The sequence below is a fragment of the Netta rufina genome, assembly GCF_964035555.1.
Source record: "Netta rufina genome assembly, chromosome: 9".
In the NCBI taxonomy this organism is placed as follows: Eukaryota; Metazoa; Chordata; class Aves; order Anseriformes; family Anatidae; genus Netta; species Netta rufina.
The window spans coordinates 11902023-12458981 of record NC_140132.1 but is presented as its reverse complement, the minus strand read 5'-3'; the positions used below and the strand labels follow the sequence as shown (position 1 = coordinate 12458981).

The 556959-nt window shown below is 49.2% G+C and overlaps 31 protein-coding genes across 48 annotated transcripts; 17 read left to right on the top strand and 14 right to left on the bottom strand.

The window, feature by feature from the left end:
• The first annotated feature begins 12397 nt into the window (after positions 1-12397).
• STK25 (serine/threonine kinase 25) lies at positions 12398-29520 on the top strand. The gene is made up of 11 exons (XM_084292428.1): positions 12398-12575; positions 17410-17640; positions 19195-19251; positions 20292-20400; positions 21452-21609; positions 21878-22063; positions 22233-22378; positions 23033-23147; positions 23448-23519; positions 25636-25772; positions 27340-29520. The coding sequence occupies exons 1-11, from the start codon at positions 12546-12548 to the stop codon at positions 27377-27379; spliced, it is 1281 nt and encodes a 426-aa protein (XP_084148554.1). The 5' UTR covers positions 12398-12545; the 3' UTR covers positions 27380-29520.
• Positions 29521-31311: 1791 nt separating this feature from the next.
• On the bottom strand, positions 31312-106949 carry FARP2 (FERM, ARH/RhoGEF and pleckstrin domain protein 2). Of its 2 annotated transcripts, none has more exons than XM_084292346.1 (27): positions 106873-106949; positions 102686-102906; positions 81902-82006; positions 80440-80482; positions 76074-76152; positions 74187-74284; positions 71779-71893; positions 63956-64103; positions 63380-63469; positions 61826-61989; positions 61611-61679; positions 59701-59758; positions 58724-58973; positions 46424-46602; positions 45729-45818; positions 44308-44441; positions 43454-43535; positions 42501-42738; positions 41580-41710; positions 40702-40770; positions 40277-40366; positions 39483-39565; positions 37717-37835; positions 36831-36994; positions 34557-34664; positions 33610-33761; positions 31312-32449 (listed from the first exon to the last, which is right to left on the bottom strand). In XM_084292346.1, exons 2-27 carry the CDS (start codon positions 102884-102886, stop codon positions 32359-32361), a joined length of 3150 nt encoding a protein of 1049 aa, XP_084148472.1. In that variant the 5' UTR covers positions 102887-102906; positions 106873-106949; the 3' UTR covers positions 31312-32358. The 2 variants fall into 2 exon arrangements, 1 of the variants encoding a protein (XP_084148472.1); XR_014618718.1 differs by lacking the exon at positions 31312-32449 and adding an exon at positions 35586-35725 and having other exon boundaries at positions 33742-33761.
• A 10715-nt stretch (positions 106950-117664) lies between these two features.
• Positions 117665-140288, bottom strand: SEPTIN2 (septin 2). 3 transcript variants are annotated; one of them, XM_084291697.1, is made up of 13 exons: positions 140209-140288; positions 138808-138840; positions 137393-137513; positions 134053-134139; positions 133039-133162; positions 131445-131579; positions 129755-129872; positions 126136-126237; positions 125681-125826; positions 124979-125062; positions 122850-122907; positions 120925-121028; positions 117665-120521 (listed from the first exon to the last, which is right to left on the bottom strand). In XM_084291697.1, the coding sequence occupies exons 2-12, from the start codon at positions 138814-138816 to the stop codon at positions 120933-120935; spliced, it is 1080 nt and encodes a 359-aa protein (XP_084147823.1). In that variant the 5' UTR covers positions 138817-138840; positions 140209-140288; the 3' UTR covers positions 117665-120521; positions 120925-120932. The 3 variants fall into 3 exon arrangements, with proteins under 3 accessions (XP_084147823.1, XP_084147824.1, XP_084147825.1); XM_084291698.1 differs by lacking the exon at positions 140209-140288 and adding an exon at positions 139944-140081; XM_084291699.1 differs by lacking the exon at positions 134053-134139.
• A 139-nt stretch (positions 140289-140427) lies between these two features.
• On the top strand, positions 140428-177780 carry HDLBP (high density lipoprotein binding protein). Of its 3 annotated transcripts, none has more exons than XM_084292192.1 (28): positions 140428-140566; positions 155138-155205; positions 155739-155851; positions 156770-156924; positions 157483-157698; positions 159328-159534; positions 160022-160237; positions 161079-161285; positions 161504-161611; positions 162123-162227; positions 162671-162749; positions 163438-163577; positions 163886-163990; positions 164246-164359; positions 165702-165788; positions 165954-166085; positions 166887-167105; positions 167940-168161; positions 168379-168597; positions 169292-169430; positions 170196-170350; positions 170980-171084; positions 171694-171828; positions 172406-172549; positions 172715-172900; positions 173888-174004; positions 174467-174595; positions 175308-177780. In XM_084292192.1, the coding sequence occupies exons 3-28, from the start codon at positions 155776-155778 to the stop codon at positions 175392-175394; spliced, it is 3804 nt and encodes a 1267-aa protein (XP_084148318.1). In that variant the 5' UTR covers positions 140428-140566; positions 155138-155205; positions 155739-155775; the 3' UTR covers positions 175395-177780. The 3 variants fall into 3 exon arrangements, with proteins under 3 accessions (XP_084148318.1, XP_084148320.1, XP_084148319.1); XM_084292194.1 differs by lacking the exon at positions 140428-140566 and adding an exon at positions 141881-141993; XM_084292193.1 differs by lacking the exon at positions 140428-140566 and adding an exon at positions 151853-151923.
• A 900-nt stretch (positions 177781-178680) lies between these two features.
• ANO7 (anoctamin 7) lies at positions 178681-186301 on the bottom strand (the record flags this gene model as incomplete). The annotated part of the gene is given in 23 exon segments (XM_084291867.1): positions 178681-178776; positions 178895-179014; positions 179095-179185; positions 179643-179785; positions 180011-180216; positions 180350-180504; positions 180604-180701; positions 180931-180985; positions 181493-181604; positions 182193-182295; positions 182401-182499; positions 182718-182855; positions 182945-183088; positions 183383-183479; positions 183560-183650; positions 184077-184295; positions 184298-184436; positions 184741-184798; positions 184920-185056; positions 185201-185308; positions 185571-185728; positions 185961-186027; positions 186188-186301. Coding segments are annotated over 23 exon segments (2748 nt in total).
• A 5451-nt stretch (positions 186302-191752) lies between these two features.
• Positions 191753-206878, bottom strand: PPP1R7 (protein phosphatase 1 regulatory subunit 7). 2 transcript variants are annotated; one of them, XM_084291769.1, is made up of 11 exons: positions 206821-206878; positions 206303-206380; positions 206013-206135; positions 202103-202158; positions 201063-201128; positions 200311-200441; positions 199313-199475; positions 195768-195884; positions 194738-194842; positions 193757-193843; positions 191753-192136 (listed from the first exon to the last, which is right to left on the bottom strand). In XM_084291769.1, exons 2-11 carry the CDS (start codon positions 206343-206345, stop codon positions 191960-191962), a joined length of 1068 nt encoding a protein of 355 aa, XP_084147895.1. In that variant the 5' UTR covers positions 206346-206380; positions 206821-206878; the 3' UTR covers positions 191753-191959. The 2 variants fall into 2 exon arrangements, with proteins under 2 accessions (XP_084147895.1, XP_084147896.1); XM_084291770.1 differs by lacking the exon at positions 206303-206380 and having other exon boundaries at positions 206821-206873.
• Positions 206879-207376: 498 nt separating this feature from the next.
• PASK (PAS domain containing serine/threonine kinase) lies at positions 207377-226040 on the top strand (the record flags this gene model as incomplete). The annotated part of the gene is made up of 17 exons (XM_084292129.1): positions 207377-207539; positions 209034-209269; positions 210273-210443; positions 211748-211888; positions 212369-212503; positions 213157-213450; positions 213799-213961; positions 215421-215568; positions 216690-217987; positions 218677-218858; positions 219933-220100; positions 220781-220906; positions 221472-221606; positions 222752-222951; positions 224331-224464; positions 225478-225624; positions 225829-226040. 17 exons carry the CDS (start codon positions 207377-207379, stop codon positions 226038-226040), a joined length of 4053 nt encoding a protein of 1350 aa, XP_084148255.1.
• Positions 226041-227698: 1658 nt separating this feature from the next.
• MTERF4 (mitochondrial transcription termination factor 4) lies at positions 227699-228999 on the top strand. The gene is made up of 3 exons (XM_084291828.1): positions 227699-228063; positions 228141-228325; positions 228415-228999. The coding sequence occupies exons 1-3, from the start codon at positions 227703-227705 to the stop codon at positions 228784-228786; spliced, it is 918 nt and encodes a 305-aa protein (XP_084147954.1). The 5' UTR covers positions 227699-227702; the 3' UTR covers positions 228787-228999.
• Positions 229000-229481: 482 nt separating this feature from the next.
• SNED1 (sushi, nidogen and EGF like domains 1) lies at positions 229482-249755 on the bottom strand (the record flags this gene model as incomplete). 2 transcript variants are annotated; one of them, XM_084291826.1, is made up of 33 exons in its annotated part: positions 229482-230743; positions 230898-230935; positions 231153-231236; positions 231663-231750; positions 232066-232182; positions 232265-232351; positions 232758-232840; positions 233021-233165; positions 233436-233714; positions 233849-233961; positions 234054-234237; positions 235454-235750; positions 236522-236635; positions 236733-236846; positions 237317-237430; positions 238289-238402; positions 238540-238713; positions 238787-238900; positions 239073-239189; positions 239264-239380; positions 239469-239585; positions 239714-239827; positions 240283-240387; positions 240651-240776; positions 240877-240993; positions 241114-241227; positions 241310-241423; positions 242847-242960; positions 243048-243173; positions 244161-244323; positions 245224-245364; positions 246087-246374; positions 249543-249755. In XM_084291826.1, 32 exons carry the CDS (start codon positions 249753-249755, stop codon positions 230899-230901), a joined length of 4344 nt encoding a protein of 1447 aa, XP_084147952.1. In that variant the 3' UTR covers positions 229482-230743; position 230898. The 2 variants fall into 2 exon arrangements, with proteins under 2 accessions (XP_084147952.1, XP_084147953.1); XM_084291827.1 differs by lacking the exon at positions 231663-231750.
• Positions 249756-257638: 7883 nt separating this feature from the next.
• On the top strand, positions 257639-261006 carry MAB21L4 (mab-21 like 4; the record flags this gene model as incomplete). Its single annotated transcript, XM_084291671.1, has 5 exons — positions 257639-258098; positions 258810-259032; positions 259811-259964; positions 260440-260796; positions 260914-261006. The coding sequence occupies 5 exons, from the start codon at positions 257639-257641 to the stop codon at positions 261004-261006; spliced, it is 1287 nt and encodes a 428-aa protein (XP_084147797.1).
• Positions 261007-261543: 537 nt separating this feature from the next.
• Positions 261544-264509, bottom strand: AGXT (alanine--glyoxylate aminotransferase; the record flags this gene model as incomplete). Its single annotated transcript, XM_084291759.1, has 11 exons — positions 261544-261651; positions 261901-262029; positions 262205-262300; positions 262408-262477; positions 262696-262791; positions 262985-263069; positions 263328-263398; positions 263518-263618; positions 263695-263759; positions 263999-264191; positions 264267-264509. The coding sequence occupies 11 exons, from the start codon at positions 264507-264509 to the stop codon at positions 261544-261546; spliced, it is 1257 nt and encodes a 418-aa protein (XP_084147885.1).
• Positions 264510-269991: 5482 nt separating this feature from the next.
• On the top strand, positions 269992-300678 carry KIF1A (kinesin family member 1A; the record flags this gene model as incomplete). Of its 2 annotated transcripts, none has more annotated exons than XM_084291711.1 (47): positions 269992-270097; positions 273300-273376; positions 273472-273651; positions 274047-274112; positions 274257-274435; positions 274727-274838; positions 275190-275267; positions 275554-275619; positions 275804-275821; positions 276025-276100; positions 276191-276269; positions 276350-276492; positions 278188-278321; positions 279350-279429; positions 279778-279853; positions 281762-281841; positions 282098-282204; positions 282406-282489; positions 282572-282752; positions 282835-282907; positions 283146-283239; positions 283771-283919; positions 284628-284806; positions 284907-285044; positions 285812-286069; positions 289085-289203; positions 289287-289372; positions 289620-289758; positions 289883-290051; positions 290484-290574; positions 290737-290855; positions 291032-291087; positions 292246-292354; positions 292584-292650; positions 292755-292839; positions 293103-293208; positions 297533-297647; positions 297775-297908; positions 298066-298127; positions 298235-298380; positions 298591-298803; positions 298917-298994; positions 299221-299345; positions 299477-299623; positions 299748-299940; positions 300019-300137; positions 300636-300678. In XM_084291711.1, the coding sequence occupies 47 exons, from the start codon at positions 269992-269994 to the stop codon at positions 300676-300678; spliced, it is 5334 nt and encodes a 1777-aa protein (XP_084147837.1). The 2 variants fall into 2 exon arrangements, with proteins under 2 accessions (XP_084147837.1, XP_084147836.1); XM_084291710.1 differs by having other exon boundaries at positions 278113-278321.
• Positions 300679-304607: 3929 nt separating this feature from the next.
• ILKAP (ILK associated serine/threonine phosphatase) lies at positions 304608-313217 on the top strand. Its single transcript, XM_084292088.1, has 12 exons — positions 304608-304682; positions 304814-304879; positions 304971-305027; positions 305760-305879; positions 306712-306838; positions 307338-307444; positions 307926-308019; positions 309740-309827; positions 310114-310235; positions 311256-311375; positions 312585-312666; positions 312932-313217. The coding sequence occupies exons 1-12, from the start codon at positions 304637-304639 to the stop codon at positions 313070-313072; spliced, it is 1170 nt and encodes a 389-aa protein (XP_084148214.1). The 5' UTR covers positions 304608-304636; the 3' UTR covers positions 313073-313217.
• Positions 313218-314538: 1321 nt separating this feature from the next.
• KLHL30 (kelch like family member 30) lies at positions 314539-318630 on the bottom strand. The gene is made up of 7 exons (XM_084292087.1): positions 318577-318630; positions 317041-318150; positions 316617-316703; positions 316273-316428; positions 316007-316195; positions 315658-315803; positions 314539-315361 (listed from the first exon to the last, which is right to left on the bottom strand). Exons 2-7 carry the CDS (start codon positions 317984-317986, stop codon positions 315110-315112), a joined length of 1776 nt encoding a protein of 591 aa, XP_084148213.1. The 5' UTR covers positions 317987-318150; positions 318577-318630; the 3' UTR covers positions 314539-315109.
• A 5980-nt stretch (positions 318631-324610) lies between these two features.
• On the bottom strand, positions 324611-343301 carry THAP4 (THAP domain containing 4). Of its 3 annotated transcripts, none has more exons than XM_084292299.1 (6): positions 343179-343301; positions 341725-342875; positions 331843-332002; positions 329387-329496; positions 328000-328103; positions 324611-324949 (listed from the first exon to the last, which is right to left on the bottom strand). In XM_084292299.1, the coding sequence occupies exons 1-6, from the start codon at positions 343253-343255 to the stop codon at positions 324830-324832; spliced, it is 1722 nt and encodes a 573-aa protein (XP_084148425.1). In that variant the 5' UTR covers positions 343256-343301; the 3' UTR covers positions 324611-324829. The 3 variants fall into 3 exon arrangements, with proteins under 3 accessions (XP_084148425.1, XP_084148426.1, XP_084148424.1); XM_084292300.1 differs by lacking the exon at positions 324611-324949 and adding an exon at positions 325000-326610; XM_084292298.1 differs by lacking the exon at positions 324611-324949 and adding an exon at positions 326642-327379.
• Positions 343302-343993: 692 nt separating this feature from the next.
• On the top strand, positions 343994-362791 carry ATG4B (autophagy related 4B cysteine peptidase). Its single transcript, XM_084292220.1, has 13 exons — positions 343994-344056; positions 346733-346831; positions 347353-347424; positions 350100-350198; positions 351041-351142; positions 351930-352002; positions 353018-353097; positions 356270-356466; positions 357475-357553; positions 358279-358424; positions 358736-358792; positions 359095-359188; positions 360963-362791. Exons 1-13 carry the CDS (start codon positions 344047-344049, stop codon positions 361034-361036), a joined length of 1182 nt encoding a protein of 393 aa, XP_084148346.1. The 5' UTR covers positions 343994-344046; the 3' UTR covers positions 361037-362791.
• Positions 362792-364172: 1381 nt separating this feature from the next.
• Positions 364173-370907, bottom strand: DTYMK (deoxythymidylate kinase). 2 transcript variants are annotated; one of them, XM_084291743.1, is made up of 5 exons: positions 370772-370907; positions 370575-370683; positions 369558-369648; positions 367047-367244; positions 364173-365267 (listed from the first exon to the last, which is right to left on the bottom strand). In XM_084291743.1, the coding sequence occupies exons 1-5, from the start codon at positions 370899-370901 to the stop codon at positions 365157-365159; spliced, it is 639 nt and encodes a 212-aa protein (XP_084147869.1). In that variant the 5' UTR covers positions 370902-370907; the 3' UTR covers positions 364173-365156. The 2 variants fall into 2 exon arrangements, with proteins under 2 accessions (XP_084147869.1, XP_084147870.1); XM_084291744.1 differs by having other exon boundaries at positions 370581-370683.
• Positions 370908-372270: 1363 nt separating this feature from the next.
• ING5 (inhibitor of growth family member 5) lies at positions 372271-381559 on the top strand. The gene is made up of 8 exons (XM_084291733.1): positions 372271-372320; positions 372407-372478; positions 373515-373681; positions 375121-375232; positions 376187-376280; positions 377259-377394; positions 377569-377630; positions 378833-381559. The coding sequence occupies exons 1-8, from the start codon at positions 372284-372286 to the stop codon at positions 378873-378875; spliced, it is 723 nt and encodes a 240-aa protein (XP_084147859.1). The 5' UTR covers positions 372271-372283; the 3' UTR covers positions 378876-381559.
• Positions 381560-382291: 732 nt separating this feature from the next.
• On the top strand, positions 382292-390875 carry D2HGDH (D-2-hydroxyglutarate dehydrogenase). Its single transcript, XM_084292399.1, has 9 exons — positions 382292-382799; positions 383039-383096; positions 383944-384083; positions 384757-384950; positions 385856-386024; positions 386587-386730; positions 387190-387332; positions 387872-388037; positions 389344-390875. Exons 1-9 carry the CDS (start codon positions 382472-382474, stop codon positions 389601-389603), a joined length of 1602 nt encoding a protein of 533 aa, XP_084148525.1. The 5' UTR covers positions 382292-382471; the 3' UTR covers positions 389604-390875.
• Positions 390876-396718: 5843 nt separating this feature from the next.
• GAL3ST2 (galactose-3-O-sulfotransferase 2) lies at positions 396719-400005 on the top strand (the record flags this gene model as incomplete). Its single annotated transcript, XM_084292128.1, is given in 4 exon segments — positions 396719-396753; positions 398778-399057; positions 399145-399441; positions 399445-400005. Coding segments are annotated over 4 exon segments (1173 nt in total).
• A 2443-nt stretch (positions 400006-402448) lies between these two features.
• On the top strand, positions 402449-404111 carry NEU4 (neuraminidase 4; the record flags this gene model as incomplete). Its single annotated transcript, XM_084292127.1, has 3 exons — positions 402449-402649; positions 402741-402996; positions 403204-404111. The coding sequence occupies 3 exons, from the start codon at positions 402449-402451 to the stop codon at positions 404109-404111; spliced, it is 1365 nt and encodes a 454-aa protein (XP_084148253.1).
• Positions 404112-405265: 1154 nt separating this feature from the next.
• On the bottom strand, positions 405266-406333 carry TM4SF19 (transmembrane 4 L six family member 19; the record flags this gene model as incomplete). Its single annotated transcript, XM_084292126.1, has 4 exons — positions 405266-405488; positions 405592-405758; positions 405998-406075; positions 406157-406333. 4 exons carry the CDS (start codon positions 406331-406333, stop codon positions 405266-405268), a joined length of 645 nt encoding a protein of 214 aa, XP_084148252.1.
• Positions 406334-412173: 5840 nt separating this feature from the next.
• UBXN7 (UBX domain protein 7) lies at positions 412174-442769 on the bottom strand. 2 transcript variants are annotated; one of them, XM_084292256.1, is made up of 11 exons: positions 442674-442769; positions 439615-439762; positions 437589-437656; positions 434836-434901; positions 432939-433051; positions 426608-426754; positions 426141-426231; positions 424937-425064; positions 424126-424519; positions 423282-423361; positions 412174-418634 (listed from the first exon to the last, which is right to left on the bottom strand). In XM_084292256.1, the coding sequence occupies exons 1-11, from the start codon at positions 442744-442746 to the stop codon at positions 418473-418475; spliced, it is 1470 nt and encodes a 489-aa protein (XP_084148382.1). In that variant the 5' UTR covers positions 442747-442769; the 3' UTR covers positions 412174-418472. The 2 variants fall into 2 exon arrangements, with proteins under 2 accessions (XP_084148382.1, XP_084148383.1); XM_084292257.1 differs by lacking the exons at positions 439615-439762; positions 442674-442769 and adding an exon at positions 438540-438614.
• A 2994-nt stretch (positions 442770-445763) lies between these two features.
• Positions 445764-462374, bottom strand: RNF168 (ring finger protein 168). 3 transcript variants are annotated; one of them, XM_084292168.1, is made up of 9 exons: positions 462220-462374; positions 457196-457333; positions 455418-456163; positions 454499-454842; positions 453235-453311; positions 450687-450863; positions 449881-450005; positions 449503-449590; positions 445764-448656 (listed from the first exon to the last, which is right to left on the bottom strand). In XM_084292168.1, the coding sequence occupies exons 4-9, from the start codon at positions 454797-454799 to the stop codon at positions 447574-447576; spliced, it is 1851 nt and encodes a 616-aa protein (XP_084148294.1). In that variant the 5' UTR covers positions 454800-454842; positions 455418-456163; positions 457196-457333; positions 462220-462374; the 3' UTR covers positions 445764-447573. The 3 variants fall into 3 exon arrangements, with proteins under 3 accessions (XP_084148294.1, XP_084148296.1, XP_084148295.1); XM_084292170.1 differs by having other exon boundaries at positions 445764-448635; XM_084292169.1 differs by lacking the exons at positions 457196-457333; positions 462220-462374 and adding an exon at positions 456415-456553.
• A 447-nt stretch (positions 462375-462821) lies between these two features.
• Positions 462822-467543, bottom strand: WDR53 (WD repeat domain 53). The gene is made up of 2 exons (XM_084291868.1): positions 466991-467543; positions 462822-464645 (listed from the first exon to the last, which is right to left on the bottom strand). Exons 1-2 carry the CDS (start codon positions 467468-467470, stop codon positions 464067-464069), a joined length of 1059 nt encoding a protein of 352 aa, XP_084147994.1. The 5' UTR covers positions 467471-467543; the 3' UTR covers positions 462822-464066.
• Positions 467544-467827: 284 nt separating this feature from the next.
• FBXO45 (F-box protein 45) lies at positions 467828-470900 on the top strand (the record flags this gene model as incomplete). The annotated part of the gene is made up of 3 exons (XM_084292125.1): positions 467828-468127; positions 468236-468592; positions 470534-470900. The coding sequence occupies 3 exons, from the start codon at positions 467828-467830 to the stop codon at positions 470717-470719; spliced, it is 843 nt and encodes a 280-aa protein (XP_084148251.1). The 3' UTR covers positions 470720-470900.
• A 14027-nt stretch (positions 470901-484927) lies between these two features.
• NRROS (negative regulator of reactive oxygen species) lies at positions 484928-487249 on the top strand (the record flags this gene model as incomplete). The annotated part of the gene is made up of 2 exons (XM_084292366.1): positions 484928-485047; positions 485288-487249. The coding sequence occupies exons 1-2, from the start codon at positions 484940-484942 to the stop codon at positions 487247-487249; spliced, it is 2070 nt and encodes a 689-aa protein (XP_084148492.1). The 5' UTR covers positions 484928-484939.
• A 3794-nt stretch (positions 487250-491043) lies between these two features.
• Positions 491044-494680, bottom strand: CEP19 (centrosomal protein 19). Of its 2 annotated transcripts, none has more exons than XM_084292364.1 (3): positions 493935-494680; positions 492642-492840; positions 491044-492345 (listed from the first exon to the last, which is right to left on the bottom strand). In XM_084292364.1, exons 2-3 carry the CDS (start codon positions 492769-492771, stop codon positions 491984-491986), a joined length of 492 nt encoding a protein of 163 aa, XP_084148490.1. In that variant the 5' UTR covers positions 492772-492840; positions 493935-494680; the 3' UTR covers positions 491044-491983. The 2 variants fall into 2 exon arrangements, with proteins under 2 accessions (XP_084148490.1, XP_084148489.1); XM_084292363.1 differs by having other exon boundaries at positions 494000-494680.
• Positions 494681-494762: 82 nt separating this feature from the next.
• On the top strand, positions 494763-500540 carry PIGX (phosphatidylinositol glycan anchor biosynthesis class X). Of its 2 annotated transcripts, XM_084291804.1 has the most exons (6): positions 494763-494852; positions 494945-495008; positions 495357-495498; positions 496837-497050; positions 498134-498234; positions 499313-500540. In XM_084291804.1, exons 1-6 carry the CDS (start codon positions 494807-494809, stop codon positions 499472-499474), a joined length of 729 nt encoding a protein of 242 aa, XP_084147930.1. In that variant the 5' UTR covers positions 494763-494806; the 3' UTR covers positions 499475-500540. The 2 variants fall into 2 exon arrangements, with proteins under 2 accessions (XP_084147930.1, XP_084147931.1); XM_084291805.1 differs by lacking the exon at positions 495357-495498 and having other exon boundaries at positions 494796-495008.
• Positions 500541-503311: 2771 nt separating this feature from the next.
• Positions 503312-548030, top strand: PAK2 (p21 (RAC1) activated kinase 2). 2 transcript variants are annotated; one of them, XM_084292264.1, is made up of 15 exons: positions 503312-503427; positions 524331-524541; positions 530115-530215; positions 530804-530954; positions 531764-531795; positions 532135-532242; positions 533552-533684; positions 534489-534552; positions 535323-535371; positions 537703-537815; positions 538366-538483; positions 539983-540082; positions 542792-542988; positions 543575-543712; positions 544230-548030. In XM_084292264.1, exons 2-15 carry the CDS (start codon positions 524355-524357, stop codon positions 544314-544316), a joined length of 1578 nt encoding a protein of 525 aa, XP_084148390.1. In that variant the 5' UTR covers positions 503312-503427; positions 524331-524354; the 3' UTR covers positions 544317-548030. The 2 variants fall into 2 exon arrangements, with proteins under 2 accessions (XP_084148390.1, XP_084148391.1); XM_084292265.1 differs by lacking the exon at positions 503312-503427 and adding an exon at positions 518234-518310.
• A 4970-nt stretch (positions 548031-553000) lies between these two features.
• LOC311212411 (aquaporin-12-like) lies at positions 553001-554672 on the top strand (the record flags this gene model as incomplete). Its single annotated transcript, XM_084291761.1, has 3 exons — positions 553001-553607; positions 553997-554113; positions 554494-554672. 3 exons carry the CDS (start codon positions 553001-553003, stop codon positions 554670-554672), a joined length of 903 nt encoding a protein of 300 aa, XP_084147887.1.
• Between the last annotated feature and the right edge of the window lie 2287 nt (positions 554673-556959).

The following is a 556959-nucleotide window of genomic DNA, read 5'->3' as shown; positions in this document are numbered from 1 at the left end:
AACCATGTACAAATGTTGACTTTTTTTGTTTCTGCCAGTTTGGAACAAAGGAGGTTTCAGAAACAGAAGTTTCCTGCAGAAAAATAGGTTCTACCAGCCCAAACACAAACGTTCCCCAAGAAATACGAAGCTGTAGGCTGATAACTGAGAACATGGCGTGTTCACAACGCTTCCTTCCCAGAAGGAGGTCAGAAGCAAGAGGTAACCGCTGCCATCTCTCGCCTGTCGCCTTTGAGAAAAGACAGAGGCACCTCTGGAGGAGCTGATTGCCAAAAACAAGCACAACCTGCACCACTGCCAGTCTTGAAGGAACAACCTACCTGTATGTAACACCTTGCTGTATGATGTATCGAGCGCCTCGCCTAGCAGGGTCAATTCAACGTACGTGTATACAGCAGCAGTTAGCTCAGAACCCCTGCCTTGCCTCGACACGAAGTACCAGAAGTAGTTGCCCAAAGATTCTCTCTGAAGATTGTGTCTTTATCCTCTTGCCTTCCTCAAATTTAAATCTAATCACTGCAGACTGAGATTTGTCCCATGACAATTGAGAGCTGGTGCTGCTGCCTGTCCCTAATACACACCTTTGCAGCAAGCAGCCCATGGTCTCCTGGAAAATCATACCTTTGCCTTTGCAATTCTGCTGGTTGAGGCATCATTACAATTACGTCTAAGCCTCCTGCGGCAGCTGACAGCTTGAAACTGAAGTCTTATTTAAACTGCTCCTGTTCAGCAGAGCTCTGAAACAAAGATGAGTGCTTAAATATCAGGATTGCTTCACTAATGATAATGCTTGCCAGAGCTCTGGCAGGCGCGTGAGTGCCACGGAGCCTCCCAGCTCTCCGCAATGCCAAACCCGTCCCACATGTTCCCTGCCCGAATGCCACAGCATCCTGCACCCTCTCAACTTCCACCGTGGGATGTGAGCTTAAGATAAAAAACTAGAAACATGAAGGCTGTGTATAATAAACCATACTTTGTATCAAAAAATACAAAGAAACAAAGAAACAAACAAAAACACATCTGTTGCATGCTATTCTTCTTTTATTATTTACACACTAAAATACAGCTTCACCCCTCTGTAACTAATAACACATGAAGCTGCGGCACACGGTGCTTAGTTGACCACAAAGGAGCCGCACTACAAGCCAAGGAGCTGCCAGCATAATGTGAGCTCCTTTTTCCATAGTATGCGTAGGCCACAACGTTTAGAGGCTAGATCTGTGCTGGAAAATCCTTTGCGGCAAAGGACTATTGGGAAATGGTTCAGAAACACTCATATCACCCCAAAACACTCTTCCCAGTGGAGGTATTACTGGTATGACAGTGGTTTGGCTCCAACAGGCTCCAAAGCGTAGCTCCTGCCTATCTGGGATTACATGATCAAAAGGACTTGGAGCACTCATTTCGTAAAACAAGAGCACAAAAGTGATATGACTAAGGCTTTTAAAAACAGCAAGTGGAACTGAACCCTGGAGAAACCACATCAGTAAGAAGGCAGCAACAGTCTAAATATATTTACGGACAGCTTACGCTCAGTATTAAATAGTTCAGCCATGAGAGAAGCAAGTCTCTAGAAGGGGCTTACAAAACGAATGTGGAGGAAAAATAGCCAGACAAACTCTGGGTGGCCTAGGAGGCCATTTCCAGTCTTGCGTTCATAAAGCCTCAGACGGATTACTTTGTTTTACCTCTCGGTGCTGATCCCAGCCATTTTCCCAGATGCCTACAATTCCAGCAGAAATGTAGGGCTGATGTTTTACCTTGCAGAACGTGGGCTCAGGAGAAGCAGAGGGATGCCAAAGAGCTGCCCAGAAAGCCAGTTACAAAAGGTTTCCCTTTGGTGATCTGGCAAAACACTGGCACCGTAACAGACCAAAGTCTTCTACCAAATCATCCCTGAACCTTCTGCATTATCTCAGCCCATTGTAACATACCATCCATCCCCCATCTGCTTCCTCAGGCCTGATTTTGGCAGCAATACTTAAATCAGTGTTTGTGAAGGGATCATTTATCACTGTGAAAGCACCTACGGTGTCAGGCTTCAGGCTGCAGTGCCACACAGGGAACCAACAGGAGGAGCAGGGAGATTGGAAGCAGCAGTTCTTTTTCCACAAAAATATTTTGCCGGCTGCCAAACAATACATGGAAGTAGCAGCATAATGGAGCCCAAGCCAAATGCTGAGGGCTTTTGACCCTTCCTCTCAATTCTGAAGGGCTTGATTCAAAGCCTCCTGAAAGCCAGGCAGCTATTTATCGCTCATGGGATGGGAGCACCCTGGAGCACCACCCAGTGCAGCATTTTGCAGTGCCAGGTGTTGTGTGCCGAAACAAAGGGACTGTGCCCCAGTGAATGCTATCTTCCCCAGCCTTTACACAGTTCATCTTCTCAAGCATACAGGACTAGAGGCTTAAACCCATCAGTTTAGTAATCAGTCTGTTATGTAGTATTGTGACATTGATTATCACTAACACCCAACATTTCCTTCTCTTAATTGACTGTCATGCTCACTCCCAGTGTCTGTAGACCCAACTCCCATGTTATATGTGTGTTTTGACAAAGGCAGAGCAAAGTTGTGCTGTACCCCAGAACTGAGGTACTGAACAGGGAACTAGCATGAATTTAACATTAACGTGCAATGCTCTGAGTTGAATCATAGAACAAGGAATCATAGAATCATAGAATGGCTTGGGTTGGAAGGAACCTTTAAAGGTTTAACCTTTTAAGACGATCTTTAGATCATCTAACTCCAACCTTCTCTTCTCCAGGCCGAACAACCCCAACTCTCTCAGCTTGTCCTCATAGCAGAGGTGGCCCAGACCTCTGATCATCCTTGTGGCTTGCTTTGGGCCCTCTCCAACAGCTCCGTCGTTCTTGTGCTGGGGTCCCACAGCTGAACGCAGGGCTCCAGGTGGGGTCTCATGAGAGCAGAGCAGAGGGGGACAATCCCCTCCCTCACCCTGCTGCCCACACTGCTTTTGGTGCAGCCCAGGGTACGAGTGGTTTTCTGGGCTGCAGACGCACCTTGCCAGACTGTAATGCCCCCATCTCCACCTGTATCCTTGAATCTTATTCTGGAAATGATTCCCAAGAAATGTGCAACCAACCATTGCTACTCAGGTATCAAGCCTGCAGCCATCTGTCCACTGTAAAAGAGCAGCTTCTAGCTGTTGTTCAACAGATATAGCTTCATTCTTTATTTTTATTATTTTTAAGCAAATAAAATATTTACATACAGTACCACTAAAATAGAAAAAGCGGGAAACACCTAATGAGCTGCTGTGGTTTAACCCGGCCAGCAGTTCAGCACTATACAGCCGCTCGCTCGCCCTCCTCCCTCCCTCTCTGGGATAGGGGAAAGAATCAGGAAAATAAAGCCTGTGGGTTGAGATAGAGACGGTTTATTAGGACAGAAAAGAAAGGAAAATAATAATAATAACAATAATAATAATAATAATGTGTACAAAACAAGTGATGCACAACTGATGTTCAACATCCGCTGACCGATGCCCAGCCCCAAGCAGCTGGTCCCCCCACCCTGGCCAGCCCCCCATGTAATCATCCAGCATGACCCCATATGGTGTGGAATACCCCTTTGGCCAGTTGGGGTCAGCTGTCCTGGCTCTGTCCCCTCCCAGCTCCTGCTGCACCCCCAGCCTGCCCACTGGCAGGACGGAGCAAGAAGCTGAAACGTCCTTGGCTTGGTGTAAGCACTGCTCTGCAGCAATTAAACACCATTGTGGTATCTACATTATTGTCATCCTAAAACCCAAACACAGCACCATACCAGCTACTAGGAGGAAAATTAACTCTAACCTAACTGAAATGATGATGAGCTCACTATCCCCAAGAGATCATTGAGGATGTTTTCTTTTCAAACTCTACCCCCCAAAGCAGCGGATGAGCCTTTGTGTCATTCTAGCAGTCGATCACCCGTGAGGTTTGGGAATCACTTCACGCTTCCATGCAAGGACAGGCACGCATACACAGACAGGTGAAGACAGGCAGGTGCCTCTGTCTGCAATGACCCTGAAATCTCAAGAACTTGAGGTGGGTGCAGGCACTGCTGCACTGGCTCAGCAACATTTATGAGCTCTGACACATTTATCTGCTGCTTAAAGGCATGTGCTGGGGCACGGACATGTCCTACACAGGCAGATGGGTTGCTGGAGCTGATAAGCACAAATTAGGAGTCTTTGCCCTGAACACATCTGCATGACCTAAGCATGCCCCAAAGTATTTTTGCATATCCAGGATGTAGCCCTGCTCTGAATTAAACCACTACTGACTTCCAGAAAGGCTTAGGCTCTTCAGTCTTAGCCTCTAGTGCTGGACAGGGCATCAAGTTGGCTTTCAAAACTCTGCCTTTCCAACTACTCGCACAAGGAGGGTAGGCTGATGTCACTGGTCTGCACAGATCAAGTTTGGAGCAGGACTGCTTCAGTTGGTTACACTGTGCCTCATTTCAGCCATCTGGACACACAGCTCCATGCTGTGTGGTGGAGCCCCCACCAGCCCAGCCCCATCCAGCCTGGCCTTGGGCACTGCCAGGGATGGGGCAGCCACAGCTCTTCTGGACAGCCTGGGCCAGGGCCTCACTGCCCTCTGAATGAAGAATTTCTTCCAAATACCTAATCTAAACCTACCTTCTTTCAGTTTAAAGCCATTCCCCTTTGTCCTGTCACTGCATTCCCACTGCACTCTACCCCCTGACACAGTCCCTCCCCAGCTCCCCTGCAGCCCCCTTCAGGCCCTGGCAGGCTGCTGTGAGGTCTCCCCAGAGCCTTCTCCTCTCCAGGCTGAACTTGTGGCTTCCTCTGGACCAGCTCCAACAGCTTTTGAAGACACCCCTCCACTACCTTTAGTGGACCCCTCCTGGGCTCCTCAGCACACTGTGGTCACTGCCAGGCTCAGGGGCAGGCGCTGCCACATGTCCTGGGCCGGCGGTTCAGCAGGAGCCGGGAAGATCTCAGAGCCCTGCTTCTCACCCAGCCCTTCAGAGATGTTCAGGGTGGACCCACTTCAGTAAAAGTGATTCAAATCGATTTTAATCGTATTTGAGAATCAGCAAGCAGGAAGTCTTGCTTGAGGTCCTTGATTTTAATCTGGTTTTATATTGGTTTCTCTGAGGGTGAGTCTCAGAGACTCGCAGGAGTGAAGACCTGTCTGCAACTGTACACAGCTCAATGTTTTCCTTCTCAGCAATAAAGGAGTAAAATTATGTGTACTTAAGCAATTCTACAGATGATACAAATGAGAAATCTAAACGCATCCAGGATGTTAAACATTTCCTTTCTACTTAGTAGGTTATTTGTTGTCCATGTACATCCCCTTGAAGGGTGATCCAAATGCAATTAGAGATAGATAGAACAAAGAATGATGTCCTTATGTGCTAAATTAAATGAACAAACATGGCTTGAACAGGCTTTTAGGATGCATAAAGGCACATGAGACAAAACAAGACAAAACAAACAAACAAACAAAAACCCTTTTTATTCTACTGAACTGAATCAACTGTTGAATTCAATATGCAGTTTGGGGACAAATAGCATTTTCTGGGTATAAACAGCATTTTCTGGGTATAAAGTCAAAGCTTCAGAGACGCTTTTCTTATCGACCTAGTTCAGTTTGTAACTTGATTATGAGGGACCAGTCAGGCAGGGAAAAAAAATCTCCTTCTTCTTGTCTATGAGAATGACTTTTCACACAAAGCCTGTAGAACAGCCTCAGCATAGCAATGCTGGGTGCCTGCATTTTGCCAAGCGCGTGCTTTACATCACTTTCGAATTTCAACAGATGTTCACAGATTTAATACTTTTGTTTTACAGCAGACAAAGGGCTTAGAGATTCTCTTACCTACTCTACCTTAAAAATTGTACTAAAAGTTCCCTATAAAATTCCAGAAATTTCACCTTTGAGTGCAGTATCCCACAGCTTGTGTGGGTTAAAAACACCAGCAGTACGCCAGCCAACTCAAATCTGAAGTCACCCAGCAGCAAACAGGAGGTTGATCAGTGAAACTAGAATTAGGGGAAGAGTCTTCACAGAATGAAGTCGAAGTACATAAACCCAAGTTCTGGGGAAGAGAGGCATCTCATTTGAGTGACTGGTTTCGGCTGAAGTGTGCGGTAGAAGTTTCAGACCCAACAAGACGGTTCAATAATGGCAAGTGAATGGTTAGTTGTTCTAAGGGAGGGAGTCAGCGCTGCTTAACGTTGTCCCACGTGCTAAGGATGATTTGAAAAAACCACATACACAGTCAGAGCGCACGTTTAATAGCACTGGAGAGCAGCAAGCAGCGTGTACCCTCCCAGGCAGTGAGTACTGCCAGCTGCTGCAGCTTTCCAGTACAGCCAAGACACCTGGAGGAGTGATGCTGACCTTGAACCGTCAGAGAAAAATCAGCTCCACACAGACCTTCACACAGACCTGCCCCATATCTTGTGCGTTCTCCCAAAGAATATTTACACAAAAAGTCTGATTTCTCATTTCCTGGTAACCGTAGACCAGTCTCCCTGAACAGAAGCCAACACAGCACAACATTTCTTGCTGGCACTGACACACGTACAGCATTTTGTTAGGAGAAAAACATCTTTGTGATTTAATGAGAATTTCAGTTCTAGAAGAAGCCATGAGATCAGGCCACTGCCGTGTGTGAGACTGATTAAGTAATTTACATAAATTATCACTTAGCCTTGCAGAAACTCATGTCATAGAGCTGTTAATGGTGGTTTTGGTCCAGAGAGCAGAGGCCAAGGAAGTTATTGTTATTAAACAGAATTTTGATGCTGGCATTAAGCCCCCCATCAGAAAGATGCATAAAGGAGTAGGTAGCATGCTGAGCTCAGACGCAGGGAGCAGCATGACAGTGGAGAAGCTGTGGATCTCAGCACAAACCAGGTCTGAGTTTCCTTTCCAAGGAGTCTCCCAGAGGCTCCCCTGCTTCAGAGCTGTCCTCACAAGCAGGTCAGCTGATGTAAAAGCATCAGAAAGATGTAGTAGAAGTTTCACAGTAGAAAGCTTGAGCTCAGAAGGGGTCACAAGCATCTCAGAAGAGAGATTTTGGCTGTCATTTTGATTGCAGAGATCTTTCTAAACACAAGCATGACTACACTGAGGTTTTAACAGAATTAAATCTAAGCTCTGTTCCTGGTTTGGACATGGGTGAGAAAGCAGCTGCTTGTTCCATCTGCACAGGCAGTAGGCAGGCAATTAAAACCAGGCTCTTTCCTCCACTGATTCTGGCTAGTGCCATCTCTTTCTCCTCATTTTCCTCAGTGAGCGACTCCACACAGACTCAACCACATCTAGTGGCTCCACGTCTAAACATGTAGGTAACAGAAAGTCGTATGACTTTTATCAGTTCCAGCAGAGCACTTTGTTCTCTGTTTCAAAGAGCATTTACACTAATATCCGTAGCTGTGTCATGGTTCCAGGCGAGACTGTCTCTTCAAACACCCAGCAAGTGCTGGCTGCATCCCCAGACAGGTGCTGGCTGCCATACACCTCGTCCTTTAGCACTCGCTCCCATTGTTTGCTCAGAAGCCCAGTTAAACAGGGGCCCACCCTGGGATCACCCTCAGGATATGACCTCCAGGGTAGTCAGAAGACACTAACTGGAGAGAGAAAGCCTGCCTGAAAATACATTAGCCATATCCTTTCCTGCCTCAGCAGAGAACAGACGTCTGCGAGAGCCTAGGATTCAAGAGCCTCGGATTCAGCTTCATCAGCTGTTTGCCGCTGCTGCACAGGAACATGGTTTGGAAGAACAAGTACTCCTTGCTCTTGGCTTGGAAGAAGCCTGGTTTAATTCTAGGATTAGTCACTGGGAAGAAAGGGATGCTGAGCCAGCCGTAGTGTCAGCTGCACTCCGAGCTTTGCAGCTGCAAGCGTCACTCTTGCTTATCCCACTTTGCCAGAAGAATTGGGAGATAAAGGCGCTTTTCTTTGATGAACACTCAAAACAGCCTTAAGAGCCACAATATCAGTACGGAAAGACAGCCCCACGCAGTCAGTATTGCAAGATTTGTAGTGACACAGTCTGCAAGCAGGAACAAGAGTGCTTCAATTTTAACAGGCAGCTACAGTCTCCACGCAACCGGTGATCTCAGGGAGGGCTATTGTCACAGCGAGTGGACTCCTACAGCACCAGCTCAGTCTGATTTATCTTGGAAGGGGACGGATTCCTCCTGAAATTCCTCCTTTCATCTCCCACAAGGTTTAAGGCCTGGAAAAGTCCATTACTATGCCCATCGGTGGCTGTGATGCACCCAGGTAGAGCAGAACTAATCGGCCCCATGGCTCACACCAAAGGGAGGAGCAGTTTAGGTGTAGATGACTCTCTGCTACCAATTTCCTTTGCTATATTCAGGCTAGACACTCAATGTTACAGTTCAAAACCTTCACCAAAAAGAAGGTTGAGAGGTGAGAGAGAACGTCTCCTGTTAACACTGTCAACATAGCTTACAAATTTAGTCAGAGACTGTTTTGGAATACAGAAGCTTAGTGGTCAAGTCCAGATACCAACCAGAAACCACAGTGAGGAGGAAAACTGCTGGCAACATCCAGCTCTTGCTCCCTTCTGTCCAAGTGCATTCTTTCCTAGGCTTAGAGAGTTCCTCTTGGGGCTGGACAGAAGCGTAGACATTGGGAGGGTGACAAAAACAGTAACTTTTTCCTTTCTTTCCCTAGTTTTACTGCTTGAGCGCATCATGCAATAACAGCGCTTTGCCGTATTGCTGATCTCCAGAAGCACAATGCAGAAAACCACTTCAGCCCCTCGGCATGCTAGTGAAGCTAGAAATAGCTCCTCTCTGAGCAAGCGCTGCAGCATTCGGAGACTTAGCCTGTGACGCTTTTTACAATACAGCTTTAAGCCACTTACCCTGCTGAGTAACCCTACTGAAGAAGGAGAGCCCTTGACCCCTTGCACTCGCCCTAAAGCCAGCTGCCGTGCTTGGCAGCTTGTGAGGGGGCAGCACCACCGCTTCACGGGGTGCCCAAGGTGCCCGAGCTGCTGCTGCAGATGATGTCCGGCGTGCTCAGTGCTCATCTGCACTCCCTTGCAACGCTGCCTTTTTGAAGAAGGGTACAGAGAGCTGCAGCGGCACAAAACCTGGTAACTCACACATTTCAGATGCAGCAGCTGTTGCATCGTGGACCTGCCTGCATCTCTGAGATAGGTATGGACACCATGTGCTGAAGGAGCTGCAGACAGACCTCGGCGCCATCCTGGGGTGGAAGAAGGTGCCAGTTCAAGATAATTCAACAAGTCGCCAGTGGGGAGAGCAGCAGCTTTTACAGATCAGGGGTAAGAAATGGCCAAGCTTTACATACAGAGAGGACTGCACGCAGTAACACAGAAGTAGCTGGGGCAGGAGACCTCATGTCACCCAGCCACCATGTAATGACTTAGCAGCTGTTTCTACCTGTGTGCATCAGCACCGCCACCCTCCATGACGTTCATTTTACTCTTTGCTGTTTTGCCCTCATGGTGCCTGAATTGCTGTTACAGGGCCCAGGGTAGACATGAGATGCTGGCCATGCAGCAGGAAACCCCCAAGGCCCAGCCTGGTCACCAAACTCCTGCCAACACCTCCCTGTCCTCCACCAGGCTCTTCTTTGCAATCCAGGCATGCACAGTACTCAGCTACTGGCTGCAAGCACCACCTCCCACTAGAGGCAGGCAGTGACCCACGCAGAAAAATTAAGCATTTCAGCCAGCAGCAATGGAGCAACCGGAATTTGGCAGGGCCGGCTGCCATTTGCTGCTTTCCTGAAAGAAGCATGGGCTGCAGTCCGTTGTTGCCACCTGGTGGCAACAGCAAAAAGCAAACCGGGTTTGCTTCAGAAATGCACTCGCCAGTCCCGAGAGCTGCCAGGCAGCTTGCTTCGCCTAGCGAGGGCATCGGAGTGACTCTCTTGCCTCTGCTGCGCTCTGCGAGGAGGGGGAACAGGGTGGAAAGCCCTGCGGAGCTGCAGGATGAGCCAGCCCCAGCACCTGGACAACAGCAGCAGGCTTGCGTGCTTATCTCAACCCCAAAGGGGCTGCCGCACGCTGCAGGGACTGGAGGACATCCATATCAAGCCGTGCTGTACCACTCTGCTCAGTTATCCCAACATCACGGGATGGCTGAGGTGGAGGCACCTCTGGGTCCACCCGTCCCAACTCCAACAGAAGAAAATCCATTGGTGCTTGAACTAAGCACAAACAGACAGCTTCTTGAAAGAGCTTCATAGGCCAGAGCAGTTAAAATCTTGAGTTAGGCATGAAGAATTGTTCTCCAAATCACCTGGTGAAGGGCACTGAACACTGGGAGAGGAGGCTGTAGGACCCCTTGTGATGCAGTCAACGCTTCTAACAAAACGTAAAAGCTGTGCTACTTTAGTGGAACAGAAACACATCAGTCAAGAAGTTCCTTGCAGCAACTATTCACACCCTTCTCTGGACTCCACAGAAACACAACCAGGTGTATCAGCTACTGGACAAGAGTTTGAAATGCCTGAGTAGAGATTTCTTTGCTGTGAGAAACATGGATTATCTGAAGCAGTGTCAGCAGAGTACAAGTTTTCTGAAATAAGTACTTTGTATAGAGAGCATCAAGCAATTTTATTAGCGCTTCACAAGGGCAGGTTATTTACCGCAACCTACCCTTAAGTACCAGTCATCTCAAATGGAGAAAAACTTAAGTACATACTAGAAGTGACTGTACTGAAGTAGATACATACAGCCCAGAAGCAGGTGTGCAAGTGTCAACATCATAGCTATAACCCAGGAAAATTATTGTGTTTTGAAAACTTTCTCCTGGGTGATCTAGAGATGAAAGCTTTAGATGTCATTCTAAAATAAGGAAAGGTATCTAGAAGAGAGGATACTCCCTGCAGTGACCCCCTCGTCCCCCACAAACGCTTGTGTTCTGCAGACAAGAACAGAGCAGGCTTCAGGGTCAGGAAGAGCTTGACTCAGGGATCGGGGCTGCAGCGTGGCTTGTTTCTAAGTGGCTTTCAGAACTAGGGTGGATGTTTTGCTTCCATTTTGCTTAGCAGAAGACTTATTTAAATACTTCTGTCACCAGCTTTTAACCTAGTTTCTCTTAATTCTGGATTTTTAACAGGAAGAACTAGAAATGGGAGAAGAAGAAAACCCAAACTGACCCAGTGCATCCCTTTTAAAATAATACTTTCTAGAAAGCTATTTCTTCTCTACCATGAGAAGAGCCCCCAACAACATACAGATGTGTAGCTTTTAGCCATATTCTCCCACAGCATACGGCCACACAACACGCACAGATAGCAAATACACACTCTTACACCCATACGCATTTGACATTTTTCTGCTCATAGTTTTAAGCACTTGTAATCAGCTTGGGAAAAGGAATAAGAGACCCCAAAGTTGGTGTTTTTTGTTTGTTTGTTTTTTCTTAAGGACTTACTCTACATTAAGCCAACAAAACAAGTTAATTGCTGTTCCATGTCACTGTTAGCTTATCACTGTGCCACATGCTAGGCCAGGCTAAGGTCTGTGGGCAATGTTAGCATGACAGATTTTGGTGTGTCTCCAGGCTTCACATGTGATTTAACTTAAACATATTTTTGTGAGCATCCTGCCAGATGCCGGGCACCAGGCTGGTACCTGTCCAAACCCCACATCACCCAGGAGAGCGCTGGGCTGGAACAGGGACGTTTGTGAGACAACACTGTCACATTTTGTGGGGCTGGTCCTGATGGGATAAACTCAACAAATACAGGACTCTGACAGGCGAGACCTTTGTTAAAAACCTTTCAGTTAAGACAGGGTGCATTTAAATTCCATGAAACTCTCTCATTACTGGGAGAAAACCCCTCGTACTGGGAGAAATTCCATCATACTGGGAGAAGTTCCCTCATACTGGGAGAAATCTCCTTATACTGGGAGAAGTTCCCTCATACTGGGAGAAATGCCCTCATACTGGGAGAAATCTCCGTGTACTGGGAGAGGTTCCCTCATACTGGGATAAGTTCCCTCATACTGGGATAAGTTCCCTCATACTGGGAGAAATCCCCTCGTACTGGGAGCCCCGCGCGGGGGCTGCTGGGCCGTGTAGTCCCCACCTCCCCCCACACCCACCCCTCCCACCCCCTGCGGACTCCCCGCCCCAGCATCCCTCGCGCCTCCCCTCCCTTCCCCCCTCCCCTCCCGCTGCCCGCCGGGCTCTGTAGTCCCCAGCACTTCCCCTCCGAGCGCGCCGCGCGGCGCGGCGAACTACAACCCCCATCACCCCCCGCGGCTCCACCTCCCCCTCCCCGCGTCGCCTCAGCGCCGTGTTGTTGCGCTCCCGCCCCCGCCGCGGCCGAGCTCGGTGTCCCGGGGCGGCCCGGAGCTGTGGGGGGGGGGGGCGGCGGCGGCGGCGGCGGCAGGGCCCGGGATGGCTCCGCGCCGGCACCTCCAGCACCGGCAGCAGCACCACCGGCAGCCCTAGGGGCGGCGGGGGGCCCGGGCGGGGGAGGGTCGGTGCCCGCGGGGCCTGTGAGGGGAGCGGCGCCGTGAGGGGAGCGGCGCCCCGCCGCCATGGCGCACCTCAGGGAGTTCGCCAGCCAGGTGAGGGGGCCCCGCGGGCTCTCAGGCCTCCGGGGGGTGCCCGGGCTCGGCCCAGGGGGGCTGGGGGAGCTGGGGGAGGCCTCTTCTGGTTTAAAGCTGCAATGCCTTCGGGCTCGAGTGCTGTCTTTCGCATAAACTGCGTCCCCGAAGCGCTTATGGGATTAAATGCAAATGTAGCGCCTGGGTGAGGCACGGTGTGGGGGGGGTGAAGGGACACGGGGAGGTACCCTCTGGCTGGGGGCTGAGCTCTGTAGCTGCTCAGTGGGTTGCTCCAAAGGTTTTTGTGCCCGGTGCTCAGTAACAAGGCTTATCAGAGTTGCGGGGGTCTGATCTCTGAGTTGTGCACGTCAGGCACTCCCAGGTTTTGTCATATCGTGGCTCTCTGTCTGGTCCTGGGGTAGGACAGCAGTCTGTTGCCCATCCCTTGGGTCTCTTCAGGAATCCTTGGTGGGATCTCACCAAGGATTTAACCGAGGCTCGCTGGCAGAGCGGTAGGAATTGGCCTGAAGGTTCCTTAACCACCTTGTAAGGGGCAGTGGGGAGGTCCTGTGAAAATCGCGAGGCTGTAGGGCTTGGATCGGGATGGCAGGGGCTCGAGGCGTGTTGGATTCCCTGTTCTGTTGCCCACGTGCTGAGTTACCTTAGGCACGTTCTGAAGCTGCTTTACCTCTGTGCCTCTGCTCTCCTGCCTGGGCTTATCAGGTGCTCTTTCTTTTCGCGGTTGCCCTTTGCTGTGTACACACAGCGCAGCGGGCCTCTGGGCTTTGTTGGGAGCTCTTGTCTGCTGGGTGGTGTATTTGTATTACGGTGTTTAAAGCTTTGAGGCCAGCTGTGCTTCCAGTTTTGTTGTTCCTTTATGTGACCTTGAAAAAGCCTCTCAAGTTCTCTGGCCAGTGCTTTCCAACCCTGAGGCAAAAGAATGCTATCTGTGAAGCAAGCTGGCAGTCCCAGACAAAAGAGTATATTTGTGTTTCAAAGTGTTGGACAGGAATTCCCCTCTTGTGTATACTCCAGAAGCTCAGAACTGTCTCAGGTTCAGCAGTGTGCACCCATTTCGTACAGGGAAGCTTAAAATGTTTCCAGATCTAAACTTGACTTCCCCAAAGAGGTGGCAGTGCCTGCTGCAGATGTCTCTGGTACGTGGCATGCAACGAGTAGAAATGTTGGGTGGGAAGCCTGGAAGGAGAGGAGGCAACGAAGGAAAGGAGGTCAGAAGCTGAGATTTGTTAAAACCACCTTCACCCTTCGTCTGTGTGTGGCAAAGGACGACGGTGTTTGCTTGTTTGGCTGATTGGAAGGTATTTCTGTCAGAAGTAACATTAAATGCTGCCGTAGCTCCATGTAAAGCTCTGGAGGCTGCGAAACTCCCAGTGGGCTCCCGTTCTTAAAGTAAAGCAGCTCAGAGAGGGACTTGACAGCAGCTTCCCTCTTACAGACTTCTCCCTTGTAGAACAGGGATTCTGGGCCTGAGCTGCCCCAGGCTGAGGAGCTCTGGCTTCCAGCAGGGTGCAGGGCTGGCTGGCTCGTGATGCTGAACGCAGCTCTTCCAGGAGTCTCAGCTGGACGCAGCCTGGAGAGGAGACCCCGTGGGGGTTCCAACAGCATTTGTTTCTATTCCCAATGCATCTTTCCAGGTTGTAGCTGTGAAATGAGGGCAGATGTCTGTCCTTCTCCAGTCTCCTCTCGGAGCTCAGGGATATCCTGCCCGTCTCTGCAGCTGGAGGTGGCAGAGCTGCCAAACCCTGCGTTACCTGCAGGTTGTCCTCATCCCTCTCTTTGTTCTTTCCTCTTCCTGCGTGTACGACCAAGATACTGCTCTGGGTGTTCTCAAAACTCCTCCATGCCTGTCTCCAAGCCATCTGTAGTGTCTGACTGCTCTCAATGGGGAGAAACAGCGTGAGACCTTTTGCTCTGGATCTGCTGTGTTACTGGCATTCAGGCAGGCAAAAGGGTGCGATGAGGCACCGGTTCCTCAAGCGCTGCGTGCGTCGCAGCAGGACGAGGAGCCGCAGTCAGTCAGCAAAGCTGACAGATGCTGAGGAGCTTCTTCGGGTCACCTGTGACTGCTTATTGCAGATGTGAAGTGTTTCATCTGCCTCCTGTTACTTTCTACTAATGATCATTTTTTTCAGGTGTCTTTGCAGCTGTTCAGCTCCAAAATTCAGATTTGCAGACAGGACAAAAACGTGGCAGCTCAAACAGGAGCTGCAATGGACGAGAGCTTCTGAGCAGGTGTCCTGCAGACTGGTGTCATTTCATCTGGCTCAGTTTGTGGTGGGAAGGCAGGATTGCCTCTGCCTCCTGCTACCTGGCCGTGCCTTCCATGGCATCTGTGATGGTAGTTCAAAAGGTATTCTGCTGGGCAGACAGCAGTCTGCTGGAGTTGAGGCCTATTTTTCTATGTCTCACCCCACCGCCTCCTTATTTTCTTTCTCCCTGTTTAGAGAAAGTGAAAAAATTCATTAATGGACTCTGGTCTGCAGCAGGAGTCCAGGATACTGTAGCAGTGGCTGGAGTGGCTCTTTCCATCAGGTCACGCTCTTGCCGTGTCACCTAAGGTCTTTGAAGTGTTTCCAGGTCAGTTTTGAAGCACCAGGCACTGACAGGGTAAACGCAGTACCTACAATTGACCCCGTTCCCCCCTCGTGTGATGGGCTGTGTCCCTTCTGCCCATCAGTCCCTTGGGCAGAGCTTTCTTGTGCTCGTCAGGTAGGGCTGTCTCCTTCACCGCCTCTGCCTGAACCTCCTTGTTCCTCGGAGGACGTGAGAAACCTGTATCTGGTTAGGGAAGCTTGCTCAGGAGGTTGCCCATGATTACAGAGCCTGCAGCACAAGGTGCTGGTTGCCCCAGGAGCCGGCTGCAGCAGCCAGTGCTCTTCTGTTTGATTTCCTGTTCCTGAAGAGTTTCAGTCCTCATGCTTTGATGTGCTGTGCCAGGCTGAGAAGGGGAGCAGTGGCTTACACCTCATCGTTTCATTTTTTTCATAGAAAAATGATCTAGGGAGGAGGGGAGGAAGGTTTCCTTGCAGGATTCCTGGGGCTCCTGTGGAGCCGGGTGCTGCTAGGAGACAATCCTCGTTCTCTCCCTGATGTGTGGAGGGGCTGATGCGGTGAGTGGCATTTCTGCGGCGCTGTGGGAGGCTGCGAGGTAACGTCTGGGCCGCCCTGCTGCCCCTTCCCGTGAAGTCAGTGGAGAGCTGGAAACTGCTGCTGGCTCTTTGGGAGCCTGGGTTAGCCAGACTGTTCTCTCCTGCGCTGCAGCCATCGTTCTTGTGTGGTCTTCTGGCATTTCTCAAGCTCAGACCCTTTCCCCATCCCCTTTGCAGTCCCTGTTACTCATCCCCAGCTCCTTCCATCCCTGCACATCCCCCCTGGTCTGTTTGCAGCACGTTTGTTCAGCATGCAGAGGGATCTTTGGTTATCCTGTTAGCCTCCTGGGTCTTGGACTGGAGCGCCTGTGATCAGTGGCGATCCCGCTGAGCGAGCTGCCTGTGGAGCTGACCCCGCAGAGCTGGGTTAGGGAGGGAAACCACCTGCCAGGACCGCCTGGCTTAATCATTAAGCAGCACCTAGGGCTGCTCGGCGGTGCCCTGCTGCTGGAGGCTGCTGGTGGGTGCAGGAATGCAGCTGTATGCAGATAAAATCTCAGAGATAAAATCTCTGCTCGGCCCAAGGTCCTCGCAAGGGAGCGGTCCCTCTGGGGGTGACATGCGCGAGGTGAGATGGAGAAGTGCCGGGTGTGGAGAACTTGCTCCAGCAGCTTGCCTGCTTCCTGCAAGTCAGGCCAGATTTTCCATGGCTTTTGCTTTAAAAAAGACTTTTTTTTTTTTTAAACCTACTCACAAAGCAGAGCAGGACCTCTTGGTCTGCAGCTGGACAGAACGAAATCGAATCAGAAAATCATTCTTCCCCCTCTTGTCCATGTTCCTCCTGTGAAGGAGTTAAACTTTGAAGCCCAGCTGCTTTTTCAGAGGCAGCACTTGTCTGAGGAGGCCGTTGGTAGCCTCCCAGTGGACGTGCTTATCTCGCGAGGGAAATGCTCCTTGCTCTCGCATCCGGGGGTGCCAGTGAGAGCAGAGGCAGTTCAGAAAAGCAGGGCTGCAGGTGGGGTGTCTGTGCAGCTCCCCCATCTCCTCTGGGGTGGCCACATGCCTGGGCTCCGTGCTGCTGGCCTTCCCAAGACGTCAGGCTCCGTCTGAGGAGAGGCTGGGTGCTGCCTGACAGCAGAGCAGGCAGCTGATGGGATTTGATGTTTGTGTTCCCAGCACGCGTTACCCTCCACGTGAGTAGGGTAGAAGTCTTCCAAATCGTTCAAATGTGTGAATGCAGGAAGGCAAACTGGAGAAACGTCCTCCTGAGCCCCCGCTGGCCTCTTCTTGGTGTCCATTTTCCCACCTCAGCCTTTCCACGGAGGCTGGCTCCGGCACACCTTGCCTGCCTTTTAGTCAAACACGGATGAGTGCTTGCTCGTGGAGCTGCTTTGGCACCAGTTTGGTGCCTGTGACTGAGCTGCAGACCAAACCAGTCCTGCCCCAGAAGGGCTGGTGCTGTCTGTAGGGGTGCTTGCTGACCTTCTCCTTCCTGGCCTCTCTCCTCTTCCTCCCCTGACAGTCTGCAGGGGCAGAAAGCTCAGGTAAAAGCCTGCTTTGGTTCTCATCTCGGATATGGCCAGCGATAAATTCCAGCACATGGAGACCATTTAGGGCACGGGGGTGAATTAAGGCAGGTGAATTGCATGGTGTGGGCAGGGAGATGCGATGACAAGGGGCCTGGGGGGTATTCACGGTGCTCTCCCCTTCTCTCTGACTTCTCCCTTCCCTCCCTCCTGCTCTAGCACTCCAGGGTGGATCCCGAGGAGCTGTTCACCAAGCTGGAGCGCATCGGCAAAGGGTCGTTTGGTGAAGTGTACAAAGGGATCGACAACCGCACCAAGGAGGTGGTTGCCATCAAGATCATCGATCTGGAGGAGGCGGAGGATGAAATTGAGGACATTCAGCAGGAGATCACGGTGCTCAGCCAGTGTGACAGTCCCTACATCACCCGGTACTACGGCTCCTACCTGAAGGTAGGACAAAGCCGTGGTGATTCTTTTGCCAGCAGTTTGGGAGCGGGTGCTGCAGCTGGTGGTGGGCAGGTGCCCGGCCCGTGAGCGTCAGCGTGGCTCTGCCCGCTGCTTTTGTGTGGTTTTTATTAAAACCTAACCTTTATTAAAACCTGATGCCAGGCTTTAAGGCACTTTCAGGGCACGTGGAAACGAGGTTCCTCACATGGTCCCAAGAGCACTGCAGGGAAGAGCAGACTTTGTGCTGCACAGCTGGGTCCATCCCTGGTCTGACCGTTCTGGAAAGGAAATTTGTGGAGTGCTTTTTGGAAATACCATGGTTTTAAGGTTGTACTGCTGAGGGCTTTATATTTCTAGAAGGATCCAGGCTGTCTCTGGAAAGAAGAAGAGCTTGAAACTGTGCATCACGATCTTGTGATTGTGTGATACTTCTTCCCAACCCCCTGCCCTCCCAGACAACACAGCGCCAGTTACTTTTGGGTACATAGCGCGTGGAAATCCTTGCCAGGAAGTGGAGTGTGCTCTTCTCAGGGGAATGCCTGTTTCTCTGCTCTAAGTGGGAGCTTAGAGCACTCCCTCCAGCAGCACACAGCTTCCTCACTATGAAATGCTGCTGCCCAAAACCCAAACTGCCCTCTGGGCAGCGCTGCCCATGTTTCCACTGCCCCAAAAAGGCTGCCAGAGCACTGGATATTGTGGATGGCTCAAAACCACTAAGCCAGCTGGACTTACACTGCAGACTAGCCTGCTGGCAGGTACAGGGCAGCACTTACAAATTAACCCATCGAGGACTGCAGCTCTCTTGCAGCAGTCCTGGCCTTGCAGGGAGTGGTGTATTGAGGGGCTGCAGAAGTGATGAAATGGGCAGGATCTGAGTCCTTGAAGGAGCGGTGAAGCAATAAGATATTGCTCCCATTGAAAACAGGGTCGGGAGTCCCTAATGGAAGCTTGTAGTGATCATCAAAGTGGCCTCCGCGTGCCAGCTGCTGGAGGTGTGTGTGACACTGAGTCTGTAGCAAAGCAGCTCTTCACCTCTTTGTCCCTTGATAATTCCTGACGTATTTCTCAAGGGTGATAATGCGTTTTCTCAGCCTTCTGCCAAAAACACCAAGAAAGCTGAGATTCCATGGGCCTGCTGCTTATCTCCTACCAGGATCTGGTGAACCTCAATCTGGAAATTTCTCCTCTGGGGAGGAAAAGAGCATCTTGCTGACTGTACCCTTGCAATCCCTTTAATGAGATCAAAGGCTGCAAGGCTCTTGTCATTGGCACGATGTGCTTGATCTTTAGGGTGCTGTTGAATGGCTCCAGCCTGACAATATGCATATTGCTATGGGCTGTGTAGTCTGGTGTCTGTGGTGGCACAAAACTTCTTCAGATAGAGCTAAGGACCAAGAGAAGGAAATGTCAAGGGCGGGAGCAGCTCCACTGCTGTCTCTGAGAGCTGTGGTGTGCAGCGTCTCTTGGACTATGTATGGGGGCTGTTCGTGTGTCTCGCTGCCTCGGGTGTTGTGCTTGCCTGCTTGCTCTTATTCCTGTCTTTGCTCTTGCTTGCAGGGCACTAAGCTGTGGATAATCATGGAGTACCTGGGAGGAGGTTCAGCCCTGGATTTGGTAAGTATCTGGTAAGCTGTGGATCCCCAAAAATGTTTGCTGGAGCCTTGGTTTGTGAAATGTCCTCAAGCCACGCGCTCACTCGCCACGGGACATCTTGTTGACGGCCCTGTGCCTGCAGGGTGGGCAGGGCAGGGCAGGGGAAATGCTTGTACTTGGACAGCTGAGCTCCATGCAGTTCTCCAGGGTGCTCTGCTGCTTTACAGTGGAAAAAGCCACTGAAATGAAATTTGACAGCAGCAAGCTGGTTTTGAGCAACACACACATAGAGCTCACCCAACCAAAGTTATGTGCCTGGAAGGAGCTTCGGGGATTGTTTAGTGCTTGCATGGCATCAAGGTCAGAAGGGATCTGGTCTGCGATCAGGATTTCCAGGTGTTAAACAATACAAATGTCTAACAAGCTGCCTTGGATTTTATGGCAATACAAATGCAGAGTAAACACATGAAAAAAGTTCTTCTGTGCTGTATTCTTTCACAGGATTTTGCTTTTCTCCTTGGGACTAGAAAGCCTGTTTTTCCAGAGCAGTAACTATGGTCATATAGTGAAAACTGCTGAGTCTGCACTGATTTGGAGGAAGGGTGCAGTTAGGGGGACCTGTAATCAACAGGAGGAGAACTCATTAAAAGGAGGAAAGCTTTGGTACAGTACCCTATTCCCCCACAGCCAGAGGGGAAAAGTTCTCCCTGGTCTGTTGCAATGGCTGAAATTCAGCCCTTGCATGCTAGCGAAGAGGTGTGATCTGGAGAAACTGAAGCTGTTCTGTTCATCAGTGTATTTCCAAGTCAGAGCAAGACACAAGTGTCCTGCTGTTGTCTGGGAAGCCTTTAACAGACTGGCAGAAAGTCCTCCAAGGATTTTCCATTTAGTGTGGCAGCGCGATGTCCAATGTTCTGCTTGCAGTGTGTGCACCAGGCTGTGCAGTAGGTGCTTCCCGCTGAATATGACCTGCTTGGCAAAAGGTTTCCAGGTAACAAATGGAGAGGCTTGTGATTCCAAGGCATCGCTCACCCCGAAATCATCTTCCTGCCCTTTTTCAGCTAAAACCAGGGCCCTTGGAGGAGACTTACATAGCTACTATCCTGAGGGAAATTCTAAAGGGCTTGGATTATCTACACTCTGAGAGGAAGATCCACAGGGACATCAAAGGTAAGAGGAATTTCCTTTACAAGAAGGAGAGCTGTGATCTCCACTAAGACAGATCCCAAAGTGTTACACAGAACTAATCAGAGAGGTTTCAAAGACTGTCTCCTAGTACTGCTTTCCCTGTTGGGTTGCTTGTTTCTGAACCTGGTGTTTGTCACTTCATTGCAACTCATGTTTTTTGTCTTTAAGGTGTAGAGTAGCAGTAAGGGTCTGTAGCTCTTTGGCATTTGCAGTTTGGGCAGGCAGGGGGGCTTTAGCAAAGGTACCAGTGAATGGTGTGCTCAAATATCAGCTGGCTGCCAGTTACGTCTTTATTGCTGGACCCCATCACATGTGTTAGCTGGTCATCATGTAATGAACTGCCAGGGTCCAAAGCCCTAGAAAATCAGGGTAGCCTGCATTGTCTTACCCTGCTACTGATTTTCCTAGGCACTGGCTCTGTGCAGCGCACCCGAGGAGCAGTCTTGCGCTGAGCACAGGGCACCAAAGGAAAGCAGGAGGGCAGGACAGTGCTGTGTAGGTGGTGGCCAGAGCTGGATGCTAAGTGCTCCGACCCTCTGCAGGAGGGCTTGTGAACAAACAGCAGAGAAACCTCGTGCCATCTCAGCCAGGAGATGTGTAGGGAACCTGAGCAGTGTGGCTCTCTTCTACCGAGTGGGAAGCAGTACAAAGCCAGGACAAGTGAGCTGCTTTGAAGGATCTGCAGCTTAACTTGTGCTGAATGTTGCTCTGAAAAAAAACATCAAGACCGTTTGAGATATCTCAGGCCAAATTGCCTCCTGTTGGCAGGAATCGCATCTAGTTATTGTGTGGCCCTTTGTATCTACTCCTTGCTACTGCCCCAGAAATATTCCCCAACCATATCTACAAATTTGTTCCGTGTTACCCAGCAAAAGGTCAGAACATGGGAATGAATCTGATACTGGAAATCCAAACTGAGGGTTTCCATGGGGCAAATGGGGATGTTATGGGAGGGCCCTTCTCAGTGCTCAGTTCTGTGTGGGTTGCGGATCATTCAGAAACCATTGGGCTTACTGCTTGTTTGTGTGAACAGCTGCCAACGTGCTGCTTTCGGAACAAGGAGATGTGAAACTGGCTGACTTCGGGGTGGCCGGACAGCTGACAGATACACAGATCAAGAGGAACACCTTTGTTGGGACTCCGTTCTGGATGGCACCAGAGGTCATCAAACAGTCTGCTTATGACTTCAAGGTGAGCTGGGAGCAAGAGAACAGTTGCTGCTTGGTACTGCTCTGTGTAGTGCTAGGGTTAATGCAGGGACTGGAAGTGCTGCTTGTAGCAAGAACAGTGCTTTCCTGCTATGGTTCGGGATCTGTTGCAGAAATTTGTCTGTTAAACGTGAAGCATCCTGTCTGATTTCATGTTATGAGCCCTTCAGCTGTGTCAAAGCTGCATGCTTCCATGTTGTAGAATTGCTCCTTGCCCTCTTTTGCAGTCACTGTTCTTGCTCCTCTCTCAGGCAGACATCTGGTCCCTTGGAATTACAGCCATTGAACTAGCAAAGGGAGAGCCTCCGAATTCTGACCTGCATCCTATGAGGGTTCTCTTCCTGATCCCCAAAAATAACCCTCCAACACTCGAGGGTCACCACAGCAAGCCCTTCAAGGAGTTTGTGGAAGCCTGCCTCAATAAGGATCCTAGATTTGTGAGTATTGCTGTCCACCTCAGAACCCGGGTAGAGTATTTTAGAGGCAACGCATCCTCTCTGCTGGAGAAAAAGAAGTGCTGAGCTTGCAGAGTGGACAGGGAAGCCTGGCGAGTAGTGTAGTGTACAGACACTGTTAGATGCAGATTGTTTTTCTTATTTGCTCCAGAGGCCAACAGCTAAAGAGTTGCTAAAGCACAAATTCATCACACGCTACACGAAGAAAACCTCATTCCTAATGGAGCTGATCGATCGGTTCAAGCGCTGGAAGTCAGAGGGCCACGGAGAAGATTCGAGTTCTGGTGATTCTGACATGTACGTGTGAATTCCCTGCAGGGGGTTGTCCCTGCTAGACCGTGCGTGCTGGGGCAGCCTGCTGCAAGCAGCTTGGGTCCTTTTCCCAAGCTGGGGTGGGGATCATCTGTAGCTCGGGGAGGCCTGAGAGCTGCTGCTTATGGGAGGAGGTGGCTGCTGCCTGCAGGAACAGGCTTTTTTCTCTTCTTCAGTGGGACCCGGTTGTCTGTACTCCTCTTAGTCTTACACTCCCTTTGAGTATAAGAAACCAAAAGTATTAAGAAGAAACAGCTGTGTGTAACTAGTAAAACAAGGCTCTTGTTGCCTGTATGTTATGCACCTTCAGTTAAAAAAAAAAAAAGCCTTTCAAAGAGTAACAGGCTTTATAACTGTGGCAACAGGTGGGGTATGTGGTTTTGTGTATTCATGTAGGTGAATTCATGAGGTGGTTGTAGTGATTTGGAAACACATTGGCACAGGTCTGTGATGCTGTATGTGGGCTGTAGAGACTGACGTGGTTTCTCTTTAGGATTTTCTCTGGGGTAGGGAAATGCTTGAAGCCCTGTGGTGATACAATGATCAGGTGAGGGAGAGCTTGTGCCTGTGGGAATGCATGGGTAAAACAGCGCGTATGGAGCTGAGGCTTTGTCTTGACCTTCCCCTTTGTGTTTGCAGTGATGGAGACACGGAGGATGGAGACCAGGGTCCAATCTGGACATTCCCACCAACTATTCGTCCCAACTCCTTGAGCAAGCTGCACAAAGGAATGGCTCTGCATGGTTCCCAGAAGGTCTGTTTGCCGTCTGTTCCTTCAGAAGTTCTGAAGTTCCTTCAGAACTAAAACAAGCTCTGAGGGTCTTGGGGAAACTGCCAGTGACTCACGTTCTAAAACTTACTGTTGTCTGCTATCAAGGGCTAGTGCTCCAGAGCTGCATCATCCACATCCTTGGGGTAATGCAGGCTGTAGTTTTCCTGAGACCTGATAAAGGGGCTGCTGTTGAGGTGCTAAGAAATTATCAAAGGCTTAGTGGTTTGCATGCCCTGGAAACTGTTGCCTTTGCTTGAAAATTCTTTTCATGTTGCTTTCTAGCCTACCGAGCCCATCAAGAGGCAGCCACGGTCACAGTGTCTCTCCACGCTTGTTCACCCAGTCTTTGGGGAGGTGAGTACGAGACTTTGCTGTCTGTGGTGGCTGGAGATGAAGAGATACCTGCCGTGGATATGTGAACATTAAGGGTTTGGAGAAGGGAAGTGGGGTGAGGTAGCCCATTCCTTAACCCCAGTATCATACAGTCACAACTATTGCTAGCATGCCAAGACCAAGGTGGTACCTGCTGTATGGTGTCTGGAAGGTGGACAAAGAAAAGGGGTTTGGAAAGTCCACCCTGTTCCCATTCCTTGCTTTGTGGATGCGGAGTTGAACTAAAAGCTACAATTATTGACGGGATAGTTTCAGTAATTGTCTTTCCAAGTGTTTTAAGGGAGCAAAAGCAGAAAATGATTATCGGGGTGGCTACAGTCTGCAGCTGCTGCTCCCAGCAGGACAGTAGGACATGAGGGTCTGCTTAGAAAGAAAGAACTTATACAGACACCGTGTGTCAGGGCCCTCTGTGTCTTTTTTTGAGGTGCTGGTGACAGAAACCCTTTCTGTCATCATAATGACTTGCTCTTTTCTGTATACTGATGCTGCTCTGGGGTGGCCCAGCACATGGCTGAGCTTTATTTCAAGGATGGTCTCTGGACTTGAACTTTCTTCTCAGGTCTAGTGCTGTGTGGAAAGAGGGTTTTGCAGGGCAAAAAAGCAGAGTCTGATCTGAAAAGCAGGCATTTGGTGCTCTTGAGACAGCACTGCTTAGGAAACTGAGAATGTTGCTCACTGGCCTCTTCTGTAGTCTGCTGGGCTTGACTTTCAGAGGCAGAAAGCCTAGGTGTCATAGGCCTAGACCTGTGTGGTAAAAAGGGGTACTTCTGGTTTCTGATGCAGGCAGTTTGATCATACAGCATAGTCACTGACTGCTTCTCAGTCCTTTCTGTTTAGGAGCCTTTTGGGGTGGGGAGCACTTGGAGCTCTGAGCTCTTCCAACCAGTGAGAGCGTCTTTGTGCTTCTCCTCACCAACCTTGCTGTGCCAGTTCCCTGTGGGAGGTGACTTCTGGGCCTTTCCTTCCTGCTGCTTTGACTCCCTTGCCCCGGGTTCTGGGGCTCAGCTGAGGCTGTGTCCCTGAGCAGCGCCCCGCTGGCGAGGCAGCAGCTCCTGGCTGCAGCCCTTTGTTTCTGCTGGGGGACTTGGGGCATGGGGCTGGCTCCAGCTGGGGGTTAGCATTCATCTCTTCTCCTGGGGCCAGAAAGCAGGACAAGGTGAGCTCTAACAACGAGAGGCTGATCCTCAAAGTGCAGGCAAAGAATTGTGACGCTTATGGAAAGCTCCTTATCGGCACTGCCTAATTGAACCAGGCAGTGGTTAGCTGGCAGACACTTCTCATTCAGCAGAAGGTTTTGATTGTTGTTCAGGCCACTGCATAATGGTGCACGCTGGGAAGGGGCATTAGTTGCTAAAGTGGAGAAGGTGGGGACGTGTAGAAAATAGGACTGTGGGTTTTCCAGTGACACACTCCTTCAGGCTCAACATCAGTATTTCTGTAATGATGGAGGTTTAGCTATTTCAAACTGTAATGATGAAGATTTAGCGACTTCAGCTTAACAACAGGAATCATGTGCATGCAGACTTGCTGCTGCTGAGGCCCCCTGAGAGCATGCTAAAAATGATAAATGCAAACAGGCTTTTCACTTAGGTCATACACTGCACACAGAGGTCTTGGTGTGTGGGCTTTGTTCCCTTGGGACAGCTCTCTCGGTGAGGAGTAATTCTGGCCGTAGGGTATTTTCTGCCTTTCCTTTCTGGAAGCCTTTACATGAGTCTGGGTGCTAAGCTGTCCTTAGCAGCAAAGGTGACTGTACTGGTTCAGATATGGCTGGAGTTCTTTGCTGTGTTGCTACTCATGTGGTTTTGGGGCTGTTGATCCATTGCTAATATTGCTTAGGTTGTTTGGCAGTACATCAGAGCCTGCTTTATACGGACTTCAATTGCTATTAGTACCTGGAGGAAAGCCTGAACTCCAGATATCAGCCTTCTATCTTCTAGATTGCAAAAAGACTTATTTTTTTTTCTCTGAGCAATGTGGGTGTACTCCTGCACCCTTGTGGAATCATCCTAAAGGGGAAAGGGACTTAATGTCTGCACTGCCTGACAAGCTAACACGCTGTTCCTGGCTTTTGCAGCTTAAAGATAAGCACAAGCAGACTGGAGGCAATGTGGGAGCTATGGAGGAGCTGGAGAATGCCTTTAGCTTGGCTGAGGAGTCCTGCCCAGGCATCTCTGACAAACTGATAGCACACATGGTGGAGCGGGTACAAAGGTGAGTGCCCTTGAGAGTGCAGGCTGAGTGGAGCTGGAGTGAACTGCACCACGGTCATACCCTGTAGCTAATACCCTGTAACTATGTTCAAGTTTGCTACTGAGCAGTCAGGGCACCTAAGATGTGAATACTGGTGACAGTTGACCCAATAGCCAGAGTCACTTTTTCTAAGTGTTTTCCATTTAATGGAAGCAGTTCTTCCTGCCTTGAGTCTTGTCTCACATTGAACAAGTTCCTGTGGTGTAGGTGAAAGTAGCAGAGCACAGCAAGATGCTGCTGCTCGCCTTCATCCTTCATGTGACATCATGGTGGTCCTGTTACCCATGTGGTGAGGACAGTGCAAAATGTCATCAGGATCACTTGTGGAATAGAGAAATCTGATTCACTGTAGGGCATGTGCTTTATTGCACTACTTGCAGTTGGTTGTTTTGCTTGCTCACTTTCACGTATCAGGAATCTTTATTCTTATTGAAGGGAATTAGTTATTAAGCCAGTGAAGGAGTATAGTCCAGTAGAATTAATTAAGCTCTGTGCTGCTCGATAGGTGCTGTGCCAAACTTGCCCCCACTACTGGCACCATGTTCAGTCACATCTCTAGTGCAGTGTCAGGTCCTGTTCCCAGCTTTATTAGGCTTTATTTAGCATTAATGTGGCTTTTCTCCCTCTCACAGTAGGCCATCAGAAAATTTCCCTCTTTCCTGACTAACCAAGGAACTTTACTTCTAGCTTACTAACCAGTGAGGGGCCAAACGTTAAGTATCTTGCTGTTTGTATGACCAAAGGAGCCACTCTGTGCTCTGGATGGTAATGGAAATCCAATCCAATCAGTGTATCCTTGAATTTGGGCTTTCTAAGCTTTTATTTCTGGTGGCTTTAAGCTGGCTTAGTTGCTGTCTTGTAGCTGAGGTGGCAATTAGGCTGTCAAGTGCAAAAAAAACACACACCATTAGATACTAAGGACTGGAAATGCTGACCATCCCTGAGGCTTTCTGTTACTAAGTCATTAAAGCTTTCAAGCAAATCTGCTGGGGGTTTGCTCATCCCTCAGAGCAGGAAAGAGAGCTCTCCTCTCTGTTGAGAGCAGAGGTCACAGAATGGACGTGTCCTGCTGATGCTTGCAAAGGTTTTGGCCCCTAGCTGAGCAGGAGATGCTGAGATGTGCCTTGGGTGACTGCAGATCAGCTGCTCCGTGTCTCTGACTCGTAGCAGCCTAGCAATGGCAGCGCAGGATGGGGCGGAGGCATTAGATTGGTGCTTGTTTGGAGGTTTGTAAAATCTCAGAGCCACTTGTTTGCTTCTTGCTGTAAAACAGCAATGCTCCAAATTTCTTGTTAGCCTCAACTTGAATCTTAAAGGCATGGGGGGGGGGGAAAGCACCTTCTTGGCTGTTTTGTTAAATTGTTGTGTTTTCCTTTCAAGACTTACAGCTTTATCTAGATAGAAAAAATTAGATTTGTCTCTCAGTCCCCAGAGAGGGCGGTCAGGGCAGTGTGCATGAGCAGCCTTCAGGTGAGGGCTTTCCCTGGGCAGCAGTGACCTGCTCCCCCTCTTCTGTTCTTCCTCGCAGGTTTTCACACAGTCGGAACCACCTGACCTCTGCCCGCTGACACAGACATTCCCTGCTGCTGTTTTAAGGGGGGGAAGGATTTTTTCCAGCTTCATAAGAACTACATCTCTAATCCAGACCACCATCTGCTGTTGGATGTAACATTGTGTTACGGACTCCAGGACATTTCAGAGCCTTCATATTACACGTGTTTCCATGATAACCCAGGGTGGGGTTCGCAATGCAAGTACAATTTAGACCTTTTGCAGAGCCCATGATGGGTGGTCTAATTGTTTTTACGATGTAATCAATGCAGTTTTTAATTGTTTCCCTATGGATGTATCCATGTTGGCTTGGTTTGATTCACAGCTTGTTACTGATAAATGGCGCCTGCTGGAAGAAGGGGAGATTGTCTTCCCTTCAGTTATGTTTCAAAGTGCGATGGGTTTAGCCTCCAGCCCTTCCTAAAGAAGTGTTTGTGAGCAGTTATGTGTGAATGCAGGTATGTTTGCAAGCTCTAGATGCACTACAGCCTCTGGGAAAGTTAGAACAGCTCTCCAGTTGTTCTGGAGGATTGTTTCGACTCCTTCGTACACTAGTAAAGAGAAGCTTTTAAACTACAGCAGCAGACAGGAAAAAAGGTGTAGGTTGCTGCTGCTCTTTCCTAGCTTGTTTCACAAGAGGATGGGTTTGACTGCTGCTGTTTTGTCTTTGGGACATCGTTTTGTATTAAGCCTTGGTTTGTCTAATTCAGGCAACAGCAGAACTCACCTTGGGTCTCTAGTGGCTGGGCAAAGCGGTTACATTTGGTTTGGGAGCTGCTGGAGTTCCCTTCCTTGGTGCTTTCTGCAGCTGAAGGGATCAGATACTTGGCTTTTGGCAGTCCTCACCTTTAAGCTCAGTGAACACCTACTGCATGTGCTCAAATGTTGCAGAAGGATTAAAAAGGGAGTGGAGGGGAACACGACAGCCAGAGATCAGTACTGCCAGGGCTTCAGCTCTTCGAGAGGCAGTACTACACCATGTAGCAGTGCTTGAGGCAAGACTCCAATTGGAGGGCTAGCAGCAATGGTGTCTGTATGCTGTGGTTGGGAGTTTGCAAAAAAACAAAACAAAAAAAAAACCTCTAGGCCTCTCTCCTCCTCTTGTCACTTTACTGCTCCTCCTTCAGCCGGGGAATTAATCCTGCTGAAGCCAGGGCTCTGCTCCAGTGTGGTGGTGTTTGCTAGCAGAGGGATGAAAGCATCTGTGGCCCTAGTGCCTGCTTAGAGGTATTCCGGTGGAGCCATCCCAAGTAGCTTTGCTTTCTGTATAGTACTAGTTTATAAAACAAGTTTTTAATTCAAATTGATACCATCTATACTTTCAAGGTCTAGAAGGAGACTTAGGAGAATAACTTCTGATAGCTGGTTGCTTAGCAATCTGCTCTCTAATTGTAAAGGTTTTCCCATAAAGTCAGCAGGACCTGAGACATGCAGATCTTTCTGTCTGAGTGTTTGTGTGTGAATGATGTGGCTCACCCCAAAGCCACTGAGAACAACAGCTGCAGCTGTTCAGCATTTTTTTTTTTTACAGACAGATAGGCCACATGGTTAGCAGTAAGGCTTGGTTTTTGGTACTTTGATTCAGACCTGCGGATTGTAAGTGCTGGGCTAAAAGTAGCTCAAAAGGAGCATACATTCCCTCATCCCTGAGTGCTGCATTCACTTTAGCTTATGCCTGTCCTTTGCTGTTCCTCTCTGATGGGTAAATACAGGCTTGGCAAACACTATGCTCTCGTCTGGCAGAGAGAAGGTGCTGCTGGTTCATCTTGCTGGACAGCTGCTGCAGAGTGGTGTTTCACTGTGAGGTGAGCAGGCTTGGAACCTGTATTTATGAAGAACAGAACAAACCCATTTCCTTCCCTCTGGAGGAGGAGGAGAAGTTGTTAATGTACAGAAACAAAATTTACTGAGGTGGAAGGCAGAGGCTGCAGCCTAGCAGAAAGGGCTCCTGCTGCTTTTAAAGTTGCTGTTCATGACAGTAGCAAATTGTGTCAGTAAGGTACCTTGTATTATTACTCACATGCACTGCAGTGTAATGAGTAATTTTTTTAAAGGAAACAATCCCCACAAACTTTGTCCAGTATTCAAAGCAACAATGGTTTTAGTTTTTAAAAACGTTGAAAGGGATCTGCCACTTTCAATAAAGTAATGAAACGAAGGAAGTTGGTGTAACTTTTTTTCTTACTAGGTTAAAAAGTATTCAAGCTGTGCTTTCTTTGTATTATCTGGTCTTCCCCTACAGCGTCCAGCCATGTGTACTACCAGCAGGGACTGGAGGATCAGTTGATGGTAGGTGTTCAGTCTCTGGATTAGCCATGCAAGTACCTATGAGTTATGTACTAACACCTTCAGGGTGTATCCTTCTGCTGTGTTCTTTGGTTCTTCTTTTATGATACAGAAACAGCTTTTGACATTTATGAGATAGAAAAACAAGTTGGGGTGAAGAGATTACTGGAGCATGCAAAAAATGCCTCCAAGCTGCTTGCTTAGGGCGAGGCTGGCTTGTTACCATTCATGCAGTGTCTGGTAACATAGGGTGCACCTCACAGCTTAATTTTTAAAGGGTTGTGCTAGAGAAATGGACTGCTGGTTTATGGACATAATTTAAAAAAAAGTCTATCCAATTTTCAGCAGGCAAGCTGTCAGTGCAGGTACAAATACGAGGCTATTTCACCCCAGGCAGAAAAGACTGCACTCCCCTTTTCTCACCCTGCTCTCAGAAACGTGCATTTTTCCACCTTTCCTCTCTTCTGGCAGTTAGCCATGTATAATGTCATGCTGTACATGCCAGAGCATGTGAACCCAACAATGCTGCCTTCTGGCAACCACAGCTTGCTTTTGGGGACCCCAGGGCCTCTCTGAGCATGCTGCTACACAGCTGCTTCGGTTCCAACCACAGCCTTGAGCTGCTCCCCCTCAGCTGGTGCCACTGAACCATGACAGAGGTGAGCACTTCTGAGCCTGGGGGTCAGTGCTGTCCTGCTGCTGCTGCTGGCTCACAGCTGCTGCTGGGGGAGCTCAGAACCACAGTCCTGGCAGCCTAGTGAGGAACTCAACCCTGGTACCAATATTTTGAAGCCTGGTGCTAGAAAAGGCTACAGTAAGTGACTGCCCCTAGCGGCTGCTGGCAGGGAACCTACCTGTTCCTGCAGAGGTTCCCTGCAGTAGCCCAGCAAATGGTGCTAATTGCACAGGGATGCTCTCATTAAAGAGGAAAATGCTCCTGCTGAAAGACTTCAGGTGTTACCTTGACAGAGGCACAGTCAGCACCATCCAGGAAAACCACTGAAAGTAAAAACTCATTAATCAAGAGTGAAACCTCTTCTGTCAGGGCTGAGAAAAGCAACACTTCTGTGGCCACGCTGTCCCCTCTCCCCGGAGCGTGGCCCTTGGCAGGAATAAGAGGCTGAGATAGGTTTATATCAAGATGCTATTTACTTTCAACAGTCATTCAGCTGGATTATAACATATCTAGTCAATCCACATGTGTACACCTATGACAGTTATTTTTTTTAAAAAAGACACTAATAAATTAAGTACATATAACTTACAGGGACAATGGTCATTGTGACAGTGGTAGTGAAGAGTGGATCTGCAGTCACCTGTCTTCCCTACAAGGCAAATGCCAAGTGAGCAGTCTGGAAAATTCCTCTTAAGCCTCCTACCTGACCACAACCCCTAAATAGCCTTGGAGAATGCACAGGTCGGCCTCCGTATGCCCCATTTCCACAGGGATCTCAGCAATCCTCCATCCTCACAACAAGCAACACTTTCTTTTGCCTTTCACTACACTACTTTCTTGTTCCTTTTTCTACTATGCAAATACTAAAATAAAAGCTCATCAAAACCATGTCCAACAGCAGTGTATGGCATTTACCTTACTTCAGTCCATCGGTAGAAGCAAACAAATATGACAGCTTTACAAAAACAAACTGCAACCATTTCAGCTTTAATACAGAGATTTAATAGAGTCCTCACACACTAATTCTCCATCTAGAATCCAGTGACTTTTACACCTTTATTAGAAATGGAAGATGGATCCCACCCCATATTTAAAGGTATGAACAGGGATTTTCAAAAGTCTTTATGTAACAGAAGCACAAGCAACAGTGACTTTCAGAGAACCTTGTTCTCCTGTATTGCTTAAATGCCTTGAAAATATCACCCACATAAGGGTGAAGAGTGTTTGCCATCCCATGCCTTAAGTAATGCCTACTACAGGATAAAAGAACTCTGGAGCTGTGATATGAGAATAGCAAGTGACCCTCTCAGCATGCACCATAGCAGAGTTTGGAGGAAAAACCATGCACCCTACCTGTACCAACCCGCAATATACTGACATCTCAACAGCTGAGTTCATTCCTCCCCCTTCCCCTGGAAAATCATTGTCTTGGCAGCTTCCAAGTAGCATAACTGTTCTATAAGAGCTGCTGTTTCTGCTCCCAATGAACTCTTCAAGCTGTATGTATCTGTGGGTCCCCCGTTAGTCTAAGGCGAGTATGCCGGCAGGTTGATGTTAACAGCAGCAAGACTGGCTGTGCAGCCAGCCACGAGCATCCAGGGAAGGGAACTGCTGGGAGCCACAGCAAGCCTGACACCAGCACTGTGAGCTGGTCACACCACTGACAGCCGCTGGTTTCCTCCCACACGTGCCGATCATCCAGTCAAAACGTAAAAACAAGGTGGTGTTTGCCTTCAGGGCAGGCAAGGGTGTTACTGTACAGGTACAACTGGACCAATATACCTTCCACAATGTGTGCACACCAAAGCTCTGCGGTTGTTAGGTTCTCTCTAAGTGGGTTCAACTGGAGCAGACCTGACCCTCTCCCATACCCTTCAGAGTGGATGTGATCCCTGTCTGCAACTCCCTAGCTCCCCCGTTCCATACCAGGTGGAAATGAGCTTCCTGGTTCTTTGCTTTCTCAACTCCAGAGACTCCTGTTTCCACCCGCATCCTTTCCTGATGTTTATGGCAGAGATCCAGCTCTGCCCCGCTTCAGTCTGAGTGACTATCCTTCTTGTCCTGGGGAAGCAAGAGACTTGACCTTGCAGGAGAGCTGGTTGCCCTCTTGATCACCTCCATCCACCTGGCAAGAAAGGAGTAACAGGGCATTAGAAGTGCTTAGCCCCTCCCTCACTGACACAATCTCATGCTTTTGTTGTGAGTAGGATTACTTTTACCAAACCTCATGAAATATCTGTTTCTGACCACAGAGTTGTGGCAAATACACTGCAGAACATGGCTGCCTGTTCAAAGAACAGCTCTACAATGCTTTGAGCTCCCAAGAGCTTTTATTAGAGCAAATTGTGTTCTCTTATAACTGTACAGGAAGTGTTTATCTGAGGAGGACGAGCTACCAACATTTTTCTTAGTGGTATGGATTGTTTTTCTTACAATCAGCTAGGTTACAGACTTGCTCATATGGCATAAAACAAAGCAACAATGAAGGAAACAATACAAACAGCAACTGTGAATTACATTTTTTCCTCTTGAAATTACTCTATGAAACCAGTTAAAGAACACAACTCTGCTGTCTCAGGTAACTGATATGTATGCTGCTCACAAGCGTGTGATGCTCTTCCCAAGGAAGGGGAAAGTACATGGTGTTTTCTCTTTCTGACTAAAAACACATTCAAACAAGCATAAACCTCAAGAAATACCCTGCAAGGCAAAAAGCAACACAAGGGTTTTAAACAGCTAATGTAATAGCAAAGTTTTGTATGTGATGGATTTTAAACACAGTTCACTTTGGACTGTATGTTTAAGCCCCTGAAAAGCTTTATTACAGAGAAAGCAGTAAACTGAAAAGCACCACAGCACTCACTGTTCTCAGCCTTGTGTTATAACTTCTCTTTCTTTAGAGATTAAGAGGAGGAAAAAAAAAAATGTATTCTTACCATAATTTTTAATGAACTATAAATCTGACTCCCTAGACCCAGTGGGGCTGAGCATCTCACAGCCCTTCCATCTATGTTGCTTCCCAGCCCCAAGAAAGCTTCAGACTGGAGAGAAAGCAGAGCCTACAGCTCTAGGTGTAACCACCAGCCTTCCCCTGCAAGGACAGGGGTTCTGGTTATGGGTACGAAGAGGAAGGAAACTTCATTACTGAGGATGTGCTGGGTGTTCGGTAAGGTCACTCAGACCAGGAAGTAGTTGGGAGTAGAGAGAGGGCTCTGCATTATCAACAAGTGAGTTAATAGCACGTTATATACTAAGAAATATATAGAGAAAAAAACATAAAATTACCTCTCAAAGGTGTATTTGCTCTCAGCCCTGAAGAAATAAACGTGGGATTTGAACTGCAGCTTGAAGACATAATCCTTCTGAATGCCATCTGCCTCTACAGGGGAGCTGACTGCATAGCCCAGCAGCGGGAGACTGGCCAAGGGATAATCGTCCTGGAAGAGCCAAACAGCACGGCCGTACTGCGAGACATCCCCTGCCACACAGCTCCCAACACTCTGCTGCACTGTAGAGTTCAGGGGCTTTGCATTTTTGCTTAGGAGCGAACGGGAGGAGGAGCTGCCTCTATCTCTCATGAAGCCTGTGCTAGGTGGTAAGACTTCCCCCAGCTCCTTGCACTGGATTACAAGAGTTACTTGCATTCTTCCCCTGCCCTCCGCTGCCTGCTGGGCTCTCCCTTTTCCCCTCCTCAGCAACTCTCTGGAATCCCAAGCACAGATCTAACTTGAAAGCTAAAATATCCTTCCCAAAAGAAGTACGCCCCCAAGAAGCCAGAGAAGAATAAACAGGTTTGGGGATGAGTAAAATGAAAAGGCAGGCATTGCACTGCAGCACAGCTCGTTACAAACACAGGTGCTGAATACACCCTGACAGAGAAATTCCTGATGCCTGCGTAACTGTTAACTGTGCTGCAGCCCCCAGCTGAGAGCAGGTGAGAGACAGAGACTGCCAGAAGGCTGCTAATTCCCTGACCTCCCTTAGTGGAAGCATCGTGAGACCTCTCTCCCCTCAAATATAAAAGGTGAGCACCATTAACACAAACTGAAATCTTGATTACAAGCTGCAAGGAGGGCCTGCAGCCTTACAGAGCCTTGCTTCATTAATTACTACCTAGTCTTTCACTGGTTACTCTCCAAATCACAACAAGAAGGGCCTGTAGCTGAAAGCAAAGGATCTCCAGGGTCCCCGCACCACCCCAAACACCACCCCTCTCAGCTACGTTGGCTCACCTGGTGCGTTTTGTAGAAGAACAGGCAGAAGTTGGTGAAGACGACCCACAGTTTCTGCCACCCGTTGCTGTTTTTGAACTTCCTCAGCAAGTACCCAGAGAGCTGGTTCTAGCACAGAACGAAAAAGAAAACTGCCATGAAACCACAGATCCCTGTCTTTGGGAAAAATAAGTCAGCTGATGCAGTTAAAGAGCTCTCGGATATAACTGTTTCTGCATAAAACAGCACTTGCTGCCATGTTTTGAAAGGCCTCCAGGATATTTCATATGGTAACTGAATGTATCTTCAGATCACCAATTCTAGGAAACAGCCCTGCTCTGTTGACATGCCAGTGATGAGCAAACTAGCAATTTCTCTCCCCTGATATGAAGTTACTTGATGTTGAACTGCTCACTGGATCTCAGTGTCACATCAGGCAGCACATGGCAGAGTGCCACGCAGACTCAGCTGTCCAGCCCCCACTGTCCTCTGCACTCTATGGCCAGGGAAACAGCGATAGCCACAAGGGCGTTCATCCCTTTAGTCCCTTTTTTTTTTCATGCAAAAAAAATAAATAAGTACAAGACACTGCGTGAGAAAGAAAATAAAGCAGCAGAGGAAACAAAGGCTGGTGATGGAAGCCAGAGCTGTAGACAGGAACGCAGCAGCTAGCTAAGCCAAGCCCCACGTGAAAAGCAGGCTGCAGGGAAGTGCTGTGCTAGTTAAATGTTGCCATCCTGGAGGCAGTCACCCAACATTTGGCCAGGGGGGTAAGGAAACCTACAGCATGGAATGAAAGCAAATGGATTTTAAAATTAGAGAAAGACAGCACACAGCAGAATTACACAGAGAACCACTCTGGGAAGCAGAAATAGAAGGAAATCCTGTACCAATGAGGCAACATTGCAACTCCTCTGCTGGATAACTGGGGCATCCTCGTGCTAGCACAACACACGGGTTCACTAAGCAATTATGGAGAGAGACGTTGCACATTTTACTTGGCATCCCATGGCTCCTCCCACCAGCGCAGAACTTGAGAGGCATTTTTACCTGGATCATGCACAGGTAATCAGACAGGGATAGGCTCTGGTTCCGGTACCAACAAACATGGGTGATTGTGTTGGGCCGTTGGGCCTGGCCCAGCAAATAGCGAGGAGGAAGCTCTGGAGAAACAGCAAGAGAGCAGAAAACTGAGCAGAGAAAAGGGGGAGAGAAAGAGAAAAACAGACCATTAGGATAAGAAAAGTGACGCCTGTTAAAGGAAAATGGATCGTGGAAAAAAATGATGGTGTTAGAACACAAAACAGAACGATGTGAGAGGATGCTGCAGGAATTCACAGGTTTAATCCCAGAGCCTGTGGGGGCAGGTATTGTTACAGGGATACAGAACAGTGAGAAGGTGCTTCTCCCAAGGGTATCATCAAGGAAAGGAAGGCTTCTTCCCTCCAATAGAAACCACCGCCTTTGCTGGCTGTAATGCCCAACTTCTGGACCCTAAGCCTGTCATCCATAAGAGCTCCCTTACTGAGCTCCCAGTACATACACACACCATGGAAACGCAAAAGCCTCACTGCCCAACTTAAATACTTCCACTAAACAAAAAAATACCTTAACTGCAGGGCAAGGAAAGTACAAAATACACAATACATTGTCTTATTGCTGTTTGGCTAGTGAGTAACCTCCTTTTTCTCTTCTTGGTACTTAGGGTATCTCCCACTTCTGGAAATCTTCCAAGTATGGCAGCCTCCAGGAAGGTTTCCTAGCCAATTAAACCCGCTGATCTGCCTCCTAATGTTAAACTGAGATGCCAGTGCAAGCAGCACGCAGAACAGACATCTGTCTCAAAACGTGCAGGACTCAGAAACAAAACGTGCCATCAGTGCTGCCCCAAGCCACGCCAAGGGTCAGACCCAGCAGAACAGCAGCGCAGCAAATGCATAATAAAGCTCTGTTCAGCCTAACCCAATACCAGTCTAAACTCCCCCTGCAAGGCTCATTAAACCCAAATGAATCATTCAGGCCTCGGATATTGTGGTTTCCTATGAAATTTCCCTCCTTCAGCACATTTTCTGAAACAAAGGCCTGCTGCAGGGACAGCGCGGTGCACGTGCTTGGCGGACACGCAGACATGCACGAAGGTGAGCAGACATGCAGCGGCCTTCCCATCACCCATGCTCTCCCGCAGACAGCAGAAGTGCTTCAATGGCAAAATGGAGCATGTAGTGGAGGATGAGCAGAGGCTGAGCGAGCCAAGACGGACAGAGGAAGACGTGAGAGCTGTGCCCTGTGGGGTACCTCAACAGCCACACTGTGGTCAGTCATGGAGACGCTGGTGTTGCGGTACCAGCACACGTGCATGGTTGTGTTGGCACGGTGGTGGCTCTGCCTGTCCAAGGAGCTACGAGAAGAGTGTATGTCATCTTCGGACTCCTGTTCTAGAGAGACCTCATCAGAGGATCCTGGGGGAGGAGAATTCAGCAGCGGTTTAAGAAAACTGTGCAATACAAAGAGCAAGAGGAACAGGGATTCCTGTAAAAAAAACAACTGTCTTTCCTCTTGCAATGGCCCATTTTTAAAACGCATCAACCTGAATGTTACACAACTCCTAAAAGTCACTCTGAGCAGCTAATTTTGGCTTTCATTGCTCAGCTCTGCTTGGGGCAGCTGATTCAATGTTCTAGGGCAAGGGAGGAAAGATAAAAAAGCAACGAACAAAAACCCCACACTTCACCTTCAGCTGATCCTTAGTGAGAAACAGAAAGTGCTCTAGGAAGGGATACTACAAATTTCACCACATCCATGACACCAGAGATATGCACAAATAATGCTGGGCTATAAAACAAGCTGTTGAACTCCAAAGACACCACTGAATTTAAGGACAAGAAAACACAACCTGGTTAAATGGAGAAAGTATCTATAGAAGAGATGAATAAGGACCTTATAAAATTAACAATTCTGCAGCTGGAGCATCTCTGCTGCAATTAGAGCTACCAGCAACATCAGTCAAGGAAGACAAGCGTATTTACTTGTCATATTTACTAAGACATAACAAGAGTACAAGAGCTCTCCAATACCATATGAACAATAAAATATTCCATTTATGTCATCAAATTTACAATAGGAAAAATGAGAAGGACTTAAATGTCTGACACGTTTCAAGAGGGCAAGAAACATCACTTACTGTTGGAGCGATTGCATACGGAGTTGTCCAGAAGCATATCAGATTTCTCAGTAGATTTCTTGGCCATTTCAATTGCCATGTTCAGGTCTTCCATCCACTTTCCCATCTCCAAGCGGGTGCTGCAAGACAAACAGTGTGAATGGTGACCACCCCAGCCTGGAGCCATGGCAAAGTGCAAGATTTCTAAACAAAGGCAAAAGTCACTGTCCAATGAGCACTCCCTTTCCATTAAAATAAAATCAGAAAATTCCTCCAAAACACCAACTTTTCAGACAGGAAGCTGACTTCACATAGTGTTCACCACTACCTTCAAGCCTTGAAACAAGATTAAAATAACCATTTTAAAACTTGGGCTTCACAAGAAAGAGAATGAATAGGCAGCCAAAGGGCCATATAATATCCCCATGCAGACCTGCCAGAATAATTTCAATAATAGCTATTGTTCAAGACAAGGTTATTACCCAGCAGAGAAGCCTATGAATTTGACTTTTAGTGCTCCAATTCTGTACTTTAGCGTACCCAACTCCAGCTGCTTTTTAGGAGACAAAGCCTTCTAAAGCTGATCCTGAGAGAACAGGTGTAGTAGAGATCTTAAAGTACATTTCAGATAAAAAGGCAAAAAAAGTGCAATATTGAAGAATATCGCTGAAATACAAGTATGTATGCTGTTTGGATGCCAAACACAAAGTGCTAAACTAAAAAGGCAGCACAGTCTTCGTCAAATATTTTGCATACCTTGTCCTTTACAGCATGAATTGGTCAGGTTAGCAAAAAGATCAATAAAACTCATACATCAGCATACCAAGATGAATTACACTATCTTCAGATGGATTTACTTGTGGTCAAGCAGAGCAACTTGCCTGATTGACAGCTGAATTTAAGTCTAGGATTTGTGTGTTATCTTATGTATTCCATTGTGAGCATTTACAAAACCATTGCACATAAGCAAAGCCTAATTCTACACATTGCACCTCTAAATATGCTACCGGTCCTCCTTGCCCATCTTTTTTTTTTTACCATTCAAAACACAGCAGTGTGAGTTACTGCAGAGACAGTTTTGGTGCAAAGGCAGTTTGGCATATTCTCTCCCTTACGTGATGAGCATCCTGAGTGCTGCCAACCAAATCTTGTCATTTCTGAGCATTCCCACACTTGGGAACTAGCACCAGCTGATGCAGAAACTGCTTCCCACAGAGACTGCTGGGTCCCAGTGGTGCTGCTCTCATCCTCCCCACGTCAGGCTTTTCTTGAGCTGTTGTAGCTGCACCTGCCTGATGCAGTAATTCCTCACACCAAGCTCGCTGCATAAGTGACACTGACAAGAGATCAGTTCTCTCTCTCCAAGCAAGCCTTTACTTTTCTTCTCATCTCCCAGCTCCCTCTCCTCCTTGCATCAGTTTGCATGTTCTGGATTTTAATTCTTTTTGGTATTCTAAAATATTTGTATGCTCACATTTCAGTTTGTCTTCTGCTTTACAGCAGTTGTTTAGAGAATGCCATTGGCAACTCAGCTAACTAGAAAACAACGCAATAGCAACATTATTGCTGCTGCTGTGTTTAATAATACACCGTTCTTTTAGATAAACTACTCCTTCCTAAAGCACAGTATTGATAAAGGAATTGTGAGGTGTCATGCATTTGTTCTGAAGTTATGTTTTCCAAAGGACACAAGAAACATTCCCATCTCTACACCGAATCATCAAACAATAACTCTTTGGAGAAGGTATCTCTCAAACCTACATGCAGTTGAGGAAAATAAATGTTACCTTGCTGCCACTACTATGGTTTTTTGTGCTGAATAGATTGTGAAGCAGTGTGGGACAGCCCATTCATTCTCACTCTCCTCCACCTGCAGAAAAAGAAAAGGCTTTTCTCATCACTGTTCAGTGATTGGTAAAGACTAAAAATTCTTCCCTTTGGCTGGCTAGGAATTTGAGTCACAGTATGACTAAAACTCAGTTGCAGGAAATGCAAAAACAGCTGCTCTTTTATGACTATCACCTACTTTAAGTCTGTTTTTGCTCTCTATAAAAATCTTTATGGTGTGTTTCTACTGCCATATCTCTAGCTGCACAGCACGACATTCAACAGGGTGAAGAAAGGAGGATTCTGAGCAGGATTCAGCTTACTACTTACCGGTGGGTCAAGCACTATCAGCTGCATATCAAACACAAAAAGAACAATCCCATTAGAATATGGGGGGCAGGGACACAAGAGGATCGATTTTCTGCCTAAGTATGTACACAGCAAAAAAAGAAAAAAAAAATCCATATTCCCAGATAAGCTTCTTGGTGTGGCGTGAAAATTAATGGTCAAATGTGCTCCAGCTGCTTTGCTAATGAGATAGAAGGAATAAACTTATCCATGTATATGAATCTTTGTTTAGACCATAGGCTGAGGCACATGAAGGTCCAGCTCACGACCAGCAGTACCACAGCTGCTCCCACTAGCCTGAAAGGTGTTTTCTGGTTCAGCCCTCACATCCCTGAAGCAATGCCTCAACCTGACTTAAAGCATCCCAGTGCATAAGGAAATGACTTTGCAATTTCACACTACTTACCAGCATCCCATGCAGAGGAAGATGCCCATGAATTTTGAATTGATTTGTCCCTGTAACCCCTTTGCTTGTGTACAGTAACATATCTGAGAACTGAAAAACAGAGGAAGAATACAATCAATATTCTGCAAACAGCAGGTTGTAACAAGTATTTTTGACATTTTAGAAATCTGTTGTTTAAACATTATAGACACAGGGAAAACCACCATTTCATCACCACTTTGGCCTGCTTTCCTTAAAACAATACTGTTGTTTATTTAGAGAGCACAGAGAGCACAATCACAGTCACCCTCTATAAAAAAACCTTCAGAATAAAATTTTAGCTATGATTACTTATTTTCATCATAAACACACAAGAACACACTTTCCACAACAGCTTTATCTTGAAGACCTTGAGCAGTCTGCAGTAAAGCAAAAGTAGTACCCACCAGAAAGAACATCCGCTGCTGTAAACCCTTCTTTGTGAGCTTGTACAGGCAACCTTCGCGGATAAATTCCTGCAGAAGAAAAGTAAAAGTAAGGCAAAGCTTTATCTTTCCCAAACACAGAATTTTTATGGTTCTTTGTTTTCATCCCGGAGTGTACAGATGTTGATTGGTAGCCAGCAATGATCCCGAACAGATTTGTTAAACGCCAAACATCATTCCTTCCGTTTGGTAACATGAATCAGCTCCTTGCTGCAGCCAGCACTTAAATCAGTGAAGCAAGAGAAGGAAATCGAGCAGAGTTCCTGTTGGATTTCAGCAGTTCACCTATTACACTTACATCCCATTGCAGTGATTGCCATCACATCCCAGAAGCATAAGCGATGCTCCTGTGCTTATGCTCAGTATATCTAGCAAAAACAAACAAACATAAAAACCAAGCAGGAACTAACCAAGCTCCCACAAAAACAGTCACCAATGCGGCTTTGTCCAGTGACGCTCCTCTCACCACTGCTGTTGCCATGTGGTCTCAGTCCGCAAAGAGAGACTGCATCAGACACACATAAGCAGAGTTGGCAGTGGACTTGTATCGAGTACATGACACACTGCTTCCGAGCCAAACACAGAGTGCCACGTCCCAGCACACCCACTTTCTGCCATATCGGAAACATGAAACTGTAGGCAGAGTAAGCAGAAGCATTTTTTATCTATTTCCCTACAGTAACACCAAGGGAAAAATGTGACCTGCTATGAAGACAATTATTATACGAAGCCTTCACAGGCATTCTGGTATAGAGGTGGTTACAGTAAATACATTGTGGAAATGGATTCCTTGGCAGTAAAAACAACACAGGCTGTAGAAACTAAGTGAAGTTACTTACCCTCCCAGGTGCCGTGAGATTATCTATACCAATCAAGTCGTGCTGTAGCTCTGTCAGTTTCTGGAAATTCTCCAAGCGGATAAGACTGTGCTGTAGCTGAGAGGTCATCTCTGTGACTTCCTTCAGTGCATCTGTAGGGAAAATGGCACCAAACGGATCAGAATAGAGGAGACAAACTCAGGCCACAAGTTTTAACCCTGGAAAAATGAATCTGAAATCAATAGCCAGATTTATTCTTGAGAAACATTTCATAGCTACATAGGGACAAAACAGAGATTAATTAGCAACTGCAAAGTGCTTCCTATGCTTCTGGAGATTATTTGGTATATGAGACTTAGCACAACTAAAAAGTAATTACCATATAGCCAAAAGTCAATTCCAAAATTAAGAACAACTATTTCTGCCAAAGATTACTTTATAAAAAATAAAATGAAATCTGCAAATGAAACAGTTTCTTTGAAAGTTCTCTCTTGCATTTTCCAAACTAACAGTTAAGGTAATTTTCTATCTGTTGCAGAAAACTTCAGAGCCCTGCACCAGAGCACAGCAGGAGACTAGCAAAGCCTCCTACTCAAAAATTTTAAAGAAGAACAAAATTAATTTTTAAACATAGCCTGAACATGTTTTGAACTAAGCTGCCTTCTGACAGTTTTCTGCTTGATGTATTCTACTTTTTTCTCAGATATTTAAATTAGAGAATTCACTTAGGAGTTGCGTTTTCAACAACCTAAATCAAAACTTCTGTATATTTCTCATAGTCGCATATGAGAATAAGAGATCCTGAATGGAGAAAAGGATAGTTTACATTGAGTGTGCAGATAGAAGTAATGCTTACTGTCTCCTGCAGGGTACCTGCAAAATTTGGTATGTACAGGGGAATGGGATTGTGCCTAGCACATATACAGCTGAGTGCTCACTCACTCCGGCAGTCTGCAAAGTCCCGGTGCTCCGCTGTGTAGTGCTTGCAAAGTCTCCCCAAGATCAGCTTGTAGTGCATTAGTCTCTGGATTGGTTTGAGCAGAAAAGTGTTGAGTGGCAGATAGCAAACTTTCTGCAGCTCAAACTCCTTATAAACCATTTCCAGCTTCTTCAGGCGTTTAGTTGCTTTCTCCAGTTCTGTCAGGACCTCATCATGCTTCTGCAAGTAACTTGTAAACTCCTGTTGAATCATAAAAAATTACTCAGATTAAAGGAAAACACAGTCTCCTCCAGACTTCACAGTAAATAAGAAACAACTTTTCGCCTCTTTACTTTTGTCTCAGACCATGACTTCGTAATCCAAGACTGCATACACTGTCATAAATACTGACAAAAACCAGCATTGACTACATTATATGTTTTAACCACTTTGTTAAAAAAGCAGTATTAAAATTAATATTTGCTTGATTGCCAACTGTTTGCTATGTATGTCAGCTAGGCTGATGTTTGCCTTTTATGAAAACTGCCAGTACTATCACTAGTTAATGCTTTTCCATTCCAAGACAATTATTGTTGATTACTGACTTCTTTCAAGTTAGGACAGGCAGAAGTGAGCTGAGGAATAATCGTTCCTCTACTGCAACACAAATGTGACTGTCCCACAAAGGTCCTCTAGGTCCTCCTAGTGAAGCTAATTTAACAATCTTTCCTTGTCTTACACTGAGTAGCCAAAAAAACATATAGCCTTTCCTCAAGGTAAAATTAGGTGGTCAAATAAGCAGCAGTTGTATAAATCCTTGTTGTAAATATTATGTTTTATTTTTATTTAGCAACGTTAATTGTTTGCAAGTCATTTCAAGTTAAGTTAAAATCCTAAACCTTGAAGCATCATTCTTGACAACAGGATAAAAATGAATCAACAACGCTGAAATTCCATTATTTAAATCCTTAGCTACCTTTAGAGTACGCATATTCCTGAGCATGACATCTCCAATGCGTTGATAATCTCCTTTCATGTGAGCATTGGTTTTTCCTTCCCTGAAATGTACGTAAAAAGATGAATTAAGAAAATTCAGTCCATGAGAGAGGAAGACATTTCCATTTCCTCCCTCCAATCCACCCTTTACTTCAAGACAGAATCTTTAAGAAAGGCTTCCCAGGTATCTGCATATTTAAGAACTACTTTTGTAAAATTAAGGGAAGCAGTACTAATATTAATCCTTCCTCTACCCATTTGTAGCTGCATTTCCTTTCCCTACATTTCTTAGCATTTCCATTTCACTGCTTGGTTTGAAAATTTGGTACAGTAAATGTGGAAGCAACATGTAGTAACAAAAACAAATTTTGAATGGAAATTAGATTCTTTATATATTACGTCTCAGGCCAGGAGAAGGTAATACATAGATTAAAGGATGGTCTTTAAAGTAAATTGTGCGGCAAGATTGAACTCTAATTATAAAAAGTATTTTCCAGATTTTCACCAGAGATTCATTAACTGGAAGACATTGAAAAAGCTCACATATTATCTTTTTGACTTTGTGTTCCTTCTCTTTTCTAAGGCTAGAGAAATAACAAGAAGTTGTATTACAAAAACCTTGGTCTGGCACACAACTCATATGAATACAGGATAGCACCGACAAGACAGTGCTTGGAAATTTTACTTATTATTTTTTAATTATAATGGATTAAAATATTTTCACTGAGTCTAAGTAGAAATACCAATCAAAATACAGACAAAGTACATTTTTGATGTGAGGACATAAAAGGTTCTCTCTGACTGTTGACCATGCACTGCACTATTAATGCTTACCAGAGTGATAACCTTTGCTCAATTTCTTTCAGAAACCCTCGATGAAACTCATAAATTGGGTCTATGTTAGAGAAGAGTAATGTCATCAGGCCTTCTGGCATAGCATTCTCCTTGATGACTGCACTGCGAAACCACTGCAGGAAGAATCATAAATTACGTTTTTTTTCTCTGTTTAAGAAACGTACTCTGTTTAAGGTGTTTATCACCAGCATAAACATTTCTGCTTCTGCAGGGATGGGGGAAGGAGAAAGTGTATGAACAAGGAAACAGCAGAAAGGAAGAAGAAACATTCAGGGAAGATCTGAGAAAGATGAAAAGATGTTATTCCTTTCCTTGCCAAACATTACAAATATGAGGCTTGTTGTTGTTTCCAGGCATAAGCATGTTTCTTAATGCAATGATGAAATGGTTGGTAATGACTCTGAGGCACAGCGAATTACAGAGTAACTGCCACAGATGATGTTTTATGTCTGCTTTTACTTCAAGGCAGAACCACAGCTCTTTCATAAAACTTGTAGCCATGTACAAGTTATTTAGCAGCTCAAGTTGTGTGTCACATATGGCCCTTTATTTTAAATCACTTTTAGTTCCCAGCTTTCTGTCAGGGATGGGAACATGACAGAAATCCTCTGAGGTACCATATGTTCCCAAGCCTTTTAGGAAAGTTCTGGGAAGTCTGTAGGAGGAACCTCAGTGAGATGATGCTCACTGAATTCTCACAAAACACAACTGACGATGTATGGTACAAAGGGCACAAACTTCTCTTTGATGAAATTAAAGCAATCATTTGTAGAAACACAGCAGCCACATCATGTTCAAGTCTGGAATAAGTAGAGAAATAGCTCTTAAAGAGTTGGAAACAAAGCTGTCATCCAAGTCATCCAAAGCTGTCATCCAACTCCGTCAGCTACTCTGGTCTTTCTCGCCTCCTTAAAATAAGGTGGGGTAAAAAAAAATAAATAATAATAATTAAGGACTAAACCTCTCAAAACTCCATGGATCCTTAATACTCTTTGAAATTGTCATCTACTCTCATAATATGAAGTTTCACAAGGAATCCCAAGGTGATGACAGCTAGATTATAAGCACAGCTGACAGCAACAGCAATCAGTGAAGCTGAATACACAACATTTTTAGGCTATCCTGATGTACCCTGTGTTCAGAATTTTCTAAGAGAGATTTTGCCTAAACCACAGAAATTATAAGATGTAGCTATTGGAGCTAGTGACAAAGAAGTCTAAAGACGATATCTGCTCTCCCACACAAGGGCCTATATAACAAGGAAGGTAAGAGCTACATGGCTCAAGGATCACGTTTTATTGGAAGACCTTCTTCTGCTATCTGGAAGAAATTCCAAATTCTTCCAAATCAATTATTACAAATCTTAAGAAAAAGCATTAAAGAAAGCTAAAACCACTTACCACTGTAATAACTTCCAGGTCCTTTAAATATGTCCGTTCTGTAGCAAGAATCTCTTTTGCTATGAAGTATGCTTTGTCAGTTGGATAGCGCTGAAAGAATACAAAATGATCAACAGATATTGTGATATGTGTGAATAGATATTGTGATACTGTGCGATTCTGTACTGTGTTGAGAATCATCTTGAACATTTCACTTCTTCTCAAGTGTCCTTTCAAATAGTTTCAGCACAAGGATGAACCCTTTTTACATTCTACCATAACACAGTTACAGCCCAAAATGTACCAAGTACAGTTTTATACTAAATATGCATCAACTGTTTCCCAAAAATAGCTCATCTTGGGAAGCAGCATCTCATTTCCATTCCAAGGTAGAAAAGACAGGTTGTGAGAAGAGCTTCCTGCTGCTCTGGAGCCCTCTGCAGTGAGCTCCTGCTAAAACACCAGAATGTCATGCCAGCAACCAAAACAGAATCCACCAATACCAACAAGGCAGGGGGAGATTCCTGCCCTAACAATGAGGCTTGATTAAATCTTCAGCACTGAAGTTTTTAACATGAATAACCAAACACATTCATTTTCAAAAAAAAAAAAAAAAAAGCAATCAACATTCAGTGACCCGAAAGCATAACTCCTCACCTGAAATGATCATTTCACTCATTAAAGTAAATAAATTCTCTGGAGCGTCATTATCTCACCTTACGTTTCATTTCGTCATCCTCTTCTATCCTGGCACCGCCAGCGTCACTGAGGACCGGACTCAGAAGAGGAGATGAACCCTGGCCAGCTGCATTCAAATTCACCTGAAACACTGTGTTCAAGCCCAGGGGACTCTTCAGCACAAGTGAGGAGAGCTGAGAATGGTCCACTGGGAGGCCTAGAGGGGAAGAGAATGAGAAGATGGAGCGGAAAAAGAGAAAAATATTTTTGAAGATACTATGTCTAAGACAACTACCCACTGCTAGCGTAAACCATAATTGCTATTTCAGAACATATATATGTGTGTGTATGTATATGTATATACAAAAGGAACACACATCCAAATACTTAAGCATGTTTTTCAACGTAAACAGAGTTTTCTGCACAAACCAGCTGTTATGTGGCTGTGCAGTACGGACAGATACCTTCAGAACTACATTTATTGATACAGATAAATTGCTTACAGTCTAGGAAGAAGTGCTCAAATCCCACTGGATTTTGTTGCATAACAGGGTTCACAACATAGGATTATACTGCAAGTAGCAAGAACACACCTTTTAATTCTTCCTTTTCTAAAATAAGAATTACTTTTGACCCCAGCGAAATCTAGGCTAAATCCTTGTGCTATGTCCCACTCCAGAAAAAATCCAGAAGACAAAGCTAGTAAGAAATACATTCTGAATTCAGGGAATCTCCAACACTGTATTCATGGGAGAGGAAAACAATTGTAGACCAAAAGGGACCACATGACAGATTTCATGCATGGCTCTTCTGCCATGTGTACAAATGGAATAATCCACTGATCTCAGGAAACCAAATTTGCAGCACTACGAAAGATGAGCATTTTAACTGGATGGATACAACCCTGTACACAGCAAAGCATGTCTGAAAGCGGAGCAGCGTGTGCTGCTTTGCTCTGGATTGGTAATTTTGGTATTTTTTATTTTGTATTTGTGGACCCATTAAAGATTTCCAATACTTAAATAAACCACCACTACTGTGAATTTAAAGCCCATTACTAGCAGGTAGCTGCTGTCCTCCATTTTGCAGACTCCCTAGACACAACATGCAGACCCCCGTGGGGCCCTGCAGTGAGCACGACTGTTCAAAACCTGCTTTTTAGGACCAAATGAAGGCAACGGATACTCCAATTATTCACACTAGAACCATGACATTCCTACCTAAATTACCTTCCCCCCCCCCCCCCCCATGATAAACAGCCAAGCTTCATTAGATCAGACAACTAAGCAGGCACTCAGCACTTCGGTATCTCTCACTTCTACTGCACTGTTCAAACATTCAGTCATTCTTGCAACACTCCCTGGCGTTATTTTTTGCATTCCATGCAGAAAGGAAGGGCTAAATCACCTGACCAAAGGCCAACAGAAAACAGACAGCAAAGCCAAAAATGTGAGCTGCACTATCAGCCCTGAGCCTCGAGCTGCACCTCCCCAGGCATCAGCCTGAGCAGTTCCCACAGGCATTTCTGAAATTTCCTTCAGTTTGGATTTTCTTGTCCTGACAACTGCTAACTCCTGTCCCCTAGGGAATTCACGCAGAGAGCAGGTTGACATCTACACCTTCCTTCCGTATTATCACTCCCACTGCAGATTCAACTTCGCACGACTTCTGCATGAGACCTGTGTATTAACCCTCCCATTGGTTTCACTAGTCGTCCTCTTCCCGTTGCCAAACCACTTAAAAATCGCCTCAAAAAAATCTTTTCAGACACGCACACCCCACGGCACACGTGCTGGGGGAGAAGTATGAGCTTTCTCGCTCCCAGCGGGCAGGAGCCAGCTGCTGCTCTTTGGCTCAGGAAGCAAAACCACTTAAATGCGCAGTTGCAGCATGACAGTGACGAGGAAGCTGAAGTGCGTAATTTTCACATTGACAAATGCAGGAAGCTAAACAGTGCTGCGCTCGGTCACCTGGAAGAGATTCAGCTGATTAAGGCTGCGGAGTTAACTATTAATACACTAGCCAAGCAAAGGCATTCTGGAGCGCACGTTGCTCCTGCCCGTGCATTTCCTTCATTCCAGCTACTTTTAATGTTAACACCGGGAAGCGACAACGTCTGATATTTGTTTCACCCACGCGGGGCCAAGAGGCTGTTGGAAGGCTGCTTTTCCATGTCACGGACAGTGAAACAGCTTCAGAACGAAAAGGTAACCAGTGCTAGAGGCTCTTTAAATTCCTGGAGTTTAACACCATGTGGCCACACGTTCCAGAAGCTTTCATATTAGTTACTTCTGGGTAGACAGCCCCACTGTCCAGGCACGCAGGGAGCAGAGGGATGATTTACCACAGACACTCCACCGCCCATCTCCGTCAAACCATCTGGTTTTCACTTTATTACTCCGTCAGGAGAAGACGGCCATTAAATCTATTTAAAACACTCATTAGCTCATTTGTATCCGACACGGAGATCCCTGTCCCTTGCAGACAGAGTAAAAGGAGAAGCCCAAAGCAAGGGCCACATTGCTGGATGTGAAGGCAGCGCTCCCTCACCCAGCACTGGCACCGGGGCCTTCTCTGTGGCAGCTGCCCGGAACATGGCCGCCGGCCCCTGCCCACACACGGCCTCGGCTCGCTCCCCGAGGATGACAAAGCACCAAAGGCAAATTCTGCAAAAGGGACATTCCTTGGTTAACGTGCCATCCAAAGTTGGGCTTTTCTAGGAAAGGCTGCAGAACATCATGCAAAGCCGGGATGTTTTTTTAATTATTGCTGTCTTTGGGGATTTTGTTTGCTTGCTTGCTTTTTTCACTGCTTTCAGCAGGCATTGAACACAGTAAACTCCTTGTGAGGTGGGACAACACAGGTGGGAAGGTGACGGTGTGGGAACGCATCCCCAGACAGCACGACCCGCAGCAGCAAGGTGGGCAGGGGTCTGCTCGCAGCGGGGCCGCCCAGGTGTGTTCTGCACCAAGCAGACACCACTTCTCTACAGTCAGCACCCAGGGCGAAGGTCTGAAATCAGGGAGCCCTGCCGTGAGCAGGAACATGTTTCTGAGCAATGACGTGGGTATTTCCCTACGTAAAGCAGACCCTCAAACACATGACTGCATTCTGTGCTTGACAAAGTTTTGCTTTCACATCACATACAAACATCAAGACATGGGAGTTCAATGTGATATTCCACATTCTCTAAATAAAACATTTAAGAACATGAATACTTTCTTAGTTAATTATGCTATATAGTTAAAACTAAATATCCTTAGGCAAACAAAACCAGGGTTTCATAACAAAGACCAGCATGAATGTAATTAAAAAAAAAAATAAATCACATCTAACAGTAAAACATTCCATAAGCACTGGTTTTGATGAGCACAGCCCCGCACTTCAGTGAGAATGCCAGCCTTATCTTTCGCTGCTACTGCATAATATTGTCATTTTTTTTAATTATTGTTTACATTGCCTTCTTTTGTCCAGCTAAAAAATGTGAAAGCCTCCATCTAATATACAAGACTATGACTCAATATAAACATTTTTCTACTCTACTTTTTTTTTTTTTTACTGATCTTCAGTATATATGGATGTGAAGATTCAAATTAAAATTTGAAATAGAAAAACTTTTAGAGTATTATATGAAACCAGTCAGAGAAAGTACATTATTGGATTATTTTAGGTCTATTTTTAAAAAAACAAACAAATCAAACTTTAGGCCAGCTGCTATAACCATTACCTTACCTTGTATTTTCATCAAGAGTACTTGAATCACATCTCTCTCACAGCATTATTAAAGTTAGCACGCATTTGTTTTTTATGTTTGTTTCTTTTTTTTCCTGTAGTTGCATCTATTTAAATTCGTGCCCTATATCCAAAATCCATTTGTAATAACCTAGAATTGTCCTTGCAGAAGTAGCAGCCACACATTTCTTAGCGGCCTTGCTCACAGAAATACTGCAGAGATCTTCTCTAACCTGTCAGGCATTTCACAGGGAATTCACATCTTTGCCCAACACAAACTTCAGATGTGGGTAGTGGAGGAAAATTTAGGAAAAGCACTACCTGACACCAGGGACTAAGCATTTGTGCAATCAGCAACAACAGAGAAAGCAAGGAAGAAAACAGAGGGCAGCCAGGTCTTAGGCCTGACTTATCAGTGAGCAAGTTTTGGTACCACATTAGGGACAGCAGCAGGGAGATGTGCTGGGGAGATCCAACCACCTTACAGATCAAACTTCGAGAATGAAGAGGAACCAATATACAGAAAGTTACAGCTAGTTTCTATGAAAAGAAAAAAAAAAAGCTGAATATGTGGAGAATCACTGGCTAGGTTATACTTAGCCATAACACTGACCTTTATCATTTGGACCATCTAATTTCTATTGTCTAAAAACAGTCATGTGATGTTCACCCTGATAAACTGCTAGTTGTCCACATATGTATACACTAAGATTATTTTTTTTTGTTCCAGTTATAAAACAAGCTATACTCATACATTTTTGAAGCATACTTATACAAAAGTTAAGAGAGAATACTTCATGCCTTTGTTCTCCCACACAAGGAAATGTCAAATAAATAAAGATTTAAAATTGTGTGCCTGAGTTTTAATTGTGGTTTTAATTTTAAAAGTGGCTCTGGAAAGCCAGCATGCTAAACCCAACAACTCTCTTTCCTGTATACCTTCAGAAGCATGTCAGATGGCATTAAGAAAAGAAAGTTTTTGCCTCCCACCCATCCTCTCATCAGCACTGTAAATCTTTAGAAATGCAACACAAATGTGTTTCTTTTTTCAGTGAAAAAATCAGCTCTATAAGAAATGTTCAGCTCCACCGGGAAAAGGGAGATGGTTGAGGTGGAATTTGGACTAAAAAAAATAACTGTGAACATAGTTATGCTGGCTGAGAAGACTGGAGTTTGATTTTCAGATCTCAGAAATCAAATATAAGATAGGTCTGTCCTGTCTCACATTGCAAAGACGTTTCAGAAAATAGAAGAGAAGCACACAGCTCACAGCTCCATGGGCTTTCCTCTGAGATTAACATCATTTAAAGTCTTAAAGGTTCCCACTAGAGGACTAGACCAGTATGTTGGAGCACTGTTTTTGCTAATTATATCGACTAGCTTTTACTAAAAGTTTAAAGAGAAGCAGACTACACAGGGTGAAGGTTTTGGCATCACTTCTCAGTTATTTTTCAGATGATATTTCCATTCTTCAGTCCAAATTAAAGCGCTGCACATAAAGCTACACTTGAACATGAAGCTTGATAAAAAATAAGCCAATATTGACCTGTACATGTTCAGATTACTACTTCACACAAACCTCTGCAGCACAGCTGATGTGAATGGTCAAGGTTTCGACCTAAACAGTTTATTTGTTGCACGTACATTATTTTCTTGATTCTACATGAATATTGGTTTAACTTTGCAGGGAAAACAGTCCACCAAATTCAGCCCCTGTAACAAAGTAATATGACATGGTAAGTTCTACAATCTCCTGATATTCCAAAGGAAGTCAGTGGCAATTTGGTTAAATAATTCCACCTTGATTAAAAACGAAGTGTTTTAGAGTGGATGTTTTTATTTCTAACTCGGTAAATACCATATTGAGAATAACTCCAAAAAAATACACGAATTCAAGTTAGCCCAGAAACCTGCTCAGTTTACTTATATGCGTACTACTGGCTTTTTTCCATCGAATGTTTACGTGATCAAGGAAAAGATTTACCCACATCTTTATCACAAATTCCTGAAGGTGAACTCTGAACCTGGAAAATATGAAGCAATCTAACTGTCTGCATACCCCGTGTTTAGAACAAAGGATAGGTCTTCTATAAAAACAAATATACAGAAGACAGTCCAAGGGTCATATCCAGTTTAAAAGAAAATGAATCCACAGTAAGATTCCACTCTAGCAATTATATTTAATTTTTACTCCCATTTCTATTCCAAACAAAGGTTTGCAGAAAACAGTAATCTGAAAAACACACACCAATATTTGGCTGTGCTGTACTTTCAACAAAAGGATGCAAGAGAAAAACTGCCTTGAGAAATCTGGCAATAAAACTCTAAGATGCTTTGGCTAGCAGAACATTCATTCTGTTTCAAACACAAGGGTAACGAAAAATAAAGCTAAAAGGCCCATGATGTCATTTATATCCAAGTTTTCCTTATTTTATTGCATAAACAATTAAAATTATGAATTAGTACAAATCTGCAGGTTCATAACTGGCAATCTCAACAGACACAAAGATAGTAAAAGTCCCAACATGTAATTCAATAAAAACATTTACTGTATAAAAGATAAAAATTCAAGAGATCAAATAAGAAATTCCAGCCCTCTGTTTTCTTAATGTAATCCTTTCCTGAAAAGAGTAGCACCTAGTAAACTGGGGATTCACTCTAACCAAAGCATGTGTGTATCTGTACATATTGACAAATAGGCATTTCTGGTTTCTTACCAAGCTGCAAAACTGTCACAAACCACACTCTTGGCTGCCATCTGAGACTTGCATATTCAAACAACAGTAAAATATTGTGACTTTGAAAAATTTGTAGCAACACCTTCCCACAAACCAGGTTCAATAAACCATGTTCCAAAGCTACAGCTTGCTCTGTGGACTAATCCTGCAATAGCCCACAAGACGATAATAAATTAAATGGATTTTATGACACACGTTTGGAACTATAAAGTCTCCCCATCTTCATACATATAGTATATATGTAGGCTCACACATATACACAGCATTTGTGACAAGTTCAATGTAGGATCTACTAAGTATAGGTAATGACAGCTAAAAGTCTACAATGAAGATTGTGTTGTATATTCATTCACTCAGTCGATACCTGATAATTATGGCTTAGAACTTTTTGCAAAATGACAATAATGGGAATGACTTACCGACAGGTTTGCACCAAATTGCATAGAATAATGGCTTTTATTTTCTTCTCCACAAAATCTTGCCCTTACCAAGATTTGCAACTGAACAAACTACCACCAACACCACAGAAAGAAACCACCGACCAAAAAAGAAAAAAAAATACAAAAATCAACCCTTAAAATCACCTATGATCACAATAAAAATATACACAGGAAAAAGGAGATCAATACTTGGTATTATCCAGCAACTCTGAAATTCACTGGAAATTAAAGTGAAAGTTGAGAGCAAATCAACATGCTGCCCTATTGCATTCTAGGATAAAATATGGTAATTCCTGGGAAATATACAGCAAGTATTACTCTAATAATGAATGAGTATTTTAAAATTACAAAGTATACACACAAGCAATAATACAGGCTAGTAAGGTTTACCAATGTTTAAACGGGTGGCTGATAGGTCAGAGAACATTCTATGACCAGTGTTATGTGCAAATTAAAAGAGATCCACTAACTACATACACGAAGATCAAAATGTTCTCGTGTAGTGCTTTATATTTAATAAATGCACTCAAGAATAGAATGGTTGTAAATAGGCACATACAACAATATAGGCACAGATTAACTTATCCTTTTAAGACATTCATTTCTTCATGTCTTTTAGTCATGCTGCAAGGCGCACACTGAGTACCGCAAGAGCGCTGAATCTCTCAGCCTAACTCACTTGGAAAAGCCAAGAATATTGAAATACACTTTATGGCTGCATATATTTGCTGCAATGGGACCTACCCAATAGAGGGGAACAGAGAAGCAAAAGGATAGAGAACAGGGGCAAGGGGTCCGTGGCTTGCTCCCCCCTTGCTCAAGCACAGCTGTCTGGAGAACTGTGGAGAGCAAAGAACAAACCTGAAAACCCCAGTGGTTCTTTCTACTGGAAAAATGCAGCACTAGAACTGCATGTCAACAACAAACCTAAGTACCTTGAAGAGCATGACGTCCCTCCAAGCCTCCCAGAGGCGGGGGCAGAAAGTAAACATGACAGAACATACCTCCATGAACAACCACACCGGGGAGAGGAAAAGACACCCATTCACTTGCCATGAACAAGTGAAGTTTTGCAGCCAGGGTTTCACCTGCTCCTACCACAATTCCTCATATTCCTCCTTCTCAAGGTGAGCGTGCACAGGATACCCCATAAAGATCTCCTGATTCTTCTTATATACTCTCCCCCCTTTTTAATATCACGATCCCTGCAGCAGCTTTCACTGCTTGGGATCCATGGGGGTCCCAGCTCCTGATGCTGGCACCGTTTCAGCACCTGCCGGCACCCCGCTCATCTTCTTGATGAGAAAACTTGGGTTCTCAGGAAAAAAATGAAACCAGTACCAGGAACTAAGCATAAGCAGTTTCAACACTGTAAAAAGACAACGAAACAAACCCCCAGGAGTAACTCTGACAGCACAGATGGTATTCAGGGCATAACTGCACTGCACCAAAGTTCACACACCACCTTACACTATTCAAAGGCAATGTACAAACAGAGAAGGGAAAGCCCTTCCTTCTCTCATCTTCTCCTGCCCTATCAGGAGGTTGCTGGGGGAGAAGAGGATGCCTGGCATAACTCTATTGCACCAGAACAACTGGTAAATGATGCATAAGTCACTGTGCAGCGCCCAAAGGCAGGCTGGTTTTTACTCACACCTCCATCAGAAAATAAATCTGAACTCACCCCTCCACAGGAAATCAAGAAGCCTTCCTCACAGCTTTCCGGCTATAGGGAAACTGTGACATACAAACTAAATTTTCTCCTCTTCTGTGCCTATGTGGAAAACCATAAATAAAAGAAAATAGCCAATCATGCAACAGTAGGCTTCAAAAGACATATAGCTCTAAAAATCAGAAAAGGCCGGGGAAAAAAAAAAAAAACAAATAAACACCGTGACAGCCATAAGCTATCAATTACCAACAGCAAAGATATAACTAGCAGGTGCCAGGGGCATAGGAAGTAGTACTGAACCCCTACAGAAACAGCATTCCAGCAGGGTATCGACTAGTACTCAACTCTAGCTCCTTTAACCAATCCAGGTGTGCCTGAGAAGCACATGGCCTGTCTCTGTTTCTCCACATCCCACACCTGGGAAAGGAGAAAGCGGCACACTGCTTGCAAGTCCACCACAGGGTGCAATCCTAGCAAAGGACACTGTTTTTTAGGTGCTGACCAGCATCGTCTTTACGCAAGCATCCCCACTTCAGACATAGAGCAGAGTCAGAAGATGTGAAAGATCAGTGCTCCTGGTGACACACTCAACTAAAACCTTAGCCTGAACAGCTCTGTACCTGGATCTATGCCCCCTTTCCCCACACGCTTGCCCCAGCCCGTCCTCTCCTGAGGTTAGACACATCTTGCTCTAAAAGATGACGGACCGGGACCCTAGTCACTCCAGCTCCTTTAAAAAACAAAATGGGTATCAGATTGAGACTTACTACTAGTTTGTTTAAAAATCCCTGAGACTTAAAATTGCCAACAGAAATTCTGCATAGCTGCAAAGTACATGGAGAAGAAACATATTAAAGGCACTTCTTGGGACTGACTGCTCTGAAAGACAATATATCAGCAAGCCTCCTCTCAGGCTTACCAAGCACATTTATTAAAATTACAGAAACAAGCTTTTTTTCCTCTTAAGATCTTTGGAAATTCTGGAGAATTTAGTTGGATTTATTCCTATATTAAGCAACTGTAACTTATTTAGAGAGAATGCTTGTGATTGAGGCACGAAACAGAACAGAGGCAGCCGTACTTGTATGAAAATAGTTCAATCTTGATTTTCGTTTTTTGAAGGTCAAAGACATTAAAGGCAGCCTTCTAAATCTTTATCCACATTTTAGTCCCTCACCCTACTACTTGTAAGAGAGTTAGTAAACAGAAGTATTTTTTTCTGATTTTCTTTTTCAAGTTACATAATGTAGTTATGGAAGGAAACCAGACAAAAAACTAAAAACATAAAGGAACCAGCTTTTGACACAACTGAAGACCTCCTCCAAATGCCTATTTACAAAAGTCACATCTATGACAATTTCCACAGGTATGAATAAAGTCAAATCAAGAGCTACAGAACACACATTCAACAGGAGAAGAAGAAAAACAAACACACACATAGCACTTACAAACAAAAAAGACCAATTAAACAGCTGTACATTCCTGTAAGTTCAAACTAGTTCTAAATGTGCTTCGATTTTCTGTGCCACTGGCAAATGCGACAAGTTTCTAATGGAACAACAGTGATCCCATTCAAACACAACAACCACAATGCTAGTAAGTACCGTGAGTACTAGTCACGTCTTGGTAGGTACTGAACTAGAAGAAATGGGTGACTAAAGGATGTTTTACCTTGTCATATTCTACTACACATTGAGAGGAATTCCCTTGAATTTTTAGTTATCAGAATTTTGTGAAATACTGGTATTTTGTAAATGTTTGACTAAGAAGGAAAGCCTTTTGGCAATACAACAAGTAAGAAAACTGATATGAAATATTGAATATAATATCATACTTATCACAGTAAGCTGCTTATTCTGGAGGCATTGATTGTACTAGTACTGCACTATCTCCTCCTTTCAATAAAAAAAAGCCTATATTTTAAAGAAAAAGTTAAAGCTGTCACCAGATTTCCCCGCACCTGTCTTTCCCCAGATCAAGTACACTTTTATGAGCTAATTTGTAAGCACTTTTTTGCAGCATAATTAAATCAAGAAAAAGGATTAGATAAAAATGCAAAGGGGATTAAGTGCTTTCGCGGTCTATGCATGCATCTCCAAAGTACTGAAAAGCAGAAGTGTGCTTTTTTGTTGCTCAACTGTTGAAGGCACTTTGTAGTCATAAAATACGATTGTCTTCACAAGAAGTTTTGTTGGCTCCCATTTTCATTTGATCATGTCGCATAGTTCTGTATCTTAAAACTATCCTTCATAGTTGACAAGAAGATTATCCTTTTTTTGTTTGTGGAAAAAAAAAAATCACACAAGGACTCTCACTGCAGTGCAGAACAGCAGCTAATTTACAGGTTGTGGCTTCTCATTAACAAACATTTGCAAAAATAGCTGTTGTGTTCAGCATATTATAGCACTCTTACAGATGTGTTCCTAGCCAAAAAAATCCTTCAACACTGTAGTTTGTGACAAGTCTGCATGAGTGAGCTGATGGCTCTTAAATTCTCCAAAATCAGTGGTTTTTCCTACCTATAGTATTTTGAGGACGTTGTAGCTTGTTATGAAACATTCTGGATGTAGTTTGATGCATATAATGCAGTACCAGAGCTAGGATGCTTTAAGAGAACTGAAGAGACACAGGAAAAAAAATCACTTATGGTACGTGATTTAAAATCCAGCTAATGGATTGGAGTTTTCTTGTTTAAAGTGACTGACATCACACCTTTCTGGCTTCTAAGCCTAAACAGCTTAGAGAAATCCCTCCTAAAAATCAAGAATCAATGATTGACATGCGCTTTCTCTGTCCAATCTTCCTGAGTGAGATTTTTTAAATTATTCTGAAAGTCAAAAGTGAAGTTCTCACCAGCTGCTTGAGCAAAAGGATTACTAAAGACAAGGTTTACATCCAGTGGTGCAGCAGTTTCAGAGTCCCAGGAGTCTGTATCTGTACTGCTAGAGTCTTCCGTGGTGGTAGGTGGATAGCTGAGCTGTTCTAGCTGATCAATGATGTCACTGAACTGGAAGGCTGAACTGGACTCCGAGCGGATTGAGTAGGCTGGGAAGTTCACCATCGAGCTCGCCTCCGAATGGTTAGCGGAGCTGTACGTGTGCAAGGAGGACGTACCGTTTAGGGGCAAATTATTGAGGGAGCTGCTCTCAGAACGGTTGTTGATGAGTGAGCTCGTTTCAGAAGGGCTCAGGAGGCTTTGCATTCTGCTTGCTTGTGCCTTAACCTCAAACAACTCCGACGTATCTGATGGCCTCTCATTGCCATTGAAATCACTCTCTTCTTCAAATTCATATTCGTCTTCCATATTCATATCTACCGCTTCTGTTGAGTACCTGTCAGGGCTCGACTGAGAAGAGACTGTATTTTGTTGAAGGGCATCTTTAGTTAAGCCAGTCAACTCTGACGCATGCTTCGAAAAATCAGAGCCCTTTAACTCCAAACCGCTGTACACGTATGAAAATGCCTCAGAGCCCCCAGCAAAAAAGGAAATTTCTGCTGGGTCGTCATCAATAAATTCCTCTGACACCTGTAACTGTGAATTTGTCAATGTGAAAAGAGGGGCGCCCCTACTGCAGTGCTGATGCTCTTTTTCAGCGACAAAACCACCTGTGGTAAAGTCATCCTCATCATTGTCATTTTTACAAAGAGCCCTACTCTCCTTACTGCTCTTCTCTATGTCTAGATCTAAACCACAACCACTCTCAGCAACAGGACACGCAGGGTTACAGTTTCCTGCAACACTACCAAACCCAACACCTTGGAATGACTGGAACGTGGGAGATCCAGGCTGCTGCATCGATTTCCTCCCTGTTTCTTCTACAGGCGCTGCAGTATTTTTCTCTGGAATCCTTGTGTATGGCACTCGGGGGTCCAAAGAGGAAGGGCTGGTTTCTGCAAAGATGGGCAGGACAGTAGTAGGAGTGGCCGATGAATGAAATGAGTGGAAGGGGACAGTCGCTGAGGCAGGAGACCCTGGGGTTCTCAAGCCCTCAGTGAATGCAACACTCTGAGGAAAAGAAAGTAAGAAAAAGAACAGGTAACAAGATTTTTATAATACAAACAAAAACAAAACCAATGTCTGTCTCCTGACACAAAGGGAATGCGTACTTCAACAATGCTCACTTTATAGCAAATAAAACTTTGCATGTAGAAATAGATCTAGCATCCTCAGTAAGAGGCAAGATCTTTTTTCCCCAAATTCTGGTAACCAGCTGGAAAATTGAAACCATGTATTTTATAGCCTCTGCTGAATAGCATAAACAACAGAAAATAACACAAAACAAGAACTGCCAAATCTTGAGTGCTTCCTTAGCCTCTCACATGTAATGCAAGCACATTCAGTGAAACAATAAACTGTTGCATTTATACATGTAGTTCTTGCCTGTGGCTGTAGAAGGCATCTATACAATGAACTTAAGACTTCCACAAAAAGAAGGCAGATAGTAAGTGAACACAACCTAATCCTCTGAAAGAGTAACATACTAGGAACTATGACATCTTCTGAGTTGAACTGAACTCTGAAAAGGAAAATATTCACCTTAGACCCCATCAGCTACAACTATCAAAACTGCTACTACTGGCAAAAGAAGAAAAACCATGCATCAGGGACAAAGATTAAACAGTGCAACTGATTCCAGACAAGAATTGCACTTAATCACCTTCCTATGCAGTCACCTTGGAAAGGTGCTTGTCAACTCTACTGATTGCACTGCCTACAGTGCTGCAGAACTAACCTGTTTTGGCACGTCTGTGTTTGAAGCGTGAGTGGACACTCTGACTTTGCTGTGCCTCCTGCAGAAAAGAGAGCATCCTGTGAGCATCCAAGACATCAATCAGCCTTCTCCCTTCCCTCTTCAGCTATTTACATTCTAATAGCCAATAAAAAAGTCTCAAGATGTATTTTATTAGATTCTGTTAATAACTAGTTCAAGATTTAAAAATTGACAATTGTTCTAAATTGAACAACACAGGAGTAAGAAACATACAGATAAGCAAGATCCAGATCATTCATACCACTGAGCTCAAAAGCAACATGGGGCAAAAGGATAGATTAAATATCAGATTTAGTTTCTTCCTTTGTCATCAATATAAACTTCTAATACATTCTGGTTTTGAAACTATTCATTTGTAATCTGTAACAATGATTATAAATAACATTTCAGTCAACCATCTAGTTAATGGCATATAACATTCTATATGTTAAACTCAAAAAAGTGGTATCCTGCATCACAGTCATGGTTAAAGTTATTCTATGGAAATCATTTACTAGAAAATCAACCTATCATAGAATCATTTAGGTTGGTCAAGACCCTTAAGATCAAGTCCAACCATCAATCTAGTACTAAACAAGTGACACTTGTCATCTGGCAAAGGAGCTCAACTGTAGTCCAAGACATCAAGTACATGAAATGCAAACTTTCTGAAATTCCTATTAAGCTCTTATAAACTTTCAGATAAACAACTGTGAAGAGTTTCCCACATGTGGATAGAATGGGTTTCATAGTCAAGTTTAAGTGACATAATTTCTTAATAAAAATGCACACTCCTTATGTATGTGTTTAGAAACAAATGACTATTTAAGGTCACTGTTTCATACTTGCAGAACCCAAGACCAACTGTATGCGCTACCACAGGCTACTTGTGCGATTTTAGACACAGTCTCAACTATGCTTCAGTTTTGTACGGATTACTCTGCTGTACATTATATCCTACATCAGGTAATGTCTATAAATATCAGTGATTGTCAACATCAGTATTTAGATTGACCTCAGGGTGCAACCTCTGCACAAGAGAAATGACCCACTACTGCCCAGGGATGCTAGCTGCATTATGTTCTGAAAATAACAATACGATGAAAATCATGTTCAAAAATTGAAAACTACGACAATGCTATTTTGGATTTAAGCTTGAGTTTGATGTTATTGTGTCAGCTGTTCTTCGGCGTCCTTCTATCAAGCCACTCTAATTCCTAATACTGCAAAGCAATGACTACGAAGTGATGAGGACTCAATATTTGCAGCTTAATACTGCCAAGAAAAGAGACCACTCTCCCTGTGGCACTGTTCCCAAACTTATTTTGGACTTTCTAGAGTCAAATCAACTCTAGCAGTTATTGTATTGCAAAACAACATATACAAACCTCTTTCACTGCCTAGTTAGCAAGTTGAACTGTCTTACCTTGTGACAATATAAATACTAGGACACGGGAGACAGGTACACAATAGGTTCATCACTATTAATATGTGGAAGTACAACATTGCAAAGCATCAGGCTACGTCAGCTTCAGGAACAATGGATGAAAACAGGGCTCTTAATTAGCACTACCCCTTGCTCAAATACATGAACAGGGTGACATACACGTGTCTTCAAAATACACTGAACTTCTAGATTTCTAAGTCACATGCTGCCCACCTAAATTAAAATGCAATACTGAAACTTTTATGCGCTTCTTTACATCGTAATGAGATTACAAGTTGGCAAAATATTTAGTTCAGCTACCTTAAATTTGAAGCAGGCATTAGTAATGAAGAAGTCAGCTAATGAAAATGCCTCCAAGAATCATTTAAAACCATTGTAATTTAAGAAATAAGGGTACTGTGAAAGTCTCAACTACATTTCACCTTACAAAATAATTTGCATTTACCTTTCATACGGAGTTTTTCTCATCCCACTGTCCTTAATATAATCCACTAGCTGCTTTTGTGTTCGTCCACTGTGAACCCACAAAAGAACAAACATTATGAAATGCAGTGTATAAAAATTATAAATGAGATTATTTTAGAATACTTTTTCCTTTTCATCTCATTTTCTAAGATACAAGCAATTCAGCTTCAATAAATTCATTACGTTTCTTCATACCTGTATCTAAATGATGACCCTCTGGTGAAGAAGACTGCTTTAGCCTTTGGCTTTGGCTGATCAAAGAGCCTAAAAAATGTATGATATTCAACACAGATTTTCCAGAAGTTTTTACACTCATCCCTACTTCCCAAAAGAAACTCCAGCGTATCTTGATATGGACCCTGGGAACAGAACACAAAAAGCAAGTAGCACATAAAATGGCAACAGAATAGAAAAGGAAAGTACAAATACATCCCAACAAAAAGGCTCAACTACAGTGAGATACAGTACTCTGCTAAATCACTTCTCATATGCTTTAAAGCAATGGATATGATTTTGAAAGCAGTATAAATCTTTAATAGCTTTCAAAAATATTTGTTAACATGGAAAATGGAAAAATACTTAAAATGCACTCAACTAAGACTTTAGTAGCATGCTGGATATATTCCATGTTAAGAAACACTGATTGTAAAATTTGCAATTTGAAAGAAATTAAAATATTGATGTGAATAATTAGTGATTTTAAAATACTTTTTCCTTAGAAGTTCTGATGTTTGTCCTTCACTTCATGAGATTTGGAAGAGGCAGGAAAATGTTGCATATATCAGAATACAGTTATCACATAACATTTCTGAGGGTCTCTTTGGGACACGTACACAGCCAACCTGTCCCATTTCAAATTTCTGAGCTACACGTACCTATTTGATACCCATATATATATTTTTTCCATTCTAATACAACCCTAAGTTGAATGTAAACCTGTATTACAGTATGGAAGTAACAAAGGACGCACCAGTAACTTTGATGACATCCGCAATAAAAAACATCTATTGTAAATCAGCCAAGCATGAAAAATAACACTTCTGCTATACAGACATATAAAAAAGATAAGGCTGTAGTAAGAGTAATCACTTAGATCTTAAAAGTAAGCTCCAACAACATAATCTCAGCCAACTACTGTTTCCTGAGGCATATCACGTTACTTCATTCATATTTGAATCAAGAGATTCTGTACCAGATTTTTTTTTTTTTATTCAAGCAGCTTATATTCAACAAGTTCCTGAATAAAACAGTCATAGAAAGTAAATGCCTTTTGTATCAGCTGTGTACTAGATAGTTCTCCTAAGGAGCTACAGTCAAAAGCACTCCCTAACACGTTTTTATCTGAAATAGAAAGATTTACTATGTCAGTGCTTAAGTTAGCTCAGCTCAGTTTGACTATAATGGAACAGAGAGCTCATATAAGCCATTTATATCCAAGAAAATTATTAAATACTACTTTTTCAGAGTAAAAGTACACAGACAGGACACACCAAATACTTGATTTTAATTGTTTTTCTGTCATATTTACACATGTGTATGCCTATGGCAAAGATACAACGAGGCTGATACACAAAGCTAGAATCGTTGATAAGACACGGAGTGAAAAAGTAAAGATTTTTATTTGAATAGTGAAGCCAAGCCTAGTTCTCTGAAAATGATTTAAAAATTAAAAACTAAATTTTTTCATAATTAAAAAAATATTGTTTTCAACACTGACAAGTCTGTTATTATGACAGAACTTACACAGACCTCTGGGTGGAGTTTAATAAGGAATCGTTTCCTCTTGAAGCTTAGTTTTCGGACCTTTGACCAGTTAAAGGTATTGATTTTTGTATTGCCCTGAAATGAAACAATAATAGTTAAAAGTTTGCAAAAGTTTCAGAAGAGCAACAAACCAATTTCTGATGCAGGCATAAAGATGCACGTATGCGCACACACACCCCATCCCATTCTGTTCAATTCTTATTTCTTGTAATAATATCCTGTTAAGCAATGTTATCTTTTAGTACAAGACTAACTACAAAGCCTACGATGTTTGTGTCTCTCTGAGCAGACACTAGAAAACTGAATGGAAACCCAGGAAGCTGGAATGGAAAAGAATTTTGTAACCCCATAGATATTCAGGATATCTTATGGTACAAGCAAGATTAGGGTTTTTACTGTATTTTACTTAGTACAATAATTTGTGGGCCTAAATGATACTTTGTTGACCATAAAAAATGTGCTAGATTTTGCAACCAGACACACCTGAAATTAAAATGAGATTTACTCCCAAGACACGCTAATGAAGAGACAGATGCACCTGGTAGGCTCTGCCCACCTTACCTGGAATACCAGCACACCCATGTGTGAAACAGCTAGGTTAATTTTTGTGCCCTCACGGTCAGATGCAAGGTGAAATCTGATGCCATACATCTCCAGTTTCCGAGCAATTTCAAGCACCTGGAAGTCTGATTCAGCAGGAGTTTGACCTCTGTCATGAGGAAGAAAAAGAAAGTTTTAAGATCAATTTGGTTGTACAACACTGACAACATAGCTAAAATACTTAAGTCATGACTCTGGCACTAAAGCAGAATTTTCTGTCTAATCCAGTTTGGCAGTTTCACTTCACATTAAGAACTATAATGAGACTTTTTTAATAGGAGGAACATGCAACTGCAGATGACCAACCTAAAACGTCCCACAGACCGAGGCACTGAAACAAATGCTAACTAGTTCAGCTTCAGCATTTTCAATTTCGGAACAATGAAGTTCAGCAAATGAGAATTCAATCCACAATACCCATTATTCTTCTTGCTTGTATACACACTAATATTAACCAGACTAAAAGTGAGAAATGGAAGTCTTACGTAACCAGCATGACAAAAACAAAGCAAACACTGCAAGAGTTTCAGGTAGGGTTTCAGGATTGCATTAGAACTATTACACTAGCACGTCTGGGTGTAAACCTTTCCCCCAGTCTTAGGTGTTTTATTTCCTCCTTGCCAGGGAATCAAGAGCAGGATTTTTAGAATTGTTTCTGAAGTATCACCTGTTGTTGAAATAACGTTGAAACCATGGAGAAGATCTATACAAACACAGCATCCCCTTTCTGAGCATGCACAAAGTCCAAGCAAGTAGGGAGAATATTACAGATCCTGTCAAGCACCAGTCACAGATTTTGCATCCATCTATTTCCCTGTAAGTTTGCTAAGTCCAACAAGTGAAAATTTATTTTCCTGTACTACAGCACGTCCAGTATTTTCTTTTCCCACACATTTTTCTCCACGAGGGGGAGTTTGCTGGGTTTCTGCACATTTTCCTGCTAGTGCCTCATGAGCAGCAGGCTTGCTGCAAGCAGGGGTGGCTGCGGTCAGGCTCCTCTGCACAGTGAACACAGGAGCAGGGGAACCCTTCGAGCTGGAGACACGGAGCAGCTAAAACACCTCTTGGCCCTGACACATGGGTGGGGCAGGGCTCTCAAACCACAGAGACAGTAATTGTGAGGGCCAGGACACCAAAATATGGACCACCCCAAAATGTAGCTCTTAAAAGCACCCACTGAAATACCAGTCCTTATATTGGTGAGGCGTTTTCCTTATGATTCAAAACTGCTTGAATCATTCTGGGTGGGTCCAGACTGGAGTTTTGGGATACTCCGAGAGGAAACAGAGGCTGCTGTGGAGATTAAGGAGCTCTTGCTGTACAAAGTACTCCCATTAGGCTGCAAATTAAGAAAGTCCTTAATGCAAACAGAAGCTTGTTGACACACTGACTGCCTATGGCAGTCCCTAAACTAAAAGCATGGCAAGACAATGCTGCAGGCCAATTTGGGGCATAAACATGGTCCAGGAGAGCAGGCTGTGACAGTGAGGCTGAAGGCCTTCTCCAGCACCAACACCACAGCACCACAAGCAGCACAGCTGCTGCTGGGGCACTGGTTGGCAGGACTGCATCAGCTGCAGCCATATGCAGGACATCACCGTCTCCCTGCTGAAAATGATGAGAAATAACAAATTACATTACTTCCAAGCAAGAGCGAGAGCTACAGCAGCCATCCACGCTCGTGCACTGGTGGAACTGTTCCTGCAGCACACAAGTTTACTAGGATAAATGTAATGCCACAAGGGAGACATGGGAGTAAAAACCGATGATTATTCTATTTAGGACCAATTAGGGCAGAAACCAGGTTAGATTCCTGCACACACGGTCAAAGACAATTTTTTAAAATCCCGTTTCCAAGGACTTGCCTTCCTTGCATAAATGTCTTCCATCTCATTAAAACAGATGACAAACCATTTATCCCATGATCTATTTTTGTGTACCACGTAATGCCAACCAACACATCAGTTCCAAATAATTTTGCTGCTACCCTGGCTTGCCTTCCTACACATTTTCCTTCTACCTATCTATAGCCATCTTTTAGATTAAACCGCTTTCTTTTAAATACAAATGGAGAATGTTGAAGTAAATGGTTATTAACATTTAAACGTAGTAAAACAGGAATGATTACAATATTTATATTAACTGCATGTGAGAAATTCATGTCTCAAACTCAGAGACAGTCAAGAAACTTACTTGTTATAACATTTTCTAAACGGGGGTTAGAAGAAATAATGCTTCCTTGGTTCTTAGTATAAAATACTCCTTAGTCTAAAGCACACGCATACATAAAAGGGCACTGAGAAAAGTAAGCCTAAAAGCACATACACTTGACGATATGATTTCAACAGTTTTCCATTGCCTTATTCATTCTGGAGAAAAAAAAAAAATCAAAAACACTACAACAGGAAATCCATTTTGTTTTCTTTTCATTTTTTCCCCACTCTGACTGGAGAAAGCAAGGATTCAGTGAAATTCCTGACTTTGCAAATTCCAACCTTATCCCAATGTCAAAATTATATGACCATGTATGTATAAAGCAATTGTAGAGAACTGTAAAGCACAAAGGAACAAAATTCCAGTTTCAAATGGAAAAATAGATGCCAACCAAACTCCATAAAGAGCAGTGGAGTAGTATTTCAAGCAGTATTAACACCACATATGCTAGTTATGTCTAGGAGCTTAAACTGGTAAAGCAGATTTCTCTTTCCCTTACTGAAATGGGTAATGCTGTAATAAAGCATTTTTATACCGGCTTTAAGCATTACTAGCATTTCTTCCAGATTCCTTAATGGTGTCAAAATAGCTGCAGTAACATGCTTTCTGTTTATTAAACATACAAGACAAGACAAAAAAGTTAGATCATAAATATTAATTTTGGCCACAGCTTCTTGAATTCCACTCTAGGCACACTGTGCTACCACCCACACTAATTCCTGGTATAATTCTTCTGAATAGAGCTGCATTAAGAATGAATGCAATGCTTTGTCTTTAGAGAGGATGCTAAGGTTGCTGAGGCTGGAAGGGAAGGGAAGCAAAAAACAGTATAAATAGCAACCAGAAAACGTGAAAGTATGTTATTAAAAATGTTGAAGAACTGCCCAGTATAACTGATGCAGAATGCCTGCGTTTTATGTTCTAATCCATCAGATACAAGCAAGAGCACGGTGCATCTCAGGAACAATAAAGAATTTTTAAAGGGTGTCCTCATACACAAAACCTGCCCGTACCTACCAAACAAGGAAGAGTCTGGAGTGGGGAAAGCTAGGAGCGATGCCAAGCAGCTCTCACTGCACAACAAACGTTTACAAATGAGGAGCAGTTTCAGAGTAATTACCCTTAGATGTTTGCTGGAGACTAAGCTGTACAGACCAGCCTGAAAACAATCTGGTCTAATTTTGTTCATCCATTAAGCAGATAAATCTGCTTAGTCTTCCCCAGGTCAATGGACAACAGACTACCTTTTACAAGTATTTTCCAGCAAAAACTGCTGTCAGTGCAATAGGTTTTAATACAAAGGTTCCTTACACACACTCATCCAGACAAATATTTGTGAAGTGTTACAATATTCATGTGGCAATCAGGACAATTGCTTCAAATCATGCTGTTAAATGTTCTGTGATGTAGAGAGCTTTTAAAAATCAGTGATTAATACAGAATTTTAAAGATTACGTAATCAAAATGCTGTATTTTCACAGATCGTTTAGGCTATGAAGCAATCTAAAATTACAGTTTTTCTAATTTACAATTTATGATCATCCTGGTTTCTAAATAATTTAAATCACAGACAACCAGGCTAACATGTTGTAAAAGTACATGAGGGTTAACAGCAAATGGAAGTAGATATAAATCTAACAAATCTTCTGTTTCTTTCCTGACACATACACACAAAAATCAGAGCCATTTGAAGGCAAGCATGTTATGTTAAAAGAGAAATCCATCAAGCAAAACAGAATCTACACTTCTCTTCAGGTATCCACTCTCTGATGTTTAATTCTGGACTAAATCACCTCCCAGCAAGCACTCTACTTGCATTACTTGCAGGAAGGCAGAAAGCATTAGATTTTGAGTGTTTGGGACACCTGGATTTAACTGTACAACCACTAACACAGCATCTTCAGAGCATAAACATACCATACAAGTAAAGTAGGTCGAGTTAATTCAGACTCTTGCCAAAGCAAATAAGTAACACGCTGTACCAAAAATACAACTCATCTTGTTTACTGCAAAGTTAAATTTAAAACCCATGTTTTCGTACTTCTGAAAGTAAAAAAAAAGTATTTGAAAAAGAAATTAAAAAAGCATAGTTAATAGAAGATAAGCTTAGAATCCCATCTTTCTGAATACAACCTCCTCAATAGATTTGCCCTTCTTTTGATACAGAACAGAAGGCTCTGTTGTATTCCTTCTCTATCGGTCCTAATCGTTACAGTGAAGCTGTGTGACATCAAAACACAACTTTCTAATGTGAGGAGACACGCCACAGTGCTATCTGTGAGATGAAGCACCCCCTGCAAAGCCATATGTATTCTCCCATGTTCACAACTCACGTAGGGTACCAGAAGGAATCCTGCTGTGACTCCAGCCTGAGAAAGCCAGATCGACGCTTGCAGATGGGTTTTGCACAGAAAACTACAGCACACTGGTGTATGAGTAAGCGTGGTTAAAATTAAGTAAGGGCTGCAGAGCAGAGACACAGAAAGAGATGAGATGATGCAGCAGTGATCTGGAGATAAGCCATCTCATCAGAAATGGGTTCCCTTTTCTGGAGGCTAAACTTAGGAGATGTCTCTTTCAAAAGTAATCATTAGCAGAAGAAAACAGCAGTCTGACAAAGATAACCAGGGGGGAAATAAGGTGAAATGAAGGAGACAAAGAGTGAAAAGAAAACCCCAAAACAAAACAAAAAATCAAAAGGTGTGATAAAAAAGAGAAGAGAGATTTTGCTCATTTAGCAGAACTTCACATTGGCAGGAAGGAGACAAATGGATAAGGTCCATGCTTCCACTTGCTCCTTGTAATGTGGAAATGTGGAAAAATATGTGCAAACTTTGAGGAAATGTGGGACCTTCACAACTCTTACTAAAAATGGAAAAGGGTGGCCAATACTCACTGGGTAAGGAAAGAGAGAGGAGACGCGTAAGGAAGTCCTGGCTATTTTTAGGATTGCAATGCTTCCAAAATTAAATCTGTGTTAAGAAAAATTTTCCAAAGAAGCAAGGAGATTTAAAGCATGCCTTGACGCTATTCAGGTATCACTGACATTTAACTAGCATTTTCTAACCTAAATGCTTATAATCTGAAATGCTTTGAATGTATGCTTCTAAAAACATGGTTTTAAAGGAAGGTTTGCCATCATTTCAACAATATGGTTACGTTAGACACACATCATTAAAGTAATGAAAAGTACACTTATGAAGCAAGAAATCTTTTTGCTTTAACTTTCCTCTTACACGAAAATATAAAATTTCCTTTCTTGTATAGAATGATAAAAAATAGCTGGTTTGGGGAAGGGAAAATAAAAGAAAAAAGAAGAAAAGCCCAAGGTTAATTAAAAAAAATACCCGTCCCTGACTTAGGACAGACACTGCCTTTCTGTCAAGGAAAGCAAAACAAAATTGCAATCAAGCAGAAGCAATTCAATCAGATCCAGCCACACAACCAAAGACTGTTTGTGGTCTATTTATCCCAAAACTAAAATCTCACTTATTTCATCTCTAATTTGAAAGCCTTCAGCCTATAACACACAACATTATCAAAGCCCTCCTTGAACCTATTTGTAGCTTCACAACATCTTGCAGCAGTAAGTTCTACAAGGTCATTATGAGTTGTAAGAAAAGGATGTTCCTCTTTTTCTTTTAGTTTGCTTTGAATCTATTTGCTGACTTGTTTCAGCACTTCTCTCTTGACATGAGAAATAACGAAATATTTCTGTGCAGTAAATGATTTTCCTCCCCCAACTACCTTTTCCCATGATGAGTCCTAGCACACATTTTAATTTCCTTCAAAAAGTACTTCAAATTACTTTAGAATTACACTTAGTTTGTTCCTTAATAATTCCCACCCACACCTCAAAGGTTCAAAAGCAGAAAACAACTAGCAAATATCTTATTTCATCAAGATTCAACAAAGCTGAAATTCCATATGTATTGATAATCAAAAATCTACAACTGCAATTAATTATTAAAATTGTCAAGAACTGCTTTTTTAATATTATGCAATGTATCTTAACCTTAAATACAGGCTCTGCCCTGAAAAACTGCCTTGTTCTGTCTTAAAAGAAAGCCTGTCAGCAACAATCCCCAAGTGTACCTAAGCAGAGTGAAAGGAAAATTCAGGTTTCTAATAATGTATTTGGATTATGATGCATAACCATGAGCATTAAATCGCATGTGTTGTTATTTATACCTTATAAAAGCACTTCAAATTGCTAAATCCTAATACACAAGATCTCAAAAATTACAGAAAAGACAGACCTATCAGGTGAAATGAAGCTTCTATCACCATTTTATTAAACATCTCAGTATTTACCCTGTCAACTCTGAGAACTGCATGAGTGAGGTTAGAAGACCAGTCACGACAGGTAATAGCCTGAAATTTCTTATGAATGTTAGCATTGCATGCTTAAAAAGATTAAAAAGAACATAGTTGTAGCAAATCTAGGTCATGAAGTGCAAACACTGATTTTGGTTGCAACGGAACCTCTTCACTGGTGGACTTTTCTTTCATCAGCACCATGTCTCCCTTATACTCCAAATCATTTTACTTCTCAAAATATTTGACTAAGTATATCTTCACATTTTAAGACCAACTAAACAAGACTGAAGACATATCACCTACCTGTATTGTACACATGCGATGTGGGAGAAGTGGACATTTCTAATAATGAAGCATTCATTTTTGCAGTTCCTGGCTGTCTTCAAATTAATTTTATGTTTGTGGTGAATAACTCCTTTGTCCCTAATACACTTTAATTATTTCAAAAATACTTTGACTGCTATATCAGGTATTGCATAAATTCTGATGAAAGTTATTTCTCCCCTACCTCCTCTATCCTTCTCCGTTTTCTTCATGCTTTAAAGAGTACAATGTAATCTATTTCTAATTATTTAGACAAAAGCAAGACACACATACTTGACAAGTTAAACTTAACCTTTGCAAACCTGAAGTTCTGAAGAATTACAAACCATTATTACAAGCTCGTGATAGGTTTCTTTGCTGTTTTATTAAAAGTACACTGTAATATTACTTGAGAAAAGCTTTTGCCAAACAACTATGGCCTCTTCTCCTATCTTTCCCGCTCTCATAGCCATACTACAATTAATACACATTTAATTTGTGTAACAAAAAACATTCACTTTCGCTATCACCTGTCCTCTTATAAATGCCCACTATTCTACCAAATGTCCAGTGGATTTGGAAAAGTGTAGAAGTTTAAACAACACTCTCATTGTGGCTTTCCTCTTGCCATAAGCCTTTAATTTAAGCCACATGTGTATGGGAAAGTCAGCACACACAAGCCTGTAGATTGCCCTCAGACAAACTGTCTTGTTCTCCCAGTTTAAATAGCTTCATCGCTATATTCAAACATAAAACAGACTAAAACACGTTAAAGCTGCTAATTTAAAAAGAACCAATAGTAACTATTGCGACATCCATCCTTTCTAATTAGATAACTGGTGTTCAACACATGCATTTTAATGCCATCCTATCACACAGAGTACTCTTCCTCCAGCAAGCCAGTGTGCCAGCTCCCAAGCTCCATGTCCCTGGTGCCCCTCACTTACACATGCTTCCTGTGGAACTCCAAGATCTTCCCTTGGATTCTTTCCTGGTTTGGCAAATACTGGTTTGTTTTTAGGTGTTCCCGATCCTCTGATTCATCGAAATCCCCTATTTCAGCTATTACAGAAAATAAAACAATGTTAAAATACAAAGAAGCAATGGAAAAGGAACAAGGACAGAAAATACTTCATAAGGACCTGGGAGAGACCCCCAAGAGCTGGACTGTATTTTCCTTTCAGCATTTCCAGTTTGTGTATTACACTTTGTATCCAGCTTCACTTTACAAAATGGACACATCTACCCCAACCAGACTTTCTGGAGGTTACAGCAGCACTTGAACATTGCTTGCAAAACAGACTTGTTTAAAGTCAAGGACTCTCAGAAAAACTCAGTTGTCTAAACATGCCTTCTTTGCAAATGCCTCACACCACACCTGCGTATTTTTTTTTTTTTTTAATATACATAACAATAGTTATGGATAATCCTACTTGGTAGTATTTATTAAATTAAATTAAATTTTAGGAACGGTCCAAAATTAAATACACAGCAAGAAGGAAAGCAGTCTTGTGTCTCTCTATAAACTGATGTAACTGATGTATAAAAGATGCAAGACAGTGCCTACATCTGGATTTTTGGCCTCCTCTTCACATATCCACACTTTTCAGAAATGACCTGGTAGATTTAGGAAGAGATTTGCAGAAAAGAAAAAAAGATTTAAAAGTATGGAACAGCTTCCATCTAATAAAACATGAAAGAGACCAGAAGTCATTTGCTTGGAAAAGAATAGCATTAGGCACACAGGACTTACAGCAGATGTATATAAAACTACAATTTGAATGAAAAAAAAATATATATATATACATATATATATGAATAAATTTCATAAAATTTTGCATTTTAATTTCATTTGGTAAATTCATAATTGCTGGAAAAGTTAAAAAATAAAAATAAAAAAAAAGAAAAAAGAAAAAAGTTTTCCTGTGCAACCTGAAAAATTAAGCTGTGAAGCTCGTTTTCATGGGAGGGCGCCAAAAATATAAGCAAATTCAAAAACTAATTTGAGAAATACAACAAAGCAAAGTTCGGTAAGGGAAACAGAGATAGGGAGTCAATCTGACTTTGAAAGGTCACATGCAAAGAATGCTGGATGGATGCAGTAATGGAAGTATCACCAGATGCTTGTTCTGTTTCTCATGTCTTCCCCAGAGCATCTGCTATTAACTACTGTCAGAGAAAGGAGAGTGGACTACATGAACTAAAAATCTCATCCAACACAGCTGTTCTTTAACAGAACATGGCAATATCCTGTTTAAAATCAACCCAGCATACAAAACAACAACAAAAACGAAAGGTACTTCTATAAAATAATTTTATGTTAAAAATAATCATTTTCCTTCTTGTTTCTACTTTTCTAGTAGAGTAAGACCAAGATAAGCAAGGCTGGACAGTGAGATCTGCTCCACAGCAACATGCTGCCCTGGAATTGTTCCTAAAACTTTTGCAAAGTTTTGACAAATCATTAGCAAATTTTAATTGTGCCACTCACTAACCACATACATAATACAGTTTTGGTCTTCCAAAAGATAACTAACTAATATTATTATAGTTATGCTTTAATAAACTAATTAGGAGTAGAGAACTAGTAACTACTTCATAGTGCACGTATGAAAAGGTATAATTTAAAAGCTTTTGTGTCAAGTAAGCAAGGAGGCACAAAACCCCATTTCTGCAGCTCATATTGCAGGTTTGGCTGCTGCTTGAGAGTGCAGGCTAAGCTGAACTCATTTGGTCTCGAAACCAATCAGTCTTTCAACCTGCTTGAATTAAAGGACACATTTTTAGCTCTTTAGCTGCTTACAGACTGAGTAAGCAGAAACATGGAGAGCTCCCAAATCAATAGCTTCCAATTTCCACTTCCACTCCCTCCAAAGAAAAAAGCTGCTGACAACTCTAGTGTTGAACTTGTTCTCTCACATTTCTAGTTTTATTTCTGAAACATCAGCCCAATCTCTGTATGTTCATCACCTTCCAGCCACTGGAAAATTTAGAAACTAACTTCAGGAAGCACTGAGGGAGACAAGAACAGCTGTCTGACAGTGACCCCATTTGCAGAGCCAGAGCAAGACAACATGCAGAGGTTTTGGTTTTGTACAATCTCCTCGAAGCCAAAGTTATCTTGTACATAAATAGCAGCTGCTCCCCACACCAGGAACTAGCTAGCCCTGACTGTAATCCCACTGTTCAAAACAAGAAGGTTTACTGCATGTATGGAACAGAAACACTGCAAGACAAAAACCCTTCTAGTTATCAGAGTGCAGGCAAAAACTTCTGTATGCTATTAAATTCAACTTAGCAATAGCTCATCATGATGATGCTCATCAGCTGATGCCACCACAGTGGCAATACTAACATTGCAAAAGATGAGAGATGAGAAGAGCTGCTGTATTGTCACTGCAGGTTAGTCGTTCTTCTGCCAAGTCCCTCTTGATTTGCAATGCGAACAGATACCTGAAAAGAGAGAGTAAGAAGTACAACCTTGACACGTGAAAGAATTTTAAAACAATTGAACAGTATTTAAAAAGAAAGAAAAAAAGAGTATCTCCTAATTCTCCTGCTCTCCAAAAAACAACATAAAACGGAAGCCTTGCTATGAAGGACATCCAAATAAAACTAAACCCATGACTAATCCAGCTGCGCGATGCAATTTATCAGTGTAAGTGGAACAAGGAAGCAGAAGGAAAACCACACTCTTTAACCAGCTTGAGTTTTTACGTAACAGCAGCTGTAAATTTTAGCTGGAAAGAAACTAAAGGAAGACTTAAAGTGATTTTACCTATTAGAAGGGAGCTGAGACAACATTACTGATCCTAGTGCCTTGTTAGGAAAAATATTTTTTGCTCACAATTCATTTACTCAGTGATTGCATTTTCCAGGACAATAATGTCAGCAGCCTATAAAGACAGTAAGAAATTACACTGACTTTTCTTATGCACTATGATAATTCACTAAAGTATTTTCCAAAACACTGGTTAAAGAGGTTTATTTCAAAAACTGCAGGGAAAGAAGAAGAACATGGCAGGATCAAAAGTGCAGTGATAAGGACTAACTTAGAATCTAAACGTTTTTTAAATGAATATAATGTTGGCCAGTCTTTTGTGCTTTTCTTTTTTACTTGGAAGAAAGTGCATAAATAGACAGCAGTAAATAGGCAATATCTTATTATTATAAACCTAAGCTAATAGACTGATCAATATTCTTTAACGAACTATTCAACTATTAAAAATAATTTTAAAGACTTTACAAATATTTAAAATCTCTTAAACAGAGAAAAAGATTTTTTTTTTTAATCAAAACTGATTTTAAAATAATTATGCATTAGATTCTCAAGGCAAAAATATAATAAAATGTATACATTTTGAAAGCTTCTTTTTTTTTTTTTTTAAAGTAGTGTAAGAAGGTACTACAGACTATCCTATACCATACACTCTGCATTCTGCGTATCTGACTGTGCAATATTGGCTTCTTCAATACAGCTACCATAAAGTGTCTGTATCCTTAATGGCTTTATGAAATACCTTGTTGCTCTATGCTCAGACCAGAATTCCACAATAAATGCTACATAAGTAGAGAAAAACACAGTTCCTGCTCCAAAAAGGTATATTCTTAAGGGAATTCCTACAAGTAACAGTAATTAAGATAAGAAAACTGGGAGTAAATGAAACACTTAGGTAACATCAATCATTACAAGAGGCATGTGCATCACAGGAGTTATCATCCTTGTTTGGTCTTAAGTATATCTGAAGGATGACAATAAGGAACCTTTATGAATCTATAAAAAGAATTTCAAACAAACATAGTAAATCTGGAAAACGCATTAAAGACGCTCTCTAAACATTAAAAAAACAAAGTCCGTTTAACAAGCACAGATTTCAAACCACATTCACTGGTGCTAGTGAGTAGTTGGGTCTGCTTAATTTACCAAAGGTTCACCCAAAGTTAGCAACTGGCAAAAGTAACCCATTATAAGCACCAGTGATAAGTCTGAACAGTAAAGCATCTTTGCTAGTTGCAGAATACTTAAAACGTGGACTTCTGCAGTTTAAATGATAAATCATTTAATAAAACATGTACTGACTATTTTATATAGGTCCTGTTTATACATATGTTTTTCCCCTGTACCTTGTCTCTTTTGACACCTGATCTCTTTTGCTTGGAAACAGATGCAATGACCTCCTATTCTTACCTTACTTTTATTCCAGTAGATAATGCAAACCTAATTCTTCAGAAAATACTTTACCTCGTATATTCCTCTTGCAACTGACCCGGGTCTGGGGGGAAAAACTTTACAGCTAGACGAAGCATTGTAGTCTTTGGTCCTATAAGAAAAGTTAAACATTTCACAAAAAAAATATATTTAACTTTGAAATACATTTAACTTTGTAAGCGCATGTATATTATGCTTTCCAACATCCACAGAAATACAACACAAAGTCTAGCCAGCTTTCAGTTTGCCTTTTCAGCTGGCTATGGTGGTCCTATGGGGTGTAGATAATCCATATCAATACAGGTACAGCAAAAAGGCTCCTTTTAAAACTATGTTCAATGCCCTGGAAGTATTATAGATGCAAAGTAAAATTATTTTGTACAACATGAGGACTACAGAACAGCTACTTGACCACTTTCAAAAGCATCACTGATGATCCTGCAGGACATTCCCAGAATGGGAGGATGGAGCAGCTGCGTTGCACAGCTCCCCGCTGCCCAGGAGGGGAACCCAAGAGGGCAGCTGGACCCAGCAGGCTCCCCGCAGGGACCAACAGGCATTTGCAGCCCACTGCCAGCATGCCCCTTAAAGCCCACTTCAGCCCTTTTTTGCCTTTGAACTCATCAAGCTAGGCAACACGGAAAAAATAATTTAGGTTTAAATCTAAACAGAATCTGAGATAAGTGGAATTGCCTTTCTCAGCTGCAGCAGCTATTCTTGGTGTCTTCAGAATAAGACACCATAACCTGGACCCTGGGCTGACCCAGGAGGAAACATCAGGATGGTATCAGCAAGCCCAAGGCAAGGCAAGCTGCCCCCCTGGAGAGCAGCTCCACAAAGTGCTTTGCAGCAAGAAAACCCCACTGTGACCAGCCCCCGTGAACAGCCTCAGCCTCATGCCAGTATTTTTGGAGGATTGTTAGACAGTACCCCAGCCGTTCACTGGGCCCTTTGCAGACGCTGCTGTTCTGCTCGTTTGTCTGCTTTTAAAGCAGAAAGGGTTTAGTGTTTTGCAGTCAGTCCCAACAGTAGGACGTCTGTGAACAGACTGCCTGCACCAACCCACCAGGGACTGTGGGATGTGGCCCAGGCCCTGCTGCTGGGCTTCAGCCCTGGGCCAGCTGCTCCAGGGAACGGCGAGCCCATTTCTCATTCACACACAGATCTGTGCCACAAAGCAGTACCAGTGGGACTGCAAGGAAACAAATCCCAAGAAATTCGAAGACCAGGAAATTCTCAGGGAACTCTACAGGCCTCCTGCCTTCTTCCCCCGATGACTTGAGAGAAATCTGTTTTCTTCTGCTCTCGCGTTCTCAGTTGCCACCAAGAAGGGAGGTGTACGATTCTCCATAGGATTTTAACATGTCCATCCTCTCATTTGTTAGCAGAGGGACAATGAATTTTGCTTCCTTCTTTGGAGAACTAACTTTCAGACTACCACAGCCAGCTCGGCCTGAGTTACCAGAGGTTTGGTGAATGAAAAAACTAAACCACTGAGCCCTAATTAGAGCATGGTATCTAGAAACAGAGGCTGGAAATGAAACTAGGAAAAGACTTTTAGTGTAGTGCAAGGAAACACCGGACCAGTCTTTACCAAGATTCAGAATGTACTGTAAGAAGCCAAATCTAAAAGCAAACAAACAAACAAAAAAATAGGGAAAAATTACCCTGGAGGTACGGTGACCACACTCTATAAACCGGCAGCTCCTCAGAGATGGTGCCCAAATGCCATCTCCATACTGTGTGCCCATTAGGAAAGCAGGCGTTTGCATCCACACTCATCACAAAGGAAAACTCAGAAAGACATTTCCATCTAGGCTGCACTTGAGGCATTTCTGATGTGTACTTGTGAGCACCAGCCGTGCCAGAAAGCCCCTGGGGAGGAGGGATGGGGAGGCACCAGCACACGGGGCTGCCAAGAAAAGATTCCAACTCACAGCCTTTACCCCCCCCCGCTGCTCAGAGGAATGATTCATTGCTTCAAGAACCCCCTTAATATTCCCAAACATCTGGAGGAAACCTTTCAAAAATATTACATTTAGACACTAGAGTTGTGGAAAACTGCCAAGTTATTTCCCCTGGAGCAACACTGAGCTGATGCTGAGCACACCTGGAAGCCACACACCGCCGCACTGAAAAGCCGCATGCAAAACCATTCTTTCCCTCTTGGCATGGACATGTGAACTGAATTCTTGCTGCAACCCAGTGTCACAAATTCGAAACCCCCTTCCCTGTAAATTGTCCATCCCGGGCAAATTATGCATACATAGTGATTTAAATTTGGATCAAAACATGGAAATCCTTTTCTATTATCAAATCGGTCATTGTCTGACCTGCAGCAGAGTACCTGCAGCATTACAAACGGGCGCTGTGGAGATGTCTCTGTGATATACAAACCCCCAGAGGCACACCTAACTGCCCCCATGAGACCATAAACCAGAGCACTTCACGCAATGTACCGCAACGGTTCTGTAATAGAACTGAGTACGTTCCTGCTGAAAGTAATCACGAGATTCAGAACTACGTGCATACAATTACACAGCGATCTCCATCAGCTCTGTAACCTAACATGTTTGAACTGTATTAACTTAAAAGCCCCGGATAACATCTAGCGTTCTTATACTGCTGTGCTAAAAAAGAAAGTTATAAAGCTAATCCCAAAATTATTAAACTTAAAACCAAACCAAACAAACATAAAACAACCAAACAAGAACCTTAACAAAACTGTGAAGGCTTTTTATTCAACAGTACTGCCTAAACTTTTCTTTACGAAGATACTCCTAATGCCATCATATGTCTGCTAATGGATTCAATGAAGGAATAGCCTAAATCACTATTTTTGGAATTAAGCTTTTAATTGTAAACATTTTCAAGGTGCTCTACAGTCGTATTTCAATTTTTAAAACAGCAGAAAGCCAGGAGGGGATTCAACTAGCAGTGAAGAAGGGCTCTCTCCTGAGCTAACAGAACTATACAAATTTAAAATTGGGTTCAAAATGTGAGCATGTGACAGACTCCACTGCTTAAGATGACAGGTTTTTTAAAGACAACTTTCAATATCACTGGCAACATAACCTGGGTGGCAGGTCACCAAACAGCCAAGCAGCCATAATTTCTAGCATATCCCCATGGTCTCAGTCCATTTTAGGACCATATATGTATTATGAGTGAACTTGTGGCCACTGGCCTATTGTCTCAGGCTGAGTTTCCCCTATTTATAAATAGAAAGCAGAATCCAGGAGTAACCAAGCAGTATCATAGACCTGTGTTCCACCAGATCTCTTGACTAAGACATAACTCCTTCCAGTAGGAAGCTATGGAAAAACAAACCCCCCAAAAAAAGCCTAACTGCATGGAGTATATAAAAAGATGACACAGCAACATTATTTTTTTTAAATGGGAAATGGAGATTTGAAGTGGTCAGGGATGTCAACGGCAGCAAGAAGGACTTCTACATTAGTGACAAAGTGAAGATCTGAGAAAATGTTGGCCCTTTGCTGAATGAAACAGGAGACCTGGCTAAACAGGACAATGAGAAGGCCAAGGTGCTGAATGCCTGCTTTGCCTCAGTCTTTAGCAGCAAGACTGGCTGGCGTTCAAGAGTCCCAGTCCCAGAGACGGGGGGAAAGGCTGGAGCAAGGCAGGCGTACCCTGGTGGAAGGGAATCAGGTCGTGGAATACTTGAGCAAATTGGAAATTCATATGTCCATAGACCCTGAGGGGATGAACATTGAGCAGGGGTTGAACAAGATAGACCCAGAAGTGCCTCCAGCCTCAGCCACACTGTGGCATTCTCCATGCACGTGGTTAGAGATCACTACCTCTGCTCTCTCAACGAAGCTGTTCCTGAGGAGACTTCAGAGAATTTCTGACAATAAGAAGGGGAATACCCACCGTGTTGAAATTCACTGAGTATTAACAAGCTCTGAGTTTTGCCTGGCAAGGCAGAACAATGGAGAAGGCAATTGCAGCTTTTGCAGTTCTTGTCAAAGTCACTCATCTCTCAGACAGGATCACAACTGTAGATGTTACCTCCTCGATCACAATGGATTTGAAAATCCAGAATATTCCTTTTTGCTTTTCTCCATTGTAAGACAAGACAACTCAGAAAAGCTCACAAACACCAAATGTTATGTTTCACTAACTTAACACCAGCTGATCCAATCCATTTAGATTTTATCACAGAGAAAGAATCATATGCTCAGTAATTTTCCATTCCACCCACCACATGCTACATATTAAAAACATCAGGTTTGCATGCCCAAACAGGAACCATTATCACCCCTACCAAATACAATTTTCAGGGAAGAATAACCAGTAAATCAAGTAGTAATTATGAAAGCAGCCCACATAAAGTAGATGCAAATTAAGAAAAACTTCCTTTTTTAAAACTACTTACTCCGTACTTGTTTAATAACAGGTTTCATAGGCTCCAGCCAAATCTGAAATTAAAGAAAAAAAATTACAAACTGACATTCATTTGAATACAATAGAAAACATCAAAAGTAAATTCAATTTAAGCAGTACTTAATATATATGCATTTTTTCCTCACTGTAGCAATGCAGCAATTCCTTTGCCTTAAAAAACAAAACAAAACAAAACAAAAAAAACTTTCCATTTGAATTTACATTTATCATGTATCAGTACAAAAATCACTGATCCATGCTTAAAGCTCATTTGGACAGAGAACGAAGAGTCACTTCAGCAAAAGCACATCACCAACGCTGAGGTGGTGCACAGAAACCATGCCAAAACACGACAGTAGAGAGAAGCCCAAGTACAGAATTACAGAAGATCTGGGTGATGCGACAAGGCTGGAGTTTTTTCCTTTCCATGTTCTGTCCATCCCTGTCCTATAGAATGATACTTAAGTATTTTTACTCTTTATTCATTTCCCACAATTTTGTTCTCTCTTAAACAAACAGATTTTTAAAGAAAAACTGTTTTCACTTGAGTAACCATAAATCTATTATGATGTATTCTGGGTACTGAAGTATTTTATTTATTTTATTTTTTTTAACCCCCCTCCAAACAAAAAGACATTAAAAAAGCCGTAACAGAGCAATGGCCTAGGTTAGGTCCTTATCAGTCACTTCTCTTGCAAGAGCTGAGGATTTTAAGAACCTTATTACCAGAAACGCTTTGGAAGCTTTGCAAAAGAAAAATAAACTAAACAAGCTTTGCTGTAGTCCCTTGGCTCAAAAGCAGCATGCATTAGTGCTGTTAGCATTCCCTATGATTTCAGTCATACTTTCTGCATGTAAGACCTAAATCTAGAAAACATAATAAAGAAAGAGAACAAAGGTCCAATTTTAAGAACACTTTTCAGTTTAGAAGCTAAGTTGCCCTCTTTGCAAGGATAAGCAATTAGGACGCTTACAGAATCTTATTATTTATCTAGACCATGATTAAAAGTGAATGCAGGCCTATACAGCTGCTGGGGCTTATATCTATTGCAGAGAGGTGCATAATGACTCTTCAGGGAAATTAACTGAAGTCTGAATTAACTGAATATGAATGTCACCACCGCCAAAACTACACTTTTAATATGGTTTTGTAAGGGCTATGCAGACTACACTTTGAGTTACTAATTTTTAGAGGAAAGGAGGATTATATTTATGTTTCTGAAAGTAGAAACATCAGCAGCTACATAATTGCATTATATGTGTTTGAAATTTAACAAGATACAGAATCTGATTCTCCCCCTCTACTTTATTAGTTGACATTGTTCTGATGAGTGAAGTAGATTTACACTAAATCAAAGAGTATCCTACAGGAGACTCCAGCACTTTTGACACTTAAGCAACTGCATCCACTCAAACTTTTTATTGTAATGAATTTGTCAGGAAACATTACATACCCAATATGACTGGATGTTCTGGAACTCAATTCCAAAGTAGTCCGATTCATTCAAATTCAGATGCTTGTAAACTTCTGTCAGTAAAGCCTGGCCATAATATTTGGACTGAAAAAAAAATACAATGGGATTAAGACAAAGCAATTTATAGCAAATTAGAAATAGGATATGGCATCTTTAAAAACTATAGAAAAGATTTTTCACATTAGCATTGACCACCTTTGCTACTGTAATGAGCAAACACCCCCTAGACAGAGTGTACATACAGACAAGTTCCACAGAATGGCAGCCAGCGATGCTGGAGGCCTCTGGAGGCCATCTCTACCCGACCTTATCTATGTGAGCGGACAAGATCAGCCACAAGCTATGTATGTCCTTCAAGGAACCAGCAACAATCCGTCTGTGTAGCCAGCAACTGGGGCTCTCCCTCAGCCAAAACTGGCTGACGCAGGGGCTTTGACCTTTTATCCCCACAGAAGAGTCTGGAGCGGGACTGCCTCCCTCAGCCGTAGCACTGCCCCACGCCACATTACAGAATTTCTAGGTTGGAAGAGACCTCAAGATCATCGAGTCCAACCTCTGACCTAACGCTAACAGTCCCCACTAAACCATATCCCTAAGCTCTACATCTAAACGTCTTTTAAAGACTCCCAGGGATGGTGACTCCACCACTTCCCTGGGCAGCCTGTTCCAATGCCTCACAACCCTTTCGGTAAAGAAGTTCTTCCTAACATCCAACCTAAAACTCCCCTGGCTCAACTTAAGCCCATTCCCCCTCGTCCTGTCACCAGGCACGTGGGAGAATAGACCAACCCCCACCTCGCTACAGCCTCCTTTAAGGTATTGTCTCTGTCGAGCTGGTTGCGATGGAGCCCTCCCCACTAACCCTTCGCCCATTCTCTAGGCAAGCTGCATGCAATGCCATGAAACCAATGCTGACAGAAAGCAGCTGTGGTACAAAGGTGGAAAGAGGGAGTTTTCACAGTACACCCAGAGTGAGGGCACACAGCTCTGCTTGAGATGGCACCCGACCACGGTGCCGGGCTATGCTCTGCGCCACAGGCCGTCACAAACCACCGAGGGAAACCTGCCACCCCCTCACAAAATCATTTCCTCCCCTACTCTGGCTTGTTTTCATTGACACTGATGTTCCAGCTAAACACACCTGAAGCATTCATGCCACTCAGATCTCGTTTATTTGGAAAAGTCAGAGCTCCAGTAGACACTACAGTTTTCCCAGTAAAACAGGTACAAACAGTTCCGTAACTGACTCTCTAAGTTCGGAACAGTAGATTTTTTTTTAAAAGAGGGTAGGTATTAAAATAATTAGTAATATAGTAAGTTATCTAAATGTGCAAATGAAAAGAACAAGTCCTTTTGGTTAAAAGAAGAGGGTTTAAAAAATAAAGCAAAAGTTGGGAAAATCACTCTGCATTGCTAAAATTCACAAAAATTGAAGAGAAATTGCTGCTTAGAAGACAGATTGACTGGCAGTGGTTTTTAGAACCATGTAATCTGGCTCTATCACTTCAAAATACCTCTGTATCACTTAAAAAAAAAAAAAAAATCCAGTGAGAAAGTATGATAACTGCAGTACTGGAAGTCTGAAGCAGCACTGGTAGTCTACCTGACGCGAACAGCTGACTGCATCTAGTGCCTTAACAAAGGAGAAGAGTACAGAAATAAAAGGTCAGAAAACGATATGAAATTAGCTCATCTCTCTCATCCGTGCTTTCATGAGTTATGTTTACCCATGAAGGCAACCAAGAGTATGAAACACAAGTCAGGTGAATTCACATGGCACAAGTACCATTCATTCCAGAAGTTGCTTGGTATCCCATTGGATCTAGCCTCTGATGCTGAAACCCCCAAATAAACCTGCAGGTAAGCAGACATGATCCAACACGGTGAGAAGTGCTGTCCTCTTTTTCTGGTTACAGAAACATTTTTACCCAGTTTCTGTAAGCAATCTGCCTTGAGTTTACCCAAAGAGCTTTCTTCCCTGAGAAGACCAAATAGTGCCTTTCCTGTGCTGCATTTGAGTTTTTAGACAGGAGTATGCTGCTGCTTCCAGCTCCTGGCCTCATGGTGCCCAGCAGGCTCAGACAGACAGCCTCAACACCAGCCTCCAGGCCTTGGGAGCCATGTAAACCACGCACAGAACGAAGGAAATCCACGCTTGCCCTGCCTCACCACCTCTAAATGAGACCTTCCCCTGAAATTTAGAAACAAAACAATGTAATGTTAGCATAAACATACTGCCATTTCAGAAAACAAAACAAAACCTCATGGCTGATAACCTTCTGCTGCTCCTGCGCAATGCCTGCTATAGCCAGGTGACAAAAAACACTACTTTATCTTTTTATTCTGAAAATTGGGCTATTCGGAATCATCCACCACAGAAGGAGGAGAAATTTTGGGGAATGGAAAATTAATGAGATTTGGTAACAGAATAACAGGGTAAGAGGACACTGTTGCAACTGATTAAATTACAAAGGTACCATTCAGATGTTAAAGTGTAAAATTATTTTAGTCAGGCTTTCAACTATAAATTTGTGTGTCATTTACAGCAACAGCTTAAAAAACTCACTCTAAACTGAATTTAATTTCATAGTGCTTTCTTCAAAATATAGACCAATGTTAACAACACCACGTTTATATATATATAAATATATATTTATATATATATATTATATATATAAAATAAAATCAGCTTGAGACTGAACACAACATTTTATTCTGTCTCAAATCCAGTGGGAAAATTCTCCTAACAGATATTTAGTTCCTCTTTTTTTGTTGTTATATTTATTTCAATACGCCATATTATAACCATTCTTTCTGAAAAGTTTCTTAACATTTTGAAGTTTACAGAAATGTATGTTCAGTTCTGCAGTGGATAGCTCCATGTCATTGTTTTATCTGCATGAAAGCAGCAGAAAGCAAATCTTCTAATTATATAATTACTGTAACTTTGACGTCAGGTCAAGAAGCTGCATGAATGCAGAAAGGTCCCATTTTCAATATAACTTCACAACACAGCATACTTTCCATTCCAAAGTTCTCAATTACTCTTTACATGCTGCCAAGATGATGACTAATGGTATTACTGAATTACTATATTATTACACACACACAAAGTGTAAAAAATTAAATAGGCAGCTAACAAAAGCTTCCCCCAGTGACCCAGCTCTGATTTTTTTTTTTTATTTATTTATTTATTTTTGCTTCAAATCAACTTGTGTAGTCATCTCAAGGCTGAAAACTTCTTAAAACCATGGAAGTATGGTATCAGGACGGGCACGTTACAGTGTCATTGCACTAAGAGAACACCTGCATGGCAATCCCATGCCTGTATTTAGGGTGAATAATGCATTCAGACTACATGTACAACAATTAAAGCTTTGCAGTTTTCATGAGGTTTTGTGATGTGATTACCACTCCCCCACCCCTTAAAGTGCTGTCATATTCTGAAATTGAAATTATTACTGTATCTAATGTATGACTAATGAATAGTTCTTCTTTCTCATGGAAATATAAAGATTTAGCAGGTGAACTGAGCAGAGAAAAAAAGGGATATAAGGAATTACTCCACCAACAGCTGACCAGACGTTAGCTGGTTATGAAATAACAGCCACCACAGCCAGTCTTGCACTTTTGTGCATTTTCTGATATTTAGAAACAGAGGGACAACTCAATTCAAATTCAGGAGAGCTACGGAAAGAACAGGAAAATTCAACATTAGTGCCTGGCAAACATGACGTTTGGAAGTTTTTATGCAAATAAAAATTCATCACCATCTATGCTCCTACATCTCCTACAAGCATATGGGGAGATTCCATAAAAATTGACACGAACCAGAGTGATCTCATTTCTGTTTCAGCACTGCATACTATGATGTAATGAAAGACCTTCAATATGGGCAAACCAAACTTCCCGTGGTGTAACACAGATCACGTTGCTGAGAGTCCACATTATGTCAACTAAGCTTTGCTGACATATGTAGTGTGGATGAATTTTTTACACTGAGAAACGAGGCAGCCTTTTGTTCAGCAATCTGACATCTGCCTCTGCCACAATCAGCTTTGGCTGCTTCTACCTTTGGGAGCATCACAGGACACTTCTTTAAAAAAAAAAAAAAAAAAAAAGTTTTTGTAACAGTATAAAAGTAATGTAACTTTTACATAAAGGCAGTATCAGAAACAAATAGAAACAAACATTATAAACTGTAGTTTCTTTACAGAACAAGGTCTCTACTTTTATGCAGAGTCAGTCAATACATTCAATGTTAGCAATTTTTAGGACAGAAGAGTGTAAGTAAATAAAAATGAGGAGTTGGAGCAACAGTTACTGTCATTTTGTAATCCCAAGTGTTACTTTCTATTTTCTTAAATACAATACCTTACTGCCCACCTAGCAGATCCTCCCTTTGTTGGGCCATTTTAGCTTCACAAGACAGAAAAACAAACTAGGAACACAAAGCATATGATTTTCGGTGGACCATATTTCAATATTATCGAAACCAATTCTTCCTCAGCAAACTCCTAAATATGTCTTTGAGAATATCTTAACTTTCTACTTCTATGTATTTTAACTTAAACAACAACAACATAACAAACCAGAACACAGTATTTTTATAAAGAGCACTCCTCTCATTTTCCAAAATGGACAAACCGCCCTTGCTCAAGCTTTCCAAAAATGAAAATCCACTTTTGGCAGCAGTTAGGCTGGAAAAAAAATTCAGTCCAAAAGCCAAGAGTTTGGAAAAAACTGAGAGTTATAAAACGGAGGTATAGAATGGAAACTTTTGTGCGAGCCAGAACAGCAGGAACCACTGGTTTCCAGCTTCAGCAAATACCAGCTGACCTTGGATTCTGTGTTAGAGAAATCTGCAACTGTTTGGAGACCAAATCCTCCAGTAAACAGTATATGCATGAAAGGAAGAAGTTTATATTTTAGATCACCGCTGACAAATGGCCAGGACAGAGTGCATCACTAGCAGCCAGAGAGCCTTGAGCATGAAAAGTAAACTCAATTATATTAAGATCCCTTCACATAGATGGAGGTGGTTTATTTTTTGTTGTTGTTGTTGTTTTGTTTTGTTTTTTTCTGGTGCACTTTTAGTGATCTTCATAATGAAAAAAAATATTTCTCATGTTTTAGCAAATTGAAAAACGACAATCAGCAATTATACGTAGCAGTTACACTAAACTTGTTATTTCCTTTCTTAACCAGAAATACACAAACAATTCAGTGATTTTATAGCTCTGTTTATCTACATTCCTTTTGAAGTCTGTTAGATCTCTGTCCAAATGTAGTTTGATATATCAAAAACATTTCAAAACTCCTTATTAATTACGATATCATTAATGCCATGTATAAACAAAAACTGCATTTATGAATACAGGCTGTGCATTTAAACCGCATTTATTAGAAAGAAGGAAATAATACAAGATGGCAAGAAATATCATTCACTGACATCAAGATTTTCATGGCTAAAAGAAGAGGAACTTAAGGCTCTGTAATTCGTTTTTAATCCACAAGCTGGAAAAGTGAAGATAAAAAGTACTGAAGGAGGGGACAGTTAAGTTTCTTCAACTTTGATTGGAACAAATAGCTGATATGGAAATGGTCCCTGTCTTTACTGGGACCCTGTATCACTTCACAAAATTCACGTGCTCAACCAAATACTATTTCAATTTAGTTTTCTGAACAGTTAACAATTTAACAGTAACTGTAAGCTTTAATAGAAGATTATTTCATTTTTAACAGTTGGTGAAGAAAATTGTATTTTAAATACATGTATTTGTTTCGCTGGCTTTCATATACCGGCAGGTCCCAACTACAGCTTATTTTACTAAGACAACAGCAAAAAAACAGTTTAGAGTGCATTTAACAACTTGCAGAGCACCAGACATACAAATGTCAGTGGATTGGACCATCCTGTACAGGATCCTCCTGCCACTCCGTACCATCGCAGTTTCTACCTGTTATTTATCAAGGCCATCCTGATTTGTCCCAGAATTAAGTCAAGAGCTGCAGGAACCAACGCAGCACACAAGCAAGATTTATAAGCTGCTTCCAGTTTTCTAGCCACTATCAACTCATCCAAGGTAACTAAAAGAATTATTATTAGATTCCTGCCAATAAGACTACTCTGAGCCCACTTCCAAAGTTCAAGTGCCCACAGATACATAGCAAAAGGCATTTGAAAGGTTCCAGCTTGTCCTCTCACCCATTGTCTAGGCAATCTGTCCTAAGACAGGGCTGAACATCAAGGAGCTTGCATGGCCACAGCTGTTACACATCTCCTCCATGGCTAAAATAGTTGCTTCTTCCGACATCCATATGTTTAACTACCCCTGGCACAAGTTAAACACACAATTTTCTCTCCATCTTTCTTCCCACAGGTTGTTTTAAGCACTGCTTAGGATCGACTTGCAACTATGGGAAACTTGAATTAGTAGGGAGCATGAAATTACACACAGGTGGAAACAGAATGGTTTTCTGTGTGACTCTGGGAGAAGACGACTCCCACAGAAAGGACTCAAACCTCCTGAGTTAAAAAACAAAAGTGTGTATCACGGTATTTCCATATAGCACTGAAATCAAATTTACTCAAATATGGGTACTGCAAAATCAAACAAATTTCTGAGTTAGTTTAAGGTCCATTATTATGCTGCATACTGGGCATAACTATAGCCCCATGAGCATGTTTTTGTTAAAAAAAATAATAATAATAATAATAAGACTCCCCCCACACTTTTTTTCTTAAGATTTCTGATTTTTTAAACTGAACCTGCAGCCAATTTAATCCAGAAATGTGAGCCTCTGGCTCATTTAATTAAGGCTGGCTTTAAAACCTGTGCTCATTTAAAGGTTCACGCAATGTTAGAGCACTTCACTGCCAAATGAACCAGCTCTACCTAACAAACATGCTTTTCCAGAGTGGCTAGACTTGCCAGATGCCTGAAAGTAGGAAAACAATCTTTTGTTGATGTGGGAAAAGATCCCCAAGAGGGAGGGAATTGTGTGAACAAGATTGGGAAATGTGTATGTCGGTATATAGCATGGTAAATATGGTCCCAAGCTCAAAAAGAACTCTAGTGCTGAAGTACAAGGAGCACTAGAAATAAGACACATCGTGCTTTCAAAGCCAGCATAACAACTGAGGATTGCAGAAACTGTTGGCAAGTGCTATGTACAGACAGTACATAAAAGATCCACCTGAAAATTACTGGGAGTCGAGCAGAAATTCGCTGTCACTTTTATCACTTGGAGAGCAGAAAAGCCCACGCACACGTCCCCAGTGCCTTGGGTGCCAACGCTGCTCTAGACTTCCTAGGGAAAAACATTCTGAGGTTAAGTCACTGAAGTTCAAAGTGAAGTTAAACACCATTGGAATGAGCTGATCAGGACACTGCTGCTCAAGGTCCTGGTCCTTGACTGAGCGTGCTGATCTCCCGACCACAACCGCTCGCAGGCACTGGAAGCCAAACTTCTACAAAATAATTCTCTGGATCCGTGAGGACAGCAGCCTGCAGCTGTAAGGAAGGATGAGATAATCATGACTTCTCCCTCCTGCTTCCTCCCAGGCTTTAAAATTTAGGTGGTTGTATGACACATTAGCATGTCCCAGCTACATCCCAGCTATTCTTCTCCCCTCACAGCCTTCGGAGGACAAAGGACAACGTGGCACCAAAGTTCACACTTGCCAAACGCCAGCGACTGCAGCAGCGTAGGCAGCAGCTGCCCTGGGGTGGCAGGATCCCTACAGCAGAGGGATCACAGCTGTGGAAATGACAGAGAATTGTGCTGCTACCAGTAACGCTGGGACAGTATTTACAAGGCATACTACTTCATAACATTTTTAAAAGGCTGAGTAACACCACGCTGACAGCCTTTCTTAAACACAGATCGTACACCAAGGATTCCGCCTGGTCAGCTCGCTGGTGATGTGCTCCACAGGTGACTACAAAACCAAGACCAGATAAAAATGCACAGTTATAAACAAGGGCTGCTGCCACAATGGACAGCATGCCATCGTTAGCCATCCTCAAAATAAACTTTTCCACTTCAAGGAGTGAGGGCACATAACGCGACATCTCAGTTCCCGCTTTGTTCACGCAGGCCGCAAAACAGCACAACCCAAGCTAAGAAATCCGAAGAGGTTGGGGATCTCTGTATTTCCCCCAGCTCTGCCACTGACAAGGCTCTACTCAGCTGTGCAAACACCACGTATCCCACAGCTCTTCCCTTTAAGATGCCACTCCACTCAATGCATGTACACTGTGCGCCCTAGGAACCTGCACAGCATCATTTTGTATTTATCTACAGATAGCTATATAAAAAATAATACTATTTTAAGACACTTCAAATAGAGGCAATGCTTTGCTTCCCTTTGTTCACACCAGATTACTAAAATTGCAGGTCTTTTTCCAGCAATTATGTCAAAACTATCATCCAAGCCAGCACCAACAAGACTGGACCCAGGGTTTCCTTGTGGGGCATGATGATATTCCAGACATCTTTTGGCATTTTTGTCCACTTACCTAAAGTCAAAACATGAATGCACACCAAGCATCAGCAGCTGAAATCCAGATCTGACCAGGCTAACACCCATGCTCGGCAGGGGTCAGACAAATAATCCGACAGAGCCAACAATCCAGAGCTTTTCATAAATGTAGCAGCTTGCTAAAAAAGACACAGACTGCATAGGCAAAGCTACTTCCCCATAATATCTCCCTAATGTGCCCTGAACAATCGAAGAGGATCAACCTCAGAGAAGATGCTATACTTGTTTTACCTCTACCTTCCCACATAAAGTACCAAAAAAGGCTGGCACGCAGCTGTGAGGAAGCCTACTGCAGGGGAATATTTTAAAATACTGAGGAAATAGAAAGATCATAAAGGATTATCTACACAAAGCAGGTATTTCACAGGAAGGGCTCAAACTATCTTTTCATTACAAACACCTGTACCTAATTTAACCTTTCTGTACCTAACATAACCTGAATTGTACTCACTGTCCTTACCTCACTCCTCAATGTACTTTGAGCAGAGTATCGACACGATGGCAATGGGTTAATAAATACCTATCGGCCAGATTAGATAAGGCTGAAGCTCTGTTAACTTTCCCACCTCCTGCAGGAGACTTTCCTGCTTCTTTGGCTTTGGGCTGCCTCCCCCGGTCTGCCAGAGCAGCAGACTGAGGAGCACAATGTGAACACAGGATGGTTTGGGTTCAACTACTCACAGGAGAGCTCTAACAAGGAGCTTCTACAAAGAAGGCTTTGGGGTTTTTCATTTTTGGAAGACACATTTTACCTTTTCCACTTTGAGTCAGGGCTCCATCAAGCACCGTGCCTAAGCACCCTGCCAGAGGAGACAGCAGGAGCAGAAAAGCAGCTTAAGGAGCAGAGAAGCCTATTCCTTTATTGAGGAATAAAATAGATGAGCTAGAAGTCCTGGCCCAGTCCCGCAACTACGACATCATCGGCATAAGCGAAACCTGGTGGGACGAGTCCTGTGACTGGGGTGTTGCGATAGATGGTTACAGGCTCTTCAGGAGGGACAGGCAGGGAAGGCGAGGTGGTGGGGTGGCGATGTATGTGAAGCAGGGGCTGGACTGTGTGGAACTTCAGGTCGGCGATGGCAAAGTTGAGAGCCTCTGGGTAAGGATCAAGGGACGAACGAATAAAGGGGATGTCGTTGTGGGAGTCTATTACAGACCGCCTGGCCAGGACGATAGCGCCGATAAATTATTCTTTACAGAACTAAGAGAGGCCTCGAGATTAACTCCCCTTGTCCTTATGGGGGACTTCAACTTGCCGGACGTTAACTGGGAGTGCCACACAGCTGACACGAGCAAGTCCAGGAGGTTCATGAAGCACCTAGATGATAACTTCTTGGTGCAGGTGCTAACGGAGCCAACTAGGAAAGGTGCCCTCCTAGACCTGTTGCTAGTAAACAGAGAGGGTCTGGTGGGAGATGTGGTGATTGGTGGCCGCCTCGGCCATAGCGACCATGAAGTGGTTGAGTTCAATATTTATGGTGACAGAAGGAAAAGTGCCACCAAAACCTCATCCCTAGATATGGGGAAAGCGGACTTCAGGCTGCTCAGGGAACTAGTCAGCAAGGTCCCCTGGGAAACTGCTCTTGAAGGCCTCGATGTCCACCAGTGCTGGTCACTCTTTAAGCGATGCCTCCTAGAAGCACAAGATCAGGCAATTCCAAAATATCGCAAGTCAGGCAGGCGGGGAAGGAGGCCGGCGTGGCTGACCAGGAATGTTCTAATGGAGATTAGGCGGAAACAGAGAGTGTTTTGCTACTGGAAGGAGGGCCAGGCGTCATGGAAAGAATACAGGGATGCTGTTCGTGTTTGTAGGGAGAAAGTTCGAGTGGCCAAAGCACAGCTAGAGTTGAAGCTGGCTGTGTCTGTGAGAGAAAATAAAAAGGGTTTTTTTAGATATGTAAATGGAAAAAGGAGAACTAAAGAATACTTAGGGCCGCTCCTTGATAGGGATGGTCTCCTCACAGACGATGACATAGGCAAAGCAGAGACGCTTAACGCCTTCTTTGCCTCTGTCTTCAATGCCGATGATGGGCTTCGGGACCGAGGGTGCCCTGAGCTGGAGGACCGGGACGGTGTGGATGACAAACTCCCAACTGACCCTGAACGTGTGCGGGATTTGCTACTCCACCTGGATCCCTACAAGTCCATGGGTCCGGATGGGATTCATCCCCGGGTGCTGAAAGAGCTGGCGGATGTCATCGCGGAACCTCTTTCAATTATTTTTCAACGATCCTGGGAATTTGGAGAGGTCCCGGTAGACTGGAAGCTGGCAAATGTTGTGCCAATTTTCAAGAAGGGTCAGAAAGAAGACCCTAGCAATTACAGGCCTGTCAGTCTCACGTCAGTGCCTGGTAAAATCATGGAGAAGTTGGTTCTCGGACTTATTGAGGCGCACCTGGGGGACAGAGCAGTCATTGGTCCCAGCCAGCATGGGTTTGTGAAGGGTAGGTCCTGCCTAACTAACCTGATTTCCTTTTATGATAAGATCACCCGTATGGTGGACCAAGGGAAACCAGCTGATGTGATTTTTTTGGACTTCAGCAAGGCTTTTGACACGGTTTCCCATAGGATCCTACTGGACAAAATGTCCACCATACAGCTAAATAAAAACATCATACGATGGGTGAGCAATTGGCTAACGGGCAGGGCCCAAAGGGTTATGGTAAATGGGGCTGCGTCAGGCTGGCGGGCGGTCACCAGTGGGGTCCCTCAAGGCTCCATTTTAGGGCCGGTACTTTTCAATATTTTTATAAACGATCTGGATGTAGGAATAGAGGGTATTTTGAGCAAGTTTGCTGATGACACCAAACTTGGAGGAGTTGTGGACTCAAATGAGGGCGTAAAGGCCTTACAGAGGGATCTGGACAGGTTGGAGAGCTGGGCGATCACCAACCGCATGAAGTTCAATAAGAGCAAGTGCCGGGTCCTGCACCTGGGACGGGGAAACCCTGGCTGCACGTACAGACTGGGCGATGAGACGCTGGAGAGCAGCCTGGAAGAGAGGGATCTGGGGGTCGTGGTAGACAGCAAGTTGAATATGAGCCAGCAATGTGCCCTGGCAGCCAGGAGGGCCAACCGTGTCCTGGGGTGCATCAAGCACGGCATCGCTAGTAGGTCAAGGGAGGTGATTGTCCCGCTCTACTCTGCGCTGGTGCGGCCTCACCTCGAGTACTGTGTGCAGTTCTGGGCACCACAGTATAAAAAGGACATGAAACTGTTGGAAAGTGTCCAGAGGAGGGCTACGAAGATGGTGAAAGGCCTGGAGGGGAAGACGTACGAGGAACGGCTGAGGTCACTGGGCCTGTTCAGCCTGGAGAAGAGGAGACTGAGGGGAGACCTCATCACAGTCTACAACTTCCTTGTAAGGGGGTGTCGAGAGGCAGGAGACCTTTTCTCCATTAACACTAGTGACAGGACCCGCGGGAACGGGGTTAAGCTGAGGCAGGGGAAATTTAGGCTGGACGTCAGGAGGGGGTTCTTCACAGAGAGGGTGGTTGCACACTGGAACAGGCTCCCCAGGGAAGTGGTCACTGCACCGAGCCTGGCTGAATTTAAGAAGAGATTGGACTGTGCACTTAGTCACATGGTCTGAACTTTTGGGTAGACCTGTGCGGTGTCAAGAGTTGGACTTGATGATCCTTAAGGGTCCCTTCCAACTCAGGATATTCTATGATTCTATGATTCTAAGCCAAACATGTCAGCTCAGATCCCTGAGCTGGGAAGGTGCACCTGCAACCAGCATCTCCCAGCTCACCAAGGACCTTCCCGAATCACTTGTGAAAACATCAGTGTGAGCAGGTGTTAATAGTTAACTCGCTTCATCCCACATTCCTCCATCGCAAGGCTGGGAAGAAACAACTTCTAATGATAATGACTCTGGTGATGTTTTCAAACCTGCTTTCACAATAGTGATAGCACTCCAAAAATAATAATAATAAAATAAAATGGCGAACCAAAGAACCAGAAGTGTTCTGCTATAGGTGGAAAGAGATCCCTTTGGAGTAACGGAGTAAGGCACCTCCCATACAGAGAGCCTGACCTGCATCTCCCCTCCGCCTGTTTCAAATCTGTAGATTTCAGCCCCGCAAGTCAGCCCCTCAATACCCAATGTCACAGTTTTAAAATGTCATTTGCACTCGGTATCACCATCACAGCACAGTTTTTCACACGATCAGTTTATATTCTCACCTTTTTACACATGCAGGCAACGTTCAAGCCCTTGCCAGCAGTGTTTTGTTGCAAGGAAGCAGATGGCACGAAGGCACGCTTTTGCAACCCTGTTTGTTTAAATGAAATGTTCCCAAGGTTGTGTTTCTCCGAATGCAGCAGGATATCAGCAAGCTCCATCCTTGCTCAACATCAAGTCCCTTTTTTCAGTAGACACGGACCAAAAATTGCTCTGAACCATGTCTTAGCACACCGTATTTCTGTAGCTGCCTTCAGCTGACCAGGGTTGGCTTTGTTTTTTGTTTGGTCTCCTTTATTCTCGCTCTTTCAGGCGCTATGTATTCTACAGGATTATCCATCTCGGGGGCACCGCTGACCACCCAGCTCTGCACGCCGCCACTCAGAGAAGGCTCCCTGACAACCACAGGCCTTTTTGCTATACAGAATTTCTTACTGTTATTTCGATAGAATAGCCTAACACTAATTTCAGCTGACTTTGCCCATCTTTCATCACTAGATTGTGAAAAAGAAATGAACATCTGCATTCTGCAGCAGTGTTTAAGAGTCTAACATAGCATTGCCTTTGTTACTGAGCAAGACACGTTATTGGAATTAGTAAGGAAGGTAACAGCATTTTATTTTATTTTTTTACACAGTTTCCATTTTTAAATAAAACATGCTGAATTAGATTGTGTATTAGTCACTTTGGAAGCCATTTGGAAGGAATTGAACAGAAGAATTGTATCAGTGCACATACGTCATTATGAAGTTACGCATTGGTTTACCTATCAGATCTCTTTCAGACCGAGTAATTCCAAGCAGGAAGTTCTCAGTGTGCTTACAGCAAATGAAAGGAAGCCCAAGAAGAGTTTAGCTCTATACCAACTCTGTGTTAAGATGAGTAAATGCAGCTCTTGTACCATCCCTCCAGTCACCCTTTTGAATTCATGTGAGAAGAGGTTCTCATCTATGCACATCCTATATAACGTATCACAGCCATACATCTATACATCTACATCTATAGGGCAAGGACTGTGATAACACTTGACGACTATTTTACTAAATGTTTTCTGGGTTCTAAATCACTTTACATGCATGTAAGTTTTAATGGACTTTTCTTACAGGAATATTCAGATTGTTTCTCCTTTGCTGAATTGTAATTCAATTTTCTTTCCATATAATGGGACACTTATCGTTAAAAGAACTGCAGAAGTTGTTTCTATAATATAAATTAAATTCCTATCCTCCCTTTAAAAACAGGCTGTCAATGAAATGGCTACGGTTTTACCTTTCCCCACCCAATACCACATTCCTACATAGCATCAAAAGAGTCAAGCACCCGAACACAAAATAACAGGTTTTGGAAGTACAGAGTAGAATCAAACGGTACACGAACTGCAAAGCTTCAATTACTTTCTTTTTAAACCCTGTAATAACTTCGAATTTTAAACAGTGAATTACTAACTTTCACTACTGAGGTCAGACAAAAATAAGTTCTAAGGCACCTTATTTGCCATATTTAGGGCAGTCAAAGCAGAGCAATGACAAACATCTGGCCATGATTCTTTCTGGAATTTTGACTATTTCTTTCTACCATTTTTTTTTTCAGAGAAGAAAAACACTGAGCTTACTAATACAGCATTTTGATTCTTTCAGCATAGCGCTTAATAGGATTCAGAAGCAGTCTGTCCTCCCACTTCCCACATATTTAAGCTGTTAATGCTTCTACAGCACAGAGGGGAAACAAGCCTTGACGAAGCGAAGGGCTAAGTACACGAGCAGGGAGCAGGGGAGAAGGCACAGAAGCAGACTCATGTCAGAGCTTCGCCCGCCAGGGAACCCGAGCCTGGCTGCCTCATCCTATGGGGAAGCCCCCCGAGCACAGACGCTGCAGAGCCACAGGAAGGATTGCCCTTCGGAAAATGACTTCAGAATAAATGTTTTCCAGCTCCCGCTACATGCTTTCTGTTCCTAACGGGTGCGTATTTCTTAATTATAACTCCTCAGTAGCAGCGTTTTGCAGTCACCGAGTTTGCATAACGTATCCTTAAGCCCTGATGAAATTTCTTAAGGTCAGTCACGGCGCTGGAGGGAGTTCCTGATAAGCAACACTTCACATCGAGAGCATGCTGAAAACGCTCCCTTCAAACCACAGGAAATGACAGGGTATGTACAAGGCTCAGATTGCTTCCTCCACAGCCCCATAAACGCTCCTCAAGCCCTAACCCAGTTCCTGATTTCAGGGCCTCCGACTCCCAGGGCTCCAGCAGCTGCTCCGGAACAACCAGGAGCAGGAAAAGCACAGCTTCCGCAACACTTTAAATTATAGATTAAATTACAGATATGTTTTTAGATTACAGATAAATTTTTAAATTACAGATAAATTAATTTACAGATAAATTACGGCCTGCAAACGGCAGACAAACCAGAATAATTAAATGTAGGCCTGGCATAGAAACGTGAAACAATTCTGCAGCCTAACAGTGAAAACTGTAGATTTAAATAAACAAAGTGAGAGTCATACAGCTGATCTGAAGACAATATCACTGCTAGACAGAGTAAGTGGCAGGCCACCGTTTTCCACCTCGTGCAGAAAAACACACATTAATTCCTTAGTTGTACAACAGGAGGACTTGCACTGAACAGCAGTAAGCTCAAAAGCAGACACAAGCAGGGAGGGGGCAATACTTAATGAGAAAATACAGGGAATACAGGGAAGTGTAACCTTACTCGACTACAGCATCTTCATAACCTGCAGGGAAGCCCCGTCCTTCCCTGCTGCTCACCCCACGCATGCCAAAAGAAGGGAGCCAAATGGCACAGCACGGCAGGTACACACAACACGCCATGAGCTTCAGTTTGTAAGAAAATGAGATGCAGCCATCTGCAAGAAACTAAGCCACATTCAAGGAAGCAACAGGCCTGGTAGAAATGCATGAAAAGGAAAAAAAAAACAAAGACAGCAACAGAGCATTTTCCTGAGGCTTCAAGTTCTGTGGCACGAGAACACCTGCCCTGGCCTTACTCACCATGAAAACCCCAAGCAATGCTTGACTCCAGATCACAGGGAGACCATGGGACATAACTGAAAGCCCAGCCCAGAAAACACAAGCTAGCTGAAATGGAAAGGTGAATTCAGACGAGCATAAAGCTAACACCGTAAATTATCATGGCGCATAACATGAGGATATCTTTAAGTTTTACTTAGGCAAGTTACTTCCTTATATTAAAAAAGAAAAAAAAAAAAAAGAACAGACTTAACTGTTCAAAGCAACCTGACAAAGAACAGCAGGAAACAGAAATTCTACTTTAAGTTTTCCCATTGAACAAAGCAGGCAGAACCACCTGGTTTTGCTGTGCTATGATTCCATTATGGCTACTACATTTTTATGGAATTCATTTGCAAGTTGGGAAAAATGTAGAAAAATATATTGTAACATAGCACAAGTATTTCTCACTAACTTATTTTATTTTATTCTCAAGTAGAAGGAGAAGCATATACTCAGCAGAAAAAGTGCTAAGTTCTACCCAAAAATAGCTTGGTAAACTTTAAGTATAAAAACCGAAGCCCCTTTTTCCAGGACACTTATTCGCAGCATTAAGCCTAATTCATGTAAGAAAGGAAGCATATATATTTCCTACATCAGGAACAGGATATAGGCCAAATATTTAACACCACATTACAGCAGCAATTCCGTTCAACATCTTATAAGCTAGTGCAAAGAAAAAACAGGGCCAGAGAGAGGCAAAAACCCAAAATAAATATATGACATCAGAGAAAACAGTGAGAAGATCTGGAAAGTTTGATCCGTTCCTTGTGAACTAAACCTGATGTTTCACTTACATAGATTTTAAACCAGTATATGCCTCCTGTCTACCATCAGCGTGGCACGGAAATAAAGGGCATTGTTTGTCCAACAGATACACATGCTGCACTGTCTTTGACAGCCCTTATGTGTATCACCATAATACACCCCACTTGCAGCTCTACTGTAGATCTATGCAAAAACTTTCAGCAACTCTAAAGCACAGCTTCCTATAGCAGTAAATTCCTGCAGCCTGAGTTGCCCTTTGTTGCAGCACATTTTGCTGTCGTTCAGAACCTGCACCAGACAAGTACAATTTCACCAAGCGGTCATTTCGGCAAATTAAACCCAGCCCAGACCATTCCGTTTATTTTTATGCTGATCAAAGGCTTCCAAGTTTAATCTGTTAAGAAATTTGGAAAAGCTGGCAGAACTTCTATTGTACAACCCTGCTTACTTTGAAGTGTGCCCACGATCTGAATTAAATTGAATTCTCCAACCATTCATCTAGGAGTCTGCAAAAGCACCCATTTGGACAGACTTAGCTCTGAGGGAAGAGGACAGGTGCCCCTTGACATGGAAGTTCTGAACTACATAAGCTGAATGTAAAAAGGAAAAAAAATATGAAAACAATATTTCAGTCTAGTTTTGAATGTGTTATGTTTCAGTCTCTTTACTGTTTGGGAGGGAAAGGAGAAAGGATAAATACACAGTTTTCAGTTTTCTGAACTCTTATAAAACATTTAAGCTCCATGCTTGAGCACTGAGGACAGATTCCCCAGAAAGGAGTTCTGCCTCTATGTGCTTTAAAGAACGGCTCTCTCTTACTGATTAAATAAATTCATAATTAAAAAGAAAACCTTACAATACAGATGGTTAGTAAGAACAGAGGCAGTGGATCTCAGACAAAAGACAGCGGATTTTAGCTGCGCTGAACCTTTAACACACTGTTCTAGATAGAAACAACAACACAAAGGAAAGATTTCCTTTTTATTTTATCCTTGTCCCATTAGTCATGCCATTTTGTCAGTCCCTTTTTGCTCTTTGGTGAGTTAAAAAACACAAACAGTTGGAAGAGCTGCCAAACCAGGGCATCTCCCAGCACCTGCCACGACATAAGTAAATATTTCAAACACGGGTTGGAGAAAGGAGGAAATGACACGGAAAAGCCTGTGAAGATTAGATCATTATGGCAGCTACTCTGTTTATCCTACACAGTTAAAATTGCTGGCGTGGACCATTTTCGGCAGCTTCCTAAGAGCTGTAGGAGATGAAGTTCCTATGCCATCTTCCTTGCAGCTCTGCAGAGAAAAGCCCCTCTCCAGGAGATGGCTACCGTGCCAATTCTGCTTCCAAAGACAAATTTTCTCAGTAAAAAGCTACTTCCCACAGATCTTAAAAACAGGAAGGAAAGTCCCTTTTTGCCCTAAGATACATCTGCCTTAGATGGCAGTACCAACACAACATATGAGAAAGGCCTTTACAGCTTAGTCTTCAGTCCTGCTTCCCTTTAAAGACTTCTCTACCTGCAGAGCTTTTAAGAAATTAGCTGAGAAAAACCGTGAAGGGTTCTCTCTCATAAACTTCTATATGCAGTCAAGGTCCACCTTTAACCAGTAAGCGGTCATGCCTTGCTTGGGAACACCATGTTACCTTCAGGTTACCTGCCCACGCTGAGCTCCGGCGCTGGGAACTCGTTGCCTGCTTCTGGGAGGCCCAGACAAGCTACGCAGCACATTCCTGCTTTACACATTCACATCTTTTCATATTCAGCCCTCCACAACAGAGCTCTTGTCCTGCTACACTAAGTTATTGCTGACCTAGGCCAACAAACACAAGCCACACGAAGTAGGTAGTGAAGACAACGTGACCTCTCATTCCCAGATCCAGCTGAAATAAGCTTGAAAGCAAAGCGGAGTGGGCAAGTGTCACGCAAGTCAGAGCTTCAATCCCTCTAGGACAGCTGCTTCATCATGAATTTACTCACTGCTTTTTCAAAAAGCTATCCATAAATAGGTGCCTACAGCATGACCGACTTCTTAATTCCTCCCCCTTAAACCCCAAGAGAAAAAAAAAAATCAGTTTTCCATCAAAACCAGCAGTGATTTGCAAACCCTGCTATCCCACCAGGCCACGGAGACAATTAGGAGGTAGGGGGGTTGCAATGTAATACCTCGTCCCCATTTGACATCACATTTTTAGACAAAAGCGAAAGATGTAGGCATTATGTCACTAAGATTCATTAATGGTACAGCTGATGACTATGGAGCTTTCTGTGCTCAGTGACCTACAGACAAAATCATTCCTTCTCCTTACTGCTTACAAGAGGCAGAAGTTCCTAAGCTGTTCAGTTCTGACGGACTTCTTAAAGAAGAGCAGTATGGTATTAACTTCTGCCTCAGCAAGCTAGTTGCACAAATTTGGGTGTTTCTGTGGATTTCATAACCAGAGAGAGCTTTCCAGGTAAAAGGAGAAAACGAAGATTGCTCACGATTAAGGGAAACCTCTTGTCATGATGGAGAAAAAATAAAAAATAAAAATAAAACAAAACAAAACAAAAAAAGGCAAAAAATGAGACCAAAAAGGTACTGTGACCCACTCAGAGAATGGAGCTGAGTCCCCACCAGCAAAACCCCCAAGGACTTTGATAGCAGAGATAAGCAATTAGCCATTGCAATAATGGAGTGAGCTAAAACGGCGTAAGTTTTAGCTGTGGAGAAGACCCAGTAACATCCTAGAGACCATACAGTGCCTCTGCAGGAGGCAGCCAGCTGAAGGAAAGGAAGGAATTGGAACAGAAACTAGATTAGTGGTCAGACAGGCGAGACTGAAGTATGACCCACAGCAGTCCAAGACCAAAAATGTAAGAGCAAGGAATTAATGGTTTTGGCATGTGGAACGTGATGTTGACACAAATATCACATGAGAAGAGTAGACAAAAAGTTGGTACAAATACGACAGGGAAGAGAAGGAAAGCATCTATGCTAAAGCACAGATACTTTCTGTTCATTCACATAAATAAAATGGGGAACTAGCAGTTATAAGCTCTTCATGGATATTTTTACAGCTCATGGTAAGCTTGCAGTGATTTGCAAAGGTACAAGGTTGTTGCTTTCATTTTTTAAATCAAAAACACAAAAGCTCCAATACCTTAATCAACTTGAAAAAAAGAAAATAGATCACACTTTAAGAGAACCACAGATTTTTTTTTTTTTTAAAGCTATTCTCACAAAAAAAAAAAAAAAAGAATTGTTGGTGTTCTGTGTTGTAAGTAAAGGACAGATGGTTTTGCTGTAACCTCTGTGTCCTCAGGTGGAAGGATACAGACAAAGCCTTACACAACCAAAAAAAAACAAACAGATTTCATGTTTGAGAGTTGAACAGTCAGGCAGCAATCCATACAAGACATGGCAAAAAGCTTCTGTATTTCTTTAGAGTTCCACAGACATCATTCTTGCTCCACTTGGTAAAAACCTGTTTAAGTCTGTGCAACAAATTAAGGCTACAATTGCTAATTATAAAGTAAATTTTATACTAATATAGAATATCCAATAGCTGAGTATCTTCACTAGCCTATAAATGTTTTCTAACAATAATTCTTCAAGCAAGCAAAATTAAAAGTCTGAGGTTAATGCTGAGTATAAAACAAGAATTTGAAGAGCAATTTTTTTTTTTAATAGAACTACCCTGGTTTGGTTTGTATTTCTTAAGGCAGATTTTCCTGATTGTTAAGCAAGCAAATTTTTAAATACTGATTTTCGGAAACACTGCTACCCCTCTGGTTCCTCTCTCTCCAAGTGTGAAAGCAAGCAAAAGCTTTCTGATATGAACTTGAAGAGGATACAAACCATTAAAACAATTAATGAAAAGTAGCAATTAAAAAATCCCTTCTGCCCTCCCAACTGCCAAAGCTACAAAGATGCACATGGCTCAGGAAGCGAGAATAATTTGGCACAAGACATTTGGTGTTCCCCCAACACAAGCAACAGTCAAAACTTCTTGTTAACAGCATGTGCTTGTATTGAAATAAATGTCCGTTAAAAATGCAAATATCTGTTAAACAAGATTTTAAAAAACAAGATGTCCTACTCACTTCACTACGGGTAAGTAGGCAAATGCCCTACAGGAGTCTTTATTCAGATACTGCCCCAAAACGTCCCAGCTCTGTACAGCAGGAGATCCTGTAGGCTTTACATTATCCAAAGCGAAGTGTACTTGAAACCAGGTTTAAAACTCTCTTACCTCGATGTCAAGTACTTCCACCGTGTTGTCCAACATCTTTATTTTGACCTGCAGATCCTTCTCATGCGTTTTGGCAGGTGACGACATTGCAGTCGAGAGATTCTGTCCCGGCTCCAGGGTGCTCACTCCAGAGTTCTTCTGGACACCCAAACGAGAGCCAGGAGTCTGCAGGACCCTGTACGTCCCTTCTATCTCTCCCATTTTTCAACAGTGAGCAGAGCCTAAACAAAAAGTAGAAGAAAACAGAGAATTACAGCCTGAACACCAATATTCCCACGTGAAAATACCATTGATGCAGCATCACAAGCACAGCCCTTATTGAATGCTCTTCACCCCACTATCAAAACCAGTAATAAATCTGATGAAATGCTGGTCAAAAATCCAGCTGCTGGGAAGAAAACTTTGTGGTGAGAAAAACACCAGTTCCAAAACATGGTTATAAAACAGTATATTCCAACCTGTGCCCTCCTGCCTCCTCTCACACTGACATTTTAATTTCTGATCAATTTTCGTGCCGATTCAGCTTGCTGTACCCAAGTCGCCACAAATGGCACAAGCACTGCTGCCAGCGCAGGAGAAGACATCAGGAACAGCCAGCCAGGGGTTTAACACCGGGCTCTTCCTTCAGCGGTACCTAACCACTTACCCGACTGCACTACAACCAGCCCACACCCTGAGATAACAGGAGCAATTACCTTTCTTCATCCCTTAAAACGATGACTCATGTAAAACTGTAACTACTTCAACCAATGCACGCAGCTCAGGGCCGTCGTAACGCAGATTTCTGTGGCAGATAACTGTTCTTAATCTCATGAGCAAACCTGCGCTGTGCCCAGATTAAGTCAGTGGGCAAAAATCTCAATTGCAGAACCCCGCTGCAGCTCAAATAGCCCAGCCCTGCCCTGGCTTTCATGGTTCGGTGGCAGCCACTGCAAGCAGAGCAGATGTTTAATTTAACACGGAACAAAAAAGAAAAACTCAGAGCTGTTGTTTGTGTTCCCAACCCAGCTCAACGGGACCAAACACTTGCGGCCACGTCTTGTGCAAGGAAAGGGACACGGAAAGGAGATTGAGCTGCTCGGCGGCGCCCAGTGCTCAGGCTGCCAGCCTGCTGCCGGGGAGCAGCACACAACTCCTCGCTTGCTTTGCCATAGACCTGTGTCGTCTAGAGAGGGGAAAGGCAGAAAATGAAAGCGCTCCTTTGGCTCTCTGTGCTTTGCGCAGGTAGGAAGTTTTAACTCCTCAGAGCAATGGAGCCAACCTTCAACATCATTTCAAATTAGTATTTTAGGCTTTAATCCTTGCACTTGTAAAGAGAACATGAGATAGCTCAAGTATCAGCATCCCGCTTGTGGACCAGCGAATCTGAACCCGGTAACTGAAATGCACAGAAGGACTTTGCTACTGCTAGTCAGAAGCTTACAAGCAACTGAAGTTGCCCAAAATTAGTTATAAAAAGCCCCACGAGGGTGTTTATTAGACAACTTCTCTTAAAATTAACAATGCATAAAGACACTTGTCCTGTTCTAAATGGACAAGTACCAGAAGGAGCAGACACACTGGCTGTTTAAAACGAGGAAGGTGCAAGCAGGGACAGCCGTGGAGACACGAGCACAGCCCTCCTGCGGGGAGCTGGAGCTCCCTTAGCAGCAACTCCAGCAGCCTCCACATCGGCTGAAGCTAGACGGTACCTGAAGGTGTGTAAAACAGGCGGCCAAACTCCAGAATAAACCAGGAGCTCCAGCGTATTTTTACGAGCTTTGTTGATAAGGCAGGAAAGAGAAAAGTCACGTAAAACAGAAGCTGCAGGTGGCAAAGTCCTTCCCCCTCACAGCTGTTAACAGGAAAAGTGAATTCAACTGGATATGTCCTCACAACTTGCTGGTGACACGATCCTAAACACATTCACCACTGCACCAGTCCCCAGCTAGAATCTATCTGGCTTTTTAGGGTCTAACAAGCACCTAGGCAGGAAACAGGCTGCGTACAAGGAACCCAGGCTTCTCTGGAAGAGGATTTCCCTATCCATTGCATGGCAGTTGTGAGCATTCTTCTATGCCAAATGCCATTGCAATCACTAAAAAAGCCCCAAACAGACCGATCCAAGCACTACTTTCAGTTGCATCACTGCTTACAGCCACACACCCTGTTTGTTCTTTACACTGGCAGCACGCTGGCTGCTATTTCTTAATGAGAAACGCTGCGTTACGATTTATGAAGCATTTCAGTTAAAGGGACTATCGAAATGAAAGGTGGAAGAAAATGAAAGCAGAAAGCTCAAGACAAACTGCAAGCACTGGGGAGAAAGAGAGGGCTGTATTTGCAGAGCAAAGTGTCCGACAGCAAGCGAGAGCACCTCCCATCCCAGGCAAGCCAGAACAAAGTCTCATCAACCTCTTCATCAATATAAAACTAAAATGCAACGTTACCACTGCATTAACAGTTCTAAGAAAACAATCTTCCTTGTATTCACCCACCCTAAACTTCTTTGCCTTGAGTGCTTATCCTGATAATTTCCCATAAATAGGGACCAGACATCAAAACTCAAATCAACTCCCCAAGGCACAGTGACACAGCAACTGTCACGCTCAGCCCCAAGCCAGCCTGAAAGAGCAGCTGGTAACCAAGCTTTGAAAAATTGACATCGTTATGTACTTTTTGTTGCCTTTTTGAAATAGCTTCAAAGCTGCCATGAGTTTAATCTTCTGCTTTGATGGAATACATTTATTTTTCAGAAGCGAGACGGCGCTTTTCAGCCGGCAGTAGATCTGGAAAGGCAGCTTATACTGGAGGCTCCTCAAGATGCCAGGGGTTTTTCAAGGGGATTCCACTGAGTATGGTACCTCCTGGTCAGCGACAAAGTGCCACCACGATGCTCCATCTCTAGTTCCCAGCTCCTCGGTACGAGCAGGGTGACACGTGCCTCCGTTACAAAAGGGATTCCAAGAGACCCACGGCTGGTGAGACCCTGACAGAGCGCTGAGGAAGCTCTCATCAGAAGAGGGGCCCTCTTGGACAGCTCTCAAAACAGGTCCCTTCACCTCACCAAGAGCAAGCTTTCACCTCGTACTCTTTTCACTAGAGAATAACCACCTGCTAACGCTACTACAGGCCATTTAGCACTGCCAAGCTGGCACCACCTGATGCATCAGGAATCCAACGACGACAGTGACTGAAGACAGAGATGATGAACACTGGGCGAAAGGCCCCCCTCTGCAAAGCACATGCCTCTCCCTTCAGCCCAGGCCCCTTGCTCCCATCCCAAAAGCCGTTCCCCCCGTTACCCTGACCCAATGCTCACTGCTCTCTCCCACCACGGCATCCTTGTGCAGGAGCCCACAGCTTCCCCAGGCTCCCTGAAAGGGGACGGACACGCGGGGAAGGCTGAGGACCACGGCTGGTCCCTGGGGCCAAGCGAACTGAACACACGGGAGGTGCTGAGGGACACCACTGTCCCTGCTCAGAGCCACCAAACGTGACAGCAGGCTCCAAAAGCAGGCGGCTTCAGGGACGCTACTTTAGCCGGTTACAGAAAACGGGAAGAAGAGCTGATTTCCACCGCTCCCCCGCCGTCAGCTCCTAAACCCCACCGCCAGATTAGCACCTCTGTGCACGGGCTGCTCCCCTGAACACCATCCGTGCTCCTGGTGAGCCCAGAGCAGTGCTCATGCAGCAGGGGCAGAAGGCAGGAGCTCTCCCCAAAACCCGGCCACGGCGGGCAGCGAGCACGGAGCCCTGTCGGGAGGCAGCGGGAACAGCCCAGCCACGAAGGCACGGCCAGAAGAGCCACCACGGGAGCTTCCCGCGAGCGGCTGCAGCAAAACAGCCCCGCTCCTCCATTTTTGTTGTCCACAAACCCTCCCTCGCTGCCTGCTCCGAGCTCCATTACAAAGAAGCAAGAGCGGAGGAGCGAAGGAGGGGACGGGCCGGGAGTTACCCGGGATTTTTTGGGGGATAAATCTCTGCAGAAAGCGGGCAGGGCACGCAGCGGGAGGCTGCGGGGCACCGCCTGGACATCGCCTCCCGCAGCCCCCGGCCGAGGAGCGCAGCGCCACAGCGGGGGCCGGACCCCCCCCTCCCCAGCCCCGTGCCCCGCTCCGGGGATCCCCTCCGCAGCCCGGGGGGGAAGCGGGGGGGAAGCGGGGGGGACCCCCTCGGCTCCCCCCAAAGCCGCCGGCCCCGCTCACCTCCTGGGGCCGGCCGCCGTCCCGCTGCCGCCTCGGCCTCGGCCTCCTCCGCCGCAGCCCCAGCCCCGGCCCCGGCCCCACGGCGCCCGCCCCCTGCCGCCATTGGGCGGCCGCGCCCGGGGCCGGGCCGGGCCCTGTGCAGCCGGGAGGCGGGGGGCAGCGGCCTGCGGGCGGGCCCGACAAAAAGGGCTTCTGTCTGCCAGCCGAGGGGGAAGCGAGGCCTTTCGGCTCCTCCGGGCTCGGCGCCTGGATTCCCCGTGCCCACTCCAGGCCCCGGAATGCCGCTCCGAGCGGCCGCCGATGCCGTCTCTCCCTCCCCTGAGCAGAGGCGGCCCGGGCCCGGCAGGCGCTTTGCGGGGTTCCAGCAACTCGCGTCGACCCCAAAATCCGCCTTGGGCTTAATGCCAAGGACGGGGATCTTGTTACCGGCTGTCCGGCGGGCTTACGGATCCCCAGAGAAGTCCAGATCCTACAGAAGGACCTACAACCGAGGCCAAGTCCTTCTCTCAGGCAGCTTGTACTCCTACTCCATCATATAAGGCTGCCTTATCCTCTGCCCTGCTGTTTAATTTATTCCAACAATACTTTAGGGTTTTAAGGGTGAAAAAAGTGTTCTTCCAGCATGAAAAGTGCTGGGAGTCAGACCCTTTAAAGAAACGTTTATACCGTATCCTTTCCCACCAGAGCTGAAGGGCTGTTGCCTCACCACAACAGCTGTCCCTCAGCCCTGCTTCTGAAAACAGAGCCATTAAACCACACAGCCAGGCACACACACATGCCCAGGTGCTCTGTTTAGGGATGCAAAACACAGACAAATCCCATTTACACAGATGAGTGCCGCTCTGGTGAGGATACCACTCAGGATATGCACCAGTACCTAAGCGCCAGGTGACAAATCACACCCATTTTACTTTGAATAATGAGCATCCCAGGTTTTTGTTCAGTTAACTTTCTTTCAGATATATTTTCAATAGGGACAGAAAAAGCCACAGCCATGCAGAAGAATGGTGGAGAAGGCAAGGGTGCAGCACTCACACTTTGTGGCTCTAGCACTGACACCAGGCACAGCCATGGCCAAGGAGGCTGAAGACCATCAGAACCTCCTCCTCCTCCCCTCGGTAACACAGACAGAAACCAAATACCGTAGGAAATGCAGGGCACAATGAAGCACACGGTTTCAAGTCCGATGTGCTCTGCCTGAACAGACTTCTGCACCCTCTGGATTGGCAGTTTGCTGAAAAGTAGATGCCAAGGCTGACTGGTATCCGGCAGTGAGGAAAACAGTTCTTCCTAAAAAGGACTGCCTTTGACAAATCTCCTCAGTCCCCCTGAGGGACCATGTCTCATTAGAGTTTGTTTTTCAAGATGTCAAACAAGAAAAATGAGGGAATCACTTGGATTTATCCAGGAAAGGATAGATGGCCAATAACACAAGACATGCAGAGCCACCCTTTATCTGAGAATTTGACCTTTTCACAACAATTTGAAAAACAAAACAGCATATGACTTTTGGATTAACAAAGCACATAAATCATGCAGAACAGTCCTTTCATCCTGGAGCAGCCTCACCACTCTCACCCACAGACGAAGTAACTCACAAAATTAATGAGTAATTCCTGATGAGCAACATTCTCATCTCTTAAAAAGAGAAAAAGATGCAAGATCTTTAAAACATGCATCGTTGTTCATTTTCCTTCAAAAACTGAAATGGAGCTGAAGAATCTCCTGTATGCAAAAAAAAAAAAAAAAAAAAGTTTGAAAAGTTGACAAAGTATACACATTTTAGATAACACCATCCATGAAAAAAAACATTTGTCACTCTGGTAAACTGAAGCGCTTTCGTAACTGAAATGGATGTTTCAATACCCTGTTTTGCCTACCATTTGCATTGCACTTCCACAGGCAATGAAAACAGAGCAGTCAATTCTATTTGCAGCTTAAGAACTAATGCACTTTCATATCCTTTAAAGTGCAGACACTGCAAAGTAATCTTCATTTCAGTCACTTATTTTCTTTAACATCTAAAAAAAGCACAAAGATTTTCTTCTGGCAGCTCTGGCTAAGTTGGAGAACAAATCCGATGTGATCACTTTAAAAGCAACACACCACAACAATTAAAGAGAGGAAGCAATAATTGCATATATAGTGAAGTCTTTAGAAGCGTCAACACCCTGCTGTTTACACTTCACTGTATATTGCTAACTTTTATTGCTCACACAAAACACACGTAATGTACCCAGCTGAAACAATCCAGTGATGAAAAGTTTGTGTGCTTTAAGTGTCCACGTACCCAGCACCCAGTTTGTACATGCAGCTCATTTCTTGCCTTTCTACCCACCACAGGCAAAAATTTATTCTTCATCATAGCCCAAGGAGTTTAGCAGGATACACAGGTATTCCTCCGAGACTAATTTACTTGCCTTCAGCCTGAACCTGAAGAAGTCTCCTCTTCATACCAGCATTCCCAAGTCTTCAGAAGAGATCATACACCCACGCTGATGTAGCAGCAGCTATTACTGCCTAGATGCTAAAACCTTTCTACAGCAGTTCCTGTTAGAGAAGTCACCACGTTTTCGTTCCTGTAGCCACGAGCATATGACCAGGCTATGAAGGGACATGGCACCACCTGCCATTTCAGTTCCTTCACCATAAGCAGAGGAAGATACAAAAGAAACAAGACTCCACTTTTACAAGCTAGAAGGAATGACAGAAAAAATGACAGCTCTGCGCTTTGTGCTTATTGAATCAACAGCCAACGAAATGGATGGTGTGGTTCCTAATCCCAACCAAGTGGGGTACATATAGGAAGTACTTTACCAGGCTGAGCCTCTGACCTAACAGAGTCTTTTACAAAGATGTTTGGCTACTTGAACACACAAAACATGCTGGAGACATGGTGTTGATGAATGGACTTGAATGCTAAAGGAGGGAATGGATGCTATTATCCATCCACTGCACACTGAATCAGCAGGACGCAACTTCACAGCTGTCTGCACAGAAAAATAGAAATGCAAAGACCTATGAGTTTCCTTAAAGTTTGCCTTCATAGGAAAACGTTGAGCATCCAGGCAGTACATTTGAACCATTTACATGAAGAGGAAGTTTAGGGAAGGAATAATGTAATTACAGTGACAGTCAGCTGTTGCTATTGGAAGGATACAATACAAGGACCAAGCACAATTTCATCCTTGTGAGATAAAAATTGATAGTGCATAACTCATTCATTCAACTGATGTTACAGATAATCTACGTAATATACTCCTCTTGGCTTGAGTGAGACAATTAGAATTACCCTTTCACTATAATACCATGTCACCTCTTTAATTATCCTTGGGACGAGGGTAGAGGAAGTCCTTCAAAGCAGACTTCTTATCCAACCGAGAATGACAGTATCTGGAAAAGCTTCTTGTTCAAATCATTCATCATGGCAGAGAGATATTCTGTTGCTAATTCCTTTAGTTCATATTTTCCAGTTACAAATTACCAACTTCTGTTTCTTAGAAGTCTCCTATTATGTAATAAAAAGGCAAGCAATTCCAAGAAGCTTATGTCTCCCTTTCTGCCTATAGTAAAAGATAGATAATGGTGAGAATGGAAACAATTACAATAATTTAAGCCATATGTATGCCATGTATTCCACACTTCCCCATTGTAACTGAGCTGCACATAACTAGTTCACTTCTCTAGCCTATTATTCTGTAACTGTATGAGAACATGCATAAGCACATCAATGCTGAAGATGCAAAGATGAATTGGTACAGATTTCATTGCAGGGAGGCCAGTCGAAGCATCAGGATCCCTGGATGGGGGTGTTCACAGAGCTCTGAATGCCACGGGTTGCTGCTGTTGTCCTACTTTGGTTAAAGCTAGTATAGGCATTTTGCCTTGTACTACAGTGCTCCTGTTACTGCCCGGAGATACTCAACAATTTGCTGCACACATCATTTCTCTGGATTGCCTTCCACATCAGCACTGACATCTCAGTAGACCTGGCTACGTCAATGGGTAGCTTACTGGTGATAAACAGAGTTACATCAGACCACTTCTCCGGTAGGAAAACCAAGCCAGCTCCAGCTGTTAGCCAGGTGTTGTTTTTTATTCACAAACCAGTTGTACCCTAGATGGTAGGAAAACATGAGAGAGAAGAGAGTGAAATTATAGAATTTGATCAATACACCGACTGTCATAAGCAAAGGATGAAAGTATCAAGTCAAGGCAAAGAGGAATTGCTGTCGGTAACGGGAGATTTGATCCATATGATCAACACAAAGAATGAATGGCAAAGACAGAACAAGACCTATCATTTTCTGGAATCCCTCTCACACCGGGTTAATTTACTGTTAACGGTCACCTGGAGGTACTGGAGAAATAAATTCATACTGTAATGAACAAAGATACTTTCAAAAGTGGCAGATATAATGTCAAAGGTACTCATCATTAGCAGCTCCTTGCTAAACCAACTACAGAAACTAATTTCCATGCTATAGAAATTCAGGTGCAGAGGGGGTGTTCCACTTCCAATCTTAAATACCTCTGTCTTTCCACCCTCACCCCCATCATCACGCTATAGCACTTAGCACAAGGGGAATCCTTCAGGCTTTTTAGATTGCTCCCCGTTTGGGCATTTCTCAGGAGCCCACCTACACACGCTACCTACCCATGCCATTACTCTTCATAACGTGTGGAGTCTGCTAGCCTCACCCTACTGACCTTCAACATTACCCAATTAATTCTTTAATACAGCCATGGGCATTTACGTGTAGGAAAAAAATGTGCTAGTTTGCTAACAAAAAACAGTGGATGCAACACTTCTCTGTAATCGCCTACTCTGACTTTCATAATTGTATTTTAAGCTAAGTCTCCTGGTGAAAGTGGCAATTACGAGGGACAAATTAAGCACAACATATGTTCATACCTGCACGCACACACGCAGGCACTTGCTCCGCAGCTCCTCTCGGCCCGCCTGGCTGACTGGTCTGAACACGTTCTTCCTACCCAGGAGGTTCATCTGCAGCCAGCAGCACTTCTGGATCAACAGCACAAACCCCAAAGCAAACACAAGCTACAAGCTGCGAAGAAACATGGCTGCTCGGCCACACGCACTTACACAAAAGTCCAGGCAAAAACCACAAACTGCCACCGATTTGCTCCAGAGGCAGGTAGAGGTAAAAGAATAACCGAAGTCCAGTGGCATATTGCCCCCAGGTGGTAAACTCATCCAACTGCAGAAGAGCATAAATATCCCCCAAATTCCCTTAAATTTGCTTCAAACCAAGTCGTAAGATATTCGATAGACATTAGTCCTTTGACTGTAGCAGCCTAAATGTTACGCTGACAGCAGTGAAACCATCTCTTCTGCAAGGGTGCAATTTACTTCTCTTTTCCACTTAAAACTTACAAGGTGACATTATCCAAGTACGCCTGAAGCAGCAAGGCCTAAAAAAAAACACACGACTTGGAGTTAGCAAGGCCCTCCCCCCCCCTTTTTTTTTTTTTTTAAATCTCATTGAGGTTCATCTCATTTCCCTATCCATCAACTCAGTCGTGTTACCTGAGAGGAGCCACACAAGGCTCGATCCAGTCACAACTTGCATGGGGTTTCTAAGATCAACATCAAAAACTTCCGTGAGTGTTCATGGGGGGTGGGGGTGGGAAACAAAACACTACCAAAGAGCAGCCACCAGAATGTGAAATTCTCCCCAAATATGAAATTCTAACACGATACAAAGCTCACTGCTGATTTTCACATCTCACTTCAATGCCAACAACTTTAGTCAGCAAAACTGCACAAAAGCCCAGTCATAGGGATGTTGGCTTCAAAAACAAAAAGTCTCTTAGGTAGGGAAGACAAAAAGCCCTAGTCCTAGTTGGTAGACAGGATCCTTCAGAACAAAAAGAGAAACCAAAGAACCACAAGCACTAATCCCTTGGTAAGCATGGCGATTATTCTGCTGTCAAAGAAACACGGCTTCAGAGCCTCAGTGATGCCAGCTAACTGAGCTGCCTCACACCTTTCCAAAATAAGGTAACCAGCTGGGCACCTTCTAGCTAAACAGCAAGCTGTCAGATTCCTCTTTCTGGGCCCAAACCTCCACAAATGGTCCCAGCTATTTGGGCCAGGCAACGGAGCATGTTAATTCCTACTGATGCTCGAAAGGCTGAAACTGAACTTGGCCAGTGGCTCCATGTGGCCTGCCGGCCATCCTTGCAATGCCATTTTTCTGTATCTCAAAGTAAATGAAATAGGCAGCCTGAGCCTATTTGCTGAGCATGGAAGGAAGATTACAACCAGTTTTCTCGCTCGGATTATGAACTTTCTGACTTTGCTAGTCAGCAAGCGAACTGCTTCACCAAAACAGCCCTGCCGAGCCAAAATGCGTCTTCTCTCCAGGGGAAAAAATCTCTGACATTTGAGCAAGTAAATACTATGGGAAGAGTGACCTAGGTTTTAGGCTCTGCATTTTGGAAAAGCTGCTTAAAAGCGAATTAAACACAGTAATTTGCAATTCCCCTGTTGTTTTTAATAAATGCAGGAGTGGGCATGTTCTGAATAAAGTATTTTACTGTCAATGCCTTTCCTTTTTCTTTTATTTTAATAAATACGATGCTTAAGCAGTATGGTACCTCTTTTAATAAGTATTTTGCATTAGCTATCAGGGTGTGTTTATTTACTCATTCTATAGGATACGCTGAGTTATCTTCACATAACATTGGACTTCTGCTTCCAACACAGGAATTTTCCCAGGAACTTTTGGCTTCTGCTTAGAAAAATGATGATTCTTTCTCTTTGTCCCATCAGCCTCAATTTGTTTCTCAATAAAAAGCAGGACAGCCAGCTTGAGGCACTTTAAGTAAGACAGCTCAACACAGTAAGCTGCTAATGGCTGGCACGTCTTTTAACTCAAATCTTTCTGACCTTTTGCAATTACTTTTCCTTTATGTGACTTAACGTGGCTGAGCAGAAATTTCTGTCTGGCAACTTGGACCTCTCTCAGAATTCAGCCGTACCTTAAATCTGACGTGCCAGCCAGCAGTTACATCACCACTGAAGATACGTGTAAAACTGAGGATCTCGGGAGGGCTGAGACTAGAGCACAATTACCTGCATCAGTCCTACAAAGCCATTTATGCTGGGGTTCAAACAAAGTAAGCAGGAGTTGGCCCCAGGCTTGGCAGAGAGAGTGCTCTGCTCATTTTTTCCTATCAAGGAGCTCTGTCTTTCCCACAGCAATCAAAGCACTGCACTTCTTGCCTTGTGGGACTTGTTTCTTGCAGCCGAACAGCCTGTCTGCAGGACCGCCTCTGCTCTAGCCAGAGGTAGGTTCTGAAAAGCATGTTGTTCTCAGTCAGAGATCGCTGGACACCTCCTCTGTCTCGCTAGATTTACAGGAACTCATTCCTGTGGGTGGAAATGAGCTTGGTTTTGCATTTCAAGTACCGAAACGAAACCTGCAAACTTACAGATACATCAGAAGATCTTGCCTTGCTAAACACAGGAGAAACTCCCCAGCACACCTGAAACCGACACACCTCTAAGTGGCTGTGAGCCAGACCCAGATCATCCTATCGCCTCTGGACCACGCTGACAACAAAGCTGGCCATCAAACCAGTCCTTGGACAAACTTCTTCCTCCTCCTCCTCCTCATGCTGCCTCTGTTCTGTTTCTGGACTCGACCCAGAGTTACACCAAATCTGATTTCGTGGCACATCCCCTCACACGGTTAGTGCGACAACAGGCTGGTTTCTGCACCCTTCATATCTCCTTATCAAAACAACACACAAGCAGGCAACAACACCTCTGTTTCCAGATGATGAAGAGATCCCTTATAGCACTGGGTTCTGTGCCTGCGTGCTCTGGCAGCAGGGTGACACACTGAGAAGACAGCTAGCCCAGCAGGACAAGGCCACCATGCCACTGGCTTTGGTAAATATGCAGGGAAAATGTTTGCCTTGCTGGTAAGCTGGGCTGCCTTCCCACCACCACCACACCTTCACCACCTTTTTTTTTTTTTTTCCTCGCCTTCTAGGATGCCTGAACGAATAGGAAGGATGCAGTGCAGCCCAGAACCACTACTTCCCATCTCCAGACACAAGAGACAAATGCGGTGGGAATGGGGCTCTAAAACAAGTTAACAGAAAAGCACATTTTAACTCTCCAGAGAAATCCACTCTGGAATTATTGCCTGCAGGAAAAACTCTATGGCAAGCTCAATTATAAAGTGTTTTAATAGCCCAAAAAAAAACTTTCCTTCCACTTCAGGAATCTCTTAAGAGTTACTTTCTAGCTTTGCCCCAGTATGTGTCAGTAGGAGTCCATTGATAAGTTTGCCGCTTCCATGTGGGACACTCTGAAAGGAAGATCCATCCAATGTCTGTCTGGTCAACCACAAGATAAACAGCAGTCACTGGTGCAAGCTACCTAAGGCAGGAAGCTTCGCTGCACTCACACCAACTACTCAAATATAAACAGGAAGACTCAACCAACTTTAAGGTTAAAATTCATAGGTCTGAACTTCATTTGCTTCAGAGTGTTTTGTGATGATATTCTGCTATTTTCCAGCTTTGGTGGAAGATAAATCAATAAAACACTCCAGCCCTTTGCACTTCTGATCCTGCTGCACAGGGTAGCAAACTGCACGAGTGCATTGTTACGAGAGATGTTGAATATAATCCTTCTTGGTAGGATTTGTTAATGAAGTGCCAAACATTCTTATCTCGTAGTCTCACAAGACAGCTTTCTTAGTCACTTACTTACCATTCTCTGAGTTCGTTAGAGTGTTTAAGCAGCAGGAGAGAGAAAACTCATTTATCTACATGTATCAACTAAATGGAAAACCTAGGAGCAAGTGGTGTGAATTTGATCTCCAGCCCAGCCATCCTAATATTCACCTGAAACAGATACACAGGAGGCTCTAAACTATCTCCTTGCTAAAGAGCCAAGGTGGCCAGGACTAATCTCCACCTACATCCTGGTCAAGTGTTCAGAAAAGGGATTGCTACTATAGGCAAGCCACTGCCACTCTAACTAGGACAACTGCAATCTACAAGAACATTACCCCAGAGTGAGGGATGAAGTTAGAGAAAAATGCTGGAAGCTTGCAGGGCACCAATGGAACAAACAGAGAAATGGCAGGAGCCTAAAGACAGGAGAGGAAAATAAAAACCCTGCTGTACAGCAAAGATGATCAAAAGAAGAAAAATCTTAAGTATGTTGCAGAATAGTGGAGTGGACAAAACAACTGTAAAAGAAGTATTCATAAAAGCGCAAGGAGAAATGTCTAAGCGTTCAGACAAAAAGGTGAAAAAAATGGAAAAATATACATACAAAGAAGAGAAAGCAGTTACCCAGAAAAATCTGCAGCCGAATATATTCAGATCCACTATACTCTTGCATATAAAAAAGGCATGAATTTATCTGCATAACTGCATACTAATAATTCACTGCAACTCCTCCAAAATAATCCAATAGCTTTGCTTTATAAAACAAATTTGAAATAAAATAAAACTTGTTCCAGCACATAAGTAAGACAACAATGCTGCCTACAAAAACAGAGTAGTGTAACGTTCCTTCTAGCACCATCAATAGCACACCAATGCACAAAGGACCTTTTTAATGTGCATAGTTAGATCTATTCTGCGGGTCATGTTTTTAATATTTATACCAGAATACTGCCACCAAATATTTTTGGAGATCCCAATCTTTCTTTTAGAAAAAAATGTAAGATTTCAGAATGCAGACAATGTAAGATTTTAAAATCTTACAATGTCTGCCCTGACTTAAGAGGTGTTTTACTTTTGCCATGCTATTTCAGTCCTTGTCCACAATTATCATTCTTTTTCTTTATGTGCATGGAACTAACCAATCTGGAAATTTTCCTTATAATAAGTTAACTAGAAATATCATTGTGCAACTCTTGGTGCAATTCTTTTTCAGGACTCCTTTCCAGAACTGGATTTGAATTCCATAAAAAGAAGTCTTCTACACTTGACAAAAAGGATGCTGTTCCAAAAGATCTAGATACGATCAATAAACAGAAAAAAAAATCTTTTAAAAAGCAGGTCTGATGTAATAATGATGCTTCCTTACTTATTCTCCCACTAAAGATGAATCTTCCTTGAGTGGATCAGTTCAACACTAAACACTGCAGATATACAAAACATACCCATAAATATACTCCAAAACAATCCATGAAGTTGTCACAGCATGCACAAGTCTTACCCCTGCGGAGTGGTCTGACAGCACCATGTGCACCTCCCAGCAGTGCAGAGCAATCCAACAAAGCAACCTCAAGTGACCCGTCCAGGTCAGGGCATATGAAAGGTAACACGTTTCGAATTCAAAGGACTGCCATAAAATGCTCTGGTATTAACAGTTAGCTCTGGAATCTAAGAACAAGGACACAGCCTGGTGCTCTCAACCTGTAACAGCCATACAGGTGGTTGGCATAGTTTTACAGGAAGTTGAGCCCCAAATTATTATGGAATTTCTAGAACAAAGATCAAAAAGCCTTTGACTCTCTCTTGAAATGAAGCACAATTCACTGGAAAACACAATAACCCTTCTGCATAAAGCACCACCCACAACAAGTAGCTTCATTCTGTGTTAACAGAATAATTAGGGGATGTGTAAGTTTGGTGAGAACTGTTGAAAAAGCAAGGTCCTATCAGCAGGGCTTCGGCATCTCTGGGAGCATCCAACGGGAAATGCACTGTATCAATAAACGTGGAGCATGCAATATTTAATGGACATATTGTACGCAGCTTCGGCATGGTGTTCTCTTTCAACCATGTCTAAATTACTCCTTTATATTTAAAACATATCACCACAAACAAACAAACATTACCAGGGTTGATTATAACAAGGAATCAAAACAAAATACAAAAAAAAATGTTTTTGCATTTTTATTATAGTCTTGGCTAGTGACAGTACATAAACCAGAATACAACAGTAAGTTTTTTGTGCCAAGAGCAAGACATCTTTGCAACCAAATATAAACCTCTGCAAATTCAGAAGTATTCTGATTCCTAAATTAGAAGCTGTAACAAAGCTATAAAAGGAAACAAATTATAGCCAGTTCAACACCACACCAAACATCTACCTTTTGTCTCCAAGTCTTTCTTCTACCAGTACTTGAAGGTTGTCTAAAAAAAAAAAGAATCTGTGAAACATAGTTTCACTTTTTATGTCTCACCATGAAACCACTGATGCAAGGCCAACGCAAGAGAATTGAAGGGAAAAGAGACCTTCAGAGACATCAGGCACACTACAGATGATCACCCCCAAAGACTTGGGAAGGGGAAGCAATTAGCTTTCAGTTAAAATGGAAAGTGCCATAAACTTGATTTTTCCCATGAAAAAAATATTTATGAAAGTATTTCTCCTGCTAGAATTTATAAATCAAAAATCACTTGCCTAAGAATCATTCAGAATACTTTACCCTGATGAAATATTTCAACAGATGCTATTTCAAAGGTTAAGATATAGCCTAAAGTAATTCCACAGGTAGTGACCAAACAGCACTTAATGCACAGACAACCTACTTTTACTCCCATGTTAGAAAATACAGGAGAAAAAGCAACATACACAGAGAGTTACGTGTACAACCCAGGACTGGTTTGCACACACAGATTTCACAGTTCAAGTACTGGTTTCCAGTACTATTGCAGCTTACAGTACCTACCAAGCTTAGATGTGAAAACACAAATGTCACTGTGTCGCTGTGCTCGAAATATTTATCAGAGATACCAGACTAATAATAGCTTAAAAGCAGGCAAATGCTGCAGAATCAGAAAAAAAACGGATCGGTGGCAACTACAGAACAGTATGGGAGCTCACAAAATACTTAGTAAAACACGAGTTACTTTTCTGGCATATTTATGACTACTGACTCACAAAAATGTATCAAAGATTTAGTAATACATAAGGTGCTGTGGAGTTGTTGCTTTGCTTTTTTTTTTTTTTCAGGTAATACTGCTATGTTATTTCTATGTGCTATTTAGAAAAGGCAATACAAGAACTTGGAAGTGCATGTTTTTCCATCTAAGTTTTATGTGTATATAATTTGACAAAACGGGACTTAGCCACTTCTGTGCATCTACATACATGTATATAAAAAGGTTTTCATTTACACCTTTGTGACGGTTAGGGAAGATCACACGTGTCATATACAAAACTTTGCGAACAATTGCTTTTGCAAAGAAAAATGGAGCTCCGTTTTTTTCTCTGCCCAGCAAAGGCTAGGGCAGAGAACTTTGCTTCACATTTTTAGAAAGATTCAAATATAAAGCGATTCATAAAACAGCAGTTTCAGGCAGGTAAAAATTTCTTCTGCTTAGCAGGTTCATATTTAATCTAACCATTTGAGTATCACTGAAATTAGCTGTAGAAATATTATTATTTAAAAAAAAAAAAAATTAAAAATTATAAAAATCGTTGCTGCACCTGAGCTCAGAACAGAGAAAAGCTGGAATTCTATCTACTTATTGGCTGTTCAGATGTTTTGTAACACATCACATTAGGAAATATGATTTCTGGCAGAGTAACTGCGTACTCTTCTCAGCTGCCACCTACATAGCTGTATGCTATAGCTGTTATTACATATGGCACATTCAGTGCCTACCACGATATGCAGCAGAAGTCCAGCCAAGCTCAAAACCAGTTTCCTTTGCTATCAGCATTAAGGAAAGTGACCTTGGCCTAAAAAACTGTGTAACACATTGGAGTCACCTCATAAGTATTACTGCTAACTCCAGGACCTTAAAATATAGTTCACTTTGATCCTGTCAGGCACAGATCACTCTAAAAAGAGTGGAAGTGTGCTAGTATATATGTTATACTACAATTAACAGTTTGCAATGCCCTAAAAATAGTATGAAAATATTCTCTAGGAATTAAAGAATTTCTTACGCATTTGGATATGGAAACACCCATGGACATAAAACTACTCTTTGGGGTTTATCTCATTTAACATACCAACATTATTCAAGCTTATTTGGTTACAGTAATGCCAGAAAACAGCAGGACTGATTTGTGCTGACGTACAAGAAACTCTTAAAAATACAGTGTGCCCTTAAAGAGGTATTTCCTCTTATTTCTTTTATTAAGATACAAGGCATGCCTGAATTCTAACTAGATACTTGCAGAGGCCAAAGGAGATCACCTGCACTCAGCAGAGACAGAAGAAGGGCTAGGGTCTCACAGACACACACCTGTAAACACTGCAAAAATATAAAACTAACCTTGCAAGGTTCCCTAATTAGTGACTATTACACACTACTGATATCACTAATAGCTGTTTATTTCTAAACATAATACAAAGTTAAAAGCAGGGAGTTAGTATGCCATATTAAAGCAAATCATCTAATGCCATGTCAGGCTAGAAGTTTCATTGTCTATTTTGTATCCCTAATACAATGGGAAACTGAAAATAAGCTCAATATAAGAATTACAAAACAAAAAGTGTGTATAATATATAAAATACTGACTGACTACATGTTATGAAATACGTATCACAAGAGTTACCACAACGCGTTTCCATGTTAAATTCTAAAATAATCTCCAAGTCACAAATTGGGCAAAAGGCATCCATGTAACACCATCGTAATTCAAATCCATGGAGTGTCTCCATTAAGTCAAGGTATAAAGTAATCTGAAAACAAGACAGAAAAATGCAATTTAAGATCTGCTATCTCCTTACATTGATAAAAAAGAAGCATAGACATTTTCAAAGCCACAATGAAATAACTTTGTGAGTTTGCGAACTACCCATTTATAGAATCTGAAAGATTACTTCTGTGATTCTTTCCAACGTACATTGTATAGACTTTCTGAAAAAAATGAATGCAAATACATGTGTCTGTGTAAGGCCATACTAATGTTTGGTTTAGTTTCAAGCCATTTCACTTCATAAACATCAGCTAAACATTAAAAATTAAAACAAAAGCTGAAACCTACAAAAACACGTCTTGTAAACATTTTTCCAAGACTTAATAGCACCCATAATAATGAGTAATAAAGAAAAACTTTGTAAAGTAGCTATTTGAACACCTTACCAAAGACTTTATACATGATGTCCACTGCTATCTCCTTCTCCACTTTGCATTTGCATCTGCATTTGTGCCTGCATTCTTGCGATCATCTCCTGCATGCGACGAAGCTGAAAATAGAGCATAGGAAAACCTTTAGCCTCATCTCACCTCAGAACACGATCCTTTGCTGTCACCACACTATTTATTATTCATATTAAAGAGGGAACACGCATCTGCATTGGCTTCATCTGACAAGCAGCAATCTCAGGTTATGGCTTGTTTTAATACTGCTCATCTTCAACCACTAAGAGGTTGGAAAATTGCCTGACTGAAATAAGCAGGCTGTATTAGTTTAACTTGGGACAAGGTTTCTAAGTATCCCTAAGAAGAAGCAAAGATTTCCATTTAAGTTAAACAGATAAGAATGATGGTGTTGAAGTGCTGAACAAGCACACTTACCAAACCTTATCATAGGAACACAAGCAGCTTGTTTAAGTTCCTCCAACTACACCTATATATCTGCCATCAAAAATAAAACCCTGTGAGGATTACTTCTCAACTTCTGTACTAGTGATGACTAGGTGAAAGCAAGGATTACAGGTAAACCATCCAAGGAGATGTATGCATTATTAAAAACTGTTTTAGTTCAGTTGTACAACACTGCAACGTTTAAACACAGGGTAATCAAGTAACTCAGCTACTAAGACTAAGTCCTGTACCTTCAACAGGGTTGACTTAAATTCTTTTATGGTACGAAACTTTGAAAGATAAGTCAAACTCAGCACTGAAATATTTCTGTGTGTCTTTGCATATTTACACTTTAAACTCAGACTGAAATGTTAAACTTAACAATGAAAATTAAGCCAGTAAGACGTTACACTACAGTTTTTTTGTATTCCTTGAAACAACGATCTTTTCCCTGGCTATCTTTTAGGACTTGGATAGCTGCTAAGGCCAGTACTGGGAGCCTGAGGGTCTTCTTGAGCTAGGGCATAGCAAAAGATCCATCTAACTCAGCCTTCTTTCCAGACTGGCTATTAGGAAATGAATGGAAAAGTCCAACAGCATGTGCACACACATAAGCTCTCAAATTCTAGAAATATGTCATTTCAGAACTTTCTAAATCAAAACATTCTGCCATTGTGTTCAGCGACCACCTTCAGGTTCTCAATATGCTCAAAATTCCATGCTAATGAGTACCACAATTTACAAATACTTTATATACTAAAAGTATCTTTTCTGTTAAAAAAAAAAAAAAAAGCCACCTATTAATTTCATTAAATTCAGCCTGCTTCTTTTATTGTAGTTTCCCATTCATCCTGACGGCTATGATTGTATAAACCCCTCACTACTTCCTTCCCTTCTGTCATCTACTCCCCAAAAGGAACATTAAGTAGTATGCCATCAGAGGGGACCTGCCTCTGGTCTCTGCTTTAGCCATTCTGCCCACTCTTTGCTATTCATTGTATATTTTCCTAGTCATAGCTATATCCTCTTTGAATTAGGGGGACCACAAAAACAGTGTTAGAGCTCTGAATTATGGATTTATCACAGCGGCAAAACGAGAATTTTCATGTTGTTCTTCATTCCTGGTAATTCCCACCATTGTTTCCTCCCTTGCTGCCGAGCATAACTTTTTCCCAATCTGCAATTGCTGATTTTAGAACCTTTTCTCATATATGAGGATGGCTCTCCCTTCCCGCACAAATGACTTGTACAACGGAATCTGACATTTACTAGATTCTGCTTGTTCCAATAAATTAGAATTCTGAGGCTCTCCTATACTTCTCCACATTCTCTTTTGTTACTGTACCTTGAATAACTTTATATTAGCAAATTCTGTTTCCCTTTACAAATTATCAAGATCGTGCAAATCAATTGTCTTTAAACAGCAATAAAAAAAAATAAAAATTCCCCCATCACAAGAGTACAGAAATTTTTCATCTTACTTCAGCTTCTTTTTCAAGCAGAATCTGGTCTTTATTTACTTCTTCATCTTCTATTTTCCTACAATAAACAAATATTGTTCAACAACATGCATACACTCTGGATCTTGCCTTTTCAGTGAATATTTTGTTGACAAAACACAAGGCTTTCAGAACACATTGTATATGTTTCATAACACACACAAAGTTTACTGAAACACGTTCCCCACGTAGCTGCTATTCACTTTTTTTAATATATATTTATTCCTTACTCCTTTACGAAGTTATGCCCAGAACAAGCATAAGCTTCAAAATGAGTTCTGGCTATGACATGACAGATCTTTTTACACAGGTATCAGTGAAAACTATTTCTGAAAAGTACTCACATGAAGAAGTTTACCTGATTATAACATTATCTTAACCGATTGCAATTGGTGTGCCATGCAGGTATAGCAATTCAGAAATCTGAGTACAGAAGCACTGTACTCAATTCTTTTTCACCGGTGCAGTAAATCAATACAAATTGATACACAAAATCAAAACAATGCCAGACAAGATATTAACAAAAACATGGAAGCAGCATGTAAAACATCTAGAAATTATTAATCTGAAAACTCAGCTACCCTCAGGTGGATCCTTTTTTTTTGATGCAGTTCTATCCCATCTCTAACTTCATGAACCACGTTTACTTGCAAACACCTAAACAGTATACATTAAGTTATATCTTACCCTTAAAGCTTCTAGAAAGTAAAAAGCTAAAACCAACAAGATAGGAAGTCCATTCTCCTTTTTTCATTACTGCATTGTACTTAAAAATCATTCATTAAAAGTCATTCAAAAAAAAGGAGTACATTTATCTTTGAGAAAACTTGCTTCTGTGCATTTGCACACTTTTCTGTAAGATTGCCAGAGAAATCAAATCCCGTGTCCAAAAGCCTCTAGAAACACTGCCAAGGACTGCCAGTGGAATAGGTACAAATCTGAAACAAATTCCCGTGTAAAGCACCCTCACTTAAAATAGCTTAACTCAAGTGCAGGAACACTTTGGAAATGTAAAAACAAAGATCTCTCTGCCACTCAGCTAGACAAGACACAAAAGCATGTTTTAGTTGCATAAAGATATCTAAACTTAACAGCAACTGACTGTCATGGGTCCTTGGCAGAGGCAACTTCAAATCCTCAAAAAAAAAGAGGATTTTTTTGACTTTACTTTAACTCTAGACACCCCAACGTGACACTACTTCTAAGACCTTTGTAAATACCTGTTGGGTAACAGGTACCAGAACTTGACAGTCTTTTAGCTTGAATTTCAGAACTCAGGATTTAAGTCAGGGGGGAAAAGTATGTCACCATGGCAGAAGGGAAAACTGAACTAGTAGGCCAACCCTACAGGCAGAATCAAACTCCTTTTTCTGAAAATAGACCAGGCATATGACAAAGCCTATTTCAAGAGTAGAAGTTACATAATGGAAAAAGCTTTGCAAAATATATCAAATCCACTGAAATGTGCAATTATGAAACCCTCTAGTGGTTGAAATAAGAGAAGCAACCTAAAAATCTAAACCAGGAAACATACCCAGTTTTCAGCAAGAGCTCACGAATTCAACTTTGTAAACCCTGCTATTTTAGGTAAAAATGGGGTATTCTGCCTGCCTGTTTTACCACAGCACAAAATAGGGTAGAAAGACATTATTCTCTGACTGCTTTGCAAAGAAAATTATTTATTTATATCGTGTTAAATAAAGCAGTGCAGGACTTGTTTCTCTTCTTAAAGACACAGTACAGATATTCAAGTGGTTAAGTCAAAAAAGGGATTTCTTTGAATGCATCAGCTAATCTAATTTGCACATTTTTAGATCTCTGTCATACACATCTGCCCTACTTATATACCCAAACACTCTGATCCAACTGCATTCAAGTCTTAAACAAAACAGAGATCTCACTATACCCTTTTTAGTGTCACAACCATCTCTTCAGATTTACATACTACTTTTTCTTACTGTCAGTGTAAGCTGATTGATTGAGTTTTGTGTTGACTGTAACTAGAGAGCTGTCCATGATCTACGAAATCCTAGCAATGAAATGGGGGGATAGGAGAAGAATAAAATAAATTCAGAGGAGGAAGAAACAGCTTATAACAATAAGATGACAACCTGCCGCCTCGTTTGAGCCTCTCAGAGCGGAAGTTCTCATAGTGAAGATCCTGGGTCACCTCTTGAAGATCTTGCATGTGGGTGCTAGAGGAAGGAAGAAAAATCAAACGATAAAACACATCAGCGTCACATCAGCGTGGTTAAGGAACTCTCACATTCAGCACTGCATTCGGTCACTGAGTTCAGCGTGTGCACCCATTTAACATGCTAATTTCAAGGCTAATGTAAGTTAAATCGGTGCAATGAAAGACAGAGACACCACCCCAGACCCCAAGACAGCCTCTATGTAAGCCTGTACTCCTGTGTGAGACATTTGACGAAGTAGCGCTGGGCAGGGGATGCTGAGTAGCACAGCTGAAAAAACTTAAATACCAAAACTGTGAAGTCTATAAAAGCACACAGAAACAAGCACAAGGTGCAAAGCAACCTGGTTTATATTCATGGCTGTCTGTGTTCAACAGAAGAATTAGACATACGATTATTTTCACAGAACTTCTGAGTAATTCAGATTGGAAAGGATTTGTGGCCCTCTCGTCCAATCCTTACCTACACTAGCTAGATCAAGGTTGCTCATGGCCTTCTCCAGATGAATTCCACATCCCTGAGGATTCCACAACCGCTCCACACCCCCGTCCCAATGTTTCAGTATCTTCCTAATTTATTTATTTATTTACTACTATTTAATTGGAGTTTTCTACTTACATTAGCATGGTCCTCAGCTTCAGAAAGTCATTATGTTCAGGATTCTCCACTTCAACGACACCCCATGGGTAAAGTCGGCCTCTAACTTTTTTACCTTTAGCTTCAATGAGTTGATTGGATCCCACTACACAAAATGGAATGCTGGCCTGAAAGTCAAAAATTCAAAAATTACCAACAATGAGCTAGACAAACAACTCAAAAAAAAAAAAAAAAAAAAAAAAAAAACCTCTTATTCCTCTCAGCACTGCATATATTGGTAGTAAATATACAATGTTTTTAATTTGAAGCTGTCAAAAGCTTGTAGGGGAAAAAATGTCATTGTAACCACTATCTTCCAGATAAGGAAGCCTAGGCACAGAGCTACAGTAACTCACTCAAGGTCTCATCAAAGGTCACGTTCTGTATTTTGTTTTAAAGCCATCTGAGCACTCTGAAAAGATACAGCGTATTCATACCTTCAGCAGTCTTGTCTGCTCTTTAAAATCTTCATCCTCGTCTGATTCAGCATCAGGCAGGTGATAAATCTTGATGCCATGCTCTTCGATTTCATCCAGAATCTGAGATTTACATAAAAGAAATGGAGGTAATATACATGTAAAGTGAGCACTTTTAAAACTTAAGATAAAATTAATCAGGCCAGAGATTGTGTATATCTTACTAATTCGTATTCATTGCCAACTATTTGTTTTTAAGGAAGATATTCAACAACTCCTCGCCACAGACCTTCAGACAAACTGTGGCACATTTATTCCATTGCTTTATTTTAACGTTTTGAAAGCTTCCACTATTTAAAAGTTGTATTTACAATGAAATTGTAAATTACATTGAGGAAACTTAGTCCTCCTGAAAAAATGTCTACCAAATAACAATGATTATTGTACATAAACAAGACCTGCAATTGAGCCTTGCAGTGTTTCATCTCCAACAATTTATTACACATAAAATTACACATATGACTAGCTGTGAAATTTTATTTTAAATGAAGCTATAAAAACAATGCAAACAATTCTTCCTTCCTTATTTATCTTGCTCCACATTAGCTGTAACTGTCAAAACTGAAGTACAACCTTCCTCGTCCTTCCTAGGGAATATTACTATATTCTAGTATAGAATATTATTGTATTCTAGTATTACTAGAGAACAAAACTGAGTTTTCTCTTCCAAACAGGATTAGAGATTTTTAAAATGTCACAGAATGGAGAAGTTTTAACCTTTTGATACTAGTATTATTTGCCATGCACTTTGCAATGGAAGAAAATTAATGTATTTCAACCATTTAAGTCCCTGAACATCAAGTAGCAAAGCTTTTTTTGCGTGTGTTGTATTTGCCTATTTAAAATACGCAAATTTATTTTGCTTTCTGTTTGCCTCATTTCATTCACATCTTGATTCTAATTGAAAACCCGTGGTTCACTCCTCATTCAAGCTGCAAATTAGAGAGAAAAATTGCTTAATTCAGGTGATGATCATCCTCTTTCCCGCAACCTAAGGCAGTCCTAATGCTGCTTTACTGTGTCAGTAATTATCTTTAGCTTTTACAAAATGTAACATAGCAGCAAGACAGCGCTATACTGCAACTGTGTTTAAATGTGAACAGTTCAACCAGGGGATCAGGCCCAGTCAGCATGGGTTCATGAAAGGCAAGTCCTGCCCAACCAACCTCATCTCCTTCTGCGACCTGCCTGGTGGATGAGGGAAAGGTTGTCACAGTCTGCCTAGACTTCAGCAAGGCTTTTGTCACAGTCTCCCACAGCATTCTCCTGGAGAAGCTGGCAGCCCATGGCTTGGACAGGCACACTCTGTGCTAGGTTAAAAACATGCTGGGTGACCGGGCCCAGAGTGGTGGTGAACGGAGTGAAATTCAGCTGGTGACCAGTCACCAGTGGTGTTCCCCAGGGGTCAGTGTTGGGGCCCAGCCTCTTTAATATTCTTATTGATGACTGGGTGAGGGAAGTGAGTGCACCCTCAGTAAGTTTGCAGGTGACACCAAGCTGGGGGGGGGAAGTGTCGATCTGCCGGAGGGCAGGAAGGCCCTGCAGAGGGACCTGGGCAGGATGGGTCAATGGGCAGAGGCCAAGGGGATGAGGTTCAGCACAGCTCAGGGCCGGGTCCTGCACTTTGGCCACAACAACCCCATGCAGCACTACAGGCTGGGGACAGAGTGGCTGGAAAGCTGTGCAGAGGGAAGGGATCTGGAAGTGCTGATGGATGCTCGCCTGAACACGAGCCAGCAGTGTGCCCAGGTGGCCAAGAAGGCCAACGGCATCCTGGCTGTGTCAGGAGCAGTGCAGCCAGCGGGGCCGGGGAGGTGATCGTCCCCCTGGGCTCTGCTCTGGTGAGGCCGCACCTCAAGTGCTGGGTTCAGCTCTGGGCCCCTCACTGCCAGAAGGACATCGAGGCCCTGGAGCGTGTCCAGAGCAGGGCTGCGAAGCTGGGGAAGGGCCTGGGACACAAGTGCTGTGAGGAGCGGCTGAGGGAGCTGGGGGGGGTTGGTCTGGAGAAGGGGAGGCTCAGGGGAGACCTCATTGCTCTCTGCAACTGCCTGAAAGGAAGCTGTGGGGAGCTGGGGGTCGGCCTCTTCTCACAGGTAACCAGTGATAGGACCTGGGAATGGCCTCAAGCTGTGCCAGGGGAGGTTCAGGTTGAAATGAGGAGACATTTCTGCTCAGAAAGAGCAGTCAGGCACTGGGACAGGTTGCCCAGGGAGGTGGTGGAGTCACCGTCCCTGGGGGTGTTCAAGGCAAGGCTGGATGTGGTGCTTGGGGACAGGGTTCAGTGGCGACAGTGGTGGTAGGGGGGTGGTTGGGCCAGGTGGTCTTGGAGGGCTCTTCCAAGCCTGGTGATTCTATGACTCCAAGTAATATAGCAGGTAAACAATAAATAGAGTCAAAGAGATTAATATATAGTTTACTATTTTAAGACTGTTAACACATGCCTATCACTCCAAGTGTTGGCTAAAAGGCCTTCCCCACAATCAGTTATGGTCAAATACACCACCTGGAGCCTTGCATTCAGCTCCGGGGCCCCAGCACAAGAAGGACATGGAGCTGTTGGAGCAGGTTTAGAGGAAGCCATGAAGATGATTAATGGGCTGGAGAACTGCTATGGAGCCAGGCTGAGGGAGTTGAGGTTGTTCAGCCTGGAGAAGAGAAGGCTCTGGGGAGACCTTACAGTGTCCTTCCAGTGCCTACAGGGGGCTACAGGAAATCTGGGGAGGGACTCTCCTGAGTGACAAACACCACAAATCCTTTTTTTCTGTATTATAACTGTTAAGAATGGCATCAGGAGCTGGAATCCATTTGACATAAACCCAAATTTTTCTCTTAGAAAACAAACTTATTTCTGCAGAATTTTAGCAGAATAAGTATTTCAAAGTAATGTACTTTTGCAAGTTGGGTAAATTAACTATAAGGGTTTTCAGAATGGGAGAGTAATAGACAAAGTTTTAAATATAACAAATAAGCCTGCATCAAATGAGCACAACTTAATTCTCTATCACTTCAGTCTAAACTTCATAGTTACTAACTCATGATGGTTTGTTGTACTGTTCCTCCCCTCAGTAAATACTACCAAGTCCTACAAGACTGAATGTGTTCAGGTGCCTAGCCTATGGAAGGAGGAATGTATTAGAAGAGAGTGACGTAGTAAAATCTTTAAAAAAAAATCCTGTTTTTCAGTCATCAGTATTCTGACATATGAAGATTATAGATGCTTTGTCTCTGCTTTGGAGATCATGATCTCTGCTTTGGGACTCATCAAACAGGTCAGGAGAAATTACCACTAGCAGATGCACTTAGATATTTTCCAAAGTTTCAAAATTCACTCAGTGTAATTGTAGATGTAGCCAGATCTGCCATTTCACAGGCAACATTTTAAAGACAATTTCTCAGTTAAATACATAACAGAAGAACTCACAAGATATCAAACTACATATTAAATGCTACACAGTGCACATGAAATTATGTTTTTCTTGGTGAGAACAGAGTAAGGGTGAAAGAGAACACTCCTCTTGTCAGTGACTAAGTTGCTATAGCCGAAGTATAACACTTTTCTGTGAGCCAGAAAAATACTTACCCTCTTCTTTAGTCTTTCTCGCTCTTTCAGAGAAAGTGTATCAGCTTTTGCAATCACTGGTACAATATTTACTTTGTTGTGTATGGCCTTCATAAATTCAACATCCAGAGGCTTAAGGCTAAAAATAAAATATGGAAAAATAGTATTTTTAATCTAAATGACCAAAGTATCTTCACACCAACATTGACCAGACCAACAAAAAAAGCTTTTGTTAAGCATGTCAACAGTAAGAGGAGATCTGAGGAAAACACTGAACTGATGCTTGATGAAGATGGCCACCTAACAAATAAGGTTAAGGAAAAGGAGTTTAATGCCTTTTTTTTTGCCTCAGTTTTTAATATTAAAGATAGACCTTGGGTTCCCTGGTTCTCTACATTTCTCATTGTCCTCTGAGGACCACAACTGGACAAGCATTAACCTTTCACTGAAGTGGCCACTGAAATTGTAAGGTACAAGTTTTATCAGCTGAACATTCCTAAACCTAAATCCATAGGGCCTGATGGTGTACTGAAGGAGTTAGTGGATGTTATAGCTGGACCCCTCTCAACAATTTCCCAGGTCTTTGGATTCTGGGGAGGACCCTGCTGACTGGAAGCTGGCCAATGTTATACCTGCACAAGAGGAGACCCAGGCAACTACAGACCTGTCAGTATCACCTCAACATCCAGAAAAGTTATGGAGAAGATTGTCCTGGGGGATACTGAAAGATGTTTAAAGAGCAAAGCTACTGTCAAGGAATAGCCAACGTGGGTTCACGAAGGGAAGGTCCTGCCTTACTAATTTGATCTGCTTCTACAGTAAGGTCACCCACTTAGTGGACAAAGAGAAAGTGGTAGATATGATCTTTCTGGATTTTAGTAAGACTTCTGATACCACCCCTCACAGTATCCTTCTGGATAGATTGTCCAACTGGGAGATAAAAAGGCTCGCACTACGCTGGGTGATGAGCTGGCTGAATGGTAGAGCTCAAAGGGTTGTGCTGGGAGGGGCTACATCTGGCTGGCAGCTGGTCATTAGCAGTATTCCCCAGGGCTCAATTCTACAGCTAGTTATGCTCAATATTTTTAACAGTGATCTCGATATAGGAACTGAATCCAAAAGCTTGCTTCAAAACAGCTGGTAAAAGGGTTGGAAAGCATGTCCTGTGAGCAGACACTGAAGACATTTGGCTTGCCTAGTCCGGAGAAAAGATGGTTAAGAAGTGACCTCATCACTCTCTACAACTTCCTGAGGAGGAATAGAGAGCGAAGTGCTCCTCTCTTCTCCCTGGTAACTTGTGATAGGACATGCAGCAACAGCACAAATCTGTGCAATGAGAGCTTCAGACTGGGTATTAGGAAAAATGTCTATACCATGAACCCTCATGGTCAAACACTGGAACAGACTTCCTAGTGGCATGGTTGATGCCCCAAGCTTGTCCGTGTTCAAGAGGTATTTGGATAATGCCCTCATTAATATGCTTTAACTTTTATTTAGCCCTAAAGTGGTCAGGCAATTGGACTCGATAATCTTTGCAGTTCCCTTCCAACTGAACAATTCTAATTCTAAATGTCCCTCCTCTTAGTTTTAATACTTAAGTAATGACAATCTGATCCTGATAATTTAAAACAAATGGTGCAAAACAAATTCCCTGAAGTGAAAAAATGAAGAATTTTTATTTTTCAAAAATAAAAATGACAGAAATACTTACCCATGACCAAACGGTGAAATGAAATAGAAGCAGCAATGAACGCGGTTATCTATGATATGCCTTCTGTTCAAACCACTCTCATCATGCAGATATCGCTCAAACTGCTCATCAATGTAGGAGATTATGGTCTTAAAACTGTGAAACAAATTGAGATTTAAGAAATCATGCTCATTCCCAAACGGCCAATAATTTTAGTGAATTTTCAAAGGTTACATTAAAATACCCAGACCTCCTGCTGATGAAGCAGCCTGTTGATGGACAAAAGTAATTTACTGACACCGTAAAATTATCTTAAGCACATATCCTAGCATTTTATTTGAATGCCAAAATAATAAACAATAACTACTATGGATAATAAATATATATATTTATATATTAAGATAAAATAAAAATACATATACACATAATGATACACATCTCAACTTCTAAGTAAACTGCTCTTGGGCTAGTATTCATCTTGTGATTAGCATTAATTGCACATACTCAAGACAATCTAAGCTTCTTGTTCTAAATCAATTTAAAACATCAAATTATTGATGCTGATGCAACAGCAAATTCGCCAACAGCTGAAACAGAGATGCAAAACTGCTGAAATCTTGCATCATACTGCTCTGAGTTGCATCTCTCTTAACCACTTCACCTTACACACAAATTTGTTTGGTTTGAGCAGACAGCTATGCTCCTCCTATTGTATACTTGCCAACGATAAATACCCAAGGCTAAAAAGATGGAATTATCAGTTTATTACTGAATGGAAGAATAAAATAAAAAGTGCATCTCCGAACGCTGGCTTGAGACATTGATTCCCAGTTAAGGTGGAGAACCAATCTTAGAAGCAATTCGTAGATCCCAAACAAAACTTTACTAATGGGAGAACAGGGAAGCAAAAAGGGCAGCAAGATGCCACAGTGAAAATGGATGAGATGGACCAGCAAATTCTTGACAGAAAGTTGGCCAAAGTGCAGCAGAGGCTATCACTGAATGCCATTAATCAAGATTTATTGGTACTTACTAGAAAGCAAACTTTTCAAGACACTCGAGAACCTAAGACAATTAAAATACACTTAAAAAAAAAAAAAAAACAAAGCATGGAGTCTGAGAGTGCCCAAACAAATGCAGACAAGATCTAATGGTGAATTTTTATTTGCACCAAAGACTAGATGGATTACTTTCTCAGGGGTTTGTTTAATTCACTGTGTCCCAGTGGTTCCACTGCTTTCTGAATATAAGAGTCAAGTACATGATCCACTTAAAACCCTTCCAAACCTAAAAAAGTTAACCAAGGAGAGAGAAAAATAAAAAATATCAAAGCATCTGTGTCACAGCATTTTTCAAGCTGTGGATGAAGTTAACTGATGCTTCTTATTTATCTCATATAGCAACTGAAAACATTTTTAAACTTCAATCACATCTAAAATTAAACCAAGCTTCCTCAAAATTAGAAAATTTGCCCATCTCTCCGAAAGCAACACCTCAAATTCAGCACTTAACCTAACACGTGAAAAAAGGCAGATATTGACTTATATCATTAGATGTAATGTGAAACGGGTGTTCAGTCATCAAATCTAGATCAATATGTACTCTGTGTACGCACCAATCTCGACAATTGATAGCATCTCCATATCCTGGTGTATCTACAACCGTCAGACGCAGCTTCACACCCCTCTCTTCTATTTCAACTGTTGAGGCTTCAATCTGCACAGTGCGTTCAATCTTCTCTAAAAGACAAGAAACTTGATCTTTCAGAACAGAATTTATAAGGCTGTCATTTTGAGACACTATCAAAGGATTGATTGTCAGGTTATGAAAATCTTTTAGATTTCTTACTTGTTTCAAATTTTATATAGAAACTGAGGCAAAAGGGAGTGACTGAGAAAAAAGTGTAAGTACTCAGCAATTTGTAGAACAATACTAAGTTATATGTAACATGTTATTTTCCTAAGGTTTAAAGTAGTTTTCAGCCAACGTGATAAATTTTTAAAGCAAGTTGTTTAACAAGTAGAAAAGAGGAAGAAATAGTATCTCAATCTATATTCTTACAATATTATCTTTCATTGCATTATTGTATGCCTTGTTTAACAGGATAAAAAATGGACAAGGAGCTGAAGATGAAATGGAGGTGAAGTGCTGTGGTGATTTTTACCTTGCTGGGCAGCTGAACTCCACCACAACCGCTCTCTCACTCCCCCTCCTCAGAGGAGGAGGGGAAGAAGAAACAAGTTCGAGTGCACATGCACATCTACCCAGACCAAAGGAATCAAGTTGCAATCCCAAGCAAACATAAAAAGTGTTCAAGTTTAGAATTGCAATAGATTCTAAAAGTTTCCAATTGCTTTTGTTGATTATTTCTCTTAATGTGACACGATGACATATTTTAAGCAGAGATTAGCACACAGATGCCAGTATGACTCTTCAGCACACCCAAGGACTAAACTACACAGACCAAGAACTGAAGAAATCAGCTCTACAATCAGTGGTAGCTCAAGTATCAGCCAATACATTAGAAATTAGTAGAGCTTGAAACAACTGGCTGATAATAAAATCCAAACAAAAATATTCAACTTCAAATCATCAAGAACAGAAAAAAACAGAACAAAAGTGTGTTTACCAGCAGCTCCTGGGATTATCCTTTCTGGGTAGAGATCTGTCAAGAATAGGCTGTTTATTAATGTAGATTTTCCCAATCCAGATTCACCTGTGATTCAATTTACAGATAAAGTCAATATATTTGCATGATTAATCTCCATTGTATCCAGAAAGTTTCATCTGACTGTATATTTTTTCATGTCAAATCTATATTTTTTTGCCATTTAAACATTTACAGCTCATTAATACAACTTAGAATTTTGTATTAGAAAAAAATTGCACAGCAATGTTGAATTACAATTTATTCATCTCAACGTTACAATACACTTTCTCAGAGTTTTCAGAGATGATTTGTAATTAAAACTTCTAGGCAAGTGGAATTCTGATCATTTTAAAATTAGACTTTAATTTCCCATATTACGTGTCCTGATTTTTTTAAGGTAAACTTTTCTGCTAGCACTCCAGAATATCGTACACACTGAGAAGCTGGGCCTTGTCTAGGCCATATCATCAATTTAAACAATGAAAGAGGTTGTTACTGAGCTTTTGCAAAGATCACCTTCATAAAGTGTGATTTATTCCCACTTTTTATACTAATAGGGAAAAAAATGAGGGGAAAGGAACATGATACGACTGCTGAGGATGCACAAAGTAATTTTTTAACTGATGAAATTGGGGTTTACCAAAGCGTACCAGATATGTTTTTCTTCCGGAGTTACTGACTGAGCCATCAGAAAAGTTCAAAAGCTAAGTAATTAGCTAAATACCAAGAACTAAATCAGAAAAAAATGTCAGCATAAAGAAGACCAGCAACTCAAACTGCTCAGTACATGAATTCACTGAACAAATTATTCTTTGAGAATAAAAAAGTAAAAATGGAGAGGGCTACTTGATCCCTCTAAGCAACAAAGTCTGTTCTGTAACAGCAGCCTGAGAAAAATAACTGAACAGCAACAACAAAAAAGAATTCTTTTTTAAATAAAGATTTGACTAGAAGATGCTGTTTTGTGATGCCTTATAGAACACATCTCTCAAGATAAGATTTTACCAGTGCAGCCTTCACCAGTGAAAGAGACATGCAGCCAGACTAATTCAACACTCGCATGGCATCATTTCAGCAAAACCAAGAAAACTTCAATTTCAACCAGTGACACGCTTCTTACTTTCATCCTGGGTAAATATTACATCTAAATCAAATCAGTTTTCACTGCCTCTGTCAAAAATGAACGAAACAGCATCTATTGTAACTACTGGCCCCAGCAGTTAGAGTTGAGTGACTCTCAAGTGAAAGAACTGTTTAGATGAAGCCATATCTTAATAATCAGAATAAACATGCAATTGTTAATAAATACAAGTGGTTATGATTTCTTCAGATGCAACAGAGACAAGCAAACAAATCGTTATAAACTCCAGCTTATTTTTTCCCCAACCATGACAAAATACTTGAAATAACAACATGAAGAAAAAGCATTGATCAAGACACTGTCAGTCCAGAAAGCCTAAAAACAAAACAGGCAAAACATTTCCCTGATCAGAAAATGAGAAATACAGTTAGTGGAGAACTACAGTTCAATACAGACATTGTGATACAGCCCACAAGAGAATATACTTAAACCCCATACATATTTCAAGAGAAAGAATTCACATTCCAAACTGCTGAAATAATCAACAACTTAAAGCGCAGTTTATTTTGTCTTAACTTCCATCAACTGCCTCCCTCTGCTAGCGTATCTCAAAATATCACTCCACATTTGCAATGAAGTTACTTTTCTGCAAGTTCTCTTGCTGCAGTTTTCATTTATCCCTTAGAACAGCGGCAGGCAGTGACTACAGAGTTCGATTTTACTCTGAGACATGGTGGGGTTAATTGCCTTTCTGTTACTCTGACACCATGTCATTTTCCCACAAGTTTCTATTCTACAAAAGAGCAGAAACAGCTGTATGGTCTATATAATTTTGCACAGCTTTCTGCAAGAATTGTTTTAGATAGCCCTATTTGTGATGCATCTGAAAGAGCTCTGGATATTAAGCACACCCTTGTTTGGCAGACCTAGGATCACAGAACAGTAAATTCCAAAGAGTGACAGCAGATACCAGGATTTCCAACATCTAAAGGCTGGCTTTACCCTTAGATTTTATAAGGTATCCATTATGATACTATCCTAGGCAAATCCAACAGAGCTAAAATGAAATGACTCCCAACAATTAAAAGGCATTTAGCAAGCAGTGTAACTTAATTTCCCTATGTCCTTGTTCCCTCTTCCCTCTCCTCCCTCACCCCAGGTAACAGGAAACAACTGCCATAAAATTCTAGGAAGCCGAAAACAAGGGCCAGTGCTGTCCAACACTGCACTGTTGAAGAGATAAATGGGGCAAAAGCAAGGCTAGGGCTGTCATTTGGCAAAACTAATGACAGGTTTGAGGACAGATTCTTCCTATAACTACTGGAATCCAAAACAATTAAGAACTTAAACACCTACTATCACATACCGACTCACCTCTCCTGCTCATTTCCACAGTGATGTCCCCTTGGACAAATCTAGCACATGCAAATGGGCTTTACTTCTTATGAAGACATAAAAAAGAATCTGACTGCAAACAACTCTATTAGGATACTTCTGTCTTCAAGGTGAAAATTAGAGTTTAAACACCAAGTTCTGGAGTTACAGTGCCCAAGCAATAAGAAATATAGATTCAGGAAAAACACAAAGCCTGATTTGTGAAGCCTACTTAATCTGCAAAAATATCACTGACTTTTGAGAGCATGGATCAGAGTCTTTCTGCAGATGCAGATTTCTCTTCCCATTCCTAAGATCAACATAGACTGTCAATGAAATACCTAATAGAATTACACTTTAAATTTTAACTACTAACAGACAATCAGTATCAATTTGAAAAGTAAAACCTCACATCAAACCAACTAAATTAATTCTCATTCTTCTCTTACAAAAATATTCAGAAGGGGTGGAAAGACCAGAGTTTGGATTCTCTTGAACTACATAGCAAATAGTTTAAATAGTCTCCTTGATACCATTTGCTTAATAAAAACAAGCAAGCAAACAAAGCATCTATTCAAATTCACTTTTAAGCTAAATTTTAAATGGAATGCTTGAACCCTGTAAGACAACAAAATTTCTTCACCACATCCACAAAATTATTAACATATTCAAACACGGTTTGTAACATGGAAAACAACTGATGCATGAATTAATAAACTATAAAAGAAAGTTAAATGCTACAGTCCAGAAGAGCTTTCTGATGCTAGCCAACGCCTTACAATAGTAGAAGCAATATTCACTTTAACTCCACACTCTACATAAGCAAGAATTTGTTGTGAGGAAGACTATGAAACATTTTCTTACCAACCACCATAAGAGTAAATTCAAAGCCTTTCTTCACAGACTTCCGATGAACCTGATTGGGAAGGTTGGCAAACCCAACGTAGCCAGGGGTTTCCGGATTGGTAAACTGAGCAGGCTGTTGCTAAAAATAAAATAAAATAAGACAATAATAAAAAAAACATACAAGATATACTTGTTTGGTAAGTGATCTCCTCAGCTATTTCAAATGCAACAAACCAGAAAAGGAAGCATGGAAAAATCAGTAAAAATCAGTTTTGTAGCTCATTTAGCTCTCAGAAGTTCTGCCTTCGACTGTTCTCACTAGAACTTCTTAAGAAACAGAAAATAATGTCAATCCCATTGATAAGACGATGGGATATGGGATTCCTCACCCATCATTTAACATGTGAAATCATTCAAAACTATGTGACATACGGAGAGTAAACTAGATGCTTTTTCCTGTTATTCAATAGTTTCACAATGAAGTATAGAACAACTGCCTTCAACTAAAGCTTAGAAAAAAATGTTTCATTTACTCTTGTTTACCCTCATTCAGTCAAGATCACCTCAAGTAAAAAAAAAAAAAGGTTTATTTATTGAAGTACTGTTAATCACAGTCTTCTTAAATGATGCCTTCACACCCATTTAAAATAAAAATGCTTGTGCATGAGGCATATGCACTAAAATAAGTATGACTTTTACTAATCTGGTTTTTGGCACTTATGAAGAGATAGTCATCTGCTGGAAGACCTCATTAGAGATCTCTTTCAAAAGGAAAAGAAAATTATACAAGTGCGATTCAAATGCCCTCTACTACAAATACCATAGAGAAATCTTTAGATCTGTTAGTTTCCCTCTTCAAATATATTATTTGAGTACCTTTTATCATTCATTTCACTCCAATAAACTAACGTAAATGTTTTAACCTGTTATACTAAACACGAGACCAAGAATTAGTTGAATCTCAGCTTTTTTTTTTAATATATATGTTACTGCACTTTCAGGGAGCATTTTCCTGATCAGTTGACTACATGAACAAATAAATACGTTACCAATAAGTTAAATACAAGAACATCCTTCTCTGAAATTATTTCTGCTCAAAACACAGCAGAAGGATGGAAGTTTCAGTGAAAATGTTAACAGGGAACTTCTATACAAACCCATGAGCAAAATTAAATCCTTCCAGGAGCATTAGTTAACTACAGAGTTTCATGCTCTATGTAGAAAATTGCTTTAATATGTATATTATCTAACTCAATAACTCGCTATTATCTTCTAAATGTGAATTCTCTCTCACTTGTGAGCTGTAAATTTACCTTACACAGGCCCACCAAAAACAAAGTAATGGTTAAATAGTCTGTGTCTGTAGATAATTTTTTAAAAACAAAATATACATTCTGCATTGTTACATATGAAGGCAAAAATGTTATTCTTACCTTAGACATTTTTATGGAATGTCAGGAACGAATCTGAAAACAAAACAAAAAATGTATTCCAGATTATTAAAAATCGCATGAGGAGAAAAAAAAAACAAATATCCACTTTGAATGCTAAATTAGGAAACGAGCATCCTTGAATAAACATGGACATTTTGAAACAGTGCAAATCACTTCTCACAGAGGAAAAATATTTGAATCTTCAGTATTAACAAGGAGCAGAATTGTCAGCAAACATTAGGCAGTTTATTCCCATCAGTAGACAATACATTCAAGCAACATTAACATGGCAACATTAATGTATGACAAACCATACTGAAGCCTGAAAAAGAAAAGTTCACATCCCTTCCAGAAACTAACCAAAATATGCTAAAAGGCATATTACCACTTACAGGAAATATGTTTTTTTTTTCAAAGCTCAAAAAAACCAACAAAACCCTCACACAGTTTTTTTTTTTCTTTTTAAACTTCCCCCCCTCGCCATTTCCTTTCATGCTTGAGTGTTCTGTAAAGAGTTGATGGCTTCAAAAGGAAACGTTTTCTCCTCCTCTTTGGTCTAGATGCTTGCAAACTCAGTCATCCATTTTAACTTTTGCTGCCAAGTTCAGATTTTTGCACACAGCTCTGTCACACAGAGATACAAAGCACAGGGGAAAAAAAGAAACTTCTCATTTGACACCTCTGTGCAACAATGTCTTGTAACCAAGACCTGCCAACACCAGTGGACTTCTAACAGGCTAACTTGCATCATTTCAAGAGATAATATCATTCACTACGATAATCTAAAAGTGTCAACACGAGCAGGACCCTTGTCAGATGAGTGCTCCAGGTCCCCTTTCTGGTTCCTCCTCTGCCTCACCCTCTTTAACCAAAAAGGGATCTGTTCCCACGCGCAGAGCCCACGTAGCAGAGCTGCCTCTTATCTGGAGGACTCCAGCTCTCATTGTGTGGGCAGGAAGCTATCGCCATCCGACTCCTTCCACTGCCCCACTGCAGCACGCTCGCCCTTCGCACCTCTCAGCACAGAGCGAAAGCCGTGCAGCTCGCTTCCCAGGTGAAATTTCACTCTGAAAATAAAAACTACTGCCTGCAAGGCCAGGAATTCCCCCGGTAAGCCGACGTGCGAGCAGCCAAACCTCCTGCAGCCGAAGATGCTCCTCGTGAGGCTTCTCCCCGCGGACGGGCCTGGGACGCCGCGGGTCCCTGCGGAGCTCCCCACAGCCGCCGGGGGAACCCCACGCTCAGGATCCGATGCTGCAAGCGAGGATTTTCTGAATCTACCCAATTTCAGCGCCGTGGCTCTGCGGGGGGGACGCTGCCACCGGGCCTCGAGCACGGCGCCCCCTCACGGAGCCCCCCTCAGCCCCCTGTGTCCCGCCCCCCCAGTGCCCCTCAGCTCACCTCAGCCGCCGGCCCCGCCAACCGCCCGCCGCGCGCGCAGCCCCCGAGGCAGGGCGGGAAGCTGAGAGCGGCACCACCGCCCCGCCCGCCCTATTTAAGCCCCGCCCCCCTTTAAGCCCCGCCCATCTCTCCTTAAGCCCCGCCCCTAAGGAGCTGTCGGTCAAAGCGCGGAGCCGCGGGCCCCTCCCCTCCCGTGCGCATGCGCCCGCCCCGTTCCCATAGCAACCGGGCGGGCAAGGGCCGCGGGGCGGGGCCGGCTGTGTGCGGGTAGGTCACGCGAGTCCCTCTTCTTCCCCAAGATGGCGGCCGGCCGCTCGGCCTCGTACCCAGCATAGGCTTCGCCGCGGGCCTACTAGAGGTAACGGCGGCTCGTGGCGGCGCCCGATGGCACTGGGAAGGGAGGGAGGTGCGGGAGGGGAGCGCCGCGGGTACGCGGGGCGAGGCAGCGGGCCCGGCTCGGCGGCCGGGCGGGCTCCGCCGCCTCCGACAAGATGGCGGCAGCAGAGAGGCGGGCGCGGGGGGCGGCATGTCTAGCGGGCGCCCGGCTCTGCTCTATGGTCCCGGCCTTCCCCATTGGCTCGGGGCGGGTCACGTGCCGCCGCCTGCCCCCCTCCCCGGCCGCTCTACCCCCTCCGTACCATAGAGATGGGGCTGGGAGTCCGCCCACGCCGCTTGAGGTTGGGGGGGGGGGGGGCGCGAAACGTGAGGGGCCGGGTGCGGGCTGCGGCGCTGAGGGGGCCGGGGCCGCCTCGGGTGGAGCCGGGGGGCAGAGCCCGAGGTCCCTGGGGCTGCTTGGGCGGCTCTAAAATGGCTCTCGGCGGGATAAGGGCTGGCTGCAGCCCACCCGTAACCGATGAGCCGAGCAAGGCCCCCGAATTTACAGCTCTGGTTGAGAGTTTGCGTGCGGATTCGCAGTGCTCTGGCTGGGAATTAAAAATGAGGGGCGTCTGCAGCGCCAAGGGGTTCGAGGGAGTCGTTTCTTTTCCGGTTGTCTTGCGTAACAAGAGAAATCTATGCGTTGATATGCGTTGTGTTGCCTTACTGCGGATCTTCTGTTCATTGAGGCAAGGGAAGCGGTGGCCCAGCGGATTAGAGGCTCCGTTTCCCATGCTGTTGTTACCTGAATGCTGCGACATTCACGTTAGTTAAAATAGTTTCACAGATGGTATAATGGCTTTTTCTTTTTTCCTCCGTTCCAGTCTGAAAACTGGTGGTCCAGGCATAGTTTTGTAGGTGAATTGGGTATTCCTCCCTCTGGTACAGGAATATACACTAGAAGAAGGGCAGGAAAAGAAACAGTAATGGAATCTGTAGTTCTGTGTCTGTCAGAGCCCTGTATCTCCAGCCCTTTGTTTTTACTTGTAGCGCAGCCCGTGCTAAAGGCAAGGCCAACCAGATACTCCCCCCACCAAAAAAAATAAAAAAAAATAATAATAATAAAAACCCTTTTCCTTCCAAAACATCCCACAGAGGTGTAGTTTCTCATGGCTCAGAATGACAGGCACAGGAAAAGCTCTCTCTAGACATGGAGGTAACAATATCTGCAGGCCTGTAATGGCAGGACTGGAAGAGGTGTTGCAACTCTAATTTGAGCTTTGCCTCCCCTTATAGACGCGGTAACCCTGGATCATTCTCCAGAGTCACTTTCCTGAATGTTTTCTAAGAAGCAGTTAAGGAAGGTTGCTCCTTTTGTAAATTGTTCCAGCGTTTTCCTCCTGATAGTGTGGCAGAGAATCTTTCCCTTCCCTTGGAGCACAGCAGCCTGTTCAGCTGGTGCGGGTGCAGGTAGGATCGTGCTGCTGTGTTTGGGATTTCCCCCAGCGTGCCAGTGCTGTGGGCAGAGCAGGCAGTGGTGCTGAGACCAGGCCGCAGAGTTCAGAGTGGATGTGGTGTGTGGCTGAAACGGGCAGTCACTGGGACTGGCAGGGCATCTGGGATTTCTGTATGGTAAAGGTTTGCTATGAAAACTTTATTTCTGTGATTTTTAAGAAGCCATGCAGCAATGGCTGAACTTTCTGGTTGGGTTCAGGAATCTACAGAAGGAAATCTTCAGGCTCCTACTATGTACGCTTGTAAAATGAGCCTTGAAGTGAAAGAGGAAGACTCTAGCAAGTGTCCTCATGCTTAGAAACTGGCAAGCAGTAAAAACGGGGTCTGGAATCTGCCTTTGTGCTTTCCTGGTGGTCAGAAAGAGAAGTTACAGACCCATCGGTCTCATTCTGAGCAGAAGGAGGCACTGAGTGCAGTCTGGCAGGACATCACTGAGAAACGCCAGCCTGTTAGCACCCTGTGGATCCCACGCAGTCCGAGCCTACTCTCTGGACGTGACCCTCGTGGCTGTGCACTCGTGGTGTTGCCGAAGACGTGCACTGCTGAAGGAGTTGCAACAGGGCTTTTTAAAGTGGGCTGAGGAAGGCATGCTCACCGGGGTGTAACGAGTCTAACTTGTCCAAGAGCATGTTCCTGGGAGGCCCAGAGCCCATAAAACTTTTGCAACGTGGGCCTGTGCAAGAATTAAGTAGGTGTTGATTGTATTAAAATACCAGAACAGATAAAGAAGGGATGTGAAGGAAAACCCAGCTGCAGTATTAGGCTGCCCGTGGTCGTCTTCCTGATTGCCTTAACCTTGAAAGAAGAGAGCATTCGGTTGGATCGTGTAGTGCGGCACTGTTAGGTGGTGGCTGCTTGTTTTCTGTCTGTTTTTTTTGGGGGGGATTTGGTTTAGAAGCTATTCCAGTGGGGCCCATGCTCGTGGGAGGCGGTGGCGGTTCTCGTGGGCAGCAAGGCTCCGCGGGGAAGGCAGGGCCCGGGCCGGTGGGGCCTGCGAGGAGGGACTGGGGGGGAGCTGGGGAGAGACCCAGAGCTGTTCTCATAACCTGGTGGGGTCGTGTGAGGCTGCTACTTGGGGCAGGAGCTCAGTGTCCCAAGTCAGGGGTTGTTTCAAGAGCTCTTTTCATTTTCGTTTCAGAAATGACTAGTTTTAGAAGAAAATTTTTGGGTTACGGTGTTACCCTGGATGGACTTAGACCTGAGAGAATTCGTCTTGTAGCTTTATTTAGCCGTCCTTTAGCTTTAAAAGGAGAACTGTTTACATCCTAAAAATCTGCTGGTAGAATCTTGTGAGTTATATTGCCATCGTAAATGGAAAAAGCCTGCGTGCTTCAGAATTGCAGTGACCTTTTTCCCCCATCTTCCTTCTATGCACTAACGCGGCCCTGTAGCTCTCGTGGTGTGACTTCAGTGGAAGAGAATCTCACATTCTGAAGGGAGGCAGGTTGAAAAGAGATGTATCAATAAACAAGGAGGAAAAGTTCTGGCCAAAGCGGGGGGAAAAGCTTCTTTATTTAGAATATTGTATGTGTATAGAAGTCTCTGGCTTGCTGGAAGATTTATCTGCTTAAGGTTTTAATTCTAACAAGGGAAAGTAGTTGGGCTAAGATAAGTGCTCTGGGTTTATTTTGTCTTGTGTGAAACTTATCTATGTTGAAGCTGAAGCAGTGCTTTTTTCCTTCGTTTAGGTGATCTTTGTTGTTTCACCGTGCAGGTATTTTCCCAGTCTCCCAGAAATAGGAGCCTTCTTTCTAGCAGCTATTGTTTTATGCATATTGTTGTCTTTGAACTTGCTGGTAGACATCGCTCATCTCGTGACTGCTTCGACTTTGTTGATTCTCACATCTGGCAGATGTTTCGAGTCTTGAAGATAGCTACTCCTGTTTTGCAAACTATGAGTAGGTATCTTAGCGTGTAAGTAACGAATACGTTCCTGCCTCCTGGTGCTGATCTGCTGACTTGAGTTGACTCGGGAAACATTTGGGGTTGAGCTAGGCACGCTGAAACTTTGTGGCTGTGTGTTTTGGACAGGGTTAAATAGGTTTCTCCTGCAAAGAAGGCAGGGAGCGTGCGGCCATGTGTGCTTGTGAGCATCCAAACACCATTCAGATTTCTGCCCGCTGTCTTAACGCAAAATGGCAGTGGCGTGTAGAGGAGGCAGGAGGAGAGACGAAGAACCTGGTGGCAGACCTGACATCGCAGCAGTTCTCCTTTCTAACTGAGGGAGGATGGAGTCTCTTCTACAGCATTTTTGGCAGCCGCCAGTCTCGGGAAGAAACCTCTGCCCGGCAGGAGCAGCGCACAAGCCCCGTGCCAGGCTGGAGCGACGTCGGGAGGTTGCTGAGCGTGGCAGTGGCTGCGGCCCTGCTGGGGCAGCCACACCGGGAGCACGATGCCCCTGAGTGGCAGCAGCTGGGGCAGGGAGCTGCGGCCAGCTGGAGCCTCGAAAGAGGTGCTTGCAAAGCAGCTGGCAGGAGAAACAGGGAGAAAGCAGAGAAGAAGATGGACCGCAAAAAGGGAATGGTTGGAGGAAACCTTAATGAGTTTAACTGCAATGGAAAAATGGCACTGCGAGAAGGGAAGGGATTGGCTTGGTGGCTGTAAGATACCAAGAAATGATGATTCATAGGAAAAAATCTGCCTCTGAGAGGATTGAATAGCACAGTAATATTCATGCAACCTCCCTTAAACGACACTCTTTAATTTAATTGTAAAGTAAAATGGATTTATTTGTTGACGCAAAATGGAAGTGGTACCAGATCCTGCTACACCCAGCAGCACAGAGTCTGGAACTGTTTTCCAGCATCGTTTTTTTTGTCTTTTCTAAAGATTTTACACTAATGGGAAAGAACCGTTTGGGAAATGCTTGGGGGTGGAACTGATGGATGTGTTTGTTGCTAATAGGGGCTGGGGATGACAGCCACACAGAACTCCTCAAGTGCCCTGCATGTGAACAGAAGTCATAAATGTGGGTGATTCTGGTAAAAACCGTCCATACCTGTAACGTGTACAGCACACCCTCGTCTGAACAACAAATACCTGGGAATGAACCCTTCTGGAAGGGAGTGCTGATACCCTGACAACTGCTACTGGCAGGCTGTGGCTCTGTGCCTGGTGATCCTGTGTCCCAGCACCTAACTCCCCCTGAAGGAGGAGAGGCTGGGAGCTGGGCAGTATTTTGGCTGTTACCGCTCAGCTCGGAGGTGGCCAGACCCAGCCTTTTCCTTGCGTGGAGCTCGTAATTCCTCGGTGATGGTCTCAGTCAAAGTCCACAGAAGAGCTGCCTGCCCCACGCAGAGGACTCAGACTTTAAAGGAAGGTCACTGGTATCGTATCTCGTCGTAAATATAAAGCAGATGCAGCGAGCTTTCGTAAAGCTAACCTCTGGCAGATATTTCATCAGGGACCAGCTGCCTGGAAGAACCATCTTGCATCATTCAGATGTCAGCCTTGGTCTAGCATATTGGCACGTAGCAGGGGCATCACTCTGTCCCTTTACCCCCACGTCAGCTAGTTTTGGTGGACTGTTTCTTCACACTGTTTTTTGTGGTGGTTTGTCTGAAAAATCCCTGAAGGCCTCTTTGAGAGGAGCACTGAGTGCCCAGACACCCAGTGCTTGGTGCAGGTGCAGCCACCTGCAGCAGGGCCTCTCGCTGTTTCTCTTCCTGTTTCTGGTCCCCTGCCCCTGGCTGTCCCCATGTTTCTGGTACTGGGGATTAAACAGGACAAAGCCTGGGGCAGGGACATCGGGCATGGGGTGGACACCCAGTTCGGGTCAGGAAAATGGAAGTGAAGAAGGGTCAGAGCTGCTGCCGGGAAGATGGCCCTGTTGGGAGGGATGGGGCAAAGCCAGAGAAAAGCCCCAGTGGGGTGAGAGGCTGGGAGCTCCCGAAATGGGGCCGTTGCTGTTCGTCCCAGGGTTCAAGTCTCCCCAGAGGTGCTGGAGGCAGAGCAGGCTGCCTGAGCTCCCTGCCCCTCCCTTCTCAGCTGGAGCCCGACCCTGGCAGTTTCCATTGCACAGCAGAAAGTAAGTTTGCTGTTATCTCTGTTCAGGTGATAAAAGGGAACGTAAACCTTGCGTCGGAGCAGCTGGAAGGAAAGCCGAGGAGGACAGCTCGGAGAGCAGGCAGGGTGTGAGAGGGAGGGCGGCAGGTGTTAGGGTTGGCCTGTTGCTGTATGTGCTGGTGTTTCAACATTAACGCCTTAGCGCTTGCTGCAGCCTGCTGGGATGTAGGTGCCTGGTCATGCAGGGACCCTTGGCATCTCTGGAGAAGCTCTGCTTTGTAAATATGTGACTCTGCTTGAAAGTAGAGCTGGTTACGTAGCACTGAGGAAACTGGAGTCCTACACCTGCTCTTACAAACGGTGTCATGAAATTAAAACGTTGACTTGACGGCTCTGGTTGTGATGGAGCTGTGGCTCGAAATGAGATCAAACACAGTACCCAGCGGAAAAAGTATCTGGAGACATCTCGAAGTTCTTGGAAGAAATGTTAAACCTTTGATTTCTCTCTGCAGCCTCGCGCTGCTCATCCAGCAGAGACAGCAGCGGCGTGTGGGTGGAGGACTGCACGGCATCAAGTGTCAAAGCAAAAAAAAAGGTGCCTAAAACAGCACACGTGCCCTGCCAGCTCCAACCCAAAGACGAGCAGGGTGGGACTGGAACTGGTTCAGTTATCAGAAGATGTTTTAAGTGTAAAATAATACTTTTCTCAACAATTGAGGGATATAGCTTCACTCGGTTCCTGCTGTCTGTCTCTCTTCTTTCATAGCAGGCTTAGAGTGGCCTTGCAGCTTTGGAAGGGAAGACCGTGGGTTTTTTCCCTGTCAGTTCAGATCACCGTGATGTAATTCTCTCTAACTCACCAAGAGCCTTTTGCTTGGCCTGGTGGAGATTAGGAATTAGCGCTTGGCTGTGGATATGCTGAGCCCCTGTTGCATGGGCTATGAATAGGACAAAGGGAGGTTATGCTTAAATAGGGTCTTGTCACAGCTTTCCAAAAGTGGCAGTTAAAATCAGGTATTTACTTCATTGTTTTTTCGCAGGGATTGCTGCCAAACAGAAGATATTTTGGGTTCCTTCCCTCTCCAGACAAATCGCTAGCCTCCCTGCAAGTTTGCTTGATTTTTAGTAGTTCTTCTAAGGTTTGCGCCCGTCACAGTAACGCTGGCTTTTGTGGGTCGTGTTTTCAAACTGTTGATTGTAACCTGATGGTAGAAATAAAGAGGAAAATCTTCAAAGTAAGCGTCGTGCAAAGCCACGTGACTTGGGGAGCTGGAACTCCGGAAAAAAAAAAAATACCAGAGCACGTCGAAAGTTTATAGAAATGGAGCTGCAGCATTCCCTGACGTCTCCGTTGTCCAATAGACATCAGTAACTGAGGAATCTTTAAAATCTGTCAAGGGGCCAGGAATAACCCTGCTTAGGTTTTTCTGTATAATATCTGGAATCAAAGGAGCTAAGCAAGGTAGAAAGACTCTCCTCTTGTTTAGTTTGTCGTTTTTCTTATCTTTTTTTCATTTGCTTTATCTCCTTACCTAGCAGAGTCTCTGTGAAAGGAAGTGGTGATCACCGTTAGAAACTGCTGCAGGCAGCTCCTCAGATTCTGGCCTGCAGAACTGCCTGCTGCTCACGAGTACCTCTGGGAGCAGAGCAGGGAAACCGCTGGCACCTCTAAGCGAAGGGACACCGGCAACTTCACGTTGTCTAATTAGGTGATGAGTACTGCAAAAAAATTGAGGGGGGGGAGTTCAGGCCTTGCAAGTGCCTTGCTTTTCCAAGCTACGTGATACGTAGTGCATGAGAGCTTCTGGCAACGTCTCTTAAAAAAAAAAAAAAAAAAAATGCCACGTGTTCATTTTATATTACAATTGTCGGGGAGAGGGAGCGAGGGACTCTGAGAAGGTAAACAAAAGAAGTCCAACCTGGTAGCTGAAGGAGGGTGAAGTGAAAGTTTCCTTTTGAAGAGCAGACAGAAAATAGCGTATGCTTTGTTCTGCAGCATCTCTGCAATCCGCGCTCGTTGGCTCGCTGTGATATTTAACCACAAGTGTTCAAACAGGCCTTGGGAAGTAGCTCTCAGCTAATTACCAGTGGCAGATTTCTCTTCGGTGCAGGTTGAGCAGGGACCAGCAGTGCTGCAGCAGCCCTCTGAAGGCACCTGTGTCAGATGAGCACGCAGTGGTAATTTTTTAAATGAAAAATCATGTTCAGGTAATAACATGCTTTGTGTTCAGCATAAGCAGTTTGCCCAGGACATTTGTGCAGCTTTGGAGCCCTCATCACCCCGATGTGGCCCTGCTGGGAGCAGGAGGCTGGGCTATACACCAGGGCCCCAGACCTCCAGCTGAATTTTGAAGCTCTGAATTTCTGTGATTTCTTCCTGTTCCGCTACCCTGTCCAGGCTGCCTGTCAGGGAACTTGGTTTCCAACTCGCTTCCCAGTCTTTGAGTCAAGTCAGTGTTTTGTTTTGCTTTACTGTAAAGCTGTAAGGCAGCACAGGAAGATGCTTCCTTTCACTTTGTCCCTCGTGTTTAAACTGCTTTCTGGATCTCCAAGGCAGAAGACCTGAAGTTTGCCTCTACTCTGACAAACTTTTCAATGACTAGATTTGCTCTAACTGCCTCTGAAGCACAGGTAGGAAATCCACCTCAATCATTCTTGGTCCGAGTGTATTATTTCTCTGTTAAATTCCCAGATTTCTCTCCCAGTCTCTGTGGAAGAAGTGCCTCTGACCTTTTGCGTGGATTTGGATTGATTTTATTAAACTGTCCATTGACTTTCTTCCTCATCTCTGAAATGGCATTTGTTTTGTCATAGCACCTGGTATCCAAGGATCACAGCGTTCTGAACAGCGTGGAACGAAATACTAACTCCACAGAGTAAATCAAGACCCCTGGGTGTGTACAGCCAGGGCGACTGGGAGAATTTCACCACAGCAGAGCGGTACCAAAACGAACAGTGGAGCTCAAGTCTCCCGATGGTTTGTCAGTGTTAACCACCACATCCAGTTGCCCCACGGTATTCCAGTGTAAGAGATGCATGCCTCCCCCTGAACTCCAAGCTTTTTCTCTCGCTGTGGTCAGAGGGTGTTGAAGGTACTCGTTCATACTGGAACCCTGCCTATAGCACTGAGTTGCTCTTCTTCTCCCAGAATAATCTATTTTGCTTGTCCCCATTTTATAGAGCGCCCTGTGATCGTTTAGGAGAGGCAGCATATATATTGTTTGCTAGCTGATGGTTGCATAATTTTATTGTCAGAGTGCCCAGGAAATAAATAAGTCATTAACAACCATTTTGGCCTGAGTGGCCTGCTGAGGTTAGTCACCTTCCTTCAGTGGCTGCTCAGCCCCTGTGTGCAGGGAGAGGATCGCCCTCTATAAACAAGATGGATTTACCAAGAGAGGCAAATGATGTCGTGCTCCCCTGGGACCCCTTATTTATACCACCTGGGTTACGTGAGACAAACACATGCAGTCGCTCTGTGCCTTCCACCCCTCTCCCTCAGTCACAGTGGAGTTGGGATTAGCGTATGGGCTCAGGTAGACTTTTATTTTCTACTTGGGTATTTACAGTGGGCCTCTGAAGATGGTGAGGTTGCCTTAGGTACAGAATTAGGGCAGAATTTGGCCCACAGAATCCTTGCTGACTGGTAATGGTGTATGACTGAGGAAAAGAGGTGCCCGACTTGAACGCCTCTGGCATTTTCCTTCCTTGTGGCAAATAAATCTGGTCTGAAAGCCACTGAGAGACACATAATGTGGACTCACTTTCAGTCAGTGTTTTATGATGATTTCTCCTCATTCTCATGATGGATCTATATAACTTGACCCTTCTCTTCAGAGTTCTCCTGTAGAAATAAAAAAACATCCCACTGGAAAGGGGGAGGCCATAGGGATAGCTTCAGAGCTGAGCAGCAGACCTTGCTTTCTTTGGCTGAGACCCGAAGTGCTCTCTGGCATACGAGTGCCCTGTGTCCTGAATCCTCTTCCACCATGTTTTGTTATTGTTTTTAATATTCAAATTGCTTCCTTATCCCATTCTCCCCCCAGCCTGTTTTCTGTCATGCCGCTGGTGAGGGATGTGCCAAAGTGGATATTCCCAGGGGAAGTTCTTTTGTGGTGTTCTGTGACTTGTGTGTGTGTGGGATGAGCACCCAGGGTATGAAAAGGGTGCTTATTTGTACAGTTCTAGAAATCTGGAGTTATATTTAACAGGAAATAAAGTCACAGCGCTCACTTTGGAGCATGCTTTGGTTGCTTTCCAAATAAGGCTGGCAGTTTCTGGAAGGAAAAAGGGATAACAACAAAATATAAGAACAGGCTGGGAGAAATCCTTTGCGAAATCCCAGCTCAGCTGAGGGTGCATGTGCCAGCAAAGCCCAACCTTGTTGTAGTCTTCGCTCCAGTGGTTTAAGGAGCTGAAAGTTTCCTCCTCCCTTCCCAAAGAGTCCTGGAGTCACTATGGAAAGCTGCTTAGTTCCTCAGCCTTGGCTTTCACACCGGACGTGTTTGGGGCTTGTTTTTGGAACCCATGTTCGTCAGTGTTAAGTTTATCTCTGTTTGAGTTTCATATTTCCACCAGTCCATTTTTTGTGTCCTCCCTCTGCCTGGTGATATGAGCTGCCAATTTGATAAGCTGTGGAAACTGTGGATTGCCCAAGCCTTCAGCCTTGCTGTCGCACGTTGGTGTTCTTTTCTAGGAGGCTTCCTTCTTGCAGGTGGAGAAACCAGGGTCTGGTGTAGTGCTGCTGAAGCACGCTAGGAGCAGGGGGGCAGGTTGGTGTTTGTCAAGGTGTTGGGTACCTTTTTCTGTCTTCCCTCCCCTCAGCTACCAAACCCAGCACTTGGAGGTGAGTTGCCAGTTGTGGGCACGTAGCCCAAGAGGAGCTGAGCAGCCTCTGTAGACCTCACCCTGCCTGTGCCGAGTCCCTCACTGGGCACGGTGGGATGCTGGTGGAAGGGGCATCGAGTCGAAATGGGCCTTGCAGCATCCTTTGAATGTGGGTTCATCCACACACAGGACACTTGGTGGATGCGGGAGGAAAAGTGGGGTCTCATCCCCGACTCTTTACCCCATGGAATGTCTCAGTCCTGTGTGGAGAGCAGCCCGGGGCAGCTGTCCTGTGGCAGCAAGGAGGCACGTGGCGAGCTGCCCTCGGCCTTGCAGCACCCTCCTGCCACTTGCAGCTGCGAATAAAGGAAGAGGCACGGAGATGTGGAAGGATATTCCCTTTTAAACAGGCTGGGAGAGGGAGCTGCGATAAAAACTCACAGCTCCATAATGGTTGCTGGTTGCAGGACGCCCTGCGTCCCTAGAGGACCTCCAGTACCCATGGCTACGAGCAGCCCGTCCCCACGCAGACAGGGCCAGGTAACGAGGAGGAGCTCGGGGGCTCAGCACCGCGCTGCCTCCTGGGCTTCACCGTGCCCAGCTGCGCGCAGTTAATTGGGCACAGCCGATTTAGGGCCGAGGCTGGGACCCCCAGGGACCCCCCAGCACCTCGGGGCCCTCCGGGAGCTGCACTGAGCCGGGTGCCAGGGCCCCGTGACGTGGCAGCGGCGGCTCTCGGCTCCCGGTACCGAGCTGCGCCTCCTCTCCCCCAACCCCACGGGGGGCACACGGGGGGACACGACGCTTTGGGGCCGAGCCCCGACCCCTTACAGGCTACCGGGGAGCGCGGCAGCCGCCCTGCCCCCGGTGCGTGCTGGCAGCGCCCGGCCAGGCCGCGGTTCGGCCGGGCGGGAAGGGGGCAAGTCCCGCTGACGTGCGGCGCGGGGATTGGCAGCGGCCCGCCCTATATAGGCCCGGCCGAGCCCGCCCGCCGCTCTCCCCCCCGAGCGCTCCCGGTCCTTCAGCAGAGCGGGCGAGCGGGCACCGGCCGGAGTGAGTCGGGGCTGGGGAGCCGGGGGAGAGGGCTCGGGGCCGGGCTGGGCTGAGCACGGGGTGGGTGTGGGGGGAGTTTTAGGGGGGGGGGTGAAAGAGGGGAGCGGGGGGCTCCGGGCTGGGGCACGGGGGGGGAGGCTGGGGCCGGGGTCAGCCCTTGCGAAACGGCGCGGGGTGAACGGCCCCGGGGCTGAGCCAGCGCCTCGCCTCCCCTCCCCTCCCGCTCGGCTCCGGCTCCTCACGTACCCATTTCTCTCCCCGTTTCTCTCCTTCTCCCCTTCCGCCACCCCTCGCGGGGGCTGCGGGGCCGCCCCGCTCCCACCCAGCGCTTCGGGCCGGTGCCGCCCCCCCCCAAATCCCCGTGTCCCCCCCCTCCCGTGACAGCGGCCCCGGCCCTGTCCCTTTAAGGGCTCCGCCCCGCCCCCGGTGCCGGCAGTGCTGAGGTGGCGCTGGCGGCGCCGCCCGCCCGGCCCCGGCCTCCGCCGCTTCCCCCGGCCCTGAGGACGGGGCGCGGGGCGCGGGGCTGGCGGCGGGGGCACGGGGCGAGCCCGGGGGCGGCCGCTCCGTAACGCCCGGCTCCGAGCCCGGCCGTGCCCGGGAAGGCCTGGCCGTGCCCACGGTGGCTGCGGCAGGAAGCCGCGCTCAGGGCTCCATCCTGCCACGCAGCAGCCGGCCCGGCCGGACACACGGGGACCGCAGCCAGCTCCCGGTGACACCAACCAGCTCCCGGTGACACCAACCACAGGCTCAGAACTCACCCCGAGCAGCTCAGCCCCGCTGCTGTTGGCCGGGCGCAGTCACCCCCAGGTTCAGTCTCTACGCTACCGCCCAGCTCGCCATGACTGCCCACGAGGACCCGTCGGATTGGCGGCGTAACCCAAGACTTGGCCTTTTTTTTTTTTTTTTTTTTTTCGCCCCCTACAAATATTTCCCGTGTGGTTAGGTCTGGCCCTTGCTAGAGGCTATTTTCAGGATGATTTTTTTCTCCTCGTTTCAGCGCACTGTAAACTTCTGAAACTTCTTCGGGCGCACAAAGGCAGCGCCACGGACGGTGCACGAAGCAGGCGGCCCAAAACCTGTTGACCCAGTCAGCTGCACGCTGCCGTGACGTAGCCGTAATCTTAGTTTCAAAACCTGCAGTGGGAAGGCAAGGAGGTGTGGGCTCCGAAGGCAGCGCCTGAGCTGCTGCTGCTCGCGTTATGTTTAAAATACCATTCTGATGGCCGCCTCCAATTTTGGCCAGGGATGAATCCCTGAGGCCTACAGTATACCAGATGTTTGGGGTTACTGGAGATGAATAACATTTGTTCTTAGCTCGCTGCATGGGTGACGAAGCAGAAATTCATGTGGGTAAATACTGCCCTTAGTTTTCTCGGTGAATATCTAGCTCTTCTCTGAGGTGTTGACTGCAAGGAAGATCTCTGCAGCTGGCGTGGACACAGTGAAACCAACAGCTGTGCCTGGAGGTTACGGCTCTCGGGCGAGCACTGTATCGGGTGTAGTTTCACTGACTTCTCATCCTTACCCTCCTCTGAGGAGCAGAACCAGGTGGTACTTCCCCAGGAGACAGAGCTTTAAGCGCATCCATGCCACGAATGAGGCTCCAGCCAGACCTCGACAGCTGCTTGTGATGTACGGAGTGCCACTGGCTCCTGCCCTCGGCCCTGCTTGCAGCTTGCTGTGAGGTGGTGGCACTTTGATAGCGACGTGGTGGGCTGGAGGAGCCTACAGCTGCTTGAAGGCCTTGCCCAAATAACCTGCAGCGGGTGCAGTGCCACTTCCCTTGGTTCTGTGGCAGCTCCGTCGACACTCTGGTGTAGTCCCTGGTGTGAGCATGGCCAGCAGGGAGAAGCCGAGCTTTTCTCTGAGAGCAGGTGACCAGGCTGACCAGCCACCCGTCCTCACGTACCAGCCGTGCAGAGCCTCTGCGTGCTGTGGAAGCTGTGCTTCAGGTGCTGTGGCTGGCTGGTAGCTGTCACCTCGCAGGAACAGGTCGTTAGGGAATTAATTGTAACATTAGCTCCATTGCTTTGATAGCAGGAGGCAGTGCAATAGGTGGAAATACCCTGTGTGGCCTTCCTTGAAGTGCAGATCTCGTTTGAATGGCCTGGTTGCATTGCTGCTCTCCTTGCTCTTTCCTCTCCTTCCCTCCTGCCTCTCTTACGTCCCCTGACAGTGTCAGCATGTAGATGATGTGAGATGCCACATCACACGCTCTGTGGTTTTGGGCAGCTTTTCTGACGTGTTGGGAGGCCAGAAATGGGAACCGTCAGCGTACCGAAAAGTGCCAGAGCTCCCTTCAGAAGCAGCAGCAGCGCAGGGTTTGCACCGGGGAGGGACCTGCAGTGCCGTGAGCAGTCAGAGGCACTGGGGTTTAGGAGACTGCAAACCCAGCAAGAGCACACGTAAGCAGTTGGAGGGTGTGGGGGTGAACTTCCGTCCATCCGACAGTGTGCAGTGTCCTGGCTTCTACATCTTTATATTCCTGAGCACTTCTTTAACAGAGCTGCGGATCCAGATGCAGGGGATGTAAAGCTCCCACCAACAGCATCTTTTTTTCCTGGTCCCATCTTGTGGGTGCCTTTAAAGTAATCCGCGTAAATTAGTGTGGGTTTTTTTCCTTCCGACAGACAGAGTTAGGCCTGAAGACAGAGTTCAGTGCCTGGTGTATCATCTTATTACAATAAAAAATGAAGAGGTGGACTGGCCAGTAGCTGTGTGTGGATAGCCCTGAGCGTTTGCCTCAGTTTGCGAGGCCGTGGATGTTGATTCACCAAAGCTCCACTAAACTACATTCCTAACTTCTGAGTGATGGCAGAGCTGTTGGCAGGTTTTCAGGTCGTTAGTCTCCTCTGACTAGATGTCGATGCTTGCTTGCAACCCTGAAATTTCGTGTCTGTCTTGCACATTTGTTACTAATTGACTGTGTTTTTGCCTGCTGCTGGATGGCTGCTCTTGTAGCCGGTCTGATTGAAGAGCAGCTACCCCAGGCTTCCTGTTGAGGGGTTTAAGCAGGCAGCAGCGTTGTCTGTAGCTCCAGTAAAATTTGACAGGTAAAGTATGGTGAGATGTGGCTCGGTATGAGAATATTTTGGATAGGATGTAAGCTTGAAACACAGTACAGTCAGCGCTCTCTTACAGTAATGGGGGTGTTGTGTTTTCCTGTTGTCTTGGAGCAGCCACATAAATATTTTTCTTTTCTTTTTCTATAAAGCAAAAGCTGGCAGGCTGACAAACGGGCAGCTTACAGGACGGACTCTCTGGCTACTGACCATTTAGCTGGTAAGTTCCTATTTTGGGAGTGCCAAAGATCTTGCTGTTGCTAAGCATGCTTATCAGAGTGGCTTTCTGAGTGTATCCCTAAATCAGCAGCAGTTCAGACACTTAAATAAGTCATCTTTAGGAAGAGCTAGAATCCTGAGCCCTTTTCATTTTCTCTGCAGGATTAAACAGTGGTCTTGGACTGACTATCCAGACCTTTGGATACTCTTTTAAAAACTGCACGCCTTTAATAATAGATAGATTTAATTAGAGTATCCTTTAACAACTTCTGTTGTCCCCCTTTCCAAGTGACCTTCTTAGGTTGCACATCCTCTCTCTTCTTAACGAGGAGCTCTGGTTTTGGTGTCCGCTGTGCTGTGAGCTCCCCTCTGGTCCAGTAAGAGAACTGGGCAGCTGTGATGGGCACTGCAGGTGCCTTGTAGCGTCTGGCTGACCAGAAGAGCATTTAGCAACACGTGCTTTGTCTTGGTGGAGTAATTTTTGTGCGTCTCAAATGGTGTTGGTAATAATGCTGCCTCCTCCGTCTCTTCCAGTGGCATACCCGGATTGTGTGTGGGTGGGAAGTCGACAATGAGCTCCGTGGCAGTTTTGACCCAGGAGAGCTTCGCTGAACACCGCAGCGGCCTGGCTCAGCAGCAGGTGAAAGGTGAGAAAAGAGCTGAGTTCCCATCATGTGCCTTTAAACACAAACGAGGTTCCTTGCTGTTAGCCAAGCTCATTCCAGGCATCCAGTTCACCACAAGTGTGCAGAAATTGCATTCTTCATTCCTAGTTTGGTGGCTCACCACATGCTCTGGCCTTCCACCAACGGCAGCACAGAGGTGATGCTGCACGGGGCAGAGCCAGGAGGAGGCAAGCCTCAGGTCTCCACAGAGCTCTGACAGGCAATTCTGTCAGCCGTGGGAACAGCATACGTGCAACAGTGGGGCACTGGGCATCAATGTGCTGGACTCGGTCCTTTTCTTCCTTTGCCCGTCCAGGTTTTGGGGGGGATGTCAGTGTAACTGCTGACTGGCTCACTGGTGCATTTCTGCACCCATCCTCCAGCTGCCAGCTGGCCCACTTGGCACAGCCCAGTGCACAACTGAGCGGAGCATAAGGTCCCCATCCAGGCTTTCCCTGCAGTCTGCTTCTAACTATAGTGCTTCTCTCTGCCCTCCTTCTGGTGTACCTTTGTCTTATCCCCCTCAGACTTGCAGCCTTGCTCCGTTCCTTTCAGTTCTTCCTGCTCAGCTTGTTATCCCTCCATTAGCTCCTCTTTACAAAGGTTGCAGAAGTGTGCTGTTTGCTGCCACCATTCACTTGCAACATTCACTTTCTGCACCCAAAGTGTCTGCTCAGACAAGGCTGATTGGTCATGGCATCTGCTGTGGTCTGTACTGTAGTGAGGTCAGTTGTGCTCCAGAGTTGGCTTTTCCACAAACACAACTGTAATAGCATTAATAGTAGTGCACACGTCCCTTGCTCTCCGTTCATAGTAGTGCCTGAACACACTTGCACCCCCTATGATGAACAGGGGCATTTCTGCCCGGAGAGCATCTCTTCACCGTTTATTTCACCTCAGTTACAGCTTTAAACTCTGAAGAAGAGAATGATCCTCCAACCTACAAGGAAGCCTTCCCTCCGCTCCCTGAGAAAGCACCATGTTTGGAAGCTGCCCAGGAACCCGCTGGGCCCTGGAGCAAAATCCGACCGATAAAGGCTTCTGTCATCACTCAGGTTGGTGGGAGCAGGTGCCCTATTCCCCCTCGGTCCAGCCTTCCTCCAAAAACCAGGTGAAGTGAAGCTGACTTTCCCCAGAGTGTGAACTCCTTCATGTGTCAGATTGGCAGGCTCTTTGCTGTACGTTCTCCCAGGCTGCGAGGAGGACTCCAGCTGAGACCTAAGACCACTCTGAGGGGGGAAGGATGTGTTGGAAAACTGTTCAGAGAAAGCTCTCAGTCCCTGTTGCACAAATAGCTACCAGAGCAGGCCTGAAGGGAGGATTGCAGAATTCAAGCAACGAGCACTAATGTGTTAAAATACTCCCACCACAGCTTAGTGCTCCTGCCTGCCTGAGATACTTTAGGAAAACCCCTGGTGTGGGACAGTCTGCCAGCTGAAGTGCTCTTGCACTTTCCCTGCTTGCAGCTGGTGTCTCCACTGGAAGGGCTGATGGGTTGCACAAACCTGGGAATTTTTTATGTCAGTGAAGTCCAGTACGGCTATGGAGGGAGGCACTGGCAATCAGAAGCGTACTGACTGCTTGCTGTGCCCATCTGTCCTGTGGCTGAGCAGGTGTTTCATGTGCCACTGGAGGAGAGGAAATACAAGGACATGAATCAGTTTGGAGAAGGCGAGCAGGCCAAGATCTGCCTCGACATCATGCAGAAGACAGGAGCTCACCTGGAGCTGTCTCTCGCAAAGGACCAAGGCCTTTCCATCATGGTCTCTGGCAAGTTGGAAGCAGTCATGAAGGCTCGGAAGGAGATTGTCGCTCGGCTGCAGACTCAGGTGAGGGCATCTAACTGTTTCACACTTCATCTTTGCTCTTCCCCAAGACTCACAAATGTTTTGAGACCCCTGGGCGTGTGTGCTTATAAGGCAAAGAGGTGTTATTAGATGAGTAATTTAGCTTTGCTGTATATTTTCAAAGCATACAATTGGCAATTTTGGAATGGAGATGAGGCTTAAAATAGGGTTCAAAGCTAATTACAGGCCATGCTGTTGCATGGAGGGTGGAGTCTGCAATCTCGGAACACTTGAATTGCAGGCACTGACTTTATGCTGAGGTGCTGGAGGGGGAGCAGGCCCTTCACACGAAGCTAGCAGCATGGGAGAATGGGACTGTACCTTCTCTGTAGTCCTTCAGAGGAGAACGTGGCGAGATGGGAGAATGACAGGTAGAGAAGAGGGAAGTCCTGCCAGAAGCTGAAAGCTTCAGATCAGGGTTCTGCGCTGAGTAACTCAAGCCACAGTGGTAAGGAGCCGCAGCCCCGTTGTTTCAATTGCTTCTCCTTTCAGTCCTTTAGGTTTTGATTCATAACCTTCAGCTTCTTGAGTTCATAGCTAGGGTGGTAGTTCTTGTTAAGCTGTATCACAGCCAGGTCTTGTAGTGTGCATCAAAGTGTAATGTCACAGGTGGTTAATGCAGTAGTTAATGCTGCCCTTTGCTTCACTGCTATTCAACTCATGTGTCATACCCTACCGGAGGGAAAAGAAAGAGACAAACCCTAAATAAAGTACATTTCAAAAACTAATTCAGGTTGTGCTGAAATACACAACCAACTGTCCCCACACGTACCTCCTACTGCCCTGGCCCCCAGACAAAGGTGTGTCTGTATTCCCAGCTCTCCTAGGTTTGGCTGGCTTCATTATAGGGACACACAGCTGAAGACCAAATGATCTTTTTTATTTTTTTCCAGTGTAGGTTGAATTTTAAGTGCCTAATTGCTGTTAGTAGTTACATATTTACAGGTATTGAGAGCATGGTAGCAATCATAAGCTAGCATGTTGATAAAAACTCAGTGAGAAGGAAGAAATCAGAAATCACTATTATAAAACAGCCCTTTGAAGGTAAATCGAGGGCATCTCTTGGGACCCCTTTTCTGCAAGAGTTCTTCTACAGGTAGTCCTGGGAGCAGTGTTAGATTGGAGACACCAGTGAGCAGCAGTAAGCATCTCATAGCTGTCTGCCTGCTCAGATAGGTTTCTGGTGTTGAATTTCTGTTTCCTAGGAGTCAGACCGTGTGTCTTGTTCTCTGTAGCTTTAGCAGCAGTCGCAGTTCAGATAAACGTCACCCTTGAGCCATCGTCTCAGTTGTTGTCTGGTACTGCTTCTGCTTCGTATGCTGAAAGACAGGCACCTCCTCATCTGTGCCTGAAGGCCTTTGCAAACTCTGAGTAAGCTTCTGTAGAAACTGAAGGGTTTTGAATGAAAGGTGGGATTTAGACTCCTGGTGTACAGGTATTGTAGATCAACTGTGCAGTATCAGTCCTTAGACAAGAACGTGCTGGGAAGACAGTGTTTGCTCCTCAGTAGTACTGCTGAGCAGCATCTAACTTGCTTTCCTTGGCTCTGCTTCCGTGGATCTACTGCTGTAGGCAAGGATTCTCACAGATGCTTGGTTTCTGTGTTTTCAGGCTTCAGCAACAGTTGCCATCCCCAAGGAGCACCACCGCTTTGTCATTGGAAAGAACGGCGAGAAGCTGCAGGACCTGGAGCTCAAAACTGCAACTAAAATCCAGATCCCCCGCCCGGATGACCCCAGCAACCAGATCAAGATCACCGGCACTAAAGAAGGGATTGAGAAAGCCCGACATGAGATCCTGCTTATCTCTGCTGAGCAGGTACCTCAGTGCTGTAATCTTACTCGTGGTATTAGCTAGAGTGCCATTTTGCTTCTCCACTGAATATTAGATATTTGTAGCCATTCTGGCCACGTTCAGTGGCTAGTATGAGTCTGAACAGAGATGTGTACTGTGCTGCTGGCTGTATGAGCACCTCTGTTGGGTTCTGCAACTTATGGTTCTCTGTTTTGACCATCTCTGAATTCCAGTAAGTTTGGTTCATATTTGAAATGGACCGTAATAAGGTACCAGCTGAGATAAGGCAAGGTGTTAGAGAAGTGAATGTCATAAAAACATCTGTAGCAACAACAAGATTTGTAGATTGAAAGGGATGAATGGAGATCTACAAGCCTGCAGGCTGGAAAGGGTGCCTGGGCCCGAGTGCCAGGTAGGGTGGCACTGGGAACGTAGCTTGTACTGGTGGTGTCTGGCAGAGCCTGTATTATGGAGGGCAGTTCCCACAGAGGTCTGTTCTGGGCTCCTGTAGGATAAGCGCGCTGTGGAGCGGCTGGATGTGGAGAAGGTGTACCACCCCTTCATCGCTGGCCCTTACAACAAGCTGGTGAGCGAACTCATGCAGGACACAGGGACGCGCATCAACATTCCTCCACCCAGTGTCAACAAGACAGAGATAGTCTTCACCGGAGAAAAGGAGCAGTTGGCCCAGGCTGTCGCTCGTGTTAAGAAGATCTATGAGGAGAAGGTATGGATGGTCTGTAGAAGATCCCCAACCTCCCCCCACCTGTTCGTAGTCCCTCTTCCCTTCTTGTTCTTCTTGTGCATCTCTCCATCACATCCTCCTCGTGTCAGCTTTGGCTCCGCAGCCCTTGCAGCCCTGGGTCTTACCATTTCCTTACTCAGCAGAGTGGGACTTGGGCTGATGCTACCAGGGAGGTGACAGACATCCCGCTTTTCTGTGTCATGGGGGGAATCAGCAGACCACAAAGAGCTCCCCTGGCTCTTGTTCACACAGGTGCTACTAAGGAGCGAAGTGTGAAGTCTCCAGTGGTGGCCACCTCACATCATCAAAGTTGTTACATAAGTACAAGTTGCTGAAGAGTGAATTTCACTCCAGTTTATTTTCCACAGCCAGCATCATTGTGAATATCCTTCTTGTGGGTTGTCGAGCTGTTTTTCCTCATGGTTAGGTCTGTATCCATGCCAGTCTGGATTTCAGCAGAGATAATCAGCTTATAGCCAAATACCCTACATGGCGTTGCGTTACAGTACTGCCTGGGGGACAGCTAGGTGTTTAAGCCCTGTTGTGCAAGTCTCTGTGTGTGTGTGTGTGTGTGCCTGTGGTCTCCTCCATGCAGTGTCCCAGGGAGTTTGCCACAGAGCACTAGTCAACTGTGAACCTGTGAGCACAAAGCCTGCTGTGGGCAAGGGCCCAAAGGGTGCTGGAGTACTGCAGAACCAGTGCGCTCGCCTTTGCTTTGCTCTTTCCTGGGTGCAGAGTTTCACTGCATCTGTTGCCTCTTCCTTTCACTCTTGTCCTTCCCCGTCCCCCTGTGATTGATGCCCCAGTGCCTCTGCCCCCACAGAAAAAGAAGACTACTACCATTGCCGTGGAGGTGAAGAAGTCCCAGCACAAGTATGTCATCGGCCCCAAGGGGAATTCCCTGCAGGAGATCTTGGAGAAAACTGGAGTCTCTGTCGAGATCCCACCCACTGACAGCAGCTCGGAGACGGTGATACTGCGAGGCGAGCCCGAAAAGCTTGGGCAGGCGTTGACTGAAGTCTATGCAAAGGTACTGGCGGGATGGACCAGGCCTTCTCAGAAAGTCGCATAAAGACGTATTTGGGAGCGCTGACAGGCAAAGTGGGAATGGTCTTGGTTGGGCTGTTAGAGATGCTGCTTACATTAAGTCAGTACTGAGGGTGCAACATAGAAATTGGACCTGAATTTTTGTGAAGGATCTCTTCCAGTCTGTCCATCAAACAGCTGCTCTGATTTTCTGTCTTTCAGGCCAACAGTTTTACCGTCTCCTCGGTCTCTGCCCCCTCTTGGCTTCATCGTTTCATTATTGGAAAGAAAGGACAAAACCTGGCCAAAATAACTCAGCAGATGCCAAAGGTATGCCTCAGCTGTAGAATGTGGTTTAGTCCAGATCACTATTTGTAGAAGAGAAGAATGTATTCTGGTGTGGGTGAAACAAGGGAGGAAATGACACAGATTTTAATATTAAAGGGAGCCTTTCTTTTACTGCTGTAAGCACTACTCATCATAAGTTACTCTTCTGGCTTGAGCCCTCCAAAGGAAGCTTTATGTGGTATTAGTTGATATAGTAACATACCTGGAAATGCTGAATTAAGCTAGGCTTCTCACTGTGAGTTAGTACCTAGAGAAATGTTAGGCAAGTAACTTCTTCAAAGCCTTTGCAGATAGTAAGGACAGCGCCAAAGCCCTAGGCTCTAGACACTATCACATGGCCAAAATTGTAAGTTCTTCTGAAAGCAGAACAATGGGTGTGCTTTGTGGGAAGGAAAATGTCTCTTAGTGGCAGAGGTGTTGTAGGCCTGACTAACAGCATTGACGTGTCTTGCATCTTGGAAAATCGTTACTGAATTGATTGCTTTGCCTCAAGGTTCACATCGAATTCACAGAAGGAGAGGATAAAATCACTTTGGAAGGACCTACAGAAGATGTGAATGTGGCTCAGGAACAGATTGAAGTCATGGTCAAGGATCTGGTAAGTTGGTGTTACTAGTTCCAGTACCTAAGAAGGGGCAGAGATGATGAGTTAGGTATCACGTCTGTATCACGTCCCTGTCCTGCCATGCTTAACAGAACTTGCAGGAGGCAGGTTGTGTAGCAGATGAACAGAGCACTTGGTTGCAAAACTCAGCTGTGGCATTCTTAGAAAATCAGCAGCAGGTCTTAAATCTTTTGATGCAGAGAAGGAAGAGTTGTTGTTCAGTTGCAACTAGGGAGGTGTGTAAGTTCTTTTAAGTGTTTCACAAACATGCTGCTTGCAGCTCAAAACAGAAGTTTCCATTCCACTTCAGAGCAGGAGGAGTGCTTATAGCTGACTACTGGAGAGTCAGTGCCAATACTGGCATCAGGCAGTTGCTTAGGGTACAAGAGGGGAGAACGGTTGGCCTATCCTACCTAGCCCTGTACAATTCTTTGCAGATCAACCGGATGGATTATGCAGAAATCAACGTTGACCACAAATTCCACCGACACCTCATTGGCAAGAATGGAGCTAACAGTAAGTGGTGTGCCTTTCTAATCTTTGCCATGCTCGGACTCTCCATGTTCAGTAGGTAGTGTCAGGGGCTCTGTAGTTCATCTAGCGTGGTGTCTCCATCACGTTTCATCTGCTCTTCTAGGGTGGTAATGGCATAAGGAGATAAATAGACACAAAGAGATAAATAAGCAGTAAGTGCTTGGGATGGTTTTAATGTATGAAAGCATCTTGACAGATTGAACAGTGGTGGGATGACTTTGCTAGGTTCTGGAGGAAATTTTATCTTGGTTGGAGAATTAAATTTAACTTTTTTCCAAGTTACTCTGTGAATTACACTTTAGCAGCTGATAGGGGGTGGTGGAAATATACCAATGAGTTTCTCCCCATTAAAGAATTCAGGATGAGAAATGAATGATCACCTTCTAATGTAAACGTGGCACTGTCTGCAGAGGAAAGAGATTCCTCACTCTAGCAAGCGAGCATTTTGCTCTCTCGATGCCACAGCATTTGCTTGTGCAGTTCTTGTGTGGCACAGATCTGCTCTTGTAGAACTCCAGAGTGAAGAGGCACTTCCCTCTGTTTCAACCCCACCCCAGTGGCCTCTTTTCAGAAATTTACTTTTGAAACAGCTTCTAAGCATTGATAATCAAGATGCCTTGTTGCAAGTCTTGGCCTAGCAGGCTGTGTCACCACCATCCTTGCCTTGAAGTTAACAGGATTAAGGACCTCTACAAGGTGTCTGTACGCATTCCACCGGACAATGAGAAGAGCAACCTGATCAGAATTGAAGGAGACCCACAGGGGGTCCAACAGGCCAAAAAAGAGCTGCTGGAACTCGCTTCCCGTATGGTGAGCAAGATGTGATGCTTGGGAGGCCACAGGGTTTTGGGCTGTTACATTCATAACATAACTTCTGGTGCAAACATGTGCCCTTTGCCCACTGAGCACTTGGATCTGATGATCTAAGTGCAAGTTGCTGCTCACAGATGTGTTTTTCTATTCCCTTGCATACTCCTTCTCTGTCAATGTAGAGTGAATCCTCTCTAGAGGAGAAAAAAGGAACACTGCTGACAGGTAAACTGTCAGGCAGCAAGCTGGTAAATAAAAGTATATGGCTCTCCTGCTGAACACTCAACTGTAATCTGTATTACCATCAGGAAAATGAACGCACCAAGGACCTAATCATTGAGCAGAAATTCCACCGGACCATCATTGGGCAGAAGGGCGAGCGGATCCGGGAAATCCGGGAGAAATTCCCAGAGGTGAGGCTTACAAGGAGATGAGGAGTCCAGAGGGGATGTTTCCTACTTGTGTACTTGTCTTGTTGCTGAAATCATAAATGTAGCAACTCTCTAATACAAATAAGAAGATACTTGTCTCTGCCAGAGGCTTGCTAACGTGGCTACCCTTTTCTGAATGGAACAAAGAATGTATAGGATTTCCCTGATCTTTGCATGTGTCTGACATAGCAGTTCCTGCGTTTGTTTGAGTTTGCTGTCAATAATTACCCCTTGCAGGTTATCATCAACTTCCCGGATCCAGCACACAAGAGCGACATCGTCCAACTTAGAGGGCCCAAGAACGAGGTGGAGAAATGCACCAAGTACATGCAAAAGATGGTGGCAGACCTGGTAAGAGGGAGTTCTGTCTGTTCTCTCCTACGCACCTGGATAGCCCAGCAAAAAAAGTACAGGTCTACTGTCACTGTACTTGGTTGGGACTAAAAACCCTTTATGATGGAGTTCTGGACAAATTTCTGGCTAGATACAGGCAGGAGGGTAATGCCTGTTGTTTAAAGGCTGTATTTGAAGGCACTTCACAGAATCGTCTAGGTAGGAAGAGACCACCAAGATCTCAAGTCCAACCTCTGACCTAACACTAGCAAGTCCTCCACTAAACCATATCGCTGAGCTCTACTTCTAAACATCTTTTAAAGACTTCCAGGGATGGTGACTCCACCGCTTCCCTGGGCAGCCTGTTCCAGTGCCTCACAAACCTCTCAGTAAAGAAGTTCTTCCTAATATCCAACCTAAACCTCCCCTGGTGCAAGTGTAGCCCATTCCCCCTCGTCCTGTCACCAGGCACGTGGGAGAACAGACCAACCCCCACCTCGCTACAGCCTCCTTTAAGGTATCTGTAGAGAGCAATAAGGTCGCCCCTGAGCCTCCTCTTCTCCAGGCTGAACAAGCCCAGCTCCCTCAGCCGCTCCTCGTAGGACTTGTTCTCCAGGCCCCTCACCAGCTTCGTCACCCTTCTCTGCACCCGCTCAAGCACCTCGATGCCCTTCTTGTAGCGAGGGGCCCAAAACTGAACACAGTACTCGAGGTGCGGCCTCACCAGAGCCAAGTACAGGGGGACAATCACCTCCCTAGCCCTGCTGGTCACACTGTTTCTTATGCAAGCCAGGATGCCGTTGGCCTTCTTGGCCACCTGAGCACACTGCTGGCTCATATTCAGCCGACTATCCACCATCACTCCCAGGTCCTTCTCTGCCTGGCAGCTCTCCAACCATTCCTCTCCCAGCCTGTAGCTCTGCTTGGGGTTGCTGTGCCCCAGGTGCAGGACCCGGCACTTGGCCTTGTTGAACTTCATGCAGTTGGCCTCAGCCCATCGGTGCAGCCTATCCAGATCCTCCTGCAGAGCCTTCCTACCCTCAAGCAGATCGACACACGCACCTAACTCGGTGTCATCTGCAAACTGACTGCGGGTGCACTCGATCTCCTCATCCAGATCATCAATAAAGATATTAATGAGAACTAGCCCCAGTACTGAGCCCTGGGGAACTCCACTAGTGACCAGCCTCCAACCGGATTTAACTCTACTCACCACAACTCTTTGTTTTGCTGATTCTTGCAGTTCTTGTGTAGAGAACTTCCTTGGGTCTAAGCCTATTGACAAAGTTCACATTTTTCAAGTTCCTGGTATGAGGCTTGCTGTGACAGCATAATGTTCAATTCTCCCTTTCTCCCTTAGGTTGAAAACAGCTTTTCAATTTCTGTCCCCATCTTCAAGCAATTCCACAAGAACATCATAGGGAAAGGAGGTGCCAACATCAAGAAGGTGATATAACTTTCCTGTCTCTGGTGCTCAGTATGATAACTGCCTGCTGCTAAATCCCGCTTGCTGTTCTCTCCTGTTTGTTGATGATGTGGAATGTAACCTCCAAGAGCTTTCTTGTGATGTGGGACACCTCTGAAATGATTTTTTTTTTTTTTTTTGTGGCAGATCCGTGAAGAAAGCAACACCAAAATCGATCTCCCAGCAGAGAACAGCAACTCGGAGACAATTGTTATCACAGGAAAGAGAGCAAACTGTGAAGCTGCTCGCCACAGAATTCTTGCCATCCAAAAGGAGCTGGTAAGTGAAATGACTGATCTGTTGCAGACAAGGGACTTGAAAATGTTGCTAGAATGCATAAGTACAGAAGAAATGGTTGTAGAGGGGGAGGGCAGGAGACAGCAGTGCGTGTCAGTCTGTTCCTGAATCTAAAACCTAAGATCTTAGGAAAATTTGCCAGTAGCTCAGAGCCCTGATTTATGCCTGTGGTATCTGTCACTTCTTTCAGGGAAGTCTCTTTTCCTAGCTTATCAGGATGCAAGTAGGGCTGTCCCTCTGAACTGTCCCTCTGAAGTGTCACTTGTGAACTAGGGAAGGCTGTGCTTTAGCTGAGATCAAGCAAACTAAAAATACCACGTGCTCAATGTTAATGAGGACAACTCTCATCATCGTGAACAAAGCAGGGAACTGAGCTAAGATGAAAGTCTGTCACTGTGAGGCTGGTCTCCCAGTGCTGACTCCCCACAACACCTTCCAAGTTACAAGAGAGCAAACTTGCGCTACCTGACAGGAGCTGGTGGCACCTCCAAATGGAGGGCTTGACGTAGGTCTGCTATCTCCTCATCAGAGACTGAATTTGCATTCATGGTATTTGCTCTCAGGACGTAATTCATCTAAAATTGACTGTGCTGTGGGATGATGCTGATGAGCCTGCCTGCGGCTGTTCATGTATCAGGGGCAGCCAGTTTCAAACCTCTGGTCAGGCATTTCTTACACGTAGCTCCATGAAGATCGTAGTAATGTGGGAGTTGGAAGGTAAGCAGGGTAGGCACAAACACGTTTCTGCAGCTTAATTAACAGCTTTCTACTGTCCTTTCTTAGGCCAACATCACAGAGGTGGAGGTCTCTATTCCTTCCAAACTGCACAATTCCCTCATTGGCGCCAAAGGCCGCTTCATCCGCTCCATCATGGAGGAGTGTGGTGGAGTCCACATCCACTTTCCCACCGAGGGCTCTGGCAGTGACACCGTGACCATCAGGGGCCCAGCACAGGATGTGGAGAAAGCCAAGAAACAGCTGTTGCACCTGGCAGAAGAGAAGGTGAGCCCTGTCGTAAGGGAAGGAATGGATTGGTTTGGTCAGATGTTTCTCTTTCAGGGTTCAAATGATCCCCTCAGCCTGCTGAGAAGCTTCTGGCATAAGACAGCTTAATCCTCTTCCAAGGGATTTGAGTACAGTTGGGATGATTGAAAGAAAACTACACTTTTGTCCTTGTGACAATGAGTTCTTCCCCCACGGGCAGAAGAACTGGCAGAAATGCTTCTCTCCCAAGGCTGGGGGCATACTCAGAGGGCTGAGGCTCCCTACTGCTGTGGTTTGAATGCTGTTGGGTAGCCGCACCTCTCTCAAACAGCTGCCTCTGAGTATCTCCTTTCCTTTTTTACCTCGTCTCTGAATTCCAGCTCTAGTTCTTACATTTCTCTGTATATAATTGGGTTTGGGAGCCTTTGGTTACAAGGCATTGCTCTGAGTTGGAATCACTTGACTGTTGGTTTTATCAGCAAGAAAAAGCCCTTTTTAACAGTAGCATGTGAGCACATTCCCCTGGTTGGTTCCCTCTGCTGCCTGGCTTACAGCAGTCAGCCAGCCAACGATTTTGCTGCCCAGTGTGAGTCCCAGACCCTTCCCAGGAAGTCTTTTGTGCTCATATTCTCTCCAGTTGTGCTGAGTGTAGAGATATTTCTTCAGCACTGAGAGCATCTTTCACGTAGTGTTTTTCCTTCAAACCTTTTTGATTTAGACAGCAAGCTACGTCTGTCTTCCTCATGCAACACTGTGCATGTGTGTGCAGTTACACAGCTGCATGTCTGCTGTTGGTGCAGATGTGTATTTGCTGCATATTGACATGTTCCACGTGGATCTGCCTCCTTACAGCAAACAAAGAGTTACACCGTGGACCTCCGTGCAAAGCCAGAGTACCACAAATTCCTTATTGGTAAAGGCGGTGGCAACATCCGCAAGGTGCGTGACAACACCGGGGCCCGCATCATCTTCCCAACCTCCGAGGACAAAGATCAGGAGCTGATTACTATCATGGGAACTGAGGAAGCTGTCAAAGAGGCGCAGAAGGAGTTGGAGGCCCTCATCAAGAACCTGGTAAGAACTGCTGCTTTCCTATCCCTGCAGCAAGATGTGATGAGTTAGTGTGGAGGACCTGTTCCTCCTAGAACCATGAGCGAGGTGGGAGCTCAGGAAGATCCTCTTCACTGTCGCTTGTTGGAGTGAGGTTGTAAACTGTTTTCTGCTGAGTGCAGCAAATGGGTGATGATGGCCAGGAAGGGCAGGGCTGACTGGCTGCTGTCATCTGTTGTAGGATAACGTGGTTGAAGACTCCATGGTGGTTGACCCCAAGCACCACCGCCACTTTGTCATCCGGAGGGGGCAAGTTCTGCGTGAGATCGCTGATGAGTACGGTGGTGTGATGGTCAGCTTCCCCCGCTCTGGCACTCAGAGCGACAAAGTCACCCTCAAGGGAGCCAAGGACTGTGTGGAGGCAGCCAAGAAGCGCATCCAGGAAATCATTGAGGACCTGGTAAGTCCCAGGAAAGCTGGTTTTTTTCCATACTTTATTGCTTCATCTGAACTCTTCTTGAACCTGTTGTACAGCCAAGCTTTATGTGAACAAGTCCCACAACAGATTTGGGATTTAAAGCTTTGCTGTCAACATAGGGGCTGCAGACTTTAGATCCCAGCGTAGGGAAGGGCTGCTGGCTCCAAAATGGCAATGCTGTTTCAAGTAATTGCCTGCTTTGACCTTCCTCTTGTTTTTGGGGAGAGCTTTGTTTGGGGTACTTTTAGACATGAAAAATGTGGAGCCCTCCCCGTGCCTGGTCTTGGGTAGAGGCTGCTCCCTGGGGTTTCTTGTCCTGGTAGTACTGTGTTTTGGAAACAACCATCAGTCAAACCTCTGCCCTTCCTTTCCTTCCTTCATTAGCTTTTTCCTTTCTCTTACTACTTCCTCCCCTTTAGAGTCATAGCAAGCTTGAGCCTTTGGTCTCTGAAGCCTTTAACATCACAGGCCGGAGGCAGCCTTCATTAAAACAGCTCATGCTAACTTCTCTGAGAGAGGGAAAGATTCTGGGAAACTTTTAGTTCTTTCCATGACAGCAGCTGTTACCTTTCCCAACACCTCACTCTGTCCATTATGGATTTCACCACGCGCAAGCATCCTGTTTGCTGCAGTGAAAGAGGCTGCGTCACAATAGAGCAACTCTGCTTTCTCACAGGAAGCTCAAGTGACAATCGAATGCACCATCCCACAAAAGTTCCACCGCTCCATTATGGGCCCCAAAGGATCCCGGATCCAGCAGATCACCCGGGACTATGGTGTCCAGATCAAATTCCCTGACAGGGAGGAGAACCCAGGTATACCCATGGATGCATGTTCACATGGCAGTTGGGGTGATCAGATGTGTAGTCTGCACTTGATCAGTGGAGAAGCTCTCCTTAAAATCTGTGGAGAAGTGACCCCAGGTGTTCCCTACAGCGTCCTTGGATCTGGGCTCGGAATCAACTGTGTTCTCTTGGGAAGAGGGGCCACTTTTAGGGGGTAAAAACGCAAACCTGTGGGTTCTGAATCTGTTCTCACCACAGAGCGCAGGGAGCACAAGGACCTGTCCTAGCCAAAAGCAGAACCTGCCGCTGCTCTCTTGCTCTGCAGGCTTGTCAAGGTTCCTCGGAGTTCTCGTGCTCTCAGCGTTGGGTGTACTGAATTCAGCACAGCTGGGGCCTGCTCTGCCCCGTTCTGTTGAGTAGCCTGGTCTACCACCAGCTGTCCTGTAACATCCAGCGCCGTGCTAGTTAAATTCCCTGTTGCTGAAGGAACTGCCAGCCTTATTGTCTCTGCTGTCATAGGAGCACAGCCTCTGCTTCCAGAGAGCAACCGCAGGTTCTCCCCCCGCGGGCAAAGGCAGTATGAGTGCTGTGCAGAGACGCATGGAGGAGACCATCTCAGTGGGTGTTCAGTTCTGCTCAGTCCAGGCCAAGCCATGGCAAGCTGACTGTGTGATCTCTTCCGTAGCAGGCTGTAGTGTCTGGTCTCTTGTGGCCAGGCTGAGCCTGAAGATCTGGAAGGGAAGATGTTGAGCAAGGAGGGGGCTCTGTTTAACATGAGGCTTTCCATGTTTTCAGCCCCTGTCGCAGAGCCAGCTGTGCAGGAGAATGGCGAGGAGGGTGGGGAAGGCAAGGATGGGAAGGATGGAGACCCCAGCTCTCCAAAGAAGTGTGATATCATCATCATCTCTGGCCGCAGGGAGAAGTGTGAGGCAGCAAAGGAGGCGCTGCAGGTACGTGGCTTCCAAACCCTTTAGCCTTATAATGTAGTCATGTCCTGATGCAAGCAGCTCGCTGCATGCTTTAGTGATGGTAATAAAAACTGTTCAGCCAAGGTTGCTATCCAGGTGGTCACTGACACTAACCGTGGAGAAGGTCTGCATTGCTCAAAGGAAGTTCTCCAGCTGCTCTATAATTTAGCCAGGTGGCTTGAATCACTGCGCCTGACCTAGCAATTGCTACAGCTGCAAGCAGCCCCAAGTCACTTGCCAGAAAAGCACGACATCCTTTTTTATGAAGCAGGGCTGGGATGAGATACAGTGTGATTGAGGCTGAATCATTCCAGCTTCAGCAGACCTTGCCATACTTCTCCTCTAGTGATGTCATCCAAGTTTCTGTAGGTGGAAGCCAAGGATATGAGAACAGCCTCTGACGCCAGAGGGAGTTTTTAGATGGCTTGTTTGGAAAAAAATGTTTAACACCCCACAGGTCATGTTTGCAGCTGCTCTCTCCTGCAGAGTTTGTATCCTGACTAAAAGGGAACAAACCTCGCTCCAGCGACTCATTCTTTTGAGCAAGTATATGGCAAACTGAAAGAAAGGAGAAGTCTTTCAACTGGCAAACTCTGTTCCCATCCCTCTAGGCTCTGGTTCCTGTCACCATTGAAGTGGAAGTTCCCTTTGATCTTCACCGTTATATCATTGGCCAGAAAGGAAGTGGGATCCGTAAAATGATGGACGAGTTTGAAGTAAGTTGTTGCCCTTCCTCCCTAATCCCACATACTGGAGAATCTGTAAACGACCACATTTATGGTGTTGGCCATCAGTTGTGACTTACTCAGGACCATCTTGGTTTGACCATAGAATACGGGCTTTATAATAAGAAAGTGAGACCTGTGTAATGAACTCCTTGGCTCTGGGGCTTGCTAGGTTTCACGATGAAGCTGTATTATGGGAGCTGGTGTCGTGAGTGTTGTAGGACTTGTTGGGGCCCATCTGGATTTCTTACCAGTGCAAGAGCTGTTTTCCCTCCTTGGCCATGCAATACAGCTCGGCCATGCCCGCCTGCTTGGAAGAATTCCCCAGGAGCCCGCAGGGGCTGCGGACCTCTTGCTCTTGGGGCCGGTGCAGGTTGGCTGCAGGCAGCACTGTTGAATGTGTGTTTGTTTCCTAGCCTCTCCAGGCTGGTACAGAGAGTGACAGGTCCTGAAGTCCTGCAGCAAAGCAATCTGATGTTAATAATGGCTGAAGGAACAGGGTTCAGGCGAGGTGCAAGTTCTTGGTAGCAGAGAGGATCAGTGAGAAGCTAACGTGCAGTGAGCAGTGGTACAAAGTGATAATCGTTACTTGTTGCTCAGGTGAACATCCAGGTCCCTGCTCCTGAGCTGCAGTCAGATGTCATCACCATCACGGGGCTGGCCACCAACCTGGACCGTGCCAAGACCGGGCTGCTGGAAAGAGTGAAGGAGCTGCAGGCTGAACAAGAGGATCGGGTAAGGCCTGTGCCAGTCCTTCCTTCCAGCTGAACAAGGCTTCAGCTTCTGGGTGTTACCTTCAGAAGTTGTACAGACCTGTGGAACTCTTCTCCTTTTAGTAGCACCCCTAGCTGCTCTGCAGGTCTGGGGGACTCAGTGGCCAAATATAACCTGTTTAATACGAACTAACAGGAGAGTCTTGGGATTCTACTTTAGGAAACTCTGAACTTCCTAGGGCTCTCTCACCTTCACATCCCTTTGCGATGGCGCAGGGCAGGAGCCTCGCTGTGCTAGAGTCTCTTTGTACCTCTTCTGGTGAATCCTTATCCCAGCTCTGAACAAATAGCATGAGGGATGATCTGGGGAGTTGTTTTCTACCTGTAGTTTCCTGCTGAACTTGGCAAAAAGCGCAAGGCCCCTGCAGATGAATGTTTTGGGTGCTCTTCTATAGCCATGTGCACTCAGGCAGGACCTTGCAGAATCTGTCCCATGAATCTCAGAAGCCAAAAGGAATGCGGGGACTTCGGTGGCCATCAGTGGAGCAGCCGTGGTGTGTTCCCTGCTGTTGTGCCTCACTCTGCTTCTCTCTTTCCAGGCCTTGCGAAGCTTCAAGCTGACAGTCACTGTGGATCCCAAGTATCACCCTAAAATCATTGGGCGTAAGGGAGCAGTGATTACCCAGATCCGCACAGAGCATGAGGTCAACATCCAGTTCCCTGACAAGGATGATGAGAGCCAGGTGAGAGGGCAGAGGGGACACACAGAGGGTTGTTGGTTGTCTCTGAGCATGGGCTCTGACTTCCCTGTGCTGCTATTGAATAAGATGGAGGGTGAAAGGGAGTAGCAGGGAGTTTTGCTTAGCTGCTTATGAGCTTGGTTACTCACGTGCTTCCATGTGCCCCAGGCCCAAGACCAGATCACCATCACTGGCTATGAGAAGAATGCTGAGGCTGCCCGGGATGCCATCATGAAGATTGTTGGCGAGCTGGAGCAGATGGTCTCTGAGGATGTGACTCTGGACCACCGTGTCCACGCACGCATCATCGGTGCACGTGGCAAAGCCATCCGCAAAATCATGGATGAATTCAAGGTGAGTGGTGGGGCAGCACGGGCTGGGGGAGCAGTTGGGTACTAGGGTCCGAATTCAGGAGCATCAGGTTCACATTTTGTGGTCCTTGTTTCTTGTGCCTGTTGAGCTCCTCCAGCTGGAACAGAAGCAAAGAAAAACCAACGCTGTTTTGCTCCCCTCAAGGTGTCATTGCAAATGTAGGAGCAAAGTCGCCTTTCAGCGGATTTCTTCCAGATGGGGTCCCAGATAGTCATTTGGTTGACAGGTGGTTGAGTCACTGACGCTGGGGAGCTGTGGGAGGGAACTGTATCCAGACCCCCTTAGCATGAGCTCAGCTCAGAGGAGATCCTATGGATTTCTTTGTCTAAGCCAGCGGTGATTCCTGTGACTTTAAGATTCCCAAATACACTTTCAGGGCTCCAGATTTGGCTGCTGGAAGCTGAAAGGCTTTGGCAAAGCCAGCTCAGCCTGGGAAGGGCAGGGGCCTGCATCCCTGACTGCACGTGGCAGTAGCAGAGTGATTTACTACAGGGACAGTTAATGAATATGAATCCAGAGTGATGAGCCTTTGGGACGTAACATCTTGGCTGGTCTTGGTTGCTGAAACAAGCTGTTTTGTTCTGAAATGAGCAGCCTTTGGTTTTGGTCCCATCTTGTGTGACTTCCCTGCAGCCATCTGGAAGGCAAGCTGGAAGAGACCTCGCTGGCTGTGTACGGGTAACACTAAGCCAACTACAGAAAATGGTCATCAGCCAGGATTACTCGATCTGTGGAGAGGATAGAAAACTTATTGTGCCTCCTGCTGATGGCTTGATGGCGAGGATGCCTGCAGCAGAATGAGGACACTGTCTGGAAATCCAGCCCTGTGCTGTTTGCACAGCACTGCACAGAGAATGGTTTGGGTTGGAAGGGACCTTGAAGATCATCTTATTCCAATAACAAAAGACTAAAGGAGTCTGTAGCTTTTCAGATGTGCAGGTGTAATCCCTGTGTTTCTTTGTGTTTCAGGTGGATATTCGCTTTCCCCAGAGTGGGGCTCCTGACCCCAACTGTGTGACCGTGACAGGACTCCCCGAGAACGTGGAAGAAGCTATTGATCACATCCTGAACTTGGAGGAAGAATATGTAAGTGTTTAGCAAATCTGTGCGGCGGCTTAGCAAGAATTTCCTCAACCACAGAGCTGGATGTCTGAGGGATCTCCACGTGGTATTTTCTACCACAGTACCAGAGAACTTGGTCTTTGTGCGGGTTGCAATCAGCTCTGGTCTGCAGCTGTCCCTCAGACCACTGGCTGCAGAGCCCCGGGCTGTCCAAGGACTGGCCCCGCTGTCCAGGAGGGGACAGCAAACGAGCATGTTGGGACACCAAGACGTGCGCATGCTTGCCTTGCTGCAGCTTGCATCAGTTGAAGTCTAGGAGTTGGTGGCTCTCAAACTAGTGGAGAAACACCGTGTTTGGTGACTGTAGTACAGGCTAGTGACCTTGGACAGGGTGCTGCATGATGAGGTGGAGTTTGGGGGTGGAGGGGTTACACCAGTTTGAGGAACTGTCAGGATCCACATCCTAACTGGGCCATGTGACTGCAGCTTGCAGATGTGGTGGACAACGAGGCGATGCAGGTGTACATGAAGCCCTCTTCCCATGAAGAGTCCAAGGCCCCATCCAAGGGCTTTGTGGTGAGAGATGCCCCCTGGGCCACAGTCAGCAATGAAAAGGTGAGTGCTGCTTCTGCTGCGGGCACGGGGAGTGTGGCACTGCCGAGGGCTGACTCTGGGGCCTGGCCCTCCCGTTTCAACTGGGACAACAGAGCGTTCTCCCTCCTCTCTCCGTGGTGGCAGAGAAGGCAGCGAGGGGCCGTCCTGGTCTGTGTGGCCTGGGCAAAAGCTGAGGGCAGGCCTAGGCTCTGCCTCCAGCTTCCAAAGCACTGCTGTCTCCTCTTCCAAACACCTTGCCCGTGTTGGATACAGTGGGGCCGCTGGGGATGGGGAGTCCTTACCTGAAAGTGTCCTGCCAGGTCGTGTTGGTTTTAGGGGTTGCCATAGGGCCCTGGCACCTCTGACTTCTGCTGCAGCACAAAACAAGCTCAGTGTCTGAGCTGTGTTCTGCCTGGAAGCAGTGACCTGGGACACGTGGCAGCTCTGTTCTCAGCTGCCCCAGTGGCCTGACCCTGCTCCAGCGACCGAGTTACCACGGCTGGGCTCTGAGCCCCTGATCCACCTGCTGCGTGCTTCTGTCTGCACCATCCTTGATGCCGTCTCTGGAGGCTCAACTGTCCACCTAGGGCAGCCCAAAGGACATAGTGATCCTGCTCAGCCCTCACTCCTTGTCTCTGCCCATGGGACACAGGAAATGCTGCTTAGCGCAGGGGTGCTGTACAGGTTCACAGCAGGGCAGGAGCTTAACTTGTTCCCTTTTTGTTTGCTCTAGGCCCCTGATATGAGCAGTTCTGAAGATTTCCCCAGCTTTGGGGCTCAAGTCGCCCCCAAGACTCTTCCCTGGGGACCCAAACGATAATGACCTGGAAGCAGAAACATCTCCTCCAGCCCGCTGACCTGACACTAACCTGCCACAAATACTTCCTGTCTGAAATCTGACCCAGCGGCTGGAGCACAAGTCAATTGCCCCAAGAGGTCTCCTAATGGTGTCTGGAGTGCTAGACCCCATCCCGCTCCCCTCAGCTATCACCATGGCTAGGATTCACTCTCATCTCTTGATGGATATACTTTTCTTCTTTGGAACAAGACTTCCAGTCAGATTCAAACACTAAATGTGTGTGTTTTTGTTAGAAACTTCATAATTGACTCAAAGTGGCTAAGATTTACAGCTTCCCAAGCGCTAGCAGAAAAATCTGCTCTCTTGAGCATGTCTTACTAGGCATTCTCGCCTTCATTAGGAGACCTCCTTTACTGTGGCTAGGAATCTACTTCCTGTCTCATGACCTCAGGAAATAAATTTCCTTGACTTTCTAAAGCCAAAACGTTTGCCCTCTTTCCTTTGTGTTTATCCCAGGCCTTACCTTACCGTTGTAGAGTGCAATCAACTTTTTTTCCTTTGAACTGCCAAAAATTCATTTAATGCTGATAGCTGACTGTGGGGAGAGCTTAAAAATAATCCAAAAGGTCAGAAACTTAACTCTTTCAAGGAACAAAACCTTCAGTAGGCTGGAGAGGCAGCAGAGACGGAAGGGACCAGAACAAAGCACGGCCACCCTGGTCAGGGGAACACCTCGGTGTGCAGCGCGTTGCGGGCGCTCCCTTGCGCCGCGCCATGCCACGCACAGCCCCAGCCTGCAGGCTTGATGAGTCTTCCAGTGCGTGACCACAGACCCCGTTCCTAGTGCCCCGCGGGCCCTTGCGCACCCTCCCCAGCAGCCGTGCGGGCAGGCAGGTGAGCCAGCACGTGGCAGCGTTACTGCATGGGACAGGCGGGGGTCGGCCAAGGTTGGCGTGGCCCAAGAGAAGCTGGTTGGAAGCGGAGCCTCGAGAAGCGGCTGAGGTGCTGCGAGCCCTGCAGCTTCTGAGCATGAGCGGTAGGGACACCAGTTGCTGTTGCCTTCTTTCTACCTCAAAAGTCAGTATGATGGTGGCCTCCCAGCGCAGGTGGGTGAGCAGCTGCTCCAGCTCTCACCCTGGCACCCAGAGCAGAACCCTGGAGGAGAAGCAAGAGGAGCGTTTTGGGGAGTGGCTGTGGGAGCTCCTCTGAAGGGAAGCTGAGAGCGGTCACGGTCGTGCAGGCGGTGAATGGGAGAGGACCGTGGGGCTTTCTGAGCTAGAACCGGGCTTGGCCCCAAGGCCGTAGCCACAGCCTAGCAGCAGCCCCTGGGTGCAGCGGTGGTGAGACAGGCTTCTGCTCTGATGGAACAGGGGAACTGAAAGCAAGGGGGCTGACAGTGCCATGTGTCGAGCCCTCCCTGAGGCCTCCATTGTATGGGCTGGAGAGGGCGATTGGTGCTCTATGCTCTGGGCTGCTTGTGCCTGGGCCCTGCCATGGCTTGCTCTGAGGGAGCTGTGCCCAAGCTTCTCCAGCTAGTAAGAAGAAAACCGTGTCTTTGTGGAGGGAGGTAGGGAGCAGGGGGTCCCTGTGTTCCCTCCTTTCCCCGCCTCTGTCCTACAGAAGGTTGTAGTCTGAGCCATTCCTCTAGCCCAGCTGCTTCGGCTCTTGGACAAGCAGGAGTCCCTAGTCTCTCTTCTCTAGTGCTGCTTACGGGGCAAAGGCAGGAATCCTGGCAGGCTGGGCCCAGCATTCCTGCCTTTTCCAGCACCCCCAGGCCTGACATGCCAACGCTTCTCCTTCCCCCGCCAGCTCCTCGTGGTAGAGGCTGCTATGCAGAAGTTGAACCAAAATCTGAGTGCTCTCCGTAAATTTGAGATGTGGCTGAAGCTAAGCGCGTCCCGCCACAGGGCACCTAGCTCCCCTGGAGGAGGGGGTGGCTCTGCCTCCCCCGGGAGATAATAACCGGATGGGTCAGACAGAACCAGGGTGACACCCTTCCATCCGTGTCTGTCAGGAAATGGTTATACCCCGTAGCTTAGGTCTGTCCTATGTCGCCAAGCCTACCCCCCTTCCTCTTTATGCCCCCCTGCCCTCACCAGTTGCACAGCTAGGCTTGAGTTACATTTGGGGCACCACTGTCTGGGTTTGCCCCGCAGCCCGACCCTCCACTCTAAAGAAGGTCATGAAGTGATTGTACCTAGTACTGTCCCCCACCACCCTCCTTCCGCAGCAGACTGTGGCATGTGTCCATTTCCTCTCTGACGTCTTCCATATTGTACGTTTCCATAGCAATGATCCCTTGGCCTTAACTTTGGAATTTGGAGACTATATGCAAACATGTAAAAAGGCTCATGAGTATGGATGACACTGGAATTTTATAAATTCTAAAATAAAACCTGAAACAGCTTGGAGTGTCACGGATATTATTTCTACCGGTGGGTTGAGATCCAGGGCAGCCCAAATTGCATGTGTGAGCCTCTGCGGCGGCCGTGCCCTTGCTGAGGAGGGATGTGCACGGAGAATGCTGGGCTGAGGGGAGGTGAGAGCAGCGCCCAGCAGCACCCACATGCTCACAGCCAGCGAGGTGACGCCAGGGCTGCTGCTGGTGTAGGGGAGCAGAGGGAGGCAGCAGCTGCAGTCCCTCTTGCCCACCCTGCTGAGAACCTCTGCCTTCTGCAACTCGCTGCTGCCCAGTGCCTGCCTGCCAGCACCCAGCTGCTGCTCTTGAGAAGCAAAGCTTCTCTCAGGGGCTGTTTCCCCTCATGGTCCCCATGTCAAAGGGTAGCAGCACACGTGGGGTCTCCAAAGCTTTCCCACAGCTCAACTCTTTCCTGCCTCCCTACTTAGGGTGGCAGGAGCAAACCCCCCAGCTGCGGTTACGGTAAGCACCCAGCGCAGGAGACAGCAGAAGCAACAGCCAGGCCAGGCAGCCCTACCACGACTCTCCCCAGGCAGGGACAAGTGAGCCTGTGCTTGTGCTGAGCAGCCCGGCAGCAGCTGCAGGCAGGAGCCTGCGTCTGCTAGCTGAGCAGCAGGGCGGCCTACCAGCCCAGGACCTCGGTGTGGCCGGCCACCTTTAGTTCATTTACGCCGCGGGGCAGTTCCCTCGTTGTACCACAATGAGCCTGGACAGCTGCCCAGAGCTGGCTGCCTCCCTCCCCGCCTGCAGCCGCAGCCAAGCCCTGGTGTCCGTGTGGCAGAGCTGCCCTGAGCCAGCCGAGCAGGGCCGGCCAGCCAGCATGCTGCCCCACGGCTCCGCGCTGCTGTGAGGAGGAGCAGGTTGTGGTCCTGGGGCACGCTGCGGCTCTCAGCTGCCCTCAGCCTGCTCGGTTTCCCAGTCCCTGCTCGCTGCTGGATCCGCGGTGCTGGCCTTGCTTCGTGCCTCCCGTCTCTCAAAAAGGACCTGGATCAGGGGAAAAAGGGAGCTGCTGCACTCGCAGAAGGCGCTGTAACTCCTTACAGGTACCAGGGAACAAGCATGAAAGGCAGGGAAAGGGGCAGGGAAAGGCAGCCGCACGCACCTTGTTCTCAGCCAGGGCCTCCTTGGCCAGGTACCTCTCACGCTTCACCTTGACCTCCACCGACTCAGGAATGTCAGGAACCAGGCAGGCGATCACACGCCCAATGAAGAAAACCACGTGCTGGGAGCGAGAGGGACGGAGGGGTTGGCACAGCTCCACACCCAGCACCCATGTCTCCCCGCGGGGCTCGGCGCTGGTACCTCAAACACGATGACGAAGCCCAAGCGCACGGCCAGCAGGTGCCAGTAGGTCAGCGTCAAGTTGCCGTCCTGGTCCCTGAACGCCCTGTACCTGTAGGAGCCACGTGCAGCCCTCACTGCACCCACCCGCCCCCGGCTGGCCTCACCACCACGCGTCACCACCGCAGGATGTGATGGCGGCAGAGGGACGAGCAGCAGGCAGCCCAGCCCTGGGGCACTTTTGGCCGTCTCCCCAGACGGGTTGTGACATTTTCTTCCTCTGGTGAAGCAAATCTCTCCACAGCTGGAGAGCTTTTGAAGTCATTGCTCCAAAACACTCAGGCACATTAAACCAAGGGTGGGGAGGGAGCAGGGGAGTCACCAGGACAAGTTGCTTGCCCCCACGCCCCCTGTCCTGCCCCAGCCTGTGGGCATGTACTGGGCAAACCCTGGGATGAGCAGCTCAGCAAAGCAGGTGGACAACCTGCACCTGGCTGACAGCCTCTGTGCTGAACGAAATATGTGCTGAGGAGGAGGTGGCAGCAGCAAAAAGCCGAAGGAGCTCCCACCTGCACACGGTGTTGCTTTGCTGCACAAAGTCCCACGGCGCGTAGGCCAAGGTGAAGTTCACGTAGCCACGCAGGCTGCTGTCGTGGATGTACTCGTAGTACACGCGGGGCAGGAAATCGGAGGTGAAGGCGATGAGGAAGGCCTGGGGGGAGGGAGAGGTGCTGCAGAGCTCCCGCAGCCGGGGGAGGCCCCAGCCCCACCACCCTGCCCCACGGCTCTGAGTTTTTTGCCTGCCTGGCCCAGAGGAAGCACGCCTCTGCGAAGGCAGCCCCACCCTCCTCACTGAGCCAGCCCAAAGAGCTTTTTCCCTAAATTTTCCATTTGTAACCCCTCAGCGCTGTCACCGCCACCCCGCTGCCCGGCGTACGTTGCTGCTGACAGCCAGGTGGGTGATGACCTCCAGGATGGAGAACCAGATGCCGATGCCCTGCGCCCGCTCGGCCACGGGCCGCCGGTAGTCACAGACGAACTTGCGGGCATCCAGGCGGATCTCCACCCAGTTGTTGAGCAGGGCAAAGAGGGGTGCCAGGGGACAGGCAGCCACAAAAATGGTGATGAAGCCAAACTGCAGGACTGGAAGGAAAAGGAGGAGGAGAGGGGAAGGACAGGTTGAGAGCAGCAGCGACAACTGCAGCGTCTCCCGGTCCCTTCCCACTGCTCCCACTTGAGCAGAGCCCAGAGCTCCAGGCATGGGGCCGGTTCCTACCCATCTCCAGGTACTCATCAAACAGCCCCTCAAAGGCCAGCAGCTGGTGGTTGACCACCCAGGGTGCCTGCTCCGCCGGGACCGGCCCGCCCTCCTTGACGGCCTTCTTCTTTGTGGAGAGGAGCTTGTGCTTGTGCCACCAACACCTCAGCCTCCTGGGGAGAAAAGAGGGGCTGTGTCCCACACCCAACACCGGCCAAGGGCTTGCCCTGCCCTGAGACGGGGTGCGCGGTGGGTGCTGCTGCTCTACTCACGGGATGGCCACCTCCTGCACGTTGTTGATGATCTGCTTCCCCACCATGATGACCAGCAGCTCCTGGGCCAGCTCGATGAAGCACCCGCCCGGGCTGCACTGCGGGGAGAGCGGGGCCCTCAGCACGCGGCTCCTGGCACACGGGGAGACCCAGCACCCAGACCCCGAGCAGGGGATGGGGTGGGGTCCCCACGCTGAGCACCAGCCTGGGCCAGGGGAATGCATCCTGCTGGGTGAGCACAGCTCGGGGCTGCCCCACAGGCACCGTGCCGTGTCCTGGCACGGCCCTCAAGCCAGCATCACCCCCAGCCCCCCACACCACACTCACCTCCTCATTGCGGATGCCCAAAAAGCTCCAGTAGTTCCCAGGGTAGCCAACGAACCTGTGGGAGCCACGGCAGAGCTGTGAGTGGGCATCCCAGCTCCCTCCAGCCGCCCTGTTCCCTGGGCCACGAGGGGAGCATCGCCGGGGGCTGCGGGGGCTCAGCCCACCCTCTGCCACCCCACCTTCTGCTCTGCTGCTGGCTGTGGCAAAGGGGTCACCGAGCAAAGGGCCTGGTCTGGTAGACCTGGACCCCTCGTGTCCCTCACTAAGGGGCAGGCAGTGGTGTCCCCAAAGAAGGGGGGTCCCCAAGCCCCTGGTTGGGGCCAGCACAGCAGTAAGCCCGCAGGGATCAGGCTGCTCCCCTCTGGAGGGCCCAATCCTCCCAGCAGGGGTGGCAGCAGCACTCCAGGCCCCTCAGCCCTACAAGACCACCCTGCCCAGCGGTCCCAGAGGGAGCAGGAAGGGCCCTCCTCCTCCCACAGGCCTTAGAGTCATTGAATTACAGAATCCTTTAGGTTGGAAAACACCTCCAAGGCTCAAGGCCAACCGTTAGCCTACTACTTACTTGCCCTTGAAGAAGGCTATGTACATGGGAAAGGAGTAGAAGGTGACAAACTGGAAGACGAACACTTTGAAGGTAAAGGCATCCTCATACTTGGTCTGGGTGCGATGCATCTCTGCCAGGGGGAAGCACAGGGATGTGGCCCCACGCTGCTCTCAGGTGCTTGTCTGCCTCGTGGTGGACGTCATCCTGACTCGCTCAGTGCTAACAGGCCCCAGGCCCCAACCCTGCTGCTTTACCCACAAAGTCAGCCCAAGATGTCCGGACACCCACGTGCTTTGCACAAAAAAAATAAACTTCATTCCCTCTTCTCAGCAGAAACAGGCTGTGTACCACATTATACATGGCAAAAATATTCCAGGCACTTTTCTCCCCCAAGCCCCAGCAGTCAGCTCAAAACCCTTCATACAACACTCCCCCCCCCTCCAAAAAAAAATAAAAAATCTTGAGCTGAACGGAACCCCTGTACTCACTTTTTTTTTTTTTTTTTTTTTTCCTGCAGCCAAAACACTTTTCACCTAAGCTCTTATTTCCCCAACTCTCCTCTACTTCACATGACTCAGCTTCTTCCTTGACATCAGCCAGCCCCTGCTGGGGTGCTATGTGTCCTAGCTCATGTCCCAGCACTGAGCTCGCTGGCTCTGGTGCTTTGCCATTACAAAGGGCTCCTTCCGTCCAGCTTGCAGGACCCCAACCAGCTTACCCCACTTGGTAAGGAGATGAGCCAGGGAAATATAGATCTTGGAGAGGATGAGGATGAAGAAGAGGTTCACCACTGAGCTGGAGATGCTGGCGATGTGCGATGCCTACAGGGGAAGCGAGCAGGCAGAGCACACACAGCAGAGTGAGGCGAACCAGCTGGCAAACCAAGCCCATCTGCTTGGCCTGGAGCAGCTCTGACCACCTCTTACCGAAGCCACAAACCAGAAGTACCCTGAGCTGGAGAGGAGGATGGCAACAACTGTCCGGTACAGGATAATGGAGACCACGAACATCACCACCATGGCAATCTGCAAACACAGCGCGCTGTGTATGAGCAGGGATCAGAGCCTGCATCAAAGGAAAACTCCACCATTACCCCAGGGCACCAGGAGCTGCGAGGGAGCTCCAGGGCTGAGCTGGTGGAGAGGCAGGGGACACGCATCCACCCCCGCCTTCATCCACACGCTCTTTCCTCAAACAGATCCCATTCCACCACATCCCACTTCTCCAGCCCTTGTGATCTTACCAACATTATAATGACCACCAAACCAGCCAAAATGCGATGGATGCGGCTGCGCTTGGGGAAATATGGCTCCTCTGCCCCAGTTATAGGGTTTATTATCGTCATGGGAGCCATGGCAGTGAACTGGGGCCGGGGCCGCTCCTGGGAAAGAAGGGGGAAAATGCATCAGAGGCGTCTGGTGGCTTTTGTCCATACGGTTTTGGAATGTATTGCAAAGGGCTGGACCCCACCTCAATGTCCTCAAACTCAGAGCAGTCCCAGCGATGTGCCAGGGATGCGTTTGTCCGCTTCCAGAACTCCAGGAACAGCACTGCCCACAGGGACATGAAGATGCTGAAGAAGATGGTCCCACCGTGGTCAAAGAGCCGGCCCGCCTGTGGGCAGAGCAGGCATGAGGGCCGGGCCAGGGCCGTGGGAGATGCTGGTTAACGTGGCCCAGCCCACCTGAGGGACATGGTCTCATGTCCACCGTGGGAACAAGGTCTCACATCCACCACGTCCATCATGGAGACGTGGCCTAATGCCCACCCCAGGGACACAGTCTTACATTAGTAGGAGTGAAGAGGGCAAATCCCTGCAGGCATCCCACAGCCTGCCCCTACAAGTAACCGCAGGGATGGAGCTCTACCCCTGGGCCCCACGCTTTCCCTGGGGAGCCAGGACCTCACCATGAAAGTGCTGCAGGTGTCAGAGAGCTGCCAGTAGGGACAGGACTTGCAGAGAGGACACATCCGGAACTGCTCTTTGCTCTCACAGATCTCCTGCCTGCAGGCAGGGGAAGGAGCATTCAGCAGGGCTCAGCTCACACTCTCACCATTTCACCCTGGGGAGGGGGGGACACTCACGCAGGTACATCACTGAACACCAGGAAAATGCCTGCGATGAACACCACAGTCCCCGTCACGGCGGCGGGCAGGAGCCATCCCGTGTAGAAGCCTGCGGGCAGCAGGGACAGGCAGCACGAGTCCTGTCAGCCTCCGCCGCAGTCCCCGAGGACAAGTGCTGCCCAAACCCAGCCCAGAACCAGCCTAAAGCCACAGAGGGCTTGGAAGACCTGAACATGGACTTGAGGCTCTAGATATGTGTGTCACGGCTGACTTGTGGTGCCTCCAAACTGGAGAATATCCTGGGACAGAGCTGCAACCACACGTAGGCAGGACCAAAGTGGGCATCACTCTGCTTCCGGCAAAAGCAGGCTGGGCCCAGGAGGAGGGACCCAGGAGGAGCCCCGAGGTGCTGGGGAAGGGCTGAAGGTGACCAGGACCGGCAGGACACCAAGGGTTTCCCACCCAAGGCAGTGCACATTTCATCCAGGGACCCCATCCAGGAGCTGAGGGCTGCTCTGGAGCCGGCAGCACTCACCCAGCCAGGCGAAGTAGAAAGCGACTTTCTCCCCAAAGTACTTGCGGACGTGGTCCAGAGGCTGGTACTTGCTCCACTTCCTCCAGTTGGCCCAGTACTGGAAAAGGACCTGGCGCGGGCTGGGGCTGCCAGAGGCTGGCCCCTCTGGTGGGGCCTCGCAGGAGCCCTGTGGGGATGGAGGACATGGACGAGGGCCCAGCCAGGGCTGTGGGTCCATCAGGGAGCCCCGGGGCTGGGACCATGCCTTGCCTCGTGCAGCGGGAAGGCGGCAGTGAAGACGCCCTCGCTCAGCAGCCGGTCCACCCCCACCTCCCGCTCCTTGGAGCAGCCGTACTGCGTGGTGGCCAGGATCTCGTAGAGCTGAGGAGGAAAGGACGAGGCAGGGAGGGCGCTTCAGCCACACAGACTGGGGTCCTCACTACCCATTGACTCTTCGCCTCCAAGCCTGATCCTCTGAAACGTTGTCATGCCCTTTCCCAAATACTGACCAGGAGGGTCTCTACCCATACCTTCTATCCCATCGGTGGCATTTTGCACACAGCAACCTATCTGGTGACAGCTGACACCCCCCATGTTTGTGCCACCTGCCTGCAGAGCTGCTCCCCCACACCCTCCAGCCCACCCGGGACCAGGGAAGGGAACCACGGCAGCCCCTGGTGCTCACAATTTGGTGCCTCTGAGTTGTGGAGAAGAAGGTGTCCGGTTCGTCGCTGCCCAGGAACCTGCACAGAGGAGCAGCTTGGCCCTAGGATGCTGGTGGGGGTGAGGAGCTGCTGCTCCTGGCTGTGCTGTGCACGGGCAGAGGGAAGGAACGGCCTGCGCAGCCTCTCCTGGGGTGCTTACCATTGCAACTTGTTGACCTTGAAGGGGCAGGTGTAGTAGTCCAGCGGCAGGCTGGGGACCTCCTGGGCCATGGCGTTGGGGATGCCCAGCCGCTGCAGCACTCTCTCTGACCAGTGGGAGGTCTGGTTGGGCAGCGCCTGAGCACACACAGCCAAAACATCTCAGGAGGAAGGAGATGGCAGCAAAGCGTGGGACCATGGGGTGCAGCACAATGCCTGGGCACTCGGCAGTGCTGGTGGCACTGTCCCCTGACCCGGAGCACCAAGGCACCCTGGCCTTACCTGCAACGGCACACGGAGCTGCAGCTCCTCAGCATAGTAGCAGAGCACACTCCAGGGCGCACTCAGCAGCAGGTAGTGCACCACCTTCTTCTCCACGCGGGCCGTGTGCTAGTGGAAGAGGAGGCCCGGGTGGGGATGAGGCTGCTGGTGCCGGTACAGGTCCCTGCAGGGTCTGTCAGGATCAGCCCAGCCACCCCTCACTGCCCCTGGGAGCCAGCCCACTGGGATGGAGCCCTCGCCAGGTCCCACCTTGTGCTCCTGCTTGGCTCCCCACAAGCCCAGGTTGCTCTACTGGGGCCAGGGCACGATGCCATTGTCCCTGAGCAAGGCTACGGTTGATGCAGCAGGGAAAGGTCAGGTCCCTGGGTACCTTTTCCATGTGGAGGCCAGCAGCATGGAGCTTGTCCAGGAACTTCTTCCGCCAGGTCCTGTGGATGCTGGTGGATCTCTCCTGCAAGGCCTTGTTCTCACGGCTGCCCTTCTGCCCACTCAGCTCCCTGGGGACCGTTTCCCACACAAGGACGAAATCTGCAGCAGGAAGAAGAAGCTCGTGGCAGGAAGCTCCTCATAAGCAAAAGGCTGAGGCTCTGAAGACTGCCAGGGATCAGCTGCTATCAGTAGGCTGTGCAGCCACCAGCTCCAGCTGTGAAGATGAAGGACATTCCCCATCCTCCTCAGCCCAACGGGGAGCCCATCCAGGCCCTGCCTTCTTGCCACGATGAAAGGAAACCGACCTCAAAGATCAGGCTCTCTCCCTCACCTATCCTTGTGCAGCCATCGCTGAAGACATTGGCCGTGCTCTTCTCACCCAGGGATGCGTCGCCAGCCTGGGAATAAGGCATCAACAGCAATAAGAGCTGGTAGTCCCCAGACAGCTGGATCGCTAGCTAACTATAAGGGCAGGGGACTGCCCCAAGACCAAGAGGCAAACCTGCCCCGTTCACAGCTACCCTGGTTCCTCTCCTACCCCACGGTATGGCCACCCACCTGTGAGACTTCCACAGCGTCCTCGCTCAGACTCCCATAGCAGGCTGCTCGTCCGCCGCTGTCCTGTCCTACCAGACTGCTGTGGGGATCGTCCGACGTCCTCCTCCGCTGCATGGCGAGCCCTCATGCCAGCAGCCACTCCAGGTGCTGAGAAGCCAACAGAGGCACTGCAGGCCTAGGAGAAGGGCTGAGTGCCCCGGTGCTGTCAGGCTCCTAATGCCGGAGGTGTGCGCAGCCTTGCTGGCTCCTCCACCAGGCCCTCAGCCTGGAGCCCTTGCCTGCCTGTCACGCGAGCTGGGCAAGGCAGGACCCCGCTCAGCTCACCACCAGGAATATATCCAACAGCTCGCTGTCCTCGTAGCCAGGCCCCCAAACTGGACGCAGCGCTCGAGGTGCAGTCTCACCATGAGGGGACAACCACCACCCTGGTCCCGCTGGCCACGCTGTTTCTGACGCAGGCCAGGATGCCGTTGGCCATCTTGGCCACCCGGGCACAGCGCTGGCCCACGCTCGGGTGACTGCTGACCAGCACCCCTGGGTCCTTTTCTGCCAGGCAGTTTTCCAGCCACTCTTCCCCAAGCCTGTGTCGCTGCATGGGGTTGTGGTGACCCAGGTGCAGCACCCAGTGCCCGGCCTTCCTGGATGCAGCCCAGCCAGCCAGCCCGTCCGAGTCCCTCTGCAAAGCTGTCCTCAATCCAGATCACTGGTGAAAGTGCTAAACTAAACTATCCCCAGTACTGAGCCCTGGACAACTCTACTTGTGGTCAGCCATCAGGTGGATTAAACTCCACTTGCTATAACTCTTGGAGACCAGCCAGCCAGCCAGTTCTTCACCCAGCAAACTGTCCACCCATCCAAGCCATGAGCACCCAGTTTCTCCAGGAAAACACTGTGGGAAACTGTCAAACGCTTTACTAAAATCCAACTAAGTAACATCCACAGCCTTTCCCTCATGCACTCCATGGGTCACCTTGTCACAGAAGGAAACCAGGTAAGTCAAGCAGGACCTGCCATTCCTTACCCCATGCTGACTGGCCTGATCGCCTGTTTATTCTGTACGTGCCATGTGATGGCACTCAAGGTAATCTGCTCCATTAACATCCCCAGCACTGAGGCCAGACTGACAGGCCAGTAGTTCCCCAGGTCCTCCTTCCATCCCTCCTTGTAGATGGCCATCACGTTCACTGACCTGCAGCCACCTGGGACCTCCCCAGCTGGTCAAGACTGCTGGAGAATTACTGGAAGTGGCTTGGTTAGCACTTCCACGAGCTCCTTCAGTGCCATTTGGTGGATCCCATATGACCCCATAGGCTTGTGAATATTCAGATCATGTAATAGGTCACTTACAGTTTCCCATTGGATTATAGGAGCTTCATTTTGCTCCCTGTCACTGTCTTTCAGCTCAGGGGCTGGGTACTTGGAGAACAACTACCCTTACTAATAAAAACTGAGGCAAAAAAAGGCATTAGGTGCTTCTGCCTTATCTTCACCTTTTGTCACTGTTTCCCCTCACATCCAATAAGGGCTGCTGATTCTCCTTAATCCTTCTGTTGCTGTTGATGTGTTTATAAAAGTATTTTTAAAATATTTATTTGTATCATCTTTTATTGCACTAGCCAAACTGAGTTCCAGCAGGGCTTTGGCCTTTCCAATTTTCTCCATGCACAACTCAAGGGAGAATTCAACAAAAACTGAGTTGCCTGCCCTACTTCCCAAGGTCATAAACTCTCTTTTTCTCCCTGAGTTCCAGAAGCAGCTCTCTGTTTAGCCACGCTGCTCTTCTCCCCTGCCAGCCCGGCTTTTTCCTGGCATTGAGATAGCCTTCTCCTGTGACTTCAAGGTTTCATTCCTCAGGAAGGTCCAGACTTCCTGGACTCCTTTGCCTTTCAGAACCCCCTCCCAATATACTGTCAACCAGGTCTCTGAACCAGCCAAAGCCTGCTCTCTGGAAATCCAAGGTAACAGTTCCATTAACTGCTTTCCTTACTTAACCAGAGATCAAAAACTCTTCACGATCACTCTGTCCAAGACTGCAGTCAGTTCCCTCACCACCTGTGTCAGAAAGTTATCCTCCACACACTGTAGGGACCTCCTACCCTGTCTCCTCTCTGCTTTATCATATTTCCAGCAGACATCCAGGAAGTTGAAGTCCCCCTTGAGAACAAGAGCTAGCAATGAGGTTTCCCTCCCCTGCCAGCTTTAGTTTAAAGCTCTCTTCAACACCCTGTAACTGTAGATGCTCTTCCCCTCCTCCAACAGATGAACCCCATCAGCTCCCAGCAGACCAGGTTTCCCAAAGAGAGTCCCATGGTCTAAAGAACCAGTTGGTTACTGGTTTGGTTCATCTCAGGCTGTAGCAGAGCCCACGCACCCAGCAGCTGCCCACAGTTGTCACCAGAAGCACCCCAGCAAGCAGCACCGTGGCACAAGCTCTTGGTATCCAAATGCACCTCACTGCCATGGCCAAAAGCAAGGTGGGGAGACAAGGGACAAGCATGAAACCTCCCCAAGGAAGCGCCCCCCATTATTCCGATCTAACATCCTGAAAAGCTCAGGGCCCACCTACCCCCTAAGGCTCTCAGCAGGCATCAATAAAAATGCCATCCGATTACCACAGCAGCTCAAGATCAGGCCCTCGTGTTGGGGAAGTACCCACAGGGCACCAAGAAGCAGGGGCTGTGTCTCCTGCCCTGCCAGCTGGTGCCCCACACCTCAGGGAGATGCCTGAAAACCCCCTTGGCTTCCCTATCTTACCTCCCACAGCGTCACACAGCGAGGGATCCTGCTTCTCCTCAGGGGCCTGGGAAGTGTCACCAACCCCTCCAGGTGCTTCAGACCAGCATTTTTTGGCCGCTTCTCAGCGTGGGCAAGGCCAGGCTGTGCGTGAGGGGTACAGCTGGGGGACAGGCTGGCGAGCGCCTTCCTTCGGCACAGGCCCTGCCTTTGTTTGAGCTGGAGGTGGGGACCTGAATGGCCCTGAACAAACAGGACGTGGCAGAGCTTTGGGGACATGCCAGCAAGGCAGGGGACAAGCGCCATGTCCCCACGAGCTGGCTGAGGAGGCAGCAGCTGTGACGGAGCTGAGGGGCACTGAATGACAGAGGTGCCCACATGCAAGCTGGTTCTCTGTCTGCTTTTACAGCCACTGCGGGGTGCAGAAGACAGTTTGTCCCACCAACCCCACACACCTGCCTCAGGACAAGATGGATCTCCCAAACCTCCCACGAGCACAAGGGAAGCTGAGCAGGCACCCAGGTGGGTGAGGTGACCCCATCCCAAGCCCAGCATAGGCACAGCAGGGAGATGTCCCACCCCGGCTCCATCCGAAGCTTCCACAGCATCACAATCCGCACGGAGCACGAGCAGCCTGCAAATGGAAGCAGCCTCCCTGAGGGGAGAACACCCTGCCCTGGTTCATGCCACTGGTCTCACGCTGAAGAGGGACGGATTGACTCCCAGCTTTCAAAAGTTCAAATCTACTTCAGATTTGAATGAGCTGAAAATTAGATTTGTTCAGTCATTCTTGCTCACCCTAGAGCTAGTTTTCAAACAGTACGTGTCATTTTTCCTCATGTATTTTTTTTGTGGTTTGACAATAACACCGTGAGACTTTCAGGTCTGATGGGCAGTGGTTCAACAAAACCCTTCGGGCAGTCAGGCAGCACACCTCATGCTAGCACCAACACCCCTATCAGATATCAGCTCTTGTTCAATCCCTGATGGAGGAAAGGGATACGTATCTTAGCTGACAGACTGAATTTTGCGTTGTGGCTGGAGACCTCATGTCACAAACAAACCTACATATCCCTTGAGCAGCTTTTGTATTTCATTGCTATGTTCCTTGCAAGTGCTACAGACCACACATGAAATGTTTCCCAGGCACCTCACAGGTTCACTGGACAAAAGTTGCAAAACTGAGTAGGTGCCCAAATCTCCTGAGTTGGCTGCAGAGCGAGTAGCTTCCACTTTCTCAGTTCTCTCAGCCCATGAATCAGCACAGGCAGAACACGTTAAAACATCCAGAGCAATGACATAGCTGATAGACAAGCACAGTGGCAGATGGCAAGTGCTTCCAGGCAGGTTCTCCAGACATTCACGGAATGAAGTTCAGTTGCCCAGATCAAACATAGGTATAGAGGGATGACTGCCACATCACCACATTCAGCAGAAGCAGGACACGGTTCATATTTCTTGAGTGCAAATACTGGCTGTAACGAAGTGCCACCAAACCCTCACCTTGCTGTCCAGTGGCATTAACATACTTACATCAATAGTAATAGGATTTAGTACTGCCAAAAAGCAAATGATAATAAAAAGACAACGCCAAATACACTGGCCACAGAACAGTCCGACCTGAACAATCATCTTGCAATCTCTGATTCCTGAACACTGTTAGAGGTTGTATTTACAAAAGCACTTCAGGACGCCTATCACAAATAAAGCCTGCTGCAGCTGGCCCTGAACAGTTTGACCACGGTTGCAGTCACTGAGCAGAGAGCAAGTAACCATGACAGGCTGCGCGGCAGTGAGACAGCTTTCACTACACCTTGGTAATCTCATCCTCTCCTTCCGCCATCAGCGACAAGCCCTTACAGAGAAGGTTTTACTTCTCTCCCGATTGATGCTGGCAAAACTGCAACCCAGGCAGGTGGGCTTTATAGAGAGAACTTCTACCAAGGGACGTTGAGAGCATCTGTAAGATTAAAAACACACTTTAAGACATACTAAATCAACATCTTCCTCTAGAGTGGGTCCACTCATTCTCATTAAAAACCAGAATGCCCACGGAAGCTTCCAGCTTCACTTCAGGAAGTGAGTTATTACTGAGGAACTAGTTCGAAAGCCTAGCTTGCAGGCCACATCCAGCACTGCCCTATTCTGGAAGAAAACTGAAAGCTGCCTTGACTTCAGCCCAGGAAAGAGCAACATGCCTTGCCATTTACCATACTTTGCTCTGACAAACCCTGGGAAAGCAGGAGGCAAATGAAATCATAACCACCAACTAAAAATCTGAAAACACAGGCTAGATCCCCTCACCTCCCCAAGTGGAGCCCACCGCCCCAGTAACCTTACTCTTTTTTAACTCCTTCTCCAGTCCTCAGCTTGGTCTAAAGCTCTACATTTACACACAGATGCTGTATTGCTAGCGGCTCTCTGAAGGCAGCTCATCCAGCCACGTACATCCTCAAACTTTCCAAAGCCCAGACTCTTCCCTCAGTCATAACTGTGCTTCAGAAAATTAATTGCTAAAAAAATGTGCCCCCCCCACACACACACACACTCCAGTCTTACATACAGATATTTAGCACTCTGATCTGATGACCTGTATGAGCATTTTTATCAGATTCTTCCCCACGTTAACACTGTCACTGTCTTTCCATATTTTTACAAACCTCCTTTGAGTCTGGATCTGGAACAGTGATGTTTTCAAGGACGTCACTGATCTGAAGGTGTCACAGAGTCAACACAAGTCAGCAAATGGCTCCACGGAGAAATGCTCCCATCTGTGGCAAACAGTCACTGCCAAAGCCTCCCATATAAATAACAGACACAAGCACAAGGAAGTCTCTTGTGTTAAGATTTAATAATAATAATAACAACATTTCAAAAACAATGAGTGCATTGTACACAAGATCTGGTATTCAGTGTTTTTTATTGACCATTTGCACTGTGAGTGTCAGCGTACTGAAGACCTGGGGAGTGGTAAGTGGATAAAAAACCCAACTGGGACATTTCTCCAAGGAGGGCAGGGGAGAGAGGGCAGCAGGAGGTTCAGAATCGAACAAACGTGGCATCAATCTGCCGGACAGACGGGAGGGCCAACATGATTTTGCGCCGGTACTGGGGATCGTTCTGCAAAGGGTTTCGCTCCAAATAAACAGTTTCCAAGTTCTTCGCCCCTTTCAGCTCATCCAGGTCACTCCAGCTCTCAACAAGGTTATCGTTCATCTGCAGAGCACAGAAGAGCACACTCACACAAATACTTCAATCGAAGCCTGATTAGCAGGAACCTAACCAAACCATTGCTGCTCAAGAGGAGTACCACCCAGTGGCAATGCAACCTTCAAGTATAGGTAAGAAGTCCCTGCCTACACATCCCTTCTCCCCCTGCACCCTCTGCATTCTCTCTCACTCCAAGCCTTGCTAACCAGCACCAACTTCCTTACACAGTCTTAGGTCGCAGGTCACCTGCTCCACTCACTCTACAGATAACATGTCTAGTCTGACTGGTTTTGATGGAAAAGAGCCAGCAAAACACTGGGACCAACTCTTTATGTATTATTCCTTTATGTATTATTCCAGTCCATATTTGTTCATTTAAGGATTGGAAACCTTCATGTCAAGGTTTTCTTTGATTGTGGTATCTATCTTTACTTCCATGTCTTCTTGGGTGGGAAGAGAAGGCCCCAAACTGATGCAAAGTGACATTTTCCTCTTCCCCTTACCTCCTCGTTTTCTTACAAAAACTACTTCTGTGCTCCAAAAAAAGCACCAAACTCTCTGATTTGGTTTCTCCTCCTGTCAGTACAGGAGCTGCCTCACTGTTTGCACTGGATAGGAATTCCCACACAAGGGGATGAATGCTTCAACTGTCTGTCCAGGAAGCAAAGCATGCACGGTGGCCACATGCTGCCCAGCCCAGAGGCTACAGCCATGCTTTGGTTTTGGATACATAGGCAGTTACTACAAAAACACCACCTTTAAAAAAAAATAAAAATCAATGTCCTCCCTCAATAACTGCTCTTCCTCACGTCAGGCATTCACAGTAAACTGGAAACTTTGTGCTCCCTGTTTGCTGTGTGGTAAGCAGCTCTATTTTCTACAGCTGCCTCTCTCCATTTATTGCAGTGACAGCAAACTGCTTCATCATCGGGACTGCCAGTGATCCTGACAAAGATGGTTTTATAGTCAAGACCTCGGATTAAAGTAGCTCTTCCTTCTGCAGATTTGTACACAGCTACCGAAAGATGTCAGAGTACCAATATTTCAGGTGGGGAGTCTCCACATGTATCCTCACCAGCCTCATGGATGGCAAAGGGCTTCACTACTCAGGATACCACAGATAACAAAAGCAACCCTAACAGTTACCTGCCTCCTAGGAATGGAAGTAAACCAGAGACTGTTTCATTTGCTTTATATTTATAACAACAAGAACATACCAAGTCTGCTCTAAACCGATACTGTGTTCCAGTGCAGTCGTGAGCCAGTATCAGCTTCTCTCATTACACAGTCATGCTGACTTAAAGAAAGATGAGATCTGCAGAAATAGGACACACTAGGGCTGTTTCATAACCACCACAACCATGAAGGCAGGGCCTGTTTCCTAGGTAGAGATAGGCTTGCTACCACTAATCAGAGCCCCGCAAAAATCACATTAGGCTTAACTCTTTCCTCAGGGGGAACCATTATGCTCCATCTACACAGCCTGTCAAAATCTTGAAGATATTCACCAGAAAAAGCGCTCACAACAGCTGCCCAAGACAGACACCACCCTCCTGCTGCTCCCCATCAGAGGGGTCTCTCTCACCGTGTACAGATGTTTCAGGGAACAGTTCCACCTGCACTTACCCAAAACTCCTGCAGCTCCGTTAGGTGACTGATATTCTCAATCTTCTTGATTCTATTAGATGCAATGTCCAGCATTGTGAGTTTGTTCTAGACAAACAAAACAAAAACACATTACACTGGATTTCCTTTCATCTTTTCTGTCTTACTTTGTCAGGCCAGAGTTGAAAATCATGAGAAGCAATGCTGTGTTACTGCCAGCTGTTTAAAGGCAGCACAACAAGTACTCTCACTGCCTACATATAGCAAGAAAGACTGTTTTTAATTAAGCCAAGTTACTGACCTTCCAGAAGCCATGAGGCAAAAATGAAAGCAACTACTGCCTGAATGACAATTGCCAAGGGCACCTAAAAAGTAAGCTTTCCTCATAGCACGTTAAGAGAAATCCATTAAAAATTGGATCAGAAGCGTCCTCTTGAGCAGTAGAGCTGAATAAACGTTTTGCAGCAGGAAACTCAATAGTTTTAGAGAAAGTTTTTTTTTCTGCCTTGCACGCAATCAACCAAGTTCCAGATTTCTCTTCTCTCCTGCAGTGCCACCTGCTGTTGGGTGAGAATGCAAATGCTACACGCACCTGTGAAATCAGTCCTATCCAGAAATCTAGAAACAATGGCAAGCCACATGCCATGGCTTGCCCCTTTCACTTTCAGCTCCACTTGTCCTACCGAAAAGGACTCAGTTATCTACAGATGGCTGTCAAAAGGCTACAGGGACAGCCAGCAGTGGCTAGCAAGTCTTAGACCCACCAAGCTGCTCCACTAACCACATGCCTCAAACTTCCCAGCAGCCACCTCCCCGTCACAAAAAAAAATCTGCTCCAGAACATCTGGAGGAGCTTCATAAATGTAAAATTGTTTAAGATAACTAATACTTGGACCTTCCTAATCTTTTCAAGGCACTAAGGACCTCACGTGTAACTGGGGAAGCTGAGGAACAAAAGCTCCCTAAAGGGCAACAGTTCAGACGTGCTTTAGGTCTGCTCACATTGTTCTCCAGTCCCTCGATGACTTCGATGCCATTGTTGCTGAGGTACAACTCACGCAAATTCACCAAGCTCTGCAGCCCCTCGATCTTGGTCAGACGGTTACTCTGAAAGTGTAACAGCAGTTAAAGTTCACTCAAAAAACCATAAAATATAAGAGAGTCACTGGAGGAAAAGTATTTTTCTAAAGTATGGATGGGAAGGGAATATAGTCCACTTGGCTTCCCATTGATCCTGTGTGCTCAGTTTGTTGGATCTCTCTGCCACTGTGCTCAAGGAAGTTCCAGAAGAGCCAGAGTCTCCAAGTTTAGTAGAGTCAGATCCTGACATTCCTATCAGAAGTTGTAGCCTGAAAATTTTCTACTTGGTCTATTTAGAGACAAGTCTATGCATTGATAGCATTCATTCTGTAGGTCTTTTTAATGGAATGGTCCTAAAGGAAGTTGTATGACTAGTCACGATACACACTGCTATATACAGCTCTGTAAATCCTATAAAATGAGATACCTACAGGTACTGCAACACATAGCAAGTAACACTTATTAGAAATAATTGTAAGAGATACCAGGGTGTACTCACTTTGTCATGTATTTATCCCACCCTCTAGAAAAGGCTGGGACATTCCCCTAGCTCCTTAAGGACACATTTCATTTAGCACAAGCTTATTCACATTTCCCCTCTCTTCAGGCAGAAGGCAGCGACACTGAGCCACTGCCACTACGTGCACTTCCCTGGCATAACTCACTTGATGTTACTCTGCAGTACCTCAGGAAGGGATTGGGGGATACCATTCGTTTCCTGTCCTCTCTCAGGAAAATCAAACATTTGTTTTATCATTTTAGCAGTGTCAATCTCATTTAGCACCAAAGAAAAGACAAGAAAAGCCAGCACAAAATATCTCACTCCATTCCAATAAAGCAGTTTGACCCAGCCACCAGAGACCCACTGATTCCACAGAGCTTACTGTAAGTTACAAGGTTGTTCACGGAACAGGGGTGTTCAACACGTAACGACACGGAGTAGAATCAGTACCTGTATGCTGAGCACAGTTAAGTTCGTCAGTGCATCCAAGTTCTGGAGCTTGCTGATTTTATTCTTTCCAAGGAACAGACTGTCGAGGTTAGTCAAGGCATCAATGTTTTCGATGGCCTGCAAAATGACCAAAGGAGACAGCATTGCTGGAATGACAAACTGCAGCCTGGAGATGCAGCTGGCGTTGTACAGCCTCAACCCGTGCAGCTGCACTCCGCTGCAAGACAAGCCTGCCGGTTCCAAACACAAACTGTGCACAAGGTAGGGCCTCCCTCAAAGAGCAGGATAAGCACAGTGACAGCGAGCCTCAGCCTGTGACAGCTGGCTCGCAGCGTTACTGTTTGCTGACTTTCAGCAGGGGTCACATCCCTGTCACATCACTTTGTCCTGTTGCCAGCACCGTCCCGGCCAGAGAAGAGAACGAACAGGCACAAGGAGCACTGAAAGGGACATTCCCTGGGCATGAGGTGTTTCCAGGGCACAGATACTCATTGGAGAGGCGAGAGTAGCTGTCACTGGTGAATGGAAGGACTCTGGGAACAGAAAGTGTAATTCCCAAATTTAGTCCTGACCATCCAGGATTAAAGCAGTCGGAGCCAAGCTGCTCCACGTATCAGTTTCTCTGTCATAAGCAAGGTTAACTGTCTGATGGGCGTATCCAGATACGGATGACACAAGGTGTTAATACATTTAACTACAGGCTACATATTCATGCTACAGGCAGAACATACAGGTACCAAGTTAAGCGATATATGCCTGCTAAATACACACGCTACTGACAGAACATATACACTGCACAAATTCAAGTCCCGAGCTCAGCTGTCCGTGGGAGAAAAGACCTCTGTGAGGCATCAAAACGAACCATTCTTTGTTTACAAAGGAAGGGGCACCAGAAAGCATGAAGAGAAAAAAACAGACATGGCAAGAAAAGGGGAGAAGGATGGATTTAGAAAAGGCTCCTGTAAAAAGGAAATAAAATGTTTTTTGTTTTTTTTCCCCCAGGGGACAGCCAGAAGAAAAAAAAAAAAGAAAGAAAATAGGTGCTGTTAAAAAGATGGGAATTTTAAAAACAGATTTCAGCTCACAGAAAAGCAGCAACATGAATATAGATATACACACAGCTGTGCATCTGTGGTTAAATATCTTGTGACACCTCAGCTTTTCTCCATCCTCCTTGCCTGGCGATTCCAGAGACTAACAGTGCCGGTGTGACAGGACACCAAGCCCTAGCACCCCGTAGTTTTCTGCGTGCGCACGCTTCTGGGCAAGGGAAGGCAGAGGAAGAGGGACAAGTGCACACAACGCATTACAGGTAAGCTCTGGAAAGGAAAGCTTTTCAACCTCTATCCCAGAATTGCCAACAGATTCAATGTAAGTTGTTTCATCAGCTCATATATGGACTCACCCTCCTTCTAGCCTGTGGACTTACCCCCGCTTTGGCCTTGCAAGAAAATAATAGATTTTTTTCTCATTGGTAGCTCCCCCAGCCCTGAAGAGGAAATACTTGTGATTCTGAGGGTATTGAGAAGAAATAATCAGAAAAAAAAAAAAAAAGCTATTTAAAAGCTATAAAAAAGCCACGCTGAAGTGAGAGTATGAAACAGATGGGCATGAGGAAAAAAAAACTTGGGAACAAATAAAGTGCTTGCCTCGTAGTTGCCTCAGTCCAACTTTGGAAAGAAAAGCATGAAAGTGCATTAGCTCAGGCATAAAATTATGTTTTCTCACCATTCACATAAAAAGGACAGAGCTATGAGTGCTTAATAAGTCATGACAGACTCCAGGGTAAGTGTGCACCAAGAGGTTAGAGTTTTGCAGCAAAACAACTACGCCAGCATTACTGCAGGAGCTTTCATGTGCAGGGTACGAACTTACCAGGCACCCCAGAACCAAGAAGGCTGCCTGAACAGACAGCCCATAGGCTTTTGTACTACGGAGTTAAGGATATGCCCACCATGGAGCCAAGCTATCCTGCTGGCAGGAAACTATCAAAAGAGTTCTAGGCATCCTCAAATAACAAGATTTTTTTTCATGCCTACCCTAGACATTACTGGGTTTCTCACTCCAGTAAAGCAGCCAGAAGCACAGAGCAGCGCTGCCTGAAGAAGCCAGAACAGAATTAACATATAAATGCTAAAAATAATTTAGCTGTGTTACCCATACAGTGGGATAACTTTTTTTAAAAAAAAAAACACGTACAGCCTCAGTGCTGCAAAAATACATGTAAAATAAATGCAATGTTGTTCTTTAAAATATAATTTTAGGCTTGATAACACTGGTGGCGATATACCACCTCAGTGTCCATACAGAAATCTAGCTGGATTTTCTTTTCCACACAAGGTAATGATGTTCAGATACGGAATGTAACAGTTTTAACCCAGCTTTTGAAATGAAAGAATAAGTGTGCTTAGCCTATTACATTTCTGAATACAGAAACTGCATCCCTCTAGGTCACGTTCCCCAGCCTATGCAAGCTGTAAGGTTCCTAGTTGTTTATTTGGCTGATGTTCTCCCACTCGGGATTTATTCCCATAAGTAATTTAGTTTCCAAAGTAATAACTTCTTAGATAGAAAAGTCAGTCCAGTTTAGCTTTAGGGGAAAAACGATTTTTTTTTCCAGTTCATAGAAGCAGCAAACATTTCTGCCTTAAAAGGCTGTTTATAACAGCTTATGTTTCCTTCCTTCCTACAAAGATAAGCGTGCTTCCACAGCGGCTGCCATGTAAAGGACAAACAGGTATTTTCTTCATCTGCTCCTTCAGCATAACAAATAGTTTTTCAGTGACTGTAACTGGGGAGTGTCAGCTTACATAATTTTCAGATTGGAAAAATGCTCATTTGTAACCATTATTTTCTAAAGTATACATAATTAAAGAAGTTTCTAAAGAATTTGTTTACTTTGCACATTGTAAGTCTCGTGTGTTGCCTGTTTCACCAATTCTCTTATGAACTGGGCAAGATGCAGGAAAGCGTGCCTTATGGAGAGCAAAGACTACTCAGAACTGCTTCCCTTTAAGTGGCACAGACTTTAAATCAGCAGAGTTGGAGAGGTCACTAACTGAACCATAAGACAAAGCACTCAGCAGTGGAGTATCAGTTTTTTGAGGCACTTCAGAGTAAAGTCAAGAAAGATCTTTTTCCTGAGGGAGACTGACAGAATTATCAATTATACATACGAATCTGAAACTACAATTACATTTGAACTCCATAGTGCCAGCCTCTAGGAAGGTAAGAGAAAGCAGTAACTGCTGGTTTTGATAGGCTTGGCTCTCTGTCAAGAGGAAACTGTCATCTGCAAGAGGCCACACACAGGGGATGCATTAAAGAGAGATTCATCAATAGTAGTTTAGTAGCCAGGCGCTACATGCATACATGATTAAAGAATTCAGCAGGCGCAGCAAACAAGCAACTACACATTAAATGACCAGAACAATAAAAACAGCAAAACTGCAAGTAAAAGTCAGTGCATTGCACTTTCGAAAAGGGCTAATCCCAAGCCAAAGAGCTCAAAACTCTTCAGCTAACATCCTGTACAGCAAACCTACCCGGATTCGATTGGATCCTAACTCTAACATCTGCAACAGCTGCAAGTGGCTCAAATTCTCAATTTTGGCGATTTTGTTGTTGACAAGGAAGAGTTTTTTAAGTTGGGTAAGCCGATCTAGTCCTTCAATGTGTCGCAGAACATTAAACGAGATGTCCAGGATCCTGAGGTAAAACAAAACAAAGGTCTCTTCAGTCCAGGAGGCACAAACAATTCCAGAAGGGACGTTTGTAAATCGGTGCTGAACCTCGCTACCTACAGAAGCACTTTGCTAGGCCCTGAGTCACAAGCGGTGTTTCTTTATTCAGAAATAAATATAACTTTCAAAATACTTCCATAGCATAACAGGGGAAAAAGTACATATGTAACACGCACAAGATAGACCTTATTTTTTGCCCAGTTGTGGATCTGCCACTCTCAGCCAACCTTCAGTACTGCACAGCCTGTAGGAAATGCATGGCTCTAAAAGATCGGCCTCTCTGCGGACAAGGCCAGGGCCTCCCCTAAGCATGAAGCAGTTGCAACTGCAGGAAGTAGGTCACTCCTCCTCAACCCCAGTGGAAACAGTTTCGTGATCAAGGACCAGTGCCAGAAGCTAGGAGGAGCACTATTCCTTCCCCATGTCCCCCACAAAACATCAAGTCTCTTGTCATTTCCCACAGGAAGGTCAGCCTGCTGCACGGAGCTCTCACCGGCAATACCAAGGGATGCCCGAGTGCTCCTGTACCCGGAGAGAAGCTGCAACCACCTATCGTTCCTACTGTCTTACACAGCATGCATTTCACGTCCAGCTGACTGTCCCTGTTGAGCTCCAGGATGACGAAATTATTTTACCCCACAGGTTAAACACCAAGGGAGAACAGACCTCATCCTTCACAGAGCACCCAAATGAACTACAAGAAGGGCCTGAGTGGTAAAGACTGGAATAAGTACAGCACGTGGAGCTCACTGAGTGGCATAACACCCTCAGGCTAACCCCGGTGATTCCCTGTGACTCACTCAAGTTCTGTTAGAGCCTCCAGGTTCTCAATCTTCCGAATCTGATTGTCGTAGAGATCCAGCTCCCGCAAGGTCTGCAATTGCTCCAGGTTCTCAATGCGCTTAACCAGGTTCTGACGCAGACAGAGAGTCTAACAGTTGAAGAAAAGTTTAAAAACAATCAGATTGATAGATACAAATGACAGTGTGTAATGCCTCTTGGCATACAGAGGGTGAGTTTTTTGGGTTATCCATAAAGTTTTGTGGATTATTTATTTCTGTTTTGTTTTTAATAGAATTTTTCCTGTTTTCTTCCAACACTATGAAAGGAAAGTTTTTTACCATGAAGGTGGTCAGACACCAGCACAGGGCCCCAGAGAGACTGTGTAATTGTAACGTCATCTTGGAAATATTCAAGAGCTCAACTGGACAAGGCCTTGAGCAACATGCTCTAACTGGACCTGCTTTGAGCAGGGAGTTACTAGGGACTTCCAGAGGTCCTTTCCAGTCTAGAATATTCTACATGTATGTTAAGCCTGTGCAAGTACAAAATGCATCTCTTAGAATTAACTCTGATGTGTTCTCTCTCATTCACTTCCAAAACCAACTTGCAAATCCCCAGCATTTTTTATTCCTACTCGACAAATGGGTCAAGCATAAGGTGAACTTGTTAGGATCTCAGTCAAAGAGAGACTCCATGTTTGTTCTCTAATGGATCAGACGTGCAAAACATCCAGCTCCAAGAGACATTCTCTATTCCTTAGGACCATTACCTTCACTTTCTTGAGCACCTCAAATCCTTCAATTTTTCCAATTCGGAAATGATTCAGGTCCACATCCTGAAAGAGAAATGGAGGTCAGAGGGATTCAGCAAGTGTTTCAGAACATTCTTCAAGACTAACCTGGTACTTTGTTGTAAGCAAAATTGTAGATTTACAAAATTCATGGCTCATAAAAACTTCCCTTTAAAGGGCTTGTGAAAATTTGTTTTGGAAGATGGTATTTCCACCAAAGGTGAAGTATGGGGCCTAAGCTTATTAGCTGCAAAGGCAGTATCTGGGAAAGTGCAACAGCCCTTTCCTGAGTCTCTGCTTTGTTTCACCAATAGGGGACTTCTTTTTTCCCTCCAGTAAATTTGGAACTTACCAAGAAAGACAAATTCTGTTGCCTGGCTTGAATAAAGTACTGCACAAAATTCTCCTACCCACTTTGCTAGGGTGTAGCTGGAACACACCTCGCTATTTCCAGTTTCAGGCCTCAGGTGAGTAAGAACCACTGGTAGTTCAAACAATCTGGTGGTTCTGTGAACAGAACTCGGCACTAGCAAACAGCTAAAGCACTTCCCATCTATGCTGCTCAGCCCCAGATGCTCTGGTTTTCCAGGTCAAACAAAGAGACCTCCATCGCCCATGCTCAAATTCTCCAGTGCACAGGCTCAGGAGGCTGCCTATGCCCAGGCACTAGGCCAGTTGAGTCGCTGTCTCTTACAAATCACGGGTCTGACTGCAACAACCACTTCGTTTAAGATTCTCACAAAAGCTCGTACCCCATCAATGACACTCGCAGCATAGCCCCACCTTCAGCATCTCCATGTTTATTGCAAAATTCCAAGTGACCCACAAGAGGTTTTGGATTTTGATCAAGAATAATACACCTCTACTTCTAGTCTAAAGGCCCTGAATCAATTCTGGGGAAGACAGAACAGCCAGCACCTTCAGAAGAACTGGAGCTCGTAACTAGGTGTCGATACGTGCCTTTGCTATCCTTTTCTTCCCTCTGTGTAAAGCCCATAAGGACAAAAATCTGCCTTTACCTCAGCTTCTGGATCCAGGTTAATTGTCTCCATGTCCACTGGTGTCTCTGCTTCTCCTGCAGCAGAAGCAGACACGTTATAAAGTTCTGCTACCTGACGGCAAAAGGCAAGATGACAACAGCTAACATCCAGAGAGACAGAGGGAGCAAACACTCTCTGCAGAGGGAACACGTGCACAGTTCAGACACTCTGCTGCATTAAAAATACATTTCACCTATCTGGCTTCTCATCACGACAGCTAGGCATGAAAACAAAATTTTAATAACAACAGAATTTCAGGCCTAAGTACAAAGGACAGAAAGAACAGTGCCTTACCCAGCCTGCTTACGTGGCTGCTGAATAACACTGGCTTCAGGTTGATCTTGGCAGGATTCTTCTTCTTTACAGTTAGGGCCATCATCTCTCTGAAGATACACCCTCTAAAGTGTCTGTGCTCCTCAGACATCCGTGCCAAGAAGGAATCTAAGCACACCTAAACTCTCTAGTGATGGTGCCAAGAATGACCAAGCATCTCAGCAATCCCACCCTTCAGCTTTCCTTGCATAAATTCTGCCAGGTTATGGCAATGTTGTGCCCTCTTGTGCACGGATCTCCCTTCTTTTGTTTGAATGAACTCACTGATATGCTAGCAAACACTGTTTATCACACTGCATACATTTTCTTGGGAAATGCTTTTGTAGCTCTGGAAGACAGCCCAACATTTGCTGTGCTTCTATCACAGCACAAGAGGGAGCGAAGTTTACTGGATAAATTCACGATGAATAATTCATGCCCGATTCTCATTTGTTGAGGATGGTGTGATGGTTGCATCAATCTCCAGAGAAAGTCTAATTAGACTTTGCAAAGCAAACATACAAAGTGCAACCCCTTCCCATTTCACGTGTGTAGCTTCTGTCTGTGCTACCAAAAAACTAGGATATTTAATTAGCCAAATCCCAAATGCTCTGGATTAACTCCTCATTACAGGATGCGAGCTCATTCCATAACCCAGAAGTAATGAACACTTTCATAGCCCAGCATGGTCACAATGCCCATGCAAACGCCAAATACCCTCAGTACTTAATGAATTTTTCCAAAAGATGCTTGGAATTACCTGTGATGTTGTACGGATTAACAGTACAAACATTGCAGTTTTTAATGCTGCCAGACTCCAAGGTTTTAATAGCTCCACACCCTGCCTTACCTTCCTGCACCTGGCCGTGGCTCTCGCCTAAGCATTCAAACAGAAGAGAGTTCTAACTGAACCCACAGAAATTAAGACTGAAAAACAATCCTCTGTCCCTCTTCTTCTAACGTATGCAGCATAAATTAGCAGGGAGCATAAACTCTATTGCAGGGATGTGAAATGAGCTGGTAGGTTTGGTAACACTGAGTGGTGGTACAAAAAGCCACCAAAACTGACACGCATACACACACCTGTCAGTATTTTGGCAGTGGGCAGCACCTGCATTTTCTTATTTTTCTTCCAGACCAGGAGCAATGCACTTCAGCAGCGGAGTGGGACACGCTTCCCAGCTGCTTCCGAAGCTGCATCTCTTTGACCTATTTCTAGGGTGCAAGATCTGCCAGCACAAAGTGCTCCCAGACAAACAAGCAGCCTAGCTGAACTCACAGCCAGCGGGAACACAGCCCAAGTTTGGAACAACAGTTCCTTGAGATATCACATTTTTTTAAAAAAGCAAACAATTCCCTCTGTATTGAGTTGTACACGCAGTAAGTCACAGTGAAGGAACTTCTTCTGGGACTTTTTGCCATATGACTTTGAGTGACCAGCCCTTGCCTGTCCTGGCGCTACCAGAAGTGCACAAGCCTGATGGCACAAAACCAAATCACACAGGAGAAATGCAACAACTTCACAGCAATGAAAGCAACTTAAAACTAATAGGCATACACATTGCTGTAATAAGGCTGGCTCCCAGGAAGGTTATGTACTGTATAGAAATACTCCCGTATAGCAGTCTGTGTGCTGATCATATGGACAGAGTCGTGATGAGAACACGAACTGCGATTTCACATGCACACAGTACGTATGCAAACAGTCCACGGTTTTTGATGCAGCAGATTTCTCAAGGGGGGGGGGAAACGTGGCACTGAAGTTGCTTAAGTAAGTTTCTGTGAAATTCATGCCTGCAAGCTAGACAGCTCTGCAGCTGTAAGGAAGACGACAACATTCAGGAAGCCCGAGTTCCGCAGCCCAGAACAGCAGCTACTGAGTTACGTAAATCTACAGCGCTGCAACCATTTAAAGCAGCTGAAAGCCTAACTGCACTTTTTAAGTGCATATGCATGAAAAATATTATAAATAGCTAAGTTGGAAGCTGTCTCAACAGAGGCGCTATTCCTCAGAGAATTAGCTAAACAATAAAAGTGAAGTTTCAGCTGTTTGAGCTCTATTTACAATCCTCAGCAAAAGACGTGGAGGACTGTTCATTTTGCTTTTTAGCTGAGCAACTCAAAAGCTGTCTGAAGAAACTGGCTCGAGCGTTCCAATATTATTCCTCTGCTTGGTTTCTGCCCTAAAAGAAGTTTTCTGGATCCTAACAGTTTGGAAGGAGACAGAATGCCGATCCAGTCGTTAGGGTAAAGAGTATCCAGTACAATTCGGACAAATCTGAAGTTGTTTTTCCTGACTCCACTTGGAATAAAAGTACGTCACTTGAAGTCGTTTCTCTACGATTACAATTCCCAAGGGAGCAACATAGAAAACACAACCTCACATGGACAAATAAATGAAGCCAGCTAAATAAATATTCAAAATGTGACACATGTGCAAAGGAAAACCACGCCAGGCTGATCCGAGTGGTTCTTGTGACCATCTAGTGCTTGGGATTCACCACTGGTGAGATGTGCTCTCATCCTTTTCAACGTATCATCACACCATTGTTCAACTTCCAGTTTGTTGGGCAATTTATTTATCTTTTAATGGTTAACAGTGAATTGTTAACAACCAAGAGGGAAATCATTTAGTTAAGAAGTGAGATTTCAAACTCTCATAAGAATTTGCGAGTTTGGAAGATGCTCTCAGCAAATCTACGGAACACGGTTAAATTAGGAGGAATTTGTAGTATATAAACAGTCAAAAATTTGCTGAAAAAAATTTCTGTATTATTTCCCTTCCATTTTTAGACCAGCAAATACACAAGCACGTTTGTCAAAAAGGAAGCTATTACATCTCCAATTGTTAGCTAGCATTACAAAAAGGCCAGAAAATATTGCCACAGGGAGTCTTCAGAAATTCATTTGCTCTGACAAATTCTATGCAAGCTACTCTAAAACAAGCATTCCCACCAAACACACGCAGGCTTAGAAAAGCCTGTCAAAATTTCTACCCAATGCGAGGAGCAGTGAAAGTATGAAGCCAAGAGAATTCAAAAAGGTGCAATTTTGATGCCTTAGCACTTTTAATTTAAAATAAATAAATAAATAAATCAAGAGCTTTCTTCAATCTACCTAGAAATAGTCTTCTTTACCTTCCAAAGAAATCCGGCAATTTTTAAAGTTAGAAACTCCACGTATTGAAGTGGAATTACGAAGAACTGTTTTTGCTTGTTTCGAATGAACACTTCCAGCATCTCTCTCCAGAAAGCAGTAACTTTCACACACAAGAAAATACGAAAAAAGCTGCACTGCATGTTGACAGTAAGGATTTCAAAGAGCAGCATGGTTCCATATGCGGCTAAAGAGGAAAAAATGAAGGTCTAATATCAGGGGATCCATAAAAGAAGGCAGCTTTACTCTAGCAAAGATTATCCTTTTCTAAAAGTCTTCTCTGGCACAGATGCACATTATTAGCTAACGCTGACAGAACCCCCGTGCAGCTATCAGAGACACAGAGGACTGACACACGCGTGTGACCGCACGCCCCGTCGGATGACACTTCCCAAAGTGAGCGCTGAGGTCTGCACGGTACCTGTGGAGCTCTCGCCATTCTGCTCGTCTCTCAGGCTCTGCTGGCTGAGGTCCGTCACCAAGCACACCGCTTGCTTCTTCCCTTCTTCATCTCCCGACTCCTCCGATTCGATCCGCTTATCAACTGCACGAGACAGACAGCAGCAGCATTAGGATACTTCTGGCAGCCGGGCGGGGGGAGGCAGCAGCAAGCAGATAAAACAACCAGGACTCACAAATACCACTAGGCAGTTAGTAGATATCCTAAGTTAACTAATTGAAAGGTTTAGTCTTAAATAAAAGGCCTCTTACCCCTTGTTTCTACTTTGATTTTGGGTGCACTTTTTCCTCCCATCACATCTTCCTAAAACCAACAATCTGGGAAGAAGACTGGAGGAAAAAGGAAATTTCTTAGATCAATGAAGTGCAATTCCAAAGGTGACGGAGATGGAAGTAGAGTCGTTACACTTAAAAGACCATTTTAGATAAAAAATAAACCAATAAACAAGCCGGTACCGTGCGCCGCAGCGCCAGGGGCACGGAGCGAAAGGGAAAAAGGAGAATTTTCCTTTGCCAAAAGGGGAAAAAAGGCGAGCCCAGGGGTGTCCCTGCCGCTACCGGAGCCGTGTCCCGGCCCGTTCCCCCCCCCCGCCTGTATTTATCGATCCCTTCACGCCCCGGCCGCCTCCGCAGCCCCCTCCCGCCGCCTCTCCCCGCCGGGGAGGCCCCGGGCTGCACCCCCGGGGGCTGCCCGAGCCCTGCCGCGGGTTCTCGGTCGTGGAGCGGCTCCCCGCGGCCGTGTCGCGACATGTCGCGCCGGGGGCTCTCACCCTCCATCAGCTCCTGCTGCCCCTGCCCGCTCCCCGCCGCCATCTTGCTTCTCCTCCCCCCGCCCCCCGCCGGAAGCCGCCTCGCCGCCGGCCGCGGCCAATCAGGGGCCGCCCCCCCCGCCGCGCCTCAGCCAATCGCCGCCGCGGGCCGTGCGCCCCAGCGGGGCGGGGGGGCTGGCCCGGGGAGCCCGGCGCTGGTGCGCATGCGCTCACTCCTCCCGCTGCCTGCCGGGAGTTGTAGTTCCCGGCGGGGTGAGGAGCGGCTCCCTCCTCCTCACGCGCCCGGCGCTCCGCCCGCTCATTCCGCCCGCAGCCCGCTCCGAGGGGCGGCCGCCAGCCTGGCCGGGCCAATTCGGGCCCCTCCCATCCACCGCCGGCACGGGCCCGAGCACCCCTAGCAACGTGCGGCAGGCGCCTAGCACCGGCGCGGCGTTCGAACGGCCCGCCACACGCGCCGCGGCGTCCTATTGGCTGCTGGTCGCGTCGCTCCGCCAGCTCCTTCTCCTATTGGACGGCGGCGCCGCCGCGTCCCGCCCCCCCGCGCCCCGGCCCGGTGATGGCCGCTGAGGCGCGGGGCCCCCCCGGGGGGAGCCGCCCGGCCTCCGCGCCCGGCCTCCGCCTCAGCGCCCCGGGGGGCTCCGCCGGGGGCCGCCCCTGGGCCGGTGGCGGCGGCAGGAGCCGGCTGGGCCGCCTGTGCCGGCGCGGGGCGGCGCTGCCCGGTGAGCGCGGGGCGCTGCGGGACGGGGGAGCCGGCGGGGCGGGGGGGGGGGTGCGGGGCTGAGGCGCTCGTGAGGGGCTGGGAACGGCGCAGGGCCCACACGGGGACACGGGAGTCGTGATCGGCTCCGTATGTCACGGTTTGGGTATGATAAGTGCCGTGTAACGTATGTTTCGTGTCATATTTTATATATGCAGCAGGTTCTGTATAGCATACCCGTTATGTCATATCGTATATATACAACAGGCTCTATATAACGTGCTTTATGCCATATTTTATCTACACAATAGGTTCCATGTAACATATACTTCATGTCATATGTTTTCTATACAGTAGGTTCCATACAGCATACACTTTATGTCATATTTTATATATATGATAGGTTCCATATAACATAAGCTTTATGCCATACTTTATATGTGCAATAGGCTCTATAACATACGCTTTATGTCATATTTTATATATGCAGTAGGTTCTATATAACATGCTTTATGTCATATTTTATATACGCAACAGGCTCTACATAACATACCCTTTATGTCATATTGTCTCTACACAACAGGCTCTATATAACGTACGCTATTACACCCTGTCAGTAAGGGCTTTGCCCTTTGCCCTGTGTCTGGGTACGGCCGCCTCTAGTGTATCGCGGTGAGCACCATCACTGGGGACGTGGTGTACGGACACAGAGATGTGACCTGCCCCTAATGCCTCTGTTGCTGCTGACAGCCCAGCAGTGTTGGGTTGCTGGTGCCGCTTCCCAAGGAAGCATTTTTTCCAGTCAGAACTGTTGAGAATTTTCATGTAGGCACTTGACATGTATAACGTAAAATGGTTCTTCGCCGAGAGGGTGGTCTCTCACTGGGACAGGCTCCCCAGGGATGCAGTCACAGCACCGAGCCTGTCAAAGTTTAAGAAGCGTTTGGGCTGTGCTCTCAGTCATATGGTCTGAATTTTTGGGTAGACCTGTGGGAGCCAGGAGTTGGGCTCGGTGATCCTCGTGGGTCCCTTCCAACTAGGGAGATTTTACGATTCTGTGATTCTGTGGTGGTGTGGGCACAGGTATTTCAGTGTCACTTCTTGTGAGTAGTTAATTAACCAGCTTCTGACTAACTCTGAGCTGTAATTATATGTAATAACACTTTCAATTTTATCTTGAGATAATTCAAACCCTTTTAAACTGTTAACTTAAGCAGAAGAAAAACCTGAGTTGTCTGCTTGAATTATTTGCACACTGGCGATTTTTTTCTAAACTCTGGATGGAGTTTAATAGTTCCAGTGGCTGTGACTCAAAAAGATACGTTTATTATCATTGTTTCTGTTGTCTTTAGTCTTGTTGATTTTATTTTCTTATCATTTCTTAGAGAATACAGAAGAGCGTATTTTGGGATGAAATTACTTGACTCCAGCTAACAACTGTTTTTTTTTATTAATTTCTCTAATACTCCTATAGTAGATTGTTACAACTACAGAGCTGATCTTTCTGTTCTCACAGGGGAGAAATGGAGCTCTTATTGTTTGTCTTCACTGGCAGCTCATAACGTTTGTACCAGCAAAATCAGTAACTCTTGGGCTCAGTTGGACTCTTCCGCTCTCTCCAATTCCATCGGAAGTTCTGCTTCTAACTCCTTCTTGCATGCTCTCGCTGTGGAGGAATCCAGCCAGCACCTCCCGGCTGCTGCACGCAATGCAAACAAGGCCATCTTCACCGTGGATACCAGCACAACGGAGGTATTTGCAGTGGGAACTGCTAAGCTACTCAATGCGTGGCTGATGTAGGCTGTGTGGCACCATACAGGCTAAAATGCCTGCTACCTTACTTGGGTCTGCAAGATATTATCATGTCAGGAAGGCATTTTGTAGTCAGCTCAGGCTCGGTAATTTTGTAAAGACTGACAGAGCGTGTGCTTTCATTGCAGGTTGTAGTTAGCAAATTACACAAGTCAGTGCTGGGAGCACTGATGTCTCGAGTCTTTTTTGCAGACAGAAAAAGGGAATAAAGAAAAGTGCAGCCATGATGTGGCATAAAGGAAGAAAAGAAAAGTAAAATATGCTTCAAGCCTTCTGTCTAGGAAGTACTGACCCTAGGATGGGTTCATGGTAGCATGACATCTCTATCTGCCCAGTAAATACACTTTGTTTTTTTGCACTGGGAGAGATGGATTTTCTCTGTTTCTGTCCCAACAGAAAAACTGATGTAAAATTGAGTGCTAAAAGCCTTTAAGAGCTGTGCCATTTTTAGCTTGAGCTGACACTTTGGGCCTTTCTGTCTTAAAGACATTTAATCCTAACTTGGTCTGTGACAGAGGTCTAAGTATGCCAATGACTCGTGTAATTATTGCTTCCCTTTAGGAGTGGATAAAATTTTGTAGCCTGCCCAGGCTTTGGTTGCAGGTAAACTGTCAAGTTACCTCTAGGGATGTAACTACTGAAACAACATGAGAGGTTGGAGGGGGCAGGTAGCTAAAAGCAAGCAAGAAGCCTAAAAGAAAAGCAATGTCTCAACCACTTTTAACCAAGAAGATACTTGGGCAATGGATGTCTTAGAACAAGAAGCCTTGGTGAATTGATTTCATAGATTTCAGAGTTTGAGAGGACCACCCCGCTTCCACCAAGGGGAACTGACATTATAATACATGAAAGCAACAGCCTGTGGAGGTGATGTTCTATAAATGAAACACAAAGCTTTTATTCTTGTGGTGTTTTGTTTTGTTTTGTTTTTTTCCTCTTCTAGATTCTAGTGGCTAATGACAAAGCCTGCAAGCTGCTTGGGTACAGTAGTCAGGAGCTCATTGGCCAAAAGTTATCCCGCTTCATATCCAAATGCAGCCGAGAGATGTGGGAAGCTGTGGACGAGGAGTCCTTAGAAACTGATGAATGTTCGTCGGTGTTTTCAGGAACTGTGGTATGTGAAACGTTCAACCAAATATTTCCCACCATATATAATATTTGTGGGGCTTAAGGTGTTGGCTTTTTTTTTTTTTTCAGTCTGGTTTCCATACGTACTTAACTGATTGGGCATTTGTCAATTAAGTTATTTGTCAGACTGTTTTGTTTAATTGTTTGCAAATGTGGGTGTTCAGAAGGTAAAATGTGGTTTGGGAGGCACTGATGAGAGCTTGCCAGCTGCCAACATGTATAGTCAGGATGACTTGACCAAATTAGAGCTTCAAGGACACTTGATTTAAAAAAAAAAAAAAATCAATATGGATTGCTTAGCATGGAAAACCTTATTATGGAGAAGTTCCCAGTTGCCTGGTATTTTACAATATTTTTAAATGATCTTTAATTGCGCTGTGCGTTCCATATATTACATGTCAATCAAATACTGGGAAATGTTTGTGACAAAACCCCCTGGGTGGTGCAAAGAGTGGAAGTAATGTTTTGCCTATAAGAGGGCTGTTTTTAAGAGAACTGCATGAGAAGTGTCTTGAAACTCTTTTGCTGCTGTTGAAGCTGTCACTAGAAAACAGTTGGAAGATAAGCTAATTCCTACTGATGGGTTATTTTTGTACTGAAATTGTCGATACCTTAGAGTGTGATCTTCCTGAATCCTCAAGTGAGTATAGCAAAAAAAAATCTTAAGCTTGGTTAGGTAAATCCAGAATTAAAATTAAATGTCTTTATCAGAGACTCTGACTCTGAACTACAGCCAAATGCTCTATAGGCTGCCCTAGAGTCACTGCGTAATTTATAAACCCATTCTGTCAAGATCAGATTAAAAAAGATAAAAGTCTTAGTGTGAACACTGCAGGTTATCAGATAAGTAAGCATTTTCTGATTTGAGAAGAATCTCCCTTAAGAAATGAAGCTGCTGCTTCTGCGGCTGAAAGTAAACTGCATTACTGATGTGGAGTGTTCATCAGCTTTGTGGGGCATCTCTTCGGTAAAGCATCTCTGAAAAGCATTTTTCATGGAAGTAAGGTATGAGATCAACACATTTATTATACCAATGAAAACGCCTTGAGTCTTCCTGAGGCTGGGGAAGAGGAAAGCAAAGCAACAACAGTGAATTATGTGCACTCTTTACCAACTCTATATTAAAGCTATGTTTCTTCCAATAAGAACTAATAAGTTTTCAAGAAAAAAGGGTTTTCCTAACAATGAGGGAGAGGTGTCTTGGCTTAATATCTTATTCTTGTTTGAAATTCTTGCTAAGTAACCGTGGTCTTAGTAAATTCTAACTAGGTCTCTGAATTCTCTGGAAAGGTGGATGTGATAGGCCGTCTCAAACAGAAGATTCCTGTCTCGGTCTGGCTGAGGCGAATAAAAAGCAAGGACAACAAGTGTTGTGTGGTTCTGCTGGAGCCAGTGGAAAGACTTTCAGCCTTCGTTTCCTTCAGGGTTGATGTGAGTGTTTTCCTAATCATCAAATGAGACATCGGTTTGTCACAGTTTGTGGAAGTGAAGTGTCTGAAAACTGGTAGGCTCTGGGGCTCCCAGCACAAGCAGGACATGGAACGAGTCCAGGGGAGGACCGCAAAGACAGGCTGAGGGAGCTGGGGGTGTTGGGCCTGGAGAAGAGAAGGCTCCAGGGAGACCTCCCAGCGGCCTGCCAGGGCCTGAAGGGGCTGCAGGAGAGCGGGGGAGGGACTGTGTCAGGGGTGTAGGGATAGGACAAGGGGGAATGGCTTTAAACTGAAAGAGGGGAGAAGGGTTGAGTTGTGCCTTGTCTGCTTTTACTGAGTTAATTGTAGTTGTGAAGAGGCACCAGAATGAAACCTTCTGCTGTTTGCTTAGTTTGCTTAGATGCTTGCAGAGACTGTTGTTAAAAGATTGTGTGGACTGTGGCTAAAATGTTAAAATAGTCCTGTACATCTTCTTCCCAAGGGAGAGATCACATCATGCGACCTTCTTTTTGCCCATCTCCATGGCTACCCAACGCTGGAAGAAGTAGTTGGGCTCCATATAAAGGATCTGGTTCCATCTGTGCAGATCCCTCTTCTAGGCAAAAAAATTCCAAAGGTATAGTATGAGTGCCAGCCACGTTGTTCTGTACCCTTCTCCCTTGGGTCGTAGGTGCACAGTGCTTTCCCTCTTTATGTAAGAGAAGAAAACCTTTTCAGAGAGAAGCACAAGTCCCATTAAAAAGAGTCTGCTGCTTTATGGAGCTGCTGTCTGGGTATTTTCTAACGAGGAATAAGCCCAAGCCCTGACCTCTTGTGGAGCCTGTCATGGTGAAAGATAATTTCCTCCAATCCATCAGAAGCCTGGCTTTGTAAGAAAACGTTATCTGAGTCAGCTCCTTGATGTTACTCTGAATTCTTCAGCTAATTTCAGACATATTTGTCTGACGAGTAAAAGTCTGAAGAGTATCTGGGTCTTGCAAATGCTATGGAATAGGCAGCTAGACAGTTGAAAGAGGCCTTATTAATGTCTCTTGCTGAGTTTCCTGGTCTTTGTCATCAGGATTTTCATGCAGCAGTTCACCTTTGGGCTCTGAAACCTTAGAAAAACAGACTTTGTTCATTTTGATATTCACAAGATTGGTTTGTTTTTCTTTTTGTGCTCCTTTCTCCTGAGAACTTTGCTATGTTGTTTTATGTGAATACTGAAATAAACCCTAAGCATTTTATTAGGGATTTTCCGTGGTTTTGTTTTGTTTTGCTCTAATTTAGAACCTCAGGATCCAGAGAGCTGTAGGTCGATCCAGAGAGGGTAACACGTTTCCTCTCAGCCTAAAGCTGCAAGTTAGCCTTCTGGAGGAGGACCAAACAGCAGTGCAGAACAACGGTGTTGTACAGACAGAAAAAGAAGACTCTTTCATAGACTATCATTACTCTGCTACAGTTGAAGTGTTATCCACCATCAGTGGCCTTATTACTGTCCAGTCAGATGGAACCATTCATTGCATCAAGGACAGTTTTGCTTTAACGCTGTTTGGCTATGAGAAGAAAGAACTGCTGGGAAAGGTAAGGCAGTGATATTAATCCCCCCCATGAGTGCTGTGTCTGGCAACGTATCCACTGGAGTTGTAAAGTCATTTGTGTGTGTTTCTGCCTGTCACAAAACTGTGTTAATGTGTTGAGCGAGTGGCTTGTGAGATGATACACAAATTCTCTTGCTGTAGCTGTTTTGTAGTGCTGAGGAGCTGGCATGGATTTCAAGTAGTCCAAAGCAATCTGCACACGTGTATGTTCTCCACCAGTGACGTGGATTGGTTTTGCCCAGCTGCCCATGAGAGTCAGGGCCGCTATCACTGCTAGGATTTGCCCCCAGTCTGTCGGAGTCAGCTTAGCAGGTTGCATTCTGTGTTTTAGAACATAACGTTCCTGATCCCTGGTTTCTATAACAACATGGAAAGAAGCAATGACTGTTCCTTGCCATTACCTCCTCTTGACGACTCTGTGGGGACAGAGAGTGAGTGCTTCTTTGAAGATGTTACTGCCTGCCATACAACTGGTTCTAGCTGCTATAACAAAGGTAAAGCAAAGAGAAGAGATTTTGCTACAGAAATGGGATGTGCTTTGTAAAAGCCATGGACTGCTACGCAGTTGTTAAATGGGATTTCCACTGTAACCTAAGGTGAACAGAATTGTTCATGTACGGTTGTGCTCCTCTCTGTTGCTAAGATGAAACTTATTATCCAAGTCAGAAATTACACTGTTAATAGAGAACGCTTTGTACTTACTGAACACTTCTTTCCCTTTCTCCCCTGCTAGGATCCTCAAATATCTTGAGATTTATAGAATTTAGCTTTTGTGACATTGCGATAGATGTGCAGATACTTAGGACTAATATTTTAAAGAAAATTCTGACAATCTTATGTATTGGCTCATGTTGCTGGCTAATATTCAGTGTTGCGTTGCTGTGTTGTTTCAATTAGGAGGCATCGCATGCTCTGGTGCAGCTTGTTGTATTTACAAATAAATTATCAAAATTTTATTTCTCTGAACACAATAAACAGAAGCAAGGAAGCTCCATGTGTCCAAATCTGATCTTCCAGCTAACTCTGCCCAAAACAGAGAACACCAGAAAGTGCATACTTTCATCTGTATCACAAGATGTCTGTTAAAAAATCATAGGAGACAGAAAAACATTTTCCTGTTTGCATTTTTATTTTCCTTTGCTTAGAAATGCACAGCTGCATCAGAACCAATGCACAGCTGCTACTGGATAAAAGGAGAGTTAGTAGACTGTGCAATTTCTTAAGTAATTTTTTTTTTTGTGGAGTGGTGCCTCTAATCTAGAAGTAATTCAGCTCTTCGGTGAGGAAACAATTTTTGTACTCAGCCTTTACTAAATGGAGTGATTGTTCTAGTTTCTAATCTAGATTTGTTCACTTGTTACCTTTTGCAGCATCAACACCTGATTCATCTTGCAAGCTCGTGTTCTTCCCTTTTGATCTTTTTTCGCTCACTTGCTCAGGAAGTTCTTATCTTATTCTTTGTCTTAACCATGTTTGGACTATACGCTCTTTCTTTTTCATCCTGCAATTTCAGTGAGTTATAAAACTTTCCATTTTAAGTGTCTGGGGTGGGGAGCATATGTGTATTCGGGGCTCTCTTGCTGCTGTTTGTATGAAAGCCTTATTTCCAGTCTCTGTATAGTCATTTGCCTTCTTAGGTCTCTGAATTTCAACCCAAGTAGCTAATCCAGAAGGTTAATACCTGTCCAAAAGCTTTGATAGGAAAGTAAATTTTAGCTGCCCTGAAATATTTAGATTGCTGCATTGAATTTTTCAAGCCAAAGTAGAGTGGAGTGCTTGTATTTGGACCACTTTGCCTTAATCAAGTCTTTCATACTCATACAAGACAGACCAGTGCAGTTCCTAGGTTATTTTTAATCACTATGGACACTGAAGGATAAACATAAAAGGTTAAATTATTGTGGTCTTATTTTTTGTTTGGTACAGGCAGCAGCTTTGTGGCTGCATCTTTAGCCAGCCCTCTGTCAAGAGATGAAGAGAAGAAATTAGAAAGAGGTCACAAAGAAGACAGATTACTTCATGGGGAGACTAAACAAAAGAATGGGAGCGGTTTCGCATCTACTCCCTCATCTCCTGAAGTGGCATCCATGTCCTCTGATAGGTAGGCCTTCTATGAACCACAACCTCACTTTGAAAAATGAAAACCTGTGGTGGCAATCACAAGGAAAAAATGTTTTTCACCTCTGATATTTGTGGAAGGCGTAACAAGAGCCTCCTGCACCCATCTCTCTTTAGAATCTGAGTGCTATTTGCAGGACTGATTGAGCTTTGCCTACCTTAGATTTTTACTGAGATCCATACAACTTCGAGTTACGGGTGTTTCATCTCTAATGGGTACCAAATGTTTCACCCAGGCTGGGGAAGTTACTTAGGCCCTATCTTAATAGATAAGAAACAGTGAATGTTTATTTCCTTCCTTGGTATCCACTAGCTGGTATTGCACTGAAGCCAGGTTACCTGGAATGGAGGTCAGTGTGACCATCATTAAGACAGCTTATTCTGTTAGTAGAGTCCTGCATCTTTCTTTTTTTTTCTTTTTTTTTTTTTCTGTAACAAAATTAGAAATGCTGCACAAGAACCTATATGATGCACACATTTTAGCTTAAGTAAAACTTTAAACATTCCACACTAACGATTCCAACTCTCAGAAAATGTTTGCTGCCTTTTTTAATGTACAGACTACTACAGCACAGTTCTTGTCATTTTCTAAACAGACTCATAGTCTGTTTTTCCTTTATATATCTGTATTGTACTTGGATTGTAGCTGCTTTACTACATGGACTATTTTTCTATTCTGCATTTTTACTGATAGAAATGTTCATAAAATACTTTGTGTTGTGGGCTTCAATTAACTGTAGTTAAAACAATAGCTGGAAGCATAACAGAGATCTTGTGTTCTCAGGACTGGAAGTGTTCTGCCATGTGTATTGGCTTTTTGTTGTGGTAAATGGTCTATGAAATGTAGTTCGAAATTAAGCTAGAGAAGGAAATAATCCATAAGGAAAGACTGCCATTCAAGTGTACCTGCTCTGGTGAAGATGGAATTTTTTACGATTGTGGGTGCTTGTATCAAGACTTTGCTGCCTTTTTCTTTTAAAATAATAAAATGATTGGGGCATGTTTTAAATAATGAACATAGTAACAGAAGAATGAGTAGGATACAGGTGACTTTTCTCATTCTTTTGTCATCAGGGTATCACTAATAACTTTGAATCCTTGCAGTGAAGACAGCATTGTCGCTGACAGTCCGTCAGCCCGCTGTGAAGAGCCTTCTCCTGAAACCTGGCCTGACAGAATCAGAGCAGTGGAACAATGCAGAGTGGTGGAAAAAGCAGGATTGTATAATTCTCAGAAAATATGCCATTCGAGGGTCTCTCCCACGTCATCTGCTTCAGAACAGTCGGATTCAGGTCAGAACACAAAGACTCCAGTAAGAAGCAGCCACAGTGCAGCATCCGGCGCCTCTGAGACTGGAAATGCTGGTGAGAGTGGTATTTTACCTTGTCCATTACAAGTTGATCATCAGGACCTAAAGGAATTAAATTGTCAGCAGGTCTCTAGGTTACCATACGCAATGCTGGAGGATCAGCACTCCACCGATGCTCAGGGAAAATCTTCCTCAGCAAATGTCAGCTCGTCTACTGTTTCTTACAGCCCAGAAGATGAGCTAGATACTGCATCCCATGGCGTGGACAAGCCTTCCAGTTTTGCTTGTAACTCATCCAGAACACCAAAAATAAATGAGCTTTGGTCTGGGACAACATCAGACTTTCAAAGCCATGAGGCTAGAGGACAGTTGTCAAAAACAAGCTTGATATGTGATGCAAAACTTTCTAATGTTGATCACCCTGTCATTGAAAGCTGCCTGCTAAATGATGCTTTGTCATTTTCCTTTGCAAATGGAAGAAATAGTATCCATGATGTTCACTCAGGAAATGAAATGGGTTGCACTGCTTCTGCATTGGGAGTTGCCACAAAACACGAAGATGTTAAAGAATCAGATGCTGAGCTGAGCTGTATTCGCTCTGGTCTTGAGGAGCTCGATCTGAATATTGGTGTCAAGGGAAACTCAGCCAATTGTTTAGGTGCTACTGCAGATCCTGGGGTGTCTTCCTCTAATGCACTGGGCTCAGCTGTAGGCAATATGCTAACTCAGAACAGCGCTTTTTCAACTGGGCATGAAAAGCAGCTATTGAATGGTGTTGGCGTAGAAGATGGTTCCGGGTGGCTGGCCTACCTACAACATTTGGAAAACTCTGAAGGATCCTCCGAAGTATTTCTTGATAAATCTGAAACTTCTGTGGAGACTGTGGGGGATAACATCAACAGAAACCCACTGAAAAGTGAAGGAGATCCTGAAGAAGACTGTCTATCAGATGGGCAGGAAAATACAGAGATAAAAGTAACATCTACCCCTGTGAAACAAGAAGGAAGACTGAATCCAGCACCTCCTCTGAATGCAGAGATTCTGGAAGGCAGCTACACTGGGAATTGCTGTCACAGAGATGGTTCACAGTTAAGTAAGTTAAACCTATTTCCCCCCTTCCCAGAACTCTTACTGGGGCACTGTTCTTCACCCATGTTTTTGCAGAAGGCAGGTAGTTCTGGGTTAGAGGCTCACAGTGGAGAAGGAAGGAAGGAAGCTCTAGCATCTAGAAAGAAAACCAGGATTTAATTCTATGCAAAGGGCATTGGAACAGCAGGTGGTAAAAATGTAAAGTTACTAAGAAATTAATGCAGATTGAATAGTCAGAAATATTCTTAAAACACAATTAAAAGATTTGAAACTGATAACTGTTCCTGAACAGCAAATCCAACCTCCATTGTAAAACTTGCATTAAAATTGTAAAACTGGATGTTTCGCTCACTCCTTCAAGCTGGACTCTGTAGCTACTTGTATAAAATCCCAGGTTTTATGCCATTTTGAATAATAATGTGAAATTAACAGTCCTAGTTGTACACTGACTAAAATTTCTGCCAAGGGGGGAGATGGGACACTGTGGCAGTAACCTCCAGGTATCTTTAGAAGAGCTGTGCTTCTGTCAGCCACCCTCAGATGAATCTTTCCAGTGTAGGTGTTCCCCCAAGACGTAATGAAGAAACTGCAGGAACTCTCTTCAAGAACTCAGGGTTTCATCCTAAGCTAACTGTGGTTTCATTACACTTATGCTTGATTCCACCATTTTAACTTCCTGACCTGTTTCCACAGGTATACTCTTTGAAGTAAAACGTGTAGAACTGCAGGACCCTGCCATGCTTTTCTGTGTCTGGGTGGTGAAAGACCTTCTACAGAGCCAGAAAGAAGCAGCAGCAAAGACTCAGCTTTTGCTCTCCAGCCTAGCAAGCTCTACCCAGTCCACTGCAGATCTTTCAACGCACAGCCTTGGAGAAGTAAGAAACTCCACTGCTATATAATGCTGAGCTGAATATAAAGCTGAGAAGTTTCTCCACTTACAACATGCCATGAGGCTGGGGCAGGGGGTACTGCTGTTTCCTGGTTTTCCTATTTCTATATCAGAAGAAGTATTTCATTGCTCTAAAACCAACAAATGACTGTTGTAACATTTCTGGTAGTGTGTGTTTGGCTTAGTGTAATTAGCTTTCCCAGGTTTGCTATTCAAGTTAACTTGAGTAGTAAAAGCATCTGATTTTAAATTTGTTCTTAGGCTGGTGTAAGTATATCTACAGTGGAGGTTTATACCAGTGTGGTAAAGCTATTTTTTAAATGACTGTAGTCACACTGGCATCAATGCCATAGCATTATTAAGAAAGGGAATACTAAGCTGAAAGCTTTCATTTACTGACTTGTGTCAACAAGAGGAAACTGCATTTTGTTTAGCTCCCTCTGGAGATGTTGCAGTCTGCATGGTGTACAGAAAGCTAACACCACATAGCTGAACAGTAGGTGTGCACCAGTGCTGTGTATCCTGAAAGCACAACGGCTCATGCCTGCTTTTTAGTAGTAGTGGGATGGAAAGCTGACAGTACTTTGACCAGGGCCATAGCAGAAAACAATATCTTTGATCACTTGACATAGGTAATTATAGATCCCTGGAATAAATATATGCATTCATTAAGTGTTTACATAGCTGGATTTTATGATTATTTTATTTAGATATATGTATAGTGCTGATAGATCCAAACTGTGTGCAGCTCCCAGGAGCTGAATGTTTATTGAAATGTAAAGTGCACAGAGAATTTTGTACAAGTTTCTCAAATGCATATTCTTTTTTTTCTTTACCTTTCACTGCATTAAGCAGTATCAACAGCTGCTGAGAGCAGACTGCTGAATTAACTTGTCGTCTAAGATGATGGTTATATCAACGTACAGTTCTTGCTATTAAAAACAAAGATGCCAAAGATGCTCCTTTTAGCTGATTTTGTAGAAGTGTAGTTTCTTTTCAGTATTTCCTTTACCTTTCATTTTCTTGCTAACTTTTTCTTTTTTTTTCAATCTGTGCCTAGGCCATCAGATCAACTTCGCTGTTTGAGAATTCCCGAAGAGCTGAAGAGCTTGAAAGATTGAGGGCGTGTGAGGGAGAATATGCAAAAAAATACGACACTCTCAGTCTTATAGGCAAAGGATCTTTTGGCTTTGTCTGGACTGCCAGGGACAAGAAGGATCACCAGGAGGTTAAATATTTCTTTCACGTATCATTGCAGTAAATATTCTAGGATCAAAACTGAAAGGCTAGAGCGTCCATATAAAGTCAATACTATACCACTAAAAGATGCTCTTTGATAGGTCAGGGCTTTCCTTCATTTTTGATGGGAATCTGAGATCACTGACCTTATGGAAACAGGACAGCAACATGTTTGCATTGATATAAGGTGTAAACTGTTACCTGAGGCAGCAGGCACAAAATGAGACTGACTATGTAGCAATGTTAACCCGTTGAAAGAAGTATACTTTAGGATTAAGAGAACTACAGACCTTAATCTTAACGTTGCTACAGTGAATGGCACACTCCAAAGTTTATCGTGCCACAACTCAGGAACGTGGTTACTTCACTGTGGAATAGATATGTTGAGGTTATGGGACCCTCTTTACCAGAAGTATTTTGGGTAAATTTGATTTTATCAGTAGTAAAAGGAAAAAGAACAATAAATACCTTCCATTTCTGCGGATCATTTGGTATCTAGGAGTAAATTAGTTTAAAGATGTTTATAGATGTTATAAGCAAAGCAATGTGTATCAGATTACTTCTGTCCTTTGAGCTATATGATTCATGAACATTTTTCTTGTAAATTGACTTGCCAAACACTTAAAGCCCTGCTCTTGTAGGCAATGCTGAAATGCTTTGTCTGCTTAGGTTGTTGTGAAGTTCATCTGGAAGGAGAGAGTGCTTGAAGACTGCTGGGTAGATGATCCTGACGTGGGGAGAGTTACTCAAGAAATCTCAATCCTGTTGAAGCTGCAGCACCCCAGTATCATTAAGGTACAGTAACTCAGAGTAAATGCAGTTTGAACTGGATCACGTGTCTACTTTGAACCCTTGGAGCCTTGTGCCTCTTCTTCAGGAGTGAGGAAGTGCTGTCTGATAAAGATACCTTTCTGGAAAGAACAATCGTGCTTTATTTGGGAGGGTTTGTCGCTTGCTGTTATACGCTTGTGCCACAAACAATTTATGTAAGCACAGATCCAGAGGTGTGCATCTAGCAGAAAGAAAGTCTGTACATTAATTCTGGATGCATATCTTGGCAGTGGATGTACGACATCACAACTGAACGTGTACTAGTTTGATAAATAATTTGGATACATCTTGATTCCTGTTGTTTGTTGTTTTTTGTTTCTTTGTTTTCTGGAGGATAATTGCTCTAGATTTTTAGTTCTGGTCTCTTCTCAAAAAGCATTTGTACTCAGCAAAGACTTCAAAGGTTATAGTGTACTTTGATTAAATCTCCAAGGGGAAAGTAGCATTTGTTTAATTCAAATAAATAATAATAATAATACGAGTTTGAGGATGAAGTACATGATAAAAAAGAATAGTCTGTTATTTATAGGTGCTGGATGTGTTGGAAAATGAACACTTCTTCCAGCTGGTGATGGAGAAGCATGGATCTGGTCTGGATCTCTTTACATTCATTGATAATCAGCCTGATTTGGATGAGCCATTAGCAAGCTATCTATTCAGGCAGGTGAGTGCTGGGAACATACAATTGCTACATGCTGGTAAAATGTGGTTAGTATAAGATCCGGGATGCTATTTCTCTGGGAAGGACTGGCTAATCAGCAGGCATGGCTATATTCCCCCAGTCATACTCACTACTGGCAGAGCTTCTCTACCTTATTCTGCAGGGCTGATGTCTCGCTAACAGAAATGCTACCCACCCACAGAAACCTTTTCAAGGTTTAGGTAGAAATGTGTCACAAGTGTTTACAAGAAATGTGTCACAAAGTAGTGGACCGTACTTCCTATTAGGGCTTCCTACAGAGATTGCTCACCTCTTGGCTGTGGCTGTAGCAGCATTCGAGCCCATTTGTGTGGCAGCTGCTCCTCTGGGGGAGGAGGAAGGTGCCCAGAAGTTGCCCCAAGCCTCACTAAAAGCCGTGCTCTCACTTAGATCAGTGCTTGTTTTAGAATGGCAATGGGTGTAAAGGGCCGATCAGCCTCTTCCCTAAGCCACCCTTGAGTTTATGGGGATGCTTTGTTACTTCAGCCCTGTACAGTATTTCTCTGCAGAGGGAGCTTTGTGTTATAAATAGATGCTTTTCTCCCTTAACTATCTTCTCTTCTCGCTCAGATATATTGTGGTAGGGATCGAGATTGTCTCCAAGGTGATATAATTCTGATGCTGTTCTTAATTATAGCACTGTAGCATGAATCGTGCAGCAAGAAAAATGGAGTGAGTATATTATTTATACCAAACTTCACTCTTAAGTGCTTTGTCATCCTGCAGCATTGGAGGCACGCAGTAACATCCTTTTGGAGGAATCAAAGGGCCATCCAGATGAAGCTGGGATAAAAATAAAGTAACCTGCAGCATTGTAACAATAAGCTCTGATGCTTCTAACCAAAGCACACCACGCCATCTTCCTGCACATCTGTGAGAGGAAAGCATGCAATTGCTTTTCTAATTCTCTCTGTCGAGAGCATTGTAATACCCGCTGCAGCAATGCACACAGGCATTCCTGAATTTGTGTGCAGTTACCAAAATTGGGATCTACATCTTATTAATACAGTGTCAAAGCAACTTAAATTATGGCTGTTGTAACTCCCTGGTGCCGTGTGTGTTATCCAGGACATCTTGAATTAACACCTCGTTCTCCCCTCCTCTTTCAGATTGTGTCAGCTGTTGGGTATCTCCACTGTAGGAACATCCTTCACAGAGATATCAAGGATGAAAACATTGTCATTGCAGAAGATTTCACAGTTAAATTAGTGGACTTTGGTTCGGCTGCCTACCTGGAACCCGGCAAGCTGTTTTACACCTTCTGTGGGACAATTGAATACTGCTCACCAGAAGTGCTGTCCGGCCAAGCGTACGTCACCCTATGCAAAATCACTTTTGTGTCCATCACACCAGAAAATGTGTGTGCAAGCTGCTTTGCCATTGATGCACTGCTACAGTATCTAACCACAGAAAGCTGATGTGAGATTTAGGGCACTGCAGTGAGGGAAATTATTTTCAAAGGCTTCAATACATACAAAGCTGTTTCTGACTAAACCTGTTGACAGGCTTTCTTATTCTGGTCAGATGTTTGCAAGCCCTTATGCTGATGTCTGTCCTGCTGCAGAGAGCTGTTCAAGACCAAGTCTACAGCTGTCATCTCCAGCCTGGTGTACGTGTCTGCATGCGCTGTGTTGTGACTTGAATGTGTCCTTTTTCCTTAGTCTCTCATAATACATATGTCAATTTGCTAACCTCTTCCTACCTGTCTCTCTACTAAAAGTTGCTCTTGTAGACAGGTTTTATAAGCAAGCATTCATGTATAGCATCTGTCCCTTGCCATGTCAGCCTTTTTTGTACTTCCCTCACTTTCATTTTCTGTTCCCCTCTTTCTACTTCTGTGTATTGATTTTTGCAGTTTGATCATGGTTCATCTCCCCCTTCATTTTTGTGCCCCTCTGGACTTGAGGATTCTTCCCTTACAGCTTGTCTTGCTGCTGTCTTGGATGTGCTGCCCAAATCCTAGCTGTCTTTTCCCTGCTCTCTCCTTCTATGAATGCTCTTTACCTGCAGGCTGACAGTTTCACTCTCACTCCCGGAGGGAAGCCATCCCAGGGAGGTAAACGTTAACTGTACCTGCGAGTACCTTACCTTGCTCTTGTTTTTTCACAACTTTTTTAATGCATCCTTCAGGCAGCCCCCCTTAATGAGTGGCAGAAAGCCATGCAAGGAGGGAAGGAAATTCCTGCTGGGAACTAGGCGGGAGATGGAGCCACATTGCCCTGGGAATTCAGCCTGCTGCTCTGAGGAGAAACTGTCCCTTCTTCTCAGTTGGAATCTAGATAACATTTATTTCAGAATAACTTTTGGCTTGGAAATGGATTGGAGGGGGCAAAGGGGATTCCAATTAAGTGTCTGATTTTCTGTTTAAAGATTTAATTGATGGTTTGGGCTTATCATAAAGAAGGAGGAGACTTAAGTTCTGTTGTCACCAGCTTACTTATGTAAGAAGTCTCAGTGCCTATTATACATATTCATCAACAGAAATTGGTTGGCAGTTCTTTAGTTATTTTTCTTTCACGGAGAAGGACAGTACAGATTTCTCAAAAACATGAGAATTCTCACAAACTTCCTCTGTTAAGACAAAAATTGGAAATGAGGGCTATCAACCAGCTTTTTTTTTTCCCCTTACCTTCCTTAGCATACAATTATGTATTTGCAGTTTATGCAAGTTTGGGTATCTCTGCACAGGTATCACGGCCCTGAGTTGGAGATGTGGTCACTTGGTGTCACCCTTTATACCCTAATATTTGGAGAGAATCCCTTCTGTGAGCTGGAGGAGGCCATGGCAGCTGTCCTGAATCCTCCTCGGCTTGTGTCAAAAGGTAATTTTTTCCAATTTACTTTTCTGAATGAGCAGATCTCTCAGGAAAGTATGAGCAGTACTTATTCCCCAGGAAGAAGGGAAAAACTGGAAAAATAGTGCCAAATGTTCTCTATAATGATTTAAGAAGCTGTTCACTGAAGCAGAGGTATCCTTTTCAGATCAGTTCTGCAGTTCTTTATGCCTACATTGCAGCTATCTGCCGTATGATTTATTAGTTTCAAATTCCAGTCTTCCCACTTAATCCCAACTTCCCACTTCCCACTTGATGATTCAAGCTATCGGCTTGTCAAACTTCAGTGAGGTTTATACCTGAGAAAACTGGAACAATACTTGGTGGGAGGGTTGGCTCTAGTAGGTAAGTTTAAGATCGTTAATGGCACTCGTGCAGCTCCAATGCAAGTTTTATCTCACTTGAACTAATCACCAACCAATAACGTGTCGCTTTGGGGATGTTTGATAATCTGTTAATTTATAATTTCTGAATGAATTGTATGGCTTGACCTCACAGGAAAAATACATTGGCTTTGCTTTCATTTGGAGCTGTAGAAAAATAGTTGCATGTCAGTCTGTCAGTCTTCTTCAAGTTCTCTGTGGTCCTAGGAGCACTGTGGTTATAAGGCTTCAGCAGTGATGCAATTGAAGGGTAAATTCTTGAAGCTTTCCCTGAACCCTGAGTGCACCTTTAATCACAGATGAAACATGGGATGGCTGCAGGACAAGACTGGGCTTGGAAACAGGGTTGGCTCTGTAGCATGTCTCTACGTCTGTCCTCCTCAGTGCCATAACTCCTCTCGTGGTTTCTTGTTTTCACAACCCAGAAATCTCAGATCATTCTCAGAGCCGAGCTCATGTAAGTAGTTGTGAATGAAACTGAGACAGCAGGATAATACAAGGGATTAACAGGGAGGATTTGTTACTGAGATCTGCATTCTTTGAATACAAATCATATTGCATTCTCAGCATACCTAAAATATTGACTGCACTGTTTGTCTCGCTGCTGCCTCTCCCCAGATCTCATGAATCTGATCGCTGGGCTTTTGCATCCTGTTCCGGAGCAGCGCATGACTCTAGCTGTGTTAGTAGAGGATCCTTGGCTGAAGCAGCCTGTCAACCTGGGTAATTATACCTGGGAAGAGGTATACTTCTCTGCTGAGGCAGGTAAGATGTTGTTTTGAAGGCTTTTTCCCCCACTGGGGGCCTACTGAGCAGGCAGGGAGGATTTATAGGAAAAGGCTTGGCTGTGGTTAGTCAGATAGTTCTTGCTAGAAGACCGTCTTATATCCAAGTAAGCTTACTTTGAACGTAGGCCTGTTGACCAGTGGAACCTGTGGTTTGTTCTTCACTGTTTATCTTTCTCTCTAGAAAGCAGTCGATTGAGAAATGGTTCTGGCGAGTGCATGCAAGGAGACAGACTTCCAGCTCCTTGCTTGGAGTGTGAGCCGTGCTTGAGTGCATCCAACTGTGTACGTGCAGATCCCCACTGGGAAGGAGCAGCGGCTGCGGAGTGCCACAGCTTGGGCCTGGGGCATCGCTGCAGTCTGTCTCTGCAGAAGCCCCTGCCTGTGGAACGGTAGCTCCCTTGCTGCAGTGCATATGCTGTCACTCAGGAGGCAATGGGAATTAATTTTAAGCACTTCTTTCTTGGAGAAAGATGATCCCTCACATAAAAATTGAACTTCTTGAGAAATCCTGAGAGCAATAGCTGGGATTTGCTATGAGAGAGGCTTGTGCCATGAACCACCTTCTGTAGTCTGATGGAGCAGTCCTTGACATCCAGATGACTTTTCTTGTGCAGACTGTGGAAGGCAGGAGCTGTTGGTCTTACCCCAGTCCCTTTTGTTCTTCACCAGAAGTGGTTAGATGCACGCAAAGCACGCTTGCTGCAAATACTTGCATTTACATTGGCAAATTACTCAGCAGTGAGTTCTGATCACCTGTTACACTGACTTTTGAAGTATACCATAGTCCAAGATCTGGCCTTGGTTTTGCTTTTTGCCTCACTGAGGAGCTGTCAGCACTCTGCTGGAACAGAGACATCCTGAAAGGATCTTGCACAGTCAGTGGGGAATTCGATATCAAGCCCAGGCAGTGCTGAGGCTGCTGGAAAGGAGCATTTCTGCGGTGGTACAGAGCTGCTAACAGGCAGAAGTGCTTGCCCTGGGGCTGTTACTGGTGCTGTGAGGGGAGTGCTGAGGCAAGAAAAGCTTCTAGTTAATAAATGTTTGTACATAGGCTGGGCTTTAAAGCAGTAAGAGAAAGATGTTGCTTGTTTTGTTTATATCTCAGAATATATTTTTATTGGCTACTTTTACTTTTTATATGTAGTTTGACTTTCTGAATAATGAATGAATAAACATCCTAGTTTTGTTGGTTGATTGCCATCTGGGTGTTGTTTGGAGTTTGCTCTGCTTGGACGGTCACAAGTCCATGGGGCCAGATGGGATCCACCCGAGGGTGCTGAGGGAGTTGGCAGATGGCTGGGCTGCTTTCCATTGTCTATCAGTGGTCTTGGTCATCCAGAGAGGTCCTGGATGACTGCAGGCTTGCTAATGTGATGCCCATCTATAAGAAGGGTTGTAAGGAGGACCTGGGGAACTACAGGTCTGTCAGCCTGACCTCGGTGCCAGGAGAGGTGATGGAACAGGTCACCTTGAATGCAATCACACTCAGCTGGGTTCAGCTCTGGGTCCCTCACTGCCAGAAGGATATCGAGGCCCTGCAGCATGTCCAGAGCAGGGCTATGGAGCTGGGGAAGGGCCTGGGACACAAGTGCTGTGAGGAGCAGCTGAGGGAGCTGGGGGGGGTTGGTCTGGAGAAGGGGAGGCTCAGGGGAGACCTCATTGCTCTCTGCAACTGCCTGAAAGGAAGCTGTGGGGAGCTGGGGGTCGGCCTCTTCTCACAGGTAACCAGTGATAGGACCTGGGAATGGCCTCGAGTTGTGCCAGGGGAGGTTCAGGTTGAAATGAGGAGACATTTCTGCTCAGAAAGAGCAGTCAGGCACTGGGACGGGTTGCCCAGGGAGGTGGTGGAGTCCCCGTCCCTGGGGGTGCTCAAGGAGAGGTTGGACGTGGTGCTTGGGGACAGGGTTCGGTGGTGACAGTGGCGGTGGGGTGCTCCTGGAGGGCTCCCAACCCTAACCCTTGTCACAGAAGGCGCCACAACCCCCCCGGGCCCGGCCCCGCGGCTCCTCCTCTCCCGGCCGTGCGGCTGCGCGTGGCCGCGGCTCCTCCCGGGCCATGGCGGGGCGCTTGCTGCGTGCGGCCGGCGGGGCCCGCGCCCTGCTCGCCGCCTCCGTGCCCGGCCCGTGCCCGCGCCGCGGCTGCGCCTCGGAGGAGGCGGCGGCGGGGCCGGAGAGGGAGGCGGAGGCGCTGCTGCTGGCCATGGGCTTCAGCCAGGCGCAGGCCCGGCGGCTCCGCGGGCTGGAGCCCCGGTTGGGCCCGCGGCGGGCGGCGGCGGCGCTGGAGCAGCTGCTGCTGCTGGGGCTGAGCGCTGAGGCGGCGCTGGGGCTGCTGGAGCGGAGCCCGGAGCTGCTGCGGGCGGCCGAGGGGCGGCTGAAGGAGCGCGCCGAGTACCTGAGGCGCCTGGGGCTCGGCGGAGGTAGCGGGGGCAAAAGGGGGTAAAACGGGGCAAAAGGGGGGCTCGGCGCGACGCCCGCTTCAGCCCCGTACCCGCAGGGCACCTGCAGCGGGCGGCCGGGCGCTGCCCCCAGGTCTTCACCTTGCCCCGGCGGAGGATGGAGGCGGCGGTGCGGGTGCTGCGGGAGAAATGCCTCTTCACGGCCGAGCAGCTGACGGAGGTGCTGCAGAGCTGCCCCGGGGTGCTGCTGGAGGAGCCCGGCAGCCTCCAGTACCACTTCCAGGTGAGTGGGTCAGGGTGGGAGCTGTGGGCACAGCACGGCTACCGCACAGCACCAGGGCCGGGTGTTGATGCCCCTCATCCCGCTCGCAGTACGCGTACTTCAGGATGGGGGTCCGCCAGAAGGAGATGGTCAAGGCCCGTCTTTTCCGAACGCCCTTCACTGAGCTGAGGACCCGGCACATCTTCCTGGAGCGCCGCGGCCTCTACCACACCCCTGTCAAGGGCCAGACCCAAACCAACAACCCCAAACTGAAGGAGGTCCTTCACCTCCCCGAAAAAGAGTTTGTGGTCAACCTGGCCCGCGCCACCCTGGAGGAGTACGAGGTCTTCAAGAAGCTGCTGGCTCGAGAGGAGGAAGAGGAGGCGAAGGAAGAGGAAGAGGAGGAAGAAGAAGAAGATGAGGACAGGGATACAGAGTATATAGACGGAGATAAGGGCTGGGATGACGGTAGAAGAGCGTGACCGTGAGTATGGGAGGCTCCCTGGGGTCTCCCAGCCCTACCACCCACAGCACAGGTGTGAGCCACAGCGGCTGTGGGATCCTGCCAGGCTCTGCGTGCAAGGCAGCAGTAAATCCCACATATCACAACGCAACGCTGACCCTTTGTCTTCCTCATTGACCAGGTGCTTTAGAAAATATCCAGTTTCTATCAAGTGTTTTTATTAAAAACAAAACAAAACCAAAATAACTAATTTATTTCAAAGACAAGGTTAAATCCTTTTGGCTGTTACATACTGTACTGGATGGGGGGAGGCTGCGCTTTGCATCACTGCAGGGAGGATCCTTGGGCTGCTCCCCTCGCAGCTGGTGGCAGGGGAGCAAACACTGACCATAGCCCCAGAGTGAAGAGAAGGCTCTGGCCCCACATCCTTGGGGCTGGCACAGGCTGCTCTGGTGTTCTCACTTGCAGGTAAGGGGCAGCTTTTCCTCCCACACCAGGGATGTCCGGGACTCCTGCGCTCGCCCCACCACATCCCAGGAGCACAGATCCAGGGAGCAGGATCAGGCAGCCTCAGCAAAAAAAAATTAGGGTGCTCTCTCTCTCTGTGAATCTGATTCTCTGGGAGCAGAAGAGCCGGCCCCAGTGCTGGTGGAAGCCTCACCCTGCCCCCCTGCTCGTGGCCTCACAGGGCATTGTCCAGCACTGGGCTGCTGCCGCAGGCGGTGGTGGCTGCACTGAGGCAGCGTGCAGGAGGGAAGAGGACGCTGCCGGCAGCACTGAAGCACCTGGGCTGGTTCTGCGATGGGAACACCCTCAAGGCTACGCATGATCCAACAACAGAGGTGCCTGTGATGCTCCCTGGGGGGGCTGCCCCACTGGGACACCCCCTCCGCTGCTCGGGAAATAACACTCTATACCATAGCTACGATATATCTCTGGTATGTATTAATTTATAATATACACTGTGTATGTTAATACACAAATCTATGTTTAACTAGCGTTGTCATACAAACACACAAAAAAAAAACAACTAGGAATGTTTCTAAGCTAAACTTTTCCTTGCCTGCTCTGTGGCAGCCAGCAGGGCGGCCACTGCAGGGCCAACGGCACCGTGGTGGCAGCGGCACCGCAGGGCGATGCGGGGACCGCCGGCAGCGCAGGGGGACAGCCAGGCTGCTGCTGTGCCCTGCGCCGCGTAGCACCAGAACGAGCGTGGTGGCACACCCTGGCTGACAATCTTAGCTCTACAGATCGCTTTTTAGTAACTTCTAGGTGCTCTATGACTTTCTGAGCTGGGAATTTGGTTAAAACCGTGGCTCGTTTACAAAGCAAAACAAAAAAAAAAAAAAAACGAAGGCAGGGGAAGCTGCCTTAACTCTCCCCTCTCCCCCAGCTACAGTACGGGGCTGTGCCTCCACTGCCTGCTCCTGCCTCGCTGCTCAGGGCAGTGGCTCACAATTTCTAACTCATAGGGAACATGTAGGGAAGACCTCCCCACCCGGCTGTGGGCCAGGTTTCAGGTGATAGCTAAGGCCTTCTGGTCTGCATTAAACTGGTTTATTTGGGGGTTATACGTAACGCATCACCCTGGGTTACGAAAGCAGGGTGGTGCGGATGCTGGTGGAAGGGAACTGGGCTCGCAGAGCCCGGAGCTCAGGGCTGGGGGGGCCGAGTGGGGCCAGGCCCCCTGAGGGCAGGCAGCTGGCTGCTGCAGCACCCCGCTCGGCTCCTTGGGGCAGGGGGGCACCTGCAGCAAGGCAAGGCAGGGCGAAGGCACTGCTGGTCCGGCAGGGAGAAGGGGGCGCCGCTCGGGTGCTGATCTGGCTGCGTGACCCTAACGGGCTGGAGGAGAGGGAGGGGCTGACGCCAGGCAGGAAGGGTCCCCTGCTGCGTTCAACCCAGTGAGCGGATCTGATCTTCCTGGTGTTTCAAAAGCCCTTAGGTGTGGAAAGACGAAGCTCCTACTGCTTTGAACCCTGCGGAGGAGCAGGAGGAGAATGAGCTGGTGTGTGGAGCCCCCCCCCAAATGCCCAGCGGCTGCCTCTTCCCGTCCCGGATGCCTGTCTTGGGCTGGGAGAAGGGGACCTGCCCCCTGGGGGGCTTCAGCCTGTGCCTGGAACAGACACTTACTCTATGGCTTCTTCAGTGTGTGACTGTCGCTTTGTTTTCTGAAAGAGAAGGAGCGAAAGCACCATCAGTCCTGCAGCACCTTGGCCCTTGCTCCCACTCGCCCAAACCCTGCAGCCTCGGGAGCAGCCCCGGGAAGCGAGCCTGGGCCTCGCGTGCTGTTCCACACCCCCTCCCTGCCCAGCCTGGGGTAAGCCAGAGGTCCCAGGTTTCTGCCCCCCAGGCAAAGGGAAAGAAGCACGCTTCTGCTGGCTCTACCTGCTGCTTGGCTTCTTGGAACCGGTGCTCTCGCAGCTCTCCTTGTAGCAGACATCCTGGTGTACCTTGTAGACTCTCTTGTACCTGCACACACAGCAGAGAGGAGGGTTGTAGGGATTCACAGGGACAGAGCCGTGTTTGTAGGTGCTGGGGGGCTGCTCCCCCGTTTTCTAGACACAAGCATGGCTGAGCCTGCCCTGCCTGGACAAGCAGCTGGGCTGTTATGCCCATGCTGCAGGCAGGCTGGGGGGGCACAGCAGAGCCCCCCTGTCCCTCAACCCCTCTGGGGACAGAAGTGGCCCTGAGCTGGGCTGGCAGGCAGGGCTGGCAGCGTGTCGCGCCCTGCCCTGATCCAGAGGTTGCCTCGCTGGCACTGGGCACCCGGCAGCAGCTGGCCAGGGCAGGGGGCAGCCTCCTGCTCACTCTCCCTTCCCCGGAGCCGCATTGCGGGGCCGGCCCCAGCTCGCGGTGCGAGGGGAAGGGGGAGCACAACCCGCGGGCAGTACTCACAGGTAGTGGCAGGTGCCTCCTTCCCACACGGGGAATGACTTGGTTTCCGAGTACAGCCGCGTGCACGAGTGTGGCACCTTCTTGCAGGCTGCTTGGGGAACAGGAGAGGGGAGCTACCAGCGAGCCCATCTCCAGCCCTGCCTGCCTGCGCCCTGGGGGCCGAGGCCCCCCCGGTTTCCCTGCTGTGGCCCTGGAGGACCAGGCTCAGCATGGCTTGGAGCCAACCCGCCAGGAGCCGCAGAGCTCCGGCCCCACAGCACAGCACAATCCCGGCTGGTGGAGGCTCAGCCAGAACCGGGGAGCTGGATACAGACGGGGGGTGCTCGGTGACCTGTGCCCTGCGGGACCCCGTTGCTGGGACAGCCGCCAGCCTCATGGTGTGCGGCAGCAGCACGGCACTCACCCAGCTCGCAGTGCCTGCCCTTGAAGCCCGGGCTGCAGTCGCAGTGGTAGGACTCGCTCTCGCTCACACAGGTGCCTCCGTTCTTGCAGGGGTTTGCAGAGCAGTTCTGCCCCATGCCTGCAATACAAGCGCTGCCGTCAGCCCCGCTCTCACGCCTGTAGGGCCGGGTTCCCCTTGGCCATGCCCGCCCCAGACTCACTCTTGCTCCGTGCCTCGTGCAGCTGCAGCGCCAGACTGCCCCGGCCGGGCTCCTCGATGTTCTCCAGCTTCACGGGAGCCTCTGGCTCTGGGCAACGAGAGGGTCAACGTGACTTCCAGCCAGGGCCAGACCCCAAGGCAGCCCCTCTGCAGCAGCAGCAGAAGGCAGAGGGGACCCAGCCTGGCAGCAGGGGGCTGGCCGGGTTTGCAGCAGTTTAGCCCTTCCCTGGTGGCACCCTGGGCCCAGCCCACGCTGCATCCCACATCTCCTCCCACTGCCAACAACCCAGCCCTGGGTTCCCCAATCCGCTGTGGGCTCCCTGGGCTGGGGAGATGTTAGTCCAGGGAGATGCAACGGGGTCCTGCCCTCCCCTCTGGGTCCTTCAGCCCCACAGCAGCCTGCCCCATTGTCACCCTGTCCCGGGGGAGTGGGGGAGGCACAGGAGATAGCACTGGGTGACAGAAGGAGGCCAAAAAGGCAGCAGGGCACTTACGTGTCTTCACGGTGATGGATCTGCTCAGCGCAGTGCCGAACCTGGCGCTGATCCTCCCTCTGCCATCCAGCAGCTCAGTGAACCTGGGGAAGGACAGCCGTGAGGGTGGGGGGCACGGTGGGGTCCCCAAGGGCCGGAGGCAGCGTGGCGCTGGGCACGGCACAAACACTGCGGCAGCTCAGAGGAGCTGCAGCAGCTGCTGGAGCGAGGGGTCACCTGGCTGGGGTGGGCGAGGGGCTGTGCTCAGCCCTGCTGCTGCCTACCTGGGGGCTGGGGAGGGCTCCTCAGCCGTGTCGTGGTCTGCGAGCAAGCGGAGTTCAGGCAGGAAGGCTGGGGGCAGCCTGTTGCGCAGCACCCGGGGGTGTCCAGCCTGGCTCCAGCGCCTCTCCAGAGCCCCATCCCTCTGCACTGCAGGCCACAAAGGGTTAGGCTTAGAGGGAGGCAGTGACCGGAGCGTCAGGCTGGGGGCCACTAGGGCTGTTTGGCGACAGGTGACGCCACCCAGGCAGCAAGTGCTGCTCCCTTCCCCAACAAAGCATTGCTGAGCTTTAACTCCACATCCAAAGGGCTGCAGAGCAAGCCACCGCCGCCTCCCTTCTACAGGGACAGCCGGTACCAGCAGGAGCTCCCACGGACCACTGCAGCTCGGTGTCCCCCCTCTGCCCAGCAGGCACTCACGGGTGGTGACGTAGAGGTGGATGGGCTCGCTGTGCACCTGCCCCTGCTCCGTGTTCTGCACGGCCGTCACGGAGAGGCGGTAGCGCTGCGCGGGCAGCAGGTCCCGCACGGTGTAGGAGGCGAGCTTGCCGTTGGGCACGTAGCGGCTCTTGACGCTCTGCAGGGTGGTGACGTTGATGATGTACCCCTCCACGGCGCCAGCGGGCGGCTGCTCCCACGTCACGGACACGGAGGTGGGGGTGACGCGCGAGGCGGTGAGGTTTCGAGGGGGGAGAGGCCCTGGAGCAGGAGGGAATAAGCGCCGAGTCTCTGAATGGCAGCAGCTTGCTGTCACCTCGAGCCCCTTGGGAGCTCGCCCCCAGCCCAGCAAAGCCCCCGCCAGCCCTTGTCCCGCACCCCGCGGCCCCACTCACTCGTCCAGACGTGGAAGGGGGCCGTGGCCAGGCTCTCCGAGGGGTGATCTTCTGTCCCCAGGCCGCTCAGCGTGGTGACGTGGACGATGTAGCGCTCTCCTGGCTGCAGGTCCCTGCAGGGGAGGAAGGCGGGCAGGGCAGGAGGAGGTGAGCGCGGGGGCTCAGGGGGGCCCAGCCGTCCCCACCGCCCGCCCGCCACGCTCACAGGAAGGTGTACTTGGCCACGCTGCTGTTCAGCTCCACCGTGCGGTCTTCCAGGTCCCCAGGCTGGCGGATGGAGACACGCACCCTACTGACAGTGGAGTGCTTGAGCCGGTGGAGAGCCCATTGCACCGTGATGGTGCTGGCCGTCACGTTCGTGATCTCAAAGCCTTCCACCGGACGCGGTCCTGGCCGGAGCGAGCAGAGAAGCGGGGAGGGCCACGGTCAGCAGCCGGCCGTGGCAGCGGCTCCGTCCCTTCCTGCACCCCTGATTCCCGTGCCCCACGCTGCCCATCCACGTCAGCCTTCCTGGCACCACCACGGGCTTGGCACCAGCACCGTGACAGCCCAAGCAGCTCGGCACCTCTTCCCCTGCCACGCTCCTCGTCTCAGCACCAGGCAGCCAGGAGCAACCCGGCCCCAACCTCGCATCAGTCGCTCCTCCCTGAGCCCAGATCCCCAGCAAGCACAGAGCCCCCTGAGCCTGGCACCGCCTGCCCAGCCACTGCCCCAGCCACGCACACATCGGTGCAGACAAGCCCCCAGGACAGGGCTGCGTGCCCCGGCACACCCCAAACTCTCATGGAAGCTGCTGTTGCTGCTTGACTGCCCTCGGTGCCTGCTCCCACCTCCAGGCCACTCAAGGCCCAGTGCTGCTGGGAAGCACCCGCATGGCTCAGCCCAGCTGGCACGGGAGGACCCCAGCCCCCGGGTGTCCCTTCTCACTAGAGAGCAGCTTTTCCAAGTCTGATCTCTTCCACCCTTGGTTTCCCCATGATTCCTGCTCCAACCATCTGCGGGCCAGGGATTACACGTCACAGGACCTGCCCATTCCAGAAAGTGGGCTGGACAGGGCATGGCACACACGCTGTCTATGCCCGATGGAGCTGTCACCATGCCCAGTACGATGCCCTGTGCCCCTGGGGGCAAGCTGGGCCCCAGGGGACAACCAGGTGGCCATCTGCCCACCTGCAGAGCAGCCGAACCCTGACCCCAACACTGTGCCTGTGGAGCAGCCCGCTGAGCAGGACCCAGGGGCCATCCCTGCTGTTGCTGGCTGCTTCCCTACCAGCCCCAGGGCATTTGATTGCTCCTTCAGACCCTGCTCTCAGTAGCCTCTGCACAAAGAACAGTCATTCTCTGTGCTGAGTGCCTCCGAACCCAGACTTCAGGGTCCGCACTGCCTTTTTCAGGCACACCACTGGTTGTGGAGGCTGGGATCAGACCGGAGCAGACCTCCGGGGCACGGGAAGCTGGAGGTGGCAGAAAACCTCCAGGTGCTCCACCAGCTCCGTGGCTGTGGGCAGAGCGCTGGCGAGGAGAGGCCCCACAGGCTGGAAACGCTGCCCTGGGCATCAGGGGGGCCCATACTCACAACCGAATTCCCCTGAGGACACTACTCACTAGTGCGCGTGGTGAGCATGACAGGCCTGCTGATATCATTCTTGTTGTTCACGTTGCGTTTGACTGAAAAGACAGAAATATTGTAGGCTCTGCCGGAGGCTAGTGCCCGCAATTGGTGGGCAGAACGACTTCGGTCCACAAAATCTGTCCTGCGGTAAGAGCCGTCGAAGGATACGTACGTCACGGCGTAGCCGTCAATGAGTTGCCTGGCGGCTGCGTCCTCAGGCGGGTGCCAAGAAATCAACACACCAGTGTCCTCCACCCTTTCCACCTTTAATGAGGTTGGTGGCAGCAATTCTTCAGGGTGTGGGCAAAAGCAAAGGGGAGAGGTAATGCCATGAATCTTTAGAGAACAGACCCCAGCAACGAAATGCAGAGCGGCACTGATGGAGGACAGGGTCCCCTCTCTCTCTTTCTCTCTCGTTGCAGCTCACAGAAACCCTACAGCTGCTGCTGGCCGGTCGTGCTAGGCACTGTGCACGCGCCGGGGCTGCTCGGCCACCCCGATGGGCTCAGGCAGAGCCAGGGCAAGCAGGCAGTTGGTGCGGCAGAGCTGGGGGCAGAGCATTTGCTGCCATATCCTGGACCACGCGGGGACGCAGTGAACAACCTTCCTCCAAGCTTAAGGCCCCGCAGAGATCGCTTAGGCCAGATTAGGGGCCTCGGGGATGCTTTGATTCAGGGCCGGAGGCTTGAATCAGATTTCTCTGCCTCCCCTCCCAAGGGCATCCAAGGAGGATTCAACTCCTGCTGCACTTGCACCACTGGAGCCCAGAGAAATTTGCCCCCAGCGTCCCCGCGTGCCTCGCCCGTGTGCCAACGCCGTCACCTCCAGCAGCCACCCGGCACCTGGCACGATTGAGCCCTGCTGGCATCTGCCCCCAGCATCCGCGGGGCCAGGGCTCCCCCAGCAGAGGCGAGATCCGAGCCCCGCCAGGGCGAGGAGAGCTGCCGGTCCCTGGTGGCTGAGCCCCTCGGTGGCGGGTGACACGGCCGCCACCGGGCAGGGTGGGCACGCTGCCGTCGAGCCCCTCGCCACATCCTGGTGCCGCTGCTCAGGGCCTTTACCTTTTTCGCAGCTCTTGCCTGTGTAGCTCACTTTGCAGGTGCAGCTGTGGGTGCCATTGCTGGGCAGGCAGTAGCCTCGGCTCCCACACGGGCTGGAGAAGCACGGGTCGCTGGCTGCAGGGTGGGAGCAAGAAGGAGGCGTTAACGGCGTCGGACACCCCAGCGTCAGCAGCCACACAGGGCTGCAGCTGCGTCCTCCTGCCCCCCTCACCTGTCTCGCAATGGTAGCCGAAGAAACCCTCCGGGCACACACACAGGTAGGAGCCTCGGTAGCCTTCGCACTCCCCTCCGTTTTGGCACGGGCCAGACTCACAGGCGTCCACTTCTGGAGGTGAGAGCACGGAGGCAGTGAAACACACGCCATGGGGGCAGCACACCAGGACCCCAACGTGCCCAGGGCCAGCAGAGACACCCACGGCCCCAGGAAAAGCCCCACGTGAACAGCCACAGAAGCCAGGACTGCCTGTTGAATGCCACGGCAGCCCAAGCACCTCGCAGAGCAGACCCATAGCTGAGGGATACCTTGTTCTGCCCGAGCTGTGCACCGGGGCCACCACCTCCCCCCCAGACAAGTTTTGGCTCTGCTGCCACGGGACACAAACCACAGCAAGCACCAGGGCTGGCAGCGTCCTCTGCAGGGCAAGGAGCCTGAGTGTGCACCCTCAGTGGTGGCGGAGACCAAGTGCCAGCCCCGTGACAGCTCCCAGCCCATTTGCTTTGGTGTGGGTCCCAGCTATGTCACCAAGCCCAAGGGACAGCGGTGCCCGGCAGAGCCCTGCTCGGCAGATTCCCTACCTTCCTCACACTGGATCCCCACAAAGCCCTCGGGACAGAAGCAAACAAAGGAGCCAGGGAGGTCCCGGCAGGTCCCGCCGTTCTTGCAGGGCTCTGACTGGCATTCATCAACTTCTGCAGAGAGGAGAGACCGGCTCAGAGCAGAGCCGGGGCTGGAGGCAGGAGAGGAAGTTTGGAAAGACAGCGCTACTCGTCCCCACGTCACTCGCTGCCCTGAGCCCCCCAGCCAGAAACAGCCCCACGTGGGGCTGGAGAGCGGGGCAGAAGGGGGAGTGCAGATGGCTGGCGGCGTGGGGCTGTGCTGAGATGTCCCGTAGGGTGTGCGTGGCGTGTCCCCTCCTTTAATCCCCCCTGCAGCCACAGCAGCTGACCCAGCCACCCCACCATCTACATCAGCTGCCTGCACCCCATTCTTCCACCACGCTGAGCCCACACAGCACCATGAAGGTGTGCGCACGGGAGAGCGAGCACAAGGAACTGCTGCGGGGTACAGCGCAAGTGTGAAATCTCAAGCTGCTTTTATGCCATATTCCCTCTTGGCCAGTAACTTTGGAGCTGCGTGGGATACGTCTCACCCAGATCTGGAGATCCGGGGCTTGATTACACACGCTCAGACTGTGTGAAGAAGAGCATCGCATTAGGAACGTTCTCCAGCAAACTGCTGCGATGAGCAGGGGGACATGGAGGCGCATGATAGCTGTTAGGGGATCCAGACCCAGCCTCCTGGGAATCACAGCCCCACTGGTGACAGACACCCACGCAGCACCTGTCTGCACGGGTGGGCAGGCAGCACACGCGCCCTTCCCAGGTGAGCTGGGGGCTCGTCTGAGCCCCACGCAAGCAGGTGATGAAAGCTGGTGTGCATAAATGCAGGCAGCCCCGCTCCCAACCACACCATTCATGCCCTGCTCTGGCTGGTGAGCCACAGACTCTCTCCCCTCATCCCTGCACGAGCTCTACGTGTTTTCTTACCCAACTCACAGTTGTGGCCCACGTATCCTGGCTCACACACGCACACGAACTCAGCGATGCGGTCCTTGCACTGACCGCCGTTCAGGCAAGGCTGGGAGCGGCACTCGTCGATCTCTGCAAGCATTTGGGCAGGGGGGAGATAGGGAGAGGGCGATGAGCACTGGGGTCCCACAGCAGCGTGCTCAGGGGAATAAGAGGTTCCTGGGGTCCCACAGCCACAACCATGGCTCAAGCTTCTTCCCGTTGCCTACCATCGCATTCGGGGGGGTCGCTCCAGACGCCCTGCGAGCGGCAGACACGGGGGCTGTTGTGCTGGCTGAGGGCATAGCCCAGCTCGCAGCGGTATTCAGCCAGCGAGCCCACCGTGGTGGAGTTGAAGGAGGCCTGGGCGTGCTTCACCGCGCTGGGCACGCCGCAGTCGATCTCTGCGGAGAGATGGGGCATGAGCAAGGGCAGCGTGGCGCCTGGGGCTCGGTGGTGGCAGCACGGGGCCCTCACCCGTCTGGCAGTGCTTCCCGGTGTAGCCCACGGGGCACGTGCACACAAAGTCCCCGCCGAGGTCCTCGCAGGTGGCACCGTTCTCACATGGGCTCAGAAAGCAGGGAGACGGCACTGGAAAGAGCAGAGGGCACCGGCATGGAGCTGGCAGGGCCCCATGCCGCTGCCTCTTCCCCTCAGCGCGTCCCCCAAGTGGTTTGGGGGTGACATCCAGCAGCACAGTGCAGCACGCTTGCTACCAAAGCTGCAACGCTGTTCCCCCCGACCCTGCAGCACCCACACGTACCGATCTCGCAGTGCCGTCCGGCGTAGCCTGGGGCGCAGTCGCACTTGTACTTGCCGATGTAGTGGAAGCAGGTGCCCCCGTTCTGGCAGGGCCCCGAGGCGCAGGGGTCCGGCTTACCTGGGGGCGAGCAGGAGCTGAGCGGGGAGCAGGACACGCACCACCCGCCTCCCTCCCTGGTGTCGGAGCCGTACCTATCTCACAGTGCCGGCCGGTGAAGCGGTAGGGGCAGGTGCAGTGGTACTCGCCGTCGGACTCCTTGCAGGTGCCCCCGTTGCGGCACGGCGCCGTGCTGCAGAGCCGCGGCCGGGCTGCGGGAGAGGAGCAGGAGATGCCTAGCGGCTCTCAAGCCAGGCCCACGCCCCGAAGACCGCGCTGTCCTCCCCTCACGGCACGTACCTCTCTCGCAGTGCTTCCCCAGGAAGCCCGGGGGACACTCGCAGGTGTAGGAGTCGTCCTGAGCCTCGCAGGACCCCCCGTTCAGGCAGGGCTCGGAGTCGCAGGGGGAAGGTACCGCTGCAAAGCCGAACAAAGACCTCAGCTCTGCCCTCCTCCCCACCTGCCTCGCCTTCGGGGCAGGCCCTGCACTCACCACCTCACATCCCTCCCAGCGCCAAGCCCGTGCCCGTGCTGCAGACACTCACTGTGGTTGGTGCCGTAGTCGGTGTGGCACACGCACAGGTAGCTCCCGCCGTACTCCATGCAGTAGCCGCCGTCTGGGCACTGCGTGTTGACGTTGCACGGCGTGGCGGTCACCTCTGCCAACACACAGAGAGACAACCTCCATCAGATGCGCTGCAGCAGGATGGCCAGCCCACGGCCAGCACCTCCCAGCCAAGAACAGGTCCCATGGCTTTATGGAGCACAGTGAGAAGGGAGGGACTGTGGCCACCCGTGCCCCATGGCAAGGGTCATTCTGCCTGCAGAGTGAGCTTTGGAGCTCCAGCGTGCAGAGCCAGGGCTTCCTTCTACAGGCCAGGGCTCGGGAAAGGCACGACTCAAGGCAGAGCAAGAGATGGAGAGAGCATCTCCTCCCCACGAGGAGCATATCCCCAGGCCCTGGCTTGTGTAGGTGGCTCGGATTAAGCGTGTCCCCGTGGTGCAAGGGTTCTGCACAGGCTAGGCCCTTCATCGGCATTTAACTGGCGTTAAGTGTCCAGGAGAGGGAGCAAACACAGCAAGCTGTAACACCACGCGTGAAGCCTTCACCTACCGAATTCACACAGGAGACCGAAATACCCCGGCAGGCACTGGCAGATGGTGACATTCCCCTCCAGGCAGCTCCCTCCATTCCGACACTCGCAGCCCTCAGAGAGCTCTGCAAGAGATGGAGAGGGAGCTTCCCTTGTATTGCGGGGCCAGGGCAGCCACGTGGCCCTGCTGGAGCCAGCTGGGGGAGCTCAGGACCCACAGCTGCAAGCCCCCAGGCATGGCCCCCCCCCTCAGAGATAGGGACCACAGCTCAGTCCAAGAGCCCTGAACGGGCTCTGTTAGGGCTGCTTCCCCCTGGGAATGGGCAATTGCTCCTGTAGGGCCTCCCCAGAGGGTCAGCATGCTGCCGGAGAGACCCCAGGTACTCACTGTCGCGGCAGTCCTGCCCGCCGTAGCCCTCCTGGCAGTCGCAGGCATAGCCCTGCTCCAGCTCCAGGCAGCTGCCCCCGTTCTGGCAGGGGCTGGAGAGGCAGGCGCCGGGTACCCGGGGGCCACCTGTGGGGAGAAGGACGCTGACCGGAGACCTCCCCGGGGGGGGACACGGCCGGTGGTCTTCCTGCACAGCCCGGCGTCGCCGCCACGCGCTGCCGCTCACCGTACTGGCAGTTGTTGCCGTAATAGCCCGGGGAGCACGTGCAGATGTAGCGTCCCGGGCGGATGTAGTTGCACGTCTGACGGTTCCTGCAGCTCCGGTCCTCGCAGGAGGAGGGGTCTGGAGGAGGAGGAGGAGGAGGAGGAGGAGGATGCGGTGAGCCGGGCCTCCAGAGAGGGGCAGCGGGGACAAAGCCTCGGCCCTGTCATGGGCTGCCCCGGGCGCGGGGACACCAAGCACCTGTCTCGCAGCGCTGTCCCACGAAGGGCTCCAGGCACATGCAGGTGTAGTTATCAACCAGGTCGACACAGTGCCCTCCGTTCAGGCAAGGGCTGGACTCGCATTCGTTCACCTCTGCAGGGCAGGACAGGGAGGGGTTGGTTGGAGACGTCCCCGTCCCCGCCACACGGCCGCCTGTCCTGCCGCCAGCGCCCACCTGTCTCGCAGTCTCCTCCCGCGTACCCCGGCAGGCACACACATGCCGCCGTCCCGTTTGCCTCTTGGCACGTCCCGCCGTTCTGGCACACCTTGGTCTCGCACGGCAACTCCTCTGTGGTGGGACAGCAAAGGGAAGAGGGGGGGTTGAAGCCATGCACAGGACCAGCACACTGTGTTCCCTGCTACTGCCGGCAGGCAGGGCCAGGCAGAGCGCAGAGCCAGCACCACAAACTGGGCGAGGACGGCTCGGACAGCCCGGCCCTTCCCTCCAGCTTTGCTTTCTGGGTGCAGGATCCCTCCCCCAAAAGGAGAACTCCCCGCTCTCCCTCCCCAGCAGCACAGGGACTCACGGGGAGCCTGACACTGGCAGCGTCCCCAGCGCGGGGCGAGCCCGCCCGGCCGGCAGAGGCTGTCCCGCTGCTCCGCTCCCTCTGCTCGCGTGGAAACCTGGCAGCAGCGCCGAGCCCCTTGGACATCAGCCCTCGCTGCCGTCCCCACGCCCAGAGGAGAGGTGTTGTGAGCAGATGCCTCCCCCCCCAGCGGATGTTGCTGCCTGCATTAGCAGTGACTCATCCGGAGGCGAGCTGAGCCGCGAGGCTGGGAACGCTCCCAGTGGCTTCCAGCGGCTCAGGACCTGGCCACCACCTGCAAAAGCCCCGCACGGAGCAGGGTCCCCCCCCCGAGACTCCTGCCCAGGCACTAAATGCCAGCGTTTTCCAGCAAGGGCGAGGCGGCGGGCGCGTTCCCTGCAGCCGTGCCGGGATAGGCGCTCCTGGGAGCGGGCTGCCAGCGGAGGAAGCGCTCACCGCCAGAGCAAAGTTTCCTTTGCTTTCAGCAAGTCGTGATCCAAGACTGCAGCTCTCGGCGCCCAGCACAGCTCCTGCTGGAAACCTCCTGTCCCCGGGGCACCCCGCGAGCCTCCGTACAAACCCCGGCACCTCGGAGCCGCTGTGCCCCCCGTGGGGGTCTGCAACGCGAGCAGAGCCTTCCCCAGCACCGCTCGAGGTCTAACAGCTGCTTGCCACTGAAGGTGGCAGGAGAAGAACTGGCTGTCATCAGCTCCTCTGTGCTTTCAGGAAAACGCTGACAGATTTTTCCCAGCCTGCCCAGATAAACCCATGGGCATGGCAGGAGGGACATAAGGTGCCTGAGAGCCCCACGACCCCTCTCTGGCTGCCCCATCTCCTCTCACATGCCCGCTGTCTCAGTCCCTTCCTGGGGACACGAGCGGCTCTCTGAGACCTGGTGCATGGCTCAGGAGCTCTGCCCCAAAACAGGGTGGGAGGATGTGGCACAGCCATTTCATCGCCTCTCTGCTGGCTCTGCCGAGCCTGGCAGCACAGCCTCCGAGGCTTCCCAGTCCCTGCTTACAAGGGGGATGCCTCCAGGCTCACGTGTCCCATCCTCACGCAGGACAGCTAAACAGGGCAGCCTGCGGAGCCAACGCAGCACCCAGGAGCAGACGCAGGATGCCCAGCAGAAACCACGGGTGCTGATGGCTCCACGGTGCCTTCTGGAGGAGGCGCAACACTCACCCGTCTCACAGCTGGCTCCTCTGAAGCCTGGCAGGCACTGGCAGCTGAAGCTGTTGACACCATTGACGCAGGTGGCTCCGTTCTGGCACGGGTGGGAGAGACACTCGTCCACGTCTGAAAGAGCGAGGGGAAGGCAGGGGCTCAGCCGGGAGCGGGGCAGGCAGGGCTGGAGCCCGCGGAGGTGCGGGGGAGGCCGCTCACCGACGTGGCACCTCTTCCCCGTGAAGCCCGCGAGGCAGGAGCAGGTGTAGGAGGGGTTCCCCGTGATGCAGTCCTCAATGCACTTCCCCCCGTTGAGGCAGGGCCGCAGCGTCAGGCACACGGAGGCTGCGGAGACAAGCGCGCCCTCCGCTCACAGCCCGCCCCGGCAGGGCTCACACGCTGCCGTCCGGCGCCACGACCGCCGGGGTCTGTCCTGGCGTCCGTCCAGCCCCGCCAGCACCGCCGGCCGTGCGCGCCCCGAGGCTGGGGACGGTCACCCGGCTCTCTGGGGCGCTCGGGGAGCCCGCGTTTGGGGGCTGCGTGCCCGCGGCCGGGCAGGGCTCGCTCCTCTCGGGCTCCCCGCTGGGTAGGGTGACAATTTTATTCCTGCTGCAGGAGCGGGGAGGCAGGGCCAGCCCCGCCGGGCAGGGGACAAAGGCCAGGCATCACCCAGCCAGCCCTCGCCTATGGCCTGGGGCAGAGGGGCAGGAGGACCTGTGTAAAGCAAAGCCACAGGTGATAGACAACACGCGTGGATTAACGGGTAAGAAAACACAGCCAGGGTGGGGCGGGGACAAGGAACAGGAGGTCGGTGGCTCCACGGAGGGCCAGGGTGGCCAGGCACAGCCCCTGCTCTCTGCTGGCTGCCCCACGGGATGGACGAGCCTCCCCAGCCCCGTGGTGGGTACAGGAGCCATAGAGCCCCCCGTGCGTGCCCTCACCTCCTCCCCGGCACCCTGCACGGCTCCCCGCGCCTCGCAGCCTGCCTCAAGAGCTTTCCTCCCCATCAGCTTTTGCAGCCTGTGGCAGGCAGCCCCAGCACGAGTGGCTGGGCCCTGAACCAGCCCGGCGATCCCCGGGCACAGATCCTCAGGAGCCAGGCTTCCCGAAGCGGTGCCGGCGGCTCCAAAGGATGCCCCAAAGCATCCCCATCGCTGCCCCCACCCTGAGCCCTCCCCGAGCCCTTCGAGCTGTCTGATCCACCCACGGGTTGCTGCTCTCTCCCCTTGGGGAGGGAGGTGAGGGTGGGGGGTCGAGGCAGGGAAAGACAGGGCTGGAGAACAGTTTGGGGTCGGGTTGGGAGTTAAATAAACCTAACTGCTGTCCTCTTACTTGTATTGCTGCAGCCCCCCACTTGCACCTGGGCATCATCGATTCTGAACACCCAGCGCCCGGGGATACCCACATTTGTCGTCATCTCCACGTCAGCGATGTCATCGGTGCGGGATCCAGGGATGTTGAAGTAGCGCTTTCCATCACCAGCGTTAAAACCTGCCTGGGAGGACAAGGGCAGAGAGCAGAGAGACATCAGCACGGCGAAGCGGAGCGGCGGGGGCAGAGGCAAGGGGCACGGCAGCACGAGGGGAGGCTCCGCGGGACCGCACGTCACCGCCACCACCCGGGTTCCCTGGATTCCTCCTGCATCCCCTCCCTCAGGTGTTATTCCCCAGGACAACCACAGCCCTTCCTCGCCCTCGGGAGCCCAAGGGGGGGCCCGGGCTCACAGCACCCTCTGGCAAGCCCAGCCCGGAGGTGTGGGGTGAGAGGGACGTTTCTTCCCTTGAAAATCTACTTCTCCTCAGCGGGAGCCGCTGGAGGGCTGCCCACTGGCCAAGGTGTGCAGTCGCTGCCCTGTTTACGTCCATAAAACCCGCGCTCCTGAATTCGGGGATTCAAAACGCGTCCCCTTCCTCTACACCTGCGATTTCCTGCAGGCAGGCAGGCAGGGAGCCAAGGACAGATCAACTGGTGGTAAATTCACACATCCGAATGGGGACCGGGTTGCGTTTTTTTTTCCCCCCTCTTAAACACAACAACGCACACAAGGATGAAATAAAAATACAAGCGAAAGCTGTGCTGGCCGCGGCAGCTGCCGAGCTGCTCTTAAAGTCTGAGGTTAGGAAGGAAAAGGAACTAAGAGGCAGCAGCCAAGGTAAAGAACCGTGGTTTCGCTGTAACAAAGTCCCCTATATGGTCTCAGCTCCGAGAAGGAGAGCACACACGGATATTTAAGAACTTCAGAAAAGCAGGGGGAGGGATGGAGGGAGGGAGCCACCACCAAAAATCCCTGGACTGCTGTGTGCTGCCAGGAACAGCTCTAGGGAAAGCAAAGGGCAGCCGTGAGCACGGCGGGCTCGGGCGCTACCTGGGGGCGACGGCCGCGTCCGCTGCTTACCTGCGCTGCGATGCCGCCAAGCCCAGCAAAGTCCCCCCCACTGCTGGCGTGCATACCCGTGGTCCAGGTGATGGACTCATAGTTGAAGATGGTGAAGGACAGCTTGCCGTCCGTGATGAGGACAATCTGGAAAGTGTTTACCTGCGGGAGGGAGGGGAGAAGGCTGTGAGAGGGCGGAGGGCAGGCAGGGAGCATGGTCAAGGAGCAAGCGGGCCAGAAAAAGGACAAGAGATTAAGCTGTCAGGCAGGAAGGCTGCGGCAGCACGCAGCAGAGGGATGCTTCCTTCAGCACCAGCCCTCCTCTCTCCTGGGAAGGGCAGCAGTGAGCCCCCAGCAGGGCTCTCTGTGTCGAGCCAGGACTAAGAAACACCAATGCCCAAGCAGGAGAAAACCCTTTGCGAAAAGAACTCCCATTCCCAGTGGCACTACACTGAAAGGCAGCAAGTACCCTCAAATGGGAAATCAAACTTCATAAAGTACATAAATTTGCCTTCAGATCCCTGGAGCTTAGAAGAAAGCCCCGAGATGGCAGCCGGGCCACAACTGCTGACAGCAGGGCAGGATTGCAGCTGCATCCCAGAGAGATACCCGACGGTGAAGAGGAACAAGACTTCAGAGCCAAGTTTCCAACCAGCTTTTGTAAGCTCGGGGCTCTGGGCACAAACCCGGGCTCCTCAGCAAAGCTGTGGAAGATGACAAAGCTCCAGTTCCTTCAGGAACCCGTCTTAAAAAACCCACCCCTAAGCTAATTGCTCCCTCACTCCTCAGGGGTGCTGGCAAAGGCCCACCCCAGCACCGCGGCGCCGTGCACGGTGTTGTGGCACGAGCTCTGCCTACCACCCACCAGGGCCCCCAGCGCTCACCGGTGAAAACGAACTTCCCCCGAAGAAGGTGACCCGGTACCAGGTAGCGATGAACACCCACTGCGCGGAGAAGTTGGGGAACTCGGGGAAATACTGCGCGATGTCCCTGGTGGCCCGCTCCAGGATGGCCTGGTCTCGGCTCTCCCGGTAATACACATCGCCCGCCCGCCGGTTGTCCACGTCTGCCCAGAAAGCTGCCACCACGCGCCGGTCCTTGGAGATCGGGAAGGCGACCGGCGTGAACTGGGAGACCTCCTTCAGGAAGGAGATGATCCCGTTGTTGTTAACCTGCGGAGATGCGGGATAATGGGCAAGGACGGCCCCGGGGAGCACCGAAGCCTCCACGGGCACTTCCCCCGGTGCCCTCCGCAGCCCTGGCCGTCCCGAATCCTTACTTTAGAGGCGCTTTTTCCTTCACCTGTTCCCCCCCTCAACCTCCTTCCACAAATATTTGAGCGCTTCCCCTTCCTGCCCTTTGAAGCACGGACGTGCCCCCGGCCGGGCCCAGAGGCCCGGGGAAAGCAGCCTCACCCCCCGGCCTCCGCCGCGGAGGGCCAGGAGCCCGAACAAACCCAGCCCTGTTCTCTGGCCAGGAGCAGCTGGGAGAGCGCCCGCCCGGGCTGGGGGCACCCCAACCCGCAGTGTGGGCTGGAAAACGAGCGGCAGGGCTGGCGAACATCACGGGACTGAGTGCCACCACCCCACCAAGCCCCCCGTCCCTATGCAGCAGGGAATGCAGGTGTGACACTTTGGGGGGAGGGCCGCCCGCCTTTTGGGTGCTTCCAGCCCTGGGGAGCCTGGGCAGGGGCCCCCGGTGCTGGGGGCTGTTTATGAGGGTCCCAGGAGATGCAGCAGCCCACAAAACAAGCGCCGGGTACGGGACAGCCCACACCGCCCTGGGCAGCTGCCACCGTGACTAAGGGGAACGCGATTCCCCGTTCACAAACCCTGCGTAACCTCGCGGTGTCCGCGGAGGAACATTCTTCCTGTTATTAAAGCAAGATGGGAGAGAGCCGGTGCCAAGAAGGGCCGTGTGTGTGTGTGTGTGCGTGTGTTTTTTTGTTTTGTTTGTTTTATGGAGGAGGAGGGGGCGGGCTCGGAGGGACCCCCCAGGGCTGGGCCATCCGGGCCCTGTGTTTCGGCCGCTGCTCACAGCCTGCGCTCAAGGCAGGGACACACACAAGAGGCGGGGGCACGGCCCCATGGCCTGAGCCCCGCGGTCAACGCATCTCCTGCACCCACTGCAGGGCTGGCGTCTTCGTTTGGGAGAAGTCACCGTGCCAAGGACATGGGGTGTCCTACCAGCACGTGTGCTCTGCCAAGGCAACGGGTCATAACATCCCGGCTTGTTCTGTAACGGGGTGAGCTCACCTCCGGGGCAGTGCCAGGACAGTGCCTGGCACTCTCCGTTAGCCACACGGGTCGGGCAGGACAGGGAGCAGCTCTTGGTCCACCCCAAAAGCCCGCTCTGAATTGCTGGTCAGCTTGGACCCAATCCAAACAAAACCATGGGGACACCAGCTGTGCCAAAAGCTGGGCCAACAGTGACCGCAATGCTTTCTAGACAGCGAAAAACCCACGCCTGCCCCTTCTCCCAGCTTCCCTACCCCAAGAGAAGAAAGCTGGGTCTCACCAGCTCTGCTGCCCACACAACAACTTGCAAGCCAGCTGCCCCAAACTCTGTCCTCCTGTCCCCACAGGGGGCCCAGGCAGGGATCCCTTCAGGATGACGAAGGCCCAGCCACACCTGCAGGCAGACAGGGACCTGCCCCAAGGCTGGGCACCCGAGGAGGAAGAGGGGAACAGGTCACAGCAAGCCCCATGTGCCTGGCATGTCAGGCAACACCCGCCCAAGCCCAGCACCATGCAGGAACCTCCCTCTCGCTGCCACACCTCTGACAGTGTGCCTGGTCCCTTGCTCTCAGGGCAAGGAGTTCCCAAATTCTGGCTCCCCTGGAGACCACCCCTCACCACTTCAAGGGCCCTCCTGAACACTGCTGGTGGCAGCTTTTGGAGTGGGCTCCAGCAGCCAAGAGCACATCCCCACATACGGCCAGCTCTCGGTGGAGCTGCAGGGACTGCTCCTTCCCAGGTCTCGGCTTCAGGGCTCAGCCCCAGCTGGAGCTGCCGGAGCCGAGGTGTGACCATCGCTGGAATATCCCCTCCTTCGTCTCCCTGGGGGACCGCTTTAAATGCCGTGCTGTCGGTGTCAGCAGAAATGAAGGCTTGCTGGAGCCCGGCCAGCACGGCAGGAGGGATGAGGACAAATCTCTGCTGCCGGGCTGTGCATCTGCAGGGCTCCCGTCCCGGGGCACGAGCAGGCTGGGGAACGCCAACGTCCCGTGGCAAGCCTGCAGCCGGCAAAGCACGGAGCTTCATCCTTCAACACCGAGTCCCACCCTTCCTCCTACGCCTCCCCAGTGCTGGCTGGGGCGCGGGACAACATGTTTCTGTCCTGGTAGCACCTGGGCACGTATGTGTGTCCCCACGGGGCAGCCAACGGCCCCAGTCAGCCCCCCGGTGCACGGGGAGCTGCTGCCTTGTGCCCGGCTGCAGGGACACCGGCACGTCAGCATCCCTGGGTGGGAAGAGCATGGAAAGCAGAAGGCTCCGATTTAAAGTCCTGGGAGGAAATGCAATTTTTAGAAAACTCGGGAGATGCCAGTGCGTCCTCCCAGCTCGATTAATGACTCTCACATGGAGATCGGCAGGCACGTCCCGCAGCTGTGCCTCAGCTCGCAGCCCAGGAGCCTCGCAACATCTGCTCCAGCTGCGCAGTGCCTGGGCGTTCAAGCAAGGCTGGGGCTCTCGGTGGCCACAGGACACCCTGGGGTTGCCCACAGAGGATTGAGAGCACCTCAGGGGTGTTGTGAGCATCACCAAGGGGGTCATGACAGCACCCCAACGGTTCTGCCCCGTGGCACAGAGCTGCCTGTCCAAAGCCAACGGCTCCAGTGCAAGACAGGCTCCTGGTCCTTGCCTTTCAGCAGAGCCTGGAGGACGGCTCTGGCTATTCCCAGTCCCACCCTGAGGCTGCCCTGTGCCAGCCAAGGGTCATGGCGATTCCCAGGAGGCCGGTGGGAGCCCCGTGAGGCCGGGATCCCCCTGCACACCCCGGGGCTCGCTCCCAGCACCCCGGCACCACTCTGCTGCTCCGGATGGAAGCGGGGCCATCCCGTCTGACCCCACAACCCCACGCCCCGCCAAGACGTGCCGGGAGCGAGCTGAGCTGAGCGTTAATAAAGAAAAAAAAGGGGGAAAAAAGTGGAAAAAATGGAAAAAAAGAAGAAAAGGGGGGGGAAAGGAGGAAAAAAAGGGGAAAAAGGGGAAAAAAAGGGAAAAAAATGGGAAAAAAAAGGGGAAAAAAAAGGTGGGGAGAGAAGGAGGAAAGGGAAGAGGCTCGTAGGGGAAGAAGGGGGAGCCAGCAGCCCCCGCTGCCCGCGGCCCGGCACTCACGTAGAGCCCGGTGTGCCCCGCTCCGAAGAAGGGGAAGCGCACGGAGAGGGGCCGCAGCTCGGAGCCGCCGTCGTCCTGCTTGAGCGTGGCGGCGTCGCCCTGCGCCGGCCCGAAGGGGTAGAAATCGGCCAGCGGCACCACGCCGCCCGCCCGCAGCAGCAGCCACTCGCCCAGCGCCAGCAGCACCACGCAGCAGCCCCGCAGCGCCCGCATGGCCGCGGCCCTCGCCCCCCGGGGGCCGTCCCGCAGCGCTCACGCCGGCACCGGGCGCCGCGACATGGCGGCGGCGGCGGGAGGGGATTGGGGGGGGGGGGGAGGCGGAGCGGGGAGCGGGGCCCGGGGCTCGCAGCGGCGCTGCCCGCGGCTCCCCGCGCTGCCCGCACAGCGGCCCCGCCCCCGCCGGGGGAATTTGCATAGCCCCGCGAGTCCCCGCCAATGGGAGCTCGGGGTGAAAGCAGGGGGCGGGGTTATGGAAATGAGGATGGGCGTGGCCTTGTGGGGTCCCCACGCGCGGAGGGGGGGGGGGCGCTGGGTGCGGGGCCCGGGGGTGGGGGGGGGAGGAGGAGGGGAGAAATGCTGTTATTTGCTTTTTTTTTTTTTCCCCTCTTTTTTTTAAATTTTTTTATTTTTTTTTTCAGGTGCTAAAAATATTATCAGGAAATTCTTCTCCGGAATGCGATGTTTGAAGTTACTCTTTCGGCTCAAGGGCCTCTTTGTCTCCACCGGGAAAAAAAAATAAAAATAAAACTAAAAGAAATGCTAACAACAATAACACCGTAACGATAAACCCCACGCGTTTATCACCGGCATCACCCATTTTATCACAAAAAAAAAAAAACAAAAAACACTTCTCCTGGCAAAGGGAGCGAGCCGACGACACCCCCGTGTCCCCTGTCCCACCTTGAGGTGCCCCCAGCCCTGCGGACAGGAGGGGCAGCGACCCCCGGGCAGCCCTGGGGGTGAGGGGGTAGCGGGGGGGCCCGCACGTTCCTGCCCAGCCCCGCGATATAAATCCCCCGCGAGGCACAAATTATGGAACAAATGGAACAAATTATGTAAGGGCTGAAGTGAGCGGCGAGCAGCAGCAGGGCTCTGCCGCCGCCGGGGGCCGTTACATGGGTGCCCCCGCGGAAAGTTTGCCTCATGGGGACCCGGCTGGATGCTAGTGCTGGAGGGGGGGTCCCCAAAATGGTCGCCCACACTGGACACTGCCGTAGCTGGAGCGCTATGGAGGGGCTGGGGAGGTGCAGGAGGGGCTGGGGCAGGACACGGGGCCTCGGGGCCGCCTCAGAGCTGTTTCCCCTCCTGGAGTGCTGGGCTGTGAGCGCCCAGGCTCTCACAGGGCTCAGGGTGAGGATGAGCGGGGGCTCAACGCCACTGCCCCCAGCGCCGAGCCTCGCTGAGCCCCACCTGTGGCTCTCATGAGGGATTGGGCCCTGGAGGCCCTTTGGGAAGTATTTTTAGGCCCCCCCCTGCCCTCTGTGTCTGCACATGCACCACACTGCTCACACTGGCGGGGGTCCGACTGGCCACAGGGGGCAACCCCCCAGCTCCAGCAGGCGACCAGGAGGGGCCCCTGGCTCAGAGTCCCACTGTGCAAGCCGTGGAGACCCCACGGCACCTTGGCCCTCACAACAACCCGAGAGCAAACATCCAGCCAGCCCCATGAAGCCCAGCTGCAGGCAGGCGCCGAGCCCGCGGTGCTCAGCCCGGCCCCAGCCACTTTGCACCGAGCCGCAGCGAGATGAACCTCGGAGAAAGGCAAGGCAGCCCTGTCCCTTTAAAAATCTCCTGGAAGAAAATGTTAAAAGGAAAAGAGAAAAAAAAAAAAAAAAAAAGCGAAATCCAAAATAAATAAACGGCCACATCCGGATTTCCCCCCTGAGACACTAATAAAGGGTTTATGAGTTTGATATGAATTACCCTCCCTGGCCATTTACAGCTGATCTTCTGGAAGGCATTAGGCTGCTCTCCCCTTCCCCGGCCCGGGGGACGCCGTGCGGGAGGCGAGGCGGGGGCGCCGTGCACGCAGCCCCCCGGTGCTGGCCCCGCTGCAGGGAGACCCCCGGGCCCCCTCGCTCCCCACTGGAAGTCACCCCCCACCCCCCAAAAAAAGCCCCCATCTGCTGGCCCTGCTCCCACCCAGACCTGGCCCCTGTCCCTTCTCCGGGGCTGTGCCAAGCCCCCATGCTGGGTCCCGCATTGGGGACAGGGCTGTCCCCGGGTCGGAAAGCATCCCGTGCCAAGGTGGTGCAGTGGCCACGTTGTCCCCTTCGCCCAGGCCATGCATCCGCCCCCAGCTGCCCACCAGAGCGCCCCTGCAGCAGCTGTCCCATGGGGACCACGTTTTCCCCACAGGGCCGGGCAGCACGGAGCTCCCCACCGGCATGTGGGGGGGGGTTGGGACACGGCAATGTGCTATCTGAATTCAGCCTCCTCGGGACAGTAAATTGAAAGCAGTAACCAAGTCAGGAAAACAGCTGTTGGCCACGGCCCGGAGCGATTTCCTCTGGGTCAGAAGCTGGACCTGGTGTGAAGCCGGGCTCAGCACTGGGGAGGAGCGCGGGGGAAAGGAGCCGTGTCCCGCACCATCTGGATGTACTCTCGGCACCGCCTCCTGTTCCCTTTCCGTGAGCAAATGCCCCTTTCCTCTGTCCACAGCAGCCATGGAGCTGCGTTCAGGACCCCCTTCTGCTCACCAGCCCCCAAAACGAGGCTGGCATCCTCGGAGCCCAGCCCAGGACCAGGTTTGGTGGGCAGCAGAAAGGTGCCGGGGTTTTTTGGGGTGGGGATGGGAACGCATCCCGCGCACAGTGGGGCAGCCCGGGACGTCCCCTCCACCTGGCATTGAGCAGAGCCACGTTCCCGTGAGCAGAGCAGAGTGGGGCCACCCGAACACCACCCCAGCCCCGTTTCTTTCTGCTCACTGCCACCCTTCGGGCTTGGACACGGCCCATGGCAGGCAGCTGATGAACCTGCCTCCATAGCTCAGCCAAAACCCAGCCCCGGGTGCCCCAGCCAGGCGGCTCGGGGGCCCTGCTGCCACCCCAGCAGCGGGGCACCCCATGCCCTCGTCCCCACGGGCCGTGTCCCCTGGCAAGCTGGAGCCGGGGCCCGGCAGGGAGGCGAGGGGCGGGAGCAGGCGCCTGGGGAGCAGGAGCACGAGATGTGTGTTGCAGTAACCTCTGTATTCCTGGCCAGCCTCCAGGCGCTTCCCACCACACGCATTTATGTGTGCATGATTAGCGTTCTTGCATTCTTTGAATGCGGGCCAGGCAATGAGTTCAAAACTTCATTAAAACCTAATCCGCTCCTCGGCTCCCCCGGCCGCGCGCACACGCGCACGCCTCCCCGGCTACTTGCTCGCCTTTCCTGCCCGGAGACAGCAGCGCGCCCCCGGAGCCAGCTCCCCTCGCAGGGACCCGCTGGCGTCACGTGCGTGCGGGACCAGCGGGGACACCCTCTGGACTTGGCCTCGCTGGCTGTAACGGAGGGGGAGAGCAAAATCCGAACCACGTGCTGAACTGAACACGAGGCGTTTCGTGCTGACCCGCCGGCCCTTCCGCCCCAACGCACCGGTGCTCAGCGGCCTCTGGGTGTTGAACGGCTCCCTGGGTCCTTCTGCACAACTCCAAGTGCACGGAGCCTGGCTGGGGGCGTGGGGAGGGCTTTGTTTCCTCTCCTGGTGGTTTTGTAGGGCCGCCTTTCGTTGCTCTGCTGGGGGCTGTGAGCTCTGCTCCAGTGGCTCACCTGCTGGCTCTGGGTAAGAAGGGGGCATCTCCAAACAGACAGAGGGCAGGGGCTGCCGGCACGGCTCAGCACAGCCCCGGCTCACAGACCTCGCACATCCTTGGGCTCCTGATGCCTCCTGGTGCAGGACACGGGGCCGAAACTGGGCTGAGACTCAGACTGGTGCCAGGGGCAGCCCTGAGGAGAGGGCAACCTGTCCAGGCAGGAGGCAAGGCAGCGAGAGGCTTCAGCTGGCTCAAGTGAAAGCCTCTCTCTGCTGCGGCCCCCAAACCAGCAACCGGCGTGCTAATTAGGACATCAACCACCCTGCAAACCCACACAGCGCTGCTTTTCCTTGCGGTAAGAGACGCAACTGACCCCGGCCACTTGCCCAGTGCCGGCGAGTCCTGCGGCCCCAAGGGCCAGCAGCGGCCGCGAGCACCTCCAGCATCGCAGCGTGGTGTCGGAAAGCAGCAACGGATTTCCCAATCTGGCCGAAAGCTCCTCGGATGTGCTGGTGCTTTGATTATTTGACAGGCCATGTTTTTTGAATTATTCTTGTATAAATATTTATGCGTTTTTACAAGAACCACGTTTGGAGCAACGGGACACGACAGAGGAAGGGCCAAAGGGGAGTGGGCAGGACGAGGAATTGCTCCATCCCTGCCCCGGGGGGCAGCACGGGGGGGATGTGGTGCGGGCTGGGTGCTGACAGCACCAAACCACGGCCCTGTGCCGCTCACCAGGGGGGCAGAGGAGGGAGGGAGCAGCCAAAAATGGAACGGGGGGCTCGGGGCGAGACCCTGCCCCTGCCCCTCGGATCCAGCCGAGGGAGCTCAGGGGCCAAGGAGCCCGTCGGGGATGCGTGCAATAGAGCTGTGCACTCCCGTGGCCGCACCGCCACAGCCCCCCGCATGTCCCACCAGCACCGCCTCTGATGGGGTGCTGGGAACCCCCCCGAGCCCCCAAAAGCACCGGGGGAAAGAGAGAGGGGAGCTGAGGACAGGGTGAGGGGGCTCCAGGAGGCTCCACAGCCCCCACAGAGCAGCAGGGCCAGAGCGTGGCCACGGGGATGTCCAGGGGGGTGCAGAAAAACCCTGACACTGCCCAAAGCCTCCCCGGCCTGCTCCCCGGGACTGCTGCTGTGTTTTTGGGAAGGACGAGGGTGAGCGCCCCCCTCCCCTCCCCTCCCCCTCCCCCAGATGGGATCTGCAAGCGAGCCTCGCGTTTTCCGCCGAGCTCAGCAGAAATTCACCCAGAAGGTCAGTGACCAGAGAAAGGGACGATCCATCATTAAATAAATTGTTTTCATTTCCCAGGATAAAGGGGAGGAAGGAGGGGGGGTGGTGGTGGACTGGGATTGAATAAAAAAGAGCAAAACGTAGGGAAACTGCCCCCCCCCCGCCGCTAGCAGCCTTTCCCGCTAAGGCAGCTCTCGCAGGGCTTTTTACGGCCAATCTCTTAATGTGATTATAATAATTATTTCTCTACTAGCAGCTTTTTTATTTTATTTATTTTATTTATTTATTTATTTATAAAAAAAAAAAAGCCTCTTTTGAAATTTCGCTGGGGGAGCCAAGGCTCCAGCTGAGCCCTGGCCTGGAGGAAGGAGCCGGGGCCGGGGGGAGCGTGTGAACGTGTGCGTGCGGGCGAGCACGTGCGGGAGGGAGCGCGCCTGGGTTCGTGCCCCCACCGCCCGCTGTGTGCGCCCCCAGTCCCAGGGCAGCAGCAAGAGCTGGTCCCCACTCCAACCCCACTGGTCCCTGTTCCATCCCCGCTGGTCCCCTCTCCGTCCCCATCCAGCCCCGGTGCCCGCGGGACCCCAGCCCAGCTGCAGGGTCTGGGAGCCCCATCGGCCGCCCCCAGCCCCTGCTCTCCCACTTGTCTGTGTGGTCCCCCCCCAGCCCCGGGGCTGGGCTTTGAAATCTGTTGAAAGGAGGCCGTTTTTGCCAAAATAAACAGCCTGTCATGTTAAATTACTCTCTCTTCCTCTCGCAGTCCCCTGCCTCCCTCTCCCCCCCACCCCATCCTGTCCTTTCTGCTCGAGGCCGCTCTGCTCTGAGGCTGACTCCTGGCTCCCTGGGGCATGCGGGAGGCTGCTGGGAAGGGGCAGTCCTCATCGCCTCCGCTCGGCCCCATCCCCACGTTAGGGGGTGCGTGTGGCGGATGCGTGGCCCCCCTAAGCCCCCCAGCCCACGCTGGAGCAGGGAGCAAGGCGGAGCAGCCGGGTTCGGTCTGCTGGGGGCAGATCTGCCTCCCACGTCCTGGCCTCCAGCAGCACCTCTGCCTCTCCGTCAGGCCCCACTCTCTTTTTGGGGGGTGGCGATGGCTGGGGGGCTCCCCCAGGAAGCCCGGAGGAGGAGCAGAGCAGGAGCTGAGCCCAGCTCGGAGCAGTGGCTGGATTCGAGGGTCCCATCCCGCTGAGGTGCCTCTGCCGTGATGCGTGCCATCCGAGCCACCCCCGTGCCACCAGTGTTTTTTTTTTTATTATTTTTATTATTTCTTCTTTCTTGCTCGCCCTCGCTCTTTTTTTTTTTCTTCTTTTTTTTTTTTTTTTTTTTTTTCCTTTTTGGTTGTTTTCTCTCTCCCTCGTTTCTAACAGAGTGAAAATTCGCAGAACCATAAAACGCAGGGATGGAAAACGACCTATTACCTCATCCAGCCCAGCCCCTCTGCCAGCGCCGGGCCGTTCCCCGCGAGCGTCCCGGGTGACTTGTCTAGACCAGGCACGAACCACTCCAGCGGTGGCGATTCCAGCACCTCCTCGGGAAGATTGTTCCATGGCCTAACTGACAGTGCTGTTAGGAAATTTTTCCTGACGCCTCACCTCGAATGTTTCTGTGCCGAGTCTGAGCCTATTGCTCGCTTACCCGTCCTCGCTCTGCCCTGCACACCCCTCACTTCGCCGTGTGCGGCCGTGCCTCTCACCTGCAGGCAGGATTTGCGTCCTGCGAGTCTGCTGCAGGGCCAGGCTCATTTCTGAAGCATTTTGTTGTTTTCTCTGCACTGCATCAAGCATCCGTGGCCTTCCTGAGGCATGACCCATGTGAGGGGACGGGACGAGCTGGTGGGTGACCTGAGGCCGGTTTGGAGCTGCGAGCAGGGATGCAACTGGAGATCTTGGGGTGATGCTGGCGCACCCAGCCTCTGGCTGCTCTGCCTTTCCTCCTGCCCAAACCAAAGAGAAAAGCCACGATGCTCCCAGCCAGGGTCCGAGAGCTCCCTGCTTGCCAGAGGTGGGGAGGGTCGCCGCAGGAATTTGGGGGAGGAGGTTTTTCATGCAGTTGCATTTGGTTCCTGCACAAGCTTTGATGTCAATGATTTGCAGACTTGTTCTGGCTGCAGTTCCTCACTCTCCAGGGCCTGTTCGCTTTGCGTCAGGGGGTGTGTGTGTTTTCTTCCTGTGTGTGTACCCCTTTGAACCGCTCTTATGAGCCCTGACCCCCCCCCCATACCCCCTTGATTCCCTGCTGCTCCCAGGCATGCAGTGCAGATTGGAAAACAAGCCAAACCACCCCGCGTTTGCGAGAGCTCCCGAGGGGTTTCCAGGCGGATTAAGCAGATGCTGCAGCGCGAGCACGCCCGCTCCTCCTCTGCGTCTCCATCGTGGCCCCTGCTGGCAGCCCCAGCCCCAGCCATCCTCCGGGGGGGCATGGCATGGGCTGGATTCACTGAGGGCTACTAGCCTTCACCCTGCCGGTCCCCTCCACTGCAAATTTCTGCCCAAAAAGCCTCTCCCAGAGGCTCCTGAGCTGCTTTGCGAAGGCGGAGAAGGATTTGGGCTCACCTTGTCCTGCTCCTGGTGGCTCAGAGCTTCACCCATCAGCTGCTTGCTAGCCTCCAGCAGGGCTCAGGCTGTCGCGGAGCAGCAGGGATGCCCACGTATCGGGTGGCACCACTGAACCTCTGTTTCCTCCAGCCTCTTCCAGAGGAAGGACAGGGGAAAGGACCCCGGTGTGGAGGCAGGCAGGGGCATGCAGGGAATCCGCCTCCCACACCCTCTGCAGGGTGCATGACAGCAGGGCAAAGCGCTGAGGAAGGGCAGGCAGGGGTTGTGTGGTTTTAGGTCCGTGTGGGTGCGCACAGACAGGTGTCCTGGGGACAGAGGGGCCCCACGCCTCGCCCCATCCTGGCCCCATCTCCCCTTCACCCCTCTGCCAGGGCTGCTGGCAGCGTGCAGAGGAGAGCGGGGCTGCGTGGGGCGATGCCGTGGGGCGATGCCGTGGGGCGATGCCGTGGCTCGGTCTCTCCCGCCCCAGCTGTCAGCAGCCGGGGTTTCCCTCCGCCCAGCACCCGCTGCCTCCCCGCCCTCCATCCCACGGCGCCGCGCTCCCACTCGCAGCCGGCGGAGCTGCGCGGCCCCAGCCATGGCAGCCGGCGGGTCCCGCTGGCACAGCTGCCTGGGGGTGATCGTGTCCCGCCAGGGGCAGCGGGTGCAGCAATTCCAGCAGGCGGAGGACATCCTGCTGACCCTCCTGGAGCACGTCCACGGCGCGGAGCCCCGCTTCCTCGTGGACTACTGCAGGAACCTGGAAGCCTTCGAGTTCACGCTCCGCGCCTCTGAGGATGCCGTCAGGGTGGAGGTGCCCCTGCGCCTCGATGGTGATGCGCTGTGGGTACGGCCGTGCCAGCCTGGGAAACTGGGCACTTGCCACCTCGAAGTGCCCTCTGCGGTGACCGGTGTGGAGGACTGGACCAGCGCGGGTGATATGGAGCGGGGAAGTGGCACCGTGCGGCACCTGGCACCGGGCAAAGTCCTCCAGCACCTGAAAGAGCTCCTTGTTTCGGCCATCGTGCACTGTCAGCGCCGCTTCCTTCTCCAGCCAGGTGTGTATGGCACCGGGGCACGGCCCCGGCTGGGAGCTGGCTCCCCGCTGAGGAAGGGGATGCTGACCGTTCCCTGACATGCCAACCTTTCGCTGGGTGCTGGCATGTGCATGCTTCTTCTGTTAGTCCTTGCAATTTCCATGGGGAATTGGCGTGCTTGGCTTGCCCCAGCTGCTTTACTCCTGGCTCTGCTGGCTTCTGACAGCGCCCAGTGCAGGCAGCCCCTGGAGGAGGCTGTAAGAGGGGCAGAGAGGGTCTGAAAGTGTCCTACCCCAGCCACAGCACGCCCACCATTCCCTCCTTCCTCCTCAGCCAAGTCCACGCTTCCTATTGCTCTGCAGCCCGAGACCTTTCCTGATCAATATTTCATAGGTCACGTTCTCTTTCCTGGCACGGCTCTGCTGCCAAACCGTGCAGCCCTGTTCTGCCGCTCGGGGCTTGCGTGGGTGCCTGCTGTGCCCGCTCCGCTGGCCCGGCCCCGAGCCCCCCGGCAGCGATGTATCTCCTTCCCGAAAAAGACCCCAGCGGGGTTTGGAGATGGCATTCGCCGGGGAACCACAGCCAAACCGCAGCATTGGAGAGGGATGACTCGAGTGGGGTGGGACGAGCCCGCAGGTATTGCGGTGCACACCCAGTTCAGCCTGCGGGACCGGCTGCGGTAACCTCCTCACCTCTCTCCTCCCGTGATATGGCCAAACCCTCCGCATCTAGGTGACCTCAGCGCCGAAAACCTGAAGGAAGATGCCATAGAGCTGTCCCTGCTGGTCCGTGGTGGCTGGAAGACCATCCGCTTCGATATCGTCCCCGTGGTGAGGAGGCAGCAGAAGCCGCTCAGGCTGCAGGGGCGGCAGCGCGACAGGGGCTTCCCCGAGGGCAGCCTCCAGAAGGCCACGGCGGAGGCTCACTTCATCCCCGCCTCTCCCTGCTGCTGGAGGTGAGTGGCTTCAGCACACGTGCACCAAAGCAGCGGCCCTACCTGTGCCCGTCCACCCTGGTTGGCAGCACCGAAAGGGTGGGAGAGCAGAGGCTGAGCGCTGCCAGCCAAGCGCGGGATGATTTTCCTGCCTGGGGGGCACAGGAAAGCAGCCCCCATGCCCTTGGTACATGGGGTGTGCCGTGCATCCCGCTGCTGCAGCTCACCTGCCTGGGCCGTGCCGTGCCAGCAGGGTGTTCAGGTGCCAAAGGAGGCCCCTGAGCTGCTGGCAGGAGCTAAACCAGCTCACGGGGTGGTGGCTCTCAGCTTCCTGCTCGGGCTTTGCGTGCACGTTGGCCTCTTGAGAGCAGCGGGGTGAAGCTGCGAGGGGCTGGGGTGACACCTGCATTCCTGCCCGCACAGCCACCCAGCCCCAAGGAGGGGCCGAGCAGGCGGCTTGCTCCGTGAGCGGGGCGGGTTTGGGGCTGTGGCCAAACCCCAGGCTTCTGGCGGGGCTGCAGGGAGCTGCTCCCAGCTCTGGTGTGGGGAAGCTGCCCCCTGGGAGGGACCTGCACAAACCTCTGTGTGCCGTGGGGACCCGGCCATCCCAGCTGTTGAGGTGCAGCCAGGCTTGCGGCTCTAAATGTGGCCTCTGCTCTGGGGAACCTCGGCTCCAGGGTGCCAGCACGTGGCAGTGCCTGTGAGCAGAGCCCTGGGCGCTGCAGATATCCTTCCCCAGCTCCCCGGCTGGGCCCCGCGGGGTCTCCAGCCTCCCTCAGCAGAGCCGCTTTCTCTCCAGATCCTCGGCTCACCTCCCTGTCCTGAAGCTGCTGTGGGCAGTGGACACCCTGCAGGGGCCCCGGCTGGACAGCCTGCGCCTGCTGGAGCAGCTCAGCAGCCAGGACTGGAGGGAGGAGGATGGCAGCACCGGCCTCTCCTTCGACCACCTGAAGGTAGGGCAGGTCCTGGCGCAGGCTGTGCGGTGCCGCGTGCCCCGGCGGGCTCCCAGGCCCTGCTGCGGCTCAGTCACTGCTGGGGATGGCATTGCTGTGCCGGGAGGTGGAGGGCTGGGGTTGGCGTTTGCTCTGACAAAAGCCTCTCTCCCCACCCAACCTGTTTGTGGCACTCTGGGCACCCGGTGTCACAATCTTGGTGCGCTCTGCCCTGTGCTGGCTCGCCGGGGCGGAGGTGGCGAAGGCAGCAAAGTCATCGCTGACGAGGGAACGGCCCCAGCTGAAAGCAAATCCAGTGGGCTTTAGTTCATACCGTGCTCTTTGACATTTTAAAAAACCAAACCAACAAACGAAAAAAAAAAAGCAGCACAGTCTGCGTTTCTCCCGCACAAAGCACCTCCTGCTGGGGATCTGAAGGCACAGCCCTGGTGAGGAGGCTGTGCTCCCCCAGGCACCCCCTCTCGCCACCCCGCAGATGGTGCTGCTGTGGAGCACGGAGCTGTTTCCCTCGCCGGAGGACTGGCAGGACCTGGAGGGCTCGGTCTACAGGCTGCTGGTGGTCCTCCTGCGCTGCCTGGCCACCCGGCGCCTACCCCACTTCCTACGCCCGGAGGAGAACCTCTTCCACGGGGAGCCCCTGGACCTCGCCTCGCTCCAACAGAAGGTGGAGGCCTTCGCCCAGGACCCCTCGCGCTTCCTTCGCTTCCACTTTGGGCACCCCGCGAGCACCAAGGGCTTGCAGGCAGACCCTGAGCTCAGAGCCCTCCTGCGGCTCCCTGCGGAGAACAGGGCGTACTGGGACACAGCCTATTTTGACATCCTGCTCAGCCAGGTAAGCAGGGGGGGGGGGGCGCAATGGGCATCCCTGCCCCTCCACTTAGGGTGCCCGTGGGGCTTGAGCCGAGCAGAGAGCCCCTTCCCCTCCCTCACCACCCACGGGTCTGCTCAGCTGCAGGTCTACGGGATCCAGGACGAAGCGCGCCGCTCGGCTATGTCCCAGCTCCTCGCCAAGGTGCAGAGAGAAATCCCCACGAGGAGCTGAGCGGGACCCGCTGCCGCCCTGTCCAGGCGCCCCCTGCTCACCCCCACTGTCCGCAGGGAGAGGGGAAAGGGGGCTGCGGGGGGCTCTGGGCCTTGTCACCTGGGGAAATGGGGACGCGGGCGCTGAAACTCATCGAGACCAGGCAGGAGGCAGGGGAGCAGCGTGGCGCCGGGGCACTTTATTCAAGAAAGGCGGTGCCAGGGAAGGAGCACGGCGGCTGCGGCAGCTGGGGGCTGGTGGTGGTGATGGAAGGGCCGGGAGGGGAAGGGCCTGCGCTCGGGTCCTGCCTCCACCCCACGGGGCTGCTGAGTGTCGTGGCTGGGGGAGGTGGAGAGGGTGGGGATGTGGGGCCAGGGCACCGGGGCGAGGAGTGACCCCACGTGAGGGATGGGGAGGAAGGCTTTAGCCACCCCTGTGCTGCGTCCTGCCAACACGCTGTGCTCCCACCTGGCACACGAGGATCCAACGCCTGGTGCCATCCGCAGCGCCTCCTGCCAGGTCCCCCGGTGGGCAGAGGAACCCCCCGGCTCACGGCGCTCACAGCCTGCTCCGGCGGCAGCGCTGCAGGGCATCGCGCAGGGCCCCGAGCACACGGTCCACGTTGTCTTTGGTCGAGTTGTAGCCCATGAGGCCGATTCGCAAGACCTGGGAGGAGAAGGACAAGTTTCTCCCTGCAGAATCCACCTGGGGCTGTGCCCAGCAAGCACCGGCTCCCACAGAGCATGGAGCGTGCGAGGAGCTCCCCGTTTCTTCCTATTTATCACCCTCAGTCACGGTAAAGACGTGAGACCCCACTAACTGTGTGTGTAGCCGCTCGATGACACGCAGCAATTCCCCTTTGGATGGATGCGGGCTGGGGGACCAGGGTTGGTGGGAGGGGAGCGCGCTGCCCACCTTGCCCACGGAGGGCCCCAGGCCCCCGGCGATCTCCAGGCTGTGCTCGTTCATCAGAAAGGCCGTGATCTCCTGCCAGGCGTAGCCCTCGGGCACCCTGACGGTGGTGATGGTGGGCAGCCTCGCCGCCTGGTGGAGAGAGCAACGGGGCTCAACCCGCAGCCCTCCTCAGCCCTGGTGAGCCCTGTGAGGGGAGACCCCAGCAGGGAGACTGGGGGCTCCTCTCCAGCATCCAGCCCCCCCTGGGGACGCTCCCAGCTGCCTGGCGCTGTGCAGCCCGGCGAGATGGGCTCCCCGCACCCACCTCCTCCTTCACGAAGAGCTCAAGCCCCAGCTCCTGCAGCCCCTGGCACAGGAGGGTGCAGTTGGCCCGGTGCCTCTCCCACGAGCTCTCCAGGCCCTGGTGGCACAGAGGAGTCGGTAGGGCCCCGCTGCAGGCACCTGTGGCTCCCCCCAGACCCTGCCACGGGGCAGGTATCACCCAGTGCCCCTCGCCACGCCACTCACCATCTCCGCCAGCATGGCCAAGCCCTCCCGCAGGCTCAAGAAGCTGTTGATGGGCGCCGTGTGGTGGTACCTGCAAAACCCAGCAGCACCCGGGTGGGCTCAGCCCCCGCAGGGTGGCTCGTGCAAGCCCCCCGGGGCTGGTGTCTGACTCTGCAAGGAGGGTGGGCGATGGGGAGGGGTGGCAGGGCCTTGCTGCCCCCGCCGAGGGGACCCACACAGGGAGGCAGAGCATTTAGGGGGCTTTGGGGATGAAGGGAAGCAACACGTGGCGGGACAGCCTGCCCTCACATGCGTGGCTTGTCGTCGCAGCCCCAGTAGTTCGCCAGGCAGCCCATGTCCAGGTAGAAGGACTGGGGCTTTGTCTTCCTCCTCAGCATCTTCTCCCTGGCAAAGCAGAGCGCAGGGCTGCAGCCAGAGCAGAGGGGAGGGCAGAGCTGCCCCTTACACACTGCCAGCCCCAGAGCGAGCACTGGGTTGGCACCGCTGCATGGGGATGGCTCTGGCAGAGAGCTGGCAGAGCAGAGGGTACAGCGACCCTCTGTTCCCCCAGCCCATCGCCTCTCAGGGCCACCCTTACCTTGCTCGCTCGCTGAATGAGATGGGGGCACTGCCGGGGGGGGCGCTGAGGACTTTCTGGGACCCCGAGTACAGGACATCAATCTCTGCACGAGAGGGACCGCACTGAGCCCCCAGGCCACTGGCCCATGCTCTGCCTCCAGCGGAGAGCACAGGGGACGTGCACTGCAGGTCCCAGTCATGTTTGCCCTGCTCTGGGGGACACACTGACACCCCAATGATCCCCCAAGAGGGACAGGGCACTGACGGCACCAGCACGAAGCAGCAGGTGGGGGGGGTGTGAGCCCTGACATGTGGGACCCCTCTGGTCCCCCGTGTGCCCATGGTGGCACCGTGGTTCTCACCCTGCTGGTCCATCAGGATGGGCGCTCCCCCGAGCGATGCCACCGCGTCCACGAGCAGCAGGCAGCCGTGCCTGGGGGAGGACAGGGCTCAGCCCCACCCCCTGCCACCCCCTGCTGCCACCACCCCCGTGTCCCCAGCACGTAAATCCCCGTGTCCCAGCCCTGGCAGGCGACATCGGGGCTCACGGACCGGTGGCACAGCTCGCCCAGCCCCTCCAGTGGCTGCAGCACCCCCGTGGAAGACTCGCCGTGGGTGATGAAGAGCACCGAGGGCTTGTGCCGTGCCAGGCCCTGGGGGAAAAAAGCAGGGGGGTGAATGCTACCGAGGGGCTGGCCCCATGCCCGCTGCTCCACAGCTGCCCCGCACCTCCTGGATGTCCCGCAGGGTGAAGTACTCGCCTGGAGGCTTCAGCAGCTCGCGGACCTCAGCACCTGGGAAGGATTTGAGCAGAGGGACAGGGAGGGTTGGGCTCGCCTCCAGCCACAGGGCATGGGTCAGGCGTTAACCAGGGGCCCGCCAGAAGGCGCCGTATGCAGGGGGAACGGCACCATCACCCCACCAAAACCCGGAGCTCTCTGCTGCCGCATGAGGCACCGGGGTGGGGACAGCAGGACCTTGGGAGCAGGCCACGTCCCGGCAGCCCCCCCGCAGCCGGGTGCCTGCAGCGTACCCAGCCTCCCGGCGATGTCGGCGGCACGCTGTCCCCAGATGCCGTTGATGGCCACCAGCACGGTGTCGCCGCGCTCCAGCAGGTTGAGGAGGGCAGCCTCCATGGCACAGTGGCCGGTGCCGCTGACGGCCAGCGTCAGGCGGTTGCGGGTCTGGAAGGCGTACTGGATGCCCGCCTTGATCTCATCCATGACCTGCCGTGGGGACCGGCGCCGCTGTCACCCCTTGTCCTGGCGGGGTGTGGGAGGCAGGGACGGGGGGCTCCTCACCTGCAGCATCTCGGGGTGCATGTGGCCCAGGAGCTGCTGGCCGCCGGCCGCCAGGATGCGGGGGGGCACGTTGCTGGGGCCCGGCCCCAGCAGCAGCCTCTGCGGCACGGCCAGCGGCCGCAGCAGCGCCTGGGGTGGCGGGATGGTGGCCATGGGGTGCCCTGCCGTGCCCCGCAGCTGAGCCCGCAGGAGAGGAGCGGCAGCCGCGGCCCGCTCGGCACCCAGCACTGCAGCGCGGCGCATCCCCTGCCAGCAGCTCTCTGTGTCCCCCCGGACCCTGACCCCAGGCTGCGGCGCTCCCCCCACCAGCACGGACTCTGCCCTGGCCTCCTCGCAGCCCGGTTAATGTGCCACCAGCACCGGCCTGCAGCCCCAGCACCCTCCCGTTGGGGTTGCCCAAACGTCCATGAGCACGGCGACCGCATGGCTACCATGAAACAGCCCCGTGCCCTGAGAGGGGCTGTTGCCATCGTTATATATGGAGTGGTAGTTTGCATCTAGAAAATGGTTGATATTAATAAAGAACGGGGAGATGTGGGAGTGTGGCCATGGGGGTTGGAAAGCCGCATGGTTGATAGTAACATCATACTCTGATGAGGCCATCAGGAATGTAAAAGAGTTTAGAGGGAACAAAGAAGGGTGATTCAGGAGACTCCATGCAATTAAGGCATGGAAGTTTCTGGGTGTTTGCTGTTGCTGTTATATGCAAAGTTGTTTGACCAATGAAAAGTTGTTTTGAAAAGGACTGCTGTGGGGAGAAGGGTGTAAGAGGGGAGCCTGCCCTCAAGATAAAAAAGGGCAACGCGATGTGATGAAGTTACATCATCAATAAAGAAGGAGAAAGAAGGAATGAAAAGGAACAGGGTAGCAGAACAGAGACCAGGCCGGGAACAGGCACACTGATTGCCTCATGAAGATGGGTTCGGCCAGACTCAGCAAACTGCTCAGAGGAGCTCATACAGAAAGTCACTGGAAATGGGCACTGGAGCTGGGAAGAAGCTCGAGCTGAGAGAAGCGGAGCCGCGCACACAACTGCCCCTTGCTGGTCAGCAGCTGCGCGTTGTGGGGAATCACACGTCCTTAGGAACAAAGACTGTCCTGGGAACCTTACAGCTTATTCTCCTTATTAACAATCGGACAGTTTATGAGCCTGAAATATGGGACCAAACTGAGGTCAAGGTGTGGGACTCTGCAACTAAAAACAACAAGGTGGCAGTGGGATTGCTCGGCACCTGGCAAGCAGTCTCTGAGGCCTTACAGAGCCGGGTGGGACCACAGTCAGACACGGGTGGTTTGCCAGACAGCGAGGGAGCTGCGGGCTCCTTTACTGATCCGACTGCTACGCCATGGGCCCCTCTGCTGCTACAGCCATCACAGGCCTTTGCTGTTCCGCCCCCTGCTGCCCGGGACGTGCCTTTGGACCCAGGCCCTATTGGCCTTGAAAAGGAGATGGAGGGCAGTGGTCGCCATAGTAACGGTTGCCATAGTAACGGCTACGGCGGTATCGGTTGCTATGGTAACGGTTGCCGTGGTAACAGTTACTGTGGAAACGGTTGCAGTGGTAGCGGTTGCCACAGTAACGGTCGCTATAGTAACGGTCGCCATGGTGACGGTTGCCATGGCGACACGGGGGCCCCGCCCCTCCCCGCGCCCTTGCGGCGGTTCCGCAGCGCGAACCCTTCTGTAGGGGGGGGGGGGATGCGCTGACGTCACCGCTCCATCCCCGACCCCCCCCCATCTCCCCCACCCCCACCCCCCAGGGCGGCATCAGCCAATCAGCGCGCGGGGGCGGGGCGGGGCCGGGCGGGGCCGCAGGGGCGGGGCTGACACCGCCCGCACCGGCACCGCCACCGCCACCGCCACCGGCACCGGCAGCAGCCGCAGCCCCGGCCCCGCTCCGCTCCGCACCGCTCCTCACGGCGCGGCCCCATGCCGGCCCCCCCCGCCCGCGGCTGAGCGCAGCGCCCCGCCGGCCACGGGCACCGGGCACAGGTAGGGGCGGTGGCGGCGGCGGGAGGAGGGAGCGAGCGCTCCGCTGTTGCCCGGTCGGGGCTGGGGCTGCGGCACCGGCACCGCGCTGCCCCCCCCGGGATGAGGGGTGAGGGGTGAGGGGGGTGGGCAGGGGGCGGCCGCCATGTTGCGGGCACCGGGGGGAGGCAGGCGAGGGAGCCGCCCCGGCTTCCAGAAGGATCCCGGGTGTGTGTGTGGGGGGGCGATGCCCCCGGTGCTCCCCGCCCTGCCGGTGCCGGTAAGGGGCTCGGTAGCCCGGCACCAGCCGCCTGATGCCTTTTTTTTTTTGCCCCCCCCCCAACCCCGTTGCCCTCCGCGGCAGGTGGCTGGGGCTGTGCGGCTGCCATCCCGCCCTCATTCCGCTCCAGAGTGAACGGCGGCGGCGGTGGCGGAGGGCACGGCAAGGACGGGCTGCCGCCACCGCTGACCTTGGGGACGGCACCGGGAGGGCCGCCACGTCGAGGGGGGGACCTGTGGGGTGGGGGCTGCGGCACGGCCCCGCTGCTCAGCCCCCTTTTGTCCCCATCCCCGCACACCCCACCGAGACCCTTGTCTGGGTGTCCGCCTGCCCAAGCATCCATTTGGTCGGGGAGGGGGTGACCGTGGTGACACGCACGCCACCCCCGTCCCCACCGGTGGCCGCAGCTCCCCAGGGGGTGCCAGCACCCGGTGTCCCCCCCATGGTGGTGTCCGCAGCCTCACGGGGCCGGAGAAGCCCCGCTAGCGGTGCCCCCACAGATTTCAGCCATGCGGGGTGCAGGTGGCACGAGGCTGCCCCAACGCCGTGTCCCGCACTGGGGTGGCGAGGAGTTTGGGGGCAGGTGGCCGGCGGTGGGGACAAAGCCATCGGCCCCGTGCTGTCCCCACGGGGCCCGGCTCGCCTCCGGGCGCTGCCCGAGCCCGCGTGGTGCCGCAGGGCGAAAAACTGCACCGTCACGGCCCCTCGCGCGGAGGGAGCAGGGATGGGCAGCGGGGGTATCCTGCTGCCAGCGGGGTCTGGGGGGTGAGGACGCTGCCCCGATACCCCCCAGGAGCAGGGGGAGCCCTGGGGGCTGATTTTAGGGCGGGTGGATGGAGGGGAGATGCTTCCCGCGGCCCTCGGGGTGGAGGCTGCGCAACCCCGCCATAAGGGGGAAAAATAAATAAATAAGCAATTCCTGCAGGCCTGGGTGACAGGGACAGCACGGGGGCTTGGCCGTCGAGCTGGGAGGGGTGGGTGGCCGGCCCCCGCTGTGTCACATCACGGGGGGAGCGGCAGCACCGTGGGGAGGGTCCCCGGAGGGAGGGCAGGGACCCCAGGGGGGCGCAGGGCTAGGGAGGGGCGAGCCTTTTGTGGCTGGAGCGGTGGCACCCTGCGGCACCCAGGGGACGGGGTGCTCCTTGAAGGGGCTGTGGCAAGTCCCCACGGCATTCCTTGGGGAGGTGTTACCCGCGGGTGGCAGCGGGGGACGGGTGGCAGCGGGGGACAGCGCGCCCCATCCCGCTGGTCACCTTGGCGGTGGTGGCAGGGTGGGGTGGGGCAGGGCTGGCGCGGGCATCCTCGGGATTACGGGAGCCCTCTCTGGCTTATCCCTGCCCAATTAATCTTAGCCGATCCCCTTAATTGCTGCTTCCTAGCCCTCGGGTGGCCGGGGGTGGCCGAGAAGGAGGATTACCGGGGGGGGGATGCGCCACACGGCCGCGGTGACCCCACGGGGGGCTCCCTCCGTGCCTCCCACCCCGATGCCGCGGGGAGCGGGCTGCTGGCCCAGCTCCCAGCGCCGCCCGGCTGCGCTATTGAATTTCTCTCGACGGCGGATTAAAGCGGGCGCTGGCTGACCCTCCCTGGGCAGGGACCACGCTCCGGCTGCCAGCCCGGCCCCGTGAGCCGCTGGCTGGCCGAGGGGGGGGCTGGATGCGGTGCTCCCCGCCGCCACGCGCCCACCTCTCTCCGTAGGGTGCCGGGGGCGGCGAGCCCTGCCGGGGAACCGCAGCTCCAGGTCCATCGGGCTTCCCTATGGGGCAGCCCCGTAGCTGTGTGTGTGGGGTCCGCAGCTGGCCGGAGACCCCCGCCCCAAATCACGGGGAGGGGGAGGCCCGCAGAGGGGCTGCGGCCCGGCGCCAGCCTGGCTCAGGCACAGGCAGCCTTTGTCTCGCTGCCGCGGGTCGGAGAATGGCAGCGCTGGGACCGCCAAGGCGCAGCGGGGCGAGGGGGAGGCTGCGCTGGCAGCTGAGGAAGCCGAAGGAAATGGATGGAGCGGCTTGAGGCAGAAAATGGAGCCCGGGCTGCTTCAACGCAGCGGGCACGGGGCTGGACAAGGAGGTGGCCGGAGCGGTCGGCTCGGGCTGGGCACGGGGCTGCAGGGGAGCAGAAGGCACGGTTTTAGGTCAAGGATGAGGCCAGGGGCAGGTTGGGGTGGGACCCCAAGCCGGCAGGACCGAGGGGCACCAGCACAGCACGTGGGGAGGGATGGCTGCGGCACGAGGCCACGCGGCGAGGAGAGCACCTGGGGGGGAAAAATGGGGCTGGAGGGGGCTGCAGGGGGAAATGGCCCGGCAGCACTTCCACCCAGCCAGGTATCGTGTCATTTCACAGAAAATAAACCAAACCAAACCAAAACAACCCCCAATAAACAAACAAACAAACCCACTTTTTTTTTTTTCCTTTTTGTTTATTGCCCCCACTTTCTGGCTGCAAATTTTCCATTGCACCATGAATCTACCTGCCGTTGGGCAGAGCATATCTGTTGTTATTTATTTATTTTTTTTTCCCCCTTTTGGGACTGAAAACCAAACTGACAAGACCCAGTTGTTTTCAAAGCGGTTCCCATCTCTTGGGGCTGTTATGTGGGTTTTCATTTCTTCCATATTTTCCCCAAATTGAGTTGTATTTTCACTTGTGCCACGGGAAAGGCCGTCTTGTGTTGAGGAGGACCCATCTGCCTTGCTCTGGCTGCCACTAGATGTGGTTCAAGGAACCGGAGCTGGGCCAGTGCTTGCCCCGTGCATCTCCCGCAGGCACTGCCCCTTCCTCCCTGCCCCTGCCCCTGTGCTGCCCTCGTGCCATCTCCTGCCCGCTCCCGGAGGCTTTTGGGGCTGTGCTGGCAGAGCTGCCCCTTGCTCGGTGAGATAATTGATCGTTGGGTTAGCTAGATTAAGTGGAAAATAGCTATTGAGTGCCAGCCTGCGGCGCAGGGCAGGACATCGGGGCCGTCAGTCTGCACGGATGGGCAAACAGAAACGTTTGCTGTGGGGTCACAGAATTGCTCAGGTTAGAAAAAACCTCAAAGATCATCAGCCAGTCTGACCTTGTCCATCAGCCACCTGCCCTTGAGCCGAAATGTGCTGGTTTTCCTCCCTGTGGTCCTGCCGTGCAGGGGCTGGAGGCAGGAGGCTCTGGGGATGGGCACGGGGCTGTGGGGACAAGCAGTGGAAGAACTGCCCGTGGGGGGCTGTGTGATGCAGGCTGTGCCCTGCAGCCCTGTCCCCGGCTGTGGGAACCCAAAAGGGGCACCACAGAGCACGTGGCTGGCAGGCACCGGTGCTGGCTTCCCAAATGGCTTAGTCCCACTGGAAACCCCATCCTCTTGGCTTGATTTGGGCTCAGCCTTTCGCCCATTTTTCCATCAGGGTGGTGCTGTGGGGGGGTCCAGAGGCGAGCTCTCCTAACCCCCTGCTCTCCCCCGCGCAGGACAGCCGCCGCTCCCCGCTAGCAGCACCACCTCCGGCTGGCGCGATGGCGGGAGCCTCCGTCAAGGTGGCGGTGCGCGTGCGGCCCTTCAACTCCCGGGAGATGAGCCGGGAGTCCAAATGCATCATCCAGATGTCGGGAAGCACCACCAGTGAGTACCATCGCGGGGCCACCCCCCTAAACCAGGGGATGGGGGGGGGGATCAGGAGAGCGCACGCCCCGTCCCCATGCGGATGCGATTCAGGATCGGGGGTTTGGAGCGGGGATCGACCCCTCTTTAAATAACGAGCTGTAGGTGCTGGTGGTGAAAATGGTGGCCGCGGCCCTTCTCTTTGGCTCTGAAAGCCTCCAGATGGGATAGCATCTAAAATAACTCCCGCCCGCCCGCGGGGCTTGGAGCTTCCTGCGTCACCGCCGCCGGCGCGAGCCACCCCCGTGCCGCCGGCGAGGATGCTCGAGCGTGACGTGCTGGGGACGTCTGGCGGGTCCCCGGGGTGCAAGAAGGATCAGGTTTGGAGCGTGGCAGCCGTTCAGCTGGGCACGTCCCCCCCCCCCCCCTCCAGTGTGGGTGCCACGGCCGCAGCGCCCAGCTGGCCCTTTGCTGACTGCGAGGTTTTTCTCCCCCGCTGCAGCCGCTGGGCGATGGATGAATCGACAAAGCCCGGGCTGATCCCCTTGGCGTGGCTGGAAGGGGTCTGTGCTCTGCATAATTCATTCGGCGTAATTAATTAAGCCCTGCCGGGTGCAGGGGGTAGCTGGGGAAGGGAGCTGAGGGGGAAGGAGCCAGCCCTTCTCTGCAGCCCTTTTTTCCCCCAAATTTCCAGCCGCCGCCCCCTTTGGCTCGCGGTGGCCACCCACCCACCAACACTGCTGCTTTGTTCCTGTGGCGGTGCTGCAGGGAACGGGGCGGGGGGGACCCCCCGGCTTCCTTCCCATGAGCACATTAATATTCCCCGGCTGGAGCCGCGTCCCCCAGGGCGAGCGCGGCGCTGAATGGCAGGGGTCTGGGAGCCGGGGGCAGGGGGAGCCTGGCCACTGGTGCTGCCAGCCCAGGCGTTTTTCCAGGCGTTTCTCCCCCCCCCCAGACATTTGCTCTCCGGGGTTTTATTCTAGCCTGGGGCCTTGTGAGATGTTAGTTGTCATGGCGAGACACGGGGATTTAAAATATGATGATGATTTTCTCTCCGTGTAGTTTTTCTGCTTTATCCTGCTCAATACTCGTCCCTTGTTTGTCACAAAGCCGAGGGATATCTCCAGATGTTTTCCTCCTCCCTCTCTTGTCTCTCTTTCCTCCCCACCTCCTTTTTCCCCCTTCCAGCTGTGTGAAACCCCAGGGTCCCCACACACAGGTGGGGTTCAAGCAGTACCAGGACGGGCGGTGAGGGACAGCCCCTCGGCAGCACCCATCCACTCAGTGGCAAATAACCAGGAAAGAAAGGGGCACGGAGAGCACCCCAGCTTTGGGGACGGGAGGGGACACGCAGCAGGCTGTGGCACGCTTCCTTCTCCATTTCCCAGCCCCGTCCAGGCTGGGGACTTGCCCCCCCCGGGCAGCTGCAGCTGGGGCTGCCACCCGGAGCCGCTCGGTGCCATCCCCGGCCCCTCCTCAGCCCCGTGCCCGGCACAGACAGCACCGGTGCCGGCAGCAGCCTCCCCTTCCCGTTGCTGCCCCCACACGCCTGAGGCTCCCGTCCGCCCCTCGGCTTCTCCCGGGGCAGTCCCAAAGCACCATCAGCCCCACAGCTTCACATCTGGCCACAAGGCACCAGAGATGCTCTGCCTGCCCCTGCAGCCACCTCTGCCCAGAGGGGCCCCACACACGGGTGGGTGATCCCCGGCCCCAGGGGAGGCACGGTGCCCCCCAGGTCTGGGTTTTGACAGGGACCTGCGCCTGGTGGTAGCTTGGGGGACGTCTGAGTCCCTTCTACAGGCACAGCCTGGGCTGTGGCCATGAGCTTTGGCTGCCGGCAGCTCCCTGCTGTGGTTTTTGGTCCTAAACCCCGCTTCCCACCCTGCTGGCCTTTACAGCCAGCCTCTGGCTCCAGTCCAGCTGCAGACGTACAGCCCAGTGTCACCCTCTCTGTCCTGCCCAGCGCAGGACCCTGCACACGGCGAGTGTGTGTCGGCGTGCTGGGACCAGCAGCCAGGAGCGGTGGCAGCTCTCCTCCTGCCCCCTCACCTCCTCTGTCACCTCTGTGGTCACGGGCATGCTTGTCCATCTGATACAGCCAAGCCCGTTCCCTAGCGACCCTGGCACTCGTGGGCAGGCTTCATCATTAATTTAGGACCCAGCCTGTAGGGAGCAAAGGGGAACAAGCGGTGTTATTTTTCTTCCCCAACCATCCCGAGCAGGAGTGTGCTGGGTCACCGTGTGCCTCGGCGCAGGCAGGCCGTGCTGCTGGCATGCTGGGGGGCTGTGGATGGACACACAGCAGGACAGCAGCCGAGCATCCACCCTGGGGGAGACGCTGTGATATGGGGTGAATTTGTGCAGCTCCTCCAGCTGCTCAGCAAAGCCCCAGCACCGTGGCGGTGGCTGGGGGCACCCTGGTCTTGCTGCCACCTCTGTGCCCTGGCGGGCCCTTGCAGGGAGCTGAATGCCCCTCTGGTGGGCACTGCGCCCCCCCAGCCCCCCCAAGCAGCCCGGCCGGGGCCGTGGCACCCCTCCCAACCCACAAGGGCATTCCAATGTCACCGGAGATGGCTGAGCGCCGCGTCCCGTGACTGCCCTGCTGCTTTGGGTTTCTTCTGACGCATCTCTCCGAGTGCCTGTTATTTCAGAAATAAAAAAGAAAAACATCATAAACACTCTACGGGGTGGAGAGGGAAAAAAAAAAAAAAAAAAGGCATCGAACGAGTGAGAAAGAGGAGAGATGCAGTCTCCAATTTCCATGGCAACGTCCTTTTCACCAGGGGATGGGAAAAAGCAGGCTCTTGTTTCCGCTGATGGTTTAACACAGGGCATTAATCACCCTGCTGCTGCGGGGAGATCAGGTACTGAAAATAAAGCACGGAGCAAGCAGGAGGCAGAGCCCTCGCGGCTGCTCCTGCCCCACTCGTGGCCCCCAGGGAGGGCTGGGACCTCCGTGCCGGGGGCTGTTCCCGTGGCGCTGCTGCGGGTGCGTGATGGAGCAGGAGCCCAAGGGAAGGAGCAGCTTCCCTGCACCACGCTCACCAGGGCATTTTGGAGAGCCTTTGCCCTTCTCCCTGGCCCCCACGGTGGAGTTGGAGGGACCCTGTCCTGATTCCCAGCCCACGGGGATCTGTCTGGCACCAAGCCTGTCGCAGCCTGCCCAGGATGCAGGAGGCGATGGTACCACCCGGTTCCCTCACATCCCTCTCTCTGTCCCCAGCCATCCTGAACCCGAAGCAACCCAAAGAGACACCGAAAAGCTTCAGCTTTGACTATTCCTACTGGTCCCACACCACGGTAAGCGGCGGGGAGCCACAGCCTGGCTGGAGCCCGCAGCGGGGCCGGGATGCAGCAGGATGGCCTCTCTGATCGCCCCTCTCTCCTCTCCGCAGCCTGCAGACATCAATTATGCATCTCAGAAGCAGGTGTACCGGGACATCGGCGAGGAGATGTTGCAGCATGCCTTCGAAGGCTATAACGTCTGTATCTTTGCCTACGGGCAGACAGGGGCTGGAAAATCCTACACCATGATGGGGAAGCAGGAGAAGGACCAGCAAGGCATCATCCCACAGGTACTGCCTGGAGATAGGCTCCCCCTGACCTGAGCGGGGTGCCCAAGGGAAAAGGGTGGCTGGGAGGGAAGGAGAAGCAGGGGAGACGAGCTGCAGGTCAGGGGACACCACGGGGAGCTTCACCCAGGCCCCAGGGCTCACGGTGGGTGGAGCAGAGGTTTGGTTGGGCTGTGAGCAAGGGACTGTGCCCAAGTCCCTACCAAGCAGGGAGAGGCTCTGCAGGTGCTGGTCCCCCCCACATTACCAGGGGCCTTCCTGCCACCCCGCCAAGAGCTGTCCCATCGCTGCTGCTCTGCCTTTTGGGGCAAGAAGGTGGAAATCTTCGTGGCTTGTGTGCCCCGGAGTGGAGCATCCCTCTGCTCAGGGGCTGAGCAGCCTGGCTCTTTCCCCCGCAGCTGTGTGAGGACCTCTTCTCCCGCATCAACGACACGACCAACGACAACATGTCCTACTCCGTGGAGGTAAGGCACCGCGCCTCCTGCCTGCTCCGGCCCGAGCCTCCCGGGGGCAGGATGGGCTGGTGGAGGCCTGGCGTGACGGCAGCGTGTGCCCGGCCGTGTGTTACTTCTGAGCAAAACCCAGAGCCCCGCGTGTGCCGTCCCCAGGTGAGCTACATGGAGATATACTGCGAGCGGGTGAGAGACCTCCTGAACCCCAAGAACAAGGGGAACCTGCGGGTGAGGGAGCATCCCCTCATGGGCCCCTATGTTGAGGACCTCTCCAAGCTGGCTGTGACCTCCTACAATGACATCCAGGATCTCATGGACTCAGGGAACAAGGCCCGGTGAGTGGGGGAGCGGGAGAACACCAGGATCTGAAGGGCTTCCAGATGTCCCCAAAGGGTGTCCCCAGGCACCTACATGTGGGCTGAAGCTTGTGTCCCTGGTGCTGTGGGCAGGACCTGAAGTCCCCAGGTGAGGCAGGATGTGTCCCGATTTGACCAGTCACTCCTGGAGCCCACAGTCCTCTTGCGGCCGCAGTGGCCTTCCCATCACCTCCCCTGTCCTGAACCTGTACCCAGCCGCTCTGCTGTCCCCTGCAGAGTGTCACACCTTCTGCCCTTCTCTCCCCGCAGCACGGTGGCTGCCACCAACATGAATGAGACCAGCAGCCGCTCACACGCTGTCTTCAACATCATCTTCACCCAGAAGCGACACGATGCCGAGACGGACATCACCACCGAGAAGGTGAGGGCACTGCCCCAGGGGAACGCTGCAGGGGCTCCGTGTGCCACAGTGCCTGTGGGGACACCGTGTGGCTGCTGGGGGGCTGAAACGTGATGGGGTTAAGTCCCAGCCACATGCTGGGCTCCCAGACCACCGTGGAGGGACATCTCTGGCCCCGTGTGGCCACTGCCCCTGCTGGTGGGAATGTGAGCCCTGCTTCTGGCCAAACCCACCTCCGCCTCCAGAGCAGGCTCACGGTTGCTGAAGGTGTTTCCTCCCACCTTGCTGATGGCGCAGCTCTGTGGTGGGGGGCAGTTTGCCCACACGCTAGGCATGAGCCAAGCCTGCCACAGCTGCTGTCTGTGCCCGCAGGTCAGCAAAATCAGCCTGGTGGACCTGGCTGGCAGCGAGCGAGCTGACTCCACCGGTGCGAAGGGCACGAGGCTGAAGGTGAGAGCGTGGCGCGGGTCCCTGGGTGCCACTGGTCCTTTCCCTGCCTGATTCCTTGCACGCTGCATTGGAAACTGCCACTTCTCAGCGGTGTTTTGTCTGAGAGCTGTCCAGTGCCAGTGCCAGCAGGGTCTGCAAGCCCCAGCTGGGAGGTGCTGGTTGCCCAGTAAGACCAGTTGCTGGTTGCCTGCCCTGTGCTGGGGCTTCTCCATCCTCTCGGTGCACCGGGCTTTAGCGCTGCTCTGAAACAGGGCCTGAGGATCTGGGCTTTTGGTCTCTCCACCAGGAAGGAGCAAACATCAACAAGTCCTTGACCACACTGGGGAAAGTCATCTCTGCTCTGGCCGAAATGGTAGGTACCTGGAGGGGGGGTGGGACGCCCAGCTGCCCAGGATGGAGCACCCAAGCTCCCAGGGATGGAGCACCTGGGGTCCTGTGCAGGGTGAAGAGGAGGGGAGCAGCTCGCTGTCACCTCCCTCCCCGCTGCTCTCTTCTGTTTGCACCAGAGCTAAGCAGTCTCTCTGCTTTCTTTGCAGGATTCAGGGCCAAATAAGGTATGTGCTCAGGCAGGGCTGGGTGGGTTTGGGTTTACAAGGGTGGGAGTGGGTTGCGGGGTGGTTTGCGACGAGCCCTTTAGGGGTGAGGTGCCACCGCAGGTGCCCACCCGTGGCTGGGGACAGCGCTGGCACTGGTCACGGTGTTTGCTTGGGGGAGAGCGAGCAGCCTGGCAGCCCATCCCTCTGCTCCCTCTCCCCAGAACAAGAAGAAGAAGAAGACAGATTTCATCCCCTACCGGGACTCGGTGCTAACCTGGCTGCTGCGGGAGAACCTGGGTGAGGACACGGGCACAGGGGGGCATGGCAGGGGGTGAGGGTCCCCGCAGGGACAGCCTCCCTGCTGAAGCCTGGCATCTCTCCGGGCAGGGGGCAACTCCAGGACCGCCATGGTCGCTGCGCTCAGCCCCGCCGACATCAACTACGACGAGACCCTCAGCACTTTAAGGTAGGCCCCGGATAGAGAGAGCTAGACGAGGGCACGGGAGGTTTCGGGACCCAGCTGCTCAGGGTTGTGCCTCTCCCCAGGTATGCTGACCGCGCCAAGCAGATCCGCTGCAACGCCGTCATCAACGAGGACCCCAACAACAAGCTCATCCGGGAGCTGAAGGACGAGGTGGCCCGTCTGCGCGACCTTCTCTACGCCCAGGGTCTCGGGGACATCATTGACAGTAGGTACCGCGCCAGGGCGGCGCTGGGCAGAGGCAGGCTGGTGTCTCGGAGGGGACGTCCCCAGAGCCACCCTGTGTCCTGCCCTGCACCTCGGCCATCTCATTGTCTGCCCTGCCATGCAGCAGGGGGCCCGGCTGTGTCCCCCGCTGCCACCACCCCTGCTGGGACGCCCCCAGCAGGCCCTGCACACACGTGTGCTGTCCCAGAGGAGCTGCTTTGCCCCAGCAGCCCCCTTGCCCCTCCCCATTTCCCACTGCCAGCATCCTGCAGGGTGCCCGGCCGAGGTGCCAGGAGGATGCTCGGAGTCCGTGTCCTCTCCTCCCCGTGCTTTCAGGCTGCCATGAATCCTACCGAGATGAACCCACTCTTGTTCTGTTTTCTTTGTCTTCCCCCCTGCTCCCTGCCCTCTCTCTCTCTTAGCCCATCCTGCTGCGGAAGGATCCAAATGTGTGTATTCCCCATCACTGGTATTCTGTGTTGCTTCTCTGCTTTTTGGGAGGCGCAGGCTGTGCCGAGGAGCATGCGTGCAGCATGGGAAAGGGCAGCGAGAGCTGGCCCCAGGGCGCTAGCGAAGGGGCAGCAGTGGAGCCTGGTGCCCCGCTGGGGGGACGGGTGGCACAGGGACATTTCTGCACTGCGCCCGTGCCCTCGCCAAGCCCAGGACACGCATTCTGCAGGGTGAGGCCCTGCAAATCTGCCAGGCAGGGCGCCAGCGGTGCGTTCACCGAAAAGCCCCGCGCTCCCATGCTGTCACTGTGTTTCCCCTTGCTTCTGCTGCTGCTGCTCTTGCTGCTGCTGGGCTGGTTGCTGCTGCTGGCGCTGCTTGTGCGGGCACGGTCCGTGCTCCCGGGAGAAAAAAAAGCGCCAGGCAAAGCACAGCGTGGTGCGAGTGGCCTCGGGACGCCTCAGTGACCGGTCCTGCTGAGGGCCATTCGGGAGGCATCAGAAGAACAGGACGAATTGGAGGCGGGGGGCTCCACGAAGTGATGGGGCTCTTGTTCTCCATCGGGAGCTGGCTGTCCCCTAGAAGTGGTGGCCCCAGGTGAGGGATCCCGACCTATCTGTGTCGGGCAGTGGAAGCGGCTGCGAGCATCCCGCTGGGAGACGGGACCCGGCACCTGCCCGGGCTGCTGGAGGCTGCGTCCCCGCTGCCACGGGCTGGGCTGCCACCAGGAGTGTGTGCCCCTGTCCCATCTCCTCCTCACTGCGACTTCACGGGGCCAGAACAGCATTTCTGACACTGGGACAAATGGCGAGAGCGTACTGCAGCTGGGGGAGCTCATGCCTGGGGCAGCTCTGAGTGCTTGAGAGGGGCAGTTTGGGCACCCCGTGCTGCCACAAAGCACCCCCGTGAGCCAGGAAGGGCTCCCAGGCCGTTACCGCGCTGCTGCCAGCAACAGTCCCGGGCCGGGGCCAAGGCATGGGAGCCGTGCCCTGCTGCTGGCCTGCTCTGCCAATGCTCTGCCTTTTCCTTTTGATTTTTGCCTTTCTTCTTGCCACTTTTTTTTTTTTTTTTTCCCAACAGCTTTTCTTGTCTCTATCTTCTTTCTCTCTCTCTCTTCCTTCTTCCTGCCCTTGTGTCTTCCCCCCGTCCCGTCCCTCTCCTTCCCCGCCCGTAGATGTGTCCGACTTTGAGAACAATAATGGCACTAGCGGGGCAGAGCTGAGCCAACGCCATGACAATCTCTCCACAGTGACCAACGCCATTGCCGGCATCAGCCCCTCTTCCTCCCTGTCAGCTCTCTCCAGCCGCGCCGCCTCCGTTGCCAGCCTCCACGAGCGCATCATGTTTGCTCCAGGCAGCGAAGAGGCCATCGAAAGGCTTAAGGTAGGAGGCTGGCGTCTTCTGCTCCTCTCCTCCCTCTGGAAGCCAGCGGACGGAGGGCTGCCAGCCTGGGCGATCTGCCTGAGGGCTCTGCGGAGGGACCGGGACGGGCTGGGCCACATCCAGCCACACGACATCCAGCACGGCCGGGCACCAGGTGCTGCGCCTGGGGCACCACAACCCTGCTGTGGCTCGGGGGAGAGTGGCTGGAAAGCTGCCCGGCAGAAAAGGACCCGGGAGTGCTGCTCAGCAGCCAGCCGAGCGTGGGCCAGCGCTGTGCCCGGGTGGCCAAGATGGCCAGCGGCATCCTGGCCTGCGTCAGAAACAGCGTGGCCAGTGGGACCAGGGCGGTGGTTGTCCCCTCGTGGTGAGGCTGCTCCAGTTTGGGGGCCTGGCTACGAGGACAGCGAGCTGCAGGTGGGGAGGACCCTGCTGGAGGCCCCCCAGCCTCTACAAGCGCCTGCACGGAGGTTGCAGCGAGGTGTCGGTCTCTCTTCTCGGGTGACAAGTGGTGGGATGAGAGAGGAAAGTCTCAAGTCGTGTCAGGGGAGGTTTGGATGGGACATTAGGGAGAATTTTTGAACAGAAAAGGTGGCTGGGCGTTGGAATGGGCTGCCCAGGGAGGTGGTGCAGTCACCATCCCTGGAGGTATTTAAGAGACGTGTGGATGTGGCATTTAGGGACAGGGCTTAGGGATGGGGCTCGGTGTGTCAGGCTGGTGGTTGGACTTGGTGACCTTGAGGTCTTTTCCAACCCAGAAGACTCTGTCACTCTGATCCTATGGACCCAGAGCCACGAGGTGCCCTGGATAGGAGCAGGTTTGGCGCAGCAGGGTCCAGCTGGGGCTGCCTTTGCTGTGGGACAAGCACTCCCAACAGAGTGAGGGGATGAAAGGAAAATGCGAGTGCAGCACTGCCGCAGCCCCTTGAAAGCAGCCTGAAAGCAGGGCCGGCTCCCTCAGGGGCTGAGCCCAGCCCAGGTGGGCAGGTCGCTGGACCATACAAAATGCTGAGCCCTGCTCACCCCGCCAGGAAACAGAGAAGATCATTGCTGAGCTGAACGAGACGTGGGAGGAGAAGCTGCGCAGGACAGAGGCGATCCGGATGGAGAGGTGGGTCGGGGTCCCTGCGCCTGGCCCCCTTCTTGCCTGCAGCCTCTCGGCACGTGGGATGGGATGGGATGGGATGGGATGGGATGGGATGGGATGGGATGGGATGGGATGGGATGGGATGGGATGGGATGGGGGCAGTTTGGTGCCTCCCAGGCCCCCCAGCACCATCCACCACCCCCAGGTGGGCTCCAGCCCTGCCCTGGCTACTCTGCACAGGGCTGCAGCACCCGGTGGGCGTGGGGCATCACCCAGGCTGGGACACCACCAGTGGGGACACGTGGTGGGTGGTGGCGGGTGGCTGTGGGTCCAGAGTGTCTTTGACAACCTCTGCTCCTGCTGCTCCTGCAGGGAAGCCTTGCTGGCCGAGATGGGGGTGGCCATGAGGGAGGACGGAGGCACCCTGGGTGTTTTCTCTCCAAAAAAGGTAGGATTGTCTTATTTTCCCTGGCAAATGAGGGCGGGTTTGTACCCACGCCGTTCCCTTCAAACCCACCTTGCCACTGCTGGCCAGCCTCAAATATTTCCCTGGAGCTCCCGGAGGTGTTAACTGACCTCTCCTTGCCATGAAACCCGTGATGGACATTTCAGTGCCACCCCTGTACATCCACCATGGGCTGTTCCGAGAGAAGCGTGTGGCTAAATTTTCAATGTCATTCCGCATCACCTGGCATGTGGGGGATGCTGTCCCCACCCAGGGGACACCGGTGAGCCTCAGGGACTTTGGCTGCGCTGGGCTTGGTGTCAGCTGTTAACACCCTGGGGTATTGCATGGTGCTGTCACCCTGTGTCCTCACCAAGAAACGAAGGCGCAGGAGCATTAAATACCGCTGGTTTATGTAGCATCTCAGGGTTTTTGGAGCAAAAGCTGGCTGTGCCCCCAGCAGCTCGCCTGGCTGCAAGCCCTGATAGGTGCCAGCAGCAGCAGCAGCACAGCCCCGCTGCTCCTCGGCACCCCTTGCCTGCAGTGGGCTAAGTGCCCCTGGCAGACAGCGTCCTGTGAGACACGCAGGGCAATGTGAGCAGGGTCTGCCCCCAGCCCCTGCCAGGACAAGCAGCAACGAGCCCTTTGGGACCTCGGCATGGCTCTTCCGATGGGTTTTACACTGCTGTCTTTGTTTTCCATCTGCCGTCGCAGCCGCTGCCCATTAGGCCCCCCGATGTGTGCGTAGGAAGCGTGGGGGTTTATTCCCCAAAGCAGGTTGGTCCGGGAGGTGGCCTTGCTGTGTTGGTCTTGGTGCCGACTTGCTCTTCAGCTCTCTGGTGGGTGACAACTGCCCTGACTTCTCCAGCTGCTGGCAAGGAAATTTAGCACTGAAAGCCTGCAAAACCCATTTGGACTGAGAGCAAAACCTAGCCGGGCATTGCTGCCCCGCCATATGCCATCACTGGGGTGACCGTTTCCCCAAACCTTGCAGATCTGGAGTGAAATTGCAAACTAAAACAGTCTCAGAGCTTCTCCCTCAGACCCAGGGGCTATGTGTCTGCCCAGAGGTCTGCGGGTTACGTGCTGTGGCCCGTTACTCCTGCCAGCCGCCACGGAGAACAGCCTGCGTTCCCCTTCCCCTCCAGCTCTCCTGCACTGTTTGGAGTGAGTCCCTTGCAGCCGTCAGGGTTTCTCCTGATGGGGACACCTCTGCATGCTGGGTGCCAGCAGGCTGATACCACACTTCTTCCCGTGTCTCTTATTTCTGGGAAACTCTGAGCTTCACCCGTTGATGCCCCCAGGACTTTGCTGCCAGTTGGAGGCGCGATCGCAGCCGCTGGCAGTGGGACGAGCCAAGCGGGCTGCGGTCGGAGGGCTCTGTGGCCCCGGGAGTAAATTCCCTCTCATCAGAAGCAAAGAGGCTGTGGCTCGTGGGAGAGAACCCAGAGGAGGGAGACCAGGGAGTGCAAGCCAACCTGGGGCAAGGCTTCAGGTCTCTGCTGCTGGCTCTGGATGAACCTCTGGGCTGGGACCTGCTCCTTTGGGTGCTTCATCTGTCCCCGTGCCATCCGTGGAGGGAAACAGGGGCTTTTAGTTCCTCTTATCCTGAAACAGCTGCTGGAAAGGAAGAGTCTCTGTCTCACCTTCCGTAAACCTCCCGTACAGCTCCCAGCTCCGTGCTGGGCCTGATTACAACAGGAATTTTCCCAAGCAACCAAAGAAAAGCTGCCCAGACCTCAGTCCTTGGAAGAGGAAAGCAGGGAAGGGTGTAGAGGTGCAGAGTTGGGAGTCCAGCCCTCGTTTTGTCCACGCTGGGTTAGGTCGGGGCAGCTGCAGGAGCTGGGGGGCCCCACGGTGAGGCTGGGGGGTTGCTGTGCAGCGGGGTGACTGTGTCCTTGCCTCCCCCAGACGCCCCACCTGGTCAACCTGAACGAGGACCCGCTCATGTCTGAGTGCCTTCTCTACTACATCAAGGACGGGATAACCAGGTGAGGGCCGGGTCCTGCAGAGCCCGTATCTCAGTGCTGCTGGGCACCTGCCCTCCTGCACCTTCCCTGGGCATCCCCAGAGTGGCGTGGCCGCTTGGGAAAAATGCGTGTCCGGGGCAATCTCACGGGGGACATTAGTCTTGCCGTGCACCAAGGGCTGCTTGGGGTGAGCCCAGAGGGTATTTTTGGCTGGAGCCTCACGGAGGGGCTGGTTTGAGGAAGGACGGAGCCGGCTCAAGCTGTCTGTCCCCCGCAGGGTTGGTCGGGAAGATGCGGAGAAGAGGCAGGACATTGTTCTCAGCGGGCACTTCATCAAGGAAGAGCACTGCCTCTTCCGCAGCGACACAAGGACGGGCGGTGAAGGTACTGCTTGTCCCAAGGGGCTCCAGCTGCCCAGGCTCATCCCGGACCTAGGAGGGTTCATCCCGCCCTCTTAGTCCTGGGGTCTGCTGTGGCTGACGTGAGGTTGGCCAAGCGCTGCTGCCAGCCCCGTTCGTTGCTTGTGGTGGTGGGGATGTGCCCGGGGCCCCAGGGCTGCCCCTCCACTTGCTGCTTGTCACGCAGTGATTGTGACCCTGGAGCCCTGCGAAGGCGCCGACACCTACGTGAATGGCAAAAAGGTGACGGAGCCCAGCGTCCTGCGGTCAGGTGGGTCCCCAGGAGGGTGCTCTGGCCCACCACCCTATGCGGGTTTCCTGCCCCTAAACCTGAGCCCTTGTCCCCGCCGCAGGAAACCGGATCATCATGGGCAAGAGCCACGTCTTCCGCTTCAACCACCCCGAGCAGGCCCGGCAGGAGCGGGAGCGGACCCCGTGCGCGGAGACGCCCGCCGAGCCCGTGGACTGGGCCTTTGCCCAGAGAGAGCTGCTGGAGAAGCAGGGCATCGACATGAAGCAGGAGATGGAGCAGAGGTGGGGAGCTGGGGCTGGGGCTGGGAGGAAGGGGAGGGAAGGAGCCCAGGTTGCTCATCCCCATCTTCCCCGCTCCTCCCAGGCTGCAGGAGCTGGAGGACCAGTACCGGCGGGAGAGGGAGGAGGCCAATTATCTTCTGGAGCAGCAGAGGCTGGTAGGTGGCCAGGCCTGGCTCCTCCTCAGGCTCCCTGGGCACCACCAAACCCCAGCAGAAATTTCTGTGGGGTGGTTTGGTGCATCTTCAAGATGACAGCAAACCCACACGTCGTTCCTGGGGCTGCCCATCCATGTGGACCCGGAGGAGGGAGGAGGCTGCAGGGGAAGGGGGGATATGCAGAGGCTGGCTGAAGATCACATCTTGTGGGCTGCATCATTCTCCCTGCTTTCCCCAGGACTATGAGAGCAAACTGGAGGCTCTGCAGAAGCAGATGGACTCCAGGTATTACCCTGAGGCCAATGAGGAAGAAGAAGAACCTGAAGATGAAGGTGAGTGCTTGGAGAGGAAGGAGGGGTGAAAGGAGTTGGGTGGGCAGCCTGGCTGTGCTGCGTGCTGTGCACTGACATTACCTGCAGAGGCATTTGGGGAGGGGAGATGGTATGGTCTGAGTTTCACCTCCATCCCGTCAGCCCTCTTGAGGAGGCATTAATAAAAAACAGCCAGAAAATCGGTAAGAGAATGGATTTTAGAATAATGACCAAAAAAAAAACCACCAAACAAAAAACCTCAGTGCAACAGCTGGCTGCAGAGCACCTCGGTGAGTCAGTAAGAAGTCACCGGGAGGGTTTTTTGTGGTGGGTTTGCCCATCGTTGCACCTGAACCCCTTCCCCACCTCCTTTGCCTGACAGCCGAGCAGGTGCCAGCAGGTAGGGCAGAGCTGCACTGCCGTTGCTTCCACAGCACCGCGGTGGGGCACAGGGGCTCCTTGTGGGAAGCAGTGCTGTGCACCCAGGCACCTCTGAGCCGTGTCCTCCTGGCCATGGGGCACGTGTGGTGACTGTCCCTCTGCGTCCCACAGTGCAGTGGACGGAGCGGGAGTTCGAGCTCGCCCTCTGGGCCTTCAGAAAGTGGAAGTGGTACCAGTTCACCTCCCTCCGTGACCTGCTGTGGGGCAACGCCATCTTCCTCAAGGAAGCCAACGCCATCAGCGTGGAGCTGAAGAAAAAGGTGGGTGCCTGCTGCTGCCGGCCAAAGCTTCTGGTTGTCACCGCCGCGGCGTTGCTGGGAGCGAGTCCCTTGGGGTTTTGCAGGGCGCACGGTGCTGCTGCTCGCCCCTGCAGGCTTAGCGAGTGGGCTCAAAGCTGTGTGCTGGCAGGGAGCTAAGAGTCCAGAGCGGGTGGCTGCAGCACATCCCCGTCACACAGCTGTGCATGTCCCCACACGGCGATGCCTGGGAAGCCTGAGAGAAGTGGCTCCAGCAGTGCGGGAAGGGCAGAGGCCAAGGGGGAAGCAGGGCTGGCTGCCCCTCACTCAGGACTCAGGGAGCTTCCTCACCCAGGGGCAGTGTTTCTGTGTTTAACCCTGCACAGTTCTTGCAAGAATTTCTGTGCAAGAAAAACATTGAAGTGTTCCTGTGTTTAATGCATGCCACATCTCAGGGTGAGCCCTGCTGCAGGGCCCCTCCTTGTCCTCCGTTAGAGCCTGCTGAAGGCCACCTTTAGTTTCCCTGTTAGACAGGACGGTGTGCAGTCCTCCTCCTCTGGCCGTCAGCCTGGTCCTAGGGCTGCTCCGTGACTGCAGGGCACCCACAGCAGAGCCCTGAGCCAGAGGAGTGTGCGTGGTTGGGTGTTGCTCGGGCACATGCCAGGGACAGCTCAGGCTGACGGTGCTATGGTCCTTTTGGCAAGGTCACCATCCCTTGTTCCCCCCTTCCAGGTGCAGTTCCAGTTTGTCCTCCTGACGGACACGCTGTACTCACCCCTCCCTCCCGACCTGCTGCCTCCTGATGCTGCCAAGGACCGGGAGAAGCGGCCGTTCCCCCGGACCATCGTGGCTGTGGAGGTGCAGGACCAGAAGAACGGGGCAACGCATTACTGGACCCTGGAGAAGCTCAGGTAGGGCGAGAGATGCCCGCACCGGGCTGACTTAGAGGGGGAGGACTTGGCCGGCCACGGCCTGGTTTCTCACAGCCACCCGGTGTCCCTGTGCCCGCAGGCAGCGCCTGGACCTAATGCGCGAGATGTACGACCGTGCAGCAGAAGTGCCTTCGAGCGTCATCGAGGACTGTGACAATGTGGTGACCGGCGGAGATCCCTTCTACGACCGCTTCCCGTGGTTCAGGCTGGTTGGCAGGTGAGTGCTTTGTCTCCTCCAACACGCAGCTCGGGGGGCACGGCGTCCCCCCGGGGCAGCGCTGCTGCCAGAGAAAGCCGGCCTCTCGCTCGCCACGGCCCCGCCGCGCCTGCTTCTGGCACCCCGCGGTGGCTGCTCACCCTCCTGCCTGCCACGGAGCGGTGCCAGCTGCGGGAGGGCACAGCCGGCAGAGGGGCTGCAGGCAGGGGTGGGCGCGGAGCCTGTGCCACCGTGCCTGCCGCCTGTCTGCGAGCCCAGCCCGAGGTGTTCGTGTCCAAGCCTCTGTCTGTGCCCCCCGTGCCGTGCGTCTCCGTGTGCTCCCCGCGCGGTGCCGGCGGCGAGGACAGGCAGCCCCGGGGGGGACACGCAGACGCGTGTGCCGCAGAGGTGTCACCCCACGCCGTGGCACTGCCGGCAGCGGGGTTGCCCTCGGCGGTGGGGTGTCACCCAGCCTCGTGTCTCGTGCTCTGTCCCCGCTGCGCTGCCTGCAAAGCCAGCGACGGGAATCCCCGTGTTTGCACCAGTTTGTTGGGTCACTCTTTTTTTCTACACTTTATAGCTGATGGCCGTTGGTGGCTTCCTTTAAAGATGTGCTGGACGGGCAGGTCTCTGTTTCCCGACATCCCTCGGTTTGAGCAGAAACCAAACCAAACCAATCCAAAAAAAAAAAAAAAAAAAAAAAAGGCAAAGCAAAATTCCTATTCTTGCTCTCTCTGTTTGGAACAGCTGGTGTTAACCTGTCTTCTATCTTGTTGTACTAACCTTAGTTCAGATATCTCTGGCTGCAACAGCTCTCCTCTTTTCAACACATGCATGAGCGAGCGCATGGCTGATCTCACCCCCTCCCCTACCTTCTCGAACCCCGACTCCGACATCACCGAGCCTGCTGACGAGCAGCACGAGGGGCAGGAGGAGGAGGAGGAGGAGGCGGAGGACCTGGAGGAAGACATCTTTCCGGAGTGCCCGCTGTGTGATGGCCGGGATCCGTTTTACGACCGCTCCCCCCTGTTCAGTTTAGTAGGAAGGTTGGTGAGGTTTTAGGAGAGCATGCCGGGAAGGAACTAGCTCTTTCGCATGAGGGAACTGCTTTCTGGCACGACCCCCACCTCCAGGGCATCCCACGGGCGCAGGGGTGGCTGGCTGGCCACGAGAGCCGCCGCGGCCGGGGCCACCGAGGTAGGGCTGTGGCGAGCACGGCGCCGAGGGCACAGGGACCGCGGAGGCAGAGCGAGCGCGCTGACCCGGCGCGAGACCCCTTAGGCAGGTCCCTGCTTTGGGCAGCCCCCCCAAAAACATCAGGTCACCGTTTCCCTGGCATCCAGTGTGCTGCAGGACCCGTGCTAGGGGGTCTGGGCCTTTTTTGGCCCTGACAGGGTCACCTCCTGCCAGTCGCAGTGAAGACCGTGAGCGCACCGCTCTGCGTCTTTGTCCCAGGGCAGCGGTGTGCAGGTGCTGTGAGGCCACAAGTTTCTTAGCTGTCCCAGCGTAGCAGGGAGAAATGGGGCTGTGCCAGTCTGCCTGAGCCCCAGGGATGATTCGGGGGCGCTCAGGTGGCTTGGGGGAGCCATGGGAGTCAGGGGAGCCTGGGATCAGGCAGGAGGACTCTTTGGAAAGCAGTTTTCTCTTGCTGCCCGTGCCCCATGAGCAGCTCAGGGCTATTTCCTGCAGCCGCCAGCACAGGAGATGATCGGGGTGGCAGCACACAGCGATCTGGGCTGCAGGAGCAGGAATGGACGAGAGCCTCAATTTCTCCTCCCTGTTTGCCAGGGGAGCCCTGGGCTCAGTCAGTCGTGGCCTGGAGAAACCCCTCAGGCTCCAGACATGCCTCGAGACTCAGTTGCAAGTTGCCCATCCCCAAAACGCCCTCCCGATGCGGGCAGGGTGATGCTGGCCTCCCTGGTTTTGCTGCAGACCCCTTCCCAAGGGCACAAGGGGACGTGTGCCTGGAGCAGGACCCAGAGCCCCCACTCCGGGGGCTGGGAGGGTTCACTGAAAGCAGCCCCCTTCCACCCAGGGCTGCTCTTCCTCGCTGTGTTTAAACCTGGGGCGCGGGGAGCGAGGTGGGGAGGAGACAGAGCAGCGCAGGCAGAGAGGGAGGAGGTGGGGTAAGAGCCCTGCAGCCTCAGACCGAAAGAGCTGGGTTCTTCCGCCCTTTTTTTTTTTTTTTTTTCCTTTTTCTTTTTTCCTTTTTTTTTTTCAACAAGCAAAAGCAAAACCAAAACTCTTGGGGGCACCTCAAAAACAAACCCACCGACCTGCCGAGCAAGCCTCCGTGGCCACGGGCCCCGCTCTGCGCCGGGGGGACGGTCCCCCAGGTCGTCCCCTCAGGCTCTCCCAACTTCTTTTGAGTCTGCCCCGGGTTTGGCTCCCCGCGCAGCAGCTGTGCTGGCCACATTTCTTGTGAAGTGTGCTTTGATTGGTTTATGATTGGATCCTTGTCTTTGATTATTTTTTTTTCCTTTATTTCCTTCTTCCATTTTTTTTTTAATTTTATTTTTAGCTGCTGGCTCTCTCTCTCCAAAGCTTTAGCGAAAATTGGGGTTATTTCACTTTTGTCTTACTTTGGAAAGGCTTTTCTTTGGTCTGAGCATGCCATCTTTGCACCTCACCAATCTTGTGGTTAGTGTCCCTGCCCTCCTTCCTCTAGTGACACACTTGTCCCCCTCCTCCCTGCCCTCCTCCTCCTCCCTCCCTCCCTCCCCTCCATCCTTTCCCTTCCTCCTTCACCCCCCACCTCCCTCCGGTTTCATCCCCGTGAGCTGCCCGGTGTTTTTGGGGCAGGAGACAGACGTGCGGGCGCTCCCCAACCCGTGCCTGCTCCAGCCCCTCGGCCCTGCCGGCCTCCAAGAAGAGATGGGGAGAGACAGGGGACGCCTGGCGGGGGATCGCGCTCCGTGCCTCGGTCCCTCGTGGAGTCTCTTTGGGTGGAAAAAGGCTCAGACAGCGCTTTGAGGCCGGCCGGAGCTCCAGCAGCAGGGAGAACCTCTGAACCTCAAGGTCTGGGCTTCACGGGCAGGGCTGCGGCCTTCCTGCAAGAGCCCTGCTGTGTTTTCGGATGCTGTTTGGACGCCTGCGAGGTTAGGAAGCCGTGAGCAGCAAAGCCACGCTGCTCGGAGATGTTTGCAGCCCCCTCGGGAGCCTCCCAAAGCCGACGTGTCCCAGTGGGTGCCATCAGGATCCTGACCACGGAGCACGAGGATGCTGCAGGAGAGCAGGGCCGAGGGCACGGCGCGCTCCCACCACCGGCGTGCCAGAAGAAACGCTGCGACTTGGGCAGAAAGGACCAAAATCGGTCCCCAGCTCGCAGCCAGCTGAGGAAGGCAGCAAGAGGAGGCCGAACACCTGAGGGACGGGGAGCACCGCACGGCCACGTGCCTGTCCCCAGCCCAACCACCAGGAGGAGGTTCCCCGGAGCTCAGCTGTCACCTCGCGGCCCCGGGGTGGCACCTCGCCCGGCGGGTGGCCCGGGACCCCAAGGCCCTAAGCAGGACGGGGCAGGGGACACGTGCACGCCGCCAGTGCCACCGGCCACGCCACGCAGCCTCCCCAGCCACCTCCAGCCACCGCCGCCCAGGGCAGGTTCCCCTCTCTCTGGAGGCTCCGGGGCCCCAGGCAGGACCTTCTCCTCCCTCCCCTCCCTCGCCCCTTCCCTCTCCCACCCCGGCCTCGCCTCGCCCGCTCCCCGTTGCCTCCGCAGCACCCCCGAGCTCTCTCACAGCACCTCCTGCCCCCGTCCTCCAGCTCGTCACTGCCACGACGGTCCTCCTCCCGGCTTGTTGCGGCACCCATCAGGCGCAGTCCCATCCCCATCCCCTCCCCAGGACGCGCTCCCGCCCGCAGCGGAGGGGACGGCCGGCGAGGCGCGCCTGCTCCCTGCCCCGCGCTGGCCCTGGCTGCCCCTCATGGCTTTGCTTTGCAGCGCCGTCGCGGCCTCAGTGGTGACCTGGGACCCGGCCGCCGGCGGCCGCCACCACCCGCGCCTGGGGACGCGCGGGCGGGGGGCGGTGACGGCGCTCCCCGTCTCGCTTCCCCCCCGGCAGGGCCTTCGTGTACCTCAGCAACCTGCTGTACCCCGTGCCCCTGGTCCACCGCGTGGCCATCGTCAGCGAGAAGGGCGAGGTGAAGGGCTTCCTGCGCGTGGCCGTCCAGGCCATCTCAGGTAGGAGGCGCAGCCCCGTGTTGCCTCATCCCACACGTTCCCCTGGAGCCCCCCACTAATGCCTCGGTGCCTTCCTCCCCCAGCCGACGAGGAGGCCCCAGATTATGGCTCTGGAGTGCGGCAGTCGGGGACGGCAAAGATCTCCTTCGATGACCAGCACTTCGAGAAGGTACGGCCATGGCAGTGGCACGGGGGTGTTGTCTGTCGACCCACTGCTCTCCGAGGCATGCTTGTCCCATGGGGTCCGGGTGACATCTGGCCCTGCTCCCGCTGCTCGAGGAGCCCAGTCCTGGGGGGGCTGCTGTGGGACACGACAGACGAGCTGGAGCTGCCCTTGTGGCTGTACCCGTGCTCGGCACCGCGGTGGTGGCACCGCCGGCCTCCTTCAGGCACCCTTCCCCATCACCCCCCTGCAGTTCCAGTCCGAGTCCTGCCCCGCCGTGGGGATGTCCCGCTCGGGAACGTCCCAGGAGGAGCTGCGCATTGTGGAAGGCCAGGGGCAGATCAGCGACCTGGGGCCCTCCGCCGATGAGGTCAACAACAACACCTGCGCAGGTGAGCGGTGAGCTGCCCGCACTCAAAGCCCAGGCCCCTGGCAGCTCGTGCCCAGCAGTGCAGAGCTGTTGGCAGGCATCAGGAAGATGACTCCTGACGTCCGAGGGCTCTCTTCTCCACGCAGTGACACCAGAGGACCTTCTCCTGGACAGCCCGGAGAAGTCCACGATGGACGGGCCCCTGGAGGCAGCTCTGGACCACCTGAAGCTGGGCAGCATCTTCACTTTCCGAGTGACTGTCCTGCAAGCCTCCAGCATCTCAGCAGAATACGCAGATATCTTCTGCCAGTTCAAGTGAGACCACAGTGGCCCCCAGCCCGTTACATCCCTGCACGCTCTGGCCTTCACCTCCTCTGGTTGCCCTGGGAGGAGGCAGGCAGGGGTAGCGCTGGGAGCTGCATCCCACGCTCTGCTCTCGTCCTTAATTCCGCTCCATGGCTTTCATGGAAGGGGAGGCAAAACCAAGGGGTGCAGGGTGAGCGTGCGTGTTAGCCTGGACACACACCTGGTCACTGGTGAAAGCTGAGGACAGCGTCTGACAGGCGCTGGGGGGCTGCAGATTAGCGTGGGGTGGGTTTTCTGTGTCAGTCCAGGCCAGGTGACAGGACACAGCCCTGTGTGGGGCACAGGCTTGGCTCCTTCCCCCTCTCCCCTCCCTGTTCCCTCCCACCCAGCTGCTGCACTGTCCTGCAGCCCCCGAATGCCTTCCCTTCCTTCCCTTTGCAGTTTCATCCATCGCCACGACGAGGCCTTTTCAACAGAGCCCTTGAAGAACACAGGGCGAGGGCCACCGCTGGGTTTCTACCACGTCCAAAACGTGAGCACCCTGCCTCCGGGCACCCCCTCAGCTGCTGGTGTCTCCCTAGGGTGTCAGGCAGATCTCCCCAGAGCAGCCCCTTCTTCCCCGGTGCCTGTTTTCTCAGCGCATCGCATCCCTTTCTGAACCAGGCAGCGTGGTTGCATGCTCTTTCTCTCTCAGATTGCTGTGGAGGTGACCAAGTCCTTCATCGAGTACATCAAGAGCCAGCCGATTGTATTTGAAGTTTTTGGGCACTATCAGCAACACCCCTTCCCGCCTCTCTGCAAGGACGTCCTCAGGTGGGTGCCCCCGGCCACGTGCGAGTCTTTCTGCATCCCCTGGTGCCGTGGGGCTGGGCTGGGCGAGCACCCTGGCTTCACAGGGGTGCGGAAGACGGTGGCCCCGGGCCGGATTTGGGGCCCCCAAATCCAGTTCCTGCTGCGGGTGCTTTCATCTGAGCCTGTTCTCTCTGCAGCCCACTGAGGCCATCCCGGCGCCACTTCCCCCGGGTGATGCCGCTCTCCAAGCCAGGTAGGAGACCGCGTCCTGCCCCTCTCCTGCAGTCCCCAGGCTGCAGACCAGGTCCCCTGCTGCACCCTGCTCCCCGTGCCCTCTTGCCGTGCGCTTGCAGGGCAGGGCCTGAGGGGCGTCACAGAATGTGCTGTGCACCACAGCGCCCGGAGGCCCTTCAGCACCCCCTCGCTCCGTGTACGGCTGGCGCAAACCCCTTTGCAAGTGCTTCTTCCCCTGTGCTCACGGCAGCCCCGTGGTTCCCCTCCCTTATCCAAGTGTCCGTGTGTAACCGCTTTGCTTTGTGTCGGCCTCTCTGTTTGTCTCCCTCCCTCCCAACCCGCAAGAGCACACCAAACCCCTCCGGCTCACTGGCTGCTCGGTGCCAGCTGCTCTGGCGGGCTCGCTCCTGGACACGCTCTCCGGGCACGTGCTGGCAGCCGCCACCGCCGCCACCTCCCTCCTGCGGCACGGCGCGGAGGAGCCCGCCTGCCCGCCGCCCCTGCCCGCCACGGACCGTGCAGTCGGGAAGGCGCAGAAGCCGGGTTCGTGCCCGCACGGGGCCGCGGCAGGGCCAGCGGCTCCTCGGGTCTCCTGCCGCAGCCGTCCCCTGGGGCACGCAGTGCCCGGAGCTCCCGAAGCTGCCCTTGCAGGGGCTGGGCGAGTCTCCACTGCCTCTGGCTGCTGAGACCCGAGTCGCTCTGGTTCGGCCGAGTGCGGTGGTTTGCTGTGATGCCTGCCCGCATCCCGCTCCGGCACCGAGGGATATGTGCCGGCCGCCCCTCTCTGGCTGTCCACAAGCTGCCTCCCTGGTGCTGGAGCGGCGCTGTGTGGTTTGGGTCCTGTCCCTGCACCTCCTGGGGCCGCAGGGCTGGGCTGGGTGTCTCCGGGGGAAGCCCCATCCTGAACTCTCGCTGCTCTGCTTTGGGAGTGGGAGGAAGCACACGGCGGCCAGCGAGGTCCCCAGGATGGGGCTGTGTCCCCCAGGACTGGTGTGTGTGTCCCCCCACACTGCCTCCTGCCTTGCTGCTGCCCCGCTTGGTGGCTCTGCCTGTCTGACCCCAGCTCCTGCCCAGGCCTGTGCCTGCTTTGCCTTCCCCTGCTTGCTGCCGTGTGTGGGGCTCCAAACTCCAGCAGCAACCTGCCTCGACATTAAGTCGTCCTTCCCCCCCGCTGCAGTGCCTGCCACCAAACTGAGCACCATGACTCGTCCCAGCGCCGGGCCCTGCCAGTGCAAGTACGACCTGATGGTTTTCTTCGAGATCTGCGAGCTGGAGGCCAATGGCGAGTAAGTCCTGGGCACGGCCCCGCCATGTGCAAGCTCCCCAGGGGCACCCCCGAGGATTCCTTCTTCCTCGGGATCAGTTGCCCCGGTGGTGGTGGTGGTGCGCGGAGTGTCTGGGGGCACGAGGTGCCCCGGCACCCTCTCTGTTGCTTGCGGTTGCGTGGTGAACAAGAAGCATGGTGGGCTTGGGCACAGGGGCAGAGCCGTGTCCCATCACTGTCCTCTCTTCCAGCTACATCCCGGCCGTTGTGGACCACCGCGGAGGCATGCCGTGCCACGGCACCTTCCTGCTCCACCAGGTATCCCCTCCCCGAGTCCCTGTTGCGCCCTGCCCGGCTCCTGCCTCGCTGCCCGGGCTCTGTGCCAACCGCTGCCCTTTTCTCGCTGGCCTCGGGGGTCTCAGGGTATCCAGAGGAGGATCACCGTCACCTTGGTGCATGAGACGGGCAGCCTGATCCGCTGGAAGGAAGTGCGGGAGCTGGTTGTGGGTAAGCAGAGCGGGCTGGGGCAGCTCTGGAGCTCCCCCCCAAATCCTCCCCACATCCCTTAGGGATTTGTTCCTCTTCTCCCTCTCCCTTTCCCACTTTTTGCCTGCTAGTACGATTGAAATAGCAACGAGGTGACTGCTCCCTGTGTGCCACCACGGGGCCATCGTGGTCCTGGGCACCAGTTGGGACGCAGTAGGGGGGGGCACACTGGTCACGAGGAGCCTGGCAGGGGACCTGAGCGTGTCCCTGTGCTGCGTTTGCAGGTCGGATCCGGAACACCCCAGAAGCTGACGAGTCTCTGATCGACCCCAACATCCTGTCCCTGAACATCCTGTCCTCTGGCTACATCCACCCTTCCCAGGACGACCGGTGCGTGCCCCTGCTTCTCTTGCTCTTCCCCCGACTGCAGCACTGGGGGGAGATGTGGGGATCCCCCTCTCCCTTGGGTGCTCTGAGCCCCTCTGCAGGGTCCTGCTGGCCCTTGCTGCTTTGGGGGAGGGGGGTGCTGCTTTTCTCGAGCTGCAGAGGGTCTCACGGAGCCCCCAAAGCCTGGGACACCCACCCTGTTCCTCCTCCTCCTCCCTGAGGCCCTTCCAGACCGGGGGTGGCCATGTGGGGTATTGGGGTCAGGGTCCTGTTCAGTGACAGTGACAGGAGGTTGTGCTGACCCTGCCACAGACTGTCCTGTGTCCTGGCCAAACGGCTGGAAATGCTGCTTTGTGCTCACGACGTCTGGGGCCGTGGGGGAAAACCCCTCCTGCTTGCCCTGGCAGGGCTGTCCCCGCACCGAGGCTGTGGTGAGGCCACCCCACGTGGTCGGAGTGTGTGCACGTGGGGTGCTGTGACATCTGGGGACGATGTGGGGCTGGGTGTTGGTGGCTCGGGGAGCAGCGGGGGTCGGTCCTGAGCAGTGAGCAGGGCAGTTCCTGGCATAGGAGCATCCCGGATGGCAGCAGGACCATCTTGCCCCTCATTTTTGGGACTGCTGGGTCACTCCTCCCTGGGGAGGTTGGTGTCTCGGTGACAAAGCTGTGGCTGTGAGGCAGGGAGTGCCCAGGCACGGCGCCGGGACGCGCGTGTGAGCGTCGGGCATTGTCACACCCGCTGGGACAGCAAAGCGAGGCCAGGCAGGAGGCTGGTGGCCTGGGACGGCGGGGTGAGGAGGATTCACACTGGCACAGCCGTGGTGGTTTTTGCCAGATGTGAAGGAGCCGGAGGGATGCGACACCCGGGCTCGTGGGGCAGCAACCTCTGCTGCCTGGGGCGCTGCCGGATCCGGTCTCCGGCATCCCCGGTGCAGCCGGGCAGAGGGAACGTGGCTCCTGCCTTCCCCCGCCTGCATGGTGGGAGGCTTCACGCATCTGGGGGTGCTCGGGGAGGGGAGTCGTGGGGCGTGCAGGAGCTGCTCTCGCCCCCGTGCTGGGGGGATTGCCTGGGAGCAAGCCCCGCAGCAGGGCCGCGGGGTACCCGCCGTCTCCCCGGGGAGCCCGGGCGCGGGGCCGGGGGGCAGCGGCGGGGGACGGAGGACGCTGGCTCCCAGCAAGATGCCGAGGGGCCGCTGCAGCAACCCCGCGCTTCCATCCCGCCGCCGCCCTGCATGCTCCGACCCCAGACGCCTGCCGGGGACGCCAGGCCGAGGGCGGCAGCGGGCAGAGCGGCGCCCGCCTCGCCCTCCTCCCAGGCTGCTTCTGCTCCCCGCTTTGCTACCGGCCGCCACGCAGCCTCCATCGCCGACAGCAGGCCCTGCCTCTGCCCATCTCCCGCAGCCTCCCGGACCTTTTGGGGCAGCCTCCTGCCGGCGTTCGGCGCTCCCCGGGACCCCCCCTCCTGCCCGCCGCCCACCCGGGCAGCGCTGGGGTGCGGCGGGCGGCCCCGAGAGCCTCCCTTGCTTCTCTCCAAACCCGCTGCTGCCGCTGCCCATCCGAGCCCACACTAACCATGTGATTGTTTTGTGTTTTCGCAGGCAGTTTCTTGATTCGGATATGCCTAGGTATTATTTGTTTCCATTGGTTTTTTTTCCACCCACTCTCTGCTCTTTCCCTCTCTCTCCCCCGCACCTCAGCACTCTCACTCCCGCCGGCGGCGGCACTTGGGTGTCCAGCCCCCCCCCCTCCACGTCTTCCTCCTCTCACCACATCCCGGGCACCTCTCTCTCTCTCTCACGCCGCCCCTTCCCCGCGGGTTTTGCTGTTTGTTTGGATCGCGATCTCGCTCCTCCTCGCTCTCGCTCTCGCTGGCCTGTGCTCCCATCGCCTGGTTTTGGTTTTGTTCTCGCCTTTTCACTTCGCTGCTCTCCGGCATCCGGCCAGGGACCCGTGGCTCCGTCCCCCCCCCCTGCTCCTGCCCCGGCCCTGCGTGGGGAGGGTGCTGGGGACCCGTGCTGGGTGCTGGGCTGCGTGGGAGCGCGTGCGTGTCGTACGCACACCCCGCAGCCGCTGAGGGGGCCGCCAGCACCCGCGCAGCCCTCCTGCGTGCGTAGGTGCAGCGTACACACAGCGGGGTGGCTGCGTCGGGGAGACTGGGGCTGGGGTCTGCCAAGTGCCACCTGCACCATCCAGAGGCCGGTCCCGCTTGGGGATGCCAGGGGACATCTGTCTGTCTGTCCATCTGTCCCTCCGGTGGCACCCTGTCCCAGCAGGGTGCTCGGGGACGGCACAGGTGGCTGTAGGAGCGCGTGGGCTTGCCCTGGCGCTGCCCGTGGGGCTGCTGCAGGGTGATGCTCACCTGGTGTGGCGGGGAAGGTTGAGGAAACCCCCTCCTGCTGCCTGGGCGGAGGCAGGCGAGCTGCTCTGCCCTGCCAGGCCTGAGCACGGACACCTTGCAGGCCCCAGGAGAGCAGAGAGGCTGCTCCGAGACCTGCCGCCTCCTCAGGGGTCCTGCAGAGAGGGCAGAGTTCAGGGAGGAAGGTGTGGGGCTGCGGAGGGCTTTCTGCAACACCCCTAACGCGGGTAAACCTCGGGATTGCCCTGCTGAGCTCTTTCAGGCCCCTGATTTGGGGGCTGTGCCAGCAGGAGCCATCAGGGGAACGCGAGTGACGATGCAGAGCTTGGTGTCAGAGCCCCGCGTGGTGCGGGAGATGGCCACCGTGGCACGAGAGATGGCCACCGTGGCACGGGAAATGGCCACCGTGCCTGCTGGGGAATTCCCTACAGGAAATTTCTGTCCCACGGCACGGGCCTTGAGCTGAAGGCTGATGGTCACCGGGCTCTGCTGGGCTCCCCCCGTCCCCGAGCAGCCCTGGGGCAGAGCTGTTGTGCTGCTGCTGCTCCCTCCCTGCGCGCCCCGTCCCACGCAGCGGGTGCCGCAGGGCGCGTGTCGGCAGCGGCCTCGTACGGACGACGCTTTCTGACGTTTCGTTTCTCTGTGTGTGTACGTGTGTGTGTGTGTGTTTGTCCTGGGTTGCCTTCTACTTATAGCATTTCATTCGGAAATGACACTAGGTATTTCGCGCCTACTCGCTCGGTCTGGTCCCTCCCGCTTTTCTCTCTTTCTCCTTCGCCTCGTTCCTTTGCTTTTTGCTCTCTTCCCCCCTTCCCCTTACTCTCCTCTTCTCTGATATCCTCCTCCCTCGGGAGCTCTCTCTTCTCAAGTGGTCTGTGTCTGAAAAGCGATCCTTCGCCTCGACTGTCTCGTGTGGTTTCCACGTACGCGACGCCTTCCAGAGCGCGACTCGCTCTTGTGCAGCGTGGTGCCCCGAGCAGGGGCAGTGACAGCACGTCCCCGGGCGCAGCCAAAGCCCCGCTCCCGGCCCCAGCACAGCCCTGGCTCTCTCCGCGTTGCTGCTTGCCCCCCTGGACATGGTTTTGCCATGCCGCCGTTGTGCCACGGCCTCCTGAGGGGGCTCACGCAGGAGCCGGGGCTGGGGCAGCCCCGGGCCTGTTGTGACCGCGGGTGGCCAGAGCTGGGGGGCTCCAGCAGCAGGGGGGTGATGACCCTGAGGCACCTCCTGCTTCCCCCTTTTCCTCCCACCCCAAAAGTGCAGCCGCTGCTCTGCACCGTCCTTTGTGGGGTCCCAGCAGTGCTCACCCCGCTGCCCGGCCCCCCCAGCGCAGAGGTGGGGAGGTGGAAAACGCAGCGAGGGTTTGGGGCGGCCAGCGGGGACGTTGCGGGCAGCAGCCAGGGCACAGCGAGAGCAGGGGAAGGCAGCCCCACGGGCACCCAGTGCTGGTCCCCGGGTCCCACAGGTTGGGGGGGGGCTGTCCCCACTGAGCTGCTCCCCGCTGTGCCGAGCATCTCCCCCTTCCCTGCTCCACCCGTCGTCACCCCAGCGGTGACAGCCATTCCCGGAGTGCCAGGATGGGTGGCAGGGCCCTGGCCCCGGTGTGCCGGGGGTGACAGCTCACCCCAAGCACTGGGGACACGTCCCCTCCTCTGTCCCTCCGTCCCCACCTCCCCGTCTTGCCCCGCACCCCAGCTGAGCCCCCCACGCCACCCCAAACCCCTGCGCCCGCTCCCGTTGCGAGGGCGCCGTGTCCCCGTCCCGCTGCACCCATCCCGCCTCGGCTTTGCCTTCAGCCCCTGCATCCCCCGGCGTGGCTGTCCCCAAACGCCCCGTGCATGCCCGCCTGTCCCCGCAGGCCTGCCGCAGCGCTGCCGGGGGGGGGTGGGTGCCGTCTCCTCGCTCGCTGGCCCGAGTTTGTGTGTTGTTTTTTTTTGGGGGGGTCATTTCAGCGGCTCTGCTTTCTCTCGGCAGGACTTTCTACCAGTTTGAGACGGCGTGGGACAGCTCCATGCACAACTCCCTGCTGCTCAACCGCGTCACCCCGTACCGGGAGAAAATCTACATCACCCTTTCCGCGTACATCGAGGCAAGGATCCTTCTCCCCGCAGCTGGAGTGCAAACCAGGGCTGGTGTTTCGCCCACTGGGGTTTTCCCCGCCCCCCTTGACCGACACTGATGCCCCTCTGCTCCCCTCTCTCCCCACCCTGCTGCAGATGGAGAACTGCACCCAGCCCGCCGTCATCACCAAAGATTTCTGCATGGTTTTCTACTCCCGCGACGCCAAGCTCCCTGCCTCCCGCTCCATCCGCAACCTCTTCGGCAGCGGCAGCCTGCGGGCTTCCGAGAGGTACCCGCACCCTCCCGGGTGTTTGGGGGGAGGATTTTGGGGGAAACGATGCCGCCAGCACCCACGGGACGGGAGCTGCTCTGGAGCAGTGTGTGGGGAGCATCCTCGGGGTGTGGGGACAGCAGGCAGCCAGGGGACGCCTCCCTTTTGCTTTCAGCAACCGCGTGACGGGCGTCTACGAGCTGAGCCTGTGCCGCGTGGCGGATGCCGGCAGCCCAGGTGGGTGCCCTGCTTCTGCCTTCAAACACTGCGGGGCCGTGATACGAGCTCCGTGTCCCCCCCCCCATCCCCGTGTCTGTCCCCGAGCTGTGCGTCTGTCCCCGCAGGCATGCAGAGGCGTCGCCGGCGTGTGCTGGACACCTCCGTGGCCTACGTCAGGGGAGAGGAGAACCTGGCCGGCTGGCGGCCCCGCAGCGACAGCCTCATCCTCGACCATCAGTGGGAGCTGGAGAAGCTCAGCCTGCTGCAAGAAGTAAGGGCCGGGAAGGGCCACGCCGGGCACTTCCCATGCAAGGGCACCCCGCTGTCCCAGCTGGGGGGCACGGGGCTGTGCTGGGCTCCGTCAGACCCCAGTGCTAACGAGCAGCTGGGTTAACGAGGCGTGGGAAGCGCCTTCTCCTAAAGGATGCCCCCAAGCCGGGTGTGGGGAGGCCCGGCACTGAGCGGGGCTGCCCTCGTCCAGGTGGAGAAGACCAGGCACTACCTGCTGCTGCGTGAGAAGCTGGAGACCACCCAGCGGCTGGGCCTGGAGAGCCTGTCCCCCTGCTCCAGCGAGGACTCCGAGTCTCGAAGCACCTCCTGCGTCTCCTCCCCGCTGTCCGCCGACGGGGCCCCGGAGGGACGGACCCCTCTGCCCGAGACCCCCAGCGAGAGGCAGAAGGAGCTGGCTGTGAAGGTAGCGCCCCACAGACGGGGAGGGGTCCCGGGGGGTGGCGGTAACGCGGTGAGGAAGGTGGGGGGGTGGAGGAAGGTGCCTCCTGCCCCACCGCCCTCCCTGTCCGCCCGCAGTGCCTGCGCCTGCTGACGCACACCTTCAACCGCGAGTACAGCCACAGCCACGTCTGCATCAGCGCCAGCGAGAGCAAGGTACCGGGGCGGCGAGGGAAATTTTGGGGTCTGTGGGGCTGGCTAAGGGTGGGGAGGGATGCGTGGGGACTTGGGCTGGCAGGGCACGGGTGGGTGGCCCCGCTGCCACCCTCTGCTCGCCCGGATGCTCCCAGAGCACCGATATGCATGTTCCTCTCCCTGCCCCGGCCAGAGCTGTGCCCGGCTTCGGGCAGAGACTCCAGTCCACACCTCCGCTCCTCCACAGCTGTCCGAAATGTCTGTGACCCTGATGAGAGATCCCTCCATGTCGGCTCTCGGGGTCACCACCCTCACCCCCTCCTCAACCTGCCCATCGCTGGTGGAAGGACGCTACAACGCCGTGGAAGTCAGGTATAAGGCTGGGCAGGGGGTCGGGCTGTCTCCCCATCGCCCACCGAGCAGGGCGGCCAGACCCCTCAGATGTGCTCGTGGCTGCTGGGCGTCCTGCACTCCTCCAACCCCATTCTCTCCTTCCCACCCAGAGCCCTGCAGGTCTCCTCCAGGCTGGAGAGTCCCGACCTGGAGCCTGTGGTGGAAGGGGAGCAGAAGAAGTCCCCAGCCCGCCGGCCTGAGGAAGAGAAGGAGCCCCAGCGTCTGCTGGTGCCCGACATTCAGGAGATCCGGGTCAGGTAGGAGCCACCGGGGAGGCCAGGAGAGGACCCCTATAGGGGCAGGGGGAGCAGCTGGTGCTTTGGGGCAGGGCGGACGGCGCCCTAGCACAGCCACCTCCTCACTGTCCCCCCCACTCTGCAGCCCCATCGTCTCCAAAAAGGGCTACCTGCACTTCCTGGAGCCCCACACCAACGGGTGGGTGAAGCGCTTCGTGGTGGTCAGGCGCCCCTACGTCTACATCTACAACTCGGACAAGGACTCGGTGGAGAGGGCCATCCTCAACCTCTCCAAGGCCCAAGTGGAGTACAGCGAGGACCAGCAGGCCATGCTGAAGGTGGGTGCAGCCCCTGCGGGGAGGGGGGAGCCTCCACGCCGTGGGGCGAGGGGCTGACCCCCGGCTCTCCCCCAGCAGACCCCCAACACCTTCGCGGTGTGCACGGAGCACCGGGGCATCCTGCTGCAGGCAAGCAGTGACAAGGACATGCACGACTGGCTCTACGCCTTCAACCCCCTCCTGGCTGGGTCCATAAGGTAAGAGAAAGCCCCCCAAAGGTCCGTGGTGCCAGGGGGGGTTGGTAGTGGCTGTCCCCGTGTTGTCCTCAGGCTGGCGAGCTGCTGTCCTTCATGGCCAAGCACAGGGAGCACCTCCTGAGCCCGGCTCTCAGCAGGCAGAGCTTGGATCGTGTTCATTTTGATTTCAACTCTGCCCCCAGGCAGTTTCGAGGGGTCGTTCCTCCCCGCTTAACTGAGAGCCAGATCCTGGCTGGCACAGAGACTGAGCTCAAAGCAATGCCCACACGCAGCACTTCTTGAGATCATCTCAAGAACCTGTTGAGATCATCTCAAGTTGCAGGAGCAGGGGAAGAGGAATAAATGCACAGAAATTCCCAAGCTCTGGCAAAAGAATGCTGCTGTTAACCCCCTGCCCTGCTGGCTCTGGCTGGATTCAAGCACCAGCCTGCACCCAGGGGACCCCAAATCTCCCTTTCTGCATCTCTGACTGCTTTTGTTTCTCGGTTTCCAAATCAGATCCAAGCTGTCCAGAAGGAGAACAGCCCAGATGAGAATCTAACCTGAAAAACACCCTCCACCTCATCCGTCTGCCAGCAGGATCAAGATAGCTGATTCTGCCTCAAGAGTCCCCATGTTAACGTCTGATCTCTCACACCATCTGCTGCCCCAGCTGCCTGCTCCATGGAAGGATCTGTCTCGATTTACACCTTCACGGGGGAAACTCATTTCTGTTCGTAGCTGCAAACGCCCGGCCCCGCCTGGGCAGGATTTCTCGTGTGCATGTGATCTTCTGCCCATCCCCTCGTGGGTGACCGTCATGTCACACAACCTGTAACGCTCCAGAAAGGTTCCTTTCGGAGGGGAGGGAGCAAGGAGGGTAGATTGGGTTAAAAGCTGGTCTTTGATCTACAGAGGTAGGCGTCTTGTAAAGCTCAGAGGTGAGAAATCAGGAGGAATTGCTTCCACGTGAAGGGAAAGCAGTAGTTTAGGTATGGGGATTTCCTAATTTATTGTGTCGACAAAAGATGGCAGGGCAAAATCAGGTGTCAGTAGTTTAAGATTATATTTATAAAGTATTTATTTCTATTTACGTCAGAAAACCCCACACGCTGGGGCCCGGCCCCCGGACAACGCCTTCCGTGGGCCGGGGAGAGCCTTGGCGGCGGGCTGGTGCCAGGGCCACCGCGGCCCCTCTCCCGGGGACACCTCTCCCGGGAGAGGGGACCGAGTGCGGCGGGCCTGTCCCCTGCCCCCAGCAGTGCAGACGTGCCCGGTGACTGCAGTGCGCTCGCCCTCGCCCCCCATCCTTCCCCCGACCCTCTGCTTTGCCCCCCCCAGTGCTTAAACTACTTTTCCCAGGAGCGGTGACCGGCCAAGGCACCACGTCTTCCCAAGCGAGGCAATTCCTCCCTGCCCCATCTACCTCTGGAGGGGGACGCATGCCAGTTTCGGTGGCCAGGGCTCCCGCGTCCACAAGGACCAGCCAACCTCCCCCCCAGCAGCCCAGGGGGACGGTTGCGCGTCAGTGTGGGCACGTGCTGAGGACAAGTTGTGTTTCGGCTCCTTTTTCTGCCCCGAGCCTGAAATTTGGCCCACATTGGCCGGCCACGCTGCTGCCCCCTCCCTGGGGCCTCCTGCCAGGCAGCCGGGGAGCTCGGCGGGTGGGCTGGCTGCTCTCAAAACCGGGCGAGAAAGACCCCCGGGAGCCAGGGTTGGGAGCAGCCAGCCCAGCCACGGGGCCCCTCGCTGCCCTCGCCCCCAAGGGCTCTGCTGTCCCCTCCGGCAGGGAGAGCGGGGCCGAGGCAGAGACCAGCGAGGGTCACTGGGCTGGGTTCGCTGAGGAGGAGAGGGGCCGGGGCTTCTCACTTTTGTAGCTGACGTTTTCGTAGCCCTCTTCCCCCCCCAGTTCCAGAAGTGCAATCTCACCTTCCTGCCCCCCGCCTCCGGCTGCGGCACAGGAGCCGTGCTGGCGGGGGGCTCCCCGAGGCAGAGGTGGCTCCGCCGCTTTGGCGGCCTCCTCCTCCCCAGCAGAGCACCCAGGCCCCCTGCTCCGCGTCCCTCCTGGCTCCGTCTCCCTTTGTTGGTCGTTTCACCGAGCGGGGGGGCTTCAGTTCAGGGCTTCCCGCGGGCAGCCCACGCAGCTCCGGGCAGGAAGGCAGGCGTCTTCCCCCGCACATCCCTGGGCCCCCGCCGGGCCCCGCTTTGCCGTCACGCATTCACAGCCGACCTTAATTTTGCACAGCACGGCCGAGCCTCGGCCCCACCGCGCGTCCCCACGCTGTCCCTTGTGTGTGTCGGGGCCGAGGCCGTCCCTCCATGCCGTTTGCTCCTTTGTAAGCTGGCAAGGACGCGGAGGACGGGGGCAGCTGGGGACGGGGACGGCCGTGTTTGGGGGGCGGCCGGTCCCTCGTGCCCTGGGGCAGAAGCTCCCCGTTTGACCGTTTTCCTCATCCTGGATTTTGGCAAAACTCCTGTCCAGGGGGCGAGGAGGAGGAGGAGGCTCCTCCGGGGTGAAGGCAGCTCCCGGCGGAGCCCTCCCCGCGGGGACGGGCCCGGTGTCTGCCAGTGACCAGACACGGGGCCGGGGGCCCTGTGGGGCCGCGGTCCCGGTCCCCCCGCGGCGTGCCTGAGGCCAGCCAACCTGCAGAGCACGCGGCGGGGCCCGGCGTGCCGCCCTCCTCCCGGCGAGGCCCGAGGTGTGAGGCGGCCTCCTCCCCGCAGCCCCAGGCCCCCCGTGGGATGGGAGCCATGTCCCGGCCCTGGCCCCCATCCTGCGCCCCCACCCCGTGCCCCCACACCCCCCGTGTTGGAGCTTCGGGTCCCGGCCACCCGTGTGCGCCAGGCTTGTTCGGTTCTGAAATAAATGTGGCATTGACGCAGCCGTCTGAGTGTCCTTCTGGGGGGCTGGGGAGGGATCTATTATGGGGTTGGGGGGAACGATCCTTTACTGGGAGGTCAGAGGGAGTGATCCCTTACTGTGGGGTCAGGGGGAGGTATCCTTTATTGAGGGGTTGGGGGGAGCAATCCTTATTGTAGGGCCAGTCCTCTTCAATGTTTTTATAAACGATTTGGATGTAGGACTAGAAGGTATTTTGAGCAAATTTGCTGACGACACCAAACTTGGAGGAGTTGTGGACTCGGATGAGGGTGGAAAGGCCTTGCAGAGAGACCTGGACAGGTTGGAGAGCTGGGTGATCACCAGCTGCATGAAGTTTAACAAGAGCAAGTGCCGGGTCCTGCACCTGGGACGGGGCAACCCTGGCTTTATGTACAGACTGGGCGATGAGATGCTGGAGAGCAGCCCTGCAGAGAAGGATCTGGGGGCTGTGGCTGACAGCAAGCTGAGTATGAGCCAGCAGTGTGCCCAGGCAGCCAGGAGGGCCAACCATACCCTGGGGTGCATCAAGCCCAGCATCGCTAGTCAGTCGAGGGAGGTGATTTTCCTGCTCTGCTCTGCGCTGGTCTGGCCTCACCTTGAGTATTGTGTGCAGTGCTGGGCACCACAGCACAAAAAGGATGTAAAATTGTTGGAGTGTCCAGAGGATGATGAAGATGGTGAAGGGCCTAGAGGGGAAGACGTATGGGGAGTGGCTGAGGGCACTGGGACTGTTCAGCCTGGAGAAGAGGAGGCTGAGGGGAGACCTCATTGCGGTCTACAGCTTCCTCATGAGGGGGAGCGGAGGAGAAGGCACCGATCCATTCTCCTTGGTCACCATGATAGGACATGAGGGAATGGTGTCAGGCTGAGGCAGGGGAGGTTTGGGCTGGCCATCAGGAAGAGGTTCCTCACTGAGAGGGGGGTCATGGACTGAAACAAGCTCCCCAGGGAAGCAGTCACAGCACCGAGCCTGTCGGAATTTAAGAAGTGTTTGGACTGTGCGCTTAGTCATGTGGTCTAAAATTTTGGGTAGACCTGTGTGGAGCCAGGAGTTGGACTCGATGACCCTTGTGGGTCCCTTCCAACCCGGGATATTCTATGGGGCTGTGACTCTGTGACTGTGGGGTCGGGGGGAGCAGATGCTATGGGGTCGAGGGGAGTGATTCTTTACTGGGGAGTCACAGGGAGGGATCCTTTATTGTGGGGCCAGCAGGAGGGACCCGTTATTGTGGGGTCACAGGGAGGGACCCCTCGTTGTGGGGCTGAGGGGACGGCTCCGTCTCGAGGCCGCCCTTCTGAGGGGGACCCCGCGGGCCCTCAGCGGCCACCGCCCCCTCAGGCCGCCGCCAGGGGGCGCTGCGCCCGCGCCCCCCCACACCGCCCCCCCATTGGCCAGCGCCCGCCTGATGGGCAGCGCGTCCCGCCTTCCTATTGGCGCAAAGCGCGCCGCGGCCCCGCCCCCTCGGCAGCGCGGGGGGAAGACTTCCTCTCCTCTCCCCGCCGCGCCGCGCGGGGGGGGCGGGCTTCCGGCCTCGGCGCCGCAGCCCATTGGGCGGCGGGCCACGAAGGCCCCGCCCCTCAGGGGTGATTGGCAGGGGCGGGGGCGCGGCGGCGGCAGAGGCGGCGGCGGCGGCGGGGGATGGACCTGTTCGGGGACCTGCCCGAGCCCGGCGGGGCCGCGGGGGGTGAGGGGCGGGGGGGACACCGGGGAGGGACCGGGGGGTGAGGGGGGGACCCGGGGGGCACCGGGGGGGGCGCCGGGGCCCGGCTGAGGCCGCCCCGTGAGGCGGTGCCGAGCCCCGGCGGTGCCTTGCAGGGAAGGAGGCCCCGGGCGGGCCGCGGCTCTTCGACGACCTCCCGCCGGCCGGCAGCGCGGGGGCAGGTAGGGCCCTGCCGGGAGCACCCCCACCCCAAAATAGGCCCCGTGCCCCCCCCTCCCCGTGGGCTGAGCCCCGTCCCGTGTCGCCCCGCAGGCACCGGGGGCTCGCTGCTCTTCGACGACCTCCCGCCGGCCGGCAGCGGTGACCCAGGTAAGCGGCAGCGGCCCCGGCCTGCAGCTGGGATGCTCGGGGCCCAGCGTGTGGTGCTGGCAGCGCTGGCTGCAGGCCCCTTTGTTGCTTTTCCTCCCCGAGCACAAAGTGCCGCCGCCTTCCTCCGTGAGCTCCTGCAGAGCCGGGCCTCGGGCAGGGGAGGCGTGCTGCTGGGAGAAGAGCAGATAAAGCAAGAGCCGTACGGGAACGGGTCCCCAGAGGGAAAAGGGTTCTGGTGCCCTGGGAACCCTCTGACAGGTGGTAGCTTTGATTTGTAACCTGTCTCCTGAAAGCCCTAACAAGTACATCGCGCACCTTCAGAGTAACGAAACGCGTTCCCTTGCGTTGCTGTGGCTACGATTCATAGAAACAAACAGTAATAATTAAAAGCAAGCAACGCTCTGAGCTGGAACGCCAACTTCCTGAGCAATTAACTGCAGTAAAGGCTCGGTGGGGAGAACCAACAGCCCGCCAGCCAGACAGGGCTGTACTGTACCTGGGGGAGGGCGGCACGATGAGGAGAGCCCAGCTCAGTGTGTGCCAGGTTAGGTGCAGCCATGCGCTGCCTGGCGTGTGCCCACTTCTGTGGTCGGTTGGTCAAAATGGTTGTAACTCTGCTCACATCATGCTGTGTGAGAAGCGAGTCCGTGCTCCTGAGGGGAGTGCTGCAGTGCAGAAGGATGTGCTGAATCCGGGAGGTCTTCAGCTCCCTGTGCTTTTCTTCTCTTTCAGCCTCCAGCGCTGCCGAGCAGGTCTCAGCAGGGAGCCAGCTGAAAGGGGAGAAGAGGAAGGCCTCGGAGGAGGAAGAGAAGAATGGCAGGGAAGAACTTGTGGAAAAGAAAGTTTGTAAAGGTTTTCAGACAGTTTGAAAACAAATGTACTCGATTTGTACTTGTGTCGTTGGGCTGAGTAAGTCCAGACCGAAGTTGAGCTTTGGCTCTTCAGTCTGCTTGCGCTTGCAGCCTCTCGTGGCGGGGAGCAGGCTGCTGCCGGGGGAGCCCCTCAAGCTCCTTGGCATGCTGCCTCCCTCGCCTGGGCCTCCCCTCCAGTCCTGATGGGTGGCAGAAGCTGGGCAGCCAGCGTGCCTCAGCATCCCCGGGAGAATGGCCTGTGCGGCCAGCAGGGGGACTGGGTACGAAGTGTCTGGAAGGCTGGAGCCACAGCAGCTGCTTTTCCCAGATCCCCAGATCTCTCCCCTGAGTGGCTGCTAAGAAAGCCAGAGAGAGAGACTTGCCTTGGCATCTAATGCATTTGACCTCAGTGCAGGTGCCCATGTGTTCCGTTCAGCTTTGGGGAAAAAGATGCGCTCAGTGAAAGGGAAATGACACATTTTGGAAACAGCAGACTTTGCATTCCTTCCCTACCCCCCCTCTTTAAAGCTGTGCTTTGTTTCACCTGCGGTTTCAGTGCTGCCGCGTGCTCCCCTCTGCTATGAGCACCCTCTGATGCCCAGCAGTGCTTGGTACAGCTGCCCCCTAAAACAGGGGCAAGCTGCTCAGCTTGGGAGCACTTAAACTCCTGTTACAAAACCCACCCTGTTCAGCAGGAGGTGCCAGCTGTACTGCTGCAGGGCTCACGGCTCTGGGGATGTTTCTGAGAGCTGAAAAGCGATCGCTGGGCTGTTGGTTTGAGCCGAGGCGCTGAGGGAGTTTGATCAGTCTGTGTCTGCTTCGTCCCTCTGCAGGCTCAGTGGGCATCCTTGGGCTGAAGGGTTACGTGGCGGAGAGGAAAGGTGAAAGGGAGGACATGCAGGACGCCCACGTCATCCTGAACGATATCACGGAGGAGTGTCAGCCGCTGCCCTCCCAGATGTAAGTGAGCTCTGCCCGCCAAGGCTAGGGGACGGAGCTGCAGGGGGTGAAGGAGCTGCAGCTCGCCTCTTTTGTGTGGAGCAGCTGGTGCTCTGGTACCTCTTGGTTCTGTTATTGGGAGAGCGGGGTCAGATCGTTAGCTGTGTTCCTGGGGGAGTCGGGACTAGATGGTGTATAAATACCTCTGAGGGATGCTCAGGGAACGGTCACTGACTTTATAGGACCTCTGGATACCGAGCTTCTGTTACCCAAATGAGGTGTGGATGTTTCAGGGCCCTCAGTTTAATTGTAGGCACAGCAGTTGCTGCCTTGGGGGGTTTTAAAGCGTGTAAAAACCCCAACTGTGGCCATGGAGAACGCTTGAAGAGGACGAAACAGATGTTCTCTCATCTGAGAAGTTAAAATCTCTTAGTGAATTAAATATCAGCATCAGTTCAGTCCCACCTTCTGGCTGAGAGCCCTTCTCAGCCCATTTCTGCTGCCTCTTGCTCCCTCACAGCACGCGTGTCTCGTACTTTGCTGTCTTTGATGGCCACGGGGGAGTCCGAGCCTCCAAATTCGCGGCACAGAACCTGCACCTCAACCTCATCAAGAAGTTCCCAAAAGGTGAGAGGGCTGGGACACGGGCTGGGGGACAACAGGCACCTTCTGTGCTGTGAAACCGTGGCTGCTGCTTAAGCTAATGGGTTTGTTGGGGTATAGCTCTGCAGTTTCCATTCCTCATTCCAAGCTGACTTGCGTGCACAGAGACTGGGCTGTCTCCTGGGGAGGAGGGCTGGAAGCCTTTTTGGCACGAGGGTGCGAGCAGCCGAAGTGAACCACTCTGCAAGCACAAGATGTGCAGTTGCCAGGCTTGGCAGAGCTGCTTTGTGAGAAAAGGAAGAGTAAAAATACCCGCCCGGGGGAGAGGGGCGCGCCATAAATTCTCCATACGTGTTCCCAGTCAGACTTCTTGTAGCGTGCCGTGTGCTCCAGCTGCTCTGCGCTCATCTGTGCACTGCATTGCCAAATTGCCTGCTGGGTGAGGGGAGAGGTGGGTCGGGTGTGTGTTAGCAGGGCTTCAGTTGCTGTTTTCCCTCTCTGGCAGGTGAGGTGGTCAGCGTGGAGAAGACGGTGAAGAGATGCCTTCTGGACACCTTCAAACATACAGACGAAGAGTTTCTCAAGCAGGCATCCAGCCAGTAAGTGCGAATGCTTCCCGTGCGTTTCTGTTCCTTAGCTTGTGGCTCGCAGGCCACAGCTCTGAGCGGGTCAGAGGAAGCCTCGAGTCATGGCTCTGCTTTGGGGAAGCGCCGTGAAGCTCTGAGCGCCTGCTTGAGCTACATCATGGCACACGCTGGGCTTCCCCTGCAGCAAGAGGTCCGTGGGACCCCTTAGGCTAAAATACACCTTAATGGCAAAGGAACCAAACCGTGACCCAAGAGCCCACCTCTGTCCATACCAGAGCATCCTGTTTGCCTTCTTTTTAAAGACAGCGTGTTGCTGAAGTGACGCGTCCTGTCCTGCATGAGCTGGGCTCTGTATTGACAGCATGAAAGGGGATTTGTAGAGCAGAACGTTAAAGGAAGGCGCACACAGCAGCTTGCAGAGGCACTTTTCCTGTTAGTGTGTGCTCACCAGGCTGGAATCTGCTTGTTTTTAATGCCCTGTGTTGAAAGATTTATTTCTCTCAACTCAAGATTTTTTTTTTTTTTTTCCCCACCTCTTTTTGAGAACAGATGATGTGATAAGGAAACGTCCCTCATCTTAAACTTGTTTCTAACTATTTCTGAAACAAAGCTGAAAAGTGCAGGCTGGCATTTATCCCATAAAAAGTGTTTGCTATCTCCCAGCTGGGTTTTGAGTGTAACCCCCCTTTCCTTCTCTGTCTCTGCTGGACTGACACGTTAGCCATGGTTTATGACTAAGGAAGACACAGATTGTGCTTGAAATAAAATCACTTTGTCACCAGTCCTTTAAACTTTTCATTTGTTTCATACTGGCACCTCTAACGCATCTGGAAAGATTGTTGGTGCATCTCATTCTGATTCAATTTTCAATAAATCAGAAATGGGCTCTGTTTCTTAAGCCTAATTGGATTTTTTAAAAAGAAGTTTGGCCAGGCAGAAGGAAAAAGCTTCTTTGAGTCTGTTACAACGGGGTCACTTCCCAAAGCAGCCTATTTGGTCAGGCACAGGACAAAGCTGCTGCAAAGGATTTCTGTGTGGCAACAGCTGTATTGCTGAATTCATACAACTCATGTCATCTGCACCTTCCACGTTAGGAGAAACTGGACAAAATATGTCTAGGAATCTCTCATTCTCAGATTCTCAGAGCTAGTTGCAATACAGAACGGTGCCTTAGCTGGGTGTCATTACGGGAAGGACAGGTGTGGCAGCTGTAATCTAAGAAACACTTCTCAGCTTACCTGCAGCTCTAGAGACGCGAGCTTAACTACAGCAAACAGAACATGGGGAGTGCGACAGTGACCGATGGCACCTCTGGGGAGAGGGATGGATTGAGCGGGGAGGGCGCTGTGTGAAAAGGGAGGGGAACAAAGGCAGAAAGGAAGGCAACTTGGCTTTTTGCTGCGAAGAAGGAGCTTTCTCAGGAGGCGATGGGGATTCCCACCTGCTCACAGTGCTGCAGCTTCTGGGCTCATGTCGGTGCTGAGCCTGCTGCAGCCAAAGATGAGCTTTGCTGGCAGCTGAGCACGAGGAAGGTGTGGGGATGTGTTCAGAAGGTGGTGGTCTGCGTAGCTCCTCTGTCCCTAGCCAGCCTGCTCTTCACCACCCGTGGCTTCCTGAGCTGCTGGTTGCTGTGTGTCCCCTCACAACACTTCTCCTTTGGTCCCCAGGAGTATTTTGTCACCAAATTCTCAAAAGCTGTTTTCCCCCTTGGTAATCTTGTTGCTCCCTTCAGGAAGCCAGCGTGGAAGGATGGCTCCACAGCGACCTGTGTCCTAGCTGTCGACAACATCCTCTACATCGCCAACCTGGGGGACAGCCGGGTAAGCGGAACGGAGAAGCCCACTGCTGGTGTCTCAGGTCCTCTGCAAGCCTCGCTAGCTCTGCAGGGCGATGTCTGTTACCTTCCCTATTGTTGGCGGGCAGGTGATACAGGGGAAACACTGCAATCCTAACACACTCCGTGCAGGAGAGATGACAGCTGCCTTTCAGTGTTAAAGCTGTCTTTCATTTTGGATGCACAGAGAGCCTGACCGTACAGCTCTCTGCCCAGAAGCTCTTCCTGCGGTTCTGTTGTTGTTTACTCACGCGGGTCTTCTGTCAGCACAGGCGATCCTGTGTCGGTACAATGAAGAGAGTCAGAAGCACACGGCCTTGAGCCTCAGCAAGGAGCACAACCCCACCCAGTACGAGGAGCGCATGCGGATACAGAAAGCTGGGGGAAACGTCAGGTGAGTGCCCAAAGGTGATGAGCGAGCAAATCCAAACCCTGGTCCGACTCCAGGCCTGAGAGCAGAGCTGCTGGGTCTCCGCAGGGCTGCCTGCTAGTGACAGCCCGGAGGGGCTAGCGGCCACACTGAGGCTGTGCGGAGCAGAAGGGAAATCTTGGAGCTGTGATGGGATTGTCATAACGCAGCTGTGCACACAGGGGTGTGTGGCTGGTGCTAAGCACAGCAGCGGTGTTTGGCGTGCTGATGATGTTCTCTCCTTTTGGAGGCTGCGTCTTGATCTAATGACACCTGTGCTAGACTGGGTGCAGGTGAGGTGTCTCAGGGCCTGTTCAGCACCCGCAGAGGCAGGTGAGCTCCGTCCTGTCTCACTGCAGCGTCTGAAGGGCCTCGTTCCTGTTGTCTCTGGAGAGCGCGTGCTGCTGCTCCTGCTTAGCACTGATCCCTCTCTGCAGGCAGGCAGGAGCTGGGCCAGCCTGTTAGCTCTCCTCAGCATGAGAGGAACAGCTCCCCGGCTGCCTGGGAGTCTCTCCACTGGTAGATTTAAAATCTTTATAAAATCATTGTGGTGCAGTATTTTGGATGTAAGAGATCCGTAGCAAAGCGCGTGAGCATCGGATCTCTTCTGTGACTCTGGCTTTTATGCGGGGCAGGGCTGGCTGGACTACAGCCACGTCTTTCTAGAGTGCACAGAAATAATCTTCCTGGGGGAGAAGGTGTTCAATCATCGGAAGGTGGAGTGTGGGAAGCTGCTTCTGTGGGGGCAGCACTCTGTTAACTGGAGAGGTTTAACACTCAAAGCTGCTTCCTGAGCTTTGTAATGTGAATTTCACAGGACTGGCTGCTGTGATGAGTTTTTTTTAATGAAGACCAAGGAGCAGCTGCTGTAGTTCTTGCTCCTTTGAAGTGCCAGCAGCTGAACCAGCCTACAGGGGCTGGGGTCCTGACAGGCAGAACACAGGGGCCCTGTCAGGCAGATGCCTATATTTGGGGGGGGAACTGATGTTCTGTTTCCTTGTGCAGGGATGGCAGAGTCCTGGGAGTGCTGGAGGTTTCCCGCTCCATCGGGGATGGCCAGTACAAGCGCTGTGGTGTTATCTCCGTGCCAGACATCAAACGCTGCCAGCTCATGCACAATGACAGGTAGGCCGTGCCCGCACGGGGGGGTTGCTGTGCCCTGGCTCTGCTCAGCAGAGACCCGAGCTGCACGCCCTGCACTTGGCTGCCGGGGCTGAGGCACTCTGGGCTCAGAATCGGGGCTCGCAGCGGTGCTAACACACACAAGCCTCAGCCTGCCTCTGTGCCCTGAATAACCTCACACACCAGTGTCCAGGCAGCTGCTTGAAGCTGGAATCCTCGGATCTCTGTGCTTGGACCCTGGATCCAACCCTTGGATCTTGGATGTGTTTCTAGCAGCTGTGGTGCCCACACAAACCGTTATATTTAGCTCTGAGTTTTGAAGCTTTGAGATGCTTTTTCCAACAAACGGTTGGCGGTGATAAATCACATTTGGGTCAGTGCAACCCTGAATGCTCTCAGGTGACCAGGTAACCCCGTGGGATCAGAGGTCTGTATTGAGAGATCCACTGAAACATTTCTAAGGACATTTTGAACGTCAGACTCTGAAAATGCCTTCAGAGGCTCATGCTGCTCTTGGGGCTGGCTGTAGGTTTCCTCATCTGGTGGCTCCAGCTGGAGCTCCTGGTGAACGCAGATCCCTGTGCAGGCAGGGAGCACACAGCGAGACGTTTCCCTCACCCTGCATGGGGGGCTGGAGGCAGCTCTCCACCTCTGGGGCTTTGGCAGGACTTTGCTGTCACAGTTACACCTCTTACCTGAACTAAGCTGCTCCTTTTTTGTAGCCTTTCTAATTAAATTGTTGCTTGCCACAGAAGCACATTTTTTTTTTAAAGGGACACACTTAGAGGAACACAGCCAGTTGAATATTTTATTTCCACGCACTAGCTGCCTAGAAGGGAAAATCTGTGAATGAAAGGGACTCAGAGCTGTACCTAGAAAAGTGGTGGAGCTTTCCAGCAGGTCGCAGAGACACAGTATGTGGCCTTGCTGAACTGCGCGGTGTCCGTATGTCCTGCAGGGTGTGCTGATCTAGGTCTGACATGGCTTTTCTAACTCTTAGCATGTACTTTGAACTGCCTCAGCTCCGTGAATGGTAAGTGCCAGACCACCAGGGGACGCGTGGTGCCTCTGATGAGCTTTATGGCGTTGTCCCTTTGGACTGAAGCATGGCTGCTCATAAAATTGCATGGAGGGAGTTTGCTTTAGCTGGGGAGTCGAAGCGTCAGCCTCTAACCCGACTTTATTTGAAACCTGTCTTTATTTGATTTCCAGGTTCATCCTGATAGCATGTGATGGCCTCTTTAAAGTCTTTACGCCAGAAGAAGCTGTGAACTTCATCGTATCCTGCCTGGAGGTGAGGGGAAGGCAGCTGGGGGGCTGGGTTACTCACGCAATCCTTTGTCAGCGCAGGAGGCATGAAATAGTATGTGACTCGCTCCCTCCAGGCTAATGAGCTGAACAAAGAGCGAGCGGTGCAGAAATACACTTCTGCCAGGGGCTGCTCCCTGTACCAGGGGTTGTCCTCCTTTGTTTTGCCTTTCTGTGCTCAGAAATAACCACGTGCTGGGGCGAAACACTTGCTGGGAGCAGGCGGCATTGTCTCTTCTTTGTCCCAACAGGATAAGAACATCCAGGCGAGAGAAGGGAAGCTGGAAGCAGATGCCAGATACGAGGCTGCCTGTAACAGACTGGCCAACAAGGCGGTGCAGCGGGGGTCGGCAGACAACGTTACGGTCATGGTGGTCCGGATAGAGCACTGAACGAGGAGGGGCAGCAGCAGGGCCCCAGCTTGTGGCAGATGTCAAGATGGGAGAAGCTGGCGCGGGTGCGTGCGTGGCTGGGGGAGGGAGGCTCCTGCTGGGTGCTCCTCGGTGTAAATAAAGTGTTTTGTTTTGTTTTTTTTTCTATTAGTTTTAGTTCACTTGGCTAGCAGTGTTTTCTGAGTGGCTGCTGTAGTGGATCGAGCTGTGAGGGAATCTTGTGTCCTGTCACCCCTCTTCCCCCAGCTGTCCTGACAAACCAAATAAATCTGAGTGGCGGAGGTGCTGGCGGGAGGAGGCATCTTTGTGCACGGTCAGCCCCCCATTCAAATGGAGCAGGTTTGTTGCTTCCTTGAGCTTCGTGTGAGGCCCAGGGAGAGTTCTGAGTGTTCAGGGCCTGGGGGGGGATCTGGTCAGATTGCCCAGCTGCCTGTTGGTGACCAGGTGGTGGCTGTGTTCCCTCACTGGCCTTGAGCACCTCTAGGGATGGGGCATCCACATCTTTGCTGGGCAGCCTGTGCCAGGACCTCACCACCCTTTGAGTGAAGGCTTTCCTCATAATATCTAAGCGAAATCTACCTATTAGCTTGAGGACGCTCCCCTCCCTGACACTGTCCCTCCCCAGCTTTCCTGCAGCCCCCTTTAGGCACAGGAAGGCCGCTATAAGGTCTCCCCGGGGCCTTCTCTGAGCAGAACAACCCCCCTTCCCTCAGCCTGTCCTCATGGCAGAGGTGCTCGAGCCCCTTGCTCACCCTCATGGCCCTGTTGTGGGCTCAGCAATGCTTCCACAGCTTGTGCTGGAGCCCCAGCTCGCCTCTCCCAGCTTATTCTGCTCCCAGCCCTGTTTGCCTGCTCCCACACGAGGCTGCACTGCTGTGAACGCAGTGGGAATTGCCCAGCTTAGCAGTATGCTGACGCTCCTGCAAGCTGAATTTGGAGAGAACATGTGGTTTTATTCAGCCCATGGCCAAAGAAAACCTGATAACAGGTCTTGGGAGGAGAACTTGCCCTCCTCTCCTGCCTTTTAGAGTGAGTGCCGACAGCACGCCTGCAGGGAGGCACGCAGCACTTGGCGACTCGGTGTCGTGGTACTGCCAGTAACTATTTCTGTGGAATGGATTGTAGCAGCTTCAGCGTGGCAGGGCTTGGGAGGACGCACGGGGGGGCAGGCAGCAGCTTGCCTGCAGTTCTCGGCAGGGTGGGGTCTGCAGGGGGCTTCCTGCGAATAACTCAGCCCTGCCACAGGGCTGGGCACCATCAAGGGATTGGGATGAGGGCTGGGACCACCCCGCTTTGTGGGCAGGGGGCCTGTGCAGAAGCCTTCTATGCTCTCCTTGGTGCTGAGCAAGCTCCCAGCCCTGCACTTAGCCCCCCCCCAGTAGCTCTGGCTTCAGCAGCAGTTTTGTGCCACTGGGGAGGATGCTTGGGATGCCCCGGGAGAAGCAGGGGTCCCCGACACGCAGAGCTCCTCGTCGTGCAAGTTTAATGGGTCACAAAGCAACAACCACAACACGGAACAGCTTCATGGGCAAACAACCCTGGCAGCCCGGGAGCGTGCTGCTGGCCTCCAGGGAGGTGCTGCTTCATGCTGGGAACAGGGCAACAAGCGCCGGAGCTGGGAAGGAGCCGCCAAAATGCAGCTTCCACGGGTAGGCATTGGGACGGAAAGATGCGCCCCAATCCCCCCTTGTCTTCTGGAAATCAAAGCCATGGGGAAAGGGGGAGCACCGGGAAGCAGCGGTGTGCTGGGTGAGCACATCTCCCTCCAAAGACCGCAAAAAGCGTGGGGATTTCAGAGGGCAGAGAGGCAGTCCTTAAAAAACAAACTTAAAAAAAAAAAATCACCGGCTAAAGTGTGGTGGGAAGGAGAAGCCTTTTACCCTGTGGTGGCTGCGTGTTCCCACCTCCTCTCCCCAGGGAGGGCCAGGTCAGGAGCTGGAGCTGTCAGCTCTCGGGGTGACCGTGCTGCCGGGGCCACGAGCCTGAGTGGCTCCCTCTAGGCTGTGGCTGAGCCCGCAGGCACTGCTGCGGGTGCTCCTACCACCCATGGTCACCCTGGAAAGCCTCAGTCCACTTGGAGGTGTCCATGAAGATGGAGGAGGAGCTGTGGAAGAGCCAGAGGCAGGGCAGCGAGCCTTCCCGCGTCCAGCGGTCCTTGGCGCAGTCGTACACCTCCATCTCCACCCGGTAGTCCCCGTCCATGCCCTTCCAGTGGCCACCAGTGACGAAGAGCCGGTCGCCCAGCGGCACCATCCCGCCGTTCTCATGCAGCGTGTGCAGGAGCTGCACCTGCAACAGGAGCATGGGCAGGTTTGGGGTCGGTGAGCTTCGGGGTCCTGCCGGGTCCACAGCTCACTCGTGGCCCTGCCTAATTTTTGGCAGCGTCCCCACATCATGCTCATGCAGAAGCAAGGGTTGGGATCCCATGGGATGGGAGATGTGGGGGTAGAGGCAGGACAGTGCTGGGCTGTGCATGCAGCAGCCCCACACACCCCATGGGAGGGTGGCGCTGGAAAAATAAGGACGAACTGCCTAAAATCAGAACGCGGTGTGAAGGCCATGCCCCTGGAGCACCCGGTCAGTACCTTCTGCCAGATGTTTGCCTCCGGGTCATAGACGTGGACCTTCTTGGTGTTGTCCCCGATGAGGTAGATGAGCCCATGCAGGGTGGCACAGCGCGGGGCCGAGAGGTACTTGGGGATGAAGGGGGACGTGATCACGCTCCACAGATCTGCAAGGAGCAGCCGGCAGCATGCTGGGCGAGTGTACCGCAGGCTGGGCTGCTGCTGTACCTCCACCCCCCCAAAAAAAAACACCCCCAGCCCCACGGCTCTTTACAGGGGAGTTGGAAAGGGCACGGAGCAGCCAGGCAGGCTGGCACCACGTGCTCCCCATCTGATCCGAGGCTCCCGTGCCTTTGGGGCAGGCGCTCACCTCGCACGGGGTTGTAGCACTGCAGGGTGAGCGCGTTGTACTTGACGGCGCAGGAGCCCACGAGGTAGAGCTTGCCCAGGCAGCCGGTGGCGGCGAAGTTGCTGACGTACTTGAGGGCCGGGCTGATGGCGCACCAGCTCTGGTTGTAGGGGTCGTAGCGCTCCACCTCCACCACCTCCACCGTGGTCCCTGCAGGGTGATGGGACACTGCAGCCCCCCGGGACCATGCCACCAGCCCGCCCGCCCGCCCCCCGGCAGCACCTTACCCCCAATGACGTAGATCTCGCCGTTGAGGACGGCGCTGGTGTGGTTCGTCCGGGCTCGCAGCATGGAGGCGATGGGTGTCCAGGCTCCGTCCTTGGGGCAGAAGCGCCAGGCCTGGGTTGTCGACCACGTGTCATTCTGGGACCCCCGGGAGCCACCTGGAGCAGGGCAGGGACGTGGTTCAGGCTGGGCACCCACCAAGAACAGCCACCCCAGCACATCCCTCGCCCAAAAGAGCGAGGAGAAGGCTTTGCTTGGTAGAAGGGGGTGGCCCAAGGCCCGTGCCTGCATCACAGCCCCATGGCTGGTCCCTGCAGAGATGCTGGACCCCCCCCACCTCACCTACCTGTGACATAGACGTCGTTGTTCAGCGCCACCATGGAGAAGCCCCACTTGTTGTAGTCAGGGAAGTCGGGCAGAGCGATCCATTGCCCTGAAACCCAGCAGAGCCCTGCTGTGAGCCCTGCTCACAGGCTGGGGATGTCCCCCCCGGTCCCTCGGGGATGGGGGCAGCATCTCAGGGGTCACACCTTTCAACTCGCTCTATTTCATGCTTTCTCCCCAAAACATCCCCGTGTTGATGGATGGTTTGGGAGTGGGAATTTCCCCCCCTGCTGCTTCTCTCCATCTCAGCCCAGTAGGAAGGAGCCAAACCCTCCACCCCAGTCTGTCCCACAACAGGGCCGGGGGGCAGCTTTGGGACACAACGGGGGCAACGAACACGCCAGGGATGTGCATTCACCCCGCGCATTCCTGCCACAGGCACTTACGGCTTTTAGGGTTGTAGAAGGCAAAGTTCCTGGGGGCAGCTGGCATTTCCAGCCCCCCTTCCTCATCCTCACTCTCCTCCAGCACCCGGCCGCCCACCACCACCAGCACCTCCTCCAGCTTCTGTGGTGGGCTCAGCTTCTGCGGGGCGGTGGAGACCTCACCACTGCTGACTGCGGCACGGGACCGGGCCACGAGGGCCTTGCTGGCGGCTGAATCACGGACGAGGGGCTCGGCAGCGAGCAGGTTCTGGAGGTACTGGTCCGGCAGCGAGACCAGGTGGGCCAGCTCCAGCAGCTCGGGCAGGAACTGGGCTCGGGGCCCCGGGTCATGGCGCACCCAGCGCAGCACGGCCTCGGCCACGCTCTGCTCCTCCTGCACCTGCAGCTGCTCGTTGGAGAGGTAGACGGCCAACCTCTCCTTGGAGAGCTGGAGGAACTCCTCCTGCTGAGACACGGCCTCAAAGTTCTCCTGCAAGAAAGACCAGGCCTTGGAGGACACCTCGGGGCAGCCGTGGCTCTCTCCGAACTCGCAGATACCTAGGCAGTTCGTGGCGTCCATCTGCTGCCGCAGGTAGCGGCTGCAGGCCTTCTGGATGGCGGGGAAGTGCAGCTGGCTGGACGTCCTCATCAGCCCCTCCACGTTGCCCTGGTTGATGGTGACCTTCCCCGTGTAGGCGAAGTCCAGCAGCGTCTCCAGGGCAGCCGGGTCCACCTCCTTCAGCTCCACGCGGGCCGCGATGCTCTCGGCGAAGTCCCCGGAGAACATGGCGTGGAAGTAGTGGCTGCAGAGGGCCAGGACGCCGCGGTGGCAGGGGAACTCCCTTCCCCCGGCCAGCAGCAGCACATCCGACAGCTTGGGGTGGGTGCGCAGCCGCTGCAGCCCCTCCAGCACACCCTGGGCGTGTGACGGCAGGCAGAAGTCGAAGTCATCCACGTTCCTCACCATGGTGCTGGGCTCGGCCACCGGGGCGGCCGCGGGTCCCAGCTGGAGGAAGGAGCCCGGGCTGAGCGTGGCGAGGGCGTTCCTGCCAGGAGAAGGCGATGACTGGTGCCTCCTTCCTGGCACAACCGCGCCTTCTTCGCGGCGCCCGTGTGATTTACAGGCGTCAGCTGGGGCAGGAGAAGGGATTTCAGGAGCCCTGTGCTCCCCCCTCTGCTCGCAGCTCCCCGGCGGCTGCGTTCTCCCCACCCCGTGTCAGTGTCATGGGGCTGAGCTGCCCGGCTGGGGCTGCCACTATTTTTCAGGGAGGGTAGGGAGAGCTGGGGGGGGTGGTTTGGGGGCTGGGGTCACCTTGCTTCAGCTCAGGGCATGGGGCATTCCCCTCGGGACCCTCTGCGATGCACCCTACAGTGCCTGGGGGGCACATGGTGACAAAACCCCCTTTCCAGTGTGGCTCAGCCCAAGCATCCAGCCCAGCCAGCAAGGCTTCGGTGCCCCTGGGCTTGGCCCCCTCCCCACCCACAGCCCCTCACACCCCCCCCCGGGTGGCGTTCAGCCTCTATCAGGGCTCAGCCCCACAGCTGCCCTGCTCCTACCTGGGTTTGCCCCGCTGGGAGCGCGCGGTGTCCCATCCAGCTGCCCTCGCGGGGAGGGAAGTGGCCGGGTTTTGGGAGGGACACCCAGGGTGGTGGCGGGGGCTGAGCTGGGGGGGGGTATTTTTAGCTGGCGTGGGGACATTGCTCTTCCCCAGCCAGCTGCTCTTAAAGGCACCGTCAGGGCAGAGCCGCCCAGCCTGCTCGCCCCACAGCCTTGCGGCAGCACCCGAGGGTACGTGCGGGGAACACGTCCCTCCCCGGGTGAGCAGGACCACTGCGTGTGCGTAACGAGGGACAGGACACCCCCCAAACCCATTAGTCATCCCAACCTGCTGCCTTTCTCCCTCCCGGCTGGGGCTGGCTGTTAAATATAGGCTGTTATCTCACCCCGGAGGGCCGCACGCGCCCTGTCCCCCCCCCCCGCGGGCGGCAGCTGATAAATCCCAGTGGCCGCCTGCCTGGCACCGAGGCCGCGGGGTGCCCCACGGGGTCTTGCCAGCACTGGAGCACTCAGGCTGGGGACAAAGGCTTTCTTCATCACCCCAAAACTTCTCGAGCTCCTTGGGAAAGCCCTCCCGTCCACAGCACTTGTCTCAAGACAAAACTGAACCGCTTTTATTTAAGCCCCCACGGGACAAAAGCCCTTCACAAAGCGGGGAGGGCAGACGGGCATTGCTGGGGGGCACAGGGAGGTGGGAGGTGTCACTCCTCAAAGCTGAAGATCTCGGCCTCCTTCTCCTTCCAGAAGGCGAAGCTGCGGTCGATGCACCTGCAGATCTCCTCGCTGGTGTGGCCCATGGCAGGCCTGCGGGCGCTGGGCTGCGGGGGGCTCCCCCTGGCCATCCCCGGCAGCCAGGCTGAGCCCTTGGTGGTGCCGAAAAACCTCGCCTTGATGTCCTCGAAGCTGTCCTTCCAGCTGCGCCGGCCAGCAGCGATTTCATCGGTGACGGCGCGGTGGAAGGCACGCGCGGCCTCCCAGCCGTGCCGGCCCAGGTGGTCGAACACCTCGAAGCAGAGCAGGTGCCGGCCCCGGCGCTCCTCGGGGGCCAGGTCCTGCTCCAAGATGCGGAAGTAGCCCAGCATGAAGAGCTCGAGGGTGAGGCTGTCGTAGTCGGCCGGTGTCCCGTCAGCCCGCCGCACGAACTGCTCGGGGGACAGGGGGGCGCGGGGGCCGCCGGCGGGAGGCGGCGGTGGTGGCGGGTGGGCGGCCGCGTCCCTCCAGCTGCCCAGGAGCTGCTGGATGGCGCTCCTCTGCCGCGACAGGCGGCCCACCCTGCTCAGCCCCTCCTCAGCCCTGGGAGCACCCGCCGCGTCCCGCTGGGCCTGCAGCGCCCGGCAGGCTGTGGCCCAGGGGTTGGGGCCGCCGGCCGAGCGCTTCCAGTGGCTCAGGAAGAGCAGCACGATGCGCTCCTTGCGCAGGCCGGATGACTCCGGCACTGGTGACCCGCTGCCGTCCGACAGCGCTTCCTCGCAGCTGATCCCCGAGTCGCTGGCGGCCTCCACCGCCCCGGGCTCGCTCTCCCCACCGCTGCCACCACCAGAGCGCTCGAAGGCGCCGCGCAGGCTGCGGACGCTCACCCCGCACTGCCGGATCTCCCGCTGCGCCAGGCTGCCCGCCGGTGTCCGGGAGGCTGCGGGCAGCGGGGTGGGCAGTGGGGTGGGCACTGGGGTGCTGCGGGCCCCCTCGGCGTTGGCCAGCAGCGTAGCCAGGCTGCCCACCACGCCAGCCAGGCGGCCGCACCAGAGGGGCAGGGGCTGCCCCGGGGCAGGCGGAGGGCTGTGGACGGTGATGCTGAGCAGCGGGGAGGGCAGGAGGGCACGCAGCTCCTGCGCCAGGCGCTGCAGCTCGCCTTGGTAGGCCTCGCCGCGCCGCCGCAGCCGCAGGCTCTCCACCGCCCACTCCAGCTGCTGCAGGTCCCCCTCCGTCAGCAGCTCCCCGAAGGGGCCCAGCACCGCCTCGTGGGATGGCGAGAAGCGCCAGGCACCCGGCTCCTGTGGCAGGAGGCCCGTCAGATGGTGGTGTTGGCAGGGCCCCGCCGCGTCCCACCCCCAGCCCGGCGGTACCTGCTCGCACACCTCCACCTCGTTGGCCAGCCGGGCGCGCAGCCGGCGCACCATCACCTGCCGCTTCCACTCGGGGATGGGGCGGCCCCGCTCATCGTGCGTAGGCACCAGGGTGTCCACATCCACGGGGTCTGGCACGGCAGTGCTGGGGGGGTCCTGCCAGGGCACAGGGTGGTCCCTGCAGGCTCTGAGCCGAGGGAAAGGGCAGAAGTGCCAGCAGCGGGTGGTGGATGGAGCTGGCGACGTACCGGATTGATGAAGGGCGCCGGGATCCTGGCCCGCTGCATGGGTTTGCGGAGCTTCAGCTCCGGCAGTGGTGACCTGCTGGGCTGCATCCCCCTCGGGGCCGGATCACTGCTGGGAAGGGAGGCACGGGGCCGCGCTGGGGGAGCGGGAGCAGGGCAGGGTGGGCTTCACATCCCTGCTCTGCTGGGGAGGCACGGGGAGGGGCAGGAGAAGCCATCCCCTGCCTGGCAGGGTGCGGGTAGGGAAGCATTTACAGACATTTCTGCTTTCTAGGAAAAATGCTGGCGGGTAGATGAGAACTGGGAAAAGCCGTGAAAACATCTGGTGGCGCAGCTCCTGGCAGCGTGGGGACCAGCAGCTCCCTCAGCTGCTGCTGCGGCACTGCCCCAGCCTGGGGACCCTGGCTCTGACCCCAGGCCACAGGGCAAAGCCAGGATGTGCTCGTGCAGGGTGGTGCTGTGGGGAGAGCCCCTTGTCCTGGAGAGGGCAACCAGCAGGAGGATTCATTCGCTGGTGAACCTGGAGGGGTGCAGAGAAGGGGAGATTTTCCCGGGGGAGTCGCAGTGCCTCTGTGCATCTCTCACCACCACCGGGTGATCGCTGGATAGCGGTCCCGGCGATGATGCCCAGCACATCACCCCTGGCAGGGCAGGCTCGCGAGGGCTCTTCCTAGACAAACACAGCCTTTCCCCACGGGCAGACCTGCATTTTCGCACGTCCAGGGCACGGTTTGCAACCCAGCCTGACCCCTGGGCACAGCCAAGGCATGTGGGGGGTGAGGCCAACCCACCACACTCGGCAGGCACCCTGCGTCCAGCCGGGGCAGGGGAGGCTTCTCCTGGCCGCGTTCCCACCCCGCTGAGCCAGCACGGCCCCGGCCACCGCAGACACTTTCCTGACCTGCTTGGGTGGGTGCCAGCGGGCGGCATTGCTCTGCTTGCCAAGCTGAGTCGAAACGCAGGGGAAGCGGCTGCCCCAGGGTGTGAAGGCTCTGGGTGGGGTGGAAATGAAGCATTATGTGTGAATTTGGAGGGGCTTAAACCACTCACTCAACATAAGGACCAAAGCAAACTGTTCTGACTTTTTCATGTTCCCCTTTTACTCTTTTTTTTTTTTTTTTTCCCCAGATATAATGCTACCTGTAGCTCCAGCTGAAAAAAACAGGTCATCCCAAATCAAAGTCATGCACCAAAGTCATGTCATCCAAAACCATGACAAACCTGACATTTTTTTTTCCTTTTAATGAAGAGTAAGGAGCTGCAGAGACTCAGGTCCCCCCTTTTTCCTGGGGGACACAGGCATTGCCCATGTCGCAGGGGCCCCCTGCGTCTACAGCCCCTTGGGGCCACCCCTGCCACTGCTAGCCCTTCCCCTGGCCCCCCTGCCCGTCTGTCCCTTCTCCCAGGGGAGGAACACTCTCCTGGACCGATCCAGCACCTCCAAAAGGAACCAGAGAGCCCACCACACGTGGACTCACGCAGCTCGCCGGCTGCCCACTTACCTTGGGGCTTGCTGCTGCAGGGTGCCGCCGTGGATGCTGCTCACAGGGCTGCACACAGGAGATGGGACTCAGCCATGGGGGTTTGTCCCGGGGTGACGGGGGTACCCCCAGGCAGAGCGGGGTGTTCCTCACCTGCTGCTGGCCGTTGCGGGGTGGCAGTGGGGAGCTGGCAGCGGTCGGCCCCAGAAGGCATGGAGCTGGGCACTCGGTGCTGCCCGCACCTTGCGCCAGGCAAAAACCGAGCAACCGGATCCCGCTGCTGCCTGCTCGCAGCCCCCCGGTGTTATCTAAAAGCCCTAGAAAGGAAGGAGCCTCATTAGTGAAGCAAATGTGTCGGCCGGCATCAGCTGCCGACCTGCCTCCCCCGCTGTGGCTGCGAGAGCCAAAGATGCGGCTGATACGGCGGCCTCGCTCGCTTCAGTAACGGGCTTCGGGGGGAACGGGACGCTGTGGAGAAGGAAGAAATGCAGAACCTGGCGGTTACTGTCCTGCTGTAAGCCGCTGCACTGCTCGGTGGAGCTCGGGGTCAAGCAGGGATGATCCAGCCCCAGATAATGCCCAGCTGTGGCTGTGGGAGCTCCCCGAGCCCCGTGGCGGGAGGAGAGGCAGCGGGGCGCTGCTCTGCTGTGTCTGCAGTGCTGGGGCTGGGCAGAGCACAGCCCACGGCACGTTAATATTTGATGGGGGCATCGGGTGGCAGCACCAGGCCTGGTCCTGCCACATCCCCGGAGCGCCTCCGGACCAGCGAGGGGCTGTACGGGCTCCTGTGAGCGCACAGCAACACCCATGGCTGCGGGCACGGCCCCATCGCCCTGCTGGTGGTGGGCTGGGTGCTCTGCTCCATTCCTGCCGCTGGAAAGGGACATTTGAGGGACCGGGGGAGTATTTAGTAACACTAAACAAAGCCTGTGCTAATAAAGCCCATACCGAAGGTTGGCACCAGCAGGGAGGAGGCCTGGGCAGCAGGGCCCGCGGCGCCGCCCGCACGCCTGTTACTGATATTCAGCAGTGTTTGCGTTTCCTCACTCAACCTCCATCCATTATATATGGGCAGAGTGTATCAGCCAAGCTCAGTTACACGAGGGAAATTCAATCGATGGGTTGGAATAAAATCAAGAAGCAGGAGATCAAAGCCTTCAAACGGTAACTGCCCAGTGAAGATCCATTACAGGGCCCACCTCCTGCCCCCCCTGGGGCCGGCCGATGCCCTGGGGACCGCGGCTCTGAGGGGACCACTGCCACCGGCCCACCTTGATGGCCACCTAGACACCTACAAACACGCACCCTTTGGCCAAATCTTTGACCCTGGATGGTTCACGAAGTGTTGTCTGAATACACAAAACTCCCCCACCACATTTTTTCTGTAACCTTATGAAAGCAGCATTATTGTTCTAAATCATGGATTTTTCTGTTTATATAATTCAAACACGCTGTAAGGAAAAGTTTGATCGTGACATCTCAAGCTCCCTTCAACACCTGAAGGCAAAACCCCCAAGCCCAGCCTCCTGCAGCTGCTGGCACTGAGTCCCTTGGGACCCCCTGACTCCCAGCCCGACCTTCCCAGTGGCACCCAGACCTCTGACAGTTCAACGCCCACCCCATCCTTCCCCGTCCCTGAGGATACCTCTAGCTCTTGTCTCATCTCTGCTGGAGACCAGAAGCAGCTCTAGATTTGTCTCCCTCACTGCTGATGGACCCGATAACATTTTATGATGGTCAAATGCTGAATCACGAATACCAAGCTCAAAAAAAGAATGGCTGAGATCAGCCACTACTTAAAGTTTCTCTTGCTGCTCATTGACTCAGGGTCTTAAGCCATACTCTTGTGATACTCTGCACTGAAGCCAGAGAAGGCCTGGTCCTTGCCTCCAGGACTGCCCCATCCCGTGCAAGCACAGCGTAGCCCAACATCTTTTCAAGTCACCTCAGCAGGACCATCAGGAGCAGGTCCTGCAGCAGCTCCATCCCACCACAAGAGGTGCTCCCTTGCTGAATTTCATCGGGCAGGAGCTGGAGTTCTCACAGCCAGCCCCCGTGATGCAAACCCATGACCCTGCCACGTCTGCGTCACCATTCAGATGACAGCTGAAGGACCAGAAGGCTGAATCAGCAACCCCTTCAACCCCACAGCACACTAACACACATTAAAAAAGCCCTCTGTAGCCACTGCCAGAGCAGAGGGACGCGCGGATCACTCAGCAATCACACCCAAAGACACAGCCATAAAAATAAAAGCTTTTTATTATTATTATTTTTTTATATACCATTACAGGAACATCCGAGGAACATTCTCAACAGCACGGGCAGCTCTGCAGCGCCCGGGGGTGAGCACAGGCGCCCAGCTCCGGGCTCTGCTGTCCTGCGTTCCTGAGCTGCCGCTGCTCTTGGGGCACGAGGTCCAGCTCCTCGCCCTCAGCACGGAGACCCCTGGCCCTCTGGGTATCACGGCGTCACCTTTTTGTAGGTGATGTGAAGGTGTTGGGTCATGGGCTGCGTAGTGGTTGCCATGGAGACAGTTTGCTCTAGCTTCCCATCAGAATTGAGCCTGAATTTTCTGGTAATCTGAAAAGGAGATAAGGAAAAACAATAATAAAATCAAGCAAACAGCATCTAAGGTAAAAATCCTTAACTGTGCTTTCTGCCTTTCCTTTGCTACACTTGTGTTTTGCTGTCAACGTCCCGTGGAAAGGCTACACTCACTGCAACCATATAAGAAAACGATGAGTAGCTTTTTCCCCTAGAGGGGGCAGCCCTTTCCAAAATACCAGGTCTAACCCCAAGAACATCATCCCCAGTTGACCTGTTGTCTTTGCTTAAATTTAAGCGTTTTTAATTGAGGAAAGAAATCATTCCAACAGCAGGTTTGTGTGGGGCTTTGACGTTATATTCCCCACTTCAGGTTTTCTATTTGATTGACGATGGGTTTCAGTGAGGAGGTTTTGTGGGGTCAACAAGCAGGAAGACTCTGCATTAAACAGATTAACTTCTGCTAAAATTAGCTACTGTGGCTGTAAATTAATTAGCAAAGTGGTGCCATGCCTGGTGCCACTGTGCTGGGAGAGGAAAGGTCTTGGCACTACTGCTGCCGTCCCCTTGGTATGGACAGGCCAACACCTGGCTGTCAGGAGATGGGCACCGGGCTGGAGGCTCAGGGAGATGCCCTGTCCTGGCTGACATTTTCAAGGCAGCCTCCAAAAACCATACAGACTCTCTGCAAGGCATTTAACTGCAACAGAGAAGGGCTTTGTTCATGCTGTCTGGTGAGGCTGGATTGGAGCCTTCTGACCTCGGGTCAGCCCAGGAAGCACTGCTGGCCATCTCAGAGGAATTGGCTGGCAACATCTTCCTCATCCTTCCACCTGACAGGCTGCGAGTCTGCTTGTACTGCACTAAACCTCCAGAGGGACAACCTGCGGTTGCTCTGTGGAGCTAGAAAACTTAGGACCTGTGCAAATAGAACCCAGCTTTCAGCAGCTTCCTAACAATTCAGGCCTGGGAATAGCACATGTTGTAAGCCTGCTCTTAGGTGTCTACAGAATGCAGGAGAGAAGTGGAACCATTATATTTAAACCTCAGCTCTTGCTTCAAAATAACACTCCAGTGTGTTGCTCCAACTGCCCGACACTGCAGAAGGACAATACAACAATGCAGATGATTTAAAGGACACAGCAGCTCCCCGAGTGACAGCTGCTCTAAGAAGGCAGCCCGGCATGGCCCCCATACACACAGTGCTTTGGCCCTTCAAGTGATTTTGGCACAGATTTGCTGCACATCATCCAAAAGAACAGCTTAGAGTGCCTAGTTCCCCTTGGTGCTTCCCATGCTGAACACAGTCCCGGGGATGAACAGAAACAAAGTCTTGGGGACAGCAGGATAACCTGCATGCATGATTAACTGGCAGTTACTTAAATCAGCCCAACTTAGAAATTTCTAAAATGCAGTGTGTTACAAGCAAGAAGAAAGCAAAGACTGTTAGGAGCGCAGTATAGTCAAAAAGAATCCCACGGATTCACGAAGCACTTTCAAAACAATAGCTCCCATAAGCATATCCACTTGGCAAAAGCCTTAAGTGTACACACATCAGTATTCCTACCAGTTCCCTTTCACCTTAAACAAAAGCTAAAAAAGCAATTGCCTTTTTCAAAGAGCCGCGTTCACATCAACATTGAGTGGTTCATCCATCGGTGCTGAAAGAGGACTCTGCGCTTCTCTTTAAGATTGTGCTGAAAGTTGAATCAAAAGCGGAATTCATTCCTGCTGTTTTTCACAAAATGCCTCCATTTTACTGCAGTAACTTGCCCAAGGACAATGGAATCGTCCCATTTCTTTCAGAAATAAAATTGAGTTGATTTTCCAGAAGAAATGTTTTTTTTTGTTGTTTGTTTGTTTTAAAGATAGCTTTGGCTGATTTAGTATTTGACTTGGAAAAATAGAGAGCATCCCTTTTTCTAGATCTTCCTCAAACCGCTCTCTCACACATCTCCAGAGACTCAGAGCTTGCTGCAAAGTGATCTCAGCATATCACTGCACCCCAGGAAGATTTGGTTTGAGGAAGTTTACCAAACCGGGTACGAGTGCTGGAAGCAGCAAGATAAACTTGTGTCAGAGCATGGGGATAACAAGCAATGAGGGCGCGCTAACCCAGGCTAGCAGGAAGACACCAGATTTCCTGCTGCTCTAGACTTTCAGCTTGTCTTGAAGACATGGAAAAAAAAGAAGAGTTTTTTGCAAATGTGTTCATTTCCAGTGCAGGTCACTCCAGGGCACTTCCAGAAGCTGTTGCCAGTCTGCATGCTCCAAGACAGCATCCAACCCCGTTAATACATCTGTTCCTACACATGCAGCACGCGCCTAATGCCAGTATCTAACACATCCCTTCCGTTTCAGCAGCCAGTGCCTGCCAAGCACACAACTGGCGCTCCTGCTCACTTCAGAACACCTCGTCCTCATCAACACATCCTCAGCTAATGCTGGATGCACCAGGGCTGCTTCCTGAAGCAGGAAAAGACAAATAAAAGAATACAAGATGTACTCATCTTTAACAAGAATTTATTTCACCATGTGTGACCTTAGCTGAGGGTTTCTGAAGGGCCCGTATTGACCCATTACCAGCAGCAGATGGTTCTGATCTCCTGAACGAAAACCAAACAGCAAAGGAAGAAATCTCTGATGACTAATGGAATAGCCAGAATGGTCTGTCTCACAGGTGTGGAAGGCAGACCTGGAGAAGACCAGTGACTGAAGGATCCAGCAGCAGGGCTGGGATCTATACCTGCAGAGTGGGCCCTTCCAGTGGGCTCGGTGCTACTATTTAGACAAGACTTTCCTATTCTCTTCCCTAAGGACCTGCCACTGCCCTTGCTGGAGACAGCATTCTGGGTTGGCTGGTCTGACTCAGCATGGCAGTTCTGATCTGAATGATTCCTTCTCGTCTTGTAATCTGTGAAGCAGCTTCTGAAAACTGTTACACAGAAAATAAGCAAGGATGCTGTGCAGTATTTCCAAGACCTGAGGGTAATCTGTAATTAAAGCATTAATCGGCCTGTTCTCTCGACTAGACACCCTCCGGGGTTAGCAATATTATTTGAATTGCTAACCAAGTGTGAACTCACCTGCTCTACATGGGGCTTCTTGGCAAAGGAGATCCTGGCTATGGAGTGAGAAGCTATAGACAGCTCTTGTCCATTCACCTCCCCTTCTTCCACCTCCACAAGACCTGATAAGAAGCAAGGTCATAAATGCCAGGCTACAAAGGTTAATTAACAACGTCACAATTACTAGGCTATATAACAGATGAAGAAGATTTTTATTTGACCTAGCACATATCAACAACTGTAAATCCATGCAACCTCAGAAACATAATGCTGGAAGATCCAGCCAGACTTACTCACACTGTGCGGTAGGTATTGCATTGCTACTGGCAATTTTCCCTTCAGCACACGCTCTCTAGTTTTAGATCCTTATTTAACCAGGTTTTAAAGTTCTTTCGTTTTGTAATGTAACATAGATGCAGTTCTCTCTCTCATTCAGTCCCTGCCAGGTGCACAATGAGTACCAAGGCAGTAATTCCGGACAGCAGGAGATTCTCCTAGTTTAGGAACTAAGAGGACCACACTGAGATTACTCTTGGACATGGCAAAGGGAACAGGAGAGAAGCTACCTGTCACAGTGCTGCAGCCAGGCAGGGTTTGTAATAGGAAACTTGTGGTATGAATCACACCAAGCACTCTGGGAGGGAGAGGTCGCACGGGAGGTTTACCACCACCACAGCCTCGCCTTGCCAGGGCCACAAGCTCTGCTCTGCACCACAGAATCAAACACGGTGAGTGGTAACATCAGTAACAACGATCTAAGTGGGACATTGAACCTGACTGTGCTCAGAAAGAGCAGCTGGCCAACTGCTATGCTAGCAATAGGGTCTCCAGACAGACAAGCTCATGACCTGAGGCATACACCCTCTGTTTCTACCACAGGGTCTGCTGTGGCCAACTCACAGGAACAGTGGGAATGGCGCATCTGATCTGTACAAGTTCTCCCTTCCTCCCTGCAAAACCACGCTTGGATACCATGAAGGCAACAAGAATGGCAGTGGCCACTTTTCACCTGCCATGATTAAGGGCCAGGCTGCAACTCTTGTCATGAATTGAGGGGTTCTTTTGTTTCAAAAAGCTTTAAAAAGTATAAATACCAACATACCATTCTAGGAAAGGATATCCCTCAAGTCTCCTTCATGAGTGATATTTTGATTTGCAGTCCTCTCCTGTCTGAGAAAGCTAGAAAGCCTTGCTGCCTGGGCAAAGCCATGTAGCCAGTCCTAGAAACATGCTGCTTTTGACTCAAGCTCATTAGCAGCAGGATGGGGAGATGCTGCTCTTTGGTGCTGAGCCCACAGTGAAAATAAACACAATGGAACTGTTAAAGAGGTCCAGTAATTTTCTAGAAGAGTGATGAATGGCACCGCAGGACAAGGACCTCTTCTCTTCCCCAGAGAGGCAGTACCTGTGTTCTGGGCGCTGATGAAGGCCACCTTATTAGTGTCAGGTTTGAGGCGGATGAACCCACATTCTCGGTGCATTGGTTTCCTGGTGTCTGGATGGAAGGCGTTGAACCTGAGGGGAAATCAGAATACAAACATTGCTGAGTTGTTGCGCTGAAAACACAGGGTTTGGCCTAGTTTCATCTCAGAGAAAACTGTATTTTATTTAACCACGTGACTGCCTGTATTTGAAGAATAAGAGACTGACAATACTTCATGGTTGGAAGACATAAGTGTGTAAAAAGACAGTTCCTTTATGTGCACAGCCAGACCTCAGAGCTGGAAGTCATTATTCAAGTTCAGGCTTCCGATTTTCCACAGTTCCTGGGTCTCTCTAACTACTAGCTTAGAAACTCCCTTGGGTTACAGTAAGACATGTCGCTGATGCTGAAGCCATACTCTCGCTAATTTCCTTCTCTCAAACAAGTAGCTGGCTTTACAATATCATCTTTATTAAATTTTTTAAGATCTGTCGGCTTTTTCCTTTGTACCTTACATGCTGCAGGCAATAACACTGCAGACTTATTTCTTCCCATCTTGAAAAGAAAAAAAAACAGCTTGGATGCTTGTTTACTCCTCAGAATGCCTTACAGCTGTACATTTGGTCAGCCATATCACGGGCAATACCTACGTATTATTACACACGATCGTATATTGCGTTAGTGCTACGGCACTCCTGAGCCTACACAGGTAACTGAATTAAACCACACAGTGAGCTGAAGCAGTTACTTAGTGAAGAAACACCGAGAGCCAAAAAGCCAAAGAAAGGGCTTCCTACGTGAAGTAAGAGCTCAAAGTTGCCATCTCCCAAAAGGAAACACAAAAGGAAACTGGAAGCAAGGAAGGAGGAGCACAGCACAGGCACGCTGTTACAGAATTTGGGGGCTTACAACTGCTTCTGGCTCCCTGGCATCCTCTGGGCACAAAATGACTCCTCCTGCTTGGTTGTGTCTCTATACGTAGGCTGTCTCCTCCCAACCACACGGTGACAAGGACCAGGAGTGCCCGGTACCAGCAGTGCAGGACTGTGGCTATGCTAAGGACTGCCCTAGCATCCCAGCCTGTGTGCTCTGCACTTAGCGCACCCTGGGGAGATGTGCATCGTGTTGAGACTGTCCAGAATCAAAGGGGGAATGAAGTTCAGGCTGCTGTCAGTGCCTGGAGTGTCCGAAACATGTGTGGCTTGTCTTGTAATGGTCTCGGGCGCTGGTTGAGGAGCCAGGTCCCTCATCTCCAAGCCTGCCCATTTCCCCAAAGCCTCCCAGAGTTCAGCAGTTCTGAGCTGAATTTCCCCAGCAAAGGAATACCACTCAGACCAGCGAGTGACCTAAAAGCTGGAGTCGGGACATGCTGGGTGTAGAGCACGACCGTCAGAGCCCTGTTTCTTTTGGAAACTGAACTAAAAATATCAGGCCTTGAACAGCTCTGCTGCAACAGCGGCGCACACCAGGAACGCAGGTACCATTCACACAACGTCAGCATCTTGTAATTACTCCTTTCTCTGGTTCTCAAAGCAACAGCCTTTCCATCTCAACCCTCCCAGCCAAAGGATCAGCGCTGAACCGTTAGTTAACATGGCACTTCTCCTCCTCCAGATTTTGTATTTCTCTTTGAACAATTACTTGCAAACAAAGCAGTTAAGCTGGCTGCCTAACATCCAATACAGCTTGCTGAACACTTAATTTTTCTCAATTTTTTCACATTGGTGAAGACTGAGGACCACAGTTTAAAATGGACAAACCTGTTGCCTGTGTCACTGTGCCTTCATTTATATCCGTTAAGTGTCAGCCTGACAAAGCAGAGTGGTGGTGGTTGTAGGGTAAACTATTACTTGAGGATTCATTTCTAATTAAACAGCCACCACCAGCAACAGGAATGATGTCTTATCATGTTAAAGTGGAAGGATCACTGACCTTTCAAAGCCAGGCACTGAATTTGCCCAAACTATAGGGATGTTCGTGTTCAGGATGGGGCCAATCTCGTTGCTGATCCCAGCACCTTCCGTTGCTTCTCACTGTGTAACCCTGAAGAGTGGCAGGCCACAAGAATTGCGTGTTGTGCCACGGTCACAATCCTGACCCTCTACACAAACGCCTCAATGCCAGAGGTGTGAACTCACTTCTGAAAAGCTCTGTGGAGTCGCACGGTTCGTTTAGGTACAGGCTAGTGAATGGCCACTGATTGCAGGTGTGCAGCACAACACGACAGCTCACCAATTTATCAGCAGTTTTAAAGGAAAACAACCCCCCCCCCAAAAAAAGCAGACCACTCAGCTACATGCCGCTACATCGTCTCATTTGGTAGATGAAAACTGGTTTATTTTGGAACTGGAAAAGAAATGCAACCACCAAATCTCACTGCAGCCACACCTGCTCTGATCCAAAAGCTGCTGCCAGCACTGACAAACCTCAGGACTTACGAGAAGTTGAGCATGGGCTGCCCCACGTGAGAGATGTGCACTTCTTCCAGGTACTGGAACGGCTTCATCGTGGGGAAGGTGCCGTCCCCCGGGGGGTCTGAGAGCCAGGTGCCCAGCATCCAGGAGAGGGGCTCCATCACGGGGTTCAGCTGGGGAGTCTCTGCGGAGGAAGAGGAAAGAAAGAAGACATTTTGTGGGCCTGCCCTACAGCTTGCTGTTAACAGCTGGGTGGAGGAAGAACATGAAACACCTCAGAAATGGTCCAGTGCATCAGGAACGCTTTGCTCCAGAGCAAAATCAGCTCCACGGTGCAAGGAGAGTAACTCTGTTTTCAGACCTGCTCGTGACCTCCCCCAGGGCACTACTCCCGGCAGTGCCTTTCTGCCCCCTCTCTAGCACCAACCCAAAGGGAAAGTCCCCTCCCTTTGACACACAGGAAAGGAGAAGTCTGAAATCTCAGGGTAAAGAATGAAGCATGATAAACGGTATCAGTAACAGATCCCCAGTGCTCTGGCCCCGATTTTTCTCAAGCACTAAGGATGGGCTGCTCCTGTTTGTTTTGGAGCCCAAGGAAATGAGTCCTCGCTTCAGAGGAAAGTCAGGCAGCATCCATATTCAAAATCAAAGTGTACCTGTAATTTTTTTTAAAGAGGTGAACAATGAGCTGTACTTTTGTAAAAAGAGGTAGAGATAGTTCAGAAATTGCTCTGCTTGGGTCCTGGACTAAGGCTCACTGAAAGGTATTAAAAAGATGGTTGTGCACATAAATTAAAGCAAAAAACAGAAGAGAAAGGTACTCCCATTTATCACTGCATTTATTAAGAAGCAACTGAGGTCTGCTTCACAAAGCCAAAAGGCTCCTTCTTTAGTGAATCATTTCAGAAGAGCTTTGATAAGCAACAGTTTTGCATTTTGCTATGATTTCACAGGGTGTGAGCTGGAAAAAAAAATGGGGAGAGAAATTGAGACAGACGCTTTAAAGTCATGTGAACCACAAAGCAGATCCTTTCCTACGATGTAAACAGGGAAAGTGATACAGCACCCACATGATCCTAGGAAAGACCTCCACAAATAGAGATGAGGGGGCCCACTGCAAAATCCAGGCTGGCTCCATTATGCAGCTGAATAAGTCGGCTTAAAGCACGCCCTCCTCCCACTCGTGTGCTAAACGACAGGCAGTGGCAGGCCAGGGGCTAACCGGGTGTTTTCCACACCTAGTGATATCATCTAGTGCAGGAATAAGCTACCTGTCTGGCTGGTCTAGAAGGCACGGACTCAGCTGCAAGGAGAAATGGTGCCCTAAACAAAAAATGGTCCGAGTTTCACTGTGCTCAAACCCAGCCAACAAAAAAGACCAAGCAAGGAAGACTGGAGAGGTCACACTAGGATGCCAAAGTAGAGGAACAGAATTTTCACCAGTGAAAGCCAGCCACTTTTATTCTTTATTCTCTCACAGCAAGTGTAAAGACAGAACGACGACTAGCAAGTCATCGAGACGCTGCTAGCTCCTTTACCCTCATGTACTCTGCAGGAGAAGCAACCTGAGAAAACACGAGCTTGAGCACGCTATTTTCTGGTGCAGTGAATACAGCGACTTTAATACAGTGCTTACCAGCAACTGAAGTCCAAAATTATTGCTCTGAGAAACTAAATACCTCTAAGACTGCTTCCTAGGAACCACTTTTCCTTCTCACCTGCAGTCTCAGAGCAGGCTGTGAGAGCACGGACAGCACCACCACCTTGTCCACCTGGTATTTGTCTTCACCTTGCAGCCCGCACACGTTGCTTTTCCTTCCCAGCTTTCTGCAGGCCCTGAAGCCTCCCCACGGAAGGGAAGAGCAAAGCTTTGGAAAGGTCAGCGGAGACGGCAGCCTGAGCTGCTGCTGCCCTCTTCTGGGCCAGGAGATGGCAACAAAGCCTAGGACCAGGACAGCTTCCATCCTCTGTGACAGAGCACTTCATTTTCTCCTGCTTACCAACTGGGCTGTGGGAATAAGGACTGGAGAGAGACCCAGTGATGCACAGGGGAATGAGCACCTCCTGATCGCTTCCTGCACGCTGCTGCTTCTTACCTTCGGCATCGGACTTCGGACTAAGTTCTGTTATCACCTCCGGCAGCCTGCTGTGCCAGAGAGCTGGACTGAAAGGGCAGAAGAGCAATAGCAGGGAGGCTGATGGCAGAAAGGCCGATTGAGGGCATCAGAAAAGAAAGGTGATTAAAAAAAAAATAAAAAAATGCTTCTTATGTCACGGTTAAGTAAATGGAAGACTATTGTAGCAATAAATAATTTTACAGAGGAAAGTGGAAAACATCTGTCTACTGAGCTGCTCTGTAACACAGACTCGGGGATGCAGTCTCTGTCAAGAGGAATTTCATTGAAGGAGGTGCATGCAAATTCTTCTTTAACAATCTGCATTCATGGCTCACTTCTACAAACATGTTTTAAGCCACAGCAGTAGGCAAGCGCCTGAGAATAACAAGAAATACAAACCGCCTCGGGGAGCTTGCACTGCAAGACACGCTGTCCTCCCTTCTGCACGTTTAAAGCCTCAGACAGCGTCTTTGCAAGACTGATGAAGCAAATCTTGGTCCTTGTGTGTCCACATGCACAGTTTCTTTTCTGTGTAAAAGTAAGCTCACACTACAGCCTCTTCCTTAATAAGGACATTCACGGTGTCACTCTCCCCTCCCAAATTATACATTTTTTTCTTGAAGCTCTTCCCAGCACCTCAAGACCTCTGCTCCTCTACAAAACCCAAACGAAGTCAACCACCACATCTAAAAGTCGTGGTAACAGCTGGGGAGACAAAAACCACAGCAACGTGACCAGCAACATGATCACCTAGATCTCGTTTCTTCAGGAAGTCGTTCAGGCCACGCTTTCCCCCCGAGACCGCTGTGCCCAGGTCCTGGGGACACAAGTCAGCTCTGCTTCACCTTCTGACCTCGCTGCATCCCTCCGGGCTTGCGGAGGGGTTGTTTCCACTTCCTTCCCATCCACAGGGGTTTAGAAGTCAAATCTCTCCCTGCACGGTAGCGAAGTCTGGCTGTACCTGGCTGCCCACGCTGTGCAGCGAGGGACGATGCTGTCTCCCTGCCAAAGCGGCCGAGCAATCCCTCAGGCCATGTCTGCGCAGGCCTCAGCCAGCGTGGCTCTGCAGTGTGATCCCTGGCACACAGAGCTACGCTGGCACGAATCCCTGCATGGTTTTTATCAGCAAAACTGCAGAGCGAGCAGCCAGTTGGCTGCTAACGAGACAGCTAACCTGTTTCTCCTAAGCCGGGGAACACTCGCTGCATGAAACTTAAGTGAAAAGAAAATCTCACAGGGCATCTTCCATCTTCAAGGTGTGGTGACTACAGCCAGCAGCTGGGCAGCTTCCTGCAGTCCTTTCTTCATCCAAGACACTCACTAGACTTAAGCCATCATCAGCAACATTCCAGTAATTAAGGAGCAGCCTTGTTCTGGGCACTTTTTGCCCGATTAGGTACAGAAGGTGGCTTCATTCCCTGCTGCCCCCCTCCAGCGTTGTACCCCTTACACTTGCTGCTGCTCCCTCCCAGCAAGCCAGTGAAGCACTCCTAGCACTGACGTGCTCCAACTCCATCCCTGTTCTGAGGGGGGAAATGTGATTACATTCACAAATTCGCATCTTATGCCCTCTATTAGTAATTAATTTCATAACCAAGCACCAATCTGTTACTGCCTCTGTGGTAAAACGTCCCAGTGTCTGCAGTCACTACCAGACTTCTTCATTACAAAACACAGGGAAAACAGATTCGTAAAATTATCCACTGTTATGGGAAACCCAAACATCCTAAAGAAAGCTTACCTCAATGTATGTTTTACTTTCTTTCAAGTTTTCCTTAGTTAGCATTTTCATTGCTTCCTAGTCACCAGCTATTGTATTTGTGTGTGAGTCATTGCCCACTGACTTCAGAAATTAATGCTTAATCCACAAGCTGAACAGGCCATTAGGGGAAAAGAAAAAACACAACAGAAAACAGACCACAGAAAAAAGATGCAGAAAACAGGGAAGCAACAGGTCTTGCTTTCCCCCTTCCAACCTCCTTTCTCTCCGCGGGGACAGTGGAAGGGCCATCTCCTGATGAACCTGGTCCTGAAGCTGGAATTCCTACAGGAAATTTCTACCCTGAATCCATCCGACAGCCACAGTCTTGCAGTCACTATTCCCGAAGCATGCTCCTGTGAAAGAGTGAACCTAAAAACCTAGACAGCCTAAGAGATAATATCGTTTAGGGTTAGCTAATCAGCATTTGAAAAGATAACACAGCTGATAATCTCACAGATCACAGACCTTGAGACACACACACACACAGAAGTGCCATCGCTTGTCCCCACTCACTCAGCTTGACAGGGCAGGAGAGGAGGGGAGCTCGCTGCATGTCCAGCTGCTCCAGCGATGCTCGAGGCAGCTCACCTCTGGCATGGCATCACAGAATATCCCAAGTTGCAAGGAACCCACCAGGACCACCGACTCCAACTCCTGGCTCCATACAGGACCACCCAAAAATCAAACCCTATGTCCAAGAGCATTGTACAAATGCTTCTCGAACTCTGGCAGGCTTGATGCCGTGACCACTGCCCTGGGCAGCCTGTCCCAGTGCCCGACCACCTCTGGGTGCAGACCCTTTCCCTAACACCCAGCCTGACCCTCCCCTGTCCCAGCTCCATGCCGTCCCCTCGGGTCCTGTCGCTGTCCCCAGAGAGCAGAGCTCAGCGCCTGCCCCTCCGCTCCCCTCCTGAGGGAGCTGCAGGCCGCCATGAGGCCTCCCCTCAGCCTGCTCTGCTCGGGGCTGAACAACCCGGGGCCCTCAGCTGCTCCTTGTACGTCTTCTCCTCCGAACCCTTCACCATCCCTGTAGCCCTCCTCTGGAGGCTCTCTAACAGCTCTGTCTCCTTATGTTGTGGCACCCCAAACAGCTCACGGCACTCGAGGTGAGGCAGCGTCAGGCAGCGCAGAGCGGGACGCTCCCTGCCAATCCCTTCCCTCTGCCTGCCAGCCGGCCCTTTTGGCTGCCAGGGCTCATTTTCACCTTGCTGTTGACCACAACCCCCAGATCTCTTTCTGCAGGGCCGCCCTCCAGCCTCTCGTCCCCCAGCCTGTAGGTACAGCCAGGGTTGCACCTTCCCAGGCGCAGAATCCAGCACTCGCTCCCTTCATATTGTTGGTAATTGCTCAGCCCTCACATTTGTCCACGTCTCTGCAAGGCCTCTCCATCCTCAACAGAGTCAACCAGTTCTCACAACTTAATGTTGTCTGCACACAAAGTATACCTTCAAGTCCTGCACCCAGGTCCATTTATGAAGACATGAAAGAGAACTGGCCCTATATCAGAGCCACGCAGAACCCCACTGGTGACTGGAGCCCATCAGCCCCAGGGCAGCACATGCACAGGCTGCAGGTGCTGGAAATCCTCACCCAGCCTCTCTCCTGATGCCTTGTCACAGATTTGGCCCCACTCTTAACCTCTGTGCACATATTCCTGCTCCTTATCTCACTCCTTGCTTACTTTATCCTTCAATTTTTGTAGAGCTTTATTGACCAACCCTCCGTCCCAGCCATTCCCATCCATTTCTCCAGGTAGATAAGGCAGAAGAGCTGCGATCAGCACCTGCCATTCCAGCATAGATGTATTTTTCTTTCTCGCACCCCCTCACATCTCTTCCCACTGACACCGAGGAACACAGCTTTACAATTTCTTTCTGCAAAACAAGTCAAAGTCTCTCGGCACCTTGGTGGAAAACGCTTCCGCTGAAAGAGGAACCGGGTCTCCAGTTCCGCACAAAACCACGTTTAATGTTCAGGTCCTCCTGCCTGTGTTCCCAAAGCTCACCTATTATCCTTCATCTGCCCGTAGAAAGCATTATAAACAACCGCACTTCTATGAGGTTTTGTACAAATACTAAGAAACAAATCTAAACTGGAAAGAAACATTTCCAGTGGATACTTAGCAAAATTCTGATTGTTTGCCACGTGGACCCAATTCGCGAATCTCCTGCCTTTATCATGACCTTCATGAAAGCAGACATGGAGTTTGGAACGGGCTCCATGTAAGCTCTGCATGCTGAATTTGAACTCTACCTCTCTGAGAAACGCATATACTTTAAGCACATTGAATCCTACCTGCGTTTGCTCCGCTGCTGGCCATAGCGTGCAGAGTTATTTTCCTATCGCTTGGTCTAGCTCTCTAACCACCTTTGCTCACCAGAAAGTGCTCTGCACTTGCTTGATAAGATGGCTATAAGGGAAGTGATCTCACGATGAGGTAAGAAAGTTAACCTAGAGCCTGCTGGGAGATGTAGTTTTACAGAAGGATCGAACAGCAGGGCGTGAAGGCAACGTGACCTCGTGAAAGCAGCATCTTCGTTTTGGCTTCAGGAACATGATGCAACCAGCAGAGCTGAGAAGGCTTCCAGCAGAACTAGCTAGTTAGATGCTGTGTGTGCTGAACAGGAGCATGCTGAATTGCCTCCCCTTCCCTTGCAGTCCATGTTCCTCCCAGCTCACCTTCCCCAGGACACTGGGGCCGTGTTTCTTTGCTCACTCTCTCCCTAATTTCTCCCAGTGCATCCTCTTGTTCTGTGGAAGATGTGTCTAATCTTGCTCTGCCTGGTGCACCATGTCCAGCCATGCCCTGTCAAAAACATTTCTCAGCCACTGGCCTGAAGACGCCAGAGATGGCCCATGAAACAGAAGGAATCGTGTTCCTACCAAACAAGCAAGCAAATTCCAAGTTCAGCATAGAAAGCGTCGCTGCAGCAGCCGTGCAGAAAACCCAGGGGGTTTCCTGAAACAAGTGAGTTGATCTCCCTGCCCTGCAAGGCTGGGAAAGGCCACGTTTGTGCACCGTGACAGCCTGAGCGTGCTGTGAGGCGAACTCACCCGGACTGAGTCACCCTGCGCGGCTGGCAGGGACCGCGTGTGCAGCAGTCTGCAGGAATCTGCTCCTTCCCAACGGCTGTCACTTGGGTGCAGCCAGCAGGAACCTCCTCGTGCAGCTGGAGGAGCATTTCAGCCGAGAACGGAGGGCAGGAGGAGCTGCCCGACCGGTGAGGTGCCAGGTGAGAAGCACGCGGCAGGAATCACAGGGCCTCGTAGCAGACAGCAGCATCGCCGTGGGGTAACACTTCGGGCATCGCTGCTCTGCTCTGCACTAGGGCATCCCATTCTCTGCTTTTCCAGACAAAAAACGTGGCTGTCCGGCCTGATACGCTCACAGCTTGAGGCTGTAAGCCATCCAAACGTGCAGGGGACCATCAGAAAACCTTAAAAACACAACACTTGCTAACCAGATCCACGGCACAGATCGCACGGACTGCCCGGTGAGCCCAGCACGCAGCCCATCCACGAGCAGCACCCGGCGCTTTTAAGAGGCCTTCGTACTGAGACCAGGCAGTGCAGGAGGGCCAAAAACACATCCCTCTGCTCCGAATTTCATGCACGCAGCCGGACATCGGGCGGCAGCGGGGAGGACAGCCGGCAGCACGCTGGAGTCAGGAGGTAAACAGGCAGCAACCTGCCAAGTCAGCCCAGCCGCGTACCTTCCTCACGCTCCCCATCCCCAAGGCACCAGCTTTAGAAAAAAAAAAAAAAAAGAAATTGCAGGCTCAGGTTTATAGCTATTAACATCACCTCATCCACGCACCGTATGATTTAGGACAACTGAAATGTAGCTACTAATAAAGACCATAATTATTATTAACCTAATACCTGTTACCTCCGCTTTTATGAATACCAAAAAGCCCTCTTCAATTCAGTTTTGCATCAGAGTGCAATTTAGTGTCTGCGCCTAAAACAGGCTCTGCCCAGCAGCAGTCAGCTGCGCTTAATCAGGTATTTTGACTGCCATAAACTATTACGGAGAGCACAAGAAAAAAATAATGCAAAGCAGAAGAGCACCAGGACGAAATTAAAAAGCTTGCCAGCCCCTAACAAAGCCCTAGAAAAGTCACCAGCAGAATGGTTCCCTAAGAACTTCTCATCGCCTAGAGCTACAATCACCAAAATGATTTGATTTTCTCACGTTGGCCTCTAGTGTTGTTGATAAGAGATAGCAGAATGGGTAACAAGTCGATCACTTCATTTAAAAAAAAAAAAAAAGAAAAAGACATTTCACCTTATAAAACTGAAGATGCAATTCGTATGTTCTTACAAAATTCTTACTGAGCCATTCTCCTGTTCTCATTCATGTACATATTAGAACATCTGCCTCAAGAAAGAAAACAAAATCGTAGTACTTCCTAGAAAAAAAAAAGGACACCAACATTCAGGACACCCTCCTTGCAACCAGCATCTCACTGCACGCATTTCAACACTGCCAGACAAATTCTTTCTCTCTTTATAGGTATACTTACGAATGTTAATTACGGAACCCTAATTTTGTATTTAGTCATTTCCTTTAGTCTGACACCAAAGCAGCATAGAACTGCAGACAGGAAGGCACAAATAAGACCACGCTGATTTCCTACTGCAGCAAAAAAAATCTTTTCCCCCTCTACCCAAATCAAAGCACGAGCTTTCCACTGGAAAATTACAAACACGTGGAGAAAGTAGCACTGGGTCAGCCTGGGAGAACTTTGCTGGGATTTATTCTCCTGCACTCGAGTGAGGAAACAGGCCATGCTGTAAGAGAGCGCATCTGCCTGCTCCAGGACCATGTTCCCAACCATGCCTACTACCACGCGGCTTCAGAAAACAAGGAGGAACCTCCCAATGGATGCAGAGGGGAGAATTACCTTGGCAAGAGTTTCCAGCACACCTAGCCATCCTTGGGAAGCTGCTTCAAGAAAGCCCCAGGTCACTCATCCTTCACAAAGTAACCCTACACAGCCACACAACCACCAAATACCATTAAAGCCTTCCAGGCTTTTCCCCCAAATTACATCTAGCAACTGGAGTCACTCTGCAAAAGTTCTGTCATTGTTCAAAAGCTTTGCATTAAATCACTCTTCTTGCAATAGAAAGGGGTAGGGCCTGATCTGACTTCTCTGTAACAGAATTTCACGCCGCCTCATCCCTTGTTGAGCTCCCCTGTATTTTCAGGTGTTTCACTTTTTTTTTTTTTATTATTTTACTGATAGAGAAGTCATTCCCTATCTCTTCACACTCTATTATCTGTTTCCTGCCTTCTGCCTTCTGAGGGCGGAAATTATCAAACTGAACGCAGTATTTCAGTCAAGAAGAACGGCATCAACATGCATGATGACAGTCGTATCTGAGACCTGCTACCTCACTTAGATTTCCTCTATCCCGAGGACTGAGTACAGCACATGAAACCCAAGATCAGAAGCACTTCTCACATCACTAGAGAAGACAACAACAGCTCTTCCCAAATGCCTTCTGCTCGTGACAGCTTGTTAAGACACGGAAAAATTTCACAGACACTCTCCAAATCATGTCACAGATGAACAAGCTAAAATAATCCAGGAAGAAAAAGAAAAAAAAAGAAAAAAATCATCACTGGAGTTGTCCTCCACACCACAACCTAACTTTGTGCCCCATCACCTTGGAAAGCTTTACAGAAACAACGCGTGCTATTTGCAACTTCAAGGAGGCAAAGTTTGGAGAGCGCAGCAGTAACTTGTACCAAACAGCCAACACTGTCAGGGCAGAAAAACAACCAACCACCACCAACAGGCTTGTGGAATACAAGAAATAGCTCACGTGCCCCAAAACCTGCCCAATTCTTTCACTTGCGTCTCTTGGCCTAGCACGAGCTACTACTTCCCTTTCCAAAAACACACCTTTCCCCTGTCTTTAACTGACTGCACTGCTATTACCTCTAACTTAAACAGCCTCTTATTGTTACGAAAATGATGAATTCTGCCTGAACGCAAGGACGCTGCAAATACTGACCACAGTCCTGGGATAGCAGGCTGTTCAAGTAAGGGAAACTGATCCTCTTCAGCTCGTCTAGCTTCTCCTTCAGCTTCCTGACTTGACTGTCCGAGCGGCTGATCCTCTGCCTCAGCAGTTTCAGCTCCCCGTTCTTCTTCTCCACCTGTTCACGCAAGCAGCACACCTGACTTTTGCTTTGCCTGGAGGAGAAACAGTACGAGTGGAGGGAGTCAATGAGCTTGCAGGCTCCCGAGGCCGACATGATGACCTCGTTGATCGACATGGGGTTGGCATCCGTGTCCCCCTTCTGCCCCACCACAGCCTCAGCAGCAGGCTGAGGGGTCAGGTCTGCTGGGGATGCCGACAAACTCTGGGAAGGTTTCTGAGGGGTCGCAGTGAGGGATGAAGTGGGGGAGTCTTCTGTGACAGTCTTATCGTGTCCCATGAGATTGCTGCTGCAGCTTGGTTCCACGTCTCTCTTTGGCCTTTTCCTTTCTAGCTGCTCTTTTGGGAAAGACGGCCTCTCTCGGGCATGCTTGGAGGAAAAGCTGTAAGAATGAAGGGAGCCGATGAACTTGCAAGCACCAGAGGCGGGAGGCGTGAAGTCATCCGCCGATATGCCACTCCTGTCAGCTATCCAACTCCCCGTCCAGGTGGTTTTAGGACAGGCCTCCACGGAAGATCTGTCAGGCTTTTTCTGAGGCTTTGCCACTAAATTATCCCCTAACGTCCTTCTCCGAGGGCCTTCCAGCTGGCTGTGGAGATGCTCTTCCTCCTCGGACATCGACTCGATGTCCTCTTGCAGAGTCGCCTCCTCCATCTCGTTCGCCCCTTGCATCACCATAAAGTCCTGGTCAGGAGAGGAGGTCCTCTGGGCTACCTCACGGCCTCCTTCCCTCGGGTCCTCCCCATCCTGCAGCGCTACCTGGCTCGCTAGTTTCCTCTTGCTTCTGACATAATCCAGGTTGTCGCGCTTCTTCTCGGCGAGCTGGAAGATGGTGGGGACGGCGGTGGGCTTCAGCAGCCGGTGCTGGTCCTCCAGCCGCTTGGAGAAGCTGTCTTTGGTGAAGTGCTCGCTGCAGAGGAACGAGTACTTGGTGGGGGTCCAGTTGTCCCTCTGGACAGCCTTCAGCCACTGGATCAGGCGCTTCGAGTCCTTCAGGGGGAACCTACAGCCGGGAGGCACAAACAGGCCGAGCGTTCAGGGGCGATGCAGGCGCCCGACTTTCGGCCGCACCCCAAAAAGTTGGGACCCGGCGGCGGGGGCCGGGTGGGGGCCGGGTGGGGGTCGGGGGGGGGTCCTGCCCTTCCCCTCCCCGCCGGGTGGGCGCAGCCCCGGGGCTCGGGGGGCGCCGCAGCACAACAAAGAGCCGCGGGGGCTCCGCCGCCCGCAGCCGCCCCCCGGGGCCCCGAGGGGGTCCGAGCGGAGCCCGGAGCGTGGCGGAGCCGCCCCCCGCTCCCCGCGGGCTCACCTGTGGAAGGAGACGGCGCCCCGGTGCGCCTTCCCCTGCCGGTTGGAGCAGTTGGCGGCGGCGCAGCAGATCACCATCTCCGGCCGGCGGCCGGGCCCGCCCCGGCCTTCCTCCTCCTCCTCCTCCTCCTCCTCCCGCCCCCCCCCCCCCGCCGGCCCGGCCCGGCCCGGCCGCCGCCAGCCGTACAGCAAGATGGCGGAGCCAGGTCACCCCTCCGCCCTGGGCAGCGGGGCTCCGTACGGCGCCGCCGGCAGCCGCGCCAGCATGGCGGCCGCCGTGTGGCCGCCGCCATCTTGGCCGAGGGATGCCGTACGGAGCGGCGGATGAGGGAGGTGTAGGGGGGCCCGGCGCCGCTCGCTTGCCTCCTCGGTGCTACCGGGAGGCGACTCCCGAGGGACAGGCTCGGGACGTGGAGGCTGAGCGGGTCGGGAGAGGGGGGCTGCCGTCCTGAGGGCGGAGCTCGGCGGGTGCCGTACAACAAGATGGACGCGCCCATGTCACGGGGATCCTCCGGGCGCGCTCGTGGCAGGCAGCTCCCTCAGGCGCCGCGCAGCACCAGCAGAAAGCCCGGGCAGCGCCACACAAAGCCTCGCCCCCCGGTTTCTCCACGACCCCTGCCTCCCTCCGCTCCATCTCCTCCCCCCGCTCCGCAGCAGCCTTCCGTACGACAAAATGGCGGCCCCCAGAGCAGGGAGGAAGCGCTTGCGGCGCAGCCAACCTTCCCCCTTCGCAGCGTCAACCAATCGGCGCGAGGGCCGGCGGCGAGCGGCGCTGCGATTGGCCGCGAGGCGGCAGCGGGTTCGGCTGCGCCGGGGCGGATGCGTCGGCGGGGCCGGCAGCGGGCGCAGCCCTCGGCGGGGCCGCCGCCATGGACGCAGGTGGGTGCGCGCGGCCCGGCCCGGCCCCCTCAGCGGGACCGCGGCTCCCTCAGGCGGGGAGGGCCCGGGGGGGACCCCCTGGGGCTGCCGGAGCCCCCTCAGAGCCCCTCGGTGAATCCGGGGAGCTGCCCCGGGGCGGGGGGGCAGGGCCCCCTCTCACCCCTCTGCCCTCCGGGGGGGGCCGCGCTGAGGCGCTTGGTGCCGGGGGGGGCACCGAGGCGGGGGGAGTTTGGGGAGAGATCGGCGAAAATTGGTGTCTGGGAGGGCTGGGAGGGCGTTGCTGCCGTGGTCGGGTCCTTCACGCCAAGCAGGGGCAGTCGCTTGAGGTTTCCTCCCCGTGAAGGTGAAATCCGATCGAGTCGTGCCCTGTCGGGTGCTGGCAATGTTGAATTCAGCACAAAACAGGCACAGGCGCCTGGCCGCGTGTGGCAGGTACACAGCGGGACCTGCAGGGCCTGGTGCCAGGCGTGCGGCTGTGGGGCAGAGTTTGGGGCTCTCCTGCTCAGCCTGCGGGGTCCTGGCACCGGTGTCTGTGGGCCCTGAGCGTGTGTGGCGGCCCCGCAGGCAGCCCGGGAGCCGTTTGCTGGCCCCTTCCCCCCGTAGCTATGGTGGAAGGGGAGAGCCCAGCAGGTCCTTGAGCAGCTGCCGGCTGCAGATCGCACGGTTGTGAAGGACCTGGTGGAGCTGCAGAGGTTGTGGTGTTTGGGGACGTGAGGAAGTGTTACTGGGAAGGAAAAGGAGGATGGTGGGTAGCCTGACAGTTTCTGTAGCATCCTTGTATCAGTCATTCAAGCTACTTGAGGCTCTTTTCACAGAATCACAGAATTTCTAGGTTGGAAGAGACCTCAAGATCATCGAGTCCGACCTCTGACCTAACGCTAACAGTCCCCACTAAACCATATCCCTAAGCTCTACATCTAAACGTCTTTTAAAGACATTTTTGACAGAGACAGATTCACAGTAGGTTTGTGAACTGACAAAATAGAGCACAAAACATTCCTTTGAGCTTTAAAACCTGAGAACTTCTGTTTTTAAGTTGACCGGTGATGCATTTTTTGTTTTTAATACCAACTACAAGCTGCTTTTGAGCTGCCAGGATAAACGGTAGTGTCTCATCCTGAAGGAGATCTTGTGCTGATGTCTTGCTTCTTCAATTCCTCTGCTGTTTGAAATTGGACTTGCAGATCCAAGAGCCCAGAGGCAGGAGACTGATGAGGGACCTTCAGGAACCAGAAAGTCTCGTGTAGGTTGTTTGCCCCAGCATAGGTAGAGCATCCTAGGTGCCTGCAAAGAGGAGGAGCAAGCAGAGCGTCGTGGTGACTTTCTGGAGGTACCACTTACCGAATGCAAATTGGCCAGGTTGTTATTTGCTGCTGCTCCAGATGATGATTTCTGGAAGGCTGAGAGAGGAATGATGGAAAGAGAGACTCATCTTCTGCGTGCATCTTCTGCTTAGGAGCTCGGTGGCATCTGGTGCGAGGGCAGCAGGTGGACCTGAGGGGATGCCAGCAGCGAGGCGTGTGCTGCAGAGGGTGCTGGGTTTTGTAGAAGATGGGGCTGAGAGGAACTTGTGGTTGTGTCGTCTCTCACCCTGTTTTAAACTTTGGTCAGATCATCGCAGGTTTTCTTGCATTTGGTGTTAGAGATGCTTTCAACAGCTGCTTTAACAGAACAACCTAGCTTAGCTCTGCTTGGAATTTAACACGCCGCTCATTTAAGAAACGACTCTTACAAAACGGGATGCAATTATTAACCTGCAAAATGTTTTAAAACCAGCCTCCCCCCACACTTGCACATTCACCCATTTAAAGCCCTTTATTTCCAAATACAAACCTCGTGGAGCCCAGCACATCCAACCCTCCCTCTCCCCTCTCTGTTTCTTCTATCTTTTGCACAAAGGCTCAAACTGCTCTGATCCCAGGGCGTTGCAGAGCTGCTTTGTAGTGGAGCCATCAGTGCTGGGATAAGAAGAGGCAGGTATTTAGGCACTGAAGGCAGCAGGTGAACCAGGCACAAGGTGCGCCTGCCACCTGTGAGCTCGGATGCCTTTGCACAGCTCTGTGTTCCTCAGCTTTCAGCGTGACACCCATAAAGGCAGTGCTCTGCCTTCTCAAGCTGCGGGCTGGTTTCGCTACAAGCGATGACCTGTGCTCAGTTCCCGGCCTCGGAGGAGGGACTGGCTCCAGGAGCGAGGTTTGGCTGTCATTTCACTGCAATCCACGCTTTGCAAGCTGCGCCACAAAAGCAGTGCTCTCTGGAAGAAGCTCCTCAATCGCCTCGTTCCTTGGCAAAGAGGGTCCTCAGCCTTGTGTTAGCGAGCGTGGCGATACCTGTGCTGGGAAGCGGCTGCTGGCTGAAGTCCTCGACGTTTTCTCGACCCGCTCAGTTGTCTGGGAGGCACTTGGAGCTGAGCTAACCTGGAGGTTCCTCTGCTTTTCTGTTTGTGGAGCAGCCAGGCGAGAGCTGTGGGTGCGTTGGCTCCCTGTGCCTGCCAGAATGTTTGGCTGTAGTGTTGGAAGTGAAATGTTTCTTGCCAGCTAGAGTCAGGCTTGTAGGTCCTGTAGGGTACAGGGGCACAGCAGCTCTGGTTCTGCTGTACGGCTTTGGTACGATTTTTTTAAATATCAAGGAAAAAAACAATCATACTTTTTTTTTTTTTTTTCCTTTCTGTTCCAGCTACCCTTACCTATGACACTCTCAGGTTTGAATATGAAGACTTCCCTGAGACCAAAGAGCCTGTGTGGATCCTAGGCCGCAAATACAGCGTTTTCACAGGTACTGGGCGTGCACGCTGCAACTCGTTGTGATGCTCTGCAGGGCTCTGGTAGCGTTGCTCGTTGTTTTGGGAGCAGCGAGGTGACTGCAGAACTCGTACGTGCGCAGCAGAGTCTGTTTGCTGTCAGAGCACACGGACTGTAACCACTGTGCTGCCTCCTGTTTGGCCATCTCTGCAGACTCCAGAGTGTTTTTGTGCAGAAAGTTGCCACTTCCCAGTTAGTGGGACCTGTATGAGGCCAGGATGATTGTGGCAAGTGAATAGCTTGGGAGAAAGGCAACAAAATGGCTTAATGCTTCATAGTTTACCTCTGACCGTGGTGTTTTGGGTTGGTTGTAGCTTTTTTTAGAGGAAAAGGTTTCTTCTGCCCAGCAGCACTTTCCTGTTCCTCATCCAGATGTTGCCTGTCAGGGCCAACAGACTGGGTGAGGAGCAGAAAGCTGGGCAGGAGGTGGGTTTAGGCGAGTTTGGTGCTCTTTGTGTGTGTGTGCGCGCCTTTCAATCTTGAAAAACCTTTCAGAGAAAGAAGAGATCCTGTTGGATGTGACCTCTCGGCTTTGGTTCACCTACAGAAAGAACTTCCCTGCCATCGGTAAGTCTGAGCGAGTCCTGGAGGCGACGCTGTCCTGCCCGTAACAGCCTGACCCACCGGGAGACTTAATTGGGGTTAGAGTGCTCTCCTGGGGGACGTGAGCATGGATCGGGCTGTGGAGGCACAGAGCACGCAGCTGATCTCAGGAAAGCTGGTTCCAAGAAGACATTTAAAAAACAGATTTTACTTCACTGCTGCAAAAGCTCTGTCAGAAAACGATGGTTGTGTTCTGTGACTTCTCCTTAGCTGTTGGGAATTAGGGATCTGTCGGCCTTACCCGTGAAAGGCAGAAGGTTGGCCTTGTGGAGGACACTAGCCTGAGACTCGGGGCGTGTGTCAGTAGGCCTGTGCATGTCACAGTTCTGCTGCTCTTTCTACCCATGCTACATTATTAAGAAGGCTTCCCTTTTTTTCTGGGATTATCACAGAGGAGATATGTTAAGGATTGTGAGGTGATGAGATGTCGATGGGGAAGGCATAATAGACACCGTGGATAACAATGAGAAGAACCAAATGTTGGTTTGTTTCCATCTTTTAGATGCATGTACAGTTTCCTAGTCTCGTTGTTTGTTGTGAGCTGTTTGTTGTTGTTGTTGTTTTGTTTTTTTTTTATCCCTTCTTAAGGGGGAAAGCTAGACAGAATTTCTTCATGATCCCCCCCCAAAACTTTAGCAATTATCTTTTCGTCCTGTCCCTTAGGGTTCTTAACTGTGATGTAAGTCTTGAAAGCTTGCTGTTTGCTTGGACTGGATTTTTGATGTGTTCTGAGGATTTTTTTTTTCCACTGGAAGTGTAAGGAGAAAATAATTCACTTTCTGACTGTTGACTATTTGAATTTGTTTCTGTCTGCAAACTACCTCATGTAATGAATGTGACCCTTGAATCAAAGAGCACTGGACGGATTGCCGTCAGCACTGAAAGCATTGATATCTTTGTTTTATTTTATTGTGTAGAATGACATCAGTTGTATTCTTAGTATGCAGATATCTCAAAGTCTTCGCTGTCTCAGTTGCTCCAGGCAGCACGTTCGTTCTGTAAGCCTATTTCAGAATTCAGAAAAGTCTGTGTGAAGTGGTAAGACATAGGTGGTGTTAAAAACAGAAGTGGGTTCAGAAGATGATCAATAACCTGGTGCTTTTTTTGTGGTTGTTGACAGCGCAGGAAAATCATTGAAGGCTTCTGGCATTACCGAAATAGTCATCAGTTCCTCTGCTGCAGGACTGGGCTTTGGGGTGGCTTCTGACAGTAATCCAGGATTCAGGGAAGGATCTTTACTGCCATCAGTTTTGCAGAATGACTTAACTTAATTCAGAAAGGCTTTCTGATAAATAATCTGGTTATCTCTACCTAATGAAAGCTCCTAACAGTCCCCACAAGCGTAAACGTCAATTTGCTTCTGAGTATGGGCGTCGGAAATGCACTTTGTTTAATTGATAGGGCAGACTTTTTCCTTATCTGATACGAGGACTCCTGTTCCTCCTGGGTAGGAGGAATAATGGTAATCTTAAAAACGATACGAGAATGAGTGTGGGAGGCGTATTTAGGAACCTCACAACATGACTAATTTTTTGTACTGCGTGCTAATTAGGTCCTACAGGAGTCTAAGATGAAATATAATTTAATGATGGCCTTGGACTTGAAGTGGATTAAAGAGAGAAAAGGTAGAGACAAGAGACAGAAATTATCAACTTCCTGTATCTGCCCTAGACCGTCAAGTTTTTGTTTGCTTTTTAGTGCTTGAAGTGGATTTGCACACGGGAACTGCAGTAACTCTGTGAGCATTTCCCAGTGAACTTGAAGCCAGGCTTCTTGGTTGCTGTTCCTTAAGATACTCAGCAGACCCATCTTTCAAGAGAGGAAAGCAGCAATACAAAAAAACTTCTCCCAGCTGTGTGAAGGCGCAGCTGACTGCGTACTTGTAGGACAGCTCACTGGCTGTGGTCATGCTAAACATTTTTATCTGTGAAGCTCGTAATAACAGCTGAAGCTTCAGAGGAGAAGTGGCAGCTTCCTTTTGAAGTTCTGTCAGGGAGGTGCTTCCAGCCTTAGGGTCTTTGTTTCGGTTTTCCCATTGCAAGCTGATATCCAGCTTATTCTCCTGTCTTATGTAGGATATGGATTTTCTCACTGTTGCTGGAGTTTGTTTTTTTTGTTTGTTTTTTTGGACCTAACTCCACGTTGTTCACTTTGGAATCTCATACAGTCATCGGCTGCTTGTGATGTGGGAATGCCTTGTGACTGATTCATTTTGCATAATGAGCTGCCTTCTCAAAATGAGCATTACAGCAGCAAGTGGTCTGTAACAAGATGTTTCTCTGCTTAGTAACTTCTCTGAATTAGGTTGGGAATCTGCAAGTATGCCCAAGAACTGCTATATTCATGAGAAATTCAGCTGCCTTTCTAGCTGAGTTGCTTGGATTTCCTTTTGATTTTTTCCCCTGTTACTGAAGGTTAAAGATTTTAGTTCTTTTTTATGGGATGCCATTAGGCTAGTCACTAAGAACTGAGTTTTTATTTCTCGGCCTTGGGTGTGTGAGCTAGCACAGTCCTTATTCCCTACCTGATTGTTTGGATAAGCCTGCTGCCCATGCAGGCTTACAGCACTTTCCTTTTTATCTCCCACTTGGCAGTGTTGTTCCTTTCATTACATATTTGCTTTCTGTCTTTGTTTACAGGAGGAACTGGTCCCACATCTGATACTGGTTGGGGCTGTATGTTGCGGTGTGGCCAGATGATCTTTGCTCAGGCTTTGGTCTGCAGGCATTTGGGAAGAGGTAAACCAGAGCACTGCCCATACTGTCATCCACATGCTCCCACAAGCACAGTACTTGTCAGGACAGCAGCTGGGAATTGCTGAGGGCTCCATAACTTTTCCTTGAATTTTCTTAAGTTCTGAGCTGTTGATTGAAAATTCTGCTGGAAACTCTCCAGCAGGTTTCCTTCTGCAGCTGTCTGTGACTCCACATAGATGAATGTGGTTGTTAAACCTTAAAACAAAGGGGAGTCCTGTCATGTGCTAGCTAAGCCCATGGCCACCAAGCAGGTACCAGGGTTTTCTTGATTTTTTTTATATACCTGAAGTTAAAAAAGTCCTACTCAAAACAGCAGGGTGACTGACTTGTTTATAGTTCAATTTTTAACTTGTAGAGAAGTCCTCTCTTTCTGTCGTTTCTGTAGTTTCTCCTGTCCCTGAATACTTCTCTCTTTGCATTGGATCCATACGTGGTCTGTAAGCAACTGTATGGGAGTTACATGTATTGTTGCAGTTGTTGATGGCCTTTGAATTTGGGAGATGATTTTTTTTAATGAGATCACCTGGTTTTCCTCAGGATGCCTCGAGAAATTGGTATCCTATGGCCCATCTGTGGGATAGAGTTAGGATTCATGTTTTCTGTTTTACCATGGGTGATATTCTTGTGTTTCAGCTGTGAAAATGCTTGCTTTTCTGTTAAAATTGATTCTTCAGTGGTGGGGATGCCCCAGATGCTCAGTAATAAGATAGTGGCATGAAAATCTGATCAGTAGTCGAGGCACAGGAAAGACAGCTTGTAGCTTGCTGTGTCTGGTTGCCAATAAACATCACGTTTTGTTTCACATGTCTTCTTCTGTGTCTTAGACTGGAGGTGGATAAAAGGGAAGAGGCAGATGGATAATTACTTCAACGTTCTTAATGCCTTCATTGACAAAAAAGACAGCTACTACTCCATTCACCAGATAGGTAAGAGTGCCAGAAAGCATGGGGGAATGTTCTGTCTGGATTTCCCAAGGGCGTAGAACATCACTCCATGTTTGTTTTAGTACCTGAGGTGAAAAACCTAGCAGGTTATGTTCTGACATGCTGTTTTTCTCGCATGATCTGAAGCTACTACACTTTATTGTGGATTATGATGGATTTTTCTCTTGACTCCGTAAAGTCCTTCATGTTTGTCTTCAGGCTTTAGGTTATATTCGGCACCACTTTCTGTGTCCTGTCACCTCCAAGGTGAGAGGAAAGCATGTGGTTGCTGTTCTCACCAAGACCTTGTAACGTGAGAAGATTGCTGCGTGAAGAAATTTTCAGCAGTAGCAAGTAAACTCAGGAAGGATCTCATTCTAATTGGAACTTCCTTCACAAAAAAAAAAAAAAAAAAAAAAAAAAAAAAAAGACAGCCTGTTCCAGTTTTTGCTTATAGGGTCTTAATGATCCTATAGCATCAGTGAATGGAACTTCAGGTTACGGGGGTGTTCCCGATAATCAAACAAGAAATAGCCTTTTTCTGAGGTTGCATTGTCTTTTGGACCTCTGTGTCATGTTTCTGAGAAAGGGTTTGCTTTACAGTCCTTGAGGATGTACTTTTTTCTTCCATCAACACTGTGATTCTACCCTTTTGTGGGGTTTCTGATGACTCAGAAATGTTTCCAAGTGAAATTTTTTCACTGTTGAATATAAATCCTTGTTAGGAAGGGGCATGGTGTAGCTGAATTATATGCTAAATTCTAATTTATTTTTTTTTCTTGTGATGCAGCCCAGATGGGAGTTGGAGAGGGGAAATCCATAGGTCAATGGTATGGACCAAACACAGTCGCACAAGTGCTCAAGTAAGTGCTGGTTTTTTCCTTTATTTTTTTTCCAACTGAGAGGTGGGTTTGTAGTACCTCCGACCTTACACACATCTACCCACTGAATGAAGTGCAACTGCACGTTTTAATGCTGTTACCAGCCGACTTGTTGAACGTTATTGACCTGATTGAGAAGGGCTCCTCTCATTCAGGGTGAGAGAAACTGATTTCAAACTGAGGACAAGCCCTGAAAATCTCTTTCCATGTTCCACAAGTAAGGTGTTTGCTGCTAGAACTGAGTGCGGTACTCTTTGCAGTGGACCAGAAGCAGGTGTCAGAGTAGGTGATGATTGCTGTCATTTGGATCTCTGCTGGCATGAGTTGCTTCTCCATGACATCAGTGTTGTCATTGTCCAAAAGCTGCCAATAGGCCATCAAGTCACTCATGCATTAGCAGAGGAAAGCACAGGTATTTGCTGCCTGGGTTCTGCAGTGACGAACGGAGGTTCTGGGCTGTCTTTAACTGGGATATGCTGTATTTTCAGAAATATTTTTTCAGAAATATTCTTTCTGTTGCCATTCTTTCCTTAATTTTTGTGATTGGTTGAGCTGGGAGCCCTGTGGAATAGGCTGGGATTGCCTGGGAAGGAACTTTCCCAGGTTAGACCATCTGCCCGTTTAGCCTAGTATCTGCTGTAGGTGATGGGAAGATATTTAGGGAAAGTCAGGGTGACTTTTATTTTTAAATTAGCATATAAGGAGGACATTAAGTAACTCTCATTTTCTGTACCAGCAGTTACAGAATTTGAGGTGGAGACTGTATTTAGCACAAATTCCCAGTTTTGGTCCCATTTGTAATCCATTTGTTCTTCTGGTCGTAATAATTTGTGGCGATGAATTTTACAACTGTAATAAGTGTTTAAAAAAAATATAAAGTGTAATTGGTGAAAACCAGTCTCTCCTAGTCCAATTTCTCTTCTTTGATACAACATTATCTTTGTCTTATAGTTGTAACTAATCCTTCCTTGCATTTTTTTTCCCCCCCCCTCTATAGAAAACTTGCCACTTTTGATACATGGAGTTCACTGGCAGTACACATAGCCATGGACAACACTGTAGTAATGGAAGAAATCAGTAAGTATCACGTGCAGGTGGAATGAGATGTATCCCTCAGCAGCGAGAAGTCAGAAAAGAACTGGAAAGCATGCAGTTTTGCAACATTGCAAACATGCAGTAAATGTTCTGTCTTAAAGCTGTGGCTGAGTGTGCTAAACTCAGATGAGAATTGCTGTTGTAGGGCAAGGAAGCCCCCTTACGTGATTTTTACTTTGATAAAGGCTCTCACTTGGCAGTGTGGCCTCTGGATCTGGAAAGAAGGACCTGCTGGCCTTCAGGCAATAGGTGGGAGCTGCTGGGAAGGTAGTGCCAAACCTGTTTATGACCACAGGTAGCACGCAGTAAATGGCTGCTGCTTCTCCCATCTAACGGTGTAGGAATGTCTCTGCTATCAGGCAGAGTGAGATAACCAGAACAGATCTCTGACCAGGAAAAGGAACAAAACTGGGGGGGGGGGGGTGTGAATTAAGAAGGGGCTCCAACTCTGGAGATATCTTTTAAGGAGTTCTCCATGATTGTGCTTTGTTGTTTTTGTTGGTGGTTTGTATTTTTTTTTTTCTGCATCTTGGCAGTTGGATGGCTCTGGAGGCTGAGCAGCTGTGCAACACATTCATCCCTAGCATGCTTGCTCGTGCCCCAGTAACCAAAGCAGATGGTGGCATGGCTGGCTGCTGCCATCCTGCATGGTCCTGGCTGAACTACCCTTCCCCTCTCTTGCTCTAGATTTGTGAGGTGGTTTGCTTATGCAGCACAAAACCATTCAATGTTTTCTGCCAGGGTAGTGTTCTGAAACAGCACGTAAAAAAGTCCAGTGAGTGCTGGAGCTGGTGCAAAGTTACAGGTGAGATGGTGGCAGCTGTCAGTTAGATTGGCTTTTGGTTGCATTGGAGCAAAAATCAATTAACAGATGAGGACAGTTTGTTCCTGCAGTGAAGGACAGTCATTTTACAGAGTCAGATCTCTTAACAGGTAGCGTCAGTTGAGAGGCCAAGAAAATGTAGGATTTGATTGAGAAGTGCCTGTCTAGTCCTGTGAAGGTGTATGCTCATGCTCTTGGCTTAAACAAAGGTCAGCATGAAGACAGGAATTGGATTAATCTTTCCCCTTTAGCCTGAAAAATATCCCCTCCAGAACTGAGGCGTGCTGGCTGCAGGGCTTGGCTATGTTGCAGCTCCTGTCTGCGTGGCTTGTGTTAAACACTGACACTGCTTCAAGTAACGTGTCCATACAGCTTGTAACACGTAGGGTGGTGTCTGTCTGTCTTCCTCAGCTGTGAATCATCACGTGCCTACCATTCAGGACTTGAAAGCCCCTGTATGAGTGGGTCTGATTTGTTATTGATCTGTAGGTACGTGTTGTATATCGTGTACCTCAGACACCTGTCAGTAGTGAAACGTTCAGAAATGAACACGGCTTCATACAGCTGGTAAATTCATTCACTAATGCCATTCAGCCCATGGTGGATAGAAAACAAACTTCTGCTGCAGCAGTTGAGTACCTCCACCAGAGCCTTCTGAGCCAGCCCGTAGTGTCGGAAAGGTGCTCTCAGGTGGGAGCTGGAGGATTGCGTGCATCAGAAGGATGGTTAGAAACAGAGCTAAGCCAGTGACCGACAGCAGCAGTAGCAGGAAAGGTGTTGTGTCAGATCTGTTGGAATATGTTTGCAGTAAAGGGTTTGAATCCTGCTGGGAAGCTTTAGGTAGGGGCCACGGTGCCAAAGAAGCAGGGTGAATTTAGTCTCTGCTGGGCTCCCTACCACTTAAACTGGGGTTGAGTACGTCTGTAACACAGCATAGGACTGCCAGTTGCTCTGCCTGATGAAGAAACCCATAGTGACAGCTGCAGGTATGCAGATCATCAGAACAGGCAGGCAACTGCAACAAAAAATAATGTTTTATCAAGGTAAGCAGTCCTGACATGCAGTGACTTCAATTTTTCAACACCTCTGATACCTATAACATCCCTTGTGTGCGTAGGCATGTTATCTCATACACATTCTCCCTTCTGAAGGGGCGGTTCCAAATTTCAGTGCAACCGTTCTCTCTCCAATTGAGGCTTTAGCACAAAGTCCTACTTCTTCTAACCTTGGCCGTAACGTTCTCCGTGTTCAGCTGCATTTGGAGCTTGTAGTAGTGAGCAGGCATCCTGCTGTAATTGCTGTGATGGAGGTGCTTGTTTACATCGCATCCTCCCTGCCAGACTGTCCTGGCATTCAGGTTAGGCCAAGAATAAATTAAATGAGCCTCTGGCATTCTGTCTAATTGCCCTGGATTCATGATTGAAATGTTGTGGGTTCCTTTGGTTTGGAGATTTTTCTTCACACGCACATGTGCACGCCCAGCAAGTAATGAAATTACCCTGTGAGACAAGGAGGCTCGGAGATATTTCTGTACCAGAATTTACATAATCCAGTTTCATTCCAAACTGCCTGTGTGTTCATCAAACCTGTTGAATGAGGATGCATAATGTCCATGTCATGGGTATGCCCTGAGGAGTTGCCCCATTTCTTGCAGGCAAAGCTCATGCTAAAATTGCCGAGTTTAATATTCGCCCGTCTTGAGTCTCTAAACTAGCTTCTGAATGATCCCTGACAGAATTTGTGAAGGTTTTAGGGAACTTCAGGTAAATGACAATTGTTCAAGATAGATATCACGTTTGTATCTCTGTATCTTGTTACAGTGCTGGTTACAGGTGAAGATTTCCTGTGTTAAGCCATAATATTTTCCTCATTCAGCTGGCCTCGTATCCTCCATGTGGGCCCAAAGCTGAACACTCCAATTTGTTTTTTTTTTTTTTTTTTTTCTTTTTGTCTACATGCTCTTGAATTCAGGGCTCTTGCCTAATATCCTAATCAGATCGTTCACCCTCGTTGACCCAGGTTGTTGCTTAGCTGTTCACCTGCTGGAAGAATTTACATTTTAATGGCCCGCCAGATGGTAGCTGAGAGTACAGCATGCTTTGGCACAACTTCGATGTATACTTAGATGAAATACTGAGCCTGTCCAGAAACCCTGTGGGGAGCATATCACATGATCACAGTGGTGGGCCTTGTTAAACTTTTTTTTTTTTTTTCCTTTTAGTGCTGTAGGCTTTTGGAAAATAGCGATTGTTGATAGCCAGAATAGAATTACTCAAGGTCTAGGAATGGAAGTTGTTTCTGATGCTTTCTGCTCATGTTCCCTTTCTGTAGGGCGGTTGTGCCAGTCCAACTTCGCGTGTGCTGGAGCTGCAGCATGCCCTGCTGTGGAGTCAGACGTACTCTATAACGGGTACCCAGAGGAAGCAGGGGTTAGAGATAGGCTCTCACTGTGGAAACCATTGGTGCTGCTGATACCTCTCCGCCTTGGGCTCACAGAGATCAATGAAGCCTATATTGAAACACTAAAGGTAGGGGATCTGGAACTGAATTCTTGATATTCTGATGCTTCAAAACCCTGCTGCGAATTGAGTCACTTCTGAAATTTGGTTTTGGGGCAGAAATACTCAGAAGTAATTGTCCTTTTTTCCAGAGGAAAATGTATTTAGAAAAAATGTATTTAGAAAGCACCATTTTCAGAGGTCAGGATATGGGCTCTAGCAGCCTTTTGTCAGGAAAATGTTTAGTTTTATGTATTTTTTTGTTTTGTTTTATTTCTAGTATCTTATTTTCCAACTTAATCTCGGTCCCTGTTTGTGTGTAGATGGTACCAACCTGCTGAAGTATTTGTTCAGCACAGCTGTATTGAGCTTTAATGAGTGTAGTGTTTGTAAACTCCCAATGGCTCTGATGGCAGAGCTTGTACTGCAGGCTGAGGGTAGAACCTGGCTGCCAGTCCCGCTGTGGAGCATGAGGAAGCTGCAGAATTTGGGGTGTGCAGAGTACACCCATAAGACAGGATGCACGTTGTCCTGCTGTGCTAATGCTAGGGATCTCTGAGCTGCACAGGTAAGAGCTCCACATGCAGGCTAGGGTTAGGTTATTTCCCCGTAACTCAGTAGGTGGTTCCCGGATATTGCAGCTGAAAATTTGGGCTGTTTCCTGGGTGATGGTTCCCTCCTCAAAGCACTGCTGCAGTTTGACACGTCCAGGGGATTTCGCCTCTGACTGCGGCAGAGCCAGGACGTGCCCAGACAGAGTCCTGGAGTAGTGCTGCCTCTTCTGTTTGGTCCACCTGTGTGTTACTGTCAGCAGTTAAAGGTGTTTTTGAGCTGCTTTCGTGTTCCATGAAGGCTCTGTGTTGCAGCCTTCAGCCTTTCTGGTGGAGTTTCTCCCCAGTAATGGCTGTTCCTGCTGCTAGAGTTGCTGATTTCCAGTGTCACAGTCTCTTTCCCACTGTGTTTTTGGATGTTTGCCTTTGTTGCCACTTGCTTGTCTCACTGTCTGTCAGCTGTGTGTTTTCTGTATTGCTTTTCCAGCACTGCTTCATGATGCCTCAGTCCCTGGGAGTGATCGGAGGGAAACCAAACAGTGCTCACTACTTCATTGGTTATGTAGGTGAGTGCCCGCAGTAGTGCAAAGTCTTCCCAAGCATCTCCCCCCGGCTAACAATGTTTGGAGCAGTACAGCTCTCCTGCTTGGTCTGTGGTGCATGCTGCAGGGCTTTTTCCTGCTGGAAGTGTGGAAGGCTGCTGTGGGTTGAAACTCTTTGCGAGGATCTGAGTGATGTAGCTTTGAACGGGGGCCATAGTACAAGCCATGAACTTCCAGTGCATAACCCTAAATCTTAGCTGTAAAGAGGTGTGCAAAGTTCCTCCTAGGTTCAGAGCTGACCTCCCTTCAGGGTCTTGGCTGTATATTTACCTGCCTTTTAGCTGTTCCCTTTCTGAAACCCTACAAACTGCTGTCCTTGTCCCTCTTCCTTTCCTCTGATACTCTGCCTGAGACCTCAGGCTGGTTGTGCTTTGGATTCCTGGGGCTGTCTTGAGCTTACCCAGGACTCTGGAAAGCATTAGCAGGAACAGCGCTCAAAAAATGCGTGTGCCCAAGGTGCTGCTGTGGAGTGGGCACCGTGGTTCTGCTCACAGCCAGCTCTTTGCCTGGGTGAGAAGTGTTGGAGTGTCTGAAAGCGAGTTGTCCCCAGACCAATGGGTTCCTCCATGGGGCTTCAGTAGCTGGCTCCGTCATTGCTATCCCCCCTTTTCTTTCTCACCATTTGCTTCTCAGAAGAGCAGCTTCTGGCACCGTTCTTCCTGTTCATGTCTTCTTGCCTGTTCCTCCAGGTGAGGAACTGATTTACCTGGATCCCCACACTACGCAGCCTGCAGTGGAGCCCAACGACAGCGGCTGTCTCCCTGACGAAAGCTTCCACTGCCAGCACCCTCCCTGCAGAATGAGCATTGCTGAGCTCGACCCCTCCATTGCGGTGGTGCGTTCTTCCTGCTTGTTTTCCAGCCAGCTCTCCATCACCTGAAGCAGCACGTCCCTGTTTCACAGCTACCCCTTTCCCCGGGGAACTGGTAAAGGCAGAGGTGGCAGGTTGGGTGCTCCTCACTTGGGTGCTGATTCTCCTGTGGGGAGTATTCAGTTTAACAGAACTGTGTAGGCCACACCTTGAAGCAAGGCAGTTAGATTGTAACTGCTTACAGTCCTGCTCATGTTGCTTGGCATTAATATGAGGCCATAAGACTGAAAAGGTCAGTCTACAATTATATAAAGATAATACTTTTTATTTTTCAGGGCTTTTTCTGCAACACGGAGGAGGACTTTAATGACTGGTGCCAGCAAATCAAAAAGGTTTGTGTCTGTATCACCGGGAAAAGAATATAGAGTACTGTTGTTTCTAAAATGCTGCACAGAGAGAGTTCTCTGCAGCACGATCCCACATTAAAGCATATGAAAATAACTTCTCCAGACACCAGGAGGAGCATAGCTCTGAAATTCTGCAGCTGATATTAGTCAAAGATTTGAAAAGTATTTTTTTCAGCTGCAAAGAAGTCCCAACAAACTGGTGCTTCCCCTTAAGTCTTCCCCTTGAAGACCCAGAGCACTGTGAGTGCAGCACTGTTGGTTCTCATGGCTCTGCTCTTGCTCCACAGCTGTCCCTGGTAAGAGGAGCGCTGCCCATGTTCGAACTGGTTGAGCGCCAGCCGTCGCACTTCTCCAACCCCGATGTTCTGAATCTCACGCCAGGTGAGGCCACGCAGGGAGGTAGAGCTAAGCATAGGTTTGTCCAGTTGGTGTTGGGGAATTTGTGTGGATTGCATACCGATTTCTTGTGTGTTCCTGTTCAGCTCGGAGCTTTTGGGTCAGTTCATCTAGTTCTTTGGCTTTCAGCTAGCGGTTCACAGGTCTCATGGTCATGTCTTAAGATGATTTTTCATGAGTCGGAATGGTGACTGGGGAAAAAAGCTAATAGGTTATTACAGCAATAAGAAATTGTGATTTCTAAAGAGATGCTCAGAAAAATCCTAAGGCTCCATGGAAAAGGTTGAAAACTGAGCTTCTGGGTATTAAAAAATGTCAAAGATGGGGGTGGTCAAACGTAGTTGCAGTTTAGGAGATTCCTTCCCTGTGCATGGGCTACTACCAACACTTAGTCCTGGTGATGCAGAAAGGAACGAGTGCTGGGCAGTATTTTGGCTGTCAGGCTCTGCTTCTGTTAACGCACATTAACATTGCAGGAGATAAGGAGCTATTGGCAGCTTCTGCCAGAAGGAGTGAGTATTTGGGGACAAACTTACCCCGTCACCAGGTGTTGGACTGCATCCTGTCGCATGCATCCTGCACTCATTGCTTCCTTCCTGTCTGTCTCTTAGCACAAACTTTCAAGGCCTTTTTTGTCTCACTGTCCTTGTCTGTAGGAACGCTTGATTGCCTTAAACTGGTGATCCTTGCCTGTATTAAATTGTCCCTAATTACTGACTTTTTTACTCATAAAAGTGATATCCTAATGAGCTACTTGACTTCTTCCCCATGTTTTGAGCCTCTCTCATCTGTTAGGCCATCCTTTCTCCTTCTGTCCTAGCCCCCAAAAGGATTAATATTCTCATGGAAGTCCAGTCCCTTGTCCTCATTTTTCCCAGCCAGTTGGGTTCTGTGGTTTGTTACTTGAGTGTACAGGGGCTGCTCCCTGAGGAGCATCTCTGGAAGCTGTGCTGCCGCCAGTCCCCCCAGTTTGCACTGGGAGCAGTGACACCAAGCATTTGCACACACTGCTGTGTGATTAAAGCCTTTCACAGAACACTCAGGGCAGTCTGCAGCCTTGTGACCACGCATTTCTCCTTGTTCCTGGCAGTCAATCATTGCAGTTTAGCTTCTGGCTCGCTGTTTTGCCAAGTTTTATGTGTGCTTTCTTGAAACCTGAGTTACTGTAGGTTTCTCCTATATTCCCCAGCCTTTTCACTTGAATCTCCTCTCTGGTAAAGCCACTTCCCCTGTAGCTATGTGCTGCCTCTTCACCAGAGTTGGAAGGATGGACAGAAGGGAGCAAGTACACTGCCCTCCCTTGCAGACTGGACTATATAAATCACTTCTGGGAGGGCATGTCGTGTAATTACCTCCCCATGTCGTTGGATCAAACACAACTGTAGTAAAATACAGGTTGCATGTTCTAATATTTCTAACAAAGAAATATTCCCTTATCACATATTTGGACCAGGAGTCTTTGCAGATGTTAGCCTAGGCCTCAGAAGTGCTTTTGTTTGAGCCTCTTGATGCTGAAGCCTGTCCTGCTAACGGACTGACTGCCCAGGCAGGTTGTACCAAACAGTCACAGCACAGAGCTGCACTGCACCGGGGCTGTGTCAGCATCTGTGAGAGCTGGCACACCTCGTGTGTGCCATGTAATTCTCTCCTGAGCATGTGGGCTTGTGACACTCGCCTTCTGCTGCCCTCTGGCTGCTGGTGTCTGCTGCTGAGCAGCGGGTGCATCCCACAGAGCCAGCGCTTTCTTTTTCTCTTGCAGACTCCTCTGACGCCGACAGATTGGAAAGGTTCTTTGACTCGGAAGATGAAGACTTCGAAATCTTATCCCTTTGAAAACAAATAGGAAACTGACTCTGCAAATTTGTGTTGTGTGGGGAGAAGGGGGGGGAGGGAAGCTCCTTGGAGAGCCTGGGGCTACCGGTTTTCATAGGTGCTTGCTGCCATCCCCGCCTCTTGTCCATCCATCCTGGCATTCTGTGCAGCCTCTGAGCGGAGCGTGCATTGTCTGCAGTGGGATGAAGAACCGAGTGGGTGTTGCAGCCTTACTGGCTGGAGTTGGGATTCCTCAGCAGAAAACACTTGCTGGAAGTGGATGCAGTGGTGCCTACGAGTTCAAAGCCTATCTGTTACATCAGCAGGTCAGCTGCCCTTCTGGGGGAGCCACGGGGGTTTTTAGTGCTAAATCCTTACGCAGGGACTCCCTTCTGAAGCTTACGTAGAGCCAGCCGTCATTTAGCAGGTGATGTGTACAGTTAATTCCTCTAGCAGCTTCACTTCTCAGTGGCCGACTTGGACTGAGCTCACACTGCAAGCTACCAGCAGGCATCTCCCAGTGAGACAGCTGGGAAGTCCCCAGAGTGCAGCTGGCTGGGTTTCCTACAGTTAAACTCCTGCCCATGCTTCGCAGTACACAGCACTTCCTCACGGGTGCAGCACCCCTCTCCTAGTCACGTCCTGTCAAAAGGAAGGTGGGGTGGCGCAGGGATGAGTGCTAATTCGACTGAAAGGCTGTCCAGGAAATTGTGGAGCAGCCTTGCTTCTGGGGAGGAATCAGCCTAAATAACAGCAGAAAGAGGGGTAGAATAGAAAATGTGTGTTTTCTTGCTCAGTGAGTCATTAACGCGTACTTCTCTACGTTGTGCTTCTATGGTGGATTGATCTCTACAGCAAGTATCTTCAAGTAAGTTGCTTTGAGCAGAGAACAGGATTACACAACCTTGGAGAAGGAGGGGGTGAGACACAGCTGGGGAGAGGTGAAACAGGACAACTGAGATCTGCCAGCCTGCTAGTGCCTGTGTCCCCGTGTGCTGGCACAGCATCTAGTGAACAATCTTGTTGGTACCAAAAACGTGAGCTATAAAATTCCTCGAGGTGTCCCCTGAGCAGTTCCTCCTGTTACACATTCCCTTTCCAAATCCCAAAAGGTTCCTGGTGGTTGAGCAGGCCTCCTAGCCGCGCTGTTACCTTTCCATTCGATCTTCTGCAAATTCCCTTCCCTGCAGAGTATGCACGGAGCTACTGTAGGAGCTAAACTGTAGAAACTCATTTCAAGTAGTTATCCCCAAGAGGTCAGCAAAGACAGAACGTCTTGAGAAGGTCCAACACAACTAGACTGGAAATTGTGGCTGCTTTTAAGATAACAGCTCTGCCTGTGGCTGTTATCTGCACAATCAGTCTTCAGAGAAAGGTAAACTGGGAGGAGAGCTGTCATGATGCAAACTGCAACAGCAGTTGCTGAGGTTCCCTTAGTGCATGCTGCAGCCTGTGGATCTGTTTACAAGGTTTTGTACATATAGGATGGGAACCTGTCCGTTGATGCTTTTGTGCCCCAGGGTGTTGACAACAGGCTAGAAATGACTCATTTCCTCCGTGACTGACCTACTGATGCTCCAGCTGTCCCTACGCTACCCAAAAGCAGAGGTTTGAACTGGGAACCACGATGCTTCTGTCACTAAATTATTATTTGCTGCTTTCTGCCTGCTTCTCCTCTTCTCTCCTGTAGTTAGGGGAAGAGGCAGCAGAGGAAGTGGGGCTGTGCTCCATTCATCTGCTTTCAATTTGTATCTGAATAAACAAATCTAAAACCTTTGCCTTTCTTAATGTTCTTGCACGTGAAGTGCTGGGGGTGGGTGGTGTTGAGTAACCCTGCAGTGGAGCTGGGAGCACTCCTGAAGCCCTGCCAGCGTACAGTTTTTACCCTTTTAGGGCAATGGAGGCAGGCTGGAGCAAAAGCTGAGCTATGTGCAACTGTGACTTTTATCTTTTTTTTGATATATCTGACAGAACAAATTCTGGCTGCGTGGTGATGCCCCTGCCCTAGAGGGTGAACAGCCACAGTCATGCTAGCAGAGGCAATGAAGCTCTTCTGTGGCACAGTTCTGCTAACTTGCATTTTAAGTTTAGGCTTTGCCCTTTTTTTTTTTTTTTTTTTAGGGGAGAAAAAAAAAAAAAGGTACTTTAAGTCTGGCTATGCTTAGCAGTGCAGCATGGCTCTGCTGCTGAGCAGTGCAAGTCTTTCCAAGACAGGACGTGCTTTTCTGGTGAGTCTCTGCCACATGTGCAGTCGAGGTAGCAGGGGAAAAAGCCAAGCAGAGGTTTCAAAGTTTATGTTTCAAGTTGGTGGGTGGAAAATATGTTTTCTTTAGGATTGTATGCTCCCTGTTCAGCTATTTGGCTGGCAGCTTTTCAGTGTTTCTAGGAAGCCTTTTAAACACCAGCCCTGCAGTAGTAAACATTACAAAAAAACAGGTCTAAACTCCACTGTTACCATTTTGCTGTGCAATAGCAGGTCCTTTTTGTTAAGGGATAGTTACTTGGGAATTATTGTGCCCTCAGTTTGTACAAACTACTGCTACTGTTCAGAAGAGGTGCTACTTGCTTCATGTTTGTGCTTTCATGGTTAAAGACAGCTTAGCCAGACAGATCTTATACCTGGGCATTAATGTGACCCCAGTAATTGAGAGTGCTAAACTCAGATTTCTTAGATACTGAACAGATGTTCTTGGCTTTCTGTAGGTGGGAACCTAAAGCTAAGATGAATTAAATGACTCCTGAAGGTTAAGGAATTGCTGGAAGGGCACAATTCAGCATTCCAGGTGCTTACCTCCTTCACAAGGAGTGTTCCTGCTACCAGTTACTATGCAGAGTGAAGGCAGCTTATTCCATCTCAGTTGATGCTTGCAGCAGCAGTGTTGTTTTAAACGCTTACCTTCTTCTCCCCATTAGTCAATCAGCTCAAGTGGCCTCTAAGAAAGCAGGGTTTAATCTCTGTAGGGGCAGCTTGGAGAGCAGTCCATACTGCTAAGCGTCTGATGGGGAGATGTTACCTCTGCTGGTTGTCCCCATATTAATGCACCTTACAAATGATTTCATTTGACTCATCCCAGACTAGGGTATTTTTTTTTAAACTGCTGAAGACTTGGAAGAACTCTTAACCTAATATAGCATAATCAAGCATCAAACACCCATCGCCATTTTATGCACTGGAACTTTATTGTAACAACTCAGACTAAAAGCAGCACCTTCAGGCAGTCAGTGGAATGGTAGAGGCTGAGGGAAGCAGGCAAGATCACAACTTGAACCTGATCTGGTCTGGTAACATACGCTGGGCTGTTTGGATTTCACTTGGAAAGTGAAGTGCAGGAATCACTGCTGACTCTTCCTCTGATCTTGGTCGCAGGAGCAATTCAATCAGTCTAAAAGAATTTGTGCACCACTTGGCCTTCAAATGGGGCTGCTGACAAGCTAACATCTATTTTGGACTCTTCCCTGCTAATAGCTGTCCAGCTTCTGCACTGAGCAGCTGGGGAGCAGGCTGGAATAGGAAGTCACCCGTCCCTTCGCTCTAGCAAACAGTGATCCCTGTATTTAGTGCCTGAACTGCTGCACTTTCACCTCCTGCATGTCCTTTTAGAAGGTAAGTGATCATAGTGGTAGGAAAAAAATAAATGCTTTTGCTGCTATACAAAATGTTTAAAAGAGTAACATATTATAAAGTACTATAAAAGCTGGTTGTAGCACAGGGGATGCATTCCACCAGAGAGAAAGAAGAATCAAGAACATGGTAGTTCTCTGGAACTTCAAATATGTGATGGCTGTTCCCCACCTGTTGCTGCTGATCACATTTGGGGAAGCTCTGGGCTCAGTATCCAAATCTACATTACAGGACCAAGCCTACAACAAGAGATCCTACCTGAAGCAGGGAGGCTTTCACAAAGGAATGTTATGTGCTCTTTGTATGCTCGCTTATAACAAAAAGCAGCAGGGACTATACAGAATGGAAGAGGAGAAGCAGGCACAGTCAAAAGCACGCCAGCACCACGCTGGACCAGGAAGAATACACGTGACCTATAAACCGTAGTAACTAAAATGTGATGTAGAGGTGTCATCCACCTGAGGAAGGTCCAAGAGGTGAATTTTCTGCTAGCTCTAGAAGAATAACCTGCATTAAGCTTTATTTCCAGAGTTCTCCCAAGGGTTTATTCTGAACCTCCAGCATGGTTTCCTCTGCAATGGACTTAATTTCTCTGTGCAAGTCTTCTATGCTCTTTGAAGCATCAATCATCTGTTGCCAAAACAAACAAAAAATACAGAAACATGTTCCTCAGTTTCCAACACAATGAGGAAAAAACCTACCTTTCTGCTATTTTTCTCTCCCTCTTTACTCAATATCGTTACAATTCAAGAGCAGTGAAAGGAGCTAATTACACTTCTCATGCACTACTTCTGCACTGGAATTGGAAAATTTATTTTACGCAGGAACAGACACTTAAGATATCGATGTGCGACAGGATGAAGGGAAACAAAAGCAACTACTGCCGCGTGTTCTTTGCTGATGGTCTGTGGGAGCATATGACCTTAAATCAGGTAAGCATTTTTCACCCCGTAGTGTAGTCCCTCAGAAACATCAGTATATTGATCCCTCAGGGGTTATCTGGGGATCCTTACTATCACTCACGATAGTCAGAACCTCTCAAAATCCAATTCATGGGATTTTCCAGCTTCAGTTTGTTGGTTGTTTTTTAAATGCTGCAAGCTGGTAGTGCTATCTGATTCTGGTGTTTGCTGAGCCTGGTGCTTAAGGAGTACCAGCTCAGCTCCTGTGTGACTGAGGGAACCTGGATCACACATACAACGTCATTTTATGCCCCTTCTCAGGGGACAGCTTGCTTGATTTTTACCTTTGAGACTGCAAGGCAACAGAACAGATGCAAAGCAATAAGGCCCATATCAAAACTAGATTCCACAAAGCTTCTATTAAACAGGAGAAAGTCCAAGCAGCGATGTTTTTCCTAATGTTGTTTTAGAAAACAGGACATTTCACTTCCGAATTACAGCTTGCAGGTCGTCACAAGTCAACGTTAATTGGCAAAGGCTTTGCTTCCATTGCTTTAAAATTATTTAGGAGCTACGAAGGCAAAGAAATAACTTGGTTAAAAGACGTAAGCAGGTGCAGGTTGATCATGAAGACCTATGAATACTGGACCACACAGCATTGTGAAAAAGCAGACTGTGAGGCTATGCCATAAATACACTTCATAATTAAATGGTAATCTTCTTGTTATGGAACAGCTAATGCGTGAGCTTTGTGCTCACACAATATCCTCAAGCAGATAGCTGACCTCAATTTATTCTTGTAATTGATGGTGTATTGAGCTCCATTTCATGTTTTGGACTAAATAGATCTTTGGCAACCTTTAGTGTCTATTATTTTATCTGATGTTGAGGGGGGAATTGCCAGGAATGCTAACTGAACTGCTAATGGCTGCTGGAACTGGATTTCTGTACTCACTCCAGGGATACCTGTCACCTCCACATCATCTGTTTTGATATGTACCTGTTTAACAGCTTTGCAGTTTGGGGTATTTTAAACAGACATGTCGCTGATACTTTAAATGAAAACTCCTTTCGCGTAACGGGTAGAGAGATAACAGATGACAAGTAATAAGGGAAATATATTCCTCTGCTAGAATCTCTGGAAAATCAGTGTTTGCAGACTAGATGTTAGGCAAGTTCCACACTGTCTCATACAATAGTTTCGACTGCGTGCTTTTTTGTTTTGTTTTTAGTTTTGTGCTGTGGTGTATGTTTTCTTCTCTTCTGCAAAACCAACAAGCAAAAACCTTCCCCCAGTCCAACAGGGCCCCTTACAGTATCCTGGAGCAGTGGGCGTCAGCAGTGCCCTGCTGCAGGCCACAGCAGCTCTGGCTGGTCCCCAGCACACCCCAAAACTTCTTGCCAAGAACGGGAAGCACAAGGGCACAACACACACAATCCAGGAGGGAGCCCTCTCGTGAGAGACCACCCCCAGTCTGTGACAGAGCCCTCAGGGTTATTTGCTCACCTTCCAGTTTAATGTCTTGTCCTTCATCAGATGGTAGAAGGACTTCAGAACTTTCTCTTGGAAGAGGCTGTTCTCGTAACGTTCACTTCCAAAGTCCCCTCGTGCTGCTGCTTCCTCTGGGCTTAACTGAAGAAACAGAATCAGATCTGGCTTTGGGAGTCCAATGTCAGGCTGTTTGCACCAGTCCACGCAGAAGTTCTGTCCCAAAGACAACCAAGTTTGAGATGAAAGAAAGGAATAAGAACAAGGGAAAGAAGCAGGGTAGCTGGAGAGTGGGGTAGGGGAGGAACAGCCACAGAAGAGATGCAGCACAAGTCACTGAATACAGCCCTACAAACTGAAAGGGTGATTTCCCAGCCTAAAACTTCAAATTCACTCCTAGGAATTTTGAGGGTCCAGATTTTCCTGGGTGCCGTGCTCCTCTCATGCTCACTGAAGTCAAGCAGAGCTAATGATTTTAACATCTCTTCCGCAAAGCCCAGCAGAGGGAAATAATGAGTCACATTTCGAAACCTCCACACAGCGATCAGTCCAAAGGAAAACTGCTCCCAAATATAAATGCTGTGCAGCTTTAGTATGTTTGTGCCCATGGAGGTACCTTTTTGAATACTTACCGTACACCTCAGCCCACCAGGAATTCCAGCCCTGATGCAAGAGACAAAGCTTTCTGACTTTTTTGATCCCGCTGACAAATTTGAAGACTGCCACCGGGGTATATGGATCCACAACATTGCAGGGGCTGCTGAGGCTTGTCTGACCCCGTTACTCCTTGCTGCTCATCCACGTGGTGGACAGTGATACAATCAGGGTGCACGTACCAAGGCTGACCGCCAGGCTTGAGGGGATGAGGATGACACAGGGCATGGGAGCCCAAGATTGACATAATTCTTCCAGAAAGGGGGAAAGGTCGAGGTAGGAATAAATTCAGGTCAACTCCCAGCTGCACGGTTGGTGTCACAGGCAAGTTTTCAGCTTCTTTGACCACAGGATACTCTTCAAGGCCTGATGGCTACAGAGCAGGGCTGGGATATGTCCCACCACATGCCAAGATTGTCTGTACAAGCAGGGTTGCTAAGGTAGTGAAAAGAGCTTTAAACTAGGTATGTCAAGGGAACGCTTACAAGCTGTAGAGAACTGAAGGTGGCAGGCAAAGAGGAAGTGTCTAAGGGAAAATATGAGAGCAGAGGCTCTCTGGAAAGTGGCACTACTGGGGACCCATCTCAAGCACACAACATGGGAAACACCCAAGGAATGTCCCTGCACAGGGACACTGCGGGGCTGTGATCCTGCTCAGATTACAGGGGTGAGGTGGGACAGCCTGCCAGACTGCTGTGGTGCCACAGAGGCTGTTCAGGAAACAGGCTGGAAGGTGAGGAGAAAGAGGGGTTGTGCTGTTTGCCACAGAGCGTCTGCAGCACAGGGAGCTTTGCCTTGGGACAGGAGATGAGCCAGGTGGGAGCCTATGGTTAAGGCTCGGGGACAGACCTGAAGACAGGACATCGATGAAGCCTTCTTCATACAGATGGAAGAAGGGTCACAATTGCAGGCCCTGATAGTCATAGAAGACCTTAATCACCCGTGTATCTGCTGGGCACAAGCAGTCCAGGTTTCTCAGGAATGCTGAAGACAAATCCGAGGAGAGTAGTAGATGCTCTGTACCTTGACGTGAGCATGATCTCCTTTCCACCAAGCTGGTGAGATATGAACAGGTAGGCGGACAGTCAAGTTGGCAAAAAAAAAACGACGAGGCTACTGGGCTGAGAGTGGTGACCAGTGGCACAAAGTCCAGCTGGTAGGTGGCTGCTTGTGCCAGCACTCAAGGACAAATAGCACGGTTCCTAGTACGGTTCAACATCTCTAATGACCGAAACAACAGGACAGAGCGTTCCCTCAGCAACCTTCTGGATGACACCAGGCGGGGACAGTGAGCACATGGGAGGGCAGGACTGCTATCTGGAGGGGTACAACACTCTGAGGAACAGGCTGCCAGGAACCTCAAGACATTAAAAAAAGGCAAATGTAAAGTCCTGCCCTGGGGAAGAAGAATCTGATGCACCAGGGCAGGCTGGAGGCTGACCAGCTGGGCAGAAGCTCTGCAGAAAAGGGGCTGAGGCTCGTGGTGGACACTGAGCTCACCAAGAGTGAGTAGCATGCCCTGGCCGCAAAGGCCAGCAGCAGCCTAGCTGTATAAGCACGAGGAAAGTGATCCTTCTTCCCATCTGTCCTGCACCCGCACGAGTGCCATGTCTGGTTTGGGGTTCCCCAGTGCAACTCCGGAGTGAGCCTACCTCGCTAACAAGTAACCTAATGAGTTTCTCTGTTCTTTTGGGGTAGACACAGGCAAACAGGCCACGTTAACATTTAAGATGAAACTTTCATCCCCCATTTCAATCCATGTTTCCCCAGAAAAGGAGCCTGGGCCACACAGACCGACCTCGAGAGCAGGCCTCTCCCCATTTCCTGTTTCTTCAAATACAGAGAGAGGCAGGGCCTGCCGGGTCCCTCACTCACCTCCTTGGCGCTTGTGAAGGCCACTCCAGAAAAGGCGTATCTGTCAACCACAAGCGTGACCCCTTGACGTAGTTTCTCTTTCATCGAAGGCCTGAAAACCATGGAGGAGAAAAAAAAAGTTACACTTCCGACTTCAAACTGGTCATTAGCAGCATCAGGGTCACTGGTGACACTGACCACGAATCAATTCCTATTTGCGCTCCACCCTCTACAATATTTAGCAAATACCCTTTTGAGACACCCACATTCAGGGTGCACCAGTGCAGGGCATTGCTCTAGGCAGCTCCACAGCTTGCAGCATGATCACCGACGAGCTACAGCCAGGCACGAGCAGCTTAGTCTTCCTTCCTTTCTAAGCGGTGCAGTAGGTTTGAAATACTTGCCTCTGTCAGAGAAAAGCATCCTTTGTTTACAACAGACATTTCTTACTGCAGCTCACCCATCTGCCTCATGCCCTCCCGCTTTGCTCAGCACCCCTGCTACAGCAAAATCAGTGAAGCTTTTGCAGAAACAGAAAGCATCTTGTAGTGCAGAGGTCTGGATAAGTGCAACAGCTGTCACCAATGGCCCCAGCTATGTACACAAAGCTTCAGTTTGGCAAAAAAAACACACGAGCAGTAGCTCCCAGGCTGGGGCAGCAGCTCAGTACACCAAAGGCTGTGCTGAGGGGTGGGTGACGTGGTGGTTTGCCCGCTCCCTTTGGGCTCCCAGGCGGCGCTGAAACCCCCTGGTTTGTGCCCAGCAGCACAGAGCCAGCTGCAGGGGACGGGTCCGAAGCCTCCCCCCTTGGGTGAGGATTTGGGAGGGGAGCTCACAGGGAGGGCAGCTCCTTTAGGGCGCAGGAGGGGAACGGGCAGGGGCTGCTGGCCTGGAGCAGGCCGAGCCTGGCCCTGACCCCCAGCCCTGCGGGGGCTCCCTCCCGAGGGCAGCAGCGGGGCTGGGGGGGGCTCGGGGAGGGTCTCGGGGGGGATCCCGAGGGTTCCCACCTCCCCCCCCCCTCCCCCCGGCCATCTTTACACGTGCTCCCAGCGGTTGGCGGAGAACAGGAGGTGCACGGCGTGGTCCTCCACGTCCTTCTCCCCCGCCAGGTAGGCTCCGAGCAGCCGCCCGATCTCCGTCGTCCTCTCTGCAACCGAAGGGGCCACACAGCTCGGTAACGGGGTCCCCCAACCCCCCACCCTCCTAACCCCCCCCCGAGCCCCATCCCCGCCTACCGGGGAAGCGGAGCAGGTCGGCGCGGTGCCCGCCTGCCCGCAGCGCCTCCACCAGCCGCCGGCCCTGCGTGCTCTTGCCGGCCCTGTCCACCCCCTCCAGGGCGATCAGCGCCCCCCGGGCGCCCGCCATGGCGCCCGCCCCCCTCCCACCCCCAGCCCCGGTCCCGGTCCCCGCCCCGTCCCGTCCCGGCAGCGCTCTGGGCAATGGGGGAGCCATAGAAGAGGCGGAGCCCTCCGAAAAAGGAGGCCGGGCTCACTGTTAAAGGGGATAGGGGTGGTGGTCTGGTGGTCGCCCGCCGTTTTGAGGGAAAAAATGGGGAGAATGGGCAACAGGCGCGCGGTGGGGTGGATGGGTGGGCGGGGGGGGGGGACACGCCAGGCGCAGCGTCCCCGTGAGGCACCGAGGGGGCGCCGAGCCCCGTTGTGAGGGGTGGGCAGCGTGGCCCCGCCCCTTCATGGATATCTTTAATATCTTTAATATCTTCATCGATGATCTGGACGAGGGCATTGAGTGCACCCGCAGTCAGTTTGCAGATGACACCGAGTTAGGTGCGTGTGTCGATCTGCTCGAGGGTAGGAAAGCTCTGCAGGAGGATCTGGATAGGCTGCACCGATGGGCTGAGGTCAACTGCATGAAGTTCAACAAGGCCAAGTGCCGGGTCCTGCACCTGGGGCACAGCAACCCCAAGCAGAGCTACAGGCTGGGAGAGGAATGGTTGGAGAGCTGCCAGGCAGAGAAGGACCTGGGAGTGATGGTGGATAGTCGGCTGAATATGAGCCAGCAGTGTGCTCAGGTGGCCAAGAAGGCCAACGGCATCCTGGCTTGTATCAGAAACAGTGTGACCAGCAGGGCTAGGGAGGTGATCGTCCCCCTGTACTCGGCTCTGGTGAGGCCGCACCTCGAGTACTGTGTTCAGTTTTGGGCCCCTCACTACAAGAAGGACATCGAGGTGCTTGAGCGGGTGCAGAGAAGGGCGACGAAGCTGGTGAGGGGCCTGGAGAACAAGTCCTACGAGGAGCGGCTGAGGGAGCTGGGCTTGTTCAGCCTGGAGAAGAGGAGGCTCAGGGGTGACCTTATCGCTCTCTACAGGTACCTCAAAGGAGGCTGTAGCGAGGTGGGGGTTGGCCTGTTCTCCCACGTGCCTGGTGACAGGACGAGGGGGAATGGGCTTAAGTTGCGCCAGGGGAGTTTTAGATTAGATGTTAGGAAGAACTTCTTCACTGAGAGGGTTGTGAGGCATTGGAACAGGCTGCCCAGGGAAGTGGTGGAGTCATCATCCCTGGAGGTCTTTAAAAGACGTTTAGATGTAGAGCTTAGGGATATGGTTTAGTGGAGGACTTGTTAGTGTTAGGTCAGAGGTTGGACTCGATGATCTTGAGGTCTCTTCCAAGCTAGAAATTCTGTGAAATTCTGTGAACATGCAGAAAGAGGCGGGCAATGGGAGAGGGCAACTCATTAATACGTGATGAGGTCGGGGCCGGCCGGCGGCGGGGCGGGGCGGGCGGCACAAGATGGCGGCCGCCATGTACCTGGAGCACTACCTGGACAGTGAGCGCCGGGCGCGGGGGGCGGCGGGCGGCGGGGCCGTGGAGGGGGGGAGGCGCGGCGCTGAGGGGGCTCTGTGCTCGTTTCAGGCATCGAGAACCTGCCCTGCGAGCTGCAGCGCAACTTCCAGCTGATGCGGGAGCTCGACCAGCGCACGGAAGGTGCGTGAGGAGGCGGCGGGCGTTGGGGAGCCGCGGGGGGCTGAGGGGAAGGGGAAGGGGCGCAATGGGGCTGCTGCCTGGGTTTGTGCGGCCCGGAGCCGAGCAGGGTGAGGGGAGGCCTCGGGGCAGCCTGCAGCTCCCTCCCGAGGGGCAGGCGCTGAGCTCTGCTCGCTGGGGACAGCGACGGGACCCGAGGGGACGGCATGGAGCTGGGGCAGGGGAGGGTTGGAGGAGGTTGTCAGGGAAAGGGTCTGCACCCAGAGGTGGCCGGGCACCGGGACAGGCTCCTCAGGGTCACGGCACCGAGCTGCTGGAGTTCAAGAAGCGTTTGGACGAGGCTCTGAGACACACGGTTTGGTTTTTGGGTGTCCTGTATGCATCCAGGAGTGGGACTCGGTCATCTGTGCGGGTCCCTTCCAACTCAGGAGGTTCCCTGTTTCCCTCAGCCAGTCTCATGCTGGTTCTCTGTGAGCCCTACAGCTCACTGGGCACGGGGCTTCATTTTCAGCTGTTGCTTGCTAATTTGTAGTTATGTATAATTGTGGTCACTGTACCTGATTGCCCCTTGGACATCCTTGCTGTCAGACATACTTATATTCATGTCTACTGAATTGTAGATTGCTGCATGCCTTTAAGGCTTCTTTTCGTTCTTTTTTCTGAGGTTTTGTGTTGACATGTGATTACACATTAATGATTTTCAATTTGAGGCATTAAAACAGAACCGTGCAGCAAATACAGTGTTCTTCATATGGAAAGAGAGGTTGAAGTTTGTGAACCTATTGATTCAGTTTCTGGTCTTAACTGAGCCTCTCTGAACAGCAAAAGGCTCAAAAAACCAGCACCATACCATAGGTGTTGAAGACAGTATGCCTTTAAATTAATCTTTAATAAAAAAAAGGTAAATGCATTAAAGAATTAAGGCAAGTCCAAAGACTCTCAGGAGGGGTCTTCTAAATACTAGAGAGAGGTAGAAGGTAAAATACTTCCTTTGGAAGATGGCTTTCTCACGTATGTGTACTATGTCTCTGCTTTTCAGATAAGAAAGCAGAAATTGACAGTCTTGCAGCAGAATACATTGAATCCGTGAAGAACATGTTGCCCGAGGAGCGAGTGGAACACCTGAAAAAAATCCAGAGTGCCTACAGTAAATGTAAGGAGTACAGCGACGATAAAGTACAGCTGGCCATGCAGACGTACGAGATGGTGAGGACCAAAAACAGTGAGACTTGTAAATACAATCATAATCTGGGCTGGGGCTGGTGACAGACTTGAGAGGTGCTTCTGCAGCATCCGTATGTCTCTTTCCTGGTGCATTTGCCTTTAATATCTTACTGAAGCAAAGTAAGATATTAGTTTCAAGCTTACTTTTCTTACTGTTATCCTCCCCCCCAAAAAAGAAAAAAAGGCCTCCCCAGTGCTCCTGGGTTTAGTGTCAAGTAGTCTTCTCTACTGATTAAAGGCTGGAGATTGCTTTATCAGAAGTACACATCTGCTGTCTAATAATGACAGCATATTTACCCCGCCCACTCCCCTTTCACCCACTAATTCATTTAGGGCTGGTCTTGATCATAAACAACGTTTTTTAGGTCAGCTTTAAAACTGTATTGTGGAGGAGTAGAGGGAAATCTTCCCAGTTTCTTGGGTTTCCAGGTGACAGAGGCATGGAGACCGGTCAGCTCTGCTGTTTTGGCTGTATACTAGATGTCAAACTGGCAGTGAGAAAATATCTTTTCTTAAGATGCAGATTTCCACTTTTCTCCTGTTCTGCACCTTCTCCTGTCTGTTTATCTGTCCCTTGAGTGATTCTTATCTCTATTTTATCCCATAGGTGCATATTAAGGGAGGGGAATCCTTTTTATCTGTTCTTAGCATGTTTTATATAGCTTCTAGAGATGCTTTGGATTCTAATTAAAAGTGATAGCTGCAGCTGGAGTACTTTTTATTGATGTCAAATACTGCAGGAAAGGAAATTATTTCACAGGGATTGAAAAGCATCCTAGATGAACACTAACTTCATGAATAGGTACTGCAGCAACATGGTTTGGGGGTGAGGGAGGAGAGTTAAAACACCTATGCTACATCTGTGTTCTGTAAGCCACATTGTTGTCACCAGGGTATTATGAGATACTTACATAACGTGTACTGACTTGATATTGAAGATGGCCTGTATTTGTTATTAAATTTCATTAAATAGCCCGTGAGTGAAATACTAGAGAAAATGTTGCCACCTTTAATGGATATCAGTTGAATAATAAATTTTTAAAATGGCCAGGAGAAAACAGTCTCTAAATATCTTCTGTCATTTTGTTTTGTTCTGCAAACCATTAGTCTAGTTGCTTTGACTCTCCTTTATGCCACCTTCCCCCATCCCCTTTGCCGTTATTTCTCTTTGCTTGCATTGGGATTGGGTTCTCTTGCTTTTAGCAAGCTTGCTTCAGCTTTTTTCTTTCTCTGTTTGCTTTAATTCCCTTTGCATGTACCATTTCCCTCTTTCCAGTTTGGTACACCTCTCATGCCTTGCCTTCAAGTCTTACATTCCTGTTCGTGCTGATAGCAGCCAAGTTACTAGACCTTCCTGTTCTTGGTTTAGGAGTTGTTTTTTTTTTTAAATAATTCAGTTTGTGGTTTCCTCTTCTGTGCAGGTGGATAAGCATATCCGCCGGCTGGATGCAGACTTGGCACGGTTTGAAGCAGATCTGAAAGATAAACTGGAAGGCAGCGACTTTGAAAACCCTGGATCACGAAGCCTGAAAAGTGCGTAAATGTTGTGTGTTTGACAGCCTTTTCCAGCATGGATCATATCAAACCAGAGAGGCTGAAATACAGAGTTTGGCTGTCATTTCAGGAGGCTACAGTGCTCTCCTGTACTTGTGAATGCTCTTCAGATATTTACAGTGTTGTGCTCGCCAGTGAACAGGGGAAAGGAAAAAATCTAGTGCTGGAATCTAACCTGCTCTCTGTCCTTGTCAGAGCGCCCTGAGGTGGCGCAAAACTGCAAGATGAGGCAAAACTGAACTGATGTTTAGCCCGTGGCTCCTACACCTTTTGAGTTTAACAGTTGGCTTCAGGCTTGATCTATTACTGAGTAAGTTCTAAGATCTTTTGGAGAAGACATCTGCTTATTTTCGTGCTTTTACTGGATTTAGAAATTAGTCAAGCTGAGAACAGCTGGGAAAATTAAGAGGTAAAGCAAGATGCCAGTTTCTGTAACGTATACAGGAAATCTCCTATAACTATGGTGAAATTTGGTTACAGTTAACATCAACACAGCTTTATGCCTTTGAGCCGTGAAATAAAGGGTAAGATGAGGAGTACAGACCTGTGGAGATAAAAATTCAGTCAGTAGCTGAGTAACCAATTAACTGGCCAAATGTTTAAAAATATACTTATTATTTTTAAAATCTGCATTACGTCGCATCTGATCAAACGTGATGCTGTTTAAATCTTGTGTGACACTATGCACTAACATTGCACTGTAGTGATTTAATTGCCAGAACTGCAAACATAGGAATTTGGCACTGAGTAATACTACTTGCAAGCTTGGCGTGTTTGTGGCAGAAAAGTGTATGTATATTTCAGAGTCGGTGTTTGTATTGAATTACATGTCATGGAAGGATTTCAAAACAAATGCACCAAAAGTAAAATACCTGGGGATGTTTCTGTTATTTAAAGAAGCTGAAACAATGCAGCACTTTTTTTCTATTATAGAGGGACGGAGTCAGAAAGACAAAAGAGGCTCTCGTGGTCGAGGCAGGCGAACATCTGAAGAAGATACACCAAAGAAAAAGAAACTCAAAGGAGGGTAAGGCACCCAGCTACAGTTCTGGTGACTTTGGCTCAACATTTCATGAATTTTCTCTAAACTCATGTTACCTTTATTACTCTCCTGTCAGGATGTCTGTGGTGTTTAGGTTATTGTGGTCTTAACTATATTTCATTAGAGTCCTCTTTAGGACAAGTCAGATTTGTTAATTAACTCCTTGCTTGATGCGTGGAAACTCGGCGTGCTTGGAATGCCCTCTGTCTGGAAGGACAAGATCAGAGCCTGTGTTGCTGTTGGCAAGCTGGTAGAAAATAGCTTTGATTTTTGTCATGCGGCTATTTTTAAATGTTGCTTGCAATATTCATTGCAAAGAAACACTTGCCTATTGGGACAAATACTGATGTTGTATTGCTGTTATGGAAATCCTGGGGAGTTTTTTGTGGTTATTTTCAAACAACTGTGTCCTGAATAGTCTTGAATAACATAATTCCATTTCGTGAGGCAAGGAAGAAAGCAAGTCACCTCCACCCTGTGATTTTTAAACCCAATTAATTCTAATATCTTCAATTGGCTAAATGGAGGGGCAAGAAAAGAATGTGTCTTCTATTCGTGTTACTGATGTGTCAGAGCTCCTGTCAGAGCAAGGGGGTTCCCTCATGTCTGGCAGAGAAAGAAGAATATATATTAAAAATGGACTGGGGAAAAAAAGGGCAGATTATTCTGCCCTCCAAACAGGAGTGAGTTGTACATTCATTTTGTTACTTTAGTCATGTCATCTACAAATCATTCTCCTAATCTTTATAGTCGAGCTCATATTTTTGTGTTTTATCAAACCTGCTTTATGTTCTTAATTATTGGACAATATGTGAATGTGTAATTAAACTCTAAAGTGGGTTCAATGTGCCCTAAGGAAGATACTGTTAAAAACTAATTTTCCCAAAAGGGATTTAGATCTTGGAAATGTATAGTTGTCCATAACTGAAAAGTGTTTTGTCCTCAAATTGTTCTTGTCTACAGCTCTGAGTTTGCTGATACCATCCTGTCAGTGCATCCCTCGGATGTCCTAGACATGCCAGTGGACCCCAACGAGCCCACCTACTGCTTGTGTCACCAGGTGTCCTACGGAGAAATGATCGGCTGTGACAACCCAGATGTAAGCAGTTGGTTTGTTGTCAAAAGGTGCTCTGTGTCTTCTGAAATGATGATTGCAACATCACAGCACTGTGAAATCTGAGGGGGGTACTTGCTCAATTAGATCATCCAAAACAAACATAATGCTTGTGAAACTCTGAGCATCTCTTCTGAGGATTTTTTCTTTGTTTTGCAGTGCCCAATTGAATGGTTCCACTTTGCTTGTGTGGATCTCACCACCAAACCAAAAGGGAAATGGTAAGGAGGATGCACAGGCTTTTTACTCTTCTCAAGCTACAGTTTCCCTCAACAAGAATCACAAAAAGAATCAAAACTCTATTGTGACCCTTCCTGACAAAGGAACTTCGCTCTTGTCATCAGAGCTTTGCGTCCAGTAGGGTTTGAGATTGCATTTTTGTGAAGGCAGAAGGGGAACTTTTTTACTGGGGGCTGCTTCCATGGGAGTCTTAGTTGCCATAGATTTTGGTGGGAGCAAAACAGGGACCTGGGTGTATGTAAATTTTCACGTTAAGTAGAGCTGTTCATGAGATTAGGCTTGTGGTAATACATACATCTTAAGTCTCACGTTTGCTGTATTTCTGTGCAACCGTTGTTGTGGTTAAGGTTGAGAAAATAATTCTTTTTTTTTTTTCCCCACTTACGGGAAAAAAAAGTGTTAGAATTCTATTTAGGTTTTGCTTACGTGCCCATCTTCGAAAGTCACATGCTTGTTCTGTACTTTCTTTTTCAAAGGACAAAAACTTTGTGTAATTGTTCTCTTTTGCAATTAAAATGCCACACTCCTCAGTTAGCATAAGAAAAGTGAATTTTCAAGAGGAAATGAAATTGCACTACTGTATTAAGTGGGGACAAATAACATGACTAAAATGTTTATTTACAGAACACAGCGTGATGGGAATAATTGTAAGTGTGCAAGTGCATAGAGCAGTAGGTCACTGCGTTCCAATCAGATACTGAAGTAAACTGGTGATAGCATGGAGTTGAAGTTTAATGGCTAGCCACTGAGTTAAATGCTGATTGTTTCAGTAAGCAGGCTTTGAGATGTAAATATCTCTATTTGATGGGCTCCTGTCATCTATCTGTAAGAAGCTTATCAGAAACAAGCTGAAGTAGAACTGAACTGGAGTCACTGGAGGGAGAGGAAGGAATGAACTGGAGGAAAATATCTTATTTTCTCTGTTACTTGGAGTAACTTTTAGGTGAATGAAATGGGGGAATCATGGCTGTGAGGGGCAGCTCTGGAAGTCTTTTCGTGCTGTTCACCAGAGTCTGCACAATTCCTTTCCTGTTCACCCAGTCTTCCTATATGTCATGAAGTTGTTGCCATTGGTTAAAATCACCACCACCCCTGCTCATTTCCAAATGATAGGAAGAGCTCTTGAGTGATATGTTGTTATCTTCAGGAACTAATTACTATCTTTTTTTCCTTTTCCCTGTAGGTTTTGTCCACGTTGTGTTCAGGAAAGAAAGAAAAAGAAGTAAGGAGTAGAGGGGAATACATCCTCTGAGGCTAGAAGAGTTTTTTTTTAATATATTCCTTCCTTCAAGTTGCAATATCATCATTTTGATTTTAAAACCTACCCTCTTCCTTTTTCTGATACGATATTTAATTGTCCAGTGGCCAGTTGTAATTCCTATTCTTTCATAAGAAAATGACTGTGGGAGGGAGGGAATCTGCCACAGGGATTTTATTTATGTTACTCTTGCACAACACTGTAATCAGTGTTACTAGGAAGTGTTAGGGCAGCCAGTAGCTGTAAGTCTGCTAGTTTATAGGAGTCTGTGAAACCACGTAAGGCGTTGCAGGAACATGAGATACCTGTAGCTTCATGGTGCATTGCCATCACTGAAGTTGTTCAGTTTCCTGGAGCTTAGCATGGTAGAGAAAAAGGAATTGTCTCTATTGTAGCCTGCAGAAGAGGAATAGTTTTGGTGTGAAGTCCATTTGTTCTGCAGTTCTGTTGTACAGAGGAACAAGAAAGCTGGTCAGCTGTTTCCAATGTCTGTTTCCTCAAAGCCAAATACTGTGCTTAGTTTTGACAGGGTAGGGATGGGATGGAGATAAGACCGTATCTTCCCTTCTGGGGAATTTCTTCTGTCTAACTTTGCACTGCCATTATTTTACTTGATCTTGCTTGCATTCACGTGAACCTTAAGAGAAGGAAAACATCTGACTTTCTGCCTCCTATAAAAGGTTTGTCTCTTCTGGGACAAGAGCTTTAAATCTCACAGGAATTGTCCTGCAGTGTTTCTTAGTGACAGTAGTATTGAGAGAGTGAGTTACCTTTCCTGTCAGTTTTCATTTCTTTGGAAATTTAAGTACATTACTGTGAAGTTGAAACCTAGAGTATTGTTATAGAGGGTCTGATTTATTCATAAAAGAAGATGAAGGCCTTATTTTTATTTCTTGTGTATGTCTGTATTGCACCTCAGTAAATCAGGAAAAGAAGCTTTAAGGGAATCCTCTGCAAGGATAACGCGTACATTCCTGTGATGGTGTGGCAAAGCTGAAAGAAAGGTGGCCATGAGGTAGCTTGGTGGAGGTTGTGGTGTTTTAATAGAATTTGCTATGAAGCTGTGTTATTGAAGAAGGCAATTCAGTAGGAATGTTTTAAAATGACATCTTGCCTTGTTAGTAGGGGCATATTTGCCTGTTCTTGACTTCTTTAAGCTGCCTTTCAGATCTTGAATGTGAATCCTTGCTGTCATCACCATGCCAGTTGCTGCAGCAGAAGGATGAGAAGGAAATCAGGAGTAGAAAAACTACAGTCTTTCTGTGTGTTTTTCAGCGATTTTTTTTTTCCTCCTTTGAGTTATAGCAGATTCAGAAGTTGAGGGAAGAACAGAGATAAGTATTGTCTTTAGGTATATCCTGGATTTTGGGGCTTAATTGCCTACACAAAAATGTTGTGGGTAAAGGTTTTTCTGCTAGGGGAGGGAGAAAACACCAAAGGCCTGCAGCAGGACAGACCAAGGTTCATGAACTCTCCTGGCTGTGGTCTGTGATGGGTGTTTATGGCAGCTCTGTGCAGGGCTGTGTTACTTGGCATACCACTGTGCAGCGCTCTTGGTGCAGACTGTTGGAAATGCTTCCAGATAAGCTCTTCTGCTTTAAAAGCAATCTGAAGAAACAGTACGGAGGGGGGGTGGGGAGGAAAAAAAAAACAACAAAACACACACACACAACAACACTGTTCTAGTTGGACTTTGGCAACAGCTTGTGAAAGAACTTTGTTGTTGTTTTTGTTTGTTTGTTTTTTCTTGCCCTGGCCCTCTTACTTGTGCTTTGCAGTGAAAGTAGAACACAGCTCTTGCCTGTTTTCCTTTCCTGCTTTGCTCTGCTGGGTTTTGTAGATGCTACAGGTACGTAAGAACTGTTGCAGCAGAAACATTTTGATAATGAGACAGGTTTTCTGTGAATGTTTTGATTTATTGCGTCCCCTATGCAGAAAGGCCTGTCTCCAGGGCCCTCTTGTTTGAAGTGTGATGTTGTACATGTCCGTATTAGGTTGCATCACTCCATGCTGTATATGAAGTTTCCATAGTTATGTTTACAAGACAATGTACATTTCTCATTGTTGCCATTGTAAAAGCACCCCAAAGCCACACAGATGAATTAGAAAGGGATTGAGGGGGAGAAGAAGCACAATCATGTAAGCCTGATTGTAGAAGTACAGTCAGCCCTCTTCTTTCTGCCTCTGTTTTGAGAGTAAATTCGCTTGTGATACCTCATGAGCCAGCCTGTAATTCAGTAACCAGTGGGTGAGACCTGTACCTCATTGATCTGCTACACTGGATTAATGTAAGAGTGTAACCGTGTCCTGAAGGCTAGTGGTGATGCTGTTTCACATCTTATTTTCCCCTTCCGTCCAATGGTATTGTCAAATTTTTTCTCCTTTTCCTAAGGCTTTAATAGTAGTGCTGTCACCATAGATGAAGCATTTGATTTGAAACAATCTCAAAGTTAGACTGCGCCTCTTTGGAGGTCTTGCTGGAAACACGCAAGTATGGGAATGTGCAGCTGTGGATGAATAACAGCAAAGCTGGCTGCCTTAAACTCAAAAAAGATGGTCAGGTAGGACAGCAAATTTTTTTGTTAGCAAGTGCTTTCCTCAGCTCAGAAGAACAGATGTTTTCCATTTTAACCAGCAAAGCAAAAAAACAAACAAACAAACAAAGTGCTAGAAGTTAGCATCAGTCTTCAAAAGGAAAGATGCTTCTTCACTAGGAATCACGAGCAGAGCTGAGGTGACCCACACTCTTCTTTATGCTGGGACATCTCCAACGTGTCCGCCCGTCGCACCAACACCAGCAATAGACCGTCCTGTCGCCAACACACCAGCACAGAGCCTCCAGCTGCTGTCACGGGCTCAAGAGCATCTGTTGGCTGTTTACACCTGGGTTTAGAGATCTTTAGAGACTCTTGTAGATGGGAGTACCAGTAGCCTTCATTTTTGGTCACTAAAGAGTTGAAATCTTTCTCCTGAATTTTGAATGTACGGCGTTAAATATGCTTTAAGGAGAAGGATGAATGAGACTGTGATACTTAAAGGAATGTTCCACTAAAGATTGTCGAAGCACCTGCGTACACTGTGGTGTCCAGCTTTATCGCAGCTCATCCCGACTGGCGGTGACGCGACTTTAACCCAATTTTTCTATTTTTTTAAAGAATCCGACCTGTGTTCCCTTTGTAAATGGAAGAGACTATAAAGCTTTTTATTAAAAAAAAAGAAAAACGAGAATGTAAAGTAAAATCTATATCTGTATTTTTGGATCTTGTCAGAGATGACGGCTATATTGATTTACAAATAAAGTATTTTTGGGAACAAAAGCTGTGCGGCTGCCTGGCAGCGGGCCGGAGGCGGGCGGGCGCTAGGACCGCGGCGGGGGCCGGGACATGGCCGCCTTCTGCCCCGTGAGGCGCTGAGGGGACCGCGGGCAGCGCCGGGGCCGGGGGGCGCCGTTCGCTGAGACTCGGGCTCGGCCGGGCGGCTCCGGGGCCGGACACCCGCTCCCTGCCGCCTCCGGAGGCCTGAACCCGAGCGGGAGCCCGGCCTCCCCTCGCCCCAGGGGCGGCCATGGCGTGGCTGCGCCCCTGCTGGCCCCGCTGCGCCGCGCTAAGATGGCGGCCGGGCGGCGCTGCCTGGGAGCCACAGCTGGGGAAGGCGCCCGGGGTGGCCCCGAGGGGGCCGCGGCTTCCTCATGGCGGCCGCGGGCTCCGCATGGCCTCGGCCGGCCTCGGGGAGGTGCCGCTGACCAGCGAGCGCTACCGCGTGCGGCGCCTGCCCTTCTCCCGCCTCGGCCCCGGGGACGTGGCGTTCTTCCAGCGCCTGCTGCCGGGCAGAGCCCTGACGGAGCCGGAGGCGCTGGAGCCCTGTAACGTGGACTGGCTGCGGTCGGTCCGAGGTAAGGGGCCGCCCTTCACAATTCAGGGAGACGTTTCCCGGCGTCCACGCCGACAGCCAAGTCCGTGGGCAGGTGCGAAGCACTTCAAGGGAAGGCCCGCTGTTAAAAACGTTTGGTTTAAAATCATTAAAGTGTCTGCCTCAGGAGTGCAGCCATCTCCCGCATCCCTTGCCACTTTGTCCTTTCCGATCTCCGTGCAGCAGGTGACTTGCCACAAGCACCCCTTGCTTTCGTTGCAGGCTGTAGCAAGCTGTTGCTGAAGCCGCAGACGGCAGCGGAGGTGTCCCAAGTTCTCAGGTAACGCCTGCCTTTTGTACGAAATTGTCAAAATTTGGACATTTTACCAGCCCTCGACATGAGCAGCTATGTTGAAGGGGCTCAGGGAGAGGCCCACAGAAAAAGGGAAAAGAAGCTTTTTGGGTCCAGTGAAGCAGTGGCAGCGCTGCCCTAGTTCAGACATGCAAGGGCAGGGGCAGTTGAGCATCAGTCTGTGGGGTGCTGTTCGGCTGGAGAGCCACAGGCTGCAGGGAGCTGCTCACCTGCTCCTGGCTCTTGCAACAAAAGTACAGAGCTTGGGACTTCCAAATAGCTGCTGGTGCTGTGCAGCTTGTGCCATCCATTGCCCTTGAACTCTGGCGAGCTGGCAGAGGTTGTGCTGGGTGGCGCTTCGTGCTGGAGGGTGCAGCAGCTGAGGCAGAGATGCACAGACTTCATTGCCCACGGGACATTCTTTCCTGAGAGGAGGAGGACGGTGGTAATGTCTTAAACTGCTGACAGAGATCGTCTGTCAGAACCCCCTGGGGAAGCTGTTAGCAGAGACTGCTGAATAAATGTATAAACAGAGAGAGGTGTGCTTTCCAGACAGATACTGCATGGCAGATCTGGGGCTGTTCGAGGGGATGACCCCAAGTGTTCATTCCTTTGCACAGGGCTGGAGTGAGGGGAGAGAGGAGCTGTGCTTTCCCACATTTGCAATGAAACTGCCCCTCTTTATCCGTTTAGTCTTTCGATGGAGCACTGCTGAATTTTAAGGAGCATTGAGCACTCCCACAGCAGGACCTATTCACGGGGAAGTGAAACTTTTCTGATAGACTGGATTATGGCCTTCAGTGATGTAAGACTTGAGAAACCTGTTTCCTTCCAGGTACTGCTCAGAGAGGAACCTGGCAGTGAATCCGCAGGGGGGTAACACGGGCCTTGTCGGGGGCAGCGTTCCTGTCTTCGATGAGATCATTCTCTCCACTGTTCTCATGAACCGGATCATCAGCTTTGACAGCGTGTCTGGTAAATATTGTAGGCACGTGGTGCACGGAAACAAGCCCCTGGCTTTAGCCTGGACATTCTTCTGGGAGCTGTAACTGCAGCATCGGCAAGGTTCAGCCCAGCAGCATCGTAAGGGACATCAGAGATTTGTTTCCTCCAGGTTCCTGCTGCTGATGTAATCATTAGTTGTTAACAGTAATAGATGTAATAAAACATCTGGTGGCGGAAAGAGGAGGAAAGAGAGCAGAAAAGCATGTATATCCTGTTTGCTAAAGGAGAAACCCATCGGGGGGAGAATGGTGGTGGTAAAGGAGGCGTGTAAAAGCCACACTAACAGATAAGGGAGGAATGGGGAAAACTTGCAGGATGTTTGGGTTTGGAAAGTTAGGAACTAGGCTGCTTTGAGTATTTCAGTTGTTAAAGACAGCAAGAAGGGGAACACTGGGCAGAAATAGTCTTAATGTCACTGAATTTCATGTGTCCAGAGCTGGGCATGATCAGATGTTAAGACAATGGCAAAACTCCCCTGGGATTGAGGAGGGGTAGGACAATGCCATGTAGCAAGCACAGGATTCTTGCTAGTTCAAATTGAACCTCAGAAAGTTTTGGAGGAAGCAGTGGTTGCACCTGCTGATGCTTATCCTGCCTCTTCAGGAGCCCCTTCTTCCTGGGCATCAACTTGTTTCTGTTCCAGGAATCCTCGTATGCCAAGCTGGCTGCGTCTTAGAGAGACTCAACGAGTACTTGGAGCAGCAGGGGTTTATCATGCCGCTTGACTTGGGAGCGAAAGGGAGCTGCCACATCGGCGGTAACGTGGCCACAAATGCTGGAGGCTTGCGGCTCCTGAGGTACGGCTCCCTCCGAGGGACCGTGCTAGGACTGGAAGTGGTAAGGCGAGGAGCCAGCAGCTCCCTCTGTGTTTGCACCTCTCCCTCTCCCCTGCTTCCTGCTGTTGTAGCTCTCGGCTCTCTGCTGCATAGACAAAAGCTCCTCTTCAGGCTCACACTCCTCACCGTTCCTTTTGGGAAGGGCCAACAAGTGCCTTTGTGCATGTAGCATCTGGTACTGCTGCCGGAGCTTCCAGCTTCCTCCTCTGTCCTTACCGACAGAAGCGGTGAGGGATGATGTTCTTATCCAGAGAAACAAAAAGGAGGTAGAGAGAGGTTTGGTGGTCCTGTTACCTGCGTCAGCTTGGTTCCTCTGTGCAGTGGTGGGTCTCTGGAGCGCTCTGCTAAGTCCATCCTGCCACGTGCTCTGTTGACTGCTCACCCAGCTTTCAATAGAGCCATCCACTTTGTGTTTTTTTTGACTGCTGGCTTTGTCCTAGAGTCCTTCCTGTTCCTCAGCTTGCTTCTGCCTGTGCCTCTGTGTGTAAAGGCTGGCATTTGTGATTCTAGAAGATTTATGGTGTTGGAGGGAGAGATCTAATAGAAAATAAATTGAACAATGGGATCTAGGGCTACAAAGAATGGCTGATCTTGTGCACCACTGGTGAGAAAAGTAGAACAAGCTCAGGCTTCTGTTATTTTAGAACATGTGTAAACAGCACCATTAAAAAAACACAAACAGACCACAAAACAGAAGTAGGAAAGTTTGTGGGAAGATTCAGGTAGGATATAGAGGGTAAGAAGAACGGAGAGAGCTGGAAACAAGGAACAGTGACAAGACTGAGAACGTCCTGCAGTTGGTATCTACTCATGAAGGCTGGTGGTAGCCTTTCACCAGGTTGGTAGCAGACAAGCTTTTTGCAGCACATTTCTGTGTAGGTGCATGGCATCTCCGTGTCCTCACAGGTGCTGGCAGATGGCACAGTCCTGGACTGCTTGGCGTCTCTGCGCAAAGACAACACTGGCTACGATCTGAAGCAGCTTTTCATCGGATCTGAGGGGACCTTGGGAGTTATCACGGCTGTCTCCATACTCTGCCCTCAGAAGCCGAAGGCTGTGAATCTGGCATTCCTAGGTAGGAAGTGATATTAATGATTTCACACCTGGATTCCTAGGCGGGGATGGGAACAGTAATTATGAGAAGAAAACACTGTTCAGCCTGCTAGCTACTCAGCATGCTTGTAACAGATGTGGCCTGGAAAGCAGGGAGCTGAACTCCTGGGGTGAGGGGAAGGAAGAGTAGGCTCCAAGCCCTGACAAACCTGTGCAGTGGACGCCAGAATTTGCCTGGACTCTCATAATGGCCTTTAAATTCATCCTGGGTTGCCTTCTTGCTGAGTGCTGAGAAGTGAGGGTTGGGTCAGACATTTTGCTGTGAACTGTCTTAGGATGTCGAGGAGGTCCTTGCCACAGCAAAGACCAGTTGCTCTCTCCTCCTGTTGTTCTGCTCTTACAACTGTCCCAGCTCAAACCATCAGAGGAACTAACAGGGATCGTGTGGGATCCAAACCCACACAAGGTTCAGCTTTCCTAGAAATGGGAAAAGTGACTTGAAACCTGGTAGAATTTTAAAAACTGTTGATGAGGTTTTGAGGGGTTGCTTTTGTTTCTTATTCCTCTTTGTCATCTGTCTGAAGGGTGTCAGAATTTCTCTCAGGTTCTGGAAACCTTTACAACCTGCAGAGCCATGCTGGGAGAGATCCTGTCTGCCTATGAGTTCATGGATGAGAAGTGCATGGAACTGGTTGAGAAACATCTCAAGCTATCCTGCCCAGTAAGAGGTACCAGAGCTGATAACTCTCTGTCTAAAGAAGAGATACAGATAGTGTCATGTGGGCTGCAGAAAGAGACATTATGCTGCTCGGGCATTTTTAGCCCAGTTTTACATGTGTATGTCAATGAGTGACTCTGTGTGTCCCTTAATTTTTGTACCCGGTGTTCAATTCCAAATACACTCGGTAAAAGTCTTTAAATATATGACTTTTTAGTTCTACCAGTTCCCCCAAAACTGCTAGTTCTGTGAACAGCAGTGGCTAGATAGAGGGTAGAACATGGAAGTGAAGTGCCTTCCAGATAAGATTGCCACTTGAGCTGCACTCCTGTCTGGCACAAGAGATTCTGGGCTGAAAAGAAACCTTATAAAACGTATCAGGTTTGGGAAAAGATCCAGAATCTGCACTAAACTCCTGTGCTTACAGCACAGAAGAGCATCTGCTTATTTTATGCTTTTTGACTTTCAGACAGCCATTTTTATGTTTTAATTGAAACTTCGGGCTCTAACTCAACCCATGATGAAGAAAAATTGAACAGCTTCCTAGAACAGGCCATGACTTCTGGATTAGTCACTGATGGAACTGTGGCAACAGATGATAAGAAGATAAAGGTAAGTCATCATTTCCTCCTGCACAAATCCACTTGGAATGGTTCTGTCCTTGAAACTACATTTTTTATAAGGGAGTGTTTGTCTTGTTTGATGTTTGAAATAAACATGACTGAATGACCTGGTAGCTTATTTGGGATATTGATTAAGAATGCTATGAGAATAGTTCCTACTGCTGCCTCTTCCCTGAAGGCTGAGTGGCCTTATGGGAAGTTTTCAGTGGATGTTTTCTCTTTTAAAAACATCAGGTTAATAAATTATGTCTATCAGTAGGACTTAGGCAGCTTTGGAGAGAATGCCTGTGGCTGTGACACTTGTTCTTTTCTAACTGGGGTACTGTCAAGCTTAAAGGGTCGGTGTATCACTTCACCATACAGTGCTGCCAAGAAAGCATTAGTACTGTCTCCTATGAGGCATAGGATACCGAGGGAAGTGTTGATGTTACATGCAAAGAATCAAAGCTTTTCTTCCCTCCGTGCCACAAAACATCGAACACAAGAGGAACTTGGCTGATCGGGATTCCTTCGATCTTTGTTCATCAGATGCTGTGGAGCCTCCGGGAGAGGATCACAGAGGCTCTCACTCATGACGGCTGCGTTTACAAATACGACATCTCCCTGCCTGTGGGGAAGCTGTATGATCTCGTGACTGACATGAGGGCTCGGCTGGGCCAGAGTGCCAAAAATGTGGTGGGCTACGGCCACTTGGGTAAGTGCAGGTGCTGGGAAAGGGGTCAAGGAGGTGGTTTCTTCTGTGTGCTCCACATTTTGCTGTGCACTTCCTACGAGCTCCTAAAAGTTGGTTTTAGGTTGCTGGGAGGCAAAGACTAAATAGCTGAGAGCTATCAGAAGAGGAGGATGTGTAAGGATGTGTAAGGATCTTCACTGCCTTCAGCCTGTTCCATATATTACTGTCAGGTGTGACTGGGCAGCGTAACCATTAGCCACTCAGCTACTGTCAACTGGCTGTTTGTATCTTCTTGCTGTGTACTTTCTGTTTAATTATCTAGGTTATTTAATTGGACCATCGGTGTGATTAATGTACTTAGACACTTTTGGCAGATAAACACCTTCCTGTCCAAAGTGATTAGTCATATTGGCGATCAGTTATGTCTGAGCCATTAGCTTTTCAAATGAGAGTGATAAAATTAGTGCACAAAATTAGTGAACCATCCCTTCAGCTCGTACATTTGTCAGAATGCTTTGAAACTGTTTTGATTTTACATACTCCAGAGACAGGTAAATTTTTAGCAAAGCTGTTCTGTTTCCAAACCCATACCCCCCAAAAAAAGAACAGAACAACAAACAAACAAAAATGTTCCTCAGCATGCTTGATTTGAGATGATTTGAAAGACAAATTTTTGTAATAATGGCTGCACTTGGTAACTGTTGGCATTGAGGATTAAGCTGTGTACTATGAAGATTTGCTGAAGTGCAGGAAGAGGTTCCAGAGTGAGAATGAGTTTGTTTTTTTTTCTTTCTTTGTGTGTTTATAATACCCAGCTACTATGAGCTTAATTAAGTATCATCACACGCAACACCAACGGAGAAAGGAAATGCTCTGCTTTCTTTGTTTCTGTTGACACAGTGCCAAAGTGCCTTTAGAACACTGCACAAGTATAATAGGGAGAGATGCAGTAATGAAGGACTGTACGGAAATTCAAGCATCGTTAGGCAGTACTGCTGGGGAAGTCTTCAGCATGACATCTGAGTGCAGGGAGAATAATTAATGCAGCACCGTTGTTGGAATGTTAAAATCTTGGAAGTGGGAATTTGAGAGTTGCTTAACTTGGAACACTTCCTCAAAGATTGTACTAAAAATATCCTATTTGAATTACTTGTGCACGGAGAGGCCGCATGTTTGTTGACGGACTGTTCGCTTCCTTCTAGAAGGAAGTGTTCAGTGAATAAGAAAGGCACTGTTGTTTGAGTACAGGGATGAAACAGCAATGATTCTCCATTGCAGATCTACAGAGTTTTTCTTACAGACTCACCTCTGCAATGTTTTCTTCCAGGAGATGGAAACTTGCACTTGAACATCACAGCAGAATCCTACAGCCATTCCCTGCTGGATGCCATTGAACCATTTGTGTATGAGTGGACTGCAAGATATAATGGCAGTATCAGTGCCGAGCACGGATTGGGCTTCAAGAAAAAGCAGTTCATTCAGTACAGCAAACCCAGCGAGGCAATCTTTCTAATGCAGCGCTTCAAAGCCATGTTAGACCCCAAAGGGATCCTCAATCCATATAAGACACTGCCCTCCAGCTCCTGAAGCAACATGTTCTGAGAAGCAAGCAGGTGCCATCACAAGAGGACGACATCTTGATAACTGTCCTTTAACACCAAACTGAGAGATCAAGCAAGCATGTAGAATGCTCCTTGGCCTATTTTCTTAGTGTGATGGAACAAGTAAAGGAATGTGGTTCCTCTTTTCAGGGGTGTCTGCTCTTTCTGAAGAAGAGCACCTTGTGGGTTTTCACTGTGTAGGCTTTCTGTTTAATCTGAACACTGAAACAAAACATACAGATTTTTTTTTAATCTTACCTGCTTTTTCTACCATGGTTGTGATGTTTAGCGTTGGCAGTAGAACACTTACTCCTTACGTATCTCAAGCTCTGGTGATCGCTGTTTTTCTTTCCGTTCTGTTTTGTTTACTGCATGCATTCTGCAGCCAAACGGTGAGATCAAAAAAAGGCCATTGACTTTCTCTATCATCTGCGTAATAACCTTATTGAGGTACAACTGTGCAATCAGAAGTCACGCCTTGTAAATCCTGTATCAAGCACTGCTTTTCAGAAGGGAGGGACCTTTGGAGTTTTATATTGCCTTTATCTGAAATTACCTGCCTAATTATGAGAGTAGAATTGTTAAAAACAGAACATATTTACCACCATTCTCACTTACCTTGCTGAGGTTGGTAGGGTGGAATCGGGGTTCACGGCATGTGGCTAGCACCAGAGCCTGCTGGTAGCAGCAGTGCCCTTGCTAGTGTGTAGCATTTGGGGGTTCCTTACGGCATGAGACCTGCATGCACATGGGGCTGAACATCAAGAGGCCTGCCTATGTGGGGAGGACTCAGAGATAACTGACAAGTGCCATTCACATCATTATGGCACAAAAGGCGGGAGGCAGAAGTGGCGTGACGTGCAAAATGACCGTGCAGGGGCAGAGCTGTGTGGGCTGTAGATCTGGCCATGGGAGTGCGTTCTGTTGTTTGACTTAGTACAATGCAATCTCCCCTGTTTCAGGACAAACAGCTTTAAACCTTACATAGAATCAGTAAAAACTATTATTACTCACACAGAAGCGGTAAAAACTATTCATCAGGATTTTTGATTGTGATTACTCACGTTACTGTGAATATCTGTGAACTATTGTAACTTAAAAATTGATGTTAATACTGTCTCTAAGCAGTACTCTCCTAATAAAGATTTCTTCACATTTTGAAGCTCTTAGCATTATGTTAGAATTGTAATGAAACTGAGTTTTGATCCTGTTTTAATAAAAGAAACAATTCAAAAGACAATAAAAAAAGCCATACGTTCATTCCCTGTGGGCTGTGATAGTGTGTTTTCATTTCTTGTATATGTACAGTAAATATAGATTATTATAATTTGCTCAAAATCAGAACTTTCTGGTCTGTGACTTTTCTAGTGACCCAGAGATTTTAAGCAGACATCTGTTCTAGCCAGAATCCCTTTGTCAAAATGTGTCTTTGCTCTAGGAGGTGTGGCTGGAATCCCAGCCGTGCTCTTTCAGATCCTGCAGTGCCCAGCACTGAGATGCTGAGGTCCTGGGCTCACTGCATTGGCTTCTGGCTGCCTTTGCTCTTTCATCCTGACCAAGCACAGCACGGCTGCCTCGCAGCCCAAGGGCTGTGTCCCGCCACCTTCCCAGGACTGATTGGGTGGGTAAAGACTGGAAATCTCTCTCTTCGTTGGGCTACTCAGGGTTTTCCTTCAGGTACCTTTCTACTCTGCAGTTCCTCTGGAAGCCCTGCTTTCCTTGGGAAGTCTTCAGCCCCTTTGAGAGGTGTTTATGTATGTTAAGGGAGCTTCTCAGAAAATGCAAGGTCTTGGGAGTCAACGCCCATCACTGTTGATCTTACATTCTGGCTTTTCACTGGACCAGGTTGAAGAGAATTAAGGGAAAGTGGGAAAGTTTCTGCCAGATTATGCAGTGTGGTCCCTCCTAGGGACTCAAGAGCTTGGGTGTGAATCTGTCCCTGGCAGAGTAAGGAGCTGATGCAGCTTTCCCCGAGCTGTGGGCTAGCAACTGCCCCTTTGCATAGAATGGTTCTTCCTCTGTCATCGGTGTCTGTCCTTCCCCTGTGTCTGCTCTGAGTGGTGTGAGGTAGGTTCTGTTGCCTTTGGGTTGAGCTACAGCAGAATTTGCTGCTTTGATCTTCAGCACGGCAGTTGCACTTTGTTTTTTGGGAGCTCCTTGTGTCTGGATGCAAGCCCAAGGACACGCTGGGTGCCTGCGTCAGAGCAAATCTCACAAGTGGCCCTCCTAAAGCCTTGGCTAGAGTCCTAACCCGGAGCCACCTTCCTCTACAGCTTCAGCTAAGGAAACGGTTTAGACACGTTTCGTGTCCTGTTTGCCTCCATGGCGCTGTGTGTGGGTGTTTCAGCTTTCTTCCCACTGGTTTGCTCGGAGTTAGTAGTGAAGTGCCATCGGTCAGAGGAGGCATCTCCTTTGGGGTGTACAAGTGAAGCCTCGGGGGCACAGGAGGCACACCACACCACCATCTCCAGGTGAAAATGTTGCCCTTCCTCACTCGTTTTGATCCTACATGCTTGAAAAAACCCACACTAGTGCCAGGCTGTGGGTTCTCTAGCGATGGCACCGCCAGACTGTCCCAAGGACACATCGGCGTTGCTGCAGGGACAGGTTTGCAGTCCTGGAAGGCCAGACCAGAGAAGAGAGGGTTCCTGGAGGTTAACCTCAGGGCAGCAGTAACTGGGAGGGCTTCGATGCCAGAAGCCAGGCCGAGGGGAGCATTTCCTGCTTCCTTGGCTCCCTTCTCCTACATAAAATAGCAGAAAAATAAAATCATTCTGTCTGGCCTTCGGAAGGATCGCTGGTTCTGAAAGGTGTAGGAAAAAAATAGGTTCCTCAAGTAGGAGGGCGAGAGGGGAAAGGAGCCAGTGGTGTAGGACAGGATCAGAAGTCAGCACAAGGCCTGGTGGCAGTGGAAGGCGATCTTACAACAGCTTGGTTTTACTTGTGCAATTCTCTCAGACTTTGTGTGCCCTCTCACAAGCACGCCACATGCGCTGTGTGTCCACGTCTGCCTTTGGTCGCTTCGGGGCAGCAAGGAGAATGAAGGATGTTTGGACAGGCCTTTTATACCCCTTGGGAGTCACTGATTATTATGGGATAATCCTGTTGATTCCGGATCTTGCCTGATCCTCCACAAACCCCAGGCTTTGCACTGTCTTTGTTTCCTCGCTTGAGGGGAAACAAAGAGCACTTGTCTAGGAAGAAAACCATCCTGAAGAGTCTCTTTTTTTTTTCTATTTTTATTCAGAACACCTCTCAACAAGGCTGCAAGCTGCTGAGCTGAATTAAGGATGGTGGCTTACTCAGCGCCCTGCATTACAGCACCCATCACAGCACAGTTCTAAGGTCGTAACTCTCAATTTGCCACGTGAATGCTTTGATAGAACAACCACCATACAGCCTGCACTATCAGTATTTATCCCTACCCTGTGATCTCTTCAATCCCTTCTATCTCTCTGCTATCAAGGCACCCTGTACCTCTCCCTTCATTCCTCAAGGGCTGTTGGGGAGGAACTGATTGTCTTCTTCAGGCCTCCACACTGCTGCCATCGTACCATCTCTGCATTTTCCTATAGCTAAAAGGTAGCTCAGGCAGCAGGGCCCTTTAGAGGAGCCCCATTATGATGTTACCCTGACCCAGCAGTAGTAACCCCAGAATGAATAGCTCCTCAGTCTCTCCCAGTAGTGATTTGAAACAATCTGTTCCTAAATGGTCTTCCACTCCTTGAAAATTCACATCAAGGGACTGCCATTCTGTCATCAGGCTCTTTTTATGGCTTAGGATGAGCTTAGTGGTGCCCCTGGAGTGAGACAGACATTTGGACCTAATGCGGGTGTGAGCCAGAGCTTGGAGCTGCGTTAGTTAAGAGAGGGTTAATTGGAGGGAACGACGCTGTTGTTAGCAAACAAGGCAGGAGGTGAAATGCTCCCCACCTGAGCTGTTTGTGTAAATCCATAATGGTGGTAAAGAAGAAACATAAAGGATTTGCTTCCTGCCAAGTCAAGCTGATACAACCTGTTCTTTCCAGATCAGGCTGTTTACATTCTCTGTCTTTTTCCTAACCTGTTCTTTTTTTTTTTTTTTTTTTTTTTTTTTTTTTTTTTTTTTTTTTCCCACAAACTACTGACCATAAGAGTTTGAAATGCAGGCTTTACACATGAATGGTTCTTTTGGGGAAGTGGAACTTTCCATACTGCTTTTTTTTTTTTTTTTTTTTTTTTTTTTTTTTTTTTTTTCCGGCTATGTATGGGGAGAGTGCTAGGGAGGGAGCCAGGGCTGGCAGACAACCCGGGGCTGTGCAGTGGCCAGAGGAATTCCAGCAGTCACATTTAGCCTTCTTCTTTACATACCAAGATCCACAAACTCAGTGTTACAATCACCGTCTCAGATAAACAACAAAGCAATTACCTGGAGGGAATGGAACCCCTTTTCTGTGTTAATTCATTGCCATTATTATCTTGCTGTTCAAAGTTCTCAATGATGCTCTCAAATACTGGTTTACTGTTGTATATAGGAGAGAGAGAGATGTGCATGTATGTGTGCATGTATTTTTTGATAAAGAATCGTGGTAGAATTTTTTTGTCCACAATACTTTTTTTTTTTTTTTTTTTTTTTTTTTTTCTAAGACAGACTTAAATATTGGAAGGATAAGAAGTGTCCATGGCTGCTCAGCACCTTGAAGCAGCAGTCTTCTGGCATGGTGAGGAAGGACTTGACTCTCTCCTAACCGAGCGGGCTGTTTGGAGCTGTTCATCCTGCCCCAGCAAATTCTGTGTCACCTGCATGACCTTCACTGCTTCCAGTCTTGGAGCAAGCCGGCACTGAGCTACGTCATATATTTATTTATGGCACCATATTATCTGCATAACCAAACCTGAACAGGTGGGGCATTTCTTGTACAACACCCAGGGAGTGAGCAATAAATCATCCATAAAAGCATAAAAAACGGTCTTTTATGATTCATGGGCTGTACTGGGTTCTGAACAAGATACCACACAACCGATGTGTAAAATGTAACAAGAGAAAGACGTCTGTGAAGTGGTGCCCTGCTGCCAGCAGCAGCTGGCACCGTGCTAAAAATAACCCTAGAAATTCATGTGTAAAGCAAGTTGCAGTGGTCATTAATAACAACAGAAAGTCCCTTTGTAGATGACCCATCAAATACAGCTCAGCTGGTGTAGGTGCAAAAGTGTGGTGTGTTTTGTTTTGTTTTTTCTTTTTTTTTTCTTTCCTTTTTTCTCCCAAGACTTAGATATAGCAAAGGACCTAAGCTCTTACTCTTCATTTACTGTAACCGGGTTTTCACTGGGAAAGACTTTGAGCCTAAATGGTTTGCTTCTTGGGCCTTTATGGCGGGGGTGCTTCTTAAAACAAAGGGGGATTTCCAATAGCCTAACACCATTCCTGTTTTGCTGTTGTCCCTAATTTCCTGCTGCCAGACATGTCTGACAGAGAAGTCTGGACCTGAATCTGCAGGCAAGAACCAGAGGAAAGGCATCTCAGGCACTGAGCACCGCAGCAGGAGGTGTGGCAATGCCAGACACACTGTAGGGGCTGCAGAAAGTGTAAGGGACCCGTGATGCCCTCCTCCAGCCCCCAGCCCAGCATCCTGCCCGGATCAGCCCCGTGCCTCCCTCCTACAGCCAGGCACAGCATTTGTGTGCATGTTTGTCTTCCCCCATCTGTACCCTCATTCTTGATGGAAGGGGAATCCCTGCTAAGGAACCTGCTAAATCCTCACTTCCCTACAAAACTGCTGCAGACCTTGTCTCCTAAGGCAGCCCTGGAAAAAGTATCGGTGCCTGTGTAAATGTGATGCCATGCCAGAACTGTTCGTGGCTTGTTAATTAACTTCCACCTACCCCTGGAAACACCTAGCCACTCCCTTTGTCCTCACCTGTCCCAGCCATTTATAGCAGTGATAGGATGCTAGATATAGAGACACACCAAATCCATCAGAGACCGTAAACAAAAGGACTTTTGGAACTGATTTGCAGAGGAGATACTTTCTAGCTCACAGCAGCGAGGCAGCATGAAAACCTTTAGGTGCACTTCAAGGTAAGGGGAGGGGGATGTGAACATTATGGATGCAGAATTAAAACATGATTTGTAGAAAGGTCTGATTCAGAGAGTTTAGTTAATCTGTGTAAGTGATTAATAACCTATAGTTAGTTACAGTTTGCTCCAGGGTGAGGTTTGTTTCAGTGTGTGTGTCCTCCTGTATCCCAAGTCTTTTAATTTGAAAGAACTTTGTTATGTTGACACAAATCCTTAGAGATGTTGTTTTCAGCTTAATACAAATAATCAAAAATGTTGTCCTACCTTAAAGCATCCATAGCAGCACACTCAAGTGCTACCTTTGTCAAAAGGACAAACTCTTTGGCTTAGAAGAATTTGTGTTTTAGTGGTAGCTCTGAAGCAGGTCCTCAAAGGAATCCCAGGCTGGTTTCATACCCCGCGTGCTTTGGTGATTTCTGTGCAACTCTCAGATTTGAACTCCTGAACTTTTGCTTTGGGTAAGACTGTATTAATGGAGCAGAAAAGCAGGTAGTACGTTGGTAACAAGGGGTGCTCTCAATGAATCCTGTGTCTTGTGGCTGCGTTGGACTTCACTCCCCCCAGCGAAATGCCTCCTGGCTGCGTGCTAGGAAGGAATAAAACCCAGCAGCCATGACTCTGTGCATCCTGCCCTGTATGCTCCTGTTGATCCGGCTGACAGTTGTGAAATACCTCTGCTTATGGTTTTAACTGTTCATACAAAAGGTGAGCTCTGTCTTCTGTAATGCCAGGCACTCGCACTGTTCACCTTCAGCAAACAGCGCAGAACAGCTCTGAAACAAGCGGGACCTGTCTTTCTTGAAGGCAATAAAAGATGGCAGATATTTTAGCCAACATTGTTCATGGTGTCCGTTGGCATTTGGTTTTAGATATGACTTGGTCAGAGAGTTGTGACAAAGATAGGTGTGTGGCCAAGGGGACAGTCTTTGAGAGCAGCGCTGGCTCTCACAGAGATGTGCCAGGGTGATGAGGGCAGGATGGGTGGTGAAGCCCCACGTGCAGGTTGGTGACATTTGCTGCAAGTGTGGCCAAGCCCCAGAGAGATGGGGACAGGCTCCCTGGTGCTGGGCTGGCCAGGGTGAGCAGCAGCTCCTTTGCCCCATTTCCAGAGAGGTTCCCAGGCCCCCTGTGCATTCTTCCAGGAGCCCCTGTATCCCTAAGAGCTCTAGACCCCTCAGGACTTTCTATCCCAGACCTTGCTGCCCATGCTGGCACAGGGTACACTGGAAACAGGACTGAAGGAGAGGGCAGGATGAGACACAGGGCTTGGCAGCACCCTGCGGATATGCTCCCATCGTTTCAGCCCCCTCCCTGGCCTCCATTTTCCCATTCTTGTTCATGGAGTTCCCTCAGCCTGAAGGCCCCATGTGTTACCCCCATGTCGCCAGCAGTGACAGCTGGCCATCCCTGGCCACAAGGCTCTGGTGGGAGTGCCCAGTTACACTGCAGATGGGCTCAGCTTGCTGTGTGTTTGGGTATCTGGAAGCAGGATGACAAAATGTAAATGCTTGTAAACGTCAGTGACGAATAAGATAGTAAGGGTCACTTGGAAGTGATAAGTTGTAGAGCTGTGAATTACAAAAAAAAAATAAATCACAGAATTACAAAATCACAGATTAGACAAGGTTGGAAGGGACCTCTGAAGATCATCTAGTCCAACCCCCTTGCCAAGCAGGCCATTCATCTTCTTTCTCATAATATAGCGATGATATGATGATATCCTTTATGGCACATGTTGCGGCTGACTTATTTTCAGGATGTTTAAGCATACGTTGATTCATTTACCTATTTAAAGACTAATCAAAGTATAACTGCCTTCTGTGTTGGGTATGTTGCCTGAGCAAACAAGTTCCTTATTGCACGCGTTCAGTTCTGCAGGAAAGAGGCAAAAGAAAGCCATAGCCAGACTGCCTTAGGAAAGGCCTCCAAGCAGGCAGGGAGGCACTTTCTGGAACACCATTACACCAGCATCAGCTTCACCTTAACTGAAAGGCCGAGAAAATGAGCAGGGGGTGCATTCAAGGGACAAGAGCCTGCTTGCCTCTCCGCATTTCTTCCCTAGTCTCAGCTCTACTTGTATATGTAGACTGATCAAAGGAAAGGGGTTGTCTCACACCGGGTGAGACAAAAAAAGTGAAGAAATGGAAAGCTGCCACTCTCTATGTCCTGAAACTTTTTCTTTCATCAAGGGCAACAAGAAAGGCTTCTATAGCACAGAATTCCATTGACAAAATGGGAGAAGCTTGAAGTGAATAAACTCTAAATGAACAAACTCTAAGGCCTCAGAAACCCAAAAGAAGTACGTTACGTGGGTGAAAATTAGGGTATGAGAGTAAAAAAATGTGATTTCTTGTTGTCCTGCCTCAAAACCCAGAGCTGCTGATGCAGCTGATGGCTGGCACCATAAAGAAATTATGGTCCCAGTGACAGAAGCCCCAAAGACAGCATGCAAAGCTTTGTGGTTCACATTTGGGGAGGAATTGTCTTCTATGAGATAATATTCACATAAATTCTACTCTCTTTCCAGGTATACCAAATGTTTTCTCTTCTTCAACTTTTTTGTGTGAATTGCCCTTTTTGGATTCTTCCATAGAACTCGTAAAAATCTGTAAGTCTAGAAGGAGCAAGAACAACTAGTTGCTTGACTTCACCTCCACAGGGCAGCAAGGATCTGACCTGTGGCACTTGATTTAGCTTTCTCAACCTAAGGTAATGCTGGAAGGGCAGCAGCCCAAAATCGGGCCCTAGATCCACATTTGGGCACACAAGTGATCAAATGAGCCAAAATGCAGCTCTTTAGGGCAAAAAAAGCCAAATGACAAACTAAAAGGGGATCAAGCTGAAGTATTTGTGCCCTGCTTGGCAAGTGAGGAACTGGAGAAACAGAAAACTGTCCAACATCCATGCCTACGGGATGGGGCTTGTTTGGGTTGGTGCCTCGCTCCAGCTGCTGGTGTGGGGTCAGGAAAACCTGCTTGCATTTGGCTTCTGAAGCTTTACTGCCACGGGAGAAAAAGAGATGGTTAGGTGAGCTTTGCCAGGTCTAAGAGATGGGGTATGGCACCAGAGAGGCTGTTTTCCCCATGCGTTGTCTTCCTGCAGATTCTGGAGGAGCTCCGCAGAGTTGCTGATAACTCCCAGACCGTGTCACGCCAAAACCAATGTCATGTTCCTGAAGACCCACAAGACTGCCAGCAGCACCGTCCTGAACATCCTGTTTCGGTTCACAGAGAAGCATAACCTCACCATCGCCCTCCCAGCTGACCAGCGCTTCCACCTGGGTTACCCGGAGAGATTCAACACCAGCTTTGTGGAGAAACTTCAAATCAAAACGCAAAACTACAACATCATGGGCAACGACCTGCGGTTTAACCCCTCAGAGGTAAGAGCCACGGCACCTGTGGAGGTACATGATTGAACAAACAGGGCCTCTGGATTAACAGCCCCTCTTCTTCCTCCCCACAAACAGGTGCATAAGGTGATGGCAGGGGACACCTTCTACTTCTCCATCCTGAGGAACCCCATTTTTCTGCTGGAATCTTCCTACGTCTACTACAAGGACGCGGTCCCTGCCTTCATTAGATCCAAGGACGTGAATGAGTACCTGGCATCGCCCTTGAAATATTACCGTGAGGAGGATTACATGAAAAACATCTACGCCAAGAATAACATGTGGTTTGACTTTGGCTATGATAACAATGCAGAGGACAATGAAAACTACACCCAGGAGGTCTTAAAGGAGATTGAAGAGAACTTCCACCTGATCTAGATAGCAGATTACTTTGATGAGTCCATGATCCTCCTGAAGCACACTTTGTGCTGGGATCTAGATGATGTGATCTACTTTATGCTCAATTCCAGAAGCAATGACACTGTCCAGACCCTGACTGCAGAAAGCAGGGAGAGGATAAAGACGTGGTGCTCGCTCGACTGGAACCTCTACCTGCACTTCAACCAGAGCTTCTGGAGGAGAATTGAGGAGACCATAGGACTCGAGGAGCTGGAGAAAGAGGTAAATCACCTGCGGATGAGACAGAAGGAGCTCATGGAGACCTGCCTCTTGGACCAAGAGGCTGTGGTGAAGACTCAAATCAAGGACCAAACTCTCTTGCCTTTTCAGTCGGGGGATGCAAATATCCTCGGTTACAACATCAGACCAGACTTAAGCAATGAGACTCTGAAAAACTGCCAGAAAATTATTATGCCAGAACTCCAGTACACGTCCTATCTTTACTCCCGTCAGCACCCACACAAGAAGAGGAAGCCATTACACCTTGCCTTGCTGAGAAGCAGTTCCCTGGAGAAGACACAGGTCTCACGTAAAAACTAGAGCGTGTGCCAGCTCCTGCAGCATCCCACTGCTATGGCCCTTTGCCTCGCTGGGGTTTGGCGATGAGACTCTTGGACACAAGGGGGAGACTGGGGGGTGGGGGTCATTTGAGAGCTACATGTACCTCCACTCTCTGGCTTTTATTTTATGGAAAACAAAACAAAACAAAGCAAAACTTTTATTTATTTACTTTTACCGCCTCTGTCATTAGGTGAGTGCCACCCGTTCCTCTCTTCCCCTCTTGTGGGGCACGACACTTGCCGGGGCACTGAGCCCACCACATTCTTGCAGTCCTCCTTCCTAGCTCACCAAGGTTGAGGCAGGTCCCAAAACGCCTCCAGCCAAGGACTCGGCCAGATAATGCTCAGGTCCATGCCGCTCAGAGGTGTGCTGCTGCTGTCACGCACAGGGGACAGCCCAGTGCTCCTTGGAGCTGGCAGGCTTTCAGCCTGCATTAGATTTTCCTTCCTCTTAATCATTAATCAGGGACTTAATAATTTGGTTTGCATTTGACCATTTTTAATAGCAGTCATTACTTCCAGGCTGGTTACAGCTCACTAGAGCGAGTCTCAACTTTCTGCTTTTAGGAGACAAAAACTGGGGGGAGATAAGGACAAGAGCTCACCAAGGGAATGTGGTACTTGAAGGAGCAGGTGCATAGGAAAGAACTTAGGTCTCCAGGCCAGCAGCATCGACATTTTATCATCAGCAGAGGCTTCATCACATCCCGTTGCTCCTGTGGCCAAACTTCCAATGCCAATTAGGAAAGGGATCCAGGGAGGCACGGCCGCTGCTGGCCTAGGGCATCACCTCGCAATGGGAATCAAACCCTCATGGGACAAACCCTCCTGGGGAGTGACAGCTTTGGTGTCATTGCTGTTAATGATTGCCCTCACTCAGTGGCTGGGCTCAGTGCAGGTTTCTGGAGCCCACCCCTGGTTTCTGCTGCGCCTGCCACCAGCCGTGGGGCAGGATGGCAAAGTTCAACCAGGGTCCGCTCCCTCCTGCACCGTGCAGGTTGGCTGTGAGGGATGTGCCTGGGGAAGGTTTGGGAACAGCAGCAGCACCCGCTGCTAACCAGTGATTTACCCCGCACCAGCACGCAAGGCATCAAGCCTCCCGCGTGGTGACGGGGCGATGGCCACCCTGGGGCTGCTTCAGGGGCTTCAGCAGTCACCTCAGGGTGAAGCAGGCAGGAGCGGGCACATCATGCAGCCGTGGCCAGATGGGAGCTCCATGGCTGCAGTTCAACCCAGCAGCCCCAAGGCCAGCAGAGGCAAGAGCCTGCCATGCAGATCCCCTGCCTCCAGCCCCACAGCACTGGGGGAAGGGAAAGAAGGTGGGGAGCATTTGTTCTCACAAACTCAACATTTTCCACGCACCTTGGTGTGTTTTATGTTTTTGTCCTGCAATGAGGCCAAACAGGCCAGTGGAGATGCAGCCTTTGCCTTGCATCTAGTGAGACCACAGCCGCAGGGCAGGAACAACGCAGTGCTTAATGGCACCCTCATGGATTTTCAGCTCCACCATCCCCAGCTACATCCCAACAGCCTGCACTGCTCCCGGGGGTGAGCAGGGGAACTGAGGCAGGAGGGACCTCATCCCTCGGCCTTCCCTCCCTGCGGCCCTGAGCGCAGCAGATGCACGTTGAGGGGCCCGGGCTCTGCCTGCCTGATAATGGGGCCTTTGTGCTGCTGCTGACTCAGGGCTTTTTGCCGGCCGCTGGCCACGGCGGGAGCCCCGTGACATATCAGTGGGGGGACAGGAACGGCTGGGGACAGGCTGTACAGGCAGCCGGCGCTGCAGGAGCCAGCATCACCCCAACGCCTGCCAGGGGATGGAGGCGGCTGCCCCGCGCTAAGCAGGACCGGGTGAGTGCCTAGGCTTTCCCCGTGGGGCGCTGGGCAAAATGCAGGCAAGAGCCCTTCTCAGCAGCCTGGGGTGGGCAGCAGACCCAGCCCTTGCCCTGCGGGAATGCAGCTGAGAAAGGGGAGATGCTGAAGGGAGTGGGAGAGGCCATGGAGCTTCCCCAGGCAGAGCCCTCACTCCAGCAGGACCAGCCTGAGTCCTTGGTGGCTTCATTCATGGCCAGCCAGGGCTCCCACCTGCCAGCGTGGCTCAGCTGTGAAACCTCTAGTGACAGCTCTGGCTTGGAAAGAGGGGGACGCGAGCTGGAGAGCAAAACCAGCAGCTGCCGTGCCCAGGGGCAAGGGATCCCATCCCTCAGGTCCAAGGACGTGCAGGGGGACACGCAGGGACAGCTCTGCCCCCTCTGATGCCCTGCCACAGCTCCCACCCTGGCCCTTGCCAGCCTCGGTTTACTGGGAGCCCCACTCCACGCGGTGTCCTGCCCTGCACCTTTCCCCAAACCCCCTGGGCAGGGGCAGCGCCGCGAGCCCCCTGCCCGCGGCCGGGCCGCCCCTCTCTCTCTGCCACAGGCACCATGGGCTCCCGGCACTTCCCCGCCCGCACCGTGCTCTTCGAGAAGGAGACCACTGGCGTCACGTACCGCGTGCCGGCCCTGCTCTACCTGCCCTGCGTGGCCAAGCTGCTGGCCTTCGCCGAGGAGCGGCTGAGCGCCGATGACGCCCACGCCAACCTGCTGGTGCTGCGCCGCGGCACCGTCTACGGTGGCTACGTGGAGGTGGGAGCGGGGCTGACACGGCGACGGGGGCTGGATCGGGCCCGGGGTGGGCTGGGGAGGGGGCTGAGCACTCTGCCCCGTCCCCGTGCAGTGGGAAGACATGCGGGTGCTCGAGACGGCGGCACTGCAGCACCACCGGTCGATGAACCCCTGCCCGCTCTACGACGAGTTCACGGGCACCCTCTTCCTCTTCTTCATCACGGTGCTGGGCAGGACACCCGAAGCCTTCCAGATTGTCACAGGACAGAACGTCACCCGCCTGTGCTGCGTCACCAGTGCTGACCAGGGGCTGAGCTGGAGCAAGGCCACAGACCTGACGCAGCAGGTCATCGGCAGGGCCATCAAAGGTAGTGACACCAGCAGGCAGGGGAAAAAAGAGCCGGCGAGTGTGGCACGGCCAGCAGTGGCCTCGGGCTGCGACCGGGCGAGGGTCCAAGGGCTGAGCTGGGGCGAGGGAGAAGAGGAGCCTGAGCAGAGCGGGGAGGAGATGGAGAGAGCAGCCCGGTGGCGGGGGAGCCGGGGGCTGCTCATCACGCTCGTCCCCCTGTCCCCAGACTGGGCCACCTTTGCACTGGGCCCCGGGCATGGGATCCAGCTGCGCTCCGGCCGACTGCTGGTGCCCGCCTACAGCTACCACATTGACTGCAAGGAGTGCTTCGGGCAGCTCTGCAAGACCACCCCTCACTCCTTCGCCTTCTACAGCGATGACCACGGCCGGGGCTGGCGTTTTGGGGAGTTCATCCCCAACCTGCAGACAGGCGAGTGCCAGCTGGTCTCGGTGGACGAGGAGGACGGGTCCAATGTCCTCTACTGCAATGCCCGCAGCCCCCTGGGCTTCCGTGTGCAGGCACTGAGCACCGACGACGGGGCTGTCTTCCACGGGGGGCAGCTGGTCCAGCGGTTGGTCGAGCCCCCCCACGGGTGCCATGGCAGTGTCATCGGCTTCCCCGCGCCTTTCGTGTATGGCCCCCAGCCCCCTGACATCCCTGGACAAGGCTCGGCTCCACAGCCACTCCCCCGTTTTCGGGATTTGCTTGCCTTGAGGGCAGCACGGGATAAGCTCCACGTGGACCCCAAAGCCACCTCCAGCCCTGGCACCTTCTTCCAAGCACCAACGTGGGTGCTCTACTCCCACCCCACCAGCCCCATGTCGCGGGTCAACATGGGGGTTCACCTCAGCACCTTCCCCAGGGACGCAGAGAGCTGGACCGAACCCTGGGTCATCTACGAGGGCCCGAGCGCGTATTCGGACCTGGCTTACATGGAGCTGCCCCACAGCCAGGCCCCCGTCTCTGGTGGCCCAGCCATCGCTTTTGCCTGCCTCTACGAGAACGGGAAGCGGTCCCCCTACGAGCAGATATCCTTCAGCATGTTCACACTGCACGATGTGCTCCAGAACATCCCCCTGACGGCTGCAGTGCCCAGCAGGAAGCGGAGGCGAAGGAGCTGCTGTGTCTCCTAGAGCCGCCCACCGCATCTCCTGGCGTGCTGGCTGTGGGCACGTGGGGGCCGGCCGCCTTCCACATCTGGTGGCACGCAGGGAGAGCCTGGCACGACCCTGTGGCAGGGCGAGCTCTGCTGACGTACACCGGGGTGGGATCTGGGGGCTCCTCCAGCCCCCTGGGCTGGACTGTGCTGAGGGCTGGTGCTCCTGTCCCAACACAGGATTTTATCTCATTTGTATTGCTATTTTTTAATTATAGAGGTGGTTGGACTCAGAGGCTCATGCCATTATTACCATGTTATCCCTGCCTTTATCTCTCTGTCTCACTGCCCTTGCACCTCTCCTCCACCCAGAATCCTTCCAAATAAAGGACAGGTCCCTAATGACGTTCTCCCTCCTGCTTCCAGCTTCACATTGGCGCAGAGTGGTGGAGGTGGCATTTCAGCAGCCCCTCCGTGCACCCTGCCAGTGAGCAAGCTTCACAGCCAGGTCCTTGGCACTGCAAAAAACACTTTGATTCACCTGAGGAAAGCAGTTTATTGCTTTCCCGAGACCATTCAGTCAGCCATCAATCTGTGAAACACAAATTGAGCGGCACTAGCAGCGGTGCCGCAGATGGGGGCTGCTGAGGCACAATGCCATGGCCTCTCCTCTCACAGGCACAATTGCTTATGCACCTTCTCTTCTTCCTTTTTAATACTTACTTCCAGCCCTATTTCTCTCATCAAAATCTTAATCTCCTTGTTGTTGTGTGATCTGGCTGACTGCTTTTTCAAGTTACCATGATCACTGCTATTTTCCTCTCCACCTGACCAGTTCATGTGCAAATATGCTCCAAGCAGAGGCACTTGCTGTTCCTGCAGCCCCTGTGCTCTGCCCCTGCGTCGGGCAGGGATGAGGATGTGCTGAAGGCGGTGACGCTCACTGTGAGCACAGCCAAGCCCCAGGGGCCATGGGGACTGGGCTCTGCACCACTGGGCTGGTCAGGATGAGCAGCTGCTCCGTCGTCCCATTTCCAGCGAGGTTCTAAATGAGGTCCCTCCAGGAGCCCCCCATCCCTCCTGTGTCTGCTCCCATACCTCGATGTTCGGGATCTGCTTCTCCTCCTCTGTTCCTAGGCCAGCCTCCAGCACCTGCGGTGAGCCTCGTGCATGCCAGCACAGCTCCAGCGCTCAGTCCAGGAGTGTGGGGCGGCCCTGCTTCCCCTCGCAGAAGCCACAGAGGCAGCCAACACAGCCGTTGAGGATCTGGACGGAGGCCAGCACCATCTCGGTGGCGCTGATGAGCAGCAGGAGGGAGAAGAAGGTGACATTCCAGGCCACGATGCCCACCGGCTCCAGGCAGGTGTCCCAGGTGTCCGGCTTGTACAGGAAATAATCTGCCGATGCCAACACCCTATGCCACGGGGGGGGGAAAGAGGATGAGCCACGAGCAGCCACTGAAACGCCACCTTCATTTCACTGCCTGCATTATGAGGGCCCTGTACCTGGTGTCCGACACCTCGCCACCAGTGTCCAAGAAAGGATATCCCCAGGTGGGGCCGCGGCCGTGCTCAGAGGCATTGTAGAGGCAGAGGGGGCCGTTGGTCAGGCCCACCCCAGACAGGATGAAGCAGACAGTGGAGCCCAGGAGTGCCAGCTTGGAGAGGACAGCGGAGAGAAAGGCCTGTGGGGAGCACAGGGCTTAGGGCTGGGTAGAATTTGGGAGCCCACACAAAGCCCTGTCCTCCAGGGAGGGGACACTGTGCAGTGTCCCACCATGGGGTCAGAGGAGAGGTGGCACTCTGCAAACATCCCACCACGGGGTCACCACGCAATGCCCCACCACATGCCCATGGGAGAGGGGACACCCCACCACGTCCCACCCCGTGCTGCTCGGGGGCCTCAGTTTAAGCCCTGCCTTACGTTGCGACGGGTGCCGCAGTCGGAGCAGCCAGCGCATCGCCACCCCACCGCTGTGATGTGGGTCGCCACCAGCAGCACCTGAGGGACGGAGAAGATGGTTTGGGGGAGAAACAATCACACGTGAGGGATGGAGGATGCTGTGCAAAACACAATACTCACGGTGATGCCTCCTCCCCAGATGCCCGGCATGACCTTGGCCTGCTTGGTGATGTGCCCGTCCGCCAGGTACTTCCACGCCCCGCCAGGGAAGAGCAGGAGGATGTTGGCTATCACAGAGAGTGTGCCCAGTACCAGCAGGCAGGGTCCCACGATGCGGCTGCACCTCCCCACGCACATGGCCTGCCTGCATGGGGATGGGGAGGAGGAGGAGAGGACAAGGCTGCCTTCAGCCCCACCGTGACACCCCGCACTGCCGCACCCCACCTCACAGGGAGCTTCCAATGGAAATGCCATTTCCCTGCACTGCAGCTGTGGGATGTTTTACATGGGGCACAACTGCACATGCAAGCTGCAGATAAGAGTGAAGACAGAAACAAACAAACAAACAAAAAAAGAAAACAACTATCCCCATGCTCATCAGCCACCAGGATGTGTCTACACAAAAGCTTTTAAAATAACAAAAAGATCGCAGCAACAAGACCACGTGGTTAATTACTTATTCAGACTAAACTCAATATTAATACCAATCTACTGCGGTCAAGAAATTTTCTTGAATTTTTCTTGACAGCGCAGGCTGCACTCCCAGTGCATGGCGGCCCCATAGGACCTGCACTTGCTGTCCCCCCAGCACTCCCCTTGAGCCAGAAGTGGGTTGGCATTAGCTATTTCCTTCTTCCTCGGGTACTAAAGGGGAACACACACACCCCAACGGGGGAAGAAGGTAAAAGCAAAAGTGCAGCAGATGCAAGCTCTGTTAGCGTGTTTGCAAGAAAGACACCCTCCCTGCTAGCATGCCTCCACGGACAAAAGCAAAGGGATTCAAGGAAAGCACAGGGAACCTGTCCTCCTTTCCTCCTGGCTTACCTGGCAGCAATGCTGGGAGAAGTCAGCAGTGTGAGCCAGTAGCATCCCCCTGGGAGGAGCTCTGTCCTGAGAGAATATATGGAGGCAGCACCCATGGGTGCTATTTATCTTGTCCCAGCACACTCTGCACATCCTCCTCTTCCATCCTGAGGTCCACCCACCGCATCATGCGCCATCCCTCTCCCACACAAACAGTGGCTCAAAAGGAAGAATGACTCTTCCTTGTAAATGAGGCAGCCCCTGCCAGCTGATTTCCTTCCCTAAGAAAGACAGCTCTCGGGGAGCGACACCAGAAAGCAAATGAGCACGGAGAGCCAGGCAGAAGGAGCAGCACAATCCCCTTGGTATGGGGAGAACCACCAACCCAGCAACCTGCAAGAAGATACAAGCAATCTGTGCTCTCCAGCACCCTGCTCTGGTGGCCAAAGAGCTGATACAAGTCCAGTGGGGAGAGCAAATTCTGTACGTGCTCTTCAGCTGGTGAAGAAACCTCACTAATATTTCGCTCAGAGCAGGTATGGTATGCTCTAAGGGCTGTCTCAGACCATGTTGCAGGGTTACAGTGGATGTGCAACGCAACAGTGCCTCGCTGTTTGTGGGGACTCATTCTTATGTAAGATGGTGGTGACTGATCCTTTGTCACACTGACGAGGTGTGTCAGAGACAGCAGCAGACGTGGCTTTAGCTGACAAAGGGTTTCAGAGTGGAAGAGAGCTCCCAAGGCACTGGCTGGCCAGTGCAGTTACTGAAAAAACAGCTTCCCTTGCTGGACACGAAGGATGAGAAGACACGTCCACCAGGGCCACATTCAACCTGTGGAAACTGAAACTACAGCATGATCTCACCACCAAAAACCTTCACTAGAAGCTGTAATGCTGCCACAGACAGCTCTGGTAAGATCAGTTTTTCCAGGATACCACTAACATCCTGGATGCACAGCACTTCCCACCTTCTTTCCAAAAACCTTGCTCTCCAGCCACGTCTCCAACTCAATGCCTCCCAAAGAGCAGGGGAAGGCTTTCAGTGGTGGGGCGTCACAGCCTCGCCTACACCTTCCACTCCTCAGAAACGGCACCGGGCATCAGCCAAGGGGATGTCCAGGCCCAGCCCACGTTATAGAATCACAGAATATCCCAAGTTGGAAGGGACCCACTGGCTGGAGCTGGCTCTGATCTGCCACATGGCGGCTGCTGGGCCGACATGGCCTGTTTAGGTGTCAGGCCCCTGGCTGCGGAGGACAGCAGCACCTGAACCAGGAGGGACTGGTGCCAGACCAGAAGATGCTCTGGAGTGGGATTCTGCAAAAACAAATCTCCCTCTCCTCTGTAGCCCACTCCAAATGCAATCCTTCTGCTACCACAAGTCCACAACCTCCACCAAGGGCTTCTTCCACCACATTTTCCCTCGCTTCACTCGCTGAGCAAGAGCTTTGTATGTAGATGCTGGAAGGTTCAGGTTTGCCTCTTCTCATTTTCACACGCAGGATGAAAAACGCTGTCATTCTAATGAAAGCTTCTAAATGAATATAGTCACTTCTCAGCTGTTCCCATCTCCTGCCTGTTGCTTTCTTGCTGTTTTCCTCCAGGTGTTGAGCATACACCATTACATATATATCACATGTCTTGGTGACAGCATTTAGATAAGAAGGTTATTTCTTGATATTTTAATTACTGCAAGTGACCAACATTTAGAAGTGCTATCTGAGCTGGTCATGTTGGTAGTTAATGGGTGGTGGGGAAGATCACACTCGTGGACCCTCAGAGGAGGACTGACCATGGCAGCTCCAAGACGTGAAAAGGGACTGGGAGAAAACAACTTCTGTGTCCTAGGGCAACAGGCAGGGAAGCCACAGTGCAAAAGCAGAGCAATTTTCTGGCAGAGGAGTCGCAGATAGCACAAGCAGAGAGGAGAAATTCTTGTAGGTTATATAGGCAGACGGAAGAACCTTCTCAAAGTAGCGTTTGGAGAAAGCTTACACTCCTCATGGGGTTATCAGGGGGACTTGAGGCACATCAGCTGCTTGGGATGTGAACTTCCCCGGCTGCAACAGCCACAGGTCCTCCTCTAACACAGTAGACAAAATAGGAACCAGAGGGCAACCTGTAGCCACCTTACAGTATACAACCCAACTTGCTCTGCTTAGGGTAACGTGCTGGCCAACACATTTCGAAATGGCTTTTTCTGCTTTCAAATCAACTAGGATATGAATACTGAGAATACAGAACCTGCCCTAATAGGGCAGAAACGGATAATGGAGTTCAAGCTTTGAGTTCCACATGGAAAAAATGAACAGACAATGCTGGGTTACATCAGACAGTTCCTTTTTTTTTTGTATGGAAAACTGTCTGGGAGGAGCAGATTATCTGAATAACCTGATAGTTACTCTGAGAGGAAAATCACAGTTTGCACCAGCACGTAAATCTCCATTTTATTCTTAAATAAGAGGCATTGGTCTCTAAAAGCAGTCAGCAGTAAAGAGTAGCCAGTCTCATGTAGGATAGCTGACAGCAGAGAATAATCCAGTTTCTCCTTTCTCTCCTTTTTACATAGACTGAGGGGAAGCATTTTTCACTCCACTGGAATAAAATGTGTTGCAACCTCATCTTGTGCCCTTTTCTACGTCATGGCAATCTGAGCTTCCTATGTTGCCACACATATGATCAGGTCAATCACGTCCCACAGAAAGCCCCATGCCATTCAGCATGAAACGTCAGACTGAATCTTTGCTCTGGGAAGGCTGACCTTCCCCTTACACCCACTCCAGCTCAAGGCCATAACAATAATGAGAAAAAGCTAATTTTAGCTTTGCCTGGAACAGAACAGCCTCCTGAGCAGCTGCGTGTCTCCCCTCCTAGCATGAGAACATAATTATGAAAATCAGCACATCAGCACAGCAATTACAGTCAAATAACTGACTGCCAAGTCACCCAGCCACCGTGCTGACAAGCATGGTCCCACGTAAAGTGATTGTGGCTTGGCGAGATCCTCACACCAACTCCTCTGACAGCAGACACAGCTAAATAGATGCTGACCAACTTTTAACCTACTTGTTTCATGGCACTTCAGCCTGTCACACTTCGGGCTGTCCCTCTCCAATCCATCATGTTTGGCAATGGTTCCTTCTGAACTTCGAGGTCTGTGAGCCTTTTGTAACTACAGCATCCACTCTCTTAATCGTGCTCTTCTTCTGGTCTTTGCTTCCCTAAGCTCCTCTGGGGCTGTGGAAGTTGCATGGCAGGTTAGGTTTCAACAGCAGTTTGGCTTCAACAAGAATCAAAGAGGCCAAGATGAGTTTGAATTGACAAGATCGCTGCTATGGAGACACTCTTTGCTGGAATCACCCTGGGCAAAGCCAAATTCCACCCCGGTCCAGCCCAGATACTCTATGTGATTCAGTTGTCTCTCCCACTCCTTTTGGTAGCACACATAAATCTGTTTCCACCAGTAGATAAGACTTCTCTGACCCCAGGCGTGGGCATGTTCACTGCCACAGTAAGCCCATTTGACACAACCTGCACTGTTTGTGGCAAGAACCCGACAGAAGAAATACCAACATGATGCTGCTGGGCAGCACGATGTTTGCTTTAACTTCCTTAGGAATGCCACAAATTTACCACATCGGGTAAATCAATGCAGTTGGAAGGCATCTACTGAAAGGAAAAACAAATACATTAAAAAAAGGTATCTTATGAGTCTGTTCTGCAGCTGCCTGACTGTGATGAAAAGGTATTTCCGACTCCGTCAGAATGGAAAATATTTTCCTTAGCTAGATGAAGAGATCAGGTTGTTTTCCAGCTTTGAGAGGTGCACAAGCAAGTCTTTGTCACAGAATGCGGAGCTGTCTTTCTGTAACATAGTGAGGAGAGGTACATGTGCTGAAAACAAGAGCCAAAGTCACTTCCCAGGTGGCCCCAGAGAGCTGGCTACCACAGGAGCTTTCTCCTTTGGAGGTCAGCACCTCCCAGAAGGGCCCGATCACAGATCCCAGAACCCCCCTTAAAGGAGAAAGCCTTGGATTTGGACGTGCCAAACCAAGCACATCTACTCTTTTCCAGCACACACTGGAAAGATTGTCATGGTGAACACTAGTTTAAGGCTTTAGGATGACTTGACAGAGTTACGCTATTCCATAACTTTTTGGAGAGCTGCTTAAAGAGGTTGAAACTGGGGCAGCGGCTGAAATTATTGCTTCAGTGGAGACCTAGCTACAGTCAGCAACATGAGGATGATCCAAGATCAGTTTCTTTGGCCTTTTTTGCCCCACTGTGGCTGCTGAGTACTCATCCAGAAGACTCTGTTCATTGGCATTTTGTGTGAGGCTGCTACAAAACGTCTCAAGGAGCCCACAAGACAACTGGAGAAGCCGGGGGCTCCATCTTCACAGCATCTGTACCACGAGGACATCGGAGGTTCAGAAGAGGAAGACATCTCTGCTCTTCCCTTGGGAAGGACAGAAAACAGGAGCAGCCCTGCCTCTACTTGTTTTTACAAGGGTATTTCCTGTCAAAATATAAAAAAAGTATCTCGAACTTGACATTTTTATTAGCTTTAGAACAGGCTGAAACTTTGTTGGTCTAGACAAGCAGCTTGCAGTAACCAACAGTTCCTCATCATCAGGAACTGGACGCGTTCCACTGTGGTCACTTTGTTTATTCTCAAACTCACTTTGCCAACGGGCTGCAAATTCAGGCAAGTCCCTTTCTTGCTGGTCAGGCAGAACTGGAGCTAGTACGGAAATAATAAACACTTGGACTTACCGTTTTCAGCCAAGTTGCAGTCTCTGTGACTTATTTTGTGGAACTCTTAAGGTCAGCAGAAGCAGCTACAGGTAGGATAGGGAAACTGCAAACTTTCCAGAGGTTCAACAGAAGCTACAGCACCTTGACCTATTCTGCCAGGTCACAGACAAGTAAGCAAAACAAAAGTACCCAGGCTGACAATTTTACTGAAAAGGCAAATACACAGGAACAAGGAGCTCAGCTTCATTTTCTTTCCTTCTACTCCATAAACCTAGGGCAAAAACCCCAAACTCTCCATATAATGCCGGGACAGACCATCATTAGACATCAAGCAAACCAAAAAACTCAAGAGATGACGAAAGCTACTGAAAACAGTTTGTTTTATTTCCAGGATCAAATATTACAATAGGACATTTACATATATTTATAAAAAAATGCAGCAGTTGTGTATATAGATCAGAGGTTTCCTTGAGTTTGGTCCCTCCCAGCACAGTGAGCTGAAAACTTCCAAATTAATTCTCCCCCTCCTCCAGCGTGAAGTTGCATCATTGAAGGAAAAAATGACTACCGTAAAAACCGACAGGCAAAGCCCTGATTTTGAAACTGTAAGCTCACCCATCAGAGGAAAGAGCCTTGCTTAGAAAATCATCTGTCCTATAGTCCAGTGTCTCTGATTAGACACCACGCCTCTGAGGCGAGTTTTACCCAGATTTGTTTCATATAAAGCTGTTCTATAAAATAGCACCTCGTCCCCCTGCTCCAGGTACTTTTACTATCTAGCCTTCTAAACCGTAAATTCTCAGCACCATTTAACAGGCAGTTACAAAATGACTCTTCTCTGTACTGCAGACACTCACAGTAGTTAAAGACAGTGACCAAATCCCAAACTTCTGCAACTACTCGTAACAGCCCGGTGTAAAACAGAAGATAAAACAGCAGTGCCTCAGCTTGCCTCAGTTAAGTGCTGCATTCTCTGGTTAAAAACGCGTGTACATATATACATATGGCTATATTTATGGGGAGCAGACAGACACTAAGCACCTCACAGGACTGAAGTCATCTCGCAGCACATCACAGAAGGGTGTCCATTAACCTCGCAGGCTGGGCGCGGGCAGCAGGATGTCTGCAGCCACAGGCAACCTTTGCGGAGCGGCAAGCAACAGCTTGTGCAGACCTCAGCAGCTGCCACCCCAATGCTTTTACATCAACTCCAAACACGACCGAGGGAATTTCCAACTACATAGGTGGCCGATACAGGGCTCGGAATGTGAATTCTGCCTTGCCTTTAAAACAACAGCTATTCCGTGTACAGGAATTATTTTCTGTTACTAATAAAAAGGATGAGGGAGAAGTGGGGCCGCGTTCAAATCTGTTGAAATAGCTGGACAAAGCATATCCAATCTCCACAAGAGGCTTTGCACTTCACCTGAATTTCAGCTAACCCCTGCTCCTTACTGTACAGGGCTGTTATTTATTATTAACTTGATTTCAAAAGGATTCAACAAGAATAAAACTGTGGAATTTACTGAAAGCTTATGAGAAAGAAAAACACAGTAACAACCTGCCACTTCAAATCCCAGAAATGACATATATTTGCCTGGATGTTCCCATATAGGTCTCTGTTGTCCACTTTATGTGGTTTAGAAAAAGACACATTTTGTGTTTTCTCTGTTGTGTTTGGTACCTGTCAAAACACAGCCGAAGTGATGCCTTGCTGTCCCTTTCCATCCCCAAAGACAGCTTTGAGTGTTACTCTCAAGTTCCCGCAACCCAACCCAATGCTCGAGCACTAAATGAGAACAAACTCAAAAAGCCAGGATTCTGCCTCCCAGCTCCCCAAAACAAGGAGCCTGTCCTCAAACCAGCCACAACGAGCTGCCCACACCTGCTGTGAACGACGCCTTGCACCCTCTGCAATAGGGCAGCTGTGTTCAAACAGCTCCTGCACAATGACAGGGCTGCTTCTTCAAAGAATTAGAGAGGAAAGCCATCATTCTCACCATTAACTTTACCACTCAGTTATCAAGAACTCAATTATACTGAATGCCAGAAATTTTCAACAGTCAGAAGGCGTGCCAAGCAGCAAAGCACACGTGGAAGTTTTCTACAAGCTCTGTTGGAGACACCAGGCCCTTCAGCAGCGAGGTTGGTTCATTAAAACACTAAAACCAGCTGCCAGTTTCTGACGGTAGCACATATACAAGCCACAGCACCAGTGAAAGTGGAAGCTGGTGTGATCTGGTGCAGAGCCGGGTGCACACTGGCAGGCAGCTCGTTTGGCAGTCTTCAAAAAAAAAAAAAAAAACGCCTCTGGAGCTGGTGGGACACACGAACACGAGCTGCTTGCAGCAGTGCACAAGGGATGTGCGTTACAGCTGCGGCATTATTCTCCTGTAACAGCAACGTAGCAGATCTGGTGAGCTCTGGAAAGCATGCTGATGCGTGATCAGCACGGCCATTTAAGTCTGTCCATGAAAATTGGTACCTTTTGATACCTTTTTGTAGACAACCGTGTTTTATGACGCTGTTACACACATACACGCACATTCTTTTCATATTGAGGTTGTCAGCTTCTCTGATTTTATCAGAAAGGGTGATGTGCAGACCTTAAACGCCAGAAAGGTAAAATTGCAGACTCCAATTCAAAGCCTAATGAAAACAACACCAGTACACCCAGCAGCTTTTGACACAGCTTTTAGCTGCCCTTTTTGCATCAGGAGGGAATGCAGAGAGGTGGAAGCTGCTCAGGCAGCCTGACTGAGAGCAGGCATGGTCAGGAAGAGCCCACAGCTCCCCGGGCCTCTGAAGGAGCCAGCAGCAAATGTGCCAAAGCACCTGGCAGAGAAAGCCAGTGCTCGTTTTCCCTTCTGGATACCAGCTGACTGCGACTATGAATGATTAGCTGTTGTTAGACATTAAATATCAAACAAAAACAAGTCGGATGAAGAGCACGTGCAAAGATTTGGCTGCAAGCAGCGAGAAGCTGCGGCTTGAAGCACGCTAGTTCTGTTTAGCTCTCTAACCACAAAGCCTTCCACCGTTCAAACACAACTCTGCTCCTCTAAGTCACAGCAGCGCTTTCAACATCTGCAAATTGTGGCCAGGCAACACCCAGAGGAAGCCACAAACCACACTCTCTGCTTTGTCCTTCAAACTTCAATTTTTGCAATTGAAGACTTAAGGTGTTTTTTCCAACCTTGTCAAGAGCAATTTGAACTTCAGCTTTAACATTTAGAAGCAACGGTGACCAAGGCTCTTTTTAAATTGAGCTCAGCTGGCTTACGCTCTCAGTTACAAGTGGTTGTACGCTTAACTTGGTTAATGTCTTCAGCCACATTCCTCGGGGCAGCAAAACACATTCCTCCCAACTCCAAAGGGCTTCGAATGAAAATCTGAAGAGGTCGTATCCTGGCCTCCAGCCAGGCCTCCAGCCACTGGAGCACAGCTGGCTGACGTGTGTGCTTCCACTGGAGGGCAGGAAGAAGGGGAAAAGGGAAGAGGAAAGAAGGGAGAGAGGAGCCACACGCAGGAACACTTCTCCCTTCAAATTTTTTTCTCTGCCTCCTGCTTACAGATCAAAGCAAAGGAAAACTGAAAGAAAACGCATCATGGCAGCGTAACAAGAAGAACAACGAACTAGCTTTTCTTCTCCTGGAACAGAACAAATTGTCTGGAACTGCCAAAAATAAATTCTGATTCCATCTCTGAGACAGTAGAAAATCCCATTTTCAGTGTAGATTTGCTCCCCCTCCCCTTCTTCTTTCCCTGTTTGGTTGTAAAAGGATTGCTGTTTGCTAAATAGAACTGCAAGAAATAGGAAACTCAAGAAACACATGTAGAAAAGCAATAAAAGACTCCCAGTCCCACTCCACCAGCAGACAAAACCATTCACCATGCTGGAGAGGCACGTTTCTTGATAGCTTAAAAATGAGCTTGTCACAGCCAAGCGCGACTTTTGCTTCCTTGTGTGAGGTGACTGAGCTGTTCCTGGCATAATGGCAATGGAAAACTAACACAGGACTCCCCCCGTTGTAGTTTTGATAGTGAGACATGAGAAAGGGGGGTCAGGAAGGAAGTTCGTAGTATGAGGCCAGAGTGGTCTCGAGCAGCAGAGCTGAAGTTCATCCTCTTGCCTGCAATGGTCTCCCCTCTAACAGCTGTTAGTTACTTTAACATCAAAATGCTCAAGTCCCAGCCTAACCTCACGTACAATTGCGGAGGGGAAGGCAGAGAAAGACCCTACCAATTAAACAGATGTAGGACTGAAAAGGCAAGGACAATTTTGTATGTTTAAACATCCCTACTAGCTGGTGTGGAACAATGTTCTCAGAACAGACACAAACCCGAGCCTGCCCAAAAGATCAGCTGGACCTCTACCAGCAAACCCAGCCAACAACAACTCAAGAGAGACATCAGTGCAGCACAACGGCTCCCTGCCTTCTGCAGGAGGCATGGGCAGGAGAACAGAAGTCAGCTCACTCCCATCCCCGCCTGCCTGAGCAGGAAAAGGACCACGCTCATGCTAGGTACTGCGTCCTGTTGGCAGCCCACCTTCAGTTTTTTGCAGCTAGCTACTGAAGAAGAGGTGACAAACTTCAAGGCAACAAAAATCAGGGCAAGTTATTTCAACTGGAGAGCTGAAGCTACCTAGGGAAGCACCAGACCTATACAGAAAGGGTTTCCTTCTGTCCTACTGTTTCGTATGTCCAAGTGAGAGCCATGAATTTGGGTATCGCAGAAGCACAAAGGATCCTTCAGTCTAGAGGCACTGCTGCTTCAAAGGCCAAACACCAACATCCCTGCTCTTCTGCTGGCCGTGCAGTTCACTTTTTAACGTGTGAAAGTGATCTCTTGTGATCTCTTTATAAGCCAACAATGACATCTGATGTCACATCACCCACTGATCAGGAAACTGCTCTCAGATTTTGCTCTCATGATACTGCATTAAATTTAGAATCCAGTCTTCATGTAGAAGGGAAATCAATTTATACAATTGTATGATTTTGTATAAAGTCTCAATATGGGACATTTGTGAGTCAATATTATCACAGGGGATGCAAGATGTGTATGACTTCTTACATTTAAAGACTCCGAAGTATGTAGGCTAGCACGAAGTTAAAGGCAAAAATATCTTGAAAAGTTTCAGGCTGTAAGAAATTTCTGACACTGAAGTCTTTCTTTGAGCACATACAATCACCTGACAATTACAGAAACAGTTACGGCAGGTCTCTTGCCTTTTTCCTCACCGATGAAGAGGATGCTGAACTGGATTCTTAATGGTAAACAAACACATTCACCATCCATCTTGGCAGTGTTAATTGACTCTCGTCTCACGGTAATATTTACTCTAACAACAACTGACCAACAGCTCAATGCCTAGGGGAGACGCTGGGGAAGCAGGGCACTCGGAGTACGCACAGGTACGATATGCCTGCGGGGCTTCTGATGCCAGCTGCCGCAACTGAAATTAAAACCTAGATAAAGGAGTAACTTTCAATACTGTCTTCTGGATTTAGAGGTAAACGGTGGCAGATTACCACATAAGATTAAGAATAAATAGCAGCCTGGAGTGCTCAAGCCACCAGGCTATGAAGTCTTTTATAAAGCATTAATTCCTTGCACAGTTTTGAAAGGCTGTGTATGTTTTGAATTACTCACAGGAACCCTACCTACAACTTGCTGAGCCCAATTGCAGCCTGAGCCCTGAAACTGCTGCAAAAAAAACACTCCTGGTGGGGGCTGAGGGAGCATACACAACCGAGAAAGAAAAAGCCAACTACTTGTCGAGTTTACCACGTGCTTTCTAAGGTCCAAGGTCTTTACAGTATCCTGCCACCTTACATGATCAGTTGTAAAATCCTGAGAGCAAGTAAAAAGGGGATGCTGGGGAGAGAACAAATGTAATTCCCCCCTGCTTGTATGAAGGAGTCAGTCAGCTCTGCTACAAGAGTGGACACAGCTTTCTCTCCAGGTCAAGAAGCCGATCCCATACAGGCTATCACTGTTTTCTCCTTGTAGGCTTTTTTTTTTTTTGGATAAGGGTATTTGTTAAAAAAAAAAAAAAAAAAAAAAAGCAGTGTCCACTGGCAGCATTTAAAGGATGAAGAAAATGTGCATGCAACCTAGAAGCCTTTCAAGTAGACAGGGACAGAATACCTTACCACAGCTCACCTCAACTCCTTCCTAAAAATAAGTTTTAGCAGGGTGCTAGATAAGTGAACCCTTCAGAAGGCTGTAAGGTTAATGGAGACCTTTCACACAGAGAATCAAAACAAAGAGAAGACCATACTGAAGATTACACTCTCTCCTTACAGAGAGATGACTCAGTGCCTTATCACACAGTATTTTCAAATATAAATTAAACAAAACAGATTTAAGAATAGCAGCGAGAAGGGTATGTGTATTATGGCCACTGCGAGCCCCAGCATATTGGATACACAGATAATTCTTTTACTTTATTCCAAGAAAACAAAGGAAAGATGTTCTTCCCAATGCTCTCTGCAGGGCCCAAGCTGAGAACAAAAATAAAACTCTGAACACTCTCATTTGGTCACAAGAGCAAGGAGAAGGGAAGAAGAGAGAGAGAAGGGCCAGCCAGCTGCCTGCCTGATTTCAGCACTGCAATCCTATGACCCTCAACTGCATATTCAATGAGTTGGTGTCCTAGGCAAAGAGGAGAGAGGAGGAAGGCTGGGAGAACTCAGGCCACGGTGCTAATTCCTTTCCTGCACAAAGACAGTCTCTTGAGGACACAGGCCTGCCTCCTGTAATGTGATCTCATAGTCCAGGTGGGAGAGTTTCCTTCGAGGGAAGTTGGTGAGAAGTTCAAAGCGTTCATTGGGGTATCCTTTTGACTGGACATGTTTCACAAGAGCCTAGGGAGAAAGAAAGGCAAAGAAGCATCATTTAATTACACAAACAAAAAAAAATCACAAAAAAGTATTGCAAAAGTATCCTGGTTTCCTTTAAAAAAAAAAAAAGTTTGCAATCACGGAGAAAGAAAATTTTGAAATTTTGCATATAATGTAGAACTTTGCTACTTTATTATCTAATTTGACCCTCATGTGGTGTGAGTAATCACAGAAGCTAATTACCAAGCAATCCTAACCTAACTGATTCTTTAAACAGAATATACACATAGCAATACATTGATTCAAGCAATCTGAATTCTACATCACGCATTCAAGCCACAGTAAAATAAGATATGCAAAAAAAAAATCAAAGTGTCCCAAATCAGAAGCCCCCTCACTTGCTTATTAGACATTACCCTTATTGAACCTAGATGCCACCAAGAAGTATTTTTGTCAGACAACACTGACAAAAATAATTGCAATTTTTTTTTTTTTTTAACTGGAATACTTTTTTTCCTGCCTTCAAGAAGCATGTATTTTTTTTAAAGCACTTTTTAATTCATCAGCTTCTCTGCCTACAATAGCAATCGAGGCAGGCTACAGAGGGCATTGGGATGATGGGGTACCAGCCTCACAACCCAACACTCAGATGCATCAGGAGGAGCTAAAGCCCACACTGCACAAGAGGTTTCCCAATTTCCTTAGCAAACACAGCAGATGAGAGGATAAAGTAGGAACAGACAGGGACAGAGAAATGGAGATTGGCTAAGATACAACAGGGGGTACAGCAACAGAGCAAGACTGGCAGAATGAAAAGTCGCAGCTTTTTGAAGAGCTGGAAAAAATAAAATAGGTATGTATTAAACAGAAAGCATGAAGAAATCAGGAGTCCCAACAATCCTGTTCGCACAGTTTTGGTAAGTAACTTAAGCTAGTAAATTAAGTGCAAGGAGGTAAGCTAGCAGTGTTAAACTTCTACCAGGACTAATTATTCTGCCAACTTCCACTTGCTATTTAGCTGACCTGCTGGGACCGCAGCGAGCCAGCATACAGCAAAAAGTGGCTGCCATCACAGGGCTGGCAGTTACTGTGGCAGCTCACACCCACAGGGCTCAGGAGATCACTGGCTGCTGTTCCTTTTGGCATTTCAGTTCTAGTAGGAAAGCTGGCAGAGATACAGCGCTGACCTGACACAAGATGCAGCCTCCCACCCCAGCCCGTGGCACTGCTCTATCATTTCAGGGGCACCGGGGCAGCTGGAGTGCCAAGGAGAGAGGTGTTTGCAAAGGTGATGGGCTACAAGGATGCGTGGGGCTGTGAAGGATCGGGTGGGAAGCAGGCTTTGGTTGAAGCCCTGAGCTGTCAGCTCAAGGAGCTGCAGGAAGAGGTCAGCACGTTCTGCTGCGCCGGGGAAGATGAGCAGGAAAGCAGCAGCACGATGCTGGTGGCAACACTACATGGGCAAGAACTGAAGCCTCACGGTGCGGATGGAATAGGGTGACCGGAAGCAAAACTGAAAACACACGCAGGGAGAAGAGCAACTTGGGGGATAAGGTTCCCTGACGACTCATGACCTGTGGCAATAAAAACAGCAGCTCTCCCATCATCTGGAAAAATAAAATAAATAAAAAAATCATCTGAAAAACAGATATAAAGTCTTGGTAATAAATGGCAAGGACAAACAAGTTCCACTGGAATTCAACTGGATCTACTGGTCCTGCTCAGTAAATCAAAACTATCAAGGAGAAGCAGTGAACATTGCAAGCAGGGACACCCTTCTGGGGGGACTGAGGCACCAGCTGCTGACCTAACTCCGAGTCTTGGGAAGTTTGCTGCTTGCTTGAAGCCAAGACCCCTTGATGCCAAAACTCCTTAACAAAGCTCAACGTGTGTTTGAAGTGCACCCTTGCAGCAGCAACACGTCCTGATAGGCTGCATCAGGAAGAGTACGGCCAGCAGGTCAAGGGCCACAACTGGAACACGGCGTTCAGTTTTGGCCCCCAAATTCAAGTGAGACAAGAAGAAACTAGAGAGAAACCAGCAGAGGGCCATCAAAGCGACTAGAAAATTGGACATGTATTGGCACGTGAGAAAGGCTGAAGGACTTGGGCTTGTCCAGTCTAGAGAACAGATGGCTAGGTGGGAATATAACAAGTGTTCTGACACAGATGATGGTATTTCTTTCACAAGGATGCATGGTGAAGAGAGACAATGCACAGAAGCTGATCTGCAGGAAATTTAATCTGTTTATAACAACATAAATCTTTAACATGAAAGAAATTAAACGTTGGAGTAACTTTCTCAGAGCAGCAATGGAACATCCTTTGCTGGAATCACTCTAGACTCAGCTTGACAGGGTGCTGGATAACCTCGCCTACAGCCCTGCCCTCAGAGGGTTACACCAGATGGTCTCCAGGCATCCTCTTCAACATGGGCTTTCCCATGATTTGATGACTGCAGAACAGCTCAGAAGGTAATCTGCACAAAGATTTCTTACCAATTCATCAGAATGCACAGGCAAACCTTTGGGAGAAGGAGACTGTGGCCCCAACCTCCTCTTTTACCTGGACTATTCTGCAACAGGCTTTGCACATTGGGATGCCTGTGTCTGTACCTAAAGATTTGGTTCAGTTTACTGCCCACATCTTGCCCCCGTTTTAAGGCCAACCTTTCCTGCACACTCTATGACACTTGCTAGAGAATGGAAGTTATTCAGGCAGCCAAGCAGCTATGCAGACAAAGTGCTAAGCTGCTGAACAGAGTGAAGTCAACTACTTACTGCACACAAAGAGCAACTGCTTCTACAAAAAGGCAGTTTTGCTTTTTTTTTTTTTTTTTTGCCTGGGGAAGAAAGAGTTACAGTAATATCAGAAACAAAGATGTCCTGGAGATAACAGTGCATAAAGCAGCCACTCTTGATCAGTAACAATGCAAGGATTAAAAAAATCTGTCTTCAAAAATAGTTTTGGTGGGAGAACAATGTCAACGTATCAATTAAAACTTTCAAAGTACAACTGTTTCCTTATACAATTTTCTTTTTATAGTTCTGGACAGCTTTAAAATGAAAGCATCTAAACTGAAAAAAAGCTTGGAAACGATGCTCACAAAACAACATCTGAGACTCTGCCTTCGTTTGACTGAAATGGCTTTAAAAGATTGCACGAGTCCCACCACATCTTTTAGACAGGTGAGAACAAAAGCTGCCTGTTCAGTTCTATAATAAAAACAACACATGCACATCTCCACCAAACCTTGTCTTACCTAAATTCCTCTGCTACCTGCAGAGCAGACAGTGAATAATCTATGTGCTGAGATTTGACTTATTTTCCAATTGTCAACTACCACAGTCCATTAAAAGGAGTCAAGCCAAAAGTTCGGATTATTGGAAAAAACTTCAATTTTACACCTATATATCATGTAAATTAATTCTCTAACCATGGATTACTAGCACTTGTGTACAAAAAAAAGTTAGTTGCATATGCAACGGTAACTTAAATATTCAAAAGTTCGCCACGTTTAATAATATATGCAACAGACTGCTTTCGGAGAACAGTTCAGATATAAAAGAGACCTTGAAAAGATCACACAGAGATGACTTCTATGGCAAAGCAGGAAGGAAGGCCTGGCACAGGAACACTGGTTCCTACTATAAGAGTGTCTCCTTCAGTCTTCCTTTCATCCTCAGGGCTCCACAGTCACCTGCAGGCAGTCTGCATCTTTTGAATGGTTTTGAGACAGCTGCTGGTGTAACAAAAAATACTTTTTTTTTTTCCCTTTTAAAGCTTTCAAGCAAAAGAGTAAGGATGAAAACATGACCCGGAGAGTACATTTCTAGAGGTTTCTGGACTCTTAAGTCTTATTTTCTTTAAGAGATGCAAACATTTTTCTTTAAGCACCTTCTGAATCTGCATGAGGTCTCTGAAGAGCTGTGCTTTAGTCTTCCCTTAGACTTCAACACCGAGCTTTTGAGTTCCTTACCCTAAAATGAGCTTTATTGGCCATTGTGTCATGAAAAGAGGATGGCTAACAGGAATACAGTGAACTCTTTACACACTGCTTCCAGATGAACGCCTGTGAAAATCTGATGGAAACACCTTAAGTATTGACCTCTCCAGCATAAACAAGACAGAAGAACAGTTGAGAAGGACACTTGAAGCACGGTGATTAAATGCTACCATAAAGTCTGTTTTGGGAGAGCTTTCTCCAAAGTCTACTGTCATCCATATCCAGAAGGGAATGCGGAAGCATGCTGAAAGAGATGGAGAACAAGAAGCAGGAGTTTTGCCTTCGATTTCACCATTGTCTGCCCACGGCCAGTGGCTAAATGTTTCAATTTGGAGAAAAGATAAACGAGTGAGCTGAGAGTATTTTATGGTAATTTAATGACCAATGCAAAAGCTATTCGGAGTCATATTAGATAGAAAACTAGCAGCTTGGGGACTAAGAAAGATATGCAACCTAAGCAGCAATGGAAACATACAGAGCCAGCAGAGTCTGTTGATCACAAGAGAGGAACAACAGGGGAAAAAAAACACAACAGAATGACAGTGAAAGTGCTCCCTGCTAGTGCCTTTCACTAGATCTAATTTCATTAGTGCCACCATCGGAAAAGAAATTCTCCAGTTTCAGCTTTCCTGTACTCAAACAAGGATTCCAATTAACTCCACTCACCAGAAGTTTAGCTTGTTCGGGCAGTGAAATTTGTTCCCTCTTTCCATCTGGATACCTTAGCATCAGCTGTGCCTTTGGTCCTAGCATAAAGGAAGTTACTACAAGTTAACAAACAACAAGGCAGCTGAATGGAGCTCTTCTGTAGATTTTAGGTGGCACACTGCATAGGATAGTAGGGTTAGGGACTGGGGACAAATACAAAGCTTTTAGCACACGAGGTTTCAGTCTGTGAAGACATACTTGTACTGCATGTGTTTAAAATAAACGTATCAAACTCAGGACTCTTGGAAGAGTTCACAGTACTGACCAAAACCAGTCAGTGTTTCCAGAGAAAAGCATACTGTGCTACCTCTGCCTGTGAGACCACCTCACAACGCTGCACCTCAGCTCAGAACCGCAAGGAGGAACAGAGACTCCTGCGACTTGTTTGTATTAGCTGAAGTTGCACCGCTAAAACTCAGTCCGGACCCTCAAGGCAGCCAAGCTGAGCACGAGGTGGGGCTGCTGTCATTTCATTTCTCTCCACCACACCAGTAGAAGCCCTGTTATATGTATCTGCGTTACAGCAATGTGAATTTCACTCACAGACAAGGTCTCAAACTAAGAAACTCGAGCTCAGTGACTAACATGACTGCAGCATCACTGCATCAAAGTGCTGCTGCCGGCAACATGAACCGCCCAAACGTCTAGTGCCAAGGAGGGAGTAAGACAGAAGAAAAGGCTTAGCTTTTCAAAACGAGGGCTGAAACTATGCTCATCAGAATGTAAAGACTTTCAGAAAAGAAAGCATAACACAGGTCACTATAAAAAACAAACAAACAAAACAAACAACAAGGCCACTTACCATTCACATCTAGGCCCTGCAACGTACTTTCAGGCTTGTCAGTTGACTCCTCCAGTATCCCTGCATCAATGCAGGGCAGTACTCTGTGATTTGATGTTGTTCCAGGCTCAGTCCTTGCAGGGGGCTCAGGCTGAGGCCTCCGGCTCTCCTCTTTTTTGTACCCCAAGTCCTTGTGTGGAGACTTCCTCACCTTGGCAGGATTCTCCGATTCCTCCTCCTCCTCAGATCCACAGACAGAAATAAACTCTTCGCTTCCAGAAAAAAGCTCTGACTCAGACTCCTCATCTGATCGACTCTCCTGCTTGGCCTGCGAGGAATCGAAATGTGTCTCCTGTAACGAGGCTCTGATAGCAGCTTCCAACTGGCTGTCCTCACTGGCATCAATGAGACTCTCCTGTTGAATACAGACACAACATAAAGACATTAGAATGGTTTTAGATACGTACTGAAAATCAAGAGGACATTAAGTTGCTCCAAAGGAAAGCTACTAAAACTGTCATGAACAAACAGCATGGAAAGCTAGTCATCCTGTGACTACTTAATGATTCCTCCTTGGAGTTTCATAGGGAGTAGTAAATGTTCCTTCCACACACTCACAATTCTGTGCCTGTTAAATCCAAAACAAACGCTGAAAGTGCAAAAATAATAACCGAGGAAAAAGGGGAGAAGTCCATGGTGCATCACTGCTTTCATTTTTGCATACTCTTTCACTAATTCATGAAGTCTGTTTATACTACTGAATTGGAAGTCAGTCCAGCTGGATACAGGCATACTAGATTTTCTTCCAGGTTTCTGCAGTCCTCATACTTACCGAACGAGAGCATTTTTGGGGAGGGTTGGTAGAATGCCCATCCAGCTGTCCATGCTCACTCAAGAACCCAGTCACTTGGTCTAAGAAAGAAGTCACGTCCAGCTGGTGCCACTCCACTAGCTTCTGGCCTAGGGAACATAAGTCACCATAAAATGTATTTTTCAGCAACAATTGTCCTAAGACTGCAGCTTAACCATCAACAATCTAATTTCACTACTGTGCAAGCATTATGCAAGAATCCACTTTCGTGGAACTGCAGCTGCCTACAGGCCACCACCTGATAATGACAGAACTTCCTCTCTTGACCCCCTTCAAAAGGTTCCACTCACGTACAGACATAAATACAATCTGTATTTAGTTCTGCTAAGGGAAGATGTGCAGAATGGTGTAGTAGGCATCAAAAATTAAAAAAACACAAAACGCTAATTTTATGAAGAAGCATTTGTACATTCATGTCTGCTTTGATTCTACACATTGACATTTATTTCCATAAGTAAAGTGCTGAGAACTTCAGTTTCAACAACAAAAAAAAATGCTTTGAGGTGCTTTAAGTCAAACAGCAAGAAAACTCTGCTCTAATGAAAGAAGCTATTCCTTCAGTCCTGAGAAGCATGATACCAAACCATTAATACAAACCATTTGCCTTCTACAATGATAGAAAAGGCAGGGGTTCTGTCACTCAAATGGAAAAGTTCTGATTTCAAAAGAGCTCAAGGTAAAGGTGTAAGTTGGCTCATTTAGTAAAACAAACAAACAAACAAACAAAAAAAAAAACAACAAAAACCACAGGATTACTGATCTGTATTCATGTAATAAGTACGTTGCTATAATTATTTCTAAGATAGTTTACTCATCACAAGATTTCAATCAGCTTTTAAAAGGCCACTTCAAAAAAAAAAAAAACTTCACCAAAAACTAATTTAAGAATTTTACCAGCAGGTGGTACTATTTTCAATTTTTAAGCAAAGTATTTGATAAACTATACCAAGTACCATTATCAAACATAGAATTTCAGAAAGCCTTGGGAGTTTTGTTCCTTTAGTTCTTCCAGAAGTTCTTTCACTTCTTCTGGGACAAGATGATCTCTTGGAGGACAAATAAGAGAACTGAGATGCTTTACTTGCAACGTAATACATATTGCCAAAGACAGTATTCTAGCCTACAACTGTATACATAAACTGCAGGTAACTGTTACTTGTCTTACCTGTCCTGGGATCCAGGATGGAGACATAAGGGAAGTCTGCTAATTTATAGAACTGTATGTACCTCTGGCCCTCCTCACTGTCATGGTACACCTACAAAATACCACATTGGAAGCTAGTTACTGAGGGGAGAGGGAACAAGAACTCCACTTTGAAAATGTACCAAGTTTTTCACTATTTTACAATGTATGCTCAAGTGGTATGCACATGTCTCAGCAACTTCTGCAAGCTGAATACGCACCTCTAATGGTGTGTGTATTAGAGCTTAACTGATATATTTTTTTTTTAACTGACATTTTGGACCCACACTGTGTATGCACTAGAACACGCATTCATAACTACAAAGGTTGTCTCTTCCACAGTTCTCCAAGAGAACCACAGCAGTACCATTTTATTCAAAGAAGTCTGTTTTCGCTGTCCTATGTATCAGGACATCGAGTTACCCGTGTGGCTCCACTAAGTTTCCCACCTGCCAAAAAATGAAATGTTCCCGGATTATGTTCTTCACAGCCTCGTTGCTCCAGACATCACGGTTGAGACACTGGCACGCAAAATCTTGCACATTCTGAATGTTTATCATGAGCCATTTGTTCTGCATCTGACCACACTCCTTGGCCTGTAAGCAGAGAGAAAAGCTTAATTAGTTAAAACCAAAGAGCTAGATATAAACAATGCCAGCAATGATCAGTGATGGCTTCTAACAGTGTCAGATTTTTCACCAAAACCCCTTCACAGTGAGAAAGATGGACAGAGCTAGCGCAAAGGCATCCACAAAACAGAAAGCAGGGCTGAAAGACCTGCTCAAATGAGATTGCTTGAATTACAGAATCACATCGATCAACAGAGCTGCTGGATTTCAACAAGCCAAGCACAGAGTGGGAAAGCAGCTTTAGGACTGGGGTGGGGGAGAGGTGAAGGGAAAGACACTGAATTAAGTATTCGTTCAGGGAAGGGTGTAGTCAATCACACCAATCTAACAACAGAGAAAAGACCTGTTCACTCTAGAGATAAACCTGTGGAACATCTTCTATTTAAATAGCATAATTGACAGAGGACTTGCGTAAATGCAACAGGACCACCTCTCTCTTTTTTTTTTTTTTTTCTCTCTCCAAGTTTTGAGTTGCTCTATTACTGTACAACTGCCAAATTAGACATCCTTTTCTGATGCTCGTTATCCAGACTGCAAGTTGGGAGGAAGACGGGAAGGCGCAGGAAGAAATCTTACTGGTTTGAGTCACAAAGCTGGCATAGTCTGACTGCTTGGTTGCAAGTTAATGGTAGGAGTTTGATCAAGAATGTAATTCTGATCGCTGAACTGTCATACCTGTTGAAAAAAAGAGGGCTATATCAACAGAAGGAATGCTCTTACCACCTGGAGAGACTGGAACTAGCATACGAGCTTCCCTTCCTTTTTAAAAAAGTATGCATTTATTTCTAAGTGCATTCACCATCCTGCTGGTAATGCACTTCACAGCAAAGCCAAGGAATTAGAACGTTACAGAAGATTTTGCTGTTTTGGGCAGTAGTTTGTTCCCCAAACCAAAGCATTTATGTTTAAGGTGATTTTTAACCAGTGCACCTTCGATAGTCAGTCTATCTGATGCATGATAGACCCGCGAACCCCATCCACTTAGCTCAATGAAGTTCAGGCCTCAACACTGCTGTTAAACCTGTAAATGTTAAACTCTAAGCTTGCTTGTTGTTCAGGTCTGTAAAATATACTCTGCATGGCCAAGTGACCTGCAGAGCCAAACAGCATTTTACTCAAAAAAAAAAAAAAAAAAAAAAAAAAAAAGCTACAGAAGAAAAAATGAATGCAGAAGTGTGGAATGTTCCTCCTGTTGGCACAGGGGACCTCACACCAACTAGGTATCACTAATATTGCCATGTGAGAATCCTGTGTTTGCTCACCAGAAGGGAGAAACAAGGCAGGTGGCACCTAAGTAACTGCTAAGGGTCTCAGTTATACTTGTGATGCCTTTATTTTAAAGATTTGTTTTGAGCTAGCCGTGGGATTTGAGGACTAATTCCAGGCAATCAGTTTAAGATGAGGCCTAGAGGTACTGCCCAGGATTAAAAGGGAACATATGTCAGTATGTAAGGTCAGTTAATCACACTGCCTTTGTTCTAACAGAACCCAGATGGCACTGAAAGAACAAACTCAAAAATATGTAATTAGCATAGCTGGAAAGTGTATCACACTCTTCTACACTTACTTTGTATACTTTTTAACATTATTAAAAACTTGGCTCTACCTCTCCTCCATCCAGCCACTGCAGGCAGAAGGGTACAGGCAGGAAATTCCACATGACATTTTTGCAAAGGTAAGTTTTCACCTGGAGAGCAGGTCCAGCTCTTGAAACTACTTTTAACTTCCTTGTAAAAACAACAGGCTTCACTCTGAACGGTTAAGAGGACACAGTTAAACTGCTACCATCTCTCTCACACACACACACGCTCTTACACAGCCACTGCTTTTTTGGAGGTAGAGGGGGAGCGTGGAAGGAAGAAATAGTGTGGGTTTAGAGATTACATTTGTGGATCACTTTGATGAACGACCAAAATAACAATGCAGGGCTCAAGAGCTGGCTTGCATAGCCTGAAAACTGCCTGATGGCTTTAGATCCACTGTTTCCTACATCTGCTCCCTGCTCTCACTTCTCCTTAGAGGTACGAGTGCCTGGCATTTCACAAACAGCACCCAAAGGGTAAGTACAGAGCAGCTCCTCGCTGCAAGCATTCCCACTCAAGCCTTTGGCAATCAGGAACTTCCAAAGACAGACGCTTGTTAGATACAACAGGACAGACCCCCAGAAGACCAACGTCCCCTAAATTCACCTTTCCCCTTTTTACCCATCCACATTTTTTTATCACTACAACTTATGGCAACAAACCAGCCATCACAGATCTGGCTAGACAACGGGGGAAACAAGCCTTGTGTTACGCTCGCTACTGCCTCTCCCTGGAAACTCTCGCTCCTGTACTACTGAGAATATCATGGTTTATCATTCGTTTGGCTTTTCTGAACCATGTATGGCTCATAAATTTTGCGCTGGCTCTTTCTCATCCCTCTGCTGAAATGCACTGCTCCCTTCAGTCAGCAGAGAGGAACGAGGAAGTGGAGCCAGCATCTTGTGACCTTCCAGACATCTCCTAGTCAAGCATGATTCAGTTTGGAAGACACCAGGTGACACAAAGTCAGAACAAAAGATCCGTCTAACAAGAAACATCCTATTTATGTCAGGCTTCCACCTCTTGCCTGGGCCAGCACAGGACAGGGTGCTTTTCACCCTCCTTTCACCAACCAGCCATTCCTTAGCCCGTGGTGCATCTGCAGGCTCCACTTATGCCAAAGGGCAGCCTAGAAGCACTTTATGCAATAATTGCACCATTTGAGTACAAAATTAGGTTAGCTTCCAAACTATTACTGCTTGCTTCACACAAAGAAAAAAGTCAGCATCAGCTGTAAAGCAGGGAGCAGCTAAAGATATTTAACTTGTAGATGGAGGAAACTTCATACAGATAGGCTTGTAACTCTGCAGCGTCACAGCTACTTCACAGGAACCCCAAAATCCCGATGAGTATGAAGTACAGAACTGCACATGCTAGAACTGTCTGCTCCCAAGACAAGAAATGCAAGCTAAGCCAATTTGGTGCATACCCCCCCAAATTAAACCATAGCTTACAACACATGCATGAAGAAATAAACACCTACAATCCCAGAGAGCAATCTGTGACCTCAGAACAAAACCAAGCTGCTCATTAGGAAGCAAGTTTGGTGCGTTGCTCTACCAATTTCTACCTAGCAAACTCTATGTTAAAGAGATAGCAAGTGTGAAGCTTCATATGAAGCTCAATATTAGAGTCAGGAAATAAAAGCTAAAAATCCCTTGTGCAAGCTTAACTGATCCTTAACAGCTTAATTGTACAACCACGCAACGGTCCGCAGATACAGACTTTTACTGGCACTGTTTTGAAGGTCTGAAAGTTTCTCTGAAATTCCCTAGCAGGGGAAAAAGGGCAGTTCAGGCTAACACCTTGCTGGATATCAGTTATTTGCCTCTGGTTTATTCAGCCCTATTTCACCATGGGCCATCAGGTAACTGACATCCACTGCCTCGCCCACCACGTTCAAAAGGGCTGCAGGATTAAAATAAAGTCTTTTACAGATTTTCCGTATCAATTTTTTTCCCCCCCCTCTTTTACACTGTAATGAAGTTAGCCACACACAGCTTTACAAGTGTAACGATCATACTTCTGTATTTCTGAAGCACACTGCTCCTTGATGGAGCTCAAGTTAAAAAAAATCAATGCTTGTGTAACACTTGAAAATTTCTCTTTGATGAAATTTAATTCACATCTATTCTTAAAGGCTGGTATTGGAGAGTTAAAATGAGATGGCAACTTTTTGCAACTTACTGTTAATAAAGGTTTTTGTGTGTGTTTGAAGGAAAACTAATTTTCTCAGGCAAAACCAAGGATAAACGAATCTACCTACTAAGCTGGAGCACCTAAACAGGAGCAACAAAAGACGGACAACAAAGCTGCATGAAAAGCTTACTAAGACCAGCCGCCACCACTACGGCTAAGTTTGCATAAAGGCATACATATGGATGGCACACTGTAGGCAGACTGTTCGTGCACACCCCTCCAGAGCTTAGAGCACATCACACGCCAGTAATAAAAAATAAAACCACAGATTAATACTAAAATACAAGAGCTTCAAAACAACAGGATTTAGTCTTTGGTACTTTGGAATGGAATAAATATATATAAACTATATAATAGAGATGTTATCTAAGTGTACAGAGAAGGAAGAAGCCAACAGCAGCTTGTTAGAGGTGAATTTTGAGAAAGATTCTGGTCACTGGGTTCACAGGAGGCCCCACATCATCCCAAGCTGAAGCAGTACAGCAGTGCACAGTCATAAAAGGTAACACAAAAAGGGTAATGGTCAACAAATTGAGAAGCTAAGATTTTTCTTGCAAGAAAAATGAGGAGCATCAGTTTGAAATGAAAGGTAACAAATGGGACGAGGAACTGGACAAGAACACAACAAGGTGAATACCGATACCATGAAGTGTACATGTCTCTAAATTTGGGTTACTACAAAGAACAGGATGAGGTGTGTACATACAAACCCTGTGTTGGTTTGTTGTTTTTTTTTTAACCTACACAATGGAATGAGTACACAGATTATGACAATCAAACCTTTTGATCAGCTGCATCTTCCTCTGAAATTAATTCTGACAGTGGTGCATGCCATAGTAAACATTGCTAAAGTCTTGATGTGTTTTCAGCAAGACATGAGGAGACTTGCACACATCTTAGATTCCTCAGCAGAAATTACAGGGTGCTTGCTGACTGTGTATACACTCTAGTATGGAGCAGCACTGGCTGTTTTATGTGAATTCCCTTTCTCGGTCCCTCAACCCACATTTGCTTGGTTCACAAACAGCTCTGAACCACAGGCCTGGTCAGGATCATCAGTTGGAGGACAAAAGACAACCTTGTTTGAAGTAAACCCTGAAGCACATATCATGAGGCAGTGATGCCTCAGCACCAGCTACTTGAGCCTGCTCGTCTGCTTCCATTGCACCAAATTACTTGCTGAGGTAGACTCGGCTATCCTCTGTCAGCATCCTTTCCAACCTGGAATTATGTCGTAAGATTAAATATATGGAGGGCACTGTCAGGCCACAGAACTGGTGACAAGCCAACTGATCTTTGGTGATTCAGGAAGCACAAAAAGAGAGATGAGGCCAACAGGATGGGGAGCTGGAGCCTCAGTGAAGGCAGCACGTCTCTAAAAGTTCTGCAGCAGTATTTCAGCATGGCATTAGAAACAAATATAAGAGCGTAAATAATGTTTTGCTCAGCTCACAGTCAGATCTCCAGCACCACTTGCAGTGTCTGCACTGCCCCATTTGGTCATTAGTTTGCATTCTCATGAAATCATCTCTATCATTCAGCTACTTAAAGATGACCAGGCAGAAGCTGAGTAGTAACTGCGGCTTTCAAACAATATCTGGAAGTTGGGAACTCAGAAAATAAAGAGATACACTTATTTGTGTAGTCTCTAATCACTAACTGGGGCACTGATCCAGATAGTAGCAAATTCTGACTAGACCCCCAAGAAATGCAACAAACAGAAAAGGTGACACCTGAGATCACTGAAATCCTACAGCCCCCTTAGCGTTCCCCTTCTTGCAGGGACAATCTCTTGGACACTTTTTCCATCACGACCAAAGGCAGAAGATGATTGCTGTAATTTTATATACAAACACGACTTCTACTGAAGATAAAGTTGCATCTTCATAACAATGCCACGCCCAGATACATTTACAAACACTCAGGTATCAGAAGTCATTCAGCCATGTTAGCAAAACTGCATGAGCTTTCTAGCTGGGCTGGGCTGCAAACTATATGGTCCCTTATAAAGCACTTACTCACCCACTAAAAGCCATCTTACTTCAGCTATTTCTATTTCATGCTGTACAAAGATGCTTCAAGGGATGCAATTCTTCCATTTTTACCAGCCTCATTTGTGCACAGAAGTCTTTCAGTGAGCACTATTTGCCATGCTGGCATTTAAACAACAAAAAAATGTGGTCTACAACCATTAGTTGAATCCTTCAGGAGCCACCAACATTTCCATAAGCACTGTATCAAGTATTTATCACTATGTGGTCCTTTGCAACTTTCTCATCAGCCTACATACACGCCAACAGCCTAACCCAGGGCTTTCACACTGTACGCAGCCACCACATATGGAACTTCACCAAAACTTCAAAACTTACCGTTTCGAAGCTGCCTTTGTGCATCAGATCAATGGGAGGCCTGAAGAGGTCTGCTAGAGTAGTGAGTTTCTTATCTACTGCCCCTCCATTTCGTAGCTCCTGTTCCTGTCGAACTGCACAGCCCCAAGAGGAAACAAAGCTGAATTAGACAAAATACTCACATGATGGATTTACTACTGACTTGACACTCATACACGAAACTTTTTGGCACCTACGTCACAAGGTTGGTCCACACTGAGTAACATTTAGCTGTTACTTAAGGCAAGAACCCCACTTGTCCCAGCTCTCTCAAGCAGTGGGAATTTATTTAAATACATCTTAAGAAATGTAAGTATCAGTGGCAGTGGTCACGTGCCAATATTTGAAAACAAAAAAATGTCCACGACTTGTCCCCCATGATGCTTTTAAATAGAGAAAATTGAGCTACACTGTAAGATCATAGCTTTACTCAAGAGTATTTCTATTTCAACGTTTGTAACACCTCAAGGTAAAACAATGCCACAGAAAGATTCAGTTTATGTAGAGAGATCACAGCAACTGCTCACCTATATGCATTATATGCAGGGATATAATGCAGTTTACGGAACCAAGCCATTTGATATGAGGAATAACTATCTCATAACTCCAAAGTTCTCCATTTGTGAAAGGAGTTGCCAAGGGGCCATACCATACAAGCCACTTTGGAGCAAACACTGGATCCCTCCAGGGATAGAAGTATCCCTGTGGAGCAGGCCTGGAAGCCAGGAAATAACATGGACTTCTCTGGCTAAAACGACTTCTTCAGAGATAACCAGGATAGTGATATTAACCCATAAAATTTTTTACCATGAAGCGTCATTAGTTTGCATCACAAACCTTCACAAAAGTTTACACATCACACACCTCTAAATGTTTTTTCTATAAGAGAGCAGAGATGATGAGAAAAAATTTAAGGGCATGAAGTTGCTGTAGATTCTGTGTTTTTACATAGCTGCCAATTACTTTAGTACCTGACTAGTTACTACTGCTGGAAACCCCTGACCAGAGCTGTCAGGAGAAAGCCAGCAACTACAAATAGTTATTTTCAGCATCCAGTAGCACCTAATAACTCAGGAACCTGGTCCTTGGTTAGAGCTCTTGAGCACTCCCACAACATTAGCAGAAACAACTGGGTAATAGCGCAAAATACCTGGTATCTGTTGCTGTTAAAGAAGCCTGTTCTGTGAAACTTAACGGCTTAAATAACAGCCAACACTTTGCCATTTGGAGATTCTGCATATGAACGAATAGACAGTGGTAAATAACAATGTGAATTTTCACATGATCCTTATGTGTGGCCAAGAAAGAAGCCTCAGGGCTACTCAAATTTAATTCAAGTGCCAGAAACACCACTGACTATCCAAGAAAAATTCAGTGGATGAAATTAAATTCTACATAGCTATTATATTCTTCTCCATTTTTGATTCTCCCTAAAGCAGAAAAAGTGTTTTTTGAAAGTTATCAAGAATGTATCTGGCATACCAAGGCATGCTGAATATACCTTCGGATGGTTTTACTTACATACCCCGGGCAAATGTTTGGACCAGCACCCTTAGTACCTGCTTCATATGTCCACTACTCAGTACTCTCCCTTCAGCCATTCCATGACAACTTAAGATTGCCCCCAGAAATAAAGCAACGGCCTTAACTGCACCCAAAGCACGTGGAAAAGAACTGTCACCAAATGGTACTGCCACAACAAGGAACAGCCTAATAATATTTTTCCAAAATAACTTTTGCTACACAGTAAGCAATTAAAAAACATTAAATGACTGAAAACTATCATAGCCTATGCTGGCAATTAATTCGCAATCATACTTAGAAAAAAAAAAAAAAAAGAAAAGGAAAATCTCTTAAGTACTGATCTGCAGACACTTACTGGTTTCTGTTTGAAAATCCCGAAAGCCATCGAATATTGAGCGCGCAGGTCTGCGTCTTTTAGGAGCTTAAAAGAAAACAGTATTTAAATAATTATTCCAAAGGTATTCTATCAAAAGCATTACTTATTAGTACCTTCCATCACACATTGAACAACAAAATAGGAATTCAAAGTATGACCTATGTGGGAGTAAAATCATTAGGAAAGGCTGGAGGAGGATGCAGACAAGTAGTTTGTGAGACCCATTCACTCCTATCATATCCTCTGTCCAGCAAACCTTACCACAGAAGGAAAATGGATCAATAGTACACAAAAATTTAAAGTTAGCCCCTGCAAAAGAATACCTTCCTTATTAAGAAACGCATTTGTTTATTCCACAAATCATTTCCACTCCTTTTTAATCTCTTATCCAGATCCTATCTTTGTCTGCATTGGCGATAGCCAAGTTCTTCCACTGGATCCAGTGTCACTGCCTGCAAGGAAACCTTCAGGTGGGCACAGTGGGCCAGGCAGGTAACTGAAGTACTGCCTTACAGCTCCTCTGAAGTCCTATGATATGCTAAAAGCACTGCAGTTGGGATGCAAAACAAAACTACCCGCCAAGATTTATTTTAACTACTTGTCTGCTTTACTTTGATTTGAAAGCAAAACAGCTTTAAGAAAGAACTTTCAAAGCATAATTGTTAGAAGACATGATAAACATTAAATGAATTACAGAGAGCAAGATAAATACAACATATACCCACCAGAAATGTGTAATGTGTGGGAAAAATCCATTTACATTGAGGAAGCATGAAATACATACAGGTCACAAAGCAAGTACCTCCAAACCTTGTTTTTAGAGATCTTTATGGTTTTGCGCCCGTAGACAAGAGGTGCTGCATGCACTGTCACCCTGCGCCGCATTAAGGGCAAGGAGAACGAACACAGCTCTTATTTCTTGCATAGTGTATCAAGAAAATAATAAGAGCGTTTTGCACAGCATATGAGGAAATTGAAAGTAACCCTGAATGAGGAGCACGCCTGTGAAGAGTGCCTGTCCAATTCCAGTAAGTAATGTTGTTCTCTCTCCTAAAAGCTTACCGCAAGCACAGCCTGGTACAGCCAGCTGCAGCTTCAAACAGCAACTGAAGGATCACTTCAGCAAAGCAACATTTGCCTCCCCGGGCTTAGCTACAAGCCGAATGCAGGTGTGCTGTTGGACTTCTCTGATTTATTTTGCAGTGCGAGAGCGATTCAGCGTATCTGGCAGAGCAAACGGACACGGGCTTTTCAATCAGAAGAAAACCTAAAACATGACCTCAATATGAGGCTCTTACAACCAGGAACTGGAATATTTCCTGCTTGAGATTAGAGCTGAAAGGACCAATAGAAGTAGCTTTCCAGTGTCAGCTGGGCTGCCGGGCTGCTTCGTGCTATAAACAAAAGTGGCATTAATGAGAATATTAGCACTGGTGGATGAGACAGAGCCAGGAAGCTACCACTGATCCCCAGATTGCCTCGGTAGGGCAGTCAGGGACAGCATGTCTGCGATCAGTGTGTGACAGGCGGGTAGAAAAGGATCAGGCAAGAGGGCTGGCAGATCATACTCCTGCACTTTGTGGGTTTGTGAACCCACAGGCATCTCTAGACCTTTGTCAAAGACTCTGCTGGGTCACAAAGAAAGCAAGAGGAACAAGCTGGTGCGCTGCCTTCAAAGAGCCCTCAGCAGGTCATCTTCTGTAACCACCTCTCAGCTTGTGCATCCTGGCAAAAGATGTCTCCGATGTTGAGAACAGGGTCAACAGAAAACCAGTTCCACAGTAAACCTCAGATTTGATCTCATGTCTCTCTCTAGCTCAGGAACTAAACAACTGAAAACAAATTTCCTATGGGTACAGGATCACATTAAAGATGAGCACTCGCATGTCCTTCCTTGTTAAAAAAGACAAGACTCTTAATCCAGCTGACGTGTTAAAAGCCATAGACAGCCTGGTCAACGCAAAAAGGACAAAGACTCACAAGGGAAGTAAGTAACAAAAAAAGAGGGAACTTTAGATCTCTATACAGAGGTGGACATTATACATAATGAAAGGATAATGCACCTGGTAATCTAGTCCTGATAGTGAAGAATTCAGAGCATCAGTGCATTAGCTAAGTACTAACCAGTGTTTTAGTTAAGTACGCAACAGAAATCAGTATTTCCATTACCTCTTTGTTTATAGCAAAAAATGTTTCAAAAGCAGAACAGCTTCAGAAAACAAGAAAACTATCTGTGTGATAGTTTTAAGAGCAAATTAAATTCTTTTAACGAAGAAATGGATAACACGATGAGTAACAGAACAGTTCAACCCTTCCTCATGGATCTCTCTGAGAAGAATCCATTTGTCCTCTCCATTTTTACCTGTCAGTCAAATCCCCAGCTTGGACACTTTTGCAGCAGTGTTGCACAGTTCTGACCCCCCCAGAACACAGATGTGTACTCATCATTGCTAATTGGCTGTTGCCTCACAAAATCACATGAAACAGGAGCTAGCAAATTGGTACCACTGGGAACGTAGCAGCTCCATTGGGCAAGGTTTTAAAGAGCACCAGTGTATTTCCAAGTATGCAATCATTTTACACAGCTGCACAGTTGCAGCAAGAGAAAAACAAGAATAAAAATATGTACACTGCTTTCTTTATGTTCACCAAATTCTGCTCTTTTCTTGTTACGTAAGCTCATCTCAAGGTATTTTAAGAAAACAAAAAAGAAAACAAGAACACAAGCCTACCTCCAAACAAGGGTTCAGGTTCTACTAAAATTTCCTGTTTTTGAGGAATTGGAGCTCGTACTTCATCCCTATCAAAGAGGAGAGAAAAGTGAGAGATAATAACGTTCCACGTACTATGTAAATTATACCCTGTTGCGCTTCAAAGGCTCCTGCAACTTGGATCAGCTAAGGATGCTGCTGTATCATTGCACAGAATCAGAGATTTGGGGTCAAAAGGGACCTCAGAGGCCATCTATTCCCACTCAAGGCACTGAAGCAGGACTTAGTACACTATGCATTAAGATCTGGCATTGATCACCTTTCTACATCTAGACATTAGATTATACGAATCCTTGGGTGACTTGATCCCAGACTTTGTCAATCTACTATTCAAACATTTTTTCTTCTTTAGTAACTTCCTTAGAACTTGGAAAAGTTTATTAAAAAATAACAAAGGCTAATTTGCCAACCTCCTGTCATGTTTATCTACATAGAGGGGAAAAAAAGATTATTGGTTACTACAAACTTTCTCCTGATGGAAGACTTTTTGCCTCCACTTTAAACTCATGGCCCTTTCTTTTTCCAGAGGAAGGAAAACAAGATGGTCAAAATTGTCATTTCCCTCCATGCAATTCTGAAGCAGTTATTTGCTTTTGTAGCTGGGCTCCTTCGCGTAACAGCTTAGCTGTGCTTACAGAGACTGCTAGGTAATCTGAAATTATGCCTGGGAGAAGAAATAAAATCACAAGGGCTACAAAAAGTATAATTCACCCAGTACAGTCACCTAGCCCATGGGTCTACTCAAAGGAGCACATGGGCTCACACAAGGAAATCCACTGCCACATCCTGCCTAGGAACTACTCCTGAAGCACCCTCTTCCCTGGACTCTCCAAAGTCTTAAGCGTGCAGTTTGTGGCTCTTGGCCATGCAGGTTTCAAAAAGTAACTCGTAATGTCAGCAAGATGCACTAACCTTGCTATTAACCTCCACATCTTTGATTGCTGTTGTGAAGCTAGTTATTCTCCATTTTGCATTTGCATATTTATTTTTCTCTCTTCCTAGAAGTAACACTAAGCTGACCAGCACCTGGAGGGTGTCAAGTATAAAAAAGAAAGTATTCCAATAAAAACTCGAATCGTAAGTCACTGACGTGCCAGAATTTGTCTAGAAATTAAGAACTCTAACACCTGCAGATACAGACTTTTAACTTCATTACCTGTCAGGTTCAAGCAGGGAGGCACTTAAACTATAAAGGTTAATGCTCAGACAGTTGTTTAAATTTATACATGTGCTTCAGAAGTATAAGCAACACAAAATTTCTTTAAAAGTCAGTTGTCTTATCCTTGAAGTGGAAGACTTTCAGAAAGACAAAAGCATGGCTAGGTTTAATTTAGACCTTTTAACAAATGTGACTTGATACTAATTAGCTTCCACTCAAAATATTCCACTCATCCCAAGCAGGCACATTAACAGGCAGCACTGGAAGACTCTCTGCCATGCTGAAGTGCAACAACACTTTCCTTTATTGGCATGCGATGTGTAAGACACTAATGCAGATTTTGTGGTTGCTTATTCCTCTGCACATTAGTGTACACAATCTAGCCATTCCAGTGCCAAATCTAGCTACTCCTAAGAGAACGCAAGAAACTGCTTACACGCAGGACTGAAGTCACTATGTTTTATACGAACCAAAACAATGGAATTCTCCCAGCAAAGCCAGAGTGCTGTAGCAATTTAAAAATAAAAATCTCTTTCCACTGGATCCCCACTTTAATGTTTCAAGCTCTGTCTGTAAAATCAGTGTGCATAACTTACAGAAAACTTCTGAAGTACACGCAAGAGAGACCAGCTTATGTAATAAGAACAGCTTATTTATTAAGAGAAATATCAGGGCAATCAATTGAACAAGATCATAAAAGAAGCACGTTATTACAGTGAAGTGACAGCAGGTTAGGAGAAGGAACAATCATTTTATTTGTTCTGCCTTCCACTGTTGAATTCCTTAGACAGACAATTCACTTATACACAGATATGTTCAAGTACATACTCGGTGTGCGGTCGAACAGAAGACACCCCTGCAGAACTGGTGCTTGGCTCCTCTGCTATGCCTCCACCGTCTAGAAACATGGTGACAGCCATCTCCAGGTTGTTGTTGCATGCTTCCAGCATGTGTTTTCCCACGCTTTCGCTGGCACCTGTAACACCAAAGGAGAAATTAAAGCATTCTTCAGAAAGCGTGTTGATCGGCAGCACTGGGCACAGCTAACCAGCACGCTTTCTCTCTCACAGCATTAACCATCAGAGCCGCTCACCAGTTGCCATTTATCCCTAAGGCACAACTGTAAATTGAGACTAAGACATATCTCAAGGGGGAACGGAGTGCCCAGATAGAGGACAGCCAGGCTGCTGCCTTCCATAAGTAGAAAATGTAGTGGAAGCCATACAAAGAGGTTTAGCACAGTCTTTGTTTTTTCCGGATACTTTCCTGGTACAGTTTTCCAAACACTAATAGGTGTACCCATCTTGAGTTCTGTTGTGGGATACAAAAAAAAAAAAAAAAAAAGGAAAGAAAACCTGACAACATTCTTACGGGGTGAATACTAAATACGGTGCTAAAGTTATTTACCCATCTACAACAGGTACTTAAAGAACAGATCCCCTGTTTTTCTGAGTGCTCTAAAATGTAAAAGCAATGAGCAGAAGCTCAGTTAACATAAGAGGAAAAAAATAGTAAACAAGGAGAAAGCAGTACTTGAACATACAGTGATTTGTGTCATGACTAACGTTTATTAAAATGGGCCCAACTAAATCTGCTCTTTTTCTTGTTGCTCAGGATGAAATACTGCTTATCAGCACCACGGGTAGCTCTTTGCTCAGAAGGTCAGCCTCTGCCCCCCAGAGCTTACTCAAAATCACTGTCAAACAAAAGCACCCTCATCAAGGGAACCTCTCCTGTACCCAACCTTCTAAGAGCCTACTTGCTACAGCATCACCCTAGAAGTAGCAGGCTGCCAAAGAGTTTATTTTCATACAGAAAAACTGGTACAGAGGAAGAGTAGCAAAATGCAGCTGAACCAGTTTGGGAGTAGCTTTTGGATCTGTAATAATTCTTAGCAAGTTCACTACAAGTCACTGAGCTGAAGCAAACACCGTTTTCCCAGCATCAGAGTAACAGCTAACATGAGAGAAACACAATTATTTTTTTCATCAGATGCCTGAGATTTTTCAGAGAGTTCTAGATTAAACAGGCTGATAAGTAAGAGAAAATACACTTCTAGAATTGATTTATCTCCATGGTTTCAAAGAGCTGCACCATTTCGTTAAACCACAAAGAAAGCCAGGCAGACCAAGGGAATGGCTTTCTCAAAAACAAAAACAAACAAAAAACAAGACCAAAACAACCTGCCCCAACAAGTGTAATCAGATGACACTTAGCTGTACTTAAAGACATTAATCAAGATGAAAAAAACGCAAAAGAAAAAACTAGTAACGTCTCAAATCAAACATAAAAGCATCAAGCTCACATTTTCCCACTAAATGCTCTTTGGTATTTTCAGGAGCCCATTTCATTGCCAGTTGTACCAACCAAACACCACCTGGATAGCCTGGATTATACTCACCACCCTCCAACCTTACTGCACAGTCACGTTAAGTCATTTGTTTAGAAGAACTAGAAGAACAACTACATCCAATCCTACACTACTTAAAGATATCAAGTCTTCCTCACTCCTGAGGAAACCACCGCCACATGAATATTTTCAGTGCTTGTGACGGCACGCAGAAAATACTAAATATTTGTTAAGACTCAAAACAAACTTCAAAGAGATCCCATCATTCCATTAGTGAAGATTTACACGAACTACATTAGCACTTAGTAATTTTCTGGGTGACAGCACCAAAGAAACACAATCCTGCCATCTGGGAACAAAAAATATATTCAAGACAAGGTACACTACAATCAGATTGCCATATGGAATTCATTTAGCCTTTTCCATGCAAACATTGGTAATTTTGTACACTTACAAGTCAAATTGGAAAGCTGATAACACAAACCACCAAGGGTGTGTGCTACCGAGCACCTGTCACTTCACACCAGCGTTGGCAAAACAAGCTCCACAAGAACAGACTTTTGACAGAACCTTGAATTCTGTTAAAAGGAATAAAAAAACTTCAAAATCCTCCTTTAAGAGCGGATGGGTGAAGTGCAGCAGGTTCTCATTTTCCCTTTTGAAAGCATAAAAGGGGGAGCTCTTATGTTTAGCACAACCCGTAAGCAGAAAAAGCTGTTGGGCAAACCAGCCTGTTCTGGTTACCTCTTGAACAACTGTCTCAGGCACTACTGAAAAAGGAAACACCAGACATCCTGTAATGGAAACAGACTGACTATAGCTTTTCTTTTTTATTTGAGATTAATTCTTGGTGGTTTCAGCAAAGCTAACCGAGTGACCCGCAGCCTGTCAGCGCGCTGTACTAGCCCTGTTCAAGGCCCAAGCACACACACACACTGAGTAAACACAGCCATAACCTGAAAACAAACTGCTTGGAGCAAGTGAACCGCGAGCAGCCGCGCTCGTACTGGCTGAAGAGCCAAAGGTATCTGATGAAGCACTCCTTCGGGCCCAGCCCTGTGGTGCCATGAGCAGGGGGATGAGGTGGGCTGCATCCACGGAGCGCTCTTGAAGCAGCTCACGTAACCGGGTTCTCAGCCAGCCGCCACCCCTTAAGAGCTGTTTTGCTGCTGTTTTGCTGCTGTTTTGCTGCTTTTTTGCCCCAAAAGGCGAACGAGGGCTCAGCCCGGCCCCCTGTGCCCTCCAGCTGCGAGCCCACCGCCGGCTCCCGGCCCAGCAAAACCCAGAGGGACCCCGGGGGAAGGGAAGGGAGCAGAAGGGGGGCACCCCTCTGGCAGCCCCCCCACCACCCCCCTCTCTGCGGGGCCCTCCCCACAGCCCCGGGAGCGCGGCCGCGGCCCCGCTCCGCCCCGCGGGGCCCAGCGGGAGCTGCCCTCGGCCGCCCAGGAGCCCGGCCTCGCAGGCGGGCGGCAGATCCGTTTTGTGAAGCACGAAACGACGGCGGCTGGAGCCGGGCCCGGCCGTCCCCGCGCCTCACCCGTGATGGCGGTGAACTGCTGGATCAGCCCCCGGAGCGCCGCGGAGGCCGCGGAGCCCCCGGGCGCCGCCATCTTGCCGCCGCCGCCGCACAACAACACGCACGCCGCCGGCCCCCCCCCCCCCCCGCACCGCGCATGCGCGGGGCCCGCCCGCGCCCTTCCTCTGCCGGGCCGCCGCGGGAGGGGCGGGGCGGGCGGGAGTTGCCGTGGCAACGCGGCTCGCGCCGCCTCGGCCTGACAGGGGGATCCCTGACAGGAGTTTATCTGGGGGGGGAAGGAAAAAGGGATTTAGTTTGGCGTTAAGGGGGGGTTTAATGGTAACCGCGGGGCTCACGGAGCTGGGGGTTGTGGCTCGCCTGCTGCAGGACCCAAGGTGGCCGCTTCAGTGGCTGTGGTGTTTGTCAGTGCGAAAGGAAAAGGCGTTTTGAAAAGGCGTTTTTGGTTAGAAATTCTGACAAGAGGCTTTTGCTTTCCAAATCCACAACGGAGCGCCTTTCCTATTAAGATGCTTTTGTTCCAAATTCGGAAGCAGCGGCCTCAACACCAGGCGCTCCCAGCACTTCCTTGCGCTACTTGCAGGAACTGCAAGCATAGAAAACACATTTCCCTCTTTTCAGCCGGTTTCCAGCAGGGCACAGCGTGTCTCATTTGCTGCTAATGCCTTCAGCAGGCTGGAATTTTGCAGAGGAGCACCTTATTAATAGGTAGCAGCCACCCTGAATGCAAACACAAGTGTGGGCTCCTGCTTTACAAACGCCATTAAGCAGCCATCAGTCACCAACTCCAGCTGCTCACTTGGTCGTCTCTTTCAGCTCCCTGTGCTGTAGCAATATTCCAGCTGTTACCCTCACAAGAAACCACCTACATGTAAATCCAAGCCGTGGATGCTGCACAAGCAGTGGAAGCAAGGCTGCCGCAGATTGAGAAATATTACCCTACCAACAAGAACAGCTTCTGCTCATGGTTCAGTGCTCTTAGCTTATGAATTCTGCCTGTAGTTATGTCTGCACTTGGCAACTGTAGACAAAGAATTAAAAAATTAAGTTGCATGATCTCACAGTATTTGGGTAACTAACACTCAGAAGCAAAGGAATCATTAACCAACCCAAACCAAAGATTTTTCCCCTCAGTAGTGACTAAATTCTACCTTCTAACAAGAAAAATATCGAAGAAGCTAAAGAGGAGCCTCCTGAGGACTATTGTGCCATGCATGCTGTGAGTATGATCATCTGGGGGATCTGAGAAGGCTGTTGGACTGGCCTTCTGGTATAGGTTATAACTTTTATGTGTTTTGCAGTTCAATTAGGTGTTTAGCTAATGATTGACTTCTTAGTCTTGTTTATTTTCCCCATCCTGCAACAGCTTTTAACCTGTTCTACGCTTGTGACACGTTTATAAAAAATGGATTATTATTATTATTTTACCTAGTCCAAGCCAAAGATGAAGTGAATTCTAAGCAGCTGAGAAAGTATAATTACAGAACTAAGAAATAAATGTACAGCTTCAGGGTATGTAAAGTTAAAAGACTGACCCAGTAAGCTTCAAAAGTAATGGCTCTTATGTAAGAGGTCATTGTTACTTTGAGAGGACAAAATCCATCAGGCAAGAAAAAATACACAAAACCCACAAATCCTTTACCACCACCCCTCCAGCAAGTTGCCATCTACCCTAGAATATATATCTGTACCATTTAGGCCTTTGAAATGGCTTCTTCTTGTGATTTTTACATTTATTTGTGGTGGAATCATAGCTGTAGGATTTGCTATTGATGGCAAGGAAGTAAGTCTGTAAGATGCAAAAAAGGCCCCAGTTCTTATTCAACTTCTAACTGTGATTAGTTTAGTGCATGTCATAAACCTTAGATACAAGACAGCTAACTGCCAGGTTAAGAGGGAAGAGAAAGAATCCATGAACAACTTTGGAGGAAAAGGGAATGGAACTGGTGTTAACTGTGGCAACACCATGTTCTGGATGTGCTGAGCTACCCCTGATGCATGTGTGCTGGAGGAAAGCCTTCCTTCTCCCCTACCCTTTCTACTGTCACCCTTTAACATCTTGAACTGGATGACAGAGAGCCCCAGGCACCACAGCTGAGTGGGACTTGTGTTCTTGGTTGTTTGAACGTACTCAGCTAGACTGCACAATGCTACCCAATTCAGCTGGTTTTTTAAACACAACGCCCATCTTGTGGCTTTGCCACATATAATATACAAATACACAAATATATATTTGCTGTCTTGTTACAGGGATGGAACTAGCCCCAAAACAATGAGACCACTAAATAAGCTGAAACCTGATAAAGATCAAGGCTGCCAGGGGATACGTATCTTACTCCCAACTCCCTTCCTTTGAGCTCTTGAGTTTTTATCTAGATATTCATCTGTACAATCACACATTTTTTTCCCCCCCCCCCCCCCACTAAGAAGCTATCAAACATCAGGACTTGGCTGTAAATGTATATTCCACGCCAGCACTGTGATATAATGATGGTTTATCTGAGGAAAATATGGTAATTAACTAGGGCCAGAAGCTGTAAGACATGTAAGATTAATTCTTATGATACAAATGGCTTGCAGCTCAAAATACTTCAGGTTCAGACCCCTTCAGTGCTAGACAGTGAAGGCAGTGATTAAGAAGAACAAGGCAAACATTCAAACTGTTTGAGGGGTACAGAAGTACAATCAGGACCAAAGCACCTCAAACTGTAGACAGTTGTACCAGGCATAAATTAGAGGGTTTTGGTAGCAGGTGCCAGCACCTGTAGGAGGCTGGGAATTGCCTTCTACCACTCAAAATCTGTTCCAACCAGCTCCAAAATCCTAAGCACCACAACTTGAAAAATAAAATCAGAGGAGCATGTGGTGCCCTGGCTCAGACTTACTTGAGAAAGGTCTGCAGTCGGCAGGATCTGTGCTCTTGGAAGGAGGTGCTCCATGCCAGAGCAGGGACTGTCTTCTGAGCAAGTTAAGAACAAACATAAGACTTGATAAAATGACTAAGAGGCTGAACAGAGACTTAAGAACAAAACTTTCTCTTCAGTTATTCTGAAAATATAGGCTTTACTTATTACATGCTTATGACAGGAAAAGCCAAGTGTCATTAGCCCCAAAACAGTCAATACTTCTGCCTTCAAGAACACTGTAATCAATGAACAAATATATTTGACAGCCTAGGTAAGACACAAACAAACAGAACAGAAGTAACAATGATACAGAAACAGATCTATATTGACGGAGCAGCATTAGAAAATAATGAATTATGTGCAGCAGGTTGCCTGCTGCAGCTTTCTCAAGAAGCATCTTTGAAGAAGCCATTTATTTAGGAGAAACCCACCAATATTAGAGACATGCAAGCAAAGAAAAAAAAAATCACATTTTTGGGTCAGTGTTCTGTTTATGTTTTCAATATTTTTTTTGTTAACTTAAAAAACACCAGAAGTTACTGCTTTGAAACATTTGTTACAAGCATCTCAGAGCCGAGTTGAAAGTTCATAGATCATCCATGAGGTTCCAAAAAAAAAAAAAAAAAAAAAAAAAAGTACGCATTTGAAGCACTTGCTACCTTCAGTTATTAGCACACATACTTCAGCAGCATAGGTTGGTGTTTTTCTCTCATTCAAAAACATATACTTGAGAAATATATCATGGAAAGAAAGGCCAAGAGATGGCTTCACAATGGCAGTACAGAAAACAATATAACAGGAACACTTCCTCTGCTGACTAGCAGCCAGTCAGCTTCTTCAGAGGCCTCAACTTCCCACAGCTGTCACCTTCCCCACACATCTGGGTTGTAACTCCTTTCAGTGATGTTACTTTTAAAACCAAACTGGAAAACAGTATTTGGTAGTCCCTCAAAAAACAAACAAAGAAAACAACCAAGCCACAACAGTCAGAGTCAGGCAGGGTAGTTGAACTCCAGCTGGAAGTGAAATGAATCTTTAGGGTTGTTAAGTCATTACTGACAACTCCAGTTTCCATTTGCTTTTCCCCTTTTGGTTTTGCTTTCTCCATTGTTAACTGTCTCCTGGACTAACAATTTTTGTATTATATGCTTTTAATCAGACTCAACAGTTTGCATATGAAAGTTAAATAGCAATAAACGTAGGCAGCATTGCATAAGAATAAAGTTACAAAACACTAGCACTAAGAAAACAAAATTAACAGAGGTAAAAATGAACAGAATACATACAAGCCCACTACCAGGTAGATTACCAGCATCTCTAAGAGATCCTTGCCTCTGGCTGTGGGGGAACAATCCGTTTTTTCCCCTCTGAGTAAGAAAGAGGCTACTACACAGCAAGTTGAGGGGGAGGGAAAGAGCATGTTTGCAAGACTGGCTGGCTGGCTATACTCTTGGTAACTGCCAGGCAAACAGCACAATTCAGCAAACACCAAATTCCAGCAACATGCTTCAGTTTAACAGAGCAGCGGCTGTGCGGAGCGAAGCCTCGATCTCAGTCAGCAGACAACTGGAGATACAGACTCGCCTTTTAATTTGCTTACTCTGGGAGACGAGCATCCTTCTCTTAGAAGACTCCAAATTCCTATTCTAACATAAGACCAACAGTTTTTAGATTTTAAACACTAAGGAGTATTTACACTCAAAATTATAACAAACAAACAAACTTGCAAACGCAAGTCATAGAAAATAAGCCATAGTCAAGAAGAGGTCAATTAAAATTTTTAAGGTCTAGGAACATGACTTCTTAAAACTTCTCAGAAACATTCACAGCAAGTTTTAATAAGCAGACAGTTTTGGTTGCTCCTGTAGCCTGAAGTGATCCCGCCAAAACCATCACCTTTTCAACTGTTTAGAGGGAGCTCTGCCTAACACAGGGGGAAGCATTACCATAGTTTTAATTCTGATCCCTTCCCACCATGTGTCTGTGGTTCTGTTGCTCTACTCTGCAACAGGGCTTTTAAACATTTGAAGGATTGTCTTTTGCTCTTTTTTAGGCAAGGAACAAATATCATTTGAGTCACTGGTATTCACAACACAATTCAAGACGTTTCCGCCCTTGAGGCCAGGTGACTTCATTCGGACTCTGGTAGGAGATTGCCAGTTTTCATCGCATGAACCTTTCCGGACCTTGCGGTGATTTGTTTCAGTCTGTTTTTTTGTTAGCTTCATGTCCTTTGCCTTCTTACAACTTCCCTTTCTAGCAGAAGAGTCTTTCGCAGACTGAGGTGTTGTGGTGCGAAGAAGGTACCCATCAGGAGAGCCTTTTTGTCGATTGAGTGACCTTTCCTCCTTGTTGAACTGTCTTTGCAGCTGCAGAGCCAGAAGCCTATCCTGCTCCTCTTGCAGACGCCTTTCGTAGAGTTCCTGCTCAAAGGCTTTCTGCATTTGCAAGTCAAAGTCAAGTATCTGCTCCCCTTGGTCCCCTGAAGCTTCTGGGAAAGTTCTTCTCCTCTTACCAAGCACACCCAAGTCAACCGCTGCTTCAGCCAGTGGTTCTGGAGACTTTCTTTTTGGAGTCTCCATAGTGTTCTGCAAGCTCTCTGGTATCTTTTCATCTGGGTTTCCAGCCACCTTCGTGAGATCACGTATCCCACTTTTGCTGTCAGACATCATAGAAGTTGTTGCTGACTGAATACGAGCACTAGTTTCAGCACAGTTTTCAAGGCTTATGCGTTCTACATGTGTTAAACTGCCACTGTCCAACTCTACTCCGTCTTCTCCTTTAGCTCTAGGAAGAACTGTTCTAGCCCCTTCCCCTTCTGCAATTCCACGAAGCGTATCCAGAACTTCATCTGACAGACAATTTGGTCCAGGTGATTTTTTCTGCTTGGTGGTGGTCTCCTCTGAAGTTGAGGCACTTAAGTAGTTCATGCATGACTCCAAAAATGAATCCTGAGCAGTGGAAGACCTGGTCACACCCGACAGCTGTGGAGACAACGTTGGCATTTCCTCTTGCTCATCTTGCTGCACAGTACTGCTGCCTGCATCGTTACTGGCCTCCTGAAGGAAAGAGAGACATCCCTAATTAAATTTATTAAAAGTCAATGGGTATGAATAAAATGCAGATCTCATTTATCGTAGCTGCATTGCTCATAACTACTCAGGGATATTAACTTGGATTCTTCTTTAAAAAGAATAGAATTGTTCAATAATACTGAAAGTATTTAGAACAATCTATTGCAGCCTGGCTAAACGACTGGAAACAACTGCAGCATTCCTCTGCTATCAATGTCTCAAATCAGCTGTTCAAGATATTAGTCTGCTCATCTTCTTTAGCAGTCTAGTAGGAGAGATACAGAGACAGACAGACATGAATTAATGAAAATCAGAGTGCAACCTCCTCAAATGAGCTCCAGAATGATCATTAATTTTATACACCATCACTTGCAGCCCAGAGCTCATTGAGGATCTTAGTGTAAACAGCATTTACTCCTTCTGAAACCAGAAGTATGCCTTATTGAAATAATCAAAAAAGCTGCAGAATTAGAGGAAAAACTCAAAGTAATTAAAACTGTCCGTGGACAAGTGATAATCTGTGAATTGAGTAGACGCAGGTATCCTGGAGCAGACAGATAGCACACAAGATACAAAGAGACTCTGACTTCAAAGTTCTTCTCAGTACTTAAATTTAGTTAACTGGAGTCTTTGCATAGATACGCAGGGGAACTACCAAATAAGCTGTAGGTTTGCGTCTGCTGACTATCGAGCCTGGTTTCTTCCCTTTCCACTTCTGGGAATCACGAATGCTGAAGGCAGTTTGAAATGGGAGAGCTGAATTGCACAGTGCTGACGGGCATTACTATATACAAGGCATAGAATAATCTGTAATTACTAACATTGAGATTTAAAAAAAATAATTCTAGTTACCATGGAGCCAGAGTCACTCCTGCGTCCTTCTGTTGTTCTGGAGAACGAAGCTGATCCCGATGTACGATGATGCTTTGGAGACAGATACCTTAAAGGAGAGCAAAGTATACCTTTTAAAACTTTTTTTCCTCCTTGAATTGCCAGTGCTTTGCATTAATCATCAGCTCAGGTTCATTCTGATAATGAAAAACAAAAGAAGGGTGAGGGCTTCCCTTCTCCTCCGTATTATCCTATAAGATATTTTAACATTCAGTAGCGTACGTTTATCCAAATTATCATGGGAAGCCAGGCTGCAAGATTCCAAGGAAGCACATGGAACAGAAAGACATTATATCAAGAAACAGATCACTAATCATTAAACAAACTTGGCTTTCTTACTTCTGAATGTCTCCAGAGTTGCTTGGTTTGCTCTTTGTCTTGCACAAATTAGCTGTGAATGACGCACATGAGAGGCCGTCTCCTGGTGAAGGACTGCTGAGTATACGTTCTCTGGAACTGTCATTCTTCAATGACAAGGAAAAATAGCGTTATGTAAAACAAAACAACAGAAACTGAACTACTATCCTTCTGTTACAAGATTAGTTACTTTTATCCAAGGAATTCCAGAACTGTGAGTAAAAGGTAGTTATGGAATATGAAACATATGAGTGTTCTGTATGCTTTCCTGTATCTGGCAGTACGGGACAAGAGGTTTTGGTTCTCAAATGACATTATTAGGACTATTAGCAGATAGCAAAAAAGCAGCCAACAAAGACCACAAACAAAAGTTCCCTCCACCCCTCCAAAAAAAACAAAACAAGTTGTATTTTCTCAAACGTCATCATGTTCCTTTTTCCAGTGCAGGAGGACATAGACCTCAATTTCTTCCAAAATAGTGTTTTTTAATTCACAGGGGAAAGGAAGTAGTCAGAAGAAAAACAATGTTTTAAAACATTTCACAGCAAGAACTTCCTGCACCCATGTCAGGTTCCTATTACACAGTTAGGAATGCTTGGGGTATTTCTCACTCCCATTGGTTCTTCAAGAGTTAACAGTCAAAGATCTAACATACCGATGGCTGACAACAGCTTCCAACTACAATTCAGATAAATGTAAGTTATTCCGAAGTTTAACTTTTGCTCTGAAAAACCTAAGTTGCTTTCATTAAATGAACACCAGTAAATGTCCCCTTCATGTTAACTCACCAGGCTGTTGCTCAGCTCCCATGCCAACTCTTCGTCTTGTTTAAGCTGTTCCTCCATCTCCCTCCGTCTTTCTTCTGCCAGTCTGCGTTCCTCCTCTTCTTCTGCTAGCAGCTTTTGAATGTATTCCTCACTCGCCTTGTTTTCCTCTTGTTCATGTGCTCGCCTTTCTGCCTCCACCTGGAAAAGTTTTTTTTAGGCATCTGGTTACTATTGCCAGACCACACTTTACATCAAAACCTCAACTGAGACTCCTTCAGTGGGGACGATCCACACCTCGCAAAGACACCGCACACTTCAAAGACCGTATTTAACTGCAGACCTCTCCAAAAATGTAAGAATCAAATAGATACTGCGTGCAGGGTCTTCAGTTTAATACCAGCAACCTACCTTTTGGTTTCTGTAAGATTACACTGTTAATATTGCGAACATGAAAGGTTAAATTCATTTGCTTGCCTTTTTAAAATGTTAGTAACAAGATTAACCTCTACAAATACATGTGCTAAGATTCTTTCTAAGGCTGAGTGCCAGCTAGACCACGGTGCCTGCCCATCACGCTCATATCATCTTAATTCCATGAGTGCAGATGCCTGAAAGACAACACATCTTTTCCGTGCCCTTCTTTTCTCTTCTCTCCTGGAACATCCACAACCCAAAGCAACAGACCGAGAATTCCAAGTCTGCCTCCTTTTCTCACAGCAGACACCCACTCAGAGTAAATCAGTTACCAGCAACTCCACAAGGACATCAGAGTACTTAAAGAATGAATACAACTTTCTTGAACTGTGTAATGAAATTTGGAATTTTTCTTCAGAGAAAAGCATCAAGCTGTGATACAATAATGAGCTACATTAAGTTTGTTTAAATTATGCATTTATAGCTTATGAATGGTACCAGACACCCTTATGTATTTCACTGCTCCTGGGCACCATCTCCATTTTCCGTTGATACTATCAACAGAGAAGGGAACTTCTATCAACTAAAGAGAAAAGAATATTCTGATACTATGTCCAGTTGTCATTCTTATTACTATGTCTGAATTGTATAAAGAAGGATCCTTGAACAAACAACGTTAGGATCTCTTAAAAATATTTTCCATTTTTATCAAATGAACACAACACAGGGAATGAACAATTAAGAAAGAGAATGCTGTGTATTCATTACTGAAGTTCATTTAATCATAGTCTGTTTTACTCAGGGAGTGAAATCAAGAAGGCAAGTACAAGACCAAAGCCAAAACAGTTTCAAATTTTTATATCTGCTAGTCCCAAATCCTTTATGTGCACCTTAGGACCTGCAAAAGCCATTTCAGTATGTGTGAGTAGGGATGCAGATAGTGAAAGGGCAATACTAATCCCGGAAGAACTCCTCTGTGCAGTTTTGGGAAACATAAGGAGAGCTGCCTGGGTGTTCTGCTGTGCTTGTACCTCCACGCATTTCCTAGCTTGTGAAGCACACCTCCTGGAAGGGACAAGACAGCATATGCTGCTGGGTCACCTGAGATGCTGAGGTAGGCAGGAGAGTTAACTGGCACAAGAAGACTTGGGAAACGTGGGCTTATGTCCAACACAAAGAAGCCTGTCCTCTTTACTGCAGGAGGCCGGCAAGGCGCTCGATGCAAGCATCACATATATTTATCCCACTCTCACAGTCTTCCCTAGGCAACCATTTGCAGCTACTGTTAGAGAAAAAACACAGAACTGCAGAGGCTGTGGCCTCACCCAGTACAGCCTTCTGTAGATTTTTATTTAAAGAAAAAAGGCAGGCTCAATTCAAATGAAATCATCCCAGCTATCTAGCTGTACTTCCTGCAGAGCATGCCTAACAGGAACATCAACAAAATAAAAGTTTCAAGTCCCTGAGCCTTTGGATAAAAATAAAAAGTAAAAAAAAAAAGATCTGCCCCTCAGCCTTGACTTAGAGTGACGGACACTAAGGCTGCAGTTTGGCAGTTCGATTAATACTTGAAGGTGGCATAGGCTGAAGCTGCCACTAGAAAATGCAGCCGTTAGCCAGCATAAATAGCGGAACAGTGTCTGCTCTTTCAGCTTGTGCCAACTGTGTGTCTGAACTGCAGACTGCCACCTTCCACTGCTGGCAACAGCCGTTTGCTCTTGCCAAAGTGCACGCACTCCATCCTTCCTCTCTTCCTTCCACGTGGTATGTATACCACCCGAATGACACACCAGTGGCAGCACAATTCAGCATTGCAACCAGATGTAGAATCCCTTTGAGGTTTGCTTCTGTTTGTTTCGTATCTCTGCATGCTCAGCCCTGATATCAAGTTCTTTGCATTATTCACAATTTCTTATATGTAGAGGTTACAAAGCCTTATATATAGCCTTGTGACTATGTGGCCTTCTTAGAGTCTCTTCAGTAAAGGATAAAAATTTAGTTCACGCTTTGCAAACGACCCATGTGTTCTTGCAACAGCAATCCCCTTTTAAGTATCTTCTTTGTCTGATAAATAACATTTCAACTGTTTGTGGGAACAATTAAAATAACCACATGCAAAGCATTACGGTTTTTAAATATATATTTTTAGACTGACCTTGCTAACCTCTGCTTCATATTCCTGTCTCAGTTCCCCAGGTTTGCTCAGCTGGTGTTGTGGATGAGGGACGCAGACTAATTCAGAAGGGAAGATGAGGAGAGTAAGTAACAAAGCAAGACCATGACAGTCAAAAACAATTTTTTTTAACAAAAAAAATCACTTCCATGCCCTGTCGCAGGAATGACTTAAGTTAAGCTTTATGAACAAGGTATAAAGATAGTAATAATAACGAGGTTATTGCTGCATAACAAAGCAGCAAGAACAGTCAGTATTTTCCAAGCACTGTATGCTGAGCAAATATATATGCTGATTATAACTTACATCTTGCTTTTTGCAATTAATTATTTCATTGTAAGTGGAAAAAGTAAAACAACGTGTCTTAGAGCCATCCTACCAAAGGAGGTCAAAATGCTATTCACTGAAATATAGATGTACTTTGTTTTCTGCTAAGGATGTTATGTTTTATTTAGTATTCTAACTGGGTGCAATCTCACAAGAGGTCAAATCAGCCCTTCAGAATATTAATTCTACGTCAATTTAACGTAACAGACCTAAAATATAATAAGAACAATCTGCTCATGTGTTTTGTTCTTTTCCTGAGTAATTCTAAGGTTACTACATCTATCATTCTCTGATGTGCGTAAAACAATCAAAGTCAGTGCTGTTCCTGACCATGCTGGCAAGGATAAGGAGACGTGCAGGAAAAGAAGCGTTGCCTCTCCCAAATTAGCCTCCCCCAATATTAACTGTCAGAAGAGATCAAATTTTAAGAGAGCTTACAACATAATAAACCCCCAAACCCTTCTTCTATGAATTAGTGAGATTTTCCTTCCTTTTGTATGACACCACAGTTTTAGTCTCTGTGACCCCTGGATAGACTGAAGCTCTGGAATTTCTAATCAAACTTATTAAGAACACCTGCAAGTTGAAAAAAATTAACCACTTCACTTACCTGACAGTGATAAACACAAACACAGATTTTACAGCTGAAGTTGAGTCCGTAACAAAAAGCTCTCTTTGTAAGGACAGGGAACCACACTGCAACACTTAGTGCAAAAAGCATGAGCAACTACCTACTTAAATGATGAGCCAATACAACTTCTCTGCCTTGCAAGTCCTTTTCACGGAACACCTCTGACACCACAGCTTCTAGCAATAACACAGCATGTCTGTGGACAGTTTCTTCTGTCACAACAGCCCAAGTCCACTAATTACTTTGGTAAAAGCAAAGACAACCCAAGACAAGTCACATTTTACTTACTTTCCTCTTCCAAATCCTGTCCGTTAATTCTACGCTCGCATTCCTTTGGATAATTCTTCTGAATCTTTTCCCAGAACTCCCAGTTGATAAGAGTGTTTCTACGGGCATTGTATCGTGCCCAGGAAGAGACTCGACGCCGACAAAAAGGGCAACAAAGACTGGCATTTTCAACTGTCAGCTGGAAACAAGAATTACAGAGGGTATGGTTGCACGGTAGTGTCACAGGCTCCACAAAGATCTCCATGCAAATTTGACACAGGCAGTCAGCTAAGGAAAGAGGAGCCTCTGATTTCTTCGACATATTGACTTGAAGCTCAGGAACAGGACTAATATAACATCAGTACCTGAAAGCAGAAAGAAACTTGCACTTTACTTGTCCTAACAAATGTAATAGAGAACACTGTTTTATAAGTACCTTATGAAAACCTCAGCATATTTAAGAAGTCTGATTAATTCATTCCTTTTGCTTGCAATCACAAATTCTTGACTTACAAAGGAAGATACAGGTCTTACCAGAAGTCACTACAGCAGGGCTTACTGCAGTAGCTTCCAGTGTACTGTAGCAGTTACTTCAGAGGATAGCAAAGAGGTAGTAAGAAGAAAGGAGAAAGAGTAAAAATTCTTCCAACATTTATTCTCTAACAGTTATAAGCTATGCTCACATTTAGCAGATGATACTGCAGTCACTGAATCAACCCTCAAAACAGATAATTTTTTGGTATATGCACATCCTTCAAAAGCTGCTTCTAGTACAGATTTATTTCTGGTATTTTCTAAAGGTGAAATACAACATTCTCCCTGAGCATCAGAGGAGGTTTTTCCTTAGAGAGAAAGTTCTTCCTCATTCATGCATTTGCTTAAGCTGGAACTTGAAAGTCAAAACACATTTTAGACCCACAAACGTAATCAGAGAACTAACCAATGCATTCAACACTTCAGCATCTTCCACGATGACTTGTATGACTTAAAATGGTGGGGATTATCCAACCTTTCTGCTACCAACCCTCCTCAAAGGACTTTTCACTTGGCCCACAAATGCTGTGGAACAGAAAATAAAAATAAAAGACTACACCCAAACAGGAAAAGTGACGAGAGTACTTTTCAAGTTACAGAAATTTAAGAAAGTTCTTTCAAGCTCCACAAAAAAACAGCCAACAACAGAAAACCAGGAAAACTTCCTGACAGAAAGGCTGTAATTTCAGTTCAATCTTAAATAATCCACAGAGGAACTTGACAATGAGGCAGAACTATATTAAGGCAGGTGTTACTGGTTCTGTTCTTCCTTCTCTGATAGAGCAAATCCGTTATTTTTTTAAAAGGATGCTGGCTAACATTGAAACACCCAGTTGTACAAGTCTTTGTAACAAACCACCTCAAAAGTCCATATATGCCTCTTCTGGACCAAGCAATTTCAGTGGTTATGTGCACAGAAAAAAATAGCAGCTGCAAAGTAGGCTAAACACGGATCTTCGAGCACAAGAGGAGGGAAATGAGGGCACACAGGTGGCCGCAGGACGGAGGGTCTCACAGATGAGCGCTCCTGGGGCGATGCAGCTCTGCAACTGAGCCGGAGGAAGCGAAGCGGGCAGCTCGGGCTTCTGCTGGGCTGACGAACGCAGGCTCTAAGCAGGTCCCGGATCCCCCAACGGAGCGGTCAGCGCGGCACTAGCACGGGAACACCTCATTAAAACACAGACAAACGAGCACAAACGCAGCGAGAAGCAGCGCCCGGGCGGGCCTCTCGCTCAGCGGGCGCTTGTGGCGAGCAGGCCGCGGCGCGCAGGGCGGCGGGGGCGGGCGGCACAAGGCGGGGAGGCCGGGCCCAATCCCGGCGAAGAAGCCCGCGGAGCCGCGGCCGCGCTCCCCTCAGCCCCAACGCCGCCACCCGCCGCCAAACGGCCCGGCCCGGCCCTCACCTCCCCTCCGCGCTCCCCTCACGGCCGCGGGGCTCCGGCTGCCGCTGCCGCTCCTCCCCGCCGGGCTGGGCCCAGCCGGGACGCGGCGCGCAGGGCCCGGGCTCAGCCCGCGCTGAGGCGGCAGGAGGGGCCGTGCTGCTGCCCCGCCCGCAGCCCCGAGGTTTCGGGTTTTATTCGCCTACGGCACTTTCTGTAACAGCGGAGGCCGCTGGTTCAGAAATCCAGAGTCAGAGCCCACAGAATTATGCTGAACTCTGGAATTCAGCTGCCGGTTGCACACGCGTTGTTCTGTGATTTAGTTCTCTGGATAAATGTTTGAGTGAGGCGCCTAGGCCTGAGTGTGTCCAGAGCCTGATCCCAGCATTCCCACTCAGAGGACAGGAAAAACAAACAAACACGCTACTGATGTCTAAGCACAGGTGCCAGAAGTATGAATGTCCTGGTCTTACTTAACAGGAGAAGGGAATCATAGCATTAATGCTCTTTTTTCATACTTATGGTGGAGACACTTGCTTATAAAGTCTTTCTGTGCTCTTGGAAGTGGTATGACTTTCTTTAAACCATATAAATATTCAGTTTGAAGAAGTAACCGTCTACTACTTGAACCAAAGGAACCTCAGTCTCTCCTCATATTGTCCATTTCTATCATACATGGTAAACCAGACCATGCCCAGATTGTATAAACTCATGTTTAAGTGCACATAACTGCACTGCGCTCCCCAGGGTCATCTGCACATGTAGGCGCCAGGACAGGACCGAGCGATCCTTCACTTGCACTCACCTTTCCTCTAGTGTTGATATCTGCGTCGTATCCCTGCTCATCTCCTTCTCCAGGAGATCAAACTTCTGTGCCAGTTCCTGCAAGCTTGAGTCCAGATCTTTGAACTGAGTCTCCACGGATTGCAGCTTAGTTTCTACTCTGAGGGATGGAAAACAGGCTTTTTAGAACTTGGGCATCAATGTTTTGCACATTCTGTCATCAAAGTGGTGGCTCACTCCACTGTGAACAGATCCAGATCAGGTTTGAGGTTCCTCCAAGCTGCATGGGCACCTTTACTTGTTTTACAGATGGATACTCCACTAGAGTTATTAGTTTTCTTACATGGCCTTGTTTTTTTTTGACCCTTCCCTGGAGCAGAAGTCTTATAACTTGTAAACACAGATACAGCCATAGGAAAGACCTGTATTTAGATCTGTGTGTAGTTGAGTTGCATGTGTCAACTATTTGCATTAACATTAGTGGTGCAAGTTGAGGTGCAAGTTTTTTTTCTTTTATTTTTCCCCCTCTAAGATGTTGTGAGGTGATTTGTGCTTTTACGTGTACTGCGATGATCTTCTGAACCCTTTTAATTTGACATTGAACAGAACTTCTCATTCCTCCCCAGATTAAAAATGACACAAATAATAAACCAAGCCACCCACATTATGTTATTGTTCTCTGTTAGCTTTTCCTGCTCTGTTTTTCCCTTTTGTATCTGTTTTTCTGCAGAACAACTGCATGACAAGGAGACCTTAGAGAAACAGCAATAAGAAAACTGCTGTGTTTTGTAGCTGATATTTCTTCACTGCTTTTTCATAATTTTGTATCTGTTGTGGTTTTCCTTAATTAAAAAAAAAATACAAAAAAAAAAAACATACATACATATGGTTGAAGATATATGTGAAGATATGTATGATACATATATATATGTTATATATGTTATATATGGAGTGGTAATTCGAGAAAATGGTTGATATTAATAAAGAAGGGGGAGATTTGAGAGTGTGGTCATGGGGGTTGGAAAGCCCCATGGTTGAGATAACATTAGACTCTTAATGATGAGGCCATCAGGAATATAAGAGTTCAGAGGGAACAAAGAAGGGTGATTCAGGAGACTCCATGCAGCCTCGGGTTTCTTGTTCTCCAGCTGTTAAGGCATGGAAGTTTCTGGGTGTTTGCTGTTGCTGTTATTTGCAAAGTTGTTTGACCAATGAAAAGTTGTTTTAAAAAGAACTGCTGTGGGGAGAAGGGTGTAAGAGGGGAGCCTGCCCTCAAGATAAAAAAGGGCAGTGCGATGTGATGAAGTTACATCATCAATAAAGAAGGAGAAAGAAGGAATGAAAAGGAATAGGCTGGCAGAATGGTGACCAGGCCGGGAACAGGCACACTGATTGCCTCATGAAGATGGGTTCGGCCAGAATCAGCAAACTGCTCAGAGGAGCTCGTACAGAAAGTCGCTGGGAAAGGGCACCGGAGCTGGGAAGAAGCTCGAGCTGAGAGAAGCGGAGCCGCGCACACAACTGCCCCTCGCTGGTCAGCAGCTGCGCGTTGTGGGGAATCACACGTCCTTAGGAACAAAGACTGTCCTGGGAACCTTACAGCTTATTCTCCCTATTAACAATCGGACAGTTTATGAGCCTGAAATATGGGACCAAATTGAGGTCAAGGTGTGGGACTCTGCAACTAAAAACAACAAGGTGGCAGTGGGATCGCTCGGCACCTGGCGAGCAGTCTCTGAGGCCTTACAGAGCCGTGTGGGGCCACAGTCAGACACGGGTGGCTTGCCAGACAGTGAGGGAGCTGCAGGCTCCTTTACTGATCCGACTGCTACGCCATGGGCCCCTCTGCTGCTACAGCCATCACAGGCCTTTGCTGTTCCGCCCCCTGCTGCCCGGGACGTGCCTTTGGACCCAGGCCCTATTGGCCTTGAAAAGGAGATGGATATGCTTTTCTTCGATCTGGGAAGAACAGGATACATAAGGCCTGAAGACCGAGTTGCTTGACAACTTGGAGTGAGACATATTGTTCAAAAGGAATGGAAAATGGAGACTTGTTTGTAATCAAGAAAAGGAATGGAAAATGGAGACTTTTAAGTCATGGAACTTAAAGGATTGTTTGTTACCTTTCCTGATTGTACGTATGTATAGGCATACTCGGGTTTAGTATGTAAAAGCCATGTTCTATATATTTAGAATGTTTGATGTTTGTGTGTGCGTGTTGGTGGAGCGTAGACTCCCTGCACACCCAGCGCTGTTTACTTGCCTTTTATACCTTTTGTAAGTATAAATATTACAATATTCAGATTGAGACTTCATTTATAACATCTATATATATGAAGATATGTATGATATATATATGTATATATGAAGATATATATGGTATACCCTTAAGAAAGGGGCCAAGAACATAGACTCTTGCATGAGTGTCGAGCTGTTGCTTTACCAGCAATAGCTCCTCCATCTACCTGGCTTCCCTTCTCCTGTTTTGGAGCATCTGCAGTAGTCCTGAATGAGGGAGGAAAATAAAAAGGCATCGGCAGTAGAATATTTTCCTAAGTCTCCCTGGCCTTAATTCGTTATCTGTCTGGCAACTTGTAAGGGTCCATCTCTAATGGTTTTCTGTTGTTTCCTGAGGCTAAGACTTCCTTTAGGATCTTGTAAAAGTTGCTTTCTTCCTGACCCTACATTTTTAGGGCTTCTCTTGCTTCAACAGGTATTTTATTTCTCAGTCTCTTTTCTCATGTCACATTAGAGATTTTTGGCCTTACAGTGGTGTAAGAGGATAATGCAGGGTGCCCTGAAGCTCTGGCAGCATGAGCTGTAGGAATAACACAAGGTAGCATGCTTTCAGACAGCAGCTGTCAGGAAGCTGAGTCTTTTCTCCAAGGTTCTCCTGGGGATGATGAGAGCTTCCTGGGGGAGCCATTTACCTGTGAATTGCTCCGTAAATGCCACTTCATCAGGGTAAATAAGCTTTCATTCTTGCAAGCATTCTTCTATGCAAATAATAGTAGAAACTATCAAAGATCCCAGCATTAACAGTACCTTCAGTGCTGTAGTAGTTTTTCAGCAGCCTTTAGGTTGATGCTTTAACATCTGACCTCTTTTGTCTTTCTGGCACTATTTCGATATGAGGCATGGGGTTTATTGCCTGTCTGTGAATTACTCTTGTGTACTTGTAAGCATCTGTAGTAAACATTTCAGCATGTGCTAATTTTGGTTTTAAAAATGGCTGGTTACAAAATGGTGAGACTGATCTCTGTAACTAATCTACATTTTATTTTTTTTTGTAGATTCTGATAGAATCAGTGCTTCTGTCTTTTGATCAAGGGTCTGAATGCAACTTGAGGAAGAATTGATTAAACCTCCCCGCTTTCCTTTTAATGATAATTATAATATAATAATGATTTAATAATAACCTCTAATGTCTGTCTACTGTAGGAACAAACCACATCTCAATTCTCTACCAGAAAGCTTTTCAAGTTTTTCTTCTGTTAGCATAGAGAACTAGAAGGTTTGCAGTAAAAACTCTCATACTCCCACTTTCCTGGAAGTGTGGTTCTATGCTTACGCTTATTTCCACTGCTCAGGCGCTCCCAGAGAATGACGTCTTTCCTTACTTTAGAGCTGCTGCATAGCTTTTTGTTTTCCAGGCCAACACAGAGCCCCACACTTCACAGCTCTTCCTCTACACTCTCTCTCTCTCTCTCTCTCTCTCTCTCTTTCTTTCTTTTTCAGTTACTGCTGTGTGAATCAGCCTCATAAAAACTGTTGATAAATAATGCTAGTATCTTGAGCAGAGGAGCAGTTTTTTACAAGGTCTGTCAGCCAGTGTTAGCCTATAAGCTTTGCATGTAGGTGGAAGGGTTTGGGCTGGGGGGTGGCCTCTGCGAGAAGAGGTGGGGGCTGCCCTGTGCTGGTTCTTGCCATCTCTGCACTGGACCCAGTACTGCAGTAACAACAGGGGCAAGCTGGTCTTTGACTGGAGTATTTTCATAAATCAATATCTGAAACACTAATTTCATACACAGAAGTACTACATTTCATCAGCAGTGATACTCTCAAAGGACAGTGATAATGCTTACTACACGTAAAGCAGAGCGGTATGTGTGACACCTAAGTTGGCAGGAATTTCTTGCTTGCTCCCATTTGTGCAGCAGACAGGAAAGACAACACAAGGAAATACGCATGTGACAACACACTGCAAGGGGACACCAGCTTGCCTGTCTCCTAGCTGTGGAGAGTTTCAGACCCTTTTCCAACTCCTTCCTTCTTCCCAAAGAGCAGTGTCTGTCGCACTCGCTCCCACTTGCTGCCCGCCTGGCTGCTCAGCCACCATCGAGCAGCGATGGTGCTGCCGCACTGCAGTGGAGTGTGGGGCCGGGTGCCAGCAGGGGCAGCGTGTGCCAGGATTACTTTACATGAAGCCAATGAACCTGTCCATCAAGCTTTTTTGCAAGCCTCTTGGGAGTACAGGCTTTGGAAATGGAAGGTGACTCAGCGTCACCTATGTCCCAGTTCTGTGGTTACAGGGATTTTCTTTCTCAGAGCATGCAGGAAGGGGCTGTTCTTGCTCTCTGTTAACTACAAGCACCTACCTCCTGTCTTTGAACCTTCTAGATGCTGAAACATTTTCCCAAATTCAGAAGCTCATCCCAGCCCTCCCATTTGCAGCTGGACCACAGCAGAAAATGCAAACCAGAACTTCCCATTACCACCAGGCCCCTGGCAACACTTCTCGCAGTGCCAGCCTACAGAATCCTGCAGCAAACAGCCGGCACCAGCAGCTTGGAGCTGGCCGGGATGGCGCTTGTGAAATGCTGCAGCCTGCGGCTCTGTCCCCCTTCCCTCGCCAACAAATAAAGGCAAAGCAGAAGATTGCACATGAACTACCCCCTTACCATACACACAATACACATATTTACATCCTATCTACTTCCCGTGACAATTCCCAGAGGAAGTAAAGGTTTGTCTTGCTAACAGACCACCACAGCCACAGTCTTCTCTCCCCCTGCCCCTTGTCCCCTTGCACAACCCTTTGATGACCTGTTCAATGTCTTGCTCAGCGCGTGCAGGGATATGCTGTCTTTAGCCATCTTCCTGGAGAACAAGAAGAGAAGAACTAAAGCTGGAGCGGGCTTGAACCTCTCCTGAAGCAGGCAACAACATGGGCAGGAGCTCTGACTCCTGCTGGAGGTTGTTTGCGCTGGGGCTTTTTATAGACCGTATATCCAGATATAGCTCGCAGATGCACGGACACATGCCCCTGAACATGTTACATACCCAATTACGCATCTGCACCTCTTCCCCTGACCCACTGATCTCATCTGTCTTCAGACATAAAATGAATTAGAAGGTGACAATGAGAATGAGGAATCTATACCAGCCTGCTTGTTTGCTGTTCAGGCTTTATTAGCTGTACTGCCCAGCAGCTCCTGTCTGGGGCCAAAGTCTCATGCTGTGAAAGGCTGTACAGGCAGATTGCTGTTGGGTTGTGATTTTCTGTTTTGATGAAAACTGAACTTGGTTGAGGAGGATTTTTATTTTGCTGCTGGGAGCTGCTTCTGAGGATGGAGAGTAGCAAAACCCACATCACTGGAATCTCATCCATAAACGATGGACAGCCTAGCACTATGGCAACTGATTGTTATGAGCTAGCAATGCAAAACAAAACTGCATTTTTTTTTTTCCCATACGAAAGAAGCCAAATAACATGCTTCTGGGAGCACAACAGCCAGTGAAACAAGGTAGCATAAAAAACCCACATCAGTTAAGCAGGACTGCAGCCAGTGGACAGTATTCAGTCTTTGCCTGTGAAAAGTTCAGGAGAGAGCATGAGGAAAAAAAGGTTTTTCTTTCTTTTTTTTTTTCTCTTTTAATTATTTGACTGTTCATTGGAAATCTAGCATGAATCACACACATCAAGAACTGCAGCATTCCCCCATAGCTGCACTCTCCCCACCTTCAACTTGCAAACTAAGGGATGTTTCTAACAAGCTGTAATTACCAAGCTCTGCTTGTAGCGTCTCTAACCGCTTTGGGAAGGCAGGGGAAGTATTTGGCTGAGAAGAACAGTGCATTTGGCCCCCTGTATTTAGCCCTTGATGGGCTATAGAATACACTTCTTGACAATTTTCACAGCACCTATGCTTAACAAGTGAGTATAAACACATGGGAGCAGTGAGAGAAAGCATTTATTAAGACAAAGTTAATAGCTATTTTTCTCTTTGGGATACACACAACTAAATGCCTACAACAGCTGACCCATTAAACAGATGTTACCATTTTCTCCTGCTCCTTTGTTTACTGCAGTGTGAAAAAATCCAATTGACAATGACTGTCTAAGTACTTTGATTACTCCTCAGTTAGTTGGTGCTTCTCTAGTCTTGTATGCAAAATAATGAGAAACATATTTCTACTGGATCCAATTCAAGCTAATCGTGACACGGTTTAACAGGGAAATTAAAGTAAAGCACCAAAATAGTTGCAAATGCAAGGAGCTCAGCCAGTTGCATCTCTGTTACTGCTCAGCATCCTCATTTAGCATTGCTGATTTCCCTGCTAGCGTGAATTTATTCCTCCGACCTCAACTATGTCAGGTCAGTCGTGCACTAATATTATCCTCAAATCTATTGAAATCAGTTTCACTTAAGTTCAGGACACAAATTGCCAACCTTGAAATAGCAGCTGCAGCGAACACCACAAGCTGCTGAAAATAGAGCACCAGGCCAATTACATCACGAGTGCTTGTGTGAGAACACAGCAAAGTCCCTGCCGTTGCTGAGGGTGCAGCAGGGGTCATTGTTCAATCCACCGCCGATGGATTTAACTAGACTCATATTTCAAATGCTGAGGAATGATTCTTCACTGCAAATTTGTCAATGTTTCCGTGGCTACGATTCTGGCAACGGATAAACAGATATAGAACTACTCTGATCAGCAACTAATACTCTCCTGGAGCCTTTGATCTCTGTGCACGTGAGCCAGTTCACTTTCTCTCCATGCTCAATGGTTAGCTTTGGTAAAATTCTAGCATGGTCATTTGAAGCTGCTTTGTTGAGCTTTCCATCTTTTCTGGCTGGTGCTTGGGCCTTCCTTCTATGGAGGGACTTGGCTGGGCTTTTCTGCTGCTTTCCCACATCAGTGCTGACATCCCAGAGCAAGACTTTCCCATCGTTTCCTCCAGTCAACAACCAGTATGTTTCTGGCATAAAGAGGACCTGTGATACTCCTAAGCTGTGACCTTTAAACTCCAGCTCACGTTCAAATTTGACACCAGTGACCCTGAATATCCTAACTTTACCATCTTGAGCTCCGCAGCCAAAGATGTTGCCGCATGATGCGACGGACAGGGAATGTGCAAGCGGAGGGTTGAAGAGCTGGCCAGCTGACTGCGGATTGTCTTCTGCTTCACACTCCTGAAGGTTTGTGGTCCACAGGGGGCGAGCTTTCTGCAGGTTCCACAGCATAACCTTGGGGGGGAAAAAAAAATCTGTTTTACATCGAAGGACACAAGATGTAGCATCAGATTCTTAGGTAGAATCAGATCGTTTTACTAATAGCAAAAGAAACCACTAATTCTTGCTCTGGCAGAGCAAGGACTGTGTATGAGTGCAAGAGACACAAGATCTGTTGTGAGAAGTGGTTGATCTTCACCTGTCAAATAAGACAAATCTCCACGGCACAGTCTGCAAGCCATCACAGTGCCCTTCCCAGCAGAGTCAATGACTCAGGCTTTTAGAGCATGAGGTGGATGAAAAAGCTGTTCTAAAAGCTTTTCCATTCATCTCGGCAATAGTAATCATGATATACTGCACCTCTTAATTATTTAAAAGGCAGGACATGAGCAGTGAATGAAAAGAGAGCTTTATGAGTCTGAATTTTAGTTCCGTCCCTGCTGCACAACTGTTCTAAAACAATCACTTTCTCACTCTCATGTGTTTGAGGAATGGAATAGCAAATAGTTCAGATCCTCCATTTTAAACATATCTCTTTGTACTTTTTATATCAAATGAGCAGATCTGGTTTGTCCCGTTATGTTATTAAGGAAGAGCATGCAATTCCTGATAAGGTAGGGGCAGGTGGTACTTTTAAACTTGCTTTTGAAATGCCACCCTGCCTTCAAGCTGCTTATGAAGCAAAAACCCTTCCTTCAAATGCTTCCGCCTCACAGCAATTCAGGTGCTGTAGATCTAAATGGCACCTGTTAAAAATTATTCTCTTGTTACTTCTATAGTATGCATTGATGATGATTACTTGCAAGGCCAGCAGATATCAAAGCCCAAGTCAGTCTAATTCAGTCCTGATATGCTGTTTGCTTATCTCGAGTCCAAAACATATTGTTTCCTTTATCTGGAATCCAAAACATCTTGCTTTTCACTTTTCTGTTTCAGCAGTCCCTGCTGCTGCTGCATGAAAACTACTTGGCTACCAGTGAAAGGGAAAACTTGTCCGTGATGACTGCACAGAGGGTAAGTCAGAGGGGCTGGGTCTTAATGCTTCACCCAAACACTCCCGTTCTCATCACAGACAGCGCTGCAACAGCTTTATGCATTTAACAAGTAGTGGCAAGTTTTATGCAAACTAAGTATTTTCTGTCCTCATGGCATTTTCCCCATTTCTGTGGCACTACTGAAAAAAAAAAATGCCAGTGACCTAATTTTCAGTTCTCATCAGCTGCTGAGTTTGACACACGAACACAGCAAGTTTCCATACTCATGGAGCTGGTGACTTGTCTAAAGACATGCTGCAACTCAGCACTTCAGAATCCTGCAACTCAGCTTCTCTTTGTGAAGTGACAGACCTCACAGCCAGCCCTGAAGCAGAAAAATACGCTTTTCACTGCAGAAGAACACTAACAAACGTCTACTATTTTGGGGATACTTTCACCTAAAAACTCGTTTGCTGAGCTACACTAAAGCATACAAAGAGTCACAACAAATAACCAGTTTGTTCTCACAAAAAATAGTATGAAAATGGTTACAATTACGATAAAAGGGTTCCAGCCATAGGCTTGTGATTCTGTGTTTTAGGCATATGAAATTAAGCAAGCAGTTTAAGGTGCTGAGTGCATTGCCTACAGTCAGACTGATACTTCAGTCGCCCTGAAAAGAAGTTTCTCAAATACTTCATTTAAAATATTTTTGTCAATGCCTAACAAATTTTGATTTTTTTTTTTTTAAATCTGGCAGTCAAAAAAATCTGGCAGACCAACCTTTTTTTTTTTTTTTTCTTTACAAACCGTGGCTTTAAAAATGAAAAAAAAAAAAAAGAACATGTGGTGCCTGATGCTGTCAAAGGAAACTTGCCCCAAATGCTACTAGAACCATGGAAAACTCCCCTCTATAGAGGGGAGTTTTAATCTCAGGCTGAAACAGGAAGACGATCAGCTCTCAATCACTGGAAAGACGCTACCAAAAACCATCTATCTTGCATGGTCAGCGTGGGCAACGTAATTCAAGACTCTGCTAATTCCTTAGCATGGTTTGTTCTAAGGATGCTTCAGCAAAGGACAAAGTTTTACTCTGCCTCATCAAGCGGAAAGGCAAAGAACATTCAGTGCTTCCAAGAGGATACTGCAAAGAAGGGCTGACTTTATAAAAACAGCTCATCCTCACAGCAGACAGATATTTATCCCTCTGCATTAAAGCATTCCTGCTAGCATCCTGTCTGCTTCAGGCATTTTGTCTTCCTAGCCATCCCCATTTTGTCTGCAGCCACGGCTGGTCACCAGGGCCAACTCCTGCTCCACACACAGAAAGCCGAAGCGCAGCCACCGCTTGGCCTCCCTACCCTCTGCCCATGGCACGCAAATCACCTGCATGTCCAGTCCGCACGAGACCAGGCTCTGCGGCCTCTGAGGCCGAAAGGCGACGGAGGAGCAGATGTTTGAGTGCCTGAGGGCCCGGCAGGCCTTCTTGCTCGCCAGATCCACCACCTTTATCGCCCCGGAGTCGTCCGCCGCGGCCAAGAAGCCGCCGGCCTCGTCCACCGCCAGGCAGTTGATCTCCTCCTCGTTCACCTGGAAGCGCTCCACGGGCTGGGTGAGGGCCCTGGCGTCCAGCAGCAGCAGGGCGGCCCCGTGGGAGGCGTACAGGCGGCTGGGGCAGCGCGGGCAGAAAGACACCGCGCCCACATCGTCCTCGGGGGGCAACCGCAGCCTCCCCACCGGGCTCCCCTCACCGCCGCCCCACAGCGCCAGCTCGCCCCGCTCGCCTCCCGAGGCCACCAGCCCCTCGCGGCTGGCCCCGAGGCACAGCACGGCTCCGCAGTGCCCTCCTGCCCAGCGGGCCGCCATCCCTGAGGGAACGGGGGACGAGGGACGGGGACGGCGGAGCGGCGTCCCCCAGCCCTGCTGCCGCCTCCCGGCCTCCCCGGGGCGGCTCCGTTCCCTCCCTCCCTCCGCATGCGCGGCGGGGCGGGCCGGGGCGGGCGGCCCGCGGCTGTGATGGCGGCGCCGGCCGCGCGCGCCCCCTCGCCCTGAGGCCTCGGGCGGGCGGGCGGAGCGCTGGGGACCGGCCCCGCCGCCGCCGCCGCCGCCTGAGGGAGGCCGAGCGGCCCCCAGCCGCCCCTCAGCCGCTCCCCGCCGCCGCCGCCGCCGTCGCCTGAGGGGGGGCGGCCGAGCCGGTGCGCGGCCGGGGGGGGTGGGTGGGTGATGGCGGCGGGTCCCGGGGGAGCGGCGGCGGCTTCGTCGTCGTCGTCGTCGTCGTCGGTAGCGGCGGCGGCGGCGGGCGGGGGAGCCGGGTGGAGGCTGCCCGGGCGGGTGCTGGAGCTGGTGTTCTCCTACCTGGAGCTGCGGGAGCTGCGGAGCTGCGCGCTGGTGTGCAAGCTGTGGCACCGCGTCCTGCACGGCGACGAGAACAGCGAGGTGTGGCGCAGCCTGGCCGCCCGCTGCCTGGCGGAGGAGGCGCTGCGCACCGACATCCTCTGCAACGTGCCCACCTACAAGGGCAAGGTGAGCACCCGGCATCGCCACGGCCCCCCCCGGGGGTGAGCCCGTGGTGAGGGTGGGTGGGAAGCAGCAGGGGTCTCAGCTCACTTCACCCCCACCGCCCTGCCCTAGGTCCGTGCCTTCCACCACGCCTTCAGCACCAACGACTGCTCCAGGAACGTCTACATCAAGAAGAACGGCTTCACGCTGCACCGCAACCCCATCGCCCAGAGCACCGACGGGGCCAGGACCAAGATCGGCTTCAGCGAGGGCCGCCACGCCTGGGAGGTGTGGTGGGAGGGCCCGCTGGGCACCGTGGCCGTCATCGGCATCGCCACGAAGCGGGCGGCCATGCAGTGCCAGGGCTACGTGGCCCTGCTGGGGAGCGACGACCAGAGCTGGGGCTGGAACCTGGTGGACAATAACTTGCTGCACAACGGGGAGGTCAACGGCAGCTTCCCGCAGTGCAACAACGCGCCGAAATACCAGGTGAGCGGGGCTTGGCGCTGGCCTGCGGGGCCGGCTTCCCTGGTGCCTCACAGCTGCTTGCTGAATGGGGCCTGCGTGCCCATCCGAGCATCTCTTTGCCATCCCTGCAGAAGGTAGGCAGCTTTGCCTCGTGAGGCTTCTTCTCCTTAGTTTGTCTTTTTACCCCTTCCTTACGTTGCACCTGTTCAGCCTGCCCGGTCCTCTGTCACCTCCCTGCTTCTATCTCAAATATCAGGCGAGGCCCGTGCATCGTGGGTGGTGCGTTAACACCACGTTGCTTTTTAAAGCAAAAGCTGACGAGGCTGTTTTAGCTCTCTGGAGTAAGGCTTGGCCCTGCGGTGAGGTGGCTGCGTGCAGTAGGTGTTTCACCCTTTTGTGAGCTGAGGCTGGTGCTCAGGTAGGAGCCTTCCTGCAAAACCCCGCAGTGGCACTGCGTGCTGTGTGCTGGCTCTCTGGCTGTCTTCCCGTAGCTGATGTCCTTCAGCTGGGCTATGAAGTCCAGATAATTTCAGGTTATTAAAGAGTGCGTGCTACCTTTTTGTCTGCCTAGAAGTGTTTACCCTTGTTCCTCTGGCTGCTTACACAGCCACATTTTGACTGCTGGATTTCCTCATGCTGCAACTTAAGCTGCATGCAGTGAAATCCCCATCTGGTAACGTCATGGGTTGGTATGAATAATGCCTTGCGTGTCAGTTGTGCATGAAGATCTAACTGTTACCTTATATTTATAAATTTTGCATAAAAGTTCACTGCCAAGCAGTTAATTCTGTCTGGAAGCTATACCTGCCATTTTTGCTATTAGTAACTGAAAATAATGTAATTAAAGACAGTTAGATTTCACGTTTCCTGACATGTGAATTGGCTCAGCACTTGCCAGGCCTGCCCGTTTGCAGACTTCCTGCTGTCCCTGACTAGGCCTTTCTGCAGCAACAGGGTGAGGAAGGGTTTGAAAGCCAAGCAGACTCTTGTGGGGACTCAAGGGTGAATGGTGTTTGCAGTCACTGCTTTCTTAAAAATTGTTGAGCGCTCAAACTGGTGATCCTTTAAAGTATTTTATTCCTGGTAAGAAACGGGCAGTGATCTGCTTGTGGAAAATATACTTAAAGGTAATAGAAATTCGTTAGTGTCGGTTCGAAGAAAAAAATGTCTTGTCTGGAAGCAATCCCCAGCATTGCGGTTGGCTGGCAGGGATAAGAAGTTTGTGCTATATCATGCTGTGTTTGCTGCTGGTGCCTGCGACTTGTGTTTATAGTTGAAAATAGTAAGTGCTAGATAAATGCAGGGAGCATTGTGTACACCCTGCTCCAAGACTCTTCTTGCATTCGGTGTTGATTTCGCTCGCCTGTGTATATCTGTTTGAGGATTTTCATGCTTACTTTGCCCAGACTTTGCACTGAAACTTCCTTCTGCCTTGGTCAGGGAACATCTGTGACAGTACTTGTGCAATCAGGAGTGTGTTCTGGTATGCTTTGTCTGTGGCAGTCACCTTTTTAAAACAATTTCATTGACTTTACAATTGCTCTTTGCGGACCTTACAGGTCAGTGGTAACAAGCAGATACAGAATACAGGTCACTTTGAGCAGAGGCCAACAATTCCCAGATTTCTGCGGTATTTTGAAGCAGAAACTGCACTGTATGATTGCTGACAGTGCTCTCACAAGGTTCAGGTGTGAAGGATTACGTTGATCACCGTGTAGGTGTTGAGATACAATCTGCCCACTTGGAGACAGGCAGAAGAGGTATTTGGGATCTTAACACATACAAGAGAAATTGAGAAATTCCTGTCGTAAAAACGTGGTAATGAGAAAAAGGAGAGCCTTGCTTTAATCTGATCTGCTGTCATACATGTGGGTTTTGCTTTATTTTTGTGTATGTTTGAGTATGTTGACTGTTTTTTTTTTTTTTTTTTTTTTCTCTCTCCTCTCCTGCCTCTGTTTCCAGATAGGTGAAAGGATTCGAGTTATCCTGGACATGGAAGACAAAACGTTAGCATTTGAGAGGGGCTATGAGTTCTTGGGAGTTGCGTTCAGAGGACTGCCAAAAGTTTGCCTGTATCCGGCAGTGTCTGCTGTGTACGGTAACACAGAAGTGACTTTGGTCTACCTGGGAAAACCTTTGGATGGATGACATGGATTGTTTCGTTGGGACGTCAAGATGTGGATGACTGGGAGGAGAAATCTGCATGTTGGTTAGAGGGAAACGTGTATTAAAAAAAAAAAAAAAAAAGTGTGGGTGTGTGTCCAAGAACCATCAAGGAAACCGTACAGAATTTTGAAACGGAGGACCAGCCATACTTCAGGAATTGTGTTACATTTCCTCTTTCTACCAGGCCAGAAAAATCCTCAGGGTTGCAGTTGGTTGAGTGGGAAGCTGACACATGCATGTTGCAACAGATTTCATTGCTAAGATGGCAGTGCGTGACCTCAAATATTTAACGAAGGATTTGATATAAAACTGCTTGAGGAAATTAACCTGAGATTTGTAAGTAGCGTGTTTTGTGAAAGACTCCCATTTTAAAACTGCTTGTTCCTTTCCTTCCCTCCTTTGGGCCGACATGGGTACCAGGGGAGAGCAAGTCTGGTTGGGTTTTATTTACAGTTTTTAACATACTGAGAAGCATGGTCTGTCTGGACTGCCCTTCTCCAGTATAACGATATAAAATGTGTGCAGCTATTTTTAAGTGTATTTTAAGAATTGTATATATAGACCATGTTGAAAAGAACAGTTAAAACAAAAGAAAGGGTTTGCTTTATTCTAACTGGAATATCATTTCTTAAAGGGAAAAAAAAAAACAACAAACAAACCACTACATGGCATCAGAAAAACCTTGGACAGGTGTATAACATTCATGTAAATGTACTTCTGTTGTATTGTAAAGCATTTTGGGACGCTCTTGTGGAGTACGGTGCTACATTGGCTCATTTTCTGTGTAGCTGAAAGCTTCTGTAGCTTTAACGATAGTTTTGTTCTCTGTAGGAAATGCAAAAAGTGTGCCCTGGAAGTTTTGTTTTGCCAGAATTCACGGTCCACCTTTAAGAAAGGAAGCTGCAACACAGTGCTGAGCTTGTCTTCCTTTCGAGGTCAAAAAATACAAGCTTTTGAAAGCGTTCTTACGCTTTCCAATCACTGTAGTGAAATATTTCAAAAGAATGAGGAGGCAGCGTTCAGCTTCTTAGTCGATCTTAGTTTCAATTTAAATGGCTTTTCAAGGCTTTACGACTTCACCTTTATTTAATTATAAAATCCCTCAGTACCCAAGTATTCACTTGCCAGTTTTCAGTCAGGACTGGCAGAATTCTCGCCTCCGTTTGATGGGGATTCTGGATTGGGTTCAATGTTTGCGCTTTTTGCTTTGCACTGTTTTCCTAAAATCCTCTTACAAAACTGCCTGGTGTGTCACTGCTCTGGCACGTGCAGGCTGAAGAGGCTGTGCAGCTTAGGGGCATGGGAAGGAGCTGCTTTCTGAGGTGGAAAGGTCTGTAGAGAGCTGCAGAAGGGCTCCTTTTAAAATAGGGACTGAAGCCGGTGAGCCCTCTGGTTGTCTCTCGGCTCTCATTTCTCCTTCATTGGTGTCTCCCAAAGCTTCGCAGAGCGAATTGGACAGTTCTGGAGTTGTTGCTGGTGTGGTGTTCAAAGAGGGTGGAGGAAATCTTTATACAGCCTCTTTCTGTTTTATTTGCATTGGAGAATGTGAATTGCTTGACCTCGGACACTGACATTTCTCTGAGCCAGGGGGGGGATTTCTCTTAGGCTGTGCTCGTTTACCCTCCAGTACTCAAGTGCCGTGAGGGAAGTGGCACGAGTAGGTGACTGAGGTGCCCAGCCAGCTGCTGCAGAGCTCTCCTGGGAGTGCTTTTTACACAGTAGTTAACTGTGCACTGGAACAGAGGATACACATTATTACCATTTAAAAGGATTTAAAAGTATTTATTTGTTTTATGTGTTGTTTATTGCTTAAAGGCAACGTTGAGGTCAGTTCCTCTTGGCTGTGTTAAAGAAATGAAATATGCAGTGAGAAATGATGCTTAAATGGTACTGAGAGCAACTGAATAAATGGAGAGAGACTGGCACGAAGTGAGTACCTGTGGGAAAAGTCAGTTACAAACTTTGTACTGGACTGTAGGGAACTTGTCTAAATAGCAGAACCATGTGGCATGAGGTAGGGAAAAAAGGAAACACAACCCTGTCCCGTTTCTGAAAGGAACATCTTCACTGAGGTGTGAACGTGTGGGCGCAGTCTTGAAAAATGTGACCGCTGCGCTGGCTCACGAATCCAATTAGATGTAAGTAAACCCTGAGAACTTCAGAGGAGTTTCATTCACAAATTACGATTGATTTCCATTCTTCAGACTGCGTCTTGCCCTATAAATAATTTCCCTCTAAATTAGAAATGGTGAAAGTTGAACATTCCTTAAGGGTGGGTTTGGGGGGACTCACTTATGTAAGACTATAACTTATTCCTGGAGACCAATGCTGGCTGTACAAAATATTAAAATAAACTCTGCTATAATTCAGAAGGGTATATCTGTGTGTATTGTTGTAACGACATCTGTGGGGTGCTGATAGGAAAAAACGGAGTAGCAGTTTGGTGTGTCTAAACAAAAAGTCTTATCGTCGGGAAGATGACAGCACTGGGACCCTGTGATCTGCTGCATGAAGAGACAGCTGGCTGGTGGTTACGAGGACCTGAAGACTCGGTAGTTTAATAGCTGTGCTCGTGAAATTACGTCCTCTGAGGCGGGGATGCTGGCGCGCGGCAGCATGGGAAAAGGCTTTCCTAGCAGCTGGAGGTCTCCTGACGCAAATTACCGAGCAGCAGAGGAGGTATTGTGCTCGCCGCCGAGGCTGCACTGCCCTGCTGCTGAACAGAGGTGACCTCCTTCCGAGCATAGCAGCTCAGCCTCTTTTTCTGTAGTTTTCAGTATAGAAGTGCAGGATTTCTTGGTAGTTGCAGGAAAAAGTAAGGATTCTGGGTTGAATTCTACTCCACGGCAACAGCATCCAAGATGAGCAGTGGTAGTTATTAACTACCAGGTTTTGAAAGCAGGTTTTGATGGTGGACTTTCTCTCCCCATTATTATTCAGATTATTAAAATTAAACACTGCAGAGCGTTTTGCTCTGTCAGGGATGTGTTTGCTCACTGTCAGCTTTTTGCAGGTCTTAAACTTGGGCCATCACTGGGAGCGAGCGTGATAGTGTGAACACCACGGAGCAATACTTAAAACTTCATCGATTGTTCGCTGTTAGCCCGTGTTACCCAGGTGTGCTTGCTTGAAGGTGACTTTCAACTTTTTCCTCACCACCCTTAAAAATTACTAAGAGAGAGGCAGCAGACCCAGATGTGCACAACTGAAGGTACTTGTGCTACCAGACCCGATTTAACTCCTCTCCCTCGTTATTTCTGAATAGCCTTTGTTAAGCCGGGTGTGTGTTACAAATACATCTGTGTATTTGGCTGGTGACCTACAGCTGAGACTTTTGACTAACCAAGCAGCTGTTTGCTTGCAGCTTTTCTTACTTGGTAAATCATTTTGAGACTGACTTTATTCATCTTTATACTTTGAGCTGGAGTGCTACAAGAAAGCAGATGGTGAGCTTGCCCTTGGGGAAAAAAAAGAGGCACCCCCTGCTGCCACCTTCGTGGTGGTTCACGCTGGTGGGACAGCAGGATTGCCAGCCCCTCCTGTGTTGTCTATGTCTCGAGCAGCTTTGAGTACCAAACGAATCATGCAGCTGGAGCAGCGATTTCTGACATGGACATGGACAGTCAGTGAGGTCCTGCAGCGTGCCCGAGCCCATTCTGCAGCACTGGGAAGCCGGGAGACACCTCTCCTCTCCGTGAGCTGCAGCCAGCACACCTCCTCCGGGCTGCTCAAGAGAGATGTGCTCGAGATACTTTGAAATAATAAAGATTTAACACCTGTAAGATTTAATACCTGTAGTCAAGCCCTGTGCTAAGGCATTGTTGTTTACTTTTTACTTGTTTTGCAGCTTTTCCAGTGTAAGAGCACTAAAAGGTCTTGCTGACTCAAGTGCATGCCTGCTGACCGGGATTCACGTGGTGCTTATGCAGATGTGTTGGCTTCTGCTCGGCTGTGCTGGCTTCATGCTGCTGCTTGGTTCTGGGTAGGTCCTTAAACTGGCCGTCCAGCATGTCCAAAAGCATGTAGCAGCATGCTTTGGGCACAATTTAAATATCCAGAGGATTCTGTGTACTTGCCAGGGGATTGTGGAAGAGCAGACAAGCCAGGCAAATACCTTTTTCTGCTCTTAGTGTTGTATATTGCAAGGCCTCTGCAATGCCTGAGTCAGGGAGAAATTTGGTCCTGTCTGCAAGGGTCCCACAGAGCACATCCTCGCGTGTGGGTGGACTTCACTCATGTGACACCAAGCTCTTGTTTCGCCAGAAGAGATCAAATACCAGTTGCAAATTTAATTCCAGAGCTTCGTGCAGCTTGTGGGCATAGTTCAGACAAGGATGGTGGTTTCATTTGACCTTAAAATTAGCTGGATGTTGTAGAGGAATCAAGGAGAGGTCAGATGTGCATTCAGTAGTCCGTGTGGGTAAGGGATGGCGTTACAACCCTCTGTATGTCCTGGAGCTTTCAACGTGGTAAGTTCTCAAACACCTGCGTAGGTATGTATGGCTGAAGCCCAAACAGCTGAGGTGTAGCTGAAAGCGGGACAACGTACTGCAGGATGGGGCAGCATCTCAAAACCAACCAGGTTCAACAGATCCTCTTGCAGGAACTACTGGAGGAGGGCTTGTTTCTAGCCAGGAACGCAGGGATGCTCGGAAATACCGTGTGAGGTTGAGCAACTGTGATCAGTAACCAGAAGAGACGGGGTTGTGGTTGGGAGCTCTGAAGCTCTTCCCAAAATCTCTTCATCAAGAATTTCCTTTGAAGTGGCAAACTTTGGCTGATGCTTGTTCAGGGGTGAAGAGGTCTGGTGCTGGCTAGCCAAAAATGTGCTGGAAAAGGGGATTCTACAAGTTACTTCAGAGTGAGCTAAATAACTGCTCGAATTATTCTCCCTTTCCCAGCTAGTGGTTTGACTGCTGTGGTCAAGCAGAACATCACCTGTTTATGTTTAGATAACTCAAACAGATACAGGCTTCAGGATCCTTTAGGATATCCCATTTATTTTTATAAGTGAGCATTTTGCTTATCAGTTGAATAAAACACTGATCTTTTTTGCAGATGTGTGTCGTGAAAACTGGTGGGAGATGAGCAGCTGATCTAGTTGTACTTCATGTATGGGGAGGAACATAAAAAAATCAAAACTAATTCCTTCCTTTCTGGAAGGAACTAAAAAATAAAATAAAATAAATCAAAATGCTGTGGGAAAACACTCTGCTGGGGAGATTTTTTGAAAACCATTTTTTTCTGCTTAAAGAGCAGCACCGAATGTGCATTTCTGGGAGTCCTGTGTGCGCCTTCCACTGGCAAATGCCGTTTGGTTTTGTAACTTTTGGCTGTGTTTCAGGTGACAAAGCTGGCCAGGAGCAGATGGCCCTGATCCGGTGGGCTATGTGGGTGAGCCCTGTGTTGAGGCTGAGTTTCTCTTGCCTCGGATGTGTCTGTGTTCTTCTGCCTCCGAACCCAACTGGAATGCATCAGCTTTTCTCCCCGTTTGCTGATGATCTATATTCTAAAATTTCCTTGACACAGGGGATGTGTTTTCCAGATGGCTGCCTCTATTTTTTTCTCTCTCATTTTCGCTGCAATGCTAACAGCAGCGATGAATTAAAATAACTTTCAGGCTGGTAATGGTTTGATCCTGCAACTATGTATAAAACTTGTTTTCTCTAAGTATTTGAGACGTAACCAGCCCATGGTGATTCCTGAGCGTCTGGGTTTCAGTGCTGATATCTTTGTTCTAGCTAATCTTTACATTATTCCTCATTTTGACTTTATTACCTTACTATTTTATTACCTGTATGAGCTTTATGTTTTTTGTCTGCCAGGAGTTGCTGGAACACTCCTGTTTAACTGAAAGCTACTGGTTTGTAATGTTTTGCTTAAAGTTTAGGACTTAGAAGTGCTCCCTGTCTTTTCTTAGGTGTTACAGACCATGGTTTGTTTTTTCCCTTCTCTTCTCATCTTCTCTCCCTTTGTGACCCTCTAGAATCTTCCTTCCATCATCAGCTGTGTAGAAGGGAATTTCCTGCTGATCCGATCCCCTCCAAGTATACATCCACGGTTACAGAAGCTCCATGTGTTATAAATAGCTCTGGATGCTGGCAGGAACACAACTGCAAGTGCTGTCTGTGCCACCATTCTCCACATGGGCTGGTTCTTGCACAATGTGGGTAATTCAGTGGCTTCTGTGGCCAGGAAAGTCCATTACTGCATTACTGAAATCTGTTCTGGGATCCTTTTTCACATTTGCAATATGGGTTTTTAAATGGGTAGGAGGATGATGTGCTTGGTTTCTCTAAGAGATACTAGACTACCTCGCACTGAGGTATAATTCAGTCTAAAGGAAATATTAATGAGGTGGTAAATGAGCACTGAAAGCTTTTCCAGCAGTGATGCCGGATCTGCTAGTTTCTCTTATACGCCGCGTTTTTCATTCAGTTACACGTAGTGTGACTTCAGAATGAATTCTCACACCTCCCCACAAGAGGGCAAAGTTAACAGTGCTGTGGGAGCTCGTACCTTAAATTTCCAAAGCTTTGTGCAAAACTAGGGTTTAATGTGGAACCTTCTCTGCTAATGTTACCTCCATTATCCCCTTCTGCTTTTGGTTTTTCAGGGGATGCAGAAGTAGAGTTTTTGAAATATACTTCTCCATTTGAACCCTTGATCCTGAAGTTGGAGTTTATTAAGATTTATTTTCCCTGACAATAACCTGAGCTGCGACCTCACAATCACCTGCAAAGGCAGGAGGGGATTTGGGAGGCTCAAACCAAACATCACCACTGCTGTGCAATGGCAGAACATGTCTCTAGTCGGTCACTTACCAGTCTGTTTATTCACAGACCTTTTCTTCATTTCAGGCATGCGTGATCTGTGGTCAAAAGATTATATTAAATAAATCAGTAAATAAAAATATTCCACTGCAGTTGAAAAAAGTTGTTGAAGGGGGACTTTAAAATAAAATTCACTGTATATTGCAAGTGGTATTTATTCTTCTGCAGTTTTGCAAGCTGAACGAACAAGGGTGTCTCCTTCCTGCTGTGCCTGCACACGCAGATTTGTTGTGAGCTGGCTGGAGTTGTTTCATGTTTGCTTGATTTGTTTTAATTTTTTAATTCAGATTGCTCTACTGTTGTTAAAAGCTCTTTGGTTATATGTTTACCTGCAGGCAGTGTTTGAATGGAGAATAGTATGAAGGTACAACCTTGTCTGTTCTTGCCTTCTGTGTGAAGTGCCTGATCTTGTGAGCTCCTCGTGTCTGCAGCTCAACCTCCAGTAATTTCATCCAGAAGCAGCAGGAGCACCGAGTGCATGTGAATGAATGGCTGTCCTGGGATGCACAACCTTTGTGGGTCTATGGTGTTTTATTGCTCAGGGCCTGTGCTATGTCCCCAGGTGTTTTGCTGTGTGTTTTGCAAAGTGATTTTATTTTTTTTGTCCTTTCTTGAACTTCTGAATTCAGGCTGTGAACTTGCTCTAATTTGCACAGCACAGGTTTCACATCTTTAGAGGCAAACATAAAGCCTGTGACAGATGTGAAAACAGCTGGTTTACAGCAGCACGTATGCTACAGCTGCAAAATGTCATTCCCTTGCACACCTTCAAGCACAGTTATGTACCTGCAGCAAGACACACTGGTATCCTGTGCTCTTTGCTTAGCTCAGTCCATCAGCTTTGGTTTGCAGTAGGTGAGTTGAAAATTGAGGCAAGAAAAGCTGATCGATAACAAGAAACTCGTCTGTTTTTAACCAAAGTAGGTGAACGTGTGCTGTGTGCTTAAGCCCTCCCTAGACTCCCTATAGCGGAATAACATGTTAAATCTGGGAGGGAGTGTGGATTTTACTCCATCCACAAAATTCCCCAGTACCTGTTTGCATGGTACAAGGAAGACTATAGCAGTTATGAGAAAGACTTCAGTGGTTGGAAGCTGAGAGCTTGTGCTTGAGGGTATGAAGTTGTGTTGTTTCTTCGGCATCCTACGCTTAGGAGAAGTAAGCCATATCCAACAGCTTTTATAAGGTAATTTAAACAAGTGGGCTCTGCCAGATCCCCAAAAGGCTATCGATACGTACCTTTGTATTTTTAGTGCTGGAAGAACTTGCCAATAAGGAAATGGATGTTGACTAAAATATTTTTTGTATCGTATCCCAAAAAGTGCAGTGGTTAAAGCCCCTGTATCCACCAGCAGCAACAAGCAGTGGATTTCCAGGGAAATCACCTCTTTGGGGTGCTTTGTTGTGTGGTAGGGTTGGGTTTGGTTTTGTGCTCAGGTGATGGAACAATTTCCTCCCATCTGAGATGGGCACCTGAGCCCGTATGGAGCTTGAAGGTAGGAACTCATGCTTTGTAAACTGCTGAGATATTTTTATTTCACTTTCAGCATACAATCAGCTGTTAAATGAAGACTTTTAGCTGCTCTTCTCAGTGAGAGAAAGGAGCACAGGAGGGGAGGATCTGCTGCATTAATAGCATCTGCCTGAGCTTTCTCCCTCTCGTGTTCCTGTATTAAGTCTTTGTACATGGGGGCGAGAGGACAATGTCAAATTGAAACCCGAAAGCCTATGCTGAGCATCTCCCAGATGTAGCTACAAGGATGAGGTCTCAGATATGACAATGTCTCTTCAGGTTAGACTTTGTTTAAAAAAATACAGAAACTCACGTCCTGGCGTCTTTGTTTTCTTACACAAGTCCAAGGACTATGCCCAAAGTGCAAGAGGGCACTCTGGTCCTGAAACCCTGTAGGCTTTGTCACTCATCCCAAAAGTGCCGGCTGAGCCCAAAGGAGGAGGAAGATGACTTGGGAAGGTGACCATGGTGGCTTGCTCCCAGCGCTGATGGCAAAGGGCCCTGGGGAGTGCTGTGGCGAGGCAGGGCTCTCGGCCCTCCTGACCGGCAGGGCAAGCAGGGTGGGGACGTGCTTGGCTTGGTCGGGAGCTGAGATAGTTTCGCTTCCCTTTGCATGAATGACACAATTTCTCACTTCTCTTCAGCAGAACAGCAGCAGGAAGGGAGTATGTGTGACTGCAGAGGGGAGCTGCTTTTCATGCCAGCTTGCATTGCTTAGTGATGTAATGGCAGAAGCTGTCAACACCTTCTCATTCTGGTGACCATAGAGCCTCCAAGTCCCGTCAGTTTTACCCTAAAACCTTCAGTAAATGCACTGGGATGGGTCAGCTGCTTATACCGCTGGCCTCAGGTGCATGCATCTCCCGTGGGTCCCTGCCACACGCTGCCGGCCGGAGCTGTCCCCTGTGGGCTGCAGGCCTCAAACCTGGCCTGGGCATGGCGGGTGGACGAGGGCGGCAGGAGGCAGCGGCCGGGGGAAGTGAGATCGCTTCTGCGGCTCTCCCCGGCCCACTTCCTCCTCATTTATGTTGTGTGCGCTGGCAGAGGTGGGAGCAGGGAGAGCGGGGACCACAGGGACGGAGCCGCCCATGCTGGATCTGGCCCGGGGCCGGCGCTGCCCGCTGGGAAGAGGATGTGGCCAAGCCGCTGACCGGCTCCCCTCTTCCCTTCCTTCCCGCGCTGTGCTTCCAGAAACGCACTTTTGCTTTCTACTAAGACCTTCTTGGCCTTCCTCTGTGCCCCTTGTGGGGTGCTTTTGCTGCCTTCAGGCACTGGGGCTGAAAGGGGGCTCCTGCTCAGAATGCAGGTCCCAGGCCATATGGCGGAGGCTCGCCTGGGCCCCTAGAGCCGGGCTCATGGCACAGAGCCGCTCCGCTGGGTCGTTTCCTTCCCCACAGGTGTCGTTGTGAGAGCTGGTGCCTCACTGCAGAGGCAGGCAAGCAAGCGAAGCCCTGTGCTCCCTTCAGAGCAGCTTTGGGAAGCGATGCCCAGAATTAAAGACCCCTTCGGATCCCCTCTTTTCACCCAAAAGCCCGGTGTGAGCCAGGAGGCTCCTGCTGGCTGCAAATAGGGGAGCTAAGGTGGGCTTTGCTGCGGTGAGCAAGTAAATTGGAGCACAGGAATCACAGCTGGCCCAGCTGAGGGTGTTCTGGTCACCACATTCTGGGCATTCACAGGCATGGCAGCAGCTGCAAAACCCAAGGCTCTGCAGCCTGAAGTTTTGGCTCGGTTGTTAACATCAGCACTGGCACGTGTTTCCTAGGAAGAAGACAGGGGGTGGCTGGGTAAATAAGCAAGCAGGTTGTTCTGGCGACGGCTAGGGTGGAAGAAAAGAAAAAAGATTGTGAAGCTGATTATAGATTGCTGATTTGTTTCTTGGTTTCCACTGCTCGTACTTTGTCTTGAACTGCCAGGCACCTGGCAGCTTCTGGGATAGGGCAGAGCGTCAGCACATAGTGCTGCTGTATCCAGAGCAGGTGATTATATTAAGGGACTTCTTCACCTGCATTGTCTTGATACCTTTGCATTCACTGTGCATGCTTCAGCCACGTGGCAGTTCAAAAGATTTGATGTGGGTTTTAAGGTTGGATTTTCTTTAATTTTCTGAGTCCTTCCTGGCCAGTATTTAAACACAGTTTCCCATCTAAAAAGCTTTTTTTTTTTTTAACCACCTGAACTCCCTAGCATCTGATGGGCCCTGCTCTGAGGGGCAGCAGGGCTGGCAGAGGGCAGGGTGCTGCTCCTGCCCCTGTCCCTCTGCGGTGGCTCAAGGGAAATGCTGGTCCTTCTGCTGCTGCTGCTCCGGCCCCTCAGATGGGATGCTGCTGGTGACAGACCCCAGACACAACCCGCTTTGAGGTCTTGAGACCTCCTAATGATTTTTGCAATGCTGTTTGTGGTTTCCCATGAGCCTGGGCATTGACATGTTTCTGTAGGTAATTGATCTAATGTCTTGCAAAGCAGCTGTTTCTTCCACCCATCTCTTTTCATGCTGTATCCTCCTCTTGATGGGCAAAAAGCTGGGGACTGAGCACAGCCAGAGGCATTCCTGGTATGCTTTGCACCATCCTGAGGTGATCTTGGAGGTCTCTAGGTGACCTTGGAGGTCTCTTCCAAACTAAATGTTTCTGTGATTCTGAACATTCTCCTCTGCAGAGCTGCTCATTTAATTCCCTCCAGTTCTCCCTCTGCAGCAGATGCAGCCCAGGGAGAAATGTTTCCATTTCACTTTGCCTCAATGGCCAGGGCTGTGGTCTTGCTGGGGGGGGGGGTGGGGGGGTGGGAAAAAGTGGCAAAAAATCACATTTCTTGCAGGAAAAAAAAAGGGCACACTGGTGTCTGCTGGGTATCAGAGGCAGTGGGTTGCTGGTTTCTGTCGTAGTTTCTCCATTCCCCCAGGCACTGGGTGCGGCAGTCTGGGATGACCAGGCAGAGCTGCCCCACTTCTCAGGATCTGAGCTTCACAACCTGAGGGTCTGTTAAGGGAAAAGATGGGAGGTGGGATGGAGGAGGCTGGGTATAAAACCTTATGGAGGATCCTGATCATTTTCTGCAGCTGCAGGAATCACTGCGGCACACTCGGGCACCTCTGCAAGCCTTCATTTTAGCCCAGCCATGCCATTGAGCTGGATTGAAGCTTCATAAAGAGCCAGTCAGATTGGCAGCTCAGTCCCTGTGCCTTTACTGTGCCAGTAAAAAAGAAAAAAAAAAAAAATCCTCAAACGTGCAGCTGGTCTTTACTGGGAGAACTCACAGTGGGGCGTGTGATGCTGCTTGAGAGGAAGAGGAGGGGGGCAAGCGGCAGCTTTGGAGCATTATCAGAACCACCCGGCTGCAGGATGTGGGGAAAGTGTGAAAACAAGGGTGCTGCCAGAGACCTGCGTGCGGAGCCGGGCTGCAGGGAGTGGCCCCGGTGTGTGACCGCTTTCTGAAAAGGGCGGTGTGGTGTGGGGGGCTCGGCTTTGGACGGCCAAATTCACTGACATGGGATGAGGCATGAGATAAAACCTGGTTTTCTCTCCCCGGGCCGCCAAGGAGCTGGCAGAGGAGGCTGCTTCGACCCTTGGGGCACCACCTGACTTGGTGGCACTGCATGGATGTCATCGAAAGTTCTCCCGGGAGCCTCTGGATCAGCGGGGAGCGGTGTATGGCTGCAGGTGAGGACGCTCAGTGTTAAGGTTTCCCAGCCCTGGGGGGAATCTCCTCCAGCTGCTGCTTTTCTGCCTGTCAGGTGAGTGGTTTTGGTGTGGGCTGGGCTCGTGGCAGGGTTTTGGGGACGAGGAGTGGGTCTGTAGTTATCGGCCGGTCTCAGCGCTTCATGTGACCTCGAGCAACACCCTGGGAATCTTGCCCCGCTGTGGAGTTTCTGACATCTGCTCTGCTTCGCTTGGCCTGCGAGTGCTTCTCTCTTTTCCTTCTTGATTTTTATGCTTCAAACTTCCTTGAAAATGCAGGAAATGAAACCACAGGGCTTTTTTGTCAGTGATGTGGGAGCGCTGAGTGTCCTTCCAGAGAAGAAATGAAATTTAAAGTGAAGGCAAAAAGAACAATAAATATCTCTGCCCGGTCACACGCACTGGCTGCAGGAGCCCCAGGACCCCTTGGCGCAGTGCCCGGCGGGTCGGGGTGACCCAGGCAGCGATGTCCCTTGGGGGGCGCGTGGTGTGCTGCAATAAGCTGGCTGCCCCATCACTGGCTGCACGTAAGCGAGGAATTGAGGTGCGTGAGGACCCTGGGACTGAGCTGCTCGACCCACCTTCATGTTGGCTTCTGCATTTGTGTTGGTGCTTGGGAGCTCCCTGCTTTGGGATGGGCTGGACTTGCACCCTGGGTGCTGGCTTTGTGGAAATCTGGGAATGTTCCCGGAGTTTGCTCGACATCCACAAATCTCACCTGGGTGCTGCGAGAGGCCGGGCGCTGGTGTCCCAAGGGTGCCGAGGGGAGCAATTCCCCCCTGGGAAGTGCATCCCTGGCCTCGTGTCGAAACCTGGGGCTATCAGGGGGTTGGAGGGCCATAACGTGGGGAGCGCCCACGGCAGCGCTGCCCAGCCAGTGGCTGTTCTCTGCGGCCAAACCCAACCAAACCCAAAGGGCCCTGGCCCTGCGCTGTGGCCGTGCTGAGCCCCGGGGCCCTGCCTGCGCCCCCCTCCCTGCCCACCCCGTGGTTCCTCCTTGCTGCCGGGCTGCTTGTGAGTGCATGACCCGGGGTGTGAGCGCCGAGATCAAGTAAGCGAAGTGCCTCGCCGCGCTCGCTGCCTCCATGTGACTGCAGTTTCCGTTAGCTCCTTCCGCAAAGGCTAACTCAGCGCCGAGCCAGAGAGCGGCTGGGAGAGGGGGCCAGCAGCTCGTCCCCGGCCTCGGCCCCCCGAGAGCCCCCTGAGTGTGGCGGTGGAGGGGCCGCTGGGCACAGGATGCGCTGCTGCACGCCCCGCGTGCCGCCCCGGGCGGTGAGTAACCTGCCCCTGGTACCCCACGGCACCCGCCGGGGGGATGCCGAGGGGAAGGAGCTGCTGGTGCTGGGGGAGGCCAATGCTGAGCTGTGAGGAGGTGGCGGTGGGGGCAAAGGCTGAGTTGGGGTGGGGGGATGTGGCTCAAAGGGGTTTGGATGCCACTGCCGAGCTGCAGCCCAAGCCTGTGGGGTTTTGGGGAGCAGTGCTGTGGGGAGGACACCGCGGGGTTGATCTGTGCTGTGCTCTGGGGTGCTCTCACGCTCTGGGGGTGAAGGCTTGGAGGGGCTGGAGAAATCAGCCCACCCTAAGAAGGGTTTTCCCACCCCCTTGGATTAATAAATGCCAATTTCACATTGGCTTTTGGCTGTCCCATGGAAGGAGATGAGCCGGGATGAGTCCCCTGCTTCCTCTGGGGCATGAGGCTCCAGCTTCTCAGTCTGCCAAAAATAACCTCCGATTTCTTCTTCAAACACCGGCGGTTATGAAAACGCTGCTTGCCGAGCCCCCGGCAAGACCTTGCTGCTCATTTGCCTGAGGTTCAGCTTTTCCCCAGATGCAAATACCATCAGCTCCGGTTCCACAAAATTAGCAACCGTGGACCTCGTATTGAAAAGCAGCCGCTTCCCCGGCTGCACCGCGGCACCGTGGGGTGGCAGCCAGCAGCAGTGGGTGCTGGAGGGGACACGCTCTGCTAGCAGTGGGGTTGGTGACCCTGGGGGACACCAGGGAGGGGGCTGTTAGCCCCGTGAAGCAAGGAAGCCTCTCCTTGAGGGTTGTAGCTGAACACGCAGCTCAGTTGAGCAGGGCATGGTGCTCACTGCTGTGGTAGGAGCCCGTCACCTCCAGGCATCTGACCCGGAGTTTCTGACCCTCTTGCCTCTGTCCCCACAGGAGAGCCGCTGCTGAGATGGAGGCCCTGCTGCCCGGTCTCTCCCTGCTTCTGGTCCTGCTGGCAGCGGGATGGGGAAATGGGGTGGGTGCAGCCTGGGCGATGTCTCCTGGTGGCTGCAAGCACGTAAGTCCTCACTCTCACAGTCGTTGCCCTTCTGATCTCCCAATCCTGCCCTACAAACCCCAGGCACCTCCAGACCTGCCCTCCCAGATACTGGCCTAGCCCTGGAGCTAAGGCTTGGACTGGGATGCCGAAGCTCTGTCTGTGGAGCCACCACCTCCATCCCCACTTTGCTCCCCAAAACTCTCATCCCCCCATCTCCTCCTTCTCAAAGAGGTGTCGCATTTCTGCTTCTTGCTTTAGGTGCAGAGCACTGCAGACTGCACTGGGAGGTGGCTGAGCTCTGTCCCAGGAAATCTTCAAGGTGATATTGAAGAGCTGTTGCTCAATGACAACACTATCCGGGTCCTGGGCCATGCTTCTCTGCTCCCGTACCCCCAGCTGAAGCATCTCAGCTTGTCCAAGAACCGGCTGAAGCTCATCGAGCCTGGCACCTTCCTGGGCAGCCAAGGCCTCCACGTGCTCTCCTTGGCAGACAACCTCCTCTTCACCAACTACTCGCAGACAGCAGCTGCTCTTTCTGCTTTGCCAGCCTTGCGGACACTTGATCTATCTGGAAACTGCCTCACTGAGGACATGTTATCAGTTTTGCTCCTGAATCTGCCGTCCTTGGAGTCCTTGTCAGTGGCCAGGAATGCTATCATGAGGCTGGACTCGTCTGTCTTCACCAACTTGACGCAGCTTTTGGAGCTGAACCTGGAGAAGAACTACATCTTTGAGATTGACCAAGCTTTTGAAGGGCTGCAGAAGCTGCAGAGGCTCAACATAGCTTATAACTACATGCCATGCGTAGTGGACTTCGGCCTGACCCAGCTCAAGGTGCTCAATGTCAGCCACAACATTATCGAGTGGTTTCTGGCCTTTGAAAGTGACGATCTCTTTGAACTGGAGGTGCTGGACCTGTCCCACAACCGGCTCCTGTTTTTCCCTGTGCTGCCCCGGCAGAGTAAGCTGCACTCCTTGCTGCTGAAGGACAATGAGATGACCTTCTATCAGCGTCTCCCCAACGGCACTTCCCTCGCAGATGTCACCGTGCAGTTCCTGATCATTGACGGCAACTCCACCAACATCACCACGGTCAACCTCTGGGACGAGGTCTGCTACAGCAACCTCTCCTCCCTGCGCCTCCTGGACATGAGCCAGAACCAGTTCTGGTACCTGCCGGAGGGTTTCCTGGCCAAGATGCCCTCCCTGACCCACCTGAAGCTCAACCAGAACTGCCTGGAGACGTTCCAGCTGTCAGAGGAGGACCCCTTGGCCACGCTGACGGACCTTGACCTGAGCCAGAACCAGCTGGTGGAGCTGCAGGTGGGTGCTGGGGCCACCCTGCCCAGCCTGCAGCTCTTCAACCTCAGCACCAACAGGCTGCGGGTGCTCCCCGCTGAAGTCTTCACCTACACCAGGAAGATCACTACAGTTGACCTCAGCCGCAACCGGCTTGACCTGTGTCCCCAGCCGGCTCTTGCAAGCGAGGTGGAGAGTCCTCCCTGCGTGGACATCAGGGGAATCGAGACCTTGAACCGCCTCTACTTGGCTGGCTGCGGTTTGCAGGGACTGGCTGGCCAGCCCTTCCGAGGGACATCGCTGACACACCTGGACCTCTCTGACAACCAGCAGGCCCTGTCCGGGGACCCGGGGTGGCTTCAAGACCTTGCTGCCACACTACGGGTTTTGTCCCTCCGCAACACCAGCCTCTCCTCCGCTGTGGTGGACTTCTCCACCCTGCAGAGCCTCGCGGCCTTGGACTTGTCAGGGAACTCACTGAGCGCACTCCCCGCGTCGCTGAGCGCCGTCAAGCTGCGCAGCCTCGACCTCCGGGACAACTGCCTCCCGGCTCTGCCCGCGGACGTGGCACGGACGCCCCTGGCGAGGAGCCTGCAGGAGCTCTACCTCAGCCGCAACCCCTACAACTGCTGCACGCTGGGCTGGTGGGAGTCCCTGCAGCGCGTGGAGCAGCTGCGCGTCCCCGACGGGCGCGAGCTGACCTGCAGCTACGACTCCAGGACGCTGAGCGCCTGGGCGCTGCCCGAGACTGTCCTGCGGGCCTGCCGCTGGAAGGTGGCCAACATGGCCCTCCTCTACCTGGTGCTCGCCCTGCCCACCTGCCTGACGCTCCTGGTGGCCTTCGCTGTGGTCTTCCTCATGCTCAAGCAGAAGCTGCTAAAAATGTTGAAGAGCCGGTGCGGGGCATCCAGCCCTTACTGATGGGTGGGGATGAGGAGGAGAAAGGGCCAGTGGCACTCGGGATGGTGAGCGTAGGCGAGACCTCGGCCATGAGACGGAGTGGCTGAGAAGCAGCCTTTTGGTGCTGCTGCTCTGGGCACGTCCTTGCCCCAGGTCACCCAGCAGGGAAGTGTTTTCCTCCATACAGGGTGGTTTCTTTTATTTATTCACCCTGCCACAGCTGCCCTCCACGTGTGCCCATAGGACGTGCCCAGGGGCCAATGCACCACCCTGGCACGTGGCTGCATGGTGCTGGCACTGCTGAAGCCTCTGGTCGACTCCTGGTGTGAGCTGTGAAACCCCAAAGCCGCCTTGGTGCTTGGGAACTTCCATGGTGAACATTTTGCATTTGTGGGTTCTGGAGGGCGAGGGTTGAAATCTCTGTGTAGAAGGTGAAAGAAGTAAGAGCGAGAGCTCTGGCTTGCTGGATTTGTCACTGAAACTTCAGCCTGGATGTCTCTGCGGGATATATCACTAAGAAAAAAAGGATTGAAACAGTGATGGTGCCCCGAGCAGAACAGTCCCCATCCCCATCCCCACCCCACGCTGCCCTGGTTGTGGCACTGCTGCTGGCAGTGCCCAGTATGGCAGTGAGACGAGGCGGTGTCAGTGGGGTATTTTGGTGCATTGCTGCTTGGATCCTGTCTAAAAGAGCCCCTTGGAAAGAACCTCAAGTTGCAACAATGCAAAATATTGACCAAAAGACACGAGAATAAATTATATTGATGGTACTGTTCTTATCATCTGTTTATCTTTCCTGGCCCCAGTCGTGGCATGCCCTGTGATAAATGGGGCAAGCAAAACCTGTGGGTGCAGAAACTCAAGCGTGGAGCCATGGGCAGGGATGCTGCAGGAGGGGAGCCAGCTTAATGCTGGAAAGACTCGGGAAAGACTGTCACATCTGCCTCAGCGCAGCCCAGGGCAGTTTTCTGGCCCTGTTTCAGACAGAAACAGCCAGAACCGAACCAGGTGCCAGCTGGGGAACCCCTCATGGCTGCATCCCCACGGCCTCCAGCCTTGGGGGATGGATGTGGATGTGGATGTGTGCTTCCACTGCAGCTGCTGCTGCTCCTTTTGGCAGGGTGCTGGGGGCATGGCCACGTGATGGGGTGGCAACTGGGTGGCCACTGCTGCTCGATGTGTGCATACAGCACGGGTGATTGGGAGCAGTGTGTGTGGGTTGGCCAAGGGGAAGCAGCAGAATCAGCGATGGGAGTGGTGGGCGCCTTCACCTCAACTGCAGCAAGGCTTTCGGCGCTGCCTCCACGTCTGTGTTCCCACCGCCGAGCGAGGATGTTGTGCTCTGGGTGGGTAAAATCAGTTGGGTGAGCACGGAGGTAGCTGGGATTTGGTGATATTCATGTGAAAAGCTGGTGAAGGAATGGGGTTTTAACAAATAGGCAGTGAGAGGTGCCGGTGTCACTCAAGATGCAAACCTCGGAGTGGAAGCACAATGTCCATGCAGCCTTACTGAATGTAAATGAGCTTGCTGCGGGAGGTGTGTGAGAAAAAGAGATTTAATGATGAGCAAACGTAGAGCCTGATTAACAAAGAAAAGTATCTTGACCCACCAAGGCAGTGAAACAAAATGTCACACCAGCGTGCCTCCAGGCCAGACTCTGCAGCCGGGTTCTTGCATCATCACGGGTATTTTTGCTGGCCCAGCCCGTCGCACCCCTGGAGGAAACTCCAAGGCACTACTGACGAGGCTGAGACGTCATTTCGCTCTGCTGCTCTAACCAGACAGGATCATATCTTATTTTTTTTTCTTTAGAGGAAAGCAAGGGAAGTTGTTTCAACAGGGGCAGGCACCCCAGTAGCACTGAGATAATGCACCCCGGCTGCCTGCCCCCTCCAACAGTGGCCTCTGCCGAACTAATGCCACGGCGTTACCCAAATCTTCCAGGCAGGAGTTTTGCAGTGAGAACAGGTGAGACGTAACACCATGCTTTAATATTTCTGTGATGCCCCGTGCCACCTGTGTGCCTTGGGACGGGGGCAGACGTTTCACCCCGTGTGCTGTGGCAGCCCTCCTGCCCAGCTCGGAGGCTGTGGCGCATCCGCAGTGCCCTGGGAGTGATGCTTGGGATCTTCCCGAGGAGCAAACCGAAGCTGCTGGGGTTTCTCTGCAGCAAGGAGCCGCTTGCCCTGTGGCCACAGAGGAGATCATTGTCTCTGCTACACCAGTGGCATGCAGTCAGAGAGCTGAGTTGAAAACTGAAAAAAAAAAACACCAAACACGTGGAGCCTTATCTGATGTGCAACAGGGGCTGCTGCTCGGCACAGCCACCATCTTATCGCCGCGCTCAGGAGGAAGGCGGCTGTAGTACGATGCTCTGCGGACTAAACCACGCTGAATGACGCTCCTGCCCCTGTGTTGTTTAAAAAGCTCCTGATCCAGCTGGCGGCATGAAGCTGGGGCAGTTCGAGGGCGCAGGGTGGGAGGAGATCTCCTCCCTGTGGGGAAAGCCACGGTTGGATGGGGCAGGGGCTGGCTGAGATGGGAAGCCTCACATGGGGATTTTCCTGGACGCTAATTGCCCTGAAAGCTAATTGCAGAGCTGTACATCATCCTGCTGGGAGATCTGGCTGACCTTGGTCGCCTCCCACTTCCTACCAGCACGATGCCGCAGATCGAGCGGTTCCTGGCGAGAATCCCTCAGCCACTGCTTAGTGCTCAGCTTGGGCAAAGCTCGACTGTGCTGTGATTGTGGAAGCATTGAGCAAGATATTTTCTCTCGCAGCGTCATTTTTTTTTTAGTTATTACTTTTTTTTTTTTTTGTCAAAACCCATCTGCAAGTTTTACTAAGCTTCTCCAGACCTGGGCATAATATACTGTTACGGCAAGAGGCTGGAGGCTGTTGGAGAGCAAAAAGCAAGCAGCACTCGGCATCCTTCCCCCAGGGCGCAATAAATCACCTGTGGAACCCACTGCTCTCTGGAGGGAAGGAGATGCCCGCGTCCTCCTGCTTTATGTGGCTTGCTCCATCCCACGAGCCATCCCAGTGAGGCCCTGTGCCCGCTGAGCCACTTCCAGATCCGATGGCGTCAGCTGGCAGCAGAAGCATGGGGCTTTTTGAGCTGCCAGACCTTTGCATTCAGGCTGGGGCAAGCTGGGCTTGTTCCTCCTCTTGCATCATCACCAAGAGAATAGTCACTTTGCAGGCTGCACTGATTAATGGTTGCCGTAATCGCTAGCCTCTGCAGCTTTGCTCGCATGTGGTTGATTTGGGGTTCTCTGGCTGAATTTGCTGCTGCAGGAGAGCAAGGGCTCCTGCTCTGGCTCTGTGGGGGCTTTCTGGAGCAAACAGAAGTGTTAAAAGCCTTGGCTTTACCACTGGAGTCCCAGGAGCTGCGCAGGAAGAGGCTCTACCGGAGGGGTGCCTTGGACAAGTCAGCAGACAGGGAATGATGACTAACGATGAGGTAAGGAGCCAGGAGAAGGTTTGTGCAATGCTTGGGAAACCACGGCTGGCACCGCGAGCGCCTATGAGCAATGCAAGTATCAACCAGGGCCCAGGCTGCTTCTCAGCTGGTAGGACAGAAGTCGGTTTGCTCTCCTCTCCAGCTGCTTGCCTGCAGCAGGACGCCTGGTGTGCAGAAGTGGGCTTGCTGAAGGCAAGATTTATCGCAGACCTGACTCTATCATTTCAGCGTCTATCATTTCATCATTTTCTAAAGAATCCTAAACCTAATTCTCACATGAGAGCATGTCTTGAAGAGTACAAACCAGGGAGGTAGGCAACAGGACTAGAACTTCAGTTGGATAGTTAAAATATTTATTTATTCACAGAGAGAAACTTTTCAGTGATCACCAAAATGCTACTTGGAGGAGTTTTTGCTGTAGTTTTGCTTACTTGCCCCATCAGTTTCTTCCCTGGTACTATTTAGAGTATGCTGGGAACCGTAGTCTGATGAGGCAATGGTGGTAAAATTTTTGTTTTACTCTAACAGCACCCCTAGACTCTATAACTTTCTACCACACTACTTTTTTTCAAATAGCGTAAGCACACTTTCCTAGAACTGAGCATTTACTGAAAGAGCATCATCTCTGGCAGCGTAAGGAAGGAAAAGGCCTCACTTCATCAGTTTGAAATCACCGCCTTTTCAGAGTACTTTCAAGAACAACTTATTTTCTAAATATACCATTTCTTAAAAATAAGGATTTTTATTTGTGTAATCCGAAGCTGCAAATTTAAGCACTGCTTAGGGAACGTGAGAGCAATATGCTCATTGCAGTGGTGATTTATCCAGCAAATAGCCGAGTACACATTTCACATTACAAGTAGCAATAAATACCATATGCATACAATAAAGCTTTAACGTTGCTTCCACGATATAAATATTTAAGACTTCATTTTCAAATGAAGCTGAGCAGAAATCACAGCAAGGCAAGCTGGTGAGGTTCTCAGCCAAAGCGGACTGAAATGTAAACACATGAAAGAGAAATAATTTTAAATTATTGTAGGCACTCACACATAGGAAAAGATTAAAAACACCCAACAAGTTCAGCTGTCCCATTTCCATTTCTTAAAGTTTATTTAAACCTGAAATCGCTGTAATACCTTAGGCCTCCTATCTTCCACGGCCGATCTAATTCAGTTCATCAACTAGATGAACTGAAAAGGATGCAGCATAGCAAGTAGGATGACACCGTTCTCTCTGCTAGGCATATGGGATTTGTCCCTGCCCACCTAGGTCATCTTTGTCTGGAATCAGACTTCTTCCCCTGACTCGACATCCCAGCCGCAGGACTCCAGCTGCTCATCCTGTGGAAACTCAACCTCCACATCGTAGATAAAATCTGGGTCATCCTTCTTCTTCCTGTTCTTCTCGAAGAGCTCATCCATGATGCTCTTCCTTTTGGCTAGCTCCTTGTCATCCAGTTTGTTCATATCCTCTTCCGGGTCGATGGTCTCTTCCCGCTGAACCTTTTCCAGGCTCTCAGCCAGACTCTCTCCTCTCAGATGACCTTTCAGCAAGCTGTGCAGCTTCTCTAGCTGACGTAGCGAGACTCCTTCTAGGTAAGCCTTGTGCCGAGGGTTATTCTTCAGCTGCTCTGCAGCTATGCTGCAGTCTGAAGAGAAAACCACCCTGAAGAATTACAGGGACAAGCAAATTTCCTCATACAAAGAGATCCCCCACTCCCAAGCCCTCACAAGTGAGACCTCCAGGTTTAGCAGAGCCACTGCTTGGGTTAAGATGCTGACCTGGGCTTCCCAGGAGAGGGAGCATTACCCAAAACCTGCTGTGCACTCCCTGCCTGCTGGTGCAAAGCTACCCAGCAGTGACTAAAAATGGTATTACTGACCAGCTGCTCCTCCTCTGGGTGTGGAGGGGACTGAGGGCATGCTGCAAGCAAACACACCACACCTGAGAACTTGGAGAAATTCCTGACAGGCATGATGCGCTGGCGAGTCTTTTCCTTGTCCTTTTCTTCATAGATCAGGATAATGGATGGAGGCTTAAAGCGAATGCCGCACTTCTTCGCAACGCAAGCCATTGCAGTTCTTGCTGACAGCTGAAGCGTGCTTGATTTTATTGGAAGAGTCTTCAGCAACTTCAGCGCTCACTGAAAAACAGGAACAAAGGGAAAGAAAGCATGAGTGGCTCTTGGTCGTTGTCTTTTATCAGGATTAGTGACCCACATGCAGTAACAATGTGCACCACAGTGCAAGTCTCCCTAACTCTGGGAGGACTTGAACACATCCTTATGTGCAATTTGAGCTGGGCATGGGGAGCAGAATGACTCTCGAGGGTTCATTTACACCTTTGTCACCTCTTGGCTTTTGAATCTGGATTACGTATCACACACAAGTTAAATTCTTAGTCCACAGCTAAGTAAAGAACTGCACAGTCAAATGATACCTAAAGCACATTTCATAAGGTAAGGGAGAAGCCTGCACGCATACAGTTGGCATATCTAATGTGGGAATTCCTTTTCAAAAAAACAAAACAAACAAACAAAAAAAAACATAAGAAAGGCACCAAGTCTGTTTTTTTGTAAAGGTTTCTTATGGTTTCAGAGTGATCTCAGTACAGCAGCATATCTATGACTAACAATGGATGGGATAAGGAGAGAGGAGATTCAAAATGAAGAACAACTATGATTAGATTCCTTTTTAGGCATCAATGAAAATATGACATTGCTTTTAAAGAGAAATGACATCCACCTGTTTAGTCATTTTCAAGCTAAAGTAGACCACCAAGGAAACTGAGAAGTTAAGAGTGACAAGCAGAAATGCTTTGGACGTAGGGCGTTAGAGTTGGTAGAGTTTAAGCTATATAATGATCATGAAGGCCAATGATTTATTAAGGTTTGAAAATACTGAGCTGTTGTGTGGGGAGGAACAGGGAACTTTTGCCACACACAACAGGTGGAGAAGGAGGTGGATGGGGTGGAAGAGCTGATTGACTCGCTAAATCTATAGCTGTATTCATATAGGTGGCAAGGCCAGGCTGTATGCCCTAGAAATTCATTTTTTATGAACTAAGGACTGTGAAATGAATGACTGTGAAATTAATGAATAAGGACTGTGAAAACCTCGACTATCTCAGCACATAGGTCAGCTACGAAGTGAACGAGGTTAGAAAGCTCATCCATAATTATCCTTCTTGCTCTTCTCTGAAGCATTTTGTCTGGCAGCTGGGGAGAGGAACGTTAACCTGGCTAACAGTGACAGCTGCTCTTTTTCTGCCTGATATTTGTCCACACACAACATGCTCGAGACCTCCTCGGTGTCAGCTTCTCCTTTAGCTCTGACGCCGCTCCTTCAGGTTGGATGGCATATGAGAGGAGACCGAAAGATCCGGGAACGCTGCTGCAGATCCTCCGTCCCAGCTCAGCGCTCTGGATGCACGCATTGCTTTCCTTTGGGTTTCAAGTAAGTAAATTTGTGCTGAATGTCCAGGTTATCTCTGACTGTGCCACAGCCTGCAGGAAGGCAAAGCATAGAATTACGAAAACCAAAATTAAGAATATGTGATGGCTCCAAATCAAGAAAAAGTAGTAATCTTTAAAAGTTATGTTGAAGCTGAGGTGGCGGAATTCTTCTTTGTTAAAAACACATAGGAAAGAGTTCAAATTCGCAGTAATATTCCTCAATACTGAAAATTAACAACAGTGGCTCTCCTTTAAAGCAAAAATAGCTCAAAATAATAATAATAATAAAGCAGAATTCAGTTAAGAGTCCCTTTTGGTAACTTAAAACGAGAAGCGACGCCTCCAACGGCCGAAATCCCTCTGTAGAGTGCAAGCAGCATCACGGCAGGGACATCCCTGGGGGAGAACGACAACGGGAGCAGAAGCCGCGGGGGGCGGTGAGCAGGGACAGGGCATCCCCTGCCTCCACGGACCGCGGCAGCGCTCCCGGTGCCCGTAGGAAGCCCGGCGAGCGCTGGACCGGTGCCGGTGCCGGTGCTCAGGCCTCGCCGGCCACAAAATGGCCGCCCCGGCCTCCACAGCGTGAGGGGGCGCAGCGCAGCGCTGGGGCTCGGTGGCGGGGCGGGGCGGCGGGGCCGTGAGGGGGAGGCTCGGCATGGCGGGGCTCAGCCCCGGGCTGTTGGTGTTGTTCTGTGCTCTCCGTGAGTGCCTCGGTCACCGGGCGCGGCGGGGCCCCGATGGTGGGGGTGGGTGGCGCTGTGCCGGCGCTCACCCGCGCTGTGGTGTTCCCCAGAGGTGCAGGCTGCCGGCCGGGGAGCCGCCGTCACGCAGGAGCTGCTGCAGGAGGGGTTCCACAGGTGGGACCGGGTTTGGGGTCGTGGGGCTCGGGTTTGGGGTCGTGGGGCTCGGGTTTGGGGTCTGGGGGACACAGTGCTGGAGTTTGGGGTCTGGGGGATGTGGTGCTCGGGATTGGGGTTTTTGGGGGTGTGCTGCTGAGCTTTGGGGTCTGGGGTGCTCGGGTTTGGGGATGTGATTAGGGTGAGCTATCAGAACCACAGGCTCCTGGCTGGTGAGGAGGGGATGGCTCTGGGTGGACAGGAGTTTGTAGTGCGGGACACTCAAGAGCTGCACCTTGCCTCCCTGCATGGCTGTGTTGCCTGGGGAAACGTGGGTGTAAGCGTGCTGCTTGTGTGCCTTGGTTTAAGGGACCTGCTGGTGAAGGTTGACCTTGGGGAAGCCGGGGAGTGGGCTGGAGGATGCACGGTGGTTGCTAGAAGTCAGCTGCCGCCAGGAATCTACGTGGATCCCTACGAGCTGGCGTCGCTGCAGCAACACAACTTAACGAAGGTAACGACCCAGAGGGTCAGGCCGCTTGCAGCCTCTCAGGTAACGGCGTTCACTTGCGCTGCCAACAGCTGAAGAATGCCTTGCTCGGGAGGCTGCACTCTCTGGTCATCATCTGGCTCCTTAGACCAAGGTGATTTGTTCCCTGGCCTGGAAGTTGCTGCACAGTGATGTTTGTGACTTCTCATTGCATCGCTGTCGTACCGGCACCACCTGGCACAGGGCAAGTGTTGTGTAATGTGCTGCTGATGTTTCTACACGCAGGCATGCCTGTCAGCTCTGCTTAGCCTCAGATAAGTAAAAGCTATTGGTATTGTGGTAAAAGCAGTTCAGACTGAAAAGAAGGATGATTAACTCCAGCAATACAGGAGCAGGGTGGGAACAGGCAGGGAGCGTTTTCAACTGGGCTGTTTGGTCTTCCTGCCAAGACGCTGTGTCAAGGTCTTCAAAAGTGCAAAGCAGTGGCTTCCCTGGCGTGCTTCAGGTGGATCCGGACTGAGGAGTGTCACCGCTTCTGTTTCATCACAGCTTTCCTTCTTACCTTCCAAAACACGCTTCATGGGTTGGGTAGAGAGACATGTGTTAAGGCTGTGGCTTTATGGTAATCTCCTTAGGTGCTTAATTCGGTTGAAACATAGAGGCAATGCCACTGAGCAGCTTCTGTTTAAATGCTTGCAAGCGCAATTACAGCCTTGCTAATTGGTGTTACTAATTAGCGCCTGTTCAGTTAGTGTCAGACTATCGGAAAGGTTGCGTTGCAGACTTCCCATAGGTAAGAATGACTTACTGGAGAGTGAGTTGAAAAGCTGTTTTGTACCAGCGTAAGGACAGAATTTCCAACCTGATTCTCCTAACCAAGAAATTGGGCCCGGTGTTAGAAAATAGAACAAGGAAAAAGGTTTCCACTAGAATTGCATTGTAGTAATCTGCCATGTCTAATGAGAGGAGACAATCACTTCCCAACACCGTCTTGGTGCTGGGCATCTCCTGGGAGGGTACCTAAGTTGTACAGCTGAAGGTAAGTATCAGAGAGATACTTAAAGATTTTCTGAGTAGCTGTTAAAACAGCTGTGGGGGTTCAAAGTAAGCAAATGTGAAACCCTTCCCCTACACACAGAATAAACTCCAACAGTAGTTTTCTTGGTGCTCTGAAGAACAGTGTGTTAGTGCAGGAGTTAAACTTTTTCCCCCCTTCTGATGCTGCATTAGCTTACCACAGCAGACTGTGATCACTTAAGTCCCATAATCATGCATGAAATATTCATACCTCTTTTTTTCCTTGTCTCTCTCTCCTGTGCTGATTCTGGTTGCGACCACATCTGGATCTTTGTGTACGTGCAGGCGGTGTTAATTCCTGATGTCGTTGATGTGGAGGCTCCTGAGTACTCAGCCACAGGCCTTGTGGTTCTCCTGTACCTGGAACGCGACCCTCGCTGTTTGCGCTGTTTCAGAGGAGTTTTGCCTGTGCATGTGCGGTACCACCGGCCAGCAGGGGACGGGGAGGAGGCACTGGTTGCTCTGAAGAGTCCAGAAGTACTGGTCTGCTGCTGCGATGGTGAGATAGAGGCTCTTTGTGTACTCTTTTTGGGGAGAGAGGAGGAGCTGTGGGTAGTACAGAATCTGGATTTATACCTGTTTTCTGGAGGTGAAAGGGGGGTCACATGAACCCCCCACATGAACATGAGGGGAGGATAGCAGCCCTGATAAAGGCCATGTTGTCTTCCTCTTAGCATATGCTGCGCATTAGGGTGGACGCTGCTGCCCGACCAAAGGCAGACTGATTGTTAACAGACTGCTTGGAGTTGTGCTGCTGCCATCAAACCCTTGTACTGTAGGGATGGGCTCTCTTGCCTGTAAGCGCTGGCAGTTGATCTGTTTGTCACACCCCCTGCAGGCCCTGGTTTGTTAAAGGTCGGCTGCTCAGACCACGTTTTCACAGCATTCTTGTGGCAGCTGCGGCTGTGTAGTGTGTATTTAAAATTATTCACTGTCAGGTACTTAGAGCAACCAAAGTATTCTAAAGGTTTCCAAGCTTTTCTTCCTGTGTTTGAATAGGGGAGAAAAGATAGCAAACACTTTTCCTGATGGTTGTGGTTCCCAAATTCCTCTAAAACAAGAATCTGGTATCCTCTGACAGTGAATATTTTATGTGAACGTTGGAGTTCTCTGTTTTTGCTGAAAATTGTACTCATTTTTCATGAAATTGTTCTTGCTAGCCCCCACATCAAATGTGCCACTGATTCTCAGCTCCTTTATCTTATTCTGGGTGTTATTTGAGCAGTGATTTTCTGGGATAAACTTAGTGGCAGGAAACACTTCCTTGGTCAGATAAAAGGAGTGTGAAATACTGCTATTTTTTCTGCTATGTTTAATATTGATGAGCAGGAAAAATATTTATTATTAATATAAAAGTCGTTAAAGTATTGGAGGGGAATTCTTGCATGCATCAATGGGAGGTCAGCTGGGAAAAACGAAAGAATGTCTTCCATGGTTTTGGGGAAGAGAAATTGTAACTGCATGGCTAGAGTTGAGGGGTGTGCAGGCCAAAGGTGAATTCTTTGCCCCGTTAAGGACAGAAGGTCCAAGATCGCATGAGTGAGATTCTTCCATAGGTATCCACTGTATCTGTCTTATGTAGATCACCTGTCAACGGAGAGCTGGAAGCCTGCTGAAGTGGAAGTTCCCTGCTCAGGGAAAAGGGACTACCCCTGCCAGTGGTACAGCGCAGCACACAAACCTGTGAGTTCATATTTCTGATGGAAATTCTTGGTTCTTGCTTAACAGTTGCTGCCTCTTTCTGTGATGAGCAACTTGCAGAGCACAGGACCTAATCAATAAAAGCCTTGTTGTGTGAATTCTTACAGAGGCTCCCTTCTTCCTTTCTGACCTGGTTTTAACGGGTGTTACCCTGCCATTCTGACGTGCCTGCAATTGCTCGGTGCTCTTTTGTGCTCTTGACAGTGGCATCTTCTCATCTTTTTTTTTTTTTTTTTTTTTTTTTTTTCCTTAATACTTTGCTTTGAATCCTAGGATATAATTGGCACTAAATTAAGAAAAGCCATAGCATAGGTTTTTCAGATGAGTAGCAAAGTGGGAGAACCCTGTTCCTATCTAATAGAAAAAAGAGTAAACCCCCTAAAGTTGAAGGAGTAAGATCTTTAAAAAAGGCCACTGCTGCTTGTCATTGGATTGGCTGAGGGTCTAGATAGATGAAGTTTTCTTTATTGTGTTCAAAACTAAGGAAAGTTGGATCCTTAGTGTGGTCAACAACTGCTTTACAAACTCAAAAAGGTTGTGCTAGCATAGAGATTCAGAAATAAGACTAATTTGTTTAATAACAAATCTGTTGGTTGTGTAACATGCATGTTTTCCTACGTTTAAGATGTCTGCGGATGTCTGTTACATGTTTTGGAGCTTTCTGCATCACAGAGAAGCCAAATAGTTGTTTCCCATGGAGAAAACTGGCTTCTCAGTGATCTGCAAAATGCTCATTCAGAGAGTGTCTCTATTCAGTGCTGTATTATGTACATGTCCTCACTGGCAAGCTTAGAGTAAGAACAAAGCCATGGAGGATATAAATAGCTACTATTCAAAATGTAGCAGAAACTTTTTGAGCTTTGTACAATAAGACCAACTGGCTCTCTTTACGGGCAGTAAATCGAAAGGTTAAGTTCCATCTCAGTTTTCTTCTGGGATTAAAAAATCAAGCCTTAGCAAAGGGCTAGTTAAATAGTGCTCTGGTTACTAGTCCTCTAAGCTGCAGTCAGAAAGAAACAGCTTGTTAAGTGTGCGTAATCCATGTATTTTTCTTTTGTAGGCATATGAAGAATTGACTCTTCAGGTTCCAGTGGGGCTCAAGCAACATAGTGCCTTAGTGTGTGTTGTGACTCTTCTTGCCACGGTGTTCTGTTCCAGTCTGATTCTTGCTGCTGTATGCAAGCACGGACACTTCTTCTCCCTAGTCACCTGCTCAGAATAAAGAAACAAGGAGCGACTGAGCTCTGTGCAGCAAAACTAACTCAGTGTTACATTAGGTTCCTAAGTGAATCCTTCTCTACTGTTATTTATATCTTGGTAATTCATGCAGGTCCCATAACAGATTATAGTTCTCTTGGGCTAATTCTTACAAACACCTTTCATGCGCAGAAGACCACTTTGGTATACTGTGAATAGACAAAGCAGATGGAGGATAGCAATAGAGCTGCAGAAAGCTGAAAGGACTGCCACAGGCAGTGCAGCAGTGGTCAGGAACAGAGTCTCAGTCTCTGATTCCTTGCCCCAGGCCAGGGCCTGCTTCAGCTATAGTGCTGCTCCTTGCAGAGGTGTTCTTGAATTCAAACCACCTGATTGGGGAGTGGTTATTAAGGGTATGAAAAACATTATCTAGTCATAAATGTTTCTGAATTTGAAGCTTGTTTAAACTGTCCACGTGGGTCATGCGTGAATTTGCGAAGAGGAATTTTTTATTTGGGACCGTAGACGGCTTAAGCAATCTGTGCTCTGCTAAGGACTAGGAGGGATTAGCTGCTCTTGGTCAAATCATTCAGAGTTGAAAGAGCTTAGAAAATTCGAAAGGAATTTCACGCTGTATCAGAAGCTAAAAGAATCTCCCTTGGGAGATTAAAGCTGATGAAAAGATACAAACTAGAAGCAAACATTTAGCAGACTTGCATTCAGCCATCAGAGCAGTTAATAAATGCATGGAAATGGAAGGCTTGCTTAATGGAAAAAATGAGTTGCTCTGGATTGACAGAAGTTGGTTGTTGTTTTTAATCGTCAGTAGGTGGCATTGTGACCTTACTGACAGGGGCGGTTGGAGAAAATGTTATACCTCACAGAGTTAGTTAAGAGCAGCTGATTTTTGAGGGAGTGTGGGGGACATCAATGAAAACGCTGGTTTTTAAATTCTGTCCTCCTTTATATGCAGCCATGACTGCTTCACAGCAGAATCAGCCTTTCATCACTGTCCAGCTGTAGCTTCAGGATCCCCTGGGCATCCTTCCTCTGCTTCTGCTGAAATTCAATAGAGAGCTCGTCTTGTGACTTTGCCCGCGACAGGTTGGCAAGTGCTCTGACACTGGGCTCTTGTTTTCCTCTGACTGTGCTGAATGATGATGGCTGCGCCAGTACTTCATGCGCTACCTCAGAGGCGTCATGCACTGCATCTGTTTGGGGGAAGGGAGAAATTAAAGAGGACAATTGCAGGGAGATTTGGTGGCTCTTGCAGTAGGTCTGAGGAGAGAGGCTGTAATACTTGCCTCTGAGTGACATTTTTAGCTCCCAGAGTTGAGTTTGTCCTTGAGCTTTCTCTCCGGTGCAGGTACGTCATTCTGTGTTGCAGTTTGACTCGTGGAATGGCAATGTCCGAGATTGCCACTCGGCTTGGCAGGTCTTTATCTCCTGAAAGCCCACAATTTCTTTAGCATCAGATAAGACTAGTTGAAAATCACAACTATGCTAAAACAAGCTGCCTGACAGTGTAGTCCAGTGAAAGGAAACTCATTTCCTTGTGACAAATGAGGAAAATATTGCAAGATATAAAAGATGATGAGTAGATGATTTGGAAATGCGTGCAAATGGTGATGCAAGAATGTAAGTGCATTAATGGTAGGATGTTCTATGAGCAACTGTGGCAGGAGGGGCTTGAATTATTGGGGGCTTAGCACTGTTAGTATGAAACAGATTGTTGACTTTAGAACAGAGTGTAGCTGCTGGAGGGTGAGAGGGAAGGTTTTCAGTGCACTAATCAGCTTGTGTGGCTCCTGGTTTACTAAGTATATCTACTGAAACTTCATCAAGGTCCTACTGATGAGGTTTTCAGGTGAGCTGGAGTAACATTGATTCTGATTAATGTAAAATATTAGAGAAGTTGCAGAAATTTCAGTGGATGTTTTTGCTATGGCAAACAGCAAGTATTTGTTCTTTTTAAATGCATAGCATTTGAATTAAAGTATAATAGATGTTCTTTAAAAGCTGTAAATAAGTATATTGTAGCGTTAAGCATGGAGGAATTAATCTCCAAGTTAAACTTTCTCTCCCATACCAAAAACTAGAGTCATCAAGCAATCACTGCATTTAACAGGCATGCCCTGGTGCGTGCCAGATAGCAGAATGTAGGTGCCAGTCCTGCAGGAACTGCTTTTAAGTGCAGAGGAGCTGTGAGGCAGTGAAAAAATTATTTGAAAAAAAATCTGGCAGAAATGAGGTGACTGCATGGTAGTTTGAGTTATTAGCAAGAGAACATAGATACATGGGTTGGATGCAATTTATTCATCATTAATGGGTATAAGGACAGAATTAAAGGAACTACAGCAATGAAAGAAAAGTGGGCATTAAAGGTCATTTTAGGAGTTAAGACTTTCTGAATCACCAATGAATGTGTAACAGCAACAAAGTACTCCTAGTTTCTTTTAAGAAGATGTGCCTGGGGAGACAAAAGAATGGGAGGGGGTTAAGGGTTCTGAAAAGGGTTTGGAGCAGGAATAGGGCGGGTTTAGGGGTATGTGGCTGAAGCAGCAAGAAGAAATAAGATTTTATAGGGAAGGAAAGCAGAGCTGAGAGAACCGTGAAGCATAAAATCTGTAGTTTCTTGAGAGGTACGTGACAGTGAAGAGACGAATTAGCTTGAGCAAAAAGGAGAGTCAAATACGGAATAGAATTGGAGAGGGACAAAGCAATATGAAAGGAGAAGTGATGAAGAAAGAAAGTGGCCAGAATACTGTGGATCTGTAGGGGCAAGGTTTCTGTGAGCAACCACTGCAGTAGCTCTGTGGAGAGTAACAGAAAATGGTGACCTAATGTAGCTGAAAGCAAACAAACTGGAAAGGCTGATATGCACTGTTTGGACTTGTGTGCTGGCGTGAGGCTGTAGGGGAAGCTCTCCTGTAAGATGTTTATCAAGAGGGGCTACCTGATGCGTGCCCTTCTGAAGGAAAAATCAGACGTTGCTCCAAGCCTGGGCTGACAGAAGAGGTGAGATCCAAGCTGCAGGGCAGGTGGATGTCTGGGGAAGTTAATGTGGAAGACTAGATGTGTCAGGGATTTGAGGGGAGACGACTTGAGGGCACACGTGGTGCTTTCTCAGTTGTGTTGCTGCTGCATCTCTTAGTACCTGGGCGTGAGTAGTTACATGAGATGGCTCAGCTCACCGATGGAAGTGGCGACACCAGAAGTTATGCTGAGCACCAAGCTCGTGGACTCCCGATTGACCTGGAAACTTAGTGGGGGTGGCGTTGATTTGCTGTGGGACAAAAACGAGCCCCTTCCAGCACCTTCAGGGCATGAGCAAGGGTGGCACACGGTGCGGATGAGGAAGCTCAGCCCGCTTGGTGCTCCCAGGCACCCATTTGTGGCCTCCTGGCTGGGAGCCCCGGCTCCGGTGGGCCTGAGGGAGAGGCAGCAGGGGGCGAGCTGGTTTTCATCAACGAAATATGAAGGAAATAGATCTGAACGAAAAAGATGGAAGTGAGGGCTGGGTGAGAGCTGGCTTGGACAAGCTCTCTCCGCCGTTTGGCTTTTTCCTGTTTTTATTTTCAGAGCTGCGGGGGGTGCCCCCAGCTGGCCCCTCGTACCCCGGGGGGACACCGCTGGGCTGTGGGGGGCCGTGAGGAGGCAGCGCGGAAGCCCCCCAGGGGGTCCCCTTCCCGCCCAGCCGCCTCCCCTCAGCGGCGCGGACTACACTTCCCATCACCCCTCGCGCGCCGCCCCCGTCTCCCCGCGCGGGCGGGGGCTGCCGGGAATTGTAGTCCCGGCGGCGGCGCCCCTCCCTCGCGGGCTGTGGCCACGCGCGGCGGTTCCGCTTCCCCCTCCGGCTCCTGCCGCCGCCGCCGCCTCGGTGGGTGCCGCCGCCGCCATTGCAGAGGCGCCGTGTGGCGGCCGCGCCCCGCTGCCCCGCTCGCCCTTCCCCGAGGCGGCCGGCGCCGCCTCAGCCCGGTGAGTGCCCGGCTCCCACCTGCCGGCCCCGCCGCTCCTTTGTGGGGCCCTCCCGGGCCTGTGGGCGGCGGGGCCGGCCCCGTTTGCGGGGCGCTGCGGGAAGCGGCCTCGGCGGCGCCGCCTTCTGAGGCCCGGGAGGGAGAGGGAGCGGGAGCGGCCCGGCCGTGAGGGGCCCTCGCTGCCCCGTGGTTGCCGCGGGGTGGGGTGCGGGGGGCAGCAGCGGGGTGTTTGTGGTAGAAATGCTGGAAAAGCCCCGCTCGGGGCGGTTTCCGCAGCCCAGGTGCGGCGCAGGTTGGGAGCCGGCTCCTTTGTGGCCGGGCCGGGGGCACGGGGCTGCCCCCCGGGGCCGCCTCCCCGCCTGCTGCCGCCGCCCTGTCACCGGCAGGGCCCGAGCTGGGGGCCTGGTGCCTGCCAGCAACCTCCCCGAGGCTGGTTTGGGAGCCCGGAGGCCATCGGCTGCCCTTCAGGCCCCGGGCGGCAGCAGCAGCATCGTCATCCGGCCGTGCTGCCCCTCTGACGGTGAGGGGGGGGCTGCTTTACAGCCCTTTTTGGAGGTATCACGATGAGCAGCACGGTAAGGGGGCATTCCGGCATGGCATACAGTGGTTTTTTAATCCTCTTATTTGTGTGGTTTTCTGCATTTTCCTTTTTTTTCTTTTTTTTTTTGGATGTGTTTTATGCTTGACAAAGCGGGCTTTCTCTTTTAAAAAAGTCCAGGCTGTGCTTTTTGGTGTGGACTGACTTCAGGGTGTGCATCCCGGAGTGGTGCCTCCCCCCCCCCTCAAAAAAAGGGAACTGGCTACTTGGTGGTTCACTTTCTTCCTGTAGGAGATGGAGGTGATTTAACTCACAGAGATACTGTGGAAGCAGGCTACAAAACATCCGCGAGTAACCAAGTGTGCTGTTCCAGGCTTATGTTACCTGAGAGTGGAGGGTTGGGTCTTTTATTATTACAGACTAATAGACTGAAATAGAAGTGGCACAGAAGCTGAAAACGTAAAGCCTTTGCATTATGAATTTTTAAGTAGAATCTCTAAAGGAATTGGAATGGTTTAAGTCAGAATCCACCAAGCGATGTTCTAGAGGAAGGAAAAGCCGTCCTCTGACGTCTACTGCTTGGATCCTTCAGTTTTTGAGGCTAGAACAAAAAAGCAGTAACATAGAGTCTCTGAGTTACCTTGCACGTGGGGTTAGTGTCTGCTTTGTGCAGATGCCATAATTAAAAACGTTGGGCAACTAAATGGGGAACCATAGAAATGTCTGTCAGCATCTGCTATATGTATTTTGAAGTTTTAACAGAGTGCAACGTGTTTTGGTGAGCTGGAGGCACGCGTGCTCTGAGCTGCTCTGGGGCAGCTTGTCAGGGCTGATTTACTGGAATGAAATTTTGGGCCCGGTTACAACTCGCCCGGTTGGCCAACTTGGGGAGATTTGTTCCGGAGGCACCTGCTCTCATTTCCTCTCTGGGATGGATGCTGGAGTGGATGGGTGAATGCTTTGACCATGTATGGCAGGTCTCATCTTGTGCTTATTTTAAAATGTGTCCTTTTAAAAACTCATGCATGCTTGCATTGCTTAAGTCAGCCTTTCAGCTGCATTTAAAAGGGAAAATCCGAGCACCTTTGGTTTCTAAATAACTTCAGGAAAGGCGGTAAGGGTATTGATGCTTCTGATTTTGTCCTTGTGCTGGTATAAAGGCTGTAGGGATGTGAGTGTAGGTCTGTGTGTTTCACTAATAAGAGCTACTTCTGCTTTAGAGTTCTTGTATCAGTCTTGTTTTAATCGAACCTTTTATCTGTTTTCTGTGTCAGAAGGTTTGAGGCGCTGATAGCTTCCCTGTGCCAGTATATTCAGTCACATTTATTGACATGCCCGTAGGTAGCCACAACAAAGAAAAAGTGATTTGTTTTGAAAACAAATTGTAGTTACAGGGACACCGCTCTGAATGGCTGGGCCCAGCGCTAACAGAGCAAAGATCAGTTGCTGGGGTCAGAAACTGGGACTCGAGAAGAAAGCATTGAAAGGGAGTTGACTCCCCGAAGAAACCAGGGGGAAAAGATAGTGGAGGTGCAGAGGTGGGGAGAGCAGGAGGAGGGCAAGTTCCTCAGCAGCCAGAAAAAACGTGTGCTGCGCTGCTGCCTGCTCAGCTCAGCCTCGAGATGTTTGAGAAACTGCATTTTCAAGCTCTTCAAGCACCCATGTTTCATGTAAAACAGCTTCTGCTGGTGTTTTGTGAAAATAAAGTGAATTCTGCAGTTTGGTTATGGTGAGTGGATGAGTGTGCTTGCTGTAATTGAGATGGTTCCATGAGAATAATGGGCCTGGACCAGGTTGGAGCTGATCAAATAGATTCCTCTCAAGCTGGATTAACACCGATGTGGTAATGCTGGGACTAGGACTTGTCTCTGGAGCAGCAGCAGCGGGCTGACTGCAGAGGCACAGAGCGAATGCACCCTCCTGAATGACAGCGCTGCTGGCGCTTGGGAAAAGGTGCAAGCGAGTCGCCAAAAGAAGGTGGTTGTAGAATTTTCTCTCCTTTTTTTCTAAAAACTTGATTACTGGGACCAGTTCTTCTCTTTTCTCATCAAAGCGGAGGCGCTGTCCTGGAGTGGAGGAGAGATTCAGAAAGACTGCAGCCTGCTCAATTTGCAGTTTTCCAAGGAGACCCCTCCCTCCTTCCTCAGTCTAAATCAGGTTTGGCCCAAAACTTCAGGAGTTTTCTAGTTGCACAGTGTTGTCTTGGAGAGGTTTCTGTGCCTGCTGTGGCTGCTGAACAAACATTTCCAGTAAATTTTATGTTGCAAACACTGAGGTTACTCACTGCTCCTTGCCCTGCGAAGTGTAGCACTGTTACAGATAACTAATCAGCCCAAGTGCGTGAATGCCAGGCTGAGCTACTCGGCTGAGTCTCAGAAACGATAAATGCAGCACTTGGCCCAGTGCTGGCTTGATTCTGCGTCCCAGCAAGGTCGGGTTGAGTGGGGAGGCATCTCGGGCAAGCTCTGAGTGTTTGCAGGACTTGACATTGCCAAGGGTAAGCAGAGCTCATCATTTGTATCCAGGCCTTGCTGTGCTGCTCGTGGCCTGTGAGGTCTCCAAGCGTGGTTTTGTGTCAGGTCATGCTTTGGTTTAGCTGGAAAATGTGCACTTCAGTGCTTGTGTTTTGACTGATGAGTGGAGTGCCTGAAACAGGTGGAACCCCTGGTTTGGGCCTTGTTGTGTGTCTGACTCAGTAGGTTTTTTTATGTTGACTGTTCTTCTGTTTTCCCAGCTGGGAACTGGAATTAATCAGGCTTTGAAAATGCTTCTCCTCGCTGAGAGCTAACCGTGGGCATGTCTTAGGCCCCAGCCCAACACTGGTGGCACTTTGCTGGCCTTCCTGAGCTGCTGGGGAGGACCAGCTTAGTGGACAACCTGCTGGAGTTTTCTTTGTGGGTCTTGGATGGAAACTTTTTTTTTTTTTTTTTTTTTTTTTTGTAAACTAGCTTCTGGCAAACAGTTATTTTATGTGAAACTTCACCTTTTATCGCTCTTGAGGGAGAAACTTCCCATCTCGGAACTGTGTCTGCAGAGTCCTGCCTCTTGCTAAACTCTTCTGCTTCTGGCATCCTCCTCCAGAGGCTGGCATGGGAGGAAGCTCGGGTCCTTTCCCCAGGCAGCTGGATCTTAGTGCCCCGCTCTGAGCTGCTACAGCCCTGAAACTGTACGAGGGTCTGGCACATGCAGGGCAGTTCTGCTCTCCGTGAGGTTAGGAATGCACCTTTAAAATTACCGTTTTTTTGTTGTTTGCATGAATTTGAGGTGATCGGAGTCACTCCCTGTGATTTAACAAAAGGCATTCCTTATGTGTTTAAAGGTGATGAGATATTGAAATGCTGCAGAAATTGGTGAGGCTGCTTTTTTTTTTTTTTTTCCAGTCAAGAGAAGTGGATTTTGAAATTCTCAGTGTGTCTAATCTCTGTTTATGAATTTCAAAGTGCTTCTACAAATTTTTGCTTCCTCTTCTAATGATGTACTGGTGCTTAGAATGTGTTTTAATGAACACCCCTTGCCAGGGGAATGTAATATTACTCCTAGAAAGCTTTGTGCAGTAGATCAGTTATCTTTTCCCAAAAGATGTAAGCCCAGCATTGGTGTGGGTGTGTTGACTGTGGATGGTGAGTAAAGAAAAAAACAGACTCTGAGAAAAGCAGCAGTGTTTGGTTATTTATGCACGAGCATCTGCAGATATTAAGCTCTGAAAAAAGACATCCCTGCCACAGCTGTGCAGAGGTGGGTTTGGATGAAGATGATACATTGCTGTGGCAGATTTCCATCGCCGTTCCTGTCAAAAATTTCAGTTGTCGTTTAGTCCTGGATCAACACAGTTTGTTGGCTCAAATACACAAATTTCTTGTCCTGTAGTTGAGCAGCATAAAGCCAGTAGCTCCCTTGGAACAACGACTTTGTCCAAAGCTGTATGCATGAATTGGCTACTGAAATCCTGAATGTTGTCCTGGAGGATACGTGGTTACCTGCTGCCAACACTGGTGTTGCGTTTGTCTTTGTTCTCTAGCTCTATGCTAATTAGCAAAAATTGTTTCCTATCTTTAAAGGAGTTGTTTTGATAAGACAGGTTTAATTCTTTCTAATGCTGGAGTTTTGTTTTAAGGAAAAGCATCTGTAGGAAGGAGTCAACGTGTTGGGGCAACCGTGCCTTGCAAGCGGTGTGCTGCATAGAGAAGGGATTTAGCGTAACGTGAACCAGAATCAGGGCAGCTGGCAGGTGTGCTGAGGGCTGGGAATGCACTAACAAGGCTTTCCAATTCAGCCTCTGCTTTTTACTGAAGTTTCCTGCTGCTGCTTTAGTTGCTGGTCCTGGATGTTTGACTCATTGCGTACCCACAAGAATTTACGACTGTCAGCACGCAGAGGCTTTCCCTTAGCTTCTTTCACCAGTGAACTTAGAGCTTTATCCAGTGCTGCAGGGTTTGGTTTGGAAATGAATGTAATGCTTTAAGCTGTATCCGCTCTTCATTTACTGTCTGTCCAGAAGTGCTGCTGCTACCAGGGTTATCTCTTGGGCGAGAGAGAAAAGGCTGTTTCCAGAAGATGCTTCCTAAATCACCTCTGAATGTTTAATAAGCTCTTCCCTCTTGGAAGGGTCTCTGACGAAGTGGGAGCCTGGAGGAACAAAAGGGAAAATCGCTCTCTCCTTAGCCCGTCTCCTGCAAAATGCCACCCTCTTCGAAAGGGTGCTTCTGGGGTTTGGGGCCTTGTTATGCTGAGGCTGGACAGAAGCTGGCTGGGCAGCTCCTTGTGGAAACGGGTCATTGGAAGGGGCTGAGTGTGTTGTGTATTATCTGCTTGTTAAAAAAAAAACAACAAAAAACTTATTTTTTTTCAAGGAAGTGACCTTGAAAATTTCAATACATTACAAAAAAAAAAAGGTTAAAAGGGAAGAAATGTAAGAGTTTTTCATCTTTTTCTTCTGTTTTTAAGCTAGCCTCTTTGACCAATGAAGAATTAGACAAATTAAAAATTGTTGCCTTTCAGGGTATCAGAATTGAGGGACAAGCGATTTTTGGCCGAATTCCAGGTGCTGCAGAGAAGGGCCTCTGGCCTTTCAGAGGTCACGGTGAGGAGCTGCCTCTTCTGGCACGGGCAGGTCGCATCTGTCCCACAGCCTGGAGGTGCCCGTGTCTGCCTGAAATGCCAGCCTCGACTGCTCTTTGAAGGTGCTGGGGGAGAAAGGGCTGAAGAGTGAGGGTGATCACCCTTAAAAAATGCCAGCTACATGTCTGGAAACCCCTTCAGGCTGCTTCACACGTGCCCAGGCAGTTTTCTCCCCACTGTGTTGGTGAGCTGGGAGTGTGCAGAGGGACCACTTAGTTCAGCAAGTCACTGTGCCATGGCAGATGTGAGGGATTTTAGTTCTTTTGTAGCTCCTGTGGTTTGGGAACAGACAACATGGCACTAGGGTTAGTTGTCAGCTTGGGCAGCTTCAAAATGTTTGTATCTGAGCTCAGATGTCCTCTGAACCCGAGGCCCTAAATGATTTAGGATGGCTGGGACTGGGTTTGCTGCTTTTGAGCTAATGCAGTGATTGCAGTGGTGAAATGCTTGATGTTTTATACTGGTATTCAACATGCTGAGGGGCTGGGGTGCAGGGGTGCTATTCAGTACTACACCAGGTCAATATGAGAGCGAGCCCTTTGGGTTGGAGGGGGGAAGGGGAGAGTCTTGCTCTTCCCTGGCCCCAAACCAGCTGTTTCTACCCACTCCCCCAGGCTAATGCTGTGGCTTCCCTGACTGCAGCGATCTGCGTCAGGGAACTAAATTTCCGCAGAAGGAAGCACTGATCTTAAACTTGGCTTGAAAGGTTTGCTCCTTGATCTGACGCTAACGGTCCCATTTATAACAGGAGGAAAGTTGTGTGTGGAGCAATGAACAAACTGGGTTTTATTTGTTGAGTTCTTTACAAAATGTTACCCTTTTTTTTTTTTTTTTTTTTTTTTCTGTGACACAGAAAGCAAGTTTCTGATCGTAAAATGACGGGCTGCTTTGGGAAAGGCCTCGTCAAGGTGTGAAATGCTAGCACAGTTACAGAAACCAGCTGTGAAACGCTTGGTTTTTAGAGTTGGGATGTAATCACTGGGTGTGAGTAGGCTTGGTGACATCTTTTCTGCTGCCCCCTAGCTTTTTTTCCCACTCTGGGGTGCAAGTAAGCTCAGGATTTTCAGTGATTTAGCTGCAAGAGCAGTTAATTGTAACCTGGTGCTAGCGTGCTGAGGCTCTCTGCTCCCGTCCAAGCTGAGCACTGAGGAGCAGAGGCAATTCTTCGTGGCAGGGAGCCTTGACTTCCTTGCTGGGGTCTTGTATGTGTGGAGCAGTAGTGTTTTGGTCTGGCTCCTCTTTTCTAATAGATTTTTAGATCCCAGTCTCTTTTTCCACATAGCTGGTGGAAGTGGAAGCCAAACCTTCAGACCAGTTCAGCACGGGTTGGGGGCTTCCTTCATAAGCACGACTGCGCATTCTGGTCTGTGGTTGTGCTGTCTTTTGTTTTCCTATTTCTGTAGAAGTTATTCCCCTGTGAAATAGGGGAATATTAGTCGTTTATGAGGAATAATTCTCATTCTCTGTGGAGTGTTGAGCGCATGCTGGAAAGTCCTGCGTTCTCCCTGCAGCAGAGGTGGATGTGCCTCTGCTGGGGTCAAACAGAGCTGAGCATTACCCAAGTGGAAGGAGTTAAGACATCTGGGAAAGCACATCACAGCAATATTGCTAGAGCTTGGAGCAGCCAGTGTAGTGAAATTTTAGTGTCTTTCAAGGAAAAAAGGTAAGAAAGGTGGCAATAAACTAAAAGAATAAAGGATAAGTGAAAATATCAACATGAAATGAACTTTTAATATATTTTAATTCATGCTTCTGATGAGTTTGGTACTCCAGCAGCACAACATTTGCATTAACTAGCGGATTTAAATGATTTTTCCTCATTCCCTCGTTACTGCTAAGCAATAATTGTCGGATGTTTTCCTGACATCGACTTTTGCCTTGTCAGACTAAGCGCGCCTTGGTGGGAGATTCATTCTGCCCTGGAAGGGAAGATCTTTGGGAGGAGGTCTGGGGCAGTGCTTTGCTACCAGGGCTTACTTGGCAAAAGGACTGACAGTGGCTGGGCTTTACTTTATCACTCCCAAAGCCAGCAGGCCAAAGTAAGATGCTAACTTTCTAAATTAAAAGCGGTGTGTTAACTGGAGAAGGCGTTTTGTTTCAAGGGTCTTGCCCAAGACTGAAAGTAGGTGCAACTCTTGTTGCATCTTGCTCAGATTAACGGGAGCGACTGTTTCCTATGCTGCTGAAATGGCTTTCTCTTTGTAACCCCTAAGGTTGTCCTTTTGGCAGTACCTTGCCAGTAATCCTCAAAACCGGGGGTTTTGGTTGTCCCTTTCTCTTGTCCGTGTTGTTTTATTTAACCAGGTGCAGGCATCAGCAGGCGTGCAAACCTGCGGGGCAGGGGCCAAGGTGCATTTTCCAGTGACCAGTGTGGTGACAGACTGGTGGCAAGTGACTGCTCGGACTGATGCCTTGTGGGCTTTCTCTTTACTAACGAGTTTAATAGAGATCTTTATCTCTGCTTTACTCTTTAGCAATTGCTTGCTGAAGGTCGCTTCCTGTTTTCTTAACAGCATTGAAAGGACCTGAGAAAATTTTCCCTTAGGTGACAAGCCTTTGGGAAGTTGATCATTTCTAGAGGTATTATATTAGGACTGACTTTTTTTTTTCGTGGTTACCATACATTCTATAAGAGGAGACTTCAGAAAAATAAAAACTGTATTTAAAAATGTGTTTGAACTTTTATAGTTGCAGATTTGTTAGCCTTCTGTGCTGACTCGTCGCAGAAGAAATATTTCGTGCCCTGGTTCCTGTGTTCAGACTGAGTAGTGGCATCTCGTAGTGTTACACATGAAAATCAGAGGCAGGGTTTGGAAGGCACAGAGGTGCGGTGCTGGGTCAGGCCGTGGGTGTGTCGCCTGGTGCCCTGACTTCTCTTATTTCTATTGGAGTAAATGGCGTTAATTTCTTTAATTGGGATGGTGTGTGTGTATGGAAGGATGCTTCTGTTTCGTGGATGAAGTTCTGTGTTTTGTAGCTGTTGGTTATTAGTGTTCCAAGTCTGTTCTATGCGAGTTCAGTCTCATCCTCACGAACATCTTCAGCTGCATTGCAACTGTCCAGCTGTCGCTGGAGCCGAGCTAATGAGGCAAAATGAGAGCTGAGAACTGGATCCTTCTCGTACATAAATCCCCGAGCCTCTCAAAAAGGCATTTTCAGAAGCTTTACTCCGGCTCTGTTAACATTTTGGTGAAACTTTATCATTCTGCTCGTAAGAGGTTCATTCCTTCCTTACTGAGCAGGTGTACAGTTCCAGTATACAGAGCTGGTAGGGCTACTTCATTTTAACCTTACCCAAGTGCTGCCCTTTCATTTATTTTTTTAAGGCGAGTTGGCCTGACATTGGTTTCTATCATTTGCCTGCCTTTGGCTATTATCTTTTCAAGCCCCTTTTAAAACAGGCTACTAGCTCTGAGAGACAGATAAGGATTTGTTGGTTCTTGAGCATCTGATGAGTTTTTCTCTAAACATCTTTTGTTTGTTCAAATTTATTTTTCTCCCTCTGCCTTCAGAGGAAAAAAAAAAACAACACAAAAACAACCAAACAAAAAACAATCTCAAAGCCCTTACGAGTTTGCTGCACAGCACTGAGCTTCCTTGCCCAGCTACGCTTCCGTGTTAAATTCTTGTCGTAATTAGTACAGTGACATCAATAGGAGCAGTTTTTCAAAGGCCTTTGCAGCTTCCTAAGTTCAATATTCTGTCAACTGTTTCAATATTATTTTAACTTGGCAGCTTCCCTTGGAAGCTCTCCTACTTTCACAGCATGCTGGTTATCCTGTTTAACTGCAGCTTGCACAGTATTTTGTCTATTCAGTCGGTGACCGTGTTCCTCACTTTGTACTTTTATTTCTAAAAAATGTTTCATTCTTGAGCTGTCAAATCTATTTTTATGGTTTTGGTGCTGCAGCATCCTATAGGAACAGCTGGAGATGGTTAGAGATAATGCGTGTCTAGTGCTCCACCAGAAGAACAGGGAGAAAGTGGAAATGTCTAAGAAGAGTGCTAATGCAAAAAAAAAAAAAAAAAAAAAAAAAAAAGTTGTTACAACACACTGAAAATTTGTTGGACTGCGCACGATTGGTATTTAAGTCATCGAATGCGTATCAGGAGTTGGACTCGATGATCCTTACGGGTCCCTTCCAACTTGGGTATTCTGTGATTCTATGATTTCCATACATATATACTTACATTTTTATTATGTTTGATTGTGAGCTGAAAGATGCCTATCTAGCAGCAATAAACACAGAAGTTAGAAAATTAAAAAAAAAAAAAAAAAAAAGACTCCTTTCTGATATCCATTTTTGGAGTGTAAATTGCTGAACATGATGTTCTTTCCAGGTTTAAAATGAGTGCCTTGGCTCCCTGAAACACACACCAGAATATTTGCCTAAATTTTAGGGATTTGCTGCATTTAACCGTGGAATAAGGTGACACTTGTGTAAGTGGGTGTTCTTAAAAGTAGCTACAAGCCAGAAAATGTATCAGGGCATGCAAGGCAAATCCAGCAAGGGTTGCAAAGTGAGTCCTGGGGTGTGAAGGCAGGTGGGCAATTTACAGGGCCAGTTTGATCAGCTCCTTTCCTGTGTTTTAGGTGGTAACAGTTCACTGCTACTCTGAACGCAAAATTACAGATGGGAAGAGCTGTGTGCATGGAGAGCTTTGAAGTCCATGTTGATTTGAGATGTGACAGCTACACCTTGTGCTTTTTGTCCTATCTATTGCCGTTTGAATTAACGGGGAAGGGTGGGCCATGATGTTGGGCCAGTGACTGCAGGATTTCTTGTTTTCCCCATCTAGATAACCTTTGCTTCTGCTAGTAAGCTTAAACGTAGTAGGATAAATCTGCTAATCACTCATATAAAACTTGTGAAACTTTACACTGCAGAAATGTAGTGAAGTTCTTCCTTAATGGGACAAGCTCGAAAGGCACAGCAAGCTAACCGTGGGTGGAAATAGTGCTAGTGAGGTTTTGTAGCCGAAGTCTGGGGGGTTTTACTGCTGCCATCCTGCAGTCCTGAGCCGCTGCCGCTGGAGGAAGGTTGGGGTGACCCTTCCCGAATGTTTTGCCTTGACACGGATTTTTTTCTGCTAAACTCACAGCCTCGCTTGCTGCCTTGAGATCTCTGTCTGGGTATCACCGGCGGCGAGAGCGCTGGTGGCCGCGGTGCTCGCTGCGGGCTGGCTGTGCCGGCGCTCCTTGGAGCCTGCGGCTCCTTCTGGCAGCGGTCAGCTCTAGGAGCTGCGTTGCTGCGAGGGCTCAGAGCTCGGTGCTGCTAACGGCGTGCCCAGCTGGTGGTGAGTGAACTTCCCCAGCGCACAGGGAATTGCAGATGCTTCAGGGAATGCTTCTCCTGTAGGAATTCAGCCGCTGAAGGAGTCATCAGACCCCTCTGTGCTGCGGGACGTGCTCGGAGCGTGAGCAGCATCTGAGCCAGCCCCGCTCCACACCACCGGAGTCTCCAGGCTGGTGTCCTGGGGGTTTCTTGCTATTGGGAACTGCAGTTAAAGCAAGCCTTGGCCAACCACTAGAGTGAAACAAAAGCTCCATTCTTCACTTGTGCAGGGAGCTACTTCTCTCTTCCCTTCATCTTTTTCCCTGATTTCTTTTCCCCTTGACAGCTCTGTTGGTGTGGTGGGAAAGTGATGGATCCCTGAAGGCCGGATCTTTTTCCCTTCCTCGCCTTGCTGATACACGCTGCGTTTCCTGCCCCCTTCCGCTTCGTCCTGGGCCTCCAGTTTGTATGGGCGGGCTGTGGTCTTGTAAACCATCGTCCTGGATTTGGGAGGTTAAAAACCATTCTGCTTGCTCCCAGAGTTCCTGGCACTCTACACTGCACCAGTAGCCTGTCACTTTTAGGGAGGTGTCAGCGATGCTGTGAGGGGTGAGTGTCTGGGTTACAGCAGCTGTGCGTGCTGTTGGAGATGTGTAGGTGCCTCCTGCAGGTAGCCTACCCTTTATTCAAATAACTTTTGCTCTGGAATGTGTGATCCCTCCCTGCCTGTAAATGCCGGGTTTAATTAAGAGAGTTTCAAGAATGAGGTACAGCCTCCAATTTTTTTTCCTTGTAAACTTTCCCTACTTGCCTTTTTCCCTGTTCTCCTTTGATCTTCAGAAGATCTCAGCTCGTGAAAATAAAGGCTCAGAAGAGTCTTCTAGTTAAAGAAATGTGAGTAAGCACAAACAACTCGAGTCCTGGATTTGCATGTGCTGTGCGCTGCAGGCTGTCTTTTCTGTCTTCAGTTGACTCAGGTTCGCAAGTTGGTAGAGCAGGGGTAAGTAATTTCCTCGTTGAGGGCTGAAGAGGCTTTTCAAACACCTTTGAGCTCATCTTATCATTATGCAGCGTTGCACAATGCTTCGTTGAAGGCAGAGCGTGGCTGTGGGCTGTATAAAATGAAGCGTGGCCTCAGTTCAGCTGGTAGGCGGCAGCTCCCCAGCCCCGCGGCAGGGCGCCGAAATCCAGCCTTCTTGCTTCAGTCGCTCCTCCTCCTCCGTGCCCTGCAGGCCTGCGAGGGCTGCTTTGCGTGTAGGGTGGATGTGGGTACCTGCAAACCTGCCTCGGTTCTCTTCTCCGCTGGCAGTGATGGTGTTGTAGCCTCACCTTGTGAGTTTCCCTGCGGGGCTTGGGGGAAATGGGGAACAGAAGCAACTCAGCAGCTGCCTCGGAGGCCCCTCTGGTCCTGTCATCTGTGGCGTTTGAGCTGTGTCGAGAGTTCAGAGGCAAGAAAGCAGAGAAGCAGTTTCTAAGTTGTTTTGCGGTGAAATCTGCCTCCACAGCTCAATAGTGCCGTGTTTATTTTATGAAGCAGAAATGAGAATTCAGGTGGGAGTCGATTGCCACTCGTGACTTAAAGGGAGAAGGCCGAGACACATCACAAGGCTTGCAGATGGCTGCAGCATGCTGTGAAATGAAGCATCACTCATTTGCTTAAATTTTCCGTGCACCGATGGACTCTTACTCTTGCACATCCTGTCTCTAATTGGTGCCTCTTTTGACTTTTCCCCATTGATACCATTTTCCATCGCAAATCGTAGCTGATAATTCTGCAACGATCCTTCTGCCCAGCTCGAAAATGGAGAAAGTGAAACCCTGGGAGGAAACATTTCTCCTTCCCGAGGCTTCTGCTTATCGCCCCGTGTCTTCGGCTCGATAGGCGGACGTCGTGAGCCTGGCCTGTCAGTTTGGGAGGCTGCCAGAATCTCGGCGGTGTTTTTGCTTATCTTTATTAGTGACTCCACGAAAAGTTGCACTTTATTGTGCCTGCGCCGAGGGGCGGAGATGGCCTGGCTGTAAGCTCTGCGTGGGGAGAAGCGCTGGCTGTAAGAGGGCCGTTTGGAGGCCAGGATGTCTGCCACTGCTCGCTCATCGGAGGGCTGGGACCTGTTTTTATTTCAGAATGATACCTGAGCACATTTTCAGTGCAAGGCTTTGCACATCTGCAGAGTTCCTTAAGGAGTAAATAGTTGAATTGCTTTGGGTTGTGAGGTACTTTGGCAAAGGGTTAGATGAAAATTCTTCTTTAGAAAGAGCTCAGTGACTCTTTCAACTACTCCAGTAACAGGATATTTGTCTTCTGCAGCTTGGTCCACAGTAAGTATCTCTTTGTGCTTTTGGAGATGACTGATTGTTCCTCATTCACAAAAGATAGTTTCCTGTTCTTCTGCTTTTGTTGCTTCTGTTCGATCATCCTTTTTTCCCCCCCCCAACTACTCTTGGCAGTTTCGTGCCAGCTGTTTCCCCCGTGCTGCGTTTTCCCTTCTATATTTGAGTGATTCTGCAGAAATCGGAGGGAAATTGAAGAGTATGAAGAAGATAAAACAGCAAGGATTTAGCCGGCTGTGTTCTCATGGGTGTCACCTCATGTGATTTTGCAGGAGGCTGACGTTCTCTGGTGCTATCAGTGGCACGGGAGGGTTGCGTTGCCTCTGTCCCATGTAGCAGTACAGGGAAGTTGGCAAGGCAGGACCTGCTGGTACGGTTCGTGGTTGCCTCCTTGGTGGTTGAAGCAGGCAAACCGGTGCTCGTGGCGGTTAATTTTGCAAAAACGATGCTGGCAATTCATTGCCACTATCAGGCCTTGCCGAGCAGTCAGATTGGGTAGCGTGTGTCCTTGTAGCAGTCCGAGTAAAGAATTATTAACACCTGGCATGCTCAGATTTTTATTTTTTTAAGCTATTTTCTCAGTCCCATCATTTGAAGGGGTACCCTGCTTGCTTACACTCATAAATTAGAGTCTCTGCTTGGCTGGAATATTTCAGATTAGTCTAGTTTCCTCTTCCCTCCCCGTAAAGGAAAGTTAAATAACAATAACCGTTAGCTTTCATGGGCCCGTGGTTTGGCACAGACCGAACACTTATTTTATCCGAGACCCCTGAAGGGAAAAGGGCTGTTCCTGCACGTCCCGTGGAGGCTGGTGCCTGCCTCTGCAGGGGCGCAAGGCTCGAGAGCTGCGAGTTGTGCTACAGCATCTGCACGTGTTCCTCCTCAGCAGAGGTGGGACGGATCACGCCGCTGGCCATCATCAAGGTTTTACTCTTGGTTTTGCCTTTGCACAAGTCCTCTTGGCAGGCAGAAGATCCGAGGCTGCGTTTGCCAGGTCTGCAAGAAAGTAATTCTTTGTCTGCCACTTTTTTTTTTTTTTTTTTTTAACACAGCTTCTCTGAGTTGAAATAAAGAGAGAAGTATTTTCAGCCTCTGATCGTTGTCTTCTGTTACTTTAGAAAACTCCTTTTTTGGCTCAGGTAGAACAAATCCCATGGAACCAAATGCTTTCGGTTGGAAAGCAAAGCACCCGGAGAGCTTTGTTTTGCTTTTTGTGGAGGAGACGCTCTGAGATCTGCTGCTTCGGTGGATTTTTTCTGCAGCGGTGAAATTGTTTCAAATGGATGAGCCGCTGAACTGATGGGGCAGGAAGTGAGCTGTGGCTAGGTAGCACCGTCTGAAGAAAAACTTGTCAGAAAGCTGCTTTCAGCTAATCCCTGGGAGGAAGTGAGCTATAATCAGTACTATGTGAGCTAATCACAGGAAATCTATTGCTCAACAGGAGCCTTTAAAAAAAAAAAAAAGTGTGGGAGGGTGTTAGAAAAATACATACAGACGTTTCATTCTGCTTTTGTGCTCCAGAATCTACTTGGCCTGAGAAAAATTGAGCATCTGATGAAGGGAGCAGCCCTCCAAAGTCCATCGAAGAACCGCACGATGTGTATGGCTGTGTTTTGGAAAGGTCTGTTTTCCCTCTTTGCTGGAATAAAGAAGTGTCCAGGCTCATCTTGCCTTTTTTTTTTTGTTATTGTTGTTGTTTTTCAGCAGTGGTGGTGTTGGGGAGCCTGAAGATAAGTTAGCAGCTGGGGTCAGTGCACTGGGAGTGAAGATTTTCAGTGAGGATTTATGTGATAGAAACCACGAGCAGAATATGACACAAATCTGCTGTGTTACACCAGTGTTTTCTTGGAGTCGCAAGCAAGCTTTTCCTTTTTTCAGTCGCTCTGCCTTTTTTCACCCAACATCCTCTGCCTTGGAGACCTGTTCGCAAGCCATCTATTTTGCTGTTTTCCTCTGCCCTGGACCTGGCCGTCCCGGATGCTGCCCTTTGTGCGTGACAGCCGTTGCCAGCAGCACCCTATAAGGCTCTACAGGAAGGCAGCGCTGACAGCTGCCGCCGCGCGGCTTGCTGCGAGGGTAACTCGCTCCTCTCAAACCTTGCGCCCTCTGCTAGAGCAGGGCCAGGGAAACACGTGTAGGGGCAGGGCTTTTTTCACCCTTCCTCTGCTTGCTTTTCTCCTGCTGCTCCCCTCGGGGCAGCCCGTGGCTCCGCTGCGTTGCTCTCGAGCGCGGTGCCCGCTGGCTGTCCCCATGGCCCAAGCGTCCCGTGCTTCTGGTGGCTGCTCAGGTGGCAGCGGTCACGAAAAGGTCCTGCAGCTGCCGAGCTGCGTGGAGGGCCCTGCTTTCAAAAGCAGAGCGGTTACGTTTCTTAATGCAACGCTGCCCTGAAATCGGTTACTTCTGTTTTTTGGGTGGCCCTGCAAAAAAGGCTTAACATTTGACCTTTGTGTTGCTCCTTCAGCGTTTTGTTGCTGGTAGTAAATAAGTTGAGTCATTTTTACCTGTGCTAAACAGAGGTGAGTTGAGTTCCTGCTCCGGGAGCCTCCTGTCAGGCTGTGTGCAGTGGGCTGGGTTTCATTTGGGCTCTGGAGAGCTGCGAGAGGGGCAGCCTAAAGCAGCGCTGTCGTGGCAGGAGGGGGAAGTTATGTGCGTGTTATCAGACAGCTCTGAGCTTGATATCATCTTTTCCAAGCAGCAGCCTAGTTCACTTTTGCATCAGATCCTAGATCCTAATACAGCTGGCCCTGCTCAGGGCGTGCACACCTGCACCGCGCCTTGCACGCTCGATCTGCTTTGAGCACAGGTGCTGCAGGGAAATCGGGGCCGCGCGCTGTAGCAGACAGGAAAACACCTTTAATCTCGTTTTATTTCCCTTTGGTCATTCAGCAGACAAGTCAGAGAGGAAGAAAGGCTCGTCCTTTTTTAGAAGACGGAGGAGCCAAAGAGCGGCGCTGGGGCAGAGAGGGGCCTCCGTGGTGGAGCCGGCCGCCGGGCGAGGGCTGCGCTTCAGCTGCAAGGCAGTGAGTGCGTGGCGGCCTTGGGGCCGGTCACGAGGGAGGCTGGGAGAGCCAGGGCTGCCGCAAGAGCCGTGCTTAGGAAGTTCTCCAGGAAGCAGCCCCGCGTCATGCTCTCACAAGGGGGAGTTGGGGGAAAGCAAATGCAAATCCACCCCCCCCCCCCGAGTCAACGCCAGAGCATTCAGATGAAGGCACCGCAGCAGCGTGTGTTTATCAGCTTTCTGCAAACGCTGCCCGAGTCTCGCTTTGCTTTCCAGCTTTTACTCACTGGCAGGGTTACGTTTCTGGGTGTTTTCCCACCAGCAACGGGAACTGCTGCCTCTCTTTTGTGGCCTGGGTACACCGAGGGTTATCGGGCCCCTTTCTTCCCCAAAAGGAAGAAAGCCAGCGAGCAGCAGAACTGGCTCCTGGGACATGGCTGTAAAAATGAAACTGCGAATGCACGTGCTGCTCGGTTACTGCAGGGCTCTTCTGGGCTGGGAGGGAGGAAGAGGATGGCTGAAGCTACACAAGCAGCTTCCCTACACTTTTCTTCCTTCAGAGGTGGGAGGGGAAGGGTTGCGCTTCTGAGGAGCCTGGCTTCAGGTCTCCCGCTGCTCATGAGACTGGTTCAGCACCTTGCAGACCCCAATTGCTGCTGCCTGTCCAGCAGGACGGAGAGCCCTTTTGCTTTTCAGCTTCTTCAGTTCGTAGCGTCATGTACAAGAGATAAGAACTGAGAATCAGAGCCTTGTGGTCGCCAGCTCTGGCCCCTGTGATTATGTTCTGCAGAGCGAGTAGCAGAGCTGTTGGGAGGAAAGTTTTTAGCTCTTTTTGTGTCTTTTTTTTTTTTTTTGTGTGTGAATGTCCTGGGTTGCAGCACCATTCTGTGGTGGGAATGAATCTGTCTGAAATCTGCAATTAAGTACCGTTTGCAGCTTCGCTGCTTGCTGCTGTGGTCCATTCCACTGCTTTCTAGTTCTTGCAGTTAAAAGCAGTGCCACCAGTAACCGCGGGGAGCTCGTGAATCCATTGTTATTCCTGGCATTATTTTCACTGACAAATCCGTTGCCACTGATTCCATCCTTCTCCATCTGCTTCTTCTGCTGTCTTTCTGCCAGGTGCAGCATACTCCTCCGAGGCTACACAAACCTAGTCAAGCCGATTTAGTAAATGTCTTTCAAGCAAGGTTTAAAAAAACCTGACATCCCTTTTGTCAGTGTACAGGCTCTTTGCTAGAAAAAAATGAAATTTCCTCGGGCCTTGCAATTCCCTGCGCAAGCGATGATTCAGCAGGGTGGCCACGTGTTCGGTGCTGGGGCAAGAAGTGATTGCATCGAGCTGGTGCTGAATGAGACAGGTGCCTTTTCCTCTTCAGGGGAGTGAAGGAGCAGAAGAGGAGCCTCAGGATGTACTTGCACTCCTCTTTTTTGTTTTATGTCTGTCTTTCTTTCCTCCTGCAGTCACGGCACACAAAGCCAAACCTCTGCAGCAATTTCAAAAGTACTTCCTGGCACTGTGGAGACTTTCCCTGCATAATGAAGGCAGGGTAAGGATAAAGGAGGGGGGAGCTGCTCCTTTCTTCTCCATTCAGCTGTTGGAAAGAGGTTAGCTCTTTGGATTTGAACCCAAACAAGATGACATTTTTGTTTTGTTTTCTCGCTTCCAGTGATGACCAAAGGATCTGACTCTTGTTTTGTGATCTGTTGTGAGTGGAGCTGTCATTCCTTAAACTATGAACTTAAAGCTTCTCTGTGTTGAAGCAGACCTTTGTGCAAAAGAGTTTTGGACCTAGCATTTTGTTTTAACAACAGCCTTTGAAACAATTGCCCAGAAATTATAATTCTTCTTGTTATTTCTGAGGATTTTCCAGAAGTTGAGCTTTTACTAAACCAAAGATTTAATGAGCTTGAAGGATTTTGTTTATCTGCAAGTGATGGATGCGGACCTGAGGGTTCTGCACAGGTGCTGTTATGCCAGTTTTCTGAAGTGCCTGATTTTCTTGTGGAATAGATGGATTTGGGGACGCTTGCTTCCATCCTGTTGCTTAGTGGCTTCTTCCCTTGAACACGCAGAGAGCTAAGGAATAGTTTTCGTCAGATCCAGATCCTGTAACAGCGAATATGCAAAGAGCTGATCTGTGCTGTGTATCATGGAAAAATCAGGTTCTTTGCTAGAGTGAGAATTTTATTTTGAAAGCATGTAAGTAAAAGTGTACCGAAGGTTTTGTAAAGCTAGCGACCTTAATCCCATGTTACAGCGTTATTAATTAGCTGACTGGGCTCTCCAAGCTAGTTGGCTACCTTTACATACAGCTGTTTCTAATATCAAGCAGCACAGATAAGTTCACGGATAGATGAAATGATGTTTGGTTTAAAAAAAAAAAAATACAAAAAGCTGTTCTTGCTTTCTTCACATCGTGTGTTGTTTTGGTATTAAAGTTCTGTGATGTGCTTCTTTACCTTCTCTGATGTATTTAGCTGTCTGGTCATATTTCTTTGAAAGGGGAGATGTTTTCTCTTAAATTTCTACTCCCATTTGGTTAGCTGAGGACCCCATATCCTATTCTTTTCTGAGACTTCATGGATGTAGGCAAAATGGGTTACAGTCCCCTGTACTGCAGGCCTGACTTCAGAGCTGTGTAGCAGCTGCCCCCGACCCTCCCGCTGTACTCTTCTACCCAGGTACTCTTAAAAGCCAGTTCTAACAAACAGGGCTCGTGAACACTGTGCATGGTGACTTCGACAAAAAAAAAAGGTACATCTCGAACTGGTCACACACGCTTTGTGAAAACAACGTTCATTGTTAGGAAGGAGGTTGGAATTAAAATCCCTGCGGGTGGACTGCTCAAACCTGCTGTTAAATTCCAGGGTTCTTAACTTTTTTCCCATATTGCAGGGTAGGTACTGGAAAACAGAGAAGATCCTGTAGATAACTTGCAACATCTGAAAGAGCAATCAGTAAGCTGAATTGGAAAGCTGGGAATCACGGCCTGATCTGCAACTGCAGCCCTCCTGACTTGTTCGAGTGTTGCAGGCCTGTTTATCACCCCGTCATCAGGAAAAGGGCTCGAAGGCAGACTCATCTAGGTGGATGTTGCCCAGCTTTGGCAGCTGTTTCCCATCAATCTTGAAGTCGATGGGGCAAGCAGCGCAGGGCCGGTTCTCACTTAAGCTGCCAGAGCTTTGATTCGTGCTGTTTATGCCTCCGAAGGTATTTGTGCAGAAATGATGTGCTTTCACGGGCGTTTATGGTGGTAATTCATTTTAATCTCTTCTGAGCTTCACGACCTAAAACAGCGTGCTCTTGTGCTGCTCGAATTTGGGCTGCTAGCCTCCTTTGTTTTGCTTAGCAGGGATTTGGCAGCGTTCCCCTGCTCAGTGAACTAGCAGGGAACGGCAGCCCACCTGTTTGCAGTCCTTCTGCTAAACCAGGGCCCGCGAGGTGCGTGTTGCACAGAGACGTTGTGCAGCACAGTGTGTATCCTCTGAGAATGAGGTGTGGGCAGTGGTAGCAGCTTGTCCTCGCCTGGCTCTCTTGAATGCCAGCAGGCCACTCATTTCCCAAACTGTTGTGAGAAACAGGAGGCAGAACACGAGTCAACACTCGTGTTCCAAGAGGAGGGCTCATCCTTTGGGCATAGCGAAGGGCTTATTTATTATTCAGCTGTCACCAAGAGGTGATTTCTGTAAGTCTGTCTCTGCTATTTGCAGCAGAGAGGCTGCCTGTTTCTTGGTGATCAGCAAGAAAAATCACCAGTATATTATGGGGAGGGAGGAGAGAATAATCAGTGATTATCATGAATGCGGAACGTGCTGTGTAGATGCTTTGTTGTGCTGTGTTTTTCGCATTAGTAGCTATTTGTTCATGATCTCTCGTGTTTTTCCTTTTTTTTTTTTTTTTTCTTTTTAGTACTTCAAGAGGGTTGTGGTGGTAGCGTGTGTGTGTATGTGTATCTCAGTCTCATATTGCAGATGGAGAGAGTATGGCACAAAGTGGTAAAGCCATGCGAGTCCTTATTCAGAAGTGGAGTACGTCTAAGAGATTCTAGCTCCATAGTCTGCATTCAGGCTATGTAAATTGGGTAGAGATATTCTTAATATTAGTATGGATGATGTGTTGGATTATGACTTTAAACATAGGCTATTCTGCTTTCCCCAAGACCTTGTCAGAAAAGTGACGAGAAGGATGACACGTGAAGCTTTTAAGGGTGTTTGATTTCAGAGCACAAAGCTCTGAGCAAGACCCACCCCCAAAAGAAGTTGCGCTGGTGTCCTTACACGTATTTTCCCTTTCCTGTACCTGATCTTTACACGAACCGATAGTGAACTGGGTCAGGGAATTGGTGCTCGTTCCCTGACTGTTCTTTTTGACTCGGTTGGTTTCAGCACTGGAGAAGGCTGTCACTTCATCCCACATGTGCTGCTGCTGGCCCAGACAAACGGGTCCAGACGTGGGAGTGAGGAGCCAGAGGGAAGGAGGAAGGGAGCGCTTCCTTTGGCAGAAATGTTGGTGTCTACCAGCGCAGCGCTCGCTAAGCTCCTGAGCTGAATTCACACCTCCTTCCCCTGTTGGCCAACAGAATTGATGCTAGATTTGTCTTCCATTCTCTTTTCCTATTTTTAAACACAAATTTCTCTTTCAGTGCTTTCACTAGCTGTTGAGAACCATGTCTGACAACGGAGAACTGGAAGACAAGCCACCAGCTCCTCCTGTCCGGATGAGCAGCACTATCTTCAGTTCAGGAGGGAAGGACCAGTTGTCTGCGAACCACAGCTTGAAACCCCTGCCCTCTGTACCAGAAGAGAGAAAACCTAGAAATAAGATCATCTCCATATTCTCTGGCACTGAAAAAGGTAAGATGCCTCCGTTCTCCAAGGTTGTTATCTCTGTTCCGTTACTCTTTGTGTAAGCTTCGATTGCACATTGGAGCCCATAACCTGCACGGGAGATCTGTGCCATTTCTTCATTACAGCCTGCCTGTAATAAAGAAATCTGCCTGTCGGGGATTAGAGGAAATGCTGAAGGGTTGGTACGTGTGTTCAGTGAGCCATTCTTTCCATTTGCACTGACAGTTTGAAGATGGAATCATAGAATCAATCAGGTTGGAAAATACCTATAAGTCAGCTAGCCCAGATGAAGTGCTAAGGAAGAAAAATCAACTAACTCATTGAGGAAAACCTCTGCTTGCTGCCTCTCGTGTTTGCTGCCCAATTTAGAGTAATGCATTTCCAAACAAACCTAATAAACATTTGTGGTTTCTGCGTGTCGTGTTACTTAGCCTTTTGCTATGCTAAATGCAGATTTCTAGTTTAAACTGAGTATCCAGCTGTTCTGCAAGTTACTTCGTGTTGATGACTATTTAGGTGGTACCTTTGAGAAAAAAGGTAGTGAAGAAGAAGTGGGAGGATGCAGTGGGTGTGAAGGAGAACTGAGAAAAATTAAGCCCTTCCGTTGGGGTCAGATCCGTGTAGTGCACTGCTCAGGTTAATCACCAATGGGCAAACAAATCTCTTGTGCTTTAAACAAGGATTATTTCTGAGGGGAAAAAAAGGGCTTTAAGGAAGCTCGGCTGTACCTGGGCTTTGTTGCTGTCCTGTCTCCTGTATGATGAGTGTGTGTACGGCACTGGAGCTGGTTTTCCAGGATGTCCGTATCCACGTGAAATAAAATAGTGCAGAGAAATAGCTCCTCACATCTGTTACGGTTAAACTGTGCAGGGCATTATTAGCCTGACCTGAAGCTGCAATGCGTTTTGTTGCTCTGTAACATTTAGCATTTTTTTAATATTAGGATTTATTCCTAACAGAAATTCATACCAAATGTTAACACGCATCAACACGAGTTACGTTTTGGATTAGCTCTGAAGCTGTTGCACATGTAATGGTGTGCACCCTGCCCCCGGGTTTGGAGATGGCTCGGGCTGTGCATCTCTTTACAAATGCCGGGGAATTGATTACAGAAGTATGGCACAGAATCTCCAGGGAAGAGCAAACATCCAGGCAGGAAAATACATATTTTTATGTATCCTAGTATCAGTGTTAGGAAAGAGGTTGCACATTACCAGCTTGTCCTGGGGAAGACCTTGCTGCTCTCAGCGATCTCTAGTTCCGCTCCTGGCTTCCTGCGCCGAGCTGTTGATGATGTGCGAGGTAGGGCTGGTTCAGTCCTGCCGCCACAGGTTTGACTGCTTCAAGAGACTTTGCTTCCCCAGTTATTTATTCACTTTGCTAACAGTTTTCCCCAGGGCTGGTTTTTATTCTTGCTCAGCTGTGCGAGCAGCCCTCGTGCAGCCGTGCCTCTGCGCAGAGCAGGCGCTAGAGGCAGGCTTCTCTGCGCTCCGAAGATAGCTTTCCAGTCTGGCAGCCTTTGTGCTGCGCACGGTGGGTGTGTTTTCCTTTTCAGAGGATGGAAAGATTGGCCAGCATAGCTTTTGGAAGCTGAAAAGTTATTTCACAAGGTCACTTATTGTGCAATAACTGACCGTGGCTGGATTACAGCAATAGAGGTGGCATGGGTAAAAGCCCTACAGAGGCCAGTCTGTACGGAAAATGTGAGAAGCTGCTGCAGGTTGGAAGTGAGAGCCCAAGAGAGAGACTGCAGGCCATTTAGCTCTGTGATGGTGGTAAGCCCCACGTGTCAGGAGCAGGTTCTAGCTTAGCATGCAGCCGCTGGTATTTATTAGCGTATTTTGATCATGGGAAATTCCTAGAAACTGTTGTGGTGAGTGCTGAAGAAAAGCTGGTGGAAGAATCAAACCTCCCAGTCCATCTTCTGGCTGGGAGAATGGTTTTGGAGCTGGGGTAACGCTTGCAATTCTGCTGTTGCATAGGTGATCTTCAGAGCATTTGTGACCCTTTTTTGTTTGGACAGGCGAATAGCGAAGTAGAAAGCAAGCACCACATGGAGGGAGGTTTTCCTTGCTCCGAATTAGTAACACTGAATAAGACTAGTGTTGTGAAGTGAGTTTCTAATGCGGGTGGGCACGGTGCAGCTGGAGAGCTTTGTGGCACTTGGTAGTGCCTTTCCTTCTCCGTGGACGTTTCCTCTTTCCATCTTGCTCGTGGGTTTGCTCTTGCCGAAGTGGCTGGAAAGGTGGTTGAAGACTTGTCTACAGCTGCATTGACTCACCTGAAACTGCTTTAGAAGCTGAACACTCAGACTTGTTCAGACCACTGTAAATACTGGCACGTACCAGAATTATGGACGTGAATGTGCATACCTATTCAGTGTGTGTGCGTCTACTGATATTTAGTGACACAAACTAAAAATGGGAGAAATAATTTCTGCCGAGAAAAGTATGTTTCCGAGAAAATTGTGCCCCTTTATCTTCTCTGGATGTTAAAGAAATACTTAAAATAATGTCCTTCTGGGGAAAAAAAGTGGAAGGGTTTACACCATGGCAAAATAACATGGTTGGAAAAATGATAATTAAATGATCCGGCTTAAGAAAATTTCTGAAAGTTGTATTTTTTTAATACGGAAAAAGCTTGTTGATGGTCTGACCCACAGCGAGGATAATGTAAACATCCAAAGAAATGTTTGCAGCCCTCAAGACTGCAAAGCTGGCTGTCAAATCTAAATGGACACAGTGACTTTCTGGCACTAAAAACAATGGTCAGGTGTTAGTTGTTTTGTTCATTAGCATGGCTAATTAAATAGTTGTGTTTTTAATTCTTTATTCTGGTGCTGCTAGGCTGTACAGAAATACTGGCTTCTTGCTTGCTGCTTGAAATATGTTCAGACTGTATGGAAAATGATCCTTTAACCTGACGTTGCATTTGACTTTTTTCAAGGGTGAAATGTCTGCAGCCAGTGCAGAGGTTAACAAATGGCTGCAACAAATGTTAAGTTCTGTTCAGAAAATGAAAGAACGCCTTCGCAGAGACGTACAAGGCTACTGCAAGCGGTGAGGTACAGGGATAGCTGGATAAAGTGGTTTGGCTTTCTTCTGCAGCTTTCTGCCCCTGTGATTTGGCAGGGTCCCTCCGGCTGCCTTCAGGGTATGCATTTCCCCACAGCTCTGCCCCCGCTCCTCTTTTAGCGGGCTGGCTTGGGGGGGCGGCGGGATCTGGGGCGCTTGCTGCAGGCAGCGAGGCTTAGCAAATGCGGAGCTCCTGCCCAAGTCTGAGCTAGTTCTGCACCGAAATAATCAGAGAAGAGGTTATTTAATGACTTAGTCCAGGAGGTTTTTTCCCCAGTTTCATTGTTCAGGAGAAGTGAGGAGATAGTCATCTTTTTACTAGAGTACTTAATTGCCGTGAATTTCCTTGGCCAGACTTCTGAAGTCAAGTGAACCCGTGTGTGTTTTTGGAGAGCCTGAAAGCTGTCCCCTAAAACTAGGAACTAGACAGTCTTTGAGGTGATTTCTTAATCAGAGCAGTTCTCCTTTTTAAAGTTAAAGTGTAAATCCTTCTGAAGGAGCCTTCGTTTTTCCCCACTGTGTCAGGGCCTGTGAGCCGTGCTGGTGCCCGGCTGGCTGCAGAGCCAAGGGACTGTGCCGTAAATTCACTTGTGGCTTGAAACGAACGTTGCCCTTTATTAAAGGGATTCCCATTTAAATACAGATCTGTGATGCAAACATAATCAGAGGTTCAAAAATAGTGTGGCCTCCCAGTGGCCTTGTTAACAGAGCCTCAAGTGCATCTTGCCAAAACATGACTCACTGGACTTGCCTCTTGACTGAAGTTTGCTGCTTGCGTTTGTTTAAAGTGTCTCTGATCTGCTGTTCCTGTGGGGAGAGGAGTGTTTCAGCCTCTTTGTCCAGCACACTAACACGATGTGTATTTTTGCAAGGGTTGGGTTTATTTGTGCAGCACATGCTGGACGATTTGAGCACCAGCTCCCATTCCCTAACTGTCAAGTGCTCCAGAACAGGAATCTTCCTGAGGAATACAAATTTCTTATTTTTTTTCCTTCTTGCTTTCACATAAACAACTGCAAGAGGTTGGGAAGAAACAGTACTTTCCTTAAAGATGTTAAATGAGAACATTTGACAGTCCATTTGCTTTTTGGCTCTGAGTTGTGCAGCCATATTAAAGATATCCTGTTTATAATAGCCACGTCTTTCCACTGCATTGTTCAGCTCGAGGCAGCCCACATGGCTTTTCATTTGTAAGCATTGTCCTCGGTTCCCTGTCCTTCCTTTCCCGCCAGCATGAGGGAATTTCAGACAGATCCCCTGGCTCTGAGCGACGTGATGTATGCTTGCCCCAAGAACTTTTAACCATGGAGTTACTAGGAGGTGCTGTTTTACCTGCTCTTCTTCTGTACTGAATCTTGACTTTTTGTATTTAAAAGCGAATCAATTTTTATTATTTTTTTTTTTTGCCAGGCAATCATAAAACGGTAGGCAAGGTAGATCTTAAAACAGTGCGCTGCTTTCATTCCTTGCTGTAAGGACTGTGGCATTCTTGCTGGCCTCATGTGTGCTGCTGATTCAGCTATCTGCTCTGTGAGCCCTCAGGCATTGCCAGGAATAAACACTCACTTTTCTTGGTATCAAGCGAGACATGCTCTGCAGCTTGCTGCCAGGGCTCTGCCTTTCTGCAGAGGGCAGTGAGGTGACACCTCGAGCATCAGATCTTTGCCCAGAGAGCAAGCAGCGAGTCCAGTCCGCTCTGCTGTGCTGCCAGGGGAAGTGAGCAGGGCTTGGGCTTTTGGACAAGGACAGGAGAACAGGGTCTTGAAACCTTTTCTGAGGAAAGGGAACCTAACGGTGTATAGCTGTATGTTAGATTTAGATTTAAATGGAAATGGAAGACAATTTGCAGTTATTCTTTCTTAGAAATAAATAAATCTCCAAACCAAGTGCCATACGTTATAAAACATCTTCCAAATTTAATCGAATCTATGTTGAATCGTGCACGTGGTCTTTCTCATTATCTATTCCTGCTTCTGTTACTTATTATGCTTACTTTTTGCCTTTTTTTTCTATGTTTAAATTAGATAATTTGGTCTAAGGCTACAAACTCTTATCTTCATCGCGGGAAGTCCTGATTTGCATTAATTACCTTGAATTGAAGCAGCCAGCCAACTGAGTTTTAACTGTCTTTAGGGTGAACTTGAGGGTGAACTGAAGTTGTCTTCAGTGTTTAATACATATTAAAATGTTCTTTTTTGAATTGTAAACACTTCATATGTGTTCCAGAGCTCTTTGTGCTCTGGGGCTCTTGATCTCTTACTTGATTGCTGCCACAGCATTTGACATTGCTGTCAATGATTTGAATGAAAGAACTTGGTGATTCTTGTGGGAAGTCTATACCAACCTGAAGATATCAAGTCACCGTGTTGTATATTTAAAAACCTCCAGCCTGTAAAAAGAATAAAGGTTACGTTCGTTCCAGCTGTTACGTTTGGATTTGTTATGCTCTATTGAGACAATAGGACTTTAAGTCTATGCTCAAGTGATCTTCTAATCACTTTACAGGAAGCAAGAAAAAGGAAAAGGAACGTCCAGAAATCTCCCCACCGTCAGATTTTGAGCATACGATCCATGTCGGCTTTGATGCTGTTACGGGCGAGTTCACTGTAAGTACACCTGGCGTGGAGGTGCTGAGCAAACAGCTGTGGGACAGCGCTGTAGTGAAGCCATTGTGGGATTTCAGAATGAAGTGTCAGTTAGTCTCTTATCAAACAAATAATTTTACTGTGTATTTGTATGGCCTGTGGAGTAACAAGACTGACCTGTTAGCGCTTGAGCCGTGTGTGTGTACCATCTAAAGCTTTGTATCATGTGGGGCAGCCTTTGAGAAACACTGTGGGGAAGAGAAGTACCCTCATCAGTTCACTTTCAGTATTTTTTAACACCGGTTCTACTGAGTGCTTTTGTAGTCCTGTTCCTCGTGACTGACTGATTACACCTGAAAGGTGTTCTGTCATGATGAGACAGCGGGCTGGAGCCCCTGAACATTTGAGACACTGAGCAGTCAGGAGGTATTTCAGCTGTAGCTCAATTTATATTTTATTACCCATCTATGTTCCCATTAAAACCCCATCCTACCCGTTGGTGTGTTTAAGGCTGTACCTGCTATACATTGTATGGAGGAAATAATTTTGTTCTCATTTTTAAATCTCTTCAAAATGCTGGATAAAGGCTTAAATCATATATTATTTCAGGGAATGCCAGAGCAATGGGCTCGGTTGCTACAGACCTCAAATATCACGAAGCTAGAACAGAAGAAAAACCCGCAGGCAGTACTAGATGTGCTGAAATTCTACGACTCCAAAGACACAGCAAAGCAGAAGTATCTGAGTTTTTCTGCTCCAGGTGAGATGCACAAGGCATACTGAAGGGGGAGCTGGGTGTTTGGATCCATCTTCCTCTCTGGGGATAATAAATCAGATTCAAATGCTGAAAGAGCAAGCTACTTTTCAATGAGGAACAAACATTTGAAGATGGATCTAAAACTTACTGGAAATTGGCTTTGTCCAGTTTATTTCCTGTTTTAAGTGGAGAGGGGAAGAAATGGAACTGGATATTTAAAACAGCAACCCAAATTAATGGGCTGTGTTTATGAAGCTGGCACTCTGTAACTGTGATTAATTGGTTTTATACCAGAGATCTTGATCTTCCAGTCTGAGATTGGAACATGTATCTAGATGCTTGCTGTCTGTGAACCTGCATTTTTCTGTCTCCTGTGCAATGACACCGAAGATGCAGAGCAAGTTGTTCTTCCTAGGTCAAGAGCTGTATGGAGGGGGGCTGAGAGAATGACTCCTACAAATGCACGCAGTTCCTTTTATCTAGTTCTCTTCCAAATCATTTGCATTCTGAAAATAACTTAATAATAAGGCTTTGTAGTGTCCTCAGCCTTCACTCAAAATACAGCTTAAGGGAACAGAAATATCTATTTGATTCTGCTTTCACATCTCAATAAGACAGGACACATGACTGATGCGCGATGCTGAGTTTGGAAAACTCTTTGTGGGTGCTCAAGTGAGGTGAAGAGCAAGTTGGGAAACCATCAAATTGTGCTTTCTGAGAGATGAGGAAATCTCTAAAGTGGTCCATGTTCTTTACTCTGTACACCTCATTATTTTTGTAATGATTTTGTTTTTTCTGTTTTTGCTATTTAGAAAAAGATGGTTTCCCTTCAGGAACACCAACGGTGAGTGAGTTTACTCTTCTTTGTTTCTTCTCAAGCATGTACAGTGTCACACTTTCTGTACTTGTTATATAATTGATCTTGTAATATAAAACAAAATGAGATTTATGTTCTTAATCCACAATAAAAGGGGGTCAAGAAAGCATATTTCACTGGATTAAAAATATGTGAGTCTTGTAATGAAATGTAATAGTGCACCTTTTCTATCCTTTTCTTTTGATATCAGTCAGATTTTTTTAATCTTCATATAAAAATATTAATAATAATAAAAATAAGTATTTTACACTGTGGGGGAGATGATTTTGTTTGTATTTATAATTTTTAACTTTGAAAAAAATGTAGACCAATGCCAAAGGTTCGGAGCCATCAACAGCTGTGGCAGATGATGATGACGATGATGAAGAAGCACCTCCTCCTGTTATTGCTCCGCGGCCAGATCACACCAAATCGGTGAGTGGCTGTAAAATTTACAGTGCAGACTTGCATTTCACAATATTGCGGAACTTTTTCTCCTTCTTTGTTATTGCAAAGTGTTTTATTTGTGAAGTGACCTGTTTTAAGCTTTTATGGAGAAATTGGGTTCTTATTCACATGTGCTTGCCAAGAAAATGCATAATTTGCGGATACAACTTGGATCAGAAATCTTGAAGTTAACGCTGATTAGTTTGTTGGCTTATGTTGCAGTGAGTCAGTTATGCTTGTCCTTCAACCCAAGATGCAAGGAGGAGGCTTTTTAGTCCTAAAAAACAAAGTCTAGTTTCTGTATCTTTGCACAGTACAGTAGGATGAGTGTACTGCATTTATTCTTTTTATTTGATTACAGAGTGGTAGCCTCACCTAATGTACTATGTAAGCCCACAGAAATTCAAATTTAGGATTTGAATGCTTATTTCTCCCACAAGGTCATCAGTATTAGGTGAAAAGCAAAATGCTTAAGAAGTTGTTTGAGTTTCATTGTGATTATCCTGAACTGCACATCTGGCTAGCAGAGTCCCAGGAATCCTGGTTAGCACGTCTAATTTTTTGACCAAAGCAGATGTACACACTGCTGCTCTGTTGCCCACTTATTTTCACTCCAGGAGCACAAAAGTGCAATTTGTGTGTGCTTGTCAAGTCATACAGCTTTAGAATTGCCAATTTGGGCTACGTGAACAAATACAGTGTGACAGGTCTATGGTTTGGTATTGCTGGGGTAGCTGTGTGTGGCTGTAAGCTTGCATAGTTTTTCAGGTGCAGGTCTCCTCCAGAGGAAATGGAATAAAGTTCCAAGAAAATTCCCCTGAACCAGGGACAACTGGGAAATTCCCAGACATTTATGTGTCTTTTCATGGTGAAGCATGAATGTTTTTCCTTTAAATCTTAGGAGTAGTTGGTCTTGCCATTAAATAGTGACTTGTTCTGTGAGACTTGGAAATTGCAGGAATGTAATAAATAGATGAAAGGGCCCTTCCTTTTAACTAGCGTGGGTTACAAAGAACAAGCAAATAGAAAACCCAGAAAAAGGCTGGCTGTGGAAGTTAATCTGCTAGCATCCACTCTGTACAGGAAGCCTCTGCCCCTTTCATTTAGAGGCCAGTAAGTTTGCTAGCATCTCGACTTCCTGGAATGTAATGTTTTTCAGGTCTCATTTCTGCCTGCAAGCTGTTATGTAAAATGTTGCTTAGTGATCTTTGAAGAATGGTGATCATTTTCAACTGAAAGTCAGTGATCATAAAGAAAATGCTCAATTAAATGAGTAAATGTTCTATCTTAACAACAGATTTATACACGGTCTGTAATTGATCCCATCCCTGCATCAGCTGGTGACACTTCTGTCGACAGTGGGACGAAATCAGGTGACAAGCAGAAAAAGAAGACCAAAATGTCAGATGAAGAGATCATGGAAAAACTACGTAGGTGTCTTTTCTTTCAGATAAACGGAGGCTTTAGAACTGCTGGGGCAGTGGGAATTAAGCTTTTGCCCTTACCCTTATTTCTGTGTAAGGGTTTGTGAATACTGTGCTTGCTTAGTTTTGTGTCAGACAGTAGCTGAGAGGAGCTGCATTCAGAAATTTTGCTAATAGCAATGCCTTGGAGCCCTAAAGGGTAAAAAAAACATTGTAGTTATTTTTTTCTTTTATTTTTTTGATTAAAGTTCAGTAGTGATAATGTTATCCACATGTGCAGTATATCCATCATAATGTAAAATATTCCAGTTTCTGTCGTAGCTTGTTCCATAATCTTCTTGGAGATAATTTTTCACCGCATTAATGTTCCTGTGCTTAAGTCAGGAACTGACTGGTTTCTGGAGCAGGCTAACCTCATAGATTCATCATAATCTCATATGGGGTTTTGCTGTGTGGAAGACTATCATTAAGATGAAATACTAGTGGGAAATAGCATGATCTGTCTTGTTTTACTCTAAACAAGTATAATGACTGAGACTGGGCCTTTTGGAACTGGAACTGAATCAGGAACCGTTGGCAGTTCATGCATCAGACTTCACTACATGGGCTGACCCACTTTTGGAGGTATCTTGCTCATGCCATTCCCACTGAAGGGGAACGGTGGGATTTATGCATCTTTTAACGTGAGCTGACAGTCAGTGCCGTGCTACAGTAGCAAAGAATATTTCCAAAATCCACGACTCTTCTAAGATTTTATAAGAAAATGTTTTTCTTTCTTTTTTCTTTTTTTTTTTTTCTTTCCTTTTTTAGGCACTATTGTGAGCATAGGTGATCCCAAGAAAAAGTACACCAGATATGAAAAAATTGGGCAGGGGTAAGTGTTCATCCCTACTTGTATTCCTGGTGAGCCAGTGCTAAAGGCGATCTCTCTGATTCTGTCAGGTAGCCACCACTTCCTGAAGCAAGCAGAAACGTTGGCTGTATTAAGCAGTAATAGGCAGACGGTGAAGGCTTTACAGTGGTAGAACTTCCAAATTGTCTCTAAGTGCAAAAGCAGAGCACTGTGACTTCTCTCTGGGTGTATTTAGTCCTCTCCTTTCCCAGTAAGATGCATTCATCCGTTTTGTAACATGACTACTGAATAGCTTGGGGTTATATCGGAAGGCTTTCTGCCTGCTAAACTAACAATGCTGCCTTGACTAATTTATTGCTCTAGTGTTCCTATGGATTCTTTTGAGCCAAAAGTATATTCAACTCTAGCTTCTCCGGCTTTGATTATATGTAGCTGACTCATACTCTATACTTTCCAAATATGTCTGTTTGTGGGAGGGCTTCCCCTGGAGGAAGATGAAAAGGAGCCCCTTCTACAGAAGGGGCTTCCCAGCTTTTCTGATCATAGGGATCAGCACAAGTTGTAGGGGTTTAGGCATCTTCAATGCAGTTTGTCTCAGAAACAAGTGTACTTCTGATTAATTTGCCTCAACTGACAGGCATTTCTATGATATTGCTTATTTTTAACAACTTTTTGATAAAGCTCTTGCAACATTGAAAGCTAACACAATTTTGTGTTTGTGATTTGTCTGTTTGCGTGCATGTTTTACACAGAGACTCAGCTGGCTGTAACGTGTTTTTTTTGTTTCACAGGGCTTCAGGTACAGTTTTCACAGCTATTGATGTGGCAACGGGACAGGAGGTAAGACTGCTGTGCTCATTGCAAAGGAAATACTTTTTCCATAAATATTTTCTTCTGTAGGTGGCTGAAATAATCTGACTAGGTTTCTTTCTGTGGCTCCAATCTCTGCTGTTACCTCCCAAAAGAATGTTTGTCACAGTCATTTGTAACAGTGTGTGCCTTGTTTTGTAGTAATCAGATGATGGAAAGCTAAAAATAGAGTTTTTTTTTCTCTCCAGTGAAAAGCAGAGGGAGTAAGATGTGCCAGATGTGGGTTTTGAAAACAGTTTATCCTTCAAGTATTGTGGGCAATGGGTCCCTGGATTTTCAGAAATAAAATTTTTAGTCTTTCAACACCTCTTCTGTAGTCCTGTTTTAGTAGAGGTGTTTGATACACATTATCTGTACCTTATCTGGAAATAACTTGTGCCTGTATTTTCCTTTGTTTTAATTAAAATGCCTTCTCCGCATTCTGCTCTGTTTTTTCTACTTGATGCTTCCAAACCTGTCTTGAAAAGATGATGACATCAGCAACATTCTGCGTGCGTGTCATCCGGGAATCATCTCTGATTCCCCAGGACTAAAATTTTAGGAGTTAAATGCTTCTCTTTAAATTCAGCTTTTGTCTAGTTTTTCTTGAAAAGCCTGAAAGTAGCCATTTGTTAGGTCACTGATAAGTAATTACCCTTTCATCAGTAACCACATCTACCAGCACTGGAGTGGGATACCACATCACAATAAACATAAGCCTTTCAGTTGTCTCAGTACAATCTCTCTTAATTTGCCTTCTACACACTGCAGTGCTTCGTGTCCTCTCACTGCAGAGTGGATTTTTTGTCTGAGTTCCATTCTTAGACCTTCTCTGCTTCTTGTCAGGCAGGTGGTCTGATGGTTGATTGCTTGTGGTCTCTTCCTTTGTGCATTAAACTGATGGCATAGTCTGGCTTCCTTGATGCTCTCTGTCGAAGGAAGAGAAGGAAGCTTTTGGGGAACAATTGGGTTTGTCCGTTGGTAAGAAAAGAAGGCCAGAGGAGGATTTCATTGCTGTTTTCAGCTGCTTAGCAGGGGAAGGTGTAGAGAACATGGAGCTACATGTGGCAGGACAAGAGTTAACACGCAATGCCGTAAGGGGCCTTCTGGTTGGATATTAGAAGTCTGTTTTTCTCACAGTCATTTTAATCCAGCATAGGATGGGGCTCCAGAGGGGTTGTGGAGTGTCCCTGCTCCTTGACATCTCCATTCAGAACTTGGTTGGGCAAGGCCCTCAGCTCTAAGTTGGCCCTACTTTGAGCAAGGTTGCGCTGAGGTCCCTTGCAATCTTAATTATTTTGTGATTCTGTGCCACAAGTTCTCTTATTTTTTGATGCCTTTGCCAGTGTGTTAGTGATTGTTTCTGTGAGATCGCATCAGTCCTTGTGTTAACACTGCAGTTTTGGTCTCATGGATAAGTTATCTTGTAAAGCTTCAAACTGCATCCTTAGTTTTACAGCTAACTGAACAGAGTTGGAACAATTCTTCTTTATTTTAGACTCTGGAACACATGCCCTAGTTAAATTATTTCTTGGACAAGATGGTTCTTTATCTTTCCTTCTCCCTCTGGGATAGTTTTTTGTCTTAATTGCTTTGGGAGAGTTTTCCGGTCTTTCTTTTCCCCAAGAGCATTATGTCTCACAACATTTTCCCTATGACGGTCACTACAGGCAATTGATGTTTCTTTACCAACCTTGACTACCACAATGCCTTTTTATATCTTGCTGGCAGATCATTTCAGTTCTCTGTTCTTGAGTTGTCTCTCAAACTTTGGCTAATTCTGTTGCTTGTACCGTGATAACAATTTACTCCTTATTTTGCTGTAGATTCAAATGTTCCCACTTCATTGTTTGATAGTTTGCTGCATTTTCAGTGCTTATTCTGTAGAAGTGTTCTTTCAGTCTTTTCTGTCCACGCTGTTTTTTGCAGCTCCTTCTGCCTCCCAGCATTTTCATGCCCAAACACTAATCTAGTCAGAAGAAGATGGAAAAACAAATTGCTTTCCTTGCATTGGAAGGAAACTCTTAGTTGCTATGAGAATGTGTTCTGCTTTAGGCCTGTTGATATAAATTTGGGCAACTATCTTTTTATCTCCTGAAAGTTTTGTTTGCTAAATTTGTGGATCTTTTCAGCTGCTGGAATATGATGTTGGCTATAAGAGAGAGTTGTACCTTCATAAATAAACAGCCTGCCAGCTGTTCCAAACTCCCTAATTCTGTTACAGAATCTCTCACCTCTCCTATGCTTCTATTGTATTTAGAATGACTGCAAGATTTTGATACTCAGGTTTGAGTGATGGCTGTTTCATTTTGTCCTCGTCAGGTTGCTATCAAACAGATAAACCTGCAGAAACAGCCCAAGAAGGAGTTGATTATTAATGAGATCTTGGTAATGAAGGAGCTAAAGAACCCCAACATAGTCAACTTCCTGGACAGGTAAATGAAGACAGCTGGCAGATTCCTTTGTTCTTAGGGGGGGGTTCAGAGGTTTTAACTTGATATTCTGGTTATAGACTCAACCTTTCTGTATCTCAGAGTCTTAAAAACAAATGACTGTATTTAGAGTGACTTTTTTTTTTCCCAAAGTAATCTTTTATGGGGAAATGGTCTAATGATTCCGTAACAAGCCTTCTGTCATGAATGCAATGTTGCATGTAGTTGTGGATCAGTGGTGGACAGGAGTACAGCTGGAAGATACTGTGTTCTGCATGAGATGTGGGATGTTGGACCTGATGATCATAAAGGTCTTTTCCAACCTAAACGATTCTATGTTATCCTGCCCAGTGAGGTAGTAAGAAGCAGCGGGGTTTTGTTGTCAGCATTGACATTTCAAGTTACTTACCAGAAATCAACTTTCTTTACGTTTGCCTTGAAGTCCTTGCAAATCATTTCCTTGACCAGAAGTCACAGTGTTCTTATCAGTCATTTTTCACTCCTTGATCTCTCGTGATGGCAAACAGGCGTGCTTTTCGTTTTTCGTTTGTAGTTACCTTGTAGGAGACGAACTGTTTGTGGTGATGGAGTATCTAGCTGGAGGCTCGCTAACAGATGTTGTCACAGAAACATGCATGGATGAAGCACAGATTGCTGCTGTTTGCAGAGAGGTAAGAATTGTATTTGATGAGTAGAGGAATGAAGGTGCATTCTGTTCACTGAGGTTTTATGGTGCATGTACCTTAAGACTAATTGCAACAGTTGCGTTCAGTTAGGAAGAATGCACGATACCGAGAGCAGGAATCAATATTTAAATTAGAAATATGCACAGAAGATAGCAAAATGAGTCTAACTCAGAAAATTGTGTTTACAACACAAAAGAACGATACCAGTTTTGAGCTGGATGTTTGAGAATATTAAATGATGGAGCACATAAAGATGAACTTGATGCAGACTGTCCCTGTCTTGTTTTAGTAGCTATTTTCATAGTATGTGAAATCTGTAGCTCTGCAATAGTTAAACTTTCTTTATGGATTTCTCATGAAAATAATTCTCCAGAAAATTATAGCTGGTGTAATTTTAAGATTTCAGTATGGTATCAGAGTTAAAAATAGCTGATGTCACAAGTCATCAGTTAATTCTGACCTGAGTCAGTGTGTCAGCATCCAGCTCAGGCTTGATTTATTACGGCAGAGGGGAAAGTAATTGTATTAACTGCTGTGCAGGAGAAGCATAGACATTTAAAAGCTCATTTGGCTACATTGGCATGACATCTGCTTTTGATGATTCACCCAAAGGGAGGGGATGGAAAGCAAACTTGTACATTAACATGTACGGACAGGTAATGATTTCCTGAGAAACCAGAGCTGGAAGCAGAGAAATGAAAGTAACTATGTACAGTAACAATAGTTACTTTTTCTGAGGAAAAAAGTCTAATATTGAGCTACTGTATTTCATGGGAACACTGCTGCCCAGAATGTTACATACCCTTCATTCTGCAAATCCGTACTACTTTACTAAAGCAAACGAAGGCACAAAACACTTGCTGGGGATCACACCCGTGCCAAGTTGCAAATGGTAGATGTTCTGCTTATATTAAAAGAGAATATCTTATATGTATTTTTGCCTTTTATTCTCAGATAGCAAAATTAAATTTCATTGTGATTTTAGGCAGAAAGATTTTAATCTAGAAACAAGCAAAACCAATACTAGTGATGTTCATAATGAAGATGTTCTACAGCCTTTGCTGCGGTAAAGGTTGCTTGCAGGTTGAGAATGAAGCATTCCTGTTGGTGAAACTTCAGGCTAAAAGGCTCTTGTTTAGTCCCTTACAGTTCCTGTAGCATGAACTTGTGAAAATGGCCTGTACCAAAATTAATATCTGTGTTTTTTTTGGGAACATCTTGGATGATGGCTGGGTAATGAGGAGAAGAATTTCTGGGTTTGTTAAGACAGCAGAGAATTTCTCAGATTAAATTATCTTTGACCTCATGAGATCTGGAGGGTGTTTTTTTTAGCACAAGAGCTTCCTCTGCTGGTTATTTTAAATAACACCTGTTACGTTTTTGTCCTCAACACTGGCTGAGGGTTAAGCATTGCTTTTGAATTTATATTCACATAGAGAAATTTCTTCTGTATGCTGATTTATTATTTTTTTTCCCTCATCCAGTGCTTGCAAGCGCTTGAGTTCTTACATGCCAACCAGGTCATCCACAGAGACATTAAGAGTGACAACGTGCTGCTAGGAATGGATGGATCAGTTAAACTAAGTGAGTACCAGAAACTTGTTTGTGTTCTGTTTTCCTTTTCCCAGTAAACTTTGCTTAAGAGAGTGTACATCAGTAGGAGGAGAGCTGACAGAGAAATTGAGGTGCATTTTTATTGGATACGAGTAACAGAAATTTATTCCATGTTATAAAGTGTGTAACTCACAGGTAGCCGACATTGAAACTCCGAGGGCCCTCAGACTAGGGCTGAGAGTGTTACTCCGGAAGGATGTTGAAGCAAGCTTGTTGCCACATGAATATTGGTAAATATGAAGTAACTGGCAACGCAGTGAAGCAAAGATGCAAATGATTGCAAGAGAAGAGCTGCAGCTAACTGCAGTTGCTTTGCTCATCTTTTCAGATTGCCATGACTTGCCTTTCATGTTTTGCCCTTTTCATTAGAAGGTCACTAATGAGAAAACTGTATATTATTAACCATTTATATTGCAGTTTAGTCTTACGCTGCGCCTGTCCTGGGTCTCCTTTTCTGGGACTGAAAGTGTAATACACTTTCATTAATAAAATCATGAAATGACAAAAGAAACTACTTGCTTTTCAGGTAACTGTCATGCATGCATGAACTTGTGTACAGTAAGTCAGTTTCTGGTGTGTGTAAACATGTGTGGCAATAGAAATATATTGAAAGCATGTAAAGTAGTGCTCAGGATCGTTGAGAGAGAGGGGCATTACCTGACTTTCTGGTGTATGGGAATGTACAAAGCATCAAATGACCAAAGAGTTAAGGCATGGTGTTTTTACAATTGGTTAGGAGTTTGAAATGTCATGAAAATGCATCCCAGCAGTATTCCTTACTCAGGTGGTTTACAGTCTCATGTCAGTTATGAGAAGGAGTTTGAGGAAAGGTTATGAGCAACCTGGCTAGCTGAGCAGTATCGATGGATGCACTGTTGGATGTGCTGCTCGCTTGTATAGGAGTTTGTTTGTTTTAAAGGTGTTATGTGTTTATGCACAAGTTGAATGGGTTCAGATGCTGATAAGTGAATAGTTAAAATAGAGGGTGTGGCAGTTAGCTGAGGAAGGCTCAAAAATCAAAGAGCTGTCAATGCAAAGAAGAGCATTGTGTATGGACAGGGTAGCAGCCTGTGTAAAGAAGCACTGGCCCCAGCAGGAGAGTGGGGGAAGACAAGGAGGGAGAGACAGGCAAAAAGAGGAGTTAGCCATAAAATGTGCTGTGTGAAGGGGAGGTATTGTAATTGTTTTGTGTTGAGAATAGCCCTTTGCCTGTGTGGTTATAGAGCTTCTACGAGTTGGTTAGGTGGATGGTAGAAGTTGCTCTTTCTTCAAGCTCTTTTTTTTTTTTCTGGCTTCTGGCAACAGGAGCAGGAAGAGTGGCCAACCTGCCTGTTACCTGAGCACTTTCTAGGGCTGTCTAGAATTTAGATAGATGATGTGGTAATGTCTCCTAGAAGGAGACAGCACCTAGTAGAGGCTGTAACACATGCGTCCTTCCAAGAGGATGGCTGTAAAGCTGCCCTCACCACTAGTTCCCTACCTATACTACTGGCTAAACTGGGATCTACATCTTGCCTGTGTTTTCTTTCGTGGTGGGATGTTGCTGAAGGCCCTGTTGGTAGGTCAGGAGATAGACACTGCTGCTGCTTCTCTGGTGTGTTTGTTGACATAGGCTGTGCTTTGAGTTGGGTATGACACCTCCTGAAAGGCCTGACTGGAAGAAATGCTGGCAAGAAACTTTGCAGCTTCTGTAGGTTTGCTTTTTTTTTTTTTTTTCAGGCAGCGTTTTAACAGTTGGGGCGGGGGTAGTTCTGTGTTACACTGTCCTCTTGGTACAACTTAGCATTTCCAGAACTGTGGCTCTTTTGTCGGTACTGCTTGGCATAACACTTTCAAAATTGATTCAAAATTTAAAATTATCTCTCTTTCTCTCTCTCTCTCTCAAACTTAGTGTCAATAATAAGGTAAAATCTGGTTCCTGCCTTAACTGTGTTCTTATTGATGCTTTACATGCCTGGGAAGTGGGAGTGCTGCAGCTGGATAAAGTAACATGATGGAACATGCATTGCTGCTGCACCTGAAGGCTATAGGAATAGGTGACTTTTCTTGTTTTCTTGAGTGTGGTTGTTCTCTTCAGTAGTTACCTTGTGGAAAGGTTTGTTTGTCTAGGTTCCTTCCGCTGAGTGGGGTAGCCTTGTTTCTATGTCTCTGTCAGCTGTAGTACCTGTATTTGATGGCCAAATTGCTGTGAAATGCTGAACTCAATAGCTGCAGAATTAAAATCTGTTTAGCAGGGCAGAAGCTATGGTTTGTAGATTCATGTTACTTCATTCAGGCTGTATAACATATTTGCTGTGCACAGAAGAGTTGCCTTTGGTGTTCTGCTTGATTTCTTGTTTTGGCTGCTACCAGTCTAGGAATATTGAAGGAAGGACTGGGCAAAATACCATTCTTCTGCAGGATAATACTTATGTCCCTACTCCAGTGGACAAAAAGCTTTACCTTCATTCAACAAAAGTCTGCCCTGCTTAAACACCTTAAGGTTTTATACCCGTTTTGCACACTCAAGTTTGTAATATGGAGAATGTGGTGGGGAAGAAAGAAAAGTCCCCTCTCCCTCCCAAGCCCCTCAAGTGTGGAGGAGTATAATATATGTGTAGTAATAGAGAAGTCTTCTAGGAAGTCCGCTTACACGGGATGCACTGATTTAACTTCTTTTTAAATTCTGTTATCCTACAGCCGACTTTGGTTTCTGTGCTCAGATAACCCCAGAGCAGAGCAAGCGCAGCACTATGGTTGGAACTCCTTACTGGATGGCTCCTGAAGTGGTCACACGGAAAGCCTACGGCCCTAAAGTGGATATCTGGTCTCTGGGCATCATGGCTATTGAGATGGTAGAAGGAGAACCCCCGTACCTCAATGAAAACCCCCTGAGGGTAAGAAGTCCAGACGTGGCTAGAATTATTTGTGGGTGTTTACCATGTGAATATTTTAATGGACTCAGTGTGATTCTTGATAGCATTTACGTTAAAAAGAAATCAACCCCAAAAGACGACGAGCTTCAGTGGAGCAAGAAAATTCCTCCCAAAAGAATGACAACTGTCTTAAATGTGTACTCAGCAGTTCTTCTGTTCAGAAGACAAGTGAAGCACAGCAATTGTACCAGCTTGTAAACTAAACAAGTAGACTTTGTGTTCAGTCTTCTGTGCTAGTTTAGGGAAGGTAAATCCATTAAGTTCTGAAAAATGCTGTTTGTGTCAGTCCAATGTTTTCTTTGCCAAGGTATGTAGATGTATCTCTTAAGTATCTGTTGCCAAAAGATTTTGAATGTTATTTTGCTACTAGCAAGAATAGGTCGCAGCTACCTATAACTGGCATTCTTAAAATTCTTCATCTCATCAGGGGGAGGCAAAGTAGGCTGCAGAACCCTTTCTCGTCTAGACTAAGGAATTGCCTCTAGGCGAATCAGTATGACATCTTTTAAAGACTTGGCTTGATTGTACGATATTTCTCATTTTGCAGGCTTTGTATTTGATAGCAACTAATGGCACACCAGAGCTGCAGAACCCCGAGAAACTATCCCCAATATTCCGGGATTTCTTAAACCGATGTTTGGAGATGGATGTTGAGAAAAGAGGATCAGCCAAAGAATTGTTACAGGTAAGAGTCAGCTTCTATCACAGCCTGAGATATGGAGGCCACTTGTAAGGTGTGCCTCTGATAAATGGCAAGGTAGACTTGACGCCCTCTTCTGGTTTGTGTTTTCCCCTGAGGACTCCAGGGGAGAGTAATGTGGGAGGAACCACAGTCATCAAAGATCGTACTTAGTCTTTCTGACAGTAGTCTGTGCCATTGTTCTGCCACTGCTAAATTATCCAGTAATTTTTGAATTTACTGTAAGAGAGACATTGAAGTGAGCACAGTAGGACTGAGGGAAGGCATTTGACCAAGGAACCTCTTTGTGGTGAATTACTGGAAAAGAAAGGCTGAGGCTCTTTTGGGAAGAGAAGGAATGATTAGCAGGCTAAGGGTGCTGTGAACTGTTGCATTCTTTGGATCTGTCCCTTCAGGAGCTGTGCATTGATAGTGTTTATGCTGCTTTATTTTTATGGAAAAGTGCTGTGTGGCTTTTTAAATGGTCTTTTACTAATTTACTGTGTTTCTCTCTTCCTGGCAGCATCCCTTTTTGAAACTGGCCAAACCTCTGTCTAGCTTGACGCCACTGATCCTGGCAGCCAAAGAAGCAATGAAGAGTAACCGCTAACATTACTGCCACGGCCTCCATCTTTTTGTTTGTTTGTTTTTTACAAATCTTTATAATATATGAAATTGTTACACTTCTGGGGGGAGGGAGGAGATTTGCTGGGGGGGTGGGAAACATCTGCAAAAGGGAAGAAACTCTCATCCAGAAGACGCCCAAAATAAATTGTGGTGACTCTAGTGATCCCTTTCTGGGGTCCAGAAGGAATTGAGGACTGAATTACTGGCCCTTCTGTTTTTTCTTTTTTTTTCTTCTTCTCCAGACAGCCCAGAAATGCCACTTACTGTGCCCAGGGTTTTAAGGGTTTTAATGACTTTGCTGTAACAGCTCCCGTTCATTGTACCCTTCTGGGTACTTTCAATACTTGAATGACCGATTCAAGCTTTCAGAGAGCAGCACTAATTTTACCTGCTGATCTCTTGCATTCTCCTCTTCCTCCCCTCTACCTGTTTACTTTTAAATCTCTCTAGTAAGCTCCCATATAACTAGATTCATGGCAAATGTGACAAATGTGAAGGTACATCTTGCCCCTCCTTCCCTTTACAGACTAGCTGTCACTGTACTGTAGAATTAACAACTTGTCTACTTAAGAAATCATAATATGTTGAGATGTATTTTGCTTTTTAAGACGAGTATGGAGAGAGGGGGAAGAGAAGTATTCAACTGTTTTTCGTATGCCTGTGCTCTGTGGACTTTTAATCAAAGATGTGGCCTCTTTGTAGAAACCTCACGATTGGTCAAGTCTTTGGATGTCAGTTTTTGGATATGTAGGTAAGGGTCAGATACTTTATTTATGATCAAATGATCAACTATAGTCAGGGCAAGAAAACAGTTCCAGCTGTCTTCCTGTGTGCTCTTTTTTCCCATTAGACTTGCTGGCCAGACGCTTAAGGGATATTTTGCTTGGTGTGGTGGGTGGTTCAAAAACACGTATTGTATCTGTTCTCTGACTTTGGCTTTGGAAGTTATGCTGGTGCCTTTGACTTTTTTATTTTACATTTCCCTTCTTTGTATCAAATACATTTTTGTATATGTTGTAATTTTTTTCCCCAAGCAAATAATGCATCAACCTATGGTGTTGTCAGAATTTAAGTATTAGAGCTATTTTTTCCAATTTTGTATGTGCTCTATTTGTATTAATGAAATCAAAACAAGTAATCAGATATGAGGACACTGAAGACGCAGGATGTTTTTTTTAATATAGTTCGAGCAGAAGAGTATGAACACTTGGAAATGCCAAAGCGCTGTTCTGAGAAGACGGAGGCTGAGGAGGGAGAACAGTGCCTTCAGACATCGATGGGGCTCGTTTGGCTGGCTAGTTGGAGGCTGAAGAGACTTGATGTGTCACGCTGATCCTTCCTCACTGAAAACACGCCGGCCAGAGTGGCTGAAGTCGAACATCCAATGCAAGAAAAAGTGCCTCCTTCTGAGGGACAGTGAGTGACTTCAGTGGTTGATTTCTTGGAGTGTTAATGGGGCACGTGTAAAAGAGTCTGTGCCCCCTGGCTACTTTCGGCGCTGCAGTCTATGCATTTCAACTTCCCAAACAGTTTAATGAAGAACTAACTGTAGTTACAATGTGCCAAATGATTCTGTGAAAGAATAACCCATTACTTTACCGGGATTTTATCTCTTTCCCAGTGGGCAGGACCTGGGATGGACAGACTTGCTGGGTATTGACAGAGGACCCCAAATAAAATTTACGCACACTTTTACAAACGTTGCTGGCAAAAGATAGAAATCATTTTCAGATAATGTCAGTGTTCGTGTAATGATAGAAATAACTGCATGGGGACTGGTAGCCAAGGTATGACAAAACTAACTTCCAGCTGAGAGCAGCCAGCCAGAACTGCTGAGCCTGTTTGTGCTTTTGAGGGGAGAGGGGAAGCAGGGCTAGGGTCCCAAAATGCCTGGTGTAACTCATCAGCTTCTAGGAGGTGGCTTTGTACCAACAAGATGCCTTACTGTGCAGGGAACTGCAGTGCCACGCACGGTTCAGTTTGTGTTCTGCTCTTGTGTGGTAGGCACCCAAGTAAATGACGCTAGCTACGACATCAGAGGACAAAATCCCTCTAGCTGTAAGTGTGAGAATAGCTACAGTTTAAAATTCAAGATAGTGTCGCGTTTCAGGCAAATAAATAAATCTTCTTCCCAGGCAAAAGGTCCTGCAAGCCCCAGACCCTGTAACACTGTAATGATAGTGCCCCTGGTTTGAACGTGTCTGGCTTCCTGATCAAATGAAGTAGCAAGGAGGCTTGGCTGAGGAAAAGAAAACTGTCTTACTGATGATTCCCTCGGTCCATTGCTGGCAATGGACTTTGTGAAACTCCTTGTGCTAGAGTTAAGGTGGGGGCTTTTCTTTTTTTTTTCTTTTTCTTTCTTTTTTTTTTTTTTTTTGATGGCACAGACTAGGCAGTAAGATAAGTATAACTTGTGAGAAATTTAGAATTTTTTTTAAATAGAGGAACATGAAATCATAAGTAATTTTAACTTATTAGTTCACTTTTATTGATGAATGAGAATGGTTTTAAACTTATATTATGAAATTTGTCCCATTTAGCGTACTTAGGAGACGGTTTCCAAGCTTACAGTCATCCTAGCAAACAGGACTTAGCCCAATCCAGGAGTTTTACAACACATATCTCGGTGCTTGCTGTGTGACCCAGCACGGTGCTTAGCCCTGCAGCTGCGAAGTGTGCGTCTCCCCAGCCCCACGCAGCAGTGGTGTCGTTAAAGGGTGATGTTTCTTGCCACCTGCTGTCAGAGATGAGCTGGATAGTGACTGAGCTGGCAGGGAAGGAAAGCTTCAAGAAGGTTGCTGTGCCGTACTTTTGTGTCTTAGTGGGCTGGGCAATGCTTCTCTAATGATGTCAGCTGTGTGTGTCTGCAAATTTAAAAAAAAAAAAAAAAAAAAAAGCCAGCCACATTTTTTTCCCTGGAGGGAGCAGACGAGCATTTTTAAGACTTGCTGCTGCTCGACTTGTCTAGGGTAGACAAATAGCAAATAGCTGGAGTTTGAGCAGATGCTGAAAAGGAAGGGATTGCTTCTGTAAGTGCTGAGATTCCCATACGTCTCGCTCGCCTAGGTGCCAGCAGAAGATCCTGAATTGGATTTTAATCCAGCCTGCAGGCAATACGTAGGGAGCGTAACGTCCTGTGGTGTGACTGGTTGGGTGTACGGGGCTGGGTAGCTCGTGGTTGGCATGCGTGTGTGCAGGGAATGTTTGACTCCTGGGATTTTTGTTACCATGGAATAAATTGGATTCCTCGTTGAAAGCAACCGTGGCACTGGGAATGTGCACTTTGACCTGCCTGGGTGGTAGCAAGGTGTGCTGGGGGCTTCCCCTGCTCTCTGGTGCAGGGGGGCCCAGGAGGTGCGGGCAGAGCAGTTGCAAGATGCTGGGCTCCCTTGTCAGAGGGGTGGGGGTGGCTGGGGGCAGTAAAAAAATAACAAAAACTGTTAAAGGTCTTTTCAGCTGGCGTTGAATAAGTGTCTCTGGTCTGTTTTCCCTCTGTCCCTCACACTGTCGGTGGAAATGGAAGTGGGTGCAAGCTTTCTTTTTATTTTTTTTTAACTGTCTTCAGATTTTAATGTTGCCTTTTGTGTAATTTAATCCCATTATGTTATTTAATTGTTACTGCAATATTAACTACTGTATTTGTTGACTTTGTTTAATAACTGTTCTTTCAGGGCTAGAAATAAACTTCTAAAAAACATTTTTTTCATCCCCTTCCCCGTCATGAGTTTATGCCTTCTGAGACAAGAGTAAATGAAAAGAGTAAATGTTTAGATGTCTTAATGAGATTAGCAAAATGTATTCTTGTCATTAAGCTTCTTATGACTGCTTTACAATGGATATCATTTTATGCTGCACTAGCCCATCCCGTTTCTTTTCAAGTTTGATTACTCATCAGTCTGTGTACTGCCCTCATGTGATAACCACGAGCTTTCCTTGCCACCGCACGCTGCTGGCAGGCAGTTACTCCTCCAGAGCACCGATGGGGGAGAGCACGTCTGCAGCACCCTCTTTTTACCCATCATCACAGAGAGATCCGGTGCTATTTTGTGAAGGGAGCAAAGCAGCAGCCTCTCAAAGACCGGCCTCGTTCATCTCAGTTGTCTTTCACCCCCCACTCGCCTTAAGGTAGCATTTTGGTAGGGAGGGAGGGACTGGTGGACCAGTAAGCTGTGCTCGTGGCAGTGTGGTGGTGCAGTGACCTTTCCAAACAGGACTGTTTGTGAATATCATCCAGAATCCTGCGTGAATAAACCTGGCGGTGTGGGGAGCGAGCTGGCCTGCCTGTTGGGAAGAGGTGACTCCAGCTTCAGCACCGTCCCCGCTGATCAGTGTTTGACCAAGCCAAGCTCAGGAGCTGGCTGTCAGCAGCTCACCTTGGATTTGGGGTGAGATGGGTGGTGGCTGTTGGCAGGCTGTGGAGACCTGCTCGTGCTTTTCATTGGAACTACAAAAATGCCACGATGTGTTGGCATTGCAGTCCGGTTAAAGGAAAGGATGCCAAAATTAATTCACCTTGGGGCTAAGGGTGGTTCAGGTGAAATCCAGATGAAGTTTCTGGCTTGGTTGTGAATGTCGAGGACTCAGGTTGTGCCTTTTGCCATGTGTTACTGGAAAATCATCTCTTCCACTTTTTTGCGTGTTGTAAAAGCCTTGCTCATGCTGCTGGCAAAAAGAAATGAAGAAACCACTCTTCAAAAGCCTTTTCAACGAGATGTAAGAATGTCCTTTTGCACAAAGCCCTCTCTCTCCAGGTTAATTAACTCATTGAAGCATCTTTGTCTTCTATGTAACTGACCCTTTATGCACTTAAACTGATGTTCTCTAGCACCGCTTTTAAGTGATGCTTGCATTTCATTTATGGGGGAAAAAGCTGTCAAGAGGAGGGAAAAGGTGTGTAGTGGAACCTGGATATTGGTACTTGTCTTGCTTTAAGGTGAGCAGGATTTTGGCTTAGTTATAGTTTGTATTAGTTGGGAGTTGCTTGTCCTTGCTTCATAAACACAAGTAGGTCGTGTGAACTTGCTGTGCACTTGCTTATAGGTGGCCTACGCCAAAAAAAAACAAAACAAAAAAACAAACACCCCCATCTTTTTTTGATCAGTTCGCTAAAGATCAGGTACTTTAAATATTCTGCACCAAGTTAAAGCCACACAGTATTGCTGTGAAGTTGGGGGAAATGACTTCTCACTTCCAGGGCTGCAGGTTGGTTGCGGTGAATTAAATTGCAGAGCTGAGCACGATTATTTGGACTGTGCCAGCAACATGTTGCTTAAATGAAGAGTGGCTGAGGAGTGTCACTTCGAATTAGCTTTTGCTGTAGTACGTGAAGAAAAGGTTTCAGCGCGATTCTTGTGGCTCGTGTACAAGCACAGCAGTTGTCTGCAGATGCCTGCTCCCAGTGACTTGGACAGCTGCATTTTTTGCTTTTAAGCTTGTGTTTTGCTGAGAAGATTTTAGTAATTTAGTAATAGTAAGATTTTAGTAAAAACAGCTGTATTGGTCAGCCCTGAGAGGATCTTACGTTCCTCTCTCGTGTAGGGGAGAGGTACGTGAGACTGTTAAGCTCAGCTAAATTCTTGACGTTGCTCTCAGATGTGCAGAGGAAGCAGGTTTTTCTAAGATCTTTTTCTTTTCCTTTGCTTTGAAGTCCAGACTAATGGAAACTTTTTTGAAGGAAAATGCAAACAAGTGAGAGCAGTGAATTTCTGACTGTAATTTTTCTGTCTGCAGTGTGTTGTGAGGGGGGAGAGCAGTGGTGATGCAGCTTTCCCTTTCCGCAGTGGTGGTATTACTTTTCCCCTCCCCTGCCCACCAGCCAGCGTCTTGCAGGGAGGCTGTCTTCCAGCACATCATAATGTCATTTCAAAACCCATTTACCTATCGACCTGATCCTTGAACCAGCCTGTAGGGACGGGTGATCGATATAAATAAATGGGATTTGCCCACTAGGAAGGTAAATTGCTTGATGCTGAAAAGCCACCAGGCTTCTGCTTCCTCAAAAATTCCTCTGGTGCTACCAAGCGACTTGGAGATGAGTCAGTAGAAAGGAAGAGGGGACTGGAAGAACAGACAGACGGTAGGTCTCGGTGCAGCCTCAAGTTTCTGGTGCTTTCTGAATGGCTTCTGAGTAACGGCTCGGGCTTGGTGTAACTGGATCAGAGGAGCGGGTGCTGATGTGGCAGGGCACGTCCTGGAGGTCCTTTTCCAGGTGCTCTGTGCTGGGCACGGGCCTTATAGGGACTGACTTCTCCCTTGAAGTCGGGATTCCTACAGCTGAGGGTGATCCATCTTGTTATTTATTTATTTTTCCCCTCCCAGTGGGTGTTGCATGGATTTGGCTCTTGTGAAATTCCTCGTGGCTCTCCTTGAGCCCGTTTGGCTGGCTGCCCGCGGGAGCAGGGAGCCCAGCGGTGGGTTTGTGCTGCCTGGCCCCAGCTGCTGCGGGGTGGCTGCTCATGGGGTTTGGGTAATGGCTTTCCTGCCCAGTGAACTCGCCTTAAATAACCCTAAGGAAGCTGCATGCAGCTGTAGCTGCGACCTATTCGGGGATTTAGGGGGGAGCAGCCTCATTCTCTGCTTTTTTGTTACTCTTCAGTGTTTTAGGAGAGTTTGTTTTACTTCACCGTGGAAATCCTGACTGCTTCTGACTGTGTGGCTAAAATAAGGATTTAAAATATCTGTGTTTGAGGTGGTGTAGTTCTTGACTGCCCTGACAACAAACCTGGTTTAGAAAAGAAGCTGATGTCTGATGCCACAGCCATGGAAATGTGGCGTTTGTAAAGTGGGGAGAAAAAGGGAACGTGGATGAAAATGTATTTGGATAAGGCTTGGAAGAAAACAGCTTCTGCTCATCTCATGGGCTGCTTTTTTGGGGCGGAACATCCTGGGGAAATGAAGATGGAGGCTAACGGGCTTTCCCTGGGCTGTGGGCTCTTGCAGTTTTGAACCCTCTGATGTGCTCCTCTCGTTCAACCCCCTAGCAAAGCCAGCAGAAATCTGAGTAGCAGTAGCTGACTTTTTGTAGCATTTCTGGGAAATAAGCTGTGCAAGACAAATGAACTCTTGAAGGGGCTTTTATTCCTTCGTGGTGAACTGGACACCCTCCAGTGCTCGCAGCACGCCCCGTTCTGCTGTCAGCACCAACACGAGGTGGGAAGCCAGCTGCTTGCGTCTCTGTCATTGTCACCACTTACCCCGCTAATCCGATTCATAGGCAGCTGCCTCCTGCCCCTTGCTCAAGCCTGGGTTGTGTGACACACAATTGCAGGATGTGCCGTGGCCGTAATTGCAGGCAGCGGATGGGAAATAGGTTTAGAAGACCTCTGAGCTGTTGCCTCTAAGCACAACTCTTTAAACGCTTGAAAAGGAGAAGGGGAAAATCCTTCCTGCAGGAAGGAAGGAAGAGATGTTTGGATATTTTCCAGTTTTACCACGGCTGTTGCAATGTTTTCCACGCCAGAGCTTTCTGGAGGAAGGGGACAAGAATGCGCTTGCTTTTCAGGCCTCAATGCATGGCAGATCTCTCTTGTAACAGCAGCTAGAAACGTTTTGGTATGAGAGGGACTTTTGTTGATCTGGGCGAGTTCTCTGCCGCTGTCTGTGCTGACTTTTCACTGAGCCAAAATTGGGAAGTTTGAGTCTTAAAGCGTGCTTCATCTTCCTGTATTTGGGCAAGGCTGTTTGCTCATTGGAGGATAAAGGTGCACACTTCTCCCGTCTTCTGAAAGGGGTTAAAAAAAATGTAAAATGGCGATGCGTTTTGAGGCAGGCTTAGCCAAATCAGGCTGTTCCCTCTGTAGGGTGACAGCAATTCTGTCACTGCCGGTGGAGCTGGGAGAGATTCTGTCCCTCCCCTGTGCGTTACCAGCAGAAGGGGATGAAATGTCACCGTCACTGAAATGCCACCTACAGGCAAGCATGCAGCTAGTGCCGGCAGTGAGCGAGGAGAGGTGTTCCTGGGGACAAGGACGGGGAAGCGTGTGCAAGCCAGGCTTTTGTGCCGGCTAAAGAAAGACTTTGCTGTGCCTCTGGGTTATTTCTGAGCATGGGCAGGGTGCTGGGAAAGGGTAAAGCCTCCCTTAAAAAGAGGGGCAGGGAAACGATGGAGTCAGCTGCGCTCCCATTCTCAGCTAAAAGTAGGGAGTCGGGGAATAAATAAGGTTTTATTGTTTTCTCATTTTCAGAAGCAACCCTAACAAATAACCTGGAAGAAGGACTGGGGTAGGAGCAGGGCGTGTACAGACTGCCTCAAACTGCCCTCAGAGCCCTGTAGTCCTTGGTCACGGTGCGGGGCCACGTCCCAGGCGCTGGGTGAACGCGTGGCAGAGCCGGGTGCCGGGGCGCGAGGCAGGGCTTTGAAGCGATCCCCGCGCAGGGAGGTGGGCAAAATGTGAGGAGGGCAAATCGTGTGTGCAGGTCTCAAGGTAGGAAAGCAACGAGGGCTTTTTCTTCCTCTTGGAAGAGCTTGTTCCCATGCTTCCTGTGGCTCTCAGGGGCAGCACGTGTGGTGTTTCCCAAGGACTCCCTGGCCACCGGGCAGGTGCCAGTTGGGCTGTGCCACGTTTGCTTTCGCACGGCGCTATAAAACAGAGGTGCAGAAGCTTTCCCCGCTCCATCCTGGAGGCCAAAAGCCGCGTGGCTTGGTCTCTCCCTCGGGGTGCTGTCACCATGTCAGGCCTGAACGTCTCCATTGCCTTTTTTCTCCTGGTTGTCAGCACATGCGAGATGCTCCGGCGGCTTTCCAAGAGGCTGCTGTCTCCTGGGGCGTACTGCTGCCTTGCTGGGGAGCTGACTGGGTCGCTGCAGCTCTGCTCGAGCTGCCTGGAGCTGAGGATGCTGCTAGAGATTGGCCCGTGGGGTGGTGGCTTTGGCCCCGATGTGGTCTTCACACTGCTCTTCCTCCTCTTCACGGTTCACACCGCCTCCTTGGATGGAGCATCTGCCAACCCCACCGTCTCTCTCCAGGAATTCCTGCTCCTCGAATCCGGCCCCGTAGCCACTGCTGCCAAGCTGCTGGCCCAGGCCGTGGGCGTGGGGACAGGCTGGGCCATCACCAAGCTCTACTGGTCCTGGGAGCTGACCCAGTTCCACCTCATCCAGAACCTGATCGCCTCCGAGTGCAGCTCCTCCATCCGCACCTCGCTCTACCACGGGGCCTTCGTGGAGGGTGCCTGCTCTTTCTTCTTCCACCTTGTGCTTCTCAGGTTGCGGCGGAGCCGCACCGTGTACCGGGCACCTGCCCTGGCAGCCACCGTCACCTTCCTGACCTATGCAGGTGAGCAGTGCCCCTGGTTTCTCTACAACACTCTTTGAGAGGGAAGAGCAATCCCTTTTCCCTCCTCTAAGGCTTGAGCTGAGAGAGGATGACTAGCAGACGGCTTGTTCCCTACTTATTTTGGGGGTTCCCTACTGTTCCTTTGGGGGTGAGGGCAGCAGTTCAGGGCACCTAAGCAGTGGGTGAAATGTTGGTGTTTGCGTGGGGAGCAGCAGCAGGGTCCTCAAGCGTCCCTTTGGTCTTGCACTGAGCTCTTCTTGCAAAGCCTGGGGTGATGCGTGTGGGACTTACCAGGGTGCCCTGATGCTGATGGATGAGGCTGCAGGCGTAGGTGCCTGTCCCCAGGAGATGACTGAGGCTGATGATGGCCCTGCTTCCTCCCCATGCAGCCGTGATGACCACAGGGGCTTTCTTCAACCCTGCCCTGGCCGTGGCCACCACCTTCGCCTGCACGGGGAGCAGCCTGCGGGACTACGTCCAGGTGTACTGGCTGGGGCCCCTCGCAGGTGAGATGTCCCGGGGGCAGTGGGTGTTTCTCTGCATCTGCTGCAAGGCAGAAATGCTGGGTGCAACCCCAGCTCCTCCCGGCAAAGGGCTGAAGTTCAAGGGGGACAGATGACCGCTGGCTTGGCTCACCACCCATTTGGGTCAACACAAGCCTCGTATGGCGAGGATGTGCACGTGGTGAGGATGCAGTGGTTAAATTCTCCTTAAAGTAGTAAAGCCAGGGCTTTCTGGGTGCTGCCACTGGGGACTTTGGCGCTGAGCTGCCTTTTGGTGATGGGAAAAGTTGTGGCGAGGGCCTGAAAACCACTGCTCAGCTCTGGGCAGGGTGGAGAGGCTCCCCATGTGGGGCGCACCGAGCGGGTGTGTGCTCTCGTTTCAGGGATGCTCGCTGCCCTCTTGCTGCACCAAGGCAACATCCCAAGACTCTTCCAAAAAAACCTGCTTTACGGCCAGAAGAGCAAATACAAGATACCCAAGGCAAGGGTGGCACATGCGGAGGGTGGAGACGAGCGGCGGAAGGGGAAAGGCGAGAAGAGCGACCCTGCGCCTCGTGCCTGAGCCCCTGCAGCCCTGCTGCTGGGAGGGGGACTCCTGGCATGGAGGATTTTGCACACCCAAGCCTTCAGTACTGTCCCCAGGGGGGAAAACTAATGTATCTGTACAAATTGCTGTCTGTCTTGTGTACACAGGAAGCTTATGGAAACTAGGGACCACTACACGGGCGTGCTTGAGCAGCCTCCAGGTTGTTGCATCACTTGGAATAATCCCACTGTGCCTCCCACAGCCATAAAAACGGTGTAAACCTGTAACCATGTTTCAGGCCTTGGAAACTTGGGCTGAGGAGGAAGGTATCGGTGAAGGGGTGCACAGGGTGCCCGTGGTTAGCAGACGTGGCACCGGTATGTGCTGGGGTGGGGGGGGTGCACGTGGACCCCCCACTGGACCCAGCCCTGGTCTGCTCTCCGTGGCTACGTGCAATGCCCCTAAGGAAACGAGGCGTTGTGACATGAAATAAACGTGATTGCGTTGAGGTGAGTGGTGGCCTTCCTGCCAGAGTGCAGCTGACTGAGCAGAAATGAAAATCTGCTCATCTGTGTGCATTTTGGGGGAATTTCCTTCTGTGCTGGTCTGGATGTGAGCACTGGGGGCTGAGATCATCCCACCCTGTCCCCAAATGTGGTGCTACCAACCCCTGCGTTTTGCAGGGACTCTGTGGGCACGATGCTCCTGACCTGCTCCGAGCTGAGCACTGTGGCTTTTCGGATCCTGCCTAATTTGTCTGAGATGCAAATGGTGAGTAAAGAAGCCGTGCCTGACTGCAGTGACACTGACTGATGCCAGTTTGGTACCCGGGCGTGTGGTGTCCCCTCCCCTCCTGATGGAAACCAAAACCTTCAAGGTTCCGTGTCCCTGGCCAATTGGATTTGGGAAGCTCGGATCCTTTGCCATTTTTTTTTTTTTTCCCTCAACTTCTTTTGGTTTGGAAATCATGCTGGAAATGGGGCCTCCTCGTTTAATTTGCAGAGTTTCTCTATTTTGGCCAAGATGAGAAATACCATTTGACTCTGGGGTTATTTCAGAGCCCAGAGCAAAGCCACCAAGGCTTGGAGGAGGATCTGAGGGGGGCGAGGGCGATCTCTGTTTCCCCAAATTGATTGTCTGGCTCTGCTTTTGATTTGAGGCTAAATGTAGGGTATAAAATATAAGGCTGACTACCCCACCACGACTAATTCCTGTACTTCCCCCCCCCGGGGCAGTGCACGGAGCATTTCCACAGCCCCTCAAAGCAGTGGGCTGGGATGGCTGGAGCAGAGATGCTCGCACACCCGCAGCCTGGCACCGCAGTACTAGTGTGAGCCCCGGGACAGGGTGCCAGCCCTATAAAGGCACTGAGCAAGTGCAGCATCCAATGGGGACAGGTAACTGCAGAGCTGGGGGGAAAAAAGCTTCCTTGTTTTGTGCTTTATTTTGTTTTTTTTCCCAAGGAGGTGTCTATCTGTTGGGCTGCCGGGGGAGATCAGTGACTGGGCAGAGTGATGTAATAAGGGAAATTTAACAGGAGTGGTGGTGAACATTGTTGTTTTTAATTAAGAGGCTGCTTTTCCAGCACAGTAGCATTGAGGCGTGATGGAGGAGAGCTGCAGCTGGACAGACAGAAGCGTTCCTGAGCTGTAAATCAAGCTCGGCAGCACTGATTTACAGCTTGGCGCCGCACCAGCTCCGGCTGCAGCCCGCGCTTTGCCTCCCCGCTCTGCGGGGCGGTGATGGGGCTCCTCGTGGTGCTTTCACATGGATGCTGGCATCGAATTTCTGCCGAGCAGCACTGGCGAGACCAGGATGAGTGCCCCTGGCACCCACCCTGTGGCAGGGAGCTGTGGCTTCACCTGCTGGGCCGAGCATTGCGGGACAGGGAGCTGGGCTGTCAGCCCTGTGCTGAGCTGAGCCGCAGCCTCTGGGCATCCTCCCCCGTCCCCTGCATTGCCACCTCCAGGACCAACCCCAGGAGAGTCGGGGACAGGCCCTGGGACCCACTGCCCCGGGTCCTGCTCCCTAGCAGCAGTTTTTTTTCATGGTCCTGCCTGCATGGAGGTGGCCAGGGCCTCCAGCAGGTCTTGTCCCACCTAGGCTGACCACGGAGCAGCCCCAGAGGCCCAGGGGGCAAGCACCCAGCCGTCCTCAGTGAAGGAAACTGGAGAACAAGGCCTGGAAAGGGGGTGAGGTGGCTCAGTTTTTGGTGCCCTCCAGCCTATGCCGCAGGATGCTGCCTTGCTGCATGCCCCGCTGAGAGGGGACCAGCTGGGGGGTCTGCTGGGGGGGCTTCTGGGGAAACTGCTTCTTGTAGAGA

Bases quoted from the DNA above. Each gene is read 5' to 3' on its own strand.
- STK25 (XM_084292428.1), top strand. From the start codon at position 12,546: ATGGCGCACCTCAGGGAGTTCGCCAGCCAG. The intron at 17,641-19,194 runs GTAGGACAAAGC...TCTTGCTTGCAG, and splicing joins ACTACGGCTCCTACCTGAAG to GGCACTAAGCTGTGGATAAT. The intron at 22,379-23,032 runs GTACGTGTGAAT...TTGTGTTTGCAG, and splicing joins AGTTCTGGTGATTCTGACAT to TGATGGAGACACGGAGGATG.
- FARP2 (XM_084292346.1), bottom strand. From the start codon at position 102,886: ATGGGAGAGATAGAAGGGACGTACAGGGTCCTGCAGACTCCTGGCTCT. The intron at 63,470-63,955 runs GTAAGGTGGGCA...GTTTCATTTCAG, and splicing joins TGGGTGTGCTGGTATTCCAG to GGCAATACAAAAATCAATAC. The intron at 34,665-36,830 runs GTACCCCACAGG...GTTCTGTGCTAG, and splicing joins ACCACAGTGTGGCTGTTGAG to AACCAGCTCTCTGGGTACTT.
- SEPTIN2 (XM_084291697.1), bottom strand. The intron at 131,580-133,038 runs GTGCGTACACAG...TTTGTTTCACAG, and splicing joins GCTATCAATTGTCGAGATTG to TTTTAAGACCATAATCTCCT. The intron at 121,029-122,849 runs GTAAGATGAAAA...CTCTATTTTCAG, and splicing joins TGCTTGAAAAAGAAGCTGAA to CTTCGTCGCATGCAGGAGAT.
- HDLBP (XM_084292192.1), top strand. From the start codon at position 155,776: ATGAGCTCCGTGGCAGTTTTGACCCAGGAGAGCTTCGCTGAACACCGC. The intron at 161,612-162,122 runs GTATGCCTCAGC...CTTTGCCTCAAG, and splicing joins TAACTCAGCAGATGCCAAAG to GTTCACATCGAATTCACAGA. The intron at 166,086-166,886 runs GTAAGTGAAATG...GTCCTTTCTTAG, and splicing joins TTGCCATCCAAAAGGAGCTG to GCCAACATCACAGAGGTGGA.
- PPP1R7 (XM_084291769.1), bottom strand. From the start codon at position 206,345: ATGGGAGGAAAAAGTGCACCCAAAATCAAAGTAGAAACAAGGG. The intron at 199,476-200,310 runs GTGAGTCACAGG...GTTTTACCTCAG, and splicing joins GAGGCTCTAACAGAACTTGA to GATCCTGGACATCTCGTTTA. The intron at 192,137-193,756 runs GTAAGTGCAGGT...TGTGCTCTGCAG, and splicing joins CGGAGCTGCAGGAGTTTTGG to ATGAACGATAACCTTGTTGA.
- MTERF4 (XM_084291828.1), top strand. From the start codon at position 227,703: ATGGCGGGGCGCTTGCTGCGTGCGGCCGGCGGGGCCCGCGCCCTGCTC. The intron at 228,064-228,140 runs GTAGCGGGGGCA...CCGTACCCGCAG, and splicing joins GCGCCTGGGGCTCGGCGGAG to GGCACCTGCAGCGGGCGGCC. The intron at 228,326-228,414 runs GTGAGTGGGTCA...TCCCGCTCGCAG, and splicing joins GCCTCCAGTACCACTTCCAG to TACGCGTACTTCAGGATGGG.
- ILKAP (XM_084292088.1), top strand. From the start codon at position 304,637: ATGGACCTGTTCGGGGACCTGCCCGAGCCCGGCGGGGCCGCGGGGG. The intron at 305,028-305,759 runs GTAAGCGGCAGC...CTTCTCTTTCAG, and splicing joins GGCCGGCAGCGGTGACCCAG to CCTCCAGCGCTGCCGAGCAG. The intron at 307,445-307,925 runs GTGAGAGGGCTG...CCTCTCTGGCAG, and splicing joins CATCAAGAAGTTCCCAAAAG to GTGAGGTGGTCAGCGTGGAG.
- KLHL30 (XM_084292087.1), bottom strand. From the start codon at position 317,986: ATGGTGAGGAACGTGGATGACTTCGACTTCTGCCTGCCGTCACACGCC. The intron at 316,429-316,616 runs GTAGGTGAGGTG...GCCCTGCTCCAG, and splicing joins CAACGACGTCTATGTCACAG to GTGGCTCCCGGGGGTCCCAG. The intron at 315,804-316,006 runs GTGAGCGCCTGC...TGCTCCTTGCAG, and splicing joins GTGCTACAACCCCGTGCGAG to ATCTGTGGAGCGTGATCACG.
- THAP4 (XM_084292298.1), bottom strand. From the start codon at position 343,255: ATGGTGATCTGCTGCGCCGCCGCCAACTGCTCCAACCGGCAGGGGAAG. The intron at 342,876-343,178 runs GTGAGCCCGCGG...TCCCGGCTGTAG, and splicing joins GGCGCCGTCTCCTTCCACAG to GTTCCCCCTGAAGGACTCGA. The intron at 327,380-327,999 runs GTGAGTTCACAC...TTCCTGCTTCAG, and splicing joins AGAAGCCCCATGTAGAGCAG to GAAGCAGCCCTGGTGCATCC.
- ATG4B (XM_084292220.1), top strand. The intron at 358,425-358,735 runs GTGCGTTCTTCC...TTTATTTTTCAG, and splicing joins TCGACCCCTCCATTGCGGTG to GGCTTTTTCTGCAACACGGA. The intron at 358,793-359,094 runs GTTTGTGTCTGT...CTTGCTCCACAG, and splicing joins GGTGCCAGCAAATCAAAAAG to CTGTCCCTGGTAAGAGGAGC.
- DTYMK (XM_084291743.1), bottom strand. From the start codon at position 370,901: ATGGCGGGCGCCCGGGGGGCGCTGATCGCCCTGGAGGGGGTGGACAGG. The intron at 367,245-369,557 runs GTGAGTGAGGGA...TCTTTGGGACAG, and splicing joins CCTTCACAAGCGCCAAGGAG to AACTTCTGCGTGGACTGGTG. The intron at 365,268-367,046 runs GTGAGCAAATAA...TTTTGGCAACAG, and splicing joins ACAAGACATTAAACTGGAAG to ATGATTGATGCTTCAAAGAG.
- ING5 (XM_084291733.1), top strand. From the start codon at position 372,284: ATGGCGGCCGCCATGTACCTGGAGCACTACCTGGACA. The intron at 373,682-375,120 runs GTGAGGACCAAA...TCTTCTGTGCAG, and splicing joins CCATGCAGACGTACGAGATG to GTGGATAAGCATATCCGCCG. The intron at 376,281-377,258 runs GTAAGGCACCCA...TCTTGTCTACAG, and splicing joins AAAAAGAAACTCAAAGGAGG to CTCTGAGTTTGCTGATACCA.
- D2HGDH (XM_084292399.1), top strand. From the start codon at position 382,472: ATGGCGTGGCTGCGCCCCTGCTGGCCCCGCTGCGCCGCGCTAAGATGG. The intron at 386,025-386,586 runs GTAGGAAGTGAT...ATCTGTCTGAAG, and splicing joins TGTGAATCTGGCATTCCTAG to GGTGTCAGAATTTCTCTCAG. The intron at 386,731-387,189 runs GTACCAGAGCTG...TTTGACTTTCAG, and splicing joins GCTATCCTGCCCAGTAAGAG to ACAGCCATTTTTATGTTTTA.
- UBXN7 (XM_084292256.1), bottom strand. From the start codon at position 442,746: ATGGCGGCGCCCGGGGGCTCCGCGGCCTCCGCGGCGCTCCGGGGGCTG. The intron at 426,232-426,607 runs GTGGGAAACTTA...GGTATTTTGTAG, and splicing joins AACATTTCATTTTTTGGCAG to GTGTACCATGACAGTGAGGA. The intron at 424,520-424,936 runs GTAAGTATGAGG...TGTATTCAACAG, and splicing joins CCCAAAAATGCTCTCGTTCG to GAGAGTCTCATTGATGCCAG.
- RNF168 (XM_084292168.1), bottom strand. From the start codon at position 454,799: ATGTCGAAGAAATCAGAGGCTCCTCTTTCCTTAGCTGACTGCCTGTGT. The intron at 449,591-449,880 runs GTAAGAAAGCCA...CTCTCCTTTAAG, and splicing joins AACTCTGGAGACATTCAGAA to GTATCTGTCTCCAAAGCATC. The intron at 448,657-449,502 runs GTAACTAGAATT...AAATTTAATTAG, and splicing joins GGAGTGACTCTGGCTCCATG to GGATGTCTCTCTTTCCTTCA.
- WDR53 (XM_084291868.1), bottom strand. From the start codon at position 467,470: ATGGCGGCCCGCTGGGCAGGAGGGCACTGCGGAGCCGTGCTGTGCCTC. The intron at 464,646-466,990 runs GTGATTTGCGTG...TTCCCCCCCAAG, and splicing joins CGTGCGGACTGGACATGCAG to GTTATGCTGTGGAACCTGCA.
- CEP19 (XM_084292364.1), bottom strand. From the start codon at position 492,771: ATGGCTTGCGTTGCGAAGAAGTGCGGCATTCGCTTTAAGCCTCCATCC. The intron at 492,346-492,641 runs GTGTGGTGTGTT...TTTTCTCTTCAG, and splicing joins GAATTTCTCCAAGTTCTCAG to ACTGCAGCATAGCTGCAGAG.
- PIGX (XM_084291804.1), top strand. From the start codon at position 494,807: ATGGCGGGGCTCAGCCCCGGGCTGTTGGTGTTGTTCTGTGCTCTCC. The intron at 494,853-494,944 runs GTGAGTGCCTCG...GGTGTTCCCCAG, and splicing joins GGTGTTGTTCTGTGCTCTCC to AGGTGCAGGCTGCCGGCCGG. The intron at 495,499-496,836 runs GTAACGACCCAG...GTGTACGTGCAG, and splicing joins AGCAACACAACTTAACGAAG to GCGGTGTTAATTCCTGATGT.
- PAK2 (XM_084292264.1), top strand. From the start codon at position 524,355: ATGTCTGACAACGGAGAACTGGAAGACAAGCCACCAGCTCCTCCTGTC. The intron at 535,372-537,702 runs GTAAGACTGCTG...TGTCCTCGTCAG, and splicing joins ATGTGGCAACGGGACAGGAG to GTTGCTATCAAACAGATAAA. The intron at 543,713-544,229 runs GTAAGAGTCAGC...TCTTCCTGGCAG, and splicing joins CAGCCAAAGAATTGTTACAG to CATCCCTTTTTGAAACTGGC.